This window comes from Schistocerca cancellata, chromosome 8 (genome assembly GCF_023864275.1).
Source record: "Schistocerca cancellata isolate TAMUIC-IGC-003103 chromosome 8, iqSchCanc2.1, whole genome shotgun sequence".
NCBI classification, from domain to species: Eukaryota; Metazoa; Arthropoda; class Insecta; order Orthoptera; family Acrididae; genus Schistocerca; species Schistocerca cancellata.
The window spans coordinates 197,695,748-198,192,001 of record NC_064633.1 but is presented as its reverse complement, the minus strand read 5'-3'; the positions used below and the strand labels follow the sequence as shown (position 1 = coordinate 198,192,001).

Below are 496,254 nucleotides of genomic sequence, written 5' to 3'. Positions count from 1 at the left end.
TTTAGGACACGATGTAAAAAAGATCTGAGGATGGTCATTACGGACTGAAACCAGTCATCGTCTAAACAATTCATATTGTGACCAGAGTCTGGAATAAAAAACATTTGACAGTACTGTTTGTGTACGCGATTATGTCACAGTTGGTGAATCTAATACTTCGCTTGAAGCTTTTAATGTTAATTGTAATTAGAAATGATTTCCAGTTCCCGGGATAAGAAATCGTCCTTCGCGCATCGTGACGTTTTAGGTAGATAACTTTTAGAGTCAAAATCTGTGCCCTCAAATATCAAATTAAGTAGGATACTGAACATCTCTATATATCTAGAAGTTGACAGAGGCAGTGAGGAAAATGTCAGCTGGGGGGGGGGGGGCATGTAGAGTTCTGAATTCTGTTGAAAATAATGGTGCACCTGTTTCACTGCATTTCTTTCAAATTCTCTTTCTCCGATTGGGAGCTGCACATTTCTCAAGAATTTCTTTGTATTGGTTCCACTCATTGTCTATGGGCTAAAACTGATCCAGGTGTGTATTCTAAGATCCTGAGGGCACTAGGAGTGTAGAATTTCTTTCACAGCTTTTAGACCTTTGCCCACTTTCTGTTTCACACTGTGCCATTTTAATCATTCTCCACACCTCTCCTTTCCTGTTACACTGCTATCTGATAAGGATTACATGTCAACTGTAGTTCACACTACATATTGAAACTACATTAAGGTTAGGCCAGTGATGTGATCTTTCAGGTTTCCAAGCACACCTGATGGAAGATGTATTCCCAGCTGTCCAGCCAAGTTGAAGACTCCGTTTTGGCATATGCTCCAGTTGCCTTTATCAAAGTATTTATTAAAATTAAAGGTAACATGTAAAAGCAATTTTTCCCCTCCTGTACAATACAGAGATTGATTTCCACAAGGAGGTGTTGAATTATATTGCTCTGTTTATGTATTACATCCTGATGCATTGCAACAGTTACATGGCACAAAGTAGCAGACATCCAGAAATACAAGTAGATGATGAATCAGCCATCAGTGGCTAAATTCATGGAGTGCCTATACAACAATGTAATTACAAACATGCTACAGTAGTTTGTGAGTCTTTCAGTTGTCTGAAAAAAATAAAGGAATAAGATGTGAAACTATTTCGAAAGAGTAATCCAAGTCTACAATAGTGTATAAAATTTGTCAACAGGTGATTCAAACACCTGACCAGTTATTTGCCTTGGTACCAAAGAACTTTATACCACTGGTAGCTATGTGTGTTCCTTCCTTCATGTTTTAATACTAAAGCTATTGTTAATCTTCCATCTTAGATTGTTGTACATGTTCTCTAAACAAATTCATGTTCTCAAAAGATTGAGATAGTCTTGATTGGTCTAAACTGATAATTTTTGTTGCTTGTGAGATTAGTGATGGTTTTCATTTGGTGTCTGTCAGCTAGGTCAGTTAACTACAACCATGAACCTCTATTATAGGCAAATGGAATGGTGAGGAAGAAACAACATTTAATCAGTGTGAAAACGTGTTTATCTGACCAAAGATAGCAATGAATAGTTCAGTGTCCATGCGATCTGAACTCCTTCTTTCCTTCTTGTTGTGAAATGCTAGTTATGGTGGTGGTAAAGCTATTGTGTATATGTTGTGTACATAATGTACTAGGAATTTTACTGCTCCATGTTTAATTAGATGTGGAGAAAATGTTGTAAGTTGTGATGTTAATAATTCTGATGCTAGAAAATGTACCAAACTTGTTGTATATGTTACAAGTTCAAAATTTGTTACCCAGTGATCTCATGTTTGTATTTTTTATTTAATTTTATTTAATGTGTCATGTGGCACATTTTCTTTTGATCTCAGCTGTTTAGTAATATTTGTTACCCCTTTTATATAAACTGCTACAGATACAAGGTGTAACTTATTTCAAAGCATTCTGTGATGTGGTAGTTGATTTCCATTTATCTGATAGGTGTTTTTCACCTTGTTAATTACATCCATGTAAAGGTGTGTTAAAATTGTTTCCATGTAGGTTTTACTTCTGTACATTATATACATAATTGCATTTATGGTTTTCATCTAGTCTTAATATTTGTTTTTATTAATTTCTCCATATAATGGAGAATCATTTCTCAATGTTTTTACAAGAATGAGTCTTACCAAATGACTTAAAAATTGAGTACAGTCATGGTTTTTTTTCACAAATTATCCATATACCACTTGGTGTTCAGTTTTATGTTAAGTTATTAAACAAATTTTATGCTCTTAAGCCAAACACTTTCAGGTAAAGTAATTCATAAGTTTGCACCAAATATATTCATAAGCAGATGATTTATACATTCATTGTGGTTAATATATTAAAATAAAAAATATTTATTATGCCTCTCTGTTATATTCACTATTACACAATTTGATCACATCTACTGAAATTCACTTTTCCTACTAATCCTTTTGATTGGATTGTACTATTAAGTTTTTTGGTGAGAGCTGTAATAAAATGTAGTTCTGATATGACCACAATATGTTCCAGTGGGTATACTACCTTCCCTTCTGTGAAGGTTTTACATGTTTCTGATTAAGGCTAAGAGACAAGGTCCACTCAGAAACAATGTTTCACAATCTGATAAAAACAGCTTGAACATACAGTATAGCAAACAGAACAGTTAAGAAATAATCTGAGACATTTGACAAACATAAACAGTACCCTAATGAAGTGTTCTATTATTCACATCCCAACAGCTTCTGTCAAGGGACTCAAACATGTTAATGGAAAAGGAAACCAATTATTTTGAGACATGCAACATAGATTTCACTGTATGTCTATCTCTCTCAAAAGCGAAGTTTACAGTGGTAAAGTAGTGGAATAATAGTCCTGATCAAGAGTATCACAATATTTTCATCAGAATTAATTCCTTTACTGTGAAACTGGTCAGACTAACAGTCTGATTTAGCATTAAAAATTATCAATATGCCAAGCTTCTCTCAAATGGTTACTCCTGTGTCACTTATCTTGGCCCTGATTTACATGTCAACATTTGGGTGTTTCACAATTATTATATAACTGAAAAATGAACTACACAACTTGGAAGATGCAAAAGGGTTACAATATTAACTAATTATGTGAAGCCAATTTTCAGGTTTTCAAATTTGGTCCATGTTAATGTCGTCATTAAATGCTATATTTTGACAGCTGTCTCAACTCACAATTGTTGGTGTGTGTAGTCTGTAACACTTGAGATCTGCACTGTCCATTACTGAAGACAGCTAATTTTGCAGCAAAATGAATGTCTTTGGGTTCTCTCACTCTCTACTTTATGTACCAGGATTATTATAATGGAGAGGGCTCCCATGTAAAGTGTGAACTGTGCATTTTATATACTTTGAGCTTCTTCAACTTACACTTCAGACCACAAAAATGGCTATAGGTGACAGCTGAACTGTTTACAGAACCAATCACATTAGGTGGTGTACAATACTGTTCATAAAAGTAATAATATTTCTCACTAGGGGTAAGATAGATACTGTCTACAGGAAAATTAAAGAGACCTTTGCAGATAAGAGAATCACTTGTATGAACATCAAGAGCTCAGATGGAAACCCAGTTCTAAGCAAAGAAGGGTAAGCAGAAAGATGGAAGGAGTATATAGAGGGTCTATACAAGGGCGATGCACTTGAGGACGATATTATGGAAATGGAAGAGGATGTAGATGAAGATGAAATGGGAGATACGATACTGCGTGAAGAGTTTGACAGAGCACTGAAAGACATGAGTCGAAACAAGGCCCCCGGAGTAGATAACATTCCATTGGAACTACTGAAGGCCCTGGGAGAGCCAGTCCTGACAAAACTCTACCATCTGGTGAGCAAGATATATGAAACAGGCGAAATACCCTCAGACTTCAAGAAGAATGTAATAATTCCAATCCCAAAGAAAGCAGATGTTGACAGATGTGAAAATTACTGAACTATCAGTTTAATAAGTCACGGCTGCAAAATACTAACGCAGATTCTTTACAGACGAATGGAAAAACTAGTAGAAGCCGACCTCAAGGAAGATCAGTTTGGATTCTGTAGAAATACTGGAACACGTGAGGCAATACTGACCTTACGCCTTATCTTAGAAGAAAGATTAAGGAAAGGCAAACCTATGTTTCCAGCATTTGTAGACTTAGAGAAAGCTTTTGACAATGTTGACTGGAATACTCTCTTTCAGATTCTAAAGGTGGCAGGGGTAAAATACAGGGAGCGAAAGGCTGTTTACAATTTGTACAGAAACCAGATGGCAGTTATAAGAGTCGAGGGACATGAAAGGGAAGCAGTGGTTGGGAAGGGAGTAAGACAGGGTTGTAGCCTCGCACCGATGTTATTCAATCTGTATATTGAGCAAGCAGTAAAGGAAACAAAAGAAAAATTCGGAGTAGGTGTTAAAATCCATGGAGAAGAAATAAAAACTTTGAGGTTCGCCGATGACATTGTAATTCTGTCAGAGACAGCAAAGGACTTGGAAGAGCAGTTGAACGGAATGGATGGTGTCTTGAAGGGAGGATATAAGATGAACATCAACAAAATCAAAACGAGGATAATGGAATGTAGTCAAATTAAGTCGGGTGATGTTGAGGGTATTAGATTAGGAAATGAGACACTTAAAGTAGTAAAGGAGTTTTGCTATTTGGGGAGCAAAATAACTGATGATCGTCGAAGTAGAGAGGATATAAAATGTAGACTGGCAATGGCAAGGAAAGCGTTTCTGAAGAAGAGGAGTTTGTTAACATCGAGTATAGATTTAAGTGTCAGGAAGTCATTTCTGAAAGTATTTGTATGGAGTGTAGCCACGTATGGAAGTGAAACATGGACGGTAAATAGTTTGGACAAGAAGAGAACAGCATTCGAAATGTGGTGCTACAGAAGAATGCTGAAGATTAGATGGGTAGATCACATAACTAATGAGGAAGTATTGAACAGGATTGGGGAGAAGAAGTTTGTGGCACAACTTGACCAGAAGAAGGGATAGGTTGGTAGGACATGTTCTGAGGCATCAAGGGATCACCAATTTAGTATTGGAGGGCAGCATGGAGGGTAAAAATCGTAGGGGGAGACCAAGAGATGAATACACTAAGCAGATTCAGAAGGATGTAGGTTGCAGTAGGTACTGGGAGATGAAGAAGCTTGCACAGGATAGAGTAGCATGGAGAGCTGCATCAAACCAGTCTCAGGACTGAAGACCACAACAACAACAACAACAACAATACTTCTAAGAATTAATATAACTGAAAGATTAACACTTTAAAACACAGCATAGGACACATTCTAAAAACACACAAGAAAACAGTGCTAAGTCATTCAGAAAATTACATAGCCAGGAAACACAGTTGATCCAGTTATGGAAGGATTGTGGACTGATGGTAAGAAATATCTTGATGACACAGTATATGTCTGAAGTCAAGTGGGGTGGTCAACAGGTTGAAGAGAGAGAGAGAGAGTGTGTTTGTGTGTGTGTGTGTGTGTGTGTGTGTGTGTGTGTGTGATGGTAGATTTCAGTTTGAACCTCAGTTATGGCACCTTTTTCCATTGCTGCATAAATTTATTTAATCCATAGAATACATTAAGTAAGCGCTTTTCAAGAGAGGATAGCATAGTGTTGCTTTAACATTTAATACCTCGTACAAAAGCCTTGGCTATCAAGGTTCACATGCATTCTATGAGGAAAGTAGGAGTATAATACATTCTTTTTCTGCCACTTCCTCCCATTCAGCTAGGGGTTTGTATGAAAGCTTTTATGATTATGGTATTGATGTGGAGACAAGACAGTTTACCTACATTGTCTGTGTCACCTCTGTCCATAAGTTCTCAGTGGTGCTGAAGTCTGGTGCAAAAGGATAACATTTGAAAGAAAAAACTGTTCATTTTTGCAAACCATATTTGCTCAACTGTTGACACGAGTGTAGAAGAATGATCCTTTCTGCAACAGATTAATCCCTCAAGATATATTTGTCTCACTGATGGCTCATACTAGTAATCATGGCGTGGGTAATCTGGCCAGCATATTCGACCATATATCCTGTGAAGTATTCAGAAATTCACTGTGTCACATGTAGTTCCAAACTGCCACAAACACACAGGCGCTCTGAGAAGGCTTGTGGATATAATTGCGGTTTTAGAAGTGCCCCATATTCTTATAGGAGGAAGTGCTTATCAAATAGTATAAAAAATTCTGTAAACGTATGTCTGAAAACCAATAAATGTTGTGAGTTAATGGTGATTCTCGTGCAGGAAATGGTATATGGCATTCTGGCACAATTAGCCATTGCTGTTAATCTATGTGCACACCATGCCCACAACATTACATCCTCACTGCTGCATTCAATCCGAAAAACTTTTCAGTATGTTGTTCCTGTGACTTCCAGACTTGTGAATCTTTGCAATGAGGATAAGGGACAGTGATAGAACTCGCTAAGTTCACTCGCTGGAAATGGAGTAACGACCATTGTGATAAGTAGAAAATGATCCTGTAAAAGTGTATGAAGAACTGGAGCTGCTGATGGCATAGACCACGTTCTGGTGGGATCAATTCTTCACGGACAGTTACTTCATCTATATTGCTTACATTGTGTGCAAGCTATCGTGCTACAAGACCATTATATCAGATTACAGGACTCCTAGTGGACCCCCAGACTGGGTGCTACAAACCCTCATTTCACAACTCGCATTTTATCGATGAGATGGGATTCGCAAGGAGTGGGAGCAATAAATTACCCTAATTGCCACATTTCGACAGATGCAGATCACAGAGCAAAGCGTCTGGTTTGGCGTAATATCAATGTGTAGGAAAGGAGCTGTGGATGACAGTTTCATACAGTGGAATACACATTACCAGACAAATTAACAGATGATGTTTGTAATCACCAATGTCTACATGAGTCTAATTGAAGGACATTATCATTCCATTAAAATAATATTCTATAAACTACCTTGAAGTCCATGGCAAGGGTACTTAGCATGGTAACACACGTGAGGGTTTCTTCCTGTTAGTTGCTTGTGGAGTGCGGGAAGAATGCCTTCTTGAATACCTCATTGTGTATTATATACCCAGTGTAATTGTCTTAAGTCCTTACAGGAGCAATGCATAGTGGACTGAAAAAAACTCCAAATTTTTCGCTTGATATTGGTTCCTGAAATTCTGTAAGTAGGCTTTCAAGGAATAACTTGCTTGTATCTAAAAGTCTGGCAATTGCAGAAAGCCTACGAAACTCTTTTGTGCACAACAGGGCGCCAACGCACTTGTGTCTGACAAATTCTTCGTTGCTCCTGAAAAAAATCTGGGGATCCTTTGTAACAGCCAGATTTAGACTACTATGAAGCCAGAGACTTCGTTTTGGGAAAGGACGGAGAGAGAATCTGGACGACGTTGCCATGAGAAATTATACAACCAGAATTCCCTGAAGACGCGATGAGAGAAGGAAAAATGATAAATTCGTTAAATGTGCGACATTTTCAGTGCAAACTGTGGGAAATATTATACCCCTTCCGAGTATGTGACTGTCGATGAAACTCTTCTTAGTTTCAGAGGGAGCTGTCCCTTCAAAATGTATATCCCTAAAAAACTGATAAATATGGATTGAAGGTTTTGTCACTTTTCGACGTTCGCACATTTTATTTTTGCTGTGGGAGACCCTACGTAGATAAAAACACAATTCAGAGGAAAAGCTCTCTTGCGTTGCCAAAATGCTACGTCATTTGTGAGAAAACATACAAAATAGCAATTGCAGTGTACCAACCGACAACTGATTTACATCGGACGAATTGGCTGAGGAGCATACTGAACGTAAACTCATTTTTGTTGGCACCATGCAGAAAACAAGAGAAATAACTCCCGGATTGCTCAAAGGATTAGATCCTATGACATCAAGATTTGTTTACCAGCCCGACAAAATGCTCACCACCTTCTCTGAACAGAACAAAAACGTAACACTTCTATGCACAACGCATGACTCAGGAACCGTAAATCCTGACCTGTACACGGAAACCTGAAGTCGTTCCATTCTATAATTTGACAAAAGGAGTTGATTGTTTCGACAGAATGTGTAACTCGTAACAAAACAAAGAGGCGCTCTCGTCGTTTGCCAATGCTATATTTTTACGATGTGAATAAACAGCTGATATTTATTCACCTTAGCTTGAAGTAAATTGTCACGACAAAACTCTTTTTTTGAAAAATCTTGCCTACAGCTTGACGTTCAATATGAAGCGAATGCAAGCTAATGTCAGGATTATGCGAACCTTACGTCTCGAAATAGTGATGGTCCCTGTAACTATGGAGGACGCCAATAGCCCAGTCTCTGGTACGTCACCCCTCAAGAAAATGAAATGAGGTACCACATGTGCGACAGAAAAAAGGATAAGAAATCTAACAACATATGAACCAAATGTAGCCGGCCAGTTTCCAAGGAACATGATAATTAAATCGATCTTGTTTAATGTGTGATGCTTCACGTTTGTGCTTATTTTCAAAGTTTATGGACCGTTCAAGTTAATATACTTTTTTCATCTTGGTATAGTCAATAGTATAAGTCGTTTTTGTTTCAGGTAATTTCGGAAAACGTGCCAGTTTTATTCAAAGTGTGCTCGAGTTTATATTTATTTTTGATATCAATACAATACTTCGAGTTTATATATTTTTCTATGTCTGATTTCGGTAGTCAGTATAGCTGGTTGGTTGTAATTCGTTTCTGATGGCAAGTTTCAAGAAATTTCTTAAGCTGAGGCCTAAAGCCTGAATTTTCGACGGAAATATGTGACGTTTCTTAAGTACGCATACTTACCCGAGAAGTAAGGCTGTTCTCATATTCACTAAAGTTAACACCCCTTTTTTGTGTCAATAAAATACTTAAGTTTTTTTTTTCATTTTGTAATTCAACAGTGAACCCCCCTTCCGTTACCATTTTCTTGCATTATTGGTTTTCCGAAATGACAGAATGCTTCTTTCCATGTATTTTTCAGTGCTGCAAGCCGCAATTTTGTTTTCTGAGGCGTGTAACTTGAAGGATATACTGGTAGGCACCCCGGAATTCATTGTGTGATGTTTTGACGCCGATTCGATGCGGTTACACGTCCTCGGACCAAAAGTATGGGTTCCGGGCATTCCCCCGTGGGCGAAGGCTGGTTAGGTTAAAAAGTTTAGTAAAAACTAAAACACACTTTTATTCGAGTTATCGTTTGGGAATAACTAGGTCCCCGGCTGTAGAAGCCTTACTAGTTTTCACGACGTCGGTTAAGGGTTAATAAACTACTGAAAATTCCCAGCTGATTCCATTTTTGTTTAAAATAGGTAGTACAGTTTTTTAGGGTGAAATGTCTGGCTATATATAACGCAAGAGCCTGGCTCTTCTGTGTTTGGTCCTGGCAACTCAAGTCCCAACTCGCTTCCCTGGGCATGCCTGAAGTTAGGCCGGTATTACACTATCAAATTTCTTTGTCAAAGATTTGATCAAATATTCCGTCAGATATATTTGACAAAGATCTTTGACGTAGCGCTAGGAGGAGTATTACACTGTCATCATATTTTTCGTCAAAGTTCAAGATGGCTGACAACAACAACTTGTTATTAACTGCAGCAGTTGCATGTACCATAACTGCACTGTGTACACATGCGGAAGAGAAGCGAGAGAAAAAAAAGGAATCATACCTGGGTGAAGCCGTGGGTTTTACGACGACACGATAAAAGCATTCAACAAAACTTGTTACGTGATCTTATTGTGGAGGACGTCAAGTCGTACATCAATTACTTAAGAGTGGATGAGCATACATTTCTGTATGTCCTCAATGAAGTGTATCATATCACGAAGCACAATATTCACTTAAGAACTGCTACATTTGCAGAAGACAGGCTCACTGTAACACTCTAATTCCTTGCTACAGGAGAGGGTTGGGTTAGGATAGGTTAGGTTTCGTCTCCAATCTTCTTAATCTATTTTTGAGATTCAGCGTGCCTCACGTTGTAAAGCGTCTCATCAGCTTCATATATCTCTATTAATTTTGTAGTTGTCGGCACACACCAATTGTATTTACCGGCAATGTTTGTTAAAAGTTTAAAACACTACAGACGACAGAATGCTGCAGCAATGCTAGCGCTCCACGTTGTAACATGTCATATTGCAGTGAACAGAAGACAAGCGACTTGTTTGATCAAATCTACAGCGAGGCCCTAGATTTGATCAAATATTGGACGACATTTGACAAAGTTCTCTATTACACCATCAAAAATCTTTGACAAAGATATTGGACAACGAAATTTGATAGTGTAATACAGGCCTTACTTCCGTAGAGCACTCTCCATACCCGACAACACGCTGTGTGCTGCCTACCAGTCACAAGTTTTGTCTGATACCCCACTAGACCGCGGTGATGGCGTGCGCGCGCTCACGCCTCGGGCGAACACACGTGCTGCGCTGTGCGCGGCCGGCGGCAGCTGCCCGCAGTGGCTGCGAGGCCTTGCAGAGTCGCGCACACCTGCCTGCCCGGCCCGCGCCGCTGCACAGCTGTCGTGCCACCACATCACACCTGGCTCTGGCTCTGGCTCCCTCCACACACACCACGTGCTCCCAGCCTGTGACGTAGACTGCAGTCCGCTGCCAGGCCCCAGCCTTTTAAAGCACGTTGTCCGCAATCAGCACCTCGCTACATTCAGTCACCTGCCTGAACACAGTTTACACGGGCATATTGCCGATAATATGGCACGGCAGTGTTGTCCTGCAACACTGCAGACGCACGAATTCTATAGTAGTAGTAGTTGTTGTTTTTATTCATACGTATATCACTTTTACAAGAGCACTGGAATCGTTTCGTTACAACTAATCCTTTGGGCCTCAACAGAATTTAAAAAAACTTAAAATTTTTCACAAAATTTACCTTTATCATCACAGCAAGGAACGAATAAACGAAGAAATTGGCAAAAATTTCGCAATCAGTTGGTTTAAAGTTGTGGTTTCACTTTGGAACCACTGAGACATACAGTTTTCAACTACCCATCATTTCATGACATTTTTCCTAAACACAGTTCCACATCTCAAAACTTCTATGAACTCATAAGGCTTAAAACAAATTATAGTTCTATAAAACCAACAAAAATGGGTCTAAAAATTTCAAAAGTACATGCTGCTCCGGTGGGTTTACTTCAGAACCACTCATTAGAGCAGTATACAAATTCAAATGTATTTTACAATAACTTTATACTTACTTTCAGCATCAATGATATCCTCATCATGATCACGATGTAAAAAATAAAATAAACGAGAGAGAAAGAGAAACATGTCAGTCTTCTACAATGACGTAGCACAATCGCGGCGTAGACTGTTGCTTTGAACACACTGACTACTGCAATGTACTACATCCACTGAAGTACCTTAGTTCATATGGCTCTGAGCACTATGGGATTTAGCATTTGAGGTCATCAGTCCCCTAGACTTAGAACTACTTAAACCTAACTAACCTAAGGACATCACACACATCCATGCCCGCGGCAGGATTCCAACCTGCGACCGTAGCAGCAGCAGCGCGGTTCCGGACTGAAGCGCCTAGAACCGCTCGGACACAAAGGCCGGCGAAGTACCGTAGTGTGATGACTGGGTGTTGTGTGATGTCCTTAGGTTAGTTAGGTTTAAGTAGTTCTAAGTTCTAGGGGACTGATGATCATAGATATTAAGTCTTATAGTGCTCAGAGCCATTTGAACCAAGTACCGTAGTGTACAAATAGATCTCTCCATCTTGCAATAGCATCGGTGATTTCATGCGAAACCCACTCGTAAAAAATAATGAAATGGTGGTTTCAGGCAGAAACCACTGGTATCCAAACGGTTAAGAACAATAAAAGTATCATAATTTATTTATACAAGCAAGGATGGGGCAGGTAGTCGGCCGTGGCCTTATAATAGGAACCATCCCGGCATTTGCCTGAAATAATTTAGAGAAACCACTGAAAACCTAAATCAGCATCTGCGGATAAAGATTGGAGTCTCCACCCTCCCGAATACAAGACCAGTCTGCCGCCATATTGATGATTCAATATGGCGGCAGGTAGTATGGTTACAAGCGAGTTAGCTCCCAAGAAAAGTAGAATTTTGATGAGTATAAAGTGCATAAAGTGTAGTAAAGTCGTGAAAAACGGAATTCTGTGTGATGAGTGCGACGGTTGGTGCAAAGTTAGAAGAAGACAATCTTCCAGACGAAAACAGCGAAAGGCGATGCAATGTCTGTCTGAAGAGTAAGGACAATATGGCGCCGATGGAGGAAGATAAACATGAGGTAAACGCTGACTATAATACTTTACAAGCTATCTAATCAGTGGTAATTGAAGAGAACCTAGCTCTGGCCAAAGAAAACGAACAACTGAAGAAGGAATACGCAGCAATTAATCAGGAACTCATTAAACAAATTTCCCAAGAAGAGGTTAGTGTTGTGTACACAGAACCAAGCAATCAATGTAGGCCATTAGATCGCTTACAAAGACAATGGCAGGCTGTTCCCGTCACAAAACGCGGTAGAGTCTGTGTAAACTTTCCACCCTTGGAAAACAGATTTAGTGTTCTTGCTACAGAAAAAAACATTACAGTAGACTCACAAGTCAATGTGCTTAACACAAGTACGGTTAATGAAAGTGAAGTGAGTAATAGGTGTAGCACCAATATTACATCAACTGTCAATAGAAGTGAAGTGAATAATGGGCGCAGTAAAAATATTAAGGTAACTGTCAATAGAAGTAATGAAACTGTCAATAGAAGTGAAGTGAATAATGGGTGCAGTAAAAATATTACGTCAACTGTCAGTAGAAGTAATGAAACTGAAAACCACAAGAAAGCAAACCGCAATTGCAGACCTAGGCCTGTGAAAATACATTTATATGCAGACAGTCAAGGAAGGAAATTAAGGGATATAGTTGAGAACAATTCAAGCCACCATATCTCAGCCACAATAAAACCTAGTGCAAAATTTAAAGATGTAGCAGGTTCTTCACCAGAAGAAGCCATGGAACTGGCAGTTTTTCTGGCTGGATCAAATTACGTAGCGAGAAATGAAGGAAAAGACTTCTTCTACTCATTAAAGAAGAAACTGCAGGAACTACAAAATACAAAAATCCTCATATTTTCAATACCATTTCGGCATGATCTTCCATCCTGGTCGTGTGTGAATGTTGAAGTGACAAGAGTAAATGAAGAAATGAAGAACATTTGTAAATACTTCAGAAATGTCTGTTTTGTAAACATAACTAACTTAGGTACAAGATTTCACACTGTTCATGGTCTCCATCTGAATCAACTCGGAAAAAAGTATGTGAGTAATGAAATCATAAAACTAGCCAATGAGTTAGGCATAACAAAAATCGAGAGCTCTAAGTCAATACCACTTAGATTCAAGGAAAACTCTTTTTTTAGAGGTAGCAAAGAAGGGCTGAGACCAACAGTTTTGCCCAGATTCACACTGGATGACCAGATTAAAGAAGGGAATAATATAATAAATGTCAGTAACACTAGATAGAAATATAGCAGTAATGAAGAATGCCCCATTAACAAAAACCACTCACGAACTTTGTCTTTCAAGATAGGTTTTCTCAATATTGAAAGTATAAGTGGAAAACACACAATTTTAAATGAATTTGCAAATGAGAACTTATTTGATGCATTATGCTTAAGTGAGCACTGGTGTAAAGGAAATGAAATATCTTTTCATGTACTAGATGATTTCCACTTAGCAAACAGTTTTAGCAGAGAGCAAGATATTCATGGGGGTGTATCAATTTACATTAAGAAGGGATTAATAAATTGTAGTAATGAACTAGATCTAGGATTTTTGTGCAGTGAGATACATTTTGAAGCCACAGGCGTATATCTGGCTCATTTAAAAATTGCTATTGTATCTCTTTATAGATCACCAGATGAAAGTCCATTAATATTTTTAGAAAAACTTGAGACTTTACTAAATTTCTTTCTTAGTCCTCAGTGGAAGAAATATAGTATTGTGATTGGTGGTGACATCAATGCCGCATTTGATGTAAACAAAGATGTGCACACTGTAAATGAATTTAAAAACCTGTTACGACAATTCAATTTCATTTTTACGAACTGCAAACCCACAAGACAGTCCGCTTGTCTCGACAACATACTTACAAATGTCAATAGAGAGTTACTGTCTTCAGATGTAGCTGTCTTCGATTTCTCGGACCATGACTCAGTTTGGGTAAAAATAGGTACAGATAGGCCTAACATGGAGTATAAGGAGTTTAAAGAGCCTAAAATAGTCATCACAAGACCAATAACGCAAGAAAAATTGTCTAATTTCATGGTCTCACTCAGTAATTATGACTGGTCACATCTGTTTAACAATAATGCTCAGGGCTCTACCAATACATTGTTTGATAGATTTTTGCATTATTTCTTAAATATATTCGAGACCAACTGCCCTCAACACAAATGTAAAGTTAACCCTAAAAGTAACAGTAATAGACATAGGGATAAGAGTCCATGGAATACCGCTCAACTAGCCAATATGAAAAGAAGGTGGTTGTTGTATAGCGATTCTTACAGACTTCAGAAAACTGATATGGCTAAACAAAGGTACTCAAGAGCACAAAGGGAATATAAGTATGCTTTAAATGAGGCCAAAAAACAACATAACCTAGTCAGCATTGAGTCATCAAAAAATAAATGCAGAAAAGCATGGACTATAAATAAATTCAGTGGCCAAAAGCAAGCAGAAAGTTGAGGTAGTAATTTCAGCAGACGAATTTGATAACTACTGTATAAAATCTGTTAACCAAATTAGGGAAAGCATTGTGAGGCCACAAGAGACTTTGCTGATCTCATTAAATACCATAATGTAGACTACACCCTGAACGATAAATTCCTTTTAACAGAGGTCACACCAGATGTTGTTTTAACTCTTGTAAATAAATTTAGACCCTCTGATAGTGAAGATATATATGGTATTTCTTGTAATATGTTAAAAAAGATAATTGGCTACATAGTATATCCTCTTACTAAATGTGTAAATAGATGTCTAATTGAAGGAGCATTCCCAGAAGTATTAAAATTATCCAGGGTAGTGCCCATTTACAAGAAAGGAGACAAAAATTGCCCATCTAGCTATCGCCCAATATCCCTGACACCTATTTTATCTAAAGTTTTGGAATCCATCATCAACTCCCAGTTGTGTGATTATCTGACATGTAATAACATTATTACTCCGGTACAATTTGGTTTTAGGAAGGGCAAATCCACAGTCCATGCCATTGACTCCCTGATTAAAAAAGTGCTTGATGCTTATGAAAGAAAAAATTTTGCTCAGGCTACCTTTTGTGATCTTAGCAAAGCCTTCGATTCTGTGGAGCATATTTCACTCCTCAACAAACTAGTTTATTACGGAATCACAAACAGTGAAGTCGACAACATTTTTGAATCTTTCCTCAGCAACCGTAGACAAATTGTTTGTATTGGTAAACAGAGATCACAGCTAGCTGAAGTTAAGTGCGGTGTGCCACAAGGCTCAGTATTAGGACCTCTGCTATTTATCCTAATGACAAACGATCTACCATCCTACATAAATACTCACTCCATTCTCTATGCAGATGATACCACTTTTTTCAATATCAGCTCAGACATTGATATGCTCCAAACTGTGGCAAATGACACAATATCACAGGCATCAGTCTGGTGCCGAGCTAATGGGTTCCTGCTTAATGAGAGTAAAACTCAAAAGATTGTATTTAGTTTGAGAGATCCGCCAGCAGAAGACTTCAAGAATAGTGTTAAGTTCTTAGGTATTGTTATAGATACTAAACTGACTTGGGAGCCACATATTAAATACATTAGTGCAAGGCTGTCTAGAGTGGTGTATTTGTTAAAGAATTTAATAAACCATGTACCTGCGGCCTATGTAAGATCAGCCTACTTTGCTTTTTTTCAAAGTATTATATCTTATGGGCTTTTAATATGGGGCAATAGCTCACACCTTCAGGACATTTTGGTACTTCAGAAGAAAGTAATTCGAATTATCACAAACAGTGATAAACTGGCCCACTGCAAACCACTGTTTATCAACTTAAAAATATTAACTGTGATAAACATGTATATTTACACTGCCCTACTGCATATAATGAGCAACTTATCGGAATACCAGCGTAGAAGAGATGTACACTTTCATGGAATTAGGAATAGTAGCAATCTTGACATACCTTACTACAGATTATCCAAGTCATTGAACAGCTATGAAGTGGTGGGTATGAAGATGTTTAATAATTTGCCACTAGAATGGGTAGAAGCTCCATTTGATGTATTTAAAGACAAATTGTTCAGTTGGTTAGCTGCAAATCCATACTACTCACTTCAGGAATTTTATGACTGTAAAATATCATAGTGGTACCGATTTGGAGAGTGCAGCATAATTTCTTTAACTGAATCAGTTATGATGCAATGTTTTCATATTATTTCATTTTAAATATTGTATTTTATGTAAAACCTATGTCACATATTGATCTTTAACCCATGTATATATGCTGTATAACTTGTATATATGTAACTTGACTTTGTCAATTGCTGTAATATCTAAACGACAATAAAATTCATTCATTCATTCATTCATTCATAAAACAGCCGGCCAGAGTGACCGAGCGGTTCTATGCGCTACAGTCTGGAACCGCGCGACCGCTACGGTCGCAGGTTCGAATCCTGCTTCCAAGACCAGTCTGTTTAAAACAGCCGGCCGGTGTGGCGGAGCGGTTCTAGGCGCTACAGCTCTGAGCACTATGGAACTTAACATCTGTGGTCATCAGTCCCCTAGAACTTAGAACCACTTAAACCTAACTAACTTAAGGACATCACACACATCCATGCCCGAGGCAGGATTCGAACCTGCGACCGTAGCGGTCACGCGGTTCCAGACTGAAGCGCCTAGAACCGCACGGCCACATCGGCCAGCTTAAGTCCCATAATGCTCAGAGCCATTTGAAGCGTTTGTTTAAAACAGTGCTGCGCCATTCTCTTTATCCCTAGTACACATACTGTTTTTACAGACAAGCTATATACACTCCTGGAAATGGAAAAAAGAACACATTGACACCGGTGTGTCAGACCCACCATGCTTGCTCCGGACACTGCGAGAGGGCTGTACAAGCAATGATCACACGCACGGCACAGCGGACACACCAGGAACCGCGGTGTTGGCCGTCGAATGGCGCTAGCTGCGCAGCATTTGTGCACCGCCGCCGTCAGTGTCAGCCAGTTTGCCGTGGCATACGGAGCTCCATCGCAGTCTTTAACACTGGTAGCATGCCGCGACAGCGTGGACGTGAACCGTATGTGCAGTTGACGGACTTTGAGCGAGGGCGTATAGTGAGCATGCGGGAGGCCGGGTGGACGTACCGCCGAATTGCTCAACACGTGGGGCGTGAGGTCTCCACAGTACATCGATGTTGTCGCCAGTGGTCGGCGGAAGGTGCACGTGCCCGTCGACCTGGGACCGGACCGCAGCGACGCACGGATGCACGCCAAGACCGTAGGATCCTACGCAGTGCCGTAGGGGACCGCACCGCCACTTCCTAGCAAATTAGGGACACTGTTGCTCCTGGGGTATCGGCGAGGACCATTCGCAACCGTCTCCATGAAGCTGGGCTACGGTCCCGCACACCGTTAGGCCGTCTTCCGCTCACGCCCCAACATCGTGCAGCCCGCCTCCAGTGGTGTCGCGACAGGCGTGAATGGAGGGACGAATGGAGACGTGTCGTCTTCAGCGATGAGAGTCGCTTCTGCCTTGGTGCCAATGATGGTCGTATGCGTGTTTGGCGCCGTGCAGGTGAGCGCCACAATCAGGACTGCATACGACCGAGGCACACAGGGCCAACACCCGGCATCATGGTGTGGGGAGCGATCTCCTACACTGGCCGTACACCACTGGTGATCGTCGAGGAGACACTGAATAGTGCACGGTACATCCAAACCGTCATCGAACCCATCGTTCTACCATTCCTAGACCGGCAAGGGAACTTGCTGTTCCAACAGGACAATGCACGTCCGCATGTATCCCGTGCCACCCAACGTGCTCTAGAAGGTGTAATTCAACTACCCTGGCCAGCAAGATCTCCGGATCTGTCCCCCATTGAGCATGTTTGGGACTGGATGAAGCGTCGTCTCACGCGGTCTGCACGTCCAGCACGAACGCTGGTCCAACTGAGGCGCCAGGTGGAAATGGCATGGCAAGCCGTTCCACAGGACTACATCCAGCATCTCTACGATCGTCTCCATGGGAGAATAGCAGCCTGCATTGCTGCGAAAGGTGGATATACACTGTACTAGTGCCGACATTGTGCATGCTCTGTTGCCTGTGTCTATGTGCCTGTGGTTCTGTCAGTGTGATCATGTGATGTATCTGACCCCAGGAATGTGTCAATAAAGCTTCCCCTTCCTGGGACAATGAATTCACGGTGTTCTTATTTCAATTTCCAGGAGTGTATTTGTCGAATGAATGCCCGCTTATCATCTGCATTTCTTCTCGGTGTAGCAATTTTAATGGCCAGTAGTGTATAAAGCTGGGTATCCATACGATAAACCGTGTTCCGTCCACACTGGCTCAAGCAGCGAAAGGTTCATTGTAACCACCCCGTAAATAGCGTAGCTTCGTCAGTAACTTTTTTCGGAAAAGAAATAAAAGAATTAAGGAATAGTGTGAGATTGTTATATGAAACGATTCGTTTTATTATTATTATAATTATTACTGCTGTGTTACATTTTTTACCAAACCCCAATTCCGTCTTATCTAAGTAATACTTCAATCTATAGAATGTATTGCTTAACAGCTTCTTTTTAGCTACCTTTGTAAATAAGATTGTTTTATTAATCTCTCTGGGCAATTGATTGTGCTGTTTTATTCTTTCGCAGAACATACTGTTTAGAGTTTTATGTTTTTTCTTTCGTGGTAAACGCATAGAGCCTCACACACGAGTGACGGATCGCAGTTTTGTTTCATTTCGCTGTACCCACGCTGAGTAATAACTTTCTTAGAATTGATAGTTATTCAGGGACCACGAACTACTTTGAGAAGTGAAGTGGAGGCCAGATGCCGGCCGGAGCGGTTCTAGGCGCTACAGTCGCAGGTTCGAATCCTGCCTCGGGCATGGATGTGTGTGATGTCCTTAGGTTAGTTAGGTTTAAGTAGTTCTAGGGGACTGATGACCTCAGAAGTTAAGTCCCATAGTGCCCAGAGCCATTTTTTGGAGGCCAGATTTGCCACTTGCATCAAGAAGTAATACAAGATACACCCGGATTTTGCAGTAATTAGCATGTTGAAGCTTGTGCTATTGAAGTAGAATTGATGGGAAGTTCATAGTAATGCAATACAATGCGTTCCATCTGATGATTCTGAATTATTTACGAAATAATGACCGTTTTACAAAAGTTTTTAACTTCTATACAGAATGACATATGTACTGTAATGGTAGGAGGACATTTTAATTAAAATGATCAGGGCAAATTTATTACGCACCCACACTCGAGCACTTTGTCATTTGCTGTAATCTAAATGTTCCTCACACAATTTGTAATAAGACTTCTGATACCTGGGAGTGCTCCTATTGATAATGCCTCCATAGACAGATCGAGATTGCAAAAGAATGTATGAATAGGCCTACTTGCAGTAAAACTATAAGACTAATGAATAAAAAAGGAATTGTGGTCTAATAAACGAAAAAGAATTCTATCAGCACACTGGAAAGATGTGCACAATCCACTTGTTGTCAGTGTAAAATGTAATATAAACTATACAGTAACTTAAAGTTTCCAAGAGAAACATTTCGAAATAAGGTTATAATTTTCGTTTATTTTAAATTTATTTAATGCAATTGTCCGGGGGGGATGTGTAATTAATCTGTAGTTGATGCTAAGCACATCAGTTCATTTTCCACAGCAGAACTTCTCGACACAGCGGGTTCGCAGTACTAATTGGAAACGCTTAGCAAGTCGTTCTGTGGTATCGGGCGAGCGCCGATTGCAGGAGACATCGCTTACGACGGATAGCTGCGATCCGTCGTTCGCTGGTGAGGCCCTTCAAGTTCAGTCTTGCTCTTGTTCACTGGCCATGAACAGAACTGTCTGTGCAGTGATTATCAATATTATTTTTGATGTGTACAGCTGATAGATAAATGTACTCACATTGTGTAGTTAAAATCCCCAGTGTTTCAAACAGATCTTTACACTGAGCTCGCTTACTATTTTCGGTTATTATTATTATTATTATGAATATTGTAGTATCGATAGCTACGATACCACGGCGTAGGTACAAGTTCTTAGGTTGGCACTACGACACCGACGACACCGCCCTCTAGCCGGCGCTGCGTAGCTCTACGAGCGCCGCTCCAGATTCTGCCGATTTGATTCAGAGTAGACGACCAAGCAACATTGTTTCCATTTCATAGTGGGCGAGCCACTACATATTTTGCCTTTGTATCTTCTAGCCGATGTTAGATTTGATTGATGTACAGCTTCGCACTTACGTGCTCATCTTTACCAGAAGTTACGTATATGTCATTGACTAACATTCTCTATTAAATGTACTTTTACGTAAAACGTTGTACCAAGAGTTTTACCTCACCTGTTCCTACTCGCTTCCTACATTCGGCCTACCCTTCAGTTTACATGAGCAGACCCACGCGCCGCCTTCCAGGCGCGATACAAAAATTATTATTATTATTATTATCACTACTCTTTCCTGGGCTGCCCGGTCACGTTTGCGGCAATGCATTTCCGCCCAAAAGTGTTTACACGAATACTGCTATGGCCGCAAAATGGATGGAAGCGAGATAGTACCAGTGCTGCGGCTGTCCTGCGTTGCCGTTCTACTCGGAAAAAAAATTAGCAAGGGAAAAGACAAATAGGGATTTGTGGATGTGTTTTTAAGTAAACGGGTTCCTTCCGGAACTTTAAAATACAGATACATATATTTTGCAAAATACTGAAACCATATTTTGAACATTCTAATTGGTCTGAGAATTGGAAGAGCAATACCTATTTGAAAGAGTGTATACCAGTTACAACTAGTTTGGCGATTACTCTTTAGTTTTTGACTCGTGGTGATTCACACAGGTATGATGTACCTCTTCTAAGGTGCACGTCTGATCAATACCCCTCTTGGTACAAGGCGTTTCCAAGACTTTGGTCAAAGGACTCAAAAGGAATTCGTTAAAACAATTTGAAATTGCAATCGTATGTTTGTGTTAATATTATACTGTAGTTCACCAGTACAATAAGAGAACTATTAATTTCATATGCGTGATACATCTAAAATCGGAGTTACGCAAATGTGAAAAACTTTTATAAACGCAATACGAGAATTGTCCAGAAAGTAAGTTCCGAGCGGTCACGAAATGGAAGCCACTGCGAAAATCCGGCAAAGCTTTGCACAAATGGTTTGGGAAGTGTCTCTGGTATGTCCGTGGATCGTGCCGCGTCGCTCTTTTCAGTTTTGAGCAAACAGTGAGCACGTAAAGATGCGTCGGGAATAACGTCTCCCGCCAAGTATGAGGGCCTGGTTAGAGATTTCGCCTGTGCAACCCACATAACACAACTGTCGAGCAGTTCCTCCTTCATGCCAGCTCTCGGCCGCACACTGCAGGGGCAATGAAGACGGCCCTGCAGCGTTTCCGATGAGAAGTGCTTGATCTCCCACAATACAGTCCGTAATTGGCTCCCCCTGAGTCTCGTCTCTGCTCACAAGAAGCGCTGGCTATCAAGACAAAATGTTTCCACAGACAACGAGCTGCAGACCAGTGCAGATAACTGGCCGAAAGCACAGGCGGCTGCTTTCTATGACGAGGATATTGGGAAGTTGATACAACACTACGACAACACTCGAAGTTGGAGCGGCGACAATGTAGAGAAGTAGGTGGAAGGTGAACCTAACTGTTGCAAATAAAACGTTTCTTGTTTTCTCTGTGGTTTCCATTTCGCAACCGATCGGAACTTACTTTCTGGACAACCCTCGTAAAACAAACAGTTGCGAAGTTGTTGCCACAAAAAACATATAATGAAGCATCAAGAAAGCTGAGACGTCTTAAGAATATATCCTATTGAAAAATTATACCTCACTACTGCACATCTTTTACTTTATGATAGCTGCGAGAATGCTCTTTTTAAGGTTTCGGTCTTTGTGTGCAGGGTGTTCCAGGAGGAATGGTCCATATTCAGGGATATGACATGAACAATCAATCGAAACAAGAATGGACATATGCCCTATCCCGAATGGTTTCCGAGACGGAACACGTTTCATATAAAGGGTGACGAAAAATTCCCACACTCGGACTTCGCAGCGCGATACCTCACGTACTGGCAATACAAAATTGTATCTCTCTCAAAATTTCGTCCTGTGCTTATTTCGAACCGTAAATGGGCATTAAAGATTGGCAGTCTGGCAAAAATTGTAGCCCAGTGACATGTTTGGGAACATGTAGCCCATGTTGTTGTGGTCTTCAGTCCTGAGACTGGTTTGATGCAGCTCTCCATGCTAGTCTATCCTGTGCAAGCTTCTTCATCTCCCAGTACCTACTGCAACCTACATCCTTCTGAATCTGCTTAGTGTATTCATCTCTTGGTCTCCCCCTACGATTTTTACCCTCCACGCTGCCCTCCAATACTAAATTGGTGATCCCTTGATGCCTCAGAACATGTCCTACCAACCGATCCCTTCTTCTGGTCAAGTTGTGCCACAAACTTCTCTTCTCCCCAATCCTATTCAATACTTCCTCATTAGTTATGTGATCTACCCATCTAATCTTCAGCATTCTTCTGTAGCACCACATTTCGAAAGCTTCTATTCTCTTCTTGTCCAAACTATTTACCGTCCATGTTTCACTTCCATACATGGCTACAATCCATACAAATACTTTCAGAAATGACTTCCTGACACTTAAATCTATACTCGATGTTAACAAATTTCTCTTCTTCAGAAACGCTTTCCTTGCCATTGCCAGTCTACATTTTATATCCTCTCTACTTCGACCAACATAAGTTATTTTGCTCCCCAAATAACAAAACTCCTTTACTGCTTTAAGTGTCTCATTTCCTAATCTAATACCCGCAGCATCACCCGACTTAATTCGACTACATTCCATTATCCTCGTTTTGCTTTTGTTGATGTTCATCTTATATCCTCCCTTCAAGACACCATCCATTCCGTTCAACTGCTCTTCCAAGTCCTTTACTGTCTCTGACAGAATTACAATGTCATCGGCGAACCTCAAAGTTTTTATTTCTTCTCCATGGATTTTAATACCTACTCCGAATTTTTCTTTTGCTTCCTTTACTGCTTGCTCAATATACAGATTGAATAACATCGGGGAGAGGCTACAACCCTGTCTTACTCCCTTCCCAACCACGGCTTCCCTTTCATGCTCCTCGACTCTTATAACTGCCATCTGGTTTCTGTACAAATTGTAAATAGCCTTTCGCTCCCTGTATTTTACCCCTGCTACCTTTAGAATTTGAAAGAGAGTATTCCAGTCAACATTGTCAAAAGCTTTCTCTAAGTCTACAAATGCTAGAAACGTAGGTTTGCCTTTCCTGAATCTTTCGTCTAAGATAAGTCGTAAGGTCAGTATTGCCTCACGTGTTCCAGTATTTCTACCGAATCCAAACTGATCTTCTCCGAGGTCGGCTTCTACCAGTTTTTCCATTCGTCTGTAAAGAATTCGTGTTAGTATTTTGCAGCTGTGGCTTATTAAACTGATTGTTCGGTAATTTTCACATCTGTCAACACCTGATTTCTTTGGGATTGGAATTATTATATTCTTCTTGAAGTCTGAGGGTATTTCGCCTGTTTCATACATCTTGCTCACCAGATGGTAGAGTTTTGTCAGGACTGGCTCTCCCAGGGCCTTCAGTAGTTCCAATGGAATGTTATCTACTCCGGGGGCCTTGTTTCGACTCAGGTCTTTCAGTGCTCTGTCAAACTCTTCACGCAGTATCGTAGCTCCCATTTCATCTTCATCTACATCCTCTTCCATTTCCATAATATTGTCCTCAAGTGCATCGCCCTTGTATAGACCCTCTATATACTCCTTCCACCTTTCTGCTTACCCTTCTTTGCTTAGAACTGGGTTTCCATCTGAGCTCTTGATGTTCATACAAGTGGTTCTCTTATCTCCAAAGGTCTCTTTAATTTGCCTGTAGGCAGTATCTATCTTACCCCTAGTGAGATAAGCCTCTACATCCTTACATTTGTCCTCTAGCCATCCCGGCTTAGCCATTTTGCACTTCCTGTCGATCTCATTTTTGAGACTTTTGTATTCCTTTTTGCCTGCTTCATTTACTGCATTTTTATATTTTCTCCTTTCATCAATTAAATTCAATATTTCTTCTGTTACCCAAGGATTTCTACTAGCCCTCGTCTTTTTACCTACTTGATCCTATGCTGCCTTCACTACTTCATCCCTCAAAGCTACCCATTCTTCTTCTACTGTATTTCCTTCCCCCATTCCTGTCAATTTTTCCTTATGCTCTCCCTGATACCCTGTACGACCTCTGGTTCTTTCAGATTATCCAGGTCCCATCTCCTTAAATTCCCACCTTTTGCTGTTTCTTCAGTTTTAATCTACAGGTCATAACCAATAGATTGTGGTCAGAGTCCACTTCTGCCCCTGGAAATGTCTTACAATTTAAAACCTGGTTCCTAAATCTCTGTCTTACCATTATATAATCTATCTGATACCTTTTAGTATCTCCAGGGTTCTTCCATGTAAACAACCTTCTATCATGATTCTTAAACCAAGTGTTAGCTATGATTAAGTTGTGCCCTGTGCAAAATTCTACCAGGCGGCTTCCTCTTTCATTTCTTAGTCCCAATCCATATTCACCTACTACGTTTCCTTCTCTCCCTTTTCCTACACTCGAATTCCAGTCACCCATGACTATTAAATTTTTGTCTCCCTTCACAATCTGAATAATTTCTTTTATTTCATCATACCTTTCTTCAATTTCTTCGTCATCTGCAGAGCTAGTTGGCATATAAGCTTGTACTACTGTAGTAGGTGTGGGCTTCGTATCTATCTTGGTCACAATAATGCGTTCACTATGCTGTTTGTAGTAGCTTACCCGCATTCCTATTTTCCTATTCATTATTAAACCTACTCCTGCATTACCCCTATTTGACTTTGTGTTTATAACCCTATAGTCACCTGACCAGAAGTCTTGTTCCTCCTGCCACCGAACTTCACTAATTCCCACTATATCTAACTGCAACCTATCCATTTCCCTTTTTAAATTTTCTAACCTACCTGCACGATTAAGGGATCTGGCATTCCACGCTCCGATCCGTAGAACGCCAGTTTTCTTTCTCCTGATAACGACATCCTCTTGAGTAGTCCCCGCCCGGAGATCCGAATGGGGGACTATTTTACCTCCGGAATATTTTACCCAAGAGGACGCCATCATCATTTAATCATACAGTAAAGCTGCATGCCCTCGGGAAAAATTACGGCCGTAGTTTCCCCTTGCTTTCAGCCGTTCGCAGTACCAGCACAGCAAGGCCGTTTTGGTTATTGTTACAAGGCCAGATCAGTCAATCATCCAGACTGTTGCCCTTGCAACTACTGAAAAGGCTGCTGCCCCTCTTCAGGAACCACACGTTTGTCTCGCCTCTCAACAGATACCCCTCCGTTGTGGTTGTACCTACGGTACGGCTATCTGTATCGCTGAGGCACGCAAGCCTCCCCACCAACGGCAAGGTCCATGGTTCATGGGGGGGGGGGGGGGGAGGGAGGGTATACAAATGGTCTCCAAGTAGCAAAACATAACTATTAACATTAAATGATCGGTTCAATTGGTCCAGAAAATCCAATCCGTTCCACTTGACACATCCCACATCGCTATGCAGCCACTATAATATGCACAGTGCCTTCTTGACAATTTGGGTCCAAAGTTTCGTGGGGTCTGCACCACACTCGAACCCTGCCATCAGCTCTTTCCAGCTGAAATAAGGACCACGATTTTCCAGTCGGCTAGGTCCAACCAATGTCCACAAGACCAGGAGAGACGCTATAGGAGATGTGTTGGTCGTGTGCTGCCATAGGCAATTAACACCAAATTTCGCCTAATGGATACGTCCCACATTGATTTCTGCTGTTGTTTCACACAATGATGCTGCTAGCCTCTTAGCTTTGACAACTCTACGTAAACTCCCCTGCTCTCAGTCGTTAAGTGAAGACTGTCGGCCACTGTGTTGTCCATGTGAGACGTAATGCCTGAAATTGGGTATTCTCGACACTCTCTTGGCACTGATAATCTCGGAATATTGAATTACCTAACGATTTCCGAAATGGAATGTCCCAAGCGTCCAGCTCCAACTACTATTCCGCATTCAAAGTCGTGCAGCCATAGTCATCCCGGAAATCTGTACACGTGGATGACCTGAGTACAAATGACAGCTCTGCCAATGTGTTCTCGATGCTGCCACCATCTACATACACTACTGGCCATTAAAATTGCTACACCAAGAAGAAATGCAGATGATAAACGAGTACTCATTGGACGAATATATTATACTAGAATTGACATTTGATTACATTTTCGCGCAGATTGGGTGCATAGATCCTGAGAAATCAGTACCCAGAACAACCACCCCTGGCCATAGTAACGGTCTTGATACGCCTGGGCAGTGAGTCAAACAGAGCTTGGATGGCGTGTACAGGTACAGCTTCAACACGATACCACAGTTCATCAAGAGTAATGACTGGCGTATAGTGACGAGCCAGTTGCTCGGCCACCATTGACCAGAGGTTTTCAGTTGATGAGAGATCTGGAGAATGTGCTGGCCATAGCAGCAGTCGAACATTTTCTGTATCCAGAAAGGCCCGTACAGGACATGCAACATGCGGTCGTACATTATCCTGCTGAAATGTAGGGTTTCGCAGGGATCGAATGAAGGATGGAGCCACGGGTCGTAACACATCTGAAATGTAACGTAACGTCCACTGTTCAAAGTGCCGTCAATGCGAACAAAAGGTGACCGAGACGTGCAACCAATCGCCCCCTATACCATCACGCCGGGTGACACGCCAGTATGGCGATGACGAATACACGCTTCCAATGTGCGTTCACCGCGATGTCGCCAAACACGGATGCGACCATCATGATACTGTAAACAGAACCTCGATTCATCCGAAAAAATGACGTTTTGCCATTCGTGCTCCCAGATTCGTCGTTGAGTACACCTTTGCAGTTGCTCCTGTCTGTGACGCAGCGTCAAGGGTAACCGCAGCCACGGTCTCCGAGCTGATAGTCCATGCTTCTGCAAACGTCGTCGAACTGTTCGTGCAGATGATTGTTGTCTTGCAAACGTCCCCATCTGTTGACTCAGGGATCGAGACGTGGCTGCACGATCGGTTACAGCCATGCGGATAAGATGCCTGTCATCTCGACTTTTAGTGATATGAGGCCGTTGGGATCCAGCACGGCGTTCCGTATTATCCTCCTGAACCCACCGAATCCATATTCTGCTAACAGTCATTGGATCTCGACCAACGCAATCAGCAATGTGATGATACGATTAACCGCAATTGCGATAGGCTACAATCCGACCTTTATCAAAGTCGGAAACGCGATAGTACGCATTTCTCCTCCTTACACGAGGCATCACAACAACGTTTCACCAGGCAACGCCGGTCAACTGCTGTTTGTGTATGAGAAATCGGTTGGAAACTTTCCTCTTGTCAACACGTTGTTGGTGTCGCCACCGGCGCCAACCTTGTGTGAATGCTCTAAAAAGCTAATCATTTGCATTTCACAGCATCTTCTTCCTGTCAGTTAAATTTCGCGTCTGTAGCACATCATCTTCGTAGTGTAGCAATTTTAATGGCTAGTAGTGTATGTACAGGTCGCTATCCTATGATTTTTGTCACCTTAGTGTACATGGAAACGTTCCAGTAAGCAGAGGGCCGCCAACGAGCCATCTGCCATCACCAGATCTCCACTCTTTAGACTTTCCTGTCTGAAGTCATCTCCAAACTTTTTAGTTTGGATGCAGGTCGTCAGCGATGATATTCGCACAGTTCACAGCTGCCGTGGTGCCTCCTATTACTATCACAGATCCCATGGAATCCCAGGTTAGTGTGCCCCATAGCATGAGGCTGCACTCACGTGCATGTGTCCTTGGTGAGAACAGCCATTCTCCTGGGTGAGAGAACATTCGCATGAGCATTGCACTCTGTCGCCGTATCAGCCACAGATCGCCATCTATGCTGATTACCGAGGGAGGTGGCGCAGTGGTTAGCACACTGAACTCGCATTTGGGAGGACGACAGTTCAATCCCGCGTCCGGCCATCCTGTAGGTTTTCCATGATTTCCCTCAATCCCTTCAGGCATATGCCGGGATGGCTCCTTTGAAAAGGGCACGGCCGCCTTCCTTAATCCGATGAGACCGATGACCTCGCTGTTTGGTCTCCTCCCCCAAAACAATCCGACCCTCCCCCCCTCCCCCATCCTGATTTACTGAGAGCGCAAGTGTCTGACCTCCACAATCTGTGATGAGGCGTGGACGTTCAAAATCTCGTCACCTAACTGTGGTTTCACTATCCTTCAACCTCTTTGCATCACTGCCCACGACACTGAAGCCTGCTTCGCGTAAGACGACGATTCCGCGCATAGAGGCGGAGCAATAGGCAGGTGAGGAGGGGATGACGTATGCGCCACAGAACAAGAAAAAAGAGAAACGCAACTCTCATGTTAAAAGTGGGAAACACAGACCGACAGCAGCGCCTCAAGTGGTATGGAGATGAAGTAAAATATGAAAACATTGCGGGTTACATCCCCCCCTAGTTTACTTACGTTGTAGGTTTTTATTTTTATTTTAACTCTATTACCTTATTTTTCTGGGTGTGCTATGTAATTATTTTGGCTGGCATCATAATAAAATAATTGAAACACAGCTATAGCACACTGTACTACAGCAGAGAGAAACCTATTCAGTAATATTTTCAGTCTATTTTTGACGTTTGCGTCTGACAGACAAGAAAACATGATAGGAGCAGCGACTGTCAGGCGCAAACATCAGAAATAGACAATTAAATTGACACGCTTATATTGTTATTTATCAACATGTAAAAGTTCCAGCATGTTTTATGGTTCATAAGAACTAGATGCAACACTTGAAACTGAGAGTAAGTCGAAACAAGCTTGTAGTGTAAATAATTAAAGCTAAAGAAAAATAACATAGTAGCAGCTAAACTGGACTACAAATATTCCTGAATAACGTCATAATTTTTACGTCATACAAGCTGCTGGATCAATGGAGGAAAAAAGCCTATTATTAAGAGAATAAGCGGCAGTTAAAGAGGTTCAATTAGGAAATATTTATCACAGTATTAATTAATGAAGAATTCTAAAATTTGTTACAACTATGTTTCAGGACTATAAGTTCTGAGTAACTGCCCAGCAAACTTGGACTAATGACCATTAATTTCTTAAAAAGGTTCCTACATCTTACTACTGTAAATGCTTCAACACAAAAAAGAAAACATCAATATCAAGTACCAAAAGCAGGAAAGGTGGATAAAAACAGCGAAATGAAAACAGTGAAATAAAAACAAAACATACTTTTTATTCACTATCGATTTTGGCAATTTCACAAGGAACACCTGTCACATGTTTTGGAAACACACCCCTGTTTAGCCTATGCCTACTTTCATTCATAAAATCTTCCTAGAAAAAATGATCTTCACAAACAAAAGAAGCAGAGTTCACATCTGGTGACAGTTTACAAACACTCTTCCACTTTAGAAGCAACTCTTGAGGTTGTTTTGGAAACCTTTAGAAATGCTTGTTGCAAATTTCCTCCGTTGAATCCACGTAATAGCCAGATGAACAGCTGGGGAACTTACAGGAGTATTTCAACGTCAATCTGTTGTTGAATATTTTGAAAAAAAACATAAAAGTCTTCATTAAATAAAACTACTACAGACATATCAAAGTTATTTAAATAAACAAACAGAAACCACACTGCTTAATTCACGATAGAAGAGAATACATTTCATTTATAGGCTACAAGATTATTTAATGAAAAATTAAATGTCTTACCTTACAATTCATTGTGGACATTTTTCAGCAGGAAATCTCTTCAATTCCACAATGAACTTTATGAATGTAAAGTACAAAATCTGTTTATAATGAAGATGAGTAGTATGTACATAAGAAACAAATACAAAGACGACTGTAATCGAGGACCACAGAATTCAGTACAGAGCAAGACGATAGAATATTTCAAAACAACCACCATTGGAGTTTAGACAGCTCTCATTGGTCAATTCCAGCTTCGTTTGACCCCTAGCGCCTCTAGTGGTCTGGAATGGAACTACATGGCTTGTTGCCTCTTCGCCCCCGTGGTTTGCGCATGCGTGACAGCAGAGGGCAGGGAAACGAAGTCAGTGTTGCCGAACTGTGTTGCTGCGGATAACAATCATGTTCATATGCCTTCGGTACATCGTATTATACAGGGTGTTTCAAAAAGAATATACGTATTACAAAGTATTACTTTGTCCAAACTACCGATCGCTACGCCTCGGCTCGGCTACTGGAGAAACGAATACGTAGTCTAGTTTATATTAATAGCCGCTAGATGTCAGTTGTCTTCTGCTTTGCTTGGTAACCGTCATATGTTTAAAATGGCTTCTCCGCAGCAGAAATCATTTTGTGTTCTCGAGTTTGCGAAGTGCAATTCCGTAATTACAGTGCAAAGACGTTTCCATCCTCCAGATGGGTGGAACATTCGCAGATGATATCGACAGTTTCTAGATACAGGATGTGAATGAAAGGAAAGAGTCCTGGCCGTCCTCGTGTTCCTTAAGAAAATATTGCACGAATTCAAACTGCTTTCCAACGTAGTCCCTCAAAATCAACTCATCGTGCCACTTGGGAGTTACAACTGCCTACAACAACAATTTGGCGTGTTTTGAGACGACTGTTGGTTATGAAGCCGTGCAAGTCACAGCTGTTACAAGCTCTGCGTTCTGATGAGAAACGCAAACGTGTGGGATTTTGTAACGAGATTTTTGATGCTATTGACAATCCCAGCACTTTCGCACAACGCATTGTGTTCAGTGATGAAGTGACTTTCCATATAATTGGTCTGATAAACAAACACAATATTCGAATTTGGTGCCTACAGAATCTACATGCAGCCACTGAACATGTACAAGATTCGCCCAAAGTCAATGTGGTTTGTGTGATACCCCGATCATCTGTTCACGGCTCAGTCTTCTTTAATGGAAACATGGTTAACGTTCAGCAGTATCTCTCTATGTTACAAAACTGGTTGTTTCCAAGGCAGCACGAAGACACCTTCATTTTTCAACAAGATGGGGCAGCCCCTCACTGGAGTCGCCAAGTGTGTGATTATGTGAATGAAACTCTACCGAACCGTTGGATTGGTCGTCAAGGAGCTGGCGGCTTAGCATGTCTCAGCTGGACTCCACGGTCACCGGATTTGACATCCTCTGACTTCTTCCTGTGGGGTTTTGTTAAAGGGAACGTTTATGTACCACAACTCCCACAGAACCTGGAAGAGTTGAAGAACCGGATCCATACTGCCATAACATCAGTCACGAAGCACATGCTTGCCAGAGTAAGGGAGTACTTTGAGTATCGATGTAATATTGTTCGTGTCGCTGATGGAGGACATATTGAACACCTGTAATCTGAACTTGAGAGGTTCGGAAATACGTGTGTAAAGTTTCATATTCGCATGTCTTAAAGTTTAATAAACATATGCATTCTAAATACGTTTACTCATTTTGAAACACCCTGTATGTTCAAATGTACATGGGAGTAATATTTTTTAAAACAGATTTCCATCATTCGTCTACATGAGAGAAATCTTAGTTACGAGTCTTGTGCTTGTTTCCACTGCTCCACAGCAATCGTCTGTGTGACATCCGAAGGCGAGAACAGCTGAAACATTCTTATGAAGAGGTCAAGAAAAATTTTTCTCTAAACGACAATTGTCTAACGACAAGATCATCGAAAATAGTTGCAATAACTGCCATTTATTGCGATTTGGACTTTATTATAAGTAAAAATGTAATTTATAACAAAATAAACTTCAAACTCAAACCAAAATAATTTTATTTGTTTGACAACTGCTTTTACTCCATATAATTTTTTAAATGAGTATAATGCGGGTATGTGGGTGTGTTTCCCTACTGTTCAATGTAAATCACTATGCGTAAAAAAGGATTGCTGGTAGCAAACAGTAGTACAAAAGACTGTCGTAAAATTGTCACTATATTATCAAATTTTTCGTTGTCAACGGGCCTTATGAGTTTAAACCAACTCGTTCGACATCACAGTGGGAGAACGCAATTATAATCCATTGAACAAGCTAACAATTAACCATTCTCTGTGAATAACTCGACGGAATGCTGACTAGTAACGCCGAAAACCACAGATATCTCGACAGGTAACCGTCCCTTTCATTTTAAGGCATTTTCCAATTCGTGCCATGAAAATGACAGGGGTTTACGTGACTAAATACTGGAGTTTTTGACGAATTTATCCACCCGCATTCTAGCAAGTAATACAACAGGCTGGAAAAAGCTTAACTTCTCTTTGGGCAATGTGTTGAACATTCTAGTCTGAATATTTTACGGGCTGCATACTTCTAATCAATAAACTCTAGGAAGTTCTGTACAGTATATGCAATTGATATGTTGACAAAAACGTTTTTAAACCATGAGTCTATAAAACAAAGAAAGATCATTACTTTACTTTATTTCAGTATCACCTGCTATCTGAGTCCTTGCCCAAGCAATCTGATTGTAAATTTAGAATGAAACGTTCAAGGTTTTTATCCATTTTCACCGCCATGCAGCGCGGTAAAGATGGACCCATTAACATGCTGAATGGACCGCTCAGATTTAGCATCACATTATCTTCACCGATGAATGTCGCATATGCCTTCAACCAGACAATCATCGGAGACATGTTTGGAGGCAACCTGGTCAGGTTGAACGACTTAGACACCCTGTCCAGCGAGTGCAGCAAGGTGGAAGTTCCCTGCTGTTTTGGGGTGGCATTATGTGGGGTCGATGTACTCCACTGGTGGTCATGGAAGGCGCCGTAACAGCTGTACGATACGTGAATGCCATCCTCTGACCAATAGTGCAACCATATTGCCAGCATATTGGCGAGGCTTTTGTCTTCATGAACGACAATTCGCGCTCCCATCACGTACATCTTATGAATGACTTCCTTCGGGATAAGGACATCGCTCGACTAGAGTGGCCAGCATGTTCTCCAGACATGAACCCCGTAGAACAAGCCTGAGATGGACTGAAAAGGGCTGTTTATGGACAACGTGACCCACCAACCACTCTGAGGGACCTGCGCCGAGTCGCCGTTGGAGAATGGGACAAAATGGACCAACAGTGTCTTGATGAACATGTGGATAGTATGCCACAATGAATACAGGCATGCATCAATGCAAGAGGACGGTATTAGAGGTACCGGTGTGAACAGCAGTCTGGACCCCACCTCTGAAGGTCTCGCTGTATGCTGGTACAACATGCAATGTGTGGTTTTCATGAGCAATAAAAAGGGCGGAAATGATGTTTATGTTGATCTCTATCCCAGTTTTCTGCACGGCTTCCGGAACTCTCGGAACCGAGGTGATGCAAAACTTTTTTTGGTGTGTGTAGCAAGGTAAAAGCCATGGAGATGGAAGGCACGGCTGGTTCGTCCTATAATTATTGTGTGTGTTTTGGAATGGTTGATCTTGTGGAACTGTTGGTTACACCAGTAGGTAAACTGACAGACAGGTGAATTTGTAGAGACAATCGGTATTACTGCAGTGTGGTGTAGAGGACAAGGAAAATGGTGTCACTAGCATAGTGAAGGAGGTGCACTGGTGGAGGTGTACTTCATTCGTCTATGCTCTGCTTGGATCCTTTTCTTACCACGTCACTTACCTCTGACGACACCAGGCGGCACTCAGTCGCGAGGTGAGCAGTGAAATGAAATGAAATGCCGTGTGACTAGGGCCTCCCGTCGGGTAGGCCGTTCGCCTGGTGCAAGTCTTTCGATTTGACGCCACTTCGGCAACCTGCGCGTCGATGGGGATGAAATGATGATGATTAGGACAACACAACACCCAGTCCCTGAGCGGAGAAAATCTCCGACCCAGCCGGGAATCGAACCCGGGCCCTTAGGATTGACAGTCTGTCACGCTGACCACTCAGCTACCGGGGGCGGACAGGTGAGCAGTAATAACATCATTTTCGCGCGTAAATTTTGCTTTTTTATGGTACTCCAAATAAATCTGTGTCTCGCAACTGCATTTCCCAAATCTTTCTCATTGCCGCTCCACGTTGAATCACTCTTCAGAGAAAACTCAAACGATATCGGATCCTTGCAACTAATTACGCATATTACATTACTGGCCATTAAAATTGCTACACCAAGAAGAATTGCAGATGATAAACGGATATTCATTGGACAAATATATTATACTAGAACTGACATGTGATTACATTTTCGCGCAATTTGGGTGCATAGATCCTGAGAAATCAGTACCCAGAACAATCACCTCTGGCCATAATAACGGCCTTGATACGCCTGGGCGTTGAGTCAAACAGAGCTTGGATGGCGTGTACAGGTACAGCTGCCCATGAACCTTCAACACGATACCACAGTTCATCAAGAGTAGTGACTGGCGTATTGTGACGAGCCAGTTGCTCGGCCACCATTGACCACACGTTTTCAATTGGTGAGAGATCTGGAAAATGTGCTGGCCAGGGCAGCAGTCGAACATTTTCTGTATCCAGAAAGGCCCGTACAGGACCTGTAACATGCGCTTGCGCATTATCCTGCTGAAATGTAGTGTTTCGTGGGAATCAAATGAAGGGTAAGCCAGGGGTCGTAACACATCTGAAATGTAACGCCCACTGTTCAAAGTGCCGTCAATGCGAACAAGAGGTGACCGAGACGTGTAACCAATGACACCCCATATCATCACGCCGGGTGATACGCCGGTATGGCGATGACGAATACACGCTTCCAATGTGCGCGCGTTAACCGCGATGTCGCCAAACACGGATGCGACCATCATGATGCTGTAAACGGAACCTGAATTCATCAGAAAAAATGACGTTTCGCCATTCGTGCACCCAGGTTCGTAGTCGAGTACACCATCGCAGGCGCTCCTGTCTGTGATGCAGCATCAAGGGTAACCGCAGCCGTGGTCTCCGAGCTGATAGTCCATGCTTCTGCAAACGTCGTCGAACTGTTCGTGCAGATCATTGTTGTCTTGCAAACGTCCCCATCTGTTGAATCAGGGGTCGAGACGTGGTTGCGCGATCCGTTACAGCCATGCTTATAAGATGCCTGTCATCTCGACTGCTAGTGATCGATGCCGTTGGGATCCAGCTCGGCATTCCGTATTACCCTCCTGAACCCACCGATTCCATATTTTGCTAACAGTCATAGGATCTCGACCAATGCGAGCAGCAATGTCGCGATACGATAAAGCGCAATCGTGATAGGCTACAATCCGACCTTTATCAAAGTCGGAAACGTGATGGTACGCATTTCTCCTCCTTACACGAGGTATCACAACAACGTTTCACCAGGCAACGCCGGTCAACTGCTGTTTGTGTATGAGAAATCGCTTGGAATCTTTCCTCATGTCAGTACGTTGTAGGTGTCGCCACCGGCGCTAACCTTGTGTGAATGCTCTGAAAAGCTAATCATTTGCATATCACAGCATCTTCTTCCTGTCGGTTAAATTTCGCGTCTGTAGCACGTCATCTTCGTGGTGTAGCAATGTTAATGGCCAGTAGTGTACATTAAATTACATTCATTTATGTTGAAGGGCAGCTGCCAGTCTTTGCACTCGGCACTCATCATCTGGCAGTTTCTCTGCATTTCCTAGCAGGTTTCCAACGATGTCATCTTTGTGTACACAGCAGCAGGATTGTAGTGTATGTCCCTGCCGACTTTGAGCCTGACTATCAGATTACACTGATGGCGATATCCGGTGTCAGATTACACTGTTGGGCTCCTTGCTTCCCCACTCCCTGTTCCCCAGGAATCCACCGAGAACAGATGGAGGTCACCCAGAGAAATGACCCAGACAGTTGTGTCTTGTGACATAAAAATAGCGGGAGCTGCCTCACCTCTAAACTAATGAGGATAATGCACCCACCCACCCAACATGTTCATCTTGTATAACTGGGGAACCTCGGTGGGAGGGGTTGCTCTGCAGCTGGACAGAGGCTGTGTCTTTTTGTTTGTAACAAATTACATCACTCTAGATCTATTCGTTTAATATTCCAAGGCAACAGTCGACACCATACCCAGAGAGATAGTATTTAAGTACTCTCAGTTTTATGTATTTTACGTTTTTTCTCAATTCCACATATTTTTACTAGGTTTTCCAATATTTTACGTATTTAGTCCAATAAAGTGAGACTGTTTTGACGTCGCGTCGATGTCATGATGCTCTCAGATAACCAAAATGCAGAATTCGATATTGATACTGAGGCAGACATCCCCAGCTGCATTCTCTGCCTCGTGATGACTGGGTGTTGTGTGACGTCCTTAGGTTAGTTAGGTTTAAGTAGTTCTAAGTTCTAGGGGACTGATGACCATAGATGTTAAGTCCCATAGTGCTCAGAGCCATTTGAGTCCCCAGCTGCACCCTTTATACGTGGGATACTCTCGAGCAGGGCACTATTCGTTAATAACAAGTTGCTTGAAGGAAAGCGTTTCTGAAGAAGAGGTATTTGTTAACATCGAGTATAGATTTAAGTGTCAGGAAGTCATTTCTGAAAGTATTTGTATGGAGTGTAGCCATGTATGGAAGTGAAACATGGACGGTAAATAGTTTGGACAAGAAGAGAATAGAAGCTTTCGAAATGTGGTGCTACAGAAGAATGCTGAAGATTAGATGGGTAGATCACATAACTAATGAGGAGGTATTCAATAGGATTGGGGAGAAGAGAAGTTTGTGGCACAACTTGACCAGAAGAAGGGATCGGTTGGTAGGACATGTTCTGAGGCATCAAGGGATCACCAATTTAGTATTGGAGGGCAGCGTGGAAGGTAAAAATTGTAGAGGGAGACCAAGAGATGAATACACTAAGCAGATTCAGAAGGATGTAGGTTGCAGTAGGTACTGGGAGATGAAGAAGCTTGCACAGGATAGAGTAGCATGGAGAGCTGCATCAAACCAGTCTCAGGACTGAAGACCACAACAAGTTGCTTGAGGTCTGTTTGTTTAATATTTCGAGGCACTAGCGGACGCCACATCCGGACAGTTACGTAATTATTCTCAGTTTTCCACAATTTTTCCGATTGTACCCTATTACACGAGTTATGAGTCAACATTGCTTCTCATCACGTCACGATACGTTGCGTCGTTCGACGTCGTGATGCTGACCACATACCAATTTATGTATCATTAATAGTGTTATAAATGGTAACATTGGTAGAGATAGTGACGTCATAGAGCATTCTATAAGCTAACGATATCGTTTAAGAAATACCACAGTACATTACTAGATTATGTGACGTCATAGTAAAATTATAATGCTTCCAACCAAAGACACTGTATTTATAGCACAACTCAAAAAGAGAGGTGGCCAATATCTGCATCAAACCCAGCGAAAATCGTGTCGCCTGCTGGAGGATAGACCAACCCCTCAAAACCCAATTAGCACACTGGACTCAAGAGCCAGGAGGACACCGGTTCAAGCCTGCGATTGGCCATCCTGATTTAAAATCGCTTCAGGCAAATGCTGGGATGGTTCCTTTGAAAGGGCACAGCCAATTTCATTCCTCAACCTTCTCCCCAATAAGAGCTTGTGCTCCGTCTCTAATGACCTTGTTGTCGACAGGACACCATACACTAATCTCCTCCCCCCCCCCCCCCCCCCCCCCCCCCAGACTCTGATGTGATGGAGCGCAGCCGCGAACGCCAATGCTTGCGAACACAGTGTCCAGAAACTTGCGAGAAAGTTACGGTAGTAACGTCAAACAGATCCCAAGATGTAGGTGGAAATACCAAAGACTGGTACACACCTAGACTGCGAGGAATTCCCCACCTGCTTTCACTGGATAATGTCGGTAGGTATGGAACACTTTGAGGTTCGCCGATGACATTGTAATTCTGTCAGAGACAGCAAAGGACTTGGAAGAGCAGTTGAACGGAATGGACAGTGTCTTGAAAGGAGGGTATAAGATGAACATCAACAAAAGCAAAACGAGGATAATGGAATGTAGCCGAATGAAGTCGGGTGTTGCTGAGGGAATTAGATTAGGAAATGAGACACTTAAAGTAGTAAAGGAGTTTTGCTATTTGGGGAGCAAATTAACTGATGATGGTCGAAGTACGGAGGATATAAAATGTAGACTGGCAATGCAAGGAAAGCGTTTCTGAAGAAGAAATTTGTTAACATCGAGTATAAATTTAAATGTCAGGAAGTCGTTTCTGAAAGTATTTGTATGGAGTGTAGCCATGTATGGGAGTGAAACGTGGACGATACATAGTTTAGACAAGAAGAGAATAGAATAGAAGCTTTCGAAATGTGGTGCTACAGAATAATGCTGGAGATTAGATAGGTAGATCACATAACTAATGAGGAGGTATTCAATAGAATTGGGGAGAAGAGGAGCTCGTGGCACAGCTTGACTAGAAGAAGGGATCGCTTGGTAGGACATGTTCTGAGACATCGAGGAATCACCAATTTAGTATTGGAGGGCAGCGTGGAAGGTAAAAATTGTAGAGGGAGACCAAGAGATGAATACACTAAGCAGATTCAGAAGGATGTAGGCTGCAGTAGGTACTGGGAGATGAAGAAGCTTGCACAGGATAGAGTAGCGTGGAGAGCTGCATCAAACCAGTCTCAGGACTGAAGACCACAACAACAACATGGAACTCATTGTACGTTCGTGGCCACCAAGTTGCGAATGGGAGCTGACTTGCAAAGGCTAGTTGCGCACATCGTGAACCATGCACGTTGTTTATCAAGTCCATATGTATTTGATCTGTAAGCAATTATGCAAGTTGCGCATGTGCTCCTTAAAGCGCGCACTATTGAAGATGTGCTTGTGACCCTGATGCCAAGTTTCACAGAGTCTAGAGGAGCAGTAGCATGGTAGACTTAAATGCCGTATTTTTCAGATTGCAGCATCTGTGTTACATTTAGCAGCATTCAAAGAAAAATAAGCAATAAATCCGCAAGGTGTCGAAAGTTAGGGTGTTCATGCGCTCTTACACAGCAACCGCCGCTGCCTGTGAAACTGACAATTAAGGCTTGTTACAAATGTCTGTTAAAAGACAGTATTTACTTTGGCTGGCCAGTACTGTACCCACCTACCTTTGAAACTATTGCTTTCTTCCTCAGAGAGGTAAGAGGAAATTTAGAAAGGAGGGTAAGGTCACACAGATCCCAGATTGAGGGGACCCACCTGTGCTAAGAACGGAGGGAGACAAAAATAAAGGAGTCATCAGATAGTGTGTGCGGTCAGAGATCAGACTATGATCCATACTTCCCCATTTACACCTGCAGCCGGCCAGGGTGGCCAAGCGGTTCTAGGCGCTACAGTCTGGACCCGCGAGATCGCTGCGGTCGCAGGTTTGAATCCTGCCTCGGGGGCATGGATGTGTGTGATGTCCTTAGGTTAGTTAGGTTTAAGTAGTTTTAAGTTCTAGGGGACTGATGACCTCAGAAGTTAAGTACCATAGTGCTCAGAGCCATTTGAACCATTACACCTGCAACCAACATGTCACCTTACGTTGTGTGGCATGGCATGCCTGTTCCATTTGCAAGTGGTACATGAGAAGAATGACTGTCAGTAAGCCTCCAAAGTAGCTCTAATTTCTCTGATTGTCACTTTGCAAGATACGAGTGAGGAGGCAATACGTTGCCCAATTCTTCTCGAAATGTTTTCTCTCAGTATTTCAACAGGAAACCTCTCTGTGATACACATCTCTCTTGTAGTGTCTGCCACTTTGTTGACAATACATGCCGCTGTATGCTGAATCTTCGATAATGGCCGCAGACAGATGAAAAGTACCCAAGATCAGCCAAACAAGAATTCTGTAAACTTCTTCTTTCATGGCTGAATCGTGTTTCCTTGAGATTCTCCCAATGAATATGTCTGCTGTTTGATTTGCCTACTGTTTATGTTGTCATTCCACTCTTGAAGATAGACGTAAACTATACCCAAAAAGTCTACTAACAAAGAATCAAGTACTGGCTTGAAATTATGACCCTAAGAATATACTGCAGCCCCTTATGTATTGCTCCCACAGGGATCATTACAACAACATTAGAATAATTACAGCACATGCAGAGGCATTCAATCAGTCGTTCTTCCTGTACTCCATACGTGAATGGAACGGGAAGAAGCCCTAATAAGTGGCACAATGGGACATACATGAGAAGAATGACTGTCAGTAAACCTCCAAAGTAGCTCTAATTTCTCTGATTGTCACTTTGCAAGATACGAGTGAGGAAGCAATACGTTGCCCAATTCTTCTCGAAATGTATTCTCTCAGTATTTCAACAGGAAACCTCTCTGTGATACACATCTCTCTTGTAGTGTCTGCCACTTTGTTGACAATACATGCCGCTGTATTCTTCACGGTGGTTAGCAGATGATGGATGTAGATGTAGAGATGGTTATTTATAGGTATTTTTATAGTCGTTACCATTTCCAGTGATTTGTTGTCAATAGTAGTGGATTTATTTGCCTATTTATGTACAATACCTTGCATTTATTTACGTTTTGGGTCAACTGCCAGTCTCAGCCCCAGTCATCTATCCTCTGCACATCTCCTCGCAATTTGCTACATCTTCTGGTGTTGTTACCTTCTTGCACACAACTGCAAACAGCTTTTAGTAGTTTCTGATGTTATCCACTAGATACATACACTAGATACTTATTGTACTAGATACATAATGTAAGAGAAATGATCCAACCATACTTCCTTGAGGTATTCCTGAAATTACCTTTATATCTGTCAATTTTGTTCCATTAAGAGTGACATGTTGAGTTCCGTAGGTAAAGGAGTCATGAAACTAACCACAAACCTGGTCCGATACTCAGTAATCTCGTATTTTGTTTCCTAAATGAAAGTGCCGAAGGCAGGGAAACGGCATCTACCGTACCCCTGCTCCCATAGACTCCATGAAACTTGGTGCCAGGGTCACGAGCACACCTTCAGTAGTACACGTTTTAAGGAGGTTTTGCGCATGCACAACTCGTGTAATTGCCTTACGGGCCAAATACATATGGATTTGATAAACAACGTACACTTTTCATGTGCACAACGAGCCCTTGCAACTCAACTAGAAGTTTGTCATTGGCATTAGGTGGTTGCACACTGCAGCACTCTTGTATTCCCGTTCGCAAGACATAAATTCTGCTGGATGACAGCTCACTCCTCACATATGCTAATTCACTCACTATACAGTAAAATTAGATCGGACACGGTATGTGTTAAAGTTGTACTGACAGTAAACCTATTTTGTGGCTTTCTGAATGAATTATATATAGTAGGTATGTAAAGTTATGAATTTTATCATACAGTCATCAAACAATGGAAAATCCAGAATGGAATGTAACAATATTATGAAAAGGAAAGTTGCTACTCACCATATAGCGGAGATGCTGAGTCGCAGATAGGCACAAGATTGCCGCAACATGATCTTTCGGTCATCAAGGCCTTTGTCGAAAACAGATGACAAGCACACATGCAAAAGCATGACTGTAGCCTCTGGCAGGTGAATGAGGCGCTGAGAATCATAAGGGCCTAAAGCACATCACCGTCGGTTGTGAGATTGCATTTATTCATGCTTCTGAAATTTGTCATCTTATGGTGACTCAGTTTTATCCATGCTATAGGCCCATATTACATTCATGAAAAGCTGTTATCACTGGTTTCTCTGTTATTAACTTAAATGTGGGATCGATAGCAGTGTGCTCTAGCCCCTTATGGATTTCAGCGCCTCATTTGGATTCTAGTTGCGTGATCATGTTGGTAGACATTATGGCTTGAGTTTCATCATTTCCACAAACGGCAGTTTGTGTTTAGAGTTGGTTGTTTACTGTGCGAGAATCAACTTCCATGTATAGTGTAAACATGAACTATGTTCAATCTATTTTAAATGCTAACAAAAAACTACATCTGTGAGAACGGGTCGTGAGTCGCGCTTAAGTCGGCAGAGCACTTTCCGCGAAAGGCAAATGTCCCAGGTTAGAATCTCTATCCAACATACAGCTTTAACCTGCCAGGAAGTTTCATACCAGCGCACACTCCGCTGCAGTGTGAAAATCTCATGCTGGGAACAGGAAAGAAAATTACCTGGAAAAGTTAGCCGTAGAGGAACTAAGGCCTCCGAAACAGATCCTTTGATTGAGAGAATGACGAAATCAAATAAGCATGACTTCTAGCGAATGTTTAACAAGGACGTGTACAGTTAGCCCAAACTGTACTTAATTATGGACAAAACAACAAAATTCCGCAAAAACATCTCATTCTTTCGTCAGATAAGCTATGCATATTACGGTATTATTATTATTATTATTATTGTTATTGGCAGTGGCTGTAGTTGTATAAACTTACTGAGAAGCATAACTGTTATACAGCAGTTGCTACTAATTTCACAGTCTCAAATTTATCTGAATCTAAAAATTTGTGAGCACCCCAAATGTATACTCACAAGGTGCCAATGTCTTGAAACCATCTCCAGTCTGGTCTAATACATACTGTGCAACGTTTTTGAATTTTATCCATTTGTACTTAATCCTTTTGGGGGCGCATATTTTTGTAGCAACTCTGCGAAGATAATTTTTTTTTTTTTGTATATTTGATCAATTGATTATTTTGTGATAATTTTATTTTTGTGATTTAGGAACAAAACCTACATGGCGGTATATGCATAACCTCGACACAGCTCACAAGAGCTGGTAAATGGATTTTCACTTTCTTTTGTGCACTGCCATGTGTTGTGCTTACACATAACAAATGAAAAACAGAGTTTTGTGATTTTATTTGTAACATGTTTACAATTCATGTCTGCAAGTGATTTACATTCAATGTTAACAATTCAGTGCCTATAACCAAGTAATATTTGTTAAGGCAACAGTGATGAAATCTAAATGGAATTGTTATATTTTATGAAGTTGCCAAGACTGTTTTTTTGTCGGTTACAAATAAGCGGGTTTTTTCGGCAATGGACTTGGGCAGCAGAACTTGCTGCTAATTCAGCTGCGGGGTCACGTTTCCCTTTTCAGTCCAGCTACATGGAGGTGTGCATTTTTCAGGCTTGCAGTTCTGCCCAAAGTGAAAGTGGTAATAACAGTACTTGCCCTTGGGGTTGTATTTATTTCGAGACTTACTACTTCTTTTACATTGACACTCACAGCCTCTGTTAGTTTCCTCATCTGAAATTCAAGAAAAGTTCTAGTTCAGTAAAACCTCTTTAACCTATTGGCATGCAGAGTTAAACATTTGTTTCTCTTTAAATGAATTACCACATTTGGGCCCTTTGTCCTTACTACAGCCTGTGGGGCACGCCACTGCATGTCTAGCTTACGGCTTCTAATACTTTCATCATACAATAGGACTTGGATCAGTTTCAAAATCTTTTGGCTTCTAGTCTCTGTCATAGTACTTTTTGTTCTTCTCCTTACATTGTTTATTATATTCTCGGTCACACTAATCTGTCTCATTTTCTCTTTTAATTCGAGTACATAGTCTTCATAATTATAAGTAATACCTGCGGTATCTCTCTGCAATATACTAGGTATGTTACATGCTCTACAGAAAAATAACTCATGTGGTGTATAATTTGTGGCTCTATGGGGCGTGGTATTATAAACGAATACTGCAAATGGAAGCCATTCATCCCAATTTGATTGAGCCCTATTGATATATTGTCTCAAAAATTCGGTGTGACCTTTCAAATGCTCTGTTCTATTGGGGATGGTAACAGGAGGTCTGTACTCTATCTGTCCTTACTACTACAAACTGCACACTCTCTTTACTGTGTCACTCAAAAAATTGCTATGATTGTCACTGAGTATTGTTGAAGGTGTTCCAAATCTCAGAATTATTCTTTCTACAAGGACACGAACTATTGTACCTGCAGCCTGCTTTTTTATCGGTTCTGCTGCAATGAACTCCATTACAGCATCCTGGAATGTTAGAATATATATCTATTATTTTATATATCTATTATTTTATATATCTATTATATTGCAGACTTCATATTTCTCTACCATACATATGTTCAAATGATTTTCCATGAAACTTGCGGGAGCATGGTTCCATACACACAGGGTCACTCTGCAGGAGCAGCATATGTATTTTGCTCTCTCATTTAGAGCTTTTGTACAATGTTTTCGGCACCATCTGCATTTTTTTTTCCTCCAAAATGGACATAAGATCTTCTACTTTTGCATCAGACATTATCTGATATGGTGGTGTTCTTAGTTATGATAGTTATTGGACGTCCTTTCTCTGTGCGGGATGTGAAGCCTTCCATCCATTATTTTGTGAGTTGTAATCGAAAGTTCGACTGAGGTGCTTGCACTTGCCATTTCTAGTAGGAAATAGGAAATCCAATGCCATGATTTATGAGAATATCGACCTACTGCATAACATTCACTTGGTTGATCAAAGTGATTTACCCTTCCCATTATATTACTGTATGTTGTTACAGCTGTTGTACAAGTTCTACTGTTATTCTTCCTTTAGACACGTGTGGTGTCGCTAGGGTTGTCTAAAGTTGTCAAAATAGTGAGAGGTTTGTTGTCCATCCATTTCATAGCTGTGACACCGCACTTGCATTGGAACTGAATTTATCCTCTTTTCAACGTACATTTCTCTTTCATCACTGAAGACAGTCCATCCAGTTTGCTCTCACAGTGCCTCCAGAATAGATACCATATTGTTCAACAGCACTTGTTTTAGATTCACAGTGATGAAGCAGTTGTCAAATGGTACTCACTGTCACTAAGTTTAGGTTATGGGTCAGGTCAATGATGACATACTCTCCCAGAGAATTTCCTAAAGATCCATCATCAAATTTTCCTGTTTGAACGTCAAATTTTGTGACACAGCTTTTCACTGAGTCTGCTAAACACCACACCTTGTACCCTCGTTTAATTGGTTTCAAAGGCATATACTGCTTGAATGATGATTGTCCCTTGAAAGGGATCATGCTTTCATCCACAGCCAATAACTTACTGCTAGTCTATGGCTTACAAAAGTGACGCTCAGAAAGGTTATAAGAGGTCTTACCCCATGAAGCTGATCAAGATTTGGATGCCCTCTTGAAGGATACAATCTAGGTCATTTATATGAATAGTTTCATGTATCTTTTTGAAACATTTGCTTGTCGTAGGCTTCAACTTACAAGGCTACCTAGAGCAAGTACTGAACTCCAGTAGTGCATCAAAATGATGCCCATGAAGATATTCATACTAATCCAGGCCCATAACTCATCTACAGATAAATTCATCTGGTTGGTTGTTGCGTCACTTACGGTCTGATCAGATTGCTGTTCTCGTTTCAGTTGCTATGCACACAGGTATGTCTATAGAACCACATGCTCTAATAATATCTCAGTGGTGAATAAAGAAAGGAAATAGTCTCTCTGTGTCTTGTCAATGGGCAATTGACAACTGGTTCTCCTTGTGTATCATTGTCTAGCAAGTCGAAAACAGCAGCATCTTCTGTACTGATGGTACCATCACTAGAAATCTCAATATCCATAGCACAGGAACTGTTTGCACTGCTGTGGAACTAAACAAATATCAGGAAACTGCACAGTGTCTTCATCTTCTGTGACTTCACCTCTTTCTGTTTCAGAATTCTCAAGATCATTAGATAGTGGAAATACTTTTAGCAGGTGCAGTGCTTCCTTGTATAGATCCTTCAACATTTTTGCTACAGCAGGTGACAAATGACTGAGATGAACAACACATGATAAACTAATTTTCAAATGATGTTTGTTACTGATATTAAAGTTTACTTACTACAATCTGAAATCAATCCTAGAAACTTTATCGCACAATAAAGACAGAAGCTGATACAAGTCACAATAATGTATAGTGCTGAAAGGAAGTAACATATTCTGACAATCCCAAGACAAACAGAAACAGACTGTTGTAACAGTTTTCAACCACCTGGTGCAGTGTACTACCACAAGATATCGGATACATCCAAGTTGGTGGCAAGTATTTTTCTTAAGAACCTCAAAAGCCTTACTAATTTTGTGGTACATGTAGGAGATTACTACACAATGAAACATTCCATTTCTACACCTATATCTTCATCTATACTCTGCAAACCACGGTGAGGTGTATGGCAGAGGGAACATCGCATTGTACCAGTTATTAGGGTTTTTTCTGTTCCATTCACATAGGTGAAGAATGATTGTTTGAGTGCCTGTGTGTGTGTGCAATAATTATTCAAATCTTATCTTCACATCCCTTTGTGAGTGCAGTATCTCTGTGATACTCTCCCACAGATTAAATAAACCTGTGACCATTCGTGCTGTCCTCCTCTCAATATGATCAATATCGCATGCTGTTCCTCTACACATTAGAGGAATATTCTAGAATGGGTCGCACGAGTGATTTGTAAATGATCTCCTTTGTAGGCTGATTGCACTTTCCCAGTATACTACCAATATATCAAAGTCTACCACCTGCTTTACCCACGACTGAACCTACGTGATCATCCCATTTCATATCCATAGAAAGTGTTACACTCAGGTATTTGTAGAGTTGGCCAATTCCAACAGTGACTCATTGATATTATTGTCATAGGATACTACAGTTTTCATTTTGTGAAGTGCAAAATTTTATATTTCTGAACATTTATAAAGTTAGTTGCCAAACTCTGCACCACTTTGAAATCTTATCAAGGTTATTTCAGATAGTAATTCATTATAGGTAACTGCATCATTTGCAAAAAGCTTGATTTTACTATTAATATTGTCTGCAAAGTCATTAACATAGAATGTGAACAGCAAGGGTTCCAACATACTTCCCTGGGGCACACTAACAGTTACTCCTACCACAAAGTTCTCAATTCAGTCACAAATTTCACTTGATGTCTCATATGATCATACTTTTGACAATAAGTGTAGATGTGGTACTGAGTCAAAAGCTTTTTGGAAGTCAAGAAATACAGCATCCACCTGATTGCCTTGATCCAAAGATGTCATGTGAGAAAAGTGTGTGTTGGGTTTCATATGATTGATGTTTTTGAAATCCATGCTTGTTGGCATTGAGGAGGTTGTTCTGTTCAAGATACCCCATTATGTTTCAGCTCAGACTATGTTCTAAGATTCTACAACAAATCGATGTCCAGGATATTGGAAGGTAGTTCTATGAATCACCTCTACTACCCTTCTTGTAGACGAGTGTGACCTGTGCCTTTTCCACGAACTGGGCACAGTTTTTTGTTTGCAGGATCTACGATAGGTTATAGTTCGAAGAGGGGCTAACTCGGCTGCAAATTCAATACAGCATCTGGCACGGATTCCACCGAGCCCTGGACCATTGTTCAGTTTTAATGATTTCGCCTGTTTCTCAACATCACTGAAACTAATACTTACTTCATTCATCTTTTCAGTGGTACAAGGACAAGGATTAAATTGGAGCAATTCTCCTGGGTTTTCCTCTATAAAGGAACATTTGAAAATGGGATTAGGCATTTCAGGTTTTGCTTAGCTACACTAAATTTCAGTTCCTGTCTGAGTCAACTGTTTATAGTAATTTTTTTGTTCATGTTAATATCCTTACACGTTGACCTTGAGCAAACACGTTTTTGACTGCCTTCTTTATACGTCATTGTATCTTTTTAATAGCCAGAAATAACAGTTAATATCTATTTATAAGTTTAATATTTCCAATAAAATGTTAAAAAGAGGAATTGAATATTAAAATAAAGAGAAATTTGCTTTTTTTCAGTCTGTGTTGTGTTTTAGTACACAGAGAAACACTTGTATGCAGCACAGAGTGAAACAGTGTGGCCTCTTTGATGCTGACATATCCAGGCATATGACAGTTTGTCACATTGCAGAATGTGCCAGTGAATGTTTTTTGAAGGTAATGACATGAACAAATGTAACCTATGGGTTTATGAAAAGTGAATTTGTCCACTTAATGTCAACATCTTTGATGAATTGGATTTCCTTATGTGTGTTGTTGTTGACCACACACTAAAATCTGATGATGTTCCTAATCCAGTAAAACAGTTGGATTCAGATAGATGTGTGACCCCTCCAAACAATTAGGAATATAATATGCAAGATGTTGAGGCAGCCACTTGCCATTTTTACAGAGATAACAGTGTCACCTGCAAATCAAGTTTCACTGATGGAGTTTCACAGTTTTCTAAAAGTGCCTCCTAGTAAAACAACAGCATACACAAAGAGAAGCATCATATAGTCTTCATCACCTGAGAAAAGGGCTATTATGCAAAAAACTTTAAAGAAAAGGACAATATTACAAGAAGAGAAAAGAAATGTGAATAGAGTCAACAAGCAGAAAACTGAGCAATGTGAAAATAGAAGAGTTCAACCAAAAGTGATGAATGATGTGACAAAGATCAGGTGTCAGCCATTGAATTAGATGGAAGTTCATCACTAGATGTTTTTAATTGGACTGGGGTGTTATAACTGATGACTTATTGAGGTAAAATTTACATATGATGTATGTTTTGTTGCTAAAGTGTTGAAGCCAGTAGATGGTGGTGATGCATATGAAGTCTCATACCTCTGAAAAAGTGTATCTGGAAGCAGAAGATATATCTTGTGTACCACATAAAGGCATTGCAATGATACTGTCTCCAGCATTTCCTATGTCTGTTAACAGTCCATCAAATTATATTTCATTTCCAACAGTTTTGGTAATCTTTATGTTCATCAAATAAAACTTATTGTATCTTAAAGTTTGTAATTGTATTTAAAATATTTATTCATGTTTTATGAGTGATCTAAGCCATTCAAGTACTAATAATGTAAAATAAATTAACTGCTTAACTGTGTACTACACGTGGTACACAATGAACCACTTGCATTGTTCCGTTAATTGAAGTTCCATTGTTAATTAGTTGCTAAATTAATACTGTTTTATTCCAGAAGCTTGGCAAAAAATCATTCATGCAAATAAATATAAAATTGTATTCTGTAAGAAATAATTTCTATGAAATTATCAAAAGTGTATTTTTTTTTTCCACTGTGTACTGTTCTCCCCCATTTTCCAACCCCCTTTAAGAATCTGCTTTGATGGTAAGCATACTTCCCAAGAACCTGTAAAAGAACATTCTTTTATGGGATGTATACTTTCCATGGCCCTGAAAGCTATATTTCACAACATACAGAAACTGCAGCATGTGCAGCAGACTACCAGAAGATGCCAGAAGTGTACAGAAGAGGTATGACTTATTCCCCTAAATACAGTAAAGAAATACAGTTACTGGAAAGCGTATCCCTCATGGCTCATGAAAAGCTTAATTGTTGACAATATCATTAAATAAGAACAATAAAGAAAAAATCAATTTTCTGCAACAGTTTTATTTACTTACTGATGAGCTTTTGGGCCTTCATTATATCAGTCACATGTCTCGGAAATGACAGAAATGTTGGGGGAGACATAAGAGGGTTTGAAGTTTAGGTTGAGAAGATTTCGGTGAATGTCTTCTTCAATTTACAATTTCTGTGTTCTCGACATTAAATAAGAGCAAGTCAGTGATATATATTGTAAGTTTGTGATAGTATGAATTACCATTAAATAACATTAAAATTTTGATCACAATTTATTTGAGCAATATGTACAAGATTATGCTTTAGCTTGCTTAAAAATTCTGTTTGAGGTATTTGTTGGGCTTTGTGAGGTGTTGCTGATGCAGACATTAGCACAAGAGCAGCATAAAGATCCCAATGACATAAGTTGTTCCATGGAATACTTCAAGGAGAGGAATTACTTGGAAAAATGTTGATAATTTCATACGTGAAAAAGAATGTATTTGGATTAGGAGAGAAAGTCAGTCACATAAAATTCTTTCAGTTGAAAAGATCTGTTGTTGTTATTTTCAGTCCAGAGACTGATTTGATGCAGATCTCCATGCTACTCTATCCTGTGGAAGATTCTTCATTTCCCAGTACGTACTGCAACCTACATCCTTCTGAATCTGCTTAGTGTATTCATCTCTTGGTCTCCCTCTACAATTTTTACCCTCCGCGCTGCCCTCTGAAACTAAATTGGTGATCCCTTAATGCCTCAGAACATGTCCTACCAACCAATCCCTTCTAGTCAAGTTGTGCCACAAATTTCTCTGCTCTCCAATTCTATTCAATACCTCCTCATTACTTATGTGGTCTATCCATCTAATCTTCAGCATTCTTCTGTAGCACCACATTTTGAAAGCTTCTCGTCCACGTTTCACTTCCATACATGGCTACACTCCACACAAATACTTTCAGAACGACTTCCTAACATTTAAATCTATACTCGATGTCAATAAAAATTCTCTTCTTCAGAAACGCTTTCCTTGCCATTGCCAGTCTACATTTTACATCCTCTCTACTTCGACCACCACCAGTTATCTTGCTCCCCAAATAAAAAAACTCATTTACTACTTTAAGGGTCTCATTTCCTAGTCTAATTCCCTTAGCATCACCCAATTTAATTCAACTACATTCCATTATTCTAATTTTGCTTTTGTTGATGTTCATCTTACATCCTCCTTTCAAGACAACGAACATTCCATTCAACTGCTCTTCCAGGTCCTTTGCTGTGTCTGACAGAATTACAGTGTCATCAGTAAACCTCAAAGTTTTTATTTCTTCTCATTGGATCTTAATTCCTACTCCAAATTTTTCTTTTGTTTCCTTAACTGCTTGCTCACTATACAGATTGAATAACATCAGGGATAGGCTACAACCCTGTCTCACTCCCTTCCCAACCACTGCTTCCCTTTCATACCCCTTGACTCGTATAACTACCATCTGGTTTCTGTACAAATTGTAAATAGCCTTTTGCTCCTGGTATTTAACCCCTACCACCTTCAGAATTTGAAAGAGAGTATTCCAGTCAACATTGTCAAAAGCTTTCTCTAGAGAGTATTCCAGTCAACATTGTCAAAAGCTTTCTCTAAGTCTACAAATGCTAGACATGTAGGTTTGCCTTTCCTTAATCTATCTTCTAAGATAAGTCATAGGGTCAGTGTGGCCTCACGTGTTCCAACATTTATACGGAATCCAAACTGATATTCCCCAAGGCCAGCTTCTACCAGTTTTTCCATTCATCTATAAAGAATTTGTGTTAGTAGTTTGCAACCGTGACTTATTAATCTGATAGTTCGGTAATTTTCACATCTGTCAACATCTGGTTTCTTTAGGATTTGAATTATTGTATTCTTCTTGAAGTCTTAGGGTATTTTGCCTGTCTCATACATATTGTTCACCAGATGGTAGAGTTTTGTCAGGGCTGGCTTTCCCAAGGCTATCAGTAGTTCTAATGGAATGCTGTCTACTCCCAGGGCCTTGTTTCGATCTAGGTCTTTCAGTGCTCTGTCAAACTCTTCACACAGTATCATATCTCACATTTCATTTTCATCTATGTGCTCTTCCATTTCCATAATATTGCCCTCAAGTACATCGCCATTGTATAGACCCTCTAAATACCCCTTCCACCTTTCCGTTTTCCCTTCTTTGCTTAGAACTGGGTTTCCATCTGAGCTCTTGATATTCATGCAAGTGGTTCTCTTTTCTCTAAAGGTCTCTTTAATTTCCCTGTAGGCAGTATTCATCTTACCCCTAGTGATATATGTCTCTACATCCTTACATTTGTCCTCTAGCCATTTTGCACTTCCTGTCGATCTCCTTTTTGAGACGTTTGTATTCCTTTTTGCCTACTTCATTTACTGCATTTTCATATTTTCTCCTCTCATCAATTATATTCAATATTTCTTCTGTTACCCACAGATTTCTACTAGCCCTCATCTTGTTACCTACTTGATCCTCTGCTGCCTCCACTATTTCATCTCTCGAAGCTACCCATTCTTCATCTATTGTATTTCTTTCCCCCATGCTTGTCAATCATTCCATAATGCTCTCCCTGAAACTCTCTACAACCTCTGGTTGTATCGGTTTATCCAGGTCCCATCTCCTTAAATTTCCACCTTTTTGCAGTTTCTTCAATTTTAATCTACATTTCATCATCAACACATTGTGGTCAGAGTCCACATCTGCCCCTGGAAATGTCTTACAATTTAAAACCTGGTTCCTAAATCTCTGTCTTACCATTATATAATCTATCTGAAACCTTCCAGTACCTCCAGGCCTCTTCCACGTATACAACCTTCTTTCATGTTTCTTGAACCAAGTGTTAGCTACGATTAAGTTGTGCTCTGTGCAAAATTCTCCCAGGCGGCTTCCTCTTTCATTCAATATTCACCTACTACGTTTCCTTCTGTTGCTTTTCCTATTATCAAATTCCAGTTACCCATGACTATGAAATTTTCATCTCCCTCCGCTATCTGAATAATTTCTTTTATCTCATCATACATTTCATCAATCTCTTCATCATCTGTGGAGCTAGTTGGCATATAGACTTGTACTATTGTGGTCGGTCTGGGCCTCTTGTCTATCTTGGCCCTAATAATGCGTTCACTATGCTGTTTGTAGTAGCTTGCTGACAGTCCTATTTTTTATTAATTGTTAAACCTACTCCTGAATTACCCCTATTCGATTTTGTATTTATAACCTTGTATTCACCTGACCAGAAGTCTTGTTCCTCCTGCCATCAAACTTCACTAATTCCCTCTATATCTAACTTCAACCTGTCTATTTCCCTTTTTAAATTTTCTAACCTACCTGCCCGGTTAAGGGATCTGAAATTCCATGCTCCGATCCGTAGAATGCCAGTTTTCTTTCTCCTGATAATGACGTCCTCCTGAGTAGTCCTCGCCCGGAGATCCGAATGGGGGACTATTTTACCTCCAGAATATTTTACCCAAGAGGACACCATCATCATTTAACCATACAGTAAAGCTGCATACCCTCGGGAAAAATTACAGCTGTAGTTTCCTCTTGCTTTCAGCCGTAAGCAGTACCAGCACAGCAAGGCCGTATTGGTTAGTGTTACAAGACCAGATCAGTCAATCATCCAGACTGTTGCCCCTGCAACTACTGAAAAGACTGCTGCCCCTCTTCAGGAACCACACGTTTGTCTGGCCTCTCAACAGATACCCCTCCATTGTGGTTGCACCTACAGTATGGCTATCTGTATTGCTGAGGCAGTTGTGGATTACAGAGTATTGCAAACCACCTGCAACCCTCCATGCTTGATGTCTTCCCCACTATCAATGGCATCTTCCAGCAAAATAACTGTGCTACAGTGGTTTGAGTAACATGTTAGTGAACCAAATTCACTTGGTATGAACCTAACGTTAACACATCTGGGATGTTATAGCATGCAGTTCTGCACCCACAAGCCACTGCCGCATAATTTGTGGGAATTGCCTAACCTGGTACCACATATCTCCAGACACCTACCAAGGACTTGCCGAATGCATGTCATGCAGAATCGCTGCTGTATTTCATTCCAAAGGTGGACAAAAACACTATTAAGCTGGTGGTCATGTTTTGGGTCATCAGCATGTGTTTTATAACATGTATTTGACAAAGTAGGTCTTTCTAGTGATACAGCTGAGTAACTATAAGTAGGGTGTGCATGTGATAACTTTGGCAGTGTGGACATACATAACATAGTTGTATTAAATGCAGCGTGCATTAACAATGATTATTGAACAATGAATATTCTGTTTGATGAATGTTACGCCAAACACACTTAACACATTCAAAAATGGAAAATACAGTTTGGAATAATGATAATATTATGATAAGGGTAGATTGCTACTCACCATATGTGGAGAAGTTGAGTCGCAGACAGACACAATAATAGGATTGCTAAACAAGTAACATCTTGAAGGCCCATGGCCTTGCTGGTATTGAACAGTACCTTTTCAAACACCCGATTGACTCCAGACCTACAACCTCCTTCCTGGTCACCATGACCAGCCTTAGCTTTTGCCCCACTCCAAAATTTGATCATGCTAGACTTGTTAAAGACCTTCTCCGTTTCTCCTGGTCCCTACAGTGGAAACACTTTTTCACCACCAACTCTCCAAACCAGACTCAACCAAAAACTGCATCAGTTCACTCCTCCATTGAACTGTGACCCCCCCTCCCGCCCCCCCACCCCCCCCCCCCCCAAAAAAAAAAATAAACTCGTTAAAATTCCAGAATTTCTTAACCTCAAACTTTGCCTCATCATCCTTCCCCAGATCCCTCAACATCCAAGCTAACCTTACATCCACAGAAAGAACTGGAATTCACTACCCAAAAACTGATCCCGATCTTATAATCCTACCTGTTGACAAAGGCTCCACCACTATGGTTTTCAACACACTCTCTCTCTCTCTCTCTCTCTCTCTCTCTCTCTCTCACTCTCCCTCTCTCGCCTCCTCCAACCCCCTCCCTCCCCTCACCCCTACCATCCTGGAACTTCTACTTTCCACATGCTTCCTAAAAAGTCGAACCACCCAGGACACCCCAGTGTGGCTGGGTACTGAGATAATCTCTGCTCTCATAGACCAACACCTTCAACCTATTAGCCGCAACCTACCCTCCTACATAAAAGATACCGACCATTTCCTCCCCGACTCTCCACAATTTCTGTTCTTTTACCGCACAGTGTCCTGCTCATCACTGTTGACGCTACTCTCTTTACCCTAACATCCCTAATGGCCTTGGCCTTACCACTATTAACACTACCAACCCAACCTATAACCTCCACCATGGTCACCATGACCAAATGTATCCTTATCCACATTTGCTTCACCTCTGAAGGCACTTGCTCAGCAGTCTTTTTGATGTGCCTCTATGTGACTCAACATCTCTGTTATATGGTGAGTAGCAAGGTATCCTTTTCCTAATATATACTTAACCATGTTGAATGCCACAGCCATAGGCAGCAATAACTTAATCACTCCCAGATGCCCAGCTAAATGATTCATACAATATGATTCATTATCTCATCTGTTGTCAATCCGAATCATCAAAATCTAAAACTGTCAGTCATTTGAGTTCTCATAGTTGGCTTGCACTCCTGAAAGAAAGGATATAGCGGACACATGGCTTAGCCACAGCCTGGGGGATGTTTCCAGAATGAGATTTTGACTCTGCAGCGGAGTGTGCACTGATATGAAACTTCCTGGCAGATTAAAACTGTGTGCCCGACCGAGACTCGAACTCGGGACCTTTGCCTTTCGCGGGCAAGCGCTCTACCATCTGATCTACCGAAGCACGACTCATGCCCGGTACTCACAGCTTTACTTCTGCCAGTATCTCGTCTCCTACCTTCCAAACTTTACAGAAGCTCTCCTGCGAACCTTGCAGAACTAGCACTCCTGAAAGAAAGGATATAGCGGAGACATGGCTTAGCCACAGCCTAGGGGTTGTTTCCAGAATGAGATTTTCACTCTGCAGCGGAGTGTGCGCTGATATGAAACTTCCTGGCAGATTAAAACTGTGTGCCCGACCGAGACTCGATCTCGGGACCTTTGCCTTTCGCGGGCAAGCGCTCTACCATTTGAGCTACCGAAGCACGACTCACGCCCGGTACTCCGGTACTGAGTGAAAATCTCATTCTGGAAACATCCCCCAGGCTGTGGCTAAGCCATGTCTCCGCTATATCCTTTCTTTCAGGAGTGCTAGTTCTGCAAGGTTCGCAGGAGAGCTTCTGTAAAGTTTGGAAGGTAGGAGACGAGATACTGGCAGAAGTAAAGCTGTAAGTACTGGGCGTGAGTCGTGCTTCGGTAGCTCAGATGGTAGAGCGCTTGCCCGCGAAAGGCAAAGGTCCCGAGATCGAGTCTCGGTCGGGCGCACAGTTTTAATCTGCCAGGAAGTTTCATATCAGCGCACACTCCGCTGCAGAGTGAAAATCTCATTCTGGAAACATCCCCCAGGCTGTGGCTAAGCCATGTCTCCGCTATATCCTTTCTTTCAGGAGTGCTAGTTCTGCAAGGTTCGCAAGAGAGCTTCTGTAAAGTTTGGAAGGTAGGAGACGAGATACTGGCAGAAGTAAAGCTGTGAGTACCGGGCGTGAGTCGTGCTTCGGTAGCTCAGATGGTAGAGCGCTTGCCCGCGAAAGGCAAAGGTCCCGAGTTCGAGTCTCGGTCGGGCACACAGTTTTAATCTGCCAGGAAGTTTTATACTGTCATGCATCAGCAGCTGTTCCTCAGTGTAGGTGAAGTAGCTGTTCCTAGGTGTAAGTGATTCACTGATATATATATTGTTATCTATGGTCAATTTTCCTTGTGTTATTATAAAAGGAAACCGAGTGGTTTGGAACTGTGACAGACTGCTAATATGCACAAATCATATCATCACAGGTCTCTGGAAGAATTTCTAATTGGTATTGCTTTGTATTTGGGTGCAGAAACAACTAAGATCATACATGCTCATGCCATAAGACAATGGAGGTTCCATTTGTTGGTATAAGTACCTAAGAACAGCTGTCAGGCGAACATTCTATTGACCATAGTGAGTGCAGTGGTAGTGTTGATGAGGTTGGTATGATGCAGTACAAACAACAATATTGTATGGAGTGAAATTTCTCAAGATCTACAAGTGTGCCTTCAGTTACAGCAAAAATTGAAAAATTTGGATACCAATGCTCTTGTTAATTGCCCTGCTCCCCCCCCCCCCCCCCAAAAAGAGTTCTTTATGTTATTAGTTAAACAAACTAATTATACTCTGTCAAGTCCTGTTAATGTGAGCACATTTCAAAAGTCTGAATAACCACACTCTGCACCATGGACCACTGCAAGACATACACGAAGAGAGTCAATGAAGATGTGACTTCTGAAATTTTCCCGGCGTATTTCTTCTTCTAATAATTTCCGGGTATGCGCGAGATTCGGCATAAATACCGCGACTGCACCTGGGCTCTTCAGTAGTTGTGTACTCACCTGATGATGGCCGGACGTCTCTGGGCCGAAATATCGTGGCAGAATGTCGACGGGATCCGGCTGCATACCCGGAAATTATTAGAAGAGTCAATGAAGTTCTGAAATGTACCAACGGGAATATGGACTCGTGCTGACTCCAGTGTCATGGTCAGCTGTACTAGGTTTGTTGGTTGAGGATCCACGGCACATACAGCCTGACCGAGGTGGTCTCTCAGATTCTCAAATCGGTTTAAACCCAGGGAGTTTGGTGGCCAGGGAAGTATGGTAAACTCTTCCTGGTGCTCACTGAACCATGCACGTACACTGAGAGCTGAGGCGAGACATTGCATTATTGTCCTGCTGGTAAGTGCCATCACACTGAGAAAAAACAAACTGCATGTAAGTGTGGAGATGCACACTCGGGCTGATACAGTCACGCCTTCCAGAATGACAAGGTCACCCAGAGAATGCCACACAAACATTCCCCAGATCATAACACTTCCTCCCTTGTTAAAGGGTGTTCGCTTCCAGATGTTTCACTCCATACGCACAACAGCCACCTGTCCTATGGAGCATAAAACATTATTCATCTGAAAAGGCCACCTGTTGCCAGCAAGTGGACATCCGGTATGCAAATTCCAGCCTTTGTCGCCAATGAACAGCAGCCAGCATGGGTGCATGAAGCAGGTACCTGCTGCAGAGGCAAATACTCAGCAAGGCAAGATAAACAGCCATTGAAAAGACACTGTTGGTAGCCCCTTGGTTCATCTGGGCAGTCAGTTGCTCAACAGTTGCACACCTATCCATACATACACATTTCCACAGCAGTTGTTCGCTTGTCCCATAGTACACCACTGTTTCCTTGGCACTGATTTTGGGTAGCAACATTTTATCATGCACGGTATACTTTAAATATAGCAGCACGTGAACACTTTACAGACAGCCATTTCAGAAATTCTTCCACCCTTGGCCCAAAAGCCTTTTTGTACATCAGATAAATCGCTCTGTTTCCACTTTATGACAATGGCTGCACGGTCTTCTGTGTTCCCCCAACACTGCAAGTGCTGCCACATGCCATCTATGAAAGGTTAGTGCATGCTGACGTTGAACGAAGGCAGTGCTCACATAAATGTGACTGCAATGTGTATACATGAGCCAATAAATAGAAAAAATGTATGACGAGAAAACCAACCAATCTCTCAAGTTGGATGGTCCAGTGCTGTTGAAATGAAAGTGTTTCTGGGGCTGCTGATGCATGTGAGACCTTGTTGTTTACCAGAAATAGAATGTTACTGACCATAAGCACAAATTAATTTGTGGTGTCAATGGAAAATGACTCTTTCCACATCATTACGATCTATTGTACAAAATGATGAATGGAACATGAAACTAACTAACTGAAGTACAAGTCCTTTTCCCAATGTCACATTTGGCTGTCTGTTATGAGCAGGAATGTATTTCAGCTGTTATTTAAAGTATCTTCACTTCTCAACACAATTCATTGCAGTTCAGTGATCAACTTCAAAACAAAACATCCCTTGTAGACAATTTCAGTACCACAAACAGCACTAATTATATTCCAGACAAGAAGTGTACTGAAACAGAAGACAGATTTCTTTAATGTAGAGGCTGCTGACATGAATCATAATCAACCAAGGCTAGCAGAGTTACACTCAGCAAAGGAAATGTTATGACTCAGGCTGCTATTGTCCAATCTGTGAACATTAGTCAGCGGGTCTGAGCTGAAGAATGCTTCAGGATCTATATCACCAATAAATAAACTCATTTTTTTAAATTACCACTTGCAGAACAATATACATCTTTTGAGCCTGAAACTATTTCGTTTTTATACTTTTTTAGGTTATCTTGTTCTCAATGTGAAAGTGAAATTCTGGCCAATCATACCCAACAAATTTACTACACATGTATCTGGTGATCGTGACATGTAAAATTTTAGTATTTGCAACAATTGTTTTCATACTCAGTTTTATGTACAAACCTGTTTCGTACGAGTTACTTTGTAGTTGGTGCTAGCAGCCAAATCACTTGCGACTTGGTAACCTTTAATTGTCTGTCAACATGCTATTACTACTAGAGCTACCAAACTATAGCCTTTTGATACTTTGTCATTTAAAAACAAATTAAATCTTCACTTTTAACTATAATCAACATTCCCTCAAACAAAAAACCATGCCCATTAATTGGAAGTAAGGACGGGTCACATCCGTCTACAAGAAGAGTAGCAGAAGTGATGCACACAACTACCATCCAATATTCTTGAAACCTACTTGTTGTATAATCCTATAACATACTCTGTGTGTTGTCTTAAGCACAGCATGCACCACCAGGCAGCACCACAGGCGTTGATAGACCGATAACCCACTCCGTAGATGGCACACAGCCCAGTGACTGCCACACCAAAAAGTCGGCATGGCGGTGCCTCTAGAGAAGGGATTGCGCCGGCACAACACCAGAGTGGACAGTTCCAAGTCAGCTCGACTACCGAGAAGACTGCCTTCTACTAGTGTACTTCACACCACATCATCTGCTTCTAGCAAGTCCACACCAACCTGTCTTCAGTGAGCTTCTAGTGGAACAAGAACTGTTTATGCAGCCTTAGTTTCTGGAATAGTAGTTGAACTAAAGGATCTGCTGCCTGAGCCGATTTGTACAAAGTTGAGTATTCATCAATAAATGTGCGTGTTCTTGTCACTAATCATTATCATTGTTTCAATGTTCTCCTCTCATAGTGTTTCCTTCCATGCATCATAAATAGTTGTGGATGGTGATGGGTAAAATCTCATTCTGTGGTTGTACATACAATTGCTGATGACGAGTATGGAATAGGTTTTGTTTTGCCCATCTACTCACCCTTGTAACACAACAGCAGCAGAATGTACGAGCAGCCTCAGCCTCCATGAGCCATCTACCATTCTGTAGTTTCAAGAAACAGTATGAGGACTGGTTGGAATACTTAGCTCAATTGATCAACCATATAAAGGCACACCAATTGCAAGGTGCGAAGAGCAAAGCATTTTTTTCTTTCTGTGGTGGGCATGGATGTTTACAGGCCCATAGTGAAATTGTTTCCTGACAAATAACCAGAACACTTTGAATTTGAAACTTTAGTTAGCAAGTTAACCACTTACTTTGATGATTACTCATAGACAATGGATCAATGAATTACGAGGTTTAATTAAACATTGCAAATTTTTGTGTTGTCGTGGACAATGATACAGTGATGTTATGCTGTGTGACACAACAACTCAAAATATTTGTGACGACAGAATTTGTGCTGGTATTTTGAAACAGCCTGACCTCCTTTAAATAGAGTGTTACAGTTAATTGAGGTTCAGAACACTTATGATTTAGTTAAGTGATAGATGCAAATGTCAAATATTAACAAATGTCATGGTGACCGCGTTAGTGGTGCTGTAGAATGTAAACAGTCCCATGCCTGCCTGACCCATGACACGATTGTGGTGTCATGTGTAGAGGCAAACAATGTCATACTGTGCCAGCACAACACCAGTAAACAGGAACACATAGCAACGTCCTGCCCAAAAAAGCTTTAGTCACCATAGGTGTGCTCAGTGCCCAAATCACGACGCTATTTGTTATTTTTGCAACATAAAGGGTCATTTTCAGTCAGTGTGCATGAAAAAGCTGCATGGACTGCAAATTCCCAAGCAACTTGCCACTAGATCAGTGCAAATCATTAATGTTATCGTGGCACAACCAGCCACAGAACAGTGCAACCGATGGCTGTTGTCGCCCAAGCACAAAACTTAGCAAACACTTGTCAGGCGATTTTCATATGCCAATAAGTCATGCCAATACAAACACAGGTCCCCCACTAAATCTTCACCCACTTCACCTCTCATGCATTACAGTGACTCACAACAACAGGTGGGAAGTGTTAATTCTATCTTAGATGTGGAGCGTAGTTGGGACAAGGTGTTACTTTAACAGTAGCTAAGAAAGATGTCAAATTGCAACTGGACACAGGTGCATCAGTTACACTTCTAAAAAATCTTACTTATGAATGATCAAGTTCACCAATACTGAGTCCAGCTACTCATGTGTTGTCAGCTTATAGTGAACAGGAAATTCCAGTTGCAGGAACTTTCAGTATGCCAGCTACTTTTCAAGATGTAACGAAGACAGTTGTATTCACAGTAATTTTTGCCAAATATTCGCAGAATATTTTTGGCTTAGATTCTTTTGACATTTTCAGACTGTCAGTACACAAGTCAGTGTTGCAAATTTCAACGGTTGTGCCTACAGACAAGTTTCACGCTCTGTGTGACAAATTTAGAGAAGTTTTTAGTGATTATCTCGCTTGTGTGTACAAGTTTTTTGCTCATATTTCTCTCAAAGACAATGCACAACCAAAGTTTTCTTGAGCTAGGAAAGTGCCCACTGCCATTAGGAAACAGGTCGCTAACAATTACAGCAATGGCAAGCTGATGGAGTCATCAAGCCAATCAGTGCAAGTCTGTGGTGTTCCCCATTTGTCAATCCTTCACAAACCTTCAGGATGTCTTTGATTGGGTGTTGGTTTTAAGTCGACTGTGAACTCTTATTAGCCAGTGATAGACACATACCCTTTGCCCCACTCAAAAGAACTGATGGACAGATCTCCAATTGCCTTTGGATGACTACTCAAAGAAATTTTTTCATTTCAGGCTCTTTGAATTTCAGCTCTTGCCCTTCGTTAGTGCCTCAGTACCTTTCCATCCTTTTTAGAACAAGTGACTGCCAGGGTGCCTTCTTGCTCAAATTTTCTGGGTAACATTGTTGTCTCTGGACCTCCTTCAGGCGAACATTTAATCACTCTTGAGAGCCTTTTCCAAGAACTGTTATTGGCAGGCCTCAAGTGTCCCAAAGACAAATGCTCTTTTTTCCAGATGAAAATAGAATATCTGGGGCATGTCATTAACGTGCAGGCCATTCACCCAACCAGACTCATTTTCAAACCAACAGAGACTTGCTGTCTCCCAAAAATCTGACGGAACTGTGAGTAATGTTAGGCAAACTGAACTACAACTGCAAATTCATTCCTCATGCTTCTCAGATTGCAGCTCCACTTCACAAGTTATGGCTTAGGGATATTCTGTTTGCACAGACCACTGGGTGTCTGTCAGCTTTTGATCAATTGAAATGGGCGGTACATAGTAACACGTGCCCCCTATATTTTGATCCAGCTAAACCAGTGTTGTTAGCAGTTGTCATTTCTTCTATTGGCCTAGGCGATGTTCTGTTGCATTGTGTCATATCAACAGCATTTGCCTCCATACTTCTGACAAAGATTATGGCATATTACAGTCAGAGTGAATAAGAAGCACTGGCAATCATTTGTGGTTTAACCAAGTTTCATCATTACCTCTATGAAAGGAAGTTCTACTTAGTACGGATCATAAGACACTCACTTCACTCTTCCATCCACCCAAGCCTGTTCAGCCACACACAGTGCAAAAATTGGCTTTCTCGCTGTTGAACAACTATGGAACTGTTACACACTGAGAATAACCAGGCATGGGGCATCCTTCAGCAGGATGTTTTAAGGTTGTTGCATCACAGACACTGGGGTATTGTGAGGACAAAGCAGCTAGCTTGACGTCATTCTTCTTGGCTAGGAATGGATGCTCAGATTGAGCACATGACATCACGCTGCACTGCTTGCAACAGGCGGTTCCATCTCAACACTTTTCTGACTGGCCACACAACAGCAGTCTGTGGAAATGTATCCACATTAATTTTTCTGGGTCTTTCTGGAATACACTATGGCTTAATTGTAGTGGGTGCCTTCAGTCATTTTCCGTTTGTGGTTCCAATTAACTCTGTGATGTCCGCCAGTGCTATCAGAACATGCACTTAAATTTTTTGCTTCGAGGGCTCGCCGGAAGTGTTGGTGTCCGCTAAAGACTACAGTTCACCTCACAGAAATATGAACAATTTTGCACAGCCAACAGTATTGAACGTGTGACCACAGCATCATTCCACCCATAATCAAATGGTGAAGTTGAACGTTTCGTGCAAACATTCAAAGTATAGATGAGTTGATTCCTTGGAACTCTCATGGGAGAAGGCCTTGCAACTGTTCCTGTCCACCTACCATGCAATGCCTCAAGCTGAACCATCCCTGGCCGAACTCTGTATGGCTGCTGGCATTGCACACTGCTTCATCTGCTGCACCCACCAACAAGGATTACCAATCAGTACAAATATTCCATTTTCAGATACTGTACATACTACTCTTCAGGACCTTCGGGCTTGGACAGAGATGGCAACAGGGAACCATTTTGCGTGTCCTTGGACACAACATGTTCTTGGTTTCTTCTCCTACAGAGTCGCTGCTCGACATAACCAGAACCAGCTTCGCCCTCTGAGACTCGGTGGTCCTGGCACTGCATTTTGTTTTACAGATTCAGCTCGCAACCAGGAGTTAGGTTCACAGCCATCTGGTGCGAACCTGGTGGCATCTCAGCCTGAAGCACTTCTCATGGAGGTGGACACGCCCTCATCCCTGATGCCATCATCACAGCAGCGGATGTCACTATGGGCGATGCCTCTGTGCCCTGCCGCCTTCCTGTCTGAGGGGGTTCTCCAGCATTCGAGACTCCAGCACTAGATGAAGATATGTGCCCGCACCTGCACCCAGACTACCCTCATCAGCAGTTCGCACCAAAACCATATGCAACCATGGTTAGGAGATTTGGAGGGGGAGGGTGGTGTCATAAGTACCAAAAGGCAGCACCATAGGTATTGATAAGTCGACAACCCTCTCCAGAGATGGCATATAGCCCAGCAATTGCTGCACCAGAATGTCACAGCAGTGATGCCGCCAGAGAAGTGATATGTGTCAGCGCCACTGCAGAGTGGGCAGTTCCACGTCAGCTTGACTACTGAGAGAACCGCTTTCTACTTGTGTACTTTGCACCCCATCTTCTGCTTCCAGCGAGTCCACAACAGCCCATCTTCAGTGAGCATTCTAATGGGACAGGAACTATTTACTATCCAGACTTAGCTTCTGGAATAGTGGCTGAATTTCAGAATCTGCTGCCTAAGCTGATTTGTACAAAGTTGAGTTTGTCAATAAATAGGTGTCTTCTTGTTACTAATCATTATCAGTTTTCTCCTTGTTCTCCTATCATAGTGTTGAGAGTGGTGATGAGTAAATTCACCTGTGTTTGTATCAAAAACATGATACAATATTCTAAACTTAAACATAATGAGGAATCTTGAACAGAATGAATTTCTAAATGCCAATCAGCAGTCTGCCTTGGTAGCTGTGGGGTCATTCCAGCAGGTTATTAACTGTAGGGGGACAGGTTTGATTCTTAGATCAATCGGAGGTTCAGATTTTCTCCACTCAGGGACTGGGTGTTAAGTTACCCTTATCTTTATATCCTTGTGACTAACACAAAAATCACTTGCATGGCATCACAAGACAATTCTAAGCCTATATAATTTTGTACCAGGGAATGGCTTGGTCCTCATGAATATTACGAATTGTTGAAACATACTGTCATATCATCTTCCTACTGCCGAGATGGCTGAATGGGCACATACTGAAAGCCAATAAAAAGACATAAAATTAAAAAAAAAACATCCAGCATAGATGCCAAAGACATTACCTGTGCAAAACACAATTTGCACTTTTCTTACACAATATACAAAAGCCTTGGAATGAGGCAGTCACGTAGATGCAGTATTTCAAGATTTCCAAAACGCATTTAACTAAGTACCACATCTATGCTTATTATCAAAAGAATGATTGTATGGGGTATCAAGCATCAAGCAAAAGTTATCTTGGACGGAGAGTCAATGACAGATATAGAAGTAATTCTGGGTGTGCCCCCCAGGCAAGTGTGTTGGAACCTTGCTATTCATGTTTATATTAGTGACCTTGTGGAAAAAATTAATAGGAGTCTCAGACTTTTTGCAGGTGATGCAGTTATCTATAATGAAGTAATATCCGAAACAAGCAGCACAAATATTCAGATCTTGATAAGATTTCAAAGTGGTGCATAGATTGGCAATTTGTTCTAAACGATCAGAAATGTTAAATTACGCATTTCACAAAACAAAAAGAACATAGTATCCTCATCTAATATCTACCAGTCACAGCTGGAATCAGTTGACCCATATAAATACCTGGGTGTAGCACTTTGTAGGGATATGAAATGGAATGATCACATAGACTCAGCTGTGGGTAAATCAGGTGGTAGGCTTCAGTTTATTGGTAGAATACTGGGGAACTGCAATCAGCCTGCAAAGGAAATTGTTTACAAATCACTCATGTGACCCAGTCTAGAATATTGCTCTAGTGTGTGGGACCCGTACAAAATAGGAACAGCATGCAATATTGAACGTATTGAAAGAAGAGCAACATGAATGGTTTGATTTTATTTGTTTGGCCCATGAGAGAGTGTTATAGAGATGCTGAAGAAACTGAACCGGCAAACACTTTGTGGCATACGCAAACTACCTTGAGAATGGCTACTTACAAAGTTTCAAAAACCCACTTTAAATGATTACTGTAGGAATGTACTGCAACCTCCTATGTATTGTTCCTGTCGGGTTCGTGAGGACAAGATAAAATTAATTACAGCATGCACAGATACATTTAAACAATCATTCTTCCTGCACTCTATATGTGAATGGAATGGGAAGAACTGCTGATAACAAGTATAATGGGACATATCCTGTGCCATGTACTGCATAGTGGTTTACAGAGAACAGACGTAGCTATAGAAACTAGAAAAATTTCACTGTATGTCACAGCAGAGTAATGTAGTACTATCAATGACATTCACTAACGAGTTACTGATCAGTGTCTCTCAGCTGCAGTAAATAGTTTTTCAATAATGTCAACCCATGGGCATTGAAATGGGTAACTTCTGATATCATCAGTTTGAAAATGTTTAGAAAACATAATTTATTGCTCTTATGTATACTAGATTATCAGCAAGTTTCGAAATGCAGGTATTCCAATACCAGTTTACTCTGCTTTCCACTGGGAGAAAAAGTGTGAACAAAGAAGTACTGTTAGCATTGCTTGTTTAAAAATAAAAAAAATTGAGGACATGATGTTTTATGAAAAATTATTTTAATATGCATTACATAATCAAAACCCTTTATTGTTGCACTGAAAACAAACCATCTTACTCATACACATATCAGTACTCAAAAAACACGGACAATCACAGATTTTGAATCATGTTGGTAATGAAAAAAAAAAAAAATAAAATTACAGAACTTTCATGACATTGTACAAAAACACCTCACTGATTAGTTAACAGCAACAGTCAGTACAGTTCCAGTTAAGGCTATTAAAAATTATTCATAAAACTCAAACAAATCTATCCACTGAGACAGCTAGTGAATGGCCTCACTAATCAGTTTATTACTACTGAAGATAAAAACAACACAAAATCAGGAACCCATAAGAATTACTTGTTGCATAACATCAAACCCAACTTATTTTAACAGACATTACATAGAATGTATTTAACTGTATATGAATAACCACAGGTACTTATTAGCATTTGACTAACTGCTTTCCATCTCCACTGGATGCTTAAAACTTACTGCCTTTTCAGATTACTGAAACTGTGTATGTGGATTTCCTTAAATGGGATCAATAAATCAAGTGACATCTCTTGGATGGAAAATGAAAGGAATATATATGTGAAAGCAAAAGTTCATGAAATAATAAAAGTGTGATGACAAATTGGTTTTCATATTCAAGTTGTGATGCGCATGCAACTATGTAGTAGATTAACAGCAGAAAATATAAGATATATTGAATGTTGACTATAGTCTTACACAACACTTATACAATATAATCATGTTTAGTATATGTAAATGTAGATCGTTTTTCTTATTAAGAACAGTATTGAACACCATACTACTGTAAAATACTTTAAATATTTACTGCAAGGAGTCATTTATGTTTCAGGACAGCTACTCACTAACTGATATTGGAAAGCTTATGTTTTTTTTCCCCCCAAAATATTTCAATTTGTACTAATTATCAAATAAGAAAGGAAGAAATGTAGTTTATCAAAAATCACTCATACTTACATCTTAAATTTTACATTTTCTCACCTGAAGATACAGCATCCATTTCACTCACAACATAACAAAATCATAAAATCTTTACTAGTATTGTTTTTGTGGCAAAATACCAGGACTTGCTGTTTTGTGTGCCATTGCAAACAGCCAAAAAATTTGAATTTTTCTATTGTGACACTCATTCTACAATTAACATGTATACAGGTCCAAATAGCAGTTACAATTCATAACACAGCTTGCAGATTTGACAGAGACTATATCAAACAGAATACAGCACCTACAATTTATTAACTATTATTTCATTTAAATGCTGTCCAATGGATTAATCAATTCAGAAAAATGTTAGGTGCTCACTGATGAATTTGAAAGACCAATAATGACAAAAATTAAAAATTTTAAACCTTCTAAGCATTATGCATCATTACTCCAAGAAGTGGACATGAAGAGTCAAAGATGTAATCAAGCAGTTTGAAACATATGCTACCTCTGTTTCATCCAGCATCAAGTTTCTTTATTTCCTCTGTTACAGCATAAATCTCATCCTCATCCAAAATTAACTTTTCAATGCTAAAGTTCTGAGTTTTTCTTTTCTTGTGTAACAATAACTGTCTTTCAGGATTTTTACAACTGGGAGAGGTTTAAACATCAGATCATAGCAATAAAAACTCAACACTAATCACATATTACAGGCTAGTCCAAGAATGTGTTAAAAATCTACACATACCCCTACAATAAGTTTCAACTTTGACTTTGTCATGCAACCTACAAAATACAAGGCAGGCAGGCCTTTAAGTATCCAAAGGTAAGGTATCTGATTCAGCCTTTTCTCTTATCAGAGAAAATTGTCACTGCAGTTCATTTATGAAATTAAGCAAACATCTACTCCATGTGCAAGACAATGCTACTCTTAGTAAATGCTCAATTTGATCAGTCGGTGCAGAGCTGAACGAAGTTGAGAAATATTCTGCAGACAAATACAAAGCAGAAATTGGAAGCCAAAAGTCAAGTACTTGTTCTCTTTAAAATGTGAAGTAAATGGCATTTACAAATATCTTTCATATCAATACTGACACTCAAATGAAAAGCATAATTTAAAATCTGAATGAAGACTGTAGGAACAGTCCAAAGATGAGTAGTGTGCTTTAAAGATGTGTAGACTGCATTGGTAGTATTTCACAGTCTTTATGAGTCACAAGAAAAATATAAATACAAAATAGGAAAACTATGAAGCAAATTAAGAGTAAAAAAAGTCTCACAAAGATTACATAGGTTGTGAAACATATGTCAGAAGCTCCAATAACTACGTAAGAGTAATGCAAAATATCTCAACTGATCTGCACTTCAAAACACAAAAAATTAAGAAAAATTGTTTTTATGTAGACAATTTTCATATTCTGATCAAAAAATTTCTAGAAAATGCTCAGCACCTGTACAAACAAGTATCAGAAAGACTGTTAAATCACTAAGAGGAGGAGTGAAACAGGGTGAACTGAGATAAGTACCACATATCCTGCACCTATAATAAGGGAGTAAAAATACAATTGGTCCTTAAACAGCACACTAAATCACAGAAGTACCAACTTCACTCACTATCCTTATGTACACCAAAGTCCAAATTACAATGAACAGTCTTTTTACAAGTTTCTCTCAACAGTGTTAACACATCATGTTAGTATCTCCATCTTGGGTCTGCTGAACAGAATCCTAGAACACATGAACAAGACAATGTATTTCAAAACCTCACTTTCACTTTAACAAAGAAACAAAAATACAAGACAATGGCTATGAAATACTTTCTTTTCAGACAGTTAAAATTAGTTTATAGAGCTACTTAGTTATGAAAAAGAACATGATATTTCTAGTTAAATACAGGAAAATTAAATTATCTCCAGATTATAAACTTTTTAGTTTGATGCCAAGCTATGAAAAGCTAATTCTCTGAATCCCCCCCATACACACACACGCGCGTTCGCGCTAATTGAACCTTCCAATGAGAAAACTCCTAACAAAAATGTATGTAATTAATACTATTACTACAGTGGAATGCACACTGCAGATATCAGTGTTTCGTCATGTCACGTTGATAATAATAAATACAAAAGGTATGTTGTGGACTGCAATACATACAAGAAAGTGGTATATTATTTGCACAGGATGTAGCATGTTATGCATTTCACCAGCTTACATGTAAGCATATGTCCCCAGTGTGCAGTGGATGTAGCAAGGAGATTACAACTGAGAGCTTGGCATTAAATGTCCCTTAAACTATGAGTCAGGAAATGGACTCTAGAGCATCAAGACTAGTGCCCACAGAGGCACAGAACCATGAACTGCCAGCGAAGCAATCATCACTGTGGCTTCCCTGGACACAGCAGCATGAACATCTCTGCTTTCAGAGTGGCTACTCAAACAGGGAAAAAACAAATTCCCTGATAATTCCTGTGTGAGGAGGAAGATGGTGTCAAGAAGCTCCTGATAAATAAATAGAAATAAATGGTGAGGGGGACAGCATACCACAATAACGACTTTTCTTTCCACTAAGCTCAGCTGTCAGTCAGCAACAGAAACCAAAACATTGCATCAAAACAGGTGTTCAGTTCATAGTGCTGTGAAATGTGTGAAAAAAACTGCAAATTGGCATTTTTAAGAAGAACAATACCAAAAATGCAACAGGAGCGTAATATGTAGGAAATCGTCCATGCAATCTGCCACTGATGATGCCTTGCAGAAAATAAAGGTGAAATGCGTATGCCACTAAAATTGTGTTTTATTCAGTTGCTGAGAGACAGTCCATACGTAAAAATTATCAATATACCGAAAGCTATTAATGTGTAATAATATTTTCATTGTGCCTGTCTGCAACTCAATGGATCATCTTTACAGTGAATAGCAATGTAATATTGTTGATATTACAACCTCGAGCTTCCACTGTTTGAAAAATTATTATTTATTAGTCATGAATAAGAACAGTACACTAACATGAATAAAAACATTTATTCATCATCAATGAATAAAAAGTGTGAATCAAAAGTATTTCGAATAATAGATAAACCTGAAATCCAAACACATTTTTTGCTCTAATTCTTGGTCATTTGTTAAACAAATAAACTTTTTGTTGCTATAAAATTAATTTTCAGAAAAACTCGTCAGAAAGTTTATTTGATATTCGAGGATTTGTCACTGTGACAAAAAATATAGCGGTGTAATTTCTTCTTAAATTGTCTTTATTTCAGGATGATAATGTAAGACTTTCAGATCATGATTTTCTTCACGAAACATTGAGAAATCACCAATTCCATTCTAGCTTCTAGTAAATAACTGTTTCGATTCCACATTAGCTTCACCTCCCAAATCATGTTCCAAACTTAAAAACAAATTTTCTTTTTGTGTTATAACATCACTTGATATTCATACCTGATTTCTTTGACATTTCTTTGATTGTTATATGTCTGTAGTTCGTTGCAAGCATCCCTTGGTCATAGACAGCAATACAAGTGGACTAGTAAATTTTGAGTCATAGGTAAACCATTTCTGCAATTGTTGCAGTTGGTGTAGAAAGGAGAAAAAAAGGCTTCCAATCTTCTCTTGATTACTTCCTCAATAACAAAAGTTGCCAGCTGCTGCGATATTATGAATACTTATATAAAAAAAAACCAGGCTCTATTTCAAAAATTTTAAATCTCAAAGCACTATGTAACTGCAAAGACATGTCAGATTAAAAAATTATGGAACGCTTACTCAGAGGTAGTCCTAAAACATCTTCGGATGACTTTGTACATCCAGCAGCACTCCACAAATATTTTAGGAGGCACTAGATTTAAAGTCAGTTGATGTCAGTCCTTAGCAACCACCAAGTTATTACTTTGTTCACTCATTTTCTAAAACAACAGACATTAACAAACTGTGTAATTATGTCAACTAGACCCTCTTATCTGATAGTGTTAGCAATCTTGGTACAATGGAGAAGGTATTCCAGATTAGAAATTTCTGTTGGCTGCATTCTCATCTTGGCTAATTACGTACAGTAACTTCCACATGTTAGCAGTGGGAACAGTAAAGTTCTGGAAAGTGCAAAATGACTGGAATTGCACCATGTCGGTAGTGTAGCTGCTAAGGCCATCGGCCTATGAAGCATTTTTGTATTGCATTTACTATGCTGTAAAGCAAGTAAAGCTGCACTCAACCTGAAAGTTGCTTTGAACACTTCAGTTATTTACTATGCATTGTGCTATTGGCTGTATTTATGCTTCTTCCATCTTTGAAACAACTTATCCCGCAAGTTATGGTTGACCTATGGTTCTACACACACTCCAAAACAATGTGCAGCTTCACTTGGCTTTTTTGTCATTGTTAGAGGTGAAGTGACAAGTAATAGAAAAAATTGCATGACCAATTAGGGATCAAAACCTAGACCTTTATCTTAGTGATATGGAACTGAAGCCATTCTCCCTCCTGTAAAAACCACCAGTAATTTATGTATCAAGCAGAAACTGCACTGAAGCAAGAGAACAAACACTAACCACAAATATGTAGAAAAAGTAAAGAAAGAAATCCGGTAGCATTTTATGCTGTTCATTTTTTAAGTTATGAATAATAAATAAATATTTGTATTCACAAAGAGGAATCATATCATTGTCCATGGATGATTCATTTGCAAATAAATTCATTTGAAGAAGTTATTTATCTGCATAATTAACTAGAAAAAAATTTGTTTGAACAATGCCCATATCTGCGCATAAATGTTTTTCTGTCATGAACTGATGTAATCTACATTGGTCTCCATTTTTTTTTCCATCTATAATCTGCCAACCTGTGCCTTGCTCCAATCATATCATATGTGATGCTCTATAGATCAACTAGAGTCCAGCAGTTTTGGCAATTTAATGTAAAATCTAATAAGTAGCACAAAATGCAAATTTAACTGCTTTTGTTCTGCAGCCACTGATTTTTATCTTTGCCATTACAACATCTATGCAATAACTGAAAAGAGGGGGAAGAAGCAGCTAAGAAGCTCACAATGAAATGAAACATATGGCTGAAAAATTTAAATTAACAAGAAATACTAAACTAGCACAGCAATGAGGAACCATATGCTGTACAGTTCAACCATAGAAGCACACGAAGTAAATGTCACAAAACAATTTCATTTTTGTAGCTCCCTGAATCGGGAACACTGTGCAATTACTGTGCTTCAAAAATCAAAGCTTATGTTTCCTATTCTAGCCATTTCCCTTATAAATGACACACAGCCTCTCCCTTCAACAAAATATTACATAGAAGAATAGTGATAGATAATATCACACATTCCCTATATGTCATCTTGGCTGCTCCATCATCAGTATTCCTCTGGTGTCAATATACCCCAGGTGTTCAGTACAATGACACCTGTTTTCTAGTGATTTTAATATTTTATTGTCATGTATATTTTACAACATCTGAACAAGTAAACTGTTTGATGGTACTAAGAACACCAGTGATGAAGATTTGAACTCTTATGGGTTCCAACAGCCTTTCAACAGTGTTGGTATCTTACATTCCAGTACTGAAAGTTGGTTGGTTGAGAGGTTAAGGGACTAAACAGCCCATCAGACCCTCAATAAAGAGAGAGAGCATTTGGACTGGTTTGGTTCTGTTTTGCTTCAAGGTGCAAAAAACAACTGTGGTCATACGCGCCCAAGTCAAAACTATAGAACACGAAGACAGAAAAGAATTAAAAAAACGACTATGTCAGTCCCAATGGACATAATAGAAGACAGCTAAAAACAAGCACGTGCAAAAAGTGCTAAAAAAAAGACACCATACAGAAATGGAGGTCCAAAACTAAAAATTAAATCACCTTCGCCATATTGCTTTGGCAGATAAAAAGTAAAATGCGGTTGACAGCCTGCTGAAACGGCCGATAACTCAGACGGTGAACCCAAGTGGGAGCATAAACAGTTAAAAAAATGGGCAGTCAATCAGGAAGTAGTGGACAGTTAAAACTTGGGCGCATTGTGTACAGAGTTGTGAAGTAGCGCCACTTATCAAATGACAATGGCTAAAATGGCAGAGCTCAACACGCAGGCTACTTAAAATGACCTCCTCCCGGTGGGACAGCCGAGAGGAGGTCGTCCAAACCACTGGGAGAGGCTTAATAAGATGGAGCTTATTTCTGTGAAGCGAGGACAATTGGCGATGCCAAAGGGACACCATCTCCTGGCAGACGGCAACACAGAGATCATAGGAGGGAATATAGGAACTTGCACACTGAGGTACGAGGACTGCAGCCTGCGCAGCAGCATCAGCAGCCTCGTTTCCTGGCAGACTGACATGACCAGGAACCCACAGAAACATCACACTGGCTCCACCAAGAGTGAGCAAGTGATAGTTTTTCTGGACCTGCTGCACTAAGTGATTGGCAGTGTACAGCACACACAGACTTTGAAGGGCGCTGAGTAAGTCTGAGTAGAGGACACAATCGGCTGTGTTGCCGGACGTACTCCATGGCCTGATAAAGGGCGAAGAGCATGGCTGTAACTACTGAGTAGTGTGCCGGAAGCTGATATTGAAAGACACGGGTGCCAATGACGAAGGCACACTCGACCCCACAGTCAGTCCGAGAGCCATCGGTGTACAGAAAGGTACTATCACGAAGTTCCACATGAAGGTCATGAACCTGAAGGTGATAGACCGATGCTGGAGTAATGTCCTTAGGAAATGAATGAAGGCCAAGGTTAACATGGACCACTTCACGAAGCCAAGGTGGTGAGGGGTTCACAGCCACCGCGAAAGGTGCAGGTAGTGTGAAGTTAAGACGCCTTAACAAGTGCCGAAAGCAGACTCCAGGAGGGACAGACTCCAGGAGGGACACGTCCCATACTGGGAATCAAAGGAGAAGGCATAGGATGGGTAGCCACGCATGGCAGACAAACAGAATGCATATCTGCTGAGAAGAAAGTCACGGCGGTAGAGCAGTGGTAGTTCAGCACCTTCAGCCTACACACTCTCAACCGGGCTAGTGCTAAAGGCACCCGTGGCCAAACGGATGTCACAATAGTGGATAGTGTAGAGATGGCATAAGATGGATGGACATGCAGACGCATAAACAAAGCGCCCATAGTTGAGTTTCAAATGGACAAGGGACCAGTACAAATGGAGGAGGATGGTTCGATCAGCACCCCAGGAAGTACCATTGGGGACACATAGGAGGACCAAGAGAGTTTCCTATCGAGCATGAGCCCCAGGAATTTCGTAGTTTCAATGAACAGAAGGGCAACAGGCCCAAGATTTAAAGATGTTGGGAGAAACCAATTGCATTGCCAGAAATTCATACAGACTGTTTTGTCAGGGGAAAAGTGAAAGCCATCATCGATGCTCCAGAATTAAAAACGATCGAGACATCGCTGAAGATGCCGCTCAGTGAGACAGGTCCCTGGAGAACTACAATAGATGGCAAAATTGTCAACAGAAAGGGAGCCGGACATGCCTGGCGGGAGACAGGCCATTATAGGGTTAATGGCGATTGGCAAAGAAAATGAAGCTCAGGACGGAACCCTGAGGCACATCGTTTTCATGGATAAAGGTGTCCGACGAGGCAGATCCCACCCACACCTTAAAAACTCGGTCTGTTAAAAATGCCTAAAGGAAACAGGGAAGGCGGCCACAGAAGCTCCATTTGTAAAGAGTACGGAGGATACCAGTTCTCCAGCAGGTGTCGCAGGCCTTCTCCAAATCGAAAAAACATGGCCATAGTCTGGGATTTCCACAGAAAACCATTCACGACATGGATGGACAAAGTAACGAGATGGTCAACTGCAGAACGCTGGGCTCTAAATTCACACTGTGCATTTGTCAGTAAATTGTGAGACTGGAGCCACCATACCAGCCGGGCATGAATTATATGTTCCATCACCTTGCAAATGCAGTTGGTAGGAGAGATGTGGTGCTAACTACAAGGAAGGTTTCTGTCCTTACCAGGCTTAGGTATGGGTACGATGGTGGCTTCACGCCAGTGTCCGGAAAATGTGCCCTCTGCCAGATGCAGTTGTACACGTTAGCCTTTTAAGTGGGCATGACGGATACATCTACATCTACATTTATACTCCGCAAGCCACTCAACGGTGTGTGGCGGAGGGCACTTTACGTGCCACTGTCATTACCTCCCTTTCCTGTTCCAGTCGCATATGGTTCGCGGGAAGAACGACTGTCTGAAAGCCTCCGTGCGCGCTCTAATCTCTCTAATTTTACATTCGTGATCTCCTTGGGAGGTATAAGTAGGGGGAAGCAATATATTCGATACCTCATCCAGAAATGCACCCTCTCGAAACCTGGCGAGCAAGCTACACCGCGATGCAGAGCGCCTCTGTTGCAGAGTCTGCCAACTGAGTTTGTTAAACATCTCCGTAACGCTATCACGGTTACCAAATAACCCTGTGACGAAATGCACCGCTCTTCTTTGGATCTTCTCTATCTCCTCCATCAACCCGATCTGGTACGGATCCAACACTGATGCGCAATACTCAAGTATAGGTCGAACGAGTGTTTTGTAAGCCACCTCCTTTGTTGGTGGACTACATTTTCTAAGGACTCTCCCAATGAATCTCAACCTGGTACCTGCCTTACCAACAATTAATTTTATATGATCATTCCACTTCAAATCGTTCCGCACGCATACTCCCAGATATTTTACAGAAGTAACTGCTACCAGTGTTTGTTCTGCTATCATATAATCATACAATACAGGATCCTTCTTTCTATGTATTCGCAATACATTACATTTGTCTATGTTAAGGGTCAGTTGCCACTCCCTGCACCAAGTGCCTATCCGCTGCAGATCTTCCTGCATTTCGCTACAATTTTCTAATGCTGCAACTTCTCTGTATATTACAGCATCATCCGCGAAAAGCCGCATTGATCTTCCGACTCTATCTACTAGGTCATTTATATATATTGTGAAAAGCAATGGTCCCATAACACTCCCCTGTGGCACGCCAGAGGTTACTTTAACGTCTGTAGACGTCTCTCCATTGATAACAACATGCTGTGTTCTGTTTGCTAAAAACTCTTCAATCCAGCCACACAGCTGGTCTGATATTCCGTAGGCTCTTACTTTGTTTATCAGGCGACAGTGCGGAACTGTATCGAACGCCTTCCGGAAGTCAAGAAAAATAGCATCTACCTGGGAGCCTGTATCTAATATTTTCTGGGTCTCATGAACAAATAAAGCGAGTTGGGTCTCACAGGATCGCTGTTTCCGGAATCCATGTTGATTCCTACATAGTAGATTCTGGGTTTCCAAAAACGACATGATACTCGAGCAAAAAACATGTTCTAAAATTCTCCTCCTGCACAGTGGGTTCAATGGATATATCCGTCCACAGCGTTCTGTGGCTAGTAGCTAGTGGGAATGACGAGTTATCGGCCTGCCGTTGACACTGTGGTATTAGTTGAGCTTCGTCCACTAGCTGGCAGCTCTTTTCACGCAACACAGCGTGTTCTAGGCTAGTTATAACATTGTCCACCGAGCGCGCATCGAGAAAATGCGTCCTGTGAAGCAGCCGCAAAAGTGTGCCTTTTTCGTCTGTGTTTACCGCAGCATTAGTGAGTGATCTTTTGCAATGGCGAAAAGAAGTCTTATCAGATTCTGAGATTGAGAAGCTACTTTTAGAAAGTGACAATAATTTCAGTGACAGTTCTAAAAGTTTTCAAGATACAGATGTTGAGGCTAGTGAATGTGACTTCGATTCAGAAACATCTGACGACGAGACACTACTGCAGCAGATGGTACCTAGTGAATTTGTGCGTACTAGTTCAGTTCGTATTCAATATTTGTTCAGTGGTAATAGTGGTACAGTTGTGCCTCTAAAACAAAACGATGTGATGAGCTGTTTTATGTGTTTTGTGGATGATGCTTTGTGCACAATGATAGCTGAACAGACGAACTTATATGCAGAACAGTTCATAGCTTCTCATCCCAATTTAGCAGCACACTCCAGGGTTCACAGTTGGCAGAATACTACACGCGATGAGGTAAAAACACTTATTGGAATCCTTGTACTTCAAGGAATTCTTCACAAACCAGACCACAAAATGTACTTTCCAAAGAGGGAACCAGTTGACACACCTTTCTTCAGGAAAGTGAGGAGTGAAAAGCGGTTTCATCTTCTATGGAAATTCCTCCACTTTGCTGACAATACCTCATGTGATGCACTAGGCACTATCAGCAGAAAACTATTCAAAATTCACCCCATTATGGAGCATCTGCGGCGTAAATTCAGATCAGTCTACATGCCAGAAAGGAACATCACCATTGATGAATTGTTGTATCGTTGTTGCTCTGGAAAGGACGGCTTGGATGGAAGCAATTTATTCCATCAAAGCGTAGCAGATTTAGAATCAAATTGTATGAACTCTGTGAAAGCAGTTCCGGGTATGTATGGGACTTTATTGTTTACACTGGAAAGTACACAATTATGGTATCCACTATCCAGACAAAAAAATAACATCTTGAATTGTTTTGGAGCTTGCACACGATCTACTCGGGAAAGGCCACAGTATTTATCTTGACAACTGGTACACCAGTACAGATTTGGTGAACAAACTAACCAGCAATAACACCGATGTTGTCGGCACAATGCGGCAAGACAGGAAGGGGTTCCCTGACTTCGTAAAAAAGGAAAAACTGAAGAAAGGGGAGTACATAACAGGGTACAAAGGCAAGCAGATGGTACTGAAATGGAAAGACAAAAGAGACGCTCTTATGGTCAGCACCTTCCATGACGATACATTTGTAAATGTAAACTCGAAGAAGGGAATCGTTCAAAAGCCACAAGTTGTCGTTGACTACAACAGGAATATGGGGGGTGTGGATAGGTGCGATTCTCAGTTTCGAAGCTACCAGATGGCCACAAGCAGGCTGAAAAAATACTATCAGAAGCTTTTCCGCCACTTGTTGGACATTGCATGCTACAATGCATACATTCTGTACAAGAAGCATGGTGGCGAACAAGTAGAATGAGCTTCCTGATTAGTCTTGGTGCACAGTTGACCATATCTTCACCACATCATGGGACATCAGTAGGATGCCCACCTCAAACACCAAAAGCAACACGCCTTACAGCCAGGCATTTTCCAGACCTTCTGCCACCCACAATGAAGAAAAGACCAACAAGGAGGTGTGTGGTGTGTACGAGAAAAGGCCTTCACAAAGAGACTTCATACTGGTGCACAGAATGCGAAGTTTCCTTGTGTGCGCACCTTGTTTTAAAATGTTTCACACTGAAAACGATATGTAATATTGTGAAAATACAGTTTTGTTAACTTCTGCAATATATTTTATTCATTTCCACCCAATATCAATTTAAATTCAAAAATGAAAACACGAAGGAAAACGTGAGAACAGTGCGCAGCACCACCGCGAACGGGCGCGCTGGCGTATATTACCCACTGTGGAAGAGGCGCACGCGCACGCAAACTACCCACTTAACAGGTTAAGCAGAAAGTGCTTGCCCGCAAGAGAAAGGTGCTGAAACATCTGAATGTGGATGGCATCTGGCCCTGGGGCGGAGGATCGAGATGAACTGAAAGCAAGATCTAGCTCCCCCAGAGTAAAGGCGGCATTCTAGCACTCGTGATTCAGAGAAGAGAAGGATATCGCCCGAGCTGCCTCCGCTTGTTTCCGATGGAGGAAGGCAGGGTGATAGTGGGAAGAGCTCAAAACTTTTGCAAAATGGCTGCCCAATGTGTTGGAGATAGCAGTTGAGTCTACGAGGAAATCATTGCTAAAGTCAGGCCGGAAATTGGGGAATGGATTTTGGTCCCAGAGAGCCATTGGAGGTTGGTCCACACGACAGTGGAAGGGGTGGAACTGTCAAAAGAACTACTGAATGAAATCCAAATAGCTTTTTTGCTATCTAAAAGAACGTGATGACACTTTGCACGCAGCTGTTTATAATTAATGCAGTTCACCATCATAATATGACTGTTAAAAATGCGGAGAGCACGTTTCTGTGCACGAATTGCATCACAGCATGCCTCAGTCCACCAAGGGACTGGGACATGACACGGTACAGAGGAAGTGCGAGGAATGGAACATCGTGCAGCAGTAAACATAATGTTTGCGAAATATTGCACCTGATCATCACAACTAGGGAAATCTTGGTCTTCATAGGTCGCCAGGGAGGAGTAAAGCTGCCAGTCAACCTTAGTAAGCTGCCATTTGGGCATGCAGGCGAATGGTGTAGGAGTCAGCACATGGGAAATGGTTGTTCGAGTAGGTGTCAGAATGAACGGACCACTCAAGACGATGGGCAAGCTGGGCAGTGCAGAAGGATAGGTCCCAATGGGAATACATGTGCGAGGAGTTGGAAAGGAAAGTGGGTGCTCCAGTGTTAAGGCAGAAGAGGTGAAGTTGGTTAAGAAGGTCAGCTAAAAGGGCACCTCTCTGACAGGTCCTGGGAGAACTCCAAAGGGGATGATGCACATTAAAGTCACCGAGTAGCAAAAATGTGGGAGGTAGCTGCCCAAGAAGCTGAAGGAAGTCTGCCCTGGAGACATCGAATGACGGAGAGACATAAATGGTACAGAGGGAAAAAGTCAGGTGGGGAAGGAAGAGGCAAACTGCAACAGCTTGAAGATGGGTAGTCATGAAGATGAGTTGACTATGAATGTCATTTCATATGAACAGCATGATGCCCCCATGAGATGGAATGGCGGCCTCAGGGGGAAGGTCAAAACGAATCGGCAGGAAATGTGAAAGCTCAAAGCGGTCATGAGGGCACAATTTCGTTTCCTTGAAGACATAGTACAAGGGGATACTGCAATGATAAAAGCAGATGTAAATCCTCTTTGTGGGACTGAAGACCGTGAATGTTCCACTGAAGGAGAGTCATGGTGAGGAAGAGATGTAGGGGTGTCACCTCAGCGGCTGCCGAGTGACAGCTGGTGAGGAGTCGCTAGTACAGGGCACAGGAGGAGGATCCACAGAAGCATCGGCTTGCTTGTTCAGTCGGTCTGTGGAATCCAACACTGAAAAATGGTTGGTGGTGCATACCAGCTACACGGAGGTCATCCGGGCTAAGGTATCACGTGGTGACACCGTCTAAAAGGATCTTCGAGTTGGCGAAGGAGAAGACCATTTGCCTTTGGTGCACTTCTTCGAACCTTTCCAGTCAGATGAAGACTCTGGTGTTGTTTGGCTGGAGGAATGGAGGAAGTCTTCATGGGAGTACTCCTCCTGTCCTTTCCAGCCTACCAGTTGTGTAGCTGGTGGCTTTGCCCCTTGAAGCAAGAGTTTGACGGCTTGTGGGATGGTGACACTACCTTGACACTGGGTCATTTCACAACCTCAGAGCTGAATTGGAGGTCACTCGTCTGCATGGCCATGTCCTTCATGAAGCGAGGGTAACAAGAACAGAACTATAGGTGCCAGATGGGAGAATGCAGGGTTTGCAACTAACCAGTGACTTGTGAGCTAATGGGTTAAGGCACTTTCTCCTTTACCCGGGTCTCTTGGACAGCCTGCTCACCAAGATTCACCGAACAATCTCGAGATACAGTGGCATGGCTGCCATTGCAGTTGATACATCAGGAAGGAGAAAGTGGACAATTGCCCTTGTGCGCATCCCTACCACAGGTGACACATTTGGCTGGGTGTCGACAAGACGTTCTAGTGTGGTTGAAATGATGACACTGGTAGCAGCGCATAGGGTTTGGAATATACGGCTGGACTGTGACAACTTCATAGCCTGCTTTGATCTTGGACAGAATCACCACTCCATCAAAGGTGAGAAAAGAGCACTAAGGAGGAACATACCTTTTTCATTACACGATGGATGGCAATGATAATCTGATCAGAGAGATAAGACTGGATTTTGGCTTCAGTTAGACTGTCAAGCAGCCAGGTGTAAATTACACCATGGGATGAAATCAAGGGTCTATGGGCCTCGACACGAACAGGGTAGCCTTGGAGAATCGAGGCAGCAAGCAGTTGTTGTGCTTGATAATCAGAAGTAGTCTCCAAAAGCAAAGTGCCATTCCATAAACGAGCACATGATTTCACAGGGCCAGCAAGTGCATCTACACCTTTCTGAATAATAAATGGATTTACCATGGCGAAGGACTGACGGTCTACAGAATGTGAGACCACAAGGAACCGTGGTGCAGCGGGAAGGGTCTTTGAATCATTAGCTTCATTACGTTTAAGTTTCGTAGATGTGTATCGGCAAGATGATTGAGTCATTGCGAAAAATCCCCCATGATTGCCAAGGTCTCTGATGGCATGCTCCTTCCAACTGGGAGTCCCCTTCACAAGGGGGCGCACCTCTCTTAGGTAATTGTTCACTCCTCAGGTCACACCTCCCCATCACCTGACAGAGACGTTTGGGCCGGCCTTCAGGAGCACACAGGGAAGAAAAAGAGGAACCTTAAACACCGAAGTGGAGGAACAAGAGGAGAAGGGAAACAAAGAAAGAAAAAGGGAAAGAAAAACAAAGGTGACACTGTTCTTACGTCAGCGACAGACAATGCAGAACATTCCCAATAATGTCCCGGACATGTTCCCCAAGTGAGGGGAAAAAGATTAGCAAGAGGATAGACATGCAGCACAGAAGGGAAAAAATGCTGCAAAAGTTGGGACCCCGTGGTAGCCAAGCCCCAACCTGCCAAAGAGTGGTGAGCCCCCTGGAGGGGGAGGAGGGGGGGGGGGGGGGAGGAGCAGTTGGAGTTAGTGATGTCTTATGTTTGTCAGAAGTGCGACTGAATTATGAAACTATGTAGAGGCGGTAAATTTGAGGCATCGAAAAACATTGATGCCAGAACTGAGAAACAATTAAGACAGTTCAGTATGCAGATCAGAGAGCTAAGGAAGGTCCATGGCCTCATTGGTGGTGTCGCATTTGACCCCTGCAAATCTGACCAACCTGATTAAGCTCTTTGATCATCAGCTAGTATCAAGGATAAGAAATACTGAAGGTTTTTCTATCGTTGAAATGAAACTCCTAAAATGTAAAATAGTTTGCAACAGAAAATACAAACCCCTTTCACCCTGCCTTTGCCCTGAAATTAGTTTAACATGTTATTTCTGAGAACAAAAACCACATTCTCAAAGAAAACAAGAACCCGTTCAACTGTCCATACATCATTCACCAATATTAGATGGAATCCACAAGATAATGTTTAGGCTGGAGAGCCAGAAGCAGGATCATACCTAGGGGATGGCGAGATGGGCCCCTGACGAGGGCACATGCACAGAGGGGGCACAGAAACTGAAGAGGGGGGGGGGGGGGGGGGGGGGGGAGAGAACCTAAAAATAAAGATGACTTATTCACCGGGAGATATACTAACACTTGTGTACCAATCTTCTGCCTTCGAGAAGAAGGTTTTACCTCAGGCCTTACCAATCTAAGCACAAGCGATTCTTCTGACTGGGTAGAAATCATTTACAGGGCTCCACAAGGCTAATATGCAATAAGCAAAATTAGTTCTTTTTGTAGATGACATTATTATCACGATCAATCCAAACATACAAACAGCAGTAGAAGAAATAGTAATTGTTGTTATTTGTTCAGTTCTGCACGTTAAGAGGTACCACGCAAAGGGTAAGTGCAACACACAGTGAGGAATGATAGTTACAGTGGAAAAAACTTTTTAGATTTCCATTTTGATGGGAATTTGAGCTGGAAATAAACACATTTGGAATTCCTAAAACAACTGATTTTGCCACATTTGCACTAATCAGTGCACATCTTGAGAACAAAGAAATCAGTAAGATGACATAGTTTGCATATTTTCATTCAGTGTCATGGTTGGTTAGTTTCATGTTCCATGGAGAGAACATACTTATGTGGAAACAGTCATTTTACATTCATATTGGAAATTAATTTCTACATATTATTATATTCTGAACATTTCTAATTTTTTTCTGTGCTAAGTCTTTAAGAAAGAAAGTCTGCATTGCTCAGACACTTGTTGTAAGAATAATATGTGGTGCTCACCCTTGACCATCTTTTAGACGTTTGTTTAAGGAATTAGGCACTTTGACCACTGCTGCACAGTACATTCATTCACTCATGAAGTTTGTTGTAAATAATCCACTGCAGTTCAGAAGGAACAATGGTGTACATAATCCACTGCAGTTCAGAAGGAACAATGGTGTACATAATCATAAGGGGCAGTGAAATGAAAACGAGATAGATGGAAAAAAGGTAGGTACACTGCTTGTTATTTCAAAAGTAATTGTCATGACTGGTCTTACCTCACTGCGAGATAAGACCATCAATGCCATCAGTGAAAAATGTTTTCGGTTGCCTATGGAACTATGATTGCACCCAGCCAAAGCAAATCTTGAGGGTTCCAAAAATAAGGTAATTAACATGGGGAGATATCAGGATAGCAAGGACGACGCGTAATGAATTCTCAGTGATACTTCTGCAACATAGTTGAAATATGTGAGCAGAGATTGTTTTGATCATGCTGCAAAAGTTTTGCTGGGAAGCCCTTACACATCCTCCATACAGTTCCGATCTTTCCTTATGACATTTCCATATTGTTGGAGCCCTGAAAAAAAGACTTCTGTGGCCATCAATTTGCTTCCAACGATGCGGTGCAAGCCTGGATACAATCCTGTTTCACAGATAACCACAAATATTTTTCATGAAGGTATTAACCACCTTTTCTCACAAAGGGATAAATGTAATAACAGTTATGGCAATTACTTTTGAAATAATAAACCATTTACTTACTTTTTCCATCTATCTCATTTTCATTTCAATGCTCTTTTACAATACCAGAAGGAAAAATGACATTCATTACTCTACATTAATGCTGTCTTCAGCACAAAATGGTGCACACAAAGCTACCATCAAAATTTTTGATCACTTACCCAATGTTATAAATTGTCTGACAGTCAGCAAGGTTAAATTTAAAATCAAACTGAAACAGTTTTTCCTATACAACTCCTCCTATTCTCATTTCACATTAGGATTAATCATACAAATGATCCATGGAACATAAGTGTAACTGAATGCACATGGTTATCACAGTGTTATTTCGTTGATGTAGCATCACAAGGAAGTGACTACTATCAAACACACAACTTAGCTGACAACAATGTGCTTTGTTCACACAGCAGCCTGTCCACACAGGCTTGGGGATGTGGGGGAGGGGTCAAAGTTTGGCATTCCACCAGGGGTGCATGATCACGTTGGTACTGCCCTGTCCAGGAGGAGGGGGCATGATATGTAAATGTTTCTCTTTATAAAAGTGATAAATTACTACCTGTATCTTACCAACAAATGATAATCACTACCTGCACGTAAAAATTTCATTAAGTGGGTAATAAACGGAATTATGCATACTGTGTGAGAATTTGTTTATCTATGCATGACATCGGAACATTGGATACTGCATTTCTACAAGATGAGGTGGCCCTGACAGCTGTTTGCTGCCATTCGTCATTTGTTGGATCAGCTGTTGCTCCATGGAGATGCACCCCTCTCTGAGACATGCAGTGCTCCAGATGATGCTGAAGTACAAGACATTAAAAGGATGACATCACAAGTACAGCAGAAGATTCATTATGGCTCTATCCCTTGAAGTGGAAAGGTTGATCAATTAATGTAATGGATGTTAATGTTCATCGGTGGAGAGGTATTAAATGAAGTGTGATGATGTTTGGTTGGTGGGGCGCTCAACTGCGTGGTTATCAGCGCCCGTACAATTATCCAATCTTTGCTCAGCCCAATTTTGCCACTTTCCTGGATGATGATGAAATGATGAGGACAACACAAACACCCAGTCATCTCGAGGCAGGTGAAAATCCCTGACCCCGCCGGGAATCGAACCCGGGACCCCGTGCTCGGGAAGCGAGAACGCTACCGCGAGACCACGAGCGGCGGACATTAAATGAAGTGTGTCCTCCTGTAATATTCAGTTAATACACAATGCTTCATAAAGAACCTACATCTCTTATTTTGTGTATTCGAGGTTGTTTGGATCTACATTTTCAGTGTCAAGATTTCAGTTCACGGAGAAGAGTTCAGCGGCAAGAATAAGCAGGGTACATAAGCATGGTAAAGCAAATTGGGATCTCAGGTAATCATGTTATGATTTCTGTACCCTTTCAGCTCACACTCTTAATTTAACAATAAACTAGCTGAAGCAAAACACAGGTAACACTTCAGGCATTCCATCAGGATGTCTGTGAGGTTCCACAACAACAACAACAACAACAACAACAACAACAACAACAACATGAGTGTGGATCATTACATAAGATAACTTAATTCAATATGACCAATGTGGAGGTAACACAGGATGGTGAATCCCTTCATGGAGAAGCAGAACGAAAAATGCCATGCAACAGTAGCCCCCTCAACAGAGCAGAGTTTATTACATGGGACAGTAGCTCACCTGATGTTCCAACTCTGAATGAGGAGAAGTCTTATTTGCAACCACAAATCTGCTCCTAGTATCGTCAATGCAAATGGTGGGCTAGCAATTATTTTTAAAGGCAAACAATTGGCCAGTTCATTCCTCAAGATACAAGATACTGAGTCTGGTTCATTCTTAGCAACAACAATGTAGTTGGGAAAAAAAAGAAATACACCCCCCCCCCCCCCACACACACACACAAAGAAGTGGAGCCTAACCACACAAATCTAGGAAGGAATTTTAACTGTCCATTGCACAGGGTGTCCCATTCAAACTTTTAAGATTAATATTGTAGATGCTGAAGAGGATCCTAAACTAACCTCTATCAGAAGTAGTGTGTGCAAGTGATGGGGTCAATTTTTGAACTCTTATTTCAGTTTTATCAATGCAATATCCATGTATGATCTATAAAGAAATATCCTAAGTATCAAACAATGGCAAATCCAGAATGCAATAACAATAGTACAAACTGGATACATTGTTACTCCATACATCCTCTACGTAGAGATGGTGTTGAGGGACATACAAGAACATTCAAAAGCAGTCTGAACTAGCAGACAAAATCCTCCAGCTTAAGAAAAACACACACACACACACACACACACACACTCACACACACTCACACACACACACACACACACACACACACACACACACGGCCACTGTTGTCTGTTTATTACTCACTGCAGTCAGCCCTCAATACCCAGAGACAACCTGTGAAACATTTCTAAATGCCTTCTCTGAAAACTAACTAGAACAGATAGTTCAAAACCCCACTCATGACGGAAATATATTAGATCTAATGGCAACATCAAAACTGGTATTAGTTGTGACAAAAATGATTACCAAAGTACAAAGGGCAACTAAAGCAAGTTGAAAAATACATATGTTCAGTAAACTAGATAAAAAAATCAGTAGTTTCATGTCTCAATGAGGTACCTGAAACTTTCAGTACAGAGTAGAAGCATGTGGAGAAACTATGGCTCAAGTTTAAAAGAATAGTTGAGCAAGCACTGGGTAGATATGTACCCAGCAGAACAGTTCATAATGTTACGGACTCTCCGCAGTATACAGTCATTGTTAAGAAACATCTTAAAAGAAGAAAAAAAAAAGATTACTGCATAATAGGTGTATATACAGGACTATATATAGGAGATGCTGAATGTAACATATTTGGCTGTCAAGAGAGCAATGCGTGAAGCTTTCAGTGACTTCAGTAGCAGAATATTGTCAAATGATCTTTCACAAAATCTAAAGAAATTCTGGTTGTAAGTAAAGGCTATTAATGGCATCAGAGTTAGTGTCCAGTCCCTAATGAATGAGAGACAAACTGAAACTGAGGGTGGCAAAGCAAAAGCTGAAATGCTTAACTCTGTTTTCAAATGTTCCTTTACAAAGGAAAACCCAGGAGATTTACCTCAATTCAATCCTCATACCATTGAAAAGATGAGTGAAATAAGTGTTACTGTCAGTGATATTAAGAAACAACTGAATTCGTTAAAATTAAACAAAAGTCCAAGGCTGAGGGAATCCCTAGCAGAGTCTATATGGAATTAGCAGCTGTGTTATCTCCTCTTTTAACTACAAATCTATTGTAGATCTCTTTAACAAAAAACAAAGCCTAGTAGTTGGAAGAAAGAATAGGCCACACCTGTTTTCAAGAAGAGTAGTAAAAGTAATCCACAAAACTAATGTCCAATATCCATAACATCAATTTGTTGTAGAATTTTAGAGCATATTCTGAAATCCAGCATATTAAGGTGTCTTGAACAGAATGACATCCTCCATGTTAACCAGCATGGATTCTGAAAACATTGATGAAGTGAAACCAAACTCACATCTTTATCACATGACACACTGAAAGATTTGGATCAAGGTGGTCATCAGGTAGATGCAGTATTGCTTGATATCCAAAAAGCATTTGGCTTGGTACACACACCCATGCTTATCATCAAAAGTTTGATCACATGGTATTAGGTGAAATTCGTGAGTGGATTGAGGATTATCTTGGATGGAGAGTCAGATACTGAAGTAGCTTTGGGGTTGCCCCTGGGAAGTGTGTTGGGACCCTAGCTGTTCATGCTGTATATTAATGACCTTGCAGACAATATTGACAGTAACCTCAGACACTCTGCAGTTGACGCAGTTATTTATAATGAAGTACTGCCTGCAAGCAGCTGAATAAATATTCAGCCAGAGCTTGGTAAGATTTCAAAGTGGTGCATAGACTGGCAACTTCCTTTAAATGTACAGAAATTTAAAACTGTGCACTTCACAAAATGAAAAAATGCAATACCCTACAACTATAATGTCAATTAGTCACTGCTGGAATCAACCAACTCATACAAATACCCAGGTGTAACACTTTGTAGGGATATGAAATGGAATGATCACATACTGTATTTACTCGAATCTAAGCCGCACTCAAATCTAAGCCGCACCTGAAATATGAGACTCGAAATAAGGGGGAAAAAAAAATCCCCAAATCTAAGCCGCAACTGAAATTTGAGACTCGAAATTCAAGGGGAGAGAAAAGTTTTAGGCCGCACCTCCAAATCGAAACAAAGTTGGTCCATTGTAATATGAGACAATTTAGGTCGAATGAATGACGATACAGCTACAGTAGTTTGGTTCGAGTCGAAAGCTTAGCAGTTAAGCTTTACCAGGTAGCCATTGCTATGCGTCAGGCGCTCCGTCCGTATTTATATGGATACCCTTCCTTTTTCGTCTGGTTTGAATCGATTGCTTATTTTGCTTTGATCTGATAAGTGCCGTTTTCAATGTTATAGGTGATAGGTGTTTACGTCAGTCACTCTAAGCTGAAAATGCATTACTATACTGTGTCATGCATTGCTTGTCGCATTCTGATAGTGCGTGTTTACGGCCTGTCGCTGCTCGCGGCATGGCTTGCTTTTGTGCACGCTACCGCCGCCTACAATTAAAAAAAGAGAGGAACCATAACATTAGCGAAACAATGGCAAGAGACTGCTATTTGTTGTTACTTACACTGCTGCTTTCTTTGATAATGATCAACAAGAACCAAATAATAGACTGCGTATGATATAAAATGTTCTGAAAGAGAGTTTGGCGAAAATTTTTTCCATTTGAAAATCTTTGCGGCTGCTTCTTTAGTACATCAAATTCTGCACAGAAATTAGTCATCTTAGATTTAAAAATCTAGTCAGTTGCCGTGCTTCATTTCTGACTGTATCATTATTAGGCATAAGAGTAATACGAATATAAACATGACACGATACGTATATTCTTCCGCGTTTGCTGTTGTCTCACTCTAGTTTCGTAGTTTATTTGGCAGACAGGATTTAAATGAGATAGAAGCAAACACGAAAGAATACATGGCAAAATGTTTATATTCGTATTATTCTTGTGGTGAAGAGAATACTGCATGTGATTCACATTTCATCAGGTTCCTATTAGCAACCATCTCCTCTCACAGGTAGGAAAAAATTCAGAACGTAGAGTTGGCCATATTGACAAAAATCCCAGTATTACCAGTCGGATTTTCATAGTACATTGAAATTCGAAGATGAACAATACGGAATTTGTATTTACTTCATTGGATAATGTATGAAAATGCAGTGGTCAAAACTTGGGCGGAGAAAAATGCTCGTCTTCCAATTTATTTATTTTTTTTATTTTATTTACTGACGCAGAGGTTTTGGCGCCAGTCTTTATCTTTGTGCCTACAAAGGATGCTTGTGTAGCGCTTACATATATTCGACGGCAGAAGTTAGTTGTGGCGGCACCTATCAGCATTTTTCAGAACTTCCGCTTGGTTTGCACTCGATTCTAAGCCGCAGGCGGTTTTTTTGGATTACAAAAACCGGAAAAAAAGTGCGGCTTAGATTTGAGTAAATACGGTACTCAGTTGTGGGTAAAGCAGGTGGTAGATTTTGGTTTATTGGTAGAATGCTGGGGAAGTGCAAAAAGCCTACAAAGGAGATTACAAATCACTCATCCAACTCATTCTATAATATTGGTCTAGTGAGTGGGACCTGCAAGAAATAGAAATAGCATATTATATTGAAGGTACTGAATGAAGGGTAGCATTAATAGTCACAGCTTTGTTTGGCCCATGAGGGAGTGTTATAGAGATGCTGAAAAACTGAACTGGCAAAGTTTTGGAGATACACACAACATATCCTGAGAAAGCCTACTTACAAAGTTTCAGGAACAAGCTTTAAAGTTTCAGGAACAAGCTTTAAATGGCGACTCTAGGGACTACAACCTCCTATGTATCGTTCACACAGGAATCGTGAGGACAAAATTACTCTTAGAATAACGAAAGTGACCACAGAGACATTCAAACATTCATTCTTCCTGCACTCCATATGTGAATGGAATGGGAAGAAATCCTAATAACTGGTACAATGGGGCATACCTTTTGCCATGCACATCACGGTAGTTTGCAGAGTGTAGATGTAGATACAGATACAAATAATAGTGGCCATGTGTACATGGGTTGTGCATATACAAATGTGTATATGTAGCTATTAGATGGGCTTTGTCAGAGAGCTTAGTCTACTTTTATATATACTTTTAAATGTGCCTGTCTGCACTCAATGCCTCAATAATCAAATTAATGTTGCAAATATCGTTGTATGTAATGACACTGGCGATCATCACTAACCGCTATGGGCTCAAGTAGTTGTTGCAAGGTGTAAGTTGCTTATGCCAACAGAAAAGTACTTAATTGTTTATGACCATTACAGTCTAACATCTGTATAGTTTGGCCATAAAAATTTGAAACACTCTGTAAATATTATTCTCAGAATTTGAAAAACACTGTAATGAAGTTAAAAAACACCAGGTCAGAGTAAACGTTAGAAAAAAGTGATGTTCCAAATAAACTATCAAGCAACAAAACGTGTACATCAAAAAACATGTCAAAAGTAAACCAGACCAATCCATATGTATATAAAGCTATAGAAATTATTCAAGAACTTAAGTAAGAGTGTAGTTGGTCATTGTAACAATTTTTGAGCTTCTAAACTACCTCAAAAGGTAAAACATGCAAAGTTCTTATGTTACAATTGCCAGAAAAGTAACGGCTGTAAATGGCAAGTGTCTTAAGAGTTGAATTGCCAACAAATATTAAAGTAATAAGTCTATGAGCATGTTTTATATATTTCAGTAGTCACAAGTCATACTGTGGTTGGATCTTTTGTATGGATGCAAATGTTGAACCCTCTGTTAAAATGATAAAGGAAAAATTAATAATTTTCAACTGAAATTTTTAAATAGCATTAGTGGTGTCACTTTGATAAATGTGGGAATGCAAGAAACTAATGACATGTAGAAGAAATGGCACATCAGGTACCAATCTGAACAGAACCAGCACATTCTTAAGATACCTGAGAATAGGTTGTACATAAAGTGCTTCCCCATGGAAGGAGACATTTGTAAGACCATAACGTCAATGAAGTGAACAATGACAGCAGTTTTAAAATGAGAATTTCCACAATACAGCTAACAGATAATGATGCTGAGAGCAATGGTAACATCTATGGCTGGTCACTCTGACTGTGGTTCTGAAGTTTGTACAAGCAGTATATTGCAACACAATTTACATAATGTAAGATGTCAATCACCAAGGAGTTTCCAAATAGTAGCATTTGTTCTAAAAAGGAAATGCTATTATGAGATGCTTGATTAATATCAAGAGATCCAGCAGTTGAGATATTGCTTAAACAATCCCCTTCTCTCCTCATTAGCATGAACAAATCATATTCCCATTAAGCTCATACTTTCCATGGTACGCTTGGTCTTTTGAGGGTACATTTCTAATCAGTGACAGAACAGTACCTTCTTAACCAGTTGTTGAAACAGGGAGCACAGTTGTCAAAAGCTGAGTCTCCAGCTTTCAGAAATTTTAAGTAGTTCATAGCAAAATACACTCCTGGAAATTGAAATAAGAACACCGTGAATTCATTGTCCCAGGAAGGGGAAACTTTATTGACACGTTCCTGGGGTCAGATACATCACATGATCACACTGACAGAACCACAGGCACATAGACACAGGCAACAGAGCATGCACAATGTCGGCACTAGTACAGTGTATATCCACCTTTCCAGCAATGCAGGCTGCAATTCTCCCATGGAGACGATCGTAGAGATGCTGGATGTAGTCCTGTGGAACGGCTTGCCATGCCATTTTCACCTGGCGCCTCAGTTGGACCAGCGTTCGTGCTGGACGTGCAGACCCCGTGAGACGACGCTTCATCCAGTCCCAACATGCTCAATGGGGGACAGATCCGGAGATCTTGCTGGCCAGGGTAGTTGACTTACACCTTCTAGAGCACATTGGGTGGCACGGGATACATGCGGACGTGCATTGTCCTGTTGGAACAGCAAGTTCCCTTGCGGTCTAGGAATGGTAGAACGATGGGTTCGATGACGGTTTGGATGTACCGTGCACTATTCAGTGTCCCCTCGACGATCACCAGTGGTGTACGGCCAGTGTAGGAGATCGCTCCCCACACCATGATGCCGGGTGTTGGCCCTGTGTGCCTCGGTCGTATGCAGTCCTGATTGTGGCGCTCACCTGCACGGCGCCAAACACGCATACGACCATCATTGGCACCAAGGCAGAAGCGACTCTCATCGCTGAAGACGACACGTCTCCATTCGTTCCTCCATTCACGCCTGTCGCGACACCACTGGAGGCGGGCTGCACGATGTTGGGGCATGAGCGGAACACGGCCTAACGGTGTGCAGGACCGTAGCCCAGCTTCATGGAGACGGTTGCGAATGGTCCTCGCCGATACCCCAGGAGCAACAGTGTCCCTAATTTGCTGGGAAGTGGCGGTGCGGTCCCCTACGGCACTGCGTAGGATCCCATGGTCTTGGGGTGCATCCGTGCGTCGCTGCGGTCCGGTCCCGGGGCGACGGGCACGTGCACCTTCCGCCGACCACTGGCGACAACATCGATGTACTGTGGAGACCTCACACCCCACGTGTTGAGCAATTCGGCGGTACGTCCACCCGGCCTCCCGCATGCCCACTATACGTCCTCGCTCAAAGTCCGTCAACTGCACATACGGTTCACGTCCACGCTGTCGCGGCATGCTACCAGTGTTAAAGACTGCGATGGAGCTCCGTACGCCACAGCAAACTGGCTGACGCTGACGGCGGTGATGCACAAATGCTGCGCAGCTAGCGCCATTCGACGGACAACACCGCGGTTCCTGGTGTGTTCGCTGTGCCGTGCGTGTGATCATTGGTTGTACAGCCCTCTCGCAGTGTCCGGAGCAAGTATGGTGGGTCTGACACACCGGTGTCAATGTGTTCTTTTTTCCATTTCCAGGAGTGTATTATCATAAAAAGGGTAGTATAATAAAAGAACTGAACAAGGGAAAATTCACTCCAATCTCAAATTATGAAAGACAGGAGGTATGCAAACAAATTCAGAAATAGCAATGGACCATAAAATAGATTTTACTTCTGCAGACTTTATCATACCTCCAGCCACTGCACTCTTACCTTACATTTCCACATATCTTATCTGTCCATTCTTTCAGATGAAAACCAAACTTAAAAACTGCAAAAGTTTTTCCAATTTCTGTGTGTCAGCCCTGCTCCAACAGTATCTGGTTTTGTTGCTGTTAAGTAGTTCTCGTAGCACACTTCGGTAAACTTTATCAAATTTCAGTAAAATCAGCTCTCGACATACAAAGAATATAAACGTGTGTAACTTTCTTACCTGGAACAATGTCTGAGTGGGAGAAGGACCAAATGGATTCAGACTAGAGTGGTTAACCTGACGCAATGGGGAACCTAGGTCATTGAGATGAGACAACTGTTGTGTCAGTGCCATAGTGCCTCCCTCCGCCACAGTGACAATAACCCATATAACATCTGAAAGTAAATTTGCAATATTAGCCAAATGCATTTTTATGATACAGGAACTTCTCATGTGTGTAAAGTTAATTTTAAATTACCTAGATCAAAGTGTGCACAATTTCAACTCAAAATGGTTTCAACAATACTTCAATATATGTAGGCTAACAGAAGATACAAAAGAAGTTTATTACAGAATAATTGTTTTCCAAGTGGTTTGGTATCTTTTTTCAGTTATAAATAGTTTAATCCAACACATTTTAGCATGAGTAACTCAGTACCTATCAAATACCTCATCCTCAATGCATAACACTACTTGTTCCACAGAACTGTAGATATTTCTTTCAAAGCTGAATAATAATGGAAATATGTAAAATGAGGAAAAAGCAATCATTCACCTGTAGCAGACACGCATGCACATTTGTGTGTGTGTGTGTGGGGGGGGGGGGGGGGGGGGGGAGGTGCGCACGGATGTGTGTAGTAGAAGAAATATAATTCTAAGTGAGAGTTTGAAAAGCTAGTTTTATGTGTTGGTATCACTGAATAAAGCTTCACAGAGTTCTTGCTGCATCAGATTTGTCAATGCTGAGATTTCATCTCATCAGAAATTTCAATAGGTCAGCTAAAGCATCTAATGGTTCACTCAGATCGCCTGATGACTATGGATAAAATGGCTGAAAGCTTGGGACTGACAAATCTGACATTGCATTCCATGAAAACTTTTATTCTGGCGAGAGTTTGCCTAGAAGACAGTAGGAAATTGCCTAAAAAAATCATCAAGATAATCAATGTAACAAACCAAAGGCTGTCAACCCTTTAACAGTGGGGGGGGGGGGGGGGGGCAAAGTTGTGTATGTGCTCTGTGACACAGTTGTCAGTTAGGTGCTAGACCAGATCTCTCACAATTGCATTTGGTGCATTCAACTGCAGTGGAGTTTTGAGACTCATGCTTCTTCATCACTTTTGTTTTTAGTAAAATGAAATGTGCCAGTGAAATCTGACCACATTATACAGTTTCTTGTAAACTCAATAGACAGCTTTCCAAACAAAGCTGAGTTGTAAAGAGCTGAATTGATACTCTCTTTTTGAGGATGTCCACAAAGTATATCACAAATAATGAAACACCAGTAAATAAATTGATTAAGGCTTGCAGTATGGGAATTTATGAAATTACCACAGCTGTAAATGTGTTTACACATATATTTAATAGGAAGCAATACATTTGGGTGTAAATATTGTAAGTAAATACCAAATTTCTGTATCTGTCAAGACCCCAGAACAAAAGAGAAAGGGATAATATATTTGACTACATCAGAGCAATGTAACTGGTGCACCAACGGCACATCTGAAGGAAGAAAGGAAGGAAGATTCAGGTTTAATGCCCCATTGATATCGAGGCCATTAGAAATGTAGCACAAGCTCAGAACATTTCAAGGATGGGAAATGAAGTCTACTGGGTCCTTTCAAAGGGAACATCCTCACATTTGACTGGAACAATTTGGGGAAAACAGAAAACTTAAATACAACTTCTATGTGCTAACCACTGCACCACCTCACTCAGTGGTAGCCCCAAAGGCACAGTCAACACACACCCCACACCTGAGGCATACCAGGTGCAATCTAAGCCTGGTTCAGTCCTCACGAGTTCCGTGTGTCAAGCTACATAAATCACTGAACTCATTTTTTGCACAGTAATATTTGGAATATTCATTGACCTAATACAGGAAAGTGCTTGTCACAAAATTTTCAGTTCCAAAGTTAAATCTTTACTCTTCTTTAATTCAGTTCTCCCCTAACATGTTTCAATAAATAAAAATGCACAACACACTTAGAACAGGAAATGCACCACAGCTGGTGCCCTGGAACAGTGGCACTGCTGTACTCTGCAGTCCACCTCTGTTAACTATACTGAATGAAAGAATATTTTCCACCCAGAAGTTACACCCAGCCTTGGCTGATCTACTAAGGTTCATGGAAAGACTGTTATGGACTGCTCTGAAGGAATGGAGATGTTACAAGCATCTGCATAGCACACTCACCATACAGAGTTATCTATGTGTAATACATTGCAAGATGGACTCTGAGGCTGCCTATAACAAGGACAAGACAGAACTGGTATTGATTTGTTTAAAATTACTGAAATTTTAACAGCAAGAAGAAAAGCAATGTTATGATGTCTACTTTCTCTTTGGCACGAAAAATGAGATGAAATGTGAAGACACTTTATTTTGTTGGTGAATCCTGCCTTATTAGAAATGTAACACAGTCCAGTATGAAAGGTACTGTCTGAATAGGTACGTCTCAGTAACAAAAGACAAGACATGGTCATGAATAGAACAGTGAACAAGAAAGTGTAGAAAAAATCTCTTATTTCCATCTATGATCACAAACCCCCCAATGAACCATGGACTTTGCCATTGGTGGGGAGGCTTGCGTGCCTCAGCGTTACAGATAGCCGTACCGTAGGTGTAACCACAACGGAGGGGTATCTGTTGATAGGCCAGACAAACGCGTGGTTCCTGAAGAGGGGCAGCAGCCTTTTCAGTAGTTGCAAGGGCAACAGTCTGGATGATTGACTGATCTGGCCTTGTAACAATAACCAAAACGGCCTTGCTGTGCTGGTACTGCGAACGGCTGAAAGCAAGGGGAAACTACGGCCGTAATTTTTCCGAGGGCATGCAGCTTTACTGTATGGTTAAATGATGATGGCGTCCTCTTGGGTAAAATATTCCGGAGGTAAAATAGTTCCCCATTCGGATCTCTGGGCAGGGACTACTCAGGAGGACGTCGTTATCAGGAGAATGAAAACTGGCGTTCTACGGATCTGGGTGTGGAATGTCAAATCCCTTATCGGGCAGGTAGGTTAGAAATTTAAAAGGGAAATGGATAGGTTTAAAGTTAGATATAGCGGGAATAGTGAAGTTCGGTGGCAGGAGGAACAAGACTTTTGGTCAAGTGAATACAGGGTTATAAATACAAAATCAAATAGCAGTTAATGCAGGAGTAGGTTTAATAATGGATTAAAATAGGAGCGTGGGTAAGCTACTACAAACAGCATAGTGAACACATTATTGTGGTCAAGATAGTCATGAAGCCCACAGCTACTACAGAAGTACAAGTTTATATGCCAACTAGCTCTGCAGATGACGAAGAAATTGAAGAAATGTATGATGAAAATAAACGAAGTTATTCAGATAGTGAAGGGAGACGAAAATTTAATAGTCATGGGTGACTGGAATTCAGTAGTAGGAAAAGGGAGAGAAGGAAATGTAGTAGGTGAATATGGAATGGGGTTAAGGAATGAAAGATGTAGCTGCCTGGTAGAATTTTGCACAGGGCACAACTTAATCATAGGTAACACTTGGTTCAAGAACCATAAAAGAAGGTTGTATACAAGGAAGACGCCTGGAGATACAGACAGGTTTCAGATAGATTATATAATGGTAAGACAGAGAGTTAGGAACCAGATTTTAAATTTAAGACATTTCCAGGACAGATGTGGACTCTGACCACAATCTATTGGTTATGAACTGTAGATTAAAACTGAATAAACTGCAAAAAGGTGGGAATTTAAGAAGATGGGACCTCGACAAACTGACTAATCCAGAGGTTGTACAGAGTTTCAGGGAGAGCAATAAGGAACAACTGACAGGAATGGGGGAAAGAAATACAGTAGGAAGAAGAATGGGTAGCTTTGAGGGATGAAGTAGTGGCGGCAGCAGAGGATCAAGTAGATAAAAAGGCGAGGGCTAGTAAAAATCCTTGGGTAACAGAAGAAATATTGAATTTAATTGATGAAAGAAGAAAATATAAAATGCAGTAAATGAAGCAGGCAAAAAGGAATACAAACATCTCAAAAATGAAATCGACAGGAAGTGCAAAATGGCTAAGCAGGGATGGCTAGAGAGCAAATTTAACGATGTAGAGGCTTATCTCACTAGGGGTAAGATAGATACTGCCTACAGGAAAATTAAAGAGATCTCTGGAGAAACGAGAACCACTTATATGAATATCAAGAGTTCAGATGGAAACCCAGTTCTAAGCAAAGAAGTGAAAGCAGAACGGTGGAAGGAGTATATAGAGGGTCTATACAGGGCAATGTACTTGAGGACAATATTATGGAAATGGAAGAGGATGTAGATGAAGATGAAATGGGAGATATGATACTGCGTGAAGAGTTTGACAGAGCACTGAAAGACTTGAGACAAAACAAAGCCCCGGGAGTAGACAACATTCCATTAGAACTACTGACAGCCTTGGGAGAGCCAGTCCTGACAAAACTCTACCATCTGGTGAGCAAGATGTATGAGACAGGCGGAAATCCCTCAGACTTCAAGAAGAATATAATAATTCCAATGCCAAAGAAAGCAGGTGTTGACAGATGTGAAAAATACCGAACTATCAGTTTAATAAGTCACGGCTGCAAAATACTAAGGCCAATTCTTTACAGCCGAATGGAAAAACTAGTAGAAGCTGACCTCGGGGAAGATCAGTTTGGATTCCGTAGAAATATTGGAACACCTGAGGCAATACTGACCCTACGACTTATCTTAGAATCTAGATTAAGGAAAGGCAAAACTACGTTTCTGGCATTTGTAGACTTAGAGAAACCTTTTGACAATGTTGTCTGGAATACTCTCCTTCAGATTCTGAAGGTGGCAGGGGTAAAATACAGGGAGTGAAAGGCTATTTACAATTTGTACAGAAACCAGGTAGCAGTTATAAGAGTCGAAGGCATGAAAGGGAGGCAGTGGTTGGGAAGGGAGTGAGACAGGGTTGTAGCCTTTCCCCGATGTTATTCAATCTGTATATTGAGCAAGCAGTAAAGGAAACAAAAGAAAAATTTGGAGTAGGTATTAAAATCCATGGAGAAGAAATAAAAACTTTGATGTTTGCTGATGACATTGTAATTCTGTCAGAGACAGCAAAGGACTTGGAAGAGCAGTTCAACGGAGTGGATAATGTCTTGAAAGGAGGATATAAAATGAACATCAACAAAAGCAAAACAAGGATAATGGAATGTAGTTGAATTAAGTCGGGTGATGCTGAGGGAATTATAATTAGGAAATGAGACACTTAAATTAATAAGTGAGTTTTGCTATTTGGGGAGTAAAATAACTGATGATGGTCGAAGTACAGAGGATATAAAATGTAGACTGGCAATGGCAAGGGAAGCGTTGCTGAAGAAGAGAAATTTGTTAACATCGAGTATAGATTTAATTGTCAGGTAGTCGTTTCTGAAAGTATTTGTATGGAGTGTGGCCATGCATGGAAGTGAAACGTGGATGATAAATAGTTTGGACAAGAAGAGAATAGAAGCTTTCAAAATGTGGTGCTACAGAAGAATGCTGATTATTAGATGGGTAGACCACATAACTAATGAGGTATTGAATAGGATTGGGGAGAAGAGAAGTTTGTGGCACAAGTTGACTAGAAGAAGGGATCGGTTGGTAGGACATGTTCTGAGACATCAAGGGAGCAGGGCAGGGCAGCGTGGAGGGTTAAAATCGTAGAGGGAGACCAAGAGATGAATACACTAAGCAGATTCAGAAGGATGTAGGTTGCAGTAGGTACTGGGAGATGAAGAAGCTTGCACAGGATAGAGTAGCATGGAGAGCTGCATCAAACCAGTCTCAGGACTGAAGACCACCACAACAACAACAACAACAACAACAACAACAACAACAACATGGTCACAAAATTGCTAGTACCTTAGACTACCAGTTTCAGTCAGTGATGACAGTTGTCAGATCTATTGTAAAACTTATCCTAATATAATGCCACAATGGCTTCATTGTATTAGGACATGTAGAGTATGGAAAAGTCACACAGAACCCTGGGTCTGCTAAGTTTCCCCTGAATCGGGGTTCTGGGTGACTTTTCCAAACTCTCCCCTTTTCCTCAACCTCACCAATCCTTTTCATTCACCCTCCTTCCTTCCCCTTCAAACCTTTTTGCCAGAAGGAGGAGCTACTGTCTCCGAAAGCCATGATACGTAATATCAATTACATGTGCGTCTCCCTGGTGAGTAGATTTTTTTATCTGTCCAGTAACATTATGTTTTCAAAAATTGATTATTTTCATTTCTGACATTAATAGAAATAACAACAATGACGAATAACTACAGAGTTCTGAAGACAGATATTGATTGTAACATGCAGCAGAAGCAATGGCTGGCCTCACAAGTAAGTTGCCCATCAGGTTGGGGAGGAGACAAGCCAGCAAGGTATGCCAAGGCTGGTTGAATGGGATCCATCCAGCTGTGCACTCTGGTGAGCCACATGCACTGGTGTGTACCACACAAGCCAGGCTGCAAGGCACAGGCTGGGCAGCATGAGATTTGCATCATGTGTTGGATCTGTTGAGGAGACTGTGGGTAACCACTTTAATTTTGTAGAAATTTGTAATTCTAGTAAGCCTATATATCTTACAGGTTATGGCTATCACATCCATGAACAGGTGATCCCCCCCATCTTTTGTACCTAGTTCCTGTCATTATAAGTTGCAATGGTTTGTCAGATACATTATACCACATTGAGCAGCACAGAGGTTGTATGAACAGGTGCAGGAAAGATGAGGACTAGAAAGTATTCTAAAAAAATCCTCTATGGTGTGTGGTGGTGGTGATATGTGGGCTATGGTTTACTTCATGGTACATATCAACAGAGAAGAAACTACATAAGAGGGCAGGTGCTGAACCAGTGTTAAAGGCTGAGACTGAACTCACTTCCCTGGGTCACAATACTTATTTTGTTTCTAATGAGCAGGTGTTGTACTGTGCTTCAGATGGCGCACTTAAAATGAATTTTTTCCAAGAATTGTGATTAAAATGAATTCTTTCCAAGAATTGTGACACATACAGTCATGGTTTCACAGCATCCAATGAAGAGGAGAACTGCAGACATGCTTAGAGTAACTAGTCAGCCCATGATTCCCAATAACATTACAATGCACTATATAACAGACTGTGTACTCCATGCTTTTCAAAGAAAGGAAGATCGAGGTTACCTCCCGTGAACAAGAAAGTCATTGGAAATGGTGCAATGAAGAAGGAAATAACTTTTAAAAGGAACTATCCTGGCATTAGCCTGAAGTGATTTAGCACAGAAAACCAAAATCAGGAGGGCACAACAGGTATTTCAACCACCATCCTCCCCAATACGAATCCAGTGTTTCATCATTGTGCTATCACACTTCGCGTCATGCTTTTGAAACATTCCTCATGGAATGGTTGCACCATGTAGCTTCTGCTAGTGGTACCACATTAGTTACATGTTACACAGATCATATGAATGATTCCTTTACCAAGGTGCTGTAGAACGAGTTAGTTTACAGTATACATATACATGATAAGTGTTAACATTAATGACCAGGCTTAAATATTAAACCACAGAACATAGAAGCTGTTTTAAGGGCTAATGAAATTAACTCAAGTGAAAGATGCAGCATTAGAATCTTTTCCGAGACAGACCCATGAATGTGATTGTAAAATATTCGAAAATATCAGCTCATGGTGCAGCAGAAGTAAAATCATTTTCTTAGAGCAGTTTCTCTGGCACCATCTTTCCCATGTGACAAACTCCTTTCCCTCCACTGTTGGTATTAGCGGTAAACACATTATACCAATACCAATTTGTTACATATTTACACAACATTCAGCCTCATAAATCACCTCATTTATCTGAATCACTCAATGGTAAGATCTGTACCACCTTGGACGAGATAGGAGAAAAGAGAGAGAGAGTGGGGGGAGGGGGGGAGAAGAAGGAGAGACATAGTATCCTGGTCTAGAACACAACAACAACTTCCTAGGCCATGATTTTCTGGAAATATACCCTGAAGTGGGATACACCTTAGTCACCATTCAGCTAGCATACATCAGAGCAGCTTTCCACACCATCCCAAACTTCAACAACCTGGTGACACCCAATGCTCCACCTCAATCCATTAGTCTGGCATATGCATAGTCAACAAAATAACAATGGAAAATCCGGAATGAAATGGAAAGTTGCCACTTACCATATAGCAGAGATACTGTGTCGCAGGTAGGCACAACAAAAAGACTGTCACAAATTAGGTTTTGGACAGTATGGCCTTCGTCAAAAATAGACCACACACACGACTGCAGTCTCAGGCAAATGAAGCCACACTTCAGTTGCCAGAAGCGGCCACACTTCAGTTGCCAGACACTGCAGAGAGAGAGAGAGAGAGAGAGAGAGAGAGAGAGAGAGAGAGAGAGAGTGTGTGTGTGTGTGTGTGTGTGTGTGTGTGTGTAAGCTAATTTGTGATAGTCTGTCTGTCGTGCTTATCTGCGACTCAGCATCTCCACTATAAGGTGACTTGCAACTTTCCTTTTCACAACAAAATAACAAATTTCATGTATGCATATTGCTATGAAACATAAACAAAGCTACACTAGCATTAAGAAATGGATGACCTATTTTGGAAATAGGAAGAGCAAAATAATAAGTACCAAGTACCCCATCTAAAGAAAAAAGGAGAGGAAAACTTCAAACAATGGAGAGGAGCACAAAATAAACTATCCTAACATTTTAATCTACTTTTCTTTGTTTTGAAAGAACTAATTTTAGGTTCTAGCAAATTGGTACTACTGATTCTAGCCTCAAATCAAGTAAACACTTCAGAACAGCTACAGAAATAACATACAGTTTTAAAATTATAGTGTGATGACTGATTGTTACTGCTGCTACAACCACATATAATTCATTTAGAGAGTACGTAAAATAAGGAAAAGGCAACCACTCACTTATAGCAGACTGATGTTTGGAGCATAGAAATATGTAACAGCAAAGAGTATTCACACTGATTTTGACCTCTCGCTCTTTTAATAGAGAAAATACACACTACCACACAGCACCCAAATGCGGTTTTGTACTGTTCCCTCCAGGAATAAATATCATTGTTATTCATTCACAGAGTAGAAATACCCAGTGATTACTAATATCTTCAGAGCTAAATTAACTGTTAACACCAAAAACAGTTATCAAAATGTAAGTCGGTTCTTACAGCACAAACATGACATAATGAAAAGCTTTACACTCTTGCCGTTATCTGTCCCAAGAACCATTTTTCACTGCTGATTATAGTTGGAACCACAATTCACATGTGGAATTCCAAGTGCAACTAGACATTTTTCATTTACTCAAAGCATTATCTTAGGACCAATATGAAGTCAAAGCCTTTAAAGTTGTGACTATGAAAACAGTTTTAAGTATAAGGAGCATTATACTCACAGTATTTCAATATGATGATTTTTTAGGGAAAAAGTTTAGGATTTAACGCATAATCTACAAAATAGTCATTAGAGACAGAAAACTCTCAGAACAGACATGGATGGGGAGGGAAATTGGCCACATACATTTCATTTTAACAGTCCTGGAATTTGAGTTAAGCTTTTTGAGGAAGTCACAGAAAATCTAAGCCTGGATGGCCAGAAAAAGAACTGAACGCTAGTCCACAGGTTAAAGTCCCATGCACTACTATTGAGCAATCTTGCTTGGTCAATACAATTAATACAGTTGAATGAAAATGTAATGAGAGCTGAGTAAGCAATTGCTTGTGTGACTACATAAACTTTCCTCCATATTAACTGATTATATTCTTGTCGGATCCATAGCAGGATCACAAAGTCATCTTGATAGTTACACGATCCAGCTGTATACCCAACACGAATATCATCAATCAGTTGTTCATCATTTCCAATAATACTCTCAAATTTTTCTCTCCACCTGTGTGTCATAATACTCTATTTCTGTTGATAAAATAGACATTTTTATCAAAAAATTGGTATTTAATAGAGCTTATGCCAAAACACAACAAAGAAACTGATGTCATCTCAAACTTATATGGCAACAATTTTTTCAAATCTACACACCGGACTTATGAGGAGAAAAATGGTGTAAGCCTGTATGAACTTGAGTGGAATGTACGGTACATCACCTTACTAGCACAAAAAACTACACAGATTGATTAACAATGCTAAGGATACAAAGCTTAAGCCTAAACTAAAATGTCAGCAAGTAAAGCGCCAAATGACTAGCAAGACACAATAAAAACCAAAGAATGAGATGTTTGAAACACAAAGCAGAGAAGAAGACGAAGAAAACAAAAGCCAAAAGAAAACTGCCTTCAGTATGCGTAAGTGCATGATGAAGTAAGGGTTAATTAAAGAAACATTACATAATTACTCTGGAGAGGAAACTTAATTAATCCATTTGTCTACATTATTGATAACTGAACAGTATCATTGATTTTGAAGAATGCAAGTGTTTCGTATGAAAAATGTTGCAACTTTCTTTACTATGCCCCTCTTTACAACACATTTTTGTGCATGTGATCCACCAAAAATGACACACTGTGAAAATATATGTAGCTTCTTAGCATCCCAGTATGCTTCAATTCCAGTACCACTATACTAGGATGAGTCAATAAAGAATGAGAATGCAAAAGCTTTTCTTTGTTGTTTTTTTTTACTTTGTAATTACTTTAGACAAGAGGGCATACTGCCATGCTCTTCTTCAAAGCAGTCACCTTAAATAAAATCTGTGTGTCCCAAAACATCTGCTAATATGGACAGATGTTAAGGAAGCCAGGCAGCCATCTCTTGACACCACTTTCACATTCAGAGTTAATTCTGTGTTCTTCATAATACCTTGTGACAATTCACTATACCTCTCAATTTAATTATGATTTCAGGCAAAGTGGAACTAAAAGCTCTGCTCAGCAAGGAGGGTGCAAGTACAGAAGACTTAAGTTTCATGTTCCGTTAATGTTGAGGCCATAAGACACAGTAAAGGTCTGAATTGAGAAAAGAATGGATGAGAATAGCACTTGCTTGTGGACTATTCAAAAGAACCATCCCAAAATTTGCCAAAAGTAATTTAGCGAAACAACATTTGTAGCCTAAACATGGGTGGCCACACAAGATTTTCAACCCCAAACCCTCCAGCTAACCAGTTCAGTCTTTCAACCAGTGTTCCTTCTAGTCAAAAACTGGCCATGTGACAATGTACATCACTGCTATATCACTGTCTCTGCCAGCTGTTAAATAGGAGTTGGAGACAAGGTGACTTCCTTAAGATAAATCACTATATGGTAATTACAACAAGAAATGACAATTACCCTATTACCTTTACCACTGCGTGAATGGCCTCATCCTTGTTTCATACAAGCCAACCTACTGATTACTGAACCGTGCATGTATGCACACTTTGACGTCACAAAGTTGAAACCAGCTTTCATCATCAATACTGATAAATTGAATTAGGTTTCTCCGTACTCAAGACATCTTTAAAACTTCTGACAACCACAATATTCGCCTCTTTTCAACTTGGGCAAATGATACCAGTTTTGTGTGCATACGCCTTTCACGTGCAAGTAGTGATAGAGAATAGTGAATGCATTACTATCGTAAATGTTCAACTTTCTGCTGATGTACTCATTATTATCCAGCAAATTTTGCTTACAATGACGGCAGCCATGCTGATCACATGACCTGGTAGTAAAATCACCTCGATGCTCCGTTTGGAGTTTAATGGGCTTCCTGCACCACTGAAATGTAGTTGGTTGGGGGGAGGAACATCTCCACCATATGCTCTTGCAACATTTTACAAGCTTCCATGTTGATTTCTGCAGATGGAAGCAAAATTTCAAAAGTTGCATACTGCATATTGAGAACCGATGTCATTATTCAGAGGCAACTGTTTACCTGTCACGTTTTGCTCTGGAACTGTTGTCAGGTGCACACAAATTCAATTTTTTCTCATTTTTATATTGCCAACTTGAAAGACTCATCCTCCTCACAAAACACTGTCTCACCATTGCACGTATGCTGTATAAGAAAAAAGAAAAGTCATTCTCATTCTTTATTGATTTGTCCTCACATTATGAACAAAAGCTCTAACCTCATTATGCATAAGCATTTTCAATAAACCAATTAGAATCAAACCAAAGTGTACACAACAGAAGTACAAAAATTATAAAAATTATTAACTGACTGACACAGAGTATACCATATGTTCCAACTTGCACAACAAAGGAAATAATTTCAGACCATGAAATTTTAAAGTGAATCTCTAAACATTTCCATGAAGATTGCCCTGTCTATGTTAGAATACATGCAATGTAACCGGCAATTTGTTTTTCACACTTTTTGCATAGATCTGAAATGAAATTCTGATGGAATAAAGCTCCAAAAAACATAAAATAAAATGCTTCTATGCTAAGTAAAAGCCTTCCTTTCAACATGCAATGATAGCCTTTGTCATCAAATTTGATCATATTCCTTGCATACTACCTTTGTCTTTAAGTGTCATTCTCCATTAATATGTTGACTGCTGCAAGGTTGCTGGCTGACACAACAGATTTTCACACTTGATACCATGTTGCAATAGAGGCCACATGCTTCACTACAATTCATACAGTATATAGTGCAGTACTGCACATTGATTTGTATTTTTCGATTGAAATAATATCGATGTTCAGGAAATCATGTACAATATCTTGTTCAATGTTTTGAATTTTGATTTTGCAACTTTACACATTATCCAAACATACACTGTACCAAACAAAGTGAAGCATGTGGCCACCAGCGGACACAGGACATCAGGAGTGAACTAATGCAGTGACCACTGGCAGTCTTGCAACAGTCAACCTGTTAACGCCTATTTTCTCAACTAAACTGACATTGTACAACACCTAGAATAGATTTCAGAAAATCTAATTCACAACTATCAGGCACCAATCTGAATGCCACGACTGCTCTGGAATGAAGTCACTAACTCAATCATTTATTTCCTTCCTCAGTATTCTATTTAACAGTTAAATTATTTGAGCTTATATCACAACTATATCCCTATTAAAGGATTATCACCATAATAAGATTTAGTAAAGTTGTTTGTTTTTTTTTCACTAGATGGAAATATTTCTCAAAATATACTACTGACATAATGATGTATGATGCCTTTTGTTTTCTCTTAATCTGCTAGACATCAACAATAGTCCTCTTGACTATGTAGATCATGCATAAGGCTGGAAGAATTTGATGAAATAAGATACATTTCACATCTGAAACTGAATAAATTTCAATCCAGTTCAATAAATTTACTTTATAAATAGCTGTCACATAACTGGCCAAGTTGAGGAAAATCAGCTTCCAAGCAGTCAACGCAATTATTCATTTTGATTCTGAATGTTTACCAAGTGCTGATGCACAAGGAATTGAGATAGTATGAAACCTAATACATTACTGTTGCAAGATATTACATCTTAAATGTCAACTACATACCTCCAAAGTAGCAACCTGCTGGTGTAACCATTCGCCACTTGCTCTCATACATCCCTGTTTGTTCAGGACTAACCATTTCAAGAGATATATCAAGTGTACATCCTGGTGCAATTGGTGCTACTGCAAGCCTTTCCGGAGCACAGAGCCTGTCACCACCACTGAACCGAAGTGAACATCCATCTGGCCACATCTCAGTACCAGTGTTCTGAACCCTCCATGATTTTGTGAACCTAGAACAGCAATGCTAGTTATTTCAACAGCAACATCTGTAATTTAGTGCGAGAATAACACAAACTATACTTACTTCGTCAACGGTGGTATACTTTCCCCTTCTCCAACTGTCACATCCCGTACTAGGGACATTGATGGAAGCTTGTATGGTGACTCAAAATCGAAGTACGAGCAAACTGCTTCCTGGAGATTCCTGACACACAAAAGTTTTAGTTATGGACAATGTTCCCTCAAAACATTTATTATGCAACATTTTATGTTTGACTGTGACATTCCAACAAAGATACACTAATGTCCATTTGGGCACTGTTCTGATGAATAATGAAATTTTTCTGGAGATATATGTAGGTCATTATCTTGTACAAAATGCACAGTGTCTGACAGATACGGTACCCTGGTGCATACCCGTTTTTAACATTAGCTTTCGTTATTTGGACGAGAATGTGTTAATAGTAATAAGTCATAATTGTTCTTAAATTACCGAGATATAATTTCTACCCGCAGAAAACATCACTAAGATACTGTTTGTAAACAAGGTACCTACGCGTCATCCATGCACTGAAGGCCGAAAGCAAACGCGTCACTCTAACATGCTTTGCCTTTCCTTTAGTACAATTATTTTTTTGCCTCATAAATGGCTAGAAAACTTTACTAATGACGTAATAAAATGGCAATAACGGGCTATAGGAACCATTTGTAAATATGGGCTACATAACCCCAAAACAATTGTACAAGTAGAAAAAATTCTACGATTTGTATGGAAAGGAAGACATAAATATTGCTCCCAAGGGTAAATCACAAGGGAAGAGGACTTTTTTTCAGTATTTATTATTGTAAGATTGAAATTTATAGTAATGCATTTAGAATCCTCTGACAGCTAGTACGTCGTCCGAGGAAACACATACCAATTATTCATTTCCAAAAAGAAAACTGCTGCTGTTTCATTCAAATTTCCTATCAACGACTGTAGCTGTTTAACTAATTCATCGCGATCTGTTGTTCCCATACAGCTGAATTGCTGCAGGAGCGTTTGATCTATATCGCTGTCAACATCCATTTTCGCCGTTCATGAATTACAGATTCACCAAGTAAAGTGAACTAATTATCTTCGGAAGCACCGACCCAAACTAATCCACTCTACCGACCAAACCAACACATCAATGAATTTGCAAATCTTTTGTCGTTTAATCTCTCTGCACTCCTGGAAGGCCTCGAAACTAAATTACTCCGTGTGACGTCACGTCACGTGACCCAAGCTGTGTTGCGTAGAAAACGTCATCTGCTGCATTTTCAAGTTAGTGCAAGGCACAGACACGCGCGGAGGTGGTCGAAAATTGAATCGGGGTACGCGACGGTCATTTCTGGGCTTCTCATATACTTTGATAAGTTGAAAAATTTGCTACACACGCATGGACATCGTATATTGTGAGTGCGTTAGTGAAAAGAATTTGAATATGTGCTGCTAATAGATTACTCATATTTAAAGAAAGAAAACAAAGTTACTGAATGCAACCGCTTCATATGTTTCACATAAACATTATAGATATGCTTTTAGCTGATTCAGTGAATGAATCAAAAGGATATATTTGTTTGTACTGCGTTTTCTGATATAAGCGGAGCAATTATTACACCATGGTTGAGCATTTAGGTTGGAGAAGTAAAAGAAAACTTATAGAAGACATTCACGTTCTGACGGTGAATGACATGCCAAACATCGGAGCAAAACGCACTGCATTATCTTTCGACTGTAGAGGCGTCGCCAAAAATAATGATCAAAAAACTCGTTTAGATTTAATTGTGATCGATGGAACATGGGAAGCCGGCAATACAGTATCAATTGCATCTGATATGCAAGAGATAGATTTGCAATATTTGCAAGCGGACAAAAATTGTTTCTGGATAGATAGTGATAATGTAGTAACAATTTCTGAAACTAGTCAGGTTGAGAAAGAAGAAGAAATCATCGAAACAGATGCCAATAGCTCAACTGATTCAGGAAGCGCAGCGCCGGCTGCTACCGCCGACAGAAGTCCTCAGCCTGGCGATACAGACGGTGATTTGTCGTGGCTTCTGAATTTCAATGTGAATTCACTGTTCAATACAAATGGCTCCATTAATGGCCAATGCAATCGTCCAGCTAATAGTGGTAAGTTTCCATTAGATTAATTCTAAAGTTGCTGTTCATTCAACAGTTGCATATAAATTTCACCGCTTTTCACGTTGGTAGCTGGTCGCTCGATTTAAAAACATGAGACGTTGTGTAACTGCACGTATACACGTGGTAATTGTAGTCCGTAGTGCACTAAAGAGCTTTGTGAAAATTAATGTAATCGCACTGTTTTATTGAGCACAGACAACGAAATGATGCCTTGATAAAACTTGATAATCACGGATAAGAAATTGTAGTGGCATGATATAGTTTATTTTCAAACAGCTTGTGACGTTTTAACGAATTAATTGAAAAATATTATAGGGGACAGATCCGACACGGGATAAAATATGTCAGTCACAAAACTGAAATATCCTATCGAGATATATCCTCAAGGTACAAAACTATTGTGCCTTCACGTTGAATAAACAGTTGTTATTCGTGTGGAAGAAGTGCGCTTATCTAGAGCTGTAAATATTTTTGTTGTCTGCTTTCAAATATTTTATTCTGTCTTCAGCGAGAAGCAATGAAGTATAACTTTGCTGTTTGCGTATAGAAGAATGTGTTTCGTGTAGATTCACATCTCTGTACAGAATTCTATTGGCAGACCCAATTATCTTCACGCAAAAATAAGCGTTTGCCTGGAGGCTAAAAGTTTCTTGGCGAAAACGATTTTTCTAGAAATTATAAATTTCTTTCTTTCGTAAACGAGACTTATATTAAGCGAACTCCTTTAAATAATATTTAAATGTTACTTGTAGACCGAATCCATTCTTTCTGTTTGAAACGAGATTTTTTTTTTTTTCTAGTACGTAGTTTTCCATTGCTCACCTTACATTCCGCCCTCTCTTCGCGCCATAAGAGATTTGTTTTCCTTTTTTGTATACAGTTTTAATATTAAGACTTGAATACAGCTTTTTCACCTGTTTTTCTGATGCGTTATATCTTGCATCAGTGTAATCTGCGTATTCATGCAGTGACAACACAATCCACTGAATCTTGAAATTACAACTTCCCCACATGTTATTTCCATTTCATTTGTTGCCTTTGGACGCGGCATCAGTAGACTCACTTACATGACGAAGTATGAGAGTGATCCCGCACCTTACAGTATTGGTAAAGTAGACCCAGTTTGCATTTCCAATATTTTTTGCTCAGTATGTACGGTAGTAACTAATCGGTATAAAAAAAAAAATCCTGGCTTCTAATCTCGACACCGCCAGAAGTCGCGTGACGAATGACAACAATATCGCTAGGGCGATGTACTGTGTGAAACCAGAGTTTTTAATTAGTCTTAAGGATGTCACTCCTGTATATCTTACAGACTTTACTTAGAACAAAAAAATTCATTTTCCCTCTTCGTTTCTTTCTATCATCCGTAATTTTCGTCACAGTGACTCATCTCCATTAGCTTTTATCAACTTCTGTCAAGCCTAATGCAAATTCCACATCAAATGTGTATTCGTGATGTGTATTCCCCGTGTTTTGTATTTAATATCAAAAAGTGTGCTTATAGACAGTTTTCTACCTCGTTTGTAGCTCTGTGTCAAATACTGAATAGGTTGCAGTGTCTTGCTTCTATAAATGGGTGGATGGCTCAGGTTATTTTCTGTTTTGGAAAAGTTATAATTTAATATCAAATTCAAATGAAACCATGTTAGATCTAAATTATTATTAACTGCAATTTATTGTTTCTAATGTAAGATGTACCAAAGAACAACATTTGCTATTGTTTATTGGCAGAAAGTATTGTTTCTCGATGTTGGTAAACGTGGTGAGCTGTTAGCATACTGCGAGTAACTGTTTCCAAATCGAGGTTTGTATAAGGAAAGTGATTTACTTATTGCAGAAGGTTTCAGACTGTCATGTAATGAGGTACCTGCAATCAGTAACGGAAATTAACACAAAACGACGGGAAATGCAGGCAGAATGTTCTGCCTGGCGGGAGCGCTCATAACAATCGTGAGGATTCGATAATCTCTGTTTTAAAAAGAGCAGCTGCTAAGCAGAAATACACACAGCCCAAAGCAGGAAGATTAATGTCTCTTCTGAGATCTTACACGCGCTAAGAAGTATCGGAAAATGATAGTGACAGCCGGTGATTCCCGGAGTTGCTAAATCACGAGGAACTCAAATCCGTGGCAGCTGAATGGGATCTCATTTAGTGCTAGTAGAATAAGAAGTGGTTTCATTGATATTACAAGATTATTGGACATGTCATGACATCACAGTTTAGAAAAAAATATGCCGGTAATTCATATATTCAGGCATTTACAAGGATGGGGCAGACAGTGGCCGAGGGGTTATAGTAGGAACAATACCGGCATTTGCCTGCAGTAGCTTAGAGGAACTATGGAAAACTAAGACGAGACGGACAGATGCGATTACAGGCCTCCATCCTCCCCTCCCGAATATCAGGCCAGTCTGTTTAAAACAGCACAGTCTCATTCAGTACACAATACTGTTTACATTCCAAATCAATTATTTCAGAATGTAAAAAGCTAGTGCCACACTGGCCACTGATTTCTCAGCACTAATCACCGTACGCAGTATACACATATTAATATTATTTCATAATGCAGTACTGCACACACTACCATAAGGACCATGGTGACCATGACTCAATTCCATTTTGTGTACCGCAACTTCCCGTTTGCCTCTCTGAAAAACCGAACAGCAACCCTCCATAATAATGAGACGTGCTCCAACAGAGATTCTATACTGAATTTGCGGTTGAGTTAGCCCTTCTTCTAAAAAAATGGCTCTGAGCACTATGGGACTTAACATCTATGGTCATCAGTCCCCTAGAACTTAGAACTACTTAAACCTAACTAACCTAAGGACATCACACAACACCCAGTCATCACGAGGCAGAGAAAATCCCTGATCCCGCCGGGAATCGAACCCGGGAACACGGGCGTGGGAAGCGAGAACACCACGAGCTGCGGACCCCTCTTCTAACTACGGTCTATCGTAGGTCCCTCGAACAAAAAGCAGTGCACAGTAGCTGAAACACAGCACATGTCACACCCGTTTTCAATAATGGTAGTAGAAGTGATCCACAGAACAACCGTCCAGTATCCTTGACATCGATTTATAGCAGAATCTTAGAACATGTTCTGCGCTCGAATATAATGAGGTATGTCGATAAGAATGACCTCCTCCGTGACAACCACCGTGGGTTTCGGAAACATCGGAGCGAAACCTACTCACAGTTTTCTCGCATGACATACTGAAAGTTTTGTATCAAGGCAGCAGGGTAGAAGCTGAATTTCCTGCTTTCCGAAAAATATCTGACATTGCACCACATCTACGCTTATTGTCAAAAGCACGATCATATGGTCTATCAAGCGAAATTTGTGACTGGATTGAGCATTTTTTTCGTAGGGAGGACGCAGCAGGCTATCTTGGATGAAGAGTCGAGGTCAGATGTAGAAGTAACTCCGAGTGTGCCCCAGGGAAGTGTGTTGGGGCCCTTGCTGTTCATGTTGTATATTAACGACATTGCGGCCAATATTAATAGTAACCTCAGACTGTATGCCCATGATGAAGTTACGTGTAATGAAGTACTTTCTGAAAGAAACTGCATAAATAGTCAGAACTTCACGACTTAACTTGAAATGGTGTAAGGATTGACAACTTGCTTTAAATGTTCGGAAACATAAAACTGTGCACTTCACAAAAAGAGAACTTAGTATCTACATCTACATGACTACTCTGCAATTCACATTTAAGTGCTTGGCAGAGGGTTCATCGAACCACAATCATACTATCTCTGTACCATTCCACTCCCGAACAGCGCGCGGGAAAAATTATTATAATACAAACGAGTCACAGATGGAATCGGCCAATTCATACAAATACCTGCGTGTAGCACTTTGTAGGGATGGACAGGGAATGATCACACAGGCTCATTCGTGGGCATGGTAGACCTCCATTTATTGACAGAATACTGGGGAAATGCAGTCTACACAAGAGACTGTTTATGAACCACTCGTGCGACCCATTCTAGAATATTGCTCAAGTGTGTGTGACCCGCACCGAATAGAACTATCAGTGATTATGAATGTATGCGGAAAAGGGCAGCACGAATGGTCACAGGTTTGTTTGACCCGTGAGAGAGTGTCACAGAGATGTTGAAAAAACTGAACTGGCAGACTTTTGAAGATTGACGTAAACTATCCCATGAAAGCCTGCTTACAAAGTTCCAAGAACCTGCTTTAATTGGTGACTTTAGGAATACATCGTTCACACAGGGATCGTGAGGACAGGGCCTACTTAAAAGGTATCAGAAGAAGAGATGAAAGGCCAAATACTAAATGAAACATCTTGTGTGAAATTCTTAGGCATACAAATTTATAACAAACTAATGTGGCTCCAGCACATGGATAAGTTAGCTAAAAATCTCTGTTCCACTTACAAATCTCTCTCGCCGTTGACCTGCACGCGTGAATGTTAAAAATCTGTACTTAACGCGATACTGATCCAACGGCACGATCTGTTGTGACAGAGAAGCTAAAGCAAAAAAAGTATTCATTAGAAACGTGCAGTAATTGTATGTATACTATAAATTCTGTCTTCTTTGCATTAATTTTCATGTTACATTTCTATTTCAAGAACTTGTACAGTCATGCTAATGTATTTTGCAGCTAACTTTATTCTTTCCATACCCTCTTTATATTCCTCAATGTCTTTCTCAGTTTACATGTTGAACGGAACTACTTAAGATATACATCCCTGGCGTACTGCTTTGTGTCTGTAAGCCTCTTATATTTCACCATTTGTTTGTTTGTTTTACTCTTTGGTTTTTTATACAATTCGTACGCTATTCGTATCTGAAATCAGGACTAAGACTAGACATAATCTTCATTAACATGTTCAATGCCACTATCATAAGAACAAATGCAGGTATTGCTTTGGCAATTGTCCACAGCCAAGTGTCTGTGTGTTGTCAAAGACTCAAAAGCAATACTTTAATGGCCACATTGCGGCAGTTTGAGTACGAGTAACAACGGGACACGTGCTCACGATTGTACTAACATAGTATAAGTGAGAGCAGTTCCTCCTTGCTCGTCGCCTTCAGAACAAAGCACATATTTATGAAGTCATCATCATTATCCCCATCATAGATTAGCCCAGTGGTTCTCAGACTTTATCGGTGGCGGAAATCTTTTGCAGTACTAAATCTTTTATGGAGCCATAAAACAAGCAAAACCTGGTTTCATGTTCGTACTTTAATTACAATCATTTAATGAAAATCATACAAAAGTGGGTATATTAATTATACACTACTGACACAATGATAGAATACACAAAATAAGACTGTTTCGATTTCACTGTAAACTGATAAAGTTGTTTCCATTTAATGGGAGGTATGAAACTGTTTTACATTTTTGACCAAATGGCTAATGTCAGGCTTGATAGAGAGTTGAAGACGCATGTCAAGTTCAGCATCTAGTCTGTTGCGGCATTTTCTCTTTGTAGCTGCAAATGCTGAGAATCCCGTTTCACAAAAGCAGAAGTTGTTGAGGACGGGAGAAAACCAGTCGGAACCTGTGTGGAACTTGCACCAACAATCAACAAGTGACATTGTTTTGAACAATGATTCCATGCTTGAATCTGAAGGCATTTCGAAAAAGGATTTATAGTCTTCTGCAAATTCGGACAAATGGGTTTTGAACCCATGAATTCATTTTCAGTTTTATTTATTCTGCTCTTCAGGAAAATACGTCTCAAAAGATGCGCGCATACCATGTAGACAATGGACAAATTGTTCGAGTATTTAATTTGGTAATTCTATTCTTTCATCAACGAATACATTCAGTGTTGAAAAGCTCTCTAGTTTCCAGCACAAACAATCCAAAAATCTAATTTTTAAGGCATTATTTTGTTATTAGTATTGAAAACTATTGTCTATTTTCTTTGTAAAGATGGGTTTAATTCATTAATTTTTTCAAATATATCTGCCAAAAACGCTAGTCTGAACAACCAAGTCACATCGCTCGAACGGTTTTTTAATTTAAAAGAAATTTCAATTATAAAAGCCTGTAATCCAGGTCTTAGTTCAAATAATTTTGTTAAGGTCTTACCCTGAGACAACCCTGTAACATCGGCGTGGAACAGAAGTGTTTTATGTCTGTTCCCATAAATCTCCACAGAATAGTGAAAAAATAAAACTGGTACTGAAGAGACCTTGCTTTAAAGTGATTGATTATTTTTACTGCTTCACCATGAATCAATAAATTTTAGATTTAGTGGCATCTTCTTTATTGGGAGTGCTTGTCTATGCAACTACAGTGGCTGGGCACTTAACTTTTCATTAGTGATACTGCTGCTGTTTCACCAGTGGCTAATGTCAGGCTCATCTGTGCAAATGTCGAGAAAGTTGTTTCAATTCAGAAGGTTTATTTGGAAACAAATTGTGAAAGTGTTAAACATTTCTTTTCCGGTAGTGTTAGTTGGCAGCGACGTGCTCATAAGAAAGCCTTCTTCGAGAGAATTTTTGTATGGATATCGTAAAGTCAATAAAAAAAATGGCCAGTCCATCAACATTAATTGACTCATCCATTTCATTTCAAAGACAATTTTGTTGTGTCAGTTTCGTGTTCCGTGAGTTATTTTACATGATAAATCATAATGATGTAGAACGAGTCATTTTGCATTCACATCGCAAATTAATTTGTACATATGATTACATGCTGAACATTTCTAAGGATTTTTTGCCTTCTTCCTTTTTTATATAAAAAAAGAGATATACAGATGTGAGTTAGTAATTCCTACCAACCACCTATTACACATTATAATAACACAAATTCTTCTACGGAATAGGAGTCGTCAAGTAGAAACTTTTACAGTTTGTTTTTAAATTTTAATTTGCTCTCTGTCAGACATTTTGCATCACTGCGTAAGCGATCAAAATTTTTGGTACAGCTTTGTGCGCCCTTTTTTGTACCAAAGATAGCCTTAACGTGGAGTTATGAATGTCACTTTTCCTTCTGGTACTGGAATTATGTACTTCATTGTTGCTTTTGAACTGTAGTGGATTATTTACAACAAACTCCATGAAGAAATAAATATACTGTGAAGGACTAGTCAGAATGCTCAAAATGGTTCAAATGGCTCTGAGCACTACGGGACTTAATTTCTGAGGTCATCAGTCCCCTAGAACTTAGAACTACTTAAACCTAACTAATCTAAGGACATCACACACATCCATGCCCGAGGCAGGATTCGAACCTGCGACCGTAGCGGTAGCGCGGTTCCAGACTGTAGCGCCTAGAACCGCTCGGCCACACTGGCCGGCCGAAAGACAGAATGCCCAACTCCTTAAACAGACTCTACAAGTTGATTGTGGGTGAGCACTACATGTTATTCTTGCAGCACGTTTTTGCGCATCAAAGACTTTCTTAAAGGCGAGTTACTCCAAAACATTATTCCATATGACATTATTGAATGAAAATGTGTTAAGTATGTCAACTTACTGATTTGTCTCTCCCAAAGATTTGCACAGTTCAAATTCTCATCGATATGGACACCTAAGAATTTTGAAGTTTCTATCCTATTTACTATTTCCTCGCCATGTGTTACACTTATCATACGTGTAGTACCCCTAGATGTGCAGAATTGAATGTGTTGTGTCTTTTTTGAAACTGAGGGTGAGACAATTCACAGAAAACAAGTTAATGATGCTTTTGAGAACTGTGTTTACCATTTCTTCTGATTCTGTAGGTATTTTTGGGCTGATTACAATACTGCAAAAAGAACCACTTCTGCTTGTTGTATATTAGAAAAAAGGTAGCTTACATATATGAGGAACAATAGTGAACCTAAGATAGAGCCTTAGAGAGCACCATACATGATTTCTCCTCAGTCAGAATTATGTCCCCCTATGTTGGTTGAGTTACTAAGTACAACTTTCTGCATGCTTTTGGTTAGGTATGACATCATCCATTGGTTGGCTATACCCTAAATCCAATAAATGTTCTATTTATCTGAGAGTATACTGTGATTCATAGAGTCAAATATCTTAGATAGGGTGCAGAAAATATCATCTGGCACTGTTTTATTATTTAATGCGTGTGTTGAAGGCTACCAACTAGTCCTTCTTTGGTGTAGTCTGTGAGATTGTTAATTCGACACGAAACAGTGTCATTTGAAAGTGGCACTGTAGAAAGATGCTTTGCGGGTTTTTCATTGAACATACGTGATATTATGTGTGTCACACGTTGTTTCATTCCCAGCGATAGTGTGCGCTTCGACCACTTGCGCAGTGCAATATCTGACCGAATATGATGCCTCCATCGCGTTTCCATTCAGCGTTCGGATTGCATACTTCACGGTTTTTAGACTTCTTAATAATTGTTCTTTGTTACATATAAAAAATTCTTCATTCTTCTCTTCGCAATGTCGCTGTATCTTAGCAGGTACCACGGAGCTACTCCGAAGTAACTTGCTACATAACATGCAGAGAGGTGAGCCGTTAGAATCAACAAATCCGAGAGTGACTTAATATTCGTCATACATTCATTTTTTCGTCATTACTGATTCGTTAGACATATTTCTGCTTGAAACCCGCTGCCTGAATTCGTTATATCATCTTCCTGAATCCCTTAGTCTCGATCTGTAATCTTTGAGACTGATGCTGCATCTTCGGGCAAACCGCCTTTGAACTTCCATTGTAAGATACTGTTGCAACAGCCCTAAGCCGCGGCTCCATTCTATCTTTTAAAATCAACAGTTTAATTCTATTATATGAGAAACATACACTGAAGCGCCAAAGAAACTGGTACAGACATGCGTATTCAAATATAGAGATGTGTAAACAGGCAGAATACGGCGCTGAGGTCGGCAACGCCTATATAAGACAAGTGTCTGGCGCAGTTGTTAGATCGGTTACTGCTGCTACAGTGGCAGGTTATCAAGATTTAAGTGAGCTTGTTATAGATGGCGCGCGAGCGATAGGACATAGCATTTCCGAGGTAGCGATGAAGTGGGGATTTTTCCGTACGATCATTTCACGAATCTACCGTGAATATCAGGAATCCGGTAAAACATCAAATCTCCGACATCGCTGCGGCCGGAAAAAGATCCTGTAAGAACGGGACCAACGAGGACTGAAGAGAATCGTTCAACGTGACAGAAGTGTAATCCTTCCCCAAATTGCTGCAGATTTTAATGTTGGGCCATCAACAAGTGTCAGCGTGAGAACCATCATCGATATGGGCTTTCAGAGCCGAAGGCCCACTCTTGTGCCCTTGATGATTGCACGTCGCAAAGCTTTACACCTCACCTGGGCCCGTCGACACCGACATTGGACTGTTGATGATTGGAAATATGTTGCCTGGTCGAACGAGTTTCGTTTCAAATTGTATCGAGCGGATGGATGTGTACTGGTATGGAAATAACCTCATGACTCTATGGACCCAGCATGTCAGCAGGGGACTGTTCAAACTGGTGGAGGCTCTGTAATGGTGTGGGGCGTGTGCAGTTGGAGTGATATGGGACCCATGATACGTCTAGATACGACTCTGACAGATGACACGTACGTAAGCATTCTGTCTGATCACCTGCATCCATTCACATCATTGTAATGGTGTGGGGCGTGTGCATTTGGAGTGATATGGGACCCTTGATACGTCTAGATACGACTCTGACAGATGACACGTACGTAAGCATTCTGTCTGATCACCTGCATCCATTCACATCATTGTGCATTCCGACGTACTTGAGCAATTCCAGCAGGACAATGCGACACCCCTCACGTCCAGAATTGCTACAGAACGGCTCCAGGAACACTCTGATTTTAAACACTTCCGCTGCCCACCAAACTCCCCGGACATGAACATTATTGGGATGCCTTACAGCTTGCTGTTCAGAAGAGATCTCCACCCTTTCGTACTCTTACGGATTTGTGGACGGCCCTGCAGGATTCATGGTGTCATTTCCCTCCAGCTCTACTTCAGACTTTAGCCACGTCGTGGCAGCACTTGTGCTCGCGGGGGCTCTGCACGCTATTAGACAAGGTACCAGTTTCTTACGCTCTTCCTTGTAGAATAATATCGCCCCAAGGTATCGAATTTTACAACTGTGGTCAATAAAAACGCGAATCAAATATACTGTGGCACGAGGGCGGTGTGCGGATTCGCCAGGCCGAATTCGACTGCGTTTTGCCATTTCAGTTTCGAGTAGGAAGCATAGATAGTGAAGTGACGAAATCCTTCGAGGTTGTTCAAGGTGTTTGTGGATGAGAGAGAGATGGAGAAAGCGTAGCGGAATGTTCGTGGAATATGTAGTTGAGGTAGCGAGAGATAGGGGGAAAGCTTTAGTATGGCCGCTGTGTGTGTGTGTGTGTGTGGCTAAATTTTGTTGTTTGTGGTTTCTGATCGTAGCATTATCGTAGATTTATTATGCTGCTTGTTGCCTCGTTTTCAGCTATTACGCAGTGATAGAAAAAATGACTTTTGTAAAACCAACATTGGTATGTTATTTTTAAAGTTGTTTTCTCTCACTGAGTGACAAGACTTGACGTGCTTTATTCTTTAGGTTGATATTTTGGCAGAGCCCTCGCAGAGGTCTTGCGGAGCCCCAGGGCTCTCTCTGAATATCCCTCTGAATATCATTAGATTAGCCGTTAACGCCTCTTCCGGTCTAATGGTTCACATTTTCCTTATTAATGCAGCATTCGTTTTCCTTATTAATTGACCGAGCGAGGTGGCGCAGTGGTTAGACACTGGACTCGCATTCGGGAGGACGATGGTTCAATCCCGCGTCCGGCCATCCTGATTTAGGTTTTCCGTGATTTCCCTAAATCACTTCAGGCAAATGCCGGGATGGTTCCTTTAAAAGGGCACGGCCGACTTCCTTCCCCGTCCTTCCCTAATCGGATGAGACCGATGACCTCGCTGTCTGGTCTCCTTCCTCAAAACCAACCAACCAACCTTATTAATGCATACCTGGTTGGTATGAAAAATCCAAATTTCACATAACATTACATTACACTACACGACATTCAGTCGTACTCCGTGCATCCCGTGGAGCGGGGTGTCTGGGATGTGGAAAATATTCAAAGATGGTCATTTAAGGGCAGTACAATGAAATGACATTACAAAAGCTTACTGCATTTCAGTGCTGCTGTTGATAAGAAAATTCTATCACCTGAAAGCAAGGTGACGGAATTAAAACAAGGACAATAAAATAAACTGAAACATCGATTTTAAGGATTCTGTGAAGATACACTTCAGTGGACGTAGAAGAAGTTGCCCAAGAGAAATCTTTTTAATTTAGTGATCTATCCATAGTAAAAACGTAATAATTTAAGAATCTTTTAAAAAATTACTGAATTGCATGTGCAGATCTTGTCAAAATTTAACGTTAATCCGTTTGCCTTGAACCATTTATTGATGCTTTCAAATATTTCGTAAGTTATCTTTTCAGTAAGTGCTATGTTTTATTCTTATATTAATACCATCTACAAAAAGAACATAGTTTGCGTCTTCTGAATTTGCAAGTCAGAAGATGGTCTTTCACTTGTAAAGTATGTTGATGCCGTCGCTTTCCATTCTCTTTCCGTCGCTTTCCATGCTCTTCAGATTTGTCATTCACAGCAGATAGCTGAAATTCTCGTCTGGTGTGTCATTTCTGGTGCTCTCCTGTCTCTCGTTTCCGTTTAGAAACTTCCTTCCAGTCTGCTGGAAGCTAATTTTAAACTTGCCTTTTTTATCATAATTTGATACATTACAAAGGCGTTTTTGTACCCAAAGTTTTAAAAACTTTTATGTATGTATTTTTAATAAGATGTCCTAGAGTTCTTGTAATCGTCCCATGTATTTAAAGTCAAAGTTTTTAGACTCTTTCAGTAATTGTGCGACGTCGAATCTAAAGAACTTAAAACAGGTTACTACTTCCAGCGTGATGTTACCCAGTCATATTTACGATTCCCAGCTAGGATTTCCAGTACATCTAAGACGCCTCGTCCTACAATATGGGACATGTAGTGGCGAACCTCCATCAAACACGACAAACTAAGGATAGTTAAGACCATAGTTTCGTTTTGAACATTCTTCTGCGCCCTTCGGAAGACGTTTGTTGTGCTATGCAGACTATGGAATCTAGACACAAAATTCACCCACAGTTTACTTCTGTGGCACTAAAACCCAAGCCAGTTGGTTTATGTTTCCCTTCTAACTGTGGTACTTAAGCACACCGGACAAAAAATTAATCACCTACTCCACTAGTCTGTATATTGGCATCAAATCAGCGCTCACTCGTTTCTACAGATACACGATCTGATAAAAAGCACCTGGAAAACTTTTACTGGGCATTAAAACGTGTGTGTCCACCTTTCGCCCTCATGACAGCTTGAACTATGCTGGAATACTTTTACTGAAGTGTGTGAATGTCTTTCTCAGGAGCCGAAACCAGAGAAGGTAGTGCTGTTGGACGCTGGAGCCGGCCTGAGTGGCCGAGCGGTTCTAGGCACTTCAGTCTGGAACCCCGCGACCGCTGCGGTCGCAGGTTCGATTCCTGCCTCGGGCATGAATGTGTGTGATGTCATTAGGTTAGTTAGGTCTAAGTAGTTCTAAGTCTAGGGGACTGATAACCTCAGATGCTAAGTCCCATAGTGCGCAGAGCCATTTGAGCCATTTGGACGCTGGAGCCTGGAGCGAAGTCGACTTTATAACTTATCACAAAGACGTTCCATTAGCTTCAGGTCGGCACTCTGGAAAGCCTGCTCCCTTCCAGGAATGTTATTTTACACAAACCACTGTATCACAGATTCTGCTTTGCCACGGGGTGCATTGTCCTGGTGATACAATCATTACATAACATTTATCGTTTTCCATGGATCCCTTGGAGAGGAGTCTCTGGGATGTGGAAAGAGTCAAAGTTTTTTCCTTTGTTTTTTACTCAGATCCAATTGTACAATTCTAATGCTGACAGAGTTATGAGCTATAATCCTTGTGAAGATATTCATCGATTGAGTAGAAGGAGTTGGCCAACAAGAAGTTCTTCAGTTCACTCTGAAACCGATCTTTATCACTTACAAGACCTTTGATATGTTCTGGAAAGTTATTGAATATATGAGTACCCATGTATTTGAGTCTTTTTTGTACTAATGTTAAGCTTTTATAGACCTTATACAGATTGTTTTTGGTTCTGATATTATAATCATGTTTTGCACTGTTTTGTGTAAAAAGAGACATGTTGGAAATGACAAAAGGACATCAGTGAGTATATGTACTGAGAATCAGTAGTTAGAATGCCAAGTTTCTTAAAGAGGTCTCTGCATGATGATCTAGGACTGACACCAGATATTATTCTAATGACACGTTTCTTAATTTTGAAAATGTTCTCTTTTTGAGAAGAGTTTCTCCCAATGATGATTCCATAGTGAATGGAAGTAGGCCGAATAGACTAACTTCTTCACTTTTAAATCACCTGTTTCTGCTATCATGCGTACTGCAAATGTAGCTGAACTAAGGCGTTTCATTAAGTGTAGAGTGTGAGTTTTCCAATTTAGGTTGAGGTCAATTTGTAGCCCTAAAAATTTGACACTGTCTACAGCTTTAATTTCATCGTTTGAATACATTATGCTTATAGGGTCAAGTATTCTTTGTGAGGTACTAAACTGTATGTACTGGGTCTTGTCAAAATTTAGTGACAATCCATTTGCTGTGAACCACCCATTGATACATACAAATATTTCATTAGCTGATTGCTCAGTGAGATCACGGGTACTGGTTTTTACACCAATACTTGTATCTTCTGCAGATAAGATAAAATTTGCATTTTGTGACACTGCATATCGAAGGTCATTTATATACCATGTGATCAAAAAGTCAGTATAAATTTGAAAGCTTAATAAGCCACGGAATAATGTAGATAGAGAGGTAAAAATTGACACACATGCTTGGAATGACACGGGGTTTTATTAGAACAAAAAAAAAAAAGTTCACAAAATGTCGTGCTGGACAGCAAAACTGCTACCGTGACTGGTGAGAGGTACGCCGATATGTTACAGAATCGCATCGTCCCCAGCCTGGCTGATAAACACCTGCTGGAACGTACGATGTTTATGCAGGATGGCGCTCCACCCTATATTACTAGACGCGTGAAAGATCTCTTGCGCGCGTCGTTTGGTGATGATTGTGTGCTCAGCCGCCAATTTCGTCATGCTTGGCCTCCCAGGTCCCCAGACCTCAGTCCGTGCAATTATTGGCTTTGGGGTTACCTGAAGTCGCAAGTGTATCGTGATCGACCGACATCTCTAGGGATGCTGAAAGACAACATCCGACGCCAGTGCCTCACCATAACTCCGGACATGCTTTACAGTGCTGTTCACAACATTATTCCTCGACTACAGCTATTGTTGAGGAATGATGGTGGCCATATTGAGCATTTCCTGTAAAGAACATCATCTTTGCTTTGACTTACTTTGTTATGCTAATTATTGCTATTCTGATCAGATGAAGACATTTTTTGTATGTTTATATTTTTTTGGTTCTAATAAAACCCCATGTCATTCAAAGCATGCGTGTCAATTTGTACCTCTCTATTTACATTATTCCGTGATTTATTCAGTTTTGAAATTTATACTGACTTTTTGATCACCCGGTATAATAGGAACAACAAGGACCTAAAATAGTGCCCTAGGGCACCCCTTGTCTGATGGTTTCATATTTTGAATGACTATTGCTATGCGGTAAGCCTGATACAGACACACAGTGTTTTCTGTTAAAAAGATAGGATGAGAACCATGAGCCTGCTACTCCTGTTAGCTCATAATATTTTAACTTTTGTATAAGGATATCATGCTTAACACTATCAAAAGCTTTAGCCAGATCACAGAATATTACAAGTGGTGATAACTTTTGATTTATCGATTCTAATATATCATCTGTAAAAGTGAATGTAGCTCGATATGTTGACAATCCTTTCCGAAATCCAATTCTCCGAATTGTTCCAGTTTTATACGGAGCACACGATGCCCTAATATCGGTTCATATCCTTCCTCATTTAGAATTTGTTGAGCTCAATAAGGGGCTCACAACCTAACTAGAGAAAAAAACCCATACTGTAACACCACTTCCTTCGTACTTCACTGTTGGTACTGCACATTCTGGCAGGTAACGTTCTCCAGCCATTCGCTAAACCCAAACACTTTCATCGGATTTCCACACGATACAGCGTGATTCGTCATTCCAAATCACTCGTTTCCAATCATCCACTGTCCAGTGGCGTCGCTGTTGATACCACCTCAAGTGTAGCTTAACACTGACTACGGAAATGTATGGTTTACGAGGAGATGCTCGACTATTGTATATCACTCCCGAAGCACAGTCGTCATTGTGCTAGCTGGGCTACTGGTAGCCCTTTCGAACCTCATGAGTGATTCCTTCTGCTGATTTCACGCGATTTTTTACAACCACCCTCCGCAATGATCGACAGTTCCTTTCCGTCAGTACCTGATGTCTGATTGCTGTCGGCTTCGCTGTGGTTGTTCCTTCGCGTTTCCACATCACTATCACATCACCACCAGTCGACTTGGACAGCTTTACAACGGATGAAATGACCCTCATGGATTTGTTACTCAGGTGACGTCTAGTGACCAGTTCACATTCGAAGTCACTGAGCTCTTCTGATCGACCCCATTCTACTGTTTCTGCGTCACTACTGACTCCTTTTATCCCTGCAGGTCTGCCTCTCGTGCCCTCTAGTGGTCAAATTACGCACTATGTAGCGGTATCCGGATGCTTTTAATCAGATAGTGTATGCCATAGCTAGATTAAGCCACTCATTGCTGATTAGATCACATAGATATTTCCAGAAAGGTACCGACTCAAGCCGTAATTGGACAATGAAATAATTTAGTGGAGAAATTAAATGAAACAACAAGTTTACTGTTACCAGTCACTGTTTATCTATCTCCACGAAGCGTTTCAAAGGTTTAAAGCTCCATCATCAGGTGGATTTACTTTTCTTAGTATGACATGTGTCCGCGTGTTGTGTTACGATTTTTTGGAGGAACTTGTGACACTGTCTAGTGGGAGAAACAAAACACTGTTTCAGAACATGGTTTTGGGTTTCTTTTGACAAAAAACTAAACGTATATCTAACGTTAATAATAAAATAAGTAGAATAGAGTACCTCCAGTAGTACTGGAACCTGGAGGTACTCTATTTTACTTATTTCATTTTTACCGTTAGATATATGTTTAGTTGTTTTCTCAAAAGAAACCCAAAACCATGTTCTGAAATAGTGTTTTGTTTCTCCCATTAGAGAGTGCCACAATTTCCTCCAAAAAATCGTAATTCAGCACACAGACACATGTCATACTAACAAACGTAAATCCACCTGATGATGCAGGCTTCAACCTTTGAAACGCATCGTGGAGATAAATAAACAGTGAGTGGTAACAGCAAACATGTTGTTTCATTTAATGTCAATAACAGTCACGGTAAAGCCTGTCGGCCGCCGGTAGCTGAATGGTGCCGGCATGGTAGCTCAGCATGTTCGGTGAGAGGGTTTAGCTACCCTCTGTAATAAAAAAACTGAGTGAACGGATTAACGAACACCTGAACGAGTCTCATCGGACGTCCGCCACGAACAAATTTAACAGAACAAAATGAGGTAAAAAAAAAAGAAGTCTGCGTGACGGATTGTCAATCCTCTGGGCCCGGGTTCGATTCCCGGCTGGGTCGGGGAATTTTCTCCACCCAGGGACTGGATGTTGTGTTGTCCTCATCATCATCCTATCATCCTAATCGACTGCAGGTCGCCGAAGTGGCGTCAAATTGAAAGACCGGCACCAGGCGAAAGGCCTGTCCACCGCTCGTGGTCTCGCGGTAACATTCTCGCTTCCCGAGCACGGGGTCCCGGGTTCGATTCCCGGCGGGGTCAGGGATTTTCCCCTGCCTCGAGATGACGGTGTGTTTGTGTTGTCCTCATCATTTCATCATCATCCAGGAAAGTGGCGAAATTGGACTGAGCAAAGGTTGGGAAATTGTACGGGCACTGATAACCACGCAGTTGAGCGCCCCACAAACCAAACATCATCATCAGGCGAAAGGCCTGCCCGACGGGGGGGCCCTAGCCGTACGATTAAATAAATAAACAACGGTAAAGCCTAAACAAAGAAGTTCGCATTTAAAGTCAATGGCGAAAGATGGAATTCTGTGCCAGGCTGGCACTCGAACCTGGATTTCCGACTGCACGGCAACAGTTGCTTTAACTAATTGGGCTACCCAAATTCTCAACTTACAGCACACTAACAAGGGAACCTCCCCATCGCACCCCCCTCAGATTTAGTTATAAGTTGGCACAGTGGATAGGCCTTGAAAAACTGAACACAGATCAATCGAGAAAACAGGAAGAAGTTGTGTGGAACTATGAAAAAAATAAGCAAAATATACAAACTGAGTAGTCCATGCTCAAGATATGTAACATTAAGGATAATACTACCTCAATAGCGCCGTGGTCCCGTGGTTAGCGTGAGCAGCTGTGGAACCAGAGGTCCTAGGTTCAAATCTTCTCCCGAGTGAAAATTTATTTTTTATTTTCAGACAATTATCAAACTTCAGGCACACACACACACACAGAGTCAACTTCGTTCTCCAAAATTCCAGGACATGTTCAGATTTGCTTGGACATATGCAGGATTTGACGGTCTACACACGGAAAAAATTGAAAACGTTAAAAACATGTTTTGACGGAGCACAGGGAAAACTGTGCGACTGTTGCAGTCATTTGTTGCAGTTTATGTGACAAACTCTTATGTTTTCATCACTTTTTTGGGAGTGATTATCAGATCCACAAGAAAACCTAACTCGGGCAAGGTAGAAGAATCTTTTTACCTATTCGCCAAGTGTACAAGTTAGGTGGGTCGACAACATATTCCTGTCATGTGACGCACATGCCGTCACCAGTGTCGTATAGAATATATCATAGGTGTTTTCCTGTGGAGGAATCGGTTGACTTATGACCTTGCGATCAAATGTTTTCGGTTCCCATTGGAGAGGCACGTCCTTTCGTCTACTAATCGCACGGTTTTGCGGTGCGGTCGCAAAATACAGACATTAAACTTATTACAGTGAACAAAGACGTCAATGAACGAACGGACAGATCATAACTGCGAAAATAAAGAAATTAAATTTTTCACTCGACGGAGGACTTGAACCAAGGATCTCTTGTTCCACTGCTGCTCACGCTAACCACGAGACCACGGCGTTCCTCATCTCGCACTGTCCTTGATGTTGCATATGTTGCACATAGACTACTCAGTTTGCATATTTTGCCTATTTTTTTCATAGTTCCACACAACTTCTTCCTGTTTTCTTGATTGATCTGTGTTCAGTTTTTCAAGGCCTATCCACTGTGCCAACTTATAACTAAATCTGAGGGGGTGCGATGGGGAGGTTCCCTTGTAAGAAGTAGCGCCCCAGTCCATTTACATCATTTTGCTCGCAGCGTTTCCTGTATTCCTGCAAGAGGTACGGACGCTATTGTGCATTCGCACTGAGGATATCATAGCAGTCAAGCTTACAGATGTTCAGAAAAACAGAACATCTTGAACGACTAAAAATAGGACGTTCATATTCATAGGACATGTACATTACTATGTTCTGCAGAAATGATTGGCATTTCAGTCACCTCAGCTCAGCATGTGTCCTGTTGCCTAGCAGGTACAGGGTCCGCCATGGGCCTTGATAACTTGTTGTGTTCCTGAAGGCATCGACGCGTATAAGGCACGAATGGCGTCTTGTGGTGAAGCCATCCATGCTGCATTCACCTGGTTCCAAAGTTCATATGTGGTGGTCGGCACTGGGCCACAACGTTGCACCCACCGTTTCACCATATCCCACACATTTTCGATTGGCGACAAGTCTGGTGATCTGGTGGGCCAGAGCAAAAGGCTGACATCCTGTGACACCGAGAAGGCGCGCGTTCGTGCAGCAACATGTGGTCGTGCATTGTCTTACTGAAAAATGGCGTCTGGGCTGTTGAGGAGAAACGGTATGGCTACGGGTCGCACGATGTCATTCATGTATGTCGCACAGGTCGCAGTGCCCTGGACACGCACCAGCCGCGATTTGTGGTTGCACCGAATAGCACCTCACACCAAAAGGCCTTGAGTTGGCGCTGTATGTCCTGTGCGATTACAGTCACTGTGATGCCACTCCCGCTGCCTGCGACAAACCAAAGTGCGGCCGTCATTTTCAAACAAACAGAACCTGTATTCGTCCGAAAACACTATTTGATGCCATTCCTGACCCCACTGACGTTGTTCCGAACACCACTGCCTTCTAGAATTTTTCTGCACATTCATCAAAGGTAGGCAGAGAAGTGGACGACGCGCACGTAAGGCCGGTATTACACTATCAAATTTCTTTGTCAAAGATTTGATCAAAGATGTGATCCAATATTCCGTCCAATATATTTGAAAAAGATCTTTGACGTAGCGCTAGAGGGGGTATAACACTGTCATCAAATTTTTCGTCAAAGTTCAAGATGGCTGACAACAACTTGTTATTAACCGCAGCAGTTCTACGTACTCCAATTGCATTGTGTGCACATGCGGAAAAGAAGTGGGGGAAAAAATGGAACCATACATACGAGGTTGACAGTCTTAAAAGTCCTGGGATTACAACTTGATAATAAATTCAGTTGGGAGGAGCACACCACAGAACTGCAGAAAGGCCTTAACAAATCTGTATTTGCAATTCGAGTGTTAGCAGACATAGGCAACATAAAAATGAAAAAGCTTGCATACTTTCATTCCATAATGTCATATGGGATAATATTTTAGGGTAAATCTTGAAGTCAAACAAGTTTTCAAGGTCCAAAAGCGCGTAATACGTATTATTTGTGGAGTGAATTCACGGACCTCCTGCAGAAACCTCTTCAAAGAACTGGGTATACTAACTACTGCCTCTCATTATATTTACTTCTTAATGAAATTTGTCGTAAATAATATATCTCTTTTTCCAACAAACAACTCTGTTCATACATACAATACCAGGAACAAAGATGATCTGCACAAGGACTTAAAAGCACTTACTTTAGTTCAAAAAGGGGTCCACTACTCAGGAACACTCATCTTCAATAATTTGCCAGGAAACATAAAAAAATTAGTTAGAAATAAACATCAGTTTAAAAGGAGCCTGAAAGACTTACTACTGGCTAACTCCTACTCCATTGGCGAAATTTTTAATAGAAACAAATGATGTATTGTATTTATTCATACTATTAGTATTGTTATTTCAGCTTAAAAAAAATCGACATGTTCCACATCCACGAGGATCTCCTCAGCACGGATCTATGGAACGAAAAACTAATCTAATCTGGGTGAAGCCATGGGTTTTACGACGACACGATAAAAGCATTCAACAAAACTTGTTACGTGAGCTTACAGTGGTAGACGTCAAGTCGTACATCAATTACTTAAGAATGGATGAGCATACATTTCTGTATGTGCTCAATGAAGTGTATCCTCATATCACAAAGCACAATATTCACTTAAGAACTGCTACATCTTCAGAACACAGGCTCACTATAACACTCCGACTCCTTGCTACAGGAGAGGGTTATGTTAGGTTAGGTTAGGTCTCCAATCTTCTTAATCTATTTTTGTATTCAGGGTGCCTCACGTTGTAAAGCGCCTCATCCGCTTCAGACATCTCTATTAATTTTGTAGTTGTCGGCACACACCAATTGTATTTACCGGCAATGGTTATAAAAACACTACAGACGACAGTACGCTGCAGCGATGCTAGCGCTCCATGTGGTAACATGTCACATTGCAGTGAACAGAAGACAAGCGGTTTCTTTGATCAAATATACGGTGAGGCCCTAGATTTGATCAAATATTGGACGACATTTGACAAAGTCCCTATTACACTATCAAATATCTTTGACAAAGATTTTGGACAAAGATATTGGACAAAGAAATTTGATAGTGTAATACCGGCCTAACCTATGCCGTTGTAAACGGCGGCGGACTGTCACCCTAGATGGTGTACGAAGTGTTACACTGTCCCAGTGTTGCACCATAGCCGAGGGGGACGCAGATCTGTCCTGCAATGCCGTTCGGATGGGGTGTCGATCTTCTCGGGGTGTGGGTGGTGGGACCGGACCCATCTCGTCGTGTTTACGGTCTTCCGTGGGCCATTCTTCACACATGCGTTGTACTGCCGAAACATTTCGTCCCACACGAGCAGCCGTTTCCCAGATGGACGCAGCACATTTTCTCGTGCCAATAATATGCCTTCTCTCAAGCTCACTGATTTGATGGTACAGTTAGTGCATACGCCTGCGAGGCACCGTGCACCTCTACTCAAGTCACACTGATCCGTGTTGTTGTTGTGGTCTTCAGTCCTGAGACTGGTTTGATGCAGCTCTCCATGCTACTCTATCCTGTGCAAGCTACTTCATCTCCCAGTACCTACTGCAACCTACATCCTTCTGAATCTATTTAGTGTATTCATCTCTTGGTCTCCCTCTACGATTTCTACCCTCCACGCTGCCCTCCACTACTAAATTGGTGATCCCTTGATGCCTCAGAATATGCCCTACCAACCGATCCCTTCTTCTAGTCAAGTTGTGCCACAAACTTCTCTTCTCTCCAATTCTATTCAACACCTCCTCATTAGTTATGTGATCTACGCATCTAATCTTCAGCATTCTTCTGTAGCACCACATTTCGAAAGCTTCTATTCTCATCTTGTCCAAACTATTTATCGTCCATGTTTCACTTCCATACATGGCTACACTCCATACAAATACTTTCAGTAACTACTTCCTGACACTTAAATTTATACTCGATGTTAAACAATTTCTCTTCTTCAGAAACGCTTTCCTTGCCATTGCCAGTCTACATTTTATATCCTATCTACTTCGAACATCATCAGTTATTTTGCTCCACAAATAGCATACGTCATTTATTACTTTAAGCGTCTCATTTCCTAATCTAATTCCCGCAGCATCACCCGATGTAATTCGACTACATTCCATTATCCTTGTTTTGCTTCCGTTGATGTTCATCTTATATCCTCCTTTCAAGACACTGTCCAATCCGTTCAGCTGCTCGTCCAGGTCCTTTGCTGTCTCTGACAGAATTACGATGTCATCGGCGAACCTCAAACTTTTTATTTCTTCTCCATGGATTTTAATACCTACTCCGAATTTTTCTTTTGTTTCCTTTACTGCTTGCTCAATACACAGGTTGAATCACATCGGGGAGAGGCTACAACCCTGTCTCACTCCCTTCCCAACCACTGCTTCCCTTTCATGCCTTCGACTCTTATAACTGCCATCTGGTTTCTGTACAAATTGTAAATAGCCTTTCGCTCCCTGTATTTTACCCCTGCCACCTTCAGAATTTGAAAGAGAGTATTCCAGTCAACATTGTCAAAACCTTTCTCTAAGTCTACAAATGCTAGATATGTAGGTTTGCCTTTTCTTAATTTAGCTTCTAAGATAAGCCGTAGAGTCAGTATTGCCTCACGTGTTCCAACATTTCTACGGATCTTCCCCGAGGTCGGCTTCTACCAGTTTTTCCATTCGTTTGTAAAGAATTTGTGTTGGTATTTTGCAGCCGTGTCTTATTAAACTGATTGTTCGGTAATTTTCACATCTGTCAAGACCTGATTTCTTTGGGATTGGAATTATTATATCCTTCTTGAAGTCTGAGGGTATTTCACCTGTCTCATACATCTTGCTCACTAGATGGCGGAGTGTTGTTAGGCTTGGCTCTCCCAAGGCCGTCATTAGTTCTAATGGAATGTTGTCTACTCCCGGGGCCTTGTTTCGACTTAGGTCTTTCAGTGCTCTGTCAAAGTCTTCACGCAGTATCATATCTCTTATTTCATCTTCATCTACATTATCTTCCATTTCTATTATACTGTCCTCAAGAACATCGCCCTTGTAGAGACCCTCTATATACTCCTTCCATCTTTCTGCTTTCCCTTCTTTGCTTATTACTGGATTTCCATCTGAGCTCTTGATATTCGTGCAAGTCGTTCTCTTTTCTCCAAAGATCTCTTTTAATTTTCTTGTGGGCAGTATGTATCTTACCCCTACTGATATGCGCCTCTATATCCTTGCAATTGTCCTCTAGCCATCCCTGCTTAGCCATTTTGCACTTCCTGTCGATCTCATTTTTGAGAAGTTTGTATTCTTTTATGCATTTTACTGCATTTTTATATTTTCTCCTTTCGTCAATTAAATTCAATATCTCTTCTGCTAACCAAGGATTTCTATTAGCCCTCGTCTTTTTACCTACTTGATCCTCTGCTACCTTCACTATTTCGTCTGTCAAAGCTACCCATTCTTCTTCTACTATATTTCTTTCATCCGTTCTTGTCAGTCGTTCCCTAATGCCCTCCCTGAAGCTCTCTACAACCTCTGGTTCTTTCAGTTTACCCAGGTCGCATCTCCTCAATTTCCCACCTTTTTGCAGTTTTTTCAGTTTTAATCTGTGGTGTCACCGCCAGACACCACACTTGCTAGGTGGTAGCCTTTAAATCGGCCGCGGTCCGTTAGTATACGTCGTACCCGCGTGTCGTCACTATCAGTGATTGCAGACCGAGCGCCGCCACGCGGCAGGTCTAGAGTCTTCCTAGCACTCGCACCAGTTGTACAGCCGACTTTGCTAGCGGTGGTTCACTGACAAATTACGCTCTCATTTGCCGAGACGATAGTTAGCATAGCCTTCAGCTACGTCATTTGCTACGACCTAGCAAGGCGCCCTTACCAGTTACTATTGATGCTGTAAAACATGTACCGTCAAGAGCGATGTTCAGCAATTATGGATTAAAGTTAAGTATCCCAGAAGCTACGTACGTTTTTTGCTAGTCTCAATTCCTTGTCCTGTTCCAGACCTCACGCCAGCCTACGTGAGCTTAAACGCGTGCCTTTCGGCTTCCTTGTAGTGGGTTGGCTGTCTTGCCAATCCACAACATAATCTACAGTTCATAACCAACAGATTGTTGTCAGAGTCCACATCTGCCCCTGGAAATGTCTTATAATTTAAAACCTGGTTCCTGAATCTCTGTCTTACCATTATCTTATACCTTCCAGTATCTCCAGGCTTCTTCCACGTATACAACGTTCTTTCATGATTCTTGAACGAAGTGTTTTACCTTCCGTTTACAGTCACAACGAGAGCCGCCGGCACATTTTACCGGTAGATGGTGTTGCGCCGCGATACCGATGTTGACCTTGAATTCACGTGTCGGTATGGTTCAAATGCTAATCATTTCTGCAGAACATACTAATGTACATGTGCTGTGAATACGAACGTCCTATCTCTACTCATTCAAGGTGTTCTGTTTTTTCGAAACACGAGTGTACATGCTACATATATGTGGTGTCTGTTCTGTCTGACATATCCGGCAGAACAGACTCCACGCGTACAGTATATAGTAGATGACGTAGAACTACCGATTTGCAGACTTGTTAATTGTTACGTTTCACCCACTGTTGCAAACAGTACCAGATATTATCTTTTTGGATGAAGATGGGTGATTTAGCTGGCCAGCCGATGTGGGATACGTTTCCTGAGAGTTCGTCGTACCAGCAAAGTGTGCATGCATGACTGTTATCACGGTGGAAGACGGAAGTGTGCTCAACTTACTCATTATGGAAGTAAGAAGAAAGTACATCACTTGGTTACAGAGAATATCCAAACATCTTGATTCGTGGTCACCGCGAGTGAGCCCAAATTATAGCACGAAAATTACCGCCGGCCGTGGTGGCCGTGCGGTTCTAGGCGCTCCAGTCCGTAGCCGCGCTGCTGCTACGGTCGCAGGTTCGAATCCTGCCTCGGGCATGGCTGTGTGTGATGTCCTTAGGTTAGTTAGGTTTAAGTAGTTCTAAGTTCTAGGGGACTGATGACCACAGCAGTTGAGTCCCATAGTGCTCAGAGCCATTTGAACCATTTTGAACGAAAATTACCCGCAAAGCTTCACATAATGATCCCTGACCTGAACTACAACCTCCACACAATGTGGGTTAAACGCCTATTTGAGCCATCGGTTCACTCGACACTTTGCATCTTTTGAAATGAGGGAAAACCGCGACACCTCGGACTAAACTACCCGTCTCCAGTCAGCTAAACGAATACGCCTCCTCTCTCGTCATAGTCAATTGCGATCGATATTAGCGTAACGAACTATCGTTACATATGTCGAGGATTGCAGAGTGATGGTCGAGGCGGATGCCGGAATCTGGTAATGACGCAGAGCCGAATGGAATTCCTACCAGGTTCTATACCCAATTTGCAGATGAGTTAGCCCCTCTGTTACTATAATATAGCCCAGACACTTCAAACAAAAACCTGTGCCCAGTAGCTGGAAAAAAAGGACATGTAACACTTGTGTACAAGAAGGGTAGCAGAAATGAATCACAAAACCACCGTCCATTATCCTTGAAAAATGGTTCAAATGGCTCTGAGCACTATGTGACTTAACTGCTGTGGTCATCAGTCCCCTAGAACTTGGAACTACTTAAACCTAACTAACCTAAGGACATCACACACATCCATGCCCGAAGCAGGATTCGAACCTGCGACTGTAACGGTCGCGCGGTTCCAGACTGTAGCGCCTAGAACCGCTCGGCCATTCCGGCCGGCATTATCCTTGACGTCGATTTGTTGCAGAATATTATAACACACTCTGAGCTCAAACATAATGACGTATCTCGAACAGAACGACCTCCTCCATACAATCAGAGTGGGTTTCGATAACGTAGGTCGTGTGAAACACAACTAGCACAAAATCTTACATGTCATTCTGAAAGCCATGGATCAAGACAGTCAGGTAGATACAGGATTTCTCGAGTTCCGAAAAACGTTTGTCTCACAAGGAGAGGCCACGAAGCTGGAACCACAGATTTACTTCAAGCTTTGTACACCTTTAGTAGACCATCAAAACAATATAATGTGCAAGTCCTAAGTGCACTACCCTGGCAGATATTCGCAAGAGGAGTTTTACGCGTGTATTATGTAACTAATGTACCTGTGCATAGATGCTGGACGTTAGAGTTGATGGTCAAGGGGTTAGCAATCGAGTTACGTAAGACAAACGTGTATAAGGGGACGGTTCGATTGCCGCTCAAACTTAATTTTTAATCTATATTTTTCTCATCACTGGTCATATTACTTAATTTATATGACATTTGAGAGGTAATATAATTTAAAAAAAACCACGTGTATTTGCATGACGTTTTAGTAAATTTCATGTTATTTGACTGCTTACTGTTTAAGTTTAGTTATTAGAAGAAACGTATTTATAAATATCGACAAGTAAATGAAAAATCGCATAGAGTAGTCCTGAAAATGTATGCTGTTGTGATTTGTAAGTCCCTTGTACATGCAATCTGGTAAGGTACCCGGAACTACTTCGCGCCTCGACGTTTCAAGCTGCAGACACAGAGGCAGGCCCCATTTGGCAGTTAACCTATGTAGTGGTGAGACCTTGCTAATATAGCAAGAATGAATAGTGTAGGTGCAAATTTTCTGAATATCACGGAATTTACACTTGTACTACAAAAATAAAGGTGTAGTGGGATTCGAACCTTTTTATAAATTTTTATTTATTTATTTTTATTTACTGTTTTTATATATTCTTAATTTGGTTTTACTTTATACCACAACAAAAATAAATGTTCCTAGCACCGCATCGTGCTCTGAGTAAACAAAACAATATCTCGGCACGTTCCTACACCGAGGTAATGTATATGGGGAAAACGAAAACAAAAAGTGCTGCGTACATGATGCAGAAGGGTCTTCACGTATGTCATATGTTATTCCACCGAGATCCTTCGTGCCGTCCCCGGCCATCTTTAAGGCGGGAAACGCTAAACATTTGATCACAATGACGTCTCACGGCCGGCACCTTCGCACAGATACATCAATTACATGACAGACGCGTAAAACTTCTCTTGCGATTTTCTCGCAATTGCCAGAGTAGTGCACCTTACTAATTGTACGTTATGTTGTTCTAATAGCCTAATAAAGGTGTACAAAGTCTGAAGTAAGTCTGTGATCCCTACCTCGTGGCCTCTCCTTGTCAGTACCACACCTATGCGTATTATCAAACGTACTATCGTATGGGGTTTCAACTGAAATTTGTGACTGGATTGAGAACTTTGTGGTAAGGAGGATGCAGTATGTTATCTTGGATGGAGAGTCATCGTCACATGTGGAAGTAACTTCCGACGTACCCCAGGGGAGTGTGTTGGGTTCCTTCCTGCTCGTATTGTATATAGTGACCTTGCAGGAAATGATAATAGTAACCTTAGGCTTTTTGCAGATGATGCAGTTATTTACAACGAAATACAGTCTAGACAAAGTTGTACAAATATTCAGTCAGATCTTGATAAAATTTCAAAATGGTACAAAGATAGGCAACTTGTTTTAAATCTTCAGAAATGTAAAACTGAGCACTTCACAAAACGAAGAAATATAGTATCCTACGAATATAGTGTCAGTGAGTCATACAACTACCAGGGTGTAACACATTATAGAGGCATGAAATGGAACGATCACATAGACTCACTCGTGGGTAAAACAGATAGCATACTTCGGTTTATTGGTAAAATGCTAGGGAAAAGCAATCAGTGTACAAAGTAGATTGCTTTCAAATCAGTTGTGCGACCCTTTCTAGAATACTGCTAAAGTGTATGGGACCCATACCAAATATGACTAACATAGGATATTGAACCAATACTGAGAAGGGCAGCACCAATGAACACTTGTTTGTTTGGTCTGTGATGGGTGAGTGTCACAGAGATGTTAAAAGAACTGAACTGGCAGACTCTTGAAGCTAGACAGAAACTATCCCGGGAAAGTTTTAACACAGTTTCGAGAATCACCATTAAATGATGACTCTAGAAATACACTACAACCTCCTACATATAACCCTCATAAGAATCTTGAGGACAAGATTAGATTAATTACAGCACGCAAAGAGGCATTTAAACAATCATTGTTCCCGCGCTCCGTACGTAAATGGATCGGGAAAAAGCCCTAAAAACTGGTTCAGTGGTAGATGCATTCTGTCATGCACTTTACAGTGGTTCGTTGAGTATAGATGTAGATGTAGGTGATCATGGGCAAGTCCAGACACGATAGCTCTTATCTGTCATTCTCTTACGTCTTCCCGTCGACCCTTCTAACTGCGGTGATTCCATTAAGCCAACTGGCATATATATACTACTTCACTGCCATGATTTACTTCAACGATGAAGGGTCATGTGACTGCATGTACCAGTTCTGTACCATCTACAGTGCTCCAAAACGGCTAGTATGCTCTGTTACAGGATGACTAATATTTTGTCTGATGAACTCGTCTCCCCTCAGCGCCGTATGCTAGTCAATTTGAGCAGAGTTATGAAGAAGGATTACGACCAGACAGTTACACAATGAGTCCTATGATTTAGTGGAGAAAACGTGCTATTATTATTATTTTCATGTATTCTGAACGATCACAGGTCTAGACACGGTTGCTCTACATATCCTTCTATTTTCTGCTCCTTTCTTCATTTCCACATAGCTTTCACCTCCTTTAATGTCATTTACCATCTTGTATCTTTTGCTCCCTTTCAGTCTTCTCCTACACAGTAATCCTTACAGTGTAATCACCATCACACTGTATTGTTACAGCAAGTGAAAGAGGCATCTCTTTTTCCCCATCCTTATAGTTTACACTAGTCTATTTCTCTCCTCTTTTCTATCAACAGTTCTTCAGTAGTCCTTATCTGCACCCAACTAATTCCATTCACCTCAAATGTTTCCAATCCCCATACATTCTCTCTTCACAAAGCCCAAGCAATATTTACCAAAAAATTTAAACTGTTCACAGTTCGTCGAGTTGCATGCTGAACTGAACATGAAGGGAGTGTCTCCCCCGGCAGACAATATCTGGAAGTCCATTCAGCCATTAATCTTTCTCAAAAAATGTTCAAAATGTTCAAATGTGTGTGAAATCTTATGGGACTTGACTGCTAAGGTCATCAGTCCCTAAGCTTACACACTACTTAACCTAAATCATCCTAAGGACAAACACACACACCCATGCCCGAGGGAGGATTCGAACCTCCGCCGGGACCAGCCGCACAGTCCCTGACTGCAGCGCCTCAGACCGCTCGGCTAATAAAGGCGCGGCTGATCTTTCTCCACTGGCGCTCTCAATCATATTTTCAAAAATCATATCTACTTAACGGGAGGTGATCAGAAACTAAGATTACAAGGCCGATATTCCTGGAGTTTCGTCTATCATTGCGAAATTACTTGTGTGGGGTCATTCTGGTACAGGTGGTCGGCAACTGTGCAGAGTTTCAGCAAAATGCCACCTACAGCGCTAGTTGTAGGTAAACACAAATGGCGACTCGTTTGGAAAACTGTTTTCACGAAGAAATCCGCTCAGTTTTTCGGTTTCTATGGGCGAAAAATGTAACCGCGGCCAAATTCGCAGGCAGCTGGTAGAGGTTTATGGAGAGACAGTAATGGCTCGAGAGCATGTCGCAGAATGGTGTCAGGAATTTGCGACCAGTAGACAAAACTTCACCGACGAGGATCGTAGTAGCCAATACAGCACGGCATGAACCGATTTGAACTCAGCTCGCGTGGAGGAGCTGATTCAGGACAACAGGAGGATCACGTTACGGAATATGGCGGTAGAATTGGGAATATCGTTCAGAAGAGTTCATGACTGTGTTCACATATTTTGCAGTACGAGAAACTTTGTTCTCGTTGGGTTCCACGAAATCCGGCCAGCCAACAGAAGGAGAAGCGCATGGGGGCAAGTCTGCAACTTCTGCAATGGGTCTCCACTGAAGGGTACTGCATTATCGCACATGATGGATCATGGGGCCACAACTGCACCCCCAGCAATAAGTGATCGTCAATGGAGTGAAAGCATACCTCCTCTCCAAAGGCAAAGAAGTTTAAGAAGACGCCATTTCCTGAGAAGGTTATCGCATTGATGTTTTGAACAGTACAGATGTCAAACTCTTGGAGTTTTTGGAAAGAGGGAAGACAGTGACCACTGATCGATACTGCAAGATCTTGACATGACTGTATGAAGCATTCAGGGAAACAGCCAAGACTTCTCATAGAAAGCGTCATCTGACTTCACGACAACACGTGATCATGCTGTTGAAACAGTTTGGCTGGGACATCATTTACCGCCTATCGTGCAGCCCGGACCTCATTCCAAGCGACTTTCACTTTTTTCCGCGTTTGAAGGAGCACGTAGGAGGTGAAACATTTCGCGACAACGTGGCTGAACACACAAGGACAGGATTTTTAGCACGAGGAATAGTCGAACTCATTCCGAGAAGCGACAGTGCCTAAACTGATGTGGAGATTAGTCGAAAAATAACCTAATGTATGTACTGTCTGTTGGCTGTGTTGGTTGTATGAAATAAAATGTACACGTTTCGTTGCAGACTTTATAATCGTAGTTTCTAATCAGTCCACGTACTTTAGAATTGCATATTGGCCACTTGCTCGAAGCAAAAAGGAAGAAAACTTACAGTTTAAAGACGAGATAATTAGAAATGGAGCACAAGCTCGGAAAGGACAAGAAATCAGTTGTATATTCAGAATGAGATTTTCACTCTGCAGCGGAATGTGCGCTGATATGAAACATCCTGGCAGATTAAAAGGCCGGTTGGAGTGGCCGAGCGGTTCTAGGCGCTACAGTCTGGAACCGTGCGACCGCTACGGTCGCAGGTCCGAATCCTGCCTCGGGCATGGATGTGTGTTGACGTCCTTAGGTTAGTTAGGTTTAAGTAGTTCTAAGTTCTAGGGGACTGATGATCTCAGTAGTTAAGTCCCCTAGTGCTCAGAGCCATTTGAACCATTTTTGTAGATTGAAGCTGTGTGCCGGACCGAGACTCGAACTCGGGACCTTTGCCTTTCGCGGGCAAGTGCTCTACCATCTGAGCTACCCAAGCACGACTCACGCCCCGTCCTCACAGCTTTACTTCTGCCAGTACCTCGTCTCCTACCTTCCAAACTTTACAGAAGCTCGCCTGCGAACCTTGCACAACTAGCACTCCTGAAAGAAAGGGTATTGAGAGACATGGCTTAGCCACAGCCTGGGGGATGTTTCCGGAATGAGATTTTCACTCTGCAGCGGACTGTGCGCTGATATGAAACTTCCTGGCAGATTAAAACTGTGTGCCGGACCGAGACTCGAACTCGGGACCTTTGCCTTTCGCGGGCTTCAGGAGTGCTAGTTGTGCAAGGTCTGCAGGAGAGCTTTTTTAAAGTTTGGAAAGTAGGAGACGAGGTACTGGCAGAAGTAAAGTTGTGAGGACGGGGCGTGAGTCGTGCTTGGGTAGCTCAGAAGGTAGAGCACTTGCCCGCGAAAGGCAAAGGTCCCGAGTTCGAGTCTCGGTCCGGCACACAGTTTTAATCTGCCAGGATGTTTCAGTTGTGTATTTTTTAAAGGAAACATCTCAGCATGTGCCTCAAGCGATTTAGGGAAACCGTGGAAAACTCAAATATGGGTGGGCGGATGAGGGTTTGAACCCTCAGTCTCCCGAATGGCAGTCCTGTGTCTTACCACTGTGCAATCTCACTCGGAGCTATTCGTCTGCCCTGTCACTATGTTGTTGTGGTCTTCACCGATTTGATGCAGCTCTCTACGCTGCTATACGCTGTGCAGGTTATTCACTAAGGTGACAAAAGTCATGGAATACCTCCCAATATCGAATCGGACTTGCTTTTGCCCGACATAGGGCACTAACTCGAGACTCAATAAGCCGTTAGAAGTCTCCTGCAGAAATACCGAGCCATGCTGCCTCCATATCCACCCATAATTACGAAAGTGTTGCCAGCGCAGGATTTTCTGCATGAACTGACGTCTCAATTATGTCTCATAAATGTTCAATGGTATTCATGTCGCGCAATCTGGGTGGCTAAATCATTGGCTCGAATCGTCCAGAACGAACTTCAAAGCAATCGCGAACAACTGTGTCCCGGTGACGTGGCGCATTGTCATCCATAAAAATTCGATCGCTGTTTGGGAACGTGAAGACCACGAATGGCTGCAAATGGTCTCCAAGTATACGAACATAACAATTTCCAATCAACGATCGGTTCAGTTGGACAAGAGGACCCAGTCCATTGCATGTAAACACAGTCCACACCATTTTGGAGCCACCCCCAGCTTGCACAGTGTCTTGTTGACAACTTGGCTCCGTAGGGCCTGCGTCACACTCGAACTTTACTATCAGCTCCTACCATTTGAAATCAGGACTCATCTGACGAGGCCACAGTTTTCCAGTCGTCTAGGGTCCAACTATTATGGGCATGAGCCCAGGAGAGGCGCTGTTAGCAAAGACAGTCGAATCGGTCGTCTGTTGCCATAGCCAGTTAACACGAAATTTGGCCGCACTGACCTAACGGAAACGTTTGTCATACATCCCACATTTATTTCTGCAGTTATTTCTCACAGTGTAGCCTGTTTTTTAGCACTGACAGCTCTACACAAACGCCGTTGCTCTCGGTCGGTGATTTCCCTAAATCACTCCAGGCAAATGCCGGGATGGTTCCTCTGAAAGGGCACGGCCGACTTCCTTCCCCATCCTTCCCTAATTCGATGAGACCGATGACCGCGCTGTCTGGTCTCCTTCCCCAACCAACCAACCAACCAACCAAACCAACCTCTCGGTCGTTTGGTGAAGGGCGCTGTCCGTGGTGAGACCTAATGCTGAAATTTGGTATTCTTGGCACTTTCTTAACACTGTGGCTCTTGAAATATTGAATTCCCTAATGATTTCCGAAATGGCTAGAATCCATGATTTTAGCTCCATCTACCATTCCGCGTTCAAAGTCTGTTAAATGCCGTTGTGCGGCCATAATCACGTCGCAAAACGTTTCACATGACTCACCTGAGTACAAATGACAGCTCCTCCAATGCTCTGCACTTTTATATCTTGTGTACGCGATATTACCGCCATCTGTATATGTGCATATCGCTATCCAATGGCTTCTGTGACCTCAGTGTATATGCGTAGCGTCTGTTCTTTCAGACATGTCCGAAAGATCAGGCACCATTTTTGATCCGTGGCTGTACATATACATCATAAAATGAAATAAGTGCCAACATTGTCCGCAACTGAAACGAATTCAATTGCTGGACATATATATGAAGATGGTATCAGATACCATCTTCATACACGAGGTGCGACAATAAAGTAATGAGACTGATGTGAAAAAAAAGTTGCTTACCGTTTTAGTCAAGTTTAGTGTTCTCTCTTTCAAAGTAGTTCCCTTCCGATTACACACACTTTTTCCAGCGCTTCTGCCATTGATGGTAACATTTCTGGAACTCATCCTTCTGTAATATCCTCCAAGACCCTCGTCACAGCTTTTTGGACATCTCGTATTGTTTGAAAATGGTGTCCCCTGACCGCCGTTTTGACTCTTGGAAATAGAAAAATGTTGCACGGAGCGATATTTGTGAATAAGGTGGCTGTGGTAGTACTGAAATTTGTTTTGAGGTTAAAAATTGCTGTACTGACAGAGCAGTATGGGATGGCGCATTATCGTGATGCAGAATCAAATTATCACCGATGTTGGCACTGACACAAAGAACTCTTTTACAAAGTCTTTCTAAAATTTCTTTGTAGTAATATTGGTTAACTGTTTGTCCAGGAGGCACCCACTCTTTATGAACAATTCCCTTGGAATCAAAGAAGCACACAAGCATGCATTTCACTTTTGACTTTGACATGTGAGCTTTTTTTGGCCTGGGTGATACCTTTGAACACCACTGAGAACTTTGGCGTTTTGTCTCTGGATCGTACTGAAAAAACCAACTTTCATCACCAGTGATAACACGGCTCAACAATTCTGGATTGATTTCCGTTTGCTCTAAAGATCAGCTGCCACATTTTTCTGTGTTTCTCGCTGTTGTGGTGTGAGATTATTGGGGACCATTTCTACACAAATCTTTCTCATACCAAGATCTTCAGTTATTATTAGACGAACCGTTTCTCGATTGATGTTCAGTTCTTCTGCATCATTTTCACAGATAATTTTCGATCAGGTCGTAAGAGTTCACGCACCCTGGCCAAGTTGACATCCGTCCGTCTTCAACATTCATTCTGCCTTCACTAAACATTTTATGCCAATGCTCTTCACATAACCTCCTCTCCAAAAGCCTTCTGAAGCTTACCGTAACTTGTCGTCGCGTTTTCACCCAATTTAACGCAAAAAGAAATGGCATACCATTGCGCAATATTATGCGTTTCCATTTCCGTGACGAGAGACACAAACACGTGTTAATTTATTACAGCACATTTCACGACTTAGCAGTTGCATCAATGTGTCGCTTGGACTAGAAGTAGCTTATCGACAGAGTTCAAAGATATGGTGCCTACGCAAGCCTGCAGGGTTGCCACAAAATGGTTCAAATGGCTCTGAGCACTATGCGACTTAACTTCTGAGGTCACCAGTCGCCCAGAACTTAGAACTGCTTAAACCTAACTAACCTACGAACATCACACACATCCATGCCCGAGGCAGGATTCGAACCTGCGACCGTAGCGGTCGCGCAGCTCCAGACTGTAGCTCCTAGAACCGCTCGGCCACTCCGGCCGGGTGGGTTGCCACATCTTGCAAAGAAAATCAGTCTCATTACTTCATTGTCGCGCCTCGTATACAGTTAAGGCTCACCGGCCATTTGACCATCTTCTGTGCGGATGCACAAACAGTGCCCGAACTCTTACGGGAATCGGCAAAAAGCCACGAGTAATGAGTATAATGGGAGCCACGAGTAATGAGTATAACGGGCAGGGGCACTATGAATATAGTGTGGGACAGTAAGTTCGGATTGTGGGTCTCACGGGAGGCATGCCAGAGATAAGTCCCTGTAGTCGCCCTATCCTCTGTGTCCTCCTCGGTGGCTCAGATGGATCGAACGTCTGCCATGTAAGCAGGAGATCCCGGGTTCGAGTCCCGGTCGGGGCACACATTTTCAACTGCCCCTGTTGACGTATATCATTGCCTGTATGCAGCTAGGGGTATACATTTCATTGTAATTCAGTTGCTAGAAGTGAAAATTTGTTCCAGACTGGGACTCGAAGCCGGATTTCCCACTCTACACTAGCGGTCGCCTTAACCACTTCAACTGTGCAAGCACGACCCAAATTCTGTCTTGTCGCACACTACTTACTAATCGCCAGCTGTCCATCATGCGCATTGCTCGTCGCATCACGCTAGATTCCCACAAGAGTTCAGGAGACAAAGACTCAAAAAGAGAGAGAGAAGCTCTAAGCACTATGAGCCTTAACATCTGAGGTCATCAGTCCCCTAGACTTAGAACTACTTAAACCTAACTAACCTTAGGACATCACATACATCCATGCCCGAGGCAGGATTCGAACCTGCGACCATAGCAGCCGCGTGGTTCCGGACTGAAGCGCATAGAACCGCTCGACCACAGCGGCCGGCAGAAAGACCGCATCCGCAAAGAAACTATCTTAATGGCCGTCAAGCCTTACATATTAAATTACGCGTGGTGTCTGTTCTTTCGGACATAGCCGAAGCCGTTAAGGCAACCGCTCACTTAAATCGGGAATCCGGGTTCGAGTCCCGGACCGGCACAAATTTTCGCTTGTCGCCACTGAATTTATTTCAGTGCCCATTTGTGGCCAATGTCAGTATTTACTTTATTTCACCAAACGTTGTGCAAGCCTCTTCATGCTTGCGTAACTACTGCAACCTGCTTCCATTTGAACCTTTTTATTGTACTCTAATCTTGATCTCCCTCCATTAGCATTACGAAACTGACGATTCCCTGTTGACTCAGGCCATGTCCTAACGGTCTAACCCTTCTCTCACTCAATCAGTCCTTCCTTGGGAATGGGTATGTGTGATGTCCTTAGGTTAGTTAGGTTTAAGTAGTTCTAAGTTCTAGGGGACTTATGACCTAAGATGTTGAGTCCAATAGTGCTCAGAGCCATTTGAACCATTTTTGAATCACTCAATCAGTATCATAAATTTCTTTTCATCATACCGATTCGGTTGTGTACTTCTGCGTCAGTTATCCGATAACTGTGAAAGACGGACTAAAATACCTTCTAGGGTGTATGTCATAAGCAACAACGGCAAGTAATCAATAAATGAGAATTTCCAATCATGTTTCTGTCTAATTTTCGAGCTTTGGTCGTTTCGCAACCTAGTGTTATTTCCAAGACGGGTATTACCATGTAATTTATAGGAATTAAAGTCATTTCATCATGATATCTTTCGTTTGCTATTCGTTTAATTTTTCGTTAGTTTTCTTCATTGTTTCATCTGAATGCAGAAATTTGAAGTAAATCGACAAAGAACTTTGATGTAAATCGGTCAAGTTCTTTTCGAAACGTTTGGTAACAGCGCTGTATATTAAAAATATGCAGCCTATATCATCCCAAATGTTCATTAGGGGATACTGTAGAAATTTGTAGCAAATCGACCAAGGACATTCAGAGATTTTTCGTAACAAACTTTCCTCTTTATATATTACATACATATATGTTTCAAGTCATATTATGAAATCTTACATAGACAGTGAATTTCCTCATGTTGTGAAGGCAAAGCGTGCAAAATTTCATCAAGAAATAAATAAAACCGTAGCTTCGTATGAACTACAGACAAACAAACCGACACACTTCTATATATATACGTTATCAAATTTCTCTCGCTAATAGACGTTTTTTATTTTAATTATTTATTTAGATTTATTTCTATTGGCAATACACACTTTATGTCCTTTCATCTACATCTACATCTACATTTATACTCCTCAAGCCACCCAACGATGTGTGGCGGAGGGTACTTTACGTGCCACTGTCATTACCTCCCTTTTCTGTTCCAGTCGCGTATGGTTCGCGGGAAGAATGACTGTCTGAAAGCCTCCGTGCGCTCTCGAATCTCTCTAATTTTACATTCGTGATCTCCTCGCGAGGTATAAGTAGGGGGAAGCAATATATTCGATACCTCATCCAGAAACGCACCCTCTCGAAACCTGGGAGCAAGCTATACCGCGATGCAGAGCGCCTCTCTTGCAGAGTCTGCCACTTGAGTCTGCTAAACATCTCCGTAACGCTATCACGGTTACCAAATAACCCTGTGACGAAACGCGCCGATCTTCTTTGGATCTTCGCTATCTCCTCCGTCAACCCGATATGGTACGGATCCCACACTGATGAGCAATACTCAAGTAGAGGTCGAACGAGTGTTTTGTAAGCCACCTCCTTTGTCGATGGACTACATTTTCTAAGGACTCTCCCAATGAATCTCAACCTGGTACCCGCCTTACCAACAATTAATTTTCTATGATCATTCCACTTCAAATCGTTCCGCACGCATACTCCCAGATATTTTACAGAAGTAACTGCTACCAGTGTTTGTTCCGCTATCATATAATCATACAATAAAGGATCCTTCTTTCTATGTATTCGCAATACATTACATTTGTCTATGTTAAGGGTCAGTTGCCACTCCCTGCACCAAGTGCCTATCCGCTGCAGATCTTCCTGCATTCCGCTACAATTTTCTAATGCTGTAAATTCTCTGTATACTACAGCATCATCCGCGAAAAGCCGCATGGAACTTCCGACACTATCTACTAGGTCATTTATACACTCCTGGAAATGGAAAAAAGAACACATTGACACCGGTGTGTCAGACCCACCATACTTGCTCCTGACACTGCGAGAGGGCTGTACAAGCAATGATCACACGCACGGCACAGCGGACACACCAGGAACCGCGGTGTTGGCCGTCGAATGGCGCTAGCTGCGCAGCATTTGTGCACCGCCGCCGTCAGTGTCAGCCAGTTTGCCGTGGCATACGGAGCTCCATCGCAGTCTTTAACACTGGTAGCATGCCGCGACAGCGTGGACGTGAACCGTATGTGCAGTTGACGGACTTTGAGCGAGGGCGTATAGTGGGCATGCGGGAGGCCGGGTGGACGTACCGCCGAATTGCTCAACACGTGGGGCGTGAGGTCTCCACAGTACATCGATGTTGTCGCCAGTGGTCGGCGGAAGGTGCACGTGCCCGTCGACCTGGGACCGGACCGCAGCGACGCACGGATGCACGCCAAGACCGTAGGATCCTACGCAGTGCCGTAGGGGACCGCACCGCCACTTCCCAGCAAATTAGGGACACTGTTGCTCCTGGGGTATCGGCGAGGACCATTCGCAACCGTCTCCCTGAAGCTGGGCTACGGTCCTGCACACCGTTAGGCCGTCTTCCGCTCACGCCCCAACATCGCGCCGCCCGCCTCCAGTGGTGTCGCGACAGGCGTGAATGGAGGGACGAATGGAGACGTGTCGTCTTCAGCGATGAGAGTCGCTTCTGCCTTGGTGCCAATGATGGTCGTATGCGTGTTTGGCGCCGTGCAGGTGAGCGCCACAATCAGGACTGCATACGACCGAGGCACACAGGGCCAACACCCGGCATCATGGTGTGGGGAGCGATCTCCAACACTGGCCGTACACCACTGGTGATCGTCGAGGGGGCACTGAATAGTGCACGGTACATCCAAACCGTCATCGAACCCATCATTCTACCATTCCTAGACCGGCAAGGGAACTTGCTGTTCCAACAGGACAATGCACGTCCGCATGTATCCCGTGCCACCCAACGTGCTCTAGAAGGTGTAGGTCAACTACCCTGGCCAGCAAGATCTCCGGATCTGTCCCCCATTGAGCATGTTTGGGACTGGATGAAGCGTCGTCTCACGCGGTCTGCACGTCCAGCACGAACGCTGGTCCAACTGAGGCGCCAGGTGGAAATGGCATGGCAAGCCGTTCCACAGGACTACATCCAGCATCTCTACGATCGTCTCCATGGGAGAATAGCAGCCTGCATTGCTGGGAAAGGTGGATATACACTGTACTAGTGCCGATATTGTGCATGCTCTGTTGCCTGTGTCTATGTGCCTGTGGTTCTGTCAGTGTGATCTGACCCCAGGAATGTGTCAATAAAGTTTCCCCTTCCTGGGACAATGAATTCACGGTGTTCTTATTTCAATTTCCAGTGTGATCTGACCCCAGGAATGTGTCAATAAAGTTTCCCCTTCCTGGGACAATGAATTCACGGTGTTCTTATTTCAATTTCCAGGAGTGTATATATTGTGAAAAGCAAATGTCCCATAACACTCCCCTGTGGCACGCCAGAGGTTACCTTGACGTCTGTAGACGTCTCTCCATTGATAACAACATGATGTGTTCTGTTTGCTAAAAACTCTTCAATCCAGCCACACAGCTGGTCTGATATTCCGTAAGCTCTTACTTTGTTTATCAGGCGACAGTGCGGAACTGTATCGAACGCCTTCCGGAAGTCAAGGAAAATAGCATCTACCTGGGAGCCTGTATCTAATATTTTCTGGGTCTCATGAACAAATAAAGCGAGTTGGGTCTCACACGATCGCTGTTTCCGGAATCCATGTTGATTTCTACAGAGTAGATTCTGGGTTTCCAAAAACGACATGATACGCGAGCAAAAAACATGTTCTAATATTCTACAACAGATCGACGTCAGAGATATAGGTCTATAGTTTTGCGCATCTGCTCGACGACCCCTCTTGAAGACTGGGACTACCTGTGCTCTTTTCCAATCATTTGGAACCTTACGTTCCTCTAGAGACTTGAGGTACACGGCTGTTAGAAGGGGGGCAAGTTCTTTCGCGTACTCTGTGTAGAATCGAATTGGTATCCCGTCAGGTCCAGTGGACTTTCCTCTGTTGAGTGATTTCAGTTGCTTTTCTATTCCTTGGACACTTATTTCGGTGTCAGCCATTTTTTCGTTTGTGCGAAGATTTAGAGAAGGAACTGCAATGCGGTCCTCCTCTGTGAAACAGCTTTGGAAAAAGGTGTTTAGTATTTCAGCTTTACGCGTGTCATCCTCTGTTTCAATGCCATTATCATCTCGGAGTGTCTGGATATGCTGTTTCGAGCCACTTACTGATTTAACGTAAGACCAGAACTTCCTAGGATTTTCTGTCAAGTCGGTACATATAATTTTACTTTCGAATTCACTGAACGCTTCACGCATAGCCCTCCTTACCATAACTTTGACATCGTTTAGCTTCTGTTTGTCTGAGAGGTTTTGGCTGCGTTTAAACTTGGAGTGAAGCTCTCTTTGCTTTCGCAGTAGTTTCCTAACTTTGTTGTTGAACCACGGTGGGTTTTTCCCGTCCCTCACAGTTTTACTCGGCACGTACCTGTCTAAAACGCATTTTACAATTGCCTTAAACTTTTTCCATAAACACTCAACATTGTCAGTGTCGGAACAGAAATTTTCGTTTTGATCTGTTAGGTAGTCTGAAATCTGCCTTCTATTACTCTTGCTAAACAGATAAACTTTCCTCCCTTTTTTTATATTCCTATTAACTACCATATTCAGGGATGCTGCAACGGCCTTATGATCACTGATTCCCTGTTCTGCACTTACAGAGTCGAAAAGTTCGGGTCTGTTTGTTATCAGTAGGTCCAAGATGTTATCTCCACGAGTCGGTTCTCTGTTTAATTGCTCGAGGTAATTTTCGGATAGTGCACTCAGTATAATGTCACTCGATGCTCTGTCCCTACCACCCGTCCTAAACATCTGAGTGTCCCAGTCTATATCTGGTAAATTGAAATCTCCACCTAAGACTATAATATGCTGAGAAAATTTATGTGAAATGTATTCCAAATTTTCTCTCAGTTGTTCTGCCACTAATGCTGCTGAGTCGGGAGGTTGGTAAAAGGAGCCAATTTTTACAATCATGCTCATAAATTAAGGATAATTGCAGAATGTGATGCCACACAACGTGGCACTACACAAAACTGGCGCTAATAGCATAGGCACATAGGGAACACACACGACACAGATATGTAAGTCCACGGTATTGGTGATAAGTTGAGAAAGCCGTCCCGAAACACAAGTGTTACAAAACGCCACTGTTTCCTGCGCATGTACCCCGACATCAATATCGAATATGATCACTATGTACACGTACACAGGCCGCACTACAGGTTGGCATACTCTGGATCAGGTGGTCGAGCAGCTGCTGGGGTATAGCCTCCCATTCTTTCACAAGTGCTTGTCGGAGCTCCTGAAATGTCGTAGGGGTTTGAAGACGTGCAGCGATACGTCGACTGAGAACATCCCAGACGTGCTCGATGGGGTTTGGGTCTGGAGAACAGGCAGGCCATTCCATTCGCCTGACATCTTCTGTTTCAAGATACTTCTCCACGATGGCAGCTCGGTGGGGCCGTGCGTTATCATGCATCAGGAGGAAGGTGGAGCCCACACTGCATCCCTGAAAAGGCGGTGCAAAATGATGTCCCGATGCACATGACCTGTTACAGATCCTCTGTCAAAGACATGCAGGCGTGTACGTCCACCAATCATAATCCCACCCCACACCATCTAACCACGACCTCCATATAGGTCCCTTTCGAGGACATTAAGGGTTTGGCATCTGGTTCCTGGTTCGCGCCAGATGAAAACCCGGAAAGAATCACTGTTCAGACTATACCTGGACTCGTCCGTGAACATAACCTGGGACCACTGTTCCAATGACCATGTATTGTGTTCTTGACACCAGGCTTTACGGGCTCTCCTGTGACCAAGGGTCAGTGGAATGCACCTTGCAGGTCTCCGGGCGAATAAATCATGTCTATTCAGTCGTCTGTAGACTGTGTGTCCGGAGACAACTGTTCCAGTGGCTGCGGTAAGGTCCCGAGCAAAGCTACCTGTAGTACTCCGTGGCCGTCTGCGGGCACTGATGGTGAGATATCGGTCTTCTTGTGGTGTTGTACACTGTGGGCGTCCCGTACTGCAGCGCGTGGATACGTTTCTTGTCTGCTGGAATCGTTGCCATAATCTTGAGATCACACTTTGTGGCACACGGAGGGCCCATGCTACGACCTGCTGTGTTTGACCAGCATTCTGTCGCCCTAGTATTCTACCTCTCATAACGTCATCAATGTGTGTTCTTTGAGCGATTTTCAACACACAGTCAGCATTAGCTCGTCTTAAAACATCTGCACACTCACTCGCTGCACCGTACTCTGACATGCACCGACACACATCTGCGTATCTGGACTTTTGCCAGGGCCACCGTGCGGCGACCGCTGGTCAAATGCACCGCATGGTCTTACCCCGAGGTGATTTAAACCCCCAAACCCCCCACCGGAGCGTTGTTTCACCATGTATCAGCATTATCCTTGATTTATGAGCATGAGTGTACTTCGGTCATCGTCATTTATAAAGAGTGTTCCAGGAGGAACGGGCAGTATTCAGGGGTATGAGAGGAACGATCTTTTGAAGCAAAAGAATCCAGTAAACATAACTTCTAAAATGCATACCTTAAGAGCTCTGAGCATTTCACCATCGCTACTGTGAAAGATATCTGTTCTATGAACCAGTGCATAGCTCTTAAGGTGTGTCTTTTAGAGCTTATGTTTACTAGACAATTTTTTTGTTTTTGTCTATACTACCCCCTCTCAAAATATGAAAAGCAAAGAGCTTGCAGTAAAAGAAATTTGTTTCACAATATCGAAGATGCAAAAATTGTCTTAGTTCTTAAGCTATGCATTTTAGAGTCCATGGTTACTAGACGTTCTTGCTTCGAATGATGGTTCCTGTCATATCCCTGAATATTGACCATTCTTACTTTGGCATCCTATATTGCTGCCTGAGTAGCAAAACTCATCTACTACTTTAAACGTCTGATTTTCTAATTAAAATCGCTCAGTATTTCTTGATTTAATTCGGCTTCATTCCATTACTCTTGTTTTATGTTTGCTCTTGCTCTTGCAAGGTCTTTGATGTCTTTGATAGAGTTACAATAACGCCAGAAAGTTTTCATTTCTTCTCCCTCAAGTTTAATTCCCTTTCCAAATTTCTAATTGGTCTGCTTCACAGCTTGCTAAATGTACAGATTGAACTACAATCCTGTCTCACTTCCCTCACAACCGCTGCTTCCGTTTCAAGTGTGGAGACGTTTGCTTGGGTGAAACAGGACCCCAGATAGGTCTGCTGTGATCGGCTCTGGTAAACGAGCGATAAAGTGACGCATTGTCAACTGATGTCTCTACAGCATGCCCCATCAACCCTCTACTTTCAGCAGTACCCCATTTTACTTAAATTGTACCGGAGTAGTTGGTGACCACTCCACAAGCATGAGAGGTCTTGTTGGACCCTTAGTGCTAATGAGCACGTATAGACGTGACGTGTGGTCACCTTGGACCCAACTCAGTTCAGTCTCGGTCGGGCGGTGGTAAAGCGACAACGGAATGGTATGGATCCCAAACTTTCTCCATGCCTTAGTTGGTTCATGCCACGACACTGCAGCACATCTATCAGGGTGTCTGTTTTCTGTACACGTTGGAGAAAACTTCTCCCTTCCTGTATTTTAATCCTGCTATCTTCAGAATTCCAGAAGAGTGTACTCTAGTCAACACTGTCAAAGTTTTAAGTAGTTTCACTAAATAAATTTTGGGCGAATGCTTACAGGTCTCTACAGCAACGTTACTGTTGATTTTCGCCTGTGTCCCCGTCATCTGTAATGAATTGGGTCGACGGACTGTTGGAATATTACCTTCCTCTTCTCTTAAGCACTGTTTGCAGAATCCCGCATCCGCCTCGACGATGATTTTACTGCCCTCTACATTTGTACTGATAGTTCGTTGTTACTTTGTATTAACACTAGTATCGAAACTATTTGACTATGACGAGAGAGGAGGCGTATTCGCAGATCATCATTATCATTAATTTTGTCAGAAGCAGTAAAGGACCTAGAAGAGCAATTTAACGGAACTGATATCGTCTTCAAAAGAGGTTGTAGCATGAACATCAACGAAAGTATAACAATGGTTACGGAACGTAGCCGAATTAAATCAGGTGAAGTCGAGGGTTTTATATTACGAAATGAGAGACTAAAATACCGGTAATAGTATTAATAACCCTCTTCTTAAGGTATTTCTCTGGAGTGTAGCCTTGTACGGAAGTGAAATGTGGACGACAAGCTTTTGAAACATGATGTTATAGAATAATTCTATAGATTTAACAGGTAGATCGAATAACAGATGTGGATGTGCTGAATCGAATTGGGGATAAATGAAATTTATGGCGGAACTTGACTAAAAGATGATGTCACTTGATACATCCTGAGGCACCAAGGAATAGTCAATATGGTAATGGAGAGAAATGTGGGGGGAGGAGGGGGATTGGGTTTCGGTTTGTGGGGCGCTCAATAGCGTGGTTATCAGCACCCATACAAACTCCCTATCTTTTCACTGTCCACTCTCGCCATTTTCCCGAATGAGGTTGAAATGTTGAGGTCAACACAAACACCCAGTCCCCGGACGGAGAAAATCCCCGACGCGGGCGGGAATCGAACCCGCGACCACCTGTTCCAGAGGTAGCAATGCTAACCTCTAGACCACGAGCTGCGGACAAAGAAAAGGGGGGGAGGGGTGCAAAATTATAGACGGAAATGTAGGCACGAATACACTATCTAGTTTAAAATGGATTTAGGTTGCAGTAATTACTCAGAGATGTGCAGACATGTGCAGAATAGACCGACATGGAGATCTGGTCCAAACCAGTCTTCGGGAAGAAGAGCACGACAACAACAACAGCGACGACGACGATGACAACATTTCTAACTCCAGTTTCCTGGGTGCTATTTCATCCTGTCACTGCACAATTTTCGTTTCGCAATATCTTTCAATTTCCAATCTTTTTTCGGTTATAATTTCCCTCTCTGTAACGGGTGATGGCTTCTTCTTACCCTCATTCTTTACCTTGGCGCTTTTGAGTCGGAAGTATTTTCTTGCGCTTATACACATGTTCATTCTTATCAGGTGGCCGTTCCTCTGCAGTCTGTATGCACAAATAAATCGGTAAGCAGAGTTTGTTATCTTTTCTTTCTTGCTCTTCTAATATATGATTCTGGTGAATATCATTTCTGTAGCGTGGAGTTTTTTGTTATACTTACCTAGGAGAGAGAGTGTTACCAGTGCATTAGATGAGATGAAATGGGAGATATGATACTGTGTGAAGAGTCTGATAGAGCACTGAAAGACCTAAGTCGAAGCAAGGCCCCGGGGGTAGACAACATTCCATTAGAACTACTGACAGTCTTGGGAGAGCCAGTCCTGACAAAACTCTACCATCTGGCGAGCAAAATGTATGAGACAGGCGAAATACCCCCAGACTTCAAGAAGAATATAATAAATGCAATCCCAAAGAAAGCAGGCGTTGATAGATGTCAAAATTACCGAACTATCAGTTTAATAAGTCATGGCTGCAAAATCCTAACGCGAATTCTTTACAGACGAATGGAAAAACTGGTAGAAGCCGACCTCGGGGAAGATCACTTTGGATTCCGTAGAAATATTGAAACACGTGAGGCAAAACTGACCCTAAGACTTACCTTAGAAGCTAGATTAAGAAAAAGCAAACCTACATTTCTAGCATTTGTAGACTTAGAGAAAGCTTTTGACAATGTTGACTGGAATACTCTCTTTCAAATTCTGGAAGGTGACAGAGGTAAAATACAGGGAGCAAAAGGCTATTTACAATTTGTACAGAAACCAGGTGGCAGTTATAAGAGTCGAGGGACATGAAAGGGAAGCAGTGGTCGGGAAGGGAGTGAGACAGGGTTGTAGCCTCTCCCCGATGTTATTCAATCTGTATATTGAGCAAGCAGTAAAGGAAACAAAAGAAAAATTCGGAGTAGGTATTAAAATCCATGGAGAAGAAATAAAAACTTTAAGGTTCGCCGATGACATTGTAATTCTGTCAGAGACAGCAACGGACTTAGAAGAGCTGTTGAACGGAATGGACAGTGTCTTGAAGGAAGGATAAAAGATGAAGATCAACGGAAGCAAAACGAGGATAATGGAATGTAGTCGAATTAAGTCGGGTGATGCTGAGGGAATTAGATTAGGAAATGAGACACTTAAAGTAGTAAAGGAGTTTTGCTATTTGGGGAGCAAAATAACTGATGATGGTCGAAGTACAGAGGATATAAAATGTAGACTGACAATGGCAAGGAAAGCGTTTCTGAAGAAGAAAAATTTATTAACATCGAGTATAGATCTGTGTGTCAGGAAGTCGTTTCTGAAAGTATATGTATGGAGTGTAGCCATGTATGGAATTGAAACATGGACGATAAATGGTTTGGACAAGAAGAGAATAGAAGCTTTCGAAATGTGGTGCTATAGAAGAATGCTGAAGATTAGATGGGTAGATCATATAACTAATGAGGAGGTGTTGAATAGGATTGGGGAGAAGAGGAGTTTGTGGCACAACTTGACTAGAAGAAGGGATCGGTTGGTAGGAAATGTTCTGAGGCATCAAGGGATCACCAATTTAGTATTGGAGGGCAGCGTGGAGGGTAAAAATGGTAGAGGGAGACCAAGAGATGAATACACTAAGAAGATTCAGAAGGATGTAGGCTGCGGTACGTACTGGGAGATGAAGAAGCTTGCACAGGATAGAGTAGCATGGAGAGCTGCATCAAACCAGTCTCAGGACTGAAGACGATAACAACAACAGTCAGAACTGTTTCAGAGCAACAATGGAACCTATTCTAATTAAGCGTTGTAGGGTATTTCCCATCGTAGGTGTGTCTTTTGACTGTAGAATTGTGAGGGCTGTTAATCAGAACGTCGTTGCAGATTCCGTACCGTTAGGTTCATTATAACTTGACTTAATGAATCTAATGATTTTCCCCATGACTATGATTAATATTATTTTTGAACGCCTCTTCCATCCGCCATGTGAACGCAGCTGTAGCATTTCTGCTTCAATATCTTTACCTTCTTAGAAAGAGCTTCATCCCAAAGCACCTGTACCACCCAGTCTCTATGGACTCCCCAAGGTCCACATGGAGGGGGTCCCTCTTCGACCTATTGTCAGTAACATCGGCGCAGCAACATATCTCACTGCACAATATCTGAAGAAGATATTGGCACCATATGTGGGCAAATGTGCACACCACATTCGGAACTCGGGGGACTTCCTACAGCGGCTAAGGCAGCTACGCATCGTGGACTCTGACATCATGGTCAGTTTCGATGTGGTATCGCTCTTCACACGAGTGCCACTCACCGATTCACTCAATATTATTGGAGAGAAGTTCGATGGTGCCCCTGCTCGACCTGTTCAAACATGTACTGACCTCAACATATTTTCTTTATGTGGGTCAATTTTATGAGCAAACGGAAGGAGTGGCAATGAGCAGCCCTTTATCACCAGTGGTTGCCAACCTTTTCATGGAAAGGTACGAAGAGGAGGCACTTGCATCAGCCACTTACCAACCCAAGTGCTTTCTTAGGTATGTCGATGACACTATTGTCACTTGGTCCCATGGTAGGGAGAAGCTAGATGACTTTTTGGAACATCTAAATTCACGCCACCCAAGTATAAAATTTACTATGGAGCTAGAGAAGGATGGACAGCTCCCATTCTTGGATGTCCTGGTTAACAGGAAGGCAGATGGCAAAAAATGGTTCAAATGGCTCTGAGCCCTATGGGACTTAACTTCTAAGGTCATCAGTCCCCTAGAACTTAGAACTACTTAAACCTAACCTTCCTAAGGACATCACACTCATCCATGCCCGAGGCAGGATTCGAACTGCGACCGTAGCGGTCGTGCGGTTCCAGACTGTAGCGCCTAGAACCGCTCGGCCACCCCGGCCGGCTAGGCAGATGGCACTCTGGGGCACAGTGTGTATCGTGAGCCCACCCACACTGACTTATACCTTCAAGCCAGCAGCTGCCACCACCCGGCACAGAAGAATGGAGTCTTGAAAACATTAGTTCACAGGGCTCGAGCTCTGTCGGATACAGAAAGTGTGGCGACAGAGATAGAACATCTACAGCTGGTGTTCAGCAGAAATGGATACTCCTCCACAGACATCCAAAGGGCACTTCGTACTACCGGCCAATCACAGGGTACACAAGAGGAGCCAGAGGAGGCGAAGAAGGTGGCATACCTGCCATATGCTGGACCTATTTCTGCAAATATCAGCAGAATTCTTTCAAAATATGATATAAAGAGTATCTTCTGTCCACCCTCCAAAATTGGGACAATGCTAGGGAGTGTGAAGGACGACCTGGGACTACGTAAACCAGGCATTTACAACATCCCGTGCCAGTGTGGAAAGTAATACATTGGTCAGACAACCAGGACAGTGGACGTCAGGTGCAAAGGACACCAGAGACACACCAGACTCGGACAGGCAAGAAAATCTGCCATAGCGGAGCGCTGTCTGGAGCTCGGCCACTCAATGGACTACAACAACACCAAAATTGTGACACAGGCGCCAAGATTTTGGGACAGTGTCATAAAGGAGGCCATCGAGATCAAGGTCACAGACAACCTAATAAACCGAGACAGCGGTTACCAGCTCAGCTCGGGGTGGAGTCCGACTCTGGAGCTTATCAGGGTCCACCGAAAGGAACCGAGCAACTCCTCAAGAAGTAGTAACACCGCAGGAGCAGCGCCAGGCGGGCGCGGACCGCGAACGGAACGCCAAACGCAGGTCCGGCCCCAGACAGCTGCCACGACCACAGTATCCTGTATCCAGGAAGGCCCATACAGGACCTGCAATATGCGATCGTGCATCATCCTGCTGAAATGTAGGGTTTCGCAGGGATCGAATGAAGGGTAGAGCCACGGGTCGTAACACATCTGTAATGTAACGTCCACTGTTCAAAGTGCCGTCAATGTGAACAAGAGGTGACCGAGACGTGTAACCGATGGCACCCCATACCATCACACCGGGTGATACGCCATTATGGCGATGACGAATACACGCTTCCAATGTGCGTTCACCGCGATGTCGCCAAACACGGATGCGACCATCATGATGCTGTAAACAGAACCTGGATTCATCCGAAACAATGACGTTTTGCCAATTCGTGCACCCAGGTTCGTCGTTGAGTACACCGTCGCAGGCGCTCCTGTCTGTGATGCAGGTTAGGTTAGTTAGGTGAGTGTTGTTTAACGACCCGTCGACAACGAGGTCATTAGAGACGGAGCGCAAGCTCGGGTTAGGGAAGGATGGGGAAGGAAATCGGCCGTGCCCTTTCAAAGGAACCATCCCGGCATTTGCCTGAAACGATTTAGGGAAATCACGGAAAACCTAAATCAGGATGGCTGGAGACGGGATTGAACCGTCGTCCTCCCGAATGCGAGTCCAGTGTGCTAACCACTGCGCCACCTCGCTCGGTTGTGATGCAGCGTCAAGGGTAGCCGCAGCCACGGTCTCCGAGCTGATAGTCCATACTGCTGCAAACGTCGTCGAACTGTTCGTGCAGATGGTTGTTGTCTTGCAAACGTCCTCATCTGTTGACTCAGGAGTCTGGAACCACGCGACCGCTACGGTCGCAGGTTCGAATCCTGCCTCGGGCATGGATGTGTGTGATGTCCTTAGGTTAGTTAGGTTTAAGTAGTTCTAAGTTCTAGGGGACTGATGACCTCAGATGTTAAGTCCCATAGTGCTCAGAGCCATTTGAACCATTTTGTTGACTCAGGGATCAAGACGTGGCTGCACGATCCGTTACAGCCATGCGGATAAGATGCCTGTCATCTCGACTGCTAGTGATACGAGGCCGTTGGGATCCAGCACGGCGTTCCTTATTACCCTTCTGAACTCACCGATTCCATATTCTGCTAACAGTCACTGGATCTCGACCAAAGCGAGCAGCAATGTCGCGATACGATAAACCGAAATCGCGATAGGCTACAATCCGACCTTTATCAAAGTCGGAAACGTGATGGTACGCATTTCTCCTCCTTACACAAGGCATCACAACAACGTTTCACCAGGCAACGCCGGTCAACCGCTGGTTTTGAATGAGAAATCGGTTGGAAACTTTCCGCAAGTCAGCACATAGTAGGTGTCGCCACCGGCGCCAGCCTTGTATGAATGCTCTGAAAAGCTAATCATTTGCATATCACAGCATCGTCTTCCTGTCGGTTAAGTTTCGCGTCTCTAGGACGTCATCTTCGTGGTGTAGCAGTTTTAATGGCCAGTAGTGTATTATAGCGATTTACTTAACCCGACAGATGAGACGTCGCTTCGTCTGGAAATATGAACCGCCCGGAAAAAGTGTTCTTTAACATATGCGGCAGAAATGAAACGCAAAATTCGTATTCTCTGTTACGGTCGCCTGGACACAATTGATGCAGTTGACTGCAACTTGTAATGCTTCATGTGCAGGCGCCGTTTCAGATCACGCCAAACGGTTGCTTGATAAAGTTGAAGTTTCTGCCTTGCCTGTTCTGTGGAATTCCGAGGGCTCCGTGTGAATCCGTCTCTGATACGCTCGGTAATTTCATCAGACGTGCGTGGCCAGTCAGTGCTCATCTCTTTGCATATGCAAACAACTTCCAAGAACATTTTATGCCAGTCATAAATATACTTGGACAGTGGAGGCTTCTCGCTGAATCGACGGCGTAATGCATGTTGCACTTGAACAATGGACTGACTTCGCGCAAATTTCAGCGAACAAAATGATTTCTCTTGTGGTGTCGTTTCAAACAAACAACAGCGCAGCTGTGTTAAAATTTTAAACTTTCCTCTATCCAGTGACGTACGCAATTGTTTTCTACCTTTTATAGTTTGCCTGTAACAAACAACTGAAAACTGTCGTTTCTTTTTGAATCACCCTTTATAACCGTGGAGATAGTGCCACGTTACATCGTAGCGTAGTTGGTAGCGGCATAAACTATAAAGAGTAAAGTACTAAGTTCGCCTCTATCTATTTCCATATTTTATTTATTTTTTTTTTTTTTACTTTTTGATTTCTCATAGATTCTGTGTTTTTGCTATTCATTTAATAGCAGTAATATCTTCGATAGTCGATGTTATTATAAATTTGGGACTTAGTAGGTCGTTTTAGAGCGCATAGGAACCATGTCGGGCATCACTTCTGCCGTGCTTCACGATGACAAACACGTCCCGTGTGAGGATGGCTTCAAGAAAGTTTATAAACGGAGCAGGAACGAATGAGGAATCATTCTAACGACTACATGGGCCGAAATTTATAAAGCCGCAGACATATTCGGCACAAGGCAATGGAATATAATGGAATATAGTCGAATTGGTTCAAACGGCTCTGAGCACTATGGGACTTAAGATCTGAGGTCATCAGTCCCCTAGAACATAGAACTACTTAAACCTAGCTAACCTAAGGGCATCACACACATCCATGCCCGAGGCAGGATTCGAACCTGCGACCGTAGCGGTCGCGCGGTTCCAGACTGAAGCGCCTAGAACCGCTCGGCCACACCGGCCGGCCTATAGTCGAATTAAATCAGGCGATGCTGACGGAATTAGATTAGGAAATGAGACACTGAGAATACAGGGTGGGAAAAATAAAAGTGACCCGGAGAACAGGCTTCTAGCAGAAGAAAGGAAATACAGTACTAATCTGACTATAGCGGATGTTGAAAGTGATCACCATTCATCTCATGGCGTTTTTGGGCCCTGGTCAGCAAATTACATAACGCAGATCGAAGCTGGACTTCTGGAATTGCTGCAGTCTCATCCGAAATGTTCTGTTGTAATTCTTGAAGACATTGAGGGTTGTTGCTATACACCTGAGACCTGAGGGCTCCCCACAAATAGTTCGCGCACGGACAGATCAAGTGACCTGGATGACCAGACTGAACTTTGCTAACAGCTCTGTCATGCGTGAGGAATGTGTAAATGTGCTCCAAGGTTCGGCCGGCTGTGTAGGCAGTTACTCCATCCTGTAGGAAGTAACTGTAGGTCTTTCCTTCCTCCGTTAATGCAGCTACAAATGGTTTCAAAATGTTGACAGTGTAACGCGCCGAAGTCAGCGTCTTATGAAAGAAGGTGGGACCAATAAAGCGGCGTGCAGACACTGCACACCAAACCCCAACCTTCTGATCATGCAGTGGTATTTCGTGGAAGTTGCGTGAATTATCCGCTGCCCAGAACCAGGATTCAGGATTCTGTGAGCTGACGTAACTACACAGGTAGACCAGGCTTCATTAGACAAAAAAGACAGATCCGTGTCCAAGTCATTTATTGTTATCTCAGTGAACAGCCACTCAAAAAATTGAAGGTTCTGAGGAGCATCTGCTGGTTCTAATGCATGAACAAGAGACATTCTGTAGAGGCGCTTGTGGAGGTCCTGATGAAGTATTCATCCGCATGATCGATGTGATATGCGGGTTTCTTGCGACAAGCGTCGGGTTGATTTAGCAGGACTATGAAGCATTTTCTGGTGTGCGGGCACGTTTCGCAAAGTTTTTTGATTTGTTCACAACAGATTCTGTCTGATGCCATTTTCAGATTAAGCGTTGCATGACACTCTTTGCTGGCACTTTGACACCATTAGACTTCTCAGGAAACAACTGCTACACCATTTCCACCAGTTTTTTCTCAAATAGCTTTCCACAACGAACACCCGCTGCTCCACACTGCGTACCATTATCCCCTTTGCATTGCTCCACCCACACTGAGACAGCCCGCACTAACCTACTAACCTCTGAACTGGTGTGGATCACGTGGAGGGCGTATACGTGGTGTGCGCGTCATGGGGTGTAATTACATGCATACATTTACGTCCAATCGTGTCCAAACGTCCGGAGCACTTTTATTCAAAAATTGGTTCAAATGGCTCTGAGCACTATGGGACTTAACATCGGAGCTCATCAGTCCCCTAGATTTAGAACTACTTAAACCTAACTAACCTAATGACATCACAAACATCCATGCCCGAGGCTAGATTCGAACCCGCGACCGTAGCAGTAGCGCGTTCCGGACTGAAGCGCCTAGAACTGCTCGGCCACAGCGGCCGGCGGCACTTTCATTTGCCCCATCCTGTAGTAGATGAAATTTGCTGTTTGGCTCACAAAATAATTGATGATGGCAGAGATTTGCAATAGCAAGAATAACTTTCCTGAAAAGAAAGATTTTTTAACATCTAGTATAAATTGAAGTGTTTGGAGGTCTTTTTCGATACTAATATGCGCGAAAATAAATGTGGATGTTAAACAGTAAAGACAAAGACAAGAACAGAAACTTTTGAAATGTGCTGCTACCGAAGAATGCTGAAGTTTACAGAGGTAAATTGGGCAACTAATTAAAATTTGGAATTTTTGGCACAGCTTGACTAAAAAGCTGATTGGTACGCCGTATCCCGAGGGATCAAGGAATAGTCAGTTTCGTTCTGGAGGGAAATGTGGGGTGGTTCAAAAATTGTATACGGAGACCTAAGCTTGGCTATTTAAAGAATTTTCAAGTGGATGTAGGTTGCAGTAGTTATGTAGGGTTGGAGAGGCTTACACAGGGTACACTAGCATGCAGATCAAGGCAAGATTTCACAAGTTGCAGTTTTGCTATCCTCTGTAAACATGAGGTGCCTTTAGTATGGAGTGAACAGTTTATTTAGCACAGAAGGCAACTTGAGAAAAAACCAAAGAAAAAGACCGCATTAAGGAGTAACAGGAATGAGGTATCAACCTTGAAATCAGAGCTGCGGACGGCTTCACTACCTCTTGAGGCGGCTTCGCTAACTCTTGAGCCATTACTATATACGAGGGCTATTTGGAAATTAAGATCTGATCGGGGCGCCAAATGGATAAAGTTTTGCCTAGATGTGTTGGGCAGTGTCTCTAGTATGCACATCGATCGCATCACGTCGCTGTAGAGATTCATAGAGTTGAATCTTTCAAAGGAGTGAACAATCAGTAATTCAGAAAAAAACAACGGTAGCTCCAAACGTTTCCCACAGCAGAGAGAGAGAGAGAGAGAGAGACAGAGAGAGAGAGAGAGCGAGTGAGAGAGAGAGAGAGAGAGAGAGAGAGAGAGAGCCGGCCTCTGCCCTGCTTCTACCTTGGCTGCCTGCATTGTGCAGTGCCCCATTGGATTTTGTGTTTCACATATGCCGTGCCTTCACTGTGCTTCCTCTGTCGTGTGCAGTGTCTGGCGCAGCTTAACTTAGCATCACACTCCGTCGGCGATCGTTTCAGTCGCACGTCCTGCCCTCTGGGCAGTTGATGCAAGCAACAGGACAGAGAGCCTCCTAGCGGAGAACATAAGAACTACTTGCAACAACCTGCTCGCAATAGAACGGATGATTTGTCTCGGAGCGGGTGACTGGTGGCCGTTCACCGCTCCCCCCACCCTCGGAACTCGCCCGCTCTACGCTCATCCCACCGTTCTCGACTCTAGCCAGAGCGTTGAGCAAAGCAACTCAGGTGTTACTCTGGTCTCTGCGGTCTTAGCTCACGCAGTAGTACAGCTCGAGGCTTGACCTGCTTGACTCAGCGCCTCTGCATCGGAGTTCGTCTCTACTGGATATTGTTCTTCGTAGTAATACCGCTATGTATATTACATTATTATGTTATGTATACATCATTTGTTTTTGTTTTATTTTTATTTGTTTAAACTGATCTGATTAGGTTCCTGATGACTCCTCTTACTATAGGATTTTTATTATGGACACTTGAATTTACGCTAAATTACGAGCGAACCGATAAACATATCGCAAGATGTGATACACCAATATTTTCCTTGTTTTATTCTGCGTAAGGCTATATGCAGCACTTTAGTCTTACAGTCAAATTTATATATATATTTTTTCTTATTCTGGTACGGATTTTGCGATGTTAGGCGTCTGCAGAAGGAAACGTTTGCTTTAAAAATATATGGCTTGCGATGTATTTGTACGAGGTTAATGAAATTTTAATACATTATAGCCAAATATATTGTTAATGTAAATCTCAAGTTACAACATTTTCCGATCACCCAAAAAACCATGATAGTGCAAAATAAATCAATAATCAAAAACTTTGCCATATCGTGGAAATTTCAATAAACAATACAAAATTCTTACTCATTATCTGTGTTACAAAATAGAATCAAATAAGATCAAAATACGGGTATAGTACTGGAATAAACCAAGTTTAAAGGACAATGTGCCTTCCATTTATTTTCTATTGTGAATGAGTGGTGAGTCATGAAAAAGAGCTAGTTCATTTCAGGGAGTGAACAGTTCTGATCCGATCTCTGAAAAGAACAATTTTGCCGATCTCTACATCGCTGCTTTCATTTCTGAGCGCACAGTGAGCAGGTAAAGATGCCAGAAAATAGTGTTTTCCGCCAAGTATGAGGGCCTGGTGAGAGATTTCGCCTGATGTCATGTAGCCGACATAACAAAACTGTCATGCATTTCCTGTCATGACAATTCTTGGCCGCACTCTGCAGGGGCAATGAAGATGCCTTGTAGCGTTTTCGATGGGAAGTATTTGATCACCCACAATACAGGCCGTAACTGCCTCCCCTTGAGTTTCATCTGCGCACAGATGAACCGCTGGCTTTGAAGACAACACTTTGGCACAGACAATGAGCTGCAGAGCAGTGTAGAGAATTGGCGGAAAGCCCTCTATGACGAGGGTATTGCAAAGTTGGTACAACATTCTGACAAATGTCAAAGTCGAAGCAGCGACTGTGCAGAGAAGTAGCTAACCGTTGCAAATGAAACATTTCTGATTTGAGCAGTGGTTTCCATTCCTCGAGCGATCGGGACTTTATAATAGGCATCGTTCCCTACGCTCCTCGGAGTATGGGACCTCATCATCATCATCATCGTGTTATACGATGGCGTCTGTTATATATATATATATATATATATATATATAAACCCAAAACTTTATATCAAAAACCCAAAACAAAGTTTTGCATCATCCCGGTTCCCAGAACTCCTGAAGACAGACGTTGACTGTGAATATTGTATCACACACACAGTCCATTGACTGTTCAGACATGTCACTAAACCCGCCCAAAGCTGTAAACAGCCATGCTTGAGCAGCGGAGGGAGTCCGACAACCGATCAGTTCCAGTCATCCCACCTGGAAGGAGGTACACGGCTCGTGTTGTCTGTAGTTCAACCATGCCTAGACGGTCAATACCGCGGTTTGGTCTCGTCCGTATTGTTACTTTGTACCAGGAAGGGCTCTCAACAAGGGAAGTGTCCAGGCGTCTTGGAGTGAACCAAAGCAATGTTGTTCGGACTTGGAGGAGATACAGAGAGACACGAACTGTCGATGATATGCGTCGCTCAGGCCGCCCGAGGGTACTACTGCAGTGGATGACTGCTACCTACGAATAATGGCTCGGAGGAACCCTGACAGCAACGCCACCCTGTTGAATGATGCTTTTCGTGCAGCCACAGGACGTCAAGTTAAGAATCAAACTGCGTGCAATAGGCTGCATGATGCGCAGTTTCACTCCCGACGCCCATGGCGAGGTCCATCTTTGCAACCACGACACCATGCAGCGCAGAACAGATGGGCCCAACAATATCCCAAATGGACCGCTCAAGATTGGCATCACGTTCTCTTCACCGATAAGTGTCGCACATGCCTTCAACCAGACAATCGTCGGAGACGTGTTTGGAGGCAACCTGATCAGGCTGAACGCCTTAGACACCCTGTCCAGCGAGTGCAGCAAGGTGAAGGTTCCCTGCTGTTTTGGGGTGGCATTATGTGGGGCCGACGTACGCCGCTGGTTGTCATGGAAGGCGCGGTAACAGCTGTACGATACGTGAATGCCAACCTCCGACTGATAGCGCAACCATATCGGCATCATACTGGCGAGGCATTCGTCTTCACGGGCGACAACTCGCGGCCCTATCGTGCACATCTTGTGAATGACTTCCTTCAGGATAACGACATCGCTCGACTAGAGTCACCAGCATGTTCTCCAGACATGAACTCTATCGAACATGCCGTGCATAGATTTTTAAAGGGCTGTTTATAGACGCTGTGACCCACCAACCACTCTGAGGGATTTACGCCGAATCGCCGTTGAGGAGTGGGACAGTCTGGACTAACAGTGCCTTGATGAACTTGTGGATAGTATGTGTGCCACAAAGAATACCGGCATGCATCAATGCAAGAGGACATGCTACTGAGTATTAGAAGTACTGGTGTGTACAGTAATCTGGACCATCACCTCTAAAGTTCTCGCTGTATGTTGGTGCAACATGCAATGTGGTTTTCATGAGCAATAAAAAGGGCGGAAATGATGTTTATGTTATTCTCTCTTCCAATTTTCTGTACAGGTTCCGGAACTCTCGGAACCGAGTTGATGCAAAACTATTCCCCTTATATATCTAACGAGTGACCGAGAAGTAAGAACGATTTGAATTTTGCGCCATTTTGTCATATGACGGTTGCCAGCCGTGTTTTTTTCATGCTTGTCATCTGCGGCCATTCCCATTCGTAGCCTGACAACTTTTGTGTGCTGCGCATTGATGAAATGTTTATTTTCGTCATGTAACAGATGACAATTGAGCAACGTATCCAAGTGATAAAGAGTTATTGCAAAAATAGTGGAAGTCCCACGCCAGGCGTTCGTGAATTGCGTGTGACATTCGGGTGCAATGCTGCTTCAACCAAATCATCATCTCGGAAGTTAATCCGGAAGTTTAAGACCACGAGATCTATTTCAAACATAAGAAAACAGGACGGCCGCATTCTGTTCGAACACAAGAAAACATTGCTGTCGTGTGTGACAATGTGACCGTAAGTCCCAGCAAATCGGTTCGCTGACGAGCTCAACAGTTGAATTTATAACCAAGTTCACTGCATGAAATCCTTTCAAAAGATGTGAAAATGCTTGCGTACAAGATTCAACTTAGACTAGAGTTGAGGCCTGCAGATCATGGACAGAGACATCGATTTGCTCAGTGGGTCTTGGCTTGACAAGAGGAGAACGAGAACTTCACAAAAAGAATAATTTTCTCATATGAGGCGCACTTCCATCTCAGGGGGTACGTCAATAAGCAGAACAACAGAATTTGAGGTAACGAAAATCCGCGAGTGACTGAGGAAAATGTGATGCATCTACAGCGCACGACTGTTCTGGGCAGGAGTGATCAGCTGGTACTTTTTTGAAAATGATGAGGTGCCGCCGACATTGTGAACGGCGACCGTTACCGAAACATGCTTTCTAATTGGTTTTTCCTTCTTATTGACGAAAATTGCGAGTTTTGGATTCAACAAGATGGTGGGACATGTCACACACCCCGTGAAACGACTACTCTGCTGACTGAAAAGTTTACTCAAAAAATTATCTACATCTACATCTACATGATTACTCTGCAATTCACATTTAAGTGCTTGGCAGAGGGTTCATCGAACCACAACCATACTATCTCTCTACCATCCACTCCCGAACAGCGCGCGGGAAAAATGAACACCTAAACCTTTCTGTTCGAGCTCTGATTTCTCTTATTTTATTTTGATGATCATTCCTATCTTTGTAGCTTGGGCTCAACAAAATATTTTCGCATTCGGAAGAGAAAGTTGGTGACTGGAATTTCGTAAATAGATCTCGCCCCGACGAAAAACGTCTTTCCTTTAATGACTTCCATCCCAACTCGCGTATCATATCTGCCACACTCTCTCCCCTATTACGTGATAATACAAAACGAGCTGCCCTTTTTTGCACCCTTTCGATGTCCTCCGTCAATCCCACCTGGTAAGGATCCCACACCGCGCAGCAATGTTCTAACAGAGGACGAACGAGTGTAGTGTAAGCTGTCTCTTTAGTGGACTTGTTGCATCTTCTAAGTGTCCTGCCAATGAAACGCAACCTTTGGCTCGCCTTCCCCACAATATTATCTATGTGGTCTTTCCAACTGAAGTTGTTCGTATCTCTTTGCTTGGGAACCAGGGATGGCATGTCAGATCATGCAATCTTACGCTTTGTGACCTTTTTCGTAGGGATTTGTGAAATTAAAAGTGTACGTGTAGAAACCACAAACAATACACCAATTGAAGGACGAATTTAAAAGGGTTATTAACGGCGTCTCACCAGACGTCTGTGAATGCATCATCCAGAACTTCAATGAACGCATTGCTCGTTGCCGGGCGGCCTTGGGTGGTCATATGGAGGATATAATTTTTCATATATAAATGGGAGAATTATTGTATGAGGGTTGGAATTTTAATAGCGGCAACTATTTATTTACAGCTCGTACGAAATAGATACGTGTTTCAATGTTTTACTGACTTTCCAAGTAGTCACCAGCACTGTGTATAACCCGCTACTAGCGATGTGGAAGTCGTAGGATACTCTTACAAGGGAACATCCCCATCGCACCCCCCTCAGATTTAGTTATAAGTTGGCACAGTGGATAGGGCTTGAAAAACTGAACACAGATCGATCGAGAAAACAGGAAGTAGTTGTGTGGAACTATAAAAAAATAAGCAAAATATACAAACTGGGTCGTCCATGCGTAAGATAGGCAATATTAAGGGCAATGTGATGCGAGAAGCTCCGTGGTCCTGTGGTTAGTGTAAACAGCAACGGAACGAGAAGTCATTGGTTCAAATCTTCCCTCGACCGAAAATTTTAACTTTTTATTTTCAGTTTATGTGAAAAACTCTTATGTTTTCATCACTTTTTTTGGAGTGATTATTACATCCACAAGAAAACCTAAATCGGGCAAGGTAGAAGAAACTTTTCACCCATTCGCCAAGTGTACTAGTTAGGTGGGTCAACAACATATTCCTGTCATGTGACGCACATGCTGTCACCAGTGTCGTATACAAAATATCAGACGTGTTTTCCTGTGGAGGAATCGGTTGACCTATGACCTTGCGATCAAATGTTTTCGGTTCCCATTGGGAGGCACGTCCTTTCGTCAACTAATCACACGGTTTTGCGGTGCGGTCGCAAAACACAGACACTAAACTTCTTACAGTGAACAGAGACGTCAATGAACGAACGGACAGATCATAACTTTGCGAAAATAAAGAAAGCAAAATTTTCAGTGTAGGGCAGATTTGAACCAAGGACCTCTCGTTCCGCAGCTGTTCACGCTAACCACGGGGCCACGGCGCTCCTCGCCTCACATTGCCCTTAATATTGCCTATCTTACGCATATACGACCCAGTTTGTATATTTTGCTTATTTTTTCATAGTGCCACACAACTTCTTCCTGTTTTCTCGATTGATCTGTGTTCAGTTTTTCAAGGCCTATCCATTGTGCCAACTTATAATTAAATCTGAGGGGGCTGCGATGGGGATGTTCCCTTGTTAGCAGTGCCAGTTGTGTTGACAGTTCGAGCGACGCGGTCTATTGCCCGACGAATTTGTAGCAGTTCAGAAGCGAATGCCGTGAAGTGTCTCCTTCAATTTAGAAATCGAGCTGAACTTACAAGGGCTTAAGCCAGGGGAGTGCAGTAGGTGGTATAGCACTTAGCAGCCCCATCAGTCAAACAAATCAGTAACAGCTTGCACTGTAAGTGCTTCAGCATTGCCCTGCAAAATTATGGTCAGGTCCTGCAGAAAGTGTCATCACTTCTGTCTCTAAGCAAGTCGTAGGTTGTGTTCCAAAAATGAACAGCATAGAGACAGAGGTGATGACACTTCCTGCAGGACCTGACCATCATTTTGCAGGAGTGTGTGTGGATGCAAGCTGTTACTAATTTGTTTGACTGATGGGGCTGCTAAGTGCTGTTCCACCTACTGCACTCCCCCGTCTTAAGCCCTCATGAGTTCAGCTCGATTTCTAAACTGAAGGAAAAACTTCACGGCATTCGCTTCAGAACTGCTACAAATTCGTCAGGCAATAGACCGCGCCGCTCGAACTGTCAACACAATTGGCACTGCTAAGAATATCCTACGACTTCCACATCGCTGGCAGCGGGTTATACACAATGCTGGCGACTACTTTGAAGGTCAGTAAAGCTTTGAAACACGTATCTATTTTGTACGAGCTGTAAATAAATAGTTGCCACTATTAAAGTTCCAACCCTCGAATATACCATAAAACTCGAAAAGTTCTTGACCAATTTATTTCGGATTTTGACAGGATACTCTAATGAGCATTCACATGGACATAGGCTTCACATTTTTTTAAACAACAAAAATGTAGAGTTTTCTGTTAAAACCGACTATGAGGAAGAAAATGCTGTGCTGTATTCTCCTGTGAATATGTGTGGTATGTTTTCTTTCTCGCAGACAGTTTTAACTACGTTAGTAGGGCATTAAACCATTAGAGAAATTGATTCTGCCATATTTATTCTTTCTAGCTATACATATTTTTCAACAAAAATGGAATAAACAGCAATGTGCTGTTTTGTTTTCTTCCTCGCAGTCGGTTTTCACAGAAAAGAAAGTTATATTTATGGCTTATCGACTTATTATTAGGATACTACTAGGAATTTGAATTTATAATAACAATAAGGCTCAAGTTCAGAGAGGGGGGGGGCGGTAGAGTAAATGGAGAGCGAAGATGGACATAGAGAAGGGGAAGGAGGGGATGGACAGAGAGAATGGGAAGAGGAGATGAACAAAAAGAAAGCGGGGAAGAAAACGGACAGAGGGAGTAAGTGGAAAAGGAGATGGACAGACATAGGGTGAAGAAAGAAGTAGAGAGAGAGAGGAAATGGATAGAGAGCGGACTGTAGGAGGAGATGGGGGAGAAGGATATTAGGACATATTCCAGTACCCATACGTGTCTATCAATTGCAAATCACTGTCAGGTTTCGCTAGTTAAGGACGAAATCGAAATTCCTAATGGATGTCCTCGACATAGGTGGTATGGTAAACTCTCCACACTCCTGAAAACTGAAAGAATAGTTAAAATATCGTCCAAACATATACTGGGTGATCAAAAAATCAGTATAAATTTGAAAACTTAATAAACCACGGAATAATGTAGACAGAGAGGTAAAAATTGACACACATGCTTGGAATGACATGGGGTTTTATTAGAACAAAAAAAAAACAAAGTTCACAAAATGTCCGATGGATGGCACTGGACAGCAAAACGTCAGTGACTGCGCATGACAATCGTGTATAAAAGGAGCTGTAATGAGAGAGAGAATCAGATGCGCCAGCAGTCGCAGCATGTTGACGTTACCTGAAAAGGCGCTTTTAGTGAAGCTGTATTATCAGAATGGGGAATGTGCTAGTTCAGCGTTAGGATCCTATCGCCATAGGAAGGGGATTCGAACGGGTAAAGGTCCTTTGACAAATGCAGCTGTGGCGAGAATGATTTCGAAGTTCGAAGCCACGGGTTGTTTAGGCGATAGACCCCGTAGTGACCTACCGAGCACAAGGCGTAATGCTGCTGAGACAGTTCAGGAAGAAATGGAGACTGTAGCGGGTTCGTCTAAGCACGGGGAAGTCAGCACTCGTGCAGTCGCACGTCGCACCGGCATTCCACACACTACTGTTTGGTTGGCACTTAGGCCTACCCTCCGATGCTATCCGTACAAAATCCATCGGTCGATTTAGTGAGGCGGAGGGCATTTGCGGTGTGGGCGTTTCAAAAGATGGCGGAAGATGACGATTGGTTGAGTAACGTGTTGTGGACTGTCGAAGCTCACTTCATGCTCCGAGTGTCTGTCAACGCCCACAACTTCAGAATTTGGGCTACCGAAAATCCTAGAACTGTCGTGGAAACTCTATTGCACGACGAGAAAGTCACGGTATGGGTTGGATTTACCACATCTACCGTTATCGGGGCTTTTTTCTTCGATGAAATGCGTGATTCTGGTTTTGTAACTGCTACCGTGACGGGTGGGAGGTACGCCGATATGTTACAGAATCGCATGATCCCCAGCCTGGCTGATAAACACCTGCTGGAACGTACGATGTTTATGCAGAATGGCGCTCCACCCCTTATTACTAGACGCGTGAAAGATCTCTTGCGCGCGTCGTTTGGTGATGATCGTGTTCTCAGCCGCCACTTTCGTCATGCTCGGCCTCCCAGGTCCCCAGACCTCAGTCCGTGCAATTATTGGCTTTGGGGTTACCTGAAGTCGCAAGTGTATCGTGATCGACAGACATCTCTAGGGATGCTGAAAGACAACATCCGACGCCAATGCCTCACCATAACTCCGGACATGCTTTACAGTGCTGTTCACAACATTATTCCTCGACTACAGCTATTGTTGAGGAATGATGGTGGACATATTGAGCATTTCTTGTAAAGAACATCATCTTTGCCTTGTCTTACTTTGTTGTGCTAATTATTGCTATTCTGATCAGATTAAGCGCCATCTGTCGGACATTTTTTGAACGTTTATATTTCTTTGGTTCTAATAAAACCCCATGTCATTCCAAGCATGTGTGTCAATTTGTACCTCTGTATCTACATTATTCCGTGATTTATTCAGTTTTGTAATTTATACTGACTTTTTGGTCACCCGGTATATTGATTTGATCCGGGAAATGTGTGGACGATAGCATATTTTGTATCTTGTTTTCTGCGTATCAAAAATCATCGAAAATTAAATTCCTCGTTAAATAGGTCTGAGGTTTTCACTTGATACATTTTTTGCTAAAAAATTTTTTTATCCATTTATGATCTTATCTACTTGTGCAAGCTTTTTCTTTGCCCCTTAGTGCAGCTTTTATAAAGTGTCACGAAAACAAAGCAAACGAGAAACTAAAGATTAAGAAAGAAAAAAATTCATTACTATCATAAGAGTGTTCTCGAAGTGAATAGAGAAGCTTCCGATGTTAGCATACGAAGCCACAGTTTTCCGTTTCTGCGCATGCGCAGTCTGCAGCATACTCAAGATTTAGAAATCCACACACTGCGCAGCCAGTTGATCAATGACGCCATTGATCCACTCGCGATGTGCTGATTTACAAGCAAGCACGCGAGGCGCACGCACTGAGCAGTCGTTTCTGTCCAAAAAGTCGTTCTTAATAAAACGGGCGCAAGAGCAGCCTCCGTTGCAATCAGCGTGGAGTAACGGTCGCGTTCGTGCCGCCATTGGCAGGTGCTGTCGAGCTGCAGGAACCCGCAGCTCGCACATATGTTAGGTGCTAGCACACCTGGCAGCCTGGCCCACACACACTCGGGTTATTACCGTGCGGGCGCAAAGCATATTACTCCACGTAAACTCTAGCTTCCCGTACGACAAGGCGATCCACAGCTCGGAGGAAGCCGTGGGCACCTAATCTTGTCGAGTTACAACTTCTGGGAGGCGTTCTGTACAGTCCCGCACTACCGACTGTTGAACAATATTAGATTTATAGTTAATAGAGGATGGGGAAGGAAAGGAAAAGGATGGGTGGGAAACTCGTGACTTCCAGCTGCACAGGGCATTGTGGCAATGCAGTGGCAAAAGTTGAAAATTTATGCCAGACCGGAACGCGAACCCGGATATACCTCTTTCCATAAGCGGTTGCCTTAACGACCTTTTTCTTTTTTGCTCTCATTTTGTTCGTTATTGTTCATTGCATTTTGTCGAGGCGGACGTCACATGACACCTGTTCAAGTTCGTCGTTGATCCATTCACTCAGGCGCTTTTTTTTATTATTATTGTTATTACACAGGGCAGCCATCCCTCTGACGGAACACACAGAGCTACCGAGAATTATCGTCGGCCATCCGGACAAGCTTTCTGTTTAACCCAAATTATCAACTTATCGCACACTGCAATGCAGCATTCCTAATCGATTAACCCCCTCCTCGCAAATTACTGATTCCCGTGAAAGTTCGGATGATACTAGTGCATCCGCACTGAAACTAACGTCGAGGAGCAGTCGCGCTCATGCAGAAATGTATACAGAGTGGTCCATTGATCGTGACTGGGCCAAATATCTCAGGAAATAAGCGTCAAACGAAACTAAACTTGTCTAGCTTGAAGGGGGAAACCAGATGGCGCTATGGTTGGCCCGCTACATGGCGCTGCCATAGGTCAAACTGCGTTTTTTTTAAAATAGGAACCCCCATTTTTTATTACACACTCGTGTAGTACGTAAAGAAATATGAATGTTTTAGTTGGACCACTTTTTTCGCTTTGTGATAGATGGCGCTGTAATAGTCACAAACGGTTTACGTTACCGCTGTTGGTAACTGATGTTTCGTCACTAAATAGAACGCGTGCATAAAATCTGTCATCCCCCCCCTCCAGTACACCTCTTGCAATATGCTGATGACACCGCATTCCTCGCCCTCGCTCCTACCCTCCAACGGTCCCAACGCCTTCTCCAGAATCACCTTGACCTTTTTGCTGCATGGTGTAACCAGTGGCTCCTGAAACTCAACCCTTCCAAGACCCAGGCAATCATCGTAGGTCGTACCACTCGCTCCTTCCGGCTCCTGGATTTCTCCCTTACTGTCTGCGCCCGTCCTGTCCGCCTCACCCCCACCCTCACCTACCTTGGCCTCACCATTGACCGTCACCTCACCTGGAACCCTCATCTCCGCTCCATCCAATCCAAAGCCCACAACCGCCTCCGACTCCTCAAACTCCTCTCTGGCCAGACGTGGGGGTTGCACCCCTCTACCATCCTCCACACCTACAAATCCTTAATCCGTCCCATCCTCTGTTATGCCAGTCCTGCCTGGATAGCTGCCCCCCCCAAATTCTATAAGTCCCTCCAGATCCTTGAGCGTCATGCACTCCGCCTCGCCTTCCGTATACGCCTCCCGTCCCCCACGCGGATCCTCTATGATCTCATTCCTTTCCCCCATCTGCTCCTATTCCTCGAACATATCCGCATCCTCTACACCTCCCGCCGTCTTGAACCCCCTCACTTCCTGGTTACTCCTCTCCTCTCCCATGCCTGCCCCCTGCCACGTCTTCACCGTTGTGTCCCCCCTACCCTCCATCTCTACACCCTACATCTCCTTTCCCAAGGTGGCTTCCATCAACTCCCCCTCCCGGATGATGCCCTCTCTCCCTCCATTTATCCCTCCCATCAACTCTGATCCTCACTCCCCATCCTTTCCTCTGTCCTTTCCCTGGGCTCCCTCTTCCCCCCTTCTGTCCTGTTTTCTCCCCACTAAACCTCTCCCTACCTCCCTTCTCCCCCCCCCCCGAGACCTTTTGTATTCCCCTCCTCTGCCTACCCCACTCCCTGTCGCGTCTGCCCTAGAGATGGGGGATCCGCTCTTGAACTAATTCATAGAGTTCAATCTTTCAAAGGAGTGAACAATCAGTGATTCAGAAAAAAAGAACGGTAGCTCCAAACGTTTCCCACGGCAGAGAGAGAGAGAGAGAGAGAGAGAGACGGAGCATATCAGCAGCGCCTCTGCTGGTCACAGCACAGTGCACGCCACACAACACAGCCAGCGCCGGCCTCTGCCCTGCTTCTACCTTGGCTGCCTGCATTGTGCAGTGCCCCATTGGATTTTGTGTTCTGGCGCAGCGTAACTTCGCATCGCACTCTGTCGGCGATCGTTTCAGTCGCACGTCCTGCCCTCTGGGCAGTTGATGCGAGCAACAGGACAGAGAGCCACCTAGCGGATAACATAGGAACTACTTGCAAAAACCCGCTCGCAAAGGAACGAACTATTTGTCTCGGAGCGGGTGAGTTCACCGCTACCCCCTCCCTCGGAACTCGCCCGCTCAACGCTCGCCCCACCGTCTCGACTCTAGCCAGAGCGTCGAGCAAAGCGACTCAGGTGTCACTGTGGTCTCTGCGGTCTCAGCTCACGCAGTTAAACAGCTCGCGGCTCGACCTTCTCGACTCAGCGCCTCTGCATCGGAGTTCGTCCCCACTGGATATTGTTCTTCGTAGTAATGCCGCTATGTATATTACATTATTATGTTATGTATACATCAATTGTTTTTATTTTATTTTTATTTGTTTAAACTGATTAGATTAGGTTCCTGATGACTCCTCTTACTATAGGATTTTTATTATAGACACTCGAATTTACGCTTTAATTACGAGCGAACCGATAAACGTATCGCAAAATGTGATACACCAATATTTTCCTTGTTTTATTCTGCGTAAGGCTATATGCAGCACTTTCGTTTTACAGTCAAATTTATATTTTTTTTTCTTATTCTGGTACGGATTTTGCGATTTTAGGCGTCTTCGAAAGGAAACGTTCACTTTAAAAATATATGGCTTGCGATGTATTTGTATGAGGTTAATGAAATTTTAATACGTTATAGCCAAATATATTGTTAATGTAAATCTCAAGTTACAACATTTTCCGATCACCCAAAAAACCACGATAGTGCAAAATAAATCAATAATCAAAAACTGTCATATCGTGGAAATTTCAATAAACAATACAAAATTCTTACTCATTATATGTGTTACTTCAAAATAGGATCAAATAAGATCAAAATACAGGTATAGTACTGGAATAAACCAAGTTTAAAGGGCAATGTGCCTTCCATTTATTTTATATTGTAAATGAGTGGTGAGTCATGAAAAAGAGCTAATTCATTTCAGGGAGTGAACAGTTCTGATCCAATCTCTGAAAAGAACAGTTTTGCCCATCTCTAGTCTGCCCAGCGCCCCCCACCCCTCTTATGGGTCCTCATCCTCCATCAGCTCCTTTCCCGGCTCCCCCCCCCCTTTTTTATTTCCCATCATCTGTCCAGTTTCCCCCCACCTGCTCTCGGCTGTGGTATGTCACATTTGCCAACTTTTTAGTGCAGTGTTCCAGTGACTGTTCAGTGTTGTTCGTCTTTCTCGCGTTGCGAACAGAAACCATGCGGTCGCTGGGTGTGAATTTTATGTCTTTTGCGAACAGAAACCAGACTGTCGCTGTGTTTTTTTTAATTGTCTGTCTATTGTTTTACCTGTCTGCTTTGTATGTATTTTCTTAGCGTCATCATCCCTCTGTTCTTTGTTTTAAGTTGCACGATTTCTTTTCGCCATGTTATTCTTTAAGTCTCTGATTTTATCGCCTGTTTTTATTATTTATTCTCTTCATCTTTCTAACAAAGTCTGTAGGCTGAAGAGCGGCATACTAAGCTGCTGCCAGCCCGCCCCCTTCGGGGGGAATTGAAATTCAATAAAGGAAAAAAAAAATCTGTCATCGTCCCGTAATTTCTTTTGTGCCCAGTGGCAGAACTGTACACGACGTTCAAAGTGCAATTTCTTTGTAGTTTCTTCGTTTGACGCTTATTTCGTGAGATATTTGGCCCGGTCACGATCAATGGACCACCCTGTATATTTGAATGGTGTCTGTATTGTCGGACTTGGCCGACAGCTCGTGCATACATTTATATGAAATAGAGCATGGTGAAGGAAAGGGTATGGATGGGTGGCAGACTCGTGATTTTCTGCCTCACGGGGCATTGTGACTATGCAGTGACGAAAGTTGAAAATTTCCGACGGACCGGGTCTCGAACCAGATGCGCGACGGCTCCTTGACATTTGTTTGAGTGCGGATGCGCTAGTATCATACGAAATCCTACGGAAATCAATAATTTGCGAGTAGGGAGTTAATGGACGAGGGACGCTACATTGCATAATACAGTAAGCTGAGAATTACGGTCCGGATGACATAGGCGCTTAGGATAACCGTTCTAGAGAAGCGGAGCATCTGGGGTTGAGTCCCTGTCTGTCGCAAGATTTCAACTTTCGCTGTTGCAATACCATAATGCCCCGTGCGGCTGCAAGTCACTTGACTGCCATCCATCCTTTCCCTTTCCTTCCCCATCCTCTACTTCATCATATACAGGGCGTATCCAAAAGAATCATCCGATTTATAAAAAAAATCATAATTATTATGTTATTTGAGATATGTGCCTGAACAACGTACTGTTGGAAGGAGCGAACTATCGAGTTTTACACGGTTCTCGCTAGGTAGCAGCAGCGTGCGCCCACTTCAGTTCCAGTAAAAATGGTGTTGGGATAAAAGAAAGCGTTTTGTGTTCTATGTTTTGCGCAGTGCGGGTCAGTAATAACTGTTCAGCGTGACTTTCGTACTAGGTATGATCCTCCTACAGCACAAAGCATTAGACGATGGCATGAACAATTCCGAGAAACAGGTTGTTTTTTGTAAGGGCAAATCGCCAGGCCATCCCATAGTAACTGACAGACGTCGCACGCATCCGCCGTAGTTTCACAAGGAGCCCGCAGAAATCTGTTCGCCGTGCAGCTCGGCACCTCAATATACAGAGTGGTCGGAAATTCCCCTTAAAAGCTTCTATGACATGCAGAGGTCAATGAGTACAGAAAATTTTGAATAGGAACCCATGTCCGGAATCGTATCGTTTCCGTTCTACGACAGTTTGAATTCAGATGTGTACCTCGTCAACGTCTGCTTAGGGCAAGAGAAACGTCTTAAGAGTTCACTGACCTGGTATGAAACAGGGTAGACACGATGACGTGTACTACGCCAAACGATCCCCGGATGTCACTTACTGTCCGCTTTGCTGAGAGACCGAGTCAATACCTGTGCATCACCGATAGAGGAAACATGGTGCAGTACACGTTTGTGGAATACACAGACATGCTCCTTGTGTATGGCGAAGCTGGAAGTAACGGAAGAGCTGTTAGTCGGCTGTATCACCAACGTTTTCCACACCGTCACACTCCATCGCACAAGCTGTGTGCCCAAGTTACACAACGGCTACGAGAAACGGGTACCTTCACCGTGAGGAGGCAGGACTGTGGTGTTCCACGGCGACGCCGCATTCCCGAATTTGAAGGTGTACTGCGTCGCACTGAAGATAGCCCGTCAACGAGTTCGCGAACAATTGCGCGTGCAATGGCTGTTAGTCACAGCACCGTCTTGGACGTCCTGCATGAGCAACAATTACATCCGTACCATTTACAAAGGGTACACGCTATAGGTCCAGCAGATTTTCCACAAAGCGTCGCCTTCTGCACATGATTCCTGCACCGTTGCATCGACGCGCCCCTGTTTCCACGTCGAGTTCTCTTCTCAGATGAATGTAAAACCTCATGCCACGCATGTTCAGGGATTTCAAGACAGGTTTCGAATTAACGTGTGGGCAGGAATTCTGGACGGTCATGTGATTGAACAATACCTCCTTCCATCCAAGCTCACGGGTCCCGCATACTTAGTCTTCCTAAGACACGTACTGGACCCGTTCTTGGAAACTGTGCCATTGAATGTCCGTCGGAAAATGTGGTTTCAGCATGATGGAGCACCACCTCACTTTTCACTGGCTGTCCGGAGACATCTCAACAGACGGTATGGTAAAAGATGGCTAGGCCGTGGTGGTCCAACCGCGTGGCCGCCACGATCACCGGATTTAACCACTATGGACTACTTCTTGTGGGGTCGTATGAAGAGCGTAATTTATGAGACACCTGTAGAAGCAGAGGAAGATCTGCTGGCACGAGTTCTGGCCGCTGCACAAGACAATGAAGCGACTTCAGGTGGGATGGAGAGAGTGTACCAGAACATGCTTCGGAGGTATAATGTGTGTAACAACGTTGGTGGTCGCCACATCGAGGCGCTGTTGTAATGCATCGGTACGTTGCGGCCGTAGATGCTAGGTTCTTGTTGTTGTCGACTAATGTAAACCATAAGGTGTAAGTTGTAATGCAAATGCGTAAGTAATAACGGAACGAGTCAGCATTCTTTTCAAATGGATTGCAACAATTGTACTGGGTCACGCCTAAGTACATTCCTCACGTGGGTGTGGATGAGATAATCATCTGCATTGAAACTGTCGTAGAACGAAAACGATACGTTTTCGGACATGAGTTCCTATTCAAAATGTTATGTACTCACTACCCTCTACATGTCCTAGAAGTTTGTAACGGGAATTTCCGACAACCCTGTACACCCGGGTTCCGTCTGGCGTGTGTTGCGTCGACGTTTACACGTGAAACCATATAAAGCTCAGCTACTGCAAGCTATTCGTGGGCCGGCCAAAGTGGCCGTGCGGTTCTAGGCGCTGCAGTCTGGAACCGCGAGACCGCTACGGTCGCAGGTTCGAATCCTGCCGCGGGCATGGATGTGTGTGAAGTCCTTAGGTTAGTTAGGTTTAGCTAGTTCTAAGTTCTAGGGGACTAATGACCTCAGAAATTGAGTCCCATAGTGCTCAGAGCCATTTGAACCATTTTTTGAGCTATTCGTGAAGGTGACAAACAATAACGTGTAGAGTTCTGTAATTTCGTTGTTGGCAAGATGGAGGATGACAGTTTTCTTCCACTCATAGTATTTAGTGACGAGGCAACATTCCATTTAAATGGAAAGGTGAACTGTCACAATGTGAAAATATGGTGTACGGAACAACCACATGGAGTAATACAACATGAGAGGGATTCTCCATAATTTAATGTGTTTTGTGAGTTTCACGGTCCATTTTTCTTTGCCGAGAACACTGTTACAGGAAGCGCATATCTCCATATGCATGAGAACTTTCTTTTTCTTCAGTCGGAGACTGGTTCAAACGACTTCATTTACCAACAGTATGGGGAACTGCCACACTGGCATCTGGAAGTGCGGGGATTTTTAAATCAAAATATTGCTGAAAGATGGATCGGTCGCACTGGACCAAATGATTCAGCCTTACGTTACTGGCCTCCAAGGTCACCGGACATGACTGTATGTGATTATTTCTTGTGGGAGTTTTATAAAAGACTCTGTTTATGTGCCTCCGTTACCAACAACAATGAATGAACTGAGACATCGAGTAACAGCGGCTGTGAAGCTGTAACTCAAGACATGCTCGCTGCAGTGTGGGGACAGTTTGAATACCGGACTGGCATATGCCACGCATATCAAGGGAGAGCATATTGAACACCTATGAAAAGGTATGAAAAAAATTTTTGAGTTTCTCGCTCATCAAAAAACAAAATTCAATGTATATCCAGAATGAGATTTTCACTCTGCAGCGGAGTGTGCGCTGATATGAAACTTCCTGGCAGATTAAAACTGTGTGCCCGACCGAGACTCGAACTCGGGACCTTTGCCTTTCTAGGGCAAGTGCTCTACCATCTGAGCTACCGAAGCACGACTCCTTTCTTTCAGGAGTGCTAGTTCTGCGTGTTTCACAGGAGAGCTTCTGTAAAGCTTGGGAGGTAGGAGACGAGATACTGGCAGAAGTAAAGCTGTGAGTACCGGGCGTGAGTCGTGCTTCGGTAGCTCAGACGGACGCCGGCACGGTAGCTCAGCGTGTTCGGTCAGAGGGTTAGCAGCCCTCTGTAATAAAAAAACTGAGCTAATCGATCAACAACGAACTTAAACGGATGTCTTACGACTTCCGCGCCTAGCACATGCAACGAACAAAAGCGAACAAAATTAGATTAAAAAAAAAAAAAAGGATGGTAGAGCACTTGCCCGCGAAAGGCAAAGGTCCCGAGTTCGAGTCTCGGTCGGGCACACAGTTTTAATCTGCCAGGAAGTTTCATATCAGCGCACACTCCGCTGCAGAGTGAAAATCTCATTCTGGAAACATCCCCCAGGCTGTGGCTAAGCCATGTCTCCGCAATATCCTTTCTTTCAAGAGTGCTAGTTCTGCAAGTTTCGCAGGAGAGCTTCTGTAAAGTTTGCAAGGTAGGAGACGAGATACTGGCAGAAGTAAAGCTGTGAGTACCGGGCGTGAGTCGTGCATCGGTAGCTCAGATGGTAGAGCACTTGCCTGCGAAAGGCAAAGGTCCTGAGTTCGAGTCTCGGTCGGGCACACAGTTTTAATCTGCCAGGAAGTTTCATTGTATATGTTTATTAGTTTCAGAAATTTAGATGAGCCAAATCGGATGACTCTTTTTGATACATCCAGGATGTGCGCACCGGCCGCCATCACGATTTACTATCGTCGTTAACGTCGATATGCAACAGGATTTTGGAACATATATTGTCTTCGAACATTATTAATTATATCGAAGAAAACGGTCTATTGACACACAGTCAACATGTGTTTAGAAAACATTGTTCCTGTGAAACACAACTAGCTCTTTATTCACATGGAGTGTTGAGTGCTATTGCCAAAGGATTTCAGATCGATTCCGTATTTCTGGATTTCCGGAAGGCTTTTGACTCTGTACCACACAAGCGTCTCGTAGTGAAATTGCGTGCTTATGGAATATCGTCTCAGTTATATGACTGGATTTGTGATTTCCTGTCAGAGAGGTCACAGTTCGTAGTAACTGACGGAAAGTCATCGAGTAAAACAGAAGTGATTTCTGGCGTTCCCCCAGGTAGTGTTATAGGCCATTTGCTGTTCCTTATCTATATAAACGATTTGGGAGACAATCTGAGCAGCTGTCTTCGGTTTTTTCAGATGACTCTGTCGTTTATCGACTAATAAAGTCATCAGAAGATCAAAACGAACTACAAAACGATTTAGAAAAGATGTCTGAATAGTGCGAAAAGTGGCGGTTGACCCTAAATAACGAAAAGTGTGAGGTCATTCACATGAGTGCTAAAAGGAACTCGTTAAACTTCGGTTACGCGATAAATCAGTCTAATCTAAAAGCCGTAAATTCAACTAAATACCTAGGTATTACAATTACGAACAACTTATGTTGGAAGGAACACATAGAAAATGCTGTGGGGAAGGCTGACGAAGTACATCGAAAAAATTGAAAGAAAGGCAGCACGTTTTAGTATTATCGCGAAATATGGAAGAGAGTGTCACAGAAATGATACAGGATTTGGGCTGGAAATTATTAAAAGAAAAGCGTTTTTCGTTGCTACGGAATCTTCTCAGGAAATTCCAATCACCAACTTTCTCCTCCGAATGCGAAAATATTTTGTTAACACCGACCTACATAGCGAGGAACGATCACCACGATAAAATAAGGGAAATCAGAGCTCGTACGGAAAGGTATGGGTGTTCATTCTTTCCGCGCTATACGAGATTGGAATAATAGAGAATTGTGAAGGTGGTTCCATGAACCCTCTGCCAGACACTTAAATGTGATTTGCAGATTCCTTGTAGATGTAAATGTAGATTGGTGTCTATTTTGTTGGACACGTCCCACAGAGCAAACACGACTCAAATATAAACAAAATAAGAGACTGCCGAATATCAGATCTGCTTCATGATTGGACTAAAGGGTTCCTAGCAAAGCACAGCCTGTTGTTCTTCAGACAGAGAAATCTTGAGACATAAAAGTAGCTGCGGGCATGCTGCAAGGGAGTGTTAGAGGACCATTACCGCTCACAGTCTGTATAAACGACCTAGTGGACAACTTCATAAGATGTTACTAAGGCGTTTCGCAGATGGTGCTGTTGTACATAAAGAAGCCGCCAGAAAATTGTACCGTAATGATGGCAGACCTGCAGATGTCGGAGATTGGTGCAGGAATTGTTATTTGACCCTCTACATAAACAGATGTGACGTGTTACACATAAATCAGCGGAAAAACCCGTTATTGTCTAATTAAACGATTGACGAACAATCACTGGAAACACTCACATCAGTTAAGTATCTGGGAGTATGCTCTGCGGTTCTAGGCGCTTCAGTCCGGAACCGCACGACTACTACGGTCGCAGGTTCGAATCCTGCATCGGGCATGGATGTGTGTGATGTCCTTAGGTTAGTTAGGTTTAAGTAGCTCTACGTTCTAGGGGACTGATGACCTCAGGTGTTAAGTCCCATAGTGCTCAGAGCCATTTGAACCAGTAAGCGTATGGAGCACTAAGAAGTGGAGCGGTCACATACAAATAATTGTAGGAAAGGCAGATGGTAGGCTGATAATCGTTGGAAGCATTCGGAAGCATTCATAAGATGTATCGACAACTCACGAAGCAAGTAGCTCACAAAACTTCCGTTCACGAGATATCTCGTACCGGTACGTCGTTTCAAGATCTGCTGAAGTGCGAAAGAATTTGTCGCTGTTCGTGACAACAGCTGATACTGCGAATAATCCATCACAAGTGGGTGTAAATTCAGCGAAGTACAAACAGTTCTTCTTTTCTTCTTTGGTGCAACAGCTGATTCTCCTAGACAATCTGAAATTCTTTCGATCTTCAGACTTTACTTGCGATACGTATAATAAAGTTAACAGGCGCGCCATTTTAAATAATGTGTTTATTATCACATTTTTAGAACCGGCGACAAACACAGATTCCGTCTCAAAATCTGACAGAAGACGGACCTCCTGGTTACAGAAATCTGCCAGTATTTATAGTAATCGCTCCCCCCCCCCCCCCCGAGTTAACTATTATAAACAGACTTTAAATGACTTACGGTTAAAAGTCTTACATCGAGTTGACAGTTCGGATGGGAAAATACTTCAAATTTACAGGTACATATGGTTTTAAAGACAAAGGTCACAGTCGTTTTTATGTCTCCGTAGTGAAATACGCGATGTTCAGCTTAACAACAATTCAACTACTTCTTTCTTTACTGACGGCCACACTAGTTAATAAAACGAGTTCCTACCATGTAACGAGAGTTGAAATTAAATAAAGAATTTCGTGATATAGGCAGAACTTCGTATATGGCTTGATTATCAGAAAGTTAGAGTAGTTTACATTTCCTAATAATGCCCTCACAATGAATTGTATAGTTTTAACAAATTAATTTGTTTCTGTAGCTTTGAACACGCGACATGTTTAAGAACTTCTAATAGAAATACATTTGCGCTAATATTACTTTGAAATATGACCGCAGTAATGTTTGATAAATTGCACTGCATAACTCATTGTTTGTGATTACGTTTCTCCGAATTATAAAAGAGCCAGATAACCTTATTCATTTTTATCAATGTCAGCAGTATATTTCAATATTTAATTCATTATTATATAGTTATTATTTCCACAATAGTTCCCTAATGTGATTTTTACTCACGTTTAGCTGTTTTGTACTATTGTCTTTTGGTATTGTTTGCATCTGCGGTTACATGTACTTACTAGTAAGCTAAAAAATTCAATATATCTGGACGTCTGTATTTAGTAAATGAATATTCTATATGTGACTTCGGATACTGTCGAAATCAGCGGTTACGTTTCAGTCTCAATCTACGTGTAGAAGTAGACAAAAATATGGAAACAAAGAAAAAATAACACGTTTCCACGCCTAATTCGGCGTGGGAAAGTGGCTGGCATTCAAACCAGCTTCCAGTCGCCCCGTAGTGTATAAAAACAGGTCCTGACAGGATTTCAAGGGAATTTTATATCATTCTTCTTGCAAAATAGTGGCAAGATCAGAAAATGATGATGGAGGTGGATAAGCGATCCCGCAGCCTTTCCTCCAAAACAGGCCACAAAGGCTCAATAACATTGAGATGTAGAGGCTATGGTGGCGAGGGGAAAGAATAAAAGCGCCACTTTCAAAACGACGACTCCTTGCTCAAGTACACACAGGAGAAAATCGTATATCGTGTGATACAAGAAATTTATGCTTCTTGAAACTATTTAAACGACTTTTCTACAGGAGAAAAATTTGATTGTGTTCTAATATTGCTTTTAATATTTAAAACTGGGAGTAAAACGGCAGATTGGAAAAAAATTTCATAGTAATTATTTGAGCTACTGTATGTTGTATGTTAACCGGGGAGCTAGAAACGACGGAGAGGCTCCGTCCCCGCCGCAGCCGCAGTGGTCCACAATCCCACGACGACTACCACAGTCCACTTCACCCCTCCGCCGCCTCACAACGAACCCTGGGTTATTGTACGGTTCGGCCCCTGGTGGACCCCCCCTGGGGTCACACACCAGACGAATGTAACCCCTATGTTTGCGTGATAGAGTAATGGAGGTGTGTGTGTGTACGTGGAGACACTGTTTCTGCAGCAATCGCCGACATAGTGTAACTGAGGCGGAATAAGGGGAACCAGCCCGCATTCGCAGAGGCAAATTGAAAACCGCCTAAAAACCATCCACGAACTGAAACTTCCTGGCAGATTAAAACTGTGTGCCGGACCGAAACTCGAATCGGGACTTTTGCCTTTCGCGGGCAAGTGCTCTACCAACTGAGCTACCCAAGCACGACTCACGCCCCGCCCTCACAGCTTTACTTCTGCCAGTACCTCGTCTCCTACCTTCCAAACTTTACAGAAGCTCTCCTGCGAACCTTGCAGAACTAACACTCCAGAAAGAAAGGATATTGCGGAGACATGGCTTAGCCACAGCCTGGGGGACCAGGCGCTCCGGAAAGCCGTGCGTTAGACCGCCTGGCTAACCGGGCGGGCGCTATTTGAGCTATTACTATTCACTTCAGAGGGATGCAAAAAGCAGTACTGCAGTTCAACTAAATAACTAACAGTTTGCATCAGGCGGCTGTAACAGAAACCAATACCCAAATTTCCCAGTAGCTCCGTCATTGTGCTTGATAACGCTGTCTTAAAATTTTATATTTATGGAATTATGAGTCTTACTCAAGTAGCCTTCACCTTTAATGCAATCGTTTGCAGACTAGCTAGCTGTAGTTACAAGTTAAGCTCACCAGACAAAAAATTAATAACACCAGGGCGCAAGCAGATGAATCGTTAGTCTTCACAGATGGCGCAGCGGTCGAGACTAGTGCTCAACCGATAGCACACTGCTTCTGTATGAGCATAAAGCCGTCGGCACACGGACTGTGCATCCGAACGTTGAGCGTTGAGCGTGCCGAGTTTCTCACGTCATAGCGTGGAATATCACGTTCGGAAGTCTTCCCAAACGTGCAGGGCAATATCTAGCACGTGAGATATTCTGAGCGTGCGACTGAGCGTTGACCAATGAGATGTCACAACGCCACCTACGTCACATGCACACCATCTCCCTTCAGTACAGAGTTGTGATGCGCCATATTGGCATTCATTTCAAGCCTATACGTATATATGCCGTTTATGAGCACCAGCAAATTGAGAATCACTGGAAAACCCGTTGTTAACTGTGTGACTTGCTGAAAAAAAAGAGCAACATCTTATTCGTGGCAAAAGTATTATTGTAACTTGCGTGTTATGAGAGTATGCCATTTGAAGGCAACGAAACACTGAGGATCCACCAAAAACGCACTTTTCTTGGTACAATTTGTTATAATTAAATTTCAATTAGTAACAGAGCTACGATTAGCGCTTTTAGCAACTGGTAATATATTAAGAGGTAGTATGCGAGGTTTGATATCAGTGTAGCGTAGTGAGTAACATTATCGACTTCTACTTAAACGCAGGAAATGTCGTTGGTTCGCATCTCGCGCTGTCTAATTTTTTTCCCCCCTAACATTCGCGTAATACGTTCTGACGCATTATTATTAGTTTAATATAAGTATATACTTTAGTATTTGTTGTTATGTAAATATAAGTTCACCTATTTTTGAGGAGTGAGTTTGTTCGATTGGCTTAATCTACAGGACAGCTTGCGCTACTTGTATAACGATATTTTGCTCCTTTTTCTTTTACGTTTTGTAATTCACATGTTGCAGAAATTCTGCTACTGGGTAGGAACAGTGAACAAGTAAGAATGACCTTAGGATTTTACTAAAATGTGGGAATTCTGAAATAATGTTTGTCTTACGTGGAGAACTATTGCAACTTTGTATCACACTGTTTGTAATATAAATTTTATAAGCCTGTGTTCTTACTTATTATACATGGTACTTTCCTTTTCGTCTTAAAACATTCACACGGATATTGAAGTTTTTATTTGTGTATATTACATATAGAACAACGTGACTAGCCTATGGGCAATGGAGGGAATGTGCGTTTTGATAGAGTTAATGTGGGAATTTTACGCGCACCCGTTTAAGTCAACAGTGTAATTTACGAGCTAGAAACATCCCGCAACTGCCGCTGGAGTACGTTGTGATCGCGTATAGCACGTTGGGGCCCACGTACCGTATGCACAAGTCGCATCGTTCCTGAGCGTTCAGTTGCATGTTGAACTCAGCACGCTCAACGTTGACGTTCGACAGCACGGTCCGTGTGCCAACGGCTTAAGGCAGTATCACTCAGTGAGACATTTATGTTTCAAGCGGATGGTCAAAAGGGGCAATAGTGTTTGTCCGTGCCTTTGTTCATACGGTGTTTGAAGATGCTGGAATTGTTAGATTGTTAGTGTTTCGCGGCGGACTGTTCAACATGTCTTCAAGCAATGATGGAACGCACGTGGCCACAGAACACGACGTCAAACGGTGGTCTGAAAAAGAACCTTACGGAGAGGGACCGCAGACGTGTATCACAGATAGTGAATCAAAATCGCTTCCAAACTCGACAGGAACTGCTGCAGGACGTGAATGAAGATCCACCACCACCTGTCAGCGAGAGAACATCCTGACGGGATCTGAATGCAATGAATATTTGGAGTCGGTCACGTCGCAAGAGGCCATTGCCCACACAGGTGACGACAACAGCAAAGTTCATCGGACTGGATGAATATGCGACTAGTTTTCTAAACACTCCCCACCCCATTACATGCAAAATCACCAGCCCTGAACCCCATAGAAAATCTCTGGTACATGGTGAGACAGCGGGTAAAACACCGGCATCAGCGTCCCCGCACTTTGGTGGAACTGCGCGGTCGAATTCTCGGCATATGGCTTAACCTGGATGCGACGTACCTGCACAACTTCGTGGACTCACTTCGAAATGGAATCTAGGCGGTTATCAAGTCCAGGGGCGGAACTACGCTGTTTTAAAAGATGTTTATAATTATTCCTCTAGGTGTGATTCAAATGGTTCAAATGGCTCTAAGCACTATGGGACTTAACATCTATAGTCATCAGTCCCCTAGAACTTAGAACTACTTAAACGTAACTAACCTAAGGACATCACACAACACCCAGTCATCACGAGGCAGAGAGAATCCCTGACCCCGCCGGGAATCGAACCCGGGAACCCGGGCGTGGGAAGCGAGAACGCTTCTAGGTGTGACTAATTTTTTTTATCCGTACCTCTAGTGTGACCAATTTTTTTTATTTTTTTTATCCGTACCTCTGCTTCCCTCCCCCCATGAGCCATAGACCTTGCCGTTGGTGGGGAGGCTTGCGTGCCTCAGCGATACAGATAGCCGTACCGTAGGTGCAACCACAACGGAGGGGTATCTGTTGAGAGGCCAGACAAACGTGTGGTTCCTGAAGAGGGGCAGCAGCCTTTTCAGTAGTTGTAAGGGCAACAGTCTGGATGATTGACTGATCTGGCCTTGTAACACTAACCAAAACGGCCTAGCTGTGCTGGTACTGCAAACGGCTGAAAGCAAGGGGAAACTACAGCCGTAATTTTTCCCGAGGGCATGCAGCTTTACTGTATGGATAAATGATGATGGCGTCCTCTTGGGTAAAATATTCCGGAGGTAAAATAGTTCCCCATTCGGATCTCTGGGTGGGGACTACTCAAGAGGACGTCATTATCACGAGAAAGAAAACTGGCGTTCTACGGATCTGGGCGTGGAATCTCAAATCCCTTAATCGGGCAGGTAGGTTAGAAAATTTAAAAAGGAAAATGGATAGGTTAAAGATATATATAGTGGGAATTAGTGAAGTTCGGTGGCAGGAGGAACAAGACTTTTGGTCAAGTGAATACAGGGTTATAAATACAAAATAAAATAGCAGTAATGCAGGAGTAGGTTTAATAATGGATACAAATAGGAGCGCGGGTAAGCTACTACAAACAGCACAGCGAACGCATTGTTGTGGCCAAGATAGACACGAAGCCCACACCTACTACAGAAGTACAAGTTTATATGCCAACTAGCTCTGCAGATGACGAAGAAATTGAAGAAATGTATGATGAAATAAAAGAAGTTATTCAGATAGTGAAGGGAGACGAAAATTTAATAGTCATTGGTGACTGGAATTCGGCAGTAGGAAAAGGAAGAGAAGGAAACGTAGTAGGTGAATATGGATTGGAGGTAAGAAATGAAAGAGGAAGCCGCCTGGTGGAATTTTGCACAGAGCGTAACTTAATCAAGGCTAACACTTGGTTCAAGAATCATGAAAGAAGGTTGTATACATGGAAGAAGCCTGAAGATACTGACAGGTTTCAGATAAAGTATATAATGGTAAGACAGAGATTCAGGAACCAGGTTTTAAATTGTAAGACATTTTCAGGGGCAGATGTGGACTCTGACCACAATCTATTGGTTATGACCTGTAGATTAAAACTGAAGAAACTGCAAAAAGGTGGGAATTTAAGAAGATGGGACCTGGATAAATTGACTAAACCAGAAGTTGTACAAAGTTTCAGGGAGAGCATAAGGGAACAACTGACAACAATGAGGGAAAGAAATACAGTAGAAGAAGAATGGGTAGCTTTGAGGGATGAAGTAGTGAAGGCAGCAGAGGATCAAGTAGGTAAAAAGACGAGGGCTAGTAGAAATCCTTGGGTGACAGAAGAAATATTGAATTTAATTGACGAAAGGAGAAAATATAAAAATGCAGTAAATGAAGCAGGCAAAAAGGAATACAAACGTCTCAAAAATGAGATCGACAGGAAGTGCAAAATGGCTAAGCAGGGGTGGCTAGAGGACAAATGTAAGGATGTAGAGGCTTATCTCACTAGGGGTAAGATAGATACTGCCTACAGGAAAATTAAAGAGACCTTTGGAGATAAGAGAACCACTTGTATGAACATCAAGAGCTCAGATGGCAACCCAGTTCTAAGCAAAGAAGGGAAAGCAGAACGGTGGAAGGAGTATATAGAGGGTTTATACAAGGGCGATGTACTTGAGGGCAATGTTATAGAAATGGAAGAGGATGTAGATGAAGATGATATGGGAGATATGACACCGCGTGAAGAGTTTGATAGAGCACTGAAAGACCTAAGTCGAAAAAAGGCCCCGGGAGTAGACAGCATTCCATTAGAACTACTGACAGCCTTGGGAGAGCCAGTCCTGACAAAACTCTATCATCTGGTGAGCAAAATGTATGAGACAGGCGGAAATACCCTCAGACTTCAAGAAAAGTATAATAATTCCAATCCCAAAGAAAGCAGGCGTTGACAGATGTGAAAATTAACGAACTATCAGTTTAATAAGTCACGCAGCAAAATACTAACGCGAATTCTTTACAGACGAATGGAAAAACTGGTAGAAGCCGACCTCAGGGAAGATCAGCTTGGATTTCGTAGAAATATGGGAACACGTGAGGCAATACTGACCCTACGACTTATCTTAGAAGCTAGATTAAGGAAAGGCAAACCTATGATTATAGCATTTGTAGACTTAGAGAAACTTTTTGACAATGTTGAATGGAATACTCACATTCAAATTCTGAAGGTGGCAGGGGTAAAATACAAAGAGCGAAAGGCTATTTAAAATTTGTACAGAAACCAGGTGGCAGTTATAAGAGTCCAGGGATATGAAAGGGAAGTAGTGGTTGGGAAGGGAGTGAGACATGGTTGTAGCCTATCCCCGATGTTGTTCAATCTGTGTATTGAGCAAATAGTAACGAGAACAAAAGAAAAATTCGGAGTAGATATTAAAATCCATGGAGAAGAAATAAAAACTTTAAGGTTCGCCGATGACATTGTAATTCTGTCAGAGACACCAAAGGACTTGGAAGAGCAGTTGAACGGAATGGATAGTGTCTTGAAAGGAGGATATAAGATGAACATCAACAAAAGCAAAACGAGGATAATGGAATGTAGTCGAATTAAGTTGGGTGATGCTGCGGGAATTAGATTAGGAAATGAGACACTTAAAGTAGTAAAGGAGTTTTGCTATTTGGGGAGCAAAATAATTTATGATGGTCGAAGTAGAGAGGATATAAAATGTGGATTGGCAATGGCAAGGAAAGCGTTTCTGAAGAAGAAAAATTTGTTAACATCGAGTATAGATTTAAGTGTCAGGAAGTCGTTTCTGAAAGTATACGTATGGAGTGTAGCCATGTATGGAAGTGAAACATGGACAATAACTACTTTGAACAAGAAGAGAATAGAAGCTTTCTAAATGTGGTGCTACAGAAGAATGCTGAAGATTAGATGGGTAGATCACATATCTAGTGAGGAGGTACTGAATAGGATTGGGGGCCGGCCGCGGTGGTCTAGCGGTTCTAGGCGCGCAGTCCGGAACCGCGCGACTGCTACGGTCGCAGGTTCGAATCTTGCCTCGGGCATGGATGTGTGTGATGTCCTTAGGTTAGTTAGGTTTAAGTAGTTCTAAGTTCTAGGGGACTGATAACCACAGATGTTAAGTCCCATAGTGCCCAGAGCCATTTGAACCATTTTTTAGGATTGGGGAGAAGAGGAGTTTGTGGCACAACTTGACTAGAAGAAGGGACCGGTTGGTAGGGCATGTTCTGAGGCATCAAGGGATCACCAATTTAGTATTGGAGGACAGTGTGGAGGGTAAAAATCGTAGAGGGAGACCAAGAGATGAATACACTAAGCAGATTCAGAGGGATGTAGGCTGTAGTAGGTACTGGGAGATGAAGAAGCTTGCACAGGATAGAGTACCGTGGACAGCTGCATCAAACCAGTCTCTGGACTGAAGTCCACAACAACAACAACAACATAATATGTACTGTTTGTATAAAAATATTGTGTCGGTAGTAGAGATCTCCCACCCAAGGTTCAGGGTGGGGGTGAGAAGCAGTGACATTTAAAAATATTCGATAACGACCGATATTAGTATCGAATCCATAGTTTTGGGGGTTGCAAGGCTCACTGGCAACATTCCCGATCATATTTCAAGTCTGGGAGTAGGAGAGGTTGTGCAAAGACAGTGACATATCAGTGTATCTCTATAACACCGAAGCAGTTTCTACGAAACTTGGCACACGTTACACATGTTACCTACAAAAAAAAATATTGTGGCAGTGAAAACCCCTACCACTCTGTGGCCGAAAGTTGAGCTCAAAAGGACTGACATAAAAGCGTAACTCAAGAATGCCTGGAGAAATTTCAACCAAATCTGGCATGTGACTCATTATTTGTATGACAATACTATGGGAATAATACACCCCACGAGGGGAAGAAATAACGCGTAAAAATGTACGACAACCTGTTGATATTTTTTCCATTATTCAGTTGACTTGGAATACTTTAAAATATGAAGTACTATTTGTTTGTTATTTGCACTGCATAATGCGCTAACCAATAATGTGAGCGTATGTGGAGGTCAGATAGCTCCCTCATTATTAAAATGAAACTGCAAGAGAGTGTGTGTGTGTGTGTGTGTGTGTGTGTGTGTGTGTGTGTGTGTGTGTGTGTTTTAGAGAGAGAGAGAGAGAGAGAGAGAGAGAGAGAAATGTGTGCACAGGTGAAGACGCGGGCAAAAGATACGCTATGTGATCAAAAGTATACTGACACATGGCTGAAAATGACTCATAAGTTCGTGGCTCCTCCATCAGCAATGCTGGAATTCAGTATGGTGTTGGCCTACCCTTAGCCTTGATGGAAGCTTCCACTCTCGCAGACATACGTTCAATCAGGTGCTGGCAGATTTCTCGGGGAAGGGCAGGCCATCTTCACGCAGTGCTGCACTGTGGAGAAGTGTCGATGTCGGTCGGTGAGGCCTGGTACGAAGTCGGTGTTCCAAAACATCCCAAAGGTGTTCTACAGAATTCAGGTCAGGACTCTGTGCAGGCCAGTCCATTACAGGGATGTTATTGTCGTGTAACCAATCAGCCACAGGCAGTGCATTACGAACAGGTGCCCGATCGTGTTGAAAGGTGCAATCGCGATTCCCGAATTGCTCTTCATCAGTGGGAAGCAAGAAGGTGCTTAAAATATCAATGTAGGCCTGTGCTGTGATAGTGCCACGCAAAATAACAAGGGGTGCAAGCCTCCTCCATGAAAAAGACGACCCCACCATAACACCACCGCCTCCGAATTTTACTGTTGGCACTGCACACGCTGGCAGATGACGTTCACCGGGCATTCGCCATACCCACACCCTGCCATCGGATCGTCACATTGTGTACCGTGATTCGTTACTCCACACAACGTTTTTCCGCTGTTCATGACTTGTTGCTTCATAAGTTAGGTTCGTGATGATGTGCTCATCACTCCGTTAATCGCCATAATTTTATGTGATATTTATGTTGAAGTAAGACACTCCGTTGCCGGCCGCCGTGACCGAGTGGTTCTAGGCGCCTCAGTCTGGAACCGCGCGACCGCTACGGTCGCACGTTCGAATCCTGCCTCTGGCATGGATGTGTGTGATCTCCTTACGTTAGTTGGGTTTAAGTACTTCTAAGTTCTAGGGGACTGATGACCTCAGATGTTAAGTCCCATAGTGCTCAGAGTCATTTGAACCATTTTTTGAAAGTGCAAACATCAAATCAATAAAGTTCTCTCAGTCTCAGGGTCATACAGATATCTCGGACACATTCTAAACAGAGCACGAAAACAGAGGTAAAAGATCAGAATCAGTTATGAGAGCAGTTATCATCAGCAAGATAAAGAATTTCGTTTGCAACTGCAATTTCAACTTTGTCTCTTCGTTTGGCAACATACTATATATTTACCTTTAATCTGATGGATGGACGGACCCTAAAATAAGCCTTATGCAGGAAAGTTTTGTAATACGAGTGTACAGTCAATAAAACCTTGCTCATTTGATTCGGCACAAAAAGTTAAGGATCTGGTATTTTGCAATACAACCGAAGATAGAGGGTCGAAATGGCGGCGAGCAGAACCAATTTTATAGCAGGAGATCCTAAATTTCTGATAGGTAACGAACACAGAAGCACTTTTGCGCGCGGTCAATTCAGAAGTACCAAACCATAACATTTCATAGCATAGCATAGGTTCAGAAGTGTATTTAAAAAAATCAATGCACCAAATTCAGTAATATAGAAACCTGTACATCACAAAAATTGTCAGGGCGTCAGTGGACTAGTGTGGCGTGTGAACTATACGCCGCTGATTGTCTCCTGTAGACAGCAGACCTAGCCTCTCCTCGTTTCGTGTCTGAATTGCTTCGTCATGCAACGACGTCTTACATTCCGGAGTTGCCCGTGAATCGATTCGTTGGAAAGCAGGGCATTGCACAACAGAGAGCAACACCTGGGATGTCGGTACTCAACAGAGATTTTAAATGAATCGGCCACGGACTGTAAAAATAGACGGAGCTTTCCATTTACCTAAAGGTCCCCTGCAAATGCCTACATTTTGGATTAGCGTTTACGGTGACTGTGACTGATGTCAAATTGAAACTAAGAATTTACAGTTACCAGTCACTATTTTATTTTATTGCCACTACGAGTTACAGAGGTTTAGCCTCCATCACCATGTAGAATTACGTGGGTATACATGTATGCGGCCTGCCCGGAAGCCGCGCGCGTTGGTACGCCACTTCCGGAAATGGGGAAGTTGCACCGATCCTGGCTCGAACCCGCCCGGTGGATTAATGACGAGGGGCAGTGTACAGGGCAGCATGGATGTGGTTTTTAGGCTGTTTTCCACACACCCAACTAGTTGAATACCGAGCTCGTACACACCTCCCGCCTCAGTTACACGTTTTGCAAGCAATTCGAAAAACGTTCTTACACTTTAACGTAGGATGATCCTAGACGCAGACAGACGGGGTCCACAGTTCCGTCCTGGGGAGGGGGGGGGGGGGGGGGGCAGGAAATGGAAAGGGTATCCGGCTACTCATTATTGCAAGTCCATATTAACTTGCAAGCAACGATCAGGATAAGAGCAGCAAAAGGAAAACGAATATGACATGTATGTGTTGTGTTTATGACTTTGGGGTATCATCTGTGACTGTCTAGTAGAAAAAAAAAACATTACTATATACATGTCTCAAAGTTTTGCTGTGATTATTTATCGACAAGATGAGCAAGTACATAAATGTAAAAATGTCTCCAGTGCCCACAAGCACCTTTTCCTGTCGTGTTTACGTCGCATATACTATGTAAACACTGAAGTTAGCAAAGACAGCGTCTGTAATCTAATTATTGCGAGAAACATAAGAGGCGTGTTTTTTTAAGTAAGTACCGTTCTGAAATTAAAAAAAAAGACGTGCTAAGAAATCTCAATAATTTTATTTTTACATGAAACCCGTACCTTGATCTACTTTTCTACATAATTTCCGTCAATATTGAGGCATTGTCATAACGTTGTACCAGTTTTTGAATAACCTCCTCATAGAAGTCTGCCGCCTGACTTGTTAACCACTGCATCTCCACTGTTTTGACTTCGTCATCGTCTTGAAGACGCTGACCGCCCAGGTGTTTCTTCAAGTGCAGGGACAGATGGTAACCACTGGGCGCAAGATCGGGGCTGTACGGAGGATGATCTAGAGTTTCCTATCGAAAAGATGTGATGGGATCTTTGCTCTGATTAGCCACATGCGGATGGGCATTGTCTTGCAGCAAAACGATGCCCTTGCTCAACTTCCATGGACTGTTGCTTTGATTCTGATGTGACGTGGGCCACCCATGTTTCATCGCCCGTAACAATTTGGCTTAAGAAATCATCGTTGAGGTACCGCTCAAGGAAAGTCAGTGCACTGTCTAAACGTTTGGTTTTGTGCACATCCGTCAACATTTTCGGTACCCAACATGCGCACAATTTTCTGTAATTCAAGAGCTCGGTCACAAAGCCATACAAAACACTACGAGAAACGTTAGAAAAGTCATCTCGCAAGGAGGAAATCGTGAAGCGTCTGTTTTCTCTCACCTTATTGTCCACTTCCAGCATCAAAATTTCGTTAACGACTGAAGGACGCCCACTCCGTTGTTCATCATGCACATTTGTGCGGCCATCTTTAAATGCTCTCACCCACTTTCTTACCATTCCACCACTCATAATGTTTTCTCCGTAAACTGCCACGGATCTCACGATGAACATCGATCGCTTTTAGGCCTTTAGCACTAAGAAATCATATAACAGGCCGTACTTCACAGTCGGCGGGACTCACGATTATCGGAAGCATCTTAAACACTCAGTACACAACGTAAACAAGGAAGAATCAGACTGTAATGGCGTCAGTGCGTAGATTAAGATGCAGGCTTTAATGTAAAAATAAAATTATTGATATATCTTAATACGTCTTTTCTTAATTTCAAAACGGTACTTACTTAAAAAACACGCCTCGTACAATAATTTTATGAACAGAGAAAAAACCACTATTTTAGAGAAAGTCACCAAGTACTGTGGAGGTCTTTGGTTGTGAAACTCAACAGAAATATAAATATATAATAAAGGGTATTCTGTCTGACTCTCATATATGTTGCATGCAGTGTCGAGGAGTTTGGCCGGTTGGTCCTCCCAGGGACCTTAATGACTGATAGAGAATATCTAGTCCATGTGCCTCGTTTATGTCTTGCTGTTTCAAGCTCCGCACGCAGTATTACATACGTAACCATTTCTTCTCTTTTCATAATAATGTCTTCAAGTATCTTCCTTTTCTACAACCCCTCCAAACATTATTCCAGCCTTCTCTTCTTTGCTTAGTACTCGCTTAACGTCCAAGGTGTTGATGTTCATAGAGCTGCTTCACTCTCCTCTTCAGTTTTCCCATAATCAATGTCAATCTTTCCTACAGGCAGGCATACTTCTACATATTTGCATTTCTCCTATTTGCATTTCTCCTCTACGTACTCATTCTTTTCCGCTTTGCACTTTCTAATTTAATTGTTAGGCGTCAGTATTCCTTTCTGTCTATTTCGTTTTCTACTTTTATACACATTCATACGCCGTCCTAACAGGCCTTGGAAGACCCAACGGTACCGACCGGCCGCCGTGTCATCCTCGGCCCATAGGCGTCACTGTATGCGGATGTGGAGGGGCATGTGGTCTCCACACCGCTCTCCCGACCGTATGTCAGTTTACGAGACCGGATCCGCTACTTCTCAATCAAGTAGCTCCTCAGTTTGCCTCACAAGGGCTGAGTGCACCCCGCTTGCCAACAGCGCTCGGCAGACTGAATGGTCACCCGTCCAAGTGCTAGCCCATCCCGACAGCGCTTAACTTCGGTGATCTTCGGGAACCGGTGTTACCACTGCCGCAAGGCCGTTGGCTTATGCACTTTCATCTCCTACATTTAATCTCCAATATGTTATCCACGCTCAGATGTTGAGCAACATTATGGAAGCACCAGAAACGCAACATACAATACTGGCCATTAAAATTGCAACACCAAGAAGAAATGCAGATGATAAACGAGTATTCATTGCACAAATATATTATACTAGAACTGACATGTGATTACATTTTCACGCAATTTGGCTTCATAGATCCTGAGAAATCAGTACCGAGAACAACCACCTCTGGCCGTAATAACGGCCTTGATACGCCTGGGCATTGAGTCAAATAGAGTTTGGATGGCGTGTACAGGTACAGCTGCCCATGCAGTTTCAACACGATACCACAGTTCATCAAGAGTAGTGACTGATGTATTGTGACGAGCTCGTTGCTCGGCCTCCATTGACCAGACGTTTTCAATTGGTGAGAGATCTGGAGAATGTGGCCGGCCGGTGTGGCCGAGCGGTTCTAGGCGCTTCAGTCTGGAACCGCGCGACCGCTACGGTCGCAGGTTCGAATCCTGCCTCGGGCATAGATGTGTGTGATGTCCTTAGGTTAGTTAGGTTTAAGTAGTTCTAAGTTCTAGGGGACTGATGACCTCAGAAGTTAAGTCCCTTAGTGCTAAGAGCCATTTGAACCATTTGGAGAATGTGCTGGCCAGGGCAGCAGTCGAACATTTTCTGTATCCAGAAAGACCCCTACAGGACCTGCAACATGCGGTCGTGCATTATACAGCTCAAATGTAGGGTTTCGCAGGGATCGAATGATAGGTAGAGCCACGGGTCGTAACACATCTGAAATGTGACGTCCACTGTTAAAAGTGCCGTCAATGCGAACAAGAGATGACCGAGACGTGCAACCAATGGCACACCATACCATCACGCCGGGTGATACGCCAGTATGGCGATGACGAATACACGCTTCCAATGTGCGTTCACCGTGATGTCGCCAAACACGGATGCGACCATCATGATGCTGTAAACAGATAAAATGACGTTTTGCCATTCGTGTGCCCAGGTTCGTCGTTGAGTACACCATGGCAGGCGCTGCTGTCTGTGAAGCAGCGTCAAGGGTAACCGTAGCCGTGGTCTCCGAGCTGATAGTCCATGCTGCTACAAACGTTGTCAAACTGTTCGTGCAGATGGTTGTTGTCTTGCAGACGCCCCCATCTGTTGACTCAGGGATCGAGACGTGGCTGCGCGATACGTTACAGCCATGCGGATAAAATGCCTGTAACCTCGACTACTAGTGATACGAGGCCGTTTGGATCCAGCACGGCGTTCCGTATTACCCTCCTGAACCCACCGATTCCATATTCTGCTAACAGTCATTGGATCTCGACCAACGCGTGCAGCAATATCGCGATACGATAAACCGAAATCGCGATAGGCTACAATCCGACCTTTATCAAAGGCGGATACGTGATGGTACGCATTTCTCCTCCTTACACGAGGCATCACAACAACGTTTCACCAGGCAACGCCGGTGAACTGCTGTTTGTGTATGAGAAATCGGTTGGAAACTTTCCTCATGTCAGCACGTTGTAGGTGTCGCCATCGGCGCCAACCTTGTGTGAATGCTCTGAAAAGCTAATCATTTGCATATTCCAGCATCTTCTTCCTGTCGGTTAAATTTCGCGTCTGTAGCAGGTCATATTCGTGGTGTAGCAATTTTAATGGCCAGTAGTGTATTACCATACCTAGTATGGAGTAGGAAAACCGTTGGCATTCAGAACATCTTCCAGTCGTCTCGGAATGAATAACTATAGGTGTATATGGTTTTCATGGGGGTATAACACCATTCGTTCTACACAGAACTGGCAAGCTCGGGTAACCATGGTGGGGGTGTGTAGCGATCTCGTACACTGTCTTCTAGAGCAGACCACAAAGGCTTAATAATATTGAGATCTGATGACTGTTGTGGCCAGGGGAGATGCCATAATTCATCCTCGTACTCATAAAACCAGTCCTGTGTGAACAGGAGCTCTATCTTGGCGCACAGCATCACCATTGAGAAACAAACATTTGACCATAGGATGGACCTGATCAGCCAAAATGATCACATAATCCTTTACAGTAAGGTGACATTGCAGAGTAACTAAGGGGCCCGTGATATACCACGAAATGACTGCCAAAATCATCACAGAACCCGCGCCACGTTTCACTCTTGGGACGTAAACTGGGCCAGAAGTTGGAAACAGTGTGAAACAACACTCATGCGATCAAATGACTCTTCCGTCGCTCCATAGTCCAGGTTTTATGGCTTCTGCATCACATTTTTTTTTTGTTTCAGGCATATGCTTCACCGATGAGAGATGGTTCAAATGGCTCTGAGCACTATGGGACTTAACATCTGAGGTCATCAGCCCCCTTGAACTTAGAACTACTTAAACCTAAGGACATCACGTACATCCATGCCCGAGGCAGGATTCGAACCTGCGATCGTAGTGGTCGCACGGTTCCAGACTGTAGCGCCTAGAACCGCTCGGCCACTGAGGGCGGCCCGATGAGAGATACTGGAATTCCAGGTCGCCCTGCAGTTTTGTTTTGGTCCTGTCAAGGTTCGAGTGCGACATTCAGTTTTTCAGTGACTTTTTTAGCTGCCATCCTCTTTTTTTTCGTCACAATCTTCTTCAATGACTGTCTGACACGGTCACGCACCAAAGACTTCCGTCCGCATTGTGACGTGGCTGATGACGGTTGTCCGCTTTCCCTGGATGCAATGTAAATCTTCGATACGGTGCCTCTTGAAACACAAAACACTTTGGCTGCCTCGGTTACGGAAGCGCCCACCATCCCACCAACAATTTGCCCACGTTGGAATTCACTTGGCTCCGACATAATGCACTCACAGGTACACAGAACTTTGTTCTGAATACGACTGGTAATTGCAACGTATTGAGGACATTGCACAGTGCCGCTCGTAGTCGAATCCAACAACTGCTGGGTTGGCTAGAATCTGCTTTTATGTTCAAGTAGGCACTTCTCGCGGGGTTTCCATATTTTTGCCCAAACCCTGCATATCTGCTACGTCTTGTTCTTTTGCCTAGTTTTTCCTCTGGTGCCTCCACTATTTCATCTCCTTTGATCAAGTCAATTAATAGCCAAAGCTGTGTCCGTTTATCGCCTCTGGTATGGCCACAAAGTTTACCAACCCAGTACGGTGCTCGAATCAGATGATTCTCTTTCAGTAAGTAAAACACAGTTTTTGTGTGTTCATGGATTCTCATGCTCGGTACATAGTTTCTATCTTGACTACAGCCTTGCGATTTGAATCATTATGTTTACTGCTCTTTATCTGTGCCCCCAATAGTAATAGAATGTCTACTTAACGTCTGAAGGGGATTCTCGTTTTTAATTTGCACTGTTGTAGTTGTATTAACAAAAAATGCCTCGTTACTCTACTCGTACCATCAGCGAGTGTAATCATTCGCCTCCTGTAATTTAGAATTGAAACAAGGCGAGAAAGGTAGTCACGAAGGTTAATGATCGCCTCGAAAAAAATCACTAAAGATGACTTTTCAAGAAACGTTCAAAACAAACTCCTCTTGCTTCTAAAAACGTACGCACTCGTTGAATCATGGACTGTCTTACCCTTTCAACTACTCCCTGACGGTTTCGAGTGGTTTCGCAGACGTCAATGACACATCGTGAAGAGTTTCTGCATCTGGATGTTGGTGCTGCATAAACCAACTGTGTGAGATGGCTGCAGACATAAAAATCCAAAGGACTGAGGTAGGGACAATGTGCACTCACAGAAATAATCCTCCTCTGCCGATCCATCAGTCACGATCTCGAACAACGAGACTACCTACATCTATATCTGCGTGATTATTCTACTATTCACAATAAGTGCCTGGCAGAGGGTTCAGTGAACCACGTTCATGCTGTCAATCTACCGTTCCACTCACGAACGGCACGCTGGAAAAACGAGCACTTAAATTTTTCTGTGCGAGCCCTGATTTCTCTTATTTCATCGTGATGATCACTTCTCCTTTTGTATGTGGGTGCCAACAGAATGTTTTCGCAATCGGAGGAAAAAACTGGTGATTGAAATTTCATGAGAAGATCCCGTCGTAACGATAATCGCCTTTGTTTTAATGATTGCCACTCCAATTCACGTATCATGTCTGTGACACTATCTCCCCTACTTCGCGATAATACAAAACGAGCTGCCCTTGTTTGTACTTTTTCGATGTCGTCCGTCAGTCCCACCTGATGCGGATCCCACGCCGCACAGCAATGCTCCAGAATAGGGCGGACAAGCGTAGTGTAAGCAGTCTCTTTGGTAGACCTGTTGCAGCTTCTAAGTGTTCGGCCAATGAATCGCAGTCTTTGGTTTGCTCTACCCACAATATTATCTGTGTGATCGTTCCAATTTAGGTTATTTGTAATTGTAATCCCTAAGTATTTAGTTGAATTTACAGCCCTCAGATTCGTGTGACTTATCGCGTAATCGAAATTTAGCTTTCTTTTAGTATTCATGTGAATAACTTCACACTTTTCTTTATTCAGAGTCAATTGCCACTTTTCGCACCATACAGATATCTTATCTAAATCATTTTGCAAGTCGTTTTGATCATCTGATGACTTTACAAGACAGCATCATCTGCAAACAATCTAAGACGGCTACTCAGATTGTCTCCTGTGTCGTTAATATAGATCAGGAACAATAGAGGACATATAGCACTTCCTTGGGGGACTAAAATTTACAGGAGACCCATAATGCATAAACCAAATGTGTCTTGTTATTTACAGGGCCACCTCTTGTAGTACGTCTGGGAGCGTGTTCTGAATAAAAAAGCCCTGTACAAAGCAGCTACAAGACGTTCTGGGAACTTATTAACCTATCAGACAGTCACCTGTAACCCCAACCTGCACATTAGTCTTAAATGGTTACTATGGATACCGCCAGCCAAAGACTTCTTTGAATACACTGAAATTGTTGGATTGTACTCGGAGCAGCTGAACGTTAATTTTTATTAAAAACTCAAAATAAAGGATTTTCCGATATATTTTTCTTGTTTTTGTTTTAGGAACCTGTCTCCAAATTTTGTTAAAGTATTTTTGAATCTCCCTGTATAGGACTGTTACTTTTCGCAGTGTATGTAAGTTGTGTAACAGACAACATCGGACACACCATGAAGGTGTTTGCGGATAAAGCTGTTGTATATACAGAAGTCGCAACGCTACCAAATTGAAGCGAAATGCAGAAAGACTTGCAGAGGATCAACGGCTGATGCTGGGGTTGGCGGTTGTCAACAACAGATATAAATGTAATGTATTGTGCATTAATATGCAAAAGACTCATCATTGTATGACTGAAGCATTCGGTCTGATTAAATGTCTGGAAGTATGAGTAAGGCGCGATTTAAAGTTGAATGATCACATAGTATACTAATCGTGGGCAAGACAGGTGTCGGACTGAGGTCTACTGGAAGAATCGTTGGAAAGTGTTGTCCACCCACAAAGAAGCAGGTAATATAGCTCTCGTTCGAACTATACCTGACTGTTGCTTGTCGTTTTGGGACCATTGCTAGATGGGATTGGTAGGGGAAATAGAGAAGATCCAATGAAGAGCAGCGCATATCATTAACGGTTCTTTTAGTAAGGGCGAAACTTTAAAGATATGCCCATCCAACTCCAGTGGCAGATGCTCCAAGAGAGGCATATTGCATTACAGAGTGGTTTAAGTTAAAATTCCAGTAGCATACGTTCCTAGAAGTGTCAACCAATATATCTCTTCCTCTTACGCATATCGCGTGAAAAGACCTTGAAGGTAAAATTAGAGAGATTAATAGTCCTCACGGTCGTTTATCAACAGTCGTTTTCCCCCTACATCATTAGCGACTGGAATAGGAAAGAGAAGAAATGACAGTGATACCCGAAGTACCCTCTGCCACACACCTTCAGCTGTCTTGCAGAGTGTAGGTGTTCACCCTGGTTTGGCTTACAAACTGGCAACTCTGACCTTTGACGCAATCAATACAGTGACTGTACATCACTAATGTCTTTCGATGAATCGAATTATGGAACCTGTTGCTGGGCTTAATACGAAGTCTCGTGAAATACACGAGAATATCTTGGAAGGACGTGAAGTTGTTTGTTCCCATAGTCCTCATGTTCGGTACACTTTTAAGCAAGGAAGTAGTGAAACTTTTGATACGAAAGATACTATTAGTTTCCCTTAGCAATACAGTCTGTAAGCGCATTTCTGTAAACGCTATGTGTGTAGACATAACATGAAGATGAATAGTGTATCTTCCAGTAGAGTTTGATTCATGTGAAAGTAAGGTTCATAAAGCAATAAAGGTAATATATAGAAAATAAAGACCGAGCGGGGTGGCGCAATGGTTAGCACACTGGACTCTCATTCGGGAGGACGACGGCTCAATCCCGCGTCCGGCCATCCTGATTTAGCTTTTCCGTGACTTCACTAAATCGCTCCAGGCAAATGCCGGGATGGTTCCTTTGAAAGGGCACGGACGACTTCCTCCCCCGTCCTTCCCTACTCCGATGAGACCGATGACATCGCTGTTTGATCTCCTTCCCCAACAACACAACCCGAAAATAAATTTTAGCTTTTGTAAGGAAGGAAGATAGGGTTTAATGTCCCGCTGACATTGAGATCATTAGAGATGGAGCACAAGCTCAGACTCGGAATGTTTCAAGGATGAGGAAGGAAATCGGCTGTTTGTTTTTCAAAGGAACCATACCGGCATTTACCTGGACATTTAGGGGAAATTACGGAAAACCTAAATTAGGATGGCCGAATGCGGGACCCGTGTGTTAACCATTACGCCACCTCGATCAGTTTAGCTTTTAGAGTAAACTTGTACATATTCTGGATGAACCAAAACTGTACCGATCAAGTTTCGTGACACCAACTTTTTTACCACTTTATCAAATAATGGTGATATATAGCGGTTCTGTCAGTTGTTGGCAGCATCCTTGAGTTGATCGTGGGTCATGGAGCACTGAGTGGCCAACCAGACATTCATGTTTGGGAAGAGATGGAAGTCGCTTGCTGGGAGGATGTTGAAAAATTTCCCAGCTAAAAAGTCAGAGTTTTTCCTTAGTTCGATTCACAGTAAGGACTTTTGCATTGTTGAGAAGTAGAATGCATCCTCTGGTTATCATTCCGTACAGTTCGTTTTGAATTGGCTTTAGGAGTTACGTGAGTGTAACAATAAACCTGCAGTGTCACAGTATTATCGTGCGTTACTCTCATGAAATCTGTTGTCAAAAAGGCGAGTCTGGCCAGTGATCCCTTCAGTGCTGATGCACACCACACTCGAGCTCTTAAGGGAATCGGCGAAACGCCGCAAGCAATGAGGATAATGAGCAGAAGCATTACGTCAGTAGTGTGTGGGTAAGTTGAGAGTTTGGGTCTGACTGGAGCCATGCTAGGGTAGTCTGTGCAGCTAAGCTGACCTCTGTATCCAGGTGGCTTAGTGGTCAGAGCATCTGCCTTGTGAGAAGGAAACCTAGGTTAGAATTCCTGTCTGGCACAAATATTCAGCTTTCCTCATTGATGTAGATCAATGCCTACTAGCAGCTAAATGTCATTAATTCATTTGTGCTATCATCATAAAGTTTGAAAATTGTAAACCGACGTTTTGCACACACCATTTCGTCAACATTTTGCACACTTTCATCAGTCACGCCTGAATGTTTTCCTTTACCACATTCATCGTGCACATCGCGCGACCAACCTCGAATTTTCTGCGCCACTCCCTAACAACACCACCACTTATAACTCAATCCCCATACGTACGACACACTCAACGATGAATCTCGGCTGCATTGATTCCTTTTGCTTGTTACAAGCGAATGAAAGAACGTATCTCGGAACTGGCTTGCTGCTTACACATAAATTAACTCCACGGAGCTGACTGAAGGAACGTGACTTTCAAAGTCTCCTTTTCCAACCACACAACCACAATGAAGATACTGTAATGACCGAACAATGAAAACTTGCCAAAGAAAAATTAAGTATGAACATCAGCTTTAAGCTGCCCTCTTACGCCAAGCAAGGAAGAGTTCGAGAGCTTTGCGACAGCGGCCTTGGATGAACTAACCTACAGCAAATATTATGTGGGCGTAAAACTCTATTGCTCTTGTACACTATGAAGGACTTGCAAAAGTTGCCTGCACGTACCCAGGGACTAGGGTGATTGGTTTCAATCATACATATCTCTGCCTGTCTCTACGTATATCACAGTGTCACTTTCATTGTGACAAGTACCTGAACCTAATGGGTCCATAAGAGCAATAGACTCTGTCACTCCCATGGTTCATGGTCAGTAGTACCATATTTTACTGTATCTTAACAAAGTTATAGGCCGGGGTGGCTATTTGTTCTAGTAAGCCTCACCTATGTTTTTGTACAACGGTGTGTGTGCTCTTCTACCTGTGCATTGCCAACACGTGAAGAAGCAATAAAGAGAAGACCAGTAACCCAATCCAGATTGTCATTTCGCCTATCATTACTCTATCTACCTCTTTCTGTACTACCTCCTACCACAGCTTGACGCGTCGCCGTTTTCACTCCTGTACACAGCCGCTCGCGTACCAAAAATGGTTGACCAAAAATTCCATGTTACCTCTGATCTGTGAGTAAGCTTCATCGTGACCCAAATGGGGTTAAGACAATACAGACATTTGTTTATTTTCAACAGTCGCGTGGAGGTTAATTTATGAACAGGTCTCGTGTATACGTTATCAGTGATACACGCTAATGTGGATAGGTTCACTAATGAAGCGCTTACCAAAGCACCTCGTGTGTTAGTTCCCTGGATGCGACGGCAGTGTGGTACAATGCCGCTATGTGCTGAGTTATCCCTTAGCGACAGCAACCAAATCACAGTACTTTTCCATCTGAGGGTTGTTGCATTACTATGTTTTTTGTGTTACGCATGTTGGTGATTGCATATTACAAGGTGTTTCACTACAGTGAAGGTATATTCACAGAAACAAAAGCAATTATGATAACAAAACGAATGAATCATAATTACATTATTACTCTGTATCCAGCGATCGGAGCCAACAATCCCTTTAGAAGATATCCCTGAACAACCTCAGAAATTTTGTTATTGAGTTTGGATTCATCTTATACAAGCAAGTTAGTATAGGTAACTGTTGTTGCATATTCAGAGTATGATACAGGCAAAGTTACAAATGTAATTTCTTGCTTTTGGAGTGACAAGTCTGTGAAACAAAATTATTCGCTTTTGCGGTAGGTTTGGTTTTTACTGCAATCTGTGTTTAAGTTACACAGATTAATATCAGTTTGCGATATATTTATCTGTCTCATGCCAACTTACTAACTATTCACTTTTCATTCACAAGTTACAAGACGCTATCTACCAAAACCACTATTTCCCTACAGGGAGCCAAATATTTGAAAATCTGTGACAGTTAATAATCCGTACTCATCATCCCTCACTGCGTTTTATAGCTTTGATTAGAAGCCACTTACCTTGTGTGCTGCTTGTCTTCCGCTAGCATAAGGAACGCCAGTACGGCGCCTGACGTCGTCTCACACCGTTACAGATGCGCACATTGCTCCCGTACTTTGGATCACACCTTCCAACATGGCTTTAGTAATGCCCGCCGTTGCTTGGCAACCACCCTCTAAAGTTCGACAATGGTCTGTAAGCAGCGGCGCTGTTAACGTCCCTTGTTTGTCAAATTCGCTTTTTCCTGGCCAGGGGCTTGCCAAACAAGCACGCAGATGTATCAACAAAGGCTATAACATTTAACCTCACTTTTGAAATAGTTGTCGCTAAGTGTTTTGACAGTGAGAAGGATTACCAGTTTCAACAAAACATTTATTGAACTGACTTTCAAATGGTTCAAATGGCTCTGAGCACAATGGGACTTAACTTCTGAGGTCATCAGTCCCCTAGAACTTAGAACTACTTAAACCGAACTGACTTTAGCACTGCTTATAAAGAAAAATGGACGACTGGAAAAACTGGCAGAAGCCGACCTCGGGGAAGATCAGTTTGGATTCCGTAGAAATGTTGGAACACGTGAGGCAATACTGACCCTACGACTTATCTTAGAAAATAGATTAAGGAGAGCAAACCTACGTTTCTAGCATTTGTAAACTTAGAGAAAGCTTTTGACAATGTTGACTGGAATACTCTCTTTCAAATTCTGAAGGTGGCAGGGGTAAAATACAGGGAGCGAAAGACTATTTACAATTTGTACAGAAACCAGATGGCAGTTATGAGTCGAGGGGAATGAAAGGGAAGCAGTGGTAGGGAAGGGAGTGAGACAGGGTTGTAGCCAATCCCCGATGTTATTCAATATGTATATTGAGCAAGCAGTAAAGGAAACAAAAGAAAAATTCGGAGTAGGTATTAAAATCCATGGGGAAGAAAAAAAAATTTTTGAGGTTCGCCGATGACATTGTAATTCTGTCAGAGACAGCAAAGGACCTGGAAGAGCAGCTGAACGGAATGGACGGAATGGACAGTGTCTTGAAAGGAGAATTTAAGATGAACATCAACAAAAGCAAAATGAGGATAATGCAAAGTAGTCGAATTAAATCGGGTGATCTGAGAATATTAGATTAGGAAATGAGACACTTAAAGTAGTAAATGAGCTTTGCTATTTGGGGAGCAAAATAACTGATGATGGTCGAAGTAGAGAGGATATAAAATGAAGACTGGCAATGACAAGGAAAACGTTTCTGAAGAAGAGAAATTTGTTAACATCGAGTATAGATTTAAGTGTCAGGAAGTCGTTTCTGAAAGTATTTGTATGGAGTGTGGCCATGTATGGAAGTGAAACGCGGACGATAAATAGTTTGGACAAGAAGAGAATAGAAGCTTTCGAAATGTGGTGCTACAGAAGATTGCTGAAGATTAGATGGGTAGATCACATAACTAATGAGGAGGTATTGAATAGAAATGGGGAGAAGAGAAATTTGTGGCACAACTTGTCTAGAAGAAGGGATCGGTTGGTAGGACATGTTCTGACGCATCAAGGGATCACCAATTTAGTATCGGAGGGCAGCGTGGAGGGTAAAAATCGTAGAGGGAGACCAAGAGATGAATACACTAAACAGATTCAGAAGGATGTAGGTTGCAGTAGGTACTGGGAGATGAAGAAGCTTGCACAGGATAGAGTAACATGGAGAGCTGCTTCAAACCAGTCTCTGGACTGAGGACTACAACAACTATAAAGAAGAAGAAAAGAAAAAGAAACACGACGCTGTGTCAGAGAATTGTTGAAACTGCGAAATGTATATAACCATGAAAATCTAATGAAAGGTTGTTAAAATACTACAAGGTGGGAACACATACACAGTCCGTGGAAGAAACGAGGAGCTTTGATTTATTTTGTTGCATTCCCGCTTTTGTGCTGTGTGTTAAATATTGATTATCTTCTTACGTTTTCCTTGGTTATATGTAGGGGAGGGAGCCAATACCTTTCCCTTTTTGAAATCGCCAGTGCTCTTTTGTTTTTATCCATATACAGTACTCTTCTGATAGCGCGGCAAAACATCAACCAACACAAACAGCGTACGCCACTTGTCATATCTGACGTCAATTAAAATTTTTTTCAACCACTTCAGACGCAATTTATGTTTGAGAAACACCTCAAACGAAATTTCACACTGTCAAAAATTTGACAAAACTAGTGAAGAAGTTTTACAAATTGTTTGTTCGTTTACGGGGGTCTTTACGGCTGCAGTCCCTCGGCCTAGAACAATAGTTTCCAACCCTGCTGAGATGTAAGGGTCAATCTAGACTGCAGCCTGTGGCACCACCCCACAGATAATCAAAATAAAAAATTACTTTAATACTGCTCGTCAGTCTGGGATCCGTGCCGGATGTGATTGAGAGAGGAAGTAGAGAATATTTATCAAAACTAGGCATGATTGTCTTAATGGGATTGCCGCGATCGTTGTTTAAATAAAAATATGGCATTTCAGTCTTTGATCGCTATTTTTTATTTTCAATGACCGGTTTCAGGCTAGCTGCCCATCTTCAGATCATATATTGCATACAGACTAACTTGTCAGTACAGAACTATCGGTTCACTGTTATAGCTGGAACTTTCCGAGGTTTTCGGGAACAATGTTTCCTGATTTTTTATGAAAACATTTACAGCAGAACTGTCCGACTGAACGCATTTTTTAAATTTTTTTCATACAAATATACCATTACCACCCACAATTACGAACACAGCAAAAAGAAATCAGTCAAATCGGTTCAGCCGTTTTAAGTGATGATCTTTCACAATTGATTTATTTCCGTATTACCGATAGATTTTTCACAAAACCTTCTAACAGTAGCGAACACAACCACAAAAAGACAATCACATCGGGTAAGCCATTCTCAGGTGGTGATCTTTCATACGTGTGGCAATTGATTTTTATTTGTATAGATTTATTTATTTAGAATTTCAATAGAGAACTCTGTAGACAAGGAGTGGGAAAAGTGGTGGGGGAGTGAGAGTTGACGAAAGTCACCTGCAAGAAGAGATAGCTGTTGTGGTAGAAGGTGAGCCGTAACCTGTCTTTTGAAGTTTAAAAGGATTATAATTTATCTAATACTTTGAGCAAGATTATAAGAGAGTCGGATTACCTATACAGTAAATTATCTAGAGAACATGGCAGTGTTGTTCCGTGGTACAGAGGCGATTTTACTTTGTTGCGAACGGGTATTTTTGCTGTGTTGTTCAGAAAGCAGTGTAAGGGTTGAAGAGAAATAGGAAGGAGTGCAGTGATTAGAAAACGATACAGCAAAACACAGGGTATGATAATCTATACGTTTATCGGCAATTTTCAGTATAACCTAACTTCCCAAATTAGCATAGTACTGCAGCACTGCTTCTGACCTGCTAAATCAACAAACCAGTGTTGGAAACAAGGAAGCGCAATATCTTAGAAAATAAAATTTTATAAAATTAAAAGAACTTTTAACAATCACCAAATACACAATGCTATCACAAAGCTACCTACTATTGCACGTATTTACAATGTATTTCGCTAATAGCCTACAGTTCGTGTGAGATTTGTTCATATTAACACTGACGGGAAAAAAATCGCAACAAGAACTTGGGCGACATAAACGAAAGTTGGTTGGCGTGGCAGTCGCATAAGACTAACGCTAGTAGGGCCACTATGAGTATGGAAATGGGGTTTGCTATCAATACAGGCTGTAACGGTCGTGAGCGTTAGTTACGAGGATCACTCCAAAAGAAATGCACACTATTTTTGTAAAAATACAGTTTTCATTCTCCATGTGTGAAAGTTTTACAGTGTGTTGATACATCCTTCCCGCTTGTTTTCAAACTTAGTTCAACCTGTTCCCGTGAGTGGCGCCGTTACAACATGTCTTCAAGATGGCTGCTACACTTGACTTTCGTCAGAAGCAACGTGCTGTCATGGAATTCCTGTGCTGTGAAAACGAGACAGTGGGAAATATCCACAAGAGGTTGAAAGAGGTGTATAGAGATGCTGCTGTCGATCGCAGTACAGTTAGTCGGTGGGCAAGCAGGTTACGAGATGAAAGCGGGCACGGCAATATTGAGGACTGTCCTCGCAGCGGCAGGCCTCGTACTGGACACACTCCAGACAATGTGCAGAGAGTTAACGGATTGGTGACTGCTGACAGACGCATCACAGTGAACGAATTGTCACGCTACGTTGGGACAGGGGAAGGAAGTGTTAGCAGAATACTGAAAGAGTTGGGGTTAAAAAGGGTTTGTGCCAGGTGGATTCCCAGGACATTGACAGTGGTTCACAAAGAAACAAGAAAAACGGTATGCAACGAACTTTTGGAACAGTACGAGAATGGTGGAGATGAATTTCTTGGAAGAATTGTGACAGGTGATGAAACATGGCGCCATCATATTTCACCAGAGACGAAGAGGCAATCAATGGAGTGGCATCATGCAAATTAACAAAAAAAAAAAAAAAAAAAAAAAATTCAAAACCACACATTCTGCTGGAAAAGTTATGGCTACGGTGTTTTTCGATTCCGAAGGAGTCTTGCTTGCGGACATCATGCCAAGTGGAACCACCATAAATTCTGATGCATATGTGACGACACTGAAAAAACTTCAAGCTCGACTGAGTCGTGTTCGACCACATCGGCAAAAGCAGGATGTTTTGCTGTTGTACGACAATGCACGGTCACAAGTAAGTCAAAAAACTATGGAAGTGATCACAAAACTCGGATGGACAACACTGAAACACCCGCCTTACAGTCCATGTGACTATCATCTCTTTGGGAAACTGAAAGACTCTCTTCGTGGAACAAAGTTTGAAGATGATGACTCCCTTGTGCACGCTGCCAATCAGTGGCTCCAACAGGTTGGTTCAGAATTTTACCGTGCGGGTATACAGGCGCTGGTTCCAAGATGGCGTAAGGCAATTGAGCGGGGTGGAAATTATGTGGAGAAATGAAAATATTGTACCTAAAGGATGTATCTACTCACTGTAAAACTTTCAAACATGTAGAATAATAAGATGGATTTTTAAAAAAATAGTGTGCATTTCTTTTGGAGTGACCTTCGTACCTTTGAGACTGGACGTGGCGAATTGATGTTAGTCAAGAATGCCTTTAAGGCGATACAGACGGCATTATCAGTATCCCACTGCGTTTGAACGAGGTCGTGTAACAGGGCTACGAGAATCTGGATGTTCATTCTGCGATACTGCAGAAAGACTTGGTACGAAGTAGCCAATGTACACGATTTGTGGTAGCGGTGGTCACTAGAATGTACGGTCACAAGAAGACCGGGCTCTGGACGGCCACGTGGCACTACCGAGAGGGAAGATCATCGTGTTCGACGTATGGCCCTGGCGCATCGTAATGCATCTGCAGCATCAATTACAGCAGCGGTTGGCGCTGCCCTCCAATGAGCTCTCACTTGACACCACTGATGTTGCAAATGGCAGTGACTTGGGGTTAGTGGAATGCATCCTACAGTGCGTCTCGCTCGGAGCTGTCCTTGAAGTAACCGATGTGTAACAGTTCGTTGCGTCACTGTAGCGCCAACCGCTGCTGTAATTGATGCTGCAGATGCATTACGATGCGCCAGGGCCATACGTCGAACACGATGATCTTCCCTCTCGGTAGTGCCACGTGGCCGTCCAGAGCCCGGTCTTCTTGTGACCGTACATTCTACTGACCACCGCTGCCAGAAATCGTGTACATTGGCTACTTCGTACCAAGTCTTTCTGCAGTATCGCAGAATGAACATCCAGATTCTCGTAGCTCTGTTACACGACCTCGTTCAAACGCAGTGAGATACTGATAATGCCGTCTGTATCGCCTTAAAGGCATTCCTGACTAACATCAATTCACCACGTCCAGTCTCAAAGGTACGAAGGTCACTCCAAAAGAAATGCACACTATTTTTTTAAAAATCCATCTTATTATTCTAGATGTTTGAAAGTTTTACAATGAGTAGATACATCCTTTAGGAACAATATTTTCATTGTTCTCATTGGAGGGCAGGGAGGAGGTTTTTGTGCTTTCTGATGAAAGCTGTTTCTGTCTCGGTGCCAGTGATGGCCATATGTTAGTTAGAAGGAGGCCAATTGAGAGCCTGCAATCAACGTGTCTGCATGATAGACGCTCTGGACTTACACCTCGAGTAATGTTCTTGTTGTGGTCTTCAGTCCTGAGACTGGTTTGATGCAGCTCTCCATGCTACTCTATCCTGTGCAAGCCTCCTCATCTCCCGGTACCTACTGCAGCCTACATCCTTCTGATTCTGCTTAGTGTATTCATCTCTTGTCGCCCCTCTACGATTTTTACCCTCCACACTGCCCTCCAATGCTAAATTTATGATCCCTTGACGCCTCAGAACATGTCCTACCAACCGATCCCTTCTTCTAGTCAAGTTGTGCCACAAACTCCTCTTCTCCCCAATTCTATTCAATACCACCTCATTAGTTATGTGATCTACCCATCTAATCTTCAGCATTCTTCTGTAGCACCACATTTCGAAAGCTTCTATTCTCTTCTTGTCTAAACTATTATCGTCCATGTTTCACTTCCATACATGGCTACACCCCATACAAATACTTTCAGAAACGACTTCCTGATACTTAAATCTATACTCGATGTTAAAAAATTCCTCTTCTTCAGAAACGCTTTCCTTACCATTGGCAGTCTACATTTTATATCCTCTCTACTTCGACCATAATCAGTTATTTTGCTCCCCAAATAGCAAAACTCCTTTACTACTTTAAGTGTCTCATTTCCTAATCTAATTCCCTCAGCATCACCCGACTTAATTCGACTACATTCCATTATCCTCGTTTTGCTTTTGTTGATGTTCTGGGGTGCAATTTCGTACGACAGTAGGAACACTCTCGTGGTTATCCCACACACTGATTCCAAATCAGTACGAGTCTGGTGATTCGATCTGTTGTGCTGCCATTCATGAATAGTGTTCCAGACAGTGTTATCCAAAAGGATAACGCTCCCCCACATACCGCTGTTGTAACCCAACTTGCTTTACAAAGTGTCAACATGTTGTCTTCGCCTGCTCAAACACCAGACCTGTTATCAATCGAGCACATATGGGACATCATCAGAAGACAGCGCCAGCGTCATCCACAAATAGCATTAACCGTCCCTGTATGGGAGCGACCAAGTGCAACAGGCATGGAAGTCAATCCCACAAACTGACATCCGGCACCTATACAACACAATGCATGCACGTTTGCATGCTTGCATTCATTCTGCCGGTTACACCTGTTATTAATGTACCAGCATTTCAGGCCGGCCGGAGTGGTCGAGCGGTTCTAGGCGCTATGGTCGCAGGTGCGAATCCTGTCTCGGGCATGGATGTGTGTGATGTCCTTAGGTTAGTTAGGTTTAAGTAGTTCTAAGTTCTAGGGGACTGATGACCTCAGAAGTTAAGTCCCATAGTGTTCACAGCCATTTGAACCAGCATTTCACATTTTCAATGGCTTATCTTGAGCTTATATTAACGTGTGATCATGCAATTTAATACAAATGTAATCCCGAAATTTCATTACTCTAAATTAATTTTTGATGTTGCGCGTTTTTTCCGTCAGTGTATTTTGCTCTCATATGTGCGAATACTTCCTGTATTCACTTTTTACCTTTCGAGAGCCATCTAGCACTTAAATTTCGAGGGGAAACAACATTGAGATATCACAGCAAGTGAGCCTTTGTCCACTTGGTACAGTAATCATTACCCAGTACACGCTCTAGCTTTCTTCTAAAAGAGAAAAGGGGGAGGGGTCTCAAAAAATGGTTCAAATGGCTCTGAGCACTATGGGACTCAACTTCTAAGGTCATCAGTCCCCTAGAACTTAGAACTACTTAAATCTAACTAACCTAAGGACATCACACACATCCATGCCCAAGGCAGGATTCGAACCTGCGACCGTAGCGGTCACGCGAGCGAGGGGGGGGGGGGGGGGCAGGGCGGCAATCCCTCACTGCTTCTCCCTGGGTACACTCTTGCACTGTTCATTTACAGTTTGCATATTAGTTCTTGTGAAGACCGCTTCATGGAAACGATGTTTTCCAAACCTTTGCTGATTTTTGCTGTTCAAGAAATGTAATTACGTTAGGGCACGCAAAGCTTGTAGCCTCCAGTCACGTCAGTTGGTAATTTCCTTCACTTGCAATGTTGTTCTTCTCACGAAGGCGGGTGCTTTTCGTTTCCTAATAGAGGAACAGGGCTCGGACTTAAAAGTCACATTGACGTCGATGACATTAGAGACGAAGCACGAGGTTAGATAAACAAAGGTAGGGAAACAAGGATAGGGACAGAAATCTGACACACTCTTGTTGAAGGAACCATAACAGTGTTCGCTTCAAGCGATGTATTGTATTATTACAGTAGAGCGTCGATTATCTGAAGTAATTGGGGGACTTGGGTGTTCGGAAAACTGGTTTGTTCGCATAATCGAACCGTACATGTTTATTTGCCAAAAAGAAGTACTGTACAGTAAATTTATTCATAAAAACAGGCATCTCCTTTAGTATTACAAAGTAACATACAAAGGCAACTTCAGTAGGAATATATAATATGTGGCACAGTTTATTGAACAAAAATATATACATATTACATACGCATTTTGCATGAATAATACACACAGTATACAAAATTAAAATTGGATAAAGTGGTTGCAGATTCACCTTCTTCTAACCTTTCAATAATCTCGTACTTGTCCCTCGTAGAAAGGACAACACGTTTACGTTTAAGCATTTTGTATCAAGTTCACTTCTTCACGCAGCAGCACACAAGTAGTCGTAACAGAGAACAGAAGGTGACTGTTTGCACCGTGAGAAGCTCTTCTTGGCGACGCGCAATCCTTTAAACTGCACGGAGCGGCACGCCCGCATTCGGGAGGACGACGGTTCAATCCCGCGTCCGGCCATCCTGATTTAGGTTTTCCGTGATTTCCCTAAATCGCTCCAGGCAAATGCCGGGATGGTACCTTTCAAAGGGCACGGCCGACTTCGTTCCCCGTCCTTCCCTAATCCGATGAGACCGATGACCTCGCTGTCTGGTCTCCTTCCCCGAAACAACCAACCAACCAACCAACTAGCGGCACGCCTCAACTCTAAGCTGGCGCAGCTGTTGCTGTGAACAGCTTCGATACTGCCATTGCCAAGTCGACAGAAGTGTGCTGATTGTTACAACACTGGCGGCTTGGCCGGTCAGCAGCGCCTTGTGAAGGCCCCGTTAGAAGCAATGTTCCGCCAACGGTGGCCCAGTGCGGCGACTACTGTGGGAAACTTGGTTTGGCAGTGAGGGTGATGATGGACGGTAGGGTGGGAGAGTAACAGGTGTGAGCGAGTACACAGTTCGGTTAAGCGGTCGTTCGGTTGACCGACGTTCGGATAATCGACGCTCTACTGTAATTCATACAGCATTTATTTGGTCCACTATCTAGAAGATAGTGTTATCGAAGATTTCCTCTTATTTACATATTTTTCTATACTGTGTTTCGGTAGATATTTATAATGTCTTTTTTGTAAAGTGTAGCAGGAATCAGTCTAACCAAATACTACTCATAATATCTTTCATGTGATGCCCAATGTCGACGGAAGGCGATGGTTTGTTTCCCATTGAGAAAAAAATTATTTTTAAAGCGGAATTTTATGTGCCTATTCGATACAGCGGTCCCAAACCAGTGTAGTGCGATATTCTTTTCACCGATGTGGATTAACAGACACTGAAAATCACGAAGAATAACCAGTACTCCAGCAACGCCCCGGCGCTCGTTGACTGCTACCACCACCAGCAACGCTTGAAAGTCCATCGTATGTGTAAAGAGAGACAAACAAGTTTCCATCCAAGTCCGTACAGTTCAGAATCGCTATGCCAGTCTTGACCAAATCGCCGTGAGCACCAAGGCAATCATCCCACCGTAGCAGCAGGTTGAAGATAGCCATTTGGTAAAACATCTTGTCCTGCTGCGTGAAGAAGTGGATAGCTCCTTAAAATTCATGATGAACCTTCAGCTGTCCTGAATTTCGCACAATTCGCTTCGCTACTGGTTTCGGTCAAACTACGATTAGTAAGCATAAGCTGGCATAAACAGCAGGAAAGTTATACCATAATTTGTGATTTCAGATTATTTAAAAATAGGCTTGATCGCAGCCGATGTCAACTTCTGGCATTTTAAGTGCGGGCCAATCATCAGAGATTGCACTGTAATAACAAAAGTAAAAGTGCTAGATTACATAGAGAAGCCAATGATGTAAAAGTATACTCTAAACCGATGCACCATTACATATCTGAATGACGGCGATGGCACTTGGCCCGGTGTGGAGGTCTCAGTCACTGTGACTGATGCTGCTGGGTAATCTGCCGCAAGTTATATAGGGCAAAGAGAGGGCGCTCCAGAGCCTAAGGCACCGCCGTCAGCCAATGGGGAACGACTTGTATATCGTTTTGAGTCTTCATTTTTTAAAATATTTATCTTTTTAAATTTAACTAATCAATCAATTATGTTACAACCAGCATCATAAAATGCATTAAAATTTACGAGAGTAAGTCAATTATTATCCGTAAAGTAGTTATAAAATCTTATTGTAATCAAATAGGAAACTTACAAGAACATCATTTTCTGACACAGTCTCCATGCATTTCAACACACTTGGTCCATCGTTGTACAAGCTTCCTGATGCCCTCATAAAAGAAGATTCTCGGTTCAGCTGCGAGCCAGGAAAGCACCGCTTCTTTCACTGCTTCGTCCGAGGCAAATCGACGGCCCTTTAATGGCTGTTTGTGTGGATGAAACAAGTGATAGTCAGATGGGGCAAGATCGGGACTACATGGAGGATAAACTAGTACTTCAAATTTGAGTTCCTGGAGCGTTTAAGTAGTGTGGGCAGCAGTATGAGGACGGGCATTGTTGTGCGACAACACAACACCTTTTATCAGTTTACTTCGAATTGCAGGCTTTAGCCAGGCAGTAAGCAACTCATGGCTCAGAGCACTGTGCGACTTAACTTCTGAGGTCATCAGTCCCCTAGAACTTAGAACTACTGAAACCTAACTAACCTAAGGACATCACACACATCCATGCCCGAGGCAGGATTCGAACCTGCGACCGTAGCGGTTGCTCGGCTCCAGACTGCACCGCCTAGAACCACACGGCCACTCCGGCCGGCTAGTAAGCAACTCATTGTAACGCACACTGTTATTGTTGTGCCCCTTTCCCCATAATGTTCCAATACTGGACCTTGTGCATCCCAAAAAAACCGTAAGCATCAGTTTTCCTGCGGACGGTTGGGTCTTGAACTTTTTCTTGCACGGCGAATTCCATACTCTGCCGTTTACTCTCTAGCTCGTAATGATGGATCCATGTTTCGTCACCAGTAATGATCCTGTCTAAAAAAGTTGTCCCCTTCGTTACCATAGTGATCCAAATGTTGTTTTGCAGATGTCCAAGCGCGTTTGTTTATGCAACTGTGTGAGTTGTTTTGGGACCCATCTTGCACAAATTTTTATGAAACCCAAGTCTGTTGTGAATTATTTCGTAGGCAGAACCGTGACTAATGTGCAGGAGATTTGCCACTTTGTCCATAGTTAATCGTCTGTCTAAGAGAATCATTTTACGCTCAATGGTTTCTTCATTTGTGGCGGTAAACGGTCGTCCGGCTCCTTCATCTTGTGTGACACTTGTGAGACCATTTCGGAATTTTTCAGTCCGTTCGCATACACTCCGTTGTGGCAAAACACTGTTCCCGTACTGTACCGACATTCTTCGATGAATTTTGGCCCCTGATACGCCTTCCGAACACAAAAAACGGATCACTGAACGTTGCTCTTCTTTGGTGCAAATAGACAGCGGAGCAGCCATTATTAAGAGCACGAAACTAACCTAGCAGCTTGAAAATTGCAGGGATAGAACAACAAATAAACCATAATAGACTTACCCTCGTAGTGTAATTCGTAAACTGAGGTCCAGAGCGTCGTCTGGTGTAAATAATTAGTACTATAATATTGCTAACGCTATATCTACTGCTACTTATTAGAAATAAAACCAAATGTATGGCGTATTAATACGAAACTTATACATATTGACTTACTTGTATTAGTAGTCAGTTATTTGAAGTCTTAAAAACACTAGAAAAAACTAAATGCATCATTGTATATGTGTGGTATCTCTTGGTGCCTGTAATAACGTATTGGATGCCGTTTCCATGGAGACATCCAGGTTGACAAATCTGCCATACATTTGGTTTTATTACGAATAAATAGCAGTAGCTATCGCATTAGAAGTCTTATAGTGCTAATTATTTCCTCCAACGACGCTCTGGACCTCAGTTTACTAATTACACTAAATTTTAATGCATTTTATGATGCTGGCTGTAACATAGATTATTGTAAGTCGTTCCCCATTGGCTGGCGGAGATGCCCTAGGCTCTGGAGCGCCCTCTCCCTCCGGTAGCTTAGCCATTAGCATCAGCCACAGTGACTGAGGCCTTCACAGAGGATCAGGCGCCATCGCCGTCATACAGATGCTCAATGCTGCATCGTTTTAGATATACTTTTACATCATTGGCTTTCTATGTAATCGAGCATTTTTTCTTTTGTTATTACAGTGCAAACTCTGATGATGGTCCATAATTAAAAGATCAGAAGGTAACATCGACTTCGATCAACACCGTTTTAAAATACACTCCTGGAAATTGAAATAAGAACACCGTGAATTCATTGTCCCAGGAAGGGGAAACTTTATTGACACATTCCTGGGGTCAGATACATCACATGATCACACTGACAGAACCACAGGCACATAGACACAGGCAACAGAGCATGCACAATGTCGGCACTAGTACAGTGTATATCCACCTTTCGCAGCAATGCAGGCTGCTATTCTCCCATGGAGACGATCGTAGAGATGCTGGATGTAGTCCTGTGGAACGGCTTGCCATGCCATTTCCACCTGGCGCCTCAGTTGGACCAGCGTTCGTGCTGGACGTGCAGACCGCGTGAGACGACGCTTCATCCAGTCCCAAACATGCTCAATGGGGGACAGATCCGGAGATCTTTCTGGTCAGGGTAGTTGACTTGCACCTTGCAGAGCACGTTGGGTGGCACGGGATACATGCGGACGTGCATTGTCCTGTTGGAACAGCAAGTTCCCTTGCCGGTCTAGGAATGGTAGAACGATGGGTTCGATGACGGTTTGGATGTACCGTGCACTATTCAGTGTCCCCTCGACGATCACCAGTGGTGTACGGCCAGTGTAGGAGATCGCTCCCCACACCATGATGCCGGGTGTTGGCCCTGTGTGCCTCAGTCGTATGCAGTCCTGATTGTGGCGCTCACCTGCACGGCGCCAAACACGCATACGACCATCATTGGCACCAAGGCAGAAGCGACTCTCATCGCTGAAGACGACACGTCTCCATTCGTCCCTCCATTCACGCCTGTCGCGACACCACTGGAGGCGGGCTGCACGATGTTGGGGCGTGAGCGGAAGACGGCCTAACGGTATGCGGGACCGTAGCCCAGATTCATGGAGACATTTGCGAATGGTCCTCGCCGATACCTCAGGAAAAACAGTGTCCCTAATTTGCTGGGAAGTGGCGGTGCGGTCCCCTACGGCACTGCGTAGGATCTTGGCGTGCATCCGTGTGTCGCTGCGGTCCGGTCCCAGGTCGACGGGCACGTGCACCTTCCACCGACCACTGGCGACAACATCGATGTACTGTGGAGACCTCACGCCCCACGTGTTGAGCAATTCGGCGGTACGTCCACCCGGCCTCCCGCATGCCCACTATACGCCCTCGCTCAAAGTCCGTCAACTGCACATACGGTTCACGTCCACGCTGTCGCGGCATGCTACCAGTGTTAAAGACTGCGATGGAGCTCCGTATGCCACGGCAAACTGGCTGACACTGACGGCGGCGGTGCACAAATGCTGCGCAGCTAGCGCCATTCGACGGCCAACACCGCGGTTCCTGGTGTGTCCGCTGTGCCGTGCGTGTGATCATTGCTTGTACAGCCCTCTCGCAGTGTCCGGAGCAAGTATGGTGGGTCTGACACACCGGTGTCAATGTGTTCTTTTTTCCATTTCCAGGAGTGTAATTCTGAATCACCTTTGTTCAAATTATGGTATAACTTTCCTGCCGTTTATGCCAGATTATGCTTTCCAATGGTCATTTGACCGAAAGTAGTAGCATAGCGAACTGTGCAAAATAAAGGACAGCTGAAGGTTGTAAGAGGTCCATGATTAAGGAATTTGTTGGTAGCGCACTCGAGCAGATGTAATTTCGATGGATTGCTCACGCGCTGCCTGCGATATGTAAGGTATAAGATAATCTGAGACCAAAGAGCAGTGTTGACTGCAGTAGGAACTGTGTCTTAGTAGCAGTAAGTAGTTGCTAGCGAGCAGTCGTGTGTATCGTGTTGGCCGGGCCGGTAGTGGTGGAGCGATGGCGGAGCCTGAGCGTTGTAGTATAAGGTAAAAGCAGCCTCGCGCATATGTAGTGTTGTTATATCAAGTCCCATGTAAATGTGTCTAAAAAAATCTCTTAATAATAATCTTTCTTATAAAAAGTAACTTTTGACAATCACTCATCTCAATTTAAAGAATTTACTAATTCCCCCAATCCATGGCAATTTATTTATTGGGAGGTTACGCTAAATGTCAATGTTATGGTTATATTTTTCCGTTGGGAGGTTTCGGAACATTTTCTGTTGGGAGGTTAATATACATTATAATTTTCTGTGGGGAGGTTACACTAACTGTGAATATTATTCATATTATTTTACTGTGGGGAGGAATAAATAAATTGCGTAACCTATCAATAATAAAATGTGACTTATCTCCTAATAAAAAAATGTGACTCATAGATAACCTTTCAATAACTGACTGTGAATTTAAACTGGTAAATTTTGGACGTCAGCAGTGCTGCCTCATGGCCCTGAAAGATCATTCTGAATAAACTGAAAATTCTTACCTCAATGAAGTCGCCGGATAACGCATAGACATCTGCTCTTACAATAAATTTTTGTGGCACAGCCCAGTGCAATGTTGGCCGATAGATTTGTCATGTATAAAAAGAACAACTGATTTTTCTTAGCAATAATCGGGATGACCATGGATTGGGGGAATTAGTAAATTCTTTAAATTAAGATGAGTGATTGTCAAAAGTTACTTTTTATAAGAAAGATTATTATTAAGAGATTTTTTTAGACACATTTACATGGGACTTGATATAACAACCTACATATGCGCGAGGCTGCTTTTACCTTATACTACAACGCTCAGGCTCCGCCATCGCTCCACCACTACCGGCCCAGCCAACATGATGCACACGACTGCTCGCTAGCAACTACTTACTGCTACTAAGACACAGTTCCTACTGCAGTCAACACTGCTCTTTGGTCTCAGATTATCTTATACCTTACATATCGCAGGCAGCGCGTGCGCAGTCCATCGAAATTACATCTGCTCGAGTGCGCTAGCAACAAATTCCTTAATCATGGACCTCTTACAAGGTTCACCATCAATTTTAACAATTATTTGGAGACTGAATATCCCCACCTGCAAACATACATAAGTCCGTAGCTATCTGCTACACGTCCTCGTTCGACAGTAATCGTCGATCCTTCAAGGCCTTTTCTAAGGGTTGAAGGTGTGATAATCGCGTGGAGAGAGGTCAGGACTAAAGGGCAGGAGACCTGCATGAAAATTGATGCACCATTCCACGAAGGGGGTTTTCGATACGCATCCTGCCCTATACATGTCATCATTCTCCGATGGATGTCTACTGGTGTTTTTCCTTCGGCGTCCTGTTTGGACGAATTTGGTAATAACGTCACAATAGTTCAAGTTTCTGCATTTTCCGCACACAGGTCAAAAAGAAATGAATGGCACACTCATCAGAGTCGCACTACGTTACGTATTCGCAAAATCAATATACAGGGTTGTCGATTGGTAGTGACCGGGCCAAATATCTCACGAAATAAGCATCAAACGAAAAACTACAAAGAAAGAAACTTGTCTAGCTGGACGGGGGACCGCTCGTGGTCTCGCGGTAGCGTTCTCGCTTCCCGAGCCCGGGGTCCCGGGTTCGATTCCCGGCGGGGTCAGGGATTTTCACCTGCCTCGAGATGACTGGGTGTTTGTGTTGTCCTCATCATTTCATCATCATCCAGGAAAGTGGCGAAATTGGACTGATAACCACGCAGTTGAGCGCCCCACAAACCAAACATCATCATCATCATCATGGACGGGGGAAACCAGATGGCACTATGGTTGGCCCGCTAGATGGCGCTGCCATAGGTCAAACGGATATTAACTGCGTTTTTTAAAATCTGAACCCCCATTTTATTACATATTCGTGTAATACGTAAAGAAATATGAAAGTTTTAGTTGGATCACTTTTTTCGCTTTGTGATAGATGGCGCTGTAATAGTCACAAACGTATAAGTAAGTGGTATTACGTAACATTCTGCCAGTGCGGGTGATATTTGCTTCGTGATACATTACCCGTGTTGAAATAGACCGTTTACCAATTGCGGAAAAGGTCAATATCGTGTTGATGTATGGCTATTGTGATCAAAATGCCCAACGGGCGTGTGCTATGTATCCTTTTCGGTATCCTAGACGACATCATCCAAGTGTCTGGACCGTTCGCCGGATAGTTACGTTATTTAAGGACACCGGAAGTGTTCAGCCACATGTGAGACGTCAACCACGACCTGCAACAAATGATGATGCCCTAGTAGGTGTTTTAGCTGATGTTGCGGCTAATCCGCACATCAGTAGCAGACAAACTGCGCAACAATCGGGAATCTCAAAAACATCGGTGTTGAGAATGCTACATCGACATCGATTGCACCCGTACCATATTTGTATGCACCAGGAATTGCATGGCGACGACTTTGAACGTCGTGTACAGTTCTGCCACTGGGCACAAGAGAAATTACGGAACGATGACAGATTTTTTGCATGCGTTCTATTTAGCGACGAAGCGACATTCACCAAGAGCGGTAATGTAAACCGGCATAATATGCACTATTGGGGAAAATCCACGATGGCTGCGACAAGTGGAACATCAGCGACCTTGGCATGTCAACGTATGGTGCGGCGTTATGGGAGGAAGGATAATTGGACCCCATTTTATCGATGGCAATCTAAATGGTGCAATGTATGCTGATTTCCTACGTAATGTTCTACCGATGTTACTACAAGATGTTTCACTGTATGACTTCCGGCGGGGTCAGGGATTTGCTCTGCCTCGTGATGACTGGGTGTTGTGTGATGTCCTTAGGTTAGTTAGGTTTAAGTAGTTCTAAGTTCTAGGGGACTGATGACCTGAGATGTTAAGTCCCATAGTGCTCAGAGCCTTTTGAACCATTTGAACTGTATGACAGAATGGCGGTGTACTTTCAACATGATGGATGTCCGGCACATAGCTCGCGTGCGGTTGAAGCGGTACTGAATAGCATATTTCACGACAGGTGGATTGGTCGTCGAAGCACCCTACCATGGCCCGCACGTTCACCGGATCTGACGTCCCAGGACATCTTTCTGTGGGGAAAGTTGAAGGATATTTGCTATCGTGATCCACCGACAACGCCTGACAACATGCGTCCGCGCATTGTCAATGCATGTGCGAACATTACGGAAGGGGAACTACTCGCTGTTGAGAGGAATGTCGTTACACGTATTGCGAAATGCATAGAGGTTGGCGGACATCATTTTGAGCATTTATTACATTAACGTGGTATCTACAGGTAATCAAGCTGTTACAGCATGCGTCTCAGACATTATAAGTTCACAAAGGTACATGTATCACATTGGAACAAGCGAAATAAAATGTTCAAACGGCCCTACGTTCTGTATTTTAATTTAAAAAACCTACCTGTTACCAACTGTTCGTCTAAAATTGTGAGCCATATGTTTGAGACTATTACAGCGCCATCTATCACAAAGCGAAAAAAGTGGTCCGACTAAAACATTCATATTTCTTTACGTACCACACGAATATGTAATAAAAAATGGGGGTTCCTATTTTAAAAAACACAGTTGATATCCGTTTGACCTATGGCAGCACCATATAGCGGGCCAACCATAGCGCCACCTGGTTTCCTCCTTCAAGCTAGACAAGTTTCGTTCTTTGTAGTTTTTTCGGTTGACGCTTATTTTGTCCATATATGCATAAGAGTACGAGGTGGTGGAGGTCTCTTCTGAACAGCACATTGCAAGGAATCCCAGATATGATCCATAATGTTCATATCTGGCGAGTTTGGTGGCCACCGGAAGTGTTTAAGCTCAGAAGAGTGTTACTGGAGCCTCTGTGTAGCAATTCTGGATGCGTGGGGTGTCGCATTGACGTGTTGGAATCGCCCAAGTCCGTCGGAATGCACAATGGACATGAATGGATGCAGGTGATCAGACAGGTTGCGTACGTGTGTGTCACCCATTAGAGTCGTACCTAGACGTATCAGGGGTCCCATATCACTCCATCTGCACACGCCCCACACTACTACCGAGCCTCCATCAGCTTGAACAGCCCCCTGCTGACATGCATGGTCCATGGATTCATGAGGTTGTCTCCATATTCGTACACGTCCACCCGCTCGATAAAATTTGAAACGAGACTCGTCCGACCATGCAACATATTTCCAGTGATGAACAGTCCAATGATGGTGTTGACGAGCTCAGGGGAGGCGTAAAGCTTTATGTCGTGCAGTCATCAAGGGGACACGACTGGGCCTTCGGCTCCGAAAGCCCATATCGATGATGTTCTGGTGAATGGTGCACACGCTGCCACTTGTTGATGGCCCGGCAATGAAAGCTGCAGCAATTTGCGGAAGGGTTGCACTTCTGTCACGTTGAACGATTCTATTCAGTCGTCGTTGGTCCCGTTCTTGCAGGATCTTTTTCCGGACGCAGCGTTGTCGGAGACTTGACGTTTTATCGGATTCCTAATATTCACGGAACACTCGTGAAATGGTCGTACGGGAAAATCCCCACTTCACCGCTACCTCGGAGATGCTGTGTCACATCAGTCGTGCGCCGACTATAACACCACGTTCAAACTCACTTAAATCTTGATAATCTGCCGTTGTAACAGCAGTAACCGATCTAATAACTGCACCAGACACTTGTCTTATATAGGCGTTGCAGACCGCAGCGCCGTATTTTGTCTGTTTACATACCTGTATCTCTGTATTTGAATACGCATGACTATACCAGTTTCTTTGGCGTTTCAGTGTAATGCTGTTAGAGACGGCAAAGAACTTTTGAAGAGCAGCTGAGCCGAATGGTTAGTGCCCTGAAAACAGGTTGTAACATAAAAGCAAAACAAGGGTGATGGGGAATAGTTGAAATAAACGAGGTGATGCTGACGGAATTGGGCTAGGAAATGGGACACTAACAGCAGTAAATGAGTTTTGCTGTTTGGTCAGGAAAATAATTAACGGTGGCATAATTAAAGAAGATATAAAGTGCAAACTGGCGAAAGTAAGAAAAGGCTTTCTGAAAAAGAGAAATTTGTCGACATCGAATGTATTTATTTATCGTATGATTTTTGAGTACAGTGTTGAATAAAACAACACATGTAATTTACAAAAATACATCTAAAATTTTAATGTAATAAATTCCGCCGTTCATTGCAATAAAGGAAATCGTAGAATCTACTAAGATAGGCCTTGTTGGTAATTTCTGTAATTATGTCACGAACGATTTGCCTGGCTGCTTCACAATGGCATTTTGGGGATGAAGCCTTAACCCAACTATGAAGAGAGCCCATGCTTCTGCCATGATTGGTGCGTACTCTGTTAAACATTGTCCATTTGGTAAAAGACGGGAAGTTTCTTTTTTATGTAGGAGAAGTTCTGGCAGTGTGGAGGGGCAGATTCTGTCCATTCTTGTTCCCATGTACCTGTTGAGGTCAAGTGAAATTTCTGCAGTTCAATGGCTATTTAAATGGACGGCTTTTTTGATCGAAGGCGGTTTCCATCTTGATGGACAGTGAGTTGCGGATTGCCTTCTATGCTTTTACACTGACGGAGTAGAGTTGCTTTTTGTCGAATTGCAGAGGCGGAATGTTGTTCAGTATGGACAGCGTTTATAGTGTTTGCAGACTTAGAGAAAGCTTTCCGCAATGTTGACTGAACCAAACTCTTTGAAAATTTGAGAGTAGCAAGGAAAAAACATAGGGAAAGTAATTTACAACATGTACAGACAGCAGACTGTAGTTATGGGAGTCGAAGCACATGAAAAGGAATGAGTGGTCGAGAAGAAGTGGAACAGTGTTGTAGCTGAACCCCCGATGTTATTTACTCTGTACAGCGAACAAGCAGAAAAGGAAACAAAGGAAAAACTGGGGAAGGGAATTAAAGTTTAGAGAGAAGGAATAAGGACGTTGAGGTTTGCGGAGGACATAGTAATTCTGTTAGAGACGCTAAGAAACTTGGAAGGACAGCTGAATCGAATGCATAGTGCCTTGAGCGGAGATTATAAGATAAAAGTAAAACAAGGGTAATGGAAATAGTCGAATTAAATGAGGTGATACTAGGGGAATGAGGTTACGGAATGAAACACTAAAGGTAGTTGATGAGTTTTACTATTTATACAGCAAAATAACTAACGACGGCAGAAGTAAAGAGGATATATTGTGCAGACTGGCAAGAATTAGAATAGGGTTTCCGATAAATTGAATTTTGTCGGCATCGAATATGTTTATTTATTTGTCGTATGGTTTTTAAGCACACTATGAATATAGTACAAACAATTAGACATGTCATGTACTAACAGGCATTTTGCATCTAAAATTTTAATGTAATAAATTGCATCGTTAGTTGCCATCAAAGAAATCATCAAAGTACCACGATAGGTCCTTTTGGGACATTCTGTAACTATGCCATGAACGATTTGCCTACCTGCTCCACAGTCGCATTTTGGAGATGGAGTCTTACCCCATCAATGAAGAGAGTCTGTGCTTCTGCCATGATTGTTGTGTATTCTGTTAAACATTGTCCACGTTCTGCGCGATTGTTCAAAGGCAGTAGGTCTCTTTTTCGTATAAAGGACAAGTTCAGGCAATGTGGAAGGCAAGCCTCTCTTCAGTCTCGTATCTATGAGTCTGTCGTGTTGAACTGAGACGTTGCTGTTTTCATGGGTGGTTTTCTTGATCGACAATTTCTTTCTAGGATAACAGAAGTTTGATAGATAGTGAGTTGCGGGTTGCCCTGTATGCAGAGTAGAGCTGGTTTTCGTCGAAGTCCACAGGGCGGAATGTGACTCTGTATGGACAGCCATTCAACGAGGGCTGGTCTCAGTGTACCACTGATAATTCTCACTGTGTTGTTCACCTGTGCGTCGAGAATTTGTGTGTGTGTGTGTGTGTGTGTGTGTGTGTGTGTGCGATACTGAGCCATATGTGTGTGTGGGTGGGGGGGGGGGGGGGGGCGTTACTGAGCCATATAGGAGCACTATATTCCGCAATAGAGTAGACTAGTACAAGTGCCGAAGTGTGCAGAGTTTCGGCACTGGAGTCCCAGGTGGTTCTGCACGGCTTATGTAGAATGTTGTTCCTAGTTCGTATCTTCGCATTGGTGTTTTCAAGATGATCCATGTAGGACAGTTTCCAGTCCAATGTACACTCCTGGAAATTGAAATAAGAACACCGTGAATTCATTGTCCCAGGAAGAGGAAACTTTATTGACACATTCCTGGGGTCAGATACATCACATGATCACACCGACAGAACCACAGGCACATAGACACAGGCAACAGAGCATGCACAATGTCGGCACTAGTACAGTGTATATCCACCTTTCGCAGCAATGCAGGCTGCTATTCTCCCATGGAGACGATCGTAGAGATGCTGGATGTAGTCCTGTGGAACGGCTTGCCATGCCATTTCCACCTGGCGCCTCAGTTGGACCAGCGTTCGTGCTGGACGTGCAGACCGCGTGAGACGACGCTTCATCCAGTCCCAAACATGCTCAATGGGGGACAGATCCGGAGATCTTGCTGGCCAGGGTAGTTGACTTACACCTTCTAGAGCACGTTGGGTGGCACGGGATACATGCGGACGTGCATTGTCCTGTTGGAACAGCAAGTTCCCTTGCCGGTCTAGGAATGGTAGAACGATGGGTTCGATGACGGTTTGGATGTACCGTGCACTATTCAGTGTCCCCTCGACGATCACCAGTGGTGTACGGCCAGTGTAGGAGATCGCTCCCCACACCATGATGCCGGGTGTTGGCCCTGTGTGCCTCGGTCGTATGCAGTCCTGATTGTGGCGCTCACCTGCACGGCGCCAAACACGCATACGACCATCATTGGCACCAAGGCAGAAGCGACTCTCATCGCTGAAGACGACACGTCTCCATTCGTCCCTCCATTCACGCCTGTCGCGACACCACTGGAGGCGGGCTGCACGATGTTGGGGCGTGAGCGGAAGACGGCCTAACGGTGTGCGGGACCGTAGCCCAGCTTCATGGAGACGGTTGCGAATGGTCCTCGCCGATACCCCAGGAGCAACAGTGTCCCTAATTTGCTGGGAAGTGGCGGTGCGGTCCCCTACGGCACTGAGTAGGATCCTACGGTCTTGGCGTGCATCCGTGCGTCGCTGCGGTCCGGTCCCAGGTCGACGGGCACGTGCACCTTCCGCCGACCACTGGCGACAACATCGATGTACTGTGGAGACCTCACGCCCCACGTGTTGAGCAATTCGGCGGTACGTCCACCCGGCCTCCCGCATGCCCACTATACGCCCTCGCTCAAAGTCCGTCAACTGCACATACGGTTCACGTCCACGCTGTCGCGGCATGCTACCAGTGTTAAAGACTGCGATGGAGCTCCGTATGCCACGGCAAACTGGCTGACACTGACGGCGGCGGTGCACAAATGCTGCGCAGCTAGCGCCATTCGACGGCCAACACCGCAGTTCATGGTGTGTCCGCTGTGCCGTGCGTGTGATCATTGCTTGTACAGCCCTCTCGCAGTGTCCGGAGCAAGTATGGTGGGTCTGACACACCGGTGTCAATGTGTTCTTTTTTCCATTTCCAGGAGTGTATCTCCTAGATATTTTGGGTGCCGACTGCGATGAAGTAGTCTGTCACCAAAATAGACTTGGAGCTGTCTTTCCGCCACTCTGTTGCACAAATGAAAGCAATCCGGCTCTGTTTTGGTGGTCCTTGGCTTCAGTCTCCTTCTACGAAACAATGTTCCCATTAACGCAAGATTAGATGTTAAGATGGCTTCCGTTTCTCCAAACTTTCGATGTCCCACTGCCAAGCACCAAGTCATCTGCGTATCCAAACTTAGAGATCTAGTTTCAGGCTTATCGAAAATGGACAGATTAAACAGGAATGGGGCGAAGACATATCCCTGAAAAGTCCTTTCTGAAGTTGTTTCTTTGGAGTGTAACCTTGTACGGAAGTGGAACGTGGATGGTAAGTAGTTCGGAGAAGAAGAGAACAGAATTTTTTGAAATACGGTGCCGCAGAAGAATGCTAAAGATAAGGTGGCTAGGACGGATAATTAATGATGGCGTACTAGATGGAATTGGGGGAAAAATTGGGAGGCATCGGTTGATAGAACTTATCCTGAGGCTGAGGCATATCGGAATCGTTATTTTGGTACCGGGAAGGGGGAGGGGGTGGAGGTAAAAGTTGTAGAGGGAGACTAAGGGATGATTGCAGTACGTAGGTTTAAATGTACCTAGGTTGCACTAGTCATGCAAAAACGAAGAGGCTGGCTCAGGAGAGACTAGCGTGAAGGCTGCATCAAACCATTTTTCTGACTGAAGATCGCAACAGCAGCTCTCATTGTCGCGTCCTCAGCTTTTGTCTGTCCTTTCATGTTAGACACAACATGCAGCTTTTCTAGTGCTCCTTGGGTAACTTTGTTTTCAGACACTTTACGTATTTAACTTCTGTATTTTACTTAAACAGACAGAAAACGCCGCTTTATTCCTTTTCTGAATTCGATCACCCTTTCTATTTCACTTCTGTTAATTTTTGTGCTCTGATTTTTGCACTATTCTTTAATTATTCTTCTATTTCTCTAGTCCAACCAAATTTTCTCCATTACCTAGAGAGTGACTCCCAGTATCGAAGTAAGTGAGATGCGCTCTTTACTTATTTCCTAGTCTTGCTTCCAGCGCCATATGTACTGTATGTCAGTAAATGCTTCTCCTTTCTTGTTCTAAGTCCAGATTGGTTCGTATCCTTACTTATTTGTGGTGGTGAGATTGCAATGTTTCAGCAGATACGAGCATGGTGTGTAATATATTTTATAGCTATTTTTGTGAGAACTTTCACTGCAAATATTTACATCTGTTAGATAACTACGCTACTCTTTTTACGAGCTATGAATTGGCCTAAAAATAATTTCCTTTAAGGAATCACATTTCCATCATTATCGTAGTAAGCAAGTAAATTACAACTGTTAACCATATTACAAACTACTAGACCATTTCCGAACTAGTCCGCGCTGAAAATATTGTGTGATTGATTTGAAGTTTTTATGAAATATATAGGGTATCCAAGTAACATAGAGCGAATTATCTTGATAATACATTTAAATTTAGGACTGCTATTCGGTTATAACTGTTACGATGAAGCCGTCACTTAGTCGTTAACAGCGTCTCTCAATTAGCCAGCAAATTACTCCACTTAAGGAAACGTTAGTTGTTTTGGAACTGACTGTGCTTACGCATCGTAAAAGGAACTGAGCTCGTAAATAATAAATCTCCCGTCTGTTCTTCAATTTGGTTGCTCAAGAGAGCACTTTAACCTCGCATTTCTGTAAGACGACAACTTAAGAACAGGGCCTGATGCCAGGATTGCAGGTTCTTACGGCGGACATCGATCGCGGTCAAATATAGGACGGACAACATGGGAACTCAGACGTGTGTGTTGCTGCGGTAATCTGGACAACTGAACAAAACGGAAGGAAGCATTCGCATATTTGTCACAAATGGATCTCTCTAGGAAAAATAAACTTTGCTTTAGTTTAACACCGAATGTAACGCAAGTTTTATTTTGTTGGCTTTCTTTCTGTACTGTTGACTTTGATGGGTTTTATAATTCGCACGACCCAGGGGAACGTGATAAATTGTTACACGTGCGATAAATAGTTACGTTTTTCAAGTAAAACCTTAGGGACGGCCCCGAGAGTTGCTAAGCACAAAAACTTACAAATTTCTTAACAACTGTCCTTAGCAGCTTGAGTAGTGGCCAAGAATTGCAATGGGGATCGTTTATCTGCTTTCAGAAATTTTTTTCTTTACTTTTCTTTGAACACTACATTTAACATAAAATTGAAATGTTAACTAAAAATACTGAATCATTTTCTAATAAGAATCACATCTTAATAAAATGAAAACGAGGGTATTTATAATAAATCATAAGTTCGCTACAAAAATACAAAATTATGGATAAGTAAAAAAATACACCATGCGACTCCAGAAAGAAAGTTATAATGTGAATCTGTGGTATTCAACACAATGATACTATCAATGTTATCACGTGCCTCCAAAATACTCATTAGTACAGTTAGGAGCGAGAAAGAGGAAAAGCAGATAAGCATGATGGAGAAGACCAGTTTGGATTTGTAGAAGACCGAGAACAAGAAAAGTAATTTGTCCTTGCAGATGCCGTGGGAGAGAAGGATGGTTATGAATAGAAGAACTTATCTTACCTTCATTAACGTGGAAAAAGCTTTTGACAATGTGAACTGGGAGCTACCCTCTCGAACTACGAAAAAACTGAACTTGAGTGGGAGGCTAGAAGAGTGATTAATCAACTCTATCAGAACCAAAGCACAAAAATGAACGCCGGCCGATGTGGCTGAGCGGTTCTAGGCGCTTCAGTCTGGAACTGCGTGACCGCTACGTCGCAGGTTCGAATCCTGCCTCGGACATGGATGTGTGTGATGTCCTTAGGTTAGTTAGGTTTAAGTAGTTCTCAGTTCTCGGGGACTGATGACCTCAGCAGTCCCATACTGCTCAGAGTCATTTGAACCATTTGATCAAAAACGAACATCAGTAAGGTAGAGGAAGATGCCAGGATTATAAAAGGAGCTAGACAAAGAGGTTTGTATTTGTTTAATGTGTCCATTGACAAAGCTACTCAGATCATGAAGGAGAAGAAAAAAGGAAAAAAAGTCAATGGAAGAAGGATAAAATGTGAGAGATTTGCTAATGACCTCGTAACGGTTGCAAACTCCGAAAAGAATTGGGGGAATGCTGCCAGTCCTATTAGACACTCCCAAACTATAGACATTAAAAGAGAACTGAATATGTACGGAAAAATAAAAACGTGGGAAAATTTAAAACCAGTATGAGAACTGATGACGTCGAAATTATTCAGGTGAAACTATTTTATTATCTCGGTAATATAATCACAGAGAACAGAAGGTAATGTAAGTGAAGGACTGCACTGGCAAAAATGGCATTTATAACAAGGAAAAACATTTTAACCAGCAAACATATGAATATAGATGTCAGAAAATCTTTTGCAAAATCTTTTTTATGAAGTACACTGCTCTATGGGAGTGAAAGTTGGACTCTGTGTAAGTTGTAAATGAATCAAACTGAAGCTGCTAAAATGCGAATATGGCGTAAAATGGCAAGAACGAGCTGTGCGAAAAGAAAAACCAACATAGAAGTCTTAAGGGAAGTAAACAAAGAACAAAATCACTAAAGGAAATGGAAAAGAGAAAAATAAAATACATTCTACATTGCATCGCACACAAGAGCTTCATCGTTAATATTCTTGAAGGGTAAATCTTAGGGAAGAAATGAAGAGGACGCCTAGTATGAAGTGTTTGGAATAAGGGACGATCGGGTATAATTGGGTGTTGCGGTTCAGCCGAGAATCCTCATATTTCTCTTTACGAGTGGGTAACTTTTTTTTTCTGTTAGTCCATACTCCAGTAGTGTCAAGGGGCGTACTAGTGTCAGATGCGTTGTTGTACAGCAAAATAATTTGTTAGATTTTTCTGGTTCAATAAGGACCTTATACCGTAATACTACAAGCTGAAACTAGTAACAATGAATAAAACTTTCAACAGGCTGTATGAATGTATTCCATGTTAAACGATTCTTCACCGCCTATCTTACGTAGAAGGAATTTTATAGGCAAGATACAGCTGGGGTAAAACCAGGTTGAAGCAGTGGGCTAAAACGCAGAACTATCTGATATAGTGCAGGATATGCTTTCAACGGTACGCGGTTTGTGTGTGCACGTTTTATTAAGTAAAATTTAATAATTACATATAGAATTTACAATCAATTTGCGCCAATCTTTAGATTACTTTTGTCACTAATAATCTGATTGATTAACTCTTATTGAAGAGGTAGATTTTCGTTTGAGATAGGACAGTCAAGCGCTTTATACGTCCAGGGAATTTAAGACATGGCGTAACAGCCATCCAGGAAGTGTGACAACCGAGCACCAAATAGCTCAGTTGTTTGGACTTGCATATACTAGAACAGCAACAATGCAAAATGACCTGTCTGGGCATAAAAACCAAATGTATGTGGCGAAGAGGAATTTCCACTATCAGATACAACTCAAATAATAATGCCAGTTTCCCAGATCACAACAGAATCAGTTCCTGCTTCTTCTCCACATGCTGAGCCGTCGACGGATGTGCAAACCTAGTCCACATTCATTGTATCACCAGAGTGTAGTGCCCGCTCCTCACTATGAAAGACCATCATCAACCAGGTGAAGAGGAAAATGCGGCGTGATCACGGAATCTCCATACAAAAATGGACGCAATGCAACAGAAACGTCTTCCCGGCAAGTTAAAACAAAATGTTGATGGCCTCCGGAACTAGACCATAAAAAAAAGAGTCTGAAGACGTGTGAGGCGAACAGTTCTTCTGAAGATGAAAATGAAACGCTTTGTCTTCTTTGCAAAGGGGCCCACTCGTCAACAAGAAGATCGTATGATTGGTTAAAGCATTTAAAGTGTGAGAAGAGGGTCCATGACGATTGTACAGGGTGGATTGAATATGATGTGCATGAGTATCGATGCGTCCCACGCCTCAGACGGAAAATACAACACTGCACGTTTGTGCCCCACAAATACCAGCTTTTAGCCCAAAGTATGGGTTACAACCGTATTTTGCACAGTGCTGAGTTATGTCAAATATAATTTAAACCATCAAAAAAATAGGTACTCATGTTTCATACATTCATTCATGCCTTGTTTATCTTTCACTGAAATAAATTTGAAGTCCCTACAATGAAAATTGTCATTGTTGTCTACCTTTCTCCTTAGCTACCCGATTATACCCCATTTTCCCCTGCATTGAAAAGAGATAGGATGTGACAAATACACCGAACTGGAACGAAAACCCTGTGAGAAAGGCCGGCCGTTGTGGCCGAGCGGTTCTAGGCGCTACAGTCTGGAACCGCGCGACCGCTACAGTCGCAGGTTCGAATCCTGCCTCGGGCATGGATGTGTGTGATATCCTTAGGTTAGTTAGGTTTAAGTAGTTCTAAGTCTAGGGGACAGATGACCTCAGAAGTTAAGTCCCATAGTGCTCAGAGCCATTTGAAACAGCGAGAAAAGAGAGTGGTTGCATCGACGAAGCAGCAACCTTTGCAATACTTAACGTGTGGTACTCAGCTTTGTGGAACAACCTTTGGACCCGCGAAGTTACTCGCTGGGTGAACGATCATTTTCGCGACCTGTTCGACACGATGAGAGGTAGAAATAAAAGACAGTTCGCGCTTAATACTTTTAAGGTATTCTAAGTGAACTAAATACATGAAAAAATACCAAGAGGTCATTTTCGAACATTTTTCGTCATCCTTTCCTATCCCACCTGGGGACAGTAGGTGTACCTTACTCCCACAGTACATGTACACATAGTAGGTCATGAGTGTGTCAAATTTGGTTGAAATTGCTCTAGGTGTTCATGAGCTACTTGCATGTTTTTAAATAATTCTTTTTCATAAACACTCCCACCCTTACTCATAGGGGTCCTAGGGGCGTCTGACTGTCAATAGTAATCATTTCCAGATAGTAAGTGTTACAAGTACCATGTTTGATATAAATTTTTTCAGGCGTTACAAAGATACATACGCCCCTACCCCCATCCCCATCCCTAGGGTATTAATGTCATCGATACTGTCAGACTTTTAAACTTTGCCAACATAGGGAGTGATCACAGCCTACTCGGGCAAAAATCAGATTGCATATAGGAAGGAAAAAGATTGCTAAAGAACCAACCTTAAAAGAAGAAAAAAAAAATGTAGAATATCAGAAACTAATAGCAGAGAAAATAAAAGAGAATGCAGAGGATAACGTAGATCAGGGTTATAAACGCGCAAAACACAAGAGTCTTATGGAAGTTATAAAAGTCGTGATGAGACAAAATCACTGGTGAACCATTTTAACCCGGAACACAGGAAATTTTTTTCTAAAAGTTTAAATAAGAGGTTGTTAAAACGTGACTTCTGCGGGTTGCAGAAACAAATTTGGAGTATGATACGACAGCAGAGGAAAGAATTAAATGAAGTTTTGAAAGTGAACGACATAAATGAGGAATCATGGGTTAAATATTTAACAGGGTTGTATAAAGGTAAAAAATCGCCAAAAAACGAAGAGAGCTGAGAGATCAGTATGGAAGTAAATGATGTGTAGTTGTTTCGACTGCAGAGGTAGAAGACTCTGCAAGTTTCTTAAAGATATGAAGTCTCTAGGGAAAGATAGAATTCCCAATGAAGTGTTGAAGTACGGATGATATCCATCAAATGGAAAAATTAACCAAGTTGATTAACAATGTAATAAGTCATAATAAAATTGTAAATGAATGGAGAAGTAGTTTTACAAGACCCATCCAATTACAGAGAGATAAATCTTCTGAGTTCAGTTCTTAAACTCATAACAAAAATAATAGGAAATACAATAAGAAACATTACAACCATTGCAGAGAAGCAGTATGGTTTTAGGTCCGCTAGGTCATCCACAGATGCAGTATTTATTCTTAGGTTGTAGAGAAGTGCACTGACTGCAACAGACCAGCTTAGCTTTGTTTCATTGATTTGCAGAAGGCTTTCGACAGGATTCAGTTAGCACATGTTATAAACTTGCTCTGCAATCGGGGAATTCATTCCAAGTGAGTAAAAACAGTTGAAGAAATTTATTCCAACAATAAGATCCAGGTGAAAACTGGTTCCAGCTTCACTAGCTGCGTAGCCGTTAGTAATGATATTAGTATTACACCAGGAGAATCTTTGAGGACCACTACTTTTTAATACAGTCGGGGACGACATGATAAAGAAGGTATTGGCTGGTAGTGGTCATAGAATGAGGGACGAAGAAATAAAAATCATTTGTTATGCTGATGATGCAGTTCTGCTGGCAAACAGTGAACATAATGCACAGAAACTTTTACATATATTTAACGTCATCATCATCATTTATCATCATCATCATTTAAGAATATTTAACGTGGCAGTCAAAAACCTAAATATGATCATATCCACCCAAAAAACGAAATGTATGAGCACATGTGTGGAACCACTTAGATTTATTTATTTAATGGTATGGCTAGCCCCCACCCCTCCTCCCCCCCCCCCCCCCCCCCCCCGGTCGGACAGACCGTTTGCCAGGTGCCGGTCATTCAATTTGACGCCACTTCGGCGACCTGCAGTCGATGATGATGATAGGATGATGATGAGGACAGCGCAACACCCAGACCCTGGCCGGAGAAAATTCCCAACCCAGCCGGGAGTCGAACCCAGGCCCAGAGGATTGACAATCCGACACGCTGATCATTCAGGTACCAGGAGCGGACGAGATGCATACTGGAAGTGGTAGAAAAATTACTAAACAGGTAATGACATTTAAATTCACTGACAGAAAAAAATCACAACGCCACGAAGGACCTGTGCGACGTAAACACAAATTGGTAGGCCTCTTTCTACAGCTGAAAGATGATGCCTGTTCAAATTTCGCGCCAGCCACATAATACTGGTCAGCAGCACCACTATGAGACTGCAAATCAGGCTTCCTTAAATATACCTTGTAACGGTCGTCAGCGTTGGTTATCTTTGAGATTCGATGTGGTGAGTTGATGTTAGACAAGAATGCCTTTAAGGCGGTGTTGTGTACATAATTCCGCGTAGTCAGCGCGTACACAACTTTCCCACTAGAGCGCACCCCGCTAAGCACAACAGCGCAGGCGCAGCGCTCGTCCGTCTCCGCACTACGAGATGGCGCTCCCTTAGAGACGGACCAAACTCTGCTTCCCCCGATCCGCGTATTAATATGTAACGCAGCCAATGAGATTGCTGCTAACGTAGAACCTTTTCTCTTCACGGATCACACTCGTGCAGTGATACATGAACGCGCGAGGTATTATAACGAGTGTACAGACCTCCGAATAGTCAGTCAGCATTTGTCTGCACCAGTCTGTACCAGTCTGCATTTGTCTGTACCAGTTTATAGTCAAGTTTCAGTCTGCGCCTAATAAGATTATCATTTTCCTGTGCATAGCCATGAAGAGAAATGTATAGACACTTTGTCAAGTATCAGAAAAATGTGAGAATAAGATTAACGTACCAAGACGAAAGGAACTTCAGATTGTCAATTGTAAATAGCATCCAGAATCAAGTTAAGTAATTTTATGCTTGTTATTATTTTAATAAATGTGTGTGAAAATTAATCAAGTTCTGTTTAAAGCTGGTCACCGTCAATCTGCTACTCTAAGCGTGCAAGTGGCATTTCTATCGTCTGATCTAACGGCAGAAGATAAACACGCCACGATAAGACCACGAGACATATTGCTGACACTCGTCTACTTCGTTAGAGCGACAAGTCAAATAATCTGATGGTATGTGTACCGAAGGTCTTACAGTACGCACCCCACAGGCGGCAAAGGCGCCATTATTAACGGCCCACTGAGTTTGAACGAGGTCGTGTAATAGGGCTACGAGAACCTGGGTGTTCCTTCTGCGATATTGCGAAAAGACTTGGCAGGAATGTAACTAATGTACGTGATTGCTGGCAGCGGTAGTCACGAGAACGTACAGTTGCAAGAAGACCGGCCTCTGGACGCCCACGTGGTACTACCGAGAGGGAAGACCATCGCGTTCGGTGTATGGCTCTGTCGCATCGTACTGCATCTGCAGCAGCAATTAGAGCAGCATTTGGAACCACAGTGACACAACGAACTGTTACAAGTCGGTTACTTCAAGGACAGCTCCGAGCCAGACGCCCTACGTGCATTCTACTGACCCCAAACAATGCCATTTGCGACTTCAATGGTGTCAAGCAAGAGCTCATTGGAGGGAAGAGTATAGATCTGTTGTGTTTTCTGATGAAAGCTGGCTCTGCCTCGGTGCCAGTGATGGCTGTGTGTTAGGAGGCCAGTTGAGGGCCTGCAAGTAACCTGTCTGTGTGCTAGACAACTGGACCTGCACCTGAAGTTACGTTCTGGGATGTGATTTCATATGGAAGCAGGAGCACTCTCGTGGTTATCCTATGCAGCCTAACTGCAAATTTGTACATCAATCTGTTGATTCGACATGATGAGCTGCCATTCATAAACAGCATTTCAGGGTTGTTACTCAACAGGATAACACTTGCCCACATACCGCTATTGTAACCCAACATGCTCTACAGACTGTCGACATATTGCCTTGGCTTGCTCCATCACCACATTTGTCTCCAATCGAGTACATATGGGATATCATCGGACGATAACTCCATCGTCATCTTATTGAAGTACCAGCATTTCACATTTTCAATTGATTGTCTCACACATTAACCTGTGATCTTGCGGTGTTAATTACTCAAGTATGTTACTCAGAGAAATTTCATTGCTCTGCATTACTTATTTTTTGGTGTTGCGATTTTTTTTTTTTTTTTGTCAGTGCCTTTTGGTATTGAAGAGTCCAGCAGTGGAAATGTCGAAAAGAAAGTTTGAGAACAAGTAACAAAAGCGGACGAAGTGAGAGCGTGTTTAAGTGACATTATTCCGAAAAATAAGCATATAGGAAAAGTTGCAAAGGCAAAAATACACAACATGATAGTGAGATCAATAGACCCGCCAGGTTAGCCGAGAGCACTAATGCGCTGCTTCCTGGACTCGGGTAGGCAACCCGCCCTGGATCGAGTTGGTCTGGTAGCTTAACGACGGAGGCCGGTGTGCCAGCCAGCCTGGATGTGGTTTTTAGGCGGTTTTCCACATCCCACTAGGTGAATACTGGGCTGATCCCCACGTCCTGCCTCAGTTACACGGCTCGCAGACATCTGAACACGTTCGCACTATTCCATGGATTACACTAGACATAGACAGTTGGGGTACACTGATTCCGTCCCGGGGGATACGGGGTGGCGGCAGGAAGGGCATCCGGCCACCCCTTAAACATTAACCTTGCAAAATCCGATTAACCATGCCGACCCTGCGTCATTGCAGGAAAAGGCACAAGCAAAAGAAAGAAAGAAAGAAGATAGTGAGGTCAATAATGATATACACAGCTGACAGGAGGCCAGTAACATCAAAAATAAAAATAGTTTTGAAAACTATGGAAATGAAAATTCTGTGGAGGATTTCAGCGAAGACGTTGAGAGAGAAGTGAAAGCTTTAGAAAATTATGTGAAGTGGACTCCATTAATGAATGGGTACGTATGAATGGAACGAAAACATAGACAGGATGGATGAACGGAAGTTTGTGAAAATCTTAAGAAGCAAATCACAAGTAGGTAAAAGAAATATTTGCCGTCCAAGGAAAAGATGGAGTGCTCAGTTCAGGGTAGACTGAGATATACTGAAGGAAACGGAAAGAAGAAGAGGGAGAAGAAGAAGAGGAAGAAGAAGAAGAAAAAGGTACTGTCAGCAACGAAGATGACGATCTCTATAACAATGGATTCGAAACTAATATGGGTTATTGTCGAATATTTTTAAACGTCACAGCTTCTCGCCCCTGCCACAATCTCACGGGTGGTAGGGATATCCCCACAGTATTTTTATACAAATAATTATACAATTAATGAGTCATGCATGTACACAGTCTCGTTGAAATTGCTCCAGTCGTCCCTCCTACTTCTGCTATTATAGCATCCTCTTTTTCACCCCCACCGCCCTCTCTAGGGGAGGTAGGTTGTTCTTACCCCTATAGTACTTCTTTCCAGGCACTAAGTGGTATTTTGTGTGTGCAAAGTTTGTCATTCATTTCTGTTGTAATTGTATGCTCACCTGGTGTGCCGACGACAAGTGAACACACAGTTACGAGAGAAATCAGTTCGTTCACGTAAGAAAAATCTGCAGTTAGTGCCGTGTTCAGTTCTTATTACCGCCCCACGTCCAATTGTTGGACAGCCCTCCTGTTTGGTTTTAGGAAGGCAAACGAAGCACACGTTTGGCGACACCATCTCTGGCGGCCCGCTTGAATCGGCATGCGCAACGGCCTCATTACGTAGCTTTGTTTCTCGGAAATGGCACTATCTATTGAATTTTTTCTTAACAATTATTTCTCAGCATATCCTATGCTGCAAAACCTTTACAAACTTTTCAGACTGTTTCTGACTACCCTAGATATCTTTTAAAAATTGTATTTATGGCTTATAGACTTATGATTAGAATACTACGCTACTGGCCATTAAAATTGCTACTCCAAGAAGAAATGCAGATGATAAACGGGTATTCATTGGACAAATACATTATACTAGAATTGACATAGGCGCTACAGTTTGGAACCGCGCGACCGCTACGGTTGCAGGTTCGAATTCTGCCTCGGGCATGGATGTGTGTGATGTCCTTAGGTTAGTTCGGTTTCAGTACTTCTAAGTTCTAGGGGACTGATGACCTCAGAAGTTAAGTCCCATAGTGCTCAGAGCAATTTGAATCATATTTTGGGATTACATTTTCACGCAATTTGGGTGCATAGATCCTGAGAAATCAGTACCCAGAACAACCACCTCTGGCCGTAATAACGGCCTTGATACGCCTGGGCATTGAGTCAAACATAGCTTGGATGGCGTGTACAGGTACAGCTGCCCATGCAGCTTCAACACGATGCCACAGTTCATCAAGAGTAGTGACTGGCGTATTGTGACGAGCCAGTTGCTCGGCCACCATTGACCAGACGTTTTCAGTTGGTGAGAGATCTGGAGAATGTGCTGGCCAGGGCAGCAGTCGAACATTTTCTATATCCAGAAAGGCCCGTACAGGACCTGCAACATGCGGTCGTACATTATCCTGCTGAAATGTAGGAGTCTGCAAGGATCGAATGAAGGGTAGAGCCACGGGTTGTAACACATCTGAAATGTAACGTCCTCTGTTCAAAGTGCCGTCAATGCGAGCAAGAGGTGACCGAGACGTGTAACCAATGGCACCCCATACCATCACGCCGGGTGATACGCCAATATGGCGACGACGAATACACGCTTCCAATGTGCGTTCACCGCGGTGTCGCCAACACGGATGACCATCATGATGCTGTAAACAGAACCTGAATTCATCCGAAAAAATGACGTTTTGCCATTGGTGCACCCAGGTTCGTCGTTGAGTACACCATCGCAGGCGCTCCTGTCTGTGATGCAGCGTCAAGGGTAACCGCAGCCATGGTCTCCGAGCTGATAGTCCATGCTGCTGCAAACGTCGTCGAACTGTTCGTGCAGATGGTGGTTGTCTTGCAAACGTCGCCATCTGTTGACTCAGGGATCGAGACGTGGTTGCACGATCCGTTACAGCCTTGCGGATAAGATGTCTGTTATCTCGACTGCTAGTGATACGAGGCCGTTGGGATCCAGCACGGCGTTCCGTATTACCCTCCTGAACCCACCGATTCCATATTCTGCTAACAGTCATTGGATCTCGACCAACGCGAGCAGCAATGTCGCGATATGATAAACCGCAATCACGACAGGCTACCGTCCGACCTTTATCAAAGTCGGACACGTGATTGTACGCATTTCTCCTCCTTACACGAGGCATCACAACAACCTTTTACGAGGCAACGCCGGTCAACTGCTGTTTGTGTATGAGAAATCGGGTGGAAACTTGCCTCATGTCAGCACGTTGTAGGTGTCGCCACCGGCGCCAACCTAGTGTGAATGTTCTGAAAAGCTAATCATTTGCATATGACATCATCATCTTCCTGTCGGTTAAATTTCGCGTCTGTAGCACGTCATCTTCTTGGTGTAGCAATTTTAATTGCCAGTAGTGTACTACGGAATCTGAATCGTCCGAAACTCTGTAATCCTACCCGTCTGCAGAATAAAACTATGCAAAATACTGTCGTTGAAGCTACTGTTCTAAAAAAATCCAACAGCAGAAATCTCTCATACATCGAATGCCGATTTCCCAACATTATATATAGCGACTTCAGTTCACAACCAAGGTTTCGTTAGCGCTAACAATAAACAAGGCTCAGGATCAGAACGGGCGGTGGCGGGGGGGGGGGGGGGGGGGGGGGAGATGGGACGGCGAGAATGGGGAAGATTGGATATAGAGAACGGAATGGACGGAGAAAGGGGGCAGGAGGAGATACAGAGAGACAGATGGGAGGAGAAAATGGAGAAAGAGGTGGGGGGGGGGGGAGAGGAGATGGACAGAGAGAAAGAGAGAGGAGGGAGAGGGAGATGAAGACGCTTAGACAATTCCTATACATAATTATCATTTGCGAAGCTTCGCTAGTTCCAGTATAACCCACTGAATACTCCTTAATGTAAAAGGAGAAACTCGTCTGATACATGCATAAATATAGTGCAGCAAGAAAAAGGCCTTGCAGTTTACAAAATGAATATTTTCGAAATTAATGTTTTAGCATATTATTTTATAATTAGTATTAGCACTTTACTGCAATAATCTTTCGTATTGCCTTTAAATTGTAATATTTGATGATTTTTCAGATTTTAGAGGCCACTCTCGGTGGGATCCATGGAATATGATTCTAATGTAATGTAATTTTAAAAACTGCCAGTAGGGCACGACACTTGTTAACTTCGGTATTGCGCTGTCTGACCATACACTGATCAGCGAGAACATTATGACCACCTACCCAATACCTGGTATGTCCAACTTTGACACAGGTAACGCTTCGTGGATGGAAGCAATCAAACCTTGGTATGTTGGTGGAGGGAGTTGGAGCCACATCTGCACGCACAAATCACCTAATTCCCGTAAATTCTGGGGAGAGGGGCGATGAGCCCTGACACTACGTTCAATCACATCCCAGACGTGTTTGATCGGGTTCAGATCTGGCGAGTTGGGGAGCCAGCACATCAACTGCAACTCACCAATGTGTTCCTCGAACCATTCCATTACACTCATTGCCTCAAATGACGCATTATCTCGTTGAGAAATGCCACTGCCATCGGGACACTTGATTGTCATGAGGGGGTGTATGTAGGCTGCAACCAGTGTACTGGACTTCTTGGCCAACATGATGCCTTGCACGAGCTGCGCTGGGCTCATGGATGCCCACACGAATGTTCCCCAGAGCAGAACAGAGCCGCCGCCAGCTTGTCTCCGTCCCACAGTGCAGGTGTCGAGGAGCTGTTCTCCTGGAAGACGACGGATTCGCGCCCTCCCATCAGCTGATGAAGAAGGTATTGGGATTCATCAGACCGTGCAACACTCTGCCACTGTTCCGAAGTCCACTGCTGATGGCACGTACCCATTTCAGTCGTAGTTGCCATTGTCGTGGTGTCAACATTTGCACGTGCATGGGTCGCCGGCTGCGCAGGTCCATCATTAGGAGTGTTTGGTGCATTGTGTGTTCAGACACACTTGTACTCTGCTCAGCATTACAGCACAGTTCCCCACTTGTCCTGTTTTACCAGTCTGCCCAGCCTAAAAAATGGTTCAAATGGCTCTGAGCACTATGGGACTCAACTGCTGTGGTCATAAGTCCGCTAGAACTTAGAACTACTTAAACCTAACTAACCTAAGGACAGCACACACACCCATGCCCGAGGCAGGATTCGAACCTGCGTCCGTAGCAGTCCCGCGGTTCCGGACTGCAGCGCCAGAACCGCTAGACCACCGCGGCCGGCCCCAGCCTACAACGTCCGACATCTGTAATGAGGGGTGGCCGCCCAAATTCCCGACGTCTGGATGTGGTTTCACGTTTGTTTCCCCACGTGACGAAGACACAGCACTCCTCGAATACCGCTCAAGTCGTGCACTTTCTGAAATGCTCATGCCACGCCACTGGGCCATCACAATCTGCACTCTGTTAAACTCAGACAGATCGTGCGCCTTGCCCATTCTACATACATCAAAAAAGTTTTGCATCACTTCGATTCCGAGAGTTCCGGAACGTGTACAGAAAATTGGAATAGAGATCCACATAAACATCATTTCTGCCCTTTTTTATCGCTCATGAAAACCACACACATTGCATGTTGTACGACCATACAGCGAGACCTTCAGTTGTGGTGGTCCAAATTGCTGTACACACCGGTACCTCTACTACCCAGTAGCACGTCCTCTTGCATTGAGGCATGCCTGCATTCGTCGTGGCATACCCCCCGACATCTGGAGGTGGCTCCACCTTGGTTCCCCACGTGTTCAAGACGCTCACCACTGCACTCCTCGAAAAGCCGTGCAGTATTCGAAATGCTCGTACCGAGCCTCCGCGCCATCACAATCTGCCCTCAGTCAAACTCAGATAGATCGCGCGCCTTCCCCATTCTACACATGGACAGCACGCTCACTGATGCTACATGCACCCTGCGTGTGCCTGAGTAGCAGTCATTCCTCGCCAGGTGACGCAGCTATCGTCTGGACGGATTTGTATGGAACGGTTTTCATAATGTTCTGGTTGATTAGTGTATTTTCTGGGTTTCTCTTGTGTAAGAGACTTCAGGTGCAGTTTCTATGGTGTTTCATCGTGTATTTATAATTTAGTTTTTGCATCGTGTAGCTGAAGTGGCGTCAACCCGATAGACTTGCACCAGGCGAACGGTCTACCCGACGGCAGACCCTAGCCACACGGCATTTCCATTACCCTGTATTACTGGTTTCAGAAAGACTCCGTAACAGCGAATTTCAGTAGAACATGCAATTCTCGTTTGTACGTAAATACCCATTTACGAGTTGACAGGTTTAGAAACGGATTTCGTCCGCTGAGCAGCGCGAGCGAGCGGGCTCACGCCTACCCTCGTGACGAACGCGCCTCGTCGTTTCTCGTGGGTGGGCCTCGCATTTAAATGCGTCAAAAACTGGATCTTGTGTGAAATAGAGCGCACAATGTCTAAACTGTATTTGTCCAACGGTTTTTTGATGAGAGCACTTACGTATTTACAACAAACTTCATCTTCTTCTCCTTCTTCCGTCTTCGATTTTACACAGAGTACGCGAAGGAACTTGCCCCCCTTCTTGCAGCGGTGTACCGTAGGTCTCTAGAAGAGCGTAGCGTTCCAAAGGATTGGAAAAGGGCACAGGTCATCCCCGTTTTCAAGAAGGGACGTCGAACAGATGTGCAGAACTATAGACCTATATCTCCATCAGTTGTAGAATTTTGGAACACGTATTATGTTCGAGTATAATGACATTTCTGGAGACTAGAAATCTACTCTGTAGGAATCAGCATGGGTTTCGAAAAAGACGTCCACGAGACTCAGAGGGCCATAGACACGGGTTCACAGGTAGATGCCGTGTTTCTTGACTTCCGCAAGGCGTTCGATACAGTTCCCCACAGTCGTTTAATGAACAAAGTAAGAGCATATGGACTATCAGACCAATTGTGTGAATAGATTGAAGAGTTCCTAGATAGCAGAACGCAGCATGTCATTCTCAATGGAGAGAGTCATCCGAAGTAAGAGTGATTTCAGGTGTGCCGCAGGGGAATGTCGTAGGACCGTTGCTATTCACAATATACATAAATGACATTGTGGATGACATCGGGAGTTCGCTGAGGCTTTTTGCGGATGATGCTGTAGTATGTCGAGAGGTTTTAACAATGGAAAATTATTGTACTGAAATGCAGGAGGATCTGCAGGGAATTGACGCATGGTGCAGGGAATGGCAATTCAATCTCAATGTAGACAAGTGTAATGTGCTGCGAATACATAGAAAGAAAGATCCCCTATCATTTAGCTACAATATAACAGGTCAGCAACTGGAAGCAGTTAATTCCATGAATTATCTGGGAGTACGCATTAGGAGTGATTTAAAATGGAATGATTATATAAAGTTGATCGTCGGTAAAGCAGATGCCAGATTAAGATTCATTGGAAGAATCCTAAGAAAATGCGATCCGAAAACAAAGGAACTAGGTTACAGTACGCTTGTTCGCCCACTGCTTGAATACTGCTCAGCAGTGTGGGATCCGTACCGGATAGGGTTGATAGAAGAGATAGAGAAGATCCAACGGAGAGCAGCGCGCTTCGTTACAGGATTATTTAGTAATCGCGAAAACGTTACGGAGATGATAGATAAACTCCAGTGGAAGACTCGGAAGGAGAGACGCTCGAGGAGTCAAGCAGTATATTGCTCCCTCCTATGTATATCTCGCGAAGAGACCATGAGGATAAAATCAGAGAGATTAGAGCCCACACAGAGTCATACCGACAATCCTTCTTTCCACGAACAATACGAGACTGGAATAGAAGGGAGAACCGCTTGCGGAGTATGGACTTAGATGTAGATGCATTAGGCTTTCCCTCAGCCTGTTGCAACTACACCTGGTCCTTCCATCGTTTTGCAGGTCTTCCAATCCATCCTTTACCTTGCGGAATATGTCGCCAAAAATATAGTGGTAATCTTGATTTGTCCTTTCGTAACCGATGGGATATCCATTTTTGTCGGTTTTCGTTAGCATTACTGTTTATGTCGAAAATATTTCATTCCTTCCTGATATGTTTATTTCTTTTGTAGTCTAGCTTGGCATATCCTGCTGTGTACCTTAGGAATTTCGTTTCATTGGCTTGTAATCTTGTTTTATCTTTCTTTTTCGTTACCCAAGATTCACTTCCATCTAGTACTGTTGGTACTGACATAACTTTATAAAATTTTATATATGTTTCCGTTCTTACTTTACGTTGGAGGACTCTTCTGATAGTGCCATTTAAGTAGTTAAATTTCTCAATTTTGTCTTTTTGATCTAGGTCTCCCCTATACGACAGCATGGTTCCTAGAAATTTGTATCCATATACTTGCTCTATAATCTTGTTATCTATAATTATTTTTGTTTGGTATAGTTTGTAGGCAGCTCTCTGCGGTCCATCTTCATTATTCGAAATTAACACTTGGTCATCTGCGAATAACAAAGTCATAACGTAATCTTTTTTGTTGAAGTTATATGTATAGTTCTTCAGTTTCATTCTCCATTGCCTTATAATGTCGTCAATGTATATATTAAAAAGCAATGGAGAGAGGCCTCAAACTTGTCGAACTCTTAAATTAATAACTTCATTATCCCCAATTATTTGGATTCTTGTATTAGCATACATCTTTTGAACTACCTGTACAATGTGTATTGATATACCACTCCTTATTAAAATTTCCCACAATAGCTGTCTATTTACTTTATCAAAAGCCTTTATATAATCGACGAAAAGGATGTTTGTTTCTTTATTGAGTTCCTTATGTTTTTCTATAATTTGCTGTATCATAAATATGTTGTCTGTACGGCCTCTCCCCTTTCTGAATCCATTTTGTTCTTCTGATAGCAGGCACTCCTTTATGGGTTTTAGTCTTTGGATTGTTATTCTAGCATATATACGCTGTATTTAATAGTGACATGCCTCTATAATTTTCGGGTTTTGATCTGTCTCCTTTTTTAAATATTGGTTTTATAAGTGAGATCTTCCATTCTTTTGGTATTTACTTTGTTATCCAGCAAAGATTCAAAAATCTGAGGAAACTTTTTTTTAAATGCTACTGAAGAATAGTTTATGTACTGCCTTTCGGTTCTTCGTATATCTGAGAGCATGTTCTAATTCCTGGAATTCACGATGATCTGGATTTGTTTCAATATCTTCATCGTTTTCCGTGTTCATCTCATCAGTTCTCATTTCCTTGCAATAATGCAGCCAGTCCTTGTTTTTTATTACATTGATATCTGCCACATCCTTTTCGCTGTTATTCAAGTGTCTTACCATTTTATATGCAATTGTTTGTCTCCCATGGACATCGTTCTCGATCCTGGCAACAAAGTTATCCCAGTCGTTTTGATGGAGCGTCCTGCTTAGTTTTTTCACTTCTGCTGTCTGCTTCTTGTATGCTTCATTATTCTCCTGAGTTGGGTGTTGTAGATATTTTTTATATAGTTTTCTGTTTATTTCAACAGCCTCCTCAGTTTCTTTTGTCCAAATCCTATGGCCTTTTTTCTTCTTCCTGTGTTTCGTTTTACCCAAAGCTTCACTGGCTGTAGTTCTTAATATATTCTTAAGCTGTTCCCACTCATTTTCAGTACTCTCTGATTCTGAAACTGTGCCCATATTGTGTCTAAGCGTCTTTGATAAAGACTCTTGGTTGACTCCTGTTCTAGTAATTATATTTTATATACCTCCCTTGGTTGTTCTGGGGATTTTTTACGTATTTTATGCCATCTCTGCTTTAGGGAAACTTTTGCTTGTAGCAGGAAGCGGTCTGTGTTAATGTCGTACCCTATATATACACGCACAGAACAGCTGTTTTTGTGGTTTGCTACGAAGTAGTTAATTATGGTTCTAAATCCTCTGGCGGACAATGTGTATTTGTGTATGTCTTTGTGTTTAAAGAAAGAGTTTAATATTCTGAAGTTGCTGAAAGTTGCAAAATCTCTTGACATGGTTCCATTGCTTTCAACAAACTTTAAGCATAATTTCATACACTTTCCAAACTTTTCTCTTTCACATACTTGAAGACCAACATTTAACACATTAACTAATCTGAAAGTTAATCAGACCTTTGAACATGACTGACACAAAGAAGTTCGATTCTTTAAAGAATCTCAGGCTTACTGATATCTAAATATTCCCAAACGCCATGTTTCGTAATTTATCTTAGAATTAACATATTATATTCAATAGTAACGTCAAATAACAAAAAGTGATCGCAATACGCACCAAATCAGATAGCTGAATCAATCAATACGCCATTCGCTCCTTTCACTCATGTACGACGATGCCCGAACTTGCACGAATACGCCCGGTCGTCCGCGCCTGACCTCTTGTGGCTCGCTCACAATGAGACCTACACGAACAACGTACTCAGTGGCAATATTCGGCCGAAATCCAGCTCCCGGATATCCGATATCCGGCTTGTAGAATGGCTGGGCATCCACTGTCCGGTACCAGTCTAACAGTTATCCGTTTAATCTCCAACAATTATACTGCCACTCACAAGGGAACCTCCCCATCGCACCCCCCTCAGATTTAGTTATAAGTTGGCACAGTGGATAGGCCTTGAAAAACTGAACACAGATCAATCGAGAAAACAGGAAGAAGTTGTGTGCAACTATGAAAAAAATAAACAAAATATACGAACTGAGTAGTCCATGGGCAAGATAGGCAACATTAAGGATATTGTGAGCTCAAGAGCGCCGTGGTCCCGTGGTTAGCGTGAGCAGCTTCGGAATGAGAGGTTCTTGCTTCAAGTCATCCCTCGAGTGAAAATTTTACTTTCTTTATTTTCGCAAAGCTATCATCCGTCCGTTCGTTCATTGACGCCTCTGTTCACTGTAATAAGTTGTGTGTCTGTGTTTTGCGACCGCACCGCAAAACTGTGCGATTAGTAGACGAAAGGACGTGCCTCTCCAATGGGCACCGAAAACATTTGCTCGCAAGGTCATAGGTCAACAGATTCCCCCACCGGACAACACGTCTGATATATTCTATACGACACTGGTGAAGGCATGTGCGTCACCTGACAGGAATATGTTGTCGACCCACCTAACTTGTACACTTAGCAAATGGGTAAAAAGATTCTTCTACCTTGCCCGATTTAGGTTTTCTTGTGGATGTGATAATCACTGCCAAAAAAGTGATGAAAACATAAGAGTTTGTCACATAAACTGCAACAAATGAATGCAACAGTTTCATAGTCGCACAGTTTTCCCTGTGCTCTGTCAAAACATATGTTTTTAACGTTTTCAAAATTTTCTGCGTGTATTAGACCGTCAAATCCTGCATGTGTCCAAGCAAATCTTAACATGTCCTGGAATTTTGGAGAGCGAAGTTGATTATGTTTGAATGCCTGAAATTTGATAATTGTGTGAAAATAAAAAATTAAAACTTTTCACTCGCGGGAGACTTAAGAAGAAGTGACCTTTCGTTTTGCAGCTGCTCACGCTAACCACAGGACCACGGCGCTCCTGAGTCTATAGTATCCTTGATGTTGCCTATCTTGCGCATAGACTACTCAGTTTGTATATTTTGCTTATTTTTTTCATAGTTCCACACAACTTCTTCCAGTTTTCTCGATTGATCTGTGTTCAGTTTTTCAAGGCCTATCCGCTGTGCCAACTCGTAACTAAATCTGAGGGGGGTGCGATGGGGAGGTTCCCTTGTCAGAAAGATACAGAGGTTGAACAAAACGTGGAAACACCAGAAACACAACATATTACGATACCTAGTGGAGTGTTGGAATTCAAAATAGTTCCAGTCGTCTTGGAATGGATAAATACAGGTTCTGCATGGTTTTCAAGGGAATTTTATACCATTCTTTTTGCACAATAGTGACAGGTTCCAGCCCGCATCTCGTGGTCGTGCGGTAGCGTTCTCGCTTCCCACGCCCGGGTTCCCGGGTTCGATTCCCGGCGGGGTCAGGGATTTTCTCTGCCTCGTGATGGCTGGGTGTTGTGTGCTGTCCTTAGGTTAGTTAGGTTTAAGTAGTTCTAAGTTCTAGGGGACTGATGACCATAGATGTTAAGTCCCATAGTGCTCAGAGCCATTTGAACCATTTTGACAGGTTCCGATAACGACGACGCAGGTGGATATCGATCACGTACGCTCCTCTCCAAAATAGACCACAGAGTATCGATAGTATTTAGACCTGCTGATTATGGTCGCCAGGATAGATGCAACAATTGACCCGCCAGGTTAGCCGAGAGCGCTAATGCGCTGCTTCCTGTACTCGGGTATGCGCGCCGGCCCCGGATCGAATCCGCCCGGCAGGTTATCGTCGTCGGTCGGTGTGCCCGCCAGCCTGGATGTGGTTTTTAGGCGGTTTTCCACATCCCACTCGGTGAATACTGGGCTGGTCCCCACGTTCCACCTCAAGTTACATGACACGTAGACATCTGAACACGCTCGCACTATTCCATTAATTACACTCGACGCAGACAGCAGGGGTACACTAATTCCAACCCGGGGGGGTACAGGGTGGTGGCAGGAAGGGCATCCGGCCATCCCTTTCCACTAACCTTGCCAAATCCGTTCTTAACAATGACGACCCTGCGTCAGCGCGTGACATGGTACCAGTGAAAGAAAGAAAGAAAGAATAGATGCAACAATTCGTCCTCGTGCTCATAAAATGAGTTGCGCATGATGCTAGTTGTGTGAGCAAGGGATTAATCGTGCTGGAACACCATTGGGGAACAAACTTTGGCAGTAATGCGATCTTGTAGAGTAATCATAGGCCGATATGATGTGGCTGCCCAAGTCATCACCCAACTCCCGACCTGTTTAACTCCTGAGACGTGAACTCGATGTCCGCAGCTCGTGGTCGTGCGGTAGCGTTCTCGCTTCCCACGCCCGGGTTCCCGGGTTCGATTCCCGGCGGGGTCAGGGATTTTCTCTGCCTCGTGATGACTGGGTGTTGTGTGCTGTCCTTAGGTTAGTTAGGTTTAAGTAGTTCTAAGTTCTAGGGGACTGATGACCATAGCTGTTAAGTCCCATAGTGCTCAGAGCCATTTGATTTTCGTAAACTCGGCCAGAAGATCGAATCAGTGTGAAGCGAGACTAATCCGACCAAATTACTTTCTTTCTTTGGTCCACAGTCCAGGTTTTATGCTTCGGCACCACGTCTCCGCATTATGGGCGTTTGGGTAACTGACAACGGGTTTTGGAATTTCAGCTCGCTGTGCAATTTCCTGCTTATGGTGCTTTGGTGGCGATAAGTTCGCGAGTGCGCCTTTCATTTCTGCAATGACTTTTGCATCTGTCGTCCTCTTATTTTTCGTCACAATCTTCTTCGGTTACCGTCTGTCACGATCACTCCACACTCAGGCATTTGTCCGTGTTGTGAATTAGTGGATGATGTTTTTTCTTTCCCTGTGTGCGGTATGAATCTTCGACATGGTGTCTCTTGAAACACCAAGCACATCGTCCACCTTGGTTAAGGAAGCAGCCCCCATACGAGCGCCAACAATTTGCCTTCGTTCGAATTCACTTTGCTTCGACATAATGCACTCGCAACTACACAGAACATGTTTCTGACCACGACCAGGGGCGGTGGTAAGGGAGGGGGGGGGGGCTATGGGGGTATCATATTACGTGGTATCATATTACTCTGGATAAAGTGACTTCAGAAATCAGCGAATATATTACTCCGACAGATTCAATCTGTTGACTATCTTGACCGACTTCTAGAATCGCCTCTGACCACGACTAACACTTGCTACGTGCTAAGACCATTGCAAAGCTTGCGTTCGTGATCAAATACCACAGCGCAACTAGCAGGATTGATACCATTTTCGTTTGTGTTCAGGCATGCATTTCTCTCCAATCTCTGTACTTAGCAGTCACATAATGAACTGTAAACAAGGTGCATTTGAGGAAAAAATTATTGACGGTTCTTAGCAACAGTCAACAATGACTTATTGTTTGTTGTGGTCTTCAGTCCTGAGACTGGTTTGATGCATCTCTCCATGCTACTCTATCCTGTGCAAGCTGCTTCATCTCCCAGTACCTACTGCAACCTACATCCTTCTGAATCTGCTTAGTGTATTCATCTCTTGGTCTCCCTCTACGATTTTTACCCTCCACGCTGCCCTCCAATACCAAATTGGTGATCCCTTGATGCCTCAGAACATGTCCTACCAACCGATCCCTTCTTCTGGTCAAGTTGTGCCACAAACTTCTCTTCTCCCCAATCCTATTCAATACTTCCTCATTAGTTATGTGATCTACCCATCTAATCTTCAGCATTCTTCTGTAGCACCACATTTCGAAAGCTTCTATTCTCTTCTTGTCCGAACTATTTATCGTTCATGTTTCACTTCCATACATGGCTACACTCCATACAAATACTTTCAGAAACGACTTCCTGACACTTAATTCTATACTCGATGTTAACAAATTTCTCTTCTTCAGAAATTCTTCCCTTGCCATTGCCAGTCTACATTTTATATCCTCTCTACTTCGACCATCATCAGTTGTTTTGCTCCCCAAATAGCAAAACTCCTTTACTACTTTAAGTGTCTCATTTCCTAATCTAATTCCCTCAGCATCACACGACTTAATTCGACTACATTCCATTATCCTCGTTTTGCTTTTATTGATGTTCATCTTATATCCTTCCTTCAAGACACTGTCAATTCCATTCAACTGCTCTTCCAAGTCCTTTGCTGTCTCTGACAGAATTACAATGTCATCGGCGAACCTCAAAGTTTTTATTTTTTCTCCATGCATTTTAATACCTACTCCGAATTTTTCTTTTGTTTTCTGTACTGCTTGCTCAATATACAGATTGAATAACATCGGGGAGAGGCTACAACCCTGTCTTACTCCCTTCCCTACCACTGCTTCCCTTTCATGTCCCTCGACTCTTATAACTGCCATCTGGTTTCTGTACAAATTGTAAATAGCCTTTCGCACCCTGTATTTTACCCCTGCCACCTTTAGAATTTGAAAGAGAGTATTCCAGTCAACATTGTCAAAAGCTTTCTCTAAGTCTACAAATGCTAGAAACGTACGTTTGCCTTTCCTTAATCTTTCTTCTAAGGTAAGTCGTAAGGTCAGTATTGCCTCACGTGTTCCAGTATTTCTACGGAATCCAAACTGATCTTCCCCGAGGTCGGCTTCTACTAGTTTTTCCATTCGTCTGTAAAGAATTCGTGTTAGTATTTTGCAGCTGTGGCTTATTAAACTGATAGTTCGGTAATTTTCACATCTGTCAACACCTGCTTTCTTTGGGATTGGAATTATTATATTCTTCTTGACGTCTGAGGGTATTTAGCCTGTTTCATACATCTTGCTCACCAGATGGTAGAGTTTAGTCAGGACTGGCTCTCCCAAGGCCGTCAGTAGTTCCAATGGAATGTTGTCTACTCCCAGGGCCTTGTTTCGCCTTAGGTCTTTCAGTGCTCTGTCAAACTCTTCACGCAGTATCGTATCTCCCATTTCATCTTCATCTACATGACTTATATTGGAGAATAATGTAAACTGTGATAACTAGCATTTTTTTAAAAAATGTGAGTAGTCATCATTGTAAACAGAAATCAATAAAGAGGAGCTGTATAACATTGTTGGCTGTGAGATTACACTTTTATTGCTGTTTTATAACCTCTTTTCGAAACAGTGTTAATTCCGTTCAGTTATCTCCCAAATCCTTTGCCGCCTCTGACGGAACTTAGCAAACTTAAAAGATGTTAATTATTCTCTTTGGACTTTAATACCTATTTCAAGTTTCTTCTTCGTTTCTTCTGCTGCTTACTCAATGTACAGATTGCGTAACATGGGGTCCAGGCTACGATCGTGTCTCGCTCCCTTCTCCAGAGGGCGTACCTACAGGGTGGCAATATAGGTCCCTGCCAAGGGCGCAAAAACTGGCAAAAAATCGGAGATAGAAGGACGATTTAAGAAGTTGGGGTTAAGAGATGTTAATGCAAACATCAAAATATAGTTTCCGAAAACTACTTGTGGTCAAATGTGGGTGAAAGCGGAATTCAAATTTTAGTTTCCTTGTCGGTAGAATAAGACACAGCTGCTAAACTTGACGTCAATCACATAATGAGCTAGTTTGCTTCAGTGAAACCAAAGGAAACTAAAAGTAAAATTATATAAACACAATTTCTGGATAGGAGCGTCTTCTGTGTCCTCGATGGTTCAGATGGCTAGAGCGTCTGCCATGTAAGCAGGACATCCCGGGTTCGAGTCCCGGTCGGGGCAAACATTTTCAACTTTCCCCGTCGATATTTATCAAGGCCTGTAAGCAGCTAATGGCCTGGATTTCATTGTAATTTCATTTATGCAGGGTGGCGCTCCATCCCATATTGCTAAACGCGTGAAAGATTTGTTGCATCGTTTGGTGAGGATTGTGCGCTGGGCCGCCACTTTCGCCATGCTTGGCCTCGCAGGTCCGCAGACGGGTTGTGTGTCGCAAGCCTACTGCGATCATCCGACTTCCTAGAGATGCTAAAAACATCCGACAGCAATTTCTCACCACACCTACGAATATTCTGTAGAGAGCTATTTACAACATTATTCTCGATCACAGCTATTGTTGATGAATGACAGCCGACAAATTGACCATTTTTATAAAGAACATCGTCTTTGTTAAAAATCGATTGTTACTCTATTTTTGGCTTTGTATCATATGAAACGCCATCTGTCGAGCATTTTGAGCACTTTTTTTGGTTTCAATAAAACCCCATGTCATTTCAAATGAGTGTTAATTTTTACTTCTTTATCTATACAGGGTGTTTGTAAATGAATATCCGGGTTTTAACGCTTTATAATATTTAGTACATTAAACTTACAGTTATAAATGATACGTCAAATGAACGAGCAACTCAAATAGTTGTGTTTGGCACCAATGCGCATGCACAGCGCGCGATTGGTTCAACTTCACTGTACCCAAGCGCTGGATAAGCCGCAAGGGGCCCAATGACAGGGCTTGCTTGGCATGGCCTCCACGTTCACCCGACCTATAGGAGCGTCCATAGAAAGGTCACAGAACTGCTCTCATTAATAAACGGTCACAACGCCCATATAGTACTAGGGACAGAAAGTTGGCTGAAACCAGACGTAAACAGTAATGAAATCCTAAACTCAGATTGGAATGTATACCGCAGAGACAGGCTGGACAGTGAAGGGGGAGGCGTGTTTATAGCGATAAGAAGTGCAATAGTATCGAAGGAAATTGACGGAGATCCGAAATGTGAAATAATTTGGATGAAGGTCACGGTTAAAGCAGGCTCAGACATGGTAATTGGATGTCTCTATAGGCCCCCTGGCTCAGCAGCTGTTGTGGCTGAGCACCTGAAGGATAATTTAGAAAATATTTCGAGTAGATTTCCTCACCATGTTATAGTTCTGGGTGGAGATTTTAATTTGCCGGATATAGACTGGGAGACTCAAACGTTCATAACGGGTGGCAGGGACAAAGAATCCAGTGAAATTTTTTTAAGTGCTTTATCTGAAAACTACCTTGAGCAGTTAAACAGAGAACCGACTCGTGGCGATAACATATTAGACCTTCTGGTGACAAACAGACCCGAACTATTTGAAACAGTTAACGCAGAACAGGGAATCAGCGATCATAAAGCGGTTACGGCATCGATGATTTCAGCCGTAAATAGAAATATTAAAAAAGGTAGGAAGATTTTTCTGTTTAGCAAAAGTGACAAAAAGCAGATTACAGAGTACCTGACGGCTCAACACAAAAGTTTTGTCTCAAGTACAGATAGTGTTGAGGATCAGTGGACAAAGTTCAAAACCATCGTACAATATGCGTTAGATGAGTATGTGCCAAGCAAGATCATAAGAGATGGAAAAGAGCCACCGTGGTACAACAACCGAGTTAGAAAACTGCTGCGGAAGCAAAGGGAACTTCACAGCAAACATAAACATAGCCAAAGCCTTGCAGAGAAACAAAAACTACGCGAAGCGAAATGTAGTGTGAGGAGGGCTATGCGAGAGGCGTTCAATGAATTCGAAAGTAAAATCTTATGTACTGACTTGGCAGAAAATCCTAAGAAATTTTGGCCTGATGTCAAAGCGGTGGGTGGATCAAAACAAAATGTCCAGACACTCTGTGACCAAAATGGTCCTGAAACAGAGGATGACAGACTAAAGGCCGAAATACTAAAAGTCTTTTTCCAAAGCTGTTTCACAGAGGCAGACTGCATTGTAGTTCCTTCTCTAGATTGTCGTACAAATGATAAAATGGTAGATATCGAAATAGACGACAGAGGGATAGATATACAATTAAAATCGCTCAAAAGAGGAAAGGCCGCTGGACCTGATGGGATACCAGTTCGATTTTACACAGAGTACGCGAAGGAACTTCCCCCCTTCTTGCAGTGGTGTACCGTAAGTCTCTAGAAGAGCGTAGCGTTCCAAAGGATTGGAAAAGGGCACAGGTCATCCCCGTTTTCAAGAATGGACGTCGAACAGATGTGCAGAACTATAGACCTATATCTATAACGTCGATCAGTTGTAGAATTTTGGAATACGTGTTATGTTCAAATATAATGACTTTTCTGGAGACTAGAAATCTACTCTGTAGGCATCAGCATGGGTTTCGAAAAAGACGGTCGTGTGAAACCCAGCTTGCGCTATTCGTCCACGAGACTCAGAGGGCCATAGACACGGGTTCACAGGTAGATGCCGTGTTTCTTGACTTCCGCAAGGCGTTCGATACAGTTCCCCACAGTCGTTTAATGAACAAAGTAAGAGCATATGGACTATCAGAACAACTGTGTGATTGGATTGAAGAGTTCCTAGATAACAGAACGCAGCATGTCATTCTCAATGGAGAGAAGTCTTCTGAAGTAATAGTGATTTCAGGTGTGCTGCAGGGGAGTGCCATAGGACCGTTGCTATTCACAATATACATAAATGACCTTGTGGATGACATCGGAAGTTCACTGAGGCTTTTTGCAGATGATGCTGTGGTGTATCGAGAGGTTGTAACAATGGAAAATTATTGTACTGAAATGCAGGAGGATCTGCAGCGAATTGACGCATGGTGCAGGGATTGGCAATTCAATCTCAATGTAGACAAGTGTAATGTGCTGCGAATACATAGAAAGATAGATCCCTTATCATTTAGCTACAAAATAGCAGGTCAGCAACTGGAAGCAGTTAATTCCATAAATTATCTGGGAGTACGTATTAGGAGTGATTTAAAATGGAATGATCATATAAAGTTGATCGTCAGTAAAGCAGATGCCACACTGAGATTCATTGGAAGAATCCTAAAGAAATGCGATCCGAAAACAAAGGAAGTAGGTTACAGTACGGTTGTTCGCCCACTGCTTGAATACTGCTCAGCAGTGTGGGATCCGTACCAGATAGGGTTGATAGAAGAGATAGAGAAGATCCAACGGAGAGCAGCGCGCTTCGTTACAGGATCATTTAGTAATCGCGAAAGCGTTACGGAGATGATAGATAAACTCCAGTGGGAGACTCTGCAGGAGAGACGCTCAGTAGCTCGGTACGGGCTTTTGTTAAAGTTTCGAGAACATACCTTCACCGAAGAGTCAAGCAGTATATTGCTCCCTCCTATGTATATCTCGCGAAGAGACCATGAGGATAAAATCAGAGAGATAGAGCCCGCACAGAAGCTTACCGACAATCCTTCTCTGCACGAACAATACGAGACTGGAATAGAAGGGAGAACCGATAGAGGTACTCAGGGTACCCTCCGCCGCCACACACCGTCAGGTGGCTTGCGGAGTATGGATGTAGATGTATATGTAGACCTAGCGCCATGCGATTTTTTCCTTTGGGGCTTAATCAAGGATCGTGTGTACGTGCCTCTGCTACCAGCGTACCTCCCTGAATTAAGAAACCGGATTGAGCAAGTGTTGCTTCAAGCGCTGAAGACACACTTATCAACGTTTGGGAAGAACTCGGCTATAGACTTCATGTGTGCCGTGTGACAAAAGCTGCTCACACTGAACATTTATAAGGTTCTTGGTGTAACTGTTTTAGTTGCTCTTACGTTTGACATATCATTTATAACTGTAAGTTTAATATAATAAATAATATAAAGCGTTAAAACCCCGATATTCATTTATAAACACCCTGTATTTTTCGGTGAAGTGTTGAATTTTCAAATGTTAGCGGACTTTTGGTTCACCCTGTAGTTCATTTATGTTATATTTGTCAAAACGATTCTTTTTTTATAAAAACTACTTACAAACTTGCAAAATATTCTAAATCTCCATACAAAAAATTACAGAAAGATAATTTTGAACGAAAGGGGTGCTTTGGGGGAGGGAGGGGGTGGAGGGGCAGCGTTGGCAGCGCCGCTCTATGGGACTTAACATCTGAGGTCATCAGTCCCCTAGACTTAGAACTACTTAAACCTGACTAACCTGAGGTCATCACACACATCCATGCCCGAGGCAGGATTCGAACCTGCGACCGTAGCAGCAGCACGGTTCCAGACTGAAGCGCCTAGAACCGCTCGACCACAACGGCCGGCGTCACGGGTGCAGGAGGACAATGGTTCATCTCTGTTTCTCCGTTACTGCTTCTCTTTCATGTTCTTCCAGTGTTACAACTGCATTTTACTTTTGGGCTACTTGATAGCCGTTTGCTCCATGTATTTTATCCCTGCTTTCTTTGCAATCTTTAAGAGAGCAGCCGAGTCTAAATTGTCCAAATCGACGTACTCATAGCATTTCCCTCTCCACATACGAAGGCTCCTTCCACGCAGAGCTTGAGAGTATTACTATGGTGGGGTCTCACATACCGCATTTTTCTATTTTATATATCAAACCAGAATTTTGCTGAATATATATAGTTTCTTGACTGCCAGTCATTCATTATACTTCTTAGAGGTGGCTTTTGTAGAAATTTGATTTTTTTAAACACTGCAGTATTTTAAACACTTCGGCAATTAAAACAAAGCGAAATCTGGATTATATTTTTATTTTATGAGTTACGAAAATAACAGCAAATAGTTACCTCTCTACTCACAACATAGATTTTCATCAGAGGGACTATATTACAAATTGGCAATATAACTAGGTGGAAAAATCTGACATGACTTACGATAAATTGTATGCGAAGTCAGCTTTAAGTTTACGACTCACTTTGCAATGTAGAGCGAATATTCCAGTCCATAAGTCTATAAATGGAGAAACTTTGCCACCATGTTACTTCTAAAATTACAAGTAAAAACTAAATACTTGTTCTCATGTGCCACTGAATCATACTTTGTTTCCACCTGCAAACACTTCACGCAGACCTTCCAGGAACACTCCAAGCAAATCGGAACACCACGCTGTTGACATGGATACCTTGTTCTTCAAACGAGGAGGGCAAAAGGTGCACGTTTTTCGATTTTCGAATTCTTCTTTCGGTGTCTGAGGCTCATCTTCCAAGTGAAGACATCTGTCTCACATAACACACGCTGCACAGAAGGCCCAGCTTTCCCCGCCATGGAGAAACAGCAGCATGCAATAAAAACGCGGCACGCAAACACTATGGTACGTCTGTGAGACCTCTCAAGGCTAATAATTACGAAACAAAGAGCAGCAACAACGCTGGCACGTGTAATTTGACAGCCAATAGGAAGGTACATGGAAGGGTCCATTTGGCTTTGCAGGGGTGTGAGAAATATCTCGACACAAAAATTAGTAGCGGTCTGAGAGACGGGCGATAGTAGTTAAGGGTTAAAAAGCATATCTGTTGAGTGTAGTGCAGTGCGTGGTGTGGTGCCACGTCTGTGAAGTATGTTGAGAGAAGCGAGGGGGTGAACAGCTGTGCCAGCACATAGCATACCTCTCAGGAGTATCACGAAGGGGCTGAAGACTTTAATTTGCACCCAACGGATTACAATCAGCAGTGTAACACCCTCTCATTTCACGAGACACCGCGGAGAGGTCTGGAATTTAAAGTGAGCCACTGGTGCAAAGTCTGGTGATCGGTCCCTTTACGCTACCGCCTGTCCTACCTTTACCATCCAAACTGATTTTGTGAAAATTTCTTCCTTCATGAATATTGAAATAGCCTACATACGAGTCGAGTGCCACCGGATACGCCTAGCCTAGATTTATAAATATTTTCAATGTTTTCCTTCCTGTAGTCGGGTTCAAAAATGGCTCTGAGCACTATGGGACTCAACTGCTGAGGTCATTAGTCCCCTAGAACTTAGAACTAGTTAAACCTAACTAACCTAAGGACATCACAAACATCCATGGCCGAGGCAGGATTCGAACCTGCGACCGTAGCGGTCTTGCGGTTCCAGACTGCAGCGCCTTTAACCGCACAGCCACTTCGGCCGGCCTCCTGTAGTCGGTTCTGAGGTAATTTATTTTTTAAAAGTGGCTTATTTATGTGATATGGTCAATTGACATTTTATTTAAAGTCAAGTGTATGTAATATCCCTCTTTGCCTAGAGTGGTAGGCTTTCAGTTTAACTCTGCTGTTATCTGCGTTAGTATGACTCGGAAAGAAGTTCGTTCTGCCACATTTTTATTGAACGCTAGTGCTCGAAACTTAATGGATTTGACTTTCCATAAATCTCGCATAGATTAAGGCTCAAAAGAAAAAAAAACAAGTTTTCTTCCTGTTATTGCAACTTAATAACAATGAAGGTCTTCGCTTACTTGTTGGAATGTGTTAAGTTACACAACAATGCAGGTTACTACGTTCAAATTACCAAAGCATTATCGCTATCAGTTACATTTTGTCTACTGTCTGTTGTTGACGCAGTTCATGTAACTACGTTGTAATTCCTTGTGGCCATAATGACGAAACGATTTCTTTCTGATGAGCATTTGGAAGCATTAGTAAAAGCATTTGAAAATGAGGAGAATATTTAGGAAGAATAAAATCGCACCAGTAACGACACCATTCACCGAATATCTGAACGAAAACACACTTCAGACATTGATGCCTTAGATGGCAAGCTCTGTATGTAGTTCATCAGAAGACAAAAATATGATGTGGAACTTCGGAGCTTTTCACAAACTGGAAGACATTCAGTGGAAACATTACAAAACTGATTCCTAGTCTATAAGACATGCTGTATCCGGAGTAAGTGATACAAAAATCTTCTTTTCAGATTCGTATGAAGGATAATTTTCGGAGTATTGTTGTGGTTGAAATGACAATGAGAAGTTTACGGTGACAGCTGGAAGAAATAAGATCAAGTTACACTTGAAGCCTATACAGGTTTTATATTCCTGGTTGGTGTGTGCAAGTGGTGTGGTGAATCAACAAAGAGTCGTGGAAACCAGAAACAAGTAGAGCCATTTTCCTGCGCTAATGTCTCAGAAACTATTTGTTGTCTATCACGTGTGTTACGCTTCGATAAGAATTCAGATCGAAGAGCAAATGACAATTTATCACTTAACAAAACAAGTCAGTAGTCAGCTTATTTTCCCATTGTGGTAAGAGTTACGTGTAGCCCTCCTTCTTTTGTGAATTTTTTATTGTTAATTCACGGCATATTTACATATATGGAAATACTTTCGAAACAATGTAATCCTGGTACAAATGTGAACGCAGATTAGGAAATAGAACCTAAATTTTAATACTTTTTAGTAATTGGTGAGTATTACCCCCTTATCCCTCCGTTGCTCGCACGGATCAAGGTTACTAAATAATGACACTCGTCATTCACATGACATTCCCGCTCAATTTTGTCTCTCAGGGCAGGATTCAGTTCGCGCCATTTTCAGTACCTTTCTGTTAACTCTCCGGCTGTTAGCTCCAATCATTGTTGTCTTTCAGTTACGAAAGATACATTGTTTATGAAACATTATTATAGTCTGGAGGACACTTGTCATCCGTGCGAGCTCTGCTGAAACAATGTGAAACAATGTAAGTCTGTACTACTTTATTGCTTTCCTAGATTCAATTGATATTTCATGTGCGTAAATTTACACGTTTTGAAACTGATTGCAGTTACCTTCCATGTTACCTAGTATTCTCTTTATTTTTAAATTGTGGAAGAAGTGTCAAAGGCAATAAACCTCGGACAGAGTTTAGTAGAGATCCTATTGTATGGCTGGAATGGTTCAATGAGCTGAGTGATGAAGATGCTCACAATGATAGCGCTGACTCAAGAGACTGAGATTCTGTTCATGAAAGCGGTCATGATTCAGGAACAGAACAGTAAGTACCAGAGTATGATGAATATGAGTCTCTGGAAGAAGTAACTCAAGAGTATGCATTTCTTTTAGGGAAAGATGGAATAACTAAACGGAGGAAAAATAAATATCCCACCATTGTTAGAAGCAGATATTGTAATATTATTACGCATTTGCCTGGACCAAAAAATCAAGCTCCTATAAAAAAGACAAAAATAGAAATTCTGAATTTGTTCTTGGATGAAAACATAATAAGCATTATCGCAACATACACTAATATATACATCAATTAAGTTCGTGGTAACTTCTCTAGGGAAAGGGACACTAAAGAAACAGACGCGATAGAGATCAGAGCTTTCATTGGTATATCTGTGTGGATCTTTGAGATGTTCTAGGAAGAGTATATCGAAATTGTGGGATAACTGAAACTTGAATCATGTTATTTATGCATAAGTGAAAACCGATTAAGGCTTCTGTTGATATGTCTGAGGTTTGATAATATCCGTGATAGAGGTGTTCACAGAGATATTGACAAGTTGGCTGCTATTAGAGAGGCACTTGAACTATTCACGAACAATTGCCAAAAATATTTCACCTAGTGAGTATCTTACTGTTGACGAACAGCTTTTGGCATTTCGAGAAAACTGCCCATTCAGGCAATATCTTCCTAGCAAACCAGCAAAGTATGGGTTAAAAGTGTTTGCTTTGGTTGATGCAAAAACAGCTTACACTTTGAATTCAGATCCATACGTCGGTAAACAACAAGAGGGACTATGTAATGCGAGGAATTCAGCTGAAGATATTGTTCTTCGAATGGTCAAACTGTTTCAAACGTTAGAATATATTATACTGTGTACAAATATTAAATGCATTATATTTGTATTTAATAAAGAATCATAAAACCAGTCATAAAGACCGTTCAAAGTGTACAAATAGACCGCTTGCTTTGTGGATGACACCAGTCATCCGCGCGAGTGACGGAGGGTTAAATACCAATCCGGACATTGTGACCCGAAAGAGGCAATGTGTGTACCTTCATAATTTAAGGAAAGGCTAATTTCCACATACTCCGACAAATTTTTTCACCAATTTGCGACTGATTTTCTTCTTGTTCCTCGACGTAATCCCACTAGGGAGATTGGCTCACATCTGACGTTTGCTTGCTTGCACATTGTCAGTACACGCTATCGAGCATATGTAATTCGGAACGCTTCTGTGACTGAAAATCGGTCAGTCAGCCCGAACAGTCATAATGTATGCGTAAAATTACTCCACAGACGATAAAGCACGCTTCACACACAGCTTGAACATCCATACGTGTCAAGTATACAATTACATGTGTGTTTGCCTGTAGTGACTCGGCTACGAACGGGGGCGCGTTTAACAGTCTGTATTTCTGTCATTGTCAAAATAACAGTGCGATTGTTACAGCGCTGTGTCGCTGGTCTGAGAACACAGAAAGAAGGTGCAGTAGTTAAGTCTGTTACAAGAGCAAGGCCGATGAATCAACTTAACGTCATATTTAAGAATAAGTTTATGAAGAACAGTGTTCTGTAGTGCGCGATTCGTAAATAACAAACGCTGGAACTTGTATTGTTCCACTTCCTTGTACCCAATTCACCAGCTTGTCCCGGGTTATCAAGAAATGCCGCGGTCCAGGAAACAGAGAGGTAAAAACAGGTACCGAACGAATCATGTTTTTTAAACATTGCCGTTTTCAACGAAAAAATATGTGTAGCGGTACAATGCGCAGTTGTATCAATTGTTCAAAAGCAGCGAATAAATTATAAATTTTATTTCTGTTTGTCCGCGTCCGCGCAAATGGTTGTCAGTTTATTTTCCCATTGTGGTAAGAGTTACATTTAGTCCTCCTCCCTTTGTCTATTTTTTATTGTTAATTCAAGGTATATTTACATAGATGCAATTACGAACAGCTTAAATGACAACGTTCACATAAATAACGTTGTGGGGAAACCGAAACAAAGACCGTGTTATTGGCACAAGATGCAACCGGTCCACTACACTACACTTGTTCGTCCTCTTCTGTGCGATATGGATCCATATCAAATAGGATTGACAGAAGACATCGAAAAAGTTCAAATGACAATAGCTCGTTTTGTGTTTACGGTATCGCGAGATAGGGAGAGAGTAGGACGAATATGATACGCGAGTTGAGGTAGCGGTCAGTAACACGAGGCGTTTCTCGTTGCGGTATCACGAAATTTCAATCACCAGCTTCCTCATCCAAATGCGAAAATATTTGATTGGTGCCCGTCTACATATGGAGAAATGATCATCGTAATAAAATAAGAGAAATCAGAGCTTACACGGAAATATTTAAGGGTGCGTTTTTCTCGCGCGCTTTCCAAGTGTGGAACGGTAGAGAAAGACCTTGAAGATGATTACATAAACCCTCTGCCACGCACTTAATTGTGAATTTGCAGAATAGTTATGTAAATGTACCTTTTAGTTCAAGTTATTTATAAAAAAAAATATGGAGCATCTGTTTGTGACGACAGATTGATTCTGAAATTAGAAATGGCGAGCCAATGACAAAACACGTCTTCAGAGTGACGTCTATTACATATGGACGAACTGCCCCCAAACACGATCGTAGACCTCGTGATACGCTTCAGATCAATTTGTTACCACAAGCGTTATTCCACATTTAAAGTAGTTCGCATGGTCAACTCAAAGCAAAATGGTCGCCTGCTACCCTAACCTGTATCTCGAAAAATGGGCTTTTCATCAGTCAAGATTTCCTGTGGAAAGAGGGGGGGGGGGGGCCACTGTCAGGCTCGAACACCGAACAGTGTAAACTGCATTTGCAGCTGTATAAAAGTAATGTTATGTCCTATGTTCATGTTAAATAGAGCAATGTAAACAGCCCCCCATAACGTTAGGCAGGACCTAGAAAGAATAAGCACTACACAATTCACAATTAATCATATTTTGAAATATTTAGAAAGTAAAACATATACGGCCCATTTTATAACCTAATAATATCGGCAATAGGCCTTTTAGCAGTGGTACGACCCACCGTTGATAAAAATGTTTTGCATTAAATGAATCCAGGTTATGATTTTTTAATGGTGACACTTTCGACACAGTGTTTACATGTCATTCTATCTTCCAAGTCGGAGAAGTAAAAAAAAAAAAGTAATTCTCTGTGGCAGCACGTTGTGAACAGATAACAAACATCAAACTTTCACAAATGGTTCAAATGGCTCTAAGCACTATGGGACTTAACATCTGAGGTCATCAATCCCCTAGACTTAGAACTACTTAAACCTAACTAACCTAAGGACATCACAAAGATCCATGCCCGAGACAGGATTCGAACCTGCGACCGTAGCAGCAGCGCGGTTCCGGGATGAAGCGCCTAGAACTACTCGGCCACATAGGCCGGCTCAAACTTTCACAGGTGCAGTTTGCTCACCATGTGCCATAAAAGCTCTTCCCATGCTCAAACAATCTGTCAAATTTCTCGCGTTTGTCAAATTATTTGCTTATTTGCTGCTTTGATTGATCCGCAGTTTGACACGCAAATTTGTCCGTTTACGCCTGTATTTGTCAAACGAAAGAGTAGCGTGCTTTGAAGGTGACAGGCAGCGGATTTTGCCACTCGAGTGACATGGATGTATTTCCACCTAGTGACCGTCTTCGGCCACGGAGTCGGGTTCATTGCTTTCAATAGTTCAGAAATAATCAGTGAGAAAAAAACTAAACTGTTCTGTACATTCAAACACATGGTATTTCACAGACTATTTATATGATGTGCTGAGGTTCATAAAAAATCGTTTTAAGAAATGGTAATTATAAAATTATGAAAATGTGATGTGTAAACGGCAACGGCAAGAATTTAGAGACTTTTTCCGACTTCAGCCGATCAGAACCAAGTTAGCAGGCTATTTAAAAATTATACAGATCGTTTCGTTATACTGATCACAACTTTACGGATTTCATTCTTTGGCCTGCTGACGCTGATCTGAGGCAAGACGTCTACTATTACTGTTGGAATCAGGAAGTTTCCACGCGTTTTATAAGAAAGGACGTGAGAAGGGAGGCAAAGTCGGAATGTCCTGTTAGGTGATGATATGCATGACTTAGTAAATTTCTGCAGATTATACGTATTGTTAAGTGTTTCAGCTTTGGCTAATTTCGTAAGAAAGGATCACGGGATGTGCCTTGCATATTGCTGCGGAAATTTCACCTGTGTGCATACATAGCCAATTACGTGTAAGTGTGCGGATCATTCATAATTGATTTTAGATTTTGTAATGGGGTCAATTCGTATGATAGATTTTTTATTCTTTTAATATAGTGTAAAAAACAGTGCTGTAAAATGTAGTTAGTTGAAGCAGCGTGGTAACTTGAAACGATTTACAGTTATGTTTTTTATGATGGCATCACGGTGTGCGTAATGTAATTGTTGGTTTTCCATATAGTTCTGAACAGCTATAGAATGGTCTGTAGTATTAGCAATAAATTGAAGTAAATGAATAAAAATACTATCCTCCAAATATCTTTTATGTCGTTGATCACTAATGCATCTTATTTCTGTATATTATTTCCCTTATGCTTACCAATCGAAAATAATTAGGTGAAAAAATTTTCGTTGAGTATAACTAGAATGTTGCAGTATTAGCAAATATTTTGCCTCAGGTCAGTGTCAGCAGCTACTGGGTGTGAAATTTCTAAATTCGTGATCACTATAGGAAACCATCAGTATAAAGTTTTAAATGCCCTGCATTCCGGTTCTGATCGGTAGATGTTGGAAAGAGTCTCTATAGATTCATGCCGTTGCCGTTTACAGGTTTTCTTTCAAAAGTGATTGCGAGAAACAAAGCAAAACGCCACATTTTTCATAATTTTATAATTGTCGTTTTTTTAAGCAATTTTTTTTTTCAAATTTACCACATTATAGCCTGTGTAATGCCAAGTGATTTGAATGCACAAAACAATTAAGGTTCTCCATGATTATTTCTGAATTCCACAGAGTGGAAATATCGATGTGACGTTATTTGCCATCGACTGGCAATATCCACCGCCCTGTACGAATGTTGATGTTTCGCCGCGCATTTTGACCGCGAAAGGATATTTTTTGCAGTTTACCTATTTGTATAGAGAGTTTGCACAATTGTGGTAACAGGTTAAAGGATAAATGTACAAAAAAATACAAATCACGGGCCATTAGTATTGGTGTTGCCTCTTCCCTAGCCAAATGTTACACAGGAAGACGTAAACAGCAAAAGCAATATTCTAGGCATGACTTGCAAATGGGAGCACAGCAATATAATATTGCCTCATTTGCCAAATAATTCAAAGTTATAGAAACTGGAATATATTTTCGGATGACTGTATTGTCTTTTTCAGTTCGAGGACGAAGTAATTTTAACAAGTTATACAATTTGACTATACATTCGGAGAAAGTTGATGTAATCATGAGGTTCTGAGTGTAACATTTTCTAAACTAGATTTGTGTCACTATATTTAGCTTTCAAATTTTCTTTGCCTGCATTGGTAGCCATACCCACTAGTGTCAAAACACTTCGTGACTCTTTAGTGTGTGGCTGCTTCATAGGCGATGTTAGTTTTGACAAGCCGTATTTGTACGTCTGCCCACTTGTCTGGTAAACCCATGGAAAACAAACACCGAATTTGACAAACAAATCTGATCTTTTTACGGCGGCCTTAAGAGATCTACTTCCTTCACATAGTGTTTTCCATGCATTCGTGTACACATTGTTTTCGTAAATCGCATCGTAAGTAATAGTATACTATATTGAAGGAGCTCTGCAGATTACTTCAGCAATAGATTCTGACTAGTGTTCTACACTAAGACTGCTAACTGCATTAATTACTTCTACATTGCTTTATTTCGGAGGTTTTCCAGGGATACTTCTCGAGTCTTTTGGTCTAACAAGGGAACCTCCCCATCGCACCCCCCTCAGATTTAGTTATAAGTTGGCACAGTGGATAGGCCTTGAAAAACGGACACAGATCAATGGAGAAAACAGGAAGAAGTTGTGTGGAACTATTAAAAAATATAAGCAAAATATACAAACTGAGTAGTCCATGCGCAAGATATGCAACATCAAGGAGCGTGTGAGCCTAGGAGCGCCGTGGTCCCGTGGTTAGTGTGAGCGGCTGCGGAACGAGAGGTCCCTGGTTCAAGTCTTCCCTCGATTGAAAAGTTTAATTTTTTATTTTCAGACAATTATTATCTGTCCATCCGTTATGTTTTCATCACTTTTTTGGGAGTGATTATCACATCCAGAAGAAAACATAAATCGGGCAAGTTAGAAGAATCTTTTTACCCATTCGCCAAGTGTACAAGTTAGGTGGGTCAACAACATATTCCTGTCATGTGACGCACATGCCGTCACCAGTGTCGTATAGAATATATCAGGCGTGTTTTCCTGTGGAGGAATCGGTTGACCTATGACCTTGCGATCAAATGTTTTCAGTTCCCATTGGAGAGGCACGACCATTCGTCTACTAACCGCACGGTTTTGCGGTGCGGTCGCAAAACAGAGACACTAAACTTATTACAGTGAGTAGAGACGTCAATGAACGAACAGACAGATGATAACTTTGCGAAGATAAAAAAAGTAAATTTTTCACTGGACGGAGGACTTGAACCAAGAACCTCTCGTGCGGAGCCGCGCACGCTAACCACGGGACCACGGCGCTCCTTAGCTCACCCTGTCCTTGATGTTGCATATCTTGCGCATGGACTACTGAGTTGTATATTTTGCTTATTTTTTTCATAGTTCCACACAACTTCTTCCTGTTTTCTCGATTGGTCTGTGTTCCGTTTTTAAAGGCCTATCCACTATGCAGACTTATAACTGAATCTGAGGGGGGTGCGATGGGGAGGTTCCCTTGTAAGGAACATGTGGGCCCCAGTGGCCTGTTACAAAGTAATAAAGTGTTATGACTTATTCCGTGTGTTACCCTGATTACTTTAGTTTCTGAGAAAATACCTTCACGACAGTGAAAACCCCTGTAATATGCAATCACCAGAACTTACAACAGAAAACATAAGCGTAGACCTACTACCTCTAAAACTGTCGGGAAAAGCGCACCAGAGGTAGAACCGTGCAGTACTAAATGCAACGTGAGGGTGAAGTTCGCGATAGAGTTGTCAACAGCTGTACTGTGTTCATCATAGGAATAAACATAATGTAAACATTAGGCCATATATTCTTCCACGTTTGTTTGTATTTCATTGGGTTTCGTTTAAATGGAGCGGAAGTCAAGCTGTGTCCTGCACAGTCTAGTACGATCGTAAGGATACGTTTTATGATGTATTAACACGCACATAGACTGAGCGATAATGCGGGACAACAGCTTCACCGGCGCATTTAACTTTGGCAGCATTGGCCAGCCAGCGGTACAGCTAATCTGCAATGTTGTGAGCACTTGAAAAAAAAAAAAAAAATGGCTCTAAGCACTACGGGATTTAACATCTGAGGTCATCAGTCCCCTAGACTGAGAACTACTTAAACCTTACTAACCTGCGACCGTAGCAGCAGCGCGGTTCCTGACTGAAGCGCCTAGAACCGCTCGGTCACACCGGCCGGCTCTCTTGCAGTTCAGACGTAAGAAGAAAGGAGCAGGGAAACAATAGAGCTTCGAATGTCATTTAATTCTCAGAGACAATGAAATAACTCCACACGCTCGGACGGAAAGTATAAAATGCTCTCGTTCTCACCTAGCATTGTATTCTAATTACAAACAAGAGTGAAGAAAATTCCTAACATAAACACAGGGTAATTTTTCTGAGCGAGCAGTGTGTGATGCAAAAGCATACTGCAGGGATTTCACCGTATTGTTGAATGTTGACGCCACTGAAGGTATTAATTATAGTCAGTCGTCTGGTAATATTTTAGCTCCTTCCTTATCCGACTCAGACAAATATATTACAATTCTGCAATTGTCATATGCTACGTTGATAACGAATCGATCAACAACAGAATCGACAAAGCCACCCGGCGCCGCATTTTCTCCTCTTCTTTTATGACGTGCCGTTCTACATCGTCAGCGTTCGGCAGTGGCATGTGAAAAAACTGCGTCCGTTAGTTCCAGTACGTCTAGCAGATTACCAGTTGTTATTTTCGTGACAAGTCCTTTAACTTGCCTCAATATATCAGTTCTGTTGGGTTCATATTGTAATCGTAAAGTGCCAAATGTAAAAGTGCAGCATTTGTAAGATGTGCTCGATGCTGTGAAATGATTGTTTTTCTATTTCTACGACACGCCTCACTCTATTTCGTGTGAGACATCTTTGGTATAAAACAGTAGACATAGTCCAAATAAAGAGTACTTGGTTCTCCATTTTTGTCCTAAAAATTAAATTTTTATGTTTTCTTAATTTGAGTAATCTTTAGTGACACTCTTTCTTAGATATCGACAGTTAAGAATTAATATATGAAATGAAAACAAATCTCGTGTGCAATATGTAATTAGAAGCAAGAATACGTGCATTATACGTAAAATATGAAGATGAATTTTACAATTACGAACTGTAGGTATTTCAAATTGAACGATAAAGAAAAGATGATCAAGGCGAGACTTGAACCAGCGATCCACGAACTGCGCCAAATTATCTGGCTACTACGTTACCGATTCCGCCATATATCCGAGGAGTGCTTCTGTTACAGCTGTGTCAAATACATTTTCTCGGAAAACTTTAAAGCCAATTTTTTACTGTAAATTTATGAAAAACGTTAAGAGGAACCTATTTCTCGGCACTTTTTAACGGTGTTCCACACTCGTGTTTCAGTACGGAACAGGCAGCAGCCTCAGCCATTTTCCAACCGCGTTTTAACAGCGCAGCAATCGGAGCACAACAAATAGACTGTGACTGTGCACGATTTTTGAAATAAAAACTACTCTGCTAAATTCTGACTAAAAAAACTTTAATGGCTGTTAACACATTGGAATATTTGAAAGTTTCATTTAACGTAAGTTAGTAATAAGATATCTAATACATAAATAGGACCTACTTCCAAGAGCGTAACATCATCATTGTACGATTGCTTCAGCTTCTGACCAGTCATCGCGTTTGTATTTGTTTAACATCAGGTTTATTCTTAACGATGAACAGAAAATAGTAAATGCCAAGAGCGAATGCAACACGTTTGTTTCCAAACAAGATACACAGCGTCGACATTTGCGCTGCTGTACAGATATTTTCAGTGCTGAACAATGGGGTTCAGAAATCAAACGAAATGCCTTGATTTTGTTTTTATCTTCAAACAAAGCATTTAACTTAAACGCAGAACCAATCAGCTATCTATATAATGGCAAACTCGGGCCTATTCAATGCTAAGATTAGATTGAGTAGTATTTACGTCCCTGGGTCCAACTCAAATCAAATGGTTCAAATGGCTCTGAGCACTATGGGACTTAACATCTGAGGTCATCAATCTCCTAGAACTTAGAACTGTTGTTGTTGGGTCTTCAGTCCTGAGACTGGTTTGATGCAGCTCTCCATGCTACTCCATCCTGTGCAAGCTTCTTCATCTCCCAGTAACTACTGCAACCTACATCCTTCTGAATCTGCTTAATGTATTCATCTCTTGGTCTCCCTCTACGATTTTTACCCTCCACGCTGCCCTCCAATACTAAATTGGTGATCCCTTGATGCCTCAGAACATGTCCTACCAACCGATCCCTTCTTCTAGTCAAGTTGTGCCACAAATTTCTCTTCTCCCTAATTCTATTCAATACCTCCTCATTAGTTACGTGATCTACCCACCTAATCTTCAGCATTCTTCTGTAGCACCATATTTCGAAAGCTTCTATTCTCTTCTTGTCCAAACTATTTATCGTCCATGTTTCACTTCCATACATGGCTACACTCTACCACGCAAACATTTGGGGTTACACTCGTCTGGTATGAGACTGTGTTCGGTGTGGGGCGGCGGTGGAGTGGGTGGACTGTTGTGGCCTCTGTTGTGGGGTTGTGGACCACTGTGGGCTACGACGGGACGAAGCCTCTCCGTTGTTTCTAGTTCCCCGGTTCAATACACAATACCCCTTCCCCCCCTCCATATCCCCATATTCATCATCGTAAATGCCTAACTAAACATTTTTAAATGGCGAAAGATAGTGATATTTTTCATTTTAGCACGAACCAATGAGACAATTTATACTGCTTGTTTCTAATAAACTTTTTGTTATAGGTGATGAAAGAATTATCAGTGCATCACAAGTGCTACCTACAATTCCTCCTCACAGAACAAAACTAACCTTCTGCAGTGAGGGTAGACACTTGTTACATAACATGCTTCCTATGCACCATTGCCCTCCATAGCGAACTTACTTTACCCACACCTTGCATCACAATTTAAAATCAACTAACAAGTTTCCTGTTATCAGTCGCTGTTTATTTATATCCAATGCGTTTCGAAGGTAAACCTCTATCAGGTGGATCTGCATGTGTTAGTATGACATATGTGATCCACCCGATGATGGAGATTTGAAGCTTATAAACGCATTGTGGTTATAAATAAACAGTGACTGGTAACAGTAAACTTGATGTTATCAATTACAGTCACAGTAAATCCTAACCTAAAATGTTCGCATTTAAAGTAAAATCAACTAAATAGATATGTATGCACTATACTTACTGTTTGTCAATCAACTGATTGCCGAACTTCTTACTTCAGAAGTGGCAGAAATTTGAAGACTTCAAGCTGCCAACGCTTTGTGCGTGACCACTGCCATTAACAATAATAATACCGTACAGGCCCTAAAGCAGTGTAGTACCATTATGTAGTTACTGTCCTGTTGTGCTATCAGTTAATTGATTGTTGCGAAGTGAGAGTTATAATGCAGTTTCTGGTTCACTGTATGAACTACCTACAACTTGGGGAAAGGATTTTCATGGGATGTTTAAGCATTTGTGATGTATAGAGCTGTTTTGCTGTCATAGATGCATGGTACGAAATATGTGTCTGGATAGTGGACTGTATTCTCATTCATATATTATTCATATATTCGTTTCACAAGGTTTGACCTTCACGACCTAGTGTCGCGCATTAATTCCAACAACTGAAAAAAACGCAGTTACTTATAACTACAGTCTTAGGCAGTGGCGATAATAATAATGATCCACAAAAAATAATTTAGTTTCGTAGTCGAAACGCAATTGAACCGTTTTATTATTATTATTATTATTATCCCTCTAAATGTCGGCAATTAACCCCAGGTTGGGAGCCAATGTCCTAGCTAAAAGATATGAAGATAGTAACTGTTCCGAAAGAACAGATACCAATGATGACCATGCAGCTTCTCTAGAAAGAAATGATAATTAATCGAAAGCCTCAGCTGCTAACAGGTGTTGCTGGTTCAAATGGCTCTGAGCACTATGGGACTTAACTTCTGAGGTCATCAGTCCCCTAGAACTTAGAACTGCTTAAACCTAACTGATCTAAGGACATCACACACATCCAAGCCCGAGGCAGGATTCGAACCTGCGACCGTAGCGGTCGCGCGGTTCCAGACAAGCGCGTAGAACCGCTCGGCCACACGGGCCGGCCAGGTGTTGCTGATATACCTCAATGGGGACAGCTGAAAATGTGTGCCCCGACCGGCCATTGACCTTCTGTGCGAATGGCACACTTTGCCCGAACTCTTAACGGGAATCGTCACCTTAGTTGGCGCAAGTAATGAGTGAATGGGCAAATATCCTTTAGAAACATTACGAATGTAGGTTGTGGACAGTTGGGAACGTGGGTCTCACGGGAAGCGTGCAAGGGATAAGTCCCTGCAGTCGCGCTATCTTCTGTGCCCTCGATGGCTACGATAGATAAGAGCGTCTGCCATGTAAGCAGGAGATCCCGGGTTCGAGTCCCGGTCGGGGCACACATTTTCAGCTGTCTCCATTGAGGTATATCAACAACACCTGCTGGTAGCTGAGGGTTTCGATTAATTATCATTTCTTCCTAGCTAAACACTGGTTTGCAGTCAACTTTTCAATAAATTTAGTGGCAAAATAGTAAACTGTTCATTAAATAAATACAAAAGTGTGACAAAATGTGAGCTATTCATGCTGCACCCATTTGCTGTGTAATATTGTGGCGGATATGATGTTCTGGCCAAAATTTGCATAATGAAACACGTAAAAGACGTCGTAAACCAATCAATAAAATAGATAAAGATACTTCCGGAGGTGGTACCTATAGTGCAAAGCTGTCATCTGCGATATCGCTTGTTGAAATCGCATGAAGCAAATAAAAGTTGTTAATTCAGAGGCTCACTATGTAAATGTTTATTCACTCTGAAATATTAACATATGTAATTTTAAAGATATTGAAATATTGTAGTGTCACTGTATGCGTCTCATTTGTCTGAGATCGCCGATGTATTCAGGTTTGCTTTAGTGCTTTATGTGATTTGTTATAGACTCTCATAGAGCTGTAAGAAGCCATCTCCCAGTTTGTCTGAAAGCCCATTTCTGGGAGCACAGCCGGCCCTCTTAAGCGATCGACGCGTCGTCCAAATTTCCCATAACAGGATATCTCGTTTTCGGTGATGCTGCTCATCTCTGCTCTTGGCTGGCCGGAGACGGTGGACTAACTGAGCTGGCCACGGCGCGCCCTGTGCTCTGGGCCCGCTAGCGTTCAGATGGCTCTGGGCAGGTCATCAGTCCCTTAGACTTAGGACTACTTAAACCTAACTAACCAAAGGACATCACACACATCCATGCCCGACACACTAGCGTTCAGCCGTGCAACAAAATCATCCCACCTCGTACCAATAGTGGGCAGACGATTACCTAGCCTAAATTACCTCTTGTTTCTGCAGCAATCGCCGACATAGTGTAATTCAGGCAGAAAAAGGGGAACCAGCCCGCATTCGCCGAGGCAGATGGATAACCGCCTTAAAAACCATCCACAGACTGGCCGGCACACCGGACCTCGACACTATTGTGTCGGGCGGATTCGTGCCGGGGACCGGCACGCCTTTCTGCCCGGAAAGCAGTGCGTTAGACCGCACGGCTAACCGGTCGGGTTGCCCGCATCTCGTGGTCGTGCGGTAGCGTTCTCGCTTCCCACGCCCGGGTTCGATTCCCGGCGGGGTCAGGGATTTTCTGTGCCTCGTGATGGCTGGGTGTTGTGTGCTGTCCTTAGGTTAGTTAGGTTTAAGTAGTTCTAAGTTCTAGGGGACTTATGACCATAGATGTTAAGTCCCATAGTGCTCAGAGCCATTTGAACCATTAAAAAAAAAAAAAAAGAACCGGTCGGGTTATCTCTGGGATACTACTGTGTGTTCATAATTGAAATTTATGACTGCTTGAATTCTGCTGGGAATTCTTTGAGTGACGTGTCTGAATGATCAATTAGGGAATTTTTGGTTCAAATGGCTCTGAACACTATGGGACTTAACATCTGAGGTCATTAGCCCCCTAGACTTAGAACTACTTATACCTTACTAACCTAAGGGCATCACACACATCCATACCCGAGGCAGGATTCGAACCTGCGACCGTTGCAGCAGCGCGGTTCCGGACTGAAGCGCCTAGAACCGCTCAGCCACAAGGGCTGGCAGAGAATTTTTCTAGTTGATCATCAACCATAACAGACCGCTGTTACCCCCCGACCATGTTGGTTAAAATTACATGTCTGAATGTCTGTAGAGGAATGGTAGTCCATTCTTCCGGAAGAGCCGAAGAAACTGAAGAAGGCACTCAGGTTGGAAGCTGGGATCTGGAGCTAATTCGATATTCTAAATCATTCCAAATGTATTCCATTGGCTTCAGGTCAGCCTCTGAGCGGGCCAGTCCATTCCAAGAATTTTTTGCCCATAAACCATTGTCTCAAATATGCTGCTTCAAGACAGAGTGCATTGTCATGCTGATAACAACCATCGTTCCGAACTGTTGTTCTACTGGAAGCAGTACACAATGCTGGAAATGTGTTCGTATCCTTCTGTATTTAGCGTTCAGCGTCTTCTTAAGCGCAACAAAGGGACCTCATCCTAACCACGAAAAACACATCCCATACTGTAACACCACTTCTTTCCTACTTCACTGTTGGCACTGCACATCACGGAAGGTAACGTCCTCCGGGCATTCGGCAAATCGAAACCCTTCCATCGGATTGCCATAGAGTATAACGAGATTCATCACTCCAAATCACTCCTTTTCAGTCATCCACTTTCTATGTAGTCTCTCTTTACATCACGCTGGTAGTCTGAAAAGCAGCACCCCGCATTTCCTCGAAGAAAAAAAGAGTCCGATCATGCTTGATGTCATAAATCCAACCATCATGACTGTGTCGTTATGGAATGGGGTTTCCACGACGATTTTCGGATTTTCGTTAGTCCAGATTCTGCAGTTGTCTGTGGTGACAGACCCTGGGAGTGTGAAATGGGTTTAGTCGGTCCACAACACATTAGACAACCAATCGCCATCTTCCACCATTTTTGAGTGCCTACACTGTAAATACTCTTCCCGTCGCAAAATAGGTGGCTAACAGTTCTTGATGATGCTGGACGTTGTACTGGATAGCATTGGTGGGTTCGCCTTAGTGCTCTCCAAACAGTAGTGCGTGCAACTTCACGAACGTTGACTACACCAGGCGGAATGAACCCTCTATAAAATTTCCATTTCTTCGCAAAACTGTCCGAGCAGCAGTAGCACTAATGTTTGCTCACGCATTACGGGAGCTTCAAACTTCGTAATCATTTTCTTCACAACGACACTTCTCACAGGACACTTACCCGTTCGACTACCCTTCTTATGGCGATAGGATCGTAAAGCTACAGTAGCGGATTCTCTATTCTGACAGTAAATGGTTCAAATGGCTCTGAGCACAATGGGACTTAACATCTGAGGTCATCAGACCCCTAGAACTTAGAACTACGTAAACCTAACTAACCTAAGGACATCACACACATCCATGCCCGAGGCAGGATTCGGACCTGCGACCGTCGCGGTCGCGCAGTTATCTTCGCTTATCGTTAATCCGTTACTTTGTGACTAACGTTGCGGTACACAGATATGTTACAGAACCGCATCACCCCTAGCCTATGGGATAAATACCTGCTGGAATGTACGACGTTAATGGAGGATGGCAGAAGACTGTATTATTCGTTTCGTACCTCTTGATAAGTATGGAAGTGTGATTACGTATGTCAATCACATCGCGATTACGGGCAGCATGGGGTTCACGCCTGAGCCTCAGGACGTGCGCTAGAAGCGCATGTCGGGTGTTTCAAGCGTCAACTTCGGGTCTTAATATCTCGGGATGTAATGGGAATATTACGATGCAATCAACGCCATTGTGTATGTGCTTTGTCATGCTATGGATTTCTGCAGAAAAAATATAGGAGGTCCATTTAAAAAAACATAATTTTGTGTTAAAAAACACATATTATTTCGTTTTAGAATGTTTCCAAATACGTACTTTCATGGGCCCCAGCCCTACATTGATACCGGTGAAAGTCGTTTTCCAATAGCTGTTATTGTTCCAGAGATATTTTGGGTGGACAAGATAGCTGGGACACCCTGTATGTATCAGTTCATGACATCCAGTATTACAAATTTACTCTTTCTGGCGGACACACGTCCAGATCGTCCGCTCTTAAATTTCTGCCATCTCTCTCCCCACATCCACCACTTCTGGCGGCTTACCTCCAACTGCGCAACGCTACGCGCTGCAAACAGCCAACTGCCCAACACTACAATGGCGACTATTTCAACAATGCCCACCAGCCACAGACTGCACACAGCACAGCCAGTGATTTTCATACAGAGCGCTAGGTGACGTTACCAACAGCCTACTTACAATTTCACTGTCTCTGTTATGCCAAGGACAGTCACTATGGCTACCATGTGATTTTTTTAAACATGCAGTGCTTTGCACGTGATGAAAGATTATTGTCCCGAATGGAATTTATTTTGATAAGCGTTGTTGGTGTTGCAGGGCGACCTGTGGAAGCTCGCAAGCCGGGTCCGCCGCCGGCCGTGGCTTCCCCGAAGACGCCGACTGGACCTCGGAAGCCGCCCTTCACCTACACGGAGCTCATCGAGCAAGCCCTGCGCGAAAAGGGCGAGCTCACCGTCTCCGGTATCTACTCCTGGATATCGTGAGTACCCTGCACCGTGTTTCCCTACTAGTAAGATTTTTTTTGTGGTTTTAGGGCGCACAACTACAGTAGTCATTAGCGCCCAGACTAAGTTATGAATGCACTGCGAGGCACAAGGTTAAAACAGCAACTAAAAAGGACAACACTATAAAAGGCACATTAACAGGCAGGGGATTAAAAGAAAACAGCATAATCAAATGTCTTTCGACAGGTTTGTCAAGTGGATAAAACGTAGAACGCGAGCAGCTGCTCCTGGGTCATCCGCTAAAATGGCATCCAGAGTACATGGCAGGCCAAGATCAACGCGCAGTGTATTAAAATTCGGACAGGACGTTAAAATGTGGCGTACCGTCAGCAATTGCCCACGTGGGCAGAACGGCGCCGGCGCAGCCGTCAGCAGATGGCGGTGGCTGAACCGGCAGTGTCCAATCCGTAACCGGGCCAAAACGACCTCCTCCCGCCGAGAAGGGCGGGAAGAGGTCGTCCAAGCCGTGGGGAGAGGTTTTAAGGCCCGAAGCTTGTTTTCATTAAGTGTAGACCAATCGGCCGTTCACAGCGATAAAATGCGCTGACAAATGACCCTGCTAAAATCAGATGAAGGCACACAACAAGAAGCTGTTCGAGGCTGTAGGACCGAAGCTTTGGCCGCGGCATCTGCAGCTTCGTTCCCAGGGATACCGACATGGCCAGGAACCCACATAAAGGTAACCGGAGAACCGTCGTCCGCTAGCTGCTGCAGAGAGCGTTGGATCCGGTGCACGAAAGGGTGAACTGGATACGGAGCACTGAGGCTCTGGATGGCGCTCAGGGAATCAGAGCAGATGACATAAGCAGAATGTCGGTGGCGGCGGATGTAAAGAACAGCCTGATAGAGGACAAATAGCTCAGCTGTGAAGACCGAACGATGGCCATGGAGCCGGTATTTGAAACTGTGTGCCCCGACAATAAAAGAACACCCGACACCGTCTTTGGTCTTAGAGCCATCTGTATAAATGAAGACCGTATTAATGAACTTCGAACGAAGTTTGACAAACCGCGAGCGGTATACCGAAGCTGGGGTAACCTCCTTTGGGAGCGAGCTGAGGTCAAGGTGAACGCGAACCTGAGCGTTTGGCTCTCACCCACTCTAAAGGTTGCAGGGAGTGAAAAATCAAGGTGCTGAAGGAGGCGACGAAAGCAAACTCCAGGGGGTAGCAGGGCAGATACATACAACCCGTATTGACAGTCGAGAGTCATCAAAAAAGGAACTCTTAGGACGGGTGGTCGGGCATTGAAAATAGCCGACAGGCATATCGACAAAGCAGTATATCGCGCCGGTAGGTTAGTGGCAATTCACCGGCTTCAGCATGAAGACTCTCGACGGGACTAGTATAGAACGCTCCGATCGCAAGACGTAACCCCCGATGTTGTATAGAGTTGAGGCGGCATAAGATGTGATGTGTCGCGTAGGGTGCATGTGGCACCACTGTTTCCCCTAATCCTTTCACGAATGACGCGTTGGAAGAAACGCTGTGCGTAAGACCGTCCACCCACGGGTCGAGGCAGCTAACGTTGACGTGGACGCTGGCGGGACATCAAACCTCACGAGAGATGGGCTGTCGGCACACGACGCGCCCTCTGTGCCACTGGGGAAACATTCCAGTCGTTGGCCTTTGCAGCAGTAATTGCAGCAGATACGTTATTCACAAAAAAATAAAATCGATTTTTAAATAATACTTCCATTATGAAGAAGAAACACCCAGAATCTTCTAGAAAACAAAAGGTGAAAAAAATTTTCTTTTGGAAGGAGGTGGGCTGGAATCTCCAGATATATCGTTAAAGCTCACGGCGCTATCAAGTAGGGTAAAGTTCCGACACAGGTGTTTAGTCTCCCAATACGACGTTACACTGTACCTACAAATGTAATTATTTGTTATTTAATATGCACATTGTACCAAAAAAAGCGCTTTTGATACATCTACACCTACATCTACATGAGTAAATGGAAGTGTCGTGTGGCTAGGGCCTCCCGTTCGTGGTGCAAGTCTTTCGAGTTGACGCCGCTACGGCGAATTGCGTGTCGTATCTACATGGGTAATCTGCACCTTCACAATAATCCTCTGTTATTCCACTCTCGAACAGCGCGCGGAAAAAAAGGAGACCTGTATCTTTCCGAGCGAGCTATTATTTCCCTTATTTTATTATGATGAACGTTTCTCCTTGTGTAGGCCGGCGTCAACAAAATATTTTCGCATTCGGAGGAGAAAGTTGGTGACTGAAATTTCGTGAGAAGATTTACGCTGCAACGAAAAACGCCGTTGTTTTAACGCTGTCCACCCCAAATCCTGTATCATTTCAGTGACACCCCCTCTCCTATTTCTCGATCATACAAAGTGTGTTGCTCTTCTTTGAACTTTCTTGATGTACTCCGTTAATCCTATCTGGTAAGAATCCCACACCGCGCAGCAGTACTCCAAAAGGGAACGGGCGAACGTGGTATAGGGAATCTCTGTAGTAGGTCTGTTGCATCTTCTAAGTATTCTGCCAATGAAACGCAGTCTTTGGTTCGCCTTCCCCACGTTTTCTTTGTGTTCTTTGCAATTTAGGTTGTTCCTAATTGTAATTCCTAGGTATTTAGTTGAATTTACGGCCTTTAGATTTCACTGATTTATGATGTAACCGAAGTTTAACGGATTGCTTTCAGCAATCGTGTGGATAACCTCACATTTTCCATTATTTAGGGTTAGTTCCCATTTTTACACCGTAGCATTGAAACTGTATACCTTCGTAGCACACAAGTTGTAACACTAAAAAACATCAATACAGGAAGCCGTTACCTACCGATGAGTAATTTCCTGTCACTTTATTATAACGAATCGTAGCTAAAACGACACGTTTCCGAGAGATCCTCAATTTGCTGATGCTGCACCACGTGCTCTGTGAGAAAGAAAACCCACCAAATACGTTGTTTAACACCATAGAATATGAGGGCTCGTATGTTCTGCTGATGGCATAAAACGATGTCGCATCTCACTGGCCACATTCCTCCCAACGTGGATAAAAGTCTTAATCTTACATGCCAGATTCTTGTTTCATGCTCCGCAGTGTAGTGTGACGTCACCAGCTCGTCGTCAACATGCATTTTCACGTCCCGTGAGTGGACGGCTTTACGCTCTGTACATCTACGCCTACTACTATACTCCGCAAGCCACCTCAAGGTGTGTGGAGGAGGGTACTTTATGTACCACTGTCACTTCTCCCCTTTTCCGTTTCAGTCGCGAGCTGATCGCTGGAGGCCACTGTGTGAGATCGAATCTCTCTGATTTAACCTTCATGGTATCCTATTGAGATAATCTAGGAGGAATCGAGTCACTACTTGACGTATGTTCCCGGAATTGTGACATTAAACCACACCGTGATGCAGAGCGCCTCTCTTGCAGCGTCTGCCTTGGAGTTGGCCATGCACCTCCGTCAGTTATCCCACTTTGTAAATGAGCCTTTAGAAATGCGCTGCTCTTCTGTGCATCTTCTCTATTTTCTCAAACAGTAATTTCTATGTGGTACGGACCCCATACTGACGAACACTATTCAAGTACCATATTGCGCTAACGACCGTTTTGTAAGATACCCCCTCTGTGGCTGGACTGCAAAAAAATCGTTCAAATGACTCTGAGCACTATGGGACTCAACATCTGAGGTCATCAGTCCCCTAGAACTTAGAACTACTTAAACCTAACTAACCTAAGGACATCACACACATCCATGCCCAAGGCAGGATTCGAAACTGCAACCGTAGCGATCGCGCGGTTCCAGACTGAAGCGCCTAGAACCGCTCGGCCACAACGGCCGGCTGGCTGGACTGCAGATTCTGGTGATTCTTCCAGTGAATTTTAATCTGGCATTTGCCGTATACGCATTTAGTGTTATCTGGTAGTGCCATTTCAAATCGCCCTGTACGCTTACTCCAAGGTATTTTATGGATGTAACTGCTTGCAGTGATGTAATAAAATGGAACACATATAGCCGTCCCTATGATATTATTTATTATATGGCTACCAGTTTCGGTGCTTCAGTGCGCTATCCTCAAGCCTTAACTGACGCTGACTGGGTAACTCCAATCGTATACACGATTCATCAGTGGCCAGCATCAATGAACTGATTCATCAGTGGCCAGCATCAATGAACTGATTCATCAGTGGCCAGCATCAATGAACTGGTTTTCGCAGACTACCTGTAACAACCATCAACTCTCCAACCATCAACTGCCAACTGATAGTCAAAATATTTCTCCAGTCAGTCGGTCGTTGATGGTCGGAGACAAAACATACATGCTGGCCACTGATGAATCGTGCATACGATTGGAGTTAGCCCCCTCAGCGTCAGTTAAGACCTGAAGATTGTGCACTGAAGCACCGAAACTGTTAGCCATACAATAAATAATATCATAAGGACTGCTACAGGTGTTCCATTTTATTACATAAGTGTACGGCCGAAGTCTCTTAAACCTCCAATCGTAAGGATGGACACACATAAGCTTCCAGTGATTGTTCTGCTTTTGTGTAATCATACAATAAAGGGTCTTTATGTCCTAAGTTCTTACAATAATCTAACTCCGCGGAAATCGTTGTGTAACTTCCGACGTTATCCACTAGGTCATTTAAGTTCAAATGGTTCAAATGGCTCTGAGCCCTACGGGACTCAACATCTGAGGTCATCAGTCCCCTAGAACTTACAACTACTTAAACCTAACTAACCTAAGGACATCACACTGATCCATGCCCGAGGCAGGATTCGAACCTTCAACCGTAGCGGTCGCGCGGGTCATTTAAGTATCTCTTGGGATACACCTGAAGAAACTTTTACGCCTGAAGATTTCTCTTCGTTGAAAATGACACGTTGTGTTCTGTTTGCTAGAAAGTCTTAAATTCAAACACGCAGCTGGAGGTGACAGTGCATAACTGTATCGAACAGCTTCCGGAAGTCAAGGAACACGGCATCTACCTGGGTGCCTGTATCTACTGCTTTCTGGGTCTCGTGGACGAACATAGCGAGTTGGATTTCACGCGATTGTTTTCGGGACCCATATTGATCCTCACAGAAGAGATTTTCCGTCTCCAGGAATGTCATAATACGCGATCATGAAACATGTTCCAAAATTCTACAGCAGACCGACGTCACAGATACAGGCCTATAGTTTTCTATGTCTCTGAGCTCGTAATTTCCTTTTCTCGCCGTGGACGTTTTGAGGGACATATGTAAAAAGCACTACGTCTTCAGGCCACGAGTGGCCTACCTGGACCATCCGACCGCCGTGTCATCTTTAGTGGAGGATGCGGATAGGAGAGGCGTGGGATCCGCACACCGCTGTCCTGGTCGTCATGATGGTATTCTTGATCGAAGCCGCTACTATTCGGTCGAGTAGCTCCTCAATTGGCATCACGAGGCTGAGTGCACCCCGAAAAAGGGCAACAGCGCATGGCGGCCTGCATGGTCAGCCATCCAAGTGCCGACCACGCCAGACAGCGATTAACTTCGGTGATCTCACGGGAACCGTTGTATCCACAGCGGCAAGGCCGTTGCCTGAGGGACATATGAGGGAGAAAATAATATTTCTCGGAAAGTCCTCTCTGGGAAAGACAAGAGCAAAGCCTCTCTTGTAACTTCTCGCACAGGAATTTGTTGATAATGACCTCGACGCCCTCGTGCCGACTAGCCGACGTGACGTGCCGTGACGAAACGCGTCGCCCTTCGTAGGAACTTTTCAATCACTTCCATTATTTCAACCCGGTAAGGATCCCAGAATGATCAGCAATTTTCTATTATTGGTCGAACAAGTGTTTTGTGAGCCACTTCTTTCTGGGCAGATTACATTTCCTCGCGACTCTTCCACTGAATGATCCTTCCAGTGACATACGCATCTCCTACAACAACATTACTGGCCATTAAAATTGCTACCCCAAGAAGAAATGCAGATGATAAACGGGTATTCATTGGACAAATATATTATACTAGAACTGACATGTGATTACATTTTCACGCAATTTGGGTGCATAGATCCTGAGAAAGCAGTACCCAGAACAACCACCTCTGGCCGTAATAACGGCCTTGATACGCCTGGGCATTGAGTCAAACAGAGCTTGGATGGCGTGTACAGGTACAGCTGCCCATGCAGCTTCAACACGATACCATAGTTCGTCAAGAGTAGTGACTGGCGTATTGTGACGAGCCAGTTGCTCTGCCACCATTGACCAGATGTTTTCAGTTGGTGAGAGATCTGGAGAATGTTCTGGCCAGGGCAGCACTCGAACATTTTCTGTATCCAGAAAGGCCCGCACGGGACCTGCAACATGCGGTCGTCCATTATCCTGCTGAAATGTAGGGTTTCGCAGGGATCGAATGAAGAGTAGAGCCACGGGTCGTAACACATCTGACATGTAACGTCCACTGTTCAAAGTGCCGTCAATGCGAACAAGAGGTGACCGAGACGTGTACCAATGGCCCCCCATACCATCACACCGGGTGATACGCCAGTATGGCGATGACGAATAAACGCTTCCAATGTGCGTTCACCGCGATGTCGCCAAACACGGATGCGACCATCATATGGCTGTAAACAGAACGTGATTCATCCGAGAAATGACGTTTTGCCATTCGTGCACCCAGGTTCGTCGTTGAGTACACCATCGCAGGCGCTCCTGTCTGTGATGCAGCGTCAAGGGTAACAGCAGCCATGGTCTCCGAGCTGATAGTCCGCTGCTGTAAACGTCGTCGAACTGTTGGTGCAGATGATTGTTGTCTTGAAAATGTTCCCATTGTTGACTCAGGGATCGAGACGTGGCTGCACGATCCGTTACAGCTATGCCGATAAGATGCCTGTCATCTCAACTGCTAGTGATACGAGGCCGTTGGGATCCAGCACGGAGTTTCGTATTACCCTCCTGAACCCACCGATTCCATATTCTGCTAACAGACATTGGATCTTCGACCAACGCGAGCAGCAATGTCGCGATACGATAAACTGCAATCGCGATAGGCTTCAATCCGACCTTCATCAAAGTCGGAAACGTGATGGTACGGATTTCTCCTCCTTACACGATGCACCACAACAACGTTTCACCAGGCAACGCCGGTCAACTGCTGTTTGTGTATGAGAAATCGTTTGGAAACTTTCCTTATGTCAGCACGCTGTAGGTGTCGCCACCGGCGCCAACCTAGTGTGAATGCTCTGAAAAGCTATTCATTTGCTTATGACAGCATCTTCTTCCTGTCGGCTAAATTTCGCGTCTGTAGCACGTCATCTTCGTGGTGTAGCAATTTTAATGGCCAGTAGTGTAGTTTTATGTGGTCATTTCACCTTACCTACCTACAGGTAGTTATTCTTTAAGTGTTTAAAGCTGTACTGTTTGGAGTGATTAATGGCCCATAGCGTAAGCGATGTGTAATGGACTTCTTCATCTAATTATGGACAATAATAACATTTTCTTTGTGAGACTACAAATCATCCAGCGGGTGTATCCAATGTGCAATGTCGGTGTGGCGATTCTTCTGGAAAACCCGAAATTCCAGGGAATTTTTTTACTTGGAAACATGAGTGAAACCTCAGGGAAATGCAGGAATTTCATAAAACCTCAGGGAGTTTTGCGTTTTTAACGTAGTATTGAAATTCAATTTCATTGAGTTTTGTAAATCACAAATTTCAAAATACTTGATATTTAAAAGTGTGATAATTATGTATCATTCTATATAAATTATCGATGTTTAAAAACTGCGGTTAAATCACTTCTTATGGCCGGTATGGGTCGTTATTGTGGTATGCTGATGCCTTCACCCCCCCCCCCCCCCCCTTCTGCTGGCAAGTTATCACGGGCTTCTTGAGACCATCTTCCTCCTCAACATGGAATTCTCAGGGAATTTTTTTGTCTACGTTTGAGTAGCCAGTAGCCACCCTCTAGTTGTCCAGCGAAGGAATCCCTGATTTGAAACGACAAACGGTATGTTTATGGTGAAATCGAATGTTATACAGAAGATTCCAAATAGTTAGAAAAGCCACTAGAAGTGGCGCTGTAATCGAAATATGTATTGCCTATAAATAGTGCGCTGCAGTTCAGAGCGATCACCTCCACAGTTGAAACGTGAAAGGAGGTTGAAATTATGTATTCCATTGAGCAATGTGTTTTCTGGAACTGGCATACGACAGGGTAGAACGCAGCTTTATGACAATAGGGTGCAGTTTTCAAACATGATTTAATATTCCCGGGTTCGATTCCCGGCGGGGTCAGGGATTTTCACCTGCCTCGAGATGACTGGGTGTTTGTGTTGTCCTCATAATTTCATCATCATCCAGGAAAGTGGCGCAATTGGACTGAGCAAAGATTGGGTAATTGTACGGGCGCTGATAACCACGCTGTTGAGCGCCCCACAAACCAAACATCATCATCATCATCATCACGATTTAATATTCGAAAAAGGATCCCATGGGAAAAGCATCGATCTTAATTTTCGAGACGTTTCCTTCGCCGAACACCGTATAGGATTCTCCTCTATCTGTCGAGATGAGAGTTCCGAAACACCTCCAAGGTCATCTACATTGCTGGTCATTAAAACTGCAACTCGGAGAAGGACAGCAAATAAAGAAATTTTACTTGATGTGCGTATACAGCAAAGTAGAAAGAGTACATTAGTAAATTTTTAGTGGGTTTGGAGATATGGAAGATGCGAAGTTTAGTACGCAGAGCTGGCACGTCTCGCAACAAAAGTGACTGCATGGCGGTGGTTCCCTACCTAGGGGTAATTACCCACTGAGGGGTAAAACGAAATTTTCTGAGGGATAAAATGGGTCGACTGTGTTCGAGTCATTAAACTAAGTTATTTTAAGTGACCATAACTGTTATCATATTTCATAAGACAGAAATACCGATTACAGAAGCCACCAAATACTAGCGTAGAAACGTGACGCAATGTGGCGGAGGTTACAGCTTGTGAAACGAATGTACAAATATCTTCCTCACATAGCCCACACATTAGCCCATTAGTTCATGGTTTAATAAAACACTTACAAAAACTAAATGTCACTTATCTTTCATCATTTTAAAAATGAAATGTTAAAATGAAATTTTTTTCATTCTAAAGTTTAATTTGGAGCTAATGTTCATGATGGTGGGGGCAGGTGGTGAACCATTTACATGGTAGAGGCTACATCCCATTGTACCAGTGAAATGAAATTATCGTAAGCATTGGTCCAAATGGCTCTGAGCACTGTGGGACTTAACGTCTGAGGTCATCAGTCCCCTAGAACTTAGAATTCCTTAAACCTAGCTAACCTAAGGACATCACACACATCCAAGCCCGAGGCAGGATTCGAAACTGCGACCGGGACCGTAGCAGTCGCGCGGTTCCGGACTGAAGCGCCTAGAACCGCTGGGTCACGACGGCCGGTCGTATAGCATTCATTTAGGCGAGAGTCCCACCTGGGTAAGTTCGGCCGCCGAGTTGCAAGTTTTTTGAGGTTACGTCACATTGGGCGACTTGCATCTCGATGATGATGATGAAATGAGGATGAGGACAACACAACGCCCCGTCCCTGAGTGAAGACAAGCTCCCATCCAGCTAGGAATCGAACTCGGAAGAATGATTGTTTGAATGCCTTTGTGCGTGCTGTTCAAAAATGGTTCAAATGGCTCTGAGCACTATGGGACTCAACTACTGCGGTCATAAGTCCCCTAGAACTTAGAACTACTTAAACCTAACTAAACTAAGGACATCACATACATCCATGCCCGAGGCAGGATTCGAACCTGCGACCGTAGCGGTCGTGCGGTTCCAGACTGTAGCGCCTTTAACCGCTCGGCCACTCCGGCCGGCTATGCGTGCTGTAATTATTCTGATCTAGTCCTCACGGTATGTAAGTGTGGGGGTTGTAGTATATTCCTAGAGTCATTTACAGCCTGTTCTTCGTTAGTACACATCCTCGGGAATAGTTTACGCCTATCTTTAAGAATCTGCCAGTTCAGTTTCTTCATTATCACTGTGACACTCTCCCACAGGTCAAACAAACCTGTGACCATAAATGCTGCTCTTCCCTGTACGTGTTCAATATCCCCTGTTAGTCCTATTTGGTACAGGGCCCACACATTTGGGCAATATTCTAAAATGGGGCGCCAAAGTGATTTGTAAGCGATCTCCTTTGTATATTGATTGCACTTCCCCAGTGTTCTATCAATAAACCAAATTCTTTCTTTCCACACACCATTCGTGGATGTAACAGAAAAATAGGGAAAGCGGGGATAGTGGTACCAGAGGTAAACTTTGACACATACCATGAGGTGGCTTTGCGGAGTATATATGTAGATGCTATAAGTGTGGGGCCATGGATGGGAATATAGGTAATAAAGTTGGGGAAAAGGTCAACTGTTTTGTGAAATAATTTGTCTAAAAGTAAGAAATAAAATGGATAAGGGGAACATCTGAAGCCCTATTGAATTATGATTGAAATTATGTACAAAAAATGAAACTACATGGTATGCATAATCTATCAGAGAAATGTCCTCTAGCACTCTTTAATATTCTAAGATTCTAAGTTAAAAAAGGATCTTTGAAATCTCAATCGGCAGTCATTCGGCATTTCGTTGACTGTTCATGATTCCGAGCAACGTTCTAAGCCTCGTCAAATGTTTCTCTTATCAACATATTTCTTACTTGTAGTAAGGTTAAGACGGAGAAACCTATAATAATTGACTATTTGTCTTACTTTTAGACAAATAGTTACACAACATTTGACGTTATTGTTGTTATTTCAAACTTTTATTGCCAGTTAAGCATCACATCATTGCAACACTTCATTTATGGAGTTAGCAGCATTTGTTCGTGAAATATTTCAACTTTACCTCAGATCAGTAATTAAGTCTCCTTAACTACCCTGATTACTTTCAAGCAAATAAATCCCGTTTTGCATATCCATACCTCATGTTGGTCAGTGTAATACCGCATTTCTCCATTTCCCATTCTTCATTTGCCTACGAAAATTCAGACTAAAACTTCCTTAAATCACTAATTATGTGTTTTTAATTACCCTGATTTCTTTCAAGCAATTAAATCTTTCTTTACAGATCTAGACTTCGCACTGGTCAGTTTGATACCCTGTTTGACTATTTCCCACTGACTATGAAAATTTGAACAAAAATCCGTTGTGTAATTTCTACGAAGCCGTTTTTCCGCTCCAGTCAAACAGTTGACCAAACACTGGCACGCTAAAGCTTTTTTTACATTATTTACTGTTTTATTCCGATGTAGTTTCGGAAACGGGTGTGCGTAACAAGTGATGTTAACATAGAGTCACGCAGTCGAAGGTGGATGCGAAGCGCTTACAAGTAAGTAATCGAGGCATCCTTTGGGCGCGGGGAGTGGGTGTGTGTCCCATTAGCAACACCAGTACTCGTGAATGGATACCTGCGCTCTGTCGGCGCCCACAGGTCAGCGAGCCAGCAAGGAGAATGGTGTGAGGCAACGGCTTCCGGCCGATTCTGCTGCAGTGGTGCGTGAAGACCGCGACCCCGATGTCTGTCCCATCATCGCTCTCGCAGCTTTGGACACGATATCTAGTGAAATTTACGGCCATACAAAAACCAAGAAAAGTAAATACACTACTGGCCATTAAAACTGCTACACCAAGAAGAAATGCAGACGATAAACGGGTATTCATTGGACAAATATGTTATACTAGAACTGACATGTGATTACATTTTCACGCAATTTGGGTGCATAGATCCTTAGAAATGAGTACCCAGAACAACCACCTCTGGCCGTAATAACAGCCTTCATGATACGCCTGGGCATTGAGTCAAACAGAGCTTGGATGGCGTGTCCAGGTACAGCTGCCCATGCAGCTTCAACACAATACCACAGTTCATCAAGAGTAGTGACTGGCGTATTGTGACGAATCAGTTGCTCGGCCACCACTGACAAGACGTTTTCAATTGATGAGAGATCTGGAGAATGTGCTGGCCAGGTCAGCAGTCGAACATTTTCTGTATCCAGAAAGGCCCGTGCCGTGCAGGACCTGCAACATGCGGTTATCCTGCTGAAATGTAGGGTTTCGCAGGGATCGAATGAAGAGAAGAGCCACGGGTCGTAACACATCTGAAATGTAACGTCCACTGTTCAAAGTGCCGTCAATGCGAACAAGAGGTGACCGAGACGTGTAACCAATGGCATTCCATACCATCACGCCGGGTGATACGCCAGTATGGCGATGACGAATACACGCTTCCAATGTGCGTTCACCGCGATGTCGCCAAACACGGATGCGACCATCATGATGCTGTAAACAGAACCTGGATTCATCCGAAAAAATGACGTTTTGCCATTGGTGCATCCACGTTCGTCGTTGAGTACACCATCACAGGCGATCCTGTCTGTGATGCAGCGTCAAGGGTAACCGCAGACATGGTCTCCGAGCTGCTGCAAACGTCGTCGAATTGTTTGTGCAGATGGTTGTTGTCTTGCCAACGTCTCCATCTGTTGACTCAGGGATCGAGACGTAGCTGCACGATCCGTTACAGCCATGCGGATAAGATGCCTGTCATCTCGACTGCTAGTGATACGAGGACGTTGGGATGCAGCACGGCGTTCCGTATTACCCTCCTGAACCCACCGATTCCATATTCTGCTAACAGTCATTGGATCTCGATCAACGCGAGCAGCAATGTCGCGATACGATAAACCGCAATCGCGATAGGCTACAATCCGACCTTTATCAAAGTCGGCAACGTGATGGTACGCATTTCTCCTCCTTACACGAGGCATCACAACAACGTTTCACCAGGCAACGTCGGTCAACTGCTGTTTGTGTATGAGAAATCGGTTGGAAACTTTCCTCATGTCAGCACGTTGTAGGTGTCGCCATCGGCGCCAACCTTGTGTGAATGCTCTGGAAAGCTAATCATTTGCATATCACAGCATCTTCTTCCTGTCGGTTAAATTTCGCGTCTGTAGCACGTCATTTTCGTGTTGTATCAATTTTAATGGCCAGTAGTGTATCATACCAAGCCCCAGTGGATTCAGAGGCCGATATTTCACTGTGAAAGCTGCGAAGATACAAGCGTGACCCTGATGCTGAGCAGATTGGCACGACTGCTTTTCAAATGCGTGACTGGTTGTTCCTGGTCGACCTCGTGCAACTGCAGGATATTTCTCTTCGACGTGATGTGTCGTTGCCTCATACTATCGTCAGATTAACATTTTCCACCCATTGACGCCGTCGATGGTAAGGCCGGTGTTACACTATCAAATTTCTTTGTCAAAGATTTGATCAAAGATGTGATCAAATATTCGTCAAATATATTTGACAAAGATCTTTGACGTGGCGCTAAAAAAGGGTATTACACTTTCATCATATTTTTCGTCAAAGTTCCAAATTGGTGACAGCAACAACTTGTTATTAAGCGCAGCAGTTGCATGTACCACAATTGCACTGTGTGCAGATGCGGAAGAGAAGCGGAGGAAAAACGTACCTCGATGATGCCATGGTTTTTACGACGACACGATAAAAGCATTCAATAAAACTTTTTATGTGAGCTTGTTGTGGAGGACGTCAAGTCGTACATAAATTACTTAAGAATGGATGAGCATACATTTCTGTATGTGCTAAGTGAAGTGTATCCTCATATCACAAAGCACAATACTCACTTAAGAACTGCTGTATCTGCAGAAGACAGGCTCACTGTAACACTCCGATTCCTTGCTACAGGAGAAACTAGTTAGGTTAGGTTATGTTAGGTTATGTTAGGTCAGGTCTCCAATCTTCTTAATCTATTTTTGTATTTAGGGTACCTCACTTTGTAAAGCGCCTCATCAGCTTCATACATCTCTATTAATTCTGTAGCTGTCGGTACACACCAATTGTATTTACCAGCAACACTACAGATGACAGAACGCTGCACCTATGCTAGCGCTCCACATGGTAACATGTCGCATTGCAGCGAACAGAAGACAAGCGACTTCTTTGATCAAATCTACAGCGAGGCCCTAGATTTGATCAAATATTTGACGACATTTGACAAAGTTCCCCATTACATCATCAAATTTCTTTGACAAAGATATTTGACAAAGATATTGGACAAAGAAATTTGATAGTGTAATACCGGCCTAAGCATTCCTTTTCCTTCTAATTGACGAATTGCAATGATAACTGAAAGAGAAGAAAATTATGACATTGGATAACATTTCGTTCCAGCTATGCACTGAGGTGGCAAAAGTCGTGGGATACCTCCTAATACCGTGTCGGACCTCCATTTGGCCAGTTTAGTGCAGCAACTCTCCCTGGCATGAACTCAACAAGTCGCTGGAATTCTCTTGCAGAAATATTGAGCCGTGCGGCCAGCTGTCCATAATTGCGAAAATGTTATCGGTGCAGGATTTGGGGCATGAACCGACCTCTCGATTACGTCCGATAATGTTGGACGGGTGGCCAAATCATTCGATCTATTTGGAAAAAAAAACGCGAACAGTTGTGCCCAGTGACATGGCGTATTGTCATCCATAAAAAAGGCTATCGTTGTTTGGGAACATGAAGTCCTTGAATGGCTGCAGCCGAACATAACCATTTACAGACAAGGATCGGTCCAGTTGGACATGAGGACGCCATCTATTCATGTAAACACAGCCCACACCATTATGGAGCCATCACCAGTTTGCAAAACGCCTTGTTTACAACTTGGGTCCATGGCTTCATGGTGTCTTTGCAACACTCGAATTCTACGATCAGCTCTTACCAAATGAAATCTGACTCATCTGACCAGGCCACGGTTTCCCAGTCGTCTAGGGTCCAACCGATATGGTCAAGAGGCCGGCAGGTGTGGCCGAGCGGTTCTTGGCGCTACAGTCTGGAGCCGCGCGACCGCTACAGTCGCAGGTTCGAATCCTGCCTCGGGCATGGATGTGCGTGATGTCCTTAGGTTAGTTAGGTTTAAGTAGTTCTAAATTCTAAGGGACTGATGACCTCAGAAGTTAAGTCCCATAGTGCTCAGAGCCATATGGTCAAGAGCTCATGGGACATAATCGAGTAGTAGTAGTAGGTAGTAGTAGAAGGGTTTTGTGGGCGCACGACAGCAAGGTCTTCAGCGCCCGTTCAGTATCATAGTGAGACGGGTGTCAAGAAAAAAAACTCAGAACATTTACATATAACGGAACATAAAACACGGGGAACAATCATTGAAAAATATGTGCTCACCCACACCGAAGCGTGGGATGAAGCAGGGCGTCAGCAGTAAAACATGGACAACACGGGAAGAAAAAGGTAGAGGGTGCTAAAACAATGTAGCAGATGGAAGTGGCTGGCTGACCGCAAGGAAAAAAGGGAGGAGTCAGCCACTCTGCAATACACTAACACCTCCAGCCTAAAAGTTTAGGCCAGAGTCCAGACACATCACAAAACTTAAAAACCCTAGACACACACGTCTCATCGTTAGCTAAAACATAGGGCAGATCCCCATCAACTTGTGCTTCTGCCCTTGCATCACGGTATAAAATGCAGTCTGTTAAAATGTGCCGGACAGAGATGCGCACACCACAAGCATCACAAAACGGAGGATCCTCCCGCCGTAATAAATAGCTATGTGTCAGAGGACAGTGCCCGATCCGAAGACGTGTGAGCGCCACCTCTTCCCGCCTGAGCAGCCGGCAGGAGGAACGCCACGGCCGAGTGGTTGACTTTACCGACCGCAGTTTATTGGCCGTCACCGCCAGCCATTCGTCCTCCCACAACTCCATGCACTTCCTGTGGAGTGCAGCGATGACTGACTGCAAGGGGATAGGACACTGGACCACATCCTGCTCTCTGCAGGCCTCCTTGGCAGCCCGATCAGCCTGTACATTGCCCCATATGCCGACATGACCAGGCACCCAGCAGAAGGATACATAATCGAGAGGCAAGTTCGTGCCAAAAAACCTTCACCGACAACGCTTTCGCAATTATGGACGTCTATAAAAGCAACATGGCTCAGTATTTTTGCAGGGATTTCCAACGAATTGTTGAGTCTATGCTACGTCGAGTTGCTGCAATACGCCGGGCAAAAAGTGGTCCGACACGACATTAGGCGGTATCCTATGTTTTTTGTTTCCTCAGTGTTAACGTAAAACGTGTCTCTCGTATTAATAAACAACTTTCGCATTTATCAATAACAACAGAAAATTATTTCCTTAGATCATGATGAAGGACGTAGTTTTGGTAGAGCGCAACTGTAGTGGCTCTCATTCTGTCTGCGTCGTTCACATGTGCCGAGTGCTGTTTTCCAGGGAAAGGTCTGTCAGACGGCCAACCGTTTCGACTCATATTGGGCATGTGGCTTGTGAGCGAACTAAAATGAAAGCCTCTTGAGACATTTTGGCCCAATACCCACTCTCCCTTTTTGGGAAAGCTACCCTTAAACTTCATGACAGCGACTCAAAATTGACAGGATTGATAGATAATTGGTAGTTGAGAATTTTTAATGATGATGTGTGAGGTCCATAAGCGGATATTTTTCTAGAATTCGAGGAAAGAAGCTGTTTCGACTGCCGTTTATGGACCCCTTCTCAATGCAAGCGCCACTGGCGTAGCGATCGACATCCGTCTGGCTGCCGATCAGCGATTCCTAAATTCATTCTGCAGTTTTTTTTCCTTAGCTTTTTTTTCGTATCGAAATTGGTGGGTGTGGTGGGTTAATAAGGTGATGAATAAAGAATTCCGGCCGGTGTGGCCGAGCGGTTCTAGGCGCTTCAGTCTGGAACCGCGCGACCGCTACGGTCGCAGGTTCGAGTCCTGCCTCGGGCATGGATGTGTGTGATGTCCTTAGGTTAGTTAGGTTTAAGTAGTTCTGAGTTCTAGGGGACTGATGACCTCAGATGTTAAGTCCCATAGTGCTCAGAGCCATTTGAACAATTTTTTTTTGAATAAAGAATAGTAAGGTAGGCAAATGAATTTCTCAAACGACTTGGGTTAGTAAAGATGCCTCTATCACTCTTTTGTTACATGTCCTCAGTTGCGTGGATGGTACTTGTCATGTAAACATTCGGTGCAAAAATACTCGCGGTACTAAGAACATCTAATGAATGCAATCTTCATGCAACTACATCGTTCCTTCAGAAATTTGGCGGAAAGCAGAATTGGTTTACATTTAAAAATATTTCTTTTGGTAATTAATTTTAATGTACACCACGCATACTTTTGAAAAATCGGTACTTAAGGTTGATCATGAATTATGCTGGATTTCCAGAAGCACATTGTAATTTTTAAACTACCGAATAAAGTTCTTCGCCACGCCTAGATACAAGCAAGCATCCCGTGGTTGGCTGTCTGTGATCCCTAGTGACGAATTTGCAATACTATTACTAGGAACTGTTTTAATACGACGAGGCTTATAATTTTAATTCCCTACGGAGGATGTAGAGGCTTATCTCACTAGGCGTAAGATAGATACTGCCTACAGGAAAATTAAAGAGACCTTTGGAGAAAAGAGAACCGTCCGCAGCTCGTGGTCGTGCGGTAGCGTTCTCGCTTCCCACGCCCGGGTTCCCGAGTTCGATTCCCGGCGGGGTCAGGGATTTTCTCTGCCTCGTGTCGACTGGGTGTTGTGTGATGTCGTTAGGTTCAAGTAGTTCTAAGTTCTAGGGGACTGATAACCACAGATGTTAAGTACCATAGTGCTCAGAGCCATTTTAACCATTTTTTGAAAAGAGAACCACTTGTATGAACATCAAGAGCTCAGATGGAAACCCAGTTCGAAGCAAAGAAGGGAAAGGAGAAAGGTGGAAGGAGTGTATAGAGGGTCTTTACGGGGGCGATGTACTTGAGGACAATATTATGGAAATGGTAGAGGATCTAGATGAAGATGAAATGGGAGATATGATACTGCGTGAAGAGTTTGGCAGAGCAAGCAAGACATTGCGCAGGTGTCGTTCTTGGTCAGATACAACAGCGTAACCTACAGATTTGGCTAATATCTGCATTTATGTTCAAGCATGCATTCCTCGCAGCGTTTCCGTATTTTTGCCCGACCCCTGTACGTAGATGTTTGTGGTACCAGCACGAGGCCCGGATCACTTCTCTTGTGGTCAGGAAAGAGTTCACCCTCTCTCCTGGTCGCTGGATAGGATTGAAGGCGTTATCAGTTAGCCTGGACCTTCGCCTAATTTGACGCCAATGGAATTTTTTCTTAGGATAAACTCAGAGATTTCGACGACCCAAGAGGTTTTTAAAACATTGCATGGTTGCAGCATGTGGAATGATATCGAATAAAACTCTTCCGTCTGTTCAGAAGTCCTTGCATCAGTGACTGAGGAAATATATTGCGTAAAATAGTAATCGATTTCATGTTCAAAAAAGAAAATTTCTAAATGGTAAATATTATAATTTCTCCGAAACTAATAATCAGATTATGAAGAGTGAAACATTGTTAGATTCTCCATTTTAGATCTACGATACTACCAGCAGAAATTAACATCGTTCCATTTGAAAATTGAAGACTGAAAATGAGTTCGTGTTCATATTGTGGCACTTTATTTTACAGGTCCGTCTTGATCACATAAATTTTTATACTTCACCATTACCGGTATCGGCTACTGTTATCTTCATCTCATAAAATATTCTGATGTATGTATCAACGTCAAATTATAAATGTAGGTATTTAGTAAGTCCATTTGAAAAGGCGAAGTTGATGTTGATAGCTCCGTAATTAAAATAGCTATGATAAAAGACTGTACGTCGTTTAGTGATGATTATTTCGCAATACGTTTGGACGAAAACAGAACTATGATATCTTAAACGGTTTTAGGAATGTTTGAGGTGAACAACTTAGGTTGCGTTCACAGTGACACCAACAGTCTTCAGAAGCAGCTGCCGTTCGATAACATTGGCCGATAGCGTGGTCGCAGTGCGTCCGGGTCCTTTGTCAGTGTTTGGCGGGGTTATGTTAGGTTAAAATCTTTCTATGTATGAAGAGACAAGCTTAAAGTTTAGAATGAGATATTTTGAAAACCTAAAGCACTGAAAAGTGGAAACACATATACCACATTTCATGTAACAGAGTCACCACCCTACTAGCTTAAAAATGTCTTTAAGCAGTAATAATAATTTTTAGGCGTCTGATACCCCGTATCACAACGCAAAAAAGGTTTCTTGCAGTAAATCTAAGCATAAGATATGCCATCCTTCTCTCTTGAACAATTTATTTTTCGAGGTTACAATGTACGGCTGCAGTTTCGATAAAGAATTTGAATGCCTATGTTTTCCAATAAACCTACTGTTTCAGTCCATAGATTCCGAACTATAAACCGGTTGTGATATACTTCATCCTCAGGAGGCTACAAACTCACTCTTTCTTGGACTGAACATACCAGCTTCTCATAGTCCACATTTCGTGTGTAAGAATGTCGGTCGATTTGACCGAATAAAACAAACTGGTTCGAATTTCGTCCATTGTCGTCCGAAGGCTACACCTTCGGGCGATTAGATCGGTTGCAGTGTGACGGTGCACCGTTTTGAAACATCAGCTGTCTTTGGCTGATGTCGGTCTTCGGCGGAATTCACCGGTATCTGTGCTACTGTGACAGCAACGTCAGGACTGAAGCGTGGACAGATTGCCTAATAGATAAGGCTACTAAGGCTACTACTCGCAAAAGCAGGTAATCCTTTTCCGATTCCCGGTCTAGCACGTATTTTCACTTGTTACGAGATTCCCCCCCCCCCCCCCCCCATGAACCATGAACCTTGCCGTTGGTGGGGAGGCTTGCGTGCCTCAGCGATACAGATAGCCGTACCGTAGTTGCAACCGCAACGGAGGGGTATCTGTTGAGAGGCCAGACAAACGTGTGGTTCCTGAAGAGGGGCAGCAGCCTTTTCAGTAGTTGCAGGGGCAACAGTCTGGATGATTGACTGATCTGGCCTTGTAACACTCACCAAAACGGCCTTGCTGTGCTGGTACTGCGAACGGCTGAAAGCAAGGGGAAACTACAGCCGTAATTTTTCCCGAGGGTATGCAGCTTTACTGTATGGATAAATGATGATGGCGTCCTCTTAAGTAAAATATTCCGGAGGTAAAATAGTCCCCCATTCGGATCTCCGGGTGGGGACTACTCAGGAGGACGTCGTTATTAGGAGAAAGAAAACTGGCGTTCTACGGATCGGAGCGTGGAATGTCAGATCCCTTAATCGGGCAGGTAGGTTAGAAAATTTAAAAAGGGAAATGGATAGGTTAAAGTTAGATATAGTGGGAATTAGTGAAGCTCGGTGGCAGGAGGAACAAGACTTCTGGTCGGGTGAATACAGGGTTATAAACACAAAATCAAATAGGGGTAATGCAGGAGTAGGATTAATAATGAATAGGAAAATAGGAATGCGGGTAAGCTACTACAAACAGCATAGTGAACGCATTATTGTGGCCAAGATAGATACGAAGCCCACCCCTACCACAGTAGTACAAGTTCACATGCCAACAAGTTCTGCAGATGATGAAGAAATTGAAGAAACGTACGATGAAATAAAAGAAATTATTCAGATAGTGAAGGGAGACGAAACTTTAATAGTCATGGGTGACTGGAATTCGTCAGTAGGAAAAGGGAGAGAAGGAAACGTAGTAGGTGAATATGGATTGGGGGTAAGAAATGAAAGAGGAAGCCGCCTGGTAGAATTTTGCACAAAGCACAACTTAATCATAGCTAACACTTGGTTCAAGAATCATTAAAGAAGGTTGTATACATGGAAGAAGCCTGGAGATACTGACAGGTTTCAGATAAATTATATAATGGTAAGACAGAGATTTAGGAACCAGGTTTTAAATTGTAAGACATTTCCAGGGGCAGATGTGGACTCTGACCACAATCTATTGGTTATGAATTGTAGATTAAAGCTGAAGAAACTACAAAAAAGTAGTAATTTAAGGAGGTGGAACCTGGATAAACTAACTAAACCAGAGGTTGTACAGAGTTTCAGGGAGAGCATAAGGGAACAATTGACAAGAATGGGAGAAAGAAATACAGTAGAAGAAGAATGGGTAGCTTTGAGGGATGAAGTAGTGAAGGTGCAGAGGATCAAGTAGGTAAAAAGACGAGGGCCAATAGAAATCCTTGAGCTACAGAAGAAATATTGAATTTAATTGATGAAAGGAGAAAATATAAAAATGCAGTAAGTGAAGCAGGCAAAAAGGAATACAAACGTCTCAAAAATGAGATCGACAGGAAGTGCAAAATGGCTAAGCAGGGATGGCTAGAGGACAAATGTAAGGATGTAGAGGCTTATCTCACTAGGGGTAAGATAGATACTGCCTACAGGAAAATTAAAGAGACCTTTGGAGAAAAGAGAACCACTTGTATGAATGTCAAGAGCTCAGATGGGAACCCAGTTCTAAGCAAAGAAGGGAGAGCGGAAAGGTGGAAGGAGTATATAGAGGGTTTATACAAGGGCGATGTACTTGAGGACAATATTATGGAAATGGAAGAGGATGTAGATGAAGATGAAATGGGAGATATGATACTGCGTGAAGAGTCTGACAGAGCACTGAAAGACCTGAGTCGAAACAAGGCCCCCGGAGTAGACAACATTCCATTGTATCTACTGACAGCCTTGGGAGAGCCAGTCATGACAAAACTCTACCATCTGGTGAGCAAGATGTTTGAGACAGGCGAAATACCCTCAGACTTCAAGAAGAATATAATAATTCCAATCCCAAAGAAAGCAGGTGTTGACAGATGTGAAAATTACCGAACTATCAGTTTAATAAGTCACGGCTGCAAGATACTAACGCGAATTCTTTACAGACTGATGGAAAAACTAGTAGAAGCCGACCTCGGGGAAGATCAGTTTGAATTCCGTAGAAATATCGGAACACGTGAGGCAATATTGACCCTACGACTTACCTTAGAAGCTAGATTAAGGAAAGGCAAACATACGTTTCTAGCATTTGTAGACTTAGAGAAAGCTTTTGACAATGTTGACTGGAACACTCTCTTTCAAATTCTGAAGATGGCAGGGGTAAAATACAGGGAGCGAAGTGCTATTTACAATTTGTACAGAAACCAGATGGCAGTTATAAGAGTCGAGGGACATGAAAGGGAAGCAGTTGTTGGGAAGGGAGTGAGACAGGGTTGTAGCCTCTCCCCAATGTTATTCAATCTGTATATTGAGCAAGCAGTAAAGGAAACAAAAGGAAAATCCGGAGTAGGTATTAAAATCCATGGGGAAGAAATAAAAACTTTGAGTTTCGCCGATGACATTGTAATTCTGTCAGAGACAGCAAAGGACTGGGAAGAGCAGTTGAACGGAATGGATAGTGTCTTGAAAGGAGGATATAAAATGAACATCAACAAAAGCAAAACGAGGATAATGGAATGCAGTCGAATTAAGTTGGGTGATGCTGAGGGAATGAGATTAGGAAATAAGATGCTTAAAGCAGTAAAGGAGTTTTGCTATTTGGGGATGGTCGAAGTAGAGAGGATATAAAATGTAGACTGGCAATGGCAAGGAAAGCGTTTCTGAAGAAAAGAAATTTGTTAACATTTAGTCTAGATTTAAGTGTTTTCTGAAAGTATTTGTGTGGAGTGTAGCCATGTATGGGAGTGAAACATGGACGATAACTAGTTTGGACAAGAAGAGAATAGAAGCTTTCGAAATGTGGTGCTACAGGAGAATGCTGAAGATTAGATGGGTAGATCATATAACTAATGAGGAGGTATTGAATAGGATTGGGGAGAAGAGAAGTTTGCGGCACAACTTGACTAGAAGAAGGGATCGGTTGGTAGGACATGTTCTGAGGCATAAAGGGATCACCAATTTAGTATTGGAGGGCAGCATGGAGGGTAAAAATCGTAGAGGGAGACCAAGAGATGAATAGACTAAACAGATACAGGAGGATGTAGGTTGCAGTAGGTGCTGGGAGATGAAGAAGCTTGCACAGGATAGAGTAGCATGGAGAGCTGCATCAAACCAGTCTCAGGACTGAACACCACAACAACAACAACACGAGATATTTATTAATCCAGCTTTGCGAACACAGGCTCGTAGATGGGTTGTAAAGCTCGCAATACATGGCGCAGGAATGAGTAATAGGCCTTCTTTATTGCGTGATGTGTGAACTACCCAGTGAGCTTGTACGCGCCGATGACAGTGCGTGCTTATGGCCATTTACGCGGCGGAATGTAGTTACTAGGGCCGATGGCTTTTTCTTTGGACGTGTGGCGCGAGTGCACATTTGACTGCTGAGCGGTTTAAATCGTCCGCCGCCTTCCGTGACGAACAGCCAGCTGCGAGCCACCTGCCCTTGATCCGGCGGAAGCGAGCTGCGGGCGCACAGCTGTTGGCGGCCGTTGCGATACTGTGCGCTCAGCGCTGGTCTGCTCGCCGGTGCAGCCGGCCGCGGTTCGTCGACCGCCCGCCGCTGTCGACCGCTGGTCGATCAAGGCGGTGCGGCGATGAGCGCCGCGCGATCGATCGACAACAACAGTGAAGGAGTCTAATACAAGCAATTTCACGGCGTGCGAAGGTTACCCGTCACTTACCAAATTACGCTGCTTGTGCTCTGAAACGTTTACTCTTCAGTACGCGAATATATCGTCAGGTTAATAGCATACAGTACTTCAGATATCTCTTGGTATAAACACATGTTAATCGAAAGAAACACGTGTGAGAGTGGACATCTGTAGCGATATTGTTGTGTCTCATTTCATCTAGCAAAGTAAGATATTCCTTCTCGCCAAAACTCCGTAATATCGTTCTGATAGGTGTCCACCCATTTATAGAAGACATGAACTTAAGAATCGAGGCATTACGTCTCGAAAGATACCATATAGTATCATTAAAATAAAATTACACTGAGTACGGCTTTCATTGTTCTCATGCTGTTGTTTTACTGTCGTGGGAAGCATAAAATTAAAATCTACTTACAAAGTTTAAATCACTTGCAGTGGACCGCTGCTGGCATCTGGTTAAGACGTCTGTCGTCCCATGCTGATGTCCGTAGATCACTGCAGTGTTTATCACTCGTCCGCTTGTCTGAGACACACGTTTCCTGTAAAGGGCACGTTATGTTAGCGCTTCGATCAACAATGCATTAAATTTTACGATTAGCAAATAACATTTTCAGAGACAGACCAGTTGCCTCGGATAAACTAAGATATTACGGCCCTTTTGGCGTCTGCGATACATTGTGAGCTCTCGTATAGCGCTTAACGTTGCTAGGCAACGTCATAAGAAGATCGATGATGTTTTCTAGGTCATTGTTAAGGAAGCAATGCAATTCCATTCGAGCCACGTACGCCCAATTGCTTTGCATTTATAAAAATTAACATGCCGTATCGCGTTCAGATACTTTTTGAAACGTGATATTACGAAGGGCCTTTTTCGCAGTGTTCCAGTTTTCATATACTGTAATCTATCAAGCGGTTGAGGGATGTGTTATCACTCAATGTCATAATGGCCGTTGATCTGCTTTCGTAGTTCTTCGACCGACAGTCATTTAAGTATCTTCTTTAGTTTTTCACCAATACGAGAGGGGTAGATATTTTCCAACTTAATCACTCTGTAAAGCTACTGACAGACAAGAACAGGCCTCTCGGCAAGCGGTTGTAATATTTTTATTACGTTGGTAGTGAACTGCAGTTCCATTTCCCGGAAATAAATATATAATTCTCTCTGATTTTTTTGTTTTTGTGTTATGTTTCTGTATGAGCTAAATCGTACTGTAGTTCTCAGAAAAGGACATTACTTCACGTTTGCTATAGTGTCCTTAGAGTACATACGTAAGGATTGTTGGAGTAGCCCAGACAAACCTCAGTAGCGGATATCGCTATCGCACGCATGTGCAATGGCTCTCGACTCGGAGTTCTAATCCTAGAGGTGGAAAATTTTCGCTGCCAGTATTTGGACGTTAAGATGAGGAGTGGTGGCGTCAAGCTCCTGATCACGAGACTTCGTGCCAATATTCTGTATTAAAATCCAAACCTCACCTCAGTTTCTCATGAACTGGGGGCATGTGACACTGTTGATGGTTGTAACGTCCGTCATACGGGAACATTAAGCTAGGCGGTCCCCATAGTGCTTTCCTGCTACATCTGCATGACTACTCTGCAATTCGCAGTTAAATGCCTGGCAGAGGATTCGTCGAAACACCATCAGACTATTTCTCTATCTATCAGTGCGGGAGAAAAATGAGCACTTAAATCTTCCCGTACTAGCTCTGATTTGTCTTGTTTTATTACGATGATCGTTTCTCCCTATGTAGATTGGCGACAATAAAATATTTTCTCATTCAGAGGAGAAAGCTGGTGATTGAAATTTCGTAAAAAGATCTCACCGCAACGAGAGCCTTTGTTCGAACGATTGCCACACCAAGTCGCTTATCATATGCGTCACCTTACTCCATTACAAGGTGCATTCAAGTTCTAAGGCCTCCGATTTTTTTTCTCTGGACTGGAAAGAGATAGAAACATGCGCATTGTTTTAAAATGAGGCCGCGTTCATTGTCAATATGTCCCAGAGATGGCAGCACCTTACGGCAGATGGAATTTTACCGCCAGCGGCGAGAATGAGAACTGTTTTAAATACTTAAAATGGCGACGTTTTCCTTACTTGAACAGCGTGCAATCATTCGTTTTCTGAATTTGCGTGGTGTGAAACCAATTGAAACTCATCGACAGTTGATGGAGACATGTGGTGATGGAGCTATGGATGTGTCGAAAATGCGTTCGTGGGTGCTACAGTTTAATGAAGGCAGAACATCGTGTGACAACAAACCAAAACAACCTCGGGTTCGCACAAGCCGGTCTGACGACATGATCGAGAAAGTGGAGAGAATTGTTTTGGGGGATCGCCGAATGACTGTTGAACAGATCGCCTCCAGAGTTGGCATTTCTGTGGCTTCTGTGCACACAATCCTGCATGACGACCTGAAAATGCGAAAAGTGTCATCCAGGTGGGTGCCACAAATGCTGACGGACGACCACAGGGCTACCCGTGTGGCATGTTGCCGAGCAATGTTGACGCGCAACGTCAGCACGAATGGGACTTTCTTTTCGTCGGTTGTGACAATGGATGAGACGTGGATGCCATTTTTCAATCCTGAAACAAAGCGCCAGTCAGCTCAATGGAAGCACACAGATTCACCGCCACCAAAAAAATTTCGGGTAACCGCCAGTGCTGAAAAAATGATGGTGTCCATGTTCTGGGACAGCGAAGGCGTAATCCTTACCCATTGCGTTCCAAAGGGCACTACGGTAACAGGTGCATCCTACGAAAATGTTTTGAAGAACAAATTCCTTCCTGCACTGCAACAAAAACGTCCAGGAAGGGCTGCGCGTGTGCTGGTTCACCAAGAGAACACACCCGCACATCGAGCTAATGTTACGCAACAGTTTCTTCGTGATAACAACTTTGAAGTGATTCCTCATGCTCCCTACTCACCTGACCTGGCTCCTAGTGACTTTTGGCTTTTTCCAACAATGAAAGACACACCCCGTAGCCGCACATTCACCAGCCGTGCTGCTATTGCCTCAGCGATTTTCCAGTGGTCAAAACAGACTCCTAAAGAAGCCTTCGCCGCTGCCATGGAATCATGGCGTCAGCGTTGTGAAAAATGTGTACGTCTGCAGGGCGATTACGTCGAGAAGTAACGCCAGTTTCGTCGATTTCGGGTGAGTAGTTAATTAGAAAAAAAATCGGAGGCCTTAGAACTTGAATGCACCTCGTATTTAGCGATGATAAAAAAATGAGCTACACTTCTCTGGACTTTTCAGTATCCTCCGTAAATCCTGGATGGTAAGGATCCAATACCGCACAGCAAAACGGTAGCAGTCGACGCACAAGCGTGGTGTAGGCAGTCTTTTTTTTTTTTTACTAGACCTCGTCCATCTTCTAAGTCCATGGTTTGTCTTCCTCATAATATTATCCACATGGTAATTCCAGTTTAAGTTATTCGTGATTGTAATTCCTACGTATTTAGCTGAACTGACAGCCTTTAGACTTGTGTGATTTATCGTGTAACCGAAACATAACGGATTTATTTTCGTACTCGCGTGGATGACCTCACACTTTCCCTTACTGTGAGAATAGCTATTTTTCGCACCATAACAGATATCGTGTCTGAATCATTTTACAATTGATTTTGATTGTCTGATGACTTAGCAAGACTGTAAATGACAGCATAATCTGCAAAGATTGTCTCCTATGTCGGTTATATAGATCAGGAACACTTCTACATCTACATCTACATACATACTCCGCAATCCACCAGTAGGTGTGTGGCGGAGGATACCTCGTACCACAACTAGCATCTTCTCTCCCTGTTCCACTCCCAAACAGAAGGAGGGAAAAATGGCTGCCTATGTGCCTCTGTACGAGCCCTAATCTCTCTTATCTTATCTTTGTGGCCTTTCCGCGATATGTAAGTTGGAGGCAGTAAAATTGTACTGCAGTCAGCCTCAAATGCTGGTTCTCTAAATTTCCTCAGTAGCGATTCACGAAAAGAGCGCCTCCTTTCCTCTAGAGACTCCCACCCGAGTTCCTGAAGCATTTCTCTAACACTCGCGTGATGATCAAACCTGCCAGTAACAAATCTAGCAGGCCGCCTCTGAATTGCTTCTATGTCCTCCCTCAATCCGACCTGATAGGGTCCCCAACGCTCGAGCAGTACTCAAGAATAGGTCGTATTAGCGTTTTATAAGCGGTGTCCTTTACAAATGAACCACATCTTCCCAAAATTCTACCAATGAACCGAAGACGACTATCCGCCTTCCCCACAACTGCCATTACATGCTTGTTCCATTTCATATCGCTCTGCAATGTTACGCCCAAATATTTAATCGACGTGACTGTGTCAAGCGCTACACTACTAATGGAGTATTCAAACATTACAGGGTTATTTTTCTTATTCATCTGCATTAATTTACATTTATCTATATTTAGAGTTAGCTGCCATTCTGTACACCAGTCACAAATCCTGTCCAGGTCATCTTGTATCACCCTACAGTCATTCAACGACGACACCTTCCCGTACACCACAGCATCATCAGCAAACAGCCGTACATTGCTATCCACCCTATCCAAAAGATAATTTATGTAGATAGAAAACAACAGCGGACCTACCACACTTCCCTGGGGCACTCCAGATGATACCCTCACCTCCGATGAACACTCATCATCGAGGACAACGTACTGGGTTCTATTACTTCGCTGGCAAACGTCAGGTATTACATGTGTATTGCTCGATGACTTACCGTCAGTTACTCCGTAGGCACGCAATTTGATTAGAATTCTCTTGTGAGTAGCGGTGTTAGAAGCCTTCTGGAAATCTACAAATATGGAATTAATTTGACATCACCTGTCGACAGCACTCATTACTTCGTGTGAATAAAGAATTAATTGTTTTAAACAAGAATCGCATGTTTTGAATCGGTGCTAAACTGATCAGCGAAAACATTATGACCACTGTCCACGGCGACGTTGGATGACGCATGATGGCGTTGCGGTCACGTGACGCGGTAACGAAAATAAGAGGTGCAGACACGGGCGGGGTATCACCCCAGGCTGCAAATGGGGAAACCTATTGAGATAAGCGACTTTGACAAGGGCAGATTATTATTACGCACAGCCTGTGAAGGAGTATCTCGAAAACGGCGAAGCGAGACGAATGTTTACATGCAACTTTCGTGAGCATTTACGGAAAGAGTTAGGACAGTGCAACTACCACTAGGCGCTAAATGGCTGGACATCCACGACTCTTCACAGAATGATGGGTTCGGAGGCTTATCTACGCTGTAAAGTAAGATAGATGGTGATTTGTGGCATCTCTGCCGAAAGATCGCAATGCTGGTGCACGCACAAGTGCCTCGGAGCACACAGTTCGTCGTACTTCGTTGAACATGGAGCTCCACAGCAGGCCACCCTTAAGTGTTCACATGTTGAGCCAATGACATGGTCAGTTAACGGTTGCTATGGGCACGAGGCCATCAGGATGTGACCGTCGATCAATGGAAATGTGTCCGCTCTTCGGGTGAAAAACATTTTTGGTAGAGCAGGTCGCTGGTCGCGTCCACAAATGTCGTCATCGAGTTGAACGGCGGCTCGAAACGTGCAGCGCGTCACGGACGCAGGCATGTGGAAGCAATATTATGCTACGGGAGACATTCTCCTGCGCTTACATGGGATCCGTAGTATTAATCGAATACACACTGACAGCTGCGAACCACCTACATCCCTTCATGCTTGCCGGCCGGTGTGGCCGTGCGGTTCTAGGCGCTTCAGTCTGGAACCGCGTGACCGCTACGGTCGCAGGTTCAAATCATGCCTCGGGCATGGATGTGTGTGATGTCCTTTGGTTAGTTAGTAGTTCTAAGTCTAGGGGACTGATGACCTCAGATGTTAAGTCCCATAGTGCTCAGACCTATTTGAACCAGCCTTCATGGTTCAAATGGCTCTGAGCACTATGGGACTTAACATCTATGGTCATCAGTCCCCTAGAACTTAGAACTACTTAAACGTAACTAACCTAAGGACAGCACACAACACCCAGTCATCACGAGGCAGAGAAAATCCCTGACCCCGCCGGGAATCGAACCCGGGATCCCGGGCGTCGGAAGCGAGAACGCTAACGCACGACCACGAGCTGCGGACCCAGCCTTCATGCTTTATGTCTTCCCTGAGGGCGCTGTCCTCACTCAGCAGTATTATTCTGCATGTCTCGGAAGCCGAATCATACCACATTGGTTTGAGGAGCATTATAGTGAACTCACGTTGATATCTCGGCACCAAATTCGCCTTATACAAATCGTATGGGGCCCACCTGGATCACTATCGTGTGCCATCACCGCGTACGCAAATCAGCGGCCCGTTATTTACGCGAATTACACGACCTGTGCGTAGATATCTAATGTCACATACCTCCACAGACCTACCAACAAACTGTCGAACCCCTGATAAGTACGAGGGTCACTCCAAAAGAAATGCGCACTATTTTTTTTTAATCCATCTTTTTTCCTACATGTTTGAAAGTTATACAGTATGTAGATACATCCTTTAGGAACAATATTTTCATTTCTCCACATAATTTCCATCCCTCTCAAGTGCCTTACGCCATCTTTGAACCAGCGCCTGTATATCCGCACGGTAAAATTCTGGACCAACCTGTTGGAGCCACTGTTTGGCAGCGTGCACAAGGGAGTCATCATCTCCAAACCTTGTTCCACGAAGAGAGTCTTTCAGTTTCCCAAAGAGATGATAGTCACATGGAGCCAGGTCAGGACTGTAAGGCAGGTGTTTCAGTGTTGTCCATCCGAGTTCTGTGATCGCTTCCATGGTGTTTTGACTGACATGTGGCCGTAAATTGCCGTGCAATAGCAAAACATCCTGCTTTTGCCGATGTGGTCAAACACGACTCAGTCGAGCTTGAAGTTTCTTCAGTGTCGTCACATATGCATCAGAATTTATGGTGGTTCCACTTGGCATGATGTCCACGAGCAAGAGTATTTCGGAATCTAAAAACATTGTAGCCGTAACTTTTCCAGCAGAAGGTGTGGTTTTGAATTTTTTTTCTCGGATGAATTTGCATGATGCCACTCCATCGATTGCCTCTTCGTCTCTGGTGAAAAATGATGGAGCCATGTTTCATCACCTGTCACAATTCTTCCAAGAAATTCATCTGCACCATTTTCGTACTGTTGCAAAAGTTCGCTGCATACCGCTTTTCTTGTTTCTTTGTGAGCCACTGTCAACATCCTGGGAACCCACCTGGCACAAACCTTTTTTGACGCCAACAATTTCAGTATTCTGCAAACACTTCCTTCCCCTATCTCAGCGTAGCGTGACAATTCGTTCATTGTGATGCGTCTGTCAGTAGTCACCAATTCGTTAACTCTCTGCACATTGTCTGGAGTGTGTGCAGTACGATGCCTGCCGCTGCGGGGACAAACCTCAATATTGCCGTGCCCGCTTTCATAACGTAACCTGCTTGCCCACGGACTAACTGTACTGCGATCGACAGCAGCATCTCCGTACACCTTTTTCAACCTCTTGTGGATGTTTCCCACTCTATCGTTTTCACAGCACAGGAATTATATGACAGCACATTGCTTCTGACGAACGCCAAGTGTAGCAGCCATCTTGAAAAGATGCTGTGACGTCGCCACTCACGGGAACAGGTTGAACTAAGTTTGAAAACAAGCGAGAAGGATGTATCTACACACCGTAAAACTTTCACACTTGCAGAATGAAAACTGTACTCTTACAAAAATTGTGTACATTTCTTTTGGAGTGACCCTCGTAGAATCAATGATGTATTTCGTTCTAAAGATTTACAGACAATCTATTAATCAGACGGTCAGAATGTTTTGGCTCACTAGTGTATGTAAGATATCTACGTACTCATATTTCACTTGCATCTATAGCGAATTTTGCCCCGGAGTTTCGTTTTCCCGCAGCTCGATCATTATGACTCCGTATCTGCTGAACAATGTGTCGTGCAGTAATATAGTCGTACAGGTACATTCTGCAGTATATTTAAATACTGGGTGCGAAATGCGTCAGGAGCAGATTTAGTAATAAAGACGTAGTAAATTGAAACATTATTCATGATGTGTCAATTTTTCACGCATCTCATTGTTTATGACGCAATATCTCCTAAATTATGTGTCGTGGAATAATATAATTTTGTAAGTACATTGAGCGGCATATGTGAATATTGCTTTGGCTGCGAAATTTGCTGCGAATAGAGCTAGTAACAAAGACGTAATAAATTCAAATGTTGTGCACGATACGGCAGTTTTCATGCATCTCATTATTTATGATGTTATATCGCCTAAACTACGTGCCGTACAATGATATAATTTGGCAGGTACATTCAGTGATGTATGTGGATATTATCTGCAAAATGTATCACGAATGCATTTAGTTGAAAAGAAAAAATAAATCAAAACGTCGTGCCTAATGTGGCAGTTTTACTTCACGAACAGCGGAAAAGTAATAACCTTTGCAAAAACAGACATAATGTCTTATGGGATAACAACAATCAGTGATTTTATAATGTTACTAAAATCCGTCTTGATTGCAAATTTTTTTATTTGTATGACCGGTTTCGGTTAATTCAGAACCATCTTCAGATCTGATATTTCAGTTACAGGAGTAACCCGTCCAAATCCAGCAACTTTCACATGCTACGGCACATGTGCCGTTACTCCTGTAACTGAAATATCAGATCTGAAGATGGTTCTGAATGAACCGAAACCGGTCATATGAATAAAAAAATTTGCAATCAAGACGGATTTTAAGTAACATTATAAAGTAGTAACCGATAAACATTTTTGATTTCATCATTTAGTTGGGATTCTCAGCAAGAAAAAATTTCGTAAAGATTTAGAATTATGTGTACAGTTTGTTGCAAGTCTATAAGTACTCTTATTGTCAAATGCTATATGTATTAAGTCTGGCTATTCGCGCGTCTTGTGCTACGCTCCTATATCACTTCCATCTCTACCTCTTTGATAAGTAGCTGGTTTTTGCCCCCATATCCCCTCTTTCTGTCCATCTCCTCTTACACCATATTTGTATCCATCACCTCCTTCCCCTTTCTGTCGGCCTTTCCGAATCTTCTCCCCAAGTTGTCACACCCATCCCAATAGGAGAGCGCTAGTTCTTACCCTCATAGCATTTCTTTCCAGAGAGTAAGTGATATGTGTAGCAACCTTGGTTGAAATCGGTATTGTGGTTCAGGAGGAGATGGGGAACATACGTGCACAAACATCCATTTTTTTAATGCGACTGTGTACGGATTTCGGCCTTTCAGTAATTCGGAGTAATTTTCGTCGCAATTAATCCGAACTGTGAGGTTTCACTGTCAATAAATAGAGCGCATGACCTCCCTCTCCACCCCGTCACGCTTTGAAAGCTCTACCCGAATCGATGGGATCCTATCCTTTGCGTCAACATGGGCAGCAATGCTTGACATTTTACGGCCGGTCGAACCGCGTTGCGCAATACCTGTCTTCGTCACAGATTCAGGTAAGCGTCAGTAGCGATTAAACTTCAATTTCTGTACTGCTCGTGCTACATCTGGCATAGTAAATGAATAACCTTCAGGAATTCGTTTTAAATATAGTAGCACGTCGTAAAGAAACGCCTACAATACACGCTACTGACAGCACGGTAAACGAGACGAACGTGGTACATATACGTGAAGCCTGTTACGTTTACCGAAGAAAGGTCCATTTAATGATTAAGAAACACTCAGTCCCTCCTTTACTCATGCACTGCGTCGGTCTTCACGCCAATATTTAAAAATAAACTGTTGTGCAGAGCTTAAGGACGAAAGTAACTTCTGCATGATGTGCCACTGCTAATTAACAGCCTGCCGGAGTGGCCGTGCGGTTCTAGGCGCTACAGGAGAAGCTGTGCTCAGCTTACATGCATAATCCTGACCTTTTAGTTAATGTCACAACGCTTCTTATGTACATTATACATAAAATATGCTGATCCACGGGTCTGAACTTCCTGTTCGGGCACCTCCACTACTCTTCATCAATAAACCATGCAAATGATAATGACGCAGTAGGTCTCCACACAGAGGTCACTTGAAGCTGCTACTCTTCCGAACTGATTTTGTTGGGGCTACGCGTGGAAGGTCATTGCATGTGGCTATAACACAGGTCTGCGACATAAAAAATGTTTCAAATTTATTAAGTGATTTTTATAGTGTTTTCAACGCTGATTTCGGGAAAAATAGTTAAAAAATTCCATCACGTACAGGTATTTCGTAAACTGCTTGTCTAATTTTAGATTTTTTCGATATTTCAGCACTCTAGTGAGTTTGAATTTTGGTTTTTAGGATCTCCATAAACTGTTATTTAGCCGTTTTTATACTAGATATACGTAAAATAAAGAGTAATTTGGAGAAACCATTAGTATTTTCGTGTCAGTGCCTGTCTGCCACGCTGTCCCTTCCCCCGCCATCACCAAGCAGTGAGCTTCCGCTATTGTCCTTCAGTTCACAGTACCTCTTCACTCTGTGCTGTTCGCGTGTTGCTGTTCCTAGTGCTTTAAAGTAGTGACTGTTTTCTTGTCTTGTGATGTTGTTTTTAGACAATGGGCAATGGCTACCAGAGGACGTATAAACTCGCCAGAAATTGCTTCTGCTACATTTGTGGTAAATATACCGTTAAAAAGCAACAAAGAAACATTTTCGATTTTGTTGTAAAAGTATATTTAGCCTATTTTGGTATAAAGTAAGGCGATCAAGATAAGCCGTGGGCCCTACACAAAGTTTGTTCAGTGCGTGTTGAAGAACTGAGGCAGTGGTTTCAACGTAAAAAGCAGTGCTTACATTTTGAAATACCAATGGTTTGGAGGGAGCTCAAAATCATAGTGATGACTGCTGTTTTTGTTCTTGCAACGTTCAAGGTTTCAGTTTGAAAAACAAAAAGGATATTTCTTACCCTAACATTCAATCAGCCATTCGCCCTGTTCCTCATGGAACTGAAGTACCAATACCCTCTCCTCCAGATTCTTTGGATGATATACAGGGTTGTCGGTAATTCCCGTTACACACTTCTAGGACTTGTAGAGGGGAGTGATTACATCGTATTTTGAATAGGAACCCATGTCCGGAAACTTCATCCAAGGAGACTACAGAGCGTCAAAGTTATAGGCGTGGGCATCTGTAAATGTACGTATACACGGGGTGATTCCGTGATGATGTTACAGATTTTGTAGGATGATGGAGAACGATAAATGTATTAATTTGAAGTAAGGATCCCTGTACCTGAAACGAACGAGTCGAAAGTTATAAACGAAAACCGTTCTGATACCTCTGACAGTTGAATACATGTACCGGTTCTTGTGTTGCGAACAGTGTAGCGCTGGTAATTTTCAGTGGTGTTGGTGTGGACAAAAACGAGAAAAAATGTCCACTAAACGTGCGCTCTAAGTTGCATACCTGAGGACTTATGACCATTCGTTCATCTTCGCTAATGTGAAACAGATCTCCTCTACTGAGCAAGAGTTCATAGCTGTTAAGGTACACACTTTAGAGCCCACGTTTATTGGACATTTCTTCTGGTTTTTTTCCACACTACCACCATTGAAAGGTGTACGTAAGAAGGCGATTGTTGGGGCGATGCCCAGTGCAGCATGGACATCTTTTAAATTAGTTGTTACCGGTTTCCTAGGAAACAAAAGAGATCCAAACAACAAGACAATCGTCGCAGACATGCTAGACAACTTTAAGAAGTTGGGCTGTAACATGAGCATTGAAGTTCATTTTCTCCACTCACACCTTGACTACTTCTCTGCAAACCTTGGTGATGTAAGTGAAGAGCGAGGCGAAAGATTTCACCAAGACATTAAAGAAATGCAAAGAAGATATCAAGGAAGATGGAACGTCAACATGATAGCGGACTACTGCTGGATGATAAAAAGAGATGATCCTCAACGAGTCCACAGCCGGAAAGGCAATAAAAGAAGCTTCGATAGAAAGCGAAAGCGTTTCTATAAGGACATATGAGCTTAAAGAGAAATGGAAATGAACTGGAAATGTAGTTTAGAACATGATTTATAAACAAAATAACATTTTATAACGTTGGAAAAAATGTGATAAATTGCTTAAATTTTGTTATTATATCCAAAAATACTCCCTTTTTTGTGAGAAAGCCTGACGTGGTAGAAAAAAAAATTGATTGTATTTTTGAAATCAGCGCTGAAAAGTACATAAAAGTCAGTTATCAAATTTCAAAACAACTTTAAAAAAATAGTTTTTTGCTGACCTGTGTAATTAAACTTCATCTACTCACAGAGGTCCAGTGTGGACTGTAATTACCGAATGACAGCGAAACTTGGTAAACATGCAATTGCGTTAATGCAGAATTGATTTACGCTTGTAAACAAATTAGTTCCAGTTTTGGCCACAAGGTGCAATCTTGGCGCTGTGAATGCAAGAAAGATGTACTGAAGTGTTTCCATAAGTAATGGATTAGATAGGGACGTGGGCAGAATAGGTCAAACAAGGGAGAAAGGTATAATGTTGATATTATTATTAACCGGCGCTTACACAGTTTGTTAAATATGAGCACCAGAGACGTCGACGAAATGCTGGAGCCGTAAAACGACGTGATCAATAGTTTCTACAAGAGTTCCGGTGGAATCTGAGCAACGTGTTCCTGCTGTATACTGGCCTTCAGATCACGTAGAGAGCGAATGTGTCCCTGGTAACGCGCTCGTTTAGATATCCCGAGCCAAAAGTCTCATGGATTCAAATCAGATTATCTTGCAGGTTACGCATCTGTAAAATCTCTGCAGATGACACGTTCGTGGAAAGTAGGATAAAGCAGGTATTGCACTGGCCGAGTGACGTGAGGTGTTGCCCAGGGTTCCACACAGCTGAACTTTTCCAAAGCAGGAATCACATGCTGTGCACATCTAACATGCTCTCTAGGTGTATTCTCTTCAAAGGAGAAAATACCGAGAATAAAGGCGCTTTTGAATCCATACCACACAGTCACATACGGCGAGTGCAGTCGTTTTTCGTGGGCTGCATATGGATGGATGTTCACGCATTTAAGGTCTTTAAGAATAGTGTCAGTCCAACATTGCTTAGGTCGTCCTTTGGGTCTACTGCCGACGACTTCAAGTGTGTAACCCGCCTTGGCAATAGAGTCATCACCAGCTCGTCAAATATGACCAAACCGTCGAAGACGAGTCTCATGCATCTTGTCTTGGATCGGTGCAACACCAAACTGTTTCCTAATGCTGTCATTAGAAACCTCATCTAACATAGTGAGGCCCGCTGTCCAGCTTAGCATCTTCGTTTCCATTACACTTAGGCGGTGTTCTGTCTCAACTGTAGTCGGCCAGCACTCAACCACACAAGGCGACTGGAATGATGACAGTGTGATAGATTTTTTATTTTAAATTATCTTTCATCCTGCGGCCAGAAGTGACTCCGGTTGTTGTTCACCACTTCATCCAGGCTGCCTGAATTCTGGTGTTGATCTCTTCGTTGAGTAGGCCTCAACGGTGATCGTGGAACCAAGGTACTTAAACTTACACGAATCAGATCTTCACCATTATTCGTGATAGTTCCCATTTCATGTCTGTTTGATGTCATGGAGAATATAAAATGTAGACTGCCAATGGCAAGGGAAGCGTTAAATTTGTTAACATTGGGTATAGATTTGAGTGTCAGGAAGTGGTTACTGAAACTATTTGTATGGAGTGTAGCCATGTACGAAGTGAAACGTGGACGATAAATAGTTTAGACAAGAAGGGAATAGAAGCTTTCGAAATGTGGTGCTACAGGAGAATGCTGAAGATTAGATGGGTGGATCACATAACTAATGAGAAGGTATTGAATAGAATTGGGGAGAAGACAAATTTGTGGCACAACTTGACTAGAAGAAGGGATCGTTTGGTAGGACATGTTCTGAGGCATCAAGGGATCACCAATTTAGTACTGGAGGGCAGAGTGGAGGGTAAAAATCGTAAAGGGAGATCAAGAGGTGAATACACTAAGAAGATTCAGAAGGATGTACGTTGCAGTAGGTACTGGGAGATGAAGAAGCTTGCACAAGATAAAGTAGCATGGAGAACTGCATCAGACGAGTCTCAGGACTGATGGCCATAACAACAACATACCTACAGTTGCTGAAGATGGGTGAAATACTAAATTATAAAGTTTATTGTTTTCAAGGTCTGAAGTGGCGTATAAAGGAGGCACCCATCTAGCTTTAGGAGTGGGAAGAGAAGCTGTGGTTAGCTTACGTGCATGATCCTGACATTTTAGTTAATATCACAACGATTTTTGTGTACATTATACACTCCTGGAAATGGAAAAAAGAACACATTGACACCGGTGTGTCAGACCCACCATACTTGCTCAGGACACTGCGAGGGGGCTGTACAAGCAATGATTACACGCACGGCACAGCGGACACACCAGGAACCGCGGTGTTGGCCGTCGAATGGCGCTAGCTGCGCAGCATTTGTGCACCGCCGCCGTCAGTGTCAGCCAGTTTGCCGTGGCATACGGAGCTCCATCGCAGTCTTTAACACTGGTAGCATGCCGCGACAGCGTGGACGTGAACCGTATGTGCAGTTGACGGACTTTGAGCGAGGGCGTATAGTGGGCATGCGGGAGGCCAGGTGGACGTACCGCCGAATTGCTCAACACGTGGGGCGTGAGGTCTCCACAGTACATCGATGTTGTCGCCAGTGGTCGGCGGAAGGTGCACGTGCCCGTCGACCTGGGACCGGACCGCAGCGACGCACGGATGCACGCCAAGACCGTAGGATCCTACGCAGTGCCGTAGGGGACCGCACCGCCACTTCCCAGCAAATTAGGGACACTGTTGCTCCTGGGGTATCGGCGAGGACTATTCGCAACCGTCTCCATGAAGCTGGGCTACGGTCCCGCACACCGTTAGGCCGTCTTCCGCTCACGCCCCAACATCGTGCAGCCCGCCTCCAGTGGTGTCACGACAGGCGTGAATGGAGGGACGAATGGAGACGTGTCGTCTTCAGCGATGAGAGTCGCTTCTGCCTTGGTGCCAATGATGGTCGTATGCGTGTTTGGCGCCGTGCAGGTGAGCGCCACAATCAGGACTGCATACGACCGAGGCACACAGGGCCAACACCTGGCATCATGGTGTGGGGAGCGATCTCCTACACTGGCCGTACACCACTGGTGATCGTCGAGGGGACACTGAATAGTGCACGGTACATCCAAACCGTCATCGAACCCATCGTTCTACCATTCCTAGACCGGCAAGGGAACTTGCTGTTCCAACAGGACAATGCACGTCCGCATGTATCCCGTGCCACCCAACGTGCTCTAGAAGGTGTAAGTCAACTACCCTGGCCAGCAAGATCTCCGGATCTGTCCCCCATTGAGCATGTTTGGGACTGGATGAAGCGTCGTCTCACGCGGTCTGCACGTCCAGCACGAACGCTGGTTCATCTGAGGCGCCAGGTGGAAATGGCATGGCAAGCCGTTCCACAGGACTACATCGAGCATCTCTACGATCGTCTCCATGGGAGAATAGCAGCCTGCATTGCTGCGAAAGGTGGATATACACTGTACTAGTGCCGACATTGTGCATGCTCTGTTGCCTGTCTCTATGTGCCTGTGGTTCTGTCAGTGTGATCATGTGATGTATCTGACCCCAGGAATGTGTCAATAAAGTTTCCCCTTCCTGGGACAATGAATTCACGGTGTTCTTATTTCAATTTCCAGGAGTGTATATATAATATGCTGATCCACGGGTTTGTAGTTCCTGTTCGGGCATCTCCAGAACTCTTCATCAGTAGCCGGCCGGTGTGGCCAAGCGATTAAAGGCGCTACAGTCTGGAACCGCGTGACCGCTACGTTCGCAGGTTCGAATCCTGCCTCGGGCATGGATGTGTGTGATGTCCTTAGGTTAGTTAGGTTTAAGTAGTTCTAAGTTCTAGGGGACTGATGATCTTAGAAGTTAAGTCCCATAGTGCTCAGAGGCATTTGAACTCTTCATCAGTAAGCCATGGAAGTGATAAGGACGCAGTAGTAACCGTCTCCTTGAAGGTCTCCACACAGACGTCACTTGAAACTGCTATTCTTCCGAACTGATTTTGTTGGGGCTACGCGTGAAAGGTCATTGCGTAGTAGCGGGTGGCTATAATTAAACTTCATCTACTCACAGACGTCCAGTGTGGGCTGCAATTACCGAATGGCAGCGGAACTTGGTAAATATGCTGAAGCATTAACGCAGAACCGATTTACGCTTGTAAACAAATTAGTTCCGGTTTTGGGCACCAGGTGCAATCTTGGCGCCGTGAATGCAAGAAATATGTACTGAAATGTTTCCACGTGTAATGGATTAGATAGGGACGTGGGCAGAATAGGTCAAACAAGGGAGAAAGGTATAATGTTGATTTTATTATTAACCGGCGCTTACACAATTTGTTCAATATGAGCACCAGAGACGTTGACTAGATGCTGCAACCGTAAAAGGACGTGACCAACAGTTGCTGCAGCAGTTCCGGTAGAATCTGAGCAACGTGTTCCTCTATATTGGCCTTCAGATCACGTAGAGACCGAACGTGTCCCTCGTAACGCACTCGTTTAGATATCCAGAGCCAAAAGTCACATGGATTCAAATCAGATTCAAATGGTTCAAATGGCTCTGAGCACTATGGGACTTAACATTTAGGTCATCAGTCCCCTCGAACTTAGAACTACTTAAATCTAACTAACCTAAGGACATCACACACGTCCATGCCCGAGGCAGGACGTGCGACTGCGACCGTAGCAGTCCCGCGGTTCCGGACTGAAGCGCCTAGAACCGCTCGGCCACCCCGGCCGGCAACAAATCAGATTATCTTGCAGGCTACGCATCAGGAAAACCTCTGCAGATAACAAGTTCGTGGAAAGTAGCATTAAGCAGATATTTCACTGGGTGAGCGACAGGAGGCATTGCCGAATCTTCCATGAAAACAAGATTCAACACAGCTGAGCGCTTCCAAAGCAGGAATCACATACTGTACAAGGGAGTCGCAGTAAGGTGGAGACGTCACGGTACACCTGACAAGCTCTCTGGGTGTATTGTCTTCAAAGGAGAAAAGACCGAGAATAAAGGCCCTTGTGAATCCATACCACACACTGACATATGGCGAGTGCAACGGTTTTTCGTGCGGTTTAACTTCTTTTCCTTCAGCGTTTGTCCCGCGTACCTGCGGGGTCCGCTTCATGGGTCCGTTGTCTCCATTTCGCTCTATCATGGGCTGCATCTGGGTGGATGTTCACGCATTTAAGGTCTTTATGAATCGTATCAGCCCAATATTGCTTAGGTCGTCCTTTGGGTCTACTGCCGACGACTTCAAGTGTGTAACCCGCCTTGGCAATAGAGTCATCACCGGCCTGTAAAACATGCCCAGACCATCGAAGACAACTCTCACGCATATTGTCTTGGATCGGCGCAACAGCAGACTATGCTGTCACTAGAAAAGTGATCTAACTTAGTGAGGCCGTCCACCTTAGATCTTCGTTTCCATTACACTTGGACGGCGTTCTGACTCAACTAGTGTCGGCCAGCACTCACAACCATACAAGGTGACTGGTCGGATGACAGTGTGATACATTTTTTATTTTAAATTATCTTTCATCCTGCCGTCGCAAGTGACTCCGGTTGTTGTTCGCCACTTCATCCAGGCTGCCTGAATTGACCTCTTCGGTGAGTCGGCCGTCAACGGTGATTGTGGAATCAAGGTACTTAAACTTGTAAGGTGTCAGGCAAATCCAACACCTTCCATGAAAACTCTGACATGATAAGCAAATCCAGTAGTCACATAGCTCCGAATAAATCGTGACATTAAATTAACCAAAGTAATACGAGTAACGAGTGAGCAAATGGAATACCACAGATTAACACAAGAATGCCTAAATGCATGTCATACCTTCCCACCGTAAGACAGACGCAGTTCCGAGGGGAAAAACGAGAACAGAAGCCGAGAGCAGAACTGTGTTAAGCTGGAAGGCCCTACAATAAGGGACGGACGGACACCCACGTCGCCAGCTAACTGCTAGGACCACACCACCCGAAAGTTTTAGCGTGAGACTTTTTCGCGTCTCTGTTACGTTAGGACCACCCCCCAGCCCATGTTAAAAGCTAGAGCCATCCAGAAGAACAGTATAGATCTTACGATAACACAAAAAGGGCTACACCACCCGTAAGTTTTAGCCTCAGACTTTTTCGCGTCTCTGTTACTTTAGGACCACCCCCCAGCCCATGGTAAAAGATAGAGCCCTCCAGAAGAACAGTATAGATCTTACGATAACGCTAAAAGGACCACACCAGCTGCAAGTTCTAGCGTGAGACTTTTTCGCGTCTCTGTTACGTTGCAAACTTTAAAAACATTGCCTCACCACGAAAAGTATAACGTTTCTCATTGGATAGACAGAATTTTTGTACGTGGAGCTTAAGGTTAACATTGAGACTCTGATTGGTCAGATGAAAACACAGCCAGATAGTTTTTTTTAAACCAACTTCGGTAAATTGTAGTGAGGAGAAGTTAGGACAGAGTTGCTTCCGAGAGGACGAGCTGGACGGAGCTGCGCCGGCCGCCGCCCCCTGACGAACACTGACAAGGTAATGAACGCACGCGATGCCGCATTTTTGAGCGCATAAGGCTTCACTCGGAACTGCAGAAGTCTCATCTGTTACAACCCCTTTTTGCGTAATACTAGTGTCGATCGTCAATTAAAGCTCATGGTGTTCACATTTGCCACTTGAAGTAAAAATCTGAAACGCGATGATTTTTCTGTTATATAGTTATTGAGAATCCACATCAGCCACTGTAATTTACGACAAGTTAGATAAGTAATTAAAGATAATTGAGGGTCACTGTAGACCATTTTGATAGTTTTCTCTCTTGTGAAACTTAATTTAAACCTAGATTATAGATGTGATATGGCATAGGTCATCCTTCGATCCATTGTAGAACTTGGAAACCCACTCAGGGAATATTCGTTCACATTTTTGTTGAACGCAGTTGGTTTTTTATCATCCTGTATTAAAACATTTCCTTTTATCAATAGTGCAATTTATAAACAATGTTTTGTGAGTAGAATAAAATTTCCAATGGTAAACTTAACTGCTTTTTCGACGTTATTTTATCAGCTAACTAAAAATAGGAAAGCCTTGAACCCCTTCCACTAAATTTAGTTAGTATTAAGATTCCTTTACAGGGAGTGCAGTGGAGCTGACGCTGAAATCATTAAGTATTTGGTCATATCATCGCTAGTCTCACTGAACTCTTCTGAATTCTACATGTCATGTGTGGTCTGACGTCTCCTTACCAGCAACAGGTCCCAGGTTCAAACTAGTCAATTCCCTAAAACACACGCTCAGAGCGTCGTTGCGCGAAAGTGGTAGGGAGACACAATATAGAACAAACAGACACCACGCAGAATGTTTAGAAACTTACTCACATAAGTCAGATCTTCACTATTAATCGTGATGGTTCCCATTTCATGTCTGTATGATGTCATGTAGTCGATTTTCTTCAAATTAAGGCGCAAACCGTGTTGCGCAAACTGGTCACTCCATTCTGGAGTTAGGCTCTGCAGATCAAGCCTGTTTTCTGCTGCCAGATCAAGCCCGTTTTCTGCTGCCAGCATCACGTCGTCAGCATAAAGTAGGGTCCATGGTAATGGCCGGTACAGGTCAGTTGTCACGGTGTCCATTACGAGAACGAACAGAAGTGGTGATAAAGCAGAACCTTGATGGACGCCGACTGTGGTGGGGAAGTCCTTGTCCTGAGGTTGTAAGGACATAACTTCTTGGCTGTGCATCAAGTAACTACACCCAGTTAATAAGCTGCTCTGGTTCATCATGCTGTCGAAGTGATAGCCAGATGAGACTGTGAGGCACCCAATCAAAGGCCTTTTCGAGATCCAGGAATGCCAGATGCAGCAGCTTGGCTTTCTCATGATGTTTCTCGACTAAGAGTCTTGCAGCATGAATCGCATCAGTTGTGTTGCAGTTCGTTCAAATCCCGCTTGGTTTCTGGAAATCTGTGTGATCTCACGGATCCTTTGGTTCAGAACACGCTCAAAGATTTCATGGCGTGGAAGAGAAGTTGAATTGGACGGTAGTTAGTGCACGCAGCGGGATTTCCCTTCTTCTTAAAGACAGGCACGGTGATGCTCTGCTGCCAATCAGTTGGTATTGATCCTTCGTCAGTGATCTTTTTGAAGAGTTCCGATAACCATTCGGCTGCCTTCCAATGGTGGGAACACCATAACTCTGCTGGAAGGTCATCTGGGCCGGTGGCTTTCCCAGGCTTCATTTTCCTCAAAGCAGTCTTGACATCTTCGACTGCAGTTTCTCTTACGGGCCCTTCAACAGCATGGCTGGTGTGTATTGGTGGATGGGGGCACTTTTCTGTTAAGATCTTGAAGTAGCTGTGCCATCGTTCTCTGGGCTTCTTCCAGGTAACTAGCAGATTGGTTCAAATGGCTCTGAGCACTTCGGGACTTCTGAGGTCATCAGTCCCCTAGAACTTAGAACTACTTAAACCTAACTAACCTAAGGACATCACACACATCCATGCCCGAGACAGGATTCGAACCTGCAACCGTAGCGGTCGCGCGGTTCCAGACTGTAGCGCCTAGAACCGCTCGACCACAACTAGCAGATTACTGGTCTCCTCATTGACTTCGTAGAACCGATGAACATCTTCTGAATTGCGATGCCTTGCTTTAGCGAGTCGATTAAGGTCCGCTCTCCTTCACGTGTGTCAAGTTTTGCGTATAGATCAGCATAGCGTGAAGGTTTGGTTGCTGCTATAGCCTGTTTTGCATCTCTTCGGTCGGTTCTGAATGCATTCCATCGCTCCCGTGTTTTATCGGCGGTTTAACAGTATGCAGTTCGCCAGTTTTGGGTATGCATGCTCCTTGTAGCGTAAAATGTGCCTAGTCACTCCATAGAATGTTGCCCAGTCATATGACATCAACTTCAGTCTGTGATAGAAACCGAAAAGCAAATCCGGAAAGTTGGTGCAGATCGTGAGTTTCCAATGGCTGCACCATCTGGATCTTGTACAGATTCCAGTTAATACAGACCACAAAACTTTCCGTACTGTTGACTGTGGGATGCACAATTATCGTGACACTGCTGGACCATTACCACTACCTCGGGCACGTGCTGGGTGGTCACTTAACAGCAGTGGCAACATCGTCAGTAATTTCCACTGGGGTAGGACGGTTTCCTCTTTCAGGTGACGCACCAAACTCAGATGTGTTTTCGAATTTCAGTGACATCGAGTTTCTCGTCATACCTTTCACTCGGCGATACTCTCTCATGCAGCGCTATAATTGCTGCCGTTCGCATAATACAATTTCGTTAACAGTGCACAATCTCTCTTTTTGATAGCCATACTGTGCACTCAGTTATGAATTGTCAAATGGCAGCGTGAATGTCATACCGTCGTACAAACAGTGAACAGCGCCAGATTTGCACCTGGTGGCCAAAACTGGAACTAATTTTTTCCATCAAAATCACCTCCCCACTAACGCATTAGCATATGTACCAAGCTTTGCTGCCTTACGACAGTAACAGCCCATACTAGACCTTCATGAGTAGCTGCACTTTAATTATAACCACCCATTACATCAAGTACTTCATTAAACATAGACACTGAAAACAGTATTACATACCTAGACAGTTACGTCTCTTCCTGTGGGGGAGTCACAGCAGTTTTGTGAGTTCATGACGTAGACAGTGACGTATGGAGATTCGGGTCGACAGCGGAGGTGTGCTCGGATAGCCGAATCTGTTTATGGCGACCATTCGCCTAAAACGGGAATTCCGGTTTCGGGCTCCGGCACAAATTTTTATTTTTCACTTATAAACTGTGCAGCAGCAGTCTAATAGTACTCGCAGTTCCGAATTCATTTCTTCCACACTGATCAAGGTTTAGAAAGAACTTGCTTATTGTCTCAGTGTGTGGCGTGTTGAATGGTACTCACATTGAACACATGTAAAAAAACTGCTTGAGTTGCTCTTTCATTTGATGTATTATTTATAATTGTAAGTTGAATTTAATAAAAGCTACAAGTATTAAAACCCCGATATCCATTTTGAAACAACCGATAGAAAAACGTGTAAGTGGACTATGCCTAGAACGAGTTCGAGTGCTGATTTATACCTACTGATTTACCACACTGGCCAGTAAAGTGTGATTTCTTGGCGGATTCCGACAGGCTAGTTACCAATACACTATCTGATCAAAAGTATTCGGACTCCTATTAGTGGACATTAATACGTGGGTGTCCATCATTTGCCTTTATGACGGCTCGAACTCTACTAGGAGAACATGTCTGCATATCTTTAGAGGAATGAAATCGCATTCTGCCTCAAGAGTCTACTTCAGAGATGGTAGTCATATAGGACGCTGGTCTCAGCAGCGAAGACGATGTTCTAACTCATCCCAAAGTTGTTCCACTGAATTCAGGTGGGACTGTGGGCAGGTCAAGCCATTCCAGAAATGTTACTGTCCGCAAGCCGTTACCTCAGAGATGCTGCTTTATGACAGGGTTCATTTACTGTTGCTGTACCTAATGCTGTAAAATTTGTTCATATCCTTCTGCATTTAGTGTTTTCTTAAGTACAATAAGGGGACCACACCTAAACTACGAAAACCAGGCACAAAACATATCTCGTCCATATTTCCCTGTTAGCACTACACATGATGGCAAGGTAACGTTCTCCAGGAATTCGCCAAAATCAAACGTTTCCATAGAATTGTACAGGGTTTAGGATCTGCTCCACCATTGTACCTGTTATACCGGAGCCAAGGTAACCCCTGAGGGCCGTCAACCCATATAATACCACAGAGGACGAGGTTGTCTATGCCCAAGGCGTACCCAAAAGCACAATGGTAAACACCGGCTATTTACATACAAGATAATGGAAACAGACATTCCGAGCACTACTTTTTGCAGGGGGAGCTCGAGCCACGGCCTGCAGGAAGTATCACTACGCCGAAATCTGAGTGGCTGGAGACAGCTATTTAGGGGCTAGAACCAGGTCCGAAGTACAGTTCACGCCGGATGCCGACCTCGTGTACTGCAACAGTCAAAGATTACGTTTTCGTCTGGGAATTGGACTGTTACTAGTATGTGTTAGTGTGTTACCACGAACCTTTGTGGAAAATAAGAAGTGAACTTTTGTTTGCCTCAATTAGGACACTTTTTTCGTTATTGTTACCTTTCGTTTGTATGTTCAGTCATCGACCTTGTGAAAAAAGTTCTGTTGTGAAAAAAAATTCCAATTTTCAGTTACAACAGTGCCCAATTCTTTTTAACTCCCTGCGTACAGTTATTATGCTGGCCTCAACTGCTGGTAGCATTTTGAAACTGTCGAGGAATTCCATCCATTGATTTCATGTGATTTTTTACAACCGCCTCCGCAGTGCTCGACGGTCGCTGTCCGTTAGTAGATGAGATCTGCCTTGTCTACCATGGCGCACATCTTTTCGAACTCTACTAAAGGATGAAGCGGTCCTCCCTTGCCTCGATACCAGCCACTGCCGAATGACGCATGCATATTTGTTGCGGCAAGAACACACACCGGAATTGGTGCTTGCGGCGTCACACTCACGTTGCATCATGTTTAATGTCCTGAATGTTGTATGCTGGTAGGAGGGAAATCTTTTGTTTACTGAGGAATACTTGAGGCGACAGTGAATCAATAGCACGAAAATTGTTGAAATTTTGTTTCGCGTCAGGACTCCAGTCCAGTTTAATTGGACGGAGGTTTTAATGTGTTTCTTTTATGTGGCTGGCTCATCTTACTACTTACTGATTTCCAGTGTGTTATTACTTCTTTTAACGTGTGACAACAGCGTGGCTGCATCTACTGGCACATCTGACATTTTCTGTTACTGTGGCTATCGTTATACACTGGGAAGTCAAAAGTCATGGGATACACATGCATAGACGGAGGTAGTATTGCGTACACAACGTATAAAAGGACAGTGCACTGGTGGGGCTGTCGTGAAAAGGTTTCCAGCATGATTATGTGTGGTATCGATAGCTACGATGCCACGGCGTAGATGCAAGTTCATAGGTTGGCACTACGACACCGACACATACGACAGCGGCCTCTAGCCGGCGCTGCGCAGCTCTACGAACGCTGCTCCAGATTCACCCCATTTGACTCCGAGGAAACGACCTAGCAACATTGTTTCTACTTCGTAGGGGGCTAGCAATTACAGACTGTGTTACTTCAGTTTTAGTTTGTCCAACTACTAGTAGCTGTTAGATTTGATGGATGAACGGCTTCGCACCTACGTGCTCATCTGTACGCAAAGTTAAGTAAAAGAGTTATAATCTAATTGACCAAGCATTTCACCTTTTCCTGCTCGTACTCACTTCCTGCATTCGGCCTACCCTTCAGTTTACAGGAGCGGAGCCACGCGCCGCCTTCCAGGCGGGATACAAAATGATGGCCACAAGATGGAAATTAACAGACTTTGAACGCGGAATGGTAGTTGGAAGCTAGATGGATGGGACATTCCACTTCGGAAATCGTTAGGAATTCAACATTCCGAGATCCCCAGCGTCACGATTGTGCCGAGAATACAGAATTTCAGGCATTATCTCTCAGCACGGAGTACATAGTAGCCGACGGCCTTCACTTAAAGAGCGAGAGCAGCGGCTTTTGCGTTGAGTTGTCAGTGCTAACAGACAAACAACACTGCATGAAATAACAGCAGAAATCAATGTGGGACGCACGACGAATGTATCCGTTAGGACAGTGCGGCGAAATTTGGCGTTAATACGCTATGCAATACCGGGCCATTCGCTGCATCAATCACACAGCTTGCGGCATATAAGGAACACACAGCACGTCGTCATAGGAACTTACATTCGCCAACGCCACCAACTGCGGCAACGACGCATTTCCCGACATATGTTAATAGGACCTTTTCTCCTATATTTCCAGTCAGGAATCCGTCACTGCAGTTTCAAATGCTTCAAATGGCTCTAAGCACTATGGGACTTAACATCTGAGGTCATCAGTCAAGGACATCACACACATCCATGCCCGAGGCAGGATTCGAACCTGCGACCGTAGCAGCCACGTGGTTCCGGACTGAAGCGCCTAGAACCGCTCGGTCACGTCGGCCGGCTCACTGCAGTTTGTAGGTTTTATTATGGTTCATCTTGTATACGGAAAAACATGGATGAAAAATGAATGGTATCGTAAATTTCGTTAATTCGGTTTGGTATCGTAATCTACTGTTGAAAAAAGGTCCCTGTCGTACAGATTCGTAGTATCAGGTAACCGCAAACATTTTTCCATTTAAGGCATTGACCGTCTTGTCTATCAGTGGGTTAAATGTATTAACAGTTAGTTATGGCGATTACTTTTGAAATAATATTCAATGTACTTACTTTTTAGGGCAGCGTATGTCAAATGTAAAAACAGAAACTTTATAAGATCACCCTGTTGTCCTTCTCTCTGTGCGACTGTTAAACACACTTTTTCTCAGGAACGGGTAATCGTATCAAATAGAAATTTGTCACATACTAAGGTGTATGATCCCAAGGCGGTATGATAAACGTTAGCTTCTAGGTCAATGCATTAAAAGATATGGCCAATCATGACGTATTTTAATGCTCAGACACTCACTCATTAAAGCCAATAGAATACTTCCCCTTGACGTAGGATCATGAAATTTGGCAAGAAGAAAGAATTAAAGGAGAAAATCAAAAGAATGGTTCATTTGTAATTATATTAAACAAAAAAATGTTTGTTTTCTCATTTGTTATGCGAGTTCAGACTTGAAATTAAAACATTCTCGAAAGTTTTGTAATCCCTGGGACCGAAATCTTGTCAGCATCGACGTCGATAACGGACAAAAATCATTGAGATTCTCGATTTCTGAAATGGGAGATTCTCGATTTCTGAAATGGGTGAAATGTCTGTGTACTTGGTTAAATTCGTAGGGAATCAGTGAGCGTAAAGCTGAAATACTAAACACCTGTTTCCAAAGCTGTTTCACAGAGGAATACCGCACTGCAGTCCCTTCTCTAAATACTCGCACGAACGAAAAAATGGCCGACATCGAAATAAGTGTCCAAGGAATAGAAAAGCAACTGAAATCACTCAACAGAAGAAAGTCCACTGGACCTGACGGGATACCAATCCGATTCTACATTGAGTACGCGAAAGAACTTGCCCCCCTTCTAAAAGCCCTGTACCGCAAGTCTCTAGAGGAACGGAAGGTTCCAAATGATTGGAAAAGAGCACAGGTAGTCCCAGTCTTCAAGAAGGGTCGTCGAGCAGATGCGCAAAACTATAGGCCTATATCTCTGACATCGATCTGTTGTAGAATTTTGGAACATGTTTTTGTGCTCGCGTATCATGTCATTTCTGGAAACCCAGAATCTACTCTGTAGGAATCAACATGGATTCCGGAAACAGCGATCGTGTGAGACCCAACTCGCTTTATTTGTTCATGAGACCCAGAAAATATTAGATACAGGCTCCCAGGTAGATGCCATTTTCCTTGACTTCCGGAAGGCGTTCGCTACAGTTCCGCACTGTCGCCTGATAAACAAAGTAAGAGCCTACGGAATATCAGACCAGCTGTGTGGCTGGATTGAAGAGTTTTTAGCAAACAGAACACAGCATGTTGTTCTCAATGGAGAGACGTCTACAGACGTTAAAGTAACCTCTAGCGTGCCACAGGTGAGTGTTATGGGACCATTGCTTTTCACAATATATATAAATGACCTAGTAGAATGTTCCATGCGGCTTTTCGCGGATGATGCTGTAATATACAGAGAAGTCGCAGCATTAGAAAATTGCAGCGAAATGCAGGAAGATCTGCAGCGGATAGGCACTTGGTGCAGGGAGTGGTAATTGACCCTTAACATAGACAAATGTAATGTATTGCGAATACATAGAAAGAAGGATCCTTTGTTGTATGATTATATGATAGCGGAACAAACACTGGTAGCAGTTACTGCTGTAAAATATATGGGAGTATGCATGCGGAACGATTTGAAGTGGAATGATCATATAATATTAATTGTTGGTAAGGCGGGTGCCAGGTTGAGATTCATTGGGAGAGTCCTTAGAAAATGTAGTCCATCAACAAAGGAGGTGGCTTACAAAACACTCGTTCGACCTGTTCAAATGGTTCAAATGGCTCTGAGCACTATGGGACTCTACATCTTAGGTCATAAGTCCCCTAGAACTTAGAACTACTTAAACCTAACCAACCTAAGGACATCACACACACCCATGCCCGAGGCAGGATTCGAACCTGCGACCGTAGCAGTCGCGCGGTTCCGGACTGCAGCGTCAGAACCGCTAGACGACCGCGGCCGGCCGTTCGACCTGTACTTGAGTATTGCTCATCAGTGTGGGATCCGAACCAGGTCGGGTTGGCAGAGGAGATAGAGAAGATCCAAAGAAGAGCGGCGCGTTTCGTCACAGGGTTATTTGGTAAGCGTTACGGAGATGTTTAGCAAACTCAGGTGGCAGACTCTGCAAGAGAGGCGCTCTGCATCGCGGCTTAGCAGCAGTCCAGGTTTCGAGAGTGTGCGTTTCTGTATGCGGTATCGAATATATTGCTTCCCCCTACTTATATCTCCCGAGGAGATCACGAATGTAAAATTAGAGAGATTCGAGCGCGCACGGAGGCTTTCCGGCAGTCGTTCTTCCAGCGAACCATACGCGCCTGGAGCAGGAAAGGGAGGTAATGACAGTGGCACGTAAAGTGCCCTCCACCACACACCGTTGGGTGGCTTGCGGAGTATAAATGTAAATGTAGATGTAGACTTACACGCATCTGATCAGTCTTTTTTTTTTCATTTGTCTCGTTTTCATTTGACTGCCCTTTATATGTAATGGATGCATTAATACCGATGTCCAATCTGAAGGTAAGCTGTTTGCTGTCCAAATTTGGTAATGATTTCTGTCAGACATAGAATGTTGTTGTCACTAGAGAGTTTCCACGATGGGCGCGGCTTTGGATTCACCCTGTATATGAGGGACGGGCAGCGTGGCCGGGAAGTTTCCTTGGAGGTGCGGCGGCCGCGAGACCCTTCTGGAGACGGCTGTGTGTTGGCTGCATGGGCCCGCCGGTACCAGGCACGGGTATCGACTGGGGCCCGCCACGTGGCCACGGGCCGACTGCCGCTTCCCCACTCGTCCGTTGCAGCTATCTCTGCATCGCGAGCTGTTCCACTGCCATGTCACACGCGCGCAGTATGAAGCACTCAAAATTCTCACGATACTTCTCCGCTCAAATGCACGTCTACAGGGCTAGCCAAGTATAGGAAAAAAAGGCTGTTGACAATACTGAACGGATACACTCGTCGGCATGGTAATGTTGTATCTCAGTATGGAACTCGAAACATCTTGCTTTGGATAGGAAGATGTAAACGGTCTTTCATTAAGAGTGATACTTTATAAAATAAAAAAAATAAAAATAAACAACTCAATGTATCAAAGTAAATTATGCTTTGAAACTTCCTGGCAGATTAAAACTGTGTGCCGGACCGAGACTCGAACTCGGGACCTTTGCCTTTCGCGGGCAGGTGCTCTACCATCTGAGCTATCGAAGCACGACTCACGCCCGGTCCTCACAGCTTTACTTCTGTCAGTATCTCGTCTCCTACCTTCCAAACTTTACAGAAGCTCTCCTGCGAACCTCGCAGAACTAGCACTCCTGAAAGAAATGATACTGCGGAGACATGGCTTAGCCACAGCGTGGGGGATGTTTCCAGAATGAGATTTTCACTCTGCAGCGGAGTGTGCGCTGATATGAATCTTCCTGGCAGATTAAAACTGTGTGCCCGACCGAAACTCGAACTCGGGACCTTTGCCTCTCGCGGGCAAGTGCTCTACCATCTGAGCCACCGAAGCACGACTCACGCCCGGTACTCACAGCTTTACTTCTGCCAGTATCTCGTCTCCTACCTTCCAAACTTTACGGAAGCTCTCCTCCGAACCTTGCAGAACTAGCACTCCTGAAAGAAAGGATACTACGGAGACATGGCTTAGCCACAGCCTGTTTCCAGAATGAGATTTTCACTCTGCAGCGGAGTGTGCGCTGATATGAATCTTCCTGGCAGATTAAAACTGTCTGCCCGACCGAGACTCGAACTCGGGACCTTTGCCTTTCGCGGGCAAGCACGCCCGGTCCTCACAGCTTTACTTCTGCCAGTATCTCGTCTCCTACCTTCCGAACTTTACAGAAGCTCTCCTGCGAACCTTGCAGAACTAGCACTCCTGAGCCGGCCGCGATGGTCTAGCGGTTCTAGGCGCTCAGTCCGGGACCGCGCGACTGCTACGGTCGCAGGTTCGAATCCTGCCTCGGGCATGGATGTGTGTGATGTCCTTAGGTTAGTTAGGTTTAAGTAGTTCTAAGTTCTAGGGGACTGATGACCACAGATGTTAAGTCCCATAGTGCTCAGAGCCATCTTCAGCCATCTAGCACTCCTGAAAGAAAGGGTACTGCGGAGACATGGCTTAGCCATAGCCGGGGGGGATGTTTCCAGAATGCAAGCACAGGATGGCTCCAACGCCGGCCGGAGTGGCCGAGCGGTTCTAGGCGTTACAGTCTGGAACCGCGCGACCGCTACGGTCGCAGGTTCGAATCCTGCCTCGGGCATGGATGTGTGTGCTGTCCTTAGGTTAGTTAGGTTTAAGTAGTTCTAAGTTCTAGGGAACTGATGACCTCAGATGTTAAGTCCCATAGTGCTCAGAGCCATTTGAACCATTTGATGGCTCCAACTATTAATCGCTGTGCCCAACATTAGTGGCGTCATCTCTGCGATAGGCTGAGGAAACTTCGCCTCCAAATGTTCCAAAGTTCGTGTTTGCAAGCACAGGTCTTAAGCTTTGATGTTGTCCCGAAGAAAAAAAAATCCATTGGTGTTAAATCACACGACCGTGGCGGCCAAACGTCTTGAGATGATCCGGTCGCCAAACTTCTACCTCAGCAAATCGAGCGTAGAATCAGCTGTGTGGCACGGAGAGCTGGAACAACATGTTTTCAGTATATATGGTCTCAAGTTCCGGCTACAGAAATTCGCGTAATATGGATCTGCAGAGGCTGGCATTGACGATAACGGCTCTTCTGTCATCTCTAAAGAAACAAGATCCAATTACGCCGCCACGCCATAAACCGCACAACACTGTGAGTTTTTCTGAATACAGCGGCACCCCATGGGCTATCTGCGGGCTTTTCTCGCTCCCATAACGACTGTTCTGCGTATTCGCGAAGCCAGTTTCACTTCTGAGAAGATGATTTTTCGCCGCGCGGAATTAACCGAGTGGTTTGAGGCGCTGCAGTCATGGACTGTGCGGCTGGTCCCGACGGAGGTTCGAGTCCTCCCTGGGGCATGGGTGTGTGTGTTTGTCCTTAGGATAATTTAGGTTAATTAGTGTGTAAGCTTAGGACTGATGACCTTAGCAGTTAAGTCCCATAAGATTTCACACACATGTGAAGATGATTTTTCCTCTGGAATCAATATCGGCTTCCGATTGCTGTACGTTCCAATCAACGAACTCACAACGTAATATGTGATCGTTTGGCTTCAGCTCTTGAGTTAATACAACCTTGTACGGATGCTGGCTCAAATTCTTTTGCAAGATTCGTAGAGTTCACGTCTCAGATATCCGCAACGGCTGAGATCATCTCCAAACTGACATATTCGGCTGTTTCTCAATACTGGCCACTAATGCTGCGATATTTTCCTCACTTCGCGCATTACGTTATCTCCTTCGTGGATTCCTGTCGTGTAGAGTAAAATCCCGCCCAAACTTGGTCACTGTGCGACGTATAGCCTAAATAGAGAAACAGTGATGATGGCCACCCAGTTCTCTGGTGAAAAATCCTTGAGCACCAACCAACATTGGTAATTTTTTTAAATTATTTATAAACGTTCAGGAAGTGTGAGTCGCTGCTCGATGAAACTGTAAATTTTACTGTATATGTTCACACCCGGAAGCTCACAAAAATTTATTAGAAACTGGGAATTAAAATTTTAAAAGGCATCACTCATAATGAAAGACCCTTTTATCAGGACTGTGGCTGAGATGTAGAAAAATAGTCCACCGTGATAGGTGTGCACTTAGTAGAGCAGGGACCCTCCTTGGTATATAGTCATTGTAAAGAAACTTCTAAAAAAACTGAGACTACTGCATAATACGCGAAAAACGAAGCATAGGGCTACAGGCAGGGAGATACTGAATGAAACCCGTTTGGTTGTCAAGAGAGCAATGTGTGTAGCCTTCGCGACTGCGGTAGCAGAATATTATCCAACGATCTCTCAGAAATCGCAAAGCAATTGTGGTGATATGTAAAGGCTTTTGGTGGTATCAGGGTTAGTGTCCAGACACTACATGGTTTTCAAATATCCTTTACAAGTGAAGATCCAGAGATATTGTTCCCTTGCGCTCCCATCCACCCGCCTGTTTCTTTACCTATCCTTCCATCCTCCCTGTACTGTACAGCCGAGATTTAAAAAATATACTATAAGCGCAGCCATGCTTTGGCATTGTGTGGGGAATATCATTCAGCTCAGGATTTTTGTAGGTGTATCGGTTTATGGGTTTTATGGTGCTGACACAAGTAAGTGCTTTCTTTTATGTAAGTCACCAGGTGAGAGTGGCTTACGATATTATATTGTTCCATCTATGCTATTATTTTTGGGATCAAGTTTCCTTGTGTATCTTAAAATGGTTATATTTGCACTTTGAGAACTTTTATTGCATTGTATCTTTGTAAGAGGCTGTTATGAACATATATTGTAAGGGGATGTAAGCACCGCCGGCCGATGTAGCCGAGCGGTTCTAGGCGCTTCAGTTCGGAACCGCGCGACCGCTACGGTCGCAGGTTCGAGTCCTGCCTCGGGCATGGATGTGTGTGGTGTCCTTAGGTTAGTTAGGTTTAAGTAGTTCTAAGTTCTAGGGGACTGATGACCTCAGATGCTAAGTCCTATAGTGCTCAGAGCCATTTGATCCATTTTTATGTAAGTTCAAATGGTTCAAATGGCTCTGAGCACTATGGGACTCAACTGCTGTGGTCATCAGTCCCCTAGAACTTAGAACTACTTAAACCTAACTAACCTAAGGACATCACACACATCCATGCCCGAGGCAGGATTCGAACCTGCGACCGGAGCAGCAGCGCGGCTCCGGTCTGGAGTGCCTAGAACCGCACGGCCACCGCGGCCGGCTTTATGTAAGTACCAAATAAATAATCTCGTTTCCCTTTCCTGGTGATACCTCTGGCAATCGAAAATTCATGTGGCTCACACAGGTGTGCTACGTTGTAACGATCTCTGGAGGTGTTTTGATAAATGTTAGCTTCAGTTGATGTATAGACGTGATGCGTGCAGGTCACAGCACTGTTCAAAAATGGTTCAAATGGCTCTGAGCAGTATGGGACTTAACATCTGTGGTCATCAGTCCCCTAGAACTTAGAACTACTTAAACCTAACTAACCTAAGGACATCACACACATCCATGCCCGAGGCAGGATTCAAACCTGCGACCGTAGCAGTCGCGCAGTTCCGGACTGAGCGCCTAGATCACAGCACTGTATCGGACGTCACACACTGATGAGGCAAAACATTCTGACCACCTGCATAATAGCATGTTTGTCCGTCTTTGGAACGAAGTACGTCTCTGATTCTGCTATCTGGGATTCGACGATTTTTTGGCAGGTTTGTGGAGGTATATGGCGTTAGATGTCTTTACACAGGTCATGTGATTCGCATAAATAATGGGCCACTCATTTTCGTAGGCGGCGATGGTGCCCGATAGCGACCGAGATGTATTCCACAGGATTTACTCAGGCGAATTTGGTCGCTGAGACAGCAACGTGAGTTCACTATAATATTCCTCAAACCACTGTAGGACGATTCTGGCTCCGAGAAACGGACAAATATACTGCTGAAAGATGACATTGCCGTCGGGGAAGACAACGCGCAGGAAGGGATGTAGATGGTTCGCAGCTGTCAGCGTCTCTTCTATTAGTACGACAGGTCCCATGCAAGCACAGAAAATGTCTCCCGTAGCATAACACTGCTCCCACCAGCCTGCGTCCATGGCGAGCTGCACATTTCGACCCGCCGTTCACCTCGATGACGGCGTTTGTGGAGACGACCACCGTCCTAGTGTAGCAAAAATGTTAATCATGCAAAGAGCCGACACGTTTCCATTGATCGGTGGTCGAATCCCGTTGGTCCCATGCCCCCTGCAATCTTAATTGACTGTGTCGCTGGGTCAGCATTTGAACACGTAGGGTTGGTCTGCTGCGGAGGTCCGCGTTCAACGGTGTACGGTGCACGGTGTGCTCCGAAACACCTGTGCGTGCACCAGCTCTGTGCTGTTTCGGCAGAGATGCCACACATCACCATCTATCGTACGTTACAGAGCAGACAAGCCTCCGAGCCCCACGTTCTGTGAAGAGTCGAGAACGTCCAACTATTTAGCGCCTTGTGGTACTTTCTCTGTCATACCTCTTTCCGTAGATGCTTACGACAGTAGCACGTGAACATTCGACTAGCTTCGCCGTTTTCGAGATACTCGTTCACAGGCTGTGCGTGATAATAATCTGCCTTTTGTCAAAGTCTCTTATCTCAATGGATTTCCCGATTTGTAGCCCCTATCTTCGCTAGGGTGATCCCCTGTCAGTGTCTGCCCCGATTACATGCTTTTGTTACAGCTTCGCGTGCCAAAACGCTACCCGGCGGCATCCAACGTCGCAGTGGGCAGTGGTTATAATGTTTTGGCTTATCAGTGTATACGCAGTATAGTATTTTGAAATTTTTTCTACAAAATGTCGTCCATATTAGGCATTTTTTATCTGTACTCAAATCCTGGAATATGATGACTGGTTTTAAATCTGTACACATTATTGATTTTAAGTTCATCTTGCACTATGTAATGGATTCAAAGCCGAAATCGGGATACGTGAAATAAATGAATAGTAATATACAGTCAAATGCCGGTAATTAACGTTCAAAAATACTTTGTCGCTAGTGACTGTGGCGCTGTTTTGCGGTGGCTGATCGAACAGATGCAGTGGAGCTCCTATTTACAAAAATGGTTCAAATGGCTCTGAGGACTACGGGACTTAACATCTGAGGACATCAGTCCCCTAGAACTTAGAACTACTTAAACCTAACCAACCCAAGGACAGCACACACACCCATGCCCGAAGCAGGATTCGAACCTGCGACCGTAGCGGTCGCGCGGTTCGAAACTGAAGCGCCTAGAACCGCGGGGCCACATCGGCCGGCTCCTATTTACAGACGCACTTATTTTCATGTACGCGACATTCGATCGCACTGTACAACTCCCATTTCATAATCAGATTTTAACAGTGGCCGTTACCCGGTTGAGTTTTTTCCATTTTTGAGAGCTATTGTTGGCTGTCAGGGTATGAAATACGATTTATTGGTTTACATGTTGAACTCGACCTCTACTGACAAAAATTCATAGGTTGTATAGTGATACATCGTGAGACTTTTGGTGGTGTTTGATTCCGCGTCGTCCTTGAGTGATAATATTACTTTCCATACTTTCGCAGGTTCCAATTTTTACGGGCGTCAGAAGGAAAAAATGGTAGGCCACATAGGACAGTGGTGACGACTGTGATAAACTTCTAATGGATCTGTCGTTAATAGCATTCAATCAATCGCCACTGAACGGCGCAGAACTTGCCTATATTTTTCAAAAATCATAAATGAAATTCTTCTATCACGTAACATATACACTGATCAGCCAGAAAATTGTGACCACCTACTTGATAGCCGGTAAATCCACCTTTGGTACTGGTAACAGCGGCGACGCGGCGTGCCGTGGAAGCAATGAGACGTTGGTAGGTCGCTGGACGGAGTTAGCAAATGGAGTTTAATTTTATCACACTGGCTGGCTCATTCAATTAAGAAAGCTTTTAACGCTAATAAATTATTGTTGAAACTCCAAGACAGAGAAAATAGTTACAGACTATTTTAAACAGAAGGTAATGGTTTTTGAAGGAATTTTAAGTGTAATGGGCAGTCGAATGAAAACGAGAGCCCGCATCTCGTGGTCGTGCGGTAGCGTTCTCGCTTCCCACGCCCAGGTTCCCGGGTTCGATTCCCGGCGGGGTCAGGGATTTTCTCTGCCTCGTGATGACTGGGTGTTGTGTGCTGTCCTTCGGTTAGTTAGGTTTAAGTAGTTCTAAGTTCTAGGGGACTGATGACCATAGATGTTAAGTCCCATAGAGCTCAGAGCCATTTGAAAACGTGAGAGATGGAATAAATAAGTAACTGTTTGTTATTTCAAATGTAATTGCCAACCCACCTAATTCCCCTAAATTCCGGGGAGAGGGGCGATGAACTCTGACGCCACGTTCAGCCACATCCCAGATGTGTTCGACAGGGTTCAGATCTGGAGAGTTGGGGGCAGCACATTAATTATAACCCGCTACTGTGTTCCTTGTACCACTCCATCACACTCTTGGGTTTGTGACACGGCGAATTATCTTGCTGAAAAATGTCGCTGCCGTCGGGAAACATGATATTCATGTGTACGTGGTGCAACGTGTGCACGATACTCCCTGGCCGTCACAGTATCTTGCACGAGCTCCACTAGAGCCATGGATGCACGCGAGAATGTTCCCCAGACCATAATGGAGCCGCCGCCGGCTTGTCTCGTCTCCGTCCCGCAGTACAGGTGTCAAGGAGTTGTTGTCTTGGAAGACGACGGATTTGCGCCCTCCCATCGGCTTATGAAGACGGTAACTGGATTCATCAGGCCATGAAGCGCTCTGCCACGGCGCCGACCTCCAATGCCGATGGTGATGTGCCCATTTCAGTCGTGGTTGCCGATGTCGTGATGACTGGAGAGGCCTATCGTTACGAGTGTTCGGTGCACTGTGTGTTCAGACACTCCGGTACTCTGCCCAGTGCTAAAGTCTGATGTTCGTTCCGCCACAGTTCGCCGCCTGTCCTGTTTTACCAGTCTGCCCAGCCTACGACGTCAGATACGTGTAATGAGATGCGGCCGCACACCCCCACGGCTGGACGTGGTTTCACCTCGGTTTCGCCACGTGTTGAAGACACCCATCACAGCACTCCTCGAATACCCGTCAAGTCGTGCAGTTTCCGAAATGCTGGTGGCGAGCCTCTGGGCCATCAGAATCTGCAATCGGTTAAACTCAGACCGCGCGACTTCCCCATTCTGCACACTCACATCTCGCTCACTGATACTACATGCACCGTGTGTGTGTCTGACTAGTTGCCATTCCTCTCCAGGTGATGCTGCTATCGTCTGGACGGGGTTTATATGGATAGCAGGTCGGTGGTCATAACATTCTGCTCTAAGGAGCAGTCAAATAAAAATGCGACATAGGGAAAAAATAAGTAAACTGTTTATTATTTCAGAAAGTCATAGTCACAACACTTTATATATTTATTCCACCGTGGCACAAGATTGTCAGTGTCTTCGTGGAAAATGTCTTTCGTTGCCTACAGAACGACGATCGTTCGCTGGCGTGCATTTCTTCGTCCCAACCAAACCGACAGACCGAGCGAGGTGGCGCAATGGTTAGACACTGGACTCGCATTCGGCAGGACGACGGTTCAATCCCGCATCCGGCCATACTGATTTAGGTTTTCCGTGATTTCCCTAATTCGCTCCAGGCAAATGCCGGGATGGTTCCTTTGAAAGGGCACGGCCGACTTCCTTCCCTAACCTTCCCTAATCCGATGAGACCGATGACCTCGCTGTCTAGTCTCCTTCCCCAAACAACCCAACCCAACCCCCAAACCGATAGCCACGAATGTATTTCTTCAGGGCTCCAAAAATATGGAAATCTCATTGAGAGTGGTCCAGTCCGCGTGGAGGATGTGTAAGGGCTTCTGCAATGTACTCGACATGTTGGACGGGCCCATGTTTTTGGACTACGCTGCAGAACTTTCACTGGGAAGTCCTTATACATCCTCCATACAGACTTGATTTCTCTCCATGCGATTTGCATATTTTTGAAGTCCCGAAGAAAGACATTCGTGACTGTCGATTTCCTTTCGACGAAGAGGTGCACGCCTACATACAATCTTGGTTCCGTAGACAACCGCAGTGGTATAAATGTATTAACAGCTATGGCAACTACATTTGAAATAATGAAGAGTTACTTAATTTTTTCCAGCTGCCTCGTTTTCATTTGACTGATCATTACACTTAAATTCCTACAAAAACCATTAACTTTCCTTTAAAATATTGTGTAACTATTTTCTCCGTCTTTGAGTTTCAACAATAATTTATTAGCGTTCAAGCTTTCTTTATTTGAATGAAACAGCCAACGCGACTAAATTAGACTCGTCTTCAAGACAATTCCGTTAACCTGATATTACAAAAAATGCAATAAATAACTCACGGGGAAAACAGGGAGAATGCTCATGTGTGTTCGTTGTCTTCGGCGTGTTGACTGCGTGTAACCAGATATTCGACAGCGCGGCCAGTCTTCAATGGCACCATACATTCTCCCTGTAAACTGCCCTTATATGAAAAGAGAAAAATATAATTTCTGAGGTCGCATAATCTGCCCCGCGTATTAACGACGAGGGCTCGTGAGCCGGCCAGCCAGGATGTGATTTACAGGCGGTTTCCCACATCCAACTAAGTGAATGCTGTGCTGGTACCCACTTCCGCAAGTCTGATACACGTTACACAAACGCTTAGAAAAGGTTCTGATACGGAATTTTTCACTCAGGTGACGTAAGTCATAGGATTGCGATGTTCACAAATACAAATGGCGGTAATATCGCGTACACGAGTTATAAAAGGGGAGCGCGTTCGCGAGGATATCATTTGTACGCTGGTGATGCATGTGAAAAGATTTCCGAAGTGATTATGGCCGCACGACGGGAATTAACAGGCTTCGAACGCAGAATGGTACCTGGAGCTAGGCACAAAGGATAATCCATTTCGGAACTCGTTTGGAAATTCAATATTCCGAGGTCCACAGTATCAACAGTGTGTCGAGAATACCAAGTTTCAGACATTACCTGTGACCAAAAAATGTTTCAAATGGCTCTGAGCACTATGGGACTTAACATCTGAGGTCATCAGTCCCCTAGAACTTAGAACTACTTAAACCTAACTAACCTAAGGACATCACACACATCCATGCCCGAGGCAGGATTCGAACCTGCGACGTAGCGGTCGCGCGGTCCTAGACTGTAGCGCCTAGAACCGCTCGGTCATCCCGGCCGGCCAACGGCCTTCACTTAACGACCGAGAGCAGCAGCATTTGCGTAGAGTTGTCAAAGTTAATGGACAAGAAACATTGCGTGAAATAACCGCAGAAATCAATGTGAGACTTACGCTGAACTTATCCGTTAGGACGGCGAGGAGATTTGGCGTTAATGGGCTATGGCAGCCGACGACGGACCCGAGTGCCTGTGCTAACAGCTCGACATCGCTTCTCCTTGGCTCGTTACTTTACTGGTTGGACCCTAGACGACTGGAAAACCGTGACCTGGTCACAGTTGTCTCGATTTCAGTTGGTAAGAGCTGATACTAGGCTTCGAGTGTGGCGCAGACCCCACAAAGCCATGGACGCAAGTTGTCAACAAGGCACTGTGTAAGCTTGTGGTAGCTCCATAATGGTGTGGGCTGTGTTTACATTTAATGGACTGGGCCCTCTGGTCCAACTGCTATTTGGAGACCATTTGCAGCCATTCATGAATTTCCCAGTGAACGACGGAATTTTTATGGATGACAGTGCTCCATGTCTCCGGGCCACAACTTTTCGCTATTTGTTTCAAGAACATACTGGACAAAGCGCCCACCATGAAACCGTCGAATACACTACTGGCCATTAAAATTGGTATCCCAAGAGGAAATGCTCATGATAGACGGGTATTCATTGGACAAATATATTATACTAGAACTGACATGTGATTACATTTTCACGCAGTTTGGGTGCATAGATCCTGAGAAATCAGTACCCAGAACAACCATCTCCGACCGTAATAACGGCCTTGATACGCCTGGGCATTGAGTCAAACAGAGCTTGGATGGCGTGTACAGGTACAGCTGCCCATGCAGCTTCAACACGATACCACAGTGCGTCAAGAGTAGTGACTGGCGTATTGTGACGAGACAGTTGCTCGGCCACCATTGACCACACGTTTTCAATTGGGGAGAGATCTGGAGAATGGGCTGGCCAGGGCAGCAGTCGAACATTTTCTGTATCCAGAAAGGCTCGTACAGCAGCTGCAACATGCATTCGTGCATTATCCTGCTGAAATGTAGGGTTTCGCAGGGACCGAATCAAGGCTAGAGCTACGGGTCGTAACGCATCTGAAATGTAACGTCCACTGTTAAAAGTGCCGTCAATGCGAACAGGAGGTGACCGAGACGTGTGACCAATGGCACCCCATACCATCACGCCGGGTGATACGCCAGTATGGCGATGAGGAATACACACTTACAATGTGCGTTCACCGTGATGTCGCCAAACACGGATGCGACTATCATGATACTGTAAGCAGAACCTGGATTCATCCGAAAAAATGACTTTTTGCCATTCGTGCACCCAGGTTCGTCCTTGAGTGCACCATTGCAGGCGCTCCTGTCGGTGATGCTGCGTCAAGGGCAACCGCAGCCGTGGTCTCCGAGCTGATAGTCCATGCTGGTGCAAACGTCGTCGAACTGTTCGTACAGATGGTTGTTGTCTTGCAAACATCCCCATCTGTTGACTCAGGGATCGAGACGCGGCTGCACGATTGATTACAGCCATGTGGATAAGATGCCTGTCATCTCGACTGCTAGTGATACGAGGCCGTTGGTATCCAGCACTGCGTTCCGTATTACCCTCCTGAACCCACTGATTCCATATTCTGCTAACAGTCATTGGAGGTCGACCAACGCGAGCAGCAATGTCGCGATACGATAAAACCGCAATCGCGATATGCTAAAATCCGACCTTTATCAAAGTCGGAAACGTGATGGTACGCATTTCTCCTCCTTACACGAGGCATCACAACAACGTTTCACCAGGCAACGCCGGTCAACTGCTCTTTGTGTATGAGAAATCGGTTGGAAACTTTCCTCGTGTCAGCACGTTGTAGGTGTCGCCACCGGCGCCAACCTTGTGTGAATGCTCTGAAAAGCTAATTATTTGCATATCACAGCATCTTCTTTCTGTCGGTTAAATTTCGCGTCTGTATCACGTCATCTTTGTGGTGTGGCAATTTTAAAGACCAGTAGTGTATTTATGGGACATAATCGAGATCTCAGTTCGTGCACAAAATCCTGTACCAGTAATACTTTCGCAATTACTTACGGCTACAGTGACAGCATGGCTCAGTATTTCTGCAGGGGACTTCGAACAACTTGCTGAGTCCATGCCACATCGAGTCGCTGTACTGCGCCGAGCAGAACGTGGTCTGACACGATATTAGGAGGTATCATTCTGTTCGCACCCTCCTACATAGGGAGAAATGATCATCACGATAAAATAAGAGAAATCAGGGCTCGCACAGAAAAATTTAAGTACTCTTTTTTCTCGGGTGCCGTTCGAGATTGGAACGGTAGAGAGACAGCTTGAAGGTGGTTCATTGAACCCTCTGCCAGGCACTTAATTGTGAATAGCAGAGTAATCACGTAGATGTAGGTGTAGATAGACATTGGACTGACCGAAAAAGAAGCAATGGGAGCGCGAATGCCGGCCGATATGGCCGAGCGGTTGTAGGCGCTTAAGTCCCGAACCGCGTTGCTGCTAAGGTCGCAGGTTCGAATCCTGCCTCGGGCATCGATATGTGTGATGTCCTTAGGTTGGTTAGGTTTAAGTAATTCTAAGTTCTAGGGAACTGATGACCACAGATGTTAAGTCCCGAAGTGCTTAGAGCCATTTGAACCATTTGGAACACGAATAAACAAAATGAACTTAGCATGTAAACTAAGTACCAACACCTACAGTAAGAAGAAAATTTTGATAGATGCAAAATTGAAACATTACCAAACAGTGATCCGACCTGAAGCTCTGTATGCAGCAGAAACACTCAACCTAGCAAGAACCAGAGTGATCAAGAGGCTAGAACTGATAGAACGAAAGATTCTCAGGAGAATATTTGGGACCTCGAAGAACAGAAGGTCAATTTAGGAACCGAGCCAACCAAGAACTGTGTACCAAGATAGAAAAAATTTCGGACGTCATTAGGAAAAGGAGCATGTTCTTCGGACACATCCTCAATTTCTGATGAACACGAAAACCAAAGTACGATGGATCCAAGAGATATAAAGAGATCTGGAAGAAATGAGTATACAGGAACCAGAGATATATAACAGGGTGATTTTTAAATAAAAAATTGAGTCCTTCGAAGCTTTCGAGGACAGAACGAGATCCTGAACAAAATCATCTTTGAGAAGAACGAAGAAGGTTGCAAAGTATGAGAATGAAAGAATATTGGGAAAGAAGAAAGACCAGAAGAAATGAAGCTGAAGCGAATTAACGTGGTCCTAAGATGGCCAAACCAAAGAAGAAGGAGAAAAAGAAGAAGAGCACAACAATAGAGGAACCTAACATCTGAACAAAAGAAAAGATGGGGTCTCTGTATCTCCTTAGTAAACTACTAGAAACTGAAATGAAGGCCATCGATGATGTAAAAAATACAAAATTGGAAAACGCAACCTCCGTTCTAGTGGGTTGTGCGGTCTTTGACACTACCGAATTTGTCGAGTCTGAGAATGTTTGTATTTATTCTTGTGAAAACGACTTTTTTATAAAATAAAATACAAATGACGTATTAAAAACTAGTTAATTTCCACATAACGACTAAGAGTCTCCGTTAAATATTTCTCAATTTCAGAAATAATTACCGTAATCCTTCGTTTTGAAATGCGAAATAAATAGTTCAAACTGATATATAGGTCGCGGGTAACCAGTTAACGAAATGTTATTGTCAGCCTTACCGCTGCAGTTTCCGAGGCGGAACATCAAAAATAGTGCTATAACCTCCTGAAATTTGCAAACAAAACGTCATTTCCGCCATTGCTGTGATTTTGTATTTCTCGTATCTCTGTTACTTAGATACTTTTTTCACACACAGTTGTCTTTGTGTTTCTTTTTCTGTTGCCTTTTCATCACATTAAATGCAGCACAAACTCCCGACTGGTCCCGGCGGAGGTTCGAGTCCTCCCTCGGGCATGGGTGTGTGTGTTTGTCCTTAGGATAATTTAGGTTAAGTAGTGTGTAAGCTTAGGGAATGATGACCTTAGCAGTTAAGTCCCAAACTCCCGAGCAAAGAAGGGGGATGCATAGCATACTGCTTGGGCAATGAGGCAACGCATCTGCTGCACGAGAACGCGCAAGCGTACGTAGATTCTTTTCACAATTTTTATGCATGTATTTTCGATTACGCACGAGGGAGAAGGCATCATGTGGACACACCTTTAGGTCTCTGACGGACGTACATTTTGTAACAGTGTCACTTGTCCCTTTTTCTGTTCTATTTACGAATAGCGAGTGGGAAGAATGAGTGTCGGTAAACGTACCTGTGACATCGAATTTCTCAGATTTTCTGGTCGTGATCATTTCACGAGCCGTATGTGGCGGGAAATTATACGATGCCTAACTCTTCATGAAAAGTACACTCGAAATTTCGGCAGTAAACCTCTCCATGAAGCACGACGCCCGTCTTGTAGAGTGTGCTACTCGAGCTGGTGACGCCTCCGTAATTCTCTCGCATCCACTATAAGGTCCCTTGACAAAGCGCAGCACTCGTCATTGGATCTCCGGTTTCTTCTATTAAGCCGGCCAGTGTGGCCGAGCGATTCTAGGCGCTACAGTCTGGAACCGCGCGGGTTCGAATCCTGCCTCGGGCATGGATGTGTGTCATGTCTTTAGGTTAGTTAGGTTTAAGTAGTTCTAAGTTCTAGGGGACTGATGCCCTCAGAAGTTAAGTCCCATAGTGCTCAGAGCCATTTGAACCATTTTCTTGTATTAATCCTAGTTGGTAAGGGCCCAAACTGTTGAGCAGTACTCAAGCATCGGTCGAACAAATGTTTTGTAAGCCACTTCTTTCGTGGATGAACATTTCCTCAAGATTCTTCCTGTGAAGCTCAGCCCAGCATCTGCTTTACCTACTATTTGTTTTATGGTGCCATTGTATCTTAGGTCGCTGAAAATGGTTAACACCAATATTTGACGGTGGTTACTGTTTCCAATGTCACTAGTCTAATCAAACGGTAGTGAATGTCTTCGCCTACTCATACGCAATATATTTTACTAACTTGGCGAAAGCTGCTTCGCTCGCATAGACGGTATGGCCTGCAGAGATTTTTTGTTTTGTTTTTGTTTTTATTCAATCGAATTTTATATTGTTCACAAATTGCAACACCTTACAAGCTTTTCACGCTAATTACGGCCATATAAGCATTGTCTTTTCCGAGGGTACTTCTGACCAAAAAGCGATTCTGGTAGCTGGACTTCAAAGTTTTTGTTAATCGCGCCTTTTGCGTTCTTCTGCAGACATTTCCATACCAACAAATGTTTCTTCATATTTAACCGAGAAGTGGAGTACAAATTTTCATAAATTTAACTCAAAAATTTTTTAATGTACCGAAATATTTTTTAAAAATTTTCTTTCTCTATTGCGCTCCCTTAAGGGCTGAATTTCTAGAAACACTTAAACACGTTTTTTTTTTTATTTCTAACCGAGAAGTCAAATACCAATTGTCATAGATGTAGCCTTAAAAATCCTTTAGGAGTTCGTTGGTAATTATTTATTTTCAAAAAATCTTTCCCCCACTATTTTATCCCCATAGTGGTTGAATTTCCAAAAATACTGAAACACATATTATTCATACTGAAAAAGCAAATGCCAGTTTTCGTAGTTCTAGCTTCAAAATAATAAAAAATAACCGATGATGGTCGAAGTAGAGAGGATATAAAATGTAGACTGGCAATGGCAAGGAAAGCGTTTCTGAAGAAGAGGAATTTGTTAACATCGAGTATAGATTTAAGTGTCAGGAAGTCGTTTCTGAAAGTATTTGTATGGAGTGTAGCCATGTATGGAAGTGAAACATGGACGATAACTAGTTTGGACAAGAAGAGAATAGAAGCTTTCGAAATGTGGTGCTACAGAAGAATGCTGAAGATAAGGTGAGTAGATCACGTAACTAATGAGGAGGTATTGAATAGGATTGGGGAGAAGAGAAGTTTGTGGCACAACTTGACTAGAAGAAGGGATCGGTTGGTAGGACATGTTTTGAGGCATCAAGGGATCACAAATTTAGCATTGGAGGGCAGTGTGGAGGGTAAAAATCGTAGAGGGAGACCAAGAGATGAATATACTAAGCAGATTCAGAAGGATGTAGGTTGCAGTAGATACTGGGAGATGAAGAAGCTTGCACAGGATAGAGTAGCATGGAGAGCTGCATCAAACCAGTCTCAGGACTGAAGACCACAACAACAACAACAGCTTCAAAATTTCCTTAATAGCGACATACTTTCAAAAAGCCTTTCATCTCCTCTTTCATCCCTTTAGGAGTGGAATTTCGGACAATATCCTTAGCGGTTTGGGGTTCGCGAAGTTGAGTCAGTGAACCAGTGTGACCCTATTTCATCCCCTTAGGGCGGAGACTTGTGTATGTTTCATTTGTAATAGAGAAGCCAAATATAAAGGCTCATAAATTTAGCTTCAAAACTGCTTGCACAATGAAATATTCCCATAAAAATTTTCATCCCCATTTCACCCCCACAGGGGATGAATTTCCAAAAACAGTGAGACACGTATTTTTTTCATAGATTTAGCTTTAAGAATGCTTTCACAATAAAATATTTTCATAAAAAATCTCACCCCTTACTTCACTCCCTTAGGGGTTCAGTTTCCAAAAACACTGAAACATGGAATTTTTTTCATTTGTAACCGAAAAGTCAGATACCAATGTTTATACATGTAGCTTAAAAATTGTTTAGTAGTTCTTTCACAATGATATATTTTCAAAAAAGGCTTTCACCCACAAAGGGTTAAATTTCCAAAAATAGTGAAAAACATGTTTTTTATTGTGACATAGAAGCCAAATAATAATATTCGTAGGTCTACCTTCAAAACAGTCTTAATAGCGACATTTTTCAAAAAAGCCTTTCACCTCCTGTTTGACATTCTTAGGATTGGAATTATGAAAAATCCCTTCTTAAACGACGTCTACAGTATAAGATCCATACACCCTCCAAATTTCAAGTTTCTGCCCTTAGCGGTTTGGGCTGGACGATGTTGAGTGAGTTAGTCAATCAGTTGGGACATTGCCTTTCATGTGGAGAGAGATTTATTGACGTTCAAGGTCATATGTCCGCCCTTGAATCATTCGTCGATCTCCCTAGAACATAAAAAAAGTCACCAAACCGTTCCGTCGAGTAGCCCAATGTGTAACAAATTGCCCACCATCAAATGTGATAACGCATATGAATATATTTTGTGTCATAATAATTATATATTTTTTGGATTCAATTCTAGAATGAAAAATCTTCAGCAAAAAATTCCATTTTTTTGCGGCGGGTGGTATCTTTTGATTCGTTGTCGGCCCAGCTGTCGTATTCTTTGGCTCATTGTATGCTGTGTCAGTAAAAAAAATGGTGGATAACTCAAAGTCGAGTTTGTGAGATGTTTATCTCGTAGTCGTCCCATAATAACAAATTTATATTCTGTCTACTTCGTGAGTCTGCTGTTAAGAGAAATAGTTTCTGTTATTGTATGCCATATGTTTATATTCGTGTTCTCCTATTCAAGAGTGTTAGGTAATAAATTTGTAAAATTTGTATCTTACAGTCTTTCCGTAATTTTTTAAAAAATGTATTGTGTTTGCTTTATTCGTTTACTTTCTTTGCACATAGGAAAATTCACGTGTAAGGGCGCAGCAAAAGTTTGAAACGTACTGTAGTGTGCCCCAAAGAGAAAAAGATTGAGAAACGAGGCTATAGAGACGAGCATCCGCGAATAGCCTCACGGAACCTCCAATGTTACGCGCTACATCAGTAATAAATTTGTAAGTAGTAAGACCTCATCCCTTGAGGTTCTACGAAATTACCTCTGCATTTGTCGATTTTGTTCCGTTCTGAAGGATGTGCTGAGTCCTATATCCAGTCAGAAGTCTGCTCCGATACTCGCTAAGCTCGTATTTTCTTCACTAAACGGCAGTGCGGACCTGTATCGAATGTGTTCCGGAAGTCAAGGAAGGGGCATGAATCGGAGCCCCTTTGCATACTTTATTATCAGTACCTTATTATTACTAGATCTGTTCCGTTTAACAGTCACGATTGGACAGACTGCGGCAAAATTACATTACGTATCATTTTACAAATAAAGAAAGTTATTTACAACAATTTTTCATGTAAGATATAAATAAAATTGTTTACAACACGGGCATACAAAACATATGAAAATAACAAAATTTTGACCAATCACTTTTGAAACATTTCCAACAGGGTATAGTGCGTGCTGTTCCACCCCCGTGCAGTTTTCTTCCTGAATAATCCTGGCGACAGGCATTACACCATTACACTTCTCTAAGCAGTTTGTTAATCATTGTACAACAATCTTGTCTTCCAAACAGTCGACAGCTTGAGATTTTTATGTTCCTCTTGTTATGGGTGTCATAACTATTTCTTCGCTCATACTGAAACCCTTGGTTTTCTTTTACACAGATAAGGCATCAGTCCCGGACAGGAGGGAGGGGTCGGGGGGGGGGGGGGGGCAAACCGGTGTATCTGCCCCTGGCGGCAGTTTCAGGGGGCGCCAAATTCATATACTTGCCGGCCGGAGTGGCCGAGCGGTTCTAGGCGCTACAGTCTGGAGCCGCGCGACCGCTACGGTCGCAAGTTCGAATCCTGCCTCGGGCATCGATGTGTGTGATGTCCTTAGGTTAGTTAATTTTAAGTAGTTTTAAGTTCTAGGCGACTGATGACCTCAGAAGTTAAGTCCCATAGTGCTCAGAGCCATTTGAACCATTTCATATTCTTGGGAAAAAAAAAAAAAACGGTGGTACACATCCAACGCACGTGGATCTATCGATTGTTCATATGATTTTGAAGCGCATCCCTGCTCGTCCTTGAACATTTTTAACGCATTCTAAGTTTATTTCTGAACGAACAATAAGTTTATTTTTGAATGAGTGCATAGTGTACGTGGTGTCTCTGCCAGGGGATTCCCCATCGCATCTAGAAATAGACTTAACCGCAGACAAAAGGGGACAGGACTATATGATCTGAGACGAAAGAACGTGAACGGCTGAATGCCAATTGCCGTTTGTTTATGTGATATTCTCGGTGTATCCAAGAAAATGAAATTTTGACAGGAAATTTTTGTCAGATTGATACACTAGTAAGGACCAAATGTACAGTCCCCGGTTAACAACCGCTTAATTCTGTTCTCGGAATATCGCGGAAAACGAGTTGTACGAACACATTTAATAACGCCTAACGGGAGAATAAAAGCGGGATAACTAAACCGATGATCCTGGCAGCGGTAGTGAAGTTAACAGAAGAATAAGTTTTGAGAATGGAAAAAATAGTTACAGAATTAGTGATAAGATTGTTTGTTAGAACGAGGGAACGGAAGAAACGGGGACATCACGCAAATTATATGGAAGAATATGACGATTCCAAATTTGTATAAAAATTTCGTACTACTACTACCTGCTTTTCGATCTCGTGCTTGAGAAACTGGAGCGAATGAACAAAATGTGAAACTATTTCCTAATATAGAACTGTCATGTTATTTATGTGATGATATAGATAAAAATGACCATTTATTTGGCGTGTGTTACAATTGCTGCAATATTAAAAAGGTCTGTTTCATTTTGTATAGCAGGCAGTGACAAAATAGACGTAATCAAGTCGACAAAGCACCCCACTCTTGGGTACCATTAACAGCTTTTTCAGTATTAGACTACGACATTTTGATTTTTCATGTAGCAAAACATTATACGAACGTTGATGAGACAATAGATTCTTTCGCAGAAACGAAAGCACGCCATGTAAAGGTGCAGCAAGATTAGAGAGAAAAAAATTACTGGGACCTTGGGATTGAAGAAATGTGTACCGTCTTGCTTGTCTCTTGTCTTTACTGCTTTTATGTTCCCTATGTTTATTCCCCTTGGTCACAAATAATCCTACCCAGTATCGTGAGTTCTTTAAAAGGGGGATAGTGTTCAAACTGGCCGAGTGGGAACAGGAAAGGCACCACATGACATTTTAATTTCCATTCTCCTGAATATACATTTGATGGCTTCCGTTACAAAATATTCACGTTTGAATTCCACCGAGCGAAATACGGTGATGTGCGTTAGAGGAATGCTGTGTAAAGAGGTGTGGCACTGCACTTTGGCACACTTAAGATCAAATAACATGTCTTACATTTCCTCAAACATGTGTGTTTTATATATCAAACTCTTCAGAAAGCTGTGCTGTACAAAATGAACATATTTTTGAAAAAATCAATTTTTTAAAATTTTTGTCCTGTGCTGTCTCATACGCTTGCGGGGGGGCAGAGGGGGGAGGCGGGGTGCCACTGTCAACTTTTTGCCCCGGTTCGCAAATTTCTTAGATCCGGAGCTGTGAGTATGGCATTTGTTCTTAAAACTGAGTTTATCAGAGAACAGTAACACTTTTTAAGTTCCTTACATAGGAAATTACTGCAACAAACTCCTGAATCTAGTCGCGGATTAGATCCGATACTCGGTAAGCTCGTATTTTTTTCACTAAATGAAGTTCGAGAATAAATGGTAGAACGTATTTTTCTCAAATTCAGTCACCTGTGGGATAGCTCTGTCTGGCACTAGAGCCTTCAATTATTTCCCCCTGATGACGAGTGGTGGGGGCAGAGCGTGATTAGATCGCGGCAATTGTTTCATTGCAATGGTCGGGGCAGCCGTTTTGTGGTCCGAAAAAGATGGGAGGTGGTCGCCTGCAGGGGTGCTGAGCTTTGGCGGAAGTGGGGTGAGGGGTCGGGCAGGTGCAGTGCAAAGCACGCGCCGGTACGCGCTACGCACCCTGCGTGAACGGGCGAGGGGGCGCGCGTGGCTGGGCCGTGCATGGTACGACACGCGCCGCGCAGACTGATTCACGTCTCCATCACTCACACAGCCCGGATCAGGCGCCACCGGCGCTGCCTACCTGCCGGCCGTTGCTGTGGCGTGCCTAATTCTTAGTATCCGGAAGCGATTCGATACCTCGCAGCCTCTGCGTTGCAAATCGCGAGCGCGGAAGCGCTGTATCGATTCTAGGCTCGCTTTAAATATTATCTGTGCTTTACGTTGGCACCCCCAGCCCCTCACTCCCCGCAGTACACTCGTCACGCGATCCAGCGTCTTAAGCGAGAGAGAGAGAGAGAGCTATCTTACGACTTTTCGTGGTGTCGTGGGTGCTAGATTGCTCTTTTCGTCCTCATCAAACGTTGCAAGCGATAATTATCATATACATGTTGTCATCTTTTGTTTTTCGTCCTCTGTTTTCCACAGTTGCTGATGTACAAGTTGTATAGGTTAATTACTTTCTTTTGCAACTGTAATGAAAGTCTTATTAAGACCAAACGCGTTTCGCTTTATTCTAAAGCATTTTCAGCGGTTGGGTTTTTTGTTGTTTACTTCATTAATGTTCTTCTGGGTGTATGTTTTGGATATTCAGTACACATCACTTCCACTGCACTAAATATTCATATTTCTGTGTTGAGAAGTACTACTGTCTTCTCGCCATTTTGTGTGACGACAGTAGTTCTTCTCAACACAGTAACGTGAATATTTAGTGCAGTGAAAGCGCTGTGTACTGAATACTCAAAGAATGAATTAAACAACAAAAAGCCTAATTACTGAAAATGCTTTAGAATAAAGCGAAACGCGTTTGGACTTAATAAAACTTTCATTATACATGCAAAAGACGGTAATTTAGCTATACAACTTGGATAATTATCATGCTTCGCTGTGACTACGATGTTTTACATTGATTAAAAAGCAAGAGCGTTGATTTTAAATTTTAAATTAACAACAGCCTCAGTTGCAATGTTTACCTAGATTTACCTAGGTTTCAGTTGGGATAACCCGACACAAGACCGTTGGTTTTAAAGGGGTAACATTTGTTATTAAACTTGGCTGTTCATCAGAGAACAGTAACGGTTCTTAATTTACAGTTATTGTACGTGCAAGCAAAATTGACACACGGCGCGGTGGATGATTGGAACGACTTCAAAGGAATTTCCCTTTTACGGGCTCCCAGATAGCTTCCGTGTTCTTTGACTTCCGGAAGGCGTTCGATACAGTTTCGCACTGCCGCCCAATGAACAAAATACGATCGTATCAGACTAACTATGTGATTGGATTGAAGAGTTTCTTGCAAACGGAACACAGCATGTCATACTCAACGACGGGAAGTCTTCTGACGCAAGTAACTTCGGGCTCACCCTAAGAGCGTTACAGGACATTTCACAACGTTTGGAGTGTCAATTTTTTAGTTCCACTTTCAAAATTCTGGTGAAAGAGAACGACTGCTCAGAATGACGGGAAATTTCAACGGCGTATTATTGACGCAGGGGGAAACGAGAGGGAGGAAAAAACGAAAATTTCACCAATAGATGGCGCTGTAAGCATCTGAACGTAAATGGGATCGGCTGCAAACGACAGATGCATCGCAATACGACGGCTATGGTTTTTAGTTGCACATTGCACCATGTGACTGTCTAAGTTCAGCAGTGAGCAGTTTTGGCAATATTAGTTAGGTAAGCCCATTTGCCATGACAACGTCGTACCACATCGGATGGGAAAAATTGGTTTCTAATTGCTTTGTGGCCAAAAACCGCATGAAAAGCAAAATGACATCGGTTTTTAATTATCCTGGTGCCAAAAACTACATAAAAAGCAAAATGACGTCGATTTATCACTGTTGTGAGACTGCTGCAAGAAATGTTCAATATGCTCTCCACCGCTTCGTGCCTCTAGTTGAAATCTAAATATAGCATGTTCCACAACAGATCGGAGTGTCTAGGTGGTCAGATTCAGTATGTGTTGCGCAGTGCGTGCCTCCAATTCAGCTACGTTCGTATTTGGAGCACTGAACACAACATCTTTCAGATAACCCAACAGCCGGAAGTCACAGGGATTAAGATCAGGTGCTCTGGACGCTCAGGCTGTGGACAAATTACGGCTGATAATTCCATATTTCTGAAATACCTCTGCAGCAGCCGCTTCATTAGTTGTGCAATGAGCAGAGGAGCATCATCTTGCATTAAAATGATCCCACTCACACATCCACGCTGTTGGTGGATTGGAATGACGTTTGTGCACAAAAGACTGATAGCGTTTTCCAGTGACGGTACAGGTTACAGTACCCGCAGGACTCAAATCCTCGAAAAAAATACGGTCTCACAATAAACGATGTCTTCGGCACGATCGATATACTCACCTTTGCAGAATGAAGTGGTACTGGTTGATATGCGTGCGTATTTTCCGTTGGTCATATTCTGCATAGCTCTGCATATTGACATGTTCTTGGTTCAAAATGGTTCAAATGGCTCTGAGCACTATGGGACTTAACTACTGAGGTCATCAGTCCCCTAGAAGTTAGAACTACTTAAACCTAACTAACCTAAGAACATCACACACATCCATACCCGAGGCAGGATTCGAACCTGCGACCGTAGCGGTCACGCGGTTCCAAACTGACGCGCTTAGAACCGCACGGCCACACCGGCCGGCGACATGTTCTTGGAGATGGAAATGGGCGTCATCTGTTCACAGAATGTTCCATGGGCATTCATTGTCCACTTCATGCGAGCAAGAAATTCCAGAGCGAACAACGTTTGTCTTGCTAGCAGGTCAGCAGGAAACAAACCCTGAACATGGATGATTCTTTATGGATAGCAATTCAGGATATTTCGTAGGATTTTGTGCACCGTGCTCACAGGTATATCCAACGTTCGGGCAATTTCCGGTGCACTGCAAGTCTGCGCCGACCTCTCCTACAATGCTGTGGCCACATGTTCGACAGATGTCGGATCAACTGCTTTCCTCCCTCTGCCATATTGCACTCCAACAGACACTGTCTTTTCGTATTTGGTAATCATTTTCTCCAGACTCTTAGCAGACATCGGACCAATGCCGTATTTCAAATCCTTGAGTGTTCGAAACGTCGAGCTATTGGCTCACAGTCACTGTTCTTGTAAAAGAGCTTTACCAGCAGTGCGCGATCCTTCATGCAAGCAGACATGTTGGGCGTCTCGGATGCAAACAGAGAAACTGTCGCGGGCCGCGTGGCTGTTGGTGTGTGTATTCTGATCCTTACAGCCTCATCTACACTCGTGCTCATAAATTAAGGATAATGCTGATACATGATGAAACAACGCTCTGGTGGGCGGTTTGCGGGTTTAAATTACCTCAGGGTATGACGATGCGGTTCATTTGACCTGCGGTCGTCGCACGGTGGCGCTGGCAGCAGTCCACATATGCAGAAGTGTGTTGGTGCATGTCAGAGTACGGTGCAGCGAGTAAGTGTGCAGACATTTTCAGACGTGCTAATGGTGACTGTGTGTTGAAAATGGCTCAAAGAACACATATTGATGACGTTATGAGGGGTAGAATACTAGGGCGACAGAAGGCTGGTCAAACACAGCAGGTCCTAGCACGGGCCCTCTGTGTGCCACAAAGTGTGGTCTCAAGATTATGGCAACGATTCCAGCAGACAGGAAACGTGTCCAGGCGCTACGGTACGGGACGTCCGCAGTCTACAACATCACAAGAAGACCGATATCTCACCATCAGTGCCCGCAGAGAGCCACGGAGTACTGCAGGTAGCCTTGCTTGGGACCATACTGCAGCCACTGCAACAGTTGTCTCCAGACACACTGTCTACGGACGACTGAACAGACATGGTTTATTCTGCCCGGAGACCTGCAAGGTGAATTCCACTGACACCTGGTCACAGGAGAGCCCGTAAAGCCTGATGTCACATGGTCATTGGAACAGTGGTCCAAGGTTATGTTCACGGACGAGTCCAGGTATAGTCTGAAAAGTGATTCTCGCCGGTTTTTCATCTGGCGTGAACCAGGAACCAGATACCAACCCCTTAATGTCCTTGAAAGGGACCTGTATGGAGGTTTTGGTTTGATGGTGTGGGCTGGGATTATGATTGGTGCACGTACACCCCTGTATGTCTTTGACAGAGGAACTGTAACAGGTCAGGTGTATCGGAACGTAATTTTGAACCAGTATGTCCACCTTTTCAGGGGTGCAGTGGGTTCCACCTTCCTCCTGATGGATGATAACGCACGGCACCACCGAGCTGCCAAAGTGGGGGAGTACCTTGAAACAGAAGATATCAGGCGAATGGAGTGTCTTGCCTGTTCTCCAGACCTAAACCCCATCGGGCACATCTGCTCTCGGTTGACGTATCGCTGCACGTCTTCAAACCCCGACGACACTTCAGGAGCTCCGACAGGCACTGGTGCAAGAATGGGAGGCTATACCCCAGCAGCTGGTCGACCACCTGATCCAGAGTACGCCAACCCATTGTGCGGCCTGTGTACGTGTGCATGGTGATCATATCCCATATTGATGTCGGGGTACATGCGCAGGAAACAGTGGCGTTTTGTAGCACATGTGTTTCGGGACGGTTTTCTCAACTTATCACCAATACCGTGGACTTACAGATCTGTGTCGTGTGTGTTCCCTATGTGCCTATGCTATTAGCGCCAGTTTTGCGTAGTGCCACGTTGTGTGGCGCCACATTCTGCAATTATCCTTAATTATGAACAGGAGTGTACTCGTCAGATTTTACGTTAATTTTTTTTTTGACATTGCGTTTCCTCCTGCATCAAGAATGTGCTCTTTAAATTTGACGTCATTCTGAGCAGCGTTTTGAAACTGAAACTTTAATTATGGACACCCTGTATGTAAATCAACTAGTAGATAACGTCAAAAGTTACATGGAGGCTTTTCGCGGATGATGTTGTGTACAGATAGGTCGCTACGCTAGAAAATTATAGCGAAATGCAGGAAGGCCTACAGAGAATTGACGTTTGTCGCATGGAGCGGCAATCGCCCCTCAACATAAACAAATGTAACGGATTGTGCATAAATAGGCAGAAAGACCCACTACTCTATGATTACACGATTTCACATCAATCACTGCAAACAGTCACGTCCATTAAAAGTCTGTGAGTATGCGTTCGGAGCGATTAAAGTGGGACTAATCGCGGGAAAGGCAGATGCCAGACAAGAGATTCATTGGGAGAATCCCATAGAAATATAGTTCATCAACAAAAGAAGCATCTTATAAAACACTCGTTCGACCAATAACTTGAGTATTGCTCGTCACTCTGGGATCCCTACCAGATAGGATCGACAGACGAAATACAGAAGAAGAGCAGCACAGGTTCATTCAGTAAGCGCGAAAGTGTTATGGAGACGCTCAGCCAAGCACAGTGGCAGATGCTGCAGGGGATGCGTTCTGCATCGTGGTGTGGTCTGTTGTTAAAGTTCCGAGAGCGTGCGTTCGTAGAAGAGTCAACCAATATCTTGCTTCGTCATATGGACTCGTATACCTCGCGAAAGCACCACGAAGGTAAAATTAGAGGTATTTGAGCATACACCATTCGCGGCTGGAACAGGAAAAAGGGGAGAGAGAGAGAGAGAGAGAGATAAATACTGGTGCACAGAGTACTCTCCGTTAAATGACTTGCGGCTTACAGATGTAGATATAAGTTGCTTATATAGAACGATAGCAGTTTACTGAACTTTCTTAAGATTTTTCTTCACTAACATTTAAAATGAACACAAGAGGGAATATCGAATTTTTGTCGTTAATGCTGTGTTTACATTGATGATCAACAACATTAAGCACTTGGAAGGAATGAGCCGATTGCGACACATTTTCTTACACGTGCGTACCACTGGTGAAATAATTATAGTTTCAATGCTTCTCATAGCCTGAATAGCACCAAAATGTCACCACAAACTCCTTTGGCAACCGTGGTTGGGGATATAAAGTGTGTGTATAGTGACTCCACGCTCCACCCACTAACCACCCAACAAAGAGCCCACCATAGACTACAATTACTAAAATCACTTAGCAGGCTGTACAAGAGCATTACACCCTTTCACAATCCTCCATACTTGGATAAACTTTATCCGACCAATCCTCACCTTTGCCACTATACCTCGAATCTCAGCACTTCCAAAATTACTCGACCACTTACAAGTTCTAGAATGCATTCCTCTATGTCTCGCCTTATGTATCCATCTTCTCTCTGCTACATGTGCCCTCTACCACCACATAACATTCCGCTCCTCGAACAACTTCGCAAATCCTATAAATCCTGTAAACTCGAAAATCAAAACTCCAATGGTTCAAATGGCTCTGAGCACTATGGGACTTAACATCTGTGGTCATCAGTCCCCTAGAACTTAGAACTACTTAAACCTAACTAACCTAAGGACATCACACACATCCATGCCCGAGGCAAGATTCGAACCTGCGACCGTAGCGGTCACGCGGTTCCAGACTGAAGCGCCTAGAACTGCACGGTCACACCGGCCGGCGCAGAACTCCAATGTTTATCCAATTCCCCAACATCGGGTTGTTGCTATACCTATACCAATATATCCCACGCTTCCTCCCCGTCCATATCCTATCCCAGTAAAATACCAACACGCTTCCCTTTCCTGACCCAGAAATTCGTCTTGACATCTACCAACCCTACCAGCTACAGCCCCAGAACGTAATGGCTGATTGAGCTTTCCGACGAGGACATCTCACGGCCTAAGCCATAGCTGCTTCAATGGAATCGTCTTTGCATTTGCCGAGCATCAGCAAAATGTCAACGTACTCGTTGGCTGTGCGTGCAATGTTTACTGCACGCCAGTATCTGTGGCAAACCGAACCTCGTTTGTTTGTGCTTACCGAACTGCCTTATATATATGATAATGCAAGACCGCCAACTAAAAATTCGTGAGATTGCTGAGACTGTAGGCATCTCAACTAAGCGGATGCATTACATTCTGCGCGGAGAAGAGGCGACGAAGAAGCTGTGTGCGAGGTGGGTTCTGCGATCTCTCACAGTCGACCAAAAGCGCGTGCTGCACAACATTTCAGCAAAATATATGGCGATATTTAATCGCGTCCCGCAATACTTTCAATGCTGATTTGTGACTGTTGATGAAACCTGGAAACAATAGGGTCAAAACAATAGAGTCAAAATAACAGTCAAAACAATGGACAAAGGCTGGTGAAAGTGCGCAGGAGGAGACAAAGACAATTTTGTCAGCTGGTAAGGTGATAACCACTGCTTTTTTTTTTTGGGATTTCCAAAGACTAACCATCATAGATTACTGGAAAAAGGCAGAACCATAACTGGACTCTATCATGCTTCATTGTTGGATCGTTTGTAACTTGTGTTGGCTGAAAAATACCAAGACTGGCACACAAAAAACTGCTCTTCCACCAGTATAATGCACCATCCCATAATTCAGCAATAACAATGGCGAAAGCACATGATTTGGTTCAAATGGTTCAAATGGCTCTGAGCAATATGCGACTTAACTTCTGAGGTCAGCAGTCGCCTAGAACTTAGAACTAATTAAACCTAACTAACCTAAGGACATCACACACATCCATGTCCGAGGCAGGATTCGAACCTGCGACCGTAGCGGTCACGCGGTTCCAGACTGAAGGGCCTAGAACCGCACGGTCACACCGGCCGGCCCGCATGATTTGGGCTTTGAACTGGTTCTTCATCCACGCTATTCACCAGACTTAACCTGAAGTGATTCTTCCTATTCCCCAACTTGAAACTTTGGTTCGCCGGGAAGAAATTTTCATCAAATGAAAAAATCACAGTTGCAGTCAACGAGTATTTTGCAGAGTTTGCCAGAACCTATTTTTTCGATGAGATGAAAAAGCTCGAGGATCGCCGGACCAATTGTATATCCCTTATAGGAGACTACGTCGAGAAGTAAGGTGAGTTGTTTACGAAACAAACATTTTTTTCTTTCTTTTTCACCATACTTATCAAACCACCCTCGTCTGCCAGTGTAAGGACATTAAAAAATCTAACCGAACATATCACCGAATAGCGCATCGAGGAAGCTTGTCGCTCTGTGACAACAGCAACTTTGTGTCTCGTCCAAAAAAATGGCTCTGAGCACTATGGGACTTAACGCCTGTGGTCATCAGCCCCTAGAACTTAGAACTACTTAAACCTAACTAACCTAAGGACATCACACACATCCATGCCCGCGGCAGGATTCGAACCTGCGACCGTAGCAGTCGCGCGGTTCCGGACTGAGCGCCTAGATGTGTCGCGTCCGCAGGCCATTTAGAGTAGAAGGTGCAAGGCGACATGCATTCAGAAAAATAGACGCTCATTTGACCGAGCGAGGTAACGCAGTGGCTAGCACACTGGACTCGCATTCGGGAGAACGATGGTTCGTCAGCCTTCCCTAATCCGATGGCACCGATGACCTGGCTGTCTGGTCCCCTCCGCCAAATCTACGAATCAACCAACCACTCATTTGAACACCTCACATAAATGGATATTCCGCCACCTAAACACAGCCAGTTTCGTACAGCATGTTACAACCACCCCTAAAACTTATAATGTTTCTTGCTCCCTTAAGTAAAATTTATAGAAACTTGATTTAAACAGATTTGTACAGAATTGGTTCAACTACAGAAAGAAGAATGCTCTGATTAAAAAATTGTAAGTCGTTCCTATAACTCTCTGCAAAAAAACTAAATAAACTATGTTCAGAACTCTGTACAAAGAGTAACATTTTTTAAGTTTACTTGTCTAAATAAATATTTCTTTCGCATATTTATTTGTAAGTTATAGAGAAAAGCACTCTGTATGATACTGTAAGTTGGTTGGTTGGTTGTTTGGGGAAGGAGACCAGACAGCATGGTCATCGGTCTCATCGGATTAGGGAAGGATGGGGAAGGAAGTCGGCCGTGCCCTTTCAGAGGAACCATCCCGGCATTTGCCTGGAGTGATTTAGGGAAAGCACGGAAAACCTAAATCAGGATGGCCGGACGCGGGATTGAACCGTCGTCCTCCCGAATGCGAGTCCAGTGAATATTTTATGAAAGTGGCCAGCCAATGACAATTTCCTGTGGCATTCTTGTTGCTATGTTTTCCCTTTCCTTACGTTTTAGTTTCTTATTTAGCATTTACCTTCTTTTCCTGCTTTCTTTGCGTGTGTGCTTCAGTTTTATTAGGTCTGTCCACATTCGTTCCTATTAATGTGTGTCAGGGCGCTGATGACCTCGACGTTGAGCGCCCATAAGCGCCAACACAATAGTGTTAAAGGAGACTATTTTTACAATAATTTTAGGTTCGTGAGTAAACAACCAAAATATACGGATGTCTTGCTAAACTTTCGCTATCTGACAGATTTCCAATCAAAAACAAATGATCATTTTTTGGAAACATTTGAAAGACATGTTATCTATGCCGTAGCAGCAGCCAATACGCCTGTGCTGCCCAGCCTCGCTGCACGGAATAAACTCCCGTTTCGCTCGAACTATATAAACTACACTACTGGCCATTAAAACTGCTACACCAAGAAGAAATGCAGATGATAAACGGGTATTCATTGGACAAAATACTAGAACTGACATGTGATTACATTTTCACGCAATTTGGGTGCATAGATCCTGAGAAATCAGTACCCAGAACAACCACCTCTGGCCGTAATAACGGCCTTGATACGCCTGGGCATTGAATCAAATAGAGCTTGGATGGCGTATGCAGGTACAGCTGCCCATGCAGCTTCAACACGATACCACAGTTCGTCAAGAGTAGTGACTGGCGTATTGTGACGAGCCAGTTGCTCCGCCACCATTGACCAGACGTTTTCAATTGGGGAGAGATCTGGAGAATGTGCTGGCGAGGGCAGCAGTCGAACATTTTCTGTATCCAGAAAGGCCCGTACAGGACCTGCAACATGCATTCGTGCATTATCCTGCTGAAATGTAGGGTTTCGCAAGGATCGAATGAAGAGTAGAGCCACGGGTCGTAACACATCTGAAATGTAACGTCCGCTGTTCAAAGTACCGTCAATGCGAACAAGAGGTGACCGAGACGTGTAACCAATGGCACCCCATACCATCACGTCGGGTGATACGCCAGTACGGTGATGACGGATACACGCTTCCAATGTGCGTTCACCGCGATGTCGCCAAACACGGATGCGACCATCACGATGCTGTAAACAGAATCTGGATTCATCCGAAAAAATGACGTTTTGCCATTCGTTCACCCAGGTTCGTCGTTGAGTACACCATTGCAGGCGCTCCTGTCTGTGACACAGCGTCAAGGGTAACCGCAGACGTGGTCTCCGAGCTGATAGTCCATGCTACTGCGAACGTCGTCGAACTGTTCGTGCAGATGGTTGTTGTCTTGCTAACGTCCCCATCTGTTGACTCAGCGATCGAGACGTGGCTGCACGATCCGTTACAGCCATGCGGATAAGATGCCTGTCATCTGCACTGCTATTGATACGAGGCCATTGGGATGCAGCACGGCGTTCCGTATTACCCTCCTGAACCCACCGATTCCATATTCTGCTAACAGTCATTGGATCTCGACCAACGCGAGCAACAATGTCGGGATACGGTAAAACGCAATCGCGATAGTCTACAATCCGACCTTTATCAAAGTCGGAAACGTGATGGTACGCATTTCTCCTCCTTACACGAGGAATTACAACAACGTTTCACCAGGCAACGCCGGTCAACTGCTGTTTGTGTATGAGAAATCGGTTGTAAACTTTCCTCATGTCAGCACGTTGTAGGTGTCGCCACCGGCGCCAACCTTGTGTGAATGCTCTGAAAAGCTAATCATTTGCATATCATAGCATCTTCTTCCTGTCGGTTAAATTTCGCGTCTGTAGCACGTCATCTTCGTGGTGTAGCAATTTTAGTGGCCAGTAGTGTATAAAGAATGTAACATTTAAAGAGGAGGAGACAATAACTTGAATGCGACAAGATACTGGGTTGGTGTATAAGTACGTAGCGTTTTGTGTAGGTTTAATAAACAACAGATACACGTAACAGAGAGTGTAGTCACCAATAACACAGTATATTCTCCTTCACGACTTACCAACCGTCTGTCAGCGCTGGGGTAACTGTGCCACTCCGCGGCTATAGAAATCACGTGGTTTCGAGGGGAAGAATTCGTAGATCCATATTCGGAGCGCATTTTCAAAAATGGCTCTGAGCACTATGGGACTTAACATCTGAGGTCATGAGTCCCCTAGACTTAGAACTACTTAGCCTAACTAACCTAAGGACATGACACACATCCATGCCCGAGGCAGAATTCGAACCTGCGACCGTAGCAGCAGCGCGGTTCCGGACTGAAGCGCCTCGAACCGCTCGGCCACAACGGCCGGCAGCGCATTTTCATCTGTAAAGGAAGTGCCTTACAGATTGTTTGATAGAGAGCGGAGAAGATGAAAATCTGAGGGCGCAAGATCAGGTGAAGAAGCTGGGTGCGGAATGACTTCCCAACCCAACTCCTATATAGTGATTTTTGTCAGTCAGCAGAATGCGAGCGGGTGTTATGGGGCAGTAGCATCGCTTCACGCAGCCTTCCCGGTCGTTACTCTTTGCGTCTGCAAGACGTCTCAGTTGTTGACAATAAATGCCAGCAGTGATGGTTACACCTGGGGGAAGCAATTTGTAGTACACCACACCGTCGCTGTTCCACCAGATGCGGATGCGCACAGCTCTTTGTACACGAAATTGCTGCTTTGTTTGGGGTCAACCATTCCTGTCTTTTCCTTATGTTGCCGGACGCGGTGGCCGAGCCGTTCTAGGCGCTTCAGTCCGGAACCACGCGACTGCTACGGTCACAGGTTCGAATCCTGCCTCGGGCATGGATGTGTGTGATGTCTTCAGGTTAGTTAGGTTTAAGTATTAAGTAGTTCTAAGTTCTAGGGGACTGATGACCTCCGATGTTAAGTCCCATAGTGCTCAGAGCCATTTGAACCATTTGAGTTTTAAATTGAAAAATACTTGCAGGTGTGCGCCTTGACTTAACCAACGTACTATGCAGTAACATATAAAGTCTCCATAATCTTTGTTCAGTTTCATTGAAAACTTCATACATTTCATTATACTTCATACATTTCACTATTTGTACCATCCATTTCTTCTCTTGCTGCATACAGGCAAATTTAGCACAAATTAGTTCGTAATGGAGAGAACAGTGAACCTCGTCTGTCGATCGTTGTAAGTTTTTGCTCTTCATTGACAGTTAATTCTTTGGTTGATTTGGGGAAGGGGGAGGGGGGAGAGAGGTGACAAAATAGCGAGGTCATCGGTCGCATCAGATTAGGGAAGGAAGCCGGCCGTGTGCTTTCATATGAACCATCCCGCTATTTGCCTGAAGCGATTTAGGAAATTACAGAAAACCTGGATAAGGACGGCCAGATGCAGGTTTGAGCCGTCGTTCTCCCGAATGCGAGTTCAGTGTACTAACCACTGCGCCACCTCCCTCGGTGACTAATTCTTTAAATTCTTTCTACATGACATTGTAATGTTTCATACCAAATTTGTAGTACCCATTGCTTATGCGACTGCATAACATACATCGAGAATTCTCATCCCTCTCTTCTGACATTCTCGTTCATTTTTAAAGGCGTGATAGATCGCTAGGCGCCGGCCCGGGTGGCCGAGCGGTTCTAGGCGCTACAGTCTGGAACTGCGCGACCGCTACGGTCGCAGGTTCGAATCCTGCCTCGGGCATGGATGTGTGTGATGTCCTTAGGTCAGGTTTAAGTAGTTCTAAGTTCTAGGGGTCTGATGGCCTTAGAAGTTAAGTCCCATAGTGCTCAGAGCCATTTGAACCATTTGATCGCTGGGCTGTTCCTTTTCGTGCAGCCGCTGGACCTGTGAATATCCTTCATACCTCTAAGGAATAGCGAAGAGGAAACAGCACTGACACAACGATTCTCCTGAACTGAAGAGACGCTTACAACCATAAAAACGCCACACCGCAATATTAAACGAAGTGTCGTCCTGTACTGGGTACTTCCGAGGAGGACGGAGCGAAGTTGAGACAGACCTAGCCTTCGTCTGCACGCGGCCAGCGTGAAGTTTGGCACACCCTGGCCGGTCTTGTCGTACAACTAGAGATGGGGGATCCGCTCTTCAACTGATTCATAGAGTTGAATCTTTCAAAGGAGTGAACAATCAGTGATTCAGAAAAAAAGAATGGTAGCTCCAAACTTTTCCCACGGCAGAGAGAGAGAGAGAGAGAGAGAGAGAGAGAGAGAGAGAGAGACGGAGCATATCAGCAACGCCTCTGCTGGTCACAGCACAGTGCACGCCACACAACACAGCCAGCGCTGGCCTCTGCCCTGCTTCTACCTTGGCTGCCTGCATTGTGCAGTGCCCCATTGGATTTTGTGTTTCACATATGCCGTGCCGTCTCTGTGCGTCGTCTGCCGCGTGCAGTGTCTGGCGCAGCTTAACTTCGCATCGCACTCTGTCGGCGATTGTTTCAGTCGCACGTCCTGCCCTCTGGGCAGTTGATGCGAGCAACAGGACAGAGAGCCACCTAGCGGATAACATAGGAACTACTTGCAACAACCTGCTCGCAAGGGAACGGACGATTTGTCTCGGAGCGGGTGAGTTCACCGCTCCCCCCACCCTCGGAACTCGCCCGCTCAACGCTCACCCCACCGTTCTCGACTCTAGCCAGAGCGTTGAGCAAAGCAACTCAGATGTCACTCTGGTCTCTGCGGTCTTAGCTCACGCAGTAATACAGCTCGCGGCTCGACCTGCTCGACTCAGTGCTTCTGCATCGGAGTTCGTCTCTACTGGATATTGTTCTTCATAGTAATACCGCTATGTATATTACATTATTATGTTATGTATACATCATTTGTTTTTATTTTATTTTTATTTGTATAAACTGATCAGATTAGGTTCCTGACGACTCCTGTTACTATAGGATTTTTATTATGGACACTCGAATTTACGCTTTAATTACGAGCGAACCGATAAACGTATCGCAAAATGTGATACACCAATATTTTCCTTGTTTTATTCTGCGTAAGGGTATATGCAGCACTTCCGTTTTACAGTCAAATTTATATATTTTTTTCTTATTCTGGTACGGATTTTGCGATTTTAGGCGTCTTCGGAAGGAAACGTTCATTTTAAAAATATATGGCTTGCGATGTATTTGTATGATGTTAATGAAATTTTAATACATTATAGCCAAATATATTGTTAATGTAAATCTCAAGTTACAACATTTTCCGATCACCCAAAAAACCACGATAGTGCAAAATAAATCAATAATCAAAAACTTTGTCATATCATGGAAATTTCAATAAACAATACAAAATTCTTACTCATTATCTGTGTTACTTCAAAATAGGATCAAATAAGATCAAAATACAGGTATAGTACTGGAATAAACCAAGTTTAAAGGGCAATGTGCCTTCCATTTATTTTCTATTGTAAATGAGTGGTGAGTCATGAAAAAGAGCTAATTCATTTCAGGGAGTGAACAGTTCTGATCCGATCTCTGAAAAGAACAGTTTTGCCCATCTCTACGTACAACACGTGCAAACTGAGAAACAGGCATGCATAGTCTCAGAAAGCCTGCCTGCCAGTTCTATATACAGGCTAATTTAGCTGCCCCTAACGATATCGTTGTATGCGACCAGCAATGTTATCTGTGGCTTTTAAAAACCACTTGAGAGATTTTCATATTTTCTTGCTCGCTACGCGCAAACTATTAGTCCTATAGAGAAAAAAATGAACAGGACCTTTCTGTAGGAAAATTGCCATCGGCGTTGCCGCAATGGTAACACCGGTTCCCATCGGATCACCAAAGTTAAGTGCTGTCGCGCTGGGCCAGCTCTTTACGCCGTGTTCTACGGGAGTGACAGAAGCGAGCGACGGCTTCAGGCGACAAAACACAACCGCAGATGTAGTTACGGAAGTGTCCTACGTGAGCGACATATGTGTCGCTGCCTGTCTCCCGCTGCAACTGGCGACGTTTGAATTCAAACGTGTTTGAATCTTGTCCCTGCTGCACACGCGACAGAGAGCGACAGCCACGTGTCTTCTCGGCAAAGCAGTGGAGCGGACGCGATGGTAGCTATGAATTACTTAACATCCGATTTTAAGAAAACTATTCGGTGAAAAAATTTGATTCTTCCGCGACCGTAGCTTGATATCCTTAAACGATGGATGACCGCCCAGGTGTGCTGGGCCCTTTTGGCTAGTGGGGTGCACTCAGCCCTCGTGAGGCCAATTGGGGAGGTACATGATTAAAAGTAATGGCTCCAGTCACAAAAACTGACAACGGCCGGGGGAGCAGTGTGTTGGCCACTTGCCCCTCCATATCCATACTCAGTGACGCTTACCTGTTGCGGATGACACGGCGGTAGGTTGGTACCATTAGGCCTTCCGAAGCCTGTTTGGACGGAGTTTTCGTAGAAACTCTAACGTAGTTAAATTTTGTAACGGGATACGTCTTCGCTGGAGGCCACGGTTCTTGGGCTATTCAAGAAAAAGTGCAAAAGTGACCTTTAAAGACATCCCCACACTCAGCCCCTACCGGTCATGATTTCTAATATGTTGCTCATGGCACTACCTCCTACAACTATACACAAATTTCCAACTGCAAGAATTATTTCCCACATTTGACCTTCACTGGTCTTCATAGACTGATCTAATTACGCCACTGGCACAGTCGACCAGTTACAAATTGTAAAATTGACGTTTGTTTAAATTTTATCTAACAATTTTGTGAATTTTACCACTATAAAATAAACAATTACATTGCTGCATTCGTCAGGCCTTCTGACTGCGAAACTACAATGCTTATAAGGGTTAAGTTTGGATAGAATTGTCAACATAATTAGTTTTAGCGTTAATTTGACGAAAGTCATTTTTCTTTCATTATCCTCATGGGCTCGTTAATAATTTTAACTGAACAGTGGACAATGCTGGTGGCGTAACATTCTAATCAGTAGACATAAAAAAAGGTCGAATGTCGGAAATAGCAGTTGGAGTAGTTGGCGTTGTTGGAAATTTTTGTACATTGGTAGGAAGGAGCTCCACAAACGACAAACTAGAAATCCTGACTGGTGCGGGATAAGTGTGGGTGTGGAGGTGCGTTTGGAAGGTCAGTCTTGTACGTTTCCCTGGAATAAATCGAGGACTGTGGCCTTCTTCGAAACCATATCCTAGTACAAAATGTAACTAAATTAATTTTTTCACAAAAAGGTCATGTTTATTTTTTCCGTAGAACTGGTAATTGCGTGTAGAGAGCGAGAGAATATGAAAATCTTGCGCACGGATTTGAAGACCAGATATAAAATTGCAGGTTGCACAAAAGACATTGACAGAAGCAGCTGAATTACCCTATTTAGTCATTTAGGTGTTTGTTCATCACATAACACAGGCTACAGCGATGTCATGCATGATTCTTGTGATGAGAGTCTTCTGAGAAACAGGAAGATTATGAAAACATGTTCTGCAGTCTTCTGAGGTATCGTTCTGTCACTTGTTTCTCTACATTCATCTTCATCATCTTTTCATCTCCATCAATACTCCGCAAGCCACCTTGTGTGTGTTGGAGGTCCTTCTGGTACCTTTAACGTATCCCCAACCCCCGTTCCCTGCAACTCTGACACAGGGCAAATTGATAGTGGCCTGAGAATGAGCATTTTGGAAACGGCAAAGCTGGCCGGCTGTTCACATGTTATTACCATGAGGGTCTATGGAGAGAGGTTGAAGGACATAGGCAACAAAGTGTTGGACATCCCCATCTCATCACAGAACCTGGGGGCTGGAGGCTTGCCTGGTCTGAAAAGCAGTGTAGGCGGCATTTTGTGGCACATTTGATGACATACTAAAATGCTGCTGCATGCAGAAGTGTTTTCAGAGCTCAATGTGAAGTGCACATTGTTGAACATGAGGCTCCACAGCAGATGAGCCTATGACACTGTCAGTTATGATTGCAGTAGGCATGGGATCATCGAGATTGAACTGTGGATCAGTAGACACGTGCTTCCTGGTCGGCTGAATCACATTTATTGTTATGCCATGTTGGTAGCTGTGTCCGGATACACTGACATCCAGGTGAACTACTACTTGGGGTTGGTTGGGTTGTTTGGGGGAAGAGACCAAACAGCGAGGTCATCGGTCTCATCGGATTAGATAAGGATGGGGAAGGAAGTCAGCCATGCCCTTTGAAAGGAACCATCCTGGCATTTGCCTGGAGTGATTTAGGGAAATCACGGAAAACCTAAATCAGGATGGCCGGACGGGGGATTGAACCGTTGTCCTCCCAAACGCAAGTCCAGGAACTACTACTTGAAACGAGCTCTGCACCACGAATACAGGCCAATGGAGGCAGTATTATGCTTTGGGGGACATTGACTGGGGCTTCTGTGGGACCTGTGGTAGTAATCGTAGGTATCATGACACCTGTGGACTACAAGAAAATTATTGTGGACCGCCTGCATCCCTTCATGCTTGATGTCTTCTCCAGCGATGATGACATCTTCCAGCGGGACAAATGTCTGTGTCGCAACGCATCAACCGTGCTATAGTGGTTTGAGGTGCATGATAGTGAACACACACTGATGTCTTGGCCACCAAATTTGCTTGATATGAACACAATAAAACACAACTGGAATGCTGTAAGGTAGCAGCTCTGTGCCCACAAACCACTAGCTCACAATTTACGAGAATTGCAGGACATATGCATAAACGTCTGGTGCCGCATACCTCCAGAAACCTACCAATGACTTGTCTAATCTACGCATCACAGAACTGCTTCCGTATCACATTCCAAAGATGGACCAACACATTACTAAGCAAGTGATCATAATGTTTTGCCTCACCAACATACATTGCCAATTTAAATCATTACAGACATAAATTCTTAAATATGTGAACATAATGATTTATTCAGTGAATGATAGTTGATAAATATCAAATCCATTCATTTATTTGGGCACAGTACATTAAATTAATTTTTTTTATGTTGAGGATTACTTGCCAATCTTTGCCCCTGGTATTCTTGTTCACCTGCAAGTCTCTCTGCAGTACATAACAAGTTTTGAATGGTGTCACAGTTAAGTCATCTGCCAACAGCCTCACGAGGCTACAGTCTTTATCCACCAGGTCGTACATATACCGGATGTGTTTCTCCTAAGAATGGGCAGGTGCATTTTGTTCTGGTGTTTTGGCAGGTAACTGTGATGTTGCAGTGAGTAGAGGGACTCAGCTGAAACAAGTATTGCTCATGGAATGTTCCATGTGATGCCCAGCACCATCAGATAAAGTTTGGGAGTTTCTTGTTACAAACAAAATGCTTTTTGAAGTAAATTTTTAAGTTTGAATCTGTTAGAGTTGTCCCATATTAGTCTATTGTGACATTTGGTTTAACAGCACATACTGACAGGGAAAAAAAAACACCAAGAGTAACCAGCTCTCCAGCAGTGATTGAATAGCACTGCTCCAAGGTGGTAGCAGACAGACAACATGGTGAGGACTAGCTAACAGAACATAAATTATGGAAGTATTTCCCTGAAATTGTTAAATACACTTGCTTTCTGACCACTTGTGAATAGATCTTGAAGTCATGAACCTGTTGAATCACAGAGTAAGCATAAGAGAGAGAGAGAGAGAGAGAGAGAGAGAGAGAGAGAGAGAGAGAGAGAGAGAGAGAGAGAAGCAGAGTCTACTATATCCAATATCATACCTCAGACTGACACAGGTTAATTTCCTAGCAGCAACAGTGTCCTGTTTCCAAAATGTTGTGTTCTAGCCAGCAGTTTTTAACTACATAAATCTGCATTAAGAGAAAAAAACAATTGCTATAAAAACAAATTCTCATTATAAATGGAATGGTTTAGGTTCTATGTTGTAGACATATTACTAAATTTGTCAGAACACTGTAAGAAAGTATACTAATTAAGAAAACTTTGGTTTCAATTTGCAGGGAACGTTTCTCATACTACAAGGCGAATGATGACCGATGGAAGAATTCTGTGCGCCACAACCTGTCTATCAACCCACACTTCCGGAAGGGCAGCAAAGCACCCCATGGTGTTGGGCATCTTTGGACCTTCGCCAATAAAGATGCACCATCACCTTCCACCCTGGTAAGCAGTGCCTTAAAATCTTTATTCACAATAGTGGTCTGCATTCTTTTAGCCATCAGTCAGTAAATCATCCTTAAGTATAACCTGTTCAAGGAAAAACCTAGGCACAGAAGAAAACTGTATTACAGACTTTGAATTTCTCGTGCTTCAAGATTTTTCAGTTAAGTTAAAGCAAAACATTTTGCTATAGTTCTTACAGTCAGTATCATTAATTTTTTGATTACCTACGTTCGTCAGCTATATGCATGTTGCTCCTTTGTGTTTTCTTTCATCTGCACACCCTGCATTGGGTTGTTGACTTCAAAATTTCCCGTCTCTTTATCGAGGGTATAACTTTCTTGATTATCTACCCCCGACCCACCCACTCACGTTTGTTTTCATTGTCATAATTATGTCTTCTACTCCATTCTGTTCGCTGTACCACTTCTTTGTTTATTTAGTTTTATAATTACAATTTTGGTTACTTAACAGTAACTCTGAGCATACATTATTTCTTTGCTCACTGAGTGAACCTTGGTTTACTGCCATAAGTAAAACATTGTAATACGTTGATTATAAATTTTCCTTCTTTTTTTAGATAGATTTTTGAAAACCATTTGGTTTTCCAAAAGCGTGCTGGTCAGTTTTTAGTCTCCTGTTGATTTCTTTTGCCGCCCATCCAGTAGTTGTCTACAGCTACCCTAAGTACAAAAGCTCATAAACTGGTACTATGACTTCATTGTTTATCTGCAATATTTTCTTTTGTACCATTGTCTTATTATAATTGGCTTTAAGGTTTTTTTCACTTGACCCATTTACGTTTATTTGAGCTAAAGGTAAACAATAACGTGTCATCTGCATAATATAGGTGGTTCTGATACATTTTAGGGGTCTGGAGGCCTTCTTTAGGACTAACTTCTCATTCAAACTGAATTTCTCACTATCCCGGAGAAAGTTTAATGGAAACTGTAGCATTTACATGTTTGCGTGTGTACTGACACAAGATGAAACAGTGTCTACATCAATTATCTCATTTAGGGATCATGAGAATAAAAAAGTGAGATTAGGATGTGTATGGTAGTTATATTTCCCTTTGAGCCAACGCTGGTACAATGTACCCTCTGCCATGATCTGTTCAGTGAAGTGCACAGCATATTTGTACATGTTTCACTCACCATATGCACATGTTTACCGTGCTACTGGTGCTGTAGAAACCTTTATATCTATATGGACATAGAGAACATATAACTCATTGTCATAGACAAGTTTGCAAACCCTATGCGCAAATATCCTTTTATTTTTTGAATAGCTTTGCACAAATAAAGATTTTATAAATGAACTGTGAGAAAAAAGTTCAGATATACCCAAATTTACACTGAGGTGGGAAAAGTCATGGGAGAGCAATATGCACATATACAGATGGCAGTAGTATAGCATACACAACGTATAAAAGGGCAGAGCTGTCATATATACTCACGTGATTAATGTGGAAAGCTTTCTGAAGTGATTATGGCCACATGATGGGAATGAACAGACTTTGAATGTGGAATGGTAGTTGGAGCTAGACACATTGTTAGGGAATTCTATAGACTGAGAACCACAGCCTCAAGAGTGTGCCGAGAGTAGCAGATTTTAGGCATTACCTCTCACCATGGACAATGCACTTAACAATCAAGAGCAGCAGCACGTGTGTAGACTTGTCAGTGCTAACAGACAAGGAACACTGTGTGAAATAACCACAGAAACCAATATGGGATGTACAACGAACATATCTGTTAGCACAGTGTGGCGAAATTTGGCGTTAATGGACTGTGGCAGCAGATGACATACATGAGTGCCTTTGCTAACAACATGACATTGTCTGCAGCACATCTCATTGGCTGGTGACCATATCAGCTGGACCCTAGGTGGCTGGAAAACAATGGCCTGATCACATGAGTTCTGACTCCAGTTGCTAAGAGCTGATGGTAAGGTTCAAGTATGGCTCAAACCCTACAAACTGTCAGTGAGGCATTGCACAAGCTGTGGTGGTTCCATAATGGTGTGGGCTGTGTTTACATGGAATCAGCTGGGTCCTATGGTCCAACTGAACTGATCATTGATTGGAAATTATGTTCAGCTCCTTGGAGACCATTTGCAGCCATTCATGGACTCCACATTCCTAACAATGGTGGAATTTTTATGGATGACAGTGCACCATGTCACCAGGTCACAGTTGTTCATGACTGGTTTGAAGAAATTTCTGTACAATTCAGGTGAATGATTTGTCCACCCAGATCAGCCAACATGAATCCCGTCGAACATTTATGGAACACAGCAATTATGGCTTTAGAGAGAGCATTGTTCAATATTTCTGTAGGGGACTTCCAATGACTCGCTGAGTCCATGTCACGTCAAATTGCTGCACTACGCCAGGCAAAAGAAGGTCTGACATGATATGAGGAGATATCCCATGACTTGTTTCCTCAGTGTACAATCCATATTACTCATAATGGTTGCAGAACTTTTTTTCATCCGAATCAAAACCATGGCATCATCAATACAGTTTGTGCTTTTTCTATTACAGAAATGTCAGATATTGCCATACCTGACTAGTAGTGCTCCCCTGAGAGATTTTGCTACTTTGCCAAGAGATTTTATTTATACTACAGTTACGCTTGAGTACACTGGTGATTCAACAAACATATTCCTTACTGAATCAACTTTTCCCTTTCTACACTGTGCTTTGATAGAAAATTACTCCCATAAATGCTGTAAATAAACTGAACTAATAACTGATCACATCTTTCAGAAAAAGCAACAAGCCATGCAGCAGTATCTACGAAGTGAAGTGTCACAGGATGAGACAGCAGCTGCCACTGCCAGCATTGAAGATAATAAGGAAAATCGAGTTCTTCCACAGGATATACTACTTCCTGAGTGTGAGTGTGCCACAGAAGAAATCACCCTGGAGCAATCAGCTGGAGAGATTCTCAGTGGTGTCAAGAAGGAGGTGGAGGTGCAGTATCTAGTACAACCTCACAAGGAAGGCAAGTAAACTATTTTATACCTGTTCTCACTTACGGTTTTCTGAAATCAGGTGTATAGGCCACACATTCTTACCAAGGAAAGTGCAATAATTGTCTGAAGAATGTCACTTTCCCCAATAAAATGACAAGTGTGAGTCAAAAATTTTATACTGACTAAAGTTTCAGTGCAAGAAACCACAAACACCGACAAGACAAATACAATATGGGACAGAGATCATAGCGAAAGGGAAACTTGGCTAGCAACAAGCAACTACGGTGGAAATTATATATTTATTGAAGACAAGAAAGTGTTTCAATGCTGAATCACAGCTAGGCACAGCAAAAAGACTGTCACACAATAAGCTTTCGGCCAACAAGGCCTTTGTTGTGTGACAGTCTTCTTTGGTGTGCCTATCAGCGACTCAGCATCTCCACTATATGGCGAGTAGCAACTATCCTTTTCATAATATTCCATGCAGGATTTTTCATTGTTATAAAGTGTTTAAAGTTATTTACTTTGACTTGCCCTGATACGCAGACTAATTTATACCAACAAACTTTTGTGCAGTGATGTGAGATCATCCTATTCGAAAACCGGTCAGTTAATTTTTTGCAGCCTATAATGCAAGGTTGAATGATCAGGTTTTAACAAATCATCACTGGAAATGAAGTAGAGTTTGACTAAGGGTGAAGATAGCACTAGACAATGATGGAACAGGGTATCACCCATCACCATCTTGAAGAAATCATCCTGCATTGATTTACAGGAAACCTGACTATAGCTGGAACACTCTTGAGAGAGTGTGGCCAATGTCATAGCAACTGTACCACCTTATGAAGTAACTTATATAAACAACACTGACAACCAGTAATGTGATCTGTGATTTACTGAAAAGGTACTCCTGTAAGATTCACAAAAAAAAGCAGCAGTCGTAACTGGTAGTTTCCATTGCAGGCCACATGTATGAGACATGTATTGCATCACAAATTGCTTAACATTTCCATTTCTCAAAGTTTATAACCATAATGTCTCAGGAGGACAGTCCCTCTTCCTCCACCAATCAACGAGGATGGAAGGCTAAGCTGTGGAATGGTAGTAATTGTAGCAATGCTTGCTGTACCTCAACTTCCTGAAATGTAGTTAACTGCATGGATATGTTTAAGAAAAATTATGAATCATCAGGAACAAGAACTGAATACAGCATGTATTTTAATTGTATTGTTACTCCAACTGATACCGCCATGTTAGATAATAAACTGTTGGCTTAACAGATAACAGAGAAAGCATTGCTGCCATAACGAAATAGATAAAATAGTACCAAACATTAGAAATAACAATGTGCAGTCAAGAGTCATTAACATAATTACTACTCCTACCACCTTTTATAAATGGCAAGTACACTCACAAGCAATTAAATCAGAGACAGCAGCTGTGCCGGAAATAGAAAACAGCTGCCGCCACAGTGAAAGGAATAGTTCATTATGATACATAACTGGGATGTTGTCAGACCTTGTGATGGGAAAAGTACACCATGTCATCACAGCCAAATTGTAGGTGCCCATTGTGTCAGTAATATCTAAGGTAGTGCAAGTACTGGGCATTTCACATGCTACAGTTTTAAGAATGTACCATAGATGTCTCAGTTTGGGGAATGTCACCACCACCACCACCAAGTGAGTCCAGTACTGTGGGCTGCAATGTGTTGATGACAGAGATTGGTGTCCACTCTCATGGATTGTAGCATTAGGTAGAGAGACACTGCTGCAACATATCTCGTATTGATCTAATGCTATGTTACAATAATTAGTGAGCATCTATAATATCCAGAAATGCGTCCTTGCTATTGGGTGCAACTTGCTGTAATACTGACTCCACATGTTTACCATTCCATATTGCTAATAACAGGGCACAGTGACAAGTGTAGGCACAGTAACATTGCCCTTTGGTGTTTTGTGCATGGAAAAATGTTGCCTGGACTGACAGCTCTTTGCACTAGTTGGCACACAGTAACGTTAACGTGAAGTGATAACGTCCTGCTTTTTAACAGAGCAGAAAAAACATACATGATGAAATAGCACCCATAATACATTTGCACTGACTGTTCTATGAAATAAATTAAATGCACTGAAATGAATGGAGGAATGGGGATGAAAGCAGTGAAGCTGAAATCATAATTGGGAACATAAGTGACAATGAAGTTTTGGGTTGGGCCTGTAGCACATGCTCAGATAGCATAATGGTTACAGAAACTGCTCATGAAAAGCAGGAATTCCCAGTCTGCCACAAATTTTCATTTGTAACTACAAATTCACCAACAGTTCTATTCTTGGCATCCATCTGTTCATCTACAGCCACACAACACACCACCCAATAGCTCCTCAACTGTGTAAGAATAATTTGAGGAACATGCTGTGAATGTGACGATGTGTGGCTGGTCACCAGATGTGAATCCTGTTGAGCGTATCTGGGATGTTGTTGAGTAAGAAATGCATACCTTGGACTCAGCTTCAACTAATCTGTGTGAGGTGTAGGTGCAGCTGGATGGCTCTCTGTCTCGTGATACCTCATTGAGTCCATGCCATGATACGTTTATTGTTGCAACCAACAGGGAGAAAGTTTGAGATACGCAATATTAGGCAGCTGTATCTAATTCAATTTGAGTGTAAATGGGCACACTGATGGAGTATCACTTTTAAATGGCAGCAGCACCTATGTACCAGATGTGTATAAAAAGTGAGTTAAGTGAAAACAAGTAATAGGAATATTATGTAAAGTAGAAAACAGCACTTTTTTAAGAGACACCTTCAGGGATCTTCGAATTGTTTCACACAGTTCCCATTATAATCAATATTCAGTGGTATTTGTGTGATAGATTAAAAAGTGATTTATGGGTGAACTATGATTAACAAAATAGTAATGCAAGACTGAAAAATAATTTCCATGTACTTTTTTCTTACATGCCTAAGATTTGAGATTAGTGTTGTCTATTCCAATTCAGAGGGATTTAAAAAGATGTCTGCAAATGTAGGGCAGGTCATTGGGGATATTTGGATATCCATTAGAAGCTTTAAACAATACCTTATTAGATACCGAAACCATGAATTAACCAGAGTTGATGATTAAAAACCCTGGTTAGTAACATGACAAGTGGGCAATGCCAACAGTAGTATATCTCTTGTCATTTAGCATTTGGACAGCTGTAATTTTTATTGTTATACTTATTTAGATATTTAGCGAATATCTGTCAATAAACAAAGGCTGTTCGGTACAACCGAGAAAGTAGCAACTTCTTCCCAGAAGCAACATTTGTGCTGACTGTTTTGTTTGTTTGGAGATATTATGGTCAAAAATAGGTATGTAGCAAATTAATAAAAGTCAATTAGCATGATCTTCTTATATAGTGTGTAATAATGTTTCACTCTGTTGATTTACACCTTATTTCCCATCAGTCCTGGATGCCTATATTGTAACAAACCAGTACTTAACTGATGAAAGTGGATCCAATTGTGTCATTGCAGAATCTGTCCTTGTTGCTGTTATGGTCTTCAGTCCAAAGACTGGTTTGATGCAGATCTCCATACTACCATGTCCTGTGCAAGCCTCTTCATTTCCAAGTAACTATCACAACCTACATCCTTCAGAATCTGGTTACTGTATTCATCTCTTGGTCTCCATCTACAACTCTTACCATCCGCCTCCCACACCCTAACTTCCCTCCAGTACTAAATTTGTTATCTCTTGATGACGCAGACTGTGTCATACCAACTGATCCCTATTCCTGGTCAGGTTGTGTAACAAATTTCTTTTCTCCCCAATTCTATTCAGTACCTCCTCACTAGTTACATGAACTACTCATCTAAACTTCAGCATTCTTTCTTATGTTTCCTTTATTACTTGCTCAATATACAGATTGAATAACATCGGGGATAGGTTACAACCATGTCTCACTCCCTTCTCGACCACTGTTTCCCATTCATGCCCCTCAACTCATAACTGCCATCTGGTTTCTGTAAAAATTGTTAACAGCCTTTTGCCACCTTTTGAATTTGAAAGAGGGAAATTCCAGTCAACATTGTCAAACACTTTCTCTAAGTCTACAAATGCTGTAAACGTAGGTTTGCCTTTCCTTAACCTACCTTCTAAGATAAGTCGTAGGGTCAGTACTGCCCTGCGTGTTCCTACATTTCTCTGGAATCCAAGCTGATCTTCACCAAGATCGGCTTCTACCTGTTTTTCCACACTTCTGTAAAGAATTCACACTAGTTATTTCACAGCTGTAACTTATTAAACTGATAATTCAGTAATTTTCACACCTGTGAAATATTATATTCTTCTAGAAGTCTGAGGGTATTTCACCTGTCTCATACATCTTGGTCACCGGATGGAAGAGTTTTTTCATGGCTGGCTCTCCCAAGACTAGCAGTAGTTGTAGCAGAATGTTGTCTACTCCTGGGGCCTTGTTTTGGCTTAGGTCTTTCAGTGCTCTGTCAAATTCTTCATGCAATATTGTCTCTCCCATTTCATTTCAATCTACATTCTCTTCCATATCCATAATACTGCCCTCAAGTATATTTCCCTTGTATAGACCCTCTATATACTCCTTCCATCTTTCTGCTTTCCCTTCTTCACTTACAATGGTTTCTCATCTGAGCTCTCAATATTCATACAGGTGGTTCTCTTTTCTCCGAAGGTCTCTCTAACTTTCCTGTAAGTGGCGTCTATCTTTCCCCCTAGTAACAAGTGCTTCTAAATCCTTGCATTTGTCCTCTAGCCATTTTGCACTTTCTGTCAATCTCATTTTTTAGATGTTTGTATTTCCTTTCGCCTGCCTCATTTACTGCATTTTTATATTTTCTCCTTTCACCAATTAAATTCAATATCTCTTGTGTTACCCAAGGATTTATACTAGCCCTTGTATTTATACGTACTTGACCCACTGCTGCCTTCACTATTTCATCTCTCAAAAGCTACCCATTTTTCTTCTATTGTATTCCTTTCCCCTGTTCTTGTCAATCGTTCCCTAATGCTCCCTCTGAAACTCTCTATAACCTCTGGTTCTACCAGTTTATCCTGGTCCCATCTCCTTAAATTTGTACCATTTTACAGATTTTTTTATTTTCAATCTACAGTTCATAACCAATAAACTGTGGACAGAGATCACATCTGCAGATCTGGTTCCAAACTCTCTGTCATACCATTGTACACTGTAGCACCACAGAAACTGGTACAGGCATGCGTATTCAAATACAGAGATACGTAAACAGGCAGAATACGCCACTGCTGTCGGTAATGCCTATATAAGACAAGTGTCTGGCGCAGTTGTTAGATCGGTTACTGCTATTACAATGGCAGGTTATCAAGATTTAACTGAGTTTGAATGTAGTGTTATAGTTGGCGCATGAGCGATGGAATGCAGCATCTCCGAGGTATAGCAATGAAGTGGGGATTTTCTTGTACGACAATTTCACAAGTGCACTGTGAGTATCAGGAACCCAGTAAAACATCAAATCTCCAACTTTGCTGTAGCTGGAAAAAGAGCCTGCAAAAATGGAACCAACATCGAGTGAAGAGAATCGTTCAGTGTGGCAGAAGTGCAACCCTCCCACAAATTGCTGCAGATTTCAATGCTGGGCCATCAATAAGTGACAACATGTGAACCATTCAATGAAACATCATTGATACGGGCTTTTGGAGCCGAAGACCCTCCTGTGCATAATTGATGACCACACGACATAAAGCTTTACGCCTCGCCTTGGCCCATCAACACTGACATTGGATTGTTGATGACTGGAAACATGTTGCCTGGTCTGACAAGTCTCCTTTTAAATTGTATCAGGTGGATGGACATGTACGGGTATGGAGACAACCTCATGAATCCATGGACCCTGCATGTCAGCAGAGGACTGTTCAGTGTGGTGGAGGCTCTGTAATGGTGTGGGGTGTGTGCGGTTGGAGTGATATGGGACTCCTGATATGTCTAGACATGACTCGTGACAGGTGACGTGTACTTAAACATTCTGCCTGATCACCTGCATCCATTCATCTCCTCTGTGCATTCAGCCGGACTTTGGCAATTTCAGCAGGACAGTGCAATGCCCCACACTTCTCAAATTGCTACAGAGTGGTTCCAGGAACACTCTTCTGAGTTTAAACACTTCCACTGGCCACCAAACTCCCCAGATATGAACATTATTGAGCATATCTGGGACGCCTTGCAACATGCTGTTCAGAAGAAATCACCACCTCCACCACTCTTCAGGATTTATGGACAGCCCTGCAGGATTCATGGTGTCAATACCCTCCAGCACTACTTCAGACATTAGTCGCATCCCTGCCATGTTGTGTTAGGCACTTGGTGTGCTCGTTCAGTGTATAATCAATCTGAAACTTTCTGATGTCTCCAGGTCTCTTCCATTTATACAACCTTCTTTCATGATTCTGAAACCTATGATTAAATTATGCTCCATGCAAAATTCTACCAGAGGGTTCCTCTTTCATTTATTTCCCAATGCCCATATTCATCTACTATTTTCCTTGTCTTCCTTTTCCTGCTATCAAATTCCAATTCCACATCATGATTAAATTTTCATCCCCATTAACTGTCTGTATAATTTCTTTTAACTCAGCATACATTTCTTTAATGTGTCCGTCATCTGCAGAGCTAGTTGGCATACAAACTTGTACTACTGTGGTGGATGTGGGCTTCATGTCTATCTTGGCCACAGTAATGCAGTCACTATGCTGTTCATTCTATCTTATCTGCATTCCTATTTTTTTATTCATTATTAATCCTACTCCTACATTACTCCTATTTGATTTTGTATTTATATCCCTGTATTCACTTGACCAGAAGTCCTCTTCCTCCTGCCACCAAACTTCAGTAACTCACACCATGTCTAACTTCAAATTTCCCTTTCTAAATTTTCTAACCTATCTGCCCAATTAAGGGATCTGATATTCCATGCCCCAATCTGTAGAACACCAGGTTTGTTTCTAATGATAATGTCATCCTCTTGAGTAGTCCCCGCCCGGAGATCCGAATGGGGGACTACTTTACCTCTGGAATATTTTGCCTAGGAGAATGCCATCATACAGTAGAGCTGCAAGCCCTCAGGAAAAATTACGGCTCTAGTTTACCCTTGCCTTCAGCCGTTCACAGCACCAGCACAGCAAGGTCGTTTTGGTTGATGTTACAAGGCCAGATCAGTCAACCATCCAGATTGCTGTCCCTGCAACTACTGAAAAGACTGCTACTGCTCTTCAGGAACCACATGTTTGGCCTCTCCATTGTGGTTGCACCTACAGTGCGGCTATCTGCATTGCTTAGGCACACAAGCCTCTCCACCAGCAGCAAGGTCCGTGGTTCATGGGGGCAGGTCTATCCTTATGCAATAACTTTCTTTCATCGTTTGTTGTATAGGTCACTATAACATATATTTTCCACTTATAAATTTTAAAATTTAAAGCTTTGAGAATTTTTGTTCATGAAATTCTGCCAACCAGAAAATTTTATGTATATACAATGAATCTTTCTGACATGATTTTTACCTCACTGAAAAGGATTTTGCATCTTGCAGATAGATAATTGTCGGTATTGCAGTACTAGCAAAATTAAGGAAATAAGCCAACAAGAAGCGGCAAAATACACTTTATAAATAACAGATACTTGGAAACAATATACTCGTAACATTGATTGTGAGCAGTCCCATGGTTTGAAAATCCTCGTACATAAAATTGTAATCAAATGTAGATCTTTGAAACAGCACTTAAAGTTTTTACATATTTATCATCAATAAATTAGTAAACTTCTTTAATCTCTGTACATTGAATTCTTTTTATATTACAAGCAAATTTAATAGTTCACCCCAGTCAACTTAAAATATGTTATGTACAATATCACACTTGCAGTTGGGTGTAATGTGCAGTAGTCACAGAATAGACTGCTAAGTTACATAATTTTTGCAGTCGCAATTAAGTGTGAAGCAGCAGACCAAAAAATCAGTTCTTGTCACTAAATCAAAGAGAATTTTTCTTGTTTCTGCTCTTCCTTTAACACTACTTCTTAGTATGTGCAGATGTTTTGAATCTGTATAGTCAAGAAATTAATTTATATACTTTTTTCAGAGTTCCTGAACCCTGTTTCAAAAGATGTCGTCGTTCAAGAATCAGGACTCCTCGACAGAGATTCCGATATATCATTTGTGGTTGCAGATTTGCCACCTGGGCTTTCTTTGGAACTAAACATGACTGATGCTGAAATTGTAACAACAGATGGCAACTTATTTGCTGAAGAATTGGGCTTCCAATATTCTGATGTGACAACTTCTCAGCTGTTGGTCTGAGTTATCTTGTTTCTTCCAAACTGAATGTGCTATCATGTAGTTGGAAAGACAAAATAAGATTATCTTCCAAACTTGTAATAGCTAAATAATATAGTTAATGTAAGGGTTAATATTGTTTTATGTGATATACTTTAACACAGCATAGGCATTATTTTATTCGACACACGTTTGTGAGTTGCCAGCTGAAGTGGTGTAAAACTCGATAGACTATTTAACGAGTTGTTTGCTGCAATTTATCACTTCCGTCCATAGTTAGAATACAAAGGCCAAAGGTTCTGTGTTTACTTTCACATGTTCTTAATTAGAAAACTCAGTGTCAACTTTTATAATATGACATGGCAAGTGTTCCACTTTTAGTGCAATATGATATGATTGAGCTAATAAATGTATGCATGTTTTAATATAACTGCTTTATGGACAGTTTATACTGTGTGACACATCGTGTACTGGTGAACTTGTGCAAGAGTATATCTAGTCCTACTGTACTTAAGATTGGAAAATAGGCTGTGATGTGTCAGTGGCTCTCTTATGTTACATCAACCTTGACACTTGCAAAATAAAGACAATATTTGTAAGACTTATTTCCATACTTACATGTTTTTCTTTATTTGTATCATGTTACTATGACATTCTCCCAAACATGTTGTAAATGCAGAGGCCACCATTTACAATATTGTACTGAATCATCTGTGCTCTGTAATTCATGATTCGTAATACCATAACGAAGTCTTTACACTATTACCACGACAGTGATACTCCTGAACAGATTTACAGTATTCTTGTAAAGTATTATGGCAGTGATGTTCCTAAACAAAGATAATTTTCTCACCACATTGACACACAGTAGATTTGAAACAGCATAAAGTATGGAATTCCATATGGAATTTCAGGGAGTGCAGCTTATAAGTGAAATGTGAGAGAAGTTTGTGCACCTAGACTAAGTGAATGAAAGTTAAGCACATATAAATAATGAAAGGAAAGGAATAGTTAAGTTACACATTTCATAGACATTGAGTTCATTAGATATGTGACACTACCTTAGTTGAAAAAACAGATATGCTAAACTCGTCATGGTCTTTATAATATTCCTTACCCCTTTTTTTCTGACTTGGTATGGGGTGATATTGCTTTCAGATAGTTTACCAGGTGTAGAAGTATGAAACCGGAATTTGATTGTAATAAATTACACGTCTGTCGTTTGAAACTGATAAACAATATTTTATTCAAAAGAATCTTCATTGTTATTTATACATTTCTCCCACCTCTCTGCCAGGCTAAGAATACCACGCCAAAAAAACAATTCTTTTTCTTAAGTGAAACAGTCAATGATCCATTTTTGTACATTTCCATATGAAATGAAGCATTGTTCAGCAAGAGTGTGTCCCAGTGATGCAAATAGATGATAAACGGACAGAGCCAAGCCTGGAGAATAAGCTGCATGCCCTCGTATTTCCCAACTGAACACAATAATTTCTCTGACCCAATTTGCTGTGTGTGAAGGGGCATTATCATGGAGGAATATGACTTTGTGTTGCCTTTTCCCATATTTCTTTTCATGTAATGCTCAATTTAAATCGATCATTTGCTGTCGGTAGCGATCAGCGTTAATGGTTTCGTCAGTTTCTAGCAGCTCATAATAGATGACACCCTTCTGATCCCACCAAACACAGAGCACTGCCTTCTTTCCAAAGTGATTTGGTCTTGCGGTGGATGTCGAAGCTTTACCTGGATTCACCCATGATTTATGATGCTTAGGATTCTCAAAATACATCCATTTTTCATCACCTGTCACTATTCGACGGAAACGGCTTTGTTTTCTATCTGGTGAGCAACATTTCACAAGTGGTCTTTCAATTTGCTTTCTGTCTTTCATTCAGTTCATGTGGAACCCATTTTCCCACTTTCTGCGCCTTTCCCGTAGCTTTCAACCAAAGAGAAATGCCTTTCTGTGGCACATTCAATTGTTCAGTGAGTTCCTTTTGAGTTTGAGTATCATCTTCATCCAATAAAGCCTGGAATTTGTTGTCTTTGAACTTTTTCGGTGGTTTCCTGGCTCGTTGTTTCTCATGTCAAAATCACTACTTCTGAATTTTTTGAACTACTCAAAACACTATGTTGTCCCAAGATAATGTTCACCGAAAGCTTCGACAAGCATTCAATGCGATTTTGCAGCAGTTTTCTTCAAATGATATCAGAAAACCAATGCTGTCCACAAATCGTAGTTTGTAGGCACTAAACTCGACATGTTTACAGGTTTGAGACAGATACCAGTGTAAGGAACTTGGGTTACTGTATGTTGACATTCGTCGTCAGTTGTTACAGGAAGCAGATGGTGCTGCAGATGTGGTCTGATGAGCCCTACACTGAAGGCTAGCACCATCTATAAGGACATTCCGGTTTCCTACTTCTATTTAGTAGTAGGCTTCTAAGAGACTCAAAGCTCCCGCGCCAATCTTGTTCATACTTCTATATCTGGTATAATTCCTTGCATTATCATTGATTCACAGAGGAAATACTCTTTTGGCTATGAGCTTGCTTGGGCTTTTAACTTTAATACAGTCTTGATCAAATGAATCAAATATATTCATTTAATCTCCATTATATGCAAAAGTCAATAACAGGTTGTTACTTATACTAACAAGGAATAGTCATGTATTCATGTAATTTATTGTACTTACAAGAAACCACATATGAGGGGTGACCCCAAAACATCTGGAATTTTTTTGTAAAAGCACTTACTTTACTGTTTTTCAAGTACAACTTTAATCTCCTTCGAAGTACGTTCCATTAGAATTAATGCACTTGTCTAGAAGTACATTCCAGTGTTGGAAGCACCTTTTAAATTCATCCTCTTTGATACCTGGTAGCACCTTCATGCCAATGCATTTTATGTCTTCGATATTGGTAAAATGCTTCCCTTTCAGGGAAGAAGTCTGAGAGTGCTAAATCTGGTGAATAGGATGCATGGGCCAAGGTAGCCATCTTTATTGAGGCAATAAAACTGGGGAACACTGAGAGTTGTGTGCATGGGAGTGTCGTCTGATGCAGGAACACTCACTAAAATTCCACAAAGCTGGACTTTTTGTGTCAAACTTATGCACAGCCTTGTCACAATCTACAAATAGAATTTTTGGTTTACTGTCTGGCTTTGAGGAATCAATGAGCAAAATGCGCTCAATCGAGCTCCAGGATAACCTGGGTAAATCCTCAAGCTGGTTGATTGTCCTGTGTTGTGTCCACTAATCAGATCACGGATTTTGCCAATGTTGTCCTCACTTTGAGCAGCTGAAGGGTGACTGGAATGGGGCTATCTTTAATGGCCTTTACTTCATTTTAAACCAAGAAAACCATTTGTACACATGAGTTTTACTAAAAGAACGTTCATTGTAAGCTGTCTGCATAATCACAACAGTTTTCCCTGAGTTCTTGCTAGTAAAAAAAAAAATTTCACAACCACATGTTGTTTGTAAGAAGCAGCCATTTTCTCGTGTCACACCTGCAATACCGTATTTACTTGAATCTAAGCCGCACTTTTTTTCCGGTTTTCGTAATCCAAAAAACCGCCTGCGGCTTAGAATCGAGTGCAAAGCAAGCGGAAGTTATGAAAAATGTTCATACGTGCCGCCACAACTAACTTCTGCCATCGAATACATGTAGCGCTACGCAGGCATGCTTTGTAGGCACAAAGATAAATACTGGCGCCAAAACCTCTGCGTCAGTAAATAATTTTTTTAAAAAAAAGTGGAAGACGAGCTTTTTTTCTCCGCCGCGAGTTTCGACCACTGCATTTTCATACATTATCCAACGAAGTAAATACAAATTCCGTATTGTTCATCTTCGAATGTAGCACAATTTCAGTGTACTACGAAAATCTGACTGGCAAGACTGTTTGGGATGTTTGTCAATATGGCCAACTCTACGTTCTGAATTTTTTCCTATCTGTGAGAAGAGATGGTTGCTAATAGCAACCTGATGAAATTTGAATCACATACTGTATTCTCTTCACCATAAGAATAATACGAATATAAACATTTTGCCATGTATTCTTTCGTGTTTGCTGCTATCTCATTTAAATCCTGTCTCCCTAATAAACTACGAAACTATAGAGTGAGACAACCGCAAATGTGGAAGAATATACATATCATGACATGTTTATATTTGTATTATTCTTATGTCTAATAGTGATACAGTCAGAAATGAAGCACGGCAAGTGACTAGATTTTTAAATCTAAGATGACTCTAATTTCTGTGCAGAATTTGATGTAATAAAGAACCGGCCGCAAAGATTTTCAAACGGAGAAAAATTTTCGTCTAACTCTCGTTCAAAACATGTTCTATCATACACAGTCTATTATTTGATTCTTGTTGATCATTATCAAAGAAAGCAGCAGTGTAAGTAACAACAAATAGCAGTCTCTTGCCATTGTTTCGCTAATGAGACGATTCCTCTCTCTCTCTCTCTCTCTTTTTTTTTTTTAAATTGTATGCGGCGGTAGCGCGCACAAAAGCAAACCATGCTGCGAGCCGCAACAGGCTGTAAACACGCACTATCAGAATGCGACAAACAATGCATGACACAGTGCAGTAATGCATTTTCAGCTTAAGAGTGACGCAAACACCTATAACAAAGAAAACGGCATTTATCAGATCAAAGCAAAATAAGCAATCGATTCAAACCAGACGAAGCATGTGAAAAAGGAAGGGTATCCGTATAAATACGGACGGAGCGCCTGAGGCATAGCAATGGCTATGTGGTAAAGCTTAACTGCTAAGCTTACGACTCGAACCAAACTACTGTAGCTGTATCGTCATTCATTCGACCTAAATTGTCTCTCATATTACAATGGACCAACTTTGTTTCGATTTGGAGGTGCGGCCTAAAACTTTTCTCTCCCCTTGAATTTCGAGTCTCAAATTTCAGGTGCGGCTTAGATTCGGTAAATTTTTTTTTTCCTTTATTTCGAGTCTCATTTTTCAGGTGCGGCTTAGATTCGAGTGCGGCTTGCCAGAGAAACCACAGTAATCTCTATCACTACCACTACCCCCTGGCAGCACAGCATCTGGTATTGCAACTATACAATGCACAGCATTAGAATTCCATTTATTATTGGGTGTCCTCGTATTAAACCATAGAACCTGTAGAATATCTCCCGTGCTTTCATCCTGACCACCCCTAACAACTTTACAAAATTCTTAATGTGGCTTTTAAGAGCTTCCCATACCTTACTTCCAAAAATTCAAAGATAATGATATTTAAATGCAGGTATTAATTGAGGGGCCCAGTGGAAAAGGGGCACATGCCACCAGAGTATGTTGTGTCAGGAAATGGGAATTACGGAAATACAATTTTGTATAGTAATGTGAACTCCTGCTGTGATACAAACAGTTGTAACAGTAACTAGATGGTGTTTTGCACGTACTATTAAGTATTAGGTCACTTTATTAAAATTTAAAGTGCATAAAATGAAATCCTTGACATGTAGACCCATTACATAGCATGTCATTAATAGTCTAACTCCATCAATGTTTTCCGGTTCAATTGTATTGTCACTACCATCACTTATCAATGACTGATAAAAACTTGAATATATTGGAGGCACAAATTGCAGTAAGCTTTGAAGGTCCTTGAACTTTGCTGCCTCAATTTGATGTCCAATTGGATACTTAGGAACTAACTGGCAGTCTGCAAGCTTCATCCACAACACTTTACTAACTTGCACAGGTTTCTCAGTTTGATTGTGTGAATATTTGATACATACAGCATGTTCACTGCTCACTAATCTAAACACCGTTGCGTTTATGATGTCTGCAGGCTTTTTGTCAACAGTAATGTTACATTTGGCACTGTTCATTATACATAACAAAGTCGTCTTTCTTCATTTCAACGACAATGAATGGGTTTTTTTGCTTGCTCTTTCTTATAAGTTCAGCCCATTTTTCTGGAGTGTACACAGACTGTGTCTTCCTTTTCGGCTTCTGAATAACTCCAAAATCTCCCTGTCACATGGCAGGAATGTGTGACGAGGGAGGAGAAATTTGTGCTCAACAACATCAAAACACTTTTTTATCTAGGAAGTACAACCACAGACCTAGGATAATATAGTTTTTATTTTGTCCAACATACGAATCAGAATAAATTATGAGACTTCGATGACGTTCTTCCTTCACCATGTCTAAAGCCTTTAAAACGCAGCTAGCTACTTCATCGGCTCCTCTAGATGCAACATCCTCGGACCAGACACACATCACTGCCTTCTCATTACTACAGCAGTGAATACAGATATTATATGTCCAGAGTTGTCTCTTATAAAAAAGTGTTTTTGTTGAAATATATGATGATGTCAATGCTTGCTGTATGTCCATGCACAAAACGAGTGCATCACTACCACCCTTGAGTCACTCACTTGAGTCACTTTTCAGAGCATTATATGCAGCTTCAGCTTTCCAAAGGTGTAGTTTGAGGTCTGTGGATTCAGTGTTATTATGTGCCTTAGTGGAATCACAAATACAACAAGTATCACTTGACAGCAATTTAAAACAAATATTACATTCCGTGTTGAAAATGGTTCATACAGATGTTGTTTCACTGGGACTCCATCTGTGTTTTTAAGATCTTCACAGTACGAATGACACATTCCAGCAATCAAATGAACAGAGTTTATATACAACTTGTTTGAATTCTGCGTTCTACTAGATATGTACCTTGAAAACATTTCGATGTGATTTCTAACCTTATTTTTTCTCTCGTTATCAGTGGCATGAGGTCTGTTAGAATGCTTGCCTCTGCTATCCTGTCTGGGTGTATGTACTGATACATGTGTTGTAGATTCATGACACTCAGTGTCACATTCTTCATCGCTATGGACAGTCCTCATATGTTTAACAGAAAAGGCATGAACAGCTAAAAATGCAGTCCTACACACTTCAACCTCAGTAACTGGAGTGTCACAAATAACATACCTGAAAGAAACCTTCCTCTGGCTTACTGTTGGAACCTTCCTCTTCTTTGGACACACTTTTTTTACACTTATTAGGCCTCACTAATCCAAATAAATAAGCATTTTGCTTATTATAATCTCCCAACCGATAAAACTCAATAAAAATCGCCTTCTCCTGTTCTTCATTCAATGTTGAGTATTTGCAGAAACTAGTTTTTCAGCATGGATCACTGGCACTAAGAAACACTTTTTCGGGTACAATCTTATTTTTTCGGGATCTATATTATTTTCCATTGTTTCTTAACCTCTTCCTTTCATTATCTTTCCACTCATTTTCTTTACAAATTCTTTTGTTTTTTTTACATGTACTGTTGCATTTTCTTCATGAGTAACATTAATAGCAACACCTATTGCCGCCATCTTGTAGACATACGAACAACATTTGAGAAATGCTTTCTGATTGGCTTTCCAAAACCAAGTCAATCAATGAGACGAATCGACTCATGAGACACAGAGATACTGTTGGCATGGGCCTCTTTTCCACTGGGACTGTGTCAGTCCTTTTTAACAGCAAATATAATATGCTCTCTTTAAAGGAAAGGGCCCATGCCACTGTGCTAGAAGTTCCCACCTACGATACTAGGTAGCATTGGCTGTCTTCCTGTACCAAAATCACTGCACAGGTGGTGTGCCCCTTTTCCACTGGTCCCCTCAATTATGTAGATGGTTAAATTAAAAAATGGAAAATCTAGGATGGAAAAAATCACAATATTGTGAAAAGGATAGACAGCTACTCAGCATATAGTAGAGATGTTGAGTTGCAGACAGCCACAACAAAAAGACTACAAAGAAGTAAGCTCTTGTCCAAAAGGCTATCTCTCTCTCTCTCTCTCTCTCTCTCTCTCTCTCTCCCTCCCCCTCCTTCCTCCCCCCTGAGTAGACAACACACACACACACACATACACACACATTCAGGCAAACACAACTCACACACACATGAAAACTGTATGGCTTCAGCAGCCAGAGATAGCGGTCATTTTCGTATGAGCTGCATTTGTGTGAATGTGTTCATATGATGTCTAATTCATAAGAAAGCCTTTTGGCCAAAAGCTTACTTGTTTAACAGTCTTTTTGTTGTGACTGTCTATTACTTAATGTCTTCACTGTATGGTTATTAACTGGAAGTTCTTCTACACCTCACTGAAGGAAACTTCCTAGTAACAAAGCAACAAATATGAACTACAATTTCCATGTTTAAGAATTAATGAACAGTCACATTTTTTATGGTATCCAGTATCTGTGATATAATTGCACGTGTGTCTTCGATAAGCTCCCACAGCTACAAATATGTTTCAGATCTGGAAAATGGATGAAGACTCAACATTTCCTCATCTCTCTATTCAGCTTCCAACAAATGCTGTATCATAGTGTGTTGGCAGCAATATCACATAGCAGCATCTTGCTGGGGAGGGGGGGGGGGGGGGGAGGTGAGGGGGGGGTTTGTCTATCTAATGTCAGTGAGCACTTGGGAGCAGCATGTCCTGCAATGTGTATTACCTTTTACAAACCCCAGTTCTTCCTAGTAACAAACCCTGCACCACATGGTAATCGAAAGAAGACTGACTGCTGTGTACTCCAGAACACTGTGGACTTCATTGACTGGCTGTTCTGTGCCTTTAAATGTTGCCTCATCAGGCAAGACAATCAGATCAAATGTTCCTTGCTGTTGCATACCAGGAAAATAGTGAATAATCTTTCCACATATACTATTCAGATTATTTTTATCAAAAGTAATATTCACCTGTATAACTCTAAAATAATGATAAACTGAGTGGCTGAATGTTACTTACTTTCAGGGAGCCAAATTTCATTATTACCAAGACTTACTTAAGAGTGAGATAAAAAAAGCATTATCACCTAGCTTTTGGACCTATTTCCTTCCTTAGGGAGAAATGAGGGATAGGTTTAGGAAGAAGGAGCAGGCCACTCAGATTCCGCATTGAGAAGGACTCAGCTGTGGTAAGGACAGAGGAGAAAGAGGTGGATGTCCCCCCCCCTATCTTGGCACATAATCATGTAACTGTTATACATGAAAATATATTATCAAATTCTGCCCTTGATTATTTCTTACCTTTATCATATTTCAAATATATGGATGTTGCTCAAATGGAAATATTCTGACGGAAATTAAGTGCAGCAGGTAATGAGTGCAGACTGCACTAAAAATATGAGGGTGGTTTGAAAAGTTCTCGGAATCACCATGAGAGGTCAGCACTAGCGCAACGAGTTGTTCATGTGATATTCATTGGACTGTTTCCAGTAAACACATGCCACATCAGTGCTCTTGGAAGAGAGCTGTGGCAGTGATGTGGCTCTGTTGTTGTTCCTGTGTAGTGATTTACGAAGATGGAGAAAAATCAAGATTCAAGCAGTGATTAAGTACTTCATAAAGAAAGGTATGAAAGCAAAGGACATTCATGCTGATTTCCAGAATATACTGGAGGACTCGCTCCTTCATATTCAACTGTTGCCAAGTGATCAAATGAATTTAAATTTGGTTGGGAGAGCTCAGATGATGATCCCAACAGTGGTAGGCCAAGATGTGTCATTACTCCAGAAATCATTGAAAAAGTGCACAAAATGGTCATAGAGGATCACTGACTGAAAGTGCGTGAAATTGCTCACGCTTGCCAGATGTCTTCTGAAAGGGTATATCACATTTTAACTGAAGAATTAGAAATGAAAAAATTATCTGCAAGATGGGTGCCACGACTCTTGACACCAGATCAGAAATGCATTAGAATGGACATATTGGCCCATTTTAGAAGAAATGAACAAGATTTTTTGGGCCAGTTTGTGACCACAGATGAAACGGGTGCACTACTATACCCCAGAGACAAAGCAACAGTCAAAGATGCTGATTCTCCGCCACCAAAGAAAGCAAAGACAATTCCCTTGGTGGGAAAGGTCAAAGCATCAATGTTCTGGGATGCAAAGGGAATTCTTTTTGTAGATTATCTCCCCACTGGGCAGCCGGCCGGTGTGGCTGAGGGATTCTAGGCGCTTCAGTCTGGAACTGCGCAACTGCTATGGTCGCAGGTTTGAATCCTGCCTCAGGCATGGATGTGTGTGATGTCCTTAGGTTAGTTAGGTTTAAGTAGTTCTAGGGGACTGATGACCTCAGATGTTAAGTCCCATAGTGCTCAGAGCCATTTTTGAACCCACTGGGCAAACAATTACAGGATAATACTATGCTAACCTCCTGGACAAACTGCGACATAAGATACAGGAAAAAAAGGCCAGGTTTAGCAAGGAAGAAAGTCATCTTCCATCAAGACAATGCACACCCACACACATGCGTCGCCTTGGCAGAATTACATGAACTAAGGTATGAATTGTTGCTACACTCACCTTATTCACCTTATATGGCTCCATCAGACTTCCACCTATCCCCAGAACTGAAAATATTTCTTGGTGGATGAAGATTCATTTCAAACGAAAAACTGATAGGCAGAGGTTGACAACTATTTTGCAGGCCTAAAGGAAACTCATTTTCGAGATGGGATAAAGGCACTGGAACATCGTTGGACCAAGTGAATTAATCTACAAGGAGACTACATTGAAAAATAAAAAAAGTTTCAGTGATGTAAGTACAGCGTGAGTCAAAGAAATGGGAAATTTTGAAAAATTAAATAACTCCATGAACACAAATTTTTTAAAAATATTTTATGTCATTTAATAGTAAACAAAATGCCGTTTTAGAATACAAACAGTACAGTTTATTTTTCGAAGATGACATCTTGCAGGTGAGCTGCTCCTCTACGCAAACATTCCTGCAGTCTCTTCATTACATTGTTCATTGTTTGACATAACTTCCCAACTGGTAATTGCTTCTCGAATCTTGGCTTTCATTTATACTGTTGTTGCAGGTCGGCTAAGAAACACTTTACTTTTAAGGTGATCCACAAAAAGAAATCACAAGCTGACAGATTAGAGAATCTGGAAGGCCACTGATTGTTACCATTTCTCAAAATTACATGTTCCCCTAACAACTGGCATACAGCAGCTACTGATTTTCATGCTGCGCATGATATTGACCCATCTTGTTGAATGAGGCTGTGTAATGTGTGGAAATCTTTGTAGACATTGCACAAGGAAGGCTTCAAGCACGGTGACATGACGATTCGATGTGACTGTAACTGCATGGAATTTCTCAAACTAAAAAAAAAATAATGGCCTATCACACCATATGATGGCATAGCAAACCACACAGTAACTTTGTTGCTGTGGACTGGGCACTAGCGTAGCTCTGTAAGATTGTCTTGTGCCCAGTATCTAAAATTTGTTTGTGTGTTAACAAATCCACTGAGGTGGAAATGGGCTTTGTCTGACATCTGCAGTTTATCTTTTGAAGCATTAATTAACAGAACTATTATCACAAAACATGATCCTTGTGTTTCAGTCCTGGATGATATGCAACTTGTATGGTTGGTATTGCACATCCTGTACTAATATTCTTCAAACACTTGAACTATGGAATTCTAAAGATGCTGAGTGATGGCAGATTGACCAACGGGGGCTTCTTATGACAGCATCTTGAACAGCTTCGATATTATTTGGTGTACGAATGGTTTGCACGCAGCCAAGAGGTTTCTTTTCCATTGCTGAACGAGTTTCCTCAAAATTACTTATCCACGTTTTAATTGCATGTGATGATGGCACATGATTGTAGTGTCCTAAATTAAAATTACACCAAAATTCTATATGTGCCTCCTCTGCGCTGCCATTGTTCTTGTAAAACGCCTTGATCACAAATGCATGGTGTGCACCGCTCCAAGCATCCATGTTAATTAAATGGCAAGGTCTCACACCAAGATCCACTGCGTGCAAACTGTACCAATGAAGGGAAGGGTATGGCAGATTGCTGACAAGCCCAGCTCACTCAGCTGGTAGACCCATCTGGCCTCCCAGCTACAACAACCCAGCACATGGACAAGGATCAAGAGCTGGCTTGAGATCTGGACCTGGAAAATTGCTATGCAGAGGTGGCCCGCACCACTGAGATGAGCAGCTCGGAAAGGCAACTGTCGTGAGAGCTTGCTCTGGGAGAAGTCGAGGCGGCTACCTACGATGGACCACGACACCAAGATGGGTGTCCCTCCTACAGCATTTAGGAGCCATTATGTGGACCTAGCGTTGGCTGGTGAGATGAGTGATGTGGTGGGCTCATCCCGCCTGCCACCTACGGCAAATCGATGCACGAAGAGTGGTGTCAAGAAGATGTGTTGGCGCATTTTCATGATGAACAACGGCCTGCCTTCAGTGACTGTCACACAGATTCTGGATGTAGGAGAGCTGCAGGTACCCTCATCCACGTTCATCAACATCAGAGAAGCCACTGCTGGATTACCTGTGGCTGAAACCAGCAACGGTGTGCTGAGACACCCCAAAAATGGGGGCACAACAGCTGCAATGGAGGCGGCAAGAACTTTCAATTCCTGATGGGGCTCGTCCCTGGAGCCCAAAAATCAAAGAAACAGGCTGACAATGCTGCTTCGGAGTGCACCTGCCGGAAGTGTCCTGCTGATGCTATGCTGGATGCGGCCCCAATGTACTCCACTGCTGGCACCTCCAGCAGCGGGCCGATGGTGCGCACACAGCAGAAGACATCATGGAAGGGGACCAAGACCCTGCCTGCAATGCACGAAGACGAGTTCATAAGGCCCACTAGGAAGCAAACTGCCAGGGCAAGCAGCAGGCGATGTAAACACCGCCAACTGCTTAAACTGTCTCCCTGACACAACGGGGAGATGCATCTGACACACAACAGCAGAAGAGAGCGCTCCCACCCCCACCGGTTGTCATCCAGTGGGAGGGCACCTTCAAGGAGTTCAAAACGAAGATCAAGCAGGTGGTGAAGAGGGCTTTCACGATGCAGATGGCAGGCCAAGACCAGTGCCACACAATCAACCGCACTGCGGACGACTACCAATGTGTGATGGGCCTGACAAAGCATGCAAAGCACTCCAATTCATACACACATTCATCTGAACCAGTGAAGATGCTGAAGGTGGTTTTTCAAAAACTGCCTTTCAGTGTGAATCCTGCCACCTCTGGGAGCTGCTGCTGCTACTACTACTACTACTGCTACTGCTACTACTACTACTACTCGGCTCTACAGCCCTTGGAGGACCTTGGCCTGCATCACAATATCCTGCCATTCCATCTGGTCCATGGCTTTCCGTCTCCATCCTCTGACACTCAGTTTTTTCATGTCATCTTCAATTCCATCCACACATTTCTTTCTGGAATGTCCCTTCTGTCATCTGTCTCCAGCCTTGCCATCAAAAATCTTCTTACATGTCCTATCTTCCTCCATTCTGACCACATGTCCTGCCTATCACAGTCTTCTTATTTTAATGGTAATGATAATGTCAGGTTCTTCAAAAAGTTGTTCTAATTTTGCATTTGTACGGATGTGCCAACCTTCTTGATCATATATTGGGCCGTATATTTTATGCAGAACCTTTCTCTCCCAAATGCTAAGGATCCTTTTCTCATTTGCAGTCATGGTCCATGTCTTGGCATATAACACATAAAACTGATCTTATAATTGTTTCGTAAATGAGGATTTTAGATTTTCAGGATAGGAGTGAACTCCTAAGCATGGGTAGTGTGGCAAAGTAGCACCTGTTGCCTGCTGCATTTCTAGCTTTCACCTCGCTGCTGATGTCATTTGTCTCTGTGATAGTCGATCCGAGCTACTTGAAGTCTCTCACCCTTTCTCACTCCTTGTTGGCTATTCTAAATTTGGTAGGTTTTGCTGGTTGGTCATTGCCATATATATGGTCTTTTCGACATTGACTACCGGGTCAAGTTCCCTTGCACCTCTCTCCAGTTGTTGATTGGCATCAGCCAGCACAGCAGTGTTTTGTGTGAGTAATGCCACATCATCTGCGTAGGCAAGGTACTGCAGTGAACGATTAAAAATGGTTCCTCCTCTATTTATCTCTATCTGACTCAAGACTTTTTCTAGGCTGAGGTTGAATAGCAGTGAGGAGATACTGTCACCCAGTCCCTTCTTCACTTCCACTTCTCTGGAGATTTTGCCCTGTATTTTTACTTTACAGTTGCTTCCCTTTCATGCCCCTCGACTCTTATAACTGCCATCTGGTTTCTGTACAAATTGTAAATAGCCTTTTGCTACCTGTATTTTACCCCTGCCACCTTCAGAATTTGAAAGAGAGTATTCCACTCAACATTGTCAAACGCTTTCTCTAAGTCTACAAAGGCTAGAAACGTAGGTTTGCCTTTCCTTAATCTAGCTTCTAAGATAAGTCGTAGGGTCAGTATTGCCTCACGTGTTCTACGGAATCCAAACTGATCTTCCCCAAGGTCGGCTTCTACTAGTTTTTCCATTCATCTGTAAAGAATTTGCGTTAGTCTTTTGCAGCTGTGGCTTATTAAACTGATTGTTCGGTAATTTTCACATATGTCAACACCTGCTTTCTTTGGGATTGGAATTATTATATTCTTCTTGAAGTCTGAAGGTATTTCGCCTGTCCCATACATCTTGCTCACCAGGTGGTAGAGTTTCATCAGGACTGCCTCTCCCTAGGTCGTCAGTAGTTCTAATGGAATGTTGTCTACTCCTGGGGCCTTGTTTCGACTCAGATCTTTCAGTGCTCTGTCAAACTCTTCATGCAGTATCATATCTCCCATTTCATCTTATTCTACATTCTCTTCCATTTCCATAATATTGTCCTCAAGTACATTGCACTTGTATAGACCCTCTATACACTCCTTCCACCTTTCTGCTTTCCCTTCTTTGCTTAGAACAGGGTTTCCAGCTGAGCTTTTGATATTCATACAAGTGGTTCTCTTTTCTCCAAAGGTCTCTTTAATTTTCCTGTAGGCAGTATCTATCTTACCCCTAGTGCGATAAGCCTCTACATCCTTACATTTGTCCTCTAGCCATCCCTGCTTGCCATTTTGCGCTTCCTGTCGATCTCATTGTTGAGACGTTTGTATTCCTTTTTGCCTGCTTCATTTACTGCATTTTTATATTTCCTCCTTTCATCAATTAAATTCAATATTTCTTCTGTTACCCAAGGATTTCTACTAGCCCTTGTCTTTTTACCTATTTGATCCTCTGCTGCCTTCACTACTTCATCCCTCAAAGCTACCCATTCTTCTTCTACTGTATTTCTTTCCCCCATTCCTGTCAATTGTTCCCCTATGCTCTCCCTGAAACTCTGTACAACCTCTGGTTTAGTCAGTTTATCCAGGTCCCACCTCCTTAAATTCCCACCTTTTTGTAGTTTCTTCAGTTTTAATCTACAGTTCATAACCAATAGATTGTGGTCAGAGTCCACATCTGCCCCTGGAAATGTCTTACAATTTAAAACCTGGTTCCTAAATCTCTGTCTTACCATTATATAATCTATCTGATACCTTTTAGTATCTCCAGGGTTCTTCCATGTATACAACCTTCTTTCATGATTCTTGAACCAAGTGTTAGCTATAATTAAGTTGTGCTCTGTGCAAAATTCTACCAAGCGGCTTCCTCTTTCATTTCTTAGTCCCAATCCTTATTCACCTACTACGTTTCCTTCTCTCCCTTTTCCAACTACCGAATTCCAGTCACCCATCACTATTAAATTTTCGTCTCCCTTCACTATCTGAATAATTTCTTTGATTTCATCATACATTTCTTCAATTTCTTCGTCATCTGCAGAGCTAGTTGGCATATAAACTTGTACTACTGTAGTAGGCATGGGCTTCGTGTCTATCTTGGTCACAATAATGAGTTCACTATGCTGTTTGTAGTAGCTTACCCGCACTCCTATTTTTTATTCATTATTAAAGCTACTCCTGCATTACCCCTATTTGATTTTGTATTTATGATCCTGTATTCGCCTGACCAAAAGTCTTGTTCCTCCTGCCACCGAACTTCACTAATTCCCACTATATCTAACTTTAACCTATCCATTTACCTTTTTAAATTTTCTAACCTACCTGCCCGATTAAGGGATCCGACATTCCACACTCCGATCCATAGAACGCCAGTTTTCTTTCTCCTGATAACGACGTCCTCTTGAGTAGTCCCCACCCGGAGATCCGAATGGGGGACTATTTTACCTCCGGAATATTTTACCCAAGAGGACGCCATCATCATTTAACCATACAGTAAAGCTGCATGCCCTCAGGAAAAATTACGGCTGTAGTTTCCCCTTGCTTTCAGCCGTTCGCAGTAGGTATCATTCTTAATTCCCTCTTCTATTTTCATCTGATATGCTCTCCGATTTCTTCTAACTTTAGTTTCTTAATGTCAAAACACTACTGTTTGTGGCCTTTTTGTTTACTCAATAGTGAGATCCTTTGTCTCTACTTAAATCTCACTAGATGATGGTCTGAATTGCAGTCAGCTCATTGTTCGCTCCTAACATCCATATGTTAGATCCATGCCTCCGGTCAATCAATATATGGTCTATCTGATTCCTAGTTTGTTCATCTGGTGACATCTATGTTTCTTTGTGTATCTTTTTGTGTGGTAAACATGTACTACTGACAGCCATGTTTTTACTTATAGCAAAATCTACAACCCTAATTCCATAGTAATTTAATATTTCATGGAGGCTATGTCTTCCTATAGTTGGCTGATATGCCTCTTCTTTTCCTATTTTTGGATTCAAGTCTCCTATTAAGATCTTAACATCATGTTTAGGAGCCTGATCATACAACTTGCTATAAAACTCATTCTCCTGTTGTTCATTTGCCTCCTCTGTGGTTGGATTTTGTTATGTTAAAACATTTTCCCCTTAATCTTAATATGGACATCTGTTCATTGATTGGTTCGAAGTGCATTACAGCATGTTTCAGTCTTTCAGCGACCACAAAACCTGTACCAAAGGTATTCGTCCTCCCGCCACTATAGAAGATCGTGAAATTTCCTGAGTCCATTATGTCACTTCCCTTCCACCTAATTTCCTGGAGAGCCAATAGTTTTATACCATAGTTATTTACTTGCATTAGCAGCTGCTGCAGGGCTCCAGCTTGGTATAGGCTCCATGCATTCCGTGTTCCTATATACGTATTTCCTATCCTGTTTTTGTTTGCTGGGGCCGTCATCAAAATATCTGTCCAGCTTATTCCTTTGTTAGCATTCACAGCAAGTGATTTTTTACAGGGAAAGTGTGTTAAACTTTCGGCCATCCATTTGAGGGGTTGCCTCTTACAGCTTGCCGGGTAGCTAGTTCCATTTTCAGGCGAACATCCTTAGCCTTTGTAGATTTATTTATTTATTTAGCGTATGGCTCATAACATCACAGTAAAAATTACAGAAACAACACGATTAAAAAAAATCACATATGTATAAACAGAGCAATAAATAACAGTTTGTATATAAGGACACCGCCAATTGTAACGTTACACTCACAGAAGACCAGTCACAAGCAGACGTCCAGCTTAGATAGATCCCTCTGCTGACTGCAAGGCAGCAGTTGATGGTTGGGGACTCCTCTGCCTTTCTTCCAAGCCATTGGCCCTCATACCTGCTGGTTTAAGTCTGCCCCAGGTATTTTATTTCCCTGGTACCCTCCATATCTGGAGGACGTTCCTCTATTCGCCACTTGGGGAGGCGCCCAATGGGGTACCAGCAACCCCACACGGGCACCTCTGGGAGCTGCTAGAAGAAAAGCGGCTATGTCATCCGCACCACATTATGGATGGAGTCACCCAAAGACAACAGCAGCATACCCCTCTTCTTGGTTGTCCTGGATGACAATCCTATGCAAGAGAGGAGGGTGGGTAGTGAAGAAGTCACTGTGGGGAAACTACAGTGCAGAAGAGGAACTTCACAGTGCTTCGGATGTCAAGGAATTGACCACATCATGAAATACTGCCAGATTACCTCACGCTGCATCAAATTCGTAGGAAACTGTCTCAGCAGGGAGTGTCCATTCCCCAAAACGAACTCTGACCTGCTGCAACCGCAGAGAGATGCATTATCAAACTACAGAGGCTACATGGCCTTTAAGAGAGCAGCAGCCAGGGGGGCAATCTGTTCCCTCCTGGCCTGTGCAGGCAGGCAGGAGCTTCGCCGTGGCTACCACTACACCCATGTCACTGATGACAACAAGATCAGATACCAGCCCAGAGACTTTCTGCCCCCATTCTGCTCAGATGTCCAGGGGCGTGGGCGGCAGACAGAGCAGCCCGCACCTGCTGACACAACACCAGAGCCCACGACAGCCAGGGCAGGAAACTGGGTGGAATATGGGGCAGGCAGCCTACCAGTGACACCACTGCTTCGAAACATGCTGAGCAAGCCCTGCCTCCAATGATGCAGATGATGGAAATGCCTGCTGTGCCCAGTGAAGCTGCAGAACTGTGTGAGATGCTGTGAGAATTTAAGCAGCTCATCCTGCAGCTACCACAGATGACTGTATCTGCCTGACTGCGGCCAAACAGGCCACCACCACATGAGCAGCCCCTGCCCCACATCATGGATAACACATCAATACTGGAGCTAACCGTTTGCATACGGAATGTGAACAGTATTAGAGACCAAGCTGGCAAGTTTTGGCAGTTTCTGCACGACAAGGCTGTGGACCTCTGCCTTGTCACCGAAACTTGCTTGAAACCAGGAGTACACGTGCAGGCACCAAACTTTTGGCACTACTGCAATGACCGAGAGACGGCAGGTGGCGTAACAGTGGTGTATGTGAAAGCATCACTACATCACTATCCCTTCCAGTTGCCAGAGTTGACCACAGTAGAGGCTACTGGTGTTGTGGCCAACATCTCACAGGGCTAGGTGGAGTTTGTGGCCATTTATCAACAAACAGGATGGCTGCTGCAACCGCACAACTTCCACATGCTGCAGTCAATGCGAGGCAACTTATTCAATGGCAGTGACTCCAATGCCAGGCACCCAGAATGGAACTCCCTGGTGATGGTGATGAGTGGGAGGAGACTATGCAAGTGGCCCAACAACACGACGCGATGGTGCTGGGGTCTTTTGTGGCTGCCCCAATGTCCTGGACGTTGCGATCGTCAAAGGTACTGCACATGACACCATCGCAACTACACATGCGGCACTAATATCAGATCACCTCCCAGTGATCTTCGATCTTGCCATTGACAGAGTTCCTCCACCGGAAGGCCACAAGCACTACCGCAACATTGACTGAGACCACTTTTGGGACAACCTGGAAGAGACAGTTGCCACCATACATGACCCAGAGGCAGAGGGGGCCGATGTGGCTCTTGCCTGACACACAAAGCAGCCGCAGCAGCCATTCCCCAAGAGCAAAGATGACAGCAGGAACACTCATAGCAGCTCCCACCAGACATCCTATCTGAGAGAAGAATTGCCTGTTCCGAGAGTGGAAGGTCACAATGCAGCTGACAACAAAGACCATGATAAACAGAATGTGTTGCAAAATCAAGTATGCAATCACAAACCACTGGAACCGCGACTGAGCCGGCAGAACTGCCACTCTCTGAATAGAAGACAGAACAACCTCGAGAATGACAAAGAGCTTCTTGCAATGACGTCAGTGAGCCCCACTCATCCAGGTCAGACGTGACATCATCACTGAGCCTGATGCCAAAGCCAGTGTATTAGCCAACACTTTTGCCACCAGTTTCACACCGGTGGAGGATGTCATAGACAAAAGGCACATCCGACTTGTGGAGCGGCATCTCCCTGTGTTCCTGGTGCACAGGGAGGTGGACGATGTGATCGAGGCAACCACAGAAGAAGAGGTCGTACAGCAACTCGCATGCCTGCAGACGAGAAAGACAGGCAGGTGCAACAACGAGCTGCTGAAGACGCTGCCACTGAATGCTGTTTGGCAACTTATAAGGGTCTCCAACTCCGTGCTCAGGACCTGCAACTATCCAACTGCAAGGAAACATACGGCACTTGTATTCCTATGCTACAGGATCGATTCTGGCAAGCAGTGTAATAACGATTTTAGCGGCCGCACGGCAATCGGAGAACTTCCTCATCCATGACTTGAGTAACCAAGCCCACTAACGCCCAACCACAAGATGACCTGACATGTTACTGGCGAAACCAAATGCTGCAGCACGAGAAGAGAAGATCCCGCAACTGCTACGCAACCCAGAAGAAGATCCACAATGAGAGCACGAAGTCTGTCAACCCAAGGGTGAAGTAGGGAAGGCATCACCTTACAACATAACAGAACTTGAAGTTCCATGGAATTGCAATACAATGTGATGTATGGCAAGGTGTCATCAACAGGCTGTCATGCATTATTCAGTGCTACAAACTGCCCACAGCTACCAACTCAAGTTTCAAAATTCCCCGTTTCCTTGAATATTGTTCCCAGTGGTTTTCCACTTCAATTCTATTGTGAGCTGCTGCTATTTTTTGGTTAATCTCTTCTATGGTCTTGCTATGGTATACAATAAGGATGACTTGAAATTGAAGAAACATTAATCCCACCATTTCTACAAGTCAAAGGTTTCTTGGGTACATTGTTCTTTGTGAGAAACTGTCAACAAGCACCAAATGAACAAAAGCATTATCTTGGTCCAGTACCAGAATTTCTTAAAGCCATCATGGTCTAGTACCTGAATTTCTTATGGCATCATGTTCTAGTACACGAATTTCTTAATCCACACTTGAGAGCTTCCCTTTACCTAGCAGTTGATCTAAATAAAACTATTATTCAAGCCCAAGTAACAAATAAAACAAGCTCATAGTGAATGATACTGCTGTGCTAGAGAAGCATGACCAGCATCACTTTTACTTCTAATTATTGAATCTGGCAATGTTCTCCCAGCTCCACATAAAAATCATCTTGAATTTGAGTACTGCAACTTCTACGGTTCTTACATGCTCAAGGAAGCTGTTATCTTGTTCACCTAGCAGATCAATGCAATCTTGGCTGATAGCAACATGCACTTGTCTCTGCCTTATCAGCATCAACAGCACAAATTTTGTTGCAATAGAAGACATGCCAAGTTACTCTATCACAATAGAATGAAAAGTTTTGCTGATTCCTCTTCTTTTGTTATTTCTTAGGTGGTTCATCAGTTATTTTTGTGTGCTGTGGCACACATTCTCTCAATAAAAAGGCATATTGGGGTTGGAAGCAGCATTTGAGCAATTTTCATTTGATGTTCTAGATTTGAAGCATAGATATCATCCACAGCCCTATGCTTACTCACACATTCTTGCTAGTCAGCTTTCTGAAAGTTTTTGTGCATGCCTATTACAAGACAAATTTTTAGACAAACATTGTTTCTCCAGGGTATGTTGAGTTCTGTAAATGATATTGAAGTTAATTAGAAAATAATGGAAAAGTGAAGTTTATCTCTCAGCTGAGAACAACAAAAGAACTGAAAGGGTTTCTAGGCTCAATCGGATACTACCAGAGATTTCCTGCTAAATTTAGCAAAATTGTGTACTCAATCCAGGAGCTATTAAAGAAAGGAGTAGCATAAGAATGGGGCAAATGACAAAACAATGTGTTTGAGGAACTGAAGGAGAAATTGGTTACTCCACCACTAGTTCAGTGTCCAGACTTTGGGAAGCCATTCATACTGATGACCGATGCAAGCAGTGACGCATTGGGAGGCAGTTTTGTTGCAAGGCAAAAACATTGGTAAATATTTGCCTGTTTTATATGCATCCAGGTCATTGAAAAATGTGGAATTAAACTATAATATAGCAGAGAAAGAATTGTTTGCTATAGTATATGAAGTAAAGCAGTCATGGCCATACATATATGGCTGAAGGTTTACAGTGATGGTGGACCATAGGCCACTGACATGGATCTTTCGTGTGAAAGACCTGAGTTTGAAACTCCTAAAGTGGAGATTGACACTTGAAGAATAAAATTACAGGGTAATCTGCAAACCAGACAGGTTAAGTAACAACGCAGGTGCAATCAGTAATATAATCCACAGAGAACAGGAACAAATAGACGAGAAACAGTTGTGTGTAGAACAGTAATGTAGAAACACAGAAGAGCTATGAAGCAGAAGCAAGCAAGGACAGTAATTGCATGAATGTGCGACATTTGCAAATAACTAGAGCAGTTGAAATGGAAACAAATACTGATGAGGAAAGTAGTCTCCAAGATAAGGGGAATATTTTGAGAGAAATGCATGATATTCCATTGGGGGGACACAAAAGATATGAATAGGACTTTCGAGAGCATAAAATGTGAATGACTTTCGAGATAAAAGACATGGCTGAAACACTGTTTGAAAAATGTTTAATGGACATAGTGAGTCCTTTAGATGTATCAAATACACGTAAGAGATAAATGTTAACTTCACAGGATGACTTGAAAAAATTTAACTAGCAGTACAAAATTGTTAAGGCTTTCGTGGCCACTTGTTGACAAACTGCCTATTGGCTTCTGTCTCGAGTTCTTCGGCCGACGTTCATCTAATGATTTTTCTGACGTTGGGCCAGCACGAGTGGCTGGCATTGTCAAAGCTTCACCCTCCATTGCCGGTGGTGAACTGGAGCCGAACTCGTGGACGCAGACTATATGTACCTGGCACGCCAATGTCCGAGGGCTTCTCCGCGGTCATTTCCGGTGCAGTTCTCCTCTTGCTACCTGCGACGATCGTTCGCTGCAGTACAGGAAGCCAGGATCCGTTTACCTTAAGGCCTTCCTCTTTCTTGTTGAAACTGTTCGCGTGTTTTTGTATTTCTACAGCTTCTCTGAACAAGCGTGTGTGATAGTGCTACTCTACAGCCAGAACTTCCTTGTCGGCGAATTTTATTACGTGGTCGGTCTCATTCAGTGCGTGCTCTGCCACGGCCGATTTCTCCACCTGCCCCAACCTGCAATGTCGCTTATGCTTCTGACATAAACTTTTCTGCACGTGCATGGTATACGGTATATTCCCGACATTGCAAGTGGGTCTCTTTTCTCCTTCGCCGATCTAAGACACTCTTTGATCTTCCTTGTCAGTTTGAAAATCGTCTTTACGCCACGTTTGCGCAATATACGGCCGATTCTGTCCGTCACTCTGGGAATGTATGGCGGAAAGGTCATACCTGACATTTCTTTTTCTGGTTCCTTACTTCGCCGAGTGTTTGGCTCTGTTACACTTCTAATGTAATTTGTGGAATACCCATTGCTCCTCAGAACAGTTTCCAGGTGTTGCATTTCTCGTTTGAGGTGTTGCGGCTCACATATTCATCCTGCTCTCGTTACGAGCATACTAATCATGCCTCTTTTCTGGCTCGGGTGGTGGTTTGACAGTTTGTGCAGGTATCGGTCCATGTGTGTCGGTTTTCGATACACGCTGTGTCCCAGGTTTTCGCTTTCCCTTGTGACCAGCACATCTAGAAATGGCAGTTTCTTGTCCTTTTCTACTTCCATGGTAAATGTTATGTTGGCATGGAGGCTGTTCAAGTGTCTTAGGAAGTCACCGAGCTGTTCTTCAACATGGCTCCACACCACGAAAGTATCATCGACGTACCTGTACCACACCTTAGGTTTGCAAGTCACCGAGTCCAGCGCCTGTGCTTTTAATTGTTCCATGTAGACGTTGGCCACCACTGGACTGAGAGGACTACCCATGGCGACGCCTTCCAGCTGTTCGTAGAAATCGCCATTCCACGTGAAATAGCTCGTGGTGAGACATGCATGGAAGAGCTTTCTGATGTCTTGCTGGAACATTTAACCGATGTGCTCCAGAGCGTCACTGAGTGGCACTTTCGTAAATAACGAAACATGAAAGCTGACCAGGATGTCGTTTGGTGCAAGTTTCAGTTTCTTCAGCTTCTCAATGATATGTCCTGAGTCCTTAATGTATGTGTCGGTCTTCCCCACGTGTGGCTGGAGCAGAGAGGCCAATTGTTTTGTCAGTTTATACATTGGTGAGCCAGGAGCGTTAACGATCGGTCTCAGTGGAACGTTGTTCTTATGGATCTTGGGATAATCCATACAGCCGAGGTGGTAGGGCTTCCGTGTTGCGCAGGTTTCTCTGTATGTCTGCCAGCAGAGAAGACGCCTTGATTAATCGATTCGTATTCCGAGTGATACACTGCGTCGGATCTGCGCTTAGTTTTCGGTACGTCGTCGGATCTAATAGGTCTCGGATCTTTTGCTCATAATCTTCGGTCTTCATTACAACGGTCGCATTCCCATTATCGGCAGGCAGTACCAATATACTCTTGTCAGTGTTGAGATTCTTAATGGCTTGTACCTCTTCTTTCTTCAGGTTGCAAGGTGGTGGTTTTGCTCGGCGCATTATCCTGGCTGTTTCCGTGCGTATTTCTTCTGCCCTTTCACAAGGAAGGGTCCGAATGGCTGCTTCAGTGTTGGCAATGATGTCCTCCATAGGTATAGTTCTCGGGACGATAGCGAAATTCCCTCCTTTTTGGAGAACAGACACTTCCTCTTCGGACAACTGTCGTTCAGTGAGGTTGACCACTGTGTGCGACATGTCAGGAATCGCCTTGTTGGTCTGCTTTCGGCATCTTTCAAACTTTTTCTTCTGCTGCTCGGTGCAGCCCTCGAGTTCGTTCTGCATGCTCCTGTGAGTGATGCTGTCGATCTTGTCCCAGTCGTCTCGATGCATTCTGCTACTTAGTTGATAGAAAATGTCCAGAAGTTCCTGATCCGTTCTTGCCAAGTCTCTCCGTGTTGTTTGTATTCGTTCACGAAGAAAAGCTCATTCCATTCTGTCGTAGATACGATGTGCTTGGGCGGTGGTGATTCAAATTACACGCTGTGTCCCAGGGTTTCGCCTTCCCTTGTGACCAGCACATCTAGAAATGGCAGTTTCTTGTCCTTTTCTACTTCCATGGTAAATGTTACATTAGAAGTGTAACAGAGCCAAACACTCGGTGAAGTAAGGAACCAGAAAAAGAAATGTCGGGTACGGCCTTTCTGCCATACATTCCCAGAGTGACGGACAGAATCGGCCGTATATTGCGCAAACATGGCGTAAAGACGATTTTCAAATTGACAAGGAAGATCAAAGAGTGTCTTAGATCGGCGAAGGAGAAAAGAGACCCACTTGCAATGTCGGGAATATACCGTATACCTTGCACATGCGGAAAAGTTTATGTCGCAATGACTGGATGATCAATTAACACCAGGATCAAAGAGCATAAGCGACATTGCAGGTTGGGGCAGTTGGAGAAATCGGCCGTGGCAGAGCACGCACTGAATGAGACCGACCACGTAATAAAGTTCGCCGACACGGAAGTTCTGGCTGTAGAGAAGCACTATCACATGCGCTTGTTCAGAGAGGCCATAGAAATACAAAAACACACGAACAGTTTCAACAAGAAAGAGGAAAGCCTTAAGGTAAACGGATCCTGGCTTCCCGTTATGCAGCGAACGACCGTCGCAGGTAGCAAGAGGAGAACCGCACCTGAAATGACCGCGGAGAAGCCCTCGGACGTTGGCGCGCCAGGTACATATAGTCTGTGGCCGCGAGCTCGGCTCCAGTTCACCACCGGCAATGGAGGGTGAAGCTTTGACAATGCCAGCCACTCGTGCTGGCGAAATATCAGAAAAATCATTAGTTGAATGTCGGCCGAAAACCCGAGACAGAAGCCAATAGGCAGTTTGTTAACTAGCAGTGCCGACAGAAAGACAAGATCCTGACACAGTAGCCAAAGCATTTGCATAACACATAGAATTAAGGGGTGGAATTTCACCTATTCTCTTAATGAACCAAGGTTCAAGTTTCTTGAATGATGTTTTCAAAACTGTGTGTAAATTGCTATGGATTAAGATTACACAGACTACAGCTTACCATCCAGAATCTAATGGTACACTGGAGAGAAGTTAATGTACATTGACTGAATATTTAAGGATTTTTGAAACAGGTGATGAAAGTTATTGGGACAAGTGGATACCATATGTAATTTTATGTGTTTAATACCACACCACACAGCAGCACATTGTACGCACAATTCAAACACACCAGGAATACTGCAAAAAAAGTGAACACATGTAATTATGACTATGGATTGTATGTAATTACATTAAGAGCAAGAATCCATGAAGCACCCACAATAGTCAGAGATCTGATGGTAGAGAGTAAGAAAACTGGTAAGGAAAAAATACGATAAGAAACAGGACCCAAAATAGTTTAAGGTATGTGACAAGGTATTCCTTTTTAATGATTCAGTTAAGACATGACAGATCTAGAAAGCTAGATTCATTACGGCGAGGGCCATACCAAGTAGTAAGTGCAGACATGCCAAATGTGACAGCTCATAATAAAGATACACAGAAACAAAGTTGCACGCAAACTGTCTGAAACAGTACTTTTTAATATCAGACATAGCAAATGCAAAGATAATGTTTCTACTATTATTAATCATAGCACTACATGCAAGTTCCAGCACAGAACCAATGACAAAAGATTTTGAAGTAACGAAAATAGAGAAGTCTTGAGGCCTGTATACTGATAATTTAGGGAAAGTTTATACTTACAGTACCACTTGGAGAATTGTAATGTATTAATTTAGACGCTATAACAGGATGTTTTCAGAAGGCTGAAAGACATGCAAAATTAGCAGTGCAGAGATGCAGACACACACTGAAAAAACTAAATGAAGGATTAATAGCGTGTTACACCAACAAGCGACACAACAAAAAGAAAAGGTTACAAGGGTACACCAGGGAAGAGACAAGAAGGAAGAGAGATGTGTGTAATTTTTGGGCAGGTAAGTAAAATATTATTTGGCACAGTTGATGTTACATGTAAGGAACAATAAAGGCTATGAAGAGGAACTCTGAAAGACTTTTGAGGTTAAATAAGGAACAAGTGCCATTACTAAGAGCCATGTTGTCTAGAATAAGTAGAACGGGAAGAATAATAAAAGAAAATGAAAACACTTTCATGTCAGCAATGGAAGGGTTGGAAAAATTCCTTAAATGTCATGTTAAAGAAGCAGATACAGGATGTAAAAGGGCCATGTTTGTGAGAATATGCAAACAAGTGTTACAACTGTCAGCTGCATTTGGGTAAATAGAAGCTGAATATGAACAGACGATAAAGGCTACTGTTAATACGCAGAAGGGCACATTGTAGCTGCATATAATAAATCCTACACAAATTGTAAAGTTTTTTTTAAAGTTTAATAAGAGATGAGTTGAAAGATGTAAAGTTTCCTGTTTCTCTAGCCGAATCATAAGAATACCTCTTGTTAAATTTAACTGAAGAATAAATATTCATATCTGGAAGTATATTGTGTTATGTAATAAACGTTCCCTTAGTTGATAACAATGTGTTCAACTACACTCATGCTCATAAATTAAGGATAATTCCAGAATGTCATGCCACACAATGTGGCACTACAAAAAACTAGCGCTAATAGCATTGGCACATAGGGAACACACATGACACAGATCTGTAAGTCCACGGTATTGGTGATAAGTTGAGAAAACCATCCTGAAACACGTGCTACAAAACGCCACTTTCCTGTGCATGTACCCCGACATCAATATGTGATATGATCACCATGCACACATACACAGACCACACAACAGGTTGGCATACTCTGGAACAGGTGGTTGAGCAGCTGCTGAGGTCTAGGGGTTTGAAGACGTGCAGCAGTATGTTGACTGAGAACATCCCAGGTGTGCTCAATGGGGTTTAGGTCTGGAGAACAGACAGGCCACCCCATTCACCTGATATCTTCTGTTTCAAGGTACACCTCCACGATGGCCGCTCGGTGGGGCCGTGCGTTATCATCCATGAGGAGGAATGTGGGACCCACTGCACCCCTGAAAAGTTGGACATACTGGTGCAAAATGACATCCCGATACACCTGACCTGTTACAGTTCCTCTGTCAAAGACATGCAGGGGCGTATGTGCACCAATCATAATCCCACCGCACACCATCAGACCACGACCTCCATACAGGTCCCTTTCAAGGACATTAAGGGGTTGGTATCTGGTTCCTGGTTCATGCCAGATGAAAACCCAGCGAGAATCACTGTTCAGAATATATCTGCACTTGTCCATGAACATAATCTGGGACCACTGTTCCATTGACCATGTACTGTGTTCTTGGCACCAGGCTTTATGGGCTCTCCTGTGACCAGGGGTCAGTGGAATGCACCTTGCAGGTCTCCCGGCAAATAAACCATGTCTGTTTAGTTGTCTGTAGACTGTGTGTCCGGAGACAACTGTGGCTGTGGTAATGTCTCAAGCAAGGCTACCTGCAATATTCTGTGGCCGTCTGCAGGCACTGATGGTGAGTTATCGGTCTACTTGTGGTGTTGTACACTGTGGATGCCCCGTACTGTAGTGCCTGGGCATGTTTCCTGTCTGCTGGAATCGTTCCCATAATCTTGAGATCACACTTTGTGACACACGGAGGGCCCGTGCTACGACCTACTGTGTTTGACCAGTCCCCAGTCGCCCTAGTATTCTACCCCTTACAACGTCATCAATATGTGTTCTTTGAGTCATTTTCAACACACAGTCACCATTAGCACATCTGAAAAAGTCTGCACACTTACTCGCTACACCGTACTCTGACATGCACCAACTCACTTCTGTGTATGTGGACTGCTGCCAGCGCCACTGTGCGACGACCGCAGGTCAAATGAACTGCATCGTCATACCCTGAGGTAATTTAAACCCGCAAATGGGAGAGGGAGAGGAGAGAGAGAGAGAGAGAGAGAGAGAGAGAGAGAGAGAGGGGGAGAGGAGAGAGAATGAATGTGCAAGTGAGCTTGTGGTTGGGAGACAATAAATTATAAGTAGACATGAAAAGCTTAGAATGCAATGTTCCCCTAGTGTTCCTAGATATAAATGAATGGTACAGTTTTAAAAATTAATAAAAAATTTATTACTTTATTTAGGCAAACCTTACAGCAAAAGCAGTACCAACTGTCCAAGTTTCTGAGCATTAATCACAATCCTTCAATATGCTTACACCTAGTCACATGACACACACATCTATATGGTAATTACATTCTTCCCGTACTCAGTGTAGCACGTCCTCCATGATGGACTGCAGTGCATGCTTTATCTGATCTCACTCTTCCTCAAGGGAGACAGTGTTGGCTGTTAAATACGGCGATCGTGATGGCCAGGGTAGAGGGTTGTTGACTGTTGTTGCATCGCAGCTCATCCAATCCGGCATTAGTCAAGGACACAATCAAGAATCTCTTGTACATTCCTGTGAAAACACGGCGGAGCACTTTCCAGTTGTAAAATGTAATCATCATAACCGGTGTACAGCTGGGTTAACAACCAGCTTTCCAATATGTCTCGAAGTGAGTTACCTGTGACTGTTTATTGTTTGAAGAAAAAAGGGGCCATGCACTTTCTCGTATGACACTTCATGGAAAACATTCATTTTGGAGAGTAATGCCGATGCTCCATCAGTGTATGCGGTTTCTTGCTTCCCCTCATATGGGTATTGTGTGTGTTCACCTTGCACTTACACGGAAAGTAGATTCATTGCAGAAGATCAGTCATTTTACAAATCAGTATCCTCTATTTTTAACTGAAGCTCTTCACGAAAATCACTTTTTCACTTTGCCTGCTTGCGTAAGGGTCTGCACTACAATATAGTTACTTATGCAGAATGTTATACACCATAATCTCTGGTATAATTCTCTGCTTGCTTCACTGTGTGACTTGCGAGAATTTCTTGATTACTGCATAACACAAAGCTGTATGCTTCGCCTGGTTCCATCAACACTGACATTGGACTGTTGATGACTCGAAACATGTTGTCTGGTTGGACAAGTCTCATTTCAAATTGTATCAAGCAGATGGATATGTAGGGGTATGGAGACAAACTCATGAATCCATGGACCTTGCATGTCAGCAGTTCAATCTGTAGGAGTGTCTGTAATTGTATTGGGCATGTGCAGCATGTTGGAGCAATATGGGACCCCCTGATACGTCTAGATACCACTCTGACAGGTGACATGTACATAAGCATCCTGTCTGATCACCTGCATCATTTCATGTCCATTGTGCATTCCAACAAACTTGGGCAATTCCAGCAGGACAATGCGACAACCCACACATCCAGAATTGCTACACAGTGGTTCCAGGAACACACTTCTGAGTTTAAATACTTCCACTGGTCACAAAACTCCCCAGACATAAACATTACTGAGTATATCTGGGATCCCTTGCAACGTGCTGTTCAGAAGAGATCTCCACTCCCTCAGACACGTTGACCAGGACTCTTCCCCTTACAGGGGCATCTCGTTTCCACAAACTGTTGATTCTACTTATCTAGGTTATTCCTCTCTGGTGGGTCTCTTACGGATTTATGAACAGCCCTGCAGGATTCATTGTGTTAATTCCCTCCAGCACTCATCCATGCCACACTGTGTTGCGGCACATTTGCGTGCTCATGGGGGGGCCTACACGATATTAGGCAGGTGTACCAGTTTCTTTGGCTCTTCAGTGTAGTAAGCAACCAAGATTAATGGCAGAAAACTGTGAACTATTTGCTCATAGCCCGTGTCTATCTGCTGTGGGCCTGCCTTAAAAGCAGTCATCTGTACTACAATGGGCCTCTCAGTTCGAGCTCCTCTTGTGACTCAGTCACTTGGTGGTCATCAATGTGTCACACCTCACCACCATTGTAAGAATTTCTTCTTTCTTTTCCATATTTTGCAGAAAAGGAAGCAACACGTGCAAGATACTTCCCTTGGAAATTACGTAAATATTGAGCCTGTAATTAAAATCCTCCCAGGCCCTAGTACCATGTTAATAACAATCTGCTTGATAGAAGAATAGAGTCCCAGGAGTTCCTTGTCATTGTGTCCATCAAAACCCATTCATCAGTTTCCCAGTGTCACATATAAAAATTCTTTAACACTGAAATAGAAGTGGTAGGGACACCACCATCTTATAGGTGGATGAGGTACACACTGTCAATTACTAGCTTCAGCGTACACCAGTTCTGGAATACGTCAGTATCCACATACTGCAAAGGTTTTCTTCCATTAAGAATACATGACAGTAAATTTTAAACTCTGACATTGCAAAGGTGACACTGAATGGGCAGCACAATAGCATCAAGATTTTTTTGTCTTAGATTTGTAAAATGTGTGTTCACTGGTATCGTTAAAAAGTGTTTTATCACTAATAAGGGAATGTTATGGATTGGCTCTCTTCAGTTTTCTTCATACTTGTATTTTTGACATTTTAACAGAGCCATAGGGACGCGAGTGTGTAGCTTGTAAGTTTGTAATAGCAAAGTCACTGGTTTGATCCTTGCTAGTGGTAACCTTTTACATTTATTTGAATTGCATGTCTATTATCAAATGGAAATGCTTAACAACAAATATTGAATCATAATTTTTCAATACAAATAACTTTTTTATTTTTAATTACTAATTGTGCAAAATGAAAACAGAAATATGAAATGCCATATTGTTACATGAAAAGATTATATATAACAATAATATTGTGCAGTCTCCAGAAACAAACAGTTATTTTATTTTCTATTTGATGATTTGCATTTTTACCAAATTTTAATTTACTATGTCTCTATGCATTTTCATAGATTAATAATTAAAAATACAAATGCTATTTTTATTATAAATTATGGTTTGATATTTACTAACATTTACATTTGATAATAAACATAGAATTCAAATAAATGTAAAAAGAAGCTGCTACACAAGAAGCTATCAGTGACTCTGCAAAACTGCTCAGAATGGTTTGCACTGAACAGCGATTGAAAATCTTAAAATCTGCAAAGGTGATCTTTTGGAGTTATTTTTAGAAAAGCATCACACTACTTAAAAAAATGATGTCTAGGCATTGACCTTCAAATCCTATATCTGCTCACGAACATGTTTCTTTGGTCACGGTTGTCTGTTTCATTAATTTTCCTGTTACAGAGACATCATTGATAAATGAAGTGGACACTCATTGAATCTTTGTGAAACCTCCTCCTGCAGTGTTGCAAGAAACACAAAATTCAAGCACAACATAAGTTTTTTTATTTGTAAGAAGTGTGTACTTATGTACTGTAGTGACTGTCTAGCATGAATTTTGAAGAAGTGTTGAAGCCAGATCATATTTTCATGAAGAATTTCCCATGCACAGCTTGAAAACTTAACTCTTTTCATTGTTCTTCAGTTAGTTTTATCTCCATAAAATCACATGCAAGGCATTGTGACTAGGTTTATCGTAATAGCTATTGTGGCAGCCTGTACGGCTCAAACTTATGTTAGTATCATTACATACCCTTCTGGATTATTCATCATAACTGAGTATTGAATTATACAGCAATTGCTTTAACTCACTCCACATCCCTGTAGGCACTCGTCCTTGATGGAATTTATGGACAAAAGTGTGTACATGAATGAATAATGGCAGCATGCTGTCAAGCAGTCTCATCAAATCAGCAAGCTGGCACTGCTGTAATGTGTTACTGCGTATACACCTGTATCATCAGAAGTGTGTGAAAACTGTTCATATGCATCACTGAAATATATGCCTAAATGGTAAGCATTAGTATTTGCAAATTACACCTTACTACAATTAAGTCCAGGGTGTACAGCAAGTCATTGAAAATATTATTCATGTAGCATAATTGTACATGCACTTTGAAAATTAGAACCTGAACAATGGTTGAGACAACTCTTTTGGATAACAATAAAAATAACAAAAAAATGTAACATTAATACTACTAAATGTGGAGGAACAGAAAATACTCTTTAAAAGACACTTATTTAACTTAAATGCCAACTACAATCAACATTGTTTGCTTACAAATCCACATTTAACCATGTTAATAAACTTCTTGCTTTAATTTCATGCCTTCTATTAATCAATGTTGACTGGCATAATTAATAAACATCATGTGGTTTTGAAGTCCTTACAGCAGTCAAGTTTGCAGAATAAATTGTGGGAATTCAGATTCACCTATTACGCAAACAGTTGCTTAAAAAAAAAAAAAAAAAAGCCCTAACACATAACATGCCACCATCAGTGGGTACTTTAATGCAGTTCTTATTTCCTATGTTGATAGATTCTGTAGAACCTTCTCTAAATATTTTATACCTTGGCATAATTATTTTCACAATACTTGTTCTGATATGAATGCTCTTATGTTGCAGAAACAGCCACAGAAACACAACATTCATTTTTGAAGAACTACACTCACAAGGTAAAACTTCAGACTTCACAAAACACAATGTTTATGTTGTCACCCAATGTGAATGATAATCTTACAAGTATTTGAACTCAGGTATGCACTCTGAAATTCTCGTGAAAATATTTCAAAGACTCCTAAAACGGATGGTACAGATGTGAATTGCATCTCTCTCCTCTTGAATACATTTGAATTAATACAGTATTTGAGCCATATACCAAAGGTTAATTTTAAGCCATAAAATATGACAAAGGCTGTGTGGTCAGTCATTAAATCTGAATAAGGTGCTAAATTCTGTAACTAAGACATTTCAAAAACTAACACTGAAGGAAACTATTCTACATCCAACTCAAAGAGCATACTACTTCTATGATTTCGTGATAAATTAGTAACATCTGATGCCAACGTAACAGATTATCACAAAAAAGTAAATCCCACTGGTGTTGAATACTTCGAACACTTCACAAAAATTTTTAAAAGTTTCGGTGAAGGTCATAGAAAATGCAACCCTAGCATTAAAAAACAAAAACTCTGGAGGTTAAGTTGGAATACCCACTGAAGTGATTAAAGCAGTACAAAACATATCTGCAAATCCACTAGCCCAAATAATAAAGTTTTGAAGAGGGCTGCTCCCAGAAGTCCTGAAATGTGCTGATGTTAAACAGCTTTTCAAAAAGAGTTCAAGAGAACTCACTGGAAATTATCATCCAACCTCAGTTGTCTCAGTCATATCTAAAATATACGAAAAATTGCTGTTACCCAAAATCAAAACTTCACTGCAGAATTCTCTGTTATTATAAACAATCATTTTGGTTTGCAACAAGGGAAAAACACCTCGCACACAGTAAACAGTTTCACTGAAAATATAAGTTCAGCATTTGAAAGAACAATAAGGTGGTAGGGATATTCTGCAGCTACATGAAAGTGTCTGATTCTGTAAACCATGCATTGATTTTTTACAAACATGAAAAGTATGCCATTAGGGTCAATGCCCTACAATGGCCTAAATCCTACTCATCCAACAGAAAGCAAAGAGTTAACATTTCTATAAATGGAGCGGATTATTATTCTGAAAAAAAAAACCTCAGGTATTTCATGAGGCTCCATACTAGACTCAGCCGTGTTTCTCTTCTATGTTAATGACTTACCATTCAATATCAGCTTCCTGTTAGTTCCGTTTGCAGATGATACTTCTGTGTTACTTGAAAATAAGGATCCAGGATAAATTCCTGAATCTTTGGTCAGTATGTTCAGAACCTGAGATACTTGGTTGCAGCTAAATGAGTTGAACCTAAACATATCTAAAAACTCATATGATGCAATTCAAAGCCGAACAGTCAAAACATTACTCACAACCAAGGTATAGAATAAATTGACTTTGTCAAATTCTTTCAATAAAATTGGGATAAAAATTTGAGCTGGCAGACGGACATTGACTGCCTAGCAAAGAAATTGAGCAGCATTGCATTTGTAATGCAAATATTATCAACTGCAACTGACATGTACATATGAAAAGTAACATATACAAGCTACTTCGGATCAATTATTAGTAGGTGTGGTATTGATTTTTTGGGTAACCCAACAAATACAGTGCAGATACTAAAAACAAAAACAAAAAAATCAGCTGAAGTATGTGCACTCTAAATCATAAAAAATGAAGACTCCATTATTTAGAAAACTTAAAATATTAACTCTGACATGCTCACAGACCTCAATATATGGCAATGAAAATTTATAATAAATTAAAAAGGAAAAAGTTAATGCAGATGAATTGACGTCTACTCGAAAGAAAGCTATATGACACACCGACACTGAAATGTTATTTCTGCAGGGCAATCTGAATACAGTATGTTGCATATCCCATGAAACATAATTTTAGTGTTGTTATTTACTAGTGTAAAAATCATTTTAAGTGTATTGTAAATTTTTGACATATCTTCTGCATGCAAACCAAATGGATTTAAAATGTGCATCGTGAGATGAATAAACCACAATTCCACAGAAAGAGCAATTTTAATACAGAAGAAAATGGCCACAGCTGAAACTACAGTGTCTTGCCCTCTGTTTTTACAGTGTACACTTCCCAACACCCTCAAAATTTTCTGTCTGAATTCATAACACTTTTAATAAAACAGGCATACATATATTTCTTTTATTTCAGTAAACAGTTAACCATCAAAATAAATAAAGGACAACATTTTTACCTAACATTCATATATTACACACAAAATGCGCATACTTATTATGTCATTTTTTTTAAACACTGTTAATAGGTAATGCTACAGAATGTTGCTCAGGAATTAGTGTGAAGTCACAATTATTCACTTAATCTACTGAGCATGACCACAAAGTTCATTCACATCTTTAAAGAAGGCTTTGGACATACTAAAAATTGACAATTGTTTGTCATATTAATAAAAAGACAATTGTTCACATTTATGAATTCCAGTCAGTAGTAAACACATTAATTTTATTCAGGCAACTGACTGTGAGCAACTTTAATAAAGCAGCACCTCTACAAATATAGAACTGAGCTTGAGAACATGTATAATATTGATTATTGTACTTTCCACATGCAAAGCCCTTAAAACAAAGCCACTGCAGGCACTTCCTGCAAAATTCCCAAATTCAATTAAGAAATATTCTACTAATTGTAAACACATATGCAAACTGTGCCCTCAGAAAAACAAGACTGAAATACCAAATACCTTTTCCCCAACATCACACTCTTGCATTCTTCAACGAAATTCTGTAAGAATGAAACTTGAATAGAATTTCAAGTCTTCATGTACACTTGCCAATAATGAATTAGTTTTTAAATCCCATATTGCACCGACAAAAATCACCATACCATGCAATGCCTAAAATGATACTTCAGTGCAAGCATGAAGCAGTAACAAAACAAATATGTTACGGCAGTAATATCAAATGCAAAAATATCAGAGCTGAATAGACTGGGGTAATTAAATTAAAGATATTCATAATGACTACGAAGTCAAACTTCCAGGCGATGGAAATGGGAGGGATGGAGGGGGGGGGGGAGGGGAGGGAGGGAGGGAGGGGGGGGGAGAGAGAGAGAGAGAGAGAGAGAGAGAGAGAGAGAGAGAGAGAGAGAGAGAATGGGGGGAGGGCAGGGAGGAATCGCATGTTGTCTTTGGAATGTGCAATTCTTAAATTATGCGACATAGAATTGTACAAATGTTATTTATGAAATACAATAAACATCCATCCACTTCCAGAGACAGGAAACAACCATATTTTCTCAATATTTGAAGAGTACTGGGCAGTTACTAAAACATGACTAGCTTTAGTAATTACCCTCAAATATATCTGCACTTTTGGGTGAACTCAATAGCTCAGTTTTATTTTCTCTACTACTAATCATATACAACACAACAATATTCAAATTTCCAATTTTAAATATATTTTCAGTAACAGTGCAATAAATATTTTCATTCTAAATTATTAAATATAGAAAAAGTCACATTTTGTCTCAGCTTAAGTGTTCAACAATGTTCTGCAGCAACAAGCCTACACCAGTTATGGTATTGCTATTAGACGGCATAAGTGAGAACCACAATCATACATTGAAAACCTGAGCACATAATAATAGAACACCATATTCAATGGAATATGACAGTGTGCAAACATAAAAAGTATCAACAGTTGTATTCAATGTGATTTCACAACATTCATCAAATGTTCATAAATAGTTTACTTGTGAGCCTCTGATAAAAGCCCACTTTAAGGAACGAAACGGAATCATATTGTACAACGTCAGGTAAAGCGAATACAGCATAAGCCAGTGAACTGTTAGTCCAGCTGTAACCAGGCAGTTGGATCAGGCGATTAAGTTGCACCTGAGCTATCTACCTGCCAGCGCCACCACCGCCGCCACCCCCACCACCTCCCCCTCCGCCAGCAGCACCTTCAGGGTTAGCAGCACCAGACAGCAGCACAAAGATCACCACTGGGACTATGTACATCCACTGAAACATACAACATGCACTTATAATACAAGCAGATAAACATAGTGTGTAAACCAAACTATAAATACCTGATACTTCTGTGGGCAATTTACATGGCCAAAGTACTATATCAAACAGTTTGTTAACATCAAAATACAACAACTATGAATGAATGTTTGCTTAAAGCATGTGTGGAGGAGGAGGATATTAGTGTTTTAACATCCCGTCGACAACGAGGTCATTAGAGACGGAGCGCAAGCTCGGGTGAGGGATGGATGGGGAAGGAAATCGGCCGTGCCCTTTCAAAGGAACCATCCCGGCATTTGCCTGAAGCGATTTAGGGAAATCACGGAAAACCTAAATCAGGATGGCCAGAGACGGGATTGAACCGTCGTCCTCCCGAGTGCGAGTCCAGTGTGCTAACCACTGCGCCACCTCGCTCGGTAAGCATGTGTGAAAGAATACAGAGTAAATATGAAGTTACAATCATATTGAGGAGACAGGAGGAGAAGGGGAAGGTACTACTTGATAACTGTTCACTGCTGCAAAATAAAATGACAGAAAACAGCCAAATCAAGAGATAAATTTTCAACTCCTTAAATAAATGAGAATTTTAACAATAGTTGGATCTTCCTCAAGCAGAAAACATTTGTGTTTTGGGCATGAATACAAGCACCATTAAGAATAATAGTTACCTATTCACTTAACTAGAAAATTTTCCTCACGATATGATATTCTAAGTCATTTAATTTAATGTTATCAACTCCATGCCAAGAGCAAGTCAGTATATTATATTCACATACTTTTCCACTGGGGTTTCAAATATGAATATTTGTGTAACTGGGGTTTAGAAAACCAATCAGTAAGTATGTTGAATAACAATGGGACTGAATGGGTGGCCAGTACTTGTGGATGAATTCCAATACTGCTTAAAGTCACATTTAAATGTGAAAAACTAATCCCAGCTTTTGGAATTACTATTTCCTTTCCCAGTGGGAAAGAAAGGTACATCAGGGGAGGTTAGGAAGGAAGGGCAGAAACCCCAGGATGATGAAGACCTACAAGTTGTGAGGACGAAAGGAAAAAATAATGGTCTTCCCCAGTACTCACAGCAGGTGGTCCCCGTATCATCCCATGATCTCTGCCCCTCCTTCATAACCTACCCTAATTTATCCCTCTTTCATCCCTGAGGAAAAGAGCCAATAGTTCCAAAAGCTAGGATTAGTTTTTTCACTTTTAAATGTATTGACTATATTGGAAATATATTCATAAAGGCCAGCCATTCTGTCTTTCTGTAACTTTCTCACTTACTCACGTGAATTTTTCTTTCAATATAGATAAGGCTTTTGGTTGTAACACAGTTTACATATATTTGTCATTTTAATATGTTACATTACAATGCAAATGAAACTAATTCTATCACTTTTTTTTTTTTGCACTTGCACGTCTATGTCAAAGAGCAAATATATATGAAACACTTTCAAACACATCAACTGTTATTAATTTGAAACTTCCTGGCAGATTTTTATAACTAAAAACCAGAAACAATGCATAATTTTCCAAACAAAATAACTGCAAAGTCAAAATTCACCTCCAGCCAAATATCATTCCTTGGATAATAAAAAAGAATACACACACAATTACATAAATGACGAAATTAAGCAACGTCCAGAAGAAATTCTTCATGTAACTTACATATTTTGCTAGGAAAGAGCGGTTGTCTTGTGTTTCACCTCTTTCTCTTGCTTCTTTCTCTTTCTCCAATTTCTGTATGTAGGTAGCAGTATCAGGCCTGAAAAGCAAACACCACAACTGAAGAAAATATCTTTTACATAATTACATTAAAAAACAAGCAGTGGTTGCTCCTGTCTGTTACTATATCTTGACTGTCTCCACATCCCTGAAGGTTCTCCTTCATGCTGGGATTTATAGGGCATTGTGTGTGAATGAATGAATGAATGAACAACTCTTGTTGAAATAGATATGCATGTCTAAAACTTAAAGAAAGGATAAAATACAATCTTAGTTAAAAGTCACACTCAATATCCCCCATTCTTATTCACATCCCCTCACCAATTCACACCTAAGTTTAATTGTACAAGTCTGATTGTTATTCTAAGCCTTCTTTGAAACACTGGATAAAATGAGGAGAAAGTTACATAGTAAGGATACAGGAATGAGAGACTGTCTGGTCACTAACGAAAAACATGACAGACTCAGATTCCCTGGGGGTACATTTAAAACTCTCCCCCAGTATTTCATGGAGCAAGTCGGACATTTAACAGAATCTTGAAGTTTGTACCACATGTCTTCAGGCTGGAGTAGAACTGTCTTCACAGATGTGTCCCACAACTAACTGAGTCCCAATGACCAGCATCTATATGTACAGACAATCAAGTGATAACAATTTCAGAAAAATTGGATAAGTTATTGAACAGAAAGAGTTTCACAAATTGAGCAGGTCAATAATGCATTGGTCCACCTCTGGCCCTTATGCAAAAAGTTATTTGGCTTGGCACTGATAGAGCTCTTGGATTAGCTCCCCGAGCGATATTGTCTCCGGAAATATCTTTGCTGGTCATCAGACCTCAATTCGAAGTGGGACTCATCACTGAAGACAATTTTACTCCAGTCAACGAGATTCCAGGCCGAAGATGTGCCTGGAGACATCCCAGACAACAATAGGATACCAACCTGACTGTCACCTGCCATGTTGCCCGAAACTAAGGAGTGATGGTCTTGGGTGCTATTTTTTTCATAACAGGACCCCTTTGGTTGTCATCCATTGCACTATTATAGCACAGCAGTACACTGAGGATATTCTACATCGCATTTTGTTGCCCTTCACGGCAAGCCATCCTGGGATTACATTTCAGCAAAATAATACCTTTCCGCATATGGTGAGAGTATCTACTGCTTGTCTTTGTGTTTGCCAAACCTTACCTTGGCTGGATCCCTCCCCAATTTAGAACGTTTGGAGCATTATGAGCAGTGCCCTCCAACCATCTCAGGATTTTGATGATCTAACACATCAGCTGGACAGAATTTGCCCTCCGCCACACACCGTTGGGTGGCTTGCGGAGTATAAATGTAGATGTCCCTTAGGAGTGCATCCAACAACTCTTATCAATGAATGCCAAGCTGAATAACTGCATGCATAAGGTCCAGACTTGCTCAATTTGTGAAGCTCTTCCTCTTGAATAAATCAATTAATTTTTCTGAAACTGTACTCATTTGCTTGTCTGTACATGTACATCCCATCTACCAATTTCCAACCCATTTGGATAATTTCTTCACTGCATGTCTTCTTCTGCCCTTTTTTTTAGTGAATTTTGCAGCATTAATGGCGACTTTTAAGGTACCCATAAAAAGGTTCCAGTACAGAAACTGTTAAAAAACCTATGTAATACTGACGTTTAAATCATTTTCTTGAAAGAAAATACACCTGATTACACTACACATTTTCCTTTCTCTAACAGCTGGAAAGGAGGAGGGATGGACCGCACCCTTCCCCTTTTCCCCTATATGGGTGCCTTTGAACATAACAGATGTATTTTGTAAGTATACAATTGAATATCCTTTTCGTTAAGGTATCAAGGTAATTTACCTTAAAATGGTAATTACATAATGTCAACAGCCTGAGGTATAACATGTTGGCCAATTCCAATAGTGACTCACTGATATTATAGTCATACAATACATTTTTTCATTTTGTAAGTGCGCAATTTTACATTTTTTAACATTTAAAGCAAGTCGCCAATCTTTGCACCACTTTGAAATCTTATCGCGATCTCACTAACGTTTATGCAGCTTCTATCAGATATTACTTCATTATAGATAACTGCATCATCTGCAAAAAGTCTAAGGTTACTATTAATACTGTCTGCAACTGTCTGGCTGGTGGTAGCAGTAGCCATTGCAAAGTGTTTTGCCAATGTTTCCAGATGTTGTTTGGAGACATTCCTGCCTCAGCACAATGCTGCAAGTAATCCCCTGATTTCCCATAGTTCTACAGAGCAAGTGAAAAGGAAGCACCATCATCACTTTTTTTTTTTTTTATTTCACCTTGAGCTTTGGCTCTCATGGTGCAAAGGTTGTACAATTTTCTGTTGTTGCACAGTATTTAAATTGTTGCACAGTCACATGTAGAGCAGTGTTGCACGCTTCACAAAGGGACGTAATGCCTCCTACAAAGACCTGGTGTCTTTGGGATGTATAAACCAGTGGAAGGGAAGATGTACACCACTACAGTCCTAGATGTTGTCCTCATGTTCAGTTTGTTCTGCTGATCACCTGTCTCAGTGGCTTTCTTTTGAAGATTGCTACAAGCAGTAGACTGAACCAGAGGTAGAAGTGGTCACTGGAATGAAGGTCATCTGTAACCTAAGTTAGTGAGAAATACAAACCTTAAATATGTACTTTTACTCTAAATAACACTGAAATGCACCCAATGATGATCACATAAACATAATTTATGGAATTTGGTGTATCAAGTAAGAAAATATATTTACAAACATAACTTAAGACAGCTAGGCTTGTAATTTCAACACAGGGTAGCAATTGAAAAGGGACATGGAAATCATACACTGAAATATAGGGGAAGGAGTATAAGGAAGACACTGCAAGACTGACACAATGGTTTTTAAAAGCTTTAGACATAGGAGCGAAGAGCAGGAGTTTAATCTGTGCAGATTCATGCCAGTTTACATTTAAACTGGTCCACAAATAAAACATTTCCCTGTACTGTATGAAGTTGGTGAACACACCACACAAAGGATGAGAGAAGTTACATGACATGCAGTATAGTACATAAGTACTGGATGGGTCACCTGAAGGAACTGTATTGATATAATAATTTATTTAATGACCTGTAACATAACTGTGTAGTGTGATGTCACTATGGTGCAGCTATTTGAAATGGACCATGGCTTGTTGGTATCAGCGGTTACACACTTCAGTGTGGGATTTTTATGCTTCTCAATTGTTTGTGGGTAATGCTATTGAGCACTGGGTTTCTAATGATTTGTTTTTGGAATTGTTAGTTCATTGTATTATTAATGGTTTGAAACTTAATTTTTGTGTTTTTCGTTTTTGATACTACATATGGATTTTATGTGAAAATGTACTAGCAGTTAGTTAGTCGTAGGTAGAGCTGCAACAATTAAATTTCTCGAGTTATATGGCTTTATGATCAATTGTCTATGCAGCATGGTGAATTTCCGAAATTGACCAAAGTCACTGCTTCTCAAACAAAGAATGAGTACATGTGGTGTTGGTGGTGTGACAATATTTGGAGGTCAATCAGGTGAGGTTCCTTGTTCGTTAATGCTTATTTTGTTTTTAGTGTGTGTGTGTGTGTGTGTGTGTGTGTGTGTGTTAATTGCTGAGATTTTCACTTGGTTCTTTTGCATTAGTATTCACTTGGTATGTCTTCATTATTAGGATTGTTGTACATTTAGTTTGTCCCTGTGTGTAATGCCCTAATTCACACACTTGACTTGATAGTTTCTGCAATTAAATATTTTTTTGTGTTGTTTTTGTCTGTTTGTTTGTGTCATGTGTGATTCCATGGTTGTCATATTGTATAAACTTTACATAGCAGTATGCATCTATTTGAAGATGGCACAGGTCAAAGCCAATATGTGGTATCACAATCTTTGATATTCGCCAAAAATTCTAATGTGGCAGGGAGATACTGAGACTGATTAAACTACCAGATTACACTTTTCTGTAGCATTACAAGGATACACAATTACTAATATTACTTACATTCAGAAGGCAAAATTCTGTGAAATACTCCTGGTTTTTAAGAAGAAGCCTATTAAACATGTAAAAAATGTTGGCAACAATGGAGTCTGACAAACTAGTGATGGTTGGTGCAGTTATGAAGCACGGTTTAAAGTGTGCAACATGGAACTAACACTGTCAAAGATAAACTTAAATGGACAAACCAGTTTGTTGCTGCAACCATCATTTCATAATCACATTTCTTGATTTTTCAAACTCACATCCACATACTTACATTCCGACTTAATTGATATTGGTCTGACATCGCTGACCTTGCTAGACTTTATGGCATATGTTGCAACAACCTACATCTTTTTATGAAGTGAAATTTCAATTTAAGCTTTAAGAGATCAGTTTCAGAAATTTTTGAAAGCATCCTCCCTCACATCCTACAACACTATTACATAGGTATAACTTACACAATCATAGTAAACACGAAATACAAAACTTACACAGGTCCCTGTTCCATGTGCTTGACAAATACACTGGTGTTAAAGTTGCGTAGATCTTCAATAATTTCTAGGTCTCCATGGCACCCATCTGAAATAGTACTTGCTGTCACAGCAACAGGCATTCCTGTATGGTCCAGTGAGACTGTTAGTATATCTGAGAGCCCCGACTCCACCAGAGAGCACTAAAAGTTAACATAAAAATATTGTAGATAAGGGGGACACATCCAAATAATCATTTTTAATTATTCGCCCTAATCTACAGAAAAAATGACAATGATACAAGTAGTATAGTTTCAGGGTAACTGGAGCATAGCAGCATTATAAATTCACATTTACTTACAGCTTTCACAAATGTCAAAAATGAAATTTCCTTTCCATCCACAGTCCGAACGGTTGCATTAAGCCTGTACAAGCCGTCTTTTTCTGCCAGGTGCTACAACAAAATTAATAATGAGAACGTTTTTCTTTCAAAAATCGTAATGCTATCGAAGTTGTAATAATATGATTCAAGATCTGTAATTAGTCTGAGACTATTGCAAGTTTCTGCAAACCTTCAATTTCTGTCTGTCAAATGCAGAAAGAGAAATCTGTTGTGCTGAAACAGCTCCAGTTCGTATGCTCTGTATCGTTATTGCACCACGATCAGTGAACTCTGGGCTAGGAACGTGATCAAGAGCATGGCGCAGTTTCACATTTAATACTCCATCATAGTCAACTCCTGACTGAAACTGTATCAAACAATATTTAATTTCGTAAATGTTTCAGAACACTGATTGAAAACCCATTAAAACACAATGAACAACACTGCAATATAATTACCCCATATGTAATAGCTAAACATTTGGCTAAAAAGAACAAAGCACCAAATAAATCCATCTTCTGATCACATAACACTTTCAAAACACTATGTTTACGTTCTTCTGCGCGATCACATTTTCCAAAGTGTACATGAGTGGAAAACAAAGTAGTAACCAATGTGCAGTATTGCCAACACTTACTCTCAAATAATGGCTAGATCCGTAAACGGCATCACAAAAAAGTGAGCGCAGCATTGTACTGTCGTATGTAAGTAGAATATTGCACTTAGCCGCTCATACAAGCAATGTGGTCAGCGTGCACACATTACCGTGTTATGGTAGGACTTATGTGGATAGCTTAATAATGGACTAAAGTCCAAAACTGGTCGCTATTTAAATTTTTAAAAAGCTTCTGTGCAACTTTGACGCTTTTATAATTTCATAGAATTCTGAAGCGTTATGAACATATATGTATTTATATAAGATGACAGAAGAAGTGCCCGTACGCTTTAATTATGAGAGCATATACTTCTTTGGGCTTTCTTATTGACACATTTCTCAGTAAAATGAGAATTATTATTCTTTTTCTATCTATGACTGCAATTTCTTTTGCAACAAGGTCATTAACCTTGCAACCTATTTTGGCGAACGAAGAAATGAGCGAACAGGAGTTCTGAGTGTACCTCACAAAAGGACCATAAACTTCAAAGCTGAGAAACTACAAAAAAGAATTTTGGAGTCTTTTTACCAGTGCCGGCGCAAGCCCAAGTATCGCCCCATGCGACCTGCTAAATTGCCGCCCCCCCCCCCCCACCCACCCATTGTTTTTTTTTTCTTTTCAAAACGCTTGTGGAATTTTATTTAAACAAAATTCCTATAGAAGATGTCAGCAATCAATCGCAATTTTTGTTTTTACTTTTCAGATCTACCTACGTTTCGGCCACTGAGTGGCCAGTCTCAAAGCTTTTGATATGTGCTTACATGTAAACCGTCATGTTGACAGTTACGTTGAACATGACGGTATAGATGTAAACATAACTCAAAGCATTGAGAATAGTCACACTGTGCCCGAAATCTATGTAGATCGGAAAATAAAAACAAAAACTGCGACTGATTGGTGACATTCTCTACAGATTTGTACAAAACAATCGCTGGGCACCAGCTGAAAAAATGTAGTCAAACCTGATTGAAGAAGTCCAGCTAATTTTAATAAGCCTTGTGAATTTACAAAAATGTTCAAATGTGTGTGAAATCTTATGGGACTTAACTGCTAAGGTCCCTAAGCTTAGACACTACATTATTTATTTCTCGTTCAGCTACAGGCAAAGCGTGATACACTTACAAACATCAACATAAAAATTTAAATTAACATTAACAATGATTTACAATAAAATTTTCAGGGTTTCCAGCCACAAAAGTGCTTGGTCACTTATCACATGTATGTCCATCAGATTTCCTCCCTTAAGTCCGTGTACGTCGCACTCAACTATATGCTGCATGGTTTGACTCTCTCCGCACTCACAATTGGGGTCCTGGGAGAACCCCACTTTTTCAACAAATATCCGCACCGACCAACACCTGTCCGCAGACGATTTAGAGTTACCCACACTCTACGTTGGAGTTGGAAGCCTGGAACTCGTTGAGATGGGTCCTCAATAAGGAAACTGTTATTCACTTTGCTTTCCTGCCATTGCTGTTTCCACAGGTTATCGATATCAATCTGTTGTTTGAGTTCTTTCCAGAAGGGATTTCTTGACATCAATCTGTCAGGGGGAGGAGGTAGGTCCCTGAACTTTTCTTTGTACCTCTGGATTGCTCTTTCACGTCTAATCGAGGGTGGTTCGATATTGGCAAGGACGGGCAGCCAAGGTTTCGGGGTGGGTCTTACTGTTCCTGTTATGAGCCTCATTGTCTCGTTAAGTTGCACATCAATATATCTGACATGCCTACTGCGGGCCCAGACGGGTGCGCAATATTCCGCTACACTATACAGAAGTGCCAGTGCTGATGTACGTAGAGTTTCAGTGGAACATCCCCAGGTTGTTCCTGCCAGTTTCATTATGATGTTGTTTCTTGGTTTCATTTTTTGGGCGACTTCGTACAGGTGGCTCTTATATGTGAGAGTGCGATCTAGCTTAACACCCAGATATTTTGGCGTTCTATCGTTTTTCAACAATTTACCTTTTATTTGCACTTTTAGCTCACGATTTGCATCTTTGTTACACAAGTGCATTATTGATGCCACGGATTTAGTCGGATTTACTTTGAGGTGCCAGTTGTCATAATATTGTTGTAGTCGTTCCAGATCCCTGTTTAAAATTTCTTCCAGTTCTTCGAAAGTGTTGGCGTGAGCCGCGATAGCGATGTCATCTGCATACATAAAAGAACGAGATTCCAGGTTTGGGATGTCCGCTATGTATAAATTGAAAAGGCATGGAGCCAGCACAGACCCTTGGGGGAGACCATTTTGTAGTGTCCTGTAGCTGCTTGTTTTCCCATTCAGAGATACCTTGAATCTCCTGTTTATCAACATATTTCTGACTAGATCTATGATCTTCTTGCATTTCACGACTTTTGACAATTTATACAGTATCCCTTTTGTCCATACGGTGTCGTATGCTGAGGTGAGATCTAATAATACCATGCCCGTTTTCTTTTTGTTTTGGTAACCTCTTTCAATGAAAGTGGTTAGGGCGAGAACTTGGTCGCAGCAGTCTCTTCCTTTTCGAAAACCGCCTTGCTCTGGGGGAAGAGCAGCTTCTATTTTACTTTCTATTCTGCCTAGGATGACTCGTTCAAACAGCTTGTAAGTGGTGCACAATAAAGATATCGGTCTATAATCTTTAGCATTCTCTCCTGTTTTCCCTGGTTTCTGGATGGCTATGACTTGTGCGTTTTTCCATTGCTTTGGTAACCGGCTGGTATCTATGATATTAGAGAAAAGAGAAGACAGCCATACTCTTCCCTTTGGCCCGAGGTTCTTCAAGAATTCTGGAAGAAGGCCGTCACAGCCAGCTGCTTTACCAGGTGACATTTTCTTTAGTGCTATATTTATCTCTTCTTGTGTTACCCAGTTCGCTAAACCTGCTTCCTCCTCGCTTGCATCTAGCTCTTCGTTCATCAGTTGGTGCAGTTCTTTTTTCTTCGAGGCGGAGGCATGGATTCTGGATGTTTGTAGTATAGAAGAGCATATCTTGTTAGGGGTCATTTTATTATTGATGTTCCGTCCCTTGAATTGTGCTCCGCCAAGTTTCCTCAGTAGACTCCAGCTCTTCTGTGAGGGGTAGATGGTGACAGCCTTGACGTGGCCTACCCCCCCAGTATCGTGCCGCACAACGATCGCATTGCGAGAAGAAAATCGAAATGCTCAGAACGAGCTGCGACACGAGAAGCAAATGTCACCACCAAACGGCGGCCGGACGTAGTAATACCTCCCGGCCCTCACAGGCGAAGTTACGCTAGACACTACATAACCTAAACTATCCTAAGGACAAACACACACACCGATGCCCGAGGGAGGACTCGAACCTCCGCCGGGACCAGCCGCACAGTCCATGACTGCGGCACCTTAGACCACTCGGCTAATCCCACGCGGCATGAACTTACGGTTAACGTAAATAAACATTTTTCAGTGGTTGTGAACAGATAATGTATTCAATGGAAAACAAAATATATTTACAATTTAACGATAATTTGGTTTGAACATTAATATTTACTATAACTATTTGATGTTGAACAAAATAAGAAACATCACAGTAAATAACCAAGCCACTAATCATAATATAAAAATTAAAAAAAAACTAGACAAATCGAACCTTCCTGGCTTTTGCTTGTGCAAATTCTTACACACGATATGTGTATTTTAAGTCCTCTGCAAGCTCATGCTCAATCGATATTCCTGCAAGATCATTCAAACGAGTTTGGTTCATAGTTGATTGGAGGTATGTCTTTATCAATTTCAGTTTTGAGAAACTCCTCTCTCCACTCATAACTGTCCCTGGGAGAGTTAGGAGAATTCTCAGAGCAATCTTAACATTAAGGCTAAAATTATGTCTTCCTATAAACTTCAGAGTCTCTTTTGGACCCATTCCAGGTTTCAACAATGTTGAAAGCTCTTTTAGTTCTTCCCTCAACTCCAGTGCATCAATGTAGCTTGACTCATGATCTTGCAAAATCGCTACGAGGTTTCTACACTTTGTGTCCAGGCTCTCAGGAGGTGCATTCATCAGCTCCCCGATGTCGTAGAGAAAATCAAAATAATCACAATGAGATTTCAGTTTATTGAATCTCTCATCCAAAGATGTGGTTACTATATCTACAAGATAATAGTAGAATTCAATCTTGCAACGTTTTGTTGGGTCATCTGTTGTCTCATCCCTTCCCTTCATAGGTAAAGTGTATTGGCTTCTTACTTCATCGTCGGGAAACACTTATCCGTGGTAATGTTAGATCTTCTAGCTCAAATTCTCTAGCCAATTCTTTGGAATCCGTCAAGAAAGACAGAAACTTTTCTTCTGTTCTCCAGGACTCAAAATATGCTTTCGTTTTTTCAAGCATTTCCACGCCCTCAAAAACATTTATGTTAATGGTCTGGAGGGTCTTACTGACTACACTGATGTGAAGTAGAACGTCGTACCAGATTATCAGAGAAATGAGAAAGGTGTAATTTTTTATTTGATTCGCAAGTGACGTTGCTTCGTGAGCGGTCATGCCATCAAATTCTTCTGATATCTGAACCACTGCATCATAAACGCCTCCAATTTGAAGCCTCAGAAGAGTATGTGCATCGATAGGCCTTTACCACCTAGTATCGCTCAGTGGCTTCAGCGACAGGTTAGGCAGATACTTCTTCAAGACATCCCAACGTCGAACAGAGGACGAGAAGTAGTAATACAAGCTTTTTACTGTCGAAAACATGAAAACAGCATATTTAGAAGACATAGCGGCATCGTTTACAACAAGATTCAATGAGTGACTACTACATGGTACATAAAATTCTCTCTTGTTCATATCTGTAATTCTTTTCTGGAGACCAGACTTCTTTCCTTTCATGTTTGCTCCATTGTCGTATCCTTGCCCTCTCATATTACACAACAGGATTTTTTTATCTTCCAAGAACTTGAGTACGACCTGCGTCAAAGTCGAGCTTGAAGAATCGGGCACTGGAGGAAATCCCAGGAAATGCTCCCGAATTCGGACATCGTATACCCCATCGAGTTTTGTCTCCTGGATGAAACGTAGCACAACTGCCATCTACTCAACTTATGAAATATCTGGTGTGCAGTCCTGAATTATACTGTAATACTTTGCAGATTTCATCATTAATAGAATGTTGTTGGTTACAGATGATCAAATAAGATGAATTATTTCATTCTGTGTTTCTTTTCCAAGATAATGATGACTCTTGTTCTCACCTTGCTTTGTTCTGTGCAGGTGCTCCATCATAACAGTGTCAAACTTTCCGAGTAATTCAACAAGTTTCAAGAAGTTTCCGTTGTCAGACTGAAAGAGTGTATCTGTACATCCCCTCAAAGGCAGACATTACCGACCCAGGAAATGAATTATTCCTATTAAGCGCTCAAGAACGTTTTTCCAATGTTTGCTTTCAGTATTCATAAGCCTTTGAAGAAACTGCAAAAAGGTGGGAATTTAAGGAGCTGGGACCTGGATAAACTGACTAAACCAGAGGTTGTACAGAGTTTCAGGGAGAGCATAAGGGAACAATTGACAGCAATGGGGGAAGAAGTACAGTAGAAGAAGTATGGGTAGCTCTGAGGGATGAAGTAGTGAAGGCAGCAGAGGATCAAGTAGGTAAAAAGACGAGGGCTAGTAGAACTCCTTGGGTAACAGAAGAACTATTGAATTTAATTGATGAAAGGAGAAAATATAAAAATGTAGTAAATGAAGCAGGCAAAAAGGAATACAAACCTCTCAAAAATGAGATCGACAGGAAGTGCAAAATGGCTAAGCAGGCATGACTAGAGGACAAATGTAAGGATGTAGAGGCTTATCTCATTAGGGGTAAGATAGATACTGCCTACAGGAAAATTAAAGAGGCCTTTGGAGAACAGAGAACCACTTGTATGAATATCAAGAGCTCAGATGGAAACCCAGTTCTAAGCAAAGAAGGGAAAGCAGAAAGGTAGAAGTAGTATATAGAGGGTCTATACAAAGGCGAGGTACTTGAGGACAGTATTATGGAAATGGAAGAGAATGTAGATGAAGATGAAATGGGAGATACGATACTGCGTGAAGAGTTTGATAGAGCACTGAACGGCCTAAGTCGAAACAAGGCCCTGGGAGCAGACAACATTCCATTAGAACTACTGACGGCCTTGGGAGAGCCTGTCCTGACAAAACTCTACCATCTGGTGAGCACGATGTATGAGACAGGCGAAATACCCTCAGACCTCAAGAAGAATATAATAATTCCAATCCCAAAGAAAGCAAGTGTTGGCAGATGCGAAAATTACCGAACTATCAGTTTAATAAGTCACAGGTGCAAAATACTAACGCGGATTCTTTACAGACGAATGGTAAAACTGGTAGAAGCCGACCTCGGGGAAGATCAATTTGGATTCTGTAGAAATATTGGAACACGTGAGGCAATACTGACCTTACGACTTACCTTAGAAGAAAGATTAAGGAAAGGCAAACCTACGTTTCTAGCATTTGTAGACTTAGAAAAAGCTTTTGACAATGTTTACTGGAATACTCTCTTTCAATTTCTAAAGATGGCAATGGTAAAATACAGGGAGCAAAAGGCTATTTACAATTTGTACAGAAACCAGATGGCAGTTATATGAGTCGAGGGACATGGAAGGGAAGCAATGGTTGAGAAGGGAGTGAGACAGGGTTGTAGCCTCTCCCCAATGTTATTCAATCTGAATGTTGAGCAAGCAGTAAAGGAAACAAAAGAAAAATTCGGAGTAGGTATTAAAATCCATGGAGAAGAAATAAAAACTTTGAGGTTCGCCAATGACATTTTAATTCTGTCAGAGACAGCAAACGACTTAGCAGAGCAGTTGAACGGAATGGACAGTGTCTTGATAGGAGGATATAAGATGAACATCAACAAAAGCAAAACGAGGATAATGGAATGTAGTCGAATTAAGTCAGGTGATGCTGAGGGAATTAGATTAGGAAATGAGACACTTAAAGTAGTAAAGGAGTTTTGCTATTTAGGCAGCTAACTAACTGATGATGGGCGAAGTAGAGAAGATATAAAATGTAGACTGGCAATGGCAAGGAAAGCGTTTCTGAAGAAGAGAAATTTGTTAACATCGAGTATAGATTTAAGTGTCAGGAAGTCGTTTCTGAAAGTATTCGTATGGACTGTAGCCATGTATGGAAGTGAAACATGGACGATAAATAGTTTGGACAGGAAGAGAATAGAAGCTTTCGAAATGTTGTGCTACAGAAGAATGCTGAAGATTAGATGGGTAGATCACATAACTAATGAGGAGGTATTGAATAGAATAGGGCAGAAGAGGGACCGGTTGGTAGGACATGTTCTGAGGCATCAAGGGATCACAAATTTAGCATTGGAGGGCAGCGTGGAGGGTAAAAATCGTAGAGGGAGACCAAGAGATGAATACACTAAGCAGATTCAGAAGGATGTAGGTTGCAGTAGGTACTGGGAGATGAAGAAACTTGCTCAAGATAGGGTAGCATGGAGAGCTGCATCAAACCAGTCTCAGGACTGAAGACCACAACAACAACAACAAGCCTTTGATGATGGGCGTCGACAGTTCGTGACTTTTTCAGTCCCTCGGAAAACACAATCTACTTTTTATGTGAATTGAAATGCTCGGTAGACTTCTCGTGACTTTCGAGATACGAAGCAAGATGCCGCCAGTCGCTTATACCATTCTTTACAGTTTTTACTGTAGATGACGAAAAGAGTTTGCAACAAAAGCAGAACACAGCATCCTTGCTCTTTCGGTATCCCAATCAATGTCTATCTGCTGCTTCTAAATTCTCCAAAGAATTGCTGTAGTGCACAGGGCTGAAACGCTGGTTGTCCGTGTTTTTAGGACATTCTTCAGCTTCCTTGATGCGCTCGGGAGGACCTCGTGTGACCAAAGTCATTCGAATGCAGTCGGTAATAATTTCCGGCCATCTTCCGGGATCTGAGTCAATTGTGTCTTCCAGTTTAGGCTCGCCTTCAGTCCTTTCTCCGGTGGTGAGTGCCTCGGCTGATGTTCCTCCGGTATTTTCTGAATCGGGTCGCCTAATTTCAGTTCTGCCTGATGTTTCAATCTCGGAGCTTTCGTCACAAAGCAGGTCTTGAGTCCAGACGAGGTCTGTTGAACATGTTGTGAATGGCCCACCGTCAGCATTGCTAATGAATGCGGTGGTCGCAGTACTGTGTTCGTCAACTTTCCGTTCATGTCCTGAAGATAAAGATGTAGCTACAGTAACTCCACTAGTTTCTGTACTTTCAGGATCTATTTTTCCACCCTCGCCGCTGCTAGGTCGTTCACTCTTCGGCTTGAAATATCGTTGTAGTGCATCCCTTTGCTTCTTATCGTTATCTTCCTTCAGGGCCCGACTTTTCCTATATTCACAGCCAGACAGTCTTTTTCTACCGTCGGACATGTTTCGATCCTGCCTGTAAAGAACGATTACGTGAAACTAACTGTTGATGTCAGTGTACTAACTTTATTTGCAACACACTTCACAGACATTTTCCTGATATTCCACTGCACGTAAACGGAAAAGTATATTACTGTAGGATACACTGTTCAGGAGGTGAAGTCATAAGAATTGAGCCTTGAGAAATTGAATTTCATGCCGAATTTCACTACAGACGCAGGTGAAACTGTCAAAGAATGGGGCGGAAGACAATGGAGAGAGAGGAAGAATAAGGAGATAGAGTAACATAATAATGCAATAAATACACACCCAGGCATCAACGGGTACTAAGCTAGTCGAAATTTATTAACTCACTACACTGCGGTTGTTCATATCAAAGAACTGACACTCGACATCTGTCGTAATTTCCATGTGTCACTTCTTTCGTGTCTGATTATGGAATAAGGGTAACAAATTAGTCATCGCCCTATCACTTCATTTTTCTTCGCTTTACTTTGATTCTCGTTGTTGGGATGATGCGTGCTTATTTGCTGACTGGTCAATTTTTGAAATAACAGATCATAAGAAAAATAAATTTTTCTATTCTGCAATCTTGAAGGAGAAAAATTCTAACATAAGTTAGAACGTGCATCCACAATACTAATTGTACGTTGCATGAAAAGCACTTACCTATTACATCCCAAGTTGCAAGAAATTCGGACGCACCAAGTCTTCTATTCTTAAGAAAAGCAATGAAAGTGCTTCTGACCAATCTTGACTCCCTCGGCCAACTACCGAAATGAATTCTGTAGTTATTGTTGTAGAGAACAGAACAATACCTATTGCCTGGAAAGGCGAAGTGGTGACGCGGCAGTGCCAGGAACTAGGTCACGTGACTAGGTACAGTGAGGCTATGGTTAAACTAGCGCCCAAGAAGAAGAAGCCAGAAGCTCCAAATAAGTATGTGACTGATGATACGGATAAATGTATTATCAGGAAGCAATTTCTGTGGTATTACGAACAATATGTAAGTAGGCTGTTTAGGTTTTCTTATTGGTAACGCCACGTAGCGCTCTGTATGAAAATAACTGGCTGTGCTGTGTGCAGTTTGTGGCTAGTTTGCATTGTTGTCTGCCATTGTAGTGTTGGGCAGTTGGCTGTTAACAGTGGGTAGCGCTGCGCAGTTGGAGGTGAGCCGCCAGCAGTGGTGTATGTGGGGAAGTGGGATGGCGGATTTTTGAGAGCGGATGATCTGGACGTGTGTCCATCAGAAACAGTACATTTGTGAGAATGGATGTCATGAACTGCTATATATATTATGACTTTTGAACACTATTAAGGTAAATACATTGTTTGTTCTCTATCAAAATCTTTCATTTGCTAACTATGCCTATCAGCAGTTAGTGCCTTCAGTAGTTTGATTCTTTTATTTAGCTGGCAGTAGTGGCGCTTGCTGTATTGCAGTAGTTCGAGTAATGAAGATTTTTGTGAGGTAAGTGATTTGTGAAAGGTATAGGTTAATGTTAGTCTGGGCCATTCTTTGTAGGGATAATTCAAAGTCAGATTCTGTTGCGCAAAAAATATTGTGTGTCAGTTTAAACACAGTCATGTATAATTTTTCTAAGGGGACGTTTCAAATAGAAAGAAATAAGACATTTGCGAAAACTGCACAACTTTTGTAAACAGAAACTAACTTCAAAGCTAACAAGGAGACCCTTAGAAGCAATGTTCTGTCTATGGATTTTCGTTATAGAAGGTATCAAAATTAACGTTTTGTTTTGTGGGAGCGAGAGGGAATTGTTGCTAAAAGACCATACTTTCTCATGTTTTCATCAGAATCAAAGCGACCAGTAGTTTACTAAGATGAAACATGGATTCACACTCATTATACAGTAAATAAATGTTGTCAACATGATAGTGTGTGAGTAGTATTGTCGAAGAAAAGCGCCGGTCAGACTTTAATTGTTGTTCATACAAGCAGAATACATCGAAACCCAACCTATGCCAGGCTTATTAACAATGTCTTTATCCCTTGTAATTACTCGCAGGGTATTTACCCATTCGGAATACTTCTAGCCATTGTAGGTGTTGGACATGTTTGACAGTAGTAATGTTTAACCATTTTTTTTCTATAATGCGGAAAGAATAAAACACTCATTGAAGGGCTTAGCAAAATTGCTTCACGCTTATTATGTAACCGCAGTATCGAACATTGCATTCGAATTTCCAAATTACATTTCCTCTTCTGCAAAATATGTTGTGAGTAAACGCACAGCGCGTCACAGGTTGGCAGCGCTCCACTCATAAGAATACTGGCGTGAACGCCAGACTGCTTCCCCCTCTTTGTTCCTCCGACGTAAACACGACGGTGCTGCCGCAGTGGCAAGGAAGAAATTAGTCCTCCTCCCTCTCTTTGTACAACAGGGGCGGCCGGCAGGTAGTCGAGGCGGCATGCCACAGTTCCTGAAGCCGCTCCCTCCGAGCTTTGGTTTCAAATCCCCTCTTGGGCGTGAATATGAATGTTGAGTTTGCCCTCGCCTCTCAGAAAGTGCCGCCCGCAGCCGCACGTTCCGCACGTGCCTTGCGCCGGCCCTGCTTTTTACCCATTGTCTTAAGGAAAAGTTTTCCTTAACGACAGCGTTAAAGGCAAATATATTTTATGTTATATAAAAACGACACGAATGCCATCCTGAATTTGTATTAGAGTTTTCTTAAGGACATTAAATTTTGCTCCACTGTTTGTGGTGAATGTAAATACTGATGCAATATTTATTGGTGTTCTGTGTATTGCGTAAGTAAGGTATGTGTATGTGAACATTTTTGTAAATAAAGTTTTTAAAAATTTTTTAGTAGGTTCACGTTGTTATGTGTGCTAGTAATTTTCTTTTTTATATTAGTGTTTGTAACAGAATATGGGACATTCCTATTTATGTAAGACAAGTACATGCTGCAATATTTCAGGTTTTTCACATTCCACATGTAAGTGTGTGCTCGCCCAGGGCAAAGAAATGCTACGATTTTGTAACTTCAGTTTGACTAAAAAAGGAGAGATGAAATTACCACGGTTGAAACGAACAGCAAAGTCATCTCTGTTCGAGCGTGTCACAATTACATGGATGCTTTTTTCCGAATGTGTCACTATTTCTGAGTGTCTGGATAAATGGGAACCTAAGGGATAAGTTATATGTCAGTAGCGTTCATTACAGGTCAAGTCAGCAAGCAGAGCTGTTACGTCTTAAATTACGAAGTATGAAATGAACAGCAATAACGTTGGTATTATTCCTTGTCACGAAAATTTGGCTATTTGTTTCCGAATATGTTGCGATTTTCGAGGATGTGGTTAGGTAGGAACTGAAGAGGGCAGATTAATGTCAATAGAGCTACTTTCAGGGCAAATTATCAGATAGTGCTGTTAAAGTGTGTTCACAAGATACTTTTTTTCTTTTCAACTTTGTGCATGTGACTGCATTTACAATACCACAACTATACATGAACATTTGTGTATGCCTAATTTCCTCCGAATGGAGGTGGTGCGTTAGAGCATACTGCTTTTCTCATTCATTGCGAATTTCTTGTGCTCTTTACCAGGCAAGAAGCAGCTGGGGCCCTTGCGAGTTTCGTTGTGTAGTGTGTTGAGATTATGTTTTAATGCAATTTATGTGTAATTAAGTCAGCTGACTCAAAGAAACCATGCTCATATTTATAGATGATTACGGACAAAGAAAAGTCATATGAAAGTACAGTATGCTGCTTCTAAAGATTATTTGAATAAAAATTTGTAGTGTGATGCCATCAGTGTCAAATATTAGATTAAAACTATTCAATAATATCCCCGTGAAGAGTGAAATAAGTCTTGACGTTGGAAAATAGATAACAAGATGCCTACAAACTTGTAAAAAGTGCATAGGAAAACTGTGGATGCATATTCTTTTTTTGGAAACCTAATAGCACAAATGTTAAGGGGCCAGACATTTGCACAAAATAAAAGGTGGGGTAGGTGCAGTTGCTCAACAAACTACTAGAACTGAAATGACAGACACTGATGATGCAAAAAATACAAAATTGGAATGCACAACCTCCAGTATTGCGGATTTTGGGATCTATGGGATTACTGACTTTGTTGAGTATGAAGATGTTCATCTACAATTAATCCCTGTTTGAAGTTGTGTATTTATAAAATAAAATAGGAAGTCAATTAACTTTCACAGAATGACTAAAAACCTCCCTCAAGCAGTTCTCACTTAAAGAAATAATCACTGAACTTCTCTGTTTTGAAATGAGAAATAATCAGATCAAATTGGTATATAAGTCGCAGTCTGCCAGCTAACAAAACGTTATTGCCAGCCTTTTTTGCTGCGGTTTTCCAAGCAACAAATATTAAACCTCACTGTGACTCTTTGAATCTTGATAAAAAACATCGCTGCCACTTTGTATTTCTCATACATCTGCTATTTAGAAAACTCCTGAGCAAAAAAAAAAAAAAAAAAAAAAAGGATGAGTAGCAGACCAAACAATGAGGCAGTGCATGGACATGAGAACACACACACATATATGTATGTTCTTTCTACTAATTCTTGGGCATGCACTATGTTCCCATGCCCCGACGATTGTGCATGAGGAAAGTGTCGTCATGTGGACATGCTTTTACAAACATTCAAAATAAAGTTCAGTTGTCAGTTGCACAATTACTTTTATTTCGCTTTACTGGTTTAAACAAATCAATCTATCACCTTCAGAAGCCTACAAAATTTGGGATATTTTAAATCATTCTTATTAACTCTTTAAGCACAAATTCGCGTTCTTGCACAGTATGATAGACTGTATTAATGAGATCCCCCATCCCGTTCTACTGTTTCTTATGAACTTAATATCTTAAAGAATATAGTGATCAAAACGGATATCAAGTAAGTCTTGTGCAAAAACTTTATAAAAATAAAACCAGTAAGGTCATAAATTCCTCTACACTCATTAAAAATGGCTTTACTGTTAAGAATACCTACACTCCCATTCTAAGGTGACATTTCGTATCATATCACCATTTTTTTTTTTTAATATGACATCACTGTATCCTTTACCACCAATAATGTCACCAAGCTACTCTTTATACATAAACAGAAGCCTGCAACTGACGGATTTGTCGAATCTGCAGTATATGAAATTTAATGTATAATATGTATGAGTTTTTATATGGGACAGATGGAAAGGGCATTTAAGAATCACTTTCATGAACCCTTGCTTAACAATGTTGGTGAAAATTCATATAAGTCAACTTTTGCAGAACATCTTCAAATCGAGAAACACACTGTCCTTCCTCCACTTTTGTTTCGCACAGAAATTTTGCACATAACCAACAAGGGCTACCAAATGATCCTCTTAGAAGGGTGTGAAATATATAAACAGTCCAACACAAATTCCAAATATTTGTTAATCGATCAGCTATGGATAAATTCATAAATCTACTATGTAGGCAAATAAAAAAGTTTTTTGCCACATACAGGACCATAAAGGGCAAAATCCTCAAAGCCATATATTCTTTAACAAACAATACCATCTACAAATCTCCTTCCTAAATATGTGTCAGCATATATGCAAATTCAGAAAAATTGTGCTTCTTCAGGAAATTTGTGTCTTGCTTGATTAATAATGAGATACATACAGTATATGGTAGGAAAGGCTATATTAATCCTAAAACGTATCTTTTAAATTTAGAATTTAGTAAATTATTGCATGCCACACAATTTGACATTATTTTAAAATCCATTCATGAGTAGTTAATTGTTGAGTGAAATTTGATAATTCAATAACACCACAAAAAACTTATAGCTCTTTAATATGCTCAAAAAGCTCATTGCTATAAAAATAAAACAAATTATATTGCCCCTCATTTTGCTTTCTATGAGAGGGTCATTTACAAGACCAACATACCCAAGGATGCAGCAGAATTTAACATTTTAAATAAAGATCTAAAATGTAACATTGAAACTCCTCTAGATCAGACGACTGTTTCTGAACTCGAAAAAAGTAGAGGTAACTGATATTTTGACTCACGAATACCGATATCGGTGATATAGCAGATTCCAAATCATCCTTATAATGAACAAAGTCAACTAAGGCGTTTCTCATGTCTAGAGAACCAGAAAACGTGTCCTCCACCCGTCTTTCACCTGCTAGATACACTCAACAGACACCACAATCGATCTTCTCTCAACCAAATAAAGACAGGAAATTTGAAGAAGCAATCAATCGGACAGTTTACTTTGGGGGGGGGGGGGAATAATGGTCCAGCGCAAACACATGTCCATATTGATACTTCTCACATTTCCACACGATCACGAAGGCTGTCCAACTCATACTAAATATTAATTCGCTATTCGGTCATCTAGAGAACGACGCGGTTAAGTGAGCTACACTCCTGCATCCCAACAGGACTTTCCATTTGGATGGATTCTGCTTAGTGTGGAACATGAATCGTTCCCGTCACAGGCCACCGCCAGCGCGCCAAGCACCTCTAGACAGAATCGCCATAGGAAATTGGTCACATATATATTTGATTGCTATACTTACAATTAAATGTTACAATGGCGGTCTCAGTAGAACGACATTTGACAATGAGCGAAGCATCGGAAATACACCCTGATGATGGCTGTGGCTCTGGAAATAAAAATATCTGTACCATTCTTATGACTTGTGAAAGGTGGCTACACTGAGCCACAGCGCCAGAAATTGCGCCAGAGAGTATTGTTCCGCCGCCTCCACTGGCAGTGATTATTGAGACGTAGCGGCAAGCAGTGCTTGCCGAGAAGTTGTGGTGGACACTGCTTGTCGTGAAGTCAGAGTGAGATGTGGTAGTGGAGAGTGTTGTTCCATGTTTTATGCAGTGGTTTGATGGGAGAGATAGCAGATGTTGTTCTAATGGAGATATTGTAATGGTCAGAGTGCATTTCGTCAATATATATGGAGGTATTTTCTTTTATTCTTTCAGTGACCTGAATAATGTGTCATTACAGGTTCAGTCAACAAAGCATCTGGCGTGTGTTCTTGTATTAGAGTGAAATTCTGGTTTTCTTGCGCAATTATAGTATTTCTAATTTTCTTTTATCACGTCAGTATAATTGGTATTTAAAAAATTCTTGTCTTGTTGAAGAAGAAGCCAGATGTGCGTTGAGTCATACTACCACATACAGAACAGCTACACTTGTGCTTTGTTGGTTTCGTAGGTTTTATAGTTGCTGGGGACTTAATTAATTAACTGTGTTAACGAAAATTTTCTTACATTCTTTGTTGTCATTCTAAGCAGTCAGATTGCGTACTAAAACTAGTCAGGGCCAGCCGTTTACGAGACTTGCGTAATCGGACTTACAGCTACTAAAAAAATATTTGCATTCATATTTATTTTAATTTAGCCCCCATGCACGTGGCGACCGCTGCTTCGGATCGTCCCTTGGAATTCTTCTGATTGCAAAAATAGTAGACAGTAGTATTGTTGTAGTAATCTGTAGTTCAGTAATTGTAGTCTATTTTCCATGTGTAGATTTGGTGATTGTCATTCTTCTATTGTTCGTTAATCGTGTTTGAAGGAAGCATTTCGTGTGATTGATATTGTTGGTGATAAAGTGTCATTGTGTGTAATTTTCATGTAGTGACGAGTTTTGTATGTTTTGTAAATGATTATGCGATCGATGAAAAAGGCAAAAATGATGGATAGTCAGAATGACGAAATTGTTGACATAGCGAACTCGCCAACACAGGAGAACAGTATGATGAATAATGAAGTGGAAAACAATTTAATAAGTCGGGAAAATAGTCCGGAACCATTTCAAAATTTTTCTCAATCAGAAAATTCACAGAATACGAGATTAACGATAGAAGATTCTGAAACAGTATCGAACACAGATGGCCTTATGGCTATGCAGAAGGAAGTTAGTTTTGTGGGAAATGTTAGGGGCGAAAAGAATTTCGAACAACTTAACACGGAGCAGTTGATGAGTGCAATATTAAATTTGGGATCTCGGTTAGAATCACAAATAGGAACAATTAAAACAGATATGGGAACTTTGCGATCTGAATTAAAAACAGAGATAGGGACAATTAAAACAGAAATGGGAACAATGGAAACACGGTTAGACTCACTTGGATCACAGTTAGGATCTGAATTAAAAACAGAGATGGGAACTTTGGAAACACGGTTAGACTCACGAATAGGGACATGTTTCAAAAATATGAAAGATGAATTAAAGAAAGAAATCAGAGAAGAAGTACAACCGATTTTGAATTCTCACAATAATAGATTATTTGCAGTAGAGATTAGACAAGAGGAAGAGGATCGAGAACAGGAAGAAAGAGATCGCGTGATAGTACAAAAATTTTCAGAATTGAATTTACAACGTGCACACGATAAGGAAGAAATAATTGAAAGAATTGAGGAATCCGTGCCAAATGACAGATTAAATAACCTAACACAACAGTATGAACAGTTAACTACCAAATGTGTTAATACTGGAACCCGAGTCGCGACACTTGCGGAAGACGCAAATAAACAGAAAGAACAAATAGGTGATTTATCGGAAAGAGTTAAGGAGATTTCAGACAAATTAACAAGTCTTAGTTTAAATGGGGACAGAGATTCAGATGATACAGCACCATTGCCATTTGCAGAAACCGAAGAGTACCAGAACATAAATAAGCATGTTGAAAATCAGGGAAAATTTAATGAACGCGTTAAAGGGGAAGTTGAGGCATTACGAAAGCAAGTCAAACAGATCGAAGGCGAAATCGTAGGAAAAGACGGCAAAAGAAATTTAGAATCACAGATACCAGAGGGGTTTGAAGAAAATAATTTGTTTCATTTACGGGATGCAACAAGAGAGCGCCAGGCGCGCGAACTTGACAATAATCGACATTGGGACTGGGACAGACGCGGTAGGTCTTTGTCGCCACGAGGCGAAAACTTTGACTATAAACACTTTTTGACTGTTCGGAAATTTAAGATCTTCCGCAATTCTAAGAATGACATACATCCATGTGCATGGTTAGATCAATTTACGTACGCACTTCCGCCAAATTTGCCACTAAGTCACAAACTGAAATTTATGTGCAGCTATTAATGTCCTCAGGGGATTCACTACTCTAAGTGAATATGTGCCGTAGCGAGCATAGGGCCCCGAGCTGTAGTGGTGCTATTTCTCTTTTAGTTTTCTGTACCGCTGCCTACTCTTTTACTATTCTTTGCATCTATCAATACAACTCTTCAACTATCAATCTATCTAGAGAGCGTGTAAAAAAATAACCGGATATGACTGTTTTACCCAAAAATGACTTCGGAAATTACCGTTTGGACTTACTGTATCTTCAGCAGCATTCATTCGCAGCTTAAATGAAATTTTATCTGTCTATCTTCGTGACAATATTACTTCATATGTTGACGACATTCTTATTGCTAAACATTCTTGGAGTGAGCACAACAAAATTTTGGATTCATTATTACGTATTTTTGCAAGAGTTGGCATTACGGTGAACTTAGAAAAATCTGAATTTGGTCGTTCTCAGGTGAGATTTCTCGGTCACATTATTTCTACAGAAGGTATTCTTCCTGATCCAGAAAAATTAGACGCTATTCGTAATTATGCTGTACCTACCACAAAACGTGATGTTCGTAGTTTCCTTGGTGTCTGTAATTTTCTTAGACGCTTTGTTAGATTGGACAATTTGGTCACACTACGTTTTTGCGATCTATCTGGAAAGTTCTTTTTAAACGAAAATCGTTCGACAACTCTGTTTGGTTAGTTTGTATTCCTGATGAGTGGGTTAATAAGCTGATTTGGTATACGCATTTCAGTTATGCACACTTTGGTCCCAGAAAATGCTTTCATAAATTACGGGAAAATTGCTACTTCAGTAATATGGAAAAACGTATTCGATTTGTTCTTGCCAAATGCAAATTATGTCAAAAGGCTAAGCCGCCGACAGTTTCTCACAGAGCACCATTGTTTCCTATCATTCCAGCAAAATTAAAGGACATGGCTGCAGTTGATTTGTTCGGTCCAGTGGTTCGATCTACTAATGGTTTTGCGTACATTTTCGTAGCAGTGGAGTTGACATCAAAATATGTGTGATTTACACCATTACGCAAAGCAACAGCTCGTTCAGTATCTAATGCTTTCATCAAACATTTTCTTAAAGAAGTGGGTCATGTTGATAAGGTTATATCAGATAATGGATCACAGTTTCGCTCTAAAATTTGGCTTCGTACTCTATGGCGTCGTAAAATTAAACCAATCTTCATTTCACTTTTTCACCCTCAAACTAACGCTTCAGAGAGATGGATGAAGGAAATCAATAAATTGTGTCGTCTTTATTGTCATCAGAATCACAGAGCGTGGGATCAGTATCTTCATATTTTTCAAAACATTCTGAATGAACTTCCTAATGACTCAACTTCTTTACCGCCTATACTGATATTAAAAAACAAAGCACCGACAAATCGCATATCTGAAATCGTTCCTTTTCCGCCTACACGGAAACTGCGGCATTCTGAAGTTGTCAACCTGGCTCTACAAAATATTGCATCTGCGGCTGCTAGAAGAGAGAAATCAGCTAAGCATCCTGGTCGTTTAAAATTCTTGTCAGTTGGTCAGAAGGTGTTAATTAAGTCTCATCGATTGTCTCACAAAGGAAAAGGCTTGTGTCGCAAATTTTTTCTGCTTTATAACGGCCCATATAGAATTCGCAAAATTATTCGTGATAACACTGTAGAAGTAGAAACTCTTAAATCACGACGCTCTAAGGGAATACATCATATATCTAACGTTAAAGTTTTTGTGGAATGATATACTTTTGAAAAATTTTTGTAGAATGACATACTTTTGAGAAACTAACAGTTGTATGTAAACACACGGAGAGTACAAGGATACCGCGCTGTGTTTTGGCGGCGGCAGATACTCAAAGCAACAGTCAAGTCTGCGCGCCGCACAAGGCAGTCGTTGACCGCAAACAATCACTTCCTACGTCACGCGCCTACAGCTGATCGAGCGCTCAGTGCGAATGCACTGACAGCCGTAAATAAATACACAGTCTAATTTCTCCGACTAAATTCAGTATAAAGCTATAGTGACTTGATGAATTCTGTTATTAACATTCAGTATTTTTCAGGATACGGTTCTATAAAATATTTAAGAACTTCAGGTAAATTCTGTGCGTGTCCGACGTTGAGACGACTTGCTATCGAGAAAATTTCAGGAAAAATGTCATTTCGAAGAAGAAAGTAATAAACTAAAAAGGTAATTATTAATTGAGTTTATTTTTCAGGTAACATATTTCCACTTAGGTACGTACTTTAGACGTAATTTGCTGCTCGCGATTACGTGATTCATACTTTGTGCTAATTACATGTTCTATGAAATTACTTGTGAAGCGACGTGCTTGCGTACGTTAACTGATTTTGACAATGATTATTAATGAACTGGATTGTTACTTGTGTATATTATGCATCGCTTGGCTGCACTGCTTTTTCACTGATGTCATATTTTTAATTATGTGCCTGCTGTGCCTATTTATTTAAATTATAATTGTCACCTGATTAATTGTGCTGATGTGGTTAGGTATGTAAGTTATACTTTGTGATTTATCTGCTTGCGCCTTCATGTTTACTTATTAAGATACGATGCTAATGACCTGTTTAGTACGTAAGATATATGTTTACTGCTATGCGTATGGATTGCACATTTACACATTTCTGCTTGTTATCATAACTATACTTTAATTTGGTATATAGCAATGCTGATGTACAGTGTACGGACATGGAGTGTGGGTTACAATGTGGTATGGGTTACGGATTGTTCGCTTGGCGAAGCCTCGTTATAGAAATTGTGCTGCATCCACTTGTTGACATTCTGTTCACTACTGGTATATTTACTCGCTGTTGCTTGTTTTGCTTACGCTCAGTGCTTTATATTTTAACATAAGAAAATGAACTGCAGTAATTCGACGAGCGACTTTAGTACAAGAAACATCATAGAAGTCACATGAGCTGGAGGTTTTATGAAAGCTGTATAAATGTATGCCAATAGGAAGGAAGCTAACGACATGACATACCAACACAGTTATTACACTGCATTTTTCGTGAGCAATTGAAATAGGAAGTGACACTTGACACAAGAAATACTCCACATGTTTGCTTCTGTTTGCCATAGTTCTTGAAGTGGTGTACACACTGTGAAATATTAGGATCATTCACACTCCGTAATCATACTTAATTACTGAGAGTTATTCGAACTAAGTCTGTTAGAGGTCATGTATGCATTCTTTGTTTATAATTCATAATGAGTAGAAGATTTTGGTCAGATGGAGTACACAGAGGTTGTGTGTTGACAGTGTGTCTTCGGATTGTATGGGATGAGGAGGTTTGCATTAGGATTTTATCTGTACTCGATCGAGGAGACTGACTAGAGGAAAGAGTTGTTATGGAAGTGAAATGATACTGGCAATAAGGTTTATATGTATCGACATATTGAAGAGGTATTATGGAGGTATTGAGATTATATGAAGTTGATTGGAGTTATGGTGTATAAGAGGTAAAATAAGTGAGGTGCATATATTTTTTTTTGTGTTGGTCTATATGGAACAAGGAGGATGAAGATAGCAGACTAGAACACTAAAATGGAAGGAAGATTGTCTACACACACTTTGTTAAATCACTAAGCAGTATGTACTTTTTTTTTTTTGGAGAGAGGAAGTTGCATATCTTGGCACACTGACAGTTGTTCAGCAACCGTACATTTTGATCTGGCTTGGCAAACATTGGTCTTGACATGATGACTATGATGTTGACTTAACTATTATTGACTGTTATACATTGCTGTCACTACTACTTGATACACATGATGAACATGAAATTTTGACAGAAGTGGATTCACACAGTTAACACTATTCAATTACACAGTAGTACTTAATGTGGATGAAAGATGAGTGAGTGTGTTTTGTGTGTTTTCCTTTCCTAATCCTACCCACCTATCTCCTAAATATTATTTTATTTGTTTGTAGTGGCTTGCACTGACACCCATAAATATTATAGGTTTACTGATGTTTGTGTATTTGTAATAGTAATATGACAATTATCTGATATCATTTGTGTGTTTGTTATGATTTGTATGTTTAGTGTAAGAGCATTGTCAAAGCATTTGTATGTGCATTCAAACTATTGTTCATGCTTGAACTGTCTGATTAGTGATAGTAAATATTATGGACTGTTACTTGTACTTTTTCTACATGATTGGTGCCACTAGGACATGTTTAATTTCTGCTGATGAACTGTGTGATCAGTGATAGTGAATATTATGGACTGCTGTCTGCACCTACTCAACATTGCTGGGTGCCACTGATGGACTGCTTCTACTGAAATGATGTGACCTGTTGGAGTCTGCACCTGTTCCACAATGCTGGGTGCCACTGATGGACTGCTTCTACTGAAATGATGTCACCTGTTGGAGTCTGCACCTACTCCACAATGCTGGGTGCCACAGATGGAGCTACTTCTATGGAAATGATGTCATTTGTCGGTGTCTGCACCTACTCAACAATGCTGGGGGCCATTGATGAACTGCTTCTACTGAGAAATGTGACTTGTTGCTGTGTGTACCTCTTCAACATTGCTGGGTACCACAAATGGAACTGCTTCTACTGAAATGATGTTACTTCTTGCTGTCTGTACCTCTTCAACATTGCTGGGTGCCACTGATGGACTGCTTCTACTGAAATGATGTCACCTGTTGGAGTCTGCACCTGTTCCACAATGCTGGGTGCCACTGATGGACTGCTTCTACTGAAATTATGTCACCTGTTGGAGTCTGCACCTGTTCCACAATGCTGGGTGCCACTGATGGACTGCTTCTACTGAAATGATGTCACCTGTTGGAGTCTGCACCTGTTCCACAATGCTGGGTGCCACTGATGGACTGCTTCTACTGAAATGATGTCACCTGTTGGAGTCTGCACCTGTTCCACAATGCTGGGTGCCACTGATGGACTGCTTCTACTGAAATGATGTCACCTGTTGGAGTCTGCACCTGTTCCACAATGCTGGGTGCCACTGATGGACTGCTTCTACTGAAATGATGTCACCTGTTGGAGTCTGCACCTGTTCCACAATGCTGGGTGCCACTGATGGACTGCTTCTACTGAAATGATGTCACCTGATGGTGTCTGCACCTACTCAACATTGCTGGGTGCTACTGCTGGAACTGTCAACCACTTGTTATGAAAACATTTTATGTGAATATTTGTATAAACTGATTTTTTGTGTATTACTGTTTGTAAAAAGTTATAAGACTCTTACCTGCTCATATTCGTCATTGCTGACGCTATCGATTGAATTGTTTAACCACATGATATTTGTGTAAACTATTATGTAAAGTCATATGTATGAAAGAATTTGTATTCCTTACTGTATTTTATATATTAGGCTACTGTAAGGTCAGTGCAAAGCCAAAATTTTATCTAGTTATATGATACTTACGTATTAATATTATCTTTTATTTTTGTCTGTATTTTTTTTTGACGAATTTGGTGGTATTTTCACCACCAATGCTGGCAAAAATACCATCAAATTCTAGCCCGTGGAGGAAGGGCATATGAAAGGTGGCTACACTGAGCCACAGCGCCAGAAATCGCGCCAGAGAGTATTGTTCCGCCGCCTCCACTGGCAGTGATTATTGAGACGTAGCAGCAAGCAGTGCTTGCCGAGAAGTTGTGGTGGACACTGCTTGTCGTGAAGTCAGAGTGAGATGTGGTAGTGGAGAGTGTTGTTCCATGTTTTATGCAGTGGTTTGATGGGAGAGATAGCAGATGTTGTTCTAATGGAGATATTGTAATGGTCAGAGTGCATTTCGTCAATATATATGGAGGTATTTTCTTTTATTCTTTCAGTGACCTGAATAATGTGTCATTACAGGTTCAGTCAACAAAGCATCTGGCGTGTGTTCTTGTATTAGAGTGAAATTCTGGTTTTCTTGCGCAATTATAGTATTTCTAATTTTCTTTTATCACGTCAGTATAATTGGTATTTAAAAAATTCTTGTCTTTGTGAAGAAGAACCGTGCCAGATGTGCGTTGAGTCATACTACCACATACAGAACAGCTACACTTGTGCTTTGTTGGTTTCGTAGGTTTTATAGTTGCTGGGGACTTAATTAATTAACTGTGTTAACGAAAATTTTCTTACATTCTTTGTTGTCATTCTAAGCAGTCAGATTGCGTACTAAAACTAGTCAGGGCCAGCCGTTTACGAGACTTGCGTAATCGGACTTACAGCTACTAAAAAAATATTTGCATTCATATTTATTTTAATTAAGCCCCCATGCACTTGACCTACTGTTCCCTCTGCTATCACAGTATTCCACGTCAAATCCATATCTTCCTTACGACTGGACATTGTCATTTCCTTTGCACATGTCGGAACACAAACACATACTTTATAAGCCTGATGCTCAAGGAGAACCTATCATGCATCCCCTACTACTAAGTATAATACTTCGTCAATAACTGCTTACTGGCGATACGAAATAATACTGACCGAAAATTAACGATGGGTGGATATGTCTATTAAGTTTTCTTGTGAGTGGTACCACTGTGTCTTAGAAAGGGAGGTGTGATCGTCTTACAAACCGCCAGATGTTAAAAAACCCTACAGGTACATCCAAGTTTCCATGTTAAAAGCTATACTGGCTTTATAAATCGAGGTATGGCATTACCTCTGAATGAAGTGTTTTTTTTTTTCAGACAAATATTGTGACAACTGTATATAGACGGTGATCGCCGGAGTGTATAGTATCAGACCAACAGTGCGGTTACACGTTGCCGACGGTGCAGCCTCGCAATGAAATAACCGAATTTAGAAAGTTATTCCGCTAAGGAACGCTGTATGAAACGGTATTTGCAACTCCCTCACGCCGCCGCCTCTAGATATTTCTCCAGTATTTGTAACGCTTTCTGCCTCGATGACGTATCAGAGTTTCAGTGATATATCGATTGAGTTATAGGTGATGGTTAATTGAGAAGGATCACAAACAATAAATGGTGTGCTGACTGAGGTCGTAAGAAATTTACGCAAGCTTTTCAGATCTCTAGTGTTACGCTATCCACTAGAAATGCTGTCTGGGATTTGGCATCAAGTCTCTCCATTCAAGCACATATCTGTGTTGGGTCCTATGGAGAAGTCCTTTAATGATTATAGCCCCTAGTGAATCATATTTCTGGCACTCTCATATCTCGAAACGTGTCACCTTTCTCGAACCTATCTGCTACAGTAAAATTCCAATGTAGTTTTAGGTAGTCCCTATGCATCTTGTAACTGGTGCCATTTCTACAGCTTTACGCATGTGATCGTTCCAATGTAAGTCAGAACTGAGTAGAAGTCGGAGAAATCTATATTTACCACCTTGTGCAACCTGTGTAGAAACAGGCTAAGCTGAGTTAGTGCGAGAGGACTGTGTTTTGACCATTCATTGGAAACGGGAACATGTTTTCATAACTCCACTAACTGAACATAATGTGTAAGGTCAGCGCCAAATGAAGCCGGTCCTGCAACACAAAGTAGTATAAAAGACAGTATGGTAAGTGGGAGAAGGACAAGGATTTTGTTACTGCATTGTGGTGCTTCTCCAAACTACATACAGGTACTACAGATTTGTGTTCCTCAGGGCCCATTCACGTCTATCACCCCAACATGCTATTATCGTTATCTTCTACCATCCAACAGAGAAAATTATGAACTATGAAAGCTCCACTAACTTCATCCGAGCCGGCCGTTGTGGCCGAGGGGTTCTAGGCGCTTCACTCTGGAACCGCGCTGCTGCTACGGTCGCAGGTTGGAATCCTGCCTTGGGCAGGATTTCCTTAGGTTAGTTAGGTTTAAGTAGTTCTAAGTCCAGGGGACTGATGACCTCAGATGTTAAGTCCCATAAAGCTTAGAGCCATTTGAACATTTTTTGAACTTCATCCGATAGAGAACTCGATAAGATTTTTACCGCATCTCTCTCTCCTCCCATGTATCGAAAGTAAATATCTCTCTGCATGCTGGTATCGAGCACATGTGATGATCCTATTAAATATACAGCTATTGACCCATTGCACGGACCAATGTAAAGGTGCATCGCTTGTCCTGTAGGAGGATTACCGTATCCCACAAACTATACTATAAGTCGAAGAGACGCACCCTGTGGTCCTGTGTCGTTGTTTGAAACATTGTTTTTTCCTGCTTTAACATGCTTTGTACACTGTCATACGTTTTGTTTTTTCCACCACGACTTCGAGGTCTGTGTCAGGTTCTAAACTGACATTAACACATTCGGATCCATTGCTTCTCACAGAAAACCAGATGTTGCACAGTATAAGTCATGTTGTCACTGCTGGTACCGTAATACACCACACACACTGGATGATTTTAAGCAAAAGACAGTTACAACACATGGAAACTGGAAGAATTTGGCGGCATTGTGGAGAGTTTGCAAACTGCTGTCTGAAGGTGATTGATGACCTCTACATTTAAACTCCTCTCTCACAGTGGCGGAATAGCTGATGGCTCTGCATTCCATTTCAACTGATTCCTCACATTGCAGTCATGTATGTGATCACTGTTTCAGTGCTAGCCATCCCCATAAGGTATTGCCCCTCCACCAAAACTCTTTCTCCAACTCAAAAAGCTATTTCAGTCAATCATTATGTGGTAACCAACAGCGTACCAGTGGACAGATGGGATGGAAAAGACACCATCGATCTTATGAGGAAATAGACAAATGTGTAGCAGTGGTGTCTGATATGTGAAATCACACACCATGCTGCACTAACTCCATGAGGAGAATACAGTCTCTTCCACACATAACATATGTCAAGTAAATGCATACACAGGGTTGTGATGCCTTGTGTAAGAAGGAGAAATGCGTACCATCACGTTTCCGACTTTGATAAAAGTCGGATTGTAGCCTATCGCCATTGCGATTTATCGTATCGCGACATTGCTGCTCGCGTTGGTCTAAATCCAATGACTGTTAGCAGAATATGGAATCGGTGGGTTCAGGAGGGTAATACGGAACGCCGTGCTGGATCCCAACGGCCTCGTATCACTAGCAGTCGAGATGACGGGCATCTTATCCGCGTGGCTGTAACGGATCGTGCAGCCACGTCTCGATCCCTGAGTCAACAGATGAGGACGTTTGCAAAACAACAATCATCTGCACGAACAGTTCGACGACAGTTGCAGCAGCATGGACTATCAGCTCGGAGACCATGGCTGTGGTTACCCTTGACGCTGCATGACAGACAGGAGCGCCTGCGTTGGTGTACTCAACGACGAACCTGGGTGCACGAATGGCAAAACGTCATTTTTTCGGATGAATCCAGGTTCTGTTTACAGCATCATGATGGTAGCATCAGTGTTTGGAGACATCGCGGTGAACGCACATTTGAAGCGTGTATCTGTCATCGCCATACTGGCGTATCACGCGACGTGATGGTATGGGATGCCATTGGTTACACGTCTCGGTCACCTCTTGTTCGCATTGACGGCACTTTGAACAGTGGACGTTACATTTCAGATGTGTTACGACCCGTGGCTCTACCCTTCATTCGATCCCTGCGAAACCCTACATTTCAGCAGGATAATGCACGACCGCCTGTTGCAGGTCCTATACGGGCCTTTCTGGATACAGAAAATGTTCGACTGCTGCCCTGGCCAGCACTTTCTCCAGCTCTCTCACCAATTGAAAACGTCCGGTCAATGGTGGCCGAGCAACTGGCTTGTCACAATACGCCAGTCACTACTCTTGATGAACTGTGGTATGGTGTTGAAGATGCATGAGCACCTGTATCTGTACACGCCATCCAAGTTCTGTTTGACTCAACGCCCAGGCGTATCACGGTAGTTATTACGGCCAGAGGTGGTTGTTCTGGGTACTGATTTCTCAGGATCTATGTACCCAAATTGCGTGAAAATGTAATCACATGTCAGTTCTAGTATAATATATTTGTCCAATGAACACCCGTTTATGATCTGCGTTTCTTCTTGGTGTAGCAATTTTAATGGCCAGTAGTGTATATTTATTAGCTGACACCGCATGGTTGTGATCGGTAGAGAGTACACGGAAGTGCACAGTTCATATTTTTTGTTAGAGTTCAAAACATTTAAACTGTGGTGTCACCGCCAGACACCACACTTGCTAGGTGGTAGCCTTTAAATCGGCCGCGGTCCGTTAATATACGTCGGATCCGCGTGTCGCCACTATCAGTGATTGCAGACAGAGCACCGCCACACGGCAGGTCTAGAGAGACTTCCTAGCACTCGCCTCAGTGGTACAACCGACTTTGCTAGCGATGGTTCACTCACAAAATACGCTCTCATTAGCCGAGACGATAGTTAGCACAGCCTTCAGCTACGTCATTTGCTACGACCTAGCAAGGCGCCATTACCAGTTACTATTGATACTGTAAAACATGTACCGTCAAGAGCGACATTCACCAATTATGGATTAAAGTTAAGTATTCCACCAGCTACGTCAGTTTTTTCTACAGTCTAATTTCCTTGTCCTGTTCCAGGCCTCACGCCAGCCTGCGTGAGCTGAAACGCGTTCCTTTCGGCTCCCTCTCATACCGGTGTTGGCTCTCCTGCCAACCCACAACATAAACAGTCTTGCACACGCCAAAAACGCGATCGATTCGCTAGTTGTATATTGCAGTCCCCAACCTGGTAATACAGTGCTCTTTAGCTAAGGAGGACGTAAAGTTTATCGTAGGCACATGTCCAGACACTTCATAAAAAATGTATAAGGGGCTCGCTGATAACTTTGGGATCACACCTGGGATTGCGATCTGACATACACAAGATTGTTATTCTACATTTGGTGGTCATTCACGTTGAGCAATATATTCCACCCGTCTTAGGCTATCCAAGAAAAATTACATCTACATCTACATCTACATGATTACTCTGCAATTCACATTTAAGTGCTTGGCAGAGGGTTCATCAAACCACAATCATACTATCTCTCTACCATCCACTCCCGAACAGCGCGCGGGAAAAACGAACACCTAAACCTTTCTGTTCGTGCTCAGATTTCTCTTATTTTATTTTGATGATCATTCCTACCTATGTAGGTTGGGCTCAACAAAATATTTTCGCATTCGGAAGAGAAAGTTGGTGACTGAAATTTCGTAAATAGATCTCGCTGCGACGAAAAACGTCTTTGCTTTAATGACTTCCATTCCAACTCGTGTATTATATCTGCCACACTCTCTCCCTTATTACGTGATAATACAAAACGAGCTGACCTTTTTTGCACCCTTTCGATGTCCTCCGTCAATCCCACCTGGTAAGGATCCCACACCGCGCAGCAATGTTCTAACAGAGGACGAACGAGTGTAGTGTAAGCTGTCTCTTTAGTGGACTTGTTGCATCTTCTAAGTGTCCTGCCAATGAAACGCAACCTTTGGCTCGCCTTCCCCACAATATTATCTATGTCGTCTCTCCCACTGAAGTTGTTCGTAATTTTAACACCCAGGTACTTAGTTGAATTGACAGCCTTGAGAATTGTACTATTTATCGAGTAATCGAATTCCAACGGATATCTTTTGGAACTCATGTAGATCACCTCACACTTTTCGTTATTTAGCGTCAACTGCCACCTGCCACACCATACAGCAATCTTTTCTAAATCGCTTTGCAACTGATAGTGGTCTTCGGATGACCTTACTAGACGGTAAATTACAGCATCATCTGCGAACAACCTAAGAGAACTGCTCAGATTGTCACCCAGGTCATTTATATAGATCAGGAACAGCAGAGGTCCCAGGACGCTTCCCTGGGGAACACTGTTTCACTGGTTCCCAGTGCTTCCATGTCGACTTTTTACCCTATTCCTCTTGCAGTCAAACACTCGTTCCCATGTACAAGAATTTTCCTGCACCAAGCTGACATGTAAATACTTCCTTATTCTTCCATTATTTCCCCCCCTTTTGTTGTATTTTCTCTAAATTTATATGTATTTTCCGCCAATGTTCGTAATTTTACCGATTTTAGGTCACTTCTGCTCATGTGAACATGATCCCACTTCTGGCCACGTATTCTAAAATTGCTTGCAAATGTAATTAACAACACTTAGCGCAACTGCGCTATTTTTTCTGTATGCTTTGATCTGCTATAGTGTACAAACAGTGCAGTAAGTACAGATGTAACATTACGGATGTGCAGAACGTCCACTCATCGGCTCTCCTACGTGAATCCTCACATATTCTTTGTCGCACTATTGATACCGATGTTTATTACAGTATACCAACCCATATCGGTGATGTCTTTCCTACTCTTTCGTCCACGGGAGCGCTGGTCAATATCACAGAGTGCTGGACGCGTGTGCTTTACAAAACTTGTTTGACAGAGTTTTGGCGGGAAGCAGCCTTTCCGGAAGTGCTCACTGAAAATACCTGCAATCTGTTCTCAAATCTGACTGGGTGGGAGACCTAAATGTTAAATAATTTCCTAGAACGGACAAGAATCGAGAGACCTAGCTGGCATGAATGTGAACATACTTTAATTTTTTCGGACGCTATACACATATAAACGATAGTTGCACTGCTTGTCCGAAATGTGTATGTGTTGGAGTGTAAAGTTACTGTGGTCAGTGTCCCAACTGTGCAAAGAAAATGATGTGGCTGGGACTATGTCCAGTCGTAATGGAGATACAGACCTAAAACGGAAAACTGCGATTTCAACGCATCGATAAGCGTAACGGAAATGAAAGATTTTACGTGGAAAATTATGTCGACTCATTGGGAGGATATAGATTTATGTGGGAAATTTATATTTCCAGAGCCGTCTAATAGTGAGGTATTTCCAGCACTTCACTCATTGTTAAATGTCACCAGATTGCTGTTGCAATCGTAATATTTAATTGTAATTACGCTGATATACACTAAAGCGCCAAAGAAACTGGTACAGGCATGCGTATTCAAGTACAGAGAGATGTATACACGCAGAATATGGCGCTGCAGTCGGCAAAGCCTATATAAGACAGTTAGTGTCTGGCACAGTTGTTAGATCGGTTACTGCTGCTACAGTGGCAGGCTGTCAAGATTTAAGTGAGTTTGAACATGGTGTTATAGTCGGCGCACGAGTGATGGGGTACAGCATCTCCGAGGTAGCGATGAAGTGGGGATTTTCCCGTGCGATCGTTTCATGAGTGTACCGTGAATATCAGGAATCCGGTAATACATCAAATCTCTGACATCGAAGCGGCCGGAAAAAGATCCTGCAAGAACAGGACCACTGACGACCGAAGAGAGTCATTCAACGCGACAGAAATTCAGCCCTTCCGCAAATTGCGGCAGATTTCAATGCTGGGCCATCAACAAGTGTTAGTATGCGAAACATAATCGATATGGGCTTTCGGAGCAGAAGGCCAACTTGTCTACTCTTGATGTTTGCATGATACAAATCTTTACGCCTCGCCTGGGCCCGTCAACGCCGACATTGGACTGTTGATGTCTGAAAATATGTTGCCTGGTCGCACAAGTCTCGTCTCAAATTGTATTGAGCGGATGGACGTGTAGAGGTATGGAAACAACCCTACATGTCAGCAGGTGACTGTTCAAGTTGGTGGAAGCTCTGTAATGGTGTGGGGTATGTGCAGTTGGAGTGATATGGGATACCTGATAATTCTAGATACGACTCTGACACGTGACACATACGTAAGCATTCTGTCTGATCACCTGCATCCATTTATGTCCATTGTGTATTCCGAAGGACTTGGGCAGTTCCAGAAGGATAATGCGACACCCTACACGTCCAGAATTGCTACAAAGTGGCTCCAGGAACACTGTTCTGAGTTTAAACACTTACGATGGCCACTAAACTCCACAGACATGAACATTATTGAGCATTTGTGGGATGCCTTGCAATGAGCTGTTCAGAAAAGATCTCCACCCCCTCGTGCTCTTACGGATTTATGGACAGCCCCGTAGGATTCATGGTGTCAGTTCTCTCCAGCACTACTTCAGACATTAGTCGAGTCCATGCTACGTCGTGTTGCAGTACTTCTGCGTGCTCACGGGGGCCCTACATGATATTAGAAAGGTGTGCCAGTTTCATTGGCTCTTCAGTGTACATGGTTTCCTAGGACAACTCCGCTTGGTGTCCGCCCATGTGACAGAGGTGCCCAGTGGCCAGAATAAATGGACATTTCCAGCTTAAGGAGCCAGCCAGCGCTGAGCTTCGCAGACTGGTCAGGTGGGCTATGAGGGTGCAGTTGACCTAACCATGTCGCTCTCAGTCGTGATCGCATGTGTTGCAAGTATTCTCCGATTTTTACTTGGTAATTTAAGAAGATTCAATATAGCTAATGTTTGCAAAGGACGATTATTTCTTTCCCATGTAAACTGACTAGTTGATGGCTGCACGGTCACGGTGGCAGTATCACCAACCTCTGTGCATCCGTTACAGACAGCATGTGGATGCTGGGAGATAGGCGTGCAGCTGCTGGCATGACCAACATGCGTCGGTAGTGCCTACGGAAGTTTTCAAAATCTTCAACATCTGACTGTGACAACTACCACAGAATGGATCGTGGTTTAAGTTTATGTGTTTACAAAGTACCTTGTCCATATGGTGATGGCTGCTGTGTGCAGCGTTGAGCGCTTCTCAATACATCCCAGTGGACTTTGTCCTGCAGCGGAAGGGTGGAATGGTATTTGTTTAAATAAAGGTGGAATTGTTGTTGTTACTATCCTATCATGTGGCAGATCCTTTCCCCTCCTTCTTTTTCCTGGTGTAGCAGAGAGAACCAACTTGGGAATTCTATAGTGCTCTAAGAAATACACTTAGCAGACCTGTCAGTGTTCAGGAATTACACAACAATGATGGCATCAATTTCTCCTGAAATTGGAAATTATAACTATCATTTTATGTAGTACTGCTTCCATTCACGATGTCACATCTCTGACTGATCAAACTGTTTTCCCAATAGTAGTATTATGAGCACACTCCAGTCAAACCCCTGCCTGTCTCCTGAAATGTTTAAGGACACAGCGCAACTGAGCGGAGATTTGAAATCCTCACTAACATTTTCAGCTATGTTATGGATTTCACACCAATCGTCCTAACTGTGCCAGTACCCTCCAAGAGGAGGCAAGGAATTTCCAGATGGAGGAAGAGTAGGGTTTAGAAACTGGTCAGTTCCATGACTGAATTCCAGAGAACCCCAGAATTTTCTGCGAAATTGCCAGTCCCAGTATCCACCATTATGTAGCAAGTAAAAACTGTCCCACACAGTGGGTATCGATTTAATTAATTAGTCAATCAATGTTTTTGAGTGAGGGTAGTGCAAATGGAGTATATCAAAAACATCTATAGCCAGGCATTTTGGGGAGTGCTGAGGATTTACCAGGTATCCGATACTTTGTCCAGGACGAAAGACTGATTCATGTGGTTTCCAGTGACACTCGACAGATGCTCGCTGGTCAGGAAGTAGCTTGAGAGGGAGGAAGTGAGAGAGAGAGGGAGAGAAACAGACAGAGAGAGAGATCATGTGTTTTGACAGGAATTTTCCAGGTATTGTAGGCGCCCCTGTGGTCCCAGTCGCCTACGGTGGACTGGATGGCCGAGCAGTGACCTCTCCAGTTGTCAGGATGCTAGGAAATGACTGTAGAAGCGTCAGAAACGCCAAAGAAACATTATTCATTCATAACACCTTTATTCCTGCCGAGTACAATGTTGCTTGGTGATATCAACGACCTTCCCCGAGTCCTCGCTGGCTCGTAGCGATGACACCAGATCTGGGGCGCACAGCCTTGCTAGTGCAGCGCCGCGTGCTGGACGTAGCAAAGGAATGTCCTTACTTCGTACTTCGGCCGCGTGTGGCTGGCGGCGCACAGCTGGGTGCCCAGCTCGGCTGCGGACAGCAAACTGCTGCGCGTGGAGGCTCTGGGTTGGAGTCCCGACGCTGTCGGCACGAGAGGCGTTCTCGTAATGCGGAGTGTACTCTATCCCACCCCGTCTTCTTCCCTGCTCCTCCTGATGGCTCGTCCGCGGTGGACGGGCGGAACAGGCAGCAGTCCCCCAGCGTCGTCGTTCACCCGGTTGTGACGGCGGATGCACAGGGCCTAGGCCCTGCACGATCTCGACAACGGCTCACTGATGTGGTCACCATTGGCGGCGAGCGAATCTGCCGCGATGTCTGCTAATCCTGGGCAGCAGAGAGGACCAGAGCTGGTACTGTCCCCTCACGTCTGCTGCTGGATGGGCCGCCCTCATTGCAACATCTCCTTAATAAAGATTAACATGCCGATCAGCGAGCTGAGCGCTACGCAACGATCCAGTACACATCTAACTGCAAGTCTAACTGCGAGTGCCTTGTTGCTATCAAAGCTGGCGTATTTAAAGGAAACACGAGCGATGTCCTGACGTCATGCTCGTTTGTAATGAACGCATTCGTTCCGCTTATACTGCTGATTCATCTGTCGTACTCGCCCCTTAGGTGTTCTTGCGACAAAGTAACGTGTTGTTACAGCAGACTTAGGCGAAGTTGTGAAATGCAGTACAGCTGACGCTATACCTCTGTCTTGCACTCTATGAAAGTCTCCGTCTAGCACAAACCCGTGTGCTAAGCAATTCTCTCTCGCCTGCTGTGTAACTAGGCCACTGCCCCTGCGTGACAACACATTCCGATATATGTGCAATCCTCCTATCTCTTGGCTGACGTACTGTCTCTGGCTCTCGGCATAGGCAACGAAACTTTGACAATATTCCACGTTTCCAACTCTTTACTATTCCGCGACACTACAGTATCAATATCGAACAGTTGTCTCCATCTGATGCTTTATCCAATAGAAAGTAACCGGTGGGGTGAGGGAGGAGCGGAGATAGAGATCGGTGGGAGAAGGTGTGGGGAGGTTGCTTCTCACAGTGTCGTCAGCTGGTGGTGTTCTGAACTAATTCAATCAATATCTGCACAGCAGGGCGAGTACATAGAGTAGCTGTGAAGCCAGCGACTAATGCTTTCTGCTATATTGTGGATATCCAAATACTGTGAGTAGCCTAAGTATACTGCCATATTGTTCTTCATGTGAAGAAATAATTACTTGTGTTGCCTGCCGATGCACGAACAGAGATGGAAAGTTAGCAGTTGCATTTTTGCAGGTAAATGCTTAAGCTAAAATGATACTTTTAGTTTCAATGTGGCCGATTCATTCCATTGGTTACACTCACTAGCTTCAAACTTTTATGTTTATAATGTGTAGGTTCATGGAGGACAGCACAAGGAACGTTCTGGACCAATTCATTGTATCGATAACAAAATATAGCATAGTAAGTTTTGTGCATTTCTACAAGTGACAATGATCAAATTGCGACATCAAGCTTTTGCGTCACAGCCAATGTCCTGCCTAGCATTTTTTCGTACATACATAATGTAAGTTGCGCTTATGATTGTAATGTTTCAGTGTACTATAAATATTTCTTTAACAGAGTTTGATGTTACACTTGCTTTCCTTTCCCATTGGCAGCCGGTGCCACAGCAGCAGTTTACACATTGTTTATTTTACTTCAATGTTTACATCTGAAGTAATCCAGTGAGTGGATGTTGTGATTAGAAAACAAATCATTCATTTAAAATTTTCATCATATCAATTCCTTGTTTTTGCACATATTGTGCTCTATGCTGTTACTTTGGAGTGTTATTTTGGAATAATTTTTTCATTTCAGGAACTGATGTTTCACAAAGGAGTAACAATTTCTGTGCATGAAGAACTTGATCCAAAATGCTAATTATTTATGCATTTGTTCATTTCATAATGTTGCCAAAACATTCTCCCCTCAAACCAAAAACACCGTCTCATGATATTGCTGTTCACATCAAGGAAAAGTGGAACACTATGTGTGAAGTAAGCATGCAGTACAGGAAGGAGGAGGAGGAGATTAGTGTTTGATGTCCCATCGACAACGAGGACATTAGAGACGGAGCACAAGCTGGGATTAGAGAAGGATTGGGAAGGAAAGTGGCCGTGCCCTTTCAAAGGAACCATCCCAGCATTTGACTGATACGATTTGGGGTGATCACGGAAAACCTAAATCAGGATGGCTGGAGATGGGTTTGAACCGTCGTCCTTCCGAATGCGAGTCCAGTGTGCTAACCACTGCGCCACCTCGCTCAGTCCCAGTACAGGAAGAGAACCACGCTTCTTCAGCAGACAAACTGTGGTCTTTAATATCAGAATAGTAATTTGAATGATGTGATAAAGGTCTTGCACAAGAAGAACTAGATAGATAGAGAGTTTTTGTCAGTGCTTAAGAATGTCAGGTGTAAATGAGCAGTTGTCATTTCCGTTAGACAAGACTACATGTTCTATATTTGCTATGAAATATGGTTCAGCTGTTGCGTTATCAAGTTTAACTTTTATTTTGCAAGAGCATATAATTGCAATGAAGAGACAAAAATCATGGCTTAGTGATATGCACATATACAGACGGTGGTCGTATCGTGTACACAAGGTATAAAAGGGTAGTTCATTGTCGGAGCTGTCAATGTACTCAGGTGATTCGTGTGAAAAAGTTTCTGATGCGATTATCGCTGCACAATGGCGATTAATAGACTAGAATGCGGGCTAGTAGTTTGAGGTAGGTGCATGGGACGTTCCATTTCGGAAATCGTTAGAGAATTCAATATTCCGATATCCACAGTGGCAAGAGAATGTCGAGAATAACAAATTTCAGGCATTACCTCCCGCTACGGACAATGCAGCTGCCGACGTCCCTCACTTAACGACCGAGAGCAGTGGCATTTGTGTAGAGTTGTCAGAGCTAACAGACAAGCAGCACCACGTGAAATAACCACAGAAATCAGTGAGGGATATACAACGAATGTAATCGTCATGGCAGTGTGCCGAAATTTTGGGTTATAGACTGACGCGAGTGCCTTTGTTGATAGCATGACATCGCCTGCAGCACACCTCCTGGGCTCATGACCATATCTGCTGGACCCTATACGATGGGAAAACCCTGACCTGTTCAGATGAGTCCCAATTTCAGTTGTCAAGAGCTGATGGTACGATTCGCATGTGACAAAGCCATGTCCGTGAAGCCATGAAACTAAGTTGTCAACAAGGTACTATGAAAGCTGGTAGTGGCTCTATAATGGTGTGGTCTGTACATACATGGAATGGACTGGTCCAACCGAACCGATTACTGACTGGAAATGGTTATGTTCGGCTACTTGGAAACTGTCTGCAGCCATTTATGGACTTCCTGTTCTGAAACAATGATGCCATGTCTCCAGACCACAACCGCTTGAAGAACATTCTGGCCAACTGAGCAAATGATTTGGCCACGCAGTTCACCCAATGTGAAACGAATCGAACGTTTATGGGACATAATCGAGAAGTCAGTTTGTGCACAATATCCTGCACCAGAAACAGTCACAACTATTGACAGATATAGAGGCAGCATGGATCACTATTTCTGCAGGGTGCTTCCAAAGACCTTTTGAATCCATGCCACGTCAATGTGCCCCAGTATGCTGAGCAAAAGGAGGTCCGATAGAATATTTGAAGGTATATCAGGAATTTTGACACCTCGGTGTATGTCAAGACTATAAGCAAGTGGCATCAAAGTGTGGATGAAGCACCTTGTTTCACAAGTGATTCAATATGCATGTCCGCCGAATCCCTTTGATTTAATTCTCAATGAAGTCGTTTGTGTAAACAAAACTTTGTTTCTGAACTTGAGTGGCTACATAAGGCATCAGTTGTCATTTGATAATCACCTGGTATTATTGATAAAAGCCATTATGATCTATTATGGCTCATGTAGTGAGAATGCTGAAAATATTTGCCCAGAAAAATAAAGGTAGATCAGAAAGGGAATGTAACTGTCTTTGAAGTTTAGTGAACTAGATTTGTGATAAAGTACATTAGTTAACTAGTTTGAAGATCGTTTTGTTTGAGGAAGTGAAATAAAGATTTAATTTTGCAAAGAATTGGAGTACTGTTTTGTTTTAAATAAAATAATTATTTGAGTGTATAACATATTTATTGTTGAATTTTCTTTTAAAGGACATAATAACTGAATGTACATGCAGTAGTAATTTTAATGGTAAGCTAAAAAAAAAGAAAACATGTGAGACAGACAGAGATTCTACCTAATATTACATGTATATTTTCCATTTTAGTGGAAATGCCTAACTGCACCTAACCTCAAACAAAAATTTTCTTGCAATCTTGTTGTGTCCTGAAACTTCCTGGCAGATTAAAACTGTGTGCCGGACTGAGACTCGAACTCGGGACCTTTGCCTTTCGCGGGCAAGTGCTCTACCAACTGAGCTACCCAAGCACGACTCACGCCCGGTCCTCACAGCTTTACTTCTGCCAGTACCTCGTCTCCTACCTTCCAAACTTAACAGAAGCTCTCCTGCGAAACTTGCAGAACTAGCACTCCTGAAAGAAAGGATATTGCAGAGACGTGGCTTAGCCACAGCCTGGGGGATATTTCCAGAATGAGAGTAGAGCAGTTGCCCACGAAAGGCAAAGGTCCCGAGTTGGAGTCTTGGTCCGCCACACAGTTTTAATCTGCCAGGAAGTTTCATATCAGCGCACACTCTGCTGCAGAGTGAAAATCTCATTCTAGTTGTGTCCTGATTAAAAAGCGCCATTTGAATACTGACATGAAAAATCGTTGATTTTGGCAGTGAAATGACTGGAAGGATCCTATACTATGAGCTAACACAGCTAACAGTTAAACTTAAAATGGTTGGCTGTTTTCCTGCTATGTAGCCCACACTTAATGAACAAAATTTCACATGAACTGCCTAATTATGAGTATTCCTCCAGGACAGCTCGCCCTATCATATTCAAATGTGACTGTCAATTTAGTGACTTTAAGTAGAGAGGGCTAGTTTAATGGAGAAACCCATGTTTTGATATCCTCAAGATAGCGGACTGCCAAGGTCCTGGCTTCAGCTGATGGTCACCTTCAGTTCTATTTCATAACAAGGGGAATGTCATCTTCCTTTATTCTAATCTTCCTGTTCTGGCACTACCTTTCCTGTTACAATGTCAATAACTGATATTTAATTATAACAAATCGAACCATGGCTGACAGGTTTGTGATAAATGTTCAATAGCTGTTTACTTGATATAGCATATTGTCATGTGACAACATATTATGAATACAATAAATATAACGATTCCAGCATGGCGCGCTACTGCTATCGAGTTTCTTGTTCACATCGAGCTGCTCCGTGACGTAATGAGTGTTAATCATTCAGTAGGTCTAATTCTTTGGCACCCTCTGGCTGAAATAATGTGTAACATCTCTATAGAGAACCTGCGTATATGGCTCTCCGTCCCTGATGTGTAAGTATGACTCCATGAATCAGATTGCTCACAGGAAGAGCTGAGGCTTAATTAGACATCAAACGAAAAGCATATATTTTTCAGTGGCTTGATCTCTGATATTCAGGTTGTGGAAACAGCTCTGATTACAACAATAATCTGAGAAAAAAATATGACATGAGTACAGGCACATTCAGGAAAGTTACATGTATCTCTTCACAATTAGGGGTGCTAATATTTTACAAATATTTGTGTAGTGTTTGTGGCAAACACCTTAACCAGGATCCTAACTTAATGTTCTGTAGAAGAACTTTGTTAGTAAGAAAATAAAGTGTCCATTCTGCGATCTTTCAGTCGTTTCTGAGAAATGTTATTCAATAGAAATATGTATCTATTGCATCAGAAGAGAATGAATTTGTTGAATCTTTCTAGAAGTTCAGCAACTGGAAGCAGCAAAGCAAAAGAAACATGTCACTTAATGTAATAAAGCGTACATCACCTTACACTTCAGTTAATGTCACGTGAAAAGTAATAAAGTACAAATTTTCTGGCTCTCCAGAATTGAACACTGGAAATGGTACCTTAAATATCAAGTCTGTGATTACTCATGTGTGTCATTGGAAGTTTCTAAGTAATTTAGGTTTGACAAAAACGGAAAAAAAACATGCTGCTGATAGCGCCAACAGAATTCAGGTGCATGTAATACATGGCAGAATAAGAGAACCTTTTGTTGCTTCCATGCTAAAACGAATTCATCCAGTAACAAAAAAGATTTATATAACATTAAGCAATAAAATAATTTATATTCGGATGTTACATGACATGAAGACAAACTTACCGTTGTATAAACATGGGATAATGAATCGACACAACAACCCCTGTGTGTTGTTCTACAAGCTACAAGATGTAAGTATCCTAAGGGATTCCTTGGAGAAATAAAAACTTTTTTCTCATTATTATGAATAGTGTTCATGGTGTAGCAATGATTGTATTTGCATTGTAGGAAGCAGTGGTTATGGCTTTTAATTAATTTCCATCCGTATGCATGATGACATGAGAAAAAAGTTTTCCAGATGCTTTTCTGATTTGGAACGCTCCAGATCGTGAGGTGACATCATTGTTTCTTGATGAAAAAGGAACTGAAGTAGGTAAAATGCGGTACCAGATGTGTGCATCAGATTTAGCTGATGCATTTTACAATATTTGGCTTTCACAAGTGGAAGAATCAAAGAGAAGACTATTATTTATGGCACAGCCACAAGCTACATAAAACAATAGATGTACAAAAATGAAAGTGGATGAAGAGAAACTGAAATGTATGATACAGCGATAAATCTTGTGCAAGAGAGACCAGTTATTTCTTTCAAAGAACTTGCTCTTGATGTTTTTATTGATTCTTTAATGTTTTAGTTTCTGCTATTCTCAGAACCAAACCAGTAAATAAAACTTATCTTAAGCAACTTGAGTCACAGAGATATGCAACAAGAAGCGACATTCTATTGCATGATTTTGGTTTCAATTCCAGTCAAAAGCAGAGAAAGAGATTGTAATGCGATATGTATAACAAAACATCTTGATTTTGCAAATCCAATTAATTGTAGTGTGTTTATAAATTCTCTATATAATAATATGTTATACTTGCCGGCATCAGGTTGAATGAGACACAAAAATCACTGAAATTAGTATTTCCCATCTAAGCTCGGCTCACTTCATATGCCTGGTGCTGTAGTTGCACCTTAGTCGCTAGACACAAGAGTATTCTAACCTTTGTAGTGGTTGTGGAGAGAGAGAATGGGAACTGTCCAGATCTGCAATAATTATTGTTCAGATTCACCAAAGATTGTCTGCCCAGAAACGCATGCAGGCATACATGTGTGAGTTTAAGAATGTTGTGGCAGTTCTGGAACACTGAATAAATTTTAATTCCTTTTAGTTTTGGTGTGTAGCTTGGTATTTACTTTTTCTCCACAACGATGTACAACAATGCCGCCATGGCTATTCTCTCTTCGCAATTCCTCATCTCTTTGGGAGAAGAAAATTAGGAGGTAGCTCAGTAGTAGAATGAAAATTTGCGACTTCCACATATAACTTTTACTTAACACAATGCTGAGAACGAAATTACATACGTTTTTCTTACCCCAGCTCAGAAGACTGACAGACACTGAGATTGGTGAAACAACAAACGAAGTATATAAAATAACTGCTACTTTAACCTACAATTTTGTTTTAGCTTACTGAGACGATCATACCTCCCTACAGTATCTTTGCCACATGGGGACAGCGAGAATACTTATTTCTATGTGTAGCCCATTTAAAAAAACCTACTCACCTTCGTGGAATCAATAGAATTATATGTATAATCAGTGAGCTCAGTACTAGTATTGAGCTTACTGTGTGTATACCCTCGGATTATTTCACATCGCACAGCTCGGTTTCCACTGGCATTCATTACTTATGTCAAAATAATTGATTTAGTGTAAAACTAACAAAATAAATGCATTGTAAAGTGGTAAAATATTCTTAAACCGAGTAACAGGAATCTCATTCTAGCGTTAGCATTGCCTTGAAATCATTTATTTGTAATAAAGTTACACAGAATCGTTTGAAGTGACGAAATTGATTTTAAAAATCTTGTTAACTCAGAGTGTGAATTTGGCGAGGTTCATATTACTGCAGAACAGTCAATAACATAAAGCTACTTTTTGTTTCAGTATAATGATAATAATTTTTTATTTAGTCACTGATTGTAAATATTACAGTGAAGTGGAAATACTAACTTAGTTTGTGCATTGGTTAAAATCACATAAGGCAAAAGGGATAAATAACATTCCATCACAATTCCTAAAATCATCCCTATTTGCTAATAAGAATAACATACAGAAGAATGGAAAATAAAATTGAGGATCTCTTAAATGATGATCAGTTTAACTTTAGGAAAGGCTCCAGAGAGGCAAATGTGATGCTGCTGTTCATAATGGAAGCAAGACTGAAAAAAATCAGGACAAATTCATAGAATTTGTCGACCTGGAAAAAGCGTTCGACAATGTAAAATGGTGCAAAATGTTCAAAATTCTGAGAGAAGTACGGGTAAGCTATAGGTAAAGATGGGTAATATACAATATTGACAAGAACCAGGAGGGAACAAAACGGCTGAAACAATGAAGTACTCAGACTAAAAAGGGTGTACAACAGGGAGATAGCCTTTGACCCCTGTTGTTCAATCTATGTATCTAAGAAGCAATAATGGAAATAAAGAAGAGGTTCAAGAGTGGGGTTAAAATTCGAAATGAAAGGATAGCAATGATAGGATTCCTGATGAGTTTGCTATCTTCAGTGAAAGTGAAGAATGATTATAGGATCTGTTGAATGGAATGAACAATCTAATGAGAACAGCACACTGATTGAGAGTAAATCGAAAAAAGCAGCAGAAATCAGAACAGCAAGAAATGTAACATCAGAATTGCTAATTACAAAGTAGACGAAGTTAATGGATTTTGCTACCTATACAGCAAAATAACACATGATGCATGGAGCGAGGAGGACAAAAATAGACTTGCACTGACAAATATGGCATTCCTGGCTAAGATAAGTCTACTAGTATCAAACATATGCCTTAATTTGAGGAAGAATTTCCAGAGAATGTATATTTGGAGCACAGCATTGTATGGTAGTTTGTTGACAATTAGGTGGACTGATAAGGTAAGGAATGAGTAGGTTCTTGACAGAATCGGCGAGAAACGGATATATAGCAAACATCGAAATGGCAGAATGAAAGGACATCTGTTAAGACATCAGGGTAGAACAAAAATGCTACATTCCCGGACATGGGTTCCTATTCAGAATATTATGTCCTTCTCCCCTCTACAAGTGCTAGGAGTTTGTAATGGGAATTCCTGGGCACTCTGTATTTAAGGCACCTGAAAAAAAGAACAAAGCAGAGCTGTTGAAATGGAAACATTATTTCTCGATGTGTCTTCAGTGTATTGTAGATAACATCCCGTCCTCCATATAAAAGTTCAGAAATAGTGCTCTTCAGAATACGACAGGTGTATTGCAGTAATGACAATGTGTTTCAAGTTGCCAGAAATTGCAATGTTACAAGCAATTTAATGCCAGCTGGCATAGCATCTCCCATACCTGCATTAGACTTTTGTCTACAAATGTAGGATGAAATGAATTGAAATTGATCTTTCTAGTTCGAAAATGATTTTCGAGTGAAGTCTCATCCGTGGAGGATAGCACATCTATTAGCAAATTGGGTGTCTAAATACGATTCCTATAAGACAGCCGTTTCCATATCAAATATTTGTGGCTATGTTTTCTTTTCGTCAGTGTCACTAAAAGCTTTTCAGTAAAAAGCAGTGCAATTCCCTTACCAGTAAGTTCATTTGTCGCCGTATTGAATGTCATGTAAGTAACTACTGACTTAAGTGTGTGGAAATGCAACATTATATGTAACACACAATGGTGGGAGGATGTACTTGTAAGTAATTCATGCCTGTGAAAACCTGTGTCATCAGTCACATTAGCAGGATATTACAGATTTTTCTTTCACTTTCATTTCAAATTTCCACAAAAGGGTGGGCTGGCGCATACAAGACCCTCTCATCAGCCAAAGGTTACACACATTTTAAAGAAGTAATAAATAAGGTTGAAAAGAACATTGATGAACAATTGTATGTTTAAAACTTGTAAGTGATTCAGCATTACAGGTAAAGTATTATCACTGATGCTAACATGAGGTGTAAGGTGTAAGGTGATTCTGGAGAAGCATGAGAATAATCATGGTCATTTTTATTTATTTACTCATTTGTATGGCTCACATCCAGTGCAGAAATACAGGCACATAACAGCAGTAAATGTATACAGGTCGGGTCACTAACTACTGCCCCCTAGAATAACTCCAAAAGTATGATAGGAGCTGAGAAGTTTGTGGGACAAAAGTTGCATGGGTCAACGAAGGCCATAATACTACATTGGTTTTTTTTTGCTAGGTGGGATCGCGTCAGAGATATGAAGGTCAACTTTGTTATTGTAAATGGGATGCTGTAGTTTGGTACATATTTTCTGATAGCAGCTATCGAGACAAATCAGTGATGTGTAGCAGTAAGGTCTTTGAAGGTCAACGAAGGTCAAAAAGGTGTCATGAACGTCCATTTACAGAAGGTGTTCGAAGTGATGGACATTGCTATCAATGCAGTGCTGCAATCTTCTTATCATGGGCTAAGTGATATTCCTTATCACATCGTCACTTATCGAAGCACATGCTCTGACAATTGTATCTTGCGTATCTTCATGTGTAGTTGGAACGTCTTTATAAACAATGTCTTTTATGAATCCTCACAAGTAAAAATCCAGAGGCGTCAAGTCTGGCGAAAGAGCCGGCCACGACACATCTCCTCCGCGTCCAATCCAACGATTTGGGAATTCTCTCTACAACGCATTTCTAGCCATCATCAAAAAATGTGCTGGACACCCATCGTGTTGATACCACATTTTGTTCTTTGTTCCTAAAGGTATTTCTGCCAATAACAGACCTAATGTTTCTTGCAGGAATGTGGTGTACTTCCTACCATTAACATTTCCTTCGATGAAATAGGGACCTATAATTCAGTCCTCCAGAATCCCAGACCATACATCACTGACCACGGTTTTTGGTGCGCGACTTGCCACAGCCAATATGGATTTTCAGTTGCCCAATAATGCATGTTATTCAAATTAACATTTCCATGGTTTGTGAATGTAGCCCCATCAGTAAATAAAATCAAATTAATAACTGTGTCATCCCTCTGAATCTGAAGTTGAGCCGATCAGCAAAATTCAGTGTGACGAATACAATTCGTACCAGTTATTTCTTGATGGAGACTGATATGGTAAGGATGATATTTATGGCGATGCAGAACATGAACAACACAACTCTGGCTCATGCTAGATTCCCTTGTGATTTGAGGCAAACTAACACAAGGACCTCGAACCACAGTGGTAAGAGTACCAGTTTCCGTTTCCTCGTTAGTAACTTTCCTTTGCCGGATATGTTCCCGATGTGTTTAAGATCCAGTTGTTCTCAGTTTATCATACACATATTTCAATGTACAACGTGTAGGGTGAGTATGTTGAGGATATCTTTCAGTGTATAAGTCTCTAGGTCTCAATGAATTTCGTTGTCATTCTCCATAAATGAGAAGCATATCGACTTGTTCTTCGAAGGAATACATCATTCACGTTCGCTTGATTCGATGATATTAGTCTTACCGTTCCTATTAGTGTTGTATTGTGAAACCGTCGAATGGTGTTTACATGTTAAGGGCACGTTAGAGGGATAAGCCTTATTCGGCGAATATTTACTGTTTGCACGATATACGAGAGAGAATTGTCAGAGCATGTGCTTCGATAAGTGGCAGAGTTAGAAGGAATACCATTGAATCCATGATAAGAAAATCGCAGCACTGCATTGATACCAATGGTCATCACTTCGATCACCTTCTGTAAATGGACGTTCATGCCACCTTTTTGACCTTCATTGACTTTCAAAGACCTTAATGTTACACATCATTGGAATCGTTTTGATAGCCGCTATCAGAAAATAAGTACCAAACTATACCATCCTATTAAAAATAAAACAAAGTTGATCTTCATATCTCTGACGCGACCCCACCTAGCAACAAACAACCAACATCATATTATGACCCCCGTTGTCACATGCAACATTTGTCCCACAAACTTTTCAGCTACTGTCATACTTTCGGAGTTATTCTAGATGGCAATAGTTAGTGATCCACCCTGTATAACAAGAATACAGTAAGACAAAACTATATGTAAAACTAATTTTGTAACCCATAAAAGGGCTGTATCGTCAGCTTTCATGAGTTTGCTCCAACTTCCCTGACAGGAACCCAAGGGGCATTTGTATCTAATGTGCTTGATTGCCTGCTAGCTAGAGCTAGAACGAATTGGCAGCCACACCAAATATTGGATTTTCTGGCTACAAACATGTAGACAAAACAAATACAGTTGTGAAATCTATATCCATGGCTTTGAATGTATTTTTCATATTAAGAAGGTCATTCAATAATTAATGAGACAAGTTGGTCTGGAGGAAAAAGCGTTTTTTTACAGACCAATACTTTTTCTACTTTTCAACATAATCCCCTTGAACATTTATGCACTTGTTTCAATGGGATAAAAGCTTTTTTATTCCTGCTGCAAAGAACTCTTTACCTTGATGTTGGAACCAATTTTCCACAAACTCTTTCACGTTCTCATTGTCCTGGAACCTCTTCCCACATAATGCCTCCTTCAGTGCGCCAGACAAATGGAAATCACTAGGTGCTAAGTCAGGACTGTAAGGGGGATGAGGCAGTACATTCCAGCCCATTTTGTCGATGGTTTCACGGTTTAGTTGAGCAATATGGTGATGCACATTGTCTTGCTGGGGAATCACACCTCTCCTCTGAGATCCATCATGTCTCTATCTTCATCTTGTTTAAAAGCAAATCCGAGTACAATTGGATGTGCATTGTACGATGCTCTTCGAGATAATCAGGAAAAACTGGACCTTCAGCGTCCCAAAACACCGTCAACATGGCTTTTCCTGTTGATGCTTGGTTTTTGAATTTTTCTTGACAGGTGAGTTCGTGTATTTCCACTCCATCCATTGTCGTTTTGATTATGGCTCATAATAGTGAACCCAAATTTCATCACAAGTGAAAATTTTGTTGAGTAAGTGCTCACATTCTCTTTCATAACTTTCCTTTAGCTCTGTGCACACTCTCAACCTTGTTTCCTTGTGTAGCCGCGTCAACCCCTTTGGGACCCATCTTGCACATGTTTTGCGGTACTTCAGCTTGTTACAGATAATGTTATGAACTTGAACCTTATCAACTATCATTTCCAGAGTCACACTGCGGTCGGCACGAATAATGTCATCAATTCCACTTTCAAGTGAGGGAGTTGAAACTGCAACTGGTCGGCCAGAACTGTGTTTGTCAGTCTCTGAGTTGCGGCCATTTTTGAACTGCTCTATCCACTTGTAAAAATTTGCACAATTCATACAACCTTCGCCATAAACTTTAGACATTCTACAGTATATTTTCACCGGTTTCTTTCCTCCAGCAAGTAAAAAACGAATAACAGAACGTTGTTGAAGCGGGCTCGCCGTCTTGAAATGTACACTCCTGGAAATTGAAATAAGAACACCGTGAATTCATTGTCCCAGGAAGGGGAAACTTTATTGACACATTCCTGGGGTCAGATACATCACATGATCACACTGACAGAACCACAGGCACATAGACACAGGCAACAGAGCATGCACAATGTCGGCACTAGTACAGTGTATATCCACCTTTCGCAGGAATGCAGGCTGCTATTCTCCCATGCCGACGATCGTAGAGATGCTGTATGTAGTCCTGTGGAACGGCTTGCCATGCCATTTCCACTTGGCGCCTCAGTTGGACCAGCGTTCGTGCTGGACGTGCAGACCGCGTGAGACGACGCTTCATCCAGTCCCAAACATGCTCAATGGGGGACAGATCCGGAGATCTTGCTGGCCAGGGTAGTTGACTTACACCTTCTAGAGCACGTTGGGTGGCACGGGATACATGCGGACGTGCATTGTCCTGTTGGAACAGCAAGTTCCCTTGCCGGTCTAGGAATGGTAGAACGATGGGTTCGATGACGGTTTGGATGTACTGTGCACTATTCAGTGTCCCCTCGACGATCACCAGTGGTGTACGGCCAGTGTAGGAGATTGCTCCCCACACCATGATGCTGGGTGTTGGCCCTGTGTGCCTCGGTCGTATGCAGTCCTGATTGTGGCGCTCACCTGCACGACTCTCATCTCTGAAGACGACACGTCTCCATTCGTCCCTCCATTCACGCCTGTCGCGACACCACTGGAGGCGGGCTGCACGATGTTGGGGCGTGAGCGGAAGACGGCCTAACGGTGTGCGGGACCGTAGCCCAGCTTCATGGAGACGGTTGCGAATGGTCTTCGCCGATACCCCAGGAGCAACAGTGTCCCTAATTTGCTGGGAAGTGGCGGTGCGGTCCCCTACGGCACTGCGTAGGATCCTACGGTCTTGGCGTGCATCCGTGCGTCGCTGCGGTCCGGTCCCAGGTCGACGGGCACGTGCACCTTCCGCCGACCACTGGCGACAACATCGATGTACTGTGGAGACCTCACGCCCCACGTGTTGAGCAATTCGGCGGTACGTCCACCCGGCCTCCCGCATGCCCACTGTACGCCCTCGCTCAAAGTCCGTCAACTGCACATACGGTTCACGTCCACGCTGTCGCGGCATGCTACCAGTGTTAAAGACTGCGATGGAGCTCCGTATGCCACGGCAAACTGGCTGACACTGACGGCGGCGGTGCACAAATGCTGCGCAGCTAGCGCCATTCGACGGCCAACACCGCGGTTCCTGGTGTGTCCGCTGTGCCGTGCATGTGATCATTGCTTGTACAGCCCTCTCGCAGTGTCCGGAGCAAGTATGGTGGGTCTGACACACCGGTGTCAATGTGTTCTTTTTTCCATTTCCAGGAGTGTATAACGTGCCATGGATCATCAACAGAGAAGCCTAGCGCAGCTGGCCATGGCACTGGAGTTGTCATGGCTCCACATTCCTAAAGATACCTTCCAGAAACCTAATTGAGCCTCGTCCTGCATGTTTCACAATGATCCACGCTGCAGGAGGTGGTTATTCAGGCTTTACACTGGTAGTCACATTAATGGCTGGACAGTGTATACAGGAGTAACATCACCTACATCCTCTAAGTAAGGAATGCTTATGCAGTGGGTTTCTGATTCCGAAATCGAATTTGAATTTTGATTGTTTGTGAAAAGATCATGTTATGCCTCGTGTAAGGAGCAGAAACGTTTACAACATGGCGGAATTTGATTGGATTCTGGTATATCGAGACTGTAGTTTATTGTTACAGATAAGAGCTACTAATTTTTATTGGGATGCCACAGTTATTATGCTAATAACAAATCCATGTTTTCAGGACGGCCATACTCAGTGTCATATAGCATTTCCACACCCCATGTGACTAGCATCTCAGAGGAGAGACACTGTTCACTCACGCTTGCAGGATCATACAGTCATGTCAGATATCTTCAGTAAAGAAATTGAATTATTTAGTGTAAGGCAGGAGTCCACATGGACAGTGAGATGACACTGAGAGCACCACCACTTGTCCATGCGACAACCATTGTTGTAGCTTTCCTTGATGCAGCAGCACATAGATGTGTGCAACAAGTGGTGCACTCTGAAGCAACACTGGACACAGAAACGGCACCTCATCATCTTGTCCGACGAGTTTCGGTCCTGCTTACAGCATCATGGTCAATGTATCTTTCTTAGGAGCCTCCGAGAAGGATGAATGTTGTCAGGTAGCATTTTCCATCATTATAAATACCCACCGTCTGAAGTTATGATATGAGGCGTCAATCTGTACACAATGCAGCCACCTCTGGTTCACATAGATGGTAATGTGGACGACACATAGGCCAGAGGTTGTGCCCTATCTTTGAGGCCTCCATGATAATTTCTTTCAACAATATTACCCAAGACCACACAGTTCCCATGCTGTCCTGACCCTCTGTTTCCACACCATCACGCATACTCTGCAAGCCACTGCAAAGTGCATGACAGACGGTATGCAACATTGTATTAGTTATAGTGCATTTACCTGCTCCATTCATGTATGGAGCAGAGGAAGAACGACTGTTTAAATGCCTCCATGCATGCTTCAATTAATCTAATCTTGTCCTCACAATAGCTACAGGAGCAATATGTAGTGGGTTGTAGTATGTTCCTAAAGTCATCGTTTAAAGCTGGTACTGAACTCTTTGTACATAGGGTTTCTTGGGATAGCGTATGCTTTAAGTGTCTGCTGGCTCAGTTTTTTCAGCACCTATGAGATGCTCTCCAAGAGATCAAACAAACTTGTGACCATTCATGCTGCCCTTCTCTGTTATCGTTCAATAACCTTGTTAGTCCTATTTGGTGCAAGTTCCCCACACTTGAGCAATATTTTAGGATGAGTCACAAAAGTGATTTGTAAGCAACCTTTTTGGAAGATGGATTACACCTGCCTAGTATTCTACCAACAAACAGAAGGCCGCGACGTACTCTACCCACAACTGACCCCACGTCATTAATCAATTTCATATCCTTACAGAGTGTTACACCCAGGTATTTGTAAGAGTTGACCAATACCATCTGTGACTCACTGGTATAATAGTCATAAGATACTATGTTTTCTCATTTCGCGAAGTCTACTATTTTACATTTCCGAACATTTAAAGGAAGTTGCCAATCATTGCACTACTTTGATCTTATCAAGACCTGACTGAATATTTATGCAGCTACTTTCGGACAGTGCTTTATTATAGATACCTGCATCACCTGCATAACATCTGAGATAACTATTAATATTGTCCACAAGAACATTAACATACAATATGAACAGCAAGTGTCTCAACACACTTCCCTGAGCAGACTCGAAGTTATTTCTACATCTGCCAATTACTCGCCATCCAAGATAACCTGCTGCATCCGGTCTACCAAAAGATTCTCAATAAAATCATAAATTTTTCTTGATACTCTACATGATGCAAGTTTTGATGATCAGGAACCCCTTGAGTGTGAGGTCGCAAGTTCAGTCTTTCGTAAGGCTCATTCGAAATTGATGACAGGAAAAATATTAGCTGTTGATGACTGACCATGTGCATCAGGAGGGCGACAGGAATTGAATGTCTGGGAGGTGCAGAGATCAACCTTCTATGGGACGTATGTATTACACTTCAGAAAATGGACATTTCTGGCATTCAAGAAATGTTCAAAACAAACCATTAACTCGCATCATGAACAAAGCATGAAAACTGGCCCATACAGTGCCCACAAAGATTCACACCATCAAAATCAAAGGGGAACTCCTTGGGAGTTACAAACCATGCAGGACATTCAGCTAGGTATCCACTCTTAAAGAATGCATATACACTGATCAAACAGAACATTCTGACCACCTCCCTATTTCCCAGTATGTATGTCCACCTTTGGCACAGTTAACAGCAGCAACATATTGTGGCATAAAAGCAATGAGGCATTGGTAGGTCGCTGGAGGGGACTAGCATCACTTCTGCACACACAAGTCACCTAATTCCAGTAAATTCCAGGGAGGATGGCAATGAGCTCTAATGCCACGTTCAATCACATTCCAGATATGTTTAATTGGGTTCAGATTTGGCGTGTTGGGGACTCAGTACATCACATGGAACCACTCCATCACATCCTGGCCTTGTGACTTGGCGTATTATCTTCTTGAAAAATGCAAATGCCACTGCCATTGGAAAACGTGATTGTTGTGAAGGGGTGTACATGGCTTGCAACCAGTGTATGACCTTCTGGCCGTCGTAGTAACTTGCACGAGCTCCAGTGGAGCTATGGATGCTGGCATGAATGTTCCCCAGAGCATAATGGAGCTGCTGCGAGCTTGTCTCTGTCCCACAGTACAGGTGTCAAGGAGCTGTGCCCCTGGAAGACGATGGATTCACACCTACCCCCCTTTCAGTATGATGAAGAAGGTATCAGGATTCATCAGACCATACAATGCCCTGCCACTGTGCTGACACCCAGTGCCGACAGTCATGTGTCCATTTCAGTTGTAGTTGCTGATGTCGTGGTGTTAACATTGGCACTAGCCTGGGTCGTCCGCCGTCTTTAGGAGTGTTCGGTGCACTGTGTGTTCAGACACTTGTACTCTGCCCAGCATTCAACTCTGATGTTAATTTTGCCGCAGTTCACTGCCTGTCCTGTTTTGTCGGGGCCGTCCAACCCCACAATGTCTGAATTTGGTTTCACTTTGGTTTCGTCATGTGTTACAATCACTCATCAAAGCACTCCTTGAACACCCAACAAGTCGTGCAATTTCCGAAACACTTGTGCTGAGCCTCCAGCCCATCAAAATCTGCTTTCATTCACACTCAAATAGATTGAATGCCTTCTCCAGTCTATACACTAACAGCATTCTCACTGATTCTTCGCACAACGTGCATGTGTCTGACTAACAGTCATTGCTCGCCAGGTGGTGTTGCTACCATCTGGAAGCATTTACATTTATAGTAGGTAGGTGGTCATAATGTTCTTGCTGATCGGTGTAGAGTCATGTTGGTGTAACGGGGTGATGAGGACTGATTCATTGTGATGCCTTGCAAATGAATGCGAAACAGCCTGTTATGGAGCTTATCGCAAAACTGGCTATCCTTTAGCGAGTAGTTGGAAATATTGCAATAATACGAGTTTTATAGGCATGGAAAAACATTGCAGTGTCATACACATTTTAGTAGGGATAATTAGCTCTAAAGGAATATGATTTTATATGCAGACCAACAATCAAACAAAAGCAAGTTATTTTGACCAACTACTGGTCAAAATCAATGCTCATGCCATAGTTGTAGTTATCTTTCGCCCATTTTTTCACTCTTGCTTGCTGTGACGTAAATATTCCTTATTGCCCTTGCAAGATCACGCACATGAGAAAGAATCATATGAAGCAGAGCACCTCCAGCTTCTCACAGCACAGTAAATAACTTTCCAGCCAACTTACCATCCAGATTAACAGCCGGCGTAATTGTATACGAATGTCTTAAGGCACTGACGTTAATTGATCTTGTTACAATTATCTTGGCAGCTGTAATTCCTTGGGTTCATTTTATATGCATTTTCTCTTCAAATCCCGGTTGGCCGTAGTTGAACACAAATTCCTTACTGAACGATGGGATAGGTTTATTTATTTCATCTAAAAATTCTGAGAGCGATTCCGCAGTTTGCTGTGCATCTTCAAGTTGACACTATGTTTGAAATTTTGCTATGTTACGTCGTCTAATTCTGTAGCACTGCTTAAAGTTATGCAACCATTCACTGCTTCCCTTGAAGTCACTGTAATCTATGTCACACGAAATTTGATGTGTGTAACGCAGTAAGTCGCTATCATGCACATCCTATAAACTGTGTCGAGCACCCTTGAAATGTGCAAACACTAGTTTCTGTAACAAGTGTGTCTTGTCCTCCCATGAATGTCCATAGTTTTTGTTATGAACTACAGTTATATTGTAACTCTTCAGGCTTTCCCGGCGATCTAATGACATCTTGGGTTGTCGGGTGTTCTGCCGGATATCAGCTTCGTACTTGCACGATATTTCGGTCACGTAGCTCGAGACCTTCATCAGGTGCGACCTGAGACACCTGATGAAGGTCTCGAGCTATGTGACCGAAATATCGTGCAAGTACGACGCTGATATCCGGCAGAACACTCGACAACCCAAGATACAGTTATATTGCTGTGGAATTATTCGAAATCTGCTCATAATGTTTTTTTTTTTTTACTATGCTGCAGATGGTCTTCCATGCACATAATTACGTTTTACTGGAACTGGGGCTTATGGTCCGTTGTCTGACAAGGGTGATGAGCTGCTTGGCTTGACACCTGTTTCAGTACCACTTCCACTTCTTAAGCACATATTGTTGTCATCGTACTCCTCACGTATATTGTCCACACATTCGAGCATATGTGACACCACACATTCCACTGACTCATCTTGCAGAAACTCTAATATTTCATCTGCCACTTCTTTCTCATTCCGCGAAATTGCTTGGATTTCTTTCTGACGAAATGTCAACTTCGCAACTGTTGTTGTAGATTTAATTCAGTGTTTGCTCTGTTTATCGTTGCCACTGTTCAGTTTTGTACCAAAAAAGCCTCATGTTATGGTCATCATTCGATACCTCCAGTCCCGCCCTCTGTTGCCATTAGCAGCCAATATTGTGGTTGCATGGTTGACAATATGTGGGGCCTCGAATGCCGTAAACATTAGAGGCCTTTTGTAACCTCACAGTCTAGACATCCCTCGTGAGTCAAATGTTTATTTGAAATCGAGAACTACTACATCTTCTTGATCTATGGGTTTCAGCATGTAATGTGATAAAAGTGTGAGTTGGGTTTCACATGATCAGTGTTTTCAGAATCCATGCTGGTTGGCATGGAAGAGGCCATTCTGTCAAAAATACCTCATTGTGTTTTAGCTCAGGATATATACTAAGGTTGCACAACAAATCGATGTCAAGGATACTGGATTTATTTATTTATCTATTTATTATGGCTTCTTGTGTACATACTTTTTACCATTACAATTTAACAAGAATTGAGAAATATAGCAAGGTAGCATGTGACATTCATCACACATATATTTTAGGCAATACATTCGTAAATTTGTCTTCTGCCTGAAAAGGTTATTTGTATTCACTTTGTTAGATACGGTTCATAGCTTACCATCTGTTCGTATTACAGCGGCTACTCCAGTTCGAGAATTAAGCTCAGTGGCCACCATTCGTTCTAGGTTTTGATGTCTTCTTGTGCTAAAAATATGGCAATGGCATCATATGCACTTCTGGTTGCGTCTTCAAGAACTGGAATAGCGCTTTTTCCGGTTTGGTTCATTTAAAAGGGTATGGCCGTCATCAGTCCCCACTCGTCCACCATATGCCTGTTCAGACTATTGAGGATACGATAACGGTCGAATAATCTATGAACTTTACAGTTAAATAACTTAAAATATAGAAAGAATAATAAATGCCAATTTGGATGATGGTTTCAGAGTAGTTCCCTTCTGCTTGGCACCCAATATGGAATTCGAAAAGGAAGAGGCACCACCGGGAGCCTAACTCTGTTACCTGTGGACACAGAACGTATTTATGCTTTTAATGGCTACTTGATAATATCGCTTATAAAAAGTTGAAAAAAGATCGTAGAATGAAAGTGTTAACAGTTACCACTCAATTAACAAAAAAGTTCTTCCACTCCTAAAGAGGATATAGAGTATCTTTGCAAAATAGAAGCTTACCCTTGTAGATTATATGGGCTACTTAAGGTGCATAAGCCTAATGTCCTACTGAGACCGACAGTGAGTGTTACTCAAGAGCTGGCTAGACATCCCGCCTCCTTGTTACAAGCATATATCAGAAAACTGCTCATCATATTAAAAATTCTATGCACTTTATCAAAAAATTGAAGGAAATTACAATCATACCAAGTGATACCCTTGTCAGTTTTGATGTGGTGTCACTGTTCACCATGGTTCTGATTAACGAAGATCTTTCTTACATAGCTGGTACGTTTCCCACTGATATAGTAACTTTGTTTCGACATTGCCTATCCATGACTTATTTTCAGGATAATAATGAATTCTATGAACAAATTGAAGGAGTGGCAATGCTGTAGCTATTTTTTATAGGTTTTTTTGAACAGCTGGCGTTGCAGTCGGCCAATAAAAGTCCTTTTTTAAGTGATGTCGCTGTTGTTGTTGTTGTGGTCTTCAGTCCTGAGACTGGTTTGATGTAGCTCTCCATGCTACTCTATCCTGTGCAAGCTTCTTCATCTCCCAGAACCTACTGCAGCCTACATCCTTCTGAATCTGCTTGGTGTATTCATCTCTTGGTCTCCCTCTATGATTTTTACCCTCCGCGCTGCCCTCCAATACTAAATTGGTGACCCCTTGATGCCTCAGAACATGTCCTACCAACCGATCCCTTCTTCTATTCAAGTTGTGCCACACACTTCTCTTCTCCCCAATCCTATTCTACACCTCCTCATTAGTTATGTGATTTACCCATCTAATCTTCAGCATTCTTCTGTAGCACCACATTTCGAAAGCTTCTATGTTCTATGTGGATGAAATTTTTGAGATTTGGAACCATGGAAAAGAGGAATTGAATGGTTTCTTGGTGCATTTAAACAGTATTAAACCAAACGTACCATTTGCTATGTAGACAGAGAGTAATGGACAGCTCAGTTTCTTGGATATTTCAGTAATTAAATGGGCAGATGGGACTTTAGGTCATAAGGCATACAGGAAAGATACTCATAGTGATTGTTACCTCAATAAGGATTCGAGCCATTATTTCAGGCAGAAGACATGTGTCATTAAAATATTGGTTGACAGGGCTAATAAAATATGTGAGCCAGTTTATTTGTAAGAGGAACTAAATTGTCTGTGAACACCGTTTAACAAAAATGGATATGCTAATAATGAGGTAGCTCAAGCACTCCATCCTAGAAGAAAATTATCCAAAAACATCCAACAACAACAGCCATCATCTGAGAAGTTAATATTGAAGAATATTACAGACCATACTGGAAAAGTTCTGGCCAAGTTTCGAGTTGAAACAATCTTTAGACCCACCAGGAAGGTTAGTGAATGTTTAAGATTGGTGAAAGTCTCACGACATCCTTCTGCAAACCCTGTGGTGCTTAAGATTCTGTGTAATTGTGGAATGGTTTATATTTAAACAACGAAAAGAAGTATTAATTATCCACCTAACTCAACACAAAAAAAGGAGCTGTCATCTGGAACACACTGACAAATCGGCTGTCACAGAACACGTTTCTGAAGATGGGGGTAATGAAATAAAATTTAATATGACGAGTGTGCTAGCTAAAACATCATATTATTATGCAAATATGCACAGAGAATAAATAGAGATTTATAAACACCACAACAATTTTAACTGAAAAGAAGAAGGCTTCAAGTTAAAGAAGATATGGCAGTTGACTTTGTACCATGTGACAACCGATTGCCTCTGGTCGAGAGTAATCACGTTGGTCAGAGATACACTCAAGTACCAAAGAAAATGGTATAGGCTTGCATATTCAAATACTGCATTATGTAAACAGGCAGAACACGGCGCTGCAGTCGGTGACGTCTATATAAGACAACAGGTCTCTGGTGCAGTTGATAGATCGGTTACTGCTGTTACAATGCCAGGTTATCAAGATTTAAATGAGTTTGAATGTAGTGTTACAGTCAGCACATGAGCAATGGGACACAGCATCTCCGAGGTGGTGATGAAGCGGGGATTTTCACGTATGGCTCCAATGAGTTTTTTGAAGCATATTATATAGATAGATCATACATATGCTACCAAAAATTCAGTCAAGTGTCCAAAAGGTACTTTTTATCAAAGGTTTAACAAGAGTTTATTCAAAAGACAAATATTTTTTTCCAGCACTTCAGTATCCTTATAGGCTAAACTTCTGTGTGTATTTTAAGTATTGCACGTAAACACGTATCAGTGTCAACTTTTAACTGGAAGATCCGAACTTTCCACAGTTTTCACTTGTACATCATCAATCTTAAAACACACAACCTTCTAACCTAACTTAGATCTTGGGTTCACTATATGTAATTACCAGAGACCAGAATATAAGCATTTGCATGTTGCATATGCATTTGCATATTTGACTCCTTTTCACCGGTTATTGCATATTTTAACTAAAAACTAGTGACATATTTTCGCTCTATGTTTACAATATTTTAAAAATTCAGATGGGTGGTTTGTAGCTCGATCTACATTACACAAGTGGAACAGGAAGAGGCAGACAGAGTCAATGCTCCTGTCCCCACACCGCCGTTTAATCCCCTCCGCTCTCATACCGTATGTGTCTGCAACAATTAAACTACCTAAGCTTTTAGTCTCACGTCCATTGTTACAGTTTAGCTTTCTATTTACTTGGACACAATTGAACATGTTTATGACGTGTTGTGCGTAACGTGTTGTGCGCCATGCCGCCCGAAGAAAGAAACGTCGTTTCGTGGTTAGCTGACTATTCTGGAAAATTTACATATGACGGAATTGTTTCATATAGTCGAGTTTGCAAGAGAAACGTTTCGTGAAAAAAAAAATTTCAAATAGACCAGCATGTCATGACAAGTCTTCATATCACAGGAATGCAGAAGCAAGGACCACTACAACACCTTCTGACAACAACAAGTTGCAGTAGTACGGATTTGTCCAAAAGGTAACCAAAAAAGTTTGTTTGACATGGATCTTAGTGAAGCATTCATCGCAAGCAATGTTCCTCTTCGCAGACTTACATACCCTATCCTCAAAGGCTACCTGCACAATTATTACTTAAATCGAAATAGACCAGATAAATCAATATTGAGTAAAAAATACATACCAACAATTCAGGTACATGTTCTGGAAGAATTATGCAGTGGACTCAAGGACAGCATTATCTGGATTTCAGGTGCCAAAACTTCAGACATTTGTGGCCTTCATATTTCAAATTTTATTGTTGGTGCTTTAAAAGAAGAGCTTTCTTCTTCCTATTAAGCGGCCTGCAAAGAACTTGGAAAAGTAAATCATTCTACGATCGCGAGATTTGTGAATGAGGGTATTAAAAAAATATTTCCAGAATCTTCTGCAGATGAAAGGGAGTTTGTGTTTATTTCAGATACTGCTCTCTGTATGATCAAAGCAGGACAAGCCCTCAGAGCATTTTATCCCAGTTTGATTCATGGTGTTTTGCTCATGGAGTACATCGCCTTGCTGAAGAAGTACGTTCCACCTTTGTGAATGTAAATAAACTGGTTCAATCCACAAAGAAAGTGTTTCAAAAGACTCCTGCTTGCATCAACGCCAACAAAGAAAAACTGCCGAGTGTGCCCTTGTCTCTCGAACCAGTGGTATTCCGTGAGGGTGCATGGGTCGAAGCCATGTTGTTTAACAATGAACATTTTGAGGCCATTATAGGGGTAGTAAACGACTTCGATAGTGCAGAGCCTTCAGCAATTTGCCACTGTAAGGAATATTTTAATGATTCCGCCATTAAAAAAGACATTGCTGTGATAAGCACTCATTTCTCCCACTTACTTGCAAGCATTGAAAAGCTTGAAACTCAAGATTTGGCGTTGAATGGATCTATTCAGTTAATGAATAAAATTATTCTAGTGAACTACTCATTGCTGGAGGTATTCCCAAGAAAACTTTAAGAAAAGTTTGAAAACATTTTAAACAATGACCCAGGCTTTGAACCCTTGTACCAAATTGATAGTTTTATTAATGTGCCAGGTGAACTAATGCTAGAAACAAGATGTACCAGCGTAGCACCCAAATTCAAATACTGCCCAGTTACCTCAGTTGATGTAGAACGGTCCTTTTCTGCTTATAAAAATATTTTGAGTGATCGAAGACGCGATCTTACCACCGAACATTGGGATTAGTACTTGGTCATTTGTATTTACAATAGTAGAAAAATGTAAAACAAATTGTAAATGATACTTTGGTACTATAGTATTAATTAAGAGTTAAATCTGTTCAAAAAATCGTCATTGTATGTTGTTTTTTAAATACAATATTACGGAATTTTTGTCCACCACCACCTAGGTGGTGGTGGACTGACTCGCATCGCATCCGCTTGTTACCGACAAGGGTAGCATTCATCTCACGCTAGGTTTGGAGAGCTCTACGTCATAGTTACTTAAATAAACCTATATCGACTTCATGAGTACATATATCGATGTTTGCTGTTGTATCACGGAAGTTACACGGTAACGTGATAGCTAAATGTAAATACATGTCTAGAAACGAAGTTACAGCTGTTGTGTAGTATGCTCATCCCAATTGAATTACTTATTAATATGTAATCTCAACAACTTTGGATGTTATTGGATCTTTCTTGATGTAATGAATGTCTGAGCGAAGGAACCATAAAAATAACGAAAGTCAAAAATAGCGTCTAGTCATTTTAAAAAAAACATCCAATCAATTGTGCATAAATCATGTGGACAGAAATGTGAAATATAGAGAAATTAAAGTGTTTCGTATTTTTATAAAAGCCAATGCATTGTACATAATTCTTCTGGGCATAAACGTTAAACTGAGAAATTAATGTGGTTCCAAAGATAATTCCGAATCCAATAACACCCCACATTCTTGGGATTAGAGCTTAATAATTAATTATTTCACGTTTCTGTCCACATGATTTATGGACGATTCATCGGATTTAAAAAAAATTACTGGAAGCGTTTTTTTTTTTTTCGTTATGGTTCCTTCGTTCAGACATTCATTATGTTCAAGTAACACACAATAACATCCAAAATTGTTGGGATTCCAGCTTAATAACTACCACACAACTGTTGTAACTGCGTTTCTACCATGGAGGTAGAATAAGGGGAGATGGCGCTACAGACTTACGCTGTAAGTTGTTTTGAAGCCAGTGGGCGGGGCCTGCCGCCATCTTGGATCCCCCAAAACATTAGCAGACGAGTGTTTACAATTGCTTCTTGTTCGTTATTTCTGTCTTGTGCACGCGATATTTATTTTATATAGTAAATGTTACACTGTTTTAGTGAACAACACAGCATAAGGAACGCAACTTCATACGTTTTTCTGGTCTTAAATGCGTATTCGATACAGTACTACGACACGAAAACACGACGCTTCTGGCCTCAGTACTGTAATTCCTTTTTGTTTATACACTTCGAATAACCGAGAAGAGAAGTATGTGCTATGAATAGCGTGCTTTCTTAATCCATTTCTATTCGCTTTCATTGTGTTTGTGTCGATAATTGATAGAGCCAGAACTCCAAAAGCAATTATTGATAGTTTGGAGGCACCAATTTGCATTCGTTGCATTTTCAAGTCGAATGCAAATTTTAAATGTTCAAGTTTGCAAGAAACTTACCTTATTTCCTTTGGTGTCCCATAGATGTCTGCAGGGATGATATAAACAAGACAGCTGTCATGTCAACAAAGTGAAAGATTCGTAAAATTACGAAGTAAAAGAACGGAATTTAAGATTGTCAGGCCCATTGTAGTTTACACATCTGCTTTGTTCATAAACTGTACCTACCAAGTGACATTCAGTGTGGCAAATAACAGCAATTTACAGGGTAACACAACAACACAGTGATTAATATAATGATCTAAATAGCCTGGACTTAGACAGGGAATTTGCTTTAACAAATATATATTTAACCACTGTAACAGGTGTTTCGCACATTTTACTTAAGATTTAACTAACTACATGTAGTTACATTACTTTTATATTAAATTATCGAATTTTAAAACATTAGTCCCCATTTCCAGGATATTCCTTGCCAGGACTTTTCAGTTACTTGGGAATAACAAAACAATGAAAACCAAGTGTATTGCTCACCTCCAGGTAGCTCTTCGTGTTGGATTGATAGGAAATCTTAAGTATAATCACATAAATAAAACCATACTGTATAGCTTACAGTGCATCAGAATTTCAAATATACATAAGAAAATAGCGCTTAAATAAGTCCACTTACGAATGAAACGTGATTTGTTTAAACTTTAGACTACAATCAGAACGATTAGTACACCCATAAGCGACACAAGCTGGCGTTTTTTATCAAAACACTTCACAATTACACGGAATCAAACCACCAGAAGCGAATGTTTTGGGGTAGGTAACATGGCGGATCTTCACTTGGGTTGGCTTCAAGTTTGTGACGTCATGACAACTCCTCTTATTTTTACCTCCATGGTTTCTACACATGTATGTACATACTACATTTGGCTTTCACGTCACGTCACCTCTGAGGTACAACTGCAAAGTTCGATATAGGTACTCATGAAGTCGATTTAGGTTTATTTACGTCTCGATGACGTAGCGTAACGTCACTATGACGTAGGGCTCTTCTCACATAGCGTGAGATGAATGGTAGCTTACCGACAACAGAAACAAAGGTGGAACAATTCTAGAAATACGGTATGCGTCCCCATTTTGCACATTTTTTGAAAATAATCCCAGAAAGGCCTCCTTCCTGGCCTCTGTCAGAAAGTATTCAGAAAATTATTATCAGCGTTCTGAATGTACCAGAATTTTCATTATTCAGTCACAGAGTATTTCATATTTATTCATCAACCCTTTCAAATCGCATAAATAACTTCAATGACACGCTGTTCCAATACTCATCTTGCACACTTCTGTTACAAGTTATGGCTGTTTTAAGCTTGCGAGTTCTTCAAGAGTTGTCTTGAATGCTCACCATTATTTCTCCTACCTTTTCTGTACCAAATAGGATGTTCCTATAGCATTTATTTCTGACAGTTTGATTTTGTGTCGTTTAATAACTACCCACATTTTCCCAGGAATTTCGTCTTTGAAAGCGTGTTCAGTTGCATAACCATTCTCCACATGGCATTGCGGATAAGCACAAAGAAAGAAACTTTCACAAGACAACGCTAAACCAGCTCTTCTTCAAAATCTTTACTCAGAAGTGTAGGTTTGGCTCTTTTTGTTTCTGCTGCTCCCTGAAGTGCACTGTACATCTTGTTGGACAAGTTCGCAATCGTTATTTTTTGGAACATTAAACTACTCATTGGCCTGCTTCCAACTCACCTGTTTGTGAACTACATCAATAACTTTAGTCGTTTTAGACAGACCACTTTTTTTGATCAACCCTTCGTATTAAGCTCTTGGAATCAGCACTAGAGTAAGAGACTGTACTAATACTGGAACAATTTTTAACGTAAAAAAAGTAAGAGGGTTCAGTTTAAGCAACTTTAGGAAGTCGAGTTTACACAATGACTAAAGTCTACATTTGGTAGAATAATTTTGAACCAAAGATCTAAATCAAAATGTAAAAAGGTCTGATACAACAAATGCGTCGGAGTACAACGAACATGCCGTACGTGAATACAGTATCAAACATTAAGACGAAAAATATCAATTTTCCACATAGTGCTATGCGTTCACACTCTGTTTAAAATAACTGCACTTAATTTGGCGCCCATTTGATAGCATTGACGATACGGAGCTTGTTTCTACCACTGCACTGTAAAATACACCAAACATTTCTGGTAGAAAACTCGAAAATTATTCTAGGAGCTTCAGATTTCACTTTGTTCACGCAGAGGTTATCAGTTTCCACTGGATAAAACGCTAATACGAAAAAAAAGGACACTACATATAATTTTCACAAACAAGTACAACTATCGCAAATACATATAATTTTCGAAGGAAACATTTCCACACATCAGTAGGCAAATTTTCAAAGAAGCAGCAGTCGAAGTACTATGGATATGCTGTATGTGAATACCGGATCAAACATTACGACGACAAAAAAATAACGTCTCCACATAGTGCTATGCGTTTACGCTGTGTATAAAATAACGGCACTTCATATAATTTATTTGGCGACCATTTGATAGCATTCACGATATAGGGCTTGTTTATACTACCGGTACTACACTGTGAAGTACACCGAACATTTCTGGTAGAAAAACCAGCAACTATTCTAGAAGCTTCAGATTTCACTTCATACGCGCATACGTCATTTGATCTCAGTGTATGAAACAGCAATACGAAAAAGAAGCTACACATAATTTTTCACAAACAAGTAAAATTGTCGCCAATACACAAAATGTTCACAGGAAACATTATTCAAACATCAGTAGGCCTTTTTTTTTTTTTTTCTAATAATTTCCGGGTATGCAGCCGGATCCCGTCGACATTCTGCCACGATATTTCGGCCCAGAGACGTCCGGCCATCGTCGAAAATAGGCCGATTACTGAAGAAAAATAAAATCAAGGTTATCTTTCGTCCACCAGCTAAGAACCGGGCCCTGGTTGGATCCGTTAAAGACGATTTACAACTGAAGAAGGCAGGCGTCTACAAAATTCCCTGTGAATGTGGCGCTGCATATATTGGCCAGACGACAAGAACTGTCCATGAACGATGTATAGAACATGAAAGATACACCCGTCTGCGGCAACCGTCAAAATCGGCAGTAGCAGAGCACTGTATTTCTTTGGGACATTCAATGGAATACAATGTAACAAAAATTTTATCCCCGGTTTCCGGTTTTTGGGATTCCGTAATCAAGGAATCAGTGGAAATACGTCTTGCCAATAATCTTATAAATCGTGACAACGGCTTTCAGCTGGATAAAAATTGGAATCCTGTTATTAAAATTATACAATCACAGCGGAATCGACAGTGTCATTCGATACTCAATGACTAGATGAACCTTTATTTCCACCACCGAGGGCAGCACGTACAACTCGGGCGCGAGATTCGGCATAAATACCGCGACTGCACCTGGGCTCTTCAGTAGTTGTGTACTCACCTGATGATGGCCGGACGTCTCTGGGCCGAAATATCGTGGCAGAATGTCGACGGGATCCGGCTGCATACCCGGAAATTATTAGAAGAAGAAATACGCCGGGAAAATTTCAGAAGTCACATCAGTAGGCCTATTTTCAACGAAGCAGCAGTGCTGTAGAGTTTAGACTTTAGACTGTAAACAAGAATCAGCTGCTACCGATTTTCCAGTTCTGAGTTTTCATTGGTCGCTTGGTCAGAGATGGGACGACGTGGTGGGGATAGTATCGTTTTCGTTCTCGTGTCGACGGGTCCATTCCAGAGATCTCTGGAATCGAAACGCTCCCGTATATATACGGCGCGCGCGTTTCCCGCCACTTAGATTTCGCACTCGCTGGTATTGGTTGTTGAGATTAGCGTCGTCTACACTTTTTGAAACCGTGAGGGTAAGTAAAAGTTTACGTGCAAGTGAGGAGTTCATCATTTTAGCAAAGTCAAAATGTAATTAACTTCTTGTTCTGTGTTTGTAGATGGATTTTTGCCCACTTAGAGCTCTGGTGGAGGAGCACTTGCCGATAGCAGATCATGGATCGAGAATTTTTTCCGATGATATGTTTATTCCAAGAAGTATTACTATGCCTTTACGGTCGGGATACCTGCGTTCGTGGCGTCATCAGCCAATTCGTCGAAGCGGAAAATCACACATAAAAAAGTGGAAAGGAGGATTCGAGGTAAGGACTTAATCGGGAAACTTACATTTGCATGTTGATGCAGCGAAATAGGGCTGCGTCTGTTGCTGTTTGAAACTATTGTAACTTTCGCATGTTCGTCTGCCTTTTATACTATATATTCTCAGCTTCAATCTGACAGTCTTGGCAGCTATTAGCATTGTTTAACGTTGACACGCGTATTGCAATGCGTTCATCTAGTACAACAATAGAACATATCTCGATGCCAAAACAACCTACGCGTGTTCGGTGGGTACCCCATATCAAAGAAAGTAGTACTAAGAAACAAGTCTCTGTTGCTGATATAACCCCGTTTTATTACTGTTAAAGGACAGTGGCTCAGTTTAAGCAACAGTGATTAGTGTTACACTTCGACACACGCTCCAACATATTGTGCCACACCTCCCATAACAAGAATAAGCAAGGTTTTACTTGACTGCAATCTTTGACTGCTCTCACTTACGTAGGTATTTCTTTCGCCTTTTTTATGGTTTCTGAGCTCCTGTAGAAAACTTTAAAGTTTAACTGTGTTTTCTATATCTGCCGTTGTGCGACCTGAAAAACAGCAAGGATCATGAACACTTTCGGTTCATCGCCTATCTGAGACTTTGAAATCTATTACTTTCAGTGGAACTCTCTCTGATCAGAATGTAGAAACCTACCATCCTATGTCAGCAACAAGAAAAACTGTAGTAACTAGCTGTTTGCTCTGCCCTCACACATTACAATGTAGTTCTCATTGAGGAATCATCTTCCACTACAGTAGTCACTTAACCATGTGATTGTAAGTGACAGGTACCGCTATGGTAGTGTCTAAAAAGAATATGTAAACATTTGCTGCACTGTAGTTGACCAGCATTCACATATCCTCAGCAGATTTTAGGGAGTACTGAAGAAGAAGTGGTTGAAAAGTAAGTACATGTTTTGAAGTAGTCATATAAGGAAGGCAATTGAAGTTACTTTTCAGTTTGAGAATGGAGGTTGAGGCCAGGAGGGTTACTGGAATGTAGGATATATTGCAGGTAAAGTTCCCACCTGCACAATTCACAAAAGCCGATGTTGGTGGGAATGATCCATATGGTACAGGCTGTGAAACAGTCATCGAAATGAAGAACGTCATGTTGGGCGATGTGCTCAGCAACAGGGCGGTCCACTTGTTTCTTGGCCACAGTTTGTCGGCTGCCGTTCATGCTGACAGACAGCTGCCCATGTGGAATGCTGCACAGTGCTTGCAACTTAGCTTGTACATCAGATGACTAGTTTCGCAGATAGGCCTGCCTTTGATGTTTGTGACAAGAGTGGAGTAGGTGGTGGTGGTGAGAGGATGTATGGAACAGGTCTTGTATCTAAGTCTGTTGCAGGGATGTGAGCCACGAGTAGGGGGGGGGGGGGAATTGATGGTGGGCAGGACATTTCTCATTTCAGAGCATGATGAGAAGTAGTTCAAACCCTGGCGGAGAATGGAATTCAGTTGCTCCTATCCTGAGTGGTACTGAGTTACGAGGGGAATGCTCCTCTGTGACCACATGGTGTGACTTTAGGACACAATGGGTGACTAGAAAGGTGAAGCACGGGAGATTTGTTTTTGTACGAGGTGGGGAGGATAATTACGATCTGTGAAGGCCCGAATGAGACTCTTGGTGTATTTTGAGAAGTGCTGCTCATCACTGGATGTGACATACATGGTGGATAGGTGGTACGGAAGGAGCTTCTTGGTATGGAACAGTTGGCAGCTAGTGGAGGTGTTGTTGGTGTTTGGCAGGTTTGATCTGGAGAGATATACTGGTGTAACCATCTTTGAGATTGAGGTCAGCATCTACGAAGGTGGCTTGTTGGGTCGGGTAGGATCAGATAAAGTGAATGGGGGAGAAGGTGTTGGAGTTCTGGAGGAACGTGGGTAGAGTGCCCTCATCCTCGATCCAGATCACGAAGATGTCCTCAATGCCTCTGAAGCAGGTGAGGGGTTTAGGATTCTGGTCATTTAGGATGATTCCTCTAGATGGCCCATGAATAGGTTGTCATAGGATGGTGCCATTCGGGTGACCGTAATCGTACACCAGATTTGTTCATAGGTAATGCCTTCAAAGGAGAAGTAATTGTGGGTGAGGATATTTGGCTATGGTGCCTGGGAAGGAGATAGTAGGTTTGGAATCCATCAGGTGTTGGGAGATGTAGTATTCAGTAGCAGTAAAGCAATGGGCATTAAGGAGTTAGTGTAAGGGAGATAGGCATCAGAATTGACGAGTGGGGTACCATGTGCTCAAGGAACAGGAACTGTGGAGAGTCAGTGGAAGAAGTGGTTGGTATCTTTTATATAGCAGGATAGGTTGCAGGCAGTAGGCTGAAGGTGTTGGTCCATGAGAGCTGAGGTTCTCTCAATGGGGGTATAGTAACTGGCCACAATGGAGTATTTGGGGTGGTTGGGTTTATGGACTTCAGGAAGCATGTAGAAGCTAGGAGTGTAGGGTGTAGTAGGGGTGAAAAGAGAATATGGGGAGAGGTTCTGGGATGGGCCTAATGATTTGAGAAGAGAGTGGAGATCCTGCTGGATTTCTAGAATGGGTCACTGTGTCAGGGTTTGTAGGTGGACATATCTGACAGCTGGCGGAGTCTTTCTGCCAGGTAATCATTGTGGTTCAAAGGGACAGTGGTGGAGCCGTGCCTCACCATCATTCCCCAAATAACTCAAAATGCAAAGTAACCTTAGATCCGCAGAAAGAACCTCAGTACATCACCTAACAACTGATCGTGACCTTATAATCCTAACTGCTGACAAAGGCTCCACCACTATTTTTTGAACCACAAACATTACCTGGCAGAAGGACTCCGCCGCAACCCACCCTCCTATATAAAAGATGCCAACCATTTCCTCCACTTACTCTCAATGTTCCTGCTGCTTAACCACACAGTGCCACCTTCCTTCAACTAACATACCTAATGAACATGGCCTTACCACTATTGAACAGTACCTTTTACCATGCCCAATGGATCCCAAACTGCCAGCCTCCTTCCTAGTCGCCATCACCAACCATATCCTCACCCAGAATTATTCCTCCTTTGAAGGCATTACGTAATAACAAATCCAGGATACAGCTACCCACATGGCATCATCGTGTGCCAACCTATTTGTGGGTCATTGAGAGGAATGCTTCCTAAACACCCAGAATCCTAAACCCCTCACCTGGTGCAGATTCATTTATGACATCTTTATGATCTGGATCTAGGGTGAGGACACCCTACCCACGTTCCAGAGAACCTCCACATCTTCTCCCCCATTCACTTCACCTGGTCCTACTCAACCCAACGAGCCACCTTCCTAGATGCTGACCTCCACCTCAAAGGTGCTACATCAGTACCTCTGTTCATATCAAAGCTACCAGCAATACCTCCACTTCAACAGCTGCCACGTGCCCCATACTAAATTCCGTACAGCCTATCCACCTGTGGCCGTCACTTCTGCCATGATGAGTGGTCCCTCTTGAAATACACTGTGGGTCACACTGAGGCCTTTACAGTCCTTAAATACCCTTCCAACCTTGTACTAAAACAAATGTCTCATGCCTTACCTTTTCAGTCATCCACCACCTCCCAAAGCCCCACTGTCCTTCCACAAAGGAACATTCCCTTTGTAACACAGTACCACCCAGAACTGGAGCAGCTGAATTACATTCTCCACCAGGGTTTCGACTACATCTCGTCATGTCCGAGCCTACACAATATTCTCGTCCATCACTACAAAACACCTGCTCCCAACCCCTTGCCTCATGGCTCATATTCCTGCTATAGACCTAAATGCAAGACCTGTCCCATACATCCTCCCACCACTACCTACTCCAGTCCGGTCACAAACATCAACTATCCCATCAAAGGCAAAATTACCTGTAAAACCAGTCATGTGGTGTACAAGCTAAGCGGCAACCACTGTGCTGCTTTCTATCTAGGCATGACAACCAACGAGCTGTCTGTGTGCAAGAATGGTAACCGACAAACTGTTGCCAAGAAACAACTGGACTGCCCTGTTGCTGAGCATGCCACCCAACATGACATTCTTCTTTTCAATAACTGCTTCACAGCCCGTGACATATGGAGCCTTCCCACCACCAGCTTTTCTGAATTGTGCAGGTTAGAACTTTCCGCACAAAAAAATCCTACATTTCCCTATTCCTGTTCCAACAGTACACAGCCCTCTATTCCACCAACCCACCCAGTCTTTTTACTTCTGCCCTTTTCCACTACCTCCCCCTCCCCAGCCCTCTGTCTAACCTCCCAACTGCATCTAGCTACCCTGCCCTCTCTCCACTGTGTCCCTGTATGCTCCCCAGCAGCACTTTACCATCCTCCACCCCTAACCTAGTATCCCTCCCCACCCCAGCCTCTTACTCACCCTCACCCAGTTGCCTCTCCCATCATTCGTTGTTGCTGCTGCTGTTGCTCGTAGTCTGGCTTCAGCTGCCAGAGACTGTCGTCATGTGTGTGTCACCCCAGCACTTTGTGTTCACTGCACTCAACCTTTGATGGTTC

At 42.4% G+C, this 496,254-nt stretch overlaps 4 protein-coding genes and 2 non-coding genes across 6 annotated transcripts in view; 3 read left to right on the top strand and 3 right to left on the bottom strand.

Annotated features, from left to right (window-relative positions):
• Positions 1–66,167: 66,167 nt before the first annotated feature.
• LOC126094661 (protein ILRUN) lies at positions 66,168–108,164 on the bottom strand. Its single transcript, XM_049909168.1, has 5 exons — positions 107,835–108,164; positions 107,003–107,122; positions 106,699–106,928; positions 93,256–93,410; positions 66,168–68,829 (listed from the first exon to the last, which is right to left on the bottom strand). The coding sequence occupies exons 1-5, from the start codon at positions 107,984–107,986 to the stop codon at positions 68,782–68,784; spliced, it is 705 nt and encodes a 234-aa protein (XP_049765125.1). The 5' UTR covers positions 107,987–108,164; the 3' UTR covers positions 66,168–68,781.
• Positions 108,165–108,245: 81 nt separating this feature from the next.
• On the top strand, positions 108,246–383,646 carry LOC126094909 (forkhead box protein K1-like). Its single transcript, XM_049909548.1, has 5 exons — positions 108,246–109,075; positions 279,933–280,095; positions 371,598–371,760; positions 374,531–374,768; positions 382,873–383,646. Exons 1-5 carry the CDS (start codon positions 108,562–108,564, stop codon positions 383,088–383,090), a joined length of 1,296 nt encoding a protein of 431 aa, XP_049765505.1. The 5' UTR covers positions 108,246–108,561; the 3' UTR covers positions 383,091–383,646.
• Trnas-gga (transfer RNA serine (anticodon GGA)) lies at positions 121,529–121,612 on the top strand. Its single transcript is given in 2 exon segments — positions 121,529–121,568; positions 121,578–121,612. It is a non-coding gene; the product is annotated as a tRNA-Ser (tRNA).
• Trnas-aga (transfer RNA serine (anticodon AGA)) lies at positions 180,727–180,801 on the bottom strand. Its single transcript has one exon. It is a non-coding gene; the product is annotated as a tRNA-Ser (tRNA).
• Positions 383,647–419,245: 35,599 nt separating the features above from the next.
• LOC126094710 (ER membrane protein complex subunit 10) lies at positions 419,246–427,330 on the bottom strand. The gene is made up of 6 exons (XM_049909243.1): positions 427,175–427,330; positions 426,907–427,083; positions 426,696–426,788; positions 426,356–426,537; positions 421,812–421,908; positions 419,246–420,137 (listed from the first exon to the last, which is right to left on the bottom strand). Exons 1-6 carry the CDS (start codon positions 427,229–427,231, stop codon positions 420,018–420,020), a joined length of 726 nt encoding a protein of 241 aa, XP_049765200.1. The 5' UTR covers positions 427,232–427,330; the 3' UTR covers positions 419,246–420,017.
• A 64,210-nt stretch (positions 427,331–491,540) lies between these two features.
• Positions 491,541–496,254, top strand: part of LOC126095022 (protein lethal(2)essential for life-like) — a 12,343-nt gene continuing 7,629 nt past the window's right edge. Inside the window, exon 1 of the mRNA XM_049909684.1 lies at positions 491,541–491,736. Coding sequence (XP_049765641.1) covers positions 491,617–491,736 — 120 coding nt within the window. The 5' untranslated portion in view covers positions 491,541–491,616. The remainder of the gene's footprint in view (positions 491,737–496,254) is intronic.

Coding starts and splice junctions, on each gene's coding strand:
- LOC126094661 (XM_049909168.1), bottom strand. CDS start 107,986: ATGGATGTTGACAGCGATATAGATCAAACGCTCCTGCAGCAATTCAGC. Junction 107,123..107,834: donor TTTTTGGAAATGAATAATTG/GTATGTGTTTCC, acceptor TTTGTGTGTCAG/GAATCTCCAGGAAGCAGTTT. Junction 93,411..106,698: donor AGCAGGTTGCTACTTTGGAG/GTATGTAGTTGA, acceptor ATTTACTTTCAG/ATGTTATATGGGTTATTGTC.
- LOC126094909 (XM_049909548.1), top strand. CDS start 108,562: ATGGTTGAGCATTTAGGTTGGAGAAGTAAAAGAAAACTTATAGAAGAC. Junction 280,096..371,597: donor GGTATCTACTCCTGGATATC/GTGAGTACCCTG, acceptor TTCAATTTGCAG/GGAACGTTTCTCATACTACA. Junction 374,769..382,872: donor AGTACAACCTCACAAGGAAG/GCAAGTAAACTA, acceptor TACTTTTTTCAG/AGTTCCTGAACCCTGTTTCA.
- LOC126094710 (XM_049909243.1), bottom strand. CDS start 427,231: ATGGATTTATTTGGTGCTTTGTTCTTTTTAGCCAAATGTTTAGCTATT. Junction 426,538..426,695: donor TTTTGACATTTGTGAAAGCT/GTAAGTAAATGT, acceptor GTTAACTTTTAG/TGCTCTCTGGTGGAGTCGGG. Junction 421,909..426,355: donor CACATGGAACAGGGACCTGT/GTAAGTTTTGTA, acceptor TTTGCTTTTCAG/GCCTGATACTGCTACCTACA.